General features: G+C 40.3%; 5 protein-coding genes across 11 annotated transcripts; 2 read left to right on the forward strand and 3 right to left on the reverse strand.

Moving 5' to 3' along the window:
• The first annotated feature begins 14,478 nt into the window (after positions 1-14,478).
• On the forward strand, positions 14,479-267,805 carry LOC124790130 (protein melted). The gene is made up of 18 exons (XM_047257704.1): positions 14,479-14,631; positions 39,532-39,674; positions 39,822-39,982; positions 47,112-47,256; positions 47,337-47,511; positions 52,775-52,938; positions 53,675-53,884; positions 58,120-58,325; positions 94,030-94,188; positions 120,054-120,196; positions 128,067-128,319; positions 134,971-135,071; positions 150,219-150,427; positions 164,838-164,973; positions 186,455-186,594; positions 216,365-216,493; positions 216,581-216,823; positions 264,855-267,805. The coding sequence occupies exons 2-18, from the start codon at positions 39,627-39,629 to the stop codon at positions 265,113-265,115; spliced, it is 2,883 nt and encodes a 960-aa protein (XP_047113660.1). The 5' UTR covers positions 14,479-14,631; positions 39,532-39,626; the 3' UTR covers positions 265,116-267,805.
• LOC124790131 (tRNA pseudouridine synthase-like 1) lies at positions 131,747-353,677 on the reverse strand. Of its 6 annotated transcripts, none has more exons than XM_047257711.1 (8): positions 353,620-353,677; positions 350,652-350,803; positions 350,439-350,567; positions 328,263-328,373; positions 310,401-310,535; positions 310,133-310,309; positions 309,751-309,991; positions 131,747-131,773 (listed from the first exon to the last, which is right to left on the reverse strand). In XM_047257711.1, exons 2-8 carry the CDS (start codon positions 350,696-350,698, stop codon positions 131,762-131,764), a joined length of 852 nt encoding a protein of 283 aa, XP_047113667.1. In that variant the 5' UTR covers positions 350,699-350,803; positions 353,620-353,677; the 3' UTR covers positions 131,747-131,761. The 6 variants fall into 6 exon arrangements, with proteins under 6 accessions (XP_047113667.1, XP_047113665.1, XP_047113662.1 ...); XM_047257709.1 differs by lacking the exon at positions 131,747-131,773 and adding an exon at positions 238,302-238,422; XM_047257706.1 differs by lacking the exon at positions 131,747-131,773 and adding an exon at positions 268,419-268,643.
• LOC124790132 (dual specificity protein phosphatase 19) lies at positions 266,980-268,419 on the reverse strand. The gene has a single exon (XM_047257712.1). The coding sequence runs from the start codon at positions 268,408-268,410 to the stop codon at positions 267,787-267,789; it is 624 nt and encodes a 207-aa protein (XP_047113668.1). The 5' UTR covers positions 268,411-268,419; the 3' UTR covers positions 266,980-267,786.
• A 36,576-nt stretch (positions 353,678-390,253) lies between the features above and the next one.
• On the forward strand, positions 390,254-463,858 carry LOC124790045 (protein RER1). Its single transcript, XM_047257601.1, has 6 exons — positions 390,254-390,414; positions 390,620-390,747; positions 421,566-421,670; positions 440,852-440,948; positions 453,734-453,948; positions 463,402-463,858. The coding sequence occupies exons 2-6, from the start codon at positions 390,676-390,678 to the stop codon at positions 463,492-463,494; spliced, it is 582 nt and encodes a 193-aa protein (XP_047113557.1). The 5' UTR covers positions 390,254-390,414; positions 390,620-390,675; the 3' UTR covers positions 463,495-463,858.
• Positions 463,859-505,285: 41,427 nt separating this feature from the next.
• Positions 505,286-506,708, reverse strand: LOC124788288 (coenzyme Q-binding protein COQ10 homolog A, mitochondrial-like). 2 transcript variants are annotated; one of them, XM_047255520.1, is made up of 3 exons: positions 506,547-506,708; positions 506,309-506,461; positions 505,286-506,049 (listed from the first exon to the last, which is right to left on the reverse strand). In XM_047255520.1, the coding sequence occupies exons 1-3, from the start codon at positions 506,624-506,626 to the stop codon at positions 505,590-505,592; spliced, it is 693 nt and encodes a 230-aa protein (XP_047111476.1). In that variant the 5' UTR covers positions 506,627-506,708; the 3' UTR covers positions 505,286-505,589. The 2 variants fall into 2 exon arrangements, with proteins under 2 accessions (XP_047111476.1, XP_047111477.1); XM_047255521.1 differs by having other exon boundaries at positions 506,551-506,707.
• Positions 506,709-574,691: the final 67,983 nt, after the last annotated feature.

The following is a 574,691-nucleotide window of genomic DNA, read 5'->3' on the forward strand; positions in this document are numbered from 1 at the left end:
TCATTCCAAAAGGCATAAATCTGTACTGCAGAAGCTCAAAAGGCGTTATTCAAAAATATTCAAATGTGTGTGAAATCTTATGGGACTTAACTGCTAAGGTCATCAGTCCCTACGCTTACACACTACTTAACCTAAATTATCCTAAGGACAAACACACACACCCATGCCCGAGGGAGGACTCGAACCTCCGCCAGGACCAGCCTCACAGTCTATGACTGCAGCGGCCTAGACCGCTCGGCTAATCCCGCGCGGCAAAAGGTGTTATTACAAATTGTTTTCTGAATGTCCTTCGGCGCTACCGGAATTTTCAAAAATACCTCATGTGTTTAGTGGGGTCGATTATAGAAAGGCACTTTTAAAGATTTATTAACTTAATAAGTGCAAATATAGGTTTGCCCTGCAAATGGTGGTTACAGTATGGGGATGCTTCTCTAGCGCCAATAAATTAAAGACTGAAAATAACCGCAGAAGACAGACGCAGAGGATGTGCCAGGAAATGTTACACAAAAATGAAAATATAGTTAATAATGAAATATTCCAATTTTGCTGCTCTTTAAGTTTCATGCGACTATCTTGAAATGATATCATGCCACGTTTTCACTTCTGCCAATATTCTTGAATAGGTATCTACAACTTCCTTTCTTACGACGCAGGCCTAATTACAGAGTACAAGGAAACTACATTCATGTAATTTTGACTTTGTTAATCAGCAGGAGTTGTTTAGTAATCAGCCTTTTACTTTGTACAGTTGCCTTTCCTTGCCTCTCATACCCTTCAAATCACTAGTCACTACCCACATTCGTCCCTGCGAATGGTGGCTTCAGTTTTTGAACACTTGCACATTTCTCCGTTATGGCGACTCCCAAGTACTAGGCGGATGTTGTCCAAGGAGTAGGTAGCCAAAACGTGGAACTGCAGAGCCTATGGTGCTCTTCTTTTGGTAAATATTATGCCTTGATTCTTCGATGTGTCAGAACCTCTTACCCATTTGAAAGACCAAGTTTCCAAGCCATGGCAGGCATTCTGGAGTTGTCTATGCATGGCTGTGGCCCTCTGCTTTGTGTAAATATGGCAGTGCCGTCAGCATAGATGGCTTTTTCTACTCACAGCAACTGCAGTTGGTCTGAGATATAGATGGAGTAGTGAGTCAGCCTATGCCGTACTCTTGATTCTATGAGTCGAACTGTAGACATTGCTTCTTCAGTCTGGACCTGAAAACTTCTGTCTGTTAGGTATATTGCTGGAGTGTTACATATGCTTTCGGAAATCATAGATCCTACCTAATACATATGCCCTTGGAGTCACACATTGTCAAAAGCTTTTTACACACCAAGAAGTACTGCACCACAGTATTCGCGGTTGTTAAAAGCTAGTGAATTTCGTCAAGCATTTGCTGTGGGCTTGAGTTACCCTCATGGAAAGCAAACTGTTCTGGAGGTAATGCGCTACTACCCATAAGGATTCTTGGAGTCTTCTGAGTAGAAGTCGTTAAATGTTTCGCTAAGATGTGGCAGCAAGCTAATCGATCTGTAGTTTTTGGGTTCCTTCTGGCATTTACCAAGTTTGGAAACCATTACGACAATAGCGTGTTTTCAAGACCGTAGGTATACTCTTTGCCCCATTACACTGTTGAATGTATTTGTCAGGTGTACATAGACTTCCTGAGGTAGCTCCTTCAACCGTTTGCCAGTTATTTCGGTTTGTATTGGAGCCTTGTTATTTGGCAAGTATCTGATGCAGCACTGGATTTCTTCTGGTTTGAAGGCAAGTATATCAATCTCGTCCTCCTCTTCTTGTTCTTTCAGTAAAGCAGTGACGTTTTCATCAGTCATCTGTATTTGTGGCATTTCTTGAGGTTAGACAACTGGTCAGAAATTGGCTTGAAAGACAGCTGTCAAGGCATTTGCCTTATCAGCAGGTGTTCTGTTAGGCATGCCCAAAGGAGATATTCTAGATCTGCTTTTGGTGAAGACGTGCACTACATCTCAGACTGCCTTCCCCGTTTGAGTGACGCCAATTTGTCTACCAAATGCCGATTTTTTTGCAGAGTATATTTCGCTCCTGGGTAGCTTCTAGAATTTCCCTTGACAGTTCAAGAAACGTGACGATCAGATTTTCTTGGCTGTGGTGTATTTTTTTGTGAGTGCTTCATTCAAGATGTTGCTCAGTTGTTCCATTGCAGTATCTATGTTATTCCCTTCATTTTCTCGCTCTTGAGCTAAAGTATCCGAGATTTGCTCACGGTATACATCCCAATCTGTCTGGTCTTTGTGGCTCCACTCCGAGTCGGAATTTAACTGGTAAATGATCCGAAGGTAGCGCATGAACTACTTCAACCGTGATGAATTTTTTTGGGATCCCGTGCCATTTCGGTGTCAAGGACATTTGGTCTTCCTCTTATAGAGCAGTGGTTCAGTTCGTCAGGGCCACAGACGTGGACGTGTGCTTGCTCGGTGGTTTGCAGAACTCTTCGTCCACTGTGAGTGATGGTCGCCGAGTTCCAAGAGGCATCTACATCTACATGGATACTCTTCAAATCACATTTTAATGCCTGGCAGAGAATTCATCGAACCACCTTCACAATTCTCTATTATTACAATCTCGTATAGCACGCGGATAGAACGAACACCTATGTCTTTCCATACGAGCTCTGATTTCCCTCATTTTATCGTGGTGATCGTTTCTCCCTATGTAGGTCGGTGTCAACAAAATATTTCTGCATTCGGAGGAGAAAGTTGGTGATTGGGATTTCATGAGAAGATTCCGTCACAATGAAAGACGACTCTCTTTTAATGATGTTCAGCCCAAATCCTGGATCATTTCACTGACACTCTCTCCCATATTTCGCGATAATACAAATCGTGATGCCATTCTTTGAACTTTTTGATGTACTCCGTCAGTCCCACCTGGTAAGGATCCCACACAGCATAGCAGTATTCTAAAAAGAGGACGGACAAGGGTAGTGTAGGCAGTCTCCTTAGTAGATCTGTTACATTTTCTAAGTGCCCTGCCAATAAAACGCAGTCTTTGGTTAACCTTCCCCACAACATTTTCTGTGTGTTCCTTCCAATTTAAGTTGTTTGTAATTGTAATTCCTAGGTATTTAGTTGAATTTACGGCCTTTATATTTGAATGATTTATCGTGTAACCGAAGTTCAACGGGTTCCTTTTAGCAGTCATGTGGATGACCTCACACTTTTCATTATTTAGGGCCAACTGTCAATTTTCGCACCATTCAGATATCTTTTCTAAATCGTTTTCCAGTTTGTTTTGACCTTCTGAAGACTTTATTAGTCGATAAACGACAGCGTCATCTGCAAACAAGCGAAGACGGCTGCTCGGATTGTCTCCCACATCGTTTATATAGATAATGAACAGCGAAGGACCTACCCAGGGGAGCGCCAGAAACCACTTCTGTTTTACTCGATGACTTCGCGTCAATTACTACGAACAGTGACCTCTCTGACAGGAAGTCACAAATCCAGTCACATAACTGAGACGATATTCCATAAGCACGCAATGTCACTACAGGCCGCTTGTGTGGCAAAGTGTCAAAAGCCTTCAGAAATACGGAATCAATAGCACTCAACACTTCATGCGAATGAAGAGCTAGTTGTGTTTCACAAGAACGATGTTTTCTAAACCCATGTGACTTTGTGTCAATAGACCGTTTTCTTCGAGGTGACTCATAATGTTCGAACACAATATATGTTCCAGAATCCTGCTGCATATCGACATTAATGATATGGGCCTGTAATTAAATGGATTACTCCAACTACCTTTATTGAATATTGGTGTGACCTGTGCAACTTTCCAGACTTTAGGTATGGATCTTTCGTCGAGCAAATGGTTGTATGTGATTGTCAAGTATGGAGCTAATGCATCAGCATACTCTGAAAGGAACCTAATTGCTATGCAGTCTGGATCAGAAGATTTGCTTTTATTAAGTGATTCAAGTTGCTTCACTACTCCGAGGATATTTACTTCTACATTACTCATGTTAGCAGCTGTTCTTGATTCGAATTCTGGAATATTTACTTCGTTTTCTTTTGTGAATGCATTTCGGAAGGCTGTATTTAGTAACTCTGCTCTATCAGCACTATCTTCGATAGTATTGTTAAAAGAAAAGCAAAAAAAAAATAAATAAAATATTCCTTGAGGTCTATGTTTATGAGCTGCTCCATGACTCTGCTGTCAATATCTATATTCTTTGCTTGTGTGTAACTTCTGTGCTTTTTTAGTAAATGTTTTTTTCGTATACAGGGTGTAATTATAAATTTAATAAAAAGGTTTCTTGCCTTTAAAATAATATTTTTCATCAGGTTATGGGCCCAGTACACGTGTAAAGGCAAACAACATAGTTTAATTAAAACAATATTTGAAATGAGCCTATGTCCGTAAAGAAACATGATTGCTAGCGGCGATTATAAGGTCAGCATTGATAAGTTTGAAGGACCTGAGGACTGGGCCAAATGGAAATGGCATATTTCTATGGTGCTGCGTTCATATGGACTAGAAGACATTATTAACGGTACGCGTGAACGTGTAGAGTTGCCGCAAAATGCGACAAGTGCACAAAAAGAAGCGTATGTGGAATGGCACAAGGACGACGCAAAGGCAACAAGTCTTATAGCAAGTGCGTTGAGTAAACCTGTTGCAGAGCTCGTCTTAACGTGCAAGAATGCTAAATAAATCTGGGACAAATTACGCGCCCGATTTGAACGTAGCAGTACTCAGCGTTTGAATACGTTGATTGAAACATTTTTCCGTGTTAAACGTGATGAAACGGAAGATATTAATGCACATGTGGCTAAACTGCAAAAGTTATTTGTGGACCTGAACGATGAATTAGCAAAACATGAAGAAAATACGCTATCTGAAAGAATCTTGTCTACACTGGGAAAAGACTATGACAATTTTAAGGATCTCTGGGATACGATACCGACGGAAAAGCAAAGCTTGATTTTATTGATTGAAAAACTCTGTACTATTGAACTGCGTGAACAAGACATTAATGGAAGTGCAGCTTTCGTCGTTTCTAAAACAAGAAAACGGCAGACAAGAAATCAGCAAGTAGAGATGACGAAGTCACAATTAAAACAGAAGTTTCCGTGTAATGTATGCAAACAATTAGGTTACTGGGCAGCAGAGTGTCCACAGAACACTCGTGACAGTAATAAAAGAAAAGAGAAGAAGCGAGAAAGTGAACACGCTGCATTTACTTCATACGCTATGGGTGTGTGTACCAGTAACCACAGTGACCCAAATAAATGGTACTGCGACAGTGGCGCTACAAATCATATCACTCCCAACTAACAGTATTTTGTTTCGTATAGTGAATTTGATGCTCCTCAAGTAATTTCATTGGGAAAACAAGATGTCAAAATGTGTGCATACGGTCAAGGAACAGTTTACATCCAAATTCAACGAAACAATAGATGATACAATGCTAGAATGGACAATGTTTTGCACGTCCCCGATGCAAGTGCTAATCTGTTCTCTGTGGGAGCCATTGCCTGCAGAGACTACAGTACTAATGATGATAAGGCAGTTTTTGGATATGTTAATAAGAAGGATGGGCTTAGAGTTTGGATTCCATCTAAAAGAAAAGCGGTGTTGAGTCATGATGTGAAATTTAAGCCAGATATTGTTTGTGATTTACATAGTGATCATGTTGAATTTGGAGTCCCTCAAGAAGAATTTAATGATTCGAATTCATCGAAAGATGACCAATGTAAATATCCTAGGCTGTACACTTCTGGAGGAAGTCAAACTCAAGAAAAAATTGGCACTCTCGATTCTAGAGAAAGTCAAGAGTTGAGTCAATCTGATGAAAATAAAGAATTAACAGAATTTCTAAAAGCAGAAGCTGCTGAATCTTCTAATGAAGAGAAATAGAAGAATAAAAGACAACGAAGAAAACCAGCCTGGATGGAAAGTGGTGAATTTTGTATGGCAACAAAAATCGATGCACTTGAACACAAAGATCCAAACTGTATTCAGAAATATTGCAGTCAAACGAGAAGGAAGTATGGCAGGCAAGAGACAAAGCAATAATTTCATGATTTTATTCTTTTGGAGGAAGTGTTAAAAGAAAAGAAAAAAAATTCCTAGAGGTCTATGTTTATGTGCTGCTCCATGACTCTGCTGTCAACATCTTTATTCTTTGCTTGTGTGTAACTTCTGTTTTTTTTAGTAAATGTGTTTTTTCGTATCCACTGTGTAATTATAAAGTCAATACAATGTTTTCTTGCTTTAAAATAATATTTTTCGTCAGGTATCTCCATTGCTATCGCACACAGAAGGCATTGATTGTTTCTTGCCGCTAACATAATTCATATACGACCAGAATCTCTTTGGATGTTCTGCCAGGTTTCACGACAAAGTTTCATTGTGGAAACTGTTATAAGCATCAGGCATTGACGTCCGCACTAAATTTCGAGCTTTTGTAAAAGATCGCCAATCTTGGGGATTTTGCATCTGTTTAAATTTGGCATGTTTGTTTAGTTGTTTCTGCAACAGTGTTCTGACCCGTTTTGTGTATCAAGGAGGATGAGCTCCGTCGTTTGTTAATTTATTTGGTATAAATCTCTCAATTTCAGCCGATACTATTTCTTTGAATTTAAGCCACATCTGGTCTACACTTATATCATTAATGTGGTAGGAGTGGAGATTTTCTCTCAGAAAGACATTTTTATCTGCTTTTTTTGAACAGGTATATTTTTCGTTCGTTTTTGGAGGATTTCAGGGTTACAATATTCAGTCTCACTACAACCCTGTGTTCTCTAATCCCTGTATCCGTTTCGATGCTCGTTATTAACTCAGGAATATTTGTTGGTAAGAGGTTAAGTGTGTTTTCACAACCGTTTACTATTCGTGTGGGCTCATGAACTAACTGCTCGAAATAATTTTCAGAGAATGCGTTTAGCACAATTTCGGATGATGTTTTATGCATACCTACGGAATTAAACAAGTATTTTCGCCAAAATATCGAGGGTATATGAATGTAGTAACTGTTCTCGAAGGAACAGATACCACTGATGGCCGTGCAGCTTCTCTAGAATAAATGATAATTAATTGAAACCCTCAAGTGCCGACCAGTGTCGTTGATATACTTCGATGGGGACAGCTGAAAATGTGTGCCCCGACCGGGACTCAAACCTGGGATCTCCTGCTTACATTGCAGATGCTCTATCTATCTGAGCCACCTTAGTTGGCGCGAGTAATGAGTGTATGGGCATATATCTATTAGGAACATTACGTTGTAGATTGTGGACAGTTGGGAATGTGGGTCTCATGGGAAGCGTGCAAGGGATAAGTCTCTGCAGTCGTGCTATTCATCTGTGTCCTCGGTGGCTCAGATGGATAGAGCGTCTGCCATGTAAGTAGGAGATCCCGGGTTCGAGTCCTGGTTGGGGGTTTCAATTAATTATCATTTATTCTAGAGAAGCCAGAGAGAATCTTTTCTGATCCAAAGTGACACACATCATTGGTACCAATGTGAGCAACCACCTGCAGTTGGCTGCATCCTGTGCTCTTCACGGCATCCAGGAGGATGCATATGGAGTGCACATTGGTTTTCTTTCCCTTCTTGGGAGCCACATCCCTAAGGGGCCCCATAACGCACCTAATGTTGGAGCTCCCAACTATCAATAATCCCACCTTCTGTGATTGTCCGGATCTTGCAGGCTGAGAGGTTTCCTCTGAAACAGGACAGGCAACAGCGTCTGGCTCAGCGGCAGCGTCAGCCACAGACTGCGCCTGGAACCTGTTTGTCAGACAAAGCAGCGAGGCCTTACATGCGGCCGCCTCGGAAGACTTTCGCCACCTGCTACACCACGGGGCGACCTCCCACTCGACCACAGGTGAGGGGTCAACCTCAGTGCGAGCAGTAACTGGGCTGACCACCAGTGAGGACTGATCGGAGGACTTGGTCGTACTGGACGTCCGTTGGATCCCCATGGCTGGCCCACAACAGTGGTGCCCATCCACTGCAGCCTCAAGATGTGTAACCGAAGCCATCATAGCCTGAAGTTGAGAGCGAAGTGTCGCCAACTTGGCTCGCACCTGCACACAAAAATCGCAGTCCCTGTCCATACTAAGACCATGGAAAACTAAACTATGCAGATAAATGGACTATCGGCACGTGCTGCCCAACTCTACTGTAAACCCTGATGAAAACGCAGTAACTGTGTCTAATAAATTAGATTAACATGCAGAGAATCAAAAACCTAACTACCGAAGCAATCAGGTGAAACTAAGTAATTCGCCCCTGATTAGGAACTTGTAATACGTCATCAAATCGATTTACTTTCCGACGCAAACGAAAACGCGGTATCTGTGGCTTTTAGATATTAAATAAACACTCTGAAACACAAGAAACTAAAGTATTAAAGCACCCAGATGATAATACAAAATTCCATTCGAGGGTTGGATTCCCTCACTTCCTCATCGAGGACTCGCACTGCCTGGGCTACTCTCAGGGTGTACCTTCGACGTGGAAGAGCCCCAACCGTGCTTGTCGCGTTGTTGCCCGTCTGCACGCCGTCACTGCTGCCCGCCGCCGCCGCCGCCGCCGCCGCCGCCGCCGTCGTCGTCTGTTCGCCGCCGCCCGGTGCTTGCCGCCGCCGCCGCCGCTTGGTCGCCGTCTGTCGGTGCTCGCCGCTTCCTCTTCTGCCGCCGCCACCTGGTCGCCGCTTCTTCAGCCGCCGCCGCCGCTGTCGCCGTCTCTTGGTGCTCGCCGCTTCTTCTGCCGCCGTCTCTCGGTGCTCGCCGCTGCCGCCGTCTCTCGGTGTTCGCTGCCGCCGGCAATCATGGACACCCCAACTACCACCATCATCTACACCTCTCCTTCACCTGCCCCCACTGTAACGTCATGGAGTGCTTCCTCTGGGATTCACCCGTCTCATGCACCTCCCCTACTCACAGTCTCCTTCCCATCTATCTCCTGTCCATCGCTGTATCCCCACCTGTACGTTACTCCTGCTCCTACCCCTGCTACTGCCCCTGCTGCTTCTCCCGCTCCTGCCTCTGTCCCTGCTCCCAACCCCTCTCCCACTCCTGTCGCCCGCCGGGACGACTTTCCCCCTCTCCCCCCTGCGACTACCACTGCTTCCCCTGCCAGTGTCTCCGCCCGCCGCACCACAGTCGCTGCCACAGAGCGCCCTACCCTCTCATCCAGTGCTACTGCCTCACAGGAGGGCCCTGCCTCCCACCACCTCCCCATCCATCCAGTCCCTCATCCCTCCTCCCAGGCAACACCCGCCAAAAAATCTTCCAAACGGCCCAGTGGCGACCTCTCCTCTACTCCTTCCTCCAAAAAGCCACTGCCCGCCCCACCTCCCACTGACCCCGCTATGGATACCACCCCCCCTCCCTCCTCTCCAGCCCCCTCCCTGTATACCTTTGTCCTAGCCAACCCTGATCCGAAATTCCTGGATGTCCACACCCTCACCCTTGAAATCCGGAAGTACATCCCCAGTGCACCCATCACCCAACTTATCCCTTGCAGAGACTCTGTTCTCATCAAATCTCCCTCTCCGTCCTTCCATACTGATCTCCTCCGGCGCCTTCCCCGCATCACCTTTGGGCCCCACGCATCCCTCACCCCATTCCTTACATCCTGCTCTCCTCGTCAACCCCAACAGCCTTGTCGTCCGCCGACCCTCACTGCCGTCATCACAAAACTCAGCCCTGTGGTCACGGAGGCTGAGGTGTTGGCGGAACTGAATGCCCACCGCTCCCTGGAAGTCCGCTCTGCCCGCTGTATTTACAACTCCTCTGGCCCTACTTTCCTCACGCGTATCTTTACAGAGCCCACCTCCTCCATCGACCACCTCCTCATGCAGGGAGCCCTGATTTTCAACCTCCGCCACCCTGTTGACTCGTCCCGTTCCCCTCCTCAATCCTACTGCTGCCAGCGTTGTCTTCTGTACAATGACCACCTCACCCAAAACTGCAAGAACCCACCCACCTGCCCCCATTATAAAGCCTCCCACTTCCTCAAACAGTGTCCCAACCTCACCTCCCCCCCATCCTGCAACACCTGCAATGAACCTCACCCCACCTATTCCTCCAAATGCAAAGCCAAGCCCCCTCCCACCAACCCTGAACTCACAGTCCCCGTTCGCCCCATTGACCCACCCATCCACCCTAACAATTCCCTCCGGCCTCCCCCTACAGCAGAAGACATCATCCGGTTCCTCACCGTCGTCCTGCAGAACATCCACCGCTTCCAGCGCCCCCACACACTCCAGCAGATTTCCCTCGCTGCCCGCTCTGTTTTCCACTTAAACACCTATGCCACATACTCCCACAACCAGGCCCACTTTACCTTCACCCGCCTAGACACCCTCGTTTAAGCCCCTCTCTCCCCTTCCCGCACCCTTCCCACACCCAACCCCATGGCTCGTCAACAGTATCGTCTCCTCTACCTCAACATTCGCTCCCTCCCTGCAAACAAATACCTCTTCATGCATACCCTCTCCCAGCACCAGGTTGACTCCTTCATCCTTAATGAAACCTTCCTCCAACCCCACCATGTGGTCCGCATCTCCCCTTATCTCCTTCACCGCACTGACAATCCCCTTCCCCTAGCTCGAGGCGGGGTCACTATCGGCCACCTCAGGCATCTCCCTGTCCGGCCACAACCCCTCCACAATGACCCAACCGAACACCTTCTCCTCAGCCTCTTTTTTCCCTCCCTCACCGTCACCTGTGCCACTATCTATATTCGCCCCGCAGCTCCTCTCCCCTTTGACTTCATTTCACATGTTGACCATACCTTCTCCACCTATGTGATCGCCGCTGACCTCAACATCCACAGCCGTGACCCTGCCACCCTTCGGCGGTGGCATCAGTTCCTTGCCACCCTCCATGGTGACCTTGTTCCTCTCCCACAGCACAACCGTCCTGAAAGTAACTCCACCCCCGATGTTATCCTCGCTTCCCCCAACCTCCTTGGTCGCATTGCCGTTGATGTCCTTGATCCCGTCGGTAGTGACCATCTCCCTGTCCTCACCATCTCCTCTACCCGTCCTGCCACTGCAGCCACCCGCCCAACTGCCCCTCCAAAGTCTGTCCATGACTACCACCGTGCCAATTGGGATGCCTACCGGGAATCCATTGCCTTACAGGTCGAAAGCCACCCCCTCACTTTCCACCACCCTGATGACATCACCCATGCCTCTTCCTTCCTTCAGAAGACCATCACTGACGCTGTGGAAGCTCATGTCTCTACCAAACTCATCCACCCTCACCACCCTACGCTTCCTCCACACTCGTGACCGAGATACTCTCACCCGCCACTGGCAATTACAGCGACATATCCGGAATCTCCTTACAGCAAAGAAACGCCGGGACTGGCGTCAGACATGCACACGCCTAAACTCCACCCTCCCTGTCAACTCCTCCAAGTACTGGTCAGCCTTCCACCGCCTTACTGGTAGCCATCCCACCCTGCATTACCCCATCCTCATGACAATCGACCCTTTCCTGCCAACCTCAGTAAGGCTAACCATTTTGCTTCCCACCTATCCGAGGTCTTCTCCATTCCTGACGATCCCCATTTTGATTACTCCCTCTTCCCCACCGTCCTTGACCGCACTGACATCTCTGTTCCCCTGCTCGCCCCTAGCTTCCAGTACTTGGATCGGCTACTCCCCTCCAACATCAACACTCCCATCACCATGCAAGACATCACACTCGTCCTCCGCTCCAAACGCAACACCACCCCTGGTCATGATGGCGTCACCTACCGTCACCTCAAGGAATCCCCTCCATCCTTCCTGTCTGTTCTTGCTACCCTGTACAATGTCCTCCTCTCCACTGGATTTTACCCTGACCTGTGGAAGACTTCCCGTGTCCTGCTGTCCCCTAAGCCTAACAAACCCCACTCTGCTACCTCTTCCTATCATCCCATCTGCCTCACCTCCGTGTTCAGTAAGGTCTTCGAGGCCATCCTCTCTCGCCGTATCCACCGCCACCTTAACCAGCACCGCCTCCTCCCTCTTACCCAATGTGGCTTCCGGCCTTCCTTCTCTGCTGACGACCAGCTCCTTAACCTTACCCATCTTCTTTCCCTCCAACTTAACTCCCGTCGCTCTGCTATCTTTGTTTCCCTTGATCTACAGAACGCCTATGACCGTGTCTGGCATCCTGGGCTCCTTTTCAAACTCCAGACCTATGCTCTCCCCATCAACTTCGTCCGTCTCGTTGCTTCCTTCCTCTCCCATCGTCCCTCCTATGTGACTATCCACAATTCCAACTCCCATATTTTCTACCCCTCTGCCGGTGTGCCCCAAGGTTCTGTCCTTTCCCCTCTCCTCTATCTCCTGTACACTGCTGATATGCCCAAACCTCCCCCTCCTGTTCATCCTCTCCAGTTCACTGATGACACCGCCTTCCTAGCCCTTTATCCTACCCTTCAACGGTCCCAACGTACCCTCCAAACCCACCTTGACCAATTCACCGCTTGGTGCAACCAGTGGTTCCTCCGTGTTAATCCCTCCAAGACCCAGGCGATCATCATAGGCCGCACCACCCGCTCCTTCCGCCTCCATGATTTCTACTTCACCATTTATGGCCGTCCTATCCACCCCACTCCTACCCTCAAATACCTTGGCCTCACCCTCGACCGCCACCTCACCTGGACTCCCCATCTCCTTACCATCTAAAACAAAGCTCACAACCACCTCCGCCTCCTGAAACTCCTGTCCGGCCGGACGTGGGGTCTGCATCCTTCCACCATCCTCCACACCTACAAATCCATGATCCGGCCCATCCTTTGTTATGCCAGCATTGCTTGGATTTCCGCCCCTCCCCGGTTTTATAACACCCTCCAAATCCTCGAACGCCATGCACTCCGCCTCGCGTTCCGCATCCGCCTTCCGTTCCCCACGCGCATCCTCTATGACCTCATCCCCTTCCTTCTCCTTTTCCTTGAACACATCTGCACACTATATATTGTCCGCCGCCCTGATCCCCCTCACCCCCTTGTGTCTCCCTTCCTCTCCACTCCCAACCAGTTGCCGCGCCTTTACCGTTGTGTCCCTCCCTCTCTCCATCTCCACACCCTCCATCTCCTTTCCCAACACAACTTCCACCGTCTACCACTCCCGGATGATAAGCTTCGCCCTGACATCTACCCTTCCTACCATCTCTAACCCCCTCTTCCTGCCTCCTCCTCAGGGCTCCCTCTCCTCCCCCTCCCTCCTTCTGAGCGGATTTCCCATCCTACTCCCCCTCCATCTCTTATGCCTTGTTTCAGTGTCTCTGCACTCCCTCCTGCCCTGTCTTCCCTTTTCCTCTCCCGCCCCACGTGTCTCCTGCCTCTTCGTGAACCCACGGTTGCCCCTCCTCTCTTCATCCTGCCGCTTCTCCAGCTGCCCCATGCTCTCCCCTCCTTTTCCATCCTCTCTGACCTTTCCCTCGGCAGGTCACACCTGGTAGTTTTATTCTTCGTCGTGTGTGCTCCAAGTGGGTTTTAAGTGTGTTGTTTCGGAGTGTTTTTAATACTGTGGCCAACTTTTAACCTGTGCATGCGCATCCAGTGTCTTCTCTGTGTTTTAAGAATCGCCAACTGTGTTTTTTAACTTTCTGGTGACTTTTTTAACTGTCCCCAATGAAGGTCTACATGTCAGTGTATTTTTACCTCCATTTTCTCCACTTACTCTGTTTTATGTTCCCCTTTTTTACCTCCTTATGTATATATTATTTTATTCTTGTTTTAGTTGTCATGTCACTCGGCTGAAGAGCGGCGGATTGTGCTGCTGACAGCCCTCCCCTGCCCATATGGGGCAGGGGAATGAAATCACAATAACGAAAAAAAAATACAAAATTATTTCCTGGTTAGGAACTCGTAAAAGACACAAAACCGGTTACTTCCCCTTTGCTACTTCTGTTGCGGCTGGCTGCTGCTGCCTGACCCCGGCTTTGAATACAGATCGCTGGCGCTAAAGAGCCTGCCTCCCCGCTCCACGATGTTTAAGAGATGTTTGGCGTTGTCAATTTCGAGGTGACGTCTCCGTTACCTACACAAACCACAGCCGTAGTTCTTCTATTACTTGTTACTGTTATGAACTGAATTATGCTTCTGGAGACGTTTGGCGTTTGCCGTTGATATTTCTTTCCTGCGTACCTGCAGCTCAGCTGGCATGTTGGCAGCTGATTTAAACTATCCATGAAAGTTGGATGCACCGACATCTGCGTAGACAGATCGTGGACCACTTGTTTCCACTTTCCAGAAGTAAATGGTAAATTTATGCATGTCAACTTCTCACTCCTTGTAAAAATGAAGTTTTTTGCCTTCCTCTCCATCGGATCCAACAACAATTTTAGCTGTAGTAGTACTGTTGTTAAGGGCGTCAAAATTTAGATTGTCCATTCACGAAATAAACGGCGAGCTAATGTTTGTTATGGTTGCGTTTTTGTTTCCGGATGTTTATGTTGCCTAACCTGTCTGTTTAAAAATAGTGTCAATAGGTGAAAGTAGCCACATGAAAGATGTGGCATATTGTGTTTACGAATAATAATGTTGCAAAGAATTGGCGGTACATATGATGTGTCTCAGTTAACTGAAAAAAAGTCGTTGAACGTGACATGAAGAAAACCGATCTATGTGAACCTGTTTTTGTAAGTATAATTTGTTTCCCTAGAACCTGTCGAATCGTGTTGACATTTACCTTCCTGGATTGTAAGAAGCAGAAGGTACCTGACGTTTGTTAGTAGAGTAGCAAATATCAATGAAGAAGGAACAGAGAGACTGTACTTAACGTAAAATGATAAATTCGTCTTTGCAGTCACTAATTTGGCGTATTTCTTGCGATTCATTGTTGATTATCTCCGCAAGTTTTCCTTTTGTAATAACTGTTGCTTGAGCCGATCATTTGAATGCAAATATTATACATTTGGAAGCAAATGTGATTTGATATGCTGTATTGCGTCGCTGTTTGTTAATTTACTTTCTCGTAGTGGAGTCGATACCCATAATATGGAACAAATAATCTTTATGAAAGCTATTGAAATAGCGTCGGTGCTATTAGATTGAATTAAGTACCTTTAATAACAGCAAAACAATTACGAACACCATGGCCGCGCAGATAAAGAGTTTAAGTAATACTTAATGTATCTGTGCCAGCACACATTTTTCACTGTCTCATGTGGTACACGCCTTTTGATAACATATAAACATCAAGTAAGTCATTAAACTTTGATCATGTATCTTCTGTTGGGTAATATGTCAATTTTAAGAAAGTTAAAATGTAGTTAAGAAAGTTAAAATGTAGAAAGATGCATAGCACCAGTGACAATTACACTTGAAATTACTTTTATTTAAAATGAGATGGAACTATCTTTAATGAAGTTATTGAGTTTCTACTGATTATTGAAAACTTCTGTTGGATTAATCGCAGAAGACAAAGGGCAGTGACTAGAAGTACTCCAGCTAATAAATATTCTTATTGCAAGTAGAGTTCAGGTTAGCTACTTCACTTCAGAAGTGCATGGAGTGTGGCTGTTACATATAGCACAGTTACCTCCTCCAAACTTCAAACACAGCTGTCTGTCACTCTGTTTCCTAGCAGACAGCCGTTCATGTACATGTGTTATTTGACAGTTATATGCAGTTATTAATGCACATAAAAATATTCTGTTCCAAAGTGCAAAATATTGTTTTTATTGTCATTATTTTTATGTTTTGTTTTGTGTATTTTATTTATATGTATATATCACTATATTTACAGGCCTATGGGTTGTTACATTTGTCGAGAAAATTTCGCTAAATATTTTTAAATAACCTACTCTATCTATCTTTTTTTTTTTAATTCCCCACCACTCCATTTTGTAGATCATTACTCAAGAATTTTTGCTGACTAAAATATTCCTACACTGGTTAAGGTGTTGAATTTCTGTTAAAAACAGGCTCCAAATCACCTGGTAATCCTGAAGTAGGTATTCTGTGCTTTAATGGACTCAGTTTATAGAGAGACTGTGATGGTGTATTCCAAAAGAAGATGCCTAATCTCCTTCTCTATATTTGCCCTATTCAAGCTTCTGCTCTGTCTCATATGTTGTCACTGAGTGAGGTGGCACAATGTTTAACACAGTGGGCATTCTTTCAGAAGGGCCAGATTTGACTCTTTGTCTGAACGTACAGTTGTAGATTTACCGTAGTTTGCTTAAGAGAGGTATTAGGATGTTTCATTTGCATAGAGAAGTGGCCAGTTTTATGCTGCACTCTTATCTAGTTTGAATTTTTTCTTCATGTGTACTAACATTGTTACTGTTGAGACACTGAATCCTAAACTCCCTGCCTCTTTCATCCTTTCAGACCATCATGCATATCGTATAACATGGTAAAAATAAAAACGAAACAAAAATCATTCATCCTGTTGTTATCTTTGCATATCAATGTACCAAACAACCAAAATTGCAGAAATGTTGAGTTATGTACAGGCACACAGAAAAGAGAATAAAAACTTTGCTAGCTCTGAGCACCTTCATTGTGCTGGCTCAAAATTAGATTTTTCCTGTGTCATATCCTCACACACCACTCCTCCTCCTATTGCTCCCTAGAATGAAACGCAAAGGAGTGCCCCCCCCCGCCCCCGTCACCCATTATCAAACTAGACTGAATAACTGAACCACATCCTTCATGAGGGCTTTGATTATCCATCATCATGTGCAGAAATGATGGACATCGTACCCAAAATGCGTGCCTTCCCTCAATGGTATTCTGTTGCCCACCCAAGCTACACAACATCCTGGTCCACACTTATGCCACTCCCAGTCTCAACCCCACACCACAGGTGTCACATCCATGAGCAACACCCAGGTGCAAGACCTGCCTGGTTCGCCCACCTAGCACATCCTGATCCAATCCTGTCACAGGTCTGTCCTGTCCATAAGAGGCAGGGTCAAATGTGAAAGCAGCTCTGCTGCAATCACTACACAGCGTTTTATGTGGGCATGACCACCAACCAGCTCTTCCCAGCAATTAATTGCCACTTCCAAATGTGGGCAACAAAGTAGTTGACCAGCCATTGGTGGAACCTGCAGCTGAGCACAACACGCTTGAGTTCACTGGCTGCTTTATAGCCCTTGCCATCTGGATCCTTCCTCTCAACATGACCTTTTCTGAAGTACGTAGATGAAAGTTATTCTTGTGACACATAATTTGCTACTGTAAACCTCCTGTCCTCAATTTCTCCTAACCCATTCTTCGCCACACATTACTCATTTTTGTTTCCTCTATCCTGTCATTCACTCCCAGTCCACACCTCCACATCATCTGCATTGTGTTCCACACCTCACCAGCTCTGGTATCCATCTGACAAACGCCTGGGCTGTGCACTTGCCACCCCTCCCTCCTGCATTCCAAGCCTGCACTCCTACTGCCTCCTTGCAAGATGCTAACTACCCTGCCTCTGCCTCAACCTTACCCCCTGTACCACTTCACCTACACCTACAGTCAGTTATTCCTCTGCAAACACCTGCGGGCTTCTTATAGGCACGTCTTAGGCTATGGATCGCACTACTCTTTCCGTAATTATTGGGCCACGGTCTCATCCCGACTGGCTTTGAAATGGTTAGAACTGGTCCATTATCATGGAGTTTGTCTGGCCCCTGATGCCATCTGAACTAACCCCGTAAACAGTCTCCTTACTGAAGCAGGTGTATTACTTCTTCAGTTCCAATGGCATCACCTCTTGGTCTCCTGTGCAGTTGCCATTCAACAGTTCCTTGATCATCCAATGTATACCATTGCTTTTGCATGCGAGGGCCACTGACCTCTTGGTAACTGCCCATGGGTGAGGTTACCAGTTGGAATCCCCTTGCAGCACTCTGCTAGGATCTCCGGCTCTCCTCCCTGGAATGTGCTCCCCATTTACTTGTGCCCTGCCCCCTGGTTGGTACCCAAACCACAAGTTAGGACCTAGGTGCCCCCATGACCTTTCAATGTCTTATTACATTCAGTTCTTCAGCAGTTTCAGGGTTTTACCCTGTTGTACACTGATGGCTCTAAAACTGTGGATAGGACAGAATATGCTTTTTCATCCATTTATCTTACCTTTGGGATGGGGTGGTTGGGGCATCTCCTGCTGCCTGCTGGGTCTGGGGAAGCCCCCACTTTACCTCCTTGACCAGCTCTCTCTTAGCCCTCTCTTACTCTGTTTTAATTGCTTTTCTGTGGCACCCTGGTTTCTATTTTAGAGATTTCTGTTGAACAGTGGGTGCTCTCTAACAGTTGACTATGCTGGAGCAGGGGTGGAACAGCTGTGGGGGCGGGTCTACCGTCATGTTCAGAGCCCAGGAGACCCCCATCTGCTGCCGTATCCATTTCTCTCTTCTTGTTTTTATTATTGACAGTCCAACTAATGTCCATTACATTTTAAGCTTTCTCACTGTTTCTACTCAGAATCTGCCAGCTTGAAGACAGTTTTTGCTCTTTAACTGTCTTCAACCTTCACCAGGTTGATGGAGGTTGGATACAGGCTGGAGCTTTTCTCAGTATTGGATGAGCCCTGGGAGACCCCTCATGCAGTCTGGTCTCCACTTCTGGCCCAGTCCACATGTTTCTCTGTAAATTATTTCTCAGCTCTGGCATCAGTATTGTCTTCATTGCCTCAATCTTACCGCTCCTAAGTACTTCCATGATCAAAACACATACTTTACAGACATCACTAATTCTCAATGAACTATGCCCTTGACCCCCAACCAACAAACCTACCAATACCTCTTTAGTCCACATGGTGCAGTGACTAGTTAGAAATGTCTTTGCAACAATAATTGTCATTCTCCACACGATACTTTCTTTATGGGACACTAGAGGTGTTATGTACTTCCCACAAGCAATTTGAAACGCATAGGAAATCAAATTTCAAAATGTTCCCTTCTTTAAATTTCTTCATTAAATTCCATTGTCCCAACTTTTCTTCTTCTTCTTCTTCTTCTTCTTCTTCTTCTTCTTCCCCTCCTCCTCTTCCCCCATTTTAATCCATATATGAATTAGTACTCACATCTGTTATGTATTGGCACTATTATACTATTATACGTTAGATATGTTTACAAAATTCTAACTTTGTAAAAAAAAAAATTTTTTTTCCTTCAGTGAATCGTACATCTTAGGTAACCCCCAAAAATGACTTAGCCTATATGCTGATTATGCCCTGTTCTATTCATACTATTCACATGAAAACCTCATTCATGCCCTGAATTCATAACAGTGTTGTTTAAATTGAAGAAGATGGTGAACGAGCTCATAGAATACATGAAGGGAAGTGATATACTTCATATGAATAGTAGATAGTAGCTGAAGGAGAAAGCCAGGATACCTCAGAAAAGATGTTAAGAGAGCAAAACAAAAGCACCCCATTAAAAACAATGCATGGAAGCTAGCAACCTGTGATCAGGGACTAAATGACGTGAATGGTTTAGAGATATTCCCTAGAAGTGCAGCAGCAGAAAATTTGGATTCCGCTTGCGTCCAGTTGTATCATGATACAAATCCAAATATGTCCTGAGAAAAACAAAGCTCTGAAGATCATCATAAATTTTAACACTAGAAAAGATAAAATAACCTCACTTCCTGATTAAAATTCTTACACAAACCATGGGCCTAGCCATATTATGACAGCTTGCATATCTACATCTACATCCATACTCCGCAAGCCACCTGACGGTGTGTGGCGGAGGATACCTTAAGTACATCTATGGGTTCTCCCTTCTATTCCAGTCTCGTATTGTTCGTGGAGAGAAGGATTGTCGGTATGCTTCTGTGTAGGCTCTAATCTCTCTGATTTTATCCTCATGGTCTCTTCACGAGATATATGTAGGAGGGAGCAATATACTGCTTGACTCTTTGGTGAAGGTATGTTCTCGAAACTTTAACAAAAACCCCTATCGAGCTACTGAGCATCTCTCCTGCAGAGTCTTCCACTGGAGTTTATCTATCATCTCCGTAACGCTTTCTCGATTACTAAATGATCCTGTAATGAACCACACTGCTCTCCGTTGGATCTTCTCTCTCTCTTCTATCAACCCTATGTGGTACGGATCCCACACTACTGAGCAGTATTCAAGCAGTGGGCGAACAAGCGTCCTATAACCTACTTCCTTTGTTTTCGGATTGCATTTCCTTAGGAGTCTTCCAATGAATCTGTCTGGCATCTGCTTTTCCGACGATCAACTTTATGTGATCATTCCATTTTAAATCACTCCTAATGCGTACTCCCAGATAATTTATGGAATTAACTGCTTCCAGTTGCTGACCTGCTATATTTTAGCTAAATGATAAGGGATCTTTCTTTCTATGTATTTACAGCACATTATACTTGTCTACATTGAGATTGAATTGCCATTCCCTGCACCATGCGTCAATTCGCTGCAGATCCTCCTGCATTTCAGTACAATTTTCCATTGTTACAACCTCTCGATACATCACAGCATCATCTGCAAAAAGCCTCAGTGAACTTCCGATGTCATCCACAAGGTCATTTATGTATATTGTGATTAGCAATGGTCCTATCACACTCCCCTGCAGCACACCTGAAATCACTCTTACTTCGGAAGACTTCTCTCCATTGAGAATGGAGGAACTCTTCAATCCAATCACACAATTGGTCTGATAGTCCGATGCTCTTACTTTGTTCATTAAATGACTGTGGGGAATTGTATCGAACACCTTGCATAAGTCAATAAACACTGCATCTACCTGTGAACCTGTGTCTATGGCCCTCTGAGTCTCGTGGACGAATAGTGCGAGCTGGTTTTCACACGACTGTCTTTTTCGAAACCCATGCTGATTCCTACAGAGTAGATTTCTAGTCTCCAGAAAAATCATTGTACTCGAACATAATACGTGTTCCAAAATTCTACAACTGATGGACGTTAGAGATATAGGTCTATAGTTTGCACATCTGTTCGATGTCCCTTCTTGAAAACGGGGATGACCTGTGCCCTTTTCCAATCCTTTGGAACGCTACACTCTTGTAGAGACCTACGTTACACCGCTGCAAGAAGGGGGGCAAGTTCCTTCGTGTACTCTGTGTAAAATCGAACTGGTATCCCATCAGGTCCAGCGGCCTTTCCTCTTTTGAGCGATTTTAATTGTTTCTCTATCCCTCTGTCGTCTATTTCGATATCTACCATTCTGTCATCTGTGCGACAATCTAGAGAAGGAACTACGAGGTGCATTCAAGTTCTAAGGTCTCCGGTTTTTTTTTCTAATTAACTACTCACCCGAAATCGATGAAACTAGCGTTACTTCCCGACGTAATTGCCCTGCAGACGTACACATTTTTCACAACGCTGACGCCATGATTCCATGGCAGCGGCGAAGACTTCTTTAGGAGTCTGTTTTGACCACTGGAAAATCACTGAGGCAAAAGCAGCACGGCTGGTGAATGTGCGGCCATGGAGAGTGTCTTTTTATTGTTGGAAAAAGCCAAAAGTCACTAGGAGCCAGGTCAGGTGAGTAGGGAGCATGAGGAATCACTTCAAAGTTGTTATCACGAAGAAACTGTTGCGTAACGTTAGCTCGATGTGCGGGGGCGTTGTATTGGTGAAACAGCACACGCGCAGCCCTTCCCGGACGTTTTTGTTGCAGTGCAGGAAGGAATTTGTTCTTCAAAACATTTTCACAGGATGCACCTGTTACCGTAGTGCCCTTTGGAACGCAATGGGTAAGGATTATGCCCTCGCTGTCCCAGAACATGGACACCATCATGTTTTCAGCACTGGCGGTTACCCGAAATTTTTTTGGTGGCGGTGAATCTGTGTGCTTCCATTGAGCTGACTGGCGCTTTGTTTCTGGATTGAAAAATGGCATCCACGTCTCATCCATTGTCACAACGGACGAAAACAAAATCCCATTCATGCTGTCGTTGCACGTCAACATTGCTTGGCAAAATACCTCATGAGCAGCCATGTGGTCATCCGTCAGCATTCGTGGCACCCACCTTGATGACACTTTTCGCATTTTCAGGTCGTCATGCAGGATTGTGTGCACAGAACCCGCAGAAATACCAACTCTGGAGACGATCTGTTCAACAGTCATTCGGCGATCCCCCAAAACAATTCTCTCCACTTTCTCAATCATGTCGTCAGACCGGCTTGTGCGAGCCCGAGGTTGTTTCGGTTTGTTGTCACACGATGTTCTGCCTTCATTAAACTGTCGCACCCACGAACGCACTTTCGACACATCCATAATTCCATCACCACATGTCTCCTTCAACTGTCGATGAATTTCAATTGGTTTCACACCACGCAAATTCAGAAAACGAATGATTGCATGCTGTTCAAGTAAGGAAAAGTCGCCATTTTAAGTATTTAAAACAGTTCTCATTCTCGCTGCTGGCAGTAAAATTCCATCTGCCGTACAGTGCTGCCGTCTCTGGGACGTATTGACAATGAACGCGGCCTCATTTTAATACAATGCACATGTTTCTATCTCTTTCCAGCCTGGAGAAAAAAAATCGGAGGCCTTAGAACTTGAATGTACCTCGTACAGTGCAGTCTTCCTCTGTGAAACAGCTTTGGAAAAAAACATTTAGTATTTCGGCCTTTAGTCTGTCATCCTCTGTTTCAGTACCATTTTGGTCACAGAGTGTCTGGACATTTTGTTTTGATCCACCTACCGCTTTGTCATAAGACCAAAGTTTCTTAGGATTTTCTGCCAAGTCAGTACATAGAACTTTACTTTCAAATTCATTGAACGCCTCTCGCATAGCCCTCCTCACACTACATTTCGCTTCGCGTAATTTTTGTTTGTCTGCAAGGCTTTGGCTATGTTTATGTTTGCTGTGAAGTTCCCTTTGCTTCTGCAGCAGTTTTCTAACTCGGTTGTTGTACCACGGTGGCTCTTTTCCATCTCTTACGATCTTGCTTGGCACGTACTCATCTTACGCATATTGTACGATGGTTTTGCACTTTGTCCGCTGATCGTCAACACTATCTGTACTTGAGACAAAACTTTTGTGTTGAGTCGTCAGGTACTCTGTAATCTGCTTTTTGTCACTTTTGCTAAACAGAAAAATCTTCCTACCTTTTTTAATATTTCTATTTACAGCTGAAATCATTGGTTGCAGTAACCGCTTTATGATCGGTGATTCCCTGTTCTGCGTTAACTGTTTCAAATATTTCGGGTTTGTTTGTCACCAGAAGGTCTAATATGTTATCGCCACGAGTCGGTTCTCTGTTTAACTGCTCAAGGTAGTTTCCAGATAAAGCACTTAAAAGAATTTCACTGGAGTCTTTGTCCCTGCCACCCGTTATGAACGTTTGAGTCTCCCAGTCTATATCCGGCAAATTAAAATCTCCACCCAGAAGTATAACATGGTGGGGAAATCTACTCGAAATATTTTCCAAATTATCCTTCAGGTGCTCAGCCACAACAGCTGCTGAGCCAGGGGGCCTATAGAGTCATCCAATTACCATGTATGAGCCTGCTTTAACCATGACCTTCACCCAAATTATTTTACATTTCGGATCTCCGTCAATTTCTTTCGATACTATTGCACTTCTTACCGCTATAAAACGCCTCCCTCTTCACTGTCCAGCCTGTCTCTGGGTATACATTCCAATCTGAGTTTAGGATTTCATTACTGTTTACGTCTAGTTTCAGCCAACTTTCTGTCCTTAGTACTATATGGGCATTTTGAACGTTTATTAATAAGAGCAGTTCTGGGACCTTTCTATAGATGCTCCTGCAGTTAACTATTAGCACATTAATATTGTTATTTCTGTTGCATTTTGCCTACTCCTACCTTGCCGCGTCTCAGGAGGCGTCTTGTTGGGCCTAGGGAGGGAATTCTGTAACCTAAAAAACCCACATGTGCACTCCACACGTACTCCGCTACCATTGTAGCCACTTCCGGTGTGTAGTGCACACCTGACCTGTTCAGGGGGACCCTACATTTCTCCACCCAATAGCAGAGGTCGAGAAATTTGCACCCCAGATCTCCGCAGAATCGTCATAGCCTCTGCTTTAAGCCTTCTACTCGGCTCCATACCAGAGGACCGCGATCGGTTCTGGGAACGATACTACAAATAGTTAGCTCAGATTCCACCCCGCGAGCGAGGCTTTCCACCTTCACCAATTCCGCCAACCGCCTATACGAACTGAGGATGACCTCTGAACCCAGACGGCAGGAGTCATTGGTGCCGACATAAGCAACGATTTGCAGTCGGGTGCACCCAGTGCTCTCTATCGCCGCCGGCAGGGCCTCCTCCACATCTCGGATGAGACCCCCTGGCAAGCAGACAGAGTGAACACTGGCCTTCTTCCCCGACCTTTCCGCTATTTCCCTAAGGGGCTCCATCACCCGCCTAACTAATAAACCCCTCTCCCCGTGTGCCTGCTCAGACCTTGCTGAAGGAGCGGCCACATGTCCACTCACAGGCAGAGTGGGCGATGCCACACGGCCAGCCTCCACATTGACCCTCCACCTCGTGTGCCGTGAACGCCGCTGAACCCACCACTCCCCTTGGGGAGAGGGCGGTCTAACCGCGCCCGGCACCCGCGAAGATGGTTCGACAGCAGGGACAGTGGGTGAAGCATGTAACCCCTGGGATGTACCATGCGACACACCAGACTCCCCACTGCTGCTACACTGCGAGGCAGCAGCCTGACAACGGCTGACTGTGACCATCAGCACAGTGTTACAGATAGCTATACGTTTTGGGGTATCTACAGAGGGGCCAGACTAGCATATAGTTTGTGAAGAGAGGCAGCATCCTTTACAGTAGTTGTAGAGGCGAAACAGTCTGAATGATTGATTGGTCTTCCCTTGAACATTAGGCACCATAGCTTGCTATTTTGGTACTGTGAATGGCTGGAAGCTTGAGGAAAGTACAGTTATTATGCTTTATGGGGACGTACGGCTCTAATGTATGGTTTAATGATGCTAGCATCTTCTCGAGTAAAATATTCTGGAGGTAAAACATTCACCCATTTGGATCTCCGGGCGGTGGTTACTCAGGAGGATGTTGTCATTGGGAAAAACAAACCTGGTATTTTGTGGCTTGAAGCTTGGAACATTAGATCCCTTGGTTGTGTTGGTGGGTTAAAGAATAAGAAAAGGGAAATGGTTGGGTTGAAGTTAGTTCTATTGGTAGTTAGTAAAATATCATGATAGGAAGAGAGGGACTTGGGGGTCAGTTGGTTGCAGGGTCACTGATACAAAATCAAATAGAAATAATGCAGGAATGGGCCTAGTAATGAGTAAGAAAAAAAGTGAGAGTAAGCTACTATGAACAGGACAGTGATCACATTATCATAGCCAAGATAGACACAAAGCCAACACTGACTACAGTAGGTAGTCAGTTTCATGTTCCACGGATCATCTGTCTGATAAAGTGCAACGATGTGGATGAAGTCATTTTACATTCACATCACAAATGAATGTGCAAATATCACTATTACTTTCTTTTATATAGAAAATATACAGATAGTAATTCTGACCCATCACATTTTGCACATTAGAATAACAGAAATTCTTTCACAGAATAGAGGGTGTTGTCAACGATAAACTTACTAAGTATGTTTTCAAATTTTACTTTGCTGTCTGTCAGACATTTTATATCACTGGGTAAGTTATCAAAGATTTTAGTTGCAGCATTTTGCACCCATTTTTGTGCTAAAGACAACCTTAATATGGAGTAATGAATGTCAGTTTTCCATCTGGTGTTGTAATTATGTGCGTTATTGTTCCTTTTGGACTTCAGTGGGTTATTTACAACAAATTTCAGGAGAGAATAAATATACTGTGAAGCAGTAACTCCTTAAACAGATGTCTAAAAGATTAGCATGGGTGAGGAATACATATTATTCTTGACATATTTCTGAGCTATAAAGACTTTGTTTCTTTAAGATGAGTTGTCCCGGAACATTATTTCATGTGACATCATTGAATGAGAATATGCAAAATATGTCAGCTTACTGATTTGTTTCTTCCCAAGATTTGCAATGATTCTGAGTGTAATTGTGGTGGAACTAAGTTGTTTTAGGAGTTACAAAGTGTGCTTTTTTCAGTTTAAATTTTCATTAATAGGGACGCCTAAGTATTTTTAAATTTCCGTCTTATTTATTATTTCTTCACCATGTATTACACGTACCATTGGTGTGGTACCCCCGGTTGTGCAGAACTGAATATCTTATGTCTTTTTAAAATTGAGGATGTGACTATTTGTTGAAAAACAGTCAGTGATTCTTTGAAGAACATTGTTTACCATTTCTTCTCTTTCTGTATGCATGTGTGGATTGTTTACAATACTAGTGTCATCTGTAAAAATAACTAATTCTCTTGAAACTTCCTGGCAGATTAAAACTGTGTGCCCGACCGAGACTCGAACTCGGGACCTTTGCCTTTCGCGGGCAAGTGCTCTACCATCTGAGCTACCGAATCACAACTCACGCCCGGTACTCACAGCTTTACTTCTGCCAGTACCTCGTCTCTTACCTTCCAAACTTTACAGAAGCTCTCCTGCGAAACCTTGCAGAACTAGCACTCCTGAAAGAAAGGATATTGCGGAGACATGGCTTAGCCACAGCTTGGGGGATGTTTCCAGAATGAGATTTTCCCGAGTTCGAGTCTCAGTCGGGCACACAGTTTTAATCTGCCAGGAAGTTTCATATCAGCGCACACTCCGCTGCAGAGTCCCACAAAACTTAATTTTATCTTGAACAATACTGTGATTACTAATACGTGCTATTTTGATGTGCCAACTAGCTTTACAAACTGTAAAAAAGATTGTAAAATGTGTGATAAAGTGAAAGAAATTGTTTGGATTGTAATGAGGATGCAGTTTGAATTGTGGTGGGGGACTGGAATTCAGTAATAGGAAAAGGAAGATAAGGCACAGTAGCAGGAGCACATGCACTGGAAGGGAGTGGGGGTGGTGAAAGCAGAATCCACCTGGAAGAATTTTTCTAAGAACATAAATTAATCATTATTTACACTTGTTTTAAGAATCAAGAAAGACGGTTTTATAGGCGGAACAGACTGGAGACACCAGAAGTTTTAAGGTGTATTATGTAATGGTAAGAAAGAGATATTGAAATCAGATTTTAAAGTACAAAACATTTTGAGGGTCTAATATGGACTGTGATCATAATTTATTGGGTGCAAACTAAAGAAATTGCTGGAAAGTAAGAAATTAAGGAGATGGGACTTGGATAAGTTGAAACAACTAGAGGTTGTCGAGTATGTGAAAGGTTGCATTAGACAGACAAATATTGGTGTAAGAAACACATTAGAAGACAAATGGATAGCTTACAGAAGTGATATAGTGAATGCTGCAGAGCAACAAGGCCAGGAGAGAATACCGAGTACAAATCCTTCAATAACATTCAAGATCTTAAATTTAATTGTCAAAAGAAGAAGAAGAAAAAACAAGTGATGTAAGCAAAAGAGAACATGGAGTCTAAAAATGAGATTGATAGCAGTACAAAATTATAAAGCAGGAATGGTTACAGGGGAAATACAAACTGTAGAGGCCTGCATGCCAGAGGGAAAGATAGATGCCACCTATGGGAGAATTAAAGAATCTTTGAGAGAAAGGTAAATTGTCCGCATGAATATCAAGAGCTTAGATGGCAAGTGAGTACTAAGCAAAGAAGGGAAGTCTAAAAAGTGGAAGGGATATATATTCGAGGGCTATACAAAGGAAATAAACTTGAAGACAATATTATAGAAAGAAAGAGGAAGGTCAATATGAGACTACAAGAAGAATTTGACAGAGTAATATGTAAGCTAACACAAGGAATTCAATGTAAACAACAGTCCCATACCACAACTGATATCATTGAGAGAGCCAACTGTAACAGAACTATTCCAACCAGTGTGCAAGATACATGAGACAGATGGATCTGTGTTGGTAGACCACTTGCCTGCTGAAGGCAAAGGTCCCATATTCGATCCTCAGTCTGGCACATGGTGCCAGATACTGGCTAAGCCATGTATCCACCATATCCTTTCTTCCAAGAGTACCACTCCCCCTCCCCCCAGGGGACTCTCATCACTTTTGTGAGTATATCTTTTGCCACCATGTGTCCCCAGCCCTTGCAGTACTACTTCCCATTCTGTGCTGCAAATTGTATACTGCTATTCGTTTTTCCTCTTTACCTTTCCATTGGATGGTGTTCTTGGTGCCAATTGTGCTTGGATTTGGTCTGAGATTTTGGAAGCTTGCTTTACTCCCATCTGGCTTTCTACAACTTTTCATTTTTAACTGTATGGTGCCCATTGTTGATTTGATTTGGTATCTCTTTTCTGAATTTTACAGAAATGTGCATTGTACTGGAAGGTTGTCCAGTGCAACGTATATATTCCCCCTTTTGTTCCTTTCTCTCTTTGTTTTCTTCCGTTCTTGCAAAGGTATTGCACCTAAAACCCAGCATGGTAGCCATTTGTTGTGGGAGGGGGTGGTAGCCCCCTGGCCACACAGGTGTTGCACAGTTGGTGACTCATAATGCAAGCCAAGGAGTATGTGTGCGTCATGACTGGGATATGGGGACTCTAAGCAATGGTTTACTGGCCAGGTAACTATTGCTGTGGCTAGGTGATGACGATCGGGGGACAAGGGGGGAGAGCACCTGTTCGGAGAGGGTGGTGCCATGGTGAAAGATTTGCTCATGAAGCCAATTAAAATTTCTTCCACTGATGGCCGCGAGGCCCCAGAAGTTATTTCAGATGAGGAGGATTATTACTGTACAGAGAGATATGACATCACGATGTTTTTTTCCCTGGCTGTGCCATGGGATGAGGGGCAAGCCAGATGTCTGGGAGCGAAACACTTCACCCAGTACTTGGTATGTACTCAGACTGATGGGGATACTTTTACTGCAAGAGAACCATTATTTTCTGTCAAAAACATTTCTGGGAAAAATGTGAAATGATTTGATATTAATTAAAACTTCCTCTGCTGCTCAATATGCAGCTCTTCAGGCATATGATCATCAAGGTCATGTTTCTGTGACCCTTGCCTCCACACAAAACTTTGAACATGGTCCAAGGAATCATCTTCCACAGGGATCTTATGCTCCAAACAGATGAGGAGCTCTGGACTAATCTCCAGCAGTGAAGCATACATTTTATCAGACGTGTACAAAAAGGGCCCAAGAATAATCATAAGGATACAGGCACCTATCTCATTGGCTTTGATGCGAATGTCCTCCCAAGAGAAAGTTAAGATGATGGTGTACAGTTGTGGTGTAAAATGGTATATCCCACCACCTCTGAGCTGCTTCAGATGTTTAAGTGTATGGCATATGCCATCCTCCTACATGGACCCAAAAGGCGGCAACTTTGGACAATCACTCCATGAAAGTAGTCCTTGTAAACATCCATCCATCCGTGTGGAACATCACCCTCCTTGTTCACCAGTTTTCATGAAAAACTGAAGATCCAGGAATACAAATCTGTTGACTGCCTGTCATATACTGAGGCACAGAAGTAATGTGAACACCTACATCCTGTGGATATGACCATCAATTATGCTGTCATCGTGACCATTGCCCCCCACCCCCTCCCCCACACACACACCTCAACCTTCCTCAAACCAGATCTCCCACCATCCTCCTCTCCCCAGTTCCTGCAGTACACTTTTTGGGAACCACTTTCCACACTGGAAGCATTCTCCATCCTCGGCATCCACCGGTGACAGGGCTCTCACTCGCGATTCCTTTCCCTGGCAACCTCTAGACCAAAGGCAAGACGCCAAACAATGAAAAAAGGTGCTCCGGCATGTGAGTCCCAGGGCTGTCCGCTCATCATCTGTCCCTACACTCAATGCATATAGTTCCTTGAATGAACCTTGCCCACCAAAGGCTATTGAGATAAAAGAAGAAGAATAGTAATCGGGACAAGGCTCCTCCGGTGCCTTTGGAGATCCCAGATGTCCCGCATGCAGTTGGATTCTGAGCCAATGTTTGTGGATGTGGGTCCATCCCCATTGGTCACAGGCACTGATACTGTGGTGTGACTGGTCCTCTGACCCCTTCACATCTAACCTGGCCACCAATCATATGATCATTCAGTGGAGTTGTAATAGGTAGTATCATTACCTGCTGGAACTACAACACCTTATTTCCTCTTCTTCTGCAGCTTGAATAGCTCTCCAGGGAAAGCACTTCACTGATGACTATTCTCCTATGCTCCGTGGTTATTGTATGTTCTGTCAGAACTGTTGCGATCCTGAGACAACAACTGGATGGGTCTGTACTTTGATTCGTACAGATGTTGTCAGGGAATAGGTTCCCCTTTGTACTTCATTGGAGGCAGTAGCAGTGCAGGAGCAAATGATCTCAGCAATCATCATTTGAAATGTCTACCTACCTCCAGACAGGCCAATTACTTATGCTGAATTGACCACATTAATCTAACAGCTTTGCCGCCTTTTCTGTGGCTAGGGGACTCCATCCCACAGCACCTCTCTGTGTGTACCACTTTGTCAGGCAAGGGCCTTCTAATGGACCAACTTTTCACAGACCTGTATCTGTGTCTCCTCAATGATGGTTCCCCTATCCACTTCAGTGCCGCCTGTGGAACCTTATCAACTATCGATCTAAAGATATTTTCCCCTAATATAGTGGATTAGCTACTTTGGTCGCCGTGTGATAACCTTTGTGAGAGTGACCGCTTTTTGGTGATCATGTAATTTCCTAGCCACAGCCAAACAGATCAACTACCACGTTGAGCATTTCATAGAGTCAGCTGGCCTTTATATACCTCTGCTGTTACATTTGTCATCTCTCTGTCAGATGTGTTGATAAAGTTGTGAAAGGCATATCAGACACTATTATCCATGCCACTGGAACTGCTGTGGCCCTTTCTGCAAAGCCGCCCCGACCCTCCCCTCCCCCCCTCCCCACACCCCATCCGTTGTCGGCGGGTGCCGTGGAATACCAAAATCATTGCAATAGCTGTTCAGGATCGCAGACCAACCTTTTCACTTTTAAGCAACTTTGTACTGAGGCTCACTACCAAATCAGATTCAGTAAGAAGGAATGCTGGGAGTGCTAAGCCTCATCATCTGAAGAGTGGACCAAGCTCCTTGATCTTGTGTACTGCCAACAATTAACATCTGTTCTGGGTCTTGCCCTACAGAGTGGTCTTCATGCTGATTCTGATATGTTCTATGTGTTGTCGTCTGCTAATGTTGCATTTGCTGATGTGAAGACTGGTTATTTTCATATATTTGTCATTGGAAAATTCAGCCACTATCTAGTACAAAAGGCCTGATGAAGGTGTATTATATCACTGAAACCGGAAGCCTGTAAAATAAATTGGAAATGAAATTACAGCTGGTGGTGTCCTTCAATATATACAATATAGCCTATGTCCATCCCAATGTTCATTAGAGTATCATTTGAAATTTGAAGTAAATTAGTCCAGAAATTTTCTGGACTTCTGGTAAAAACATTTCCTCTTTTTATAGAGGGAAACATTCCACGTGGGAAAAATATATCTAAAAACAAAGATGATGTGACTTACCAAACGAAAGTGCTGGCATGTCGATAGACACACAAATATACACACAAAATTCTAGCTTTCGCAACCAACGGTTGCTTCGTCAGGAAAGAGGGAAGGAGAGGGAAAGACGAAAGGATGTGGGTTTTAAAGGAGAGGGTAAGGAGTCATTCCAATCCCGGGAGTGGAAAGACTTACCTTAGGGGGAAAAAAGGACGGGTATACACTAGCGCACACACACACACATATCCATCCACACATATACAGACACAAGCAGACATATTAAAAGGCAAAGAGTTTGGGCAGAGATGTCAGCCGAGGCGGAAGTGCAGAGGCAAAGATGTTGTTGAATGACAGGTGAGGTATGAGTGGCGGCAACTTGAAATTAGCGGAGATTGAGGCCTGGTGGATAACGGGAAGAGAGGATATATTGAAGAGCAAGTTCCCATCTCCGGAGTTCAGATAGGTTGGTGTTAGTGCGAAGTATCCAGATAACCCGGACGGTGTAACACTGTGCCAAGATGTGCTGGCCGTGCACCAAGGCATGTTTAGCCACAGGGTGATCCTCATTACCAACAAACACTGTCTACCTGTGTCCATTCATGCGAATGGACAGTTTGTTGCTGGTCATTCCCACATAGCATACGTCACAGCGTAGGCAGGTCAGTTGGTAAATCATGTGGGTGCTTTCACACGTGGCTCTGCCTTTGATCGTGTACACCTTCCGGGTTACAGGACTGGAGTAGGTGGTGGTGGGAGGGTGCATGGGACAGGTTTTACACTGGGGGCAGTTACAAGGGTAGGAGCCAGAGGGTAGGGAAGAAGGTTTGGGGATTTCATAGGGATGAACTAAGAGGTTACGAAGGTTAGGTGGACGGCAGAAAGACACTCTTGGTGGAGTGGGGAGGATTTCATGAAGGATGGATCTCATTTCAGGGCAGGATTTGAGGAAGTTGTATCCCTGCAGGAGAGCCACATTCAGAGTCTGATCCAGTCCCGGAAAGTATCCTGTCACAAGTGGGGCACTTTTGTGGTTCTTCTGTGGGAGTTTCTGGGTTTGAGAGGATGAGGAAGTGGCTCTGGTTATTTGCTTCTGTACCAGGTCGGGAGGGTAGTTGCGGGATGCGAAAGCTGTTGTCAGGTTGTTGGTGTAATGGTTCAGGGATTCCGGACTGGAGCAGATTCGTTTGCCATGAAGACCTAGGCTGTAGGGAAGGGACCGCTTGATGCGGAATGGGCCCGCAACTACCCTCCCGTATATATCACGTATTGTAGATTTTCATCAGGTTTGATGCAGCCAACTGTGCTAGCACACAAATCTTCGGAAAAATATTGTATCTTGCAGCTTGTATTTGAACAATAAACTATATATGCAATACAATTAATCCATATATACTGTAATATTAAATAATGTATTGTTGAATATTTGGTGTACATTTTGGGTACAAAAAGTTTCCATATTTTATAAAATGCCAGTTACAGGGGAAAGTGAAATCCCTCCATATGATCAGATTAATCAATGCATTTAAGTGCTATTGAAATTTTACTGGCAAGTACTCATCTTGCAGAAGTTATAAGCTCTTGTTGCCAGTTTCCCATGTTTGTGAATTAAGTTTGATTTTTTTGAAACTGCATCTTTTTCAAAACATAATGTTACAACACAAATGTATTATTAGCTGTGAGTCTCATATTTATTTCTGAAGCTGAAATTATCTATATGTTGAGTTTTATGTTGTGGCCTGGTATTAAGCATTTTGTGAAATGTGGCCATGCTTTTTGTCATGGTGTGCTTTCTTGGTGTGTTTCCTGGTATGTTGTTACACACACTCTGCTTTTCTCACCTTTTTCAACTTCACTGTTATCTACTATCATAAGTGTAAATTACAAAATAATTTGGACAGACTTACCACACTTGTGAAGCAGGCACCTTACAACCCCACCTATAAATAAATGCAGCTTCAGAAATAAAAGTGAGTCCTGAAGATGATGGCATGTAGGTGCATCAAACACTATCAACACACCCGCCTTCTGCAGCTATAGTGACCAAAGGATTCCTGTATAAGGAATCACCCTATTTTGCCAACGGCATTGTCAAAGAGCATAGAGCAACAGACAAAGTTTCACGACAACATCTTGCCCTTGGACTGGGAAACTACCCTTAAAAGGCAGGAAAATCAGCAATGATCAAAGGCATGAGGATGCAAAAGTTAGTGGAAACTGCTGCATTAAAGAGAGAGAATATGTATGCCAATGGTATGTGCATGTAATTGTGAAAGTGTCTCGATGGTTTCTCCATTGGGAAAAGATTCCAGGTTAGTCGACCTTTTGGATCTCTGGGAGGGGACTATGAAGGGGGAGGTAACTATGAGAAAAAGACTGAGTTAACCAGCAAAAGGATAACATTGTAGAATCAGAATGTGGGATGTCAGAAGTTTGAACGTGGTGGGGAAGCTAGGAAATCTGAAAAGGAAAGTGTCAAGGTTCAATCTAGATATAGTCGGAGTTAGTGAAGTGAAACGGAAGGATGGTGAGGATTTCTGGGATAATACCGACAGTGGCAGAAAATGATATAATGGGAGTAGGATTTGTTACGAATTGTAAAGTAGGGCAGATAGTGAGTTACTGTTAACGTTTCACTGACAGGGTTGCTCTCATCATAATTGACAGCAACCATTGCCAACAACAATAGTTCAGAACATCACAAGTACAGGATGAAGACAGAAAAATTATATGAGAATTTTGAATTGACAATTCAGTACTTAGAGGTACATGATAATTAATAACCAAGGGGGATTAGATAATGTTAGTAGGAGTTAAGGGAGATTATGGGCTTGGTAGTAGGAATGATAGAGGAGAATGACTGACTGAGTTCTGCAACAAATTTCAGCTTATGACACACACTAGTACACTGTAGTAATACACTGGTCAAAAATCACAAGAAGAGGAGTTTTACTTGGAAAAGGCCCAGACACACAGGAAGATATCAACTAGATTACATCATAGACAGAGATTCCATCAGATATTGAATTGTAAGGCATCCTCAGAGGCAGATGTTGACTAGTTTCACAATTTAGTACTGATGAACAGTAGAATGAAGTTCAAGAGAATGCTTTCCTTCATAACAGATACTGCAACAATGAATTTATTAAAAGAAGATGGTATTTTCCACTTTTTCTGTATTAATTTTATTTTTTTCCCATCTAGTTTCAGCCTTCTGCACCATTGTCAAGTGATTTTGTGGTTCTGTAAAAATTAGAATACATTGTTTTACCTCCACAAGCAGAAATGTAGCAATGTGAATGTAAACTATTTTTTTTAAAATACGCATACCACAAATAGAGAAATATGCCTTATGTATTGAAATGTCAGTGTCCTTAAATTTGTGTTTTTTATTGGTTTGGGTCACAAATGCTGTCTTAAGGTTTGACAGCTTGACATTTACAAAGGTGTTATTTTGATCAAAGAGTGAAGCCAGCCTGATATACTTCTTAATGAGGAAAACAATCTTCAGGACACAAAATTCCTCGATAACTTCAGTCACATTCTGCAAATGACCAATCGGAAATCATCTATACAATAAAATTAAATTTAAAATTTAATCTCATCTCACCATATATTTTAATATTTATTTTTATTTTGTTTTATTTTCTGCAATATTTGATATACCCTACTATTTTTTTAAACTGTGTCAACTACACAGAAAAATATAGTTGTAGTATTTGAAGTTATTGTTCCATGTTTAGCTTTACTCTTTGGTCTGAATAATACCTTTGTAAATATCAAGCTGTCAAACCAACAAGATAGCATTTGTGAACCAAAACGAATAGGAAAAAAAAAAAAAAAACAAATTTAAAGACAAGGAACATTTCAATAAGTAAGACATAGCAGGTTTATATTCAGACCATTACATTTCTATTTGTGGGGGTAATATAATATGTTCTGTTTTGTACAGAACCACAAAATCACTTGAGAATGGCCTAGAAGACTGCAAATAGATGTGATCAAATAAAATGTATGCAGCAAAACTGGAAAATATCACCTTCTTTTAAGAGAACCATACAGAAGAATCATTGTGGAAGGAAGTGGAATACTGAAGTACAGAGGAATGTTGAGATGGGTTTAAATTTTATTAAAGGCTGCAATAATGAACAACATAGTAGTGGTTCAGTTTCTAGAGGAGTGGACATCTCTAAAAAAGAACAACCACAGAAGATGAACCAACAAACATAGTTTGAAAGGAGGTAACTGTAAAGATACTTCGGGGAATAGATGATGTACTTCAAATGATTGTGAAATAAGGAAATACAAAAATGTTCAGGGGAAGACAGGAGTACAGTAGTATAAGTCACTAAGGAAATAAATAAATAGGAAGTGCAGAGAAGCTATGGTGAAATGTCTGCATTAGAAATTTGAAGAAATTGAAAAAGAAATGATTGTCAGAAGAGCCTATTCAGTATACAGGAAAGTGAAGACAGGCTTCAATGCATTGGAAAGGAAGGGCAGAAACATTAAGATTTGGTGGAAAGAGTGCATTGAAGGCCTCTATGAGGTGGAGGACATGCCTTATGATGTGATAGAAGAAGAAATGGCAGTCAATATGAAAAATATATTAGGTCCAGTATTATCATCAGGGTTTAGCAGAGCTTTGGAAGACTTATGGCAAAAAAAAAAAAAATCAACAGGAAGGCTATATAACAGTCCTTCAGAATTTCTGTAATAATTCTATAATCAGGTTGGTGTGTAGAATCTAGGAAATTGGAAATGTACCATCGGAACTTCGGAAAATCATCATCCACGTACTGAAGAAAGCAAGGGCAGCTAAGTGCAAGAACTGTCACACAACCTGCATAACAGCTCAGTCTTCCAAGTTGTTGACAAGAATAATATACAGAAGAATGTAAAAAAAAGTATCTGTTAGACAATCATACTGGCTTTAGGACAGGTAAAGACACCAGGGAGGCAATTCTGACACTGCACTTGATATTGGAAGCAAGGCTGAAGAAAACCAAGACACTTTCTTGGTATATGTCAACCTAGAAAAAAGTGTTCGGCAGTGTGAAATGGTGCATGCTGTTTGAAATTCTGAGAAAAGTAGTAGTTAGCTATATGGGGAGATGAATAATGTAAAATATGTACAAGGTCCAAGAGGGAACAATAAGAATGGAAGACCAAGAACAAAGTGCACAAATTAAAAAGGGTGTAAGAGAGGACTGCGTCTTTCTACCATATTGTACAATCTATATGTCTTAGAAGCAGTGACGGAAATGAAAGAAAGGTTCAAGATGGGATTAAAATTATGGGTTAAAGGATATCAGTGATAAGATTTACTGATGACATTGCAGTCTCAGTGAAAGTGAAGCAGAATTACAAGACCTATGACTGAAATGAACAGCCTAAGGAGAACAGAATAAGTACAAAGAGTAAAACAAAGAGGACTAGCAGAAGTGAGAGTAATGATGAATTTAACATAAAAATTGGTTACCACAAAGTAGATGAAGTTTATGTGGTACTGAATAATAGACTGTGAAAAATTGGTTACCACAAAGTAGATGAACTTTATGTGGTACTGAATAATGGACTGTGGGAAAACACAAAAGGAAGAGATTCAAAATATTTGAGATTTTGTGCTGTAGAAGGATTCTGAAAATTAGATGGACTGATAAGATAAGAATAGGCCAAGAAAGGAACGTACGGAGAACACTGATGAGAAAAAGAGAGAGGGGATGATAGGACATGGGTTAAGACATCAGGAAAAAGTTACATGGCACTGGGAGTTGTGGGATATAAAAACTATAGGGGAAGACAGACAGAATTCATCCAACAAACAATTGATGACATATTGTGCAAGTGCTACTATTAGATGAAGAGGCTGACATGAGAGAGAATATGTGCCAGCCTGCAGCAGTCAGCCAGAAGACTGATGACTCAAAAAGAAAAAAATGAAAGGAAAAGATTCAGTGGTCAAGAAAGCTGTACAAATACAATTGACAGATAATCAGCTCATCCAAAATGAGGATTTCCAGCTTGAAAATTTGTGGAAACCAATCATTTCACGTCAGCGCCCTCAGAAGAATTATTTTCTGAGTCTTCGTTGCTTACTGTTCAAATGGCTGCCATCCGTTTTAGTAATCAACTACATCATTTGTAATCACTGTGTGTATGCTGACTGGCAACTGTGATATCTTCATTCCACAGTATATCATTGTGTCAAGTGATTTTAATTCAGTCACTGACTTGCATTTAAGATGGTGTCTGCCCCCGGTAGCTGAGCGGTCAGCGCGACAGACTGTCAATCCTAAGGGCCCGGGTTCGATTCCCGGCTGGGTCGGAGATTTTCTCCGCTCAGGGACTGGGTGTTGTGTTGTCCTAATCATCATCATTTCATCCCCATCGATGCGCAAGTCGCCGAAGTGGTGTCAAATCGAAAGACTTGCACCAGGCGAGCAGTCTACCCGACGGGAGGCCCTCGTCACACGCCACCACCACCATTCAAGATGGTTATATGGTTAACAGCATGGTTAACAGATGAAATGTCAGAAATGAAATATTGGTGTTCTGGATGAATGCCAAAAAAAAAAAAAATGATGGAATAAAACACAATTCTAATTTTGCAGTAATGACTTTGCTTTCAGCTGTTGTGTTTCATTAGAGAGAATCTGCAAATTCTCACTACTGTTTCTAGTGCAGGTGGAACACCGGTAGCCACTTCATTTCAGCAGATAAATGAGTGCGGGTATAATAGTCATCACAAGAATTTTCTGTCAGCCCTGTTCTTCAAACACATTTCTTTTTAATGTATAGCAACTGATGTTGCTGCATCTTTTCATCAGCTATTGTGCATGCATTATAACAATTGCTCTCTTATTTAATAACAGTGTTTACCTGGTTATTCAAAGCTGCAGACAACATATGTATGTGTTAGAATTCCAACAGGATTAGCTGGACTAGTATATCACACACGAGCATTTGCAAATGATGTGGAGAAATGTATCAGTCACACTGATTGAACATGTTATTTTTTATATCTTAGTTGCAAACATTTAAGAACAATTACCAGTTGTGACAGCAATAAATGATTATCAGTTAGAAATTTACCTTGGGGCTCATCTGTGCGGAATCCATGTTTTATCAGAGGTATCCTTAAAAAGTGATCAGTGATGGGCTCATGCTCAATGAGCACAATATGCATGAGACTTGTTACCATGTATGTAGTGTACACATTCAAGAGGCGTGGCTGTAACTTATCCAGTTTTGACACTTAGTCAAGAAACTCGGCCTACTGTTCTTCATACCACCGATGGTGCTTCAATCCTTTTCAGGTGGCATGGAGAAGGGAGGGAAGACTGATGACAATATTTCATTGCAGAAACATAATTTTCTTTAATTCCTGTTACCAAGATAGAGAAATTAGATTTGGTGGAATGAATCTTCTTTCCTGGTTTATTCAGGTTTGGGCTGTTCGACTGCAGACTGTTATTTGGACTTCACTTGCAGCCACACAGTTGTTGACAGTCACTTCAGTTATGATAGCATGTGGATGGCCAAAATTACCACAGTGGTTATTCATTATGATGCGGTCAACACACTTGTGATATGCTTTAACCAAAGAGGCAACAAACACTTCACAAACTACAGTGCCAAAGAAATACTGCCTCTGTAGATTCAAAGTATTTTTTCCAGTTCAGATAACTTCCCATACATCAAATTGTTCAAGACATAAAACTAAGAATATTGTATTTAATAGGAATCAAGTAGTTATTAAGTTGAATGGTAACCTATTTTTAGCATTCAGCAATATCCTCAAATTTATCACACACAAAATTTTATCATGCCATGGTGAAGATCACTTAATTAATAGGTAGAAAATACAGAACATTAAAAAGAAAAAAAAACTATGTAAATAAAGATGATTGTTGCAGTCACACATATTAGATTTTGTAGCTGTTTTTGTATTCTGTTCAAGTACTAAATTGTAACAGATGTGTTTAAACATTTAGTCTGGTTGTTTTTCGTGGAATTCACACATTGAATACTACATGTACTCAATTTTCTTTCTTTGTTGCAGCATCTCATTTTGCAGTGTAAGAGGAATGTGTAGAAATTGTATATACTCACATAGATCTTTGCTTGTGAAGGACAAGACAATAGTACATTCCAAAGATGCATGAACTTTTTATGCAGGTTCTAGGAAAAAAGGATCTATCAAAGGTGCCTTTTCTTTTTAACTAACATAATTTTGTAATTTTCATTATTGTCTTTTAGTGTCAAATGTAATTTAAAAATAAATCTGTATTATCACATCACATTTTGGGCTCCTGTACATCTATCTGATTAGTCCTTTCAACTCTGTTTAAGGCGGGTGATTTGTTTTCTGTGGCTGATCAGGCTATAGTAAATGATCTGACAGAAGTTGTGAATACTATTGCTGAAATTACCAGTTTGCCTGATTATGTGAACAATGACAATGACCAGAGTGTTGTAGAAATCTGCATTACTCGTGTTACCTCCTGTATAAGGTGAGTTGCTCATGTGTGATGCATTATTTGCCTTGTTTAATTTAACTATATTTATTGTATTTGGATTTACCATGTGTGGCTCCAAAATCAAGGTGAAATCTAAAGTGATGATGTTTTAATTACCGATTTTCTTTCATATCCCATTCATGGTTGCAAGTTGGGGAAGGTGTGTGTGTGTGTGTGTGTGTGTGTGTGTGTGTGTGTGTGTGTGTGTGTGTGTTTTATTTGGATACTGATCTGTAGTCATAATACAGAAGTAAAGACAAACTCTGCCAATATTGTTATTGCTGAAGGAAGTGTCTTGTTCTTCCAGGATCTCTATGTTTCAGTTAATCAGTATTTGGATACTGCATTTTTTGGGTTTAAGAAGGTGATTGTAAAGAATAGCATACCTTTGCATGTATTAAATTCTTCGGGTGTATTGTGACATCATCATCAGATATGCGACAACCCATGCCACCAATCAAGCACCTTCTCAAAAATCAACATCTCCATTTAACTATAAATCTGGAGCACAGATAGTGGTGAAGCACATGACAACACTGAAGATAATGTTATAGAAAGGGTAGAAGAAGTAGAAAAAAAGTTGAGTTGAGAGATGTGATGCAATGAGAAAATTTTACAGTACAGAGAGATGTTAATCAAACAAGTCCACGAGAAAACTATTTTAGCTGGTGTGCAAGTCATATGAGACAGACAAAGTCCTTGGATGTCAAGGAGAATAATTCCAATTCCAAAGAAAGCACCTGCTGACAGGTGTAAATAACACCAAAGTATCAGCTAAATAAATCATGCTTGCAAAACAGTGACATGAATTATTTATAGAAGAATGGGAAAAATTGAAAAAGCTGACCTTAGGGAAGATTAGATTTAATAAAGACAAACTTACATTAAAGCATTTATAGATTTAGTGGAATCTTTTGGCAATGTTAACTGGAATGCACTCTTTCAATTCTGAAGCTTGCAGGGATAAAATTGAGGAAGCAAATGGTTATTCTCACCTTGTACAGAAACCAAACTGCAGTTATATAAGAGCTGATGGACAGGAAACCGAAGCAATGATTGAGAAGGGAGTGAGACAGGATAGTAATCTGTTCCCAGTGTTATTCAATCTGTGCGCTGATCAAGCAGTAAAGGAACCCAAGTACTAATTTGAAAAGGGAGTTAAGATTGAGCTTTCCAGCGTCCTTAAAACCAACCGGTTTCTGGAGGTACGTTGACGATACGTTTATGGTGTGGCCTCATGGGAGAGACGCTCTTGACCGCCTCCTAGATCATTTTAATTCCCTGCAGCCTAGCATCAAGTTTACCATGGAGGTGGAAAGTGATGGAAAGCTTCCGTTTCTGGATGTGCTGGTGTACAGAAAGGATGATGGGACACTGGGACACAGTCTTTATCGAAAGCCTACGCACACGGACCGTTACCTGCATGCTTCCAGCTGTCATCCATCGTTCCAGCGTACGGGGGTCCTGCGTACGTTGGCGAGAAGAGCTTATGCCATTTCAGATGGAGAAAGCTTGACACAAGAATTGGACCATCTTAAGGTTGTGTTCAAGCAGAATGGCTACACAGATAAACAGATCCGTCGTGATTTTCAGTTTGGACCTTCGCCTGAACCACCAGAAGATACCTGCAAATCGGTGGCTTTTCTGCCTTTTGCGGGGAGCATTTCCTTGAAGATAGGAAGAATTCTGAAAAGATGTAATATAAAAAATAGTTTTTGTCCGCCAGCCAAGATTAGTGCACTTCTTGGCTCTGTTAAGGATGACTTGGGTTTGAGGAAGCCCGGTGTGTACAAGATCCCTTGCCACTGTGGGAAGGCTTATATTGGTCATACAATCCGGACCATTCAGGACCGATGTGTTGAGCACCAGCGGCACACACGGTTGCTTCAACTTGAGAAATCTGCGGTGGCGGAGCGATGTCTCACCGAGGGACACAGAATGCTATATGACGAGACACAAATGGTTGCCCCTGCATCTCGCTATTGGGACTGTGTGTTAAAAGAATCCATAGAGATTCGTTTATCTAATAATCTTATTAATAGAGACAAGGGTTATCTTTTAAGTAAGACTTGGGACCCGGTGTTATCAGACATTAAAAAACAACGGTCTGTGTTTCGATCGTTGGAATAAAATTTTTAAATTTTTTAATTTTTTAATTTTTGATAGCGATATCTCGATTTCGCCTGTTTCCTCCACTGGCGGCGCGGTATGTTTGTTTGCGCTTGAGGGCAGTTATGGCACCTTCTCGCGCACGCATTGTGGGCCTTCTGTGGCCTATATAGGGACTGCCGCTTGCGCTGGGAAGTCAGTTCCGGCGAGATTGTGCACCAGCACACTCACCTGAAGATGGCAGCCAGTTGGACCGTGGAAATATCGTGTCATGAAGACGTTATGATCCGGCTGCACACCCGAAAAGAATATTATCAATTATTACTCCAGGAAAGACTTCGTAGTCACTTTTTTAGGAATCAGTTAAATATTTATGTTTTGCAGAATATATTTTTATATGTTTGTTTCAAAAGCTTTTATCAGCAACTGAATGAAGGAATTCATTATAGATAATGTAACAAAGGGAAGAAATACATTAATTGATTTTATACAACACACAATTCACTTGTAAGTAACAGAAAGATGACTATAAATTTTAATTTTAATTATTTTATTTTAACTCTATATAAATATACTGTACCTACAATAAATCAATTGCACAAAAGTAATAAATGATGTATCAGTCAGTCTCGTGTTGATGACATGTAACACACATAGGCTCTGTAATCAGTTGAGCTTGAAAAGTAAACTTATTGCACTTCACACAAACTTTTGTCGTGGCGGCACCTTTTTTTTTTTCTCTCCATGCACGTGGCAGCGCCCTTTCTTCCTCTTCTCTGATGATCTTGGTGTGTTAGTGACTTCTTCTGAAGGGAATTTCCGTTTTAGAAATTCAGAGACATTGGTTGGCAGTGATATAATTATTTAGTGTTCATTTGTCAAATCAAACGCAAATTTCTTCAAAAAAATATGTCAAATTTTGACAGGTTTTCCTGGTTTGGAAAGTGATTGCAAAATTTGGCAATTTATCCTGGCTATATTTAGCACTGTATGAAATAACACTATAGGCTATCTCCGTAATTCTGGAAACAGAATATCTTGCCATGATTTTGCCCACAGTATCCACGTCTCCTTTTGTGCGATTGTAATCAATAATAATGCTTACCTGTTTCGGGGTCAATTTCGTCTGTATCATGCATTGTGGACAGGAGTATCACTGAATCACTGAACAATTTCTTTTTGTTAAGTATGAGATGAGATTTATTACCTGGAGAGCCAAATTTCGAAACTCTGACAGGTTGGTTTTTTAGAGGCAAAAATTCAGGCAGGATCTCTCTTTTGTCTTCTGAAGAGTGGCTAGAATTGTCAATTTTCTCTCTAACATATCTTCCGCTAACTGGCAGATAGTGTACCAATTATCAGTGATGACATTTCTCTGTATACCTTCGATGTCTTTGACAAGCCTTTTTACAATTTCTGCTGGGCTGTTTGATCCTTGAAATGGTCCATCTGGCTGCTTTCCCACATATACTTCAACATTGCTGGTGCAAAAACTCTTTGTGTCTCACGTGGCAAATATTTTTATCATGTATTTGTTAGGTTTGGATGGTATATAATGGATCCAGGAGCAGTGGCCTCTAAATCCAATCAAAATTTCATCGGTTGTCACATATTCCGTAGGATTATATGACCATTTCACGTTGACTGCATGGAATGTAAAAGCTTTCTCAGAGCACCTGACTTGTCAGGTTTTCATTTCGAGTGGCAAAAATAAAATGTCGAATAGTGCCATAATTTCACATCTGTCTGTAACTTTACAGTCTCTTGTAGGTTTGCAGTTTGTTCTAAGGTTACAACTATGTTAGTATGAGATACTATCATATCTATCATATTATATTCAGAAAGCTTGAAAAATGTGTCAGTTTCATTAGAAATATTGTTTGAATAGTGTGTGAGACCGTTTCATTAGAAATATTGTTTGAACAGTTTGTGAGACCAAGTGAAACTTTTATGTTTTTTTACTTAGTAGTTTTTGTTTTGAAGGCTGGTTTTTTATTATGTTGTGATAGTTTGTCTTTTCCTAAGATAAATTCAATTTCTGAACTTCTTTCTTCCTCACCCCTACTTTCTTCTTCTTGTTTGGAGTTACTTTCATGATCTTGGTCGCTAAAATAAACTTTTCGTCACTCAGATAATCTTCTCTTTCAGCTAACTCAACAAGGTTTATTGCAGGTCTCTTGGCTTCTTTGAGTTCTTCATGGTTTGCAGCTATATCCTCAAGCTTTATGAATCCTTTGGACCTAGAAACAAATAGATAAAAAACATTTTGTTGGTTAACAACTCTTACATCACAAAAAATATACAAAAAAATTATTTACATACTTTTTTAAACCTTTGTAATAAATACTTTAGTGAAAACATATCTTTACGGCTCAATCCTTTGCATAGACAAAGTGAAAATGGCACACACATTCAAAATTGTCACAAAGAACAAGTATAACAAGAGTGCAGTGTATGGAGTGCCCCACTACGCTTTCCTTGGGAGGCAGTGCAATACTTAGGGCTCTGAAATGAGGAAGGAGGGAAGAGGAAAGGAAAGGGGCAAGGTGGATCAAGTAAACAAATACCTAGAACGCCAACACTTTGCAGAGCTCTGCATTATGCTGCAGCACTATGTAATTCTACAATGGGGTAACAATACCCCAGCATGCCTACTTGAAGGTTAATTGAAGTACACATGCACAGGCTCCGTAGTATTTCATTTTGAAAATGAAATATGGATTTTGGAACTCGCAGAGATACACATTTGATTTTAGTGTATGTTAATGTGTTATCTTCTGATGACTGATATTTGTGTCCTGTTTGAAGGGTCCAAATGTGAGACATTTCTGCACAGTTTAGTTTAGTTTTAGATCACACTATGGGCAGAGATACCATGTGCAGTTCTGATGTTAACAATGCCTTATAATTTATGTATATTAGATTTTGGTTTGCTGATAATGCTGGTGGTAGAGTGAGTAGAAATCCAACATAACAACAATGTTGATGAACTGGATGGGAAGTTCACATCATATAGACACTGTGGGGCAGAGGTATAGACACTGCAGGGTTGTACTAGCTTGGTGAGGAAGGCAATTTTTCAATAGTGGAAAAATCAGTATTGATAAAGACAGTTGCAGTCAGTGAGATTAATAATCAGTGACAGAAAATAAAGTTGTCCTCACTGACATTCACGTGTTGCATCCTGTAGCTCTGTAACATTCTTCTTTGAATGTTTTCCAACATGTAGCAGTCTAACAACATTGGTTTCAATACATCACTAATGACTATATTAATATTCTGAAAGGTGTGTCAGAGATGTTAGCTCTAACATTATTGGCAGGTTATTCTGATTGTCTGACCTTTCTGTTTCATTGTTCGTACTTTGTCTTTTTCCCCAACTGTACGACTGCCATTTTCAAAAGGTCAATATTTGCTCAGAAGTCATTCACAAATTTCCATTGCTTTCTGTTCGCCTTGCTCCTGTTGTGGGAGACACTAATTTGACACCTTGTCTCACTATTATTAAAGTAAGTAATGAAACTAGAAGGAGAAAGAGGACACCAATAACAGTTTGTGGTATTTGATGTGGATAGGAAAACAAAATACGTATAAAAATTAAGCACTACGATCTTGAATCTTGTTTCACCTCTCCTTCCTTTATTAATTTCATAGTAAGAACATTCAGTTCAGGAAGCTGATAATACTGTGGATACCCGTGTGCAGATAAAGAGATTCCTATATAACAATCTGTTATCTTGTCTTTCATTTCAGAGTCACACATTTTCTACCATTTTCTCAGTGTGTTGTCTTTATCTAATTTACAACACTAATTTTCATGAAGTCATTAAATTCAGGGTGATCTGCATTGTGTTTAAGTACAGTATTTATATTGGTGCATTTTCCCTCCCTCACTGATTTATATTTTCTACTGTCACTTCATAATTTTTAGCATTTTTTGTCTTCGTTTCAGTACCTTTTTCCCACTTGTTTATTCTATCTCTTCTTTTTTTGAGAATTTTCTTATTTTTCAATCTTGCTTACTGTTGTTGCATGCTGTTTTGCCATTGTTATGTTTTACTGATCTTTCATTCACCCACCCTGCCTATCTATTTTGTAGCTTTCTACTGTTATTTTATTGTTCTGTCACAACTTTTACATGTTTGAATTCCAGAGTCGCTTTGTGGCCTTAGTATGCCATTCCTTTTATTTCAACATTTGGTTTGCGCTTTTTGGACTCTTCTCTTCCTTCCAGGTTGAATCTCATAGGCGTTACCAGCACATTTTCCTGGATTTGGTGTCCCTTGTCTCTGAGTTGCAGTCATGTATGATACTTACTCGGACCTACATCTCCTTCATTGCTGTTTCTGTAGGCTTAACCACTAAATCAGTTATATATGGATGCAACATGCAGTGCACTAGTTCAGGTAAAGCTTCTCTGCCTGTGTAATCTCCTCTTGACCTGTTAATGGATGCTGCATGCTATGAATACACCTGTTTCTATGTGTTCTGAGAGTGATTACTTCATCCCTTTTTTCATGTTAAAATAATTAAGATGTTACGTGCATTTCAATGTATTCATGATATAAAAGAAATTAAATTTTATTAGTAGTAGCTTGCCACAGATTAAATTAATGATCCATTAATTTAATCACATCAATAAACATGGTGTAATTAATATATGTAATCACTGCACACACGGTTATTAAATAGTAATGTGTAAATAGCACAAAAATAGATTAAACAGATGTGATAGAATATTATGGCTTTAACATTTTAGGAAGCAACAATAGAAATTATTTAAAATTTGACCAAAATGGTACAACTTCTTCATTAAATTGAGAAGGAAAGAGACTGTTGACACGTGGAAAAAGACTTATGTGCAAAGAGATCATCACATGTTGTATTACGAACTGGGGCTTGATGAGCTATAAAACTTCTGTACATTTTTTTGTGTTTGCGTGGTTGATGAAATTGATCTTCTTTGTTGAATGTATGACAATATAATTTTACTTTCTGAATCATCTTTTGACAGAGAAACTGGCTCAATCCAGCAACATTCTGAAGCTTTAGTTGGTTTGTTGGAATCATGTTTGAATCACAATTTAAAACCATCCCCGAAAGATGAGGATCCACCTCATGCAAAAATAGCCTCTGATATAATTTCTTGCATTTTTCTGGTAAGTTTTTCTAGAAGTAGAGTAATTTTAGCTTTATTATTATAATTGTACTGACTATGGTATGCATATGCTTGTTTTAGAATTATGGCAAAAAGGATGTAATGAAAAGAGCATTGCCAGTTGCTGTAAAATTCCTGCACAAAGGCAACAAGGAACTTTCTCGTAATATGGCCTCTTATCTTTCGCTTGCAGCCATAGAAAATGCCGACCTTTTATCACAACATATACAACTTATCATTGATTCAATAATATCAGGTTAGTATTAGTCTGTTGTAAGTTACTGTTATGTCTTGTTTAAATGGTGGTGATCTCTTATTTCTTTATTGTTCCAGCCCAAAATATTGTATTACTTTTGTTCACCATGTCGTTTCCTCTTTGTATAATAAGGTTGTAAATTAAAGAGACTTTGTTGTGACATGCCATTACTCATAAAATAGTTATAAAATTATGCTTTGGCAAAGTATAAAATAAAATAAACCATAGACCGCTAATCAGTATAGGAATAGGTCAATACTCGAATGAATGAAACAGCTAACTTTTGTACAAAAAGATACTGCAAAAAGACTCACGAAACTATGTAGCCAGTAAGGCTAAAGTATTCAAGAAAACTTTTGACATCTGTCAGATAGTCATTCAGTGCAACTGAAAAATTGTACCTGGCGATCATGATGTTGAAGCAATACCTTTCATTGAATGACATTTAAAAAAATTACGTTATGTATGTGATGATGATGATGATGATGATGATGATGATGATGCCGATGTCGATGTCCTTCTCAATGTTTATGTCGATGGCAGTGATCTTCCTCATCTTTTGGAGTATATGCTGATGTGGTAAGAAAAGTTAACTTAGTCTTGAAGATGCAGACAACTTGGTACTAACATTATCACTGTACACAAATGATGTCTAAGCTGGCCATTCAGCATGAGGGGCTCCAAGGTATCTATATTATATCTTCTTGCAATGTTTATGTTCTGATACCTGGTCTTTCCATTACATTAAAAGAATTTCCTGGTTATGTTTCACATGAGAGCTGTCCATATATTTGGATATGTTTCACATGAAAGCTGTTCATATATTTGCACCAGTTTTGTGCAGTTTGTGTAAGGTAGGAGCAACAACCTAAGTAATATGAACAACAATTTAAATTTCTGAGTGGTTATCATTCCAAACTATGCTTCCCAGACATCAGAAAGGTGCCGCTTCTTCCAGATGATTTTGTGCTGCTTGTAAAACGAAGTTGACCACAGATGCTACTGTTACCATTTACTTAAGCATGTTGATTTTTGACACACATCACTAACCCAAATTTCTAGCACATGGTATCAAGGTGGTGGAGTCATTAATGAAGACTTTGCACTGTGTGTCAGCCATGGGGTAGTTATTCTCAGCAGTTGCTTTGTAGGTTTTGTGTTTGATTCTTAAAAGCATGAGATGCTGAAGACACTTTTGTTAGGCATAATATTCAAAACAGTTGGTCAGTAGCCATTTCTTAACACATTATGCATCAAAGCAGCGAAGTAAATTGCAGAACTGGTGGAAATCAAAATACAGGGCTATTACAAATGATTGAAGCGATTTCATAAATTCACTGTAGCTCCATTCATTGACATATGGTCACGACACACTACAGATACGTAGAAAAACTCATAAAGTTTTGTTCGGCTGAAGCTGCACTTCAGGTTTCTGCCGCCAAAGCGCTCGAGAGCGCAGTGAGACAAAATGGCAACAGGAGCCGAGAAAGCGTATGTCGTGCTTGAAATGCACTCACATCAGTCAGTCATAACAGTGCAACGACACTTCAGGACGAAGTTCAACAAAGATCCAGCAACTGCTAACTCCATTCAGCGTTGGTATGCGCAGTTTAAAGCTTCTGAATGCCTCTGTAAGGGGAAATCAACGGGTCGGCCTGCAGTGGGCGAAGAAACGGTTGAACGCGTGCGGGCAAGTTTCACGCGTAGCCCGCGGAAGTCGACGAATAAAGCAAGCAGGGAGCTAAACGTACCACAGCCGACGCTTTGGAAAATCTTATGAAAAAGGCTAAAGCAGAAGCCTTACCGTTTACAATTGCTACAAGCCCTGACACCCGATAACAAAGTCAAACGCTTTGAATTTTCGGCGCAGTTGCAACAGCTCATGGAAGAGGATGCATTCAGTGCGAAACTTGTTTTCAGTGATGAAGCAACATTTTTTCTTAATGGTGAAGTGAACAGACACAATGTGCGAATCTGGGCGGTAGAGAATCCTCACGCATTCATGCAGCAAATTCGCAATTCACCAAAAGTTAATGTGTTTTGTGCAATCTCACGGTTTAAAGTTTACGGCCCCTTTTTCTTCTGCGAAAAAAAACGTTACAGGACACGTGTATCTGGACATGCTGGAAAATTGGCACATGCCACAACTGGAGACCGACAGTGCCGACTTCATCTTTCAACAGGATGGCGCTCCACCGCACTTCCATCATGATGTTCGGCATTTCTTAAACAGGAGATTGGAAAACCGATGGATCGGTCGTGGTGGAGATCATGATCAGCAATTCATGTCATGGCCTCCACGCTCTCCTGACTTAACCCCATGCGATTTCTTTCTGTGGGGTTATGTGAAAGATTCAGTGTTTAAACCTCCTCTACCAAGAAACGTGCCAGAACTGCGAACTCGCATCAACGATGCTTTCGAACTCATTGATGGGGACATGCTGTGCCGAGTGTGGGAGGAACTTGATTATCGGCTTGATGTCTGCCGAATCACTAAAGGGGCACATATCGAACATTTGTGAACGCCTAAAAAAACTTTTTGAGTTTTTGTATGTGTGTGCAAAGCATTGTGAAAATATCTCAAATAATAAAGTTATTGTAGAGCTGTGAAATCGCTTGAATCATTTGTAATAACCCTGTACATATTCCTGTTTGTGTCATTCGTCGCAGGAAACGGGCCTTGTGAGGTTGTTTTCATGTTGTGTATGAACAGACATGTATTTATGAAACTGAATTAACCTGCTTCCTTGGGCATCTCACATTCTCCAGAACATTTCACGCTGAAAAGTTTCATTTCCATGAGCTCCCAGAATCTTGTTTCAAAAGGCGTGATGAGATGCTTTATCTCGGTTTGGTAATTGCCGAAACTGGTACCTTCATGTATTTTAAAGAAGTCAGAGGACTGGAGAATGTTAAAATTCCATCACTCATTTGCATCTCAGACTAATTTAACTTTTCCATGAATATTCTGATTTGGTTGTGCATGTCAGCTGTTAGGTGCTCTTTGTCCTACAATGACAAATTTAAGTAGTCAAGATGCATATTACGTCAGCTAGTAATGGCAGGTCTGATATCTGTTTTAAATCTTTCAGACAGTGCATTTCTTCCTCTTGTATTTAAAGAAAGAGAGATATTTCCTTACAAATGCCAAAGAAAACATCAAGAACTTTTCCCTGACCAGGCAAGCAAACTGTGCTGTGATAAAGTATGTCCCCATACTACACTTCCATATCTTGATGGAATATTTAAAATTGGCAATGATTTACACCCTGACAGCATAAAATTCTCAAAGATGACAGCACATTTTACTGCATCACCTAGTTCAATTTTTTCAGCGTATTGTGCGTCTTGGTGAATGAAGCAATTGACAGTCAAAATGGTTTTGCTAAATTCGCTTTTGAGTTCATTTTTTAAATGAGAATCAAAATCTCGAAGGCCAACTCATCACTTTGGTGCACCATCTATAGCTACAGAATGGAGCTTATCTCATGGCAAATTCATATTGTCCACTGATTTACAAGCAGCTTCAAAAATATCAAGTACAGTTGCAGTTTAATCGAGCGGTACTGCATCCAAGAGTTGCTTGCAGCTCAATATTGACACCTCACACGAATATTGAAAAGCTGAGCACAGTTAGATAGATCTGAGCTGTCATCAAGGGTGAGTGAAAATGGAACAAAGCTCTCAACTTTTTTCCTTAGCTGTGTCTGTAAGTGTAGTATCATGTCCACAATTCAACAAGACACTGTTTGCTCCGAAAGGCTAACTCCTTGAATTGCCTGCAGCTTCCTTGGAAACAAACATTCTGCAACTAATACCATCTGTGATTGTATGAGAGGTCCTACTGAAAGCAGCTTTCCATCCATTGCTGTAGTTTGAGTGGCTTTGTAGCTCGCTCAGAATGCTGCCTCACTTGCATTTTCTTCACTGTCATGCACCTGAAAAGTATAAATGTGTTACAGTACATGAACTACTTCTGCATATTTCTATAACTTCTGTACTAAGAATTCTTTCTTATACTTACGTCTTGTTGTATGTCACCATTAAGCTTGGCTACTAGCTCTCTGCGTGCTTCGCCTTGCACCTGCATGTAATGCACTGCATGAAGACATGTATAATTATGCTGTATATTGTACTTTGTAGCAGAATTAAATTCTTTGAGATATACAAGACACTGCAAATGTCACTTTCAATTAAGGAATAGGGCTTCAATGACTAATCATTGTCCGAAAATGGTTTGTTGCCTCAGTTATGGCTGCTTGTGGGCCAGGGGGTAGAGAGTTTGCTTTCCCCTGCCACATGTGCTCCCATACACTGCAGTGAGTATTCCAGAGTGTTCCCACTCTGTGAGTCACTATAGAAACAGCCTGTTATAGACGCTTCTTTCCAGTCCTGAGAAAATGAATCTGTCTCCCAGATATGTAAAGTGAACCCAAACAGTGTGGTATTGCTATGGTATTGTTATTAGGACTGCCTTATTTGACTTATGCGGGTAAGCTATGTAAGCCATGTCTTTTGAAATTCCTTTACTTGCCTGTCTCTGCAATGAAGAGTGAAACTTAGAGACAAAGTTTTCTTTTTATTATTATTATATTTCTGAGGATGTGATGAAAAAGTATATTTTAGAAATCGAAATCTCTTTCTGAGAAATGGTGGCAATAGTATTTAAACCAGATGTGTGAACATTGGCCATATGTACCTTGACAAAAAACGAAACCAAAATATTGTTGCAAACTATGAAGAGTGTGAGTTGAGTGTTACATTTAGAGAAAAGGCGTGATGAAAAGAAACACATAAAGGCAATAAAAAAGGAAAAGTGATTATTTAGTATATTTGAAATGAATGTTATATCTGTATGTCATAGAGTGCTGATTGTGATAGCATCATACCATCCCTCCAAACTGGAATGAGAGTAATAACCACAACCACAGCAACAGTACTGATAAATGACTTATAGCAATTTCTGTGGCACAACTTCCTTTAAAGTTAATAGATACTGCACAGTGTGCTGTTCCAGGTTTTTTCCATGAAAGTGACATTTATGGTTGTAGATAATTACTGTTGCTGGCAAGTGAAAGAGTTTTGTACCATCTTTGTAGTGATATAATCCTGTAATATCAAAGGAATTGGTTTGTATTCCATGGACTGGACTATGTCACATTGTGCTGTTGAACTCATAAATTCCTATTATTGTGTTTATTGTTTTGTTTAATAATTTCTGTATTTGACTGTCAAAATTGAATTTTCAATTTTTCATATGCAGGAAATTACCCCCTGTGTCGTGTGCTTCCACAAATGTATGCTGTTAATAAGGAACCTCTTCACGATCATGTGATGGCACTTGTATCATTGATGCCACTATGTGATAACTCAGAGAAATTGGCACTGTTAAATCTGTTTGCTCTTATTGCAAAAGAGAAGCCACAGGTAAGCACAAGCAACCATAAATTCTTTTTTGATTTTGCAAACTGGCACTTTTGTTCCTCAGTTCTTCACTGATTCCTCATCGGTTCCTCGCTTTGAGCTTCAAATAGATATCTTTCACAGAGTATTAAATCCCATAAGGGTTTAGAGCCTGATAAGATGCAAGTCCACTGTTACAGAGTAACAGCAAATAAAACACATTTTGCAGTATGTATCATTTGGATTGCTGTTTGCAACCTGGAAGAAATTGTGAGATAGTTTTTTTGCTCAAAAATTTGAAGGGGATATTAAATGAACTTAATTTCATTGTTATTGAGGTCAGTCATCATTATGATGGGATAATTAATTAAGCCGTCTAACTGCTCGAAGATTTTGAAGACAAGTGGGTGAAATACATGACATTCAGTGGTGTGTTATTGTATGGTGGTAAGTGTGAACAGTGAACTGTCTTCTGTGAATGGTTTTCTTGTGCTTCATAAAAAGATAATTTTCCTTGAATAGACTGTTGGTCATTGTCATTAGTTTCCAGTGAAGCAGTTTTCATTTGTTTTGCTCTCAGTGTTGAACAAAATCATATATTATTTTTTAAAATGAGCAAAATTAAAATGCTAACATCTTATAAAACAACTTGATCAATTTACATTCACATTTAGCTTCATACAGTATGGTTTACTGTAATCACTTGAGAGGTCATCTGTGTTGGGACTGTGTACTTTGAGTATGTTGTTTGTTGTTGCAGTTGCTGGAACCTAGCTTACCCCAGCTATGCGAGTATTTAAGTGCTGGTCCTACTGCATCAGCTACATTACAAGTATTCTTGGACATGGCAGGAAAAAGACCTCAGCTGTTGCTGGATCACGTACCAAAAATAAAACAAACTGCTGAGAGTTATCCGAATACACTTTGTCTAGCTGCACAAGTCATTTCATCTGTAGGAAAACTGAGCAAGGTTTGTTAGTACACTCCTCTCCTTTTGTTATATTTTTAAGAAAAATATATTCTGATGAAAATATTGAATGCTTGGTGCTCTACAGCTTGTAAGTATTTGTTAAAGGATATCTTGTAAACACCATAACATGCATTTAAAATGTTTGATAGCCAGACTGGTATTCAGGTTGAAATGGAACATAGATAGTTTTTGGTGTGGTATCAGTGTTACTTTTGCTGAACGCAATCTGTATCCCTTTGATATTCAATGATTTATTTATTAAATTTTTCTCAATCACCTTTCTCGATGTTTGGTGAGGTGCCCATGCTAGTCTGTTCCACCTAAATATGTTGCAGCAGTCTTCACAGGGTTTTATCTCCTTGCACAGGGATGAGTGCTGAAGGAGAGCATTAATTGTCTTCTGTGTTACTTGAATGACATGAATGATTGAAATTTAAACCTTCTATACTGACACTTTCTCTTACAAAACATCATGTCTCACTATACGATGTCAATACAAAGCAGGTTGACAGATCTTAAAAACTGATGTTGCTTGAATGGGATCAAGACAAAACATTTTCTCTATGTAAACCAGTTCAACAGTCATTTGTCACAGTGTCCATTGTAGCCATTACCTTTTTTTTTTTCTTCTTATCTTTTGAACACATTCAAATCATGACACTGAGGAACGAGTGGCCCCACATAGCAGGGGGAGATGCTTACTCGCCATCCCGCCTTGTAGAGAGGGTGGGTACAAGATATTCTCTTACCTGCACATATTGTAATAATATCTCCCACGGTGGGATGTCGTGAAACTTACTTACTATTAAACCTTACAAACATCTTTCGTCATCATGGAAGTGTGGAAATGAAACATGCTATTTGCTAAAAATGTCATGACTCTCTTCAGGATGTAGAACCAGTCATCAGTGGCAGATATTATGTACCCCTAGATCAATGACATGCTTGTTAATTATAAATTCTGTATGGCATTCAGATTGATGTACATCTCACAGTACACAGGTTGTGGCACGTATTACTGCTGTCAGGTCTTAAACGGTAACATTTCTTGATGATGCTCGACTCAGCTACCATATAATATTATAACACCAAGTCCTCTAACATACAATCTGTTACAGTTTCTGATGAAATTAGGATAGCCAAATGTTCTCTCAGGAACACATATTTCACTGTAAATGTATTCGGTGCATTCTGTAAAGATTTTATTTGCAAATCTTTTCACGTGTTCTTTGACAGAGTTATGGGTTTAATGTTAATCTCTTAGCAGAAATTTCCTTCAGTTGCTTGTGGTTAAGTTTCATTAGGTTTACATTTTTAGTTCCATGTACCTACAGAAAATAAAGCATCAGGGATGATTCTCTGTCATTAGGTGCTCTCACATGGACACTCCTAAATGCACAATTCAGATGAGCCATGCAGATCTGCTTGCAAGAATGTCTGTGTGAATCCAGCTTCATTAAAGAAGGAGGTGTGCAGTTAAGCTGCCAGTTAGATGAGCCCCATACCTGCCACCTAGTGCATTTAGACGTACACACCTGGAACATGGCATGTCTCACATGCTGTTGTGTGCTCTCTCGCAAAATCCTCTGTCTGTTGCCTAGAGTACTCAGTAGGATTGTTGTGTATTTTTCACAGATTGCTGTCAGCAATCTGTAGTATGTGACACAATCATGTTGGATTCCCATTGCTGAACCTAGAATTTTTTGATGGGAGTTATAAAATGTATAAAGAGCAACAGGCCTTGTGGAAAGGGAGATTCAAACACTATACAAATAAGAATTTAAAGACTGAAGCTTATGATAAATTTATTGAGTTTTACAAACCAGTTTTCCTCGAAGCGAACCTTGACTTTGTTGCAAAAAAATAATAATAATAAAAAAAAAATTACAAAGTGTACAAGGTAATCCATCCGGATTTTCAGCAGCCAGTTAACATTCCATAGATGCTTTCTATGATCCTTTATTGGAAAAGGTTTGTATGGAGGAAGAGGAGGATCCACTAGTCTCACAGAATATGGGTATTCAGAATTAAATTTTCATTCTGTGGCGGAGTGTGTGTTGATATGAAGCTTCCTAGCAGATTAAAACTGTGTGCTGGGCTGAGACTTGAACTTGGGACCATTGCCTTCATGGGAAAGTGCTCTACCATCTGGGCTACCCAACTACAACTCATGACCCATCCTCACAGCTTTAATTCTACCAGTAGAACACTTGCCTGCAGAAGACAAAGGTCCCAAGTTCGAGTCTCAGTCCAGCACACAATTTTAATCTGCCAGAAAGTTTCAATTTGGATATTGAGCGAGATGTTGTTACTGCAACGAGCTCTGTGGTGCTTTATGATGCAGTTTTTGTGAAGATGAAGTCAGTATGGAAGTTCAGTGCGTAATTGAAAAATAGGAACCAAGTCAGTAAGGCAAATGATTAGTTTAAGAAAAAGCTTGCTGCAGGAAAAAATTACAACTAATACACCAAAAGGTGTTTCCATGCAATAAATTTCATTCAATTTAATGGACAACCTGAGAGTACTGTTGTTAGTAAAAATGCCTATGAAAGATATTTTCTAATAAAATATAACTGGATACAAACCAAGTGTCTGAGGTCATTATAAATTTTATGTTGGAGGTAAAGTGGATGCATCCAACATCAGTTGGGACTATAATGCATTTGGGTCATTCTGAAAATAAAGGCAACAATTTTAATGTAATTTCCATTAGGTAAAATAAAAGAAGGTGGAAGTAATTAATATGCTGATCACCAACCACAAATGGCACTCAGAATTATTTACTAACCACAATTTAGTAGCACTCGTACTAGCTTATATGTTATGTAAAAATTGTGTTATCCAAAGAGTATATTTAGCATTTGACAAACAGGAAATAATATACAAAATTGAATGAACTGTTGATATCATTAATAGAAATATACTCACAAAGAAAGTAACCAATGAAGAGAAACCAGCAGTTATTAAATTCCAGATATAAGTTCTAAATTTTGATTAACAGGCAATTACCAAATACATTTATCTGCATGGGACAGATGGAAGTACAACCACATATTCCTCTGTCTACCAGTTTTATAAATGCCTCAAATTCAGGTGTATCAGAATTCAATGCCGCTGTGACAAGCTTTGTAGTACATGTGGCAGTGGACATATGTCATCAGACTGTGTGACTACTGTTTTAAATTGCTTGCATTGTAGAGAAATCACTTTCATTATGAATAAGAGCTGATGTGATTAGGAAGCACATGACGGAAAAGTATCATTTACTGAACAACTTGTTGTTCACAGATGCTGAGGTCCTAATTGGTGAAAATACTTATGCAGGTGTTGCAGTTGGCCTTCTGGTTGACAACAGACATGGATATGTATATATTTCTCAATGGAATATGAGATTCCATATCATTCCCTCTCCCATTTTTCACTCTCTTCATCTACCTGTTCATAAGTAAGAAAGCTTACGCTCTTTCATTGGTATAATGCCTTCCCCCTATCACCCTCTCTCTTGCACGCACACGCGCGTGACACACACACACACACACACACACACACACACACACACAGAGAGAGAGAGAGAGAGAGAGAGAGAGAGAGAGAGAGAGAGAGAGAGAGAGCCAGCCTTCCAGTGGATTCAATCCTCCAAAATGACAATTATGACAAATTCGAAGTGGCAGGTTAATTCTTCCAGCTATAGTTGGTGTCGTGTCAAGGTTGTGAGCTGTGAGCTACAAGTTATGTACAGATTGTCATTCTTGAGGTAGTTTTGTGTACTTGTTTTTATATTTATTTCAAGTTACTGACAGTTTAGTTCAAAAAATCCAAGTGAAGAAATGCATGTGAAACAGTCTTGAGTCAGCAAGGTTTTAAGAAATATTACTATAAGTTAGTTGAAAAATTTAACTATGAAATATTATGTTTCTTGCAAAACCATTTTCATAATGAGAATCATGACATACCATAACAGAACTTTTTCTGAAATTACAAAAACTCGTATAAGAAAAAGTAAATTAATACGCTGTGTAAGATGATGATACATTTATTTAAGTTTATTTTTGTGTTGTTATATTAGGTTTAATTAATAGTTTTTACTTTTTATTTCATGTATGACAAAGTATATTCCAATATTAGCAGTTTTAAAACAATTAAAATATAAGCAGACAACACTTAAGTATGTTTGTTGCCAAAACTGTTTGTCTGATATGTTGAAAGTAAGTAATGATACTGGCTTTTTTTTGTAGGACCGGGCACAGGAGGCACTGAATTTTGTGTTAGAGCAGTTGCACAAAGCAGACCGTGGGAGTCAGGGTACGCTGCTCAGAGAAGCAACATTGCTGTGTAGCAGTTATCCAGTGTTGTTCACAGACAAGATGTTGGCAGAGGTGCGTGGGCACAAAACCCAGACCAACTCAGTCCCAGCTGCACAGCATCCTGCACCAGTGCACAGGTGGTAGCATGAGAGTTCTAAAGCCTAACTATATCAGAAATTGCTAGCTACTGTGCTTTTAATGATTGTCATCTTCTTTTCTGTTTCTGGGTGTGTTTAGAAACTATTGCTTAGAGACTGGAAAGCAGTAAATTTCATTTTTGTCGAACAGAAAGTCTCTCTCTCTCTCTCTCTCTCTCTCTCTCTCTCTCTCTCTCTCTCTCTCTCTCTCTGTGTGTGTGTGTGTGTGTGTGTCTCACACACACACAGCTGTGCAACAGTTGGTGTGATTTGGAAAAGAAAATTCAAAAAGAAATTATCTAAAACACAACGTGTAACCACTTTTCATCAGAAAAATATGTCATATATGCTGTGTTTGCATTTTTCTCATTTATTTTACATAAAAATACACAATAACTTCCATGAGTAGATATTCTTCATAAAGCATAGTCTCATATTTTTTACTGATTTTCGAATCTGATCAAGACCCTATTCGAAGCAAAGCTCAGTCCAAGCTGTATCAGAGTTCCACCTATTACAAATAGAGCCCCCAAAAATAACACTGTAATCAAAGCATTACACTTACTGTGCACACTCCACTCACACAGAGAAGTTAGTGAAACCAGCCCTCCATTAGCTTACATGCCAGAGTGTTGCATGATACAATCAGAGAGTGTGCCTGAGGATCAGCGCCATTTAAGTAGTGGTGCCACAGCGACTGACAGTTGTGCTGTGCCAGCTGTTCAGTTTCCATGGTAATGCCAGCACCACTGCATCCTTTCTCCCCAGCAGTGACTTCTCCCCAGCAGTGACCACTGAGGAGGAAGAATAACGTAGGTGGTGTGTGGCCTAAGGAGCCGTCAACGGAGAAGGTGATGGATTGATGTCCATGGGCATTGCAGCGAGAAGCTGGGCAGGGAGGTGCTCAGTGTGAGATGAATGAGGCATCCCAGGACTGGAGGGTCCTCCAAAGGTGGAGAACACAATTGCTGAACAGAACGGTGGAAGTGGAGTTGGTTCCAATGGTGCCACACAATTCCATGGGCATAAGACATGGAGTATTATATAATAACATAAAATAAACTGATAGTCTATTAAAAAAAAAAGATGAGAGAGAGAACGCGGGGGAGGGAGGGGGGGGGGGGGACACTTGGTGTGCGTGTGTGGTGGTTTTTAAGTGTAGCTGCATGGGTAGGACTAAAAAATAATGTGTTCATTAATGTTAACAGTAATCATGTATACATATTGTATAGACTGATTTGTTCCACATAATTTTGATGGAAGAATTGTCCAAATGATTGTGGAACATGTAACTAACTAACTATATCTAAAAAGAAAGATGATGAAACTTACCAAACAAAAGTGCTGGCAGGTCGATAGACACACAAACATACACACAAAATTCTAGCTTTCGCAACCAATGGTTGCCTCGTCAGGAAAGAGGGAAGGAGAAGGAAAGACAAAAGGATATGGGTTTTAAGGGAGAGGGTAAGGAGTCATTCCAATCCCGGGAGCGGAAAGACTTACCTTAGGGGGAAAAAAGGACAGGTATACACTCGCACACACACACATATCCATCCACACATACACAGACTCAAGCAGACATTTGTAAAGGCAAAGAGTTTGGGCAGAGATGTCAGTCGGGGCGGATGTACAGAGGCCTCTGTGAACCCGTGTCTGTGGCCCTCTGAGTCTCGTGGACGAATAGTGCGAGCTGGTTTTCACACGACCGTCTTTTTCGAAACCCATGCTGATTCCTACAGAGTAGATTTCTAGACTCCAGAAAAGTCATTATACTCGAACATAATACGTGTTCCAAAATTCTACAACTGATCAACGTTAGAGATATAGGTCTATAGTTCTGTACATCTGTTCGACGTCCCTCCTTGAAACAGGGATGACCTGTGCCCTTTTCCAATCCTTTGGAACGCTACGCTCTTCTAGAGACCTACGGTGCACCACTGCAAGAAGGGGGGCAAGTTCCTTTGTGTACTCTGTAAAATCGAACTGGTATCCCATCAGGTCCAGCGGCTTTTCCTCTTTTGAGCGATTTTAATTGTTTCTCTATCCCTCTGTCGTCTATTTCGATATCTACCATTTTGTCATCTGTGCGACAATCTAGAGAAGGAACTACAGTGCAGTCGTCCTCTGTGAAACAGCTTCGGAAAAAGACATTTAGTATTTCGGCCTTTAGTCTGTCATCCTCTGTTTCAGTACCATTTTGGTCAGAGTGTCTGGACATTTTGTTTTGATCCATCTACCGCTTTGACATAAGACCAAAATTTCTTAGGATTTTCTGCCAAGTCAGTACATAGAACTTTACTTTCAAATTCATTGAACGCCTCTCGCATAGCCCTCCGCACACTACATTTCGCTTCGCGTAATTTTTGTTTGTCTGCAAGGCTTTCGCTATGTTTATGTTTGCTGTGAAGTTTCCTTTGCTTCCGCAGCATTTTTCTAACTCGGATGTTGTACCACGGTGGCTCTTTTCCATCTCTTACGATCTTGCTGGGCACATACTCATTTAACGCATATCTGTACTTGAGACAAAACTTTTGTGTTGAGCCGCCAGGTACTCTGTAATCTGATTTTTGTCACTTTTGCTAAAAAGTTTATATTTCTATTCACGGCTGAAATCATTGATGCAGTAATCGCTTTATGATCGCTGATTCCCTGTTCTGCATTGTTGTGTTGTTGTGGTCTTCAGTCCTGAGACTGGTTTGCTGCAGCTCTCCATGCTACTCTATCCTGTGCAAGCTTCTTCATCTTCCAGTACCTACTGCAACCTACATCCTTCTGTATCTGTTTGGTGTATTCATCTCTTGGTCTCCCTCTATGATTTTTACCCTCCACGCTGCCCTCCAATACCAAATTGGTGATCCCTTGATGCCTCAGAGCATGTCCTACCAACCGATCCCTTCTTCTAGTCAAGTTCTGCCACAAACTTCTCTTCTCCCCAATCCTATTCAGTACTTCCTCATTAGTTATGTAATCTACCCATCTAATCTTCAGCATTCTTCTGTAGCACCACATTTCAAAAGCTTCTATTCTCTTCTTGTCCAAACTATTTATCGTCCATGTTTCACTTCCATACATGGCTACACTCCATACAAATACTTTCAGAAACGACTTCCTGACACCAAAATCCATACTTGATGTTAACAAATTTCTCTTCTTCAGAAACGCTTTCCTTGCCATTGCCAGTCTACATTTTATATCCTCTCTACTTTGACCATCATCAGTTATTTTGCTCCCCAAATAGCAAAACTCCTTTACTACTTTAAGTGTCTCATTTCCTGATCTAATTCCCTCAGCATCTCCCGATAATTCGACTACATTCCATTATCGTCATTTTGTTTTTGTTGATGTTCATCTTATACCCTCCTTTCAAGACACTGTCCATTCCGTTCAGCTGCTCTTCCAAGTCCTTTGCTGTCTCTGACAGAATTACAATGTCATCGGCGAACCTCAAAGTTTTTATTTCTTCTCCATGGATTTTAATACCTACTCCGAATTTTTCTTTTGATTCCTTCACTGCTTGCTCGATATAGAGATTGAATAACATCGGGGAGAGGCTACAACCCTGTCTCACTCCCTTCCCAACCACTGCTTCCCTTTCGTGTCCCTCGACTCTTATAACTGCCATCTGGTTTCTGTACAAATTGTAAATAGCTTTTCGCTCCCTGTATTTTACCCCTGCCACCTTCAGAATTTGAAAGAGAGTATTCCAGTCAACATTGTCAAAAGCTTTCTCTTAAGTCTATAAATGCGAGAAACGTTGGTTTGCCTTCCCTTAACCTAGCTTCTAAGATAAGTCGTAGGTCAGTATTGCCTCACGTGTTCCGATATTTCTACGGAATCCAAACTGATCTTCCCCGAGGTCGGCTTCTACTAGCTTTTCCATTTGTCTGTAAAGAATTCGTGTTAGTATTTTGCAGCTGTGACTTATTAAACTGATAGTTCGGTAATTTTCACATCTGTCAACACCTGCTTTCTTTGGGATTGGAATTATTATATTCTTCTTGAAGTCTGAGGGTATTTCGCCCATCCTTACATTTGTCCTCTAGCCATCCCTGCTTAGCCATTTTGCACTTCCTGTCGATCTCATTTTTGAGACGTTTGTATTCCTTTTTGCCTGGTTCATTTACTGCATTTTTATATTTTATCCTTTCATCAATTAAATTCAATATTTCTTCTGTGACCCAAGGATTTCTACTAGCCTTCGTCTTTTTACCTACTTGATCCTCTGCTGCCTTCACCACTTCATCCCTCAAAGCTACCCATTCTTCTTCTACTGTATTTCTTTCCCCAATTCTTGTCAATTGTTCCCTTATGCTCTCCCTGAAACTCTGTACAACCTCTGGTTTAGTCAGTTTATCCAGGTCCCATCTCCTTAAATTCCCCCCTTTTTGCAGTTTCTTCAGTTTTAATCTACAGTTCATAACCAACAGATTGTGGTCAGAATCTACATCTGCCCCTGGAAATGTCTTATAATTTAAAACCAGGTTCCTAAATCTCTGTCTTACCATTATATAATCTATCTGAAACCTGTCAGTATCTCCAGGCTTCTTCCATGTATACAGCCTTCTTTCATGATTCTTGAACCAAGTGTTAGGTATGATTAAGTTATGCTCTGTGCAAAATTCTACCAGGCAGCTTCCTTTTTCATTTCTTCCCCCCACCCCCCCCCCACCCCCCCCCCCACCCCCCCAAATCAATATTCACCTACTATGTTTCCTTCTCTCCCTTTTCCTACTGACGAATTCCAGTCACCCATGACTATTAAATTTTCGTCTCCCTTCACTATCTGAATAATTTCTTTTATTTCATCATACATTTTTTCAATTTCTTCGTCATCTGCAGAGCTAGTTGGCATATAAACTTGTACTACTGCCGTAGGCGTGGGCTTCGTATCTATCTTGGCCACAATAATGCGTTCACTATGCTGTTTGTAGTAGCTTAGCCGCATTCCTATTTTCCTATTCATTATTAAACCTACTCCTGCATTACCCCTATTTGATTTTGTGTTTATAACCCTGTAGTCACCCGACCAGAAGTCTTGTTCCTCCTGCCACCAAACTTCACTAATTCCCACTATATCTAACTTTAACCTATCCATTTCCCTTTTTAAATTTTCTAACCTACCTGCCCGATTAAGGGATCTGACATTCCATGCTCCGATCCGTAGAACACCAGTTTTCTTTCGTTAACTGTTGCAAATAGTTCGGGTCTGTTTGTCACCAGAAGGTATAATATGTTATCGCCACTAGTTGGTTCTCTGTTTAACTGCTCAAGGTAATTTTCAGATAAAGCACTTTAAAAAATTTCATTGGATTCTTTGTCCCTGCCACCCATTATGAACGTTTGAGTGTCCCAGTCTATATCCGGCAAATTAAAATCTCCACCCAGAACTATAACATGGTGGGGAAATCTAAGCGAAATATTTTCCAAATTATCCTTCAGGTGCTAAGCCACAACAGCTGCTGAGCTGTCTATAGAGACATCCATTTACCATGTCTGAGCCTGCTTTAACCGTGACCTTCACCCAAATTATTTCACATTTCGGATTTCCATCAATTTCCTTCGGTACTATTACACTTCTTATCTCTATAAACACCCCTCCCCCTTCACTGTCCAGCCTTTCTCTGCGGTGTACATTCCAATCTATGTTTAGGATTTCATTACTGTTTACGTCTGGTTTCAGCCAACTTTCTGTCCCGAGTACTTTATGGGCATTGTGACTGCTTATTAATGAGAGCAGTTCTGGGACCTTTTTATAGATGATCCTGCAGTTTACTATTAGCACATTAATATTGTTATTCCCTGTTGCAATTTGCCTACTCCTACCTTGCCGCATCTCAGGAGGCATCTTGTCGGGCCTAGGGAGGGAATTCTCTAACCTAAAAAACCCACATGTGCACTCCACGCGTACTCCACTACCCTTGTAGTCGCTTCCTGCCTGTAGTGCACGCCTGACCTATTCAGGGGGACCCTAAATTTCTCCACCCAATAGCGGAGGTCGAGAAATTTGCACCCCAGATCTCCGCAGAATCGTCTGAGCCTCTGGTTTAAGCCTTCTACTCGGCTACAAACCAGAAGACTGCGATCGGTTCTGGGAACGATACTACAAATAGTTAGCTCAGATTCCACCCCGTGAGCGAGGCTTTCCACCTTCACCAATTCCGCCAACCGCCTGTACGAACTGAGGATTACCTCTGAACCCAGACGGCAGGAGTCATTGGTGCCGACATGAGCAACAATTTGCAGTCGGGTGCACCCAGTGCTCTCTATCGCCGCCGGCAGGGCCTCCTCCACATCTCGGATGAGACCCCCTGGCAAGCAGACAGAGTGAACACTGGCCTTCTTCCCCGACCTTTCCGCTATTTCCCTAAGGGGCTCCATCACCCGCCTAACGTTGGAGCTCCCAATAACTAATAAACCCCTCCCCCCATGTGCCTGCTCGGACCTTGCTGAAGGCCACTCACAGGCAGAGCGGGCAATGCCACACGGCCAGCCTCCACATTGAACCTCCGCTTCATGCGCCGCGAACGCCACTGAACCCGCCACTCCCCTCGGGAAAGGGTGGCCCAACCGTGCCCGGTACCCGCGAAGATGGTTCGACAGCAGGGACAGTGGGTGAAGCATGTAACACCTGGGGTGTACCATGCGACACACCAGACTCCCCACTGTCGCTACACTCCGAGGCAGCAGCTTGAAGACTGCTGACCGCGGCCACCAACACGCTCAGCTGTTCGCGAACAGTGGCCAGCTCCTCCTGCGTCCGTACACAGCAGTCACACATCCTATCCATCCTAAGAAATCAATTTACTGTAGAGAGTTAATCACTTTTAACTAGACTGCTAATTCACGAAAGGCGGCTGATAGTTGACTAAACTGTGGTTGCTAGACACTTCTTGTAGAAAACAATGAAAATAGCACTACCTGTCTCTGGACTGTATTGAAAACAAACACTAGCACTACTGGCACTATGGTTGACTAAAGGGACCCTCTCTGATTGTATTCAAAACAAACACGAAATCTATTTAACACTATTACTAGCACTCGACAATTAAAGCTTCCTAAAAGCAAACACACACGGAAGAAGAAGTGACAAGTAAGAAAAATACAGTTCATACCTAAATTAACGTAGCTCGCTGCACAGCAGACGTGAAGCAGGCGGCAGTTACGACGAGACTGACACTACTGGCACTATGGCTGACTAAAGGGACTCTCTCTGACTGTATTCAAAACAAACACGAAATCTATGGAACACTATTACTAGCACTCGACAACAATCGATTGGTTGAACTTCACTGTACCCAAGCGCTGGATGGGCCGCAAGGGGTCCCAATGACAGGGCTTGCTTTGCATGGCCTCCACATTCACCCGACCTAACGCTATGCGATTTTTTCCTTTGGAGCTTCACCAAGTATTGTGTGTACGTGCCTCCACTACCTGCAGACCTCCGTGAATTAAGAAACCGGACTGAAGCAGCTGTTGGTACAGTCACTGAAGACACACTTATCAACATTTGGGAAGAACTTGGCTATAGACTTGATGTGTGCCATGTGACAAATGGTACTCACGTTGAACATTTATTTATAAGGTTCTTGGTAAAACTGTTGGAGTTGCTCTTTCATTTGACATATCATTTATAACTGTAAGTTTAATATAATAAATATTATAAAGTGTTAAAACCCCAATATTCATTTATAAACACCCTGCATAGTGATTCTTTGTATCCTCTTTTTATCTATTGACAGCTTGTAGATGGTGTGGCCACTAGCTGATTCCTCCCCCCCCCCCCCCCCCTCCCCCCCCCCCCCTGCCCCCAACCCCCACCTAACCGAACATCTCATTGGGATAATTTCGGAAAAAAACAGTCATAAATTAAACTTACAGGGTATTGGTTTATGAAATATGTTCCTGTAAACGGGTGATATTAGAACCAGCTGGGTAGACAGTCATAGAACAATGGCCAGTTGTTTAAAAATACTTTCTTGAGTTCAAACACAAGCATAAAAGCAAGTTGGTGAGTTCTTTAAGTACAAGAATATTGTTAAACTATTAAAACACAAACTACCATAGCAATTATGTTTGTTTGTGCAAGTGTTCATAAATATTCAAGATTCAAGGAGCTCTTTCGGAAGAGAAATCCTTTAATGCATGCGATATATAGTGAGTTCACTGGCTCCATCAGAACACTCATTAATTGATTTTGAAATGTGAACGCATTTCATGATAAGTATTACTTGCCATTGTAAAACAGTGTTCAACATTATAGAAAACAATCTCAAGAAGCTAAATGCTCAAGAAAATTGCTGTACTTCTACTTCCTTGCAAGCATAAAAGAGGAACATGCACGCAAGATGAATGTGGGGGCGGCAGCACATTGGACATTAGATGCAACACATGCAAAGTATTCTGGGAAGGATTGGTCAGTCTGCCATTTGCGTAAGAAGTGTCACAAAATCTGACACTTGTCGAAGTGACACATCGGAAGAAGAAATGTTGGATCCTTTCTGCCATACATCCCCAGGATGATGGACAGAGTCGGCCATATGCTGCACAAACACAGCATGAAGACTGTCTAGAAACCAACCAAGAAGATCAAAGAGTGTATAATGGGTAAAGGACAAAAGGGATCCTCTTGCAATGTGTGGAATATACTGCATACCCTGTACACGTGGAAAAGTCTTATGTGGAAATGATGGACTATCCATCAACGTAATTGTCAGTGATCTTAACCGGCTTTGCAGGATGGAACAGGTGAAGAAACCAAATGTGGTGGAAAACCTGCTGTGAGAGACCTACCAAATAAAAAGATTCATCGACATGGATATTCTCAATGTGGAGATTAGCTGTTGTGCCAGCTTGTTTAGGGAAGCCGTAGAAAGACAATAAATTCAACAAGAAAGAGGAAAACTTCATACTGCATGGAACCTGGGTTCCTGTTCTGCAGCGAATGAAACATTACCATTAGCAAGGGGAGAATCACAGTGGTAGTGACTGTGAGAAAGCCCTTAGACATTGGCATGACTGGTATGTATCCACCACCAGCGATGGAGATTAAAGTTTTGACAATGCCAACTACTCATACTGGTAAAATGTCAGAACAATCATCACATTGGATAAAGAACCTGAGACAGGAGCCAACAGGCAGTACGTCAAAAAATGGCCACAAAAGCCACAAGAACTATGTTATAGTTTATTGTTAATATGGTGTACAGATTAAGTTCCTAAGATTTCTCTTTTGTTTTCCCTTGCATTCATGTTTGATCGTATGATCAAATACTTTCCAAATATGCACTGTGGTGAAATAGTATATGGAAAATGTAAGTTGAAACACAAATATTGTCTGTTAATGCTCCAAATGACACTAAGAGAAAATCTGATTGGGGAAAATGATCAATTTGGGAATTATATATACCAAGATTTTCCAACCTGAAGAAAAAAAGAAAAAAAATATTGTCACTCCACTTTTCAAGCATATCTTCCTGTGGCACAGTTTCCTTCTGATAATAATATGTAGCACCATTTTGCTGGAAACAAATTTTTGGCATTATCAGGCATTTCCAAAGCATGCTTAATTTACTGCTTAGGGTGTTATGTAGGTTAAACACTTAATCATTCTATGGTTGTTTTGTACTGACTCTTCTAAGTTATCTGTAGAGCTGCTACTGAGCTTATAGCTTCTACTCATCGTTTTGAATGGAATATATTTTTGAGCTATCCTTCCATTGCATTGCGGTCACTAGAAAAATGAGTGATCCAAGCACACTGCATGCGGTAACAGATATTGTTGTACCACTCTTCATAATTCAGCAGACTAGATTTGTTGACTCGTGTTTGCTTCCACTACATGAGATACTGCCAATTCATGCTGCCGTAAAGATAAGTTAAATTCATAAGCAGATACCAACAATTAATATGTCAGTATTACATTACATAATGCATAAGTGTATTGCTGTCTGTTGTAGTCTGTAGAACAACAAGTTTGACTTTTAAAATTGTATTATTCACAAAAGTGAAAAGTTTGCACCATTGAAAAAGTACATGCTTAGGCTTAATTTGTGTGTGATGAACATAAAAAGTCAATGCTTAGGCCTAAATTTGTGTGTGATTAACATAGAAAAAGCTTAATCTAGATTTGTTTGCATTGTAAAGACTAGAAAATAATGTAGGTTTGATTTCGGTTAAGTTATATAAGGTTATTCAATGTGGAAAGTTGTAATGAGCAAGCTTAATGTGTTTACAAGTATCTGCAAGGAAAACACATTGAACATCGGATTTAGTTAGATGTTTAGGTTTCCACTGCTTTCAAGAAGGGCCCACTTCTTATTGGATTGTAAGTGATTAAAAATACTGCCATTGTTATTATTATTGTGCGGAAGGTCAGGTTTATTATGTAAAAAAAAAAAAAAAAAAAAAAAAAAAAAAAAAAAAAAAAAGAGGCAACAGCAACAAGCTGCTGATATGTATAATCACATTTTTATGTGTAGTTAATTATAACAATATGACCATGTATGATAACAGAATACAGATGGTGTGCAGAGGTTGTCAACTGCAGTTTCGCTGGGGCATCTGCAGTAGATCAGAAGAAGATATTCCCCGTGAGGCTGTCCCATGCATATGTAGGTTAATCTTAAAAGACAGGAACGTCACAAAACAAGATGAAAGTTGTATGTATTTCAAGCAGAGATCAGGACCAAAAAAATATTATTATTATCATTTTACTATGAACCATAGCAGCTTATGGTGTGTGTGTGGGGGGGGGGGGGGGGGTGCATAGGAGGAGGAGTCAGTATAACCTATTACCTCTAGAAGTTGAGGAGCATTATTTAGCTGTAGAAAGAAATGTGAGACAACAGGCCATTAATAAGAAAGTTTGGATAGGTCTTGCTTCTAGGTAATGTTCTGGAAGGGGTACAGATGACCAGTTGCAGGAGAAACTGGAATCAGGGTATCCAATGCTAGCATTCATGAGGTAATAGTGAATTTTGAGGCACTGACTAGCAATTTGAGTTGAGAAGACCATGTACTGAAAGTTAAGGGAGCAAACAAGAGGTTGGCCAAGAAAATAGAATACAATGTCAGGAGTAAATAGGATAAACTAGATGCAGTAACCTCTCTCACAAATTTGTCTTTGTCGATGATGTGGGGTGGGGGGTGGCAATATGTATGCAGAGCACATTACGGTGAATGCAGTTGTGATATTGGAGAAAACTCCTTTGAGTTCCACAGACTGCAAAGAGAAAGAATATGTCAGTATTACAGTAAAGGAAACACACATTGCTAGAATACTTGATTCACTTTAAAAGACTTTATTGCTGATGAAGATTGAAGTGCCAGAGGATTAGGTGGATTAATGGTATCGGATAAGTAATGGATTCCAACAAACCTTTGACAGATAGTGCAAGACACAAGAAATTGTCATACTGTAGGTCACGAAGTCACAGAGTCGAAATGAAATAAAGAAGTAGAGAGATGTGGAGGGGGAGGCGGCCCGGGAAGATAGATAGATAGATAGAGAGAGAGAGAGAGAGAGAGAGAGAGAGAGAGAGAGAGATTGAGGGGGTGATGTGTCATCACCAACCCTGGATGAACAAAGCCATCTGTTGAGTTTGATAGGTACTGAGTGGGTCTAATGTCTGGTAACAGTATCTCCATTGTTGTGCATGCTGCTGCAATTGGGAGGTGGGGGTACACAAGGCATGATCTACACCTTAACAGCGCAAATATTCCTGTTATTAAGAGTGTAGCAGGTGAACTTTTTAGGCCACATACTCCATTCAGGCAAACTGTTTTAAAAGTGGTCAAAATAAATGATGTGTGACATATGAAAGAAACTTGTTTCACTGACCTAGCTGGCAGGGCATTAGAGTATTAGATGACTGAAAAAAGTTAATTAATCGCTTGTGTACTTAGATGATCCAGAAATTAAAAAAACAGAAGTTGATGTGCTGTGTCTGTCGGAGCACCATGTGAACATAAAGGAAACCATCAGTTAAAAAGAGAACATTAAAAGTTTAGCAGCTTACTTCCACAAGAAGAATTTGGGGAGAGAAGGAGTTGTCATGTATATTAAAAATAACAATTATCATTACTTAAAAATAACATGAAGCTCAAACTATCGAACTGCTTAGACCAACAGTTGAAAATGTGCTTGAGGAGTGCTACTTCCCGAAAACTCATTTGTAATTATTGCATCACATAGATCTCGATTGGGAAATTTTCAAATATGTCTAGAAAAATTTGCATTATTATCAGATCCTGTAAGACTTAAAAGAAAGCAAATGATAATCTTTGGAGGTTTTAATAATTTTTGGAGGATTTAGGTAAAAGAAATGGTTTGCAAATGTAACTTAATACATATTTCATGAGTTGTATTGCTGATTTTCGTGTTAAAAGCACACAGAAAAACAATACTTAGTCAGTCTCAATTTTGAGTTTTGAAGGGATCTTTTCACAGAAAAATCCATTTTTTAAAATCACAGGTAATATTATTCAAAATTTGAAAGACAGAATATTACCAACTAGTATTTTCTGTAACTTACCAGAAGCGTTCACTTGTGCTGTTCTTTTAGAGCAGCTCAAGTACAGGGTGTTCCATTTATCTGATCATTCCGACTGCCCGGGGTATTGCAGGCAGGGTAGGGAAGCCGTGCATGCCGGTCGAATGGGTCCTGTAGGACCAAACTATGACCCCCCCACCCACCCACCCCCTACTTTTTTTGTGGGTTTTAGCCTGAAGGCCATACAGATATACGCGCTTTGTCAGCCAGTGTCATTCAAGCAGTGAAACAGACATCACAAGTGTAGCAGTGAAGTTTTCAAATGCAACAATGGCAAGAGCGAATTATTTAATTCCACAATGAGTGTTTGTTTATGATTCGTATGCGTGTACAGAGTCTGCTCGTACTGTTCAAAGATTGTTTGAACAGAAGTTTCCAGGTGTTCGACTTTCAAATCATGACGCAGTTCACAAGTTAGTGAATAAATTTCTTGAAATGGGAAGTGTTCAAGGCAAGAAGTGTAAACATTCACGTACAGTGCTCACAGATGCTCATCTCAATGACATTGCATACCACCTTTAAAATTTCCCTTAAAAGTCTCTTAGACGTCCTTCGCAGCAAACCCAAATATCATGCACCTCTGTATAAAGAGGTGCTAAGCTGCTTGGGCTAAGGCCCTACGTAGAATCAGTAGTACAAGAACTTCGACCTGCTAATCGTACGCACAGGTTTAAGTTTTGCGAATGGGTTTTAAAACAAGTGATTGACGGTGGAATGGACCCTTACCTCATTCTGATTATAGACGAGATAAGGTCCCATTTACACGGGTATGTTAATTCCCAAACCTGTCGACATTGGAGCATAGACAGACCTGTTGTGCTTTGTGAGAAACCCCTTCATGATCAGAAAATAGGGGTGTGGTGTGCAGTTAGTGGTGACAGAATAATGGGCCCAGTTTTTTTTTTTTTTTTTTTAATGACCCAGTTACAAGTGGAAGATATGTGCTAAACATTTTGTGACCGTTTTTTAATGAACTGAGTGAAAGAGAATGAAGCTTCACATTTTTTCAACAGGATTTGGCAAGGGCTCATGCGGCAAATGTTTCTTTGCACACAATTCACAATGTGTTTGATGAAAGAGTGATTAGAAACAATATCTGGCCTGCTAGAAGCCCTGATTTAACTCTGTGCGATTTTTATTTGTGGGGTGCACTGAAGGACAAAGCATACACAACAAATCCTGACACGATAGAGGATTGATTTGATTTTGACAGGGGAGCTAAAACAGCTTTGGTCTAACCTGCCACTGCCCACACCGAAACTGAGTATCGCTCCCTGTATATCTAGTAAAGCCAACCAATGCCCTTAAATAGTGCAAGGAGTCCCCTTACCAGCTTTTTGTTAGACACAATTTCTTCAGGTCTAGTTTTCCTGAAGATTCTGTATATTTTGCTCTCCAATGCCGTGCATTAGAAGATTAGGTGTGATGCAGTTTCTTCACCCTCATCACAGATCCTACATTTAGGGTATTCTTCTGTTATACCCATTGTGTGTAGGTGTTTTTTGAAATTCTTGTGGCTTTTCATCTGTCCAGCCATGAGTTTAATCTCTTCCCTGTTCAATCCCAGGATTACAGAGCTTCTTTTAAAACATGGTTTAGGCATCATTACCTTACCATGGTTTTGTTCATAGATCTTGGTCCAATATTCTACATGCTGTTTCGTAAGCCAGTTCCATAGTTCTAGTTTGATCATAGCCTTGGTGATTGTCAGGACAGGTTCCGGTCCAATAAATGGAGTTTTTGCCCCCATCCTGGCCAATCTGTCGGCTTGTTCATTGCCACAGATCCCTGAGTGGCCAGGGAACCACACTAGGTTTACCTTATTGCTTCCCCCTAGCTCCACCAGAGCCCTGTGACATTCTGCAACAGTCTTAGATCTCGTTGCAGGAGCTGCCAGTGATTTCAGGGCTGTCTGAATAGATGTAGATGTTACTGTCGTTGTAGCACCTACGCATATTCTCCTCCACACATGCCCTGATTGCAATAATTTCAGCTTGGAATACTGAGGCCAGTTTTCCTAGAGAGATAATGCCCTTCAGTCTTGACTGAACCCCGTACTCCCCTGCCCCAACACCTTCGCCTGATTTTGACCCATCGATGAACCAAACAGTGTCCCCCATATGGTGTTGAACTGCTTTTCCCCACTGCTCCTTGCTTCCAGTTATATTGTAAGGCTTGTTGAAGCAGTTGGGAGTTATAATGTAGTTGGCCGGCATTTCCCCAGCCATTTCTTTATTTACGTCACTCACTATCTTAGTGTGTGATTCTGGATATCCCAATGAGATCCAGTTACCAGTTTTAAGTCTGTATGCCCCAGATGCTGCCTCCATCTTGACCCAAAGGTGTAGTGGAGGCATGTCCAGCATAGCTTCCATCCCAGCAGTTGGTGTGCTGCTAATTTTGCCTGTTATGCCTAAGCAGGCCAGTCTCTGCACCTTAGCAAGCTCCTTAGCTGCAACCTGCTGTTCTACCTTCTTCCACCACACTATGGCCGTGAAGGAAATCCTAGGTCTAACCACCGTGGTGTATATCCAGTGCATACATCTGGGGCTTAGGCCCCAGTTTTTACCACAAGCCCTTCTGATACTCACTAGAGTGCCTTTCGCCTTGGAGCAGATGCTCTTAATGTGAGGGGTCCTTGTTAATTTCTCATCCAAGCTTACCCCTAGATATTTCATTATCCCCTTCACAGGTAGAGTTTCGTCGAAGAGCTTTAGATTCCAACTTGAGTGTTTGATATGCCTCTTTGTGAATGGCAATGCAACAGTCTTCTTAGGATTAACCCTTAGATCCTATTTAATGCACCAGTCTTGCACAATGTCCAGTGCACCTTGTACCATATTTCCAACGTTGTCAGGAAATTTGCCAATTATTACTATGACAAGGTCATCTACGTATCCTTGGCAAAAGCATTGTCTTGAATTTAGTTCCTCAGTGAGTTTATTCACCACTAGATTCCACAATAAAGCGGACAGAACTCCTTGTGGGCAACCTCTAGCAGTTTAATTACTATCTTTTCATTCATCATGGTAGCCTCTACCTTCCTTCCACTAAGCATGGCCCTGATCCACTTACATATAATGGGCCCTAGGTCATGCACCTCTGCTGCTCTTACCATGGAATCATAGGACGTGTTACTGAAGGCCCCCTCGATGTCCAGGAAGATGCAGAGGGCTATTTATTGGAAGTTAAGTGCTTTCTCCTCCTTCCCAATGAGTTGATGGAGAGCTGTCTCACGATTTACCTGGTTGATATGCGTGTTGGTTTGAATGTAGAGGGGCCCTAATTAGCCTCCTCTCCCCAACATATACATTAACCAGTTTTTCCAATGTTTTGAGAATGGAGGAGGACTGACTGATTGCTCTCATATCCTTGGCCTGGGTATGATCAGTTCTCCCTGGCTTTGGAGTGAAGACAACCTTCACTACCCTCCAAGCATTGGGAATGATTCCTACTGCTAGGCTAACCCTGAATAACCTGCATAGGACTCTTACGAGATTCTCTCCTGCCTGTTGCAAAGAGCTGGAGAGATTCCATATGGGCCAGGTGACTTGAACGGATGGAATGTTCCCCCCACCCATTGGATTTTATTGAAGTCCATATGCTGCTTGGCTGATTCCCAGACCTCTGTTTGTGTGCCTGAGAACCATTGTTTCTCCGGGATCAAATTCTGGTCTGTGTTGTCCGGCAGAGCATATTGAGGAAAGTGAGTTTTGAGGAGCAGTTCTAGCGTCTCATGTGCTGTCTTTGTATATTCCCCATCCTCCTTCCTCAATGTACCTCCTGGATTGGTTGGTACTCTAGTGAGGATTCTTTGAAGCAGCCATGCTCTCCACTTCCTCACAGAATGCCTTCCATGATGCCTCCTTTGCTTATCTGATTGCAAGGTTGTAGTTCACGAGGGCGTCACAATATTTTGCCCATTGTCCTTTACGTCTCACAAGTTTAAACAGTCTTCGTACATGTTTTGTTTGCGTTTCCAAGTTGTTATTGCACCAAGGCACACTCCTATTTGTGCACTTCTTGGTGATTGTGCAGTTGTCCTGATGTGAGGTCACTATGGCCTCTGCTACTTCCTCAAACTCTACTGGATTCCTTATCAAGGTTTTAATTTCTGATAAGCTTAAATCAAGGTCCCTCCTATATGTCTCCCAGTCTATTTTCCTGGGATTCCTATAGGTCATGGTCTGTCTGATTCCCATTTCAATCTTGAATTTAATGTACATGTAGTATGATGAGGATGGTTCTAATGCCACATGCCACTGTTTGACATACCTGCCTATCATCATGGAATGAAAGGTTATGTCGATTGGTTCTTCCCTTCTGCTATTCCTGAATGTAGGTTTATCACCACTATTCAGGTCCTCCAATTTGTTAGCTAAGAGAAATTCAAGAAGGTACTCACCTCTACTGTTGGTGTCCTTCCTGCCACACACGAGGTTGTAGGCATTGGCATCACATCTAACCAACAGTTGGTTGCCTTCCCGATGGCAAGCTTCCATCAGTCTCCTCACCTCCAAAGGAGGAGGAGAGCTGTCTTCGTAAGGAAGGTATGCTGAGACCAAAAAAAATTCCCTCGTGATACCTTCCTCACATTGCTGCGTTCTGATGGTCACTAGGTCCCTGGAGCAGAAATCCGTCATTGGCATGAAAGAAATTCCATTTCGTACGTACATGCATGTTCTGGAGTTTCTTACATTTATAGCATAAATCAGCTTACCTCTGGTGCCACCAAGATCCGATACACCCCCTTTATATAAGAAGGGTTCTTGTGTCAGGGCCATGTCCACTTCCTTTCTCCCAGGCACCAGCTCAGGGCAGCAGAGGCCCCTTAATGGTGCTGCAAATTAATCTGCAGCACCTCCAGTCTTTATGTTGCTGCTATCATTGCCTTTGAGGTCTTTAATAACCCTAGCGGTGACAGGCGAGAACCCTTAAAACAATGTCAGGTCTTGCTCTCGCATTGCCTTCAGGGACCTCCCTCCGACCTCCGCCACCAGGGTTCATCTTTCTGGTGCAACCTTCTTGTTGATTACTGTCCAGGTGACAGATGTTTCCTATTTTCCCCACACTAATGTCTGGGGTATCAGATTCAGGATAACTCCTCATTGTATAAGAAAGTTTTTTTGCACACTAGTGTGTAATAAAGACACCATGTCATGTCCACTCTAAAATGTCTGGTAGACAATGCTGTAAATAGTTGGATGTACAGCCCAACAGTATATGTATTGCTTTATGAAGTATATTGTCAATAGTCATTCAGAAATTGAAACAAACAGTAACATGAATAAATATAACACTAGAAGAAGAAATTACAACACTATCCATAACGTATTCCTGGCTTATTCTTGGTGTGTCACTGAAAGGAGTGAGGCATCAGCCTAAAAATTTGTCAACCACTTACCCCCTGATGCAAAGAGTGTAACAGATGGTAAAATTAAATTCAAATACAAACTGAAATCATATGTACTTGACAACTTGAACTCTGTCGAAAAATTTCTGAATGAGTAATACCAATGTGAGTAGTAATAAAGAGAGGGTGCATTGCTATGATCCAAATGCCTTTTTGTAATGTAATTGGATAGAGAAAAAATGTACTCACCAAGTGGTGGCCGGAGAACACATATGTATAGGTATTTAAATTTGCAAGCTTTCAGAGACAGTGGCTCTTCCTCCTGGCAGAACCCTGCACCAGGAGAGATTTGCTTGTCAGAATGAGAAGGAAAGACTTTCCTTCTCATCCTGTCCAATAAGTCTCTCCTGACCCAGGTTGTGGGTGACTTTTTCTGAACTGTACCTATTTCCCAAACTTAGGTGACTATCCTCTATTAATTAAAATACTTCCGAAAGGAGGAAGGTCCCTGCAGCGATGTACTGGAAAGTGACACCTAAAGAAATGTAGAAAGAATGGTCAAATATGAGCATTACGGAGGTGAATAATGTCATGAAGAGAGTGGATTAGTCACTAGAAAAAAAGCATGTATTTTAACAGTTAACTCTCGCCCACTACCAGAGTATATCACAGCTGGATTTGTCTGCCTCAAAATATTACCCTACAAGCCAAACCCTGTAAGATGTTTTAAATGCTAGAACTTTGGATGGACAACACTTGGTTGTAACAGTAAAGCTGTGTGTGGTAGGTGCTGGTCAAAGGCACATGAAGCAACTCGATCCTGTACATCTCCGCTAAAATGTATAAATTGTACAGGGAAGCATTCCCTGTGGAGCAGATACCAGCGAGTTTACAGGAAAGAAAGATCACGTGGAGATTCCCTTATGGTGTGACTAAGAAAGCCTTCAATGCAGTGCAATCTCCAGTGCAAACCACATCCTGTGCAGCAATTCTTAAAAACTAGTTAGCAAGAAAATGCCTAAATACAAACTCAGACATCAGTGTCAGAAACAAATATGTGTACACTATCTGATCAAAAGTACACAGACACTGATATATAACACAGAATTGACCACCAGATTTAATAAGTAGCTGACCCACCAGTATGAAAGGGGGCAGGGAGTATTGCGTTGACAGCAGGGAAGCAGTAACAGCACAACGGGTTGGTCAGGAGAGCTCAGTGATTTCGAACGTGGACTAAATATTGGATGTCACCTGAGTAACAGAACCATCAGTGACATCTCAATCCTTCCAAAAGCTGCCCAAGTCAGCTGTTAGTAATGTGATTGACAACTGGAAACACAAAGGACCAACTACAGCGGAACCGTGACATGGGAGATCTCATACCGATGAACAGGGGCCAGCAAGCACTGCAGAGAGTGGTTGTAAAAAGTTACATGAAATTGGCAGAAGGCATCACTCATGAGTTCCAAAGTGCCATCAGCATTCCAGCTAGCACAGTGACTGTGCTTTGGGAGTTTAAAAGAGTGGTTTGCAATGGCCCAGCATATAGGGAACCAAGCCACTGTTGTCCAGACCCATATGACTGTTACAGCATGTACTCCCTGTCTGATGTATGGACTTCTGACATGTGAATAACTGAGCATGACCAGTCTTGGCTGATGGCTCACCTCCCCCCACTGATTGCAAAAATCCAACGCCTCTCTCTCTCTCTCTCTCTCTCTCTCTCTCTCTCTCTCTCTCACTTTTTCCTTCTTCTCTCCCTCTCTTTCTTTTTTTTTAACATAAAAGTAATGTTTTAGAGAATGCTTACATGCTACAGCGAACCTCATACAACGTGTGGAAAATACTTTGATATTTCAGTAAAATCACAGGAAAAGATAAGACTCGTCTCCAAACAGGAGATCTATTCTGCCTTTCATTAACAGGGAACTGTATACACATTAAAAAAATACTATCCCTGAAATACAGATGACAGGTGTCTCTATAAAGAAAATATACAAAGAATAATGTATATTTATGGCTGAATTTTTCACACTTTTCATTGTTTGCAGGAAAAGAATATTTGTAGTTACTGTTGATCAGCAGTAGATCACTGATGTGCTGTGGTTTTCACTGGCTATGGTGATTAGTTAATAACATGCCAGCTTTACTAAAGCACCGTCCATGAGGTGTGCCTGTTGCTGGGATACATAAAATAGGTCTTGTGACAGCAGCCAGGCCTGGTAGATACTTTTCATGTCTGCTCCACCATTTTAAGATGTCATCTTTGCCAAGGTGCATGAAAGTATAGACATCTACTTCATCTGCTGTGGAGTATTTGTTATTATTCCAGTCTTTAAAGTGATCTCTCTTTCTGGCTAACAATGACACTTGAAGGCTCTATTTGATAAACAAAAGAGAGAGAAGTAATACAGAACTATTGTTGAAATCATGAAAGCATAGCCAGAAAAATGTATTTTACATTGGTGAAATATTATACGAATTATAATACTTCTGTTCCGCTATAACATATACTTACTAAACATATTGACGTACTAAAAAGTAACCAAATGAACATAGCAATTTTATGTTTGGATGTAATTACAAGATCCTCACACAGAAAAGTCAGGGCTTGATTTTCAATTCTTGTACTTCCTGTCAACAAGTACATATTTGCAAATATACATCAGTTATGCTAGTTAATTACAAATCCATCCTTTCCTCATATCATAATGAAACGGTGCTTGTAACTGCAATAATTAAACTCACCTCACAACCATTGTCTTTGACACTGCAGATTTGTTCAAGTTTATGAAACCAAAAAGGAACTAATCGGGTTATAGGCTTTTTTTGCCTGCTAATTCATCTGTGCCCTCTTTAAATGATTTTGGGAAGTGTACGGTTCTTCCTGTAAGTTCATTGTCATATCCCTGTAATCTGTAAGCAGAAGTCTTTTTCCTTCAGTAAAGCAGCAACTTCATTATGCTGAGTGTATAAGGAATCTAGCAAAGTTTACAAGCTATTTCAGCATGTGGTGACCTCTAGTTCCAAACATGAGCAGAAGCCACTCTTCTGCATGTACTGTAAAATGCAATCCGCAGTATTTATTGTTGATGTGATGTTTGTGGCCTCTTTCAACAAAGCATGGCTAAGTCTTATAATGCAACGAGCAGCACAAGAAAGCTTTTGCATTTTTCCAAAGTTTTATTGTACTACCATCCTAATCAGAGACAAAAACAAAATTATGCAACCTATTTGTCAAAGTGTTCCAAACAGTCATCCTGTCTTGTGTATCTTTGATATTATTCACTCCCATCACTCTAATGTCTGGGAATGTAGTTGTAAATAAAACACTATTCACAAGAGAAAAATCTGTGTTTATGTAATGTACTGTCAAAATCAAATTATGCACCTTATTGTATGAATCAGTCCATGTATTTACTGTTGTACAACATGTCTTGTTAAAAAACATACTTAGTAATTGAAAGTGTTATGCTGTTTTGAATTGCATCATCATGTTCTTTGCTTACGGTAGTATGCAGTATGACATCTGAAATGCTAACTTAACGATAACATGCACCTAGATGAATTAATTCTTGGCTTAGTTATTTGAAACCTTCATGAGAAACAACATTAAAAGGTCTCTTATCATAAGCAAACATCAGCACTGACTTTTCTGTTGTACTATTTTTTTTATTACTCTCAATATTCTTGAAGGAGCTGTGGCAGTGTGGGATTTCTTACAACTGTGTTCTTTGAATGAGTCATTGACAACTGGAAAAAACAGTAATGTACACCATATTATGCGTGATACACACACAGTAGACTCTCTGTTTTCATCTACAACAAAGGGAAATTTATTCCATGTGTTTTTTAGACCCTCCTGTTTCTTTGATATGTACATATTAGTTTCAGTATTACTACTTATTGCACTGGCTTCTTCATACAGCATGGTTACAAACAAACCACAAATGAGAAGCCTGTGTGGGATGTAGTCTTGCATGGATAAAGACACTATTAAAATTTTTGGAGTCAAAACATTACCTAAAATTTGGTCATAGCTTCCATACTCTACCACAATAACTAGTGCAGGCACTCTATTCCATTAGGCTGTACTTGACCAAGCTCGAATTTTGCACTCACTTACTTGGTCATGCAAGACTCTGCCACAAATTTTTGTAGTCAGTGTTAAGCTGAGCTTGAGGTGCTGTAAAGAGCAATGTATCTGGACAGTGGGTCGTTGGAAATGAGTGATTTGGAGTCGCCAGTCATACTACATCCTGTGGCAATCTGATGGAAGGGTTTGGATTTGGGAAAAGCCTAGAGAGCATTACCTACCATCATGGGTAGTAGCAACAGTGAAGTATGGAGGAGGTGGTGTTATGGTATTGGTTTTTTTTTTGTGGTTAAGGTGTGCCCATATTACAATTCGGAGATGGTTAATTGTTTTAATAGCATGACAGTGTACCCTGTTATAAATCAGAATCTGTCAAGCAACAGTTTGTGGACAATAACATTCCTGAAATGGACTGGCTGGAGTCCTGACCTGAACCCAATTAGTTACTTCAACAACTTCACTCCAGCACCAGCACCCGCTACTTTCCCTGGCTTCAGGTCTTGAGGAAGAATGGGCTACCATTCATCCACAGACATTCAGACACTTCATTGAAAGTGTCCCCAGCATAGTTCAAGCCATCATAAGGGTGAAAGGAGTACAAATTCCGTATTAATGTCCCCAATAGGTATCAGATAATGTACTTGCAGCTGCTCTTGTGAAGGGACAACTTCCTCTGAACCTTCAAATGTTCTTAATCCATTAAGTCTTCCAAACAAAAATATTCACCATCAAGGAGCTAGAAGTCAGTATGCTTACCCATACAAACAGCACCACCTACAGTAAAGAAAAAAAAATTCAGCAAAAAGCCAACCAAAGCCAAAGGAATTTGGATAAAAACTGTCAGTTGCTTTTTGGTGGCAATGGCGATGTTGTAAACATCAGTGTAGCCATGGAGGAACCAAGTACCCCAATTACTTTTCCACCCTGACTTCTCCCAAACAGTACCACTGCAGAGAGAAAGGCGATAAGAAAATCCTACTGAAATCAGCTTCCTTAATGTGGAATGAGAACAGATTGAGAACTTGTTTGGAGGAACTAAAACTCTTAGCATGACAAAGCTACTTTGCCCACGTCTACAGGAGATACTGTTGCAAACCACTGAAGCATCCTTGCTAGGAACTTACTCTCTCCACTTAAAGATGACTTTCCTGCTAACAGAGCTACCAGTGAGATGGCATTATTGAATAGTAACTTCTTCCACATCTCACCTGTCCTATTCAACTCCAGCTTGCTGGCCTTAACTATCACACATGCATTGCTGAAAAACATCATATTCTCAATGTAGTTCCCATCTAATAAAGAGACTCTTGTGAACATAATTAATGAACTGCCGAGGCCTTTCTTTCTTGTTGGTGATTTTAACACACATTACATGCTTTGTGGTTCCCACATCATCTGCCTCAGGGGTTGAGTTCTGGAGTGTATCATTTATCAGGAGACATCTGTGTTCTGAACAGAGGTCAAGCAATACATTCACAGCTGTTGATTTTTCCTTCTATTCACCTGCCCTTGCGCATAATGCAGACTGGGAAATTGACTGTGATCTTCACTCAAGTGAACACTTCCCTGTCTGGATACACTTTACAGACAGAAGAGACCCCAAAATGAAATCATCACGGGCACTCAGCAGGAAGAACTGGACATTATATAACCAGTTAGTGAGATTCAGACTCATGAACTGTGTCCAATACTAGGTGTGTCATATTGTAAGTATGCTCCTCCATGCCACTGAGACATCCATAACAAAGACATCAGACTACGCTAAGAGGCAGCCTGTGCTCTGCTGGAATGAAAGATGCTGCACTGTGATCGGGGATAGGCGAGTGGCGTTGTGAAGGTTGAAAACCAGACCTTAGGAGGGAACTAAGTAGCCATTTGGGCAATGAGGGCAAAAGTGTAGTGCATAGTTAAAGAGAACAATAAGGGATTTATGAACTCCAAAGAGTACAAGAGTAAACCAGGAGGGTGCCTGGAAGATATCGACGGCAGATGTGAGACACTACAGTTAGCATCTGTCTGGCACCACCAGAGACTCGATCACACGTTCACGTGATGCATTTGCTTCTGGTTCCTGTGTTAGTACTCTTAAGTTATGGAACTTTGGCAACAACTGCTGTCACTGCAACAGCATCAGCAGCAGCAGCCAGAGGAGCAGCAATTTGCAGCTCAAGAGCAATGACACAAAGAGCAGCAGTCTGCTCTTCCCCAGCTCATGTCTCAGCAAGAACAAACACATCAGTTGGTGGCTGTGGCTATGACCCCATTGCCATTCGCTGTATTCAAAATGTCATTGAGGAGCTGGGAACTACCTCTGTCATTTTGAACACCATTGTTTCGCTTGTTACATTTCTGGTAGGCAGCAGAATCCTTTTGTCTTCTAGTAGTCCTTTATACGAAGTGGTACAAAAATTGAAACTACTCTCGGGCCCAAGTGAATTGTCTTTCAGCGATCTCTGTACTCTGTTAATTGAATACTATGGTCAGCAGACACACCTTGTTGCAGCCATGCTACAGTTAAATCAGTGTCATAAAAAATTGTATGCAGCTTAGGCAGCTGACTTGCAGGGTCTCATACGCAAGTGAAATTTCGCTTGTCAGAACTGTAAAGTCTGCTACACAGAATCATTGATTCAAGATGTGATTGTGTGCATTACCTCTAACATGGAGGTTGCCACAAAAACTGTAGCTAAATCTGGTCCTAGTCTTATTGAAGTACTTCAAGTTGCTAAATATGGTGGCTGCGTCATAAACTCAACAGGTTTTTACAAACGACACTCAGATTTCCCAGGTTGTTTGTCAATAGACGATTTCTACTCATCACTTTCTACTATTTCCCTAAGTATCACCTGAGTTCATGGGCATCCTGATTGCTGGCATCTTGTGAGAGACTAAAGTATTTACTCATTGTGATGACCATCTGCATCCACGACAGCCCTGAAGTTTGTACGCGTAGCAATTTCACAATTGTTTGCCGAACTTTTTAAGTGTTAGACCATGTGATGTTCAGCTATTGTGATGCCTCTCATGCACTTTTTGAAGATTAAACATTGCATACAGTATTCTAAGCCATAGCAACAGAAATTTCTTCAACAATTTATGGCACAGGTGGCTATCTGGCTCTCCCGGGAGTAATTCCCAAATCACCAGATAATTCGAACTTATGATTCAGGTTCTCCTCTGTGTAGAAAGAGGACCTCTCAATATTCCTTTAATGTGCCGATACCCAGGAAGAGCAGAAGCATTATCACTGTTGTTTTGATAAAACGGCTCTATGAGCAAAGCCGTGCTCACCTTGTCGAGACCCAAGTTGACTCTCTGCAACTGTAATGCACACTGATACTTGTGTTTCAATCCTACATTGCTGTACCCGTATCCAGGCCGAAGAGCAAGTCGTGACACTAATGCTAATAACAATGAAAATCCTGCAGCACACAGTCTGAACATCATTCCTGTAAAGTTTGGTACCTATACGGTAAATAGTTTTTCATCTTCACTGGCTCAGGCAGCGAAAGTTTAATTATAACCACGTGTACTTCAAAATTAAATGCCATAATTGTTAATACATTGATCACTCTGTGAGACAAGATGGTCAGTTCCTTCGTGGAAAAATATTTGCAACTGCCTCTGGAAGCAAGACACTACCCAGCCATACACCTCTTTATCTGAAGTAAATAGACAGCAATGAATGTCTTTCCTCAGGGCTCCTAAAATATGAAAAACACACAATGAGAGATCGGGACTAGATGGAGGATATGTAAGGGCTTTCCAGCAAAACTGCTGCAGTGTAGTTGGAACAACCTTGGCACCATGTGGGCGGGCATTATCCTGCAACAGAATGATGTCATCCGTCATCATTCTTGAGCATTTATACTTGTTGGCGTACGTACTTCAATTTTTACTAAGTGTCCATGTACCACTGTTCGTTAATTGTGGTGCTGTGTTCCAGAAAGTCAATGAGCAGCAGGCCACTGCACTCAAAGAAAAAGCTCACCATGACATTCCCAGAGCTGGCTTGCACATGACTTTGGATTTTTGTGGTGGAGATGAGCCCATTTGTTTCCATTGTTGGCTCTGATACTTGCTCTAAAGCTGATAATGGTGACACCATGTTTCATTTCCTGTGACAATACTGGACAAGAAACAATCTTCTTCATCATGATACAGTTTGAGGTGCTGCAGTGATGTCAACACTCTATTCAACTTCTGCTCTTGTCAGACTGTAGCGAACCCAGCACAGATTTTCCAGAACTTCAAATGCTCTGTCATGATGGCATGAGCGGTATTGTGACTGATGCCCAACATGACCCAAATGTCTTCCACCACCTGCCATTGGTCATTTCTGACAGCAGCATCCACTGCAGTAATTACAGAATGGGTAATGACGTGATGATCCTGTTCTGGATAACTGCTTTCTTTCAGGGACATCTAACTTTCTCGAAATCATTTATTCCGTGCAAACACATGTTCACATGACATATTGAGTTCATCATACACAGCAGACATTCAGGCACATATTTCACTCCTGACACTCTGTCCACAGTTAAAAACTGCAATACACCTCACTTTATCTTTTTCCCAGCCTCCATAGTTGCTGACTTCATGTTGAGCACATCTCACAGACAAGTAACACTGTGATGAACTTTGGTGCTGTTCCTTGCTGATTCCTAATAAATGGCACTTCTGTACACACACCTACCTGCGTTATCAACATCCACACCATGCTTGTTATATACTCTGTCTCATTTTCATTTCACTGCCCCTTGTAATTATCTGAAAAGGAACTTTTTATACTTTCTAGACACACTTGTGAAATATAGTTTTTAACCAGGGAAAGTACTGCCTGGGGCATTGTTGACACTGGTGAGTGTTGGCCTGCAGGTCTCCCATAGCAATTCAGAGATAGAATCAATACTGACCTTTCTGATACAGAGAGTACTGGGCAGCAGGTGTAGCCATTGAGTACATTGGGTGGAGCCCGTGACATCGCAGCCAAAGAAGTGTGGCTAAAATCCACAGAAAAGTTGTGATCTTTATGCAGTATAGAATTTTTCTCAGGTAGCTCTGTTTATGATGATATTATGGTATGCAGATTTGATTTCTGAACCTTCAATTAATCATTGTTTGCCATGCTGCTGACAGTCATTTCTTCCTCTATGGACGTTTTTGCAACATAAGAGGTGATCACATTTTTGTTTAATATTTTGTGCTACATGGACACAGTATTTTGTGTTTCACATGTCGTGGTTTACTGAATGAATGGGAGCTAAGTCTCTACGTTGGAAACATGGTAGTATGAATTTCACCACTGTTAGGGAGTACAAATCACAGGGGCTATATTGTAGTGAGAAAGTCAACATCCAGTATGGACCTGGAAACTGTGAAACTATGTCTGGAACAACTAATACAAACCCATCAGCTTCAGCAACAAAACTAAGAATCCTAACTATAATTTTGCAGCCCCTACCCTCAACATTCCTGTCATTTGTTTTCCGAAAGAAGATTGATCTTCCTACATTTTTAAGCTAATGGACGAAGCTAGTTGAAAAACTGTTTTCCCTCTCTCAGAATGAACCAGAAATCATGTCTTCATAAACTAGCACCATTGGTTAACCCCATAGATGTACCATCCAACAAATTGTGAAAAACTTCACACATATTTCTTCACCCAGACCCATTCTGTGACTTCTTGGCTGCAATTTCACAGTGTACATAGCAACATTTACAGACATTTTTATTGTGGTTTCCTTAGCTGCAGATTTTATTTTATGTAGCAAAAATGCCAAACTTCATACTGTGTTTTAGTTAGCCTCACATAGGGAAATTATGTAAAATATGCACTGATATTGACAGATTCATCCTTTGAGGATGTTTTAAGCATTTTAATTTGCTGAAACCACCAGAAAATAACTGCAGGGCAACATGTGATTTAATAAAATGTGGTATACTTTACAGCATAGCCCATTCTGTTCATCCAGGGAGCAGTCAAACAATGGTGTTTATATAGTATCATTTCAGACAGTGGCTAACAATCTCGTAGCAAGTCAACAAGGAATAGAACTCATGCTGGTAGAAAAACTTACCCACTGCATAGTTCTTGGTACAATCCCTGTCATTTACAGTATTGTGTCTCATACCAGTACTGATCCAATTGTTTTATTTTACACAGATGTGCTGGGTGCCTCTTCCAAAGAGCAATTTGTAGTGAAGAACAACACGTAACTGCATTACGCAAGCAGGGTGTCAACTGTTAGGCTTTATTAAGAGATCAAATGCTCATGGACCTTATTGCAGTTCATTGTTGACCCAGTCCCCAAACACCAGATAAATTGTTTCTTGCATTTTCTGTTCTAAATGTCACAGTTAAGTTCTAAATTGGTATGGGAGCAAAAATTGATCAATGAACAAATGCACTATCCTGTAGGTTTTATTATTTATTTATTATTATTTATTTTATGGCCTTCATTGGACCACTGTAGTCAAAAATACAAAGTTCTAAACAAGTTGTTACACATGGATACAATTTGGTTCGACAATAACTTAATATATTTAGGTAATATAATTATTAGAGGCTATTCTTATATGAAAGGTGTTTCGCTCTTCTGTCTGCCCAATATTTCTTCATTCTTTCAGATATTTTCTTTCTTTCTTCATCTGAGACAAATCTTCTTGTACTCCTTTTATTGATTTTCATTTGTAGTGTGCCTTGCGGGTCTTGCAGTATTCTGGTTTTCTCTGTCTTGTTTTTTAGGTCATCTATTGTAATTTGAAGTTCTTTTATATCTTCCTTAATTTCTGTGATCCATTTAATGTTGCTCTTGCTATTCCACAATTTTTGTATTATTTTTTTACTAATTCTGTTTTCTGGAATTCTCATCAGATGTCCAAAGAATGAGATGCGTTTCTTCCTGATTGTGCTCATGACTGGTTCTATTTTCTTATATACTGTTTCATTTGATGCTATTCTCCAATGTCCATTTATTTTATACTGTTTATTTATACATGTTTTAATTATTCTTCTTTCTCTTTTTAGTATTCTGTCAATTTCTGCTGTATTAGTTGTTTTGAAGATAGTTTCAGCTGCATATGTTATTTCTGGTTGTGTAACTGTTTTATAGTGTTTTAATTTTGCATCTATAGATAGGTTTTTTTTTGTTGTATGTAGTTTTGGTAATGTAATTTGCATAGTTCAGTTTTTTTATTCTATTTTACCATGATGGCTTCTCATTTAGATTTTATGTTATTATTTCGCCTAAATATTTAAATTTATCAACAATTTTGATTTCCTGCTCTCCTATTGTAATTTTGTTTGCAAGTGATGGATCAGTTAGCATAATCTCCGTTTTTTCAAATGATATTCTAAGGCCTACTTTCTCTGCTATTTCTTGTAGTGATTTCACTTGTTGCCTGGCTTCTTGAACGGTGTTGGCTAGGAGGGCAAGATCATCAGTGAATCCCAAGCAGTTTAAGCTAGTATCATCTTTTGCACTTCCAATTCTTATCCTCTTTGGATTGTCCTTGTACCATTCTCTCATTATGTATTCCAGTGCAAAGTTGAAAAGTAATGGTGATAGGCAGTCACCTTGTCTTAAGCCTGTTTTTATGAGGAATGGTTCCGAAATTTCTCCTCTAAACTTCACTTTTGATTTGGTGTTGGTTAGAGTGAGTTGTATTATTTTAATTAGTTTTGGATGGAGTCCTAGATTTCCTAAAATTTTTAATACTGAAGGTCTGTGGAGACAGTCATATGCCTTCTTAAAATCTACAAATGTTATTGCCAGAGGTTTGTTCCATTTCTTGTAGTACGCCATAATCAATTTTAAACTAATTATCTGCTCTGCACAGCTTCTCCATGGTCTGAAACCTCCCTGATATTCCCCTAACTCCTGTTCTAATTGCTCCTTGATTCTTTCATATAGGATCTTGGATAGAATTTTATATGTGCAATCTAGGAGAGAGATGCCTCTGTAGTTGTCTGGGTTGCTCTTATCTCCCTTTTTGTGTAGTGGGTGGATGATAGCTGTGGTCCAATTGTTCGGGAAATTGTTCTGTTACCCAAATTTTTGTTAGAGCCATGTGTAAGGAGGTCTTGACTGTGTCACTTGCATATTTCCACATTTCAACAAAAACCTGATCTTCTCCACATGCCTGTAGGTTTACTAGCATTGACATCCACTTCTTGTTGCACGATATGTTTTAGTAAGCAAAAGTTCTAGCTATAGGAAAATTAACTGCACTCAGCCACTAGAGTGACAACAATCATTCAACAATTTGTGTTGAGTTAAAACTTCTGAATGTAGGTCAGATTTCTGTAATGATGCCCCTGATTTTAAAATCCAGCATTTAATCAACTACTTATATGTTCTTTCAATACTGTTTAGAAACTGCATTTGGAATGTTTTTCCAAATTAAGCTGTATGTGAGCTTCCAAGTTCTTATCACACTTAACTGGATGTTTATCTTGATATTGTTCCTTGCAAGCTCAGAACTATTAATGATCAAGGAGCAGGAACCATCTATCTTTTTCCTTATATTGTTGTAGTCCATCATAGAGTTTCCATTGTTGATTTTGTTCTTCTTGAAATTATTTACAGGCCATAATGAATGAATGTATGAATTGGTGTCATAGTCTTCTTCCTTGTAACAGCATAAAAGAAATATTTGTTTCCTACATGTAAATTCCCCCCCATGAACCATGGACCTTGCCGTTGGTGGGGAGGCTTGCGTGCCTCAGCGATACAGATAGCCGTACCGTAGGTGCAACCACAACGGAGGGGTATCTGTTGAGAGGCCAGACAAACGTGTGGTTCCTGAAGAGGGGCAGCAGCCTTTTCACTAGTTGCAGGGGCAACAGTCTGGATGATTGACTGATCTGGCCTTGTAACAATAACCAAAACGGCCTTGCTGTGCTGGTACTGCAAACGGCTGAATGCAAGGGGAAACTACAGCCGTAATTTTTCCCGAGGGCATGCATCTTTACTGTATGATTACATGATGATGGCGTCCTCTTGGGTAAAATATTCCGGAGGTAAAATAGTCCACCATTCGGATCTCCGGGCGGGGACTACTCAAGAGGATGTCGTTATCAGGAGAAAGAAAACTGGCGTTCTACGGATCGGAGCATGGAATGTCAGATCCCTTAATCGGGCAGGTAGGTTAGAAAATTTAAAAAGGGAAATGGATAGGTTGAAGTTAGATATAGTGGGAATTAGTGAAGTTCGGTGGCAGGAGGAACAAGACTTCTGGTCAGGTGACTATAGGGTTATAAACACAAAATCAAACAGGGGTAATGCAGGAGTAGGTTTAATAATGAATAGGAAAATAGGAATGCGGCTAAGCTACTACAAACAGCATAGTGAACGCATTATAGTGGCCAAGATAGATACGAAGCCCACACCTACTACAGTAGTACAAGTTTATATGCCAACTAGCTCTGCAGATGACGAAGAAATTGAAGAAATGTATGATGAAATGAAAGAAATTATTCAGATTGTGAAGGGAGATGAAAATTTAATAGTCATGGGTGACTGGAATTCGAATGTAGGAAAAGGGAGAGAAGGAAACATAGTAGGAGAATATGGATTGGAGCTAAGAAATGAAAGAGGAAGCCGCCTGGTACAATTTTGCACAGAGCACAACATAATCATAACTAACACTTGGTTTAAGAATCATGAAAGAGGGTTGTATACATGGAAGAACCCTGGAGATACTAAAAGGTATCAGATAGATTATATAATGGTAAGACAGAGATTTAGGAACCAGGTTTTAAATTGTAAGACATTTCCAGGGGCAGATGTGGACTCTGACCACAATCTATTGGTTATGACCTGTAGATTAAAACTGAAGAAACTGCAAAAAGGTGGGAATTTAAGGAGATGGGACCTGGATAAACTAAAAGAACCAGAGGTTGTACAGAGATTCAGGGAGAGCATAAGGGAGCAATTGACAGGAATGGGGGAAATAAATACAGTAGAAGAAGAATGGGTAGCTTTGAGGGATGAAGTAGTGAAGGCAGCAGAGGATCAAGTAGGTAAAAAGACGAGGGCTAGTAGAAATCCTTGGGTAACAGAAGAAATATTGAATTTAATTGATGAAAGGAGAAAATATAAAAATGCAGTAAGTGAAACAGGCAAAAAGGAATACAAACGTCTCAAAAATGAGATCGACAGGAAGTGCAAAATGGCTAAGCAGGGATGGCTAGAGGACAAATGTAAGGATGTAGAGGCCTATCTCACTAGGGGTAAGATAGATACCGCCTACAGGAAAATTAAAGAGACCTTTGGAGAACAACTTGTATGAATATCAAGAGCTCAGATGGAAACCCAGTTCTAAGCAAAGAAGGGAAAGCAGAAAGGTGGAAGGAGTATATAGAGGGTCTATACAAGGGCGATGTACTTGAGGACAATATTATGGAAATGGAAGAGGATGTAGATGAAGATGAAATGGGAGATATGATACTGCGTGAAGAGTTTGACAGAGCACTGAAAGACCTGAGTCGAAACAAGGCCCCCGGAGTAGACAGTATTCCATTGGAACTACTGACGGCCGTGGGAGAGCCAGTCCTGACAAAACTCTACCATTTGGTGAGCAAGATGTATGAAACAGGCGAAATACCCTCAGACTTCAAGAAGAATATAATAATTCCAATCCCAAAGAAAGCAGGTGTTGACAGATGTGAAAATTACCGAACTATCAGTTTAATAAGTCACAGCTTCAAAATACCAACACGAATGGAAAAACTAGTAGAAGCCAACCTCGGGGAAGATCAGTTTGGATTCCGTAGAAACACCGGAACACGTGAGGCAGTACTGACCTTATGACTTATCTTAGAAGCTAGATTAAGGAAAGGCAAACCTACATTTCTAGCATTGTCAAAAGCTTTCTCTAAGTCTACAGACTTAGAGAAAGCTTTTGACAATGTTGACTGGAATACTCTCTTTCAAATTCTAAAGGTGGTAGGGGTAAAATACAGGGAGCGAAAGGCTATTTACAATTTATACAGAAACCAGATGGCAGTTATAAGAGTCGAGGTACATGAAACGGAAGCAGTGATTGGGAAGGGAGTAAGACAGGGTTGTAGCCTCTCCCCGATGTTGTTCAATCTGTATATTGAGCAAGCAGTAAAGGAAACAAAAGAAAAATTCGGAGTAGGTATTAAAATTCATGGAGAAGAAATAAAAAAGTAAAGGACTTGGAAGAGCAGTTGAATGGAATGGACAGTGTCTTGAAAGGAGGATATAAGATGAACATCAACAAAAGCAAAACAAGGATAATGGAATGTAGTCTAATTAAGTCGGGTGATGCTGAGGAAATTAGATTAGGAAATGAGACACTTAAAGTAGTAAAGGAGTTTTGCTATTTATGGAGCAAAATAACTGATAATGGTCGAAGTAGAGAGGATATAAAATGTAGGCTGGCAATGGCAAGGAAAGCGTTTCTGAAGAAGAGAAATTTGTTAACATCCAGTATTGATTTAAGTGTCAGGAAGTCATTTCTGAAAGTATCCGTATGGAGTGTAGCCATGTATGGAAGTGAAACATGGACGATAACTAGTTTGGACAAGAAGAGAATAGAAGCTTTCAAAATGTGGTGCTACAGAAGAATGCTGAAGATTAGATGGATAGATCACATAACTAATGAGGAAGTATTGAATAGGGTTGGGGAGAAGAGAAGTTTGTGGCACAACTTGACCAGAAGAAGGGATCAGTTGGTAGGACATGATTTGAGGCATCAAAGGATCACCAATTTAGTATTGGAGGGCAGCATGGAGGGTAAAAATCGTAGAGGGAGACCAAGAGATGAATACACTAAGCAGATTCAGAAGGATGTAGGTTGCAGTAGGTACTGGGAGATGAAAAAGCTTGCACAGGATAGAGTAGCATGGAGAGCTGCATCAAACCAGTCTCAGGACTGAAGACCACAACAACAACATGTAAATTCCTGAGATTGCTTTTAAGAAAGGATAAACTGCTACGCACCATATAGTGGAAATGTTGAATTGCCGACAGGCACAATAAAAAGAATGCTAAACAAGTAAACTTTTGGCCAAAGAGCCTTCTTCTGAATTAGACACCACATACACACAAACATTCACGCAGATGCAACTCTTAACCAGTTGACCAGTGTGTCTGACTGTCGAGGCCAGACACACAGAAGGCTTTTTGTCTGAAAGTGTACTTGTCGTACAGTCTTTTTGTAGTGCCCGTCTGCAGCTCAACATTTCCACTGTATGGTGAGTAGCAATCTATCCTTTTTATAGTGAGTCATTATTCTTTCCTGGATTTTTCAGTGTTTCCTTTTAACTATTCCTTGTCAATAATGTGGCAGTCTATAAGGGAGCTATTGCTATTTCTTTGATGTAGTTGTTACCATTTTAGATATTTTTAATGTTGTCAGTCCTTACAGTTTTACTTTTGGTTAAAATTTATTCTATACACAGTTTTCACTATTGTTTCTTTATTCAGTATCATTCGTGCTGAATTAATTTTTTTTTAGAATGATATTTTCACTCTGCAGTAGAGTGTGCGCTGATATGAAACTTCCTGGCAGATTAAAACTGTGTGCCCGACCGAGACTCGAACTCGGGACCTTTGCCTTTCGCGGGCAAGTGCTCTCCCAACTGAGCTACCGAAGCACGACTCACGTCCGGTACTCACAGCTTTACTTCTGCCAGTACCTCGTCTCCTACCTTCCAAACTTTACAGAAGCTCTCCTGCGAACCTTGCAGAACTAGCACTCCTGAAAGAAAGGATATTGCGGAGACATGGCTTAGCCACAGCCTGGGGGATGTTTCCAGAATGAGATTTTCACTCTCCAGCGGAGTGTGCCCCAGGAAGTTTCATATCATCGCACACTCCGCTGGAGAGTGAAAATCTCATTCTGGAAACATCCCCCAGGCTGTGGCTAAGCCATGCCTCCGCAATATCCTTTCTTTCAGGAGTGCCAGTTCTGCAAGTTTCGCAGGAGAGCTTCTGTAAAGTTTGGAAGGTAGGAGACGAGGTACTGGCAGAAGTAAAGCTGTGAGTACCGGACGTGAGTCTTGCTTCGGTAGCTCAGTTGGTAGAGCACTTGCCCGCGAAAGGCAAAGGTCCCGAGTTCGTGTCTCGGTCGGGCACATAATTTTTTTTTTACATAAACAAAAGTGTTTTTCGGTAACAACTAGAACAAGGCTACTTGAGGCAGGATCACACATTTAAGTGCACAAAAATGAAATATACCCCTATAAAACTGCACTTCATTGAATTGTTTGTAAATAAACAATGATTCTAGGGGCCTGGACAGCGAATATTGATATTTACTGTACATGATTCCATTAGTAACGATATTCTCTTTGTCTCCATTCGGTGTGTGCACTAGCTTGCACTGCCATTTGTGCAGTGACACTGTTTAATATGAAATCTGATTCACATGCATCTAGGCATTTTCAAATGAGTAAAGTATTGTTGGAAAGTCATGTTTCATCCAGAAAAATATACTTTCAACAGGGAATTAAACACCTACTTTGGTATTTACAGTGTAGTGATATGTATCAAGTGAACCACACAGTTTCATTTATTCATTTTTATAGACATGAGATTTCTTTTAAGGTGTGTCCCAGTTTGTTTATTAGACTCAGATTAATGTAAAATTGTAAGCGTTGCTCCCAAAAATTACATAGTTGTTACTGAACATATAAATTGTAAACTTTTGTTCAATTTTAAGTTCGCAGGTTAATCAGACTTGTGGAGGTGTAACGATTGTGAAAGTTGGAGGTAGTAGACCTGATCTTCAACAGCAACAGCTTCTTCATTCTCAACAACAGTCTGCCTTGACATCTGTTACAGCAAACAAAGAACTTGTTTCCCCATCTCAAATGGTCAGGTAAGCTTCATCTCACTTTAAAATTTAGTTTTGATGTTACATTGAACTACTGAAATTATCTGCTCTGTTGCCTCCAGTATCCACTACATTTATAAGACTTTCTTAAAGTTAATTTATGCAGAGTTTTAACATTGCTAAAATGGAGAAGCTTTTTAGTTCGTGGCATGCATAGAAGTACTGTACTGAGGTCCAAGTTCAAATTTATCTTGTGGTATGCAATTAATAAATATGAAGAACAACAAAGGTAGCATTAGATCAGTAGTGCCATTTAATATATATATATCTCCCGGGATTGGAATGACTCCTTACCCTCTCCCTTAAAACCCATCCCATATCCTTTTGTCTTTCCTTCTCCTTCCCTCTTTCCTGACGAGGCAACCATTGGTTGCGAAAGCTAGAATTTTGTGTGTATGTTTGTGTTTGTTTGTGTGTCTATCGACCTGCCAGCGCTTTTGTTTGGTAAGTTTCATCATCTTTCTTTTTAGATATATTTTTCCCACGTGGAATGTTTCCCTCTATTATATATATGTGTGTGTGGATGGACATGCGCGCGTGTGCGAGTGTATACCCGTCCCTCCCTCCCCCCAAGGCAAGTCCCTCCGCTCCCGGGACCGGAACGACTCCCCACCCTCTCCCCCAAAACCCACATCCTCTCCTCCCTCCCTCTCCCTCCCTCCCCCCCCCCCCCCCCCCCCCCCGACGAGGCAACAGTTTGCTGCGAAAGCCTGAACCCCGTGTGCATGCTTGTGCCCGTCCGTGTGTCCGTCGACCCGCCAGCACCCCCATCCGGCAAGTCACCACATCCCTGTTCTTAGATATATCCCTCCCACGTGGAATGTTTCCCTCTATTATAACCATATATTGTTGCTGGTCATTCCCACATAGAATGCATCACAGTGTAGGCAGGTCAGTTGGTAAATCACGTGGGTGCTTTCACACGTGGCTCTGCCTTTGATTGTGTACACAGCAACAAACTGTCCATTCGCATGACTGGACACAGGCAGACAGTGTTTGTTGGTAATGAGGATCACCCTGTGGCTAAACATGCCTTGGTGCACAGCCAGCACATCTTGGCACAGTGTTACACCGTCCGGGTTATCTGTATACTTCCCACCAACACCAACCTATCCGAACTCCGGAGATGGGAACTTGCCCTTCAGTATATCCTCTCTTCTCGTCATCTGCCAGGCCTCAATCTCCGCTAATTTCAAGTTGCCGCCACTCATACCTCACCTCTCTTTCAACAACTTCTTTGCCTCTACACTTCTGCCTCGACTGACATCTCTGCCCAAACTCTTTGTCCTTAAATATGTCTGCTTGTGTCTGTATGTGTGCGTGTGTGCGAGTGTATACCTGTTCTTTTTTCCCCTAAGGTGGGTCTTTCCGCTCCCGGGATTGGGGTGACTCCTTGCCCTCTCCCTTGAAACCCACTTCCTTTCGTCTTCCCCTCTCCTTCCCTCTTTCCTGATGGGGCGGCGGTTTGTTGCGAAAGCTTGAATTTTGTGTATGTGTTTGTGTTTGTTTGTGTGTCTGTCGACCTGCCAGCGCTTTCGTTCGGTGAGTCGCCTCATCTTTGTTTTTATATGTAATTTTTCCTACGTGGAATGTTTCCTTCTATTTGTGTGTGTGTGTGTGTGTGTGTGTGTGTGTGTGTGTGTAGGAGAGGATGTGGTTTTGGGGGAGAGGGTGGGGAGTCGTTCCGGTCCCGGGAGCGGAGGGACTTGCCTTGGGGGGAGGGAGGGACGGGTATACACTCGCACACGCGCGCATGTCCATCCACACATACACACTCTCTTTTAAAGTATGCAATCCCTGCTTTACAGCATCAAACTTAACGTTGCAAACATTTTCAAACGATCCTAACTTTTCATTGATTTCTGATTCTACAGTATTACATTTTTCCTCAATATCAAATTCTAACTTTTTTACTAAGTCTTGTAATTGATCATTCTTTTTCTGACTATAGCCGGTGAACATTTGATTTACGTGAATGTCCAATGAATTGGTTCATTCTTTCTTTAAGTCTAATTTCAAATCCTCTACTTTACTATTCAAGGTGTCAAATTCAGTCTTTAAAGCATCCATGCCTTCGCATAGAATACCAATTCTTTGCTCTGTGAGTCGACTTTGGCGTTTAACAATCCTAAAGTTTCAGTCTGAGGATTTAAACTAGAATGTACTAAGCTTAGTTCTTTGTTTAGAGTTGCATTTAGTTCCTTACTTAGAGCAGCATTTTGAGCATCTGAAGCTGTCCTCTGGTCATCTAATTGAGAATTCATTGAGCCTAATTGTATACTCTGAGCTTTGATTAGATTTACTAACTCAAGTCAATCAGGCCCTTCTTTAGTAATTCTCATAGCCATGGCTAGTTCTGATATCTGCTTGTGTCTGTGTATGTGCGCATGGATATATATATGTGTGTGTGTGTGTGTGTGTGTGTGTGTGTGTGCGCGAGTGTATACCTGTCCTTTTTTCCCCCTAAGGTAAGTCTTTCCGCTCCCGGGATTGGAATGACTCCTTACCCTCTCCCTTAAAACCCACATCCTTTCGTCTTTCCCTCTCCTTCCCTCTTTCCTGATGAAGAAACCGTTGGTTGTGAAAGCTTGAATTTTGTGTGTATGTTTGTGTTTGTTTGTGTGTCTATCGACCTGCCAGCGCTTTCGTTCGGTAAGTCACCTCATCTTTGTTTTTATATATAATTTTTCCCACGTGGAATGTTTCCTTCTATTATATATATATATATAAAAAACAAAATATGAGGTGACTTACCGAACGAAAGCGCTGGCAGGTCGATAGACACACAAACAAACACAAACATACACACAAAATTCAAGCTTTCGCAACAAACTGTTGCCTCATCAGGAAAGAGGGAAGGAGAGGGGAAGACGAAAGGAAGTGGGTTTTAAGGGAGAGGGTAAGGAGTCATTCCAATCCCGGGAGCGGAAAGACTTACCTTAGGGGGAAAAAAGGACAGGTATACACTCGCACACACGCACATATCCATCCACACATACAGACACAATAAACATGTCTGCTTGTGGCTGATAAAAAAGTGGCCTGCTCTACAATATTTCTTTTTTGTTCCCAGATATTAAATCAAATTTGTACCAGAGTTTGGTTGAAACTACTCCATGCAATCCAAAGTTAAGCATTACGTTTCAAGTAGAGTTTCAAGGATTTAGCAGTTTCTTTCAGTGAAACTCAATATTGAATGTCTTTCATTTGAAATTTTCCAACTCTCTCTCTCTCTCTCTCTCTCTCTCTCTCTCTCTCTCTCTCTCTCTCTGTGTGTGTGTGTGTGTGTGTGTGTGTGTGTGTGTGTGTGTGTGTGTGTTTTAGTTGTCCTGTAGCTGAGGAACACTAAGCCACATACTCTCATAAAGCTTTTGTGTTTTTAGTAAGATAAGGTATATAGTTTACTGGTAGCTTATAGCAGATATTTTTGTGTGAAGTTTCCTGTTATTTCATCACATTCATTAAAGATATTGTAAAGATTGACCATGTATGAGAAGTGTGTGAATTATCGTAAGTTAGTGAGTTATGTGGTATGTTGTGAGTTATGTAGCTAGTGGTTTTACTGCGGTGATCGTACAGGGAAGCTACAGGTCGTGTAGTTGGAATTTTTATAAATAAAAATCTAAAATAGTTCAAAATCATATATCTCTGTAAGTTCTACACCAGTTGCTTTGAAATATTGACATACTCTTACATTTGAATACACACCACATGCTTCGTAAACATTTATCAGATTGGTTCATAAGTCTGTAGTGTTTTTATTTTGCATGTTAGTATTCCGATTGCTATGGGTTTATTGATTATCATTTTTTATTTGTAGTTCACTGTTGCAGTTTGAGTTTATATATAGTCATATAAATCAGAACATTTCCAACATATTCTTCTGTTTGAGTTCAATTGAGTGGTGACTGCAGTGAAGGCAGCCAGAAACATTTGCACAATGTATGAGGGTAACACAATTGAACAGATCATGACAGTGAAATGGTTATCTTGTTTTAAGAAGGATTGTTTCGACATTAGTGTCTTTCCATGTTCAGGAAGAACTTTGGGGTTTGATGAACATTGTTTAGATGCATTAATACACACTGATCCATGTCAATATACTTGAGAATTGGCAGATCTGATGAATTGTGATCATTCCACCATGTGCGACATTTGCACACAGTGGGCAAGGTTCAAAATTTGGGTGTACGGGTGGTGCATGATCTAAGCCAAAATCACAACAATCAGTGGGTTGTCATATGTGCATCTGTGTTTGATCATCATCACTTGGCTCGTGAACAACACCAACCATTCCTATCCTGTATCGTTACTGGCGACGAGAAATGGTGTCTTAATGCTAACATAAGGAAAAGAAAGGAATTGTTGAACCCAAACAAAGCAGCAACTTCATGTACAAAGATCTTTGTGCATCCACAAAAGATAATGCTATGCGTCTGGTGGAAAAGCAATGGTGTGGTGTACTACGAATTGCTTCTCCAAGGTGGAGCCATCACTGCTGACATTTATTGTCAACAGTTGAGACTTCTTGCAGATTCAGTCGGACAACAACGACCAGGTAAACTGCGTGAAGTGATTCTGCTCCATGATAAAGCCCGTCTGCATTCTGTTAGACTGACAAAAAATGGTATAAAGGAGTTGACTGGGAAGTTATTCCACACCCACCTTATTCACCTGATCCTGCACCCTCAGATTTTCACCTTTTCTGTCCTCTGTCGAATAGCCTTCAAGGAACTTCCCTTCTAGATGAAAATGCACTCCAAATGTGGCTCAACGAGTTCGTCACCTCAAAACAATGCAACTTCTACAGTTGCGGAAACAAAAGCTTACCCTGATGTTGGCAGTCTATTGTAAATGGGGACAGAGAAATGTTATTGATGACTAAAGTCTCTGTTATGTGTATCTGTTGTGATTATTAAACACACAGGAAAATGCTACCAATTTATGCAACAATCAAATACGTTATCTGTATGGTGCTCTAGTAGGTACATAAAAATGTGTTTATTTGAATGCAACATTGTTTCAAAATTGCAAAGGAATTGGTGAAGAGTTTTGGAGATTTAAGTTTTTGAATACATAGCATGAAGTTTTTACTAGCAATGTTTTGGTCCTTCAATAGGTGTATAAAAATACACGTATTCAAATGCAACATCATCTCAAAATCTCAGGAAGGAAAAGGGGAAGGAGAGGGGCAGAGAGATGAGAAAGGAGGAGGAGGAGGAGGAGGAGGAGGAGACAGACAAAGAGAGGGGGAGGAGGAGGAAGAATTGGACAGGATAGCAGAGAGGAGAAGATTAGGGTGTATATCCAATTCATATACATATTATAAATGTTTACCTTCTCTTTTCTTTATCCAGGCTGAACCACAGCAATGTGCCGCTGGGAGCAGTCAGTAGATCAATAGTGTAGCAGGAAGTGAGAATATGTACCCGTCATGCACAGTTCGAGAATGCTGGACAGGAATTGGAGAGGCTGTAGAGGGAGGGGTGGGTAGAAGTAGGAGCAAGTAATTCGCAACAGACAATCGACGTTGTTCGTAAGCCAAAGTCAGATTGGAAAATTAAGATGAAGAGGATTCTTTTCCTAGATAGCATCCATGGACACTGCATAGGCCCACAGTTGCAGGAGGCATTAAGTAAAAAGTACCAAGTCACCAACATTTTTAAACCAGGTGCCTGGTTCCATAAATTGACAGAAGTCCTAGGGGCTTTGTGTAAGGATTTTATTAAAGGGCATTGGATAGTGATAGTGATAGTGGAAGGAATGGGGAATAGTATTGGGTATGGGTTCGGCTTACGATGTAGGTGGTGAATTGGACAGGATTGCTACTCAGACTTGGACCACAAATGTTCGGTGTTCCAGGATTATGCTCATCCCCATTGTGACGAAGCTGTGAGGTGAGTTAATATGGGATTTTAGAGAGCACTGATGGCTACTCATAAGGCATTTATTTCATTGATGCCATTTGATAGTCCCATAGGTACAGCTGAGACGTAAGTAGAATTGGGAAAGGATGGTTACTGAAATACAAGTGACACTGTAGTAGGTGGATCTGGGGTCGTTCATGGCAAAATTCCAGTGATAACATGTAGAAGGACTAGACATTTTTTAAGTTGAAGGCAGATAGGAAGTATCCCTACTTCAAGAAAGTTTCTTTAATGCTGGAATATATTTTGATAAATGGAAATTGCAGATCAGAATATGAGACTAAGCTTATTTCATCAAAATATTAGGGGAATTAAAGGCAAAATATTTGAATTTCCTATAGACCTTGACACTGACACTATTTGTACCTGTGAGCATCATTTATGCACTCGAGAAATATTAAGGCTTCATATGGAGGTGTACATCTTATCTGGTTTCAATGCAGGAGTTTCTTGCAGAAGCAAGGAGTAGCCATTTTTGTTACAGAAGGGAAGAGTGTCCATTTATGCCAAATGTAATGTCTCATTCAACAGAGTTGACATGTCAAAACACTGGAAAGACCAAATATTTGAAGATTATACAGAAAAGTTTGAATTTTCGAGGGACAACTTTTCATTATACAGATCCTCCAGTTCAGACTACAGGGTTTTCCTCTCCAGAATTGATGATGTGCTAGCCTTGGTTCTTAAGAGAGGCATGAGGTTGATTTTGTGGTGGCAATCTCAGTATAAACTTTCTGACAGCATTACAAGAGAAAAGAACATTAATGGATTTACTTGAATCTTACAACCTAGTACATCACAGACTATATCTTCATAGATTGTTCTCTAGTGATGGAGACAGTGTGAGGAAAATTAGTGGCAGCCCGTCAGACCATGATGAATAGATACTAATGCTGGAAGGAATCATGGCAGGGTCTTATCCCAAAGTAGGAAACAAATGATTTAGAAATATGAGTCGACTTGCAATATAGACATTTAAAGGCAATATTGAAGTGCTAACTTGTCAAGAAGTATACAAACAGACAGCTAGAGCAACAAATATATTTCTCAAAACTATTATCACTTTCTTTAATAGTGCTTTCCTATTAAAAAAAGTACAGGCGCTTTTCTGGTCTAATAAGCAACCTTCCTTGGATAACAGATGGTGTTGGAATATCATGTAGGTGGAAATGAGAGCTGTATTATAATACACTGATGGGGAAAAAAACCCAACACCAAAAAATAACTAATGTAGAGTAAAGAAATTTCAGGAATACATTTTTCTGGGTAACATTTGTAAGTGATTGACATTGCGAGATCACAAGTTAATGTAAGCGCGAGGTAAGCCATTGCAAATGTGAAATGCTGGTACATTAATTACATTAATAACTGATCTAACTGCCAGAATGTAGACTGCAAGCATGCAAACGTCCATGCATTGTGTGTTGTACAGATGCCAGATTTCAATTGGTGGAATGGAGTTTCATGTCTGTTGCACTTGGTCAGTCAATAGAGCATAGGTAATGCTATTTGAGGATGATGGTGGAGTTGTCATCCGTGATGCCCCATATGTGTTCAATTGGAGACAGATCAGGTGAATGATCAGGCCAAGGCAACATGACGACACCTTGTAGAGTCTGTTGGGTTGCAACAGCAGTATGTAGGCAAGCATTATCCTGTTGGAAAATACCCCCTAAGACACTGTTCATGAATGACAGCACAACAGTTTGAATTGGCAGAGTGGTGTACAAATTCACAGTCAGGTTTTAGGTTTTATGGGATTACCATGAGAGCATTCTTCTGACATATGAAATCAAAATTTTATTGGTACAGAATTCTTGAAAGTTGATGTTCTGAGACAACTACATCACTTGTAGCTATAGGAAGCAAGTGAAGATGAAATTGAATCAATTATCACACTGTTAAATAGAAAAGATGCCCATTGGTATGACACAATTTAAAGTAGGATTATATAAAGTCCAGTGAACCATATATTAGCTGTGTACTTAGTCATCTGTACAAAGATCTTTCGGTGGCCAATTTCTTGACAGATGGAAATGTTTGTTAGTGAAACCAATTTACAAAAAGTGTGATTTTGAGAAAGGAATGTACAGAAGAATAGTGGCACATCTCAGTACACACAGCTTGCTGCCTCAGTCTCAGTTTGGCCTTAGTAAGGGAGTAATTACAGAAAATGTGTTTATTCTCTTCTTTGTAAGGCAATAGTGGGGCTAAAAGATAGTTTGGGGACAGTAGGTATTTCCTTCAATTTAATGAAAGCATTTGATTGTGTGTGTGATATATTACATTTCCATAAGTTGAAATATTTTGGGATTAAGGAAAAAACTTAACATTGATCCACTTCATATCAGGAAAGTAGGAAGCAGAAGGTTGTCCTCCACTGTCAACAAACAGAAAAGATGTTTCAGTCTGACTGAGGTCCTGTAAAGTGTGAGTCACCACGGAGTTCTGTTCTGGGTCCATTACTTTTCTTGATACACTATGTGATCAAAAGTATCCGGACACCTGGCTGAAAATGACTTACAAGTTCATGGCACACTCCATCGGTAATGCCACTATCAGGCATACGTTCAGTCAGGTGCTGAAAGGTTTCTTGGAGAATGGTAGACCATTCCTCACACTGTGCTGCACTGAGGAGAGGTATTGATGTCGGTTGGTGATGCCTGGCACAGTCAGCGTTCCAGAACATCCCAAAGGTGTTCTATAGGATGTAGGTCAGGACTCTGTTCAGGCCAGTCCATTATAGGGATGTTACTGTCGTGTAACCACTTCACCACAGGCTGTGCATTATGAACAGGTGCTCGATCGTGTTGAAACATGCAGTCGCCATCCTCGAATTGCTCTTCGACAGTGGGAAGCAAGAAGGTGTTTAAAACATCAATGTAGGGTTGTCTGTGATAGTGCTACACAAAACAACAAGGGGTGCAACCCCTCTTCATGAAAAATACGACCACACCGTAACACCAGTGCCTCTGAATTTTACTGTTGGCACTACACATGCTGGCATGTGACATTCACCGGGCATTCACCATACCCACACTCTGCCTTCGCCACATTGTGTACCGTGATTCGTCACTCCACACGTTTTTCCACTGTTCGGTTGTTTACTTAGCTTACTTTCATTCTGTTATCTCATATGATGATATGTTTTTGGGAAACTGTACGCACTCACCAGGAATACTCTTAGCCCATAAACTGGTGCTTAGACTGTTCTGCAATGTTCGCTCACAAACTCACATATGCCATTGTATAGGTGTCTTGGAATTTTGGCTCTGCGGTACCTGTACACATATTCTATCATGGTGTTAGTTGTTAAGAATAATGGCTCATTTAGAATAAACTTCATTCAATGAACACTAGGTGGGAAATTATGTACACTTGGATAACACTTCCTTAAGCGCTGTACAGAAGTGTGTGCACTCTTCAGCAAAAGTAGAACGTGTTGTTCAGAGGTAGCATATTTGATCAGTAGCAAAACACCCTGAGTACTTGGTTGGAACCCAGCCACTGCTGGCAGCTGAAGACTTCTGGCATAAAAAGTCACCCTTGCTCTGTCAGTAGTCAATGGCCTTGTTAAAGAGGGTGGAGGAGTAAACAGGTTCAAGGCACTCTCTTGCCCTTGCAGTGGGAAACTTCCCCTAAAAGGTAGAAGAATTAGCAAAGATCAATGGCATGAGGATGAAGAAGACAAAGGAAACCACTGCATTAAAGACACAAGGTGTACCCACAGAACATGTTTCTTGTACTTGAAAATTATCATGATAATTTCTCCATTGACAAAATATTACGGAAGAGTCCCATGAGAAAAAGAGGGAATATCGAAAGAAAGGGTACTATTCTACAAGACAGGGTGTGGAACGTCAGAATAAGATCGAACATGGTAGGGAAGTCAGAAAATGTGAAAAGGGAAAAGCAGATACAGGGTTACTACAAATGATTGAAGCGATTTCACAGCTCTACAATAACTTTATTATTTGAGATATTTTCACAATGCTTTGCACACACATACAAAAACTCAAAAAGTTTTTTTAGGTATTCACAAATGTTCGATATGTGCCCCTTTAGTGATTCGGCAGACATCAAGCCGATAATCAAGTTCCTCCCACACTCGGCGCAGTATGTCCCCATCAATGAGTACGAAAGCATCATTGATGCGAGCTCGCAGTTCTGGCACGTTTCTTGGTAGAGTAGGTTTAAACACTGAATCCTTCACATAACCCCACAGAAAGAAATCGCATGGGGTTAAGTCGGGAGAGCGTGGAGGCCATGACATGAATTGCTGATCATGATCTCCACCACGACCGATCCATCGGTTTTCCAATCTCCTGTTTAAGAAATGCCGAACATCATGATGGAAGTGCGGTGGAGCACCATCCTGTTGAAAGATGAAGTCGGCGCTGTCGGTCTCCAGTTGTGGCATGAGCCAATTTTCCAGAATGTCCAGATACACGTGTCCTGTAATGTTTTTTTCGCAGAAGAAAAAGGGGCCGTAAACTTTGAACCGTGAGATTGCACAAAACACGTTAACTTTTGGTGAATTGCGAATTTGCTGCACGAATGCGTGAGGATTCTCCTCCGCCCAGATTCACACATTGTGTCTGTTCAGTTCACCATTAAGAAAAAATGTTGCTTCATCACTGAAAACAGAAACCTGAAGTGCGGCTTCAGCCGAACAAAACTTTATGATTTTTTCTACGTATCTGTAGTGTGGCGTGACCATATGTCAATGAATGGAGCTACAGTGACTTTATGAAATCGCTTCATTCATTTGTAATAGCCCTGTATTCAGTCTAGATGTAGTGGGGGTCAGTGAAGTGAAACAGAAAGAAGATAAAAACTTCTTATCAGATGAATATAGGGTAATATCATCAGCAGAAAATAGTATAATGGGAGTAGCATTCATTATGACTAGGGTGGTTGGGCAGAAAGTGAGTTACTGTGAACACTTTAGTGATAGGGTTGTTCTCATCAGATTTGTCACAGAAGACACTGTAAAATATCACTAATTCACATTGTAGGATAATGAGAAAGTTTTGCTGCTAAATGGGTACAAAATGTATCAAGAATGCACACAACCATGTATACATTTCAAGAAGACACGGTGGTCTTTTTGCATGTAACTTCACTGCGCAAATCCCAGATGGCAGCATAGTGTATGCAACTGGAAAGTGTATGAAACACAAACATGGGAGTATAGCACTGTTTACGAATATTGGAGAAGAAAAAAAAATCATTTTAATTGATTATTACTACACTCCCACTTCTATTAATATGGTAAATGTTGAATACTCTGACTGTCTTTTGTTTATAACATCTTCAGTGTTAACAACAAAAAGTTGCTGCCTTGGTTTATCGAAATTGCTTTTAACGAGTGGCTTGGTGAGAAAATCTGCTTGCTGATCTGTAGAGCTGACGTATTCCAGGTTGAAGAGGAACAAGTTGAATTTTTCTCATACAAAATGATATTTCACATCTGTGTGTTTTGTTTGCTTTGATGCTTGTTGTTGATCAACTGGGTGGCACTTTGACAATCCATATGTAAGTTGGTAGATATATCTTTTAGACTCATAATGTTTTTCAAATTGACTGGATCAACACAATTGCTTTTATGGATTGACAGGAAGCTAGTATTCTACTTCTGTTGTTGACAAGGCTACCTCTTTCTGCCTTTGAGACTCCAAGCTATAGAGGCTTCACTGAGTTTGACTCCGCACTCCTTGGGTAAAATAAGCCATAAGAGAATGTTCCTTTTGGATATTTTAAGATTCTCATCACAGCATTCCACTGTGTATTTTATGGCTTTTCGGGGTGCTGACTGGCATTGTGGACTGCAAATGATGTCAGTTCTAGTTGCTGTTGGTATGTGGAACAAGCTTCCAACAAGTTGATGGTATGGAGCATTGATAATCTTTGAACTGAGTCCCAGCTCAAAGTGCACTTAACTGTGATCACCAGGTATTGCCACAGCACTGCAGTGCTTCATGTTGTATCATTCCAGAACAGCCGTTGCATATGACTCTTGATTTAGGAAGATAAGAGCCTTCTTGAAACTACTCTAAACCCACATAATGACTAACACTGCTCATAGTTACGTAAAATTCCTGCCCCAAATCAGTCTGCAACATATTGATGACTTCTCAGACTCCGATTCGACTTGAGGACCATTGTCGATTTGAGTTTCAGTGTAGTCCATGCCATGCTTGTATCGAAATCCTCTAAAAACAGGTCAAGCTGTAAAGCTATCCACAGTTCCATCTGTTTTCATCCTCATTTTGAATACCCACCTGTTGTCAAATATTTCGTAGTTTGCTGGGGTTTCAGTCATGATCCAAGTTTCATTAAGATTAAGTGCATGCATATCTTCTTAAATGGCCTGCTTCCATTTTTCTGAACTGTCAAAATCCATTGCATCTTTGTATGAGACAAGTTTATAACAGGGTCAATCCGTGCCAGGTGGTCTAGAGGTTCCCACATGACAGTCGTGAATTTTGATAAAACTGCATGTGAACATTCACACATGTTCCCAATAAACACTGGTAAAGTTTCATAATGATCAGTTAAATACTTGCGGAGATATGGTCATTTGTTGACCCCATAACACAGTTTTGAACACTGCATTCATAATTTTTTGGCAAATTTGAGACTTGATATCCTCTGCAGTATTTTCTTGAAAGAAACAAAATTTCGCCATGTTGTCCAACTTTTTGCACTCTCTTCTGTGAAATAACAGGAAAAAATTTCTGAGCAGTCTTCATATGGATAATCTGAAGCAAAGTCAGCCAATAAAACAGACTCTTGAAAAAAATGTGGAGCTCAGCTTTTTATGTCTCCAGAAGTAATAGCAGGATAAATGTGAAAACTTTGTATGTAATAACTTAACTCAAAATCTTAAACATGGCTGTGAAACAACAACTGTGTATTTCAGAACAGATTGAATAATCAGCCAACCAGTTGAAAATACAGGTTTATTAGTCCTTGACCATGGTTTTGATATTTGTAAAAATATCTTCTTGAGAAGTATTTGCCTTATTACATCACACGATGAAGTAAGCGTCACAAGGTATTTGCGTAAGTTACATGTACCTTACGCTAGAGACTAAGGCCAACTGTTGCAAATATACAGAGTCTGTATATTTTATCTTGTGACACCTATTGCATCAAGTGATGTAATAAGACTAGTACTTCTGAAGAAGATATTTTTACAAATAGAAACTGTGATCAAGGGATAAAAACCTGTAATTGCAACTGGTTGGCTGATTTTTCAATCTATTCTAATAACTTACCAATAAAAGGTACAAGTATATAAAATTTTCATTCTCCTGTCACTTTCCAGTAGTTCACAGATTGAGTGCAAAATTGACATTTTTTATAAGAATGTCAAAATTGTAGTTTCAGCCCACTTTTACAACACTTTTTAGACTGTTCACGCTAGAAAGTCCATGCTGTCAACCACCTAAAAAAATAGATAGTTTTGCAATGTGAGAGCATATAAGGCCCTAAAAAACAATGACAATGTGGAAGTGTATTTGAAAATACACCAATATTCCACTGGTACTCAAATTAAATCTGACATCTATTAGTATGTCCTCCAGTTGTTTATTAGTTTGTGGGGAAGGTAATATTAAAAGTTCTAATGACTAGGAAATAAGGCCAAGTGAAAAGAACTTTAAAAACTTCAAAAAGGTAGTGTTTTTTGTCACAACTCATCATGACAAATTTCAGTAAAAGCAAATTTAATGCCATTTTTGCCAATTGATGAAACAACAGTGCAGGTCATTAGATTTTCAAATGATGCATGATCTTTTCTGGCCAAAATTTATTGACAGTATTGGAGGAAATACATGAAAATCAGACCTCCAGCAAGGACAACATGCTGCATACTTTTATAAAAAAAGAGTGGTAGGTTTGTAATATCTGTGAGACTTCTTCTGAGTGGAAGGGTGCTTTAATAAGCTTTATGCACACACATGGCCCAGTTTATTTTATTGGTCATAAAGGTGTGACAAGCACTGGATTCTGGAACAACATATTATTACAGTTACTGGAGCATAGTCAGCATATTATTGCAGTTACTCCAGCATCATCAGTGACACCATCTCTCTGGCAGTATAATTTTGCTCATGACATTCAAAGAAAATTAATGAAACATGTAAAAAATTCAAGTATATTGCCAGAAACATAAGCTTAGGATACTAAAAGAGACCTCTTTTAGCTGTGTCCTCTGACCCAGAGAAATGTATCACTAGGATTAGAATCCTTTGTGAGGAAATACACCTATGGCAGCTATTGTACAGCTTCGGGCATGGCGTCTGTGGCGATGGAGGTGCTGGTTTTCCCACTTTAAAAGAAACCAGCAGTGGTTAAACCACCATGGACTGTAACAGAAATTTATACAAATTTTCTTTCGTACACTAATGTTCAACATAAACCACAAATTACGTGGACACAAAATGTACTATACCTGGAACTGAAATTAAACTAGCACATCTGTGGCATTGCACAACTAAAAAAGAAATACTCAAAATTCTCTATAACTTTAATACTTTCCAAAAAATGTCAGTGAGACTGCTATTACCCTCACCAAAATTTACAAATGTGAAAACAGTGTAAAACTTGAAGGCAGTTCATATAATGTATGTTGCAGTTGTTATGAAACAATTTCACTACCATGATCTCCAGTGCCCTGGTAATGTACAGTTAAATTTGGAAATTTATAATCAGCTGTAATTATTTCAGCAGACAAGCAGGCTGAAATATGTGATAATGAACTTGTGACAAAAAACAGTGCCTCTTTGAAATTTTTCAAGTTGTTCTGATGTGATCTCACTTCCTATCCATCAAGATTTTTGATATTATCTTCTCCAGTGAATGCTAAAAGTTGTAGAACGTATTGAAAGATGTCAGATTTAATTTGAGGACCAGTGGAATATGGATCCATTTTCAATGCACCTTGCTATAGCTTTTTTAGGGCCTTGTATGCTTACACGACAAAAGCAAATTTAGTTTTTAGATGGTTTAGAATATGGTCTTCCTAATGGAAACAGTTTAAAAGAGTTTGCAGGTGACTTTTTCTTGCAATGTGGGCTAAAAATACCCATTTTTGGCATTTTTACAAAAGTAATCAACTTTGCCCTTAATTTGTAAACTATTGGAAAATTTTAAGTTCTAAGGCCTTGTATTGGTAAGTTATTACAAATAAAGTGTATGTTTATCCCGCAAATACTGCCGGACGTATAAAAAGGTAAACTTCACATTCTTTCAAGCATTTATTTTTTCATCCAACTTTGGTTCAAGTTATCTCTATGAAAATCACTCAAGAAATATTTATTTATTATTTTGTTTAAGTGAATGTAAGAATTTATACAAGATGGCCAAGCTTTATTTCTTTCAAGCATATATTGCCAGAGATATTATATCTCGAATCTGCTGAAAACTCATCGGTGAACTATTGAAAGCTCTGCATGTGTGGAATTGATATGATTATCATCAGTGGAATGGCCCAGCAGTGTGTCACACACATTGAGGTTGGCATATCTAACTGGCCTTTTGATATTTGCTCTATCTCATAAGTTCTACCTGCTTGATTCACAAATTCTGTGCAATCTGCAATGAAATTATTTTTAGTACAATTGATTTCATCTGTGGGTGGCTTAATTGAAGTCTTCTGCCTGATTCACCCTCTCCTCTTGAGTAGGCCGTTCGTCCTCAATGGTTTCAGATATTAGAAACTGTTCAACATCTTTTTTGACATTTTTCTCAGATTGACGATCCAAGTTTAATTTGTGCATGAAAACAACATTTCAGTGTATTTTATCTTGATCCTCATGAGAAAACCAACTTTATATCCTTTCACCTGTGTATCATATTCAACCAAGAAACCTTTTTCAGCTTTGGAATCCCATTTCTACCATCTCTCCTTTGTAATGTATATGTACAAGGTGTACTGGTATGAAATGAGCGTTAAGATACAAATGTGTCAATAGGGAACGAGCCTTAATTTTTGTTTGTTTGGTTGGTATGGCGTCTGTCAAAGATATTTATTATACATCAAGTCATGGAACAAACATCATCATCTGTTTTCATCTTGTTAACAATGTCGAATTTTCTACCAGAAAATGATGATTTGCGAAAAGCATTAATTTTTTGTTTTCATTTGAAAAAAAGTGCTGCAGAGTCGCATCGAATGCTTGTCGAGGCATATGGTGATCATGCTCTATCAGAAGCAACATGCAAAAGATGGCTTCAACGCTTCAGAAATAATGATTTTGATGTAAGAAATGAAGAATGTGGAAGACCACCAAAAAAGTTCGAAGACACCGAATCGCAAGCAATATTGGATGAAGATGATACTTTGAGTCAGAAGCAAATGGCAGCAATGCTAAATGTTGCACAACAAACAATTTCTGACCATTTGAAAGCTATGGGAAAGATCCAAAAGTGTGGAAAATGGGTGCCACATGAATTGAATGAAAGACGGATGCAAAATCGAAAAACCATTTGTCAAATTTTGCTTCAAAGACATGAAAGAAAATCAGTTTTGCATTGAATTGTTACTGGCGATGAAAAATGTATTTGTTTTATGAGTCCTAAATAGGAAAAATCATGGGTTAATCAGGGACAACCATCAACATCGACTGCAAAACCAAATCAATTTGGCAAGAAGACAATGCTCTGTGTTTGGTGGGTCAGAAAGGTGTGGTGTATCATGAGCTTCTAAAATCTGGTGAAACTGTGAATACTAATCGCTACAGACAACAAATGATCAATTTGAACTATGCATTGATCGAGAAAAGACCAGAATGGGCCAGAAGACATGGCAAAGTAATTTTTTTACACAGCAATGCACCTGCACACAAAGCAAAACTGGTTCAGGATACAGTCAAAACACTTGACTGGGAGCTGCTACCCCACCCACCGTATTCATTAGACTTGGCCCCTTCCAACTACCATTTGTTTTCATCAATGGGACACGCATTGGCTGAGGAACACTTTGATTCCTACGAAGAAGTCGAAAATTGGGTGTTTGATTGGTTTGCTTCAAAATAGGAACAATTCTATTGGTGTGGTGTCTACAAATTGCCAGAAAGGTGGTCAAAATGTATAGAAAGCAATAGTCAGTACTTTGAATAAAATGTTTTTACTTTTCAATTCAAAATTAGTGTTTCATTTTCACAAAAAAATGCTCGTTTCATACCAGTACACCTGGTAAACCATCTCTCCAAATACCCTGAGTTTGGCCACATCACAGTCAAACATGGTTCTGCATTATTTTGTACACCTCTTGATTAATAAATTCATAAATTCTATTAGTTCCGATCACTTTAATTCCATGCTCAACTTGCTTATCACTAGTTTTTATGAAATATTCCAGCTGTTTGTCCAATTCAGACGTATCTTTTGAGAAACACAAAAATTGCTAATTGGAATAGTCATCTTTTAACAAAAGAAAGTACCCTGAACCATCAACTGAATTAACTTGCGCAGAACCACAAAAATCAGTGTGAATCAACTCGCATGTCTTTGCTGACTTTGTGTCACTTTTATGGAAGGGCAACTAATGAATTTTGCCCATAATACAGCCCACACATAAGCTTTTATCTTTTTACTTAAACTAGATTTGTCAACTGTTCAAAAACATTTTTACACAGGGAAAATTTTGGTGTACAAGCCTTTTGCTCCAGATTTTGAGATCTGCATACCCATACCAGTTCTTTACAAGGGAATAGCATTTAAATCTGATAAGACAATAGGCAGACTCTTCAAGGGAAAAAATGTTGTTGCAGTGGAAGTTTGTGAAGAAAAGTTAGGCAGAATGAAGTTTAGGATGTCACTGAGTGAAAATAACATTATTCAGGCAAATATGGGTATTGTTGTGGTCTTCAGTCCTGAGACTGGTTTGATGCAGCTCTCCATGCTACTCTATCCTGTGCAAGCTTCTTCATCTCCCAGTACCTACTGCAACCTACATCCTTCTGAATCTGCTTAGTGTATTGATCTCTTGGTCTCCCTCTACGATTTTTACCCTCCACGCTGCCCTCCAATGCTAAATTTGCGATCCCTTGATGCCTCAAAACATGTCCTACCAATCGATCCCTTCTTCTAGTCAAGTTGTGCCACAAACTTCTCTTCTCCCCAATCCTATTCAATATCTCCTCATTTGTTACGTGATCTACCCACCTTATCTTCAGCATTCTTCTGTAGCACCACATTTTGAAAGCTTCTATTCTCTTCTTGTCCAAACTGGTTATTGTCCATGTTTCACTTCCATACATGGCTACACTCCATGAGTATACATTAAACTGAATCACTGGCATATATAAACATTTGACAGATATTTCCTCACTCCATCTTTTTCTATCAAAGGCTAAAATGTTTATGTCGCCTTTTCTTGTGATGAAATGAAGCTACCATCACCAATATAGATTGGGACTTCACTCTTTTAAATAGCCTGTAACTTGTAACCTATTCAGTTTGATTACAAATGTGATCAGCAGCACCAGAATGTAAAAACCACGCATTTTTGTCTACATGTTTGCTTCCTAGTGATAGAATTTTGCTTACCGTATTTACATGAATCTAAGCCACACTCGAATCTAAGCGGCACCTAAAAAATGAGACTCAAAATCAAGGGAAAAAAATTTTCCCAATTCTAAGCCGCACCTGAAATTTGAGACTTGAAATTCAAGGAGAGAGAAAAGTTTTAGATCACCCCTCCAAATCGAAACAAAGTTGGTTCATTGTAACATGAGACACAATTGAGGTCAAACGAATGAAGATACAGCTACAGTAGTTTGGTTTGAGTCGTAAGCTTAACAGTTAAGCTTTACCAAGTAGCCATTGCTGTGTGCTAGGCGCTCCGTCTGTATTTATTTGGGTACCCTTCCTTTTTCACGTGCTTCGTCTGGTTTGAATCGATTGCTTATTTTGCTTTGATCTGATAAGTGCCATTCTCTTTGTCATAGGTGTTTACGTCACTCTAAGCTGAAAATGCATTATTGTATTGTGTAATGCATTGTTTGTCACATTCTGATAATGAGCGTTTACGACCTGTCACCGCTCGCGGCATGGCTTGCTTTTTGTGCGTTCTACCATGGCTTAGAATAAAAAAAAGAGAGGAATTGTCTCATAAGCGAATCAACGGCAAGAGACTGCTATTTGTTGTTACTTACACTGCTGATTTCTTTGATAATGATCAACAAGAACCAAATAATAGACTGCGTATGATAGATGTTCTGAATGAGAGTTTAGCGAAAATTTTTCTCTGTTTGAAAATCTTTGCAGACGCCTCTTTAGTACATTGCATTCTGCACAGAAATTAGAGTCATCTTAGATTTAAAAAATCTAGTCAGTTGCCACGCTTCATTTCTGACTGTATCACTATTCTGCATAAGAATAATATGAATATAAACATGACATGATATGTATATTCTTCCGCGTTTGCTGTTGTCTCACTCTAGTTTCATAGTTTATTAGGCAAACAGGATTTAAATGAGATAGCAGCAAACACAAAAGAATACATGGCATAATGTTTACATTCTTCTACGGTTTCTTTTAATTTATTTACTGATGCATAGGTTTTGGCGCCAGTATTTTATCTTTGTGCCTGCAATGCATGCCTGTGTAGCGCTATATATATGCGATGACAGAAGTTGTGCCGGCACCTACCAATATTTTTCAGAACTTCCGCTTACTTCGCTCTCGATTCTAAGCCGCAGGCGGTTTTTTGGATTACTAAAACCGGAAAAAAAGTGCGGCTTAGATTCGAGTAAATACGGTATTGGGGCATCCCCATCCCCTACCAACTTACACTGTTTCTAAATTGATCATTTAACATAGTGACCAGGTTTATTCTGTTTAAAGCAAACACTTCTTCAGTCTTTTTTTCAGTGGCCAGGATTATTATATTTGAAGCATTTACCTGGTTTCTCAAATTTTTATCTTCATGATGGGGGTTATTCTTAAGGTGGTTGTTCCTCTGTTGTTTACTTGCCAGAAACGCCTCCCCCCTCTTCCTCGAGGTTTGGACATTTTTCTTCTGTCAACTATGTTGAGGTCAAATACTGGTACACCCCCTATATGTTTGTAAGGCAAGGAATAGAAAAAAGAGTAGTGGGAGAATATATGCTTGGTAGTAGGAATGAGAGAGGAGAAATACTAAGTGAATTCTGCAATAAGTTACAGTTAGTAGTAGCAGATACACTGTTCAGAAATCACAAAAGGGGGAGATATACCTGGAAAAGGTCTAGATATACAGGAAGATTCCAGTTGTAGTATATCACAGTCAGACAGAGATTCCAAACCAGGTATTGGATTGTGAGGTATACTCATAATCAGATAGAGACTCATATCACAATTTAGTAATGATGAAGAATAGACTGAAGTTTAAGAGAATCACATGAAAAAAATCAGGGTGGAAGGAAGTAGTATACTAAAGTACTGAGGAATGATGAGACATGTTTGAAGTTTGCTGAAGATGTGGATACTGTGATGAGGAATAACACAGTAGGTAGTTCAGTTGAAGAGGAGTGGACACTTCTAAAAAGAGCATTCACAAATGCTGGACAAACAAACATAGGTTCAGGGAAGATAACTGCGTAGAAACTTTGGGTAACAGAAGAAATACTTCAATTAGTTAATGAAATAAGGAAGTACAAAAATGATAAGGAAAAGACAGAGGTGCAGCAATATAAATCACTTAGGAATGAAATAAAAAGGAAGTGCAGGAAAGCCAGGGTGAAGAAATCGAAAGAGGAATGATACTCAGGAGGACTGATTCAGCATATAGAAAAGTCAAAACAACCTCTGATGAAATGAAAAATGGAGTGGCAATATTAAGAGTGTAATGGGAATTCCATGTTTAGATGCAGATGAGAGAGTGGATAGAGTTTGGGGAAGGTCTCTCTGAGGGTGAGGAATTTTCTGATGACGTGATAGAAGAAAAACTTGGAATAGAAATGGAAGAGACGAGGTATTCAGTATGCATCGGGATTTAAGAGACCTTTGGAAGACTTGAGATTAAATAAAACAGGAGGGATAGACAACATTCCATTGGAATTTCTAAAATCATTGGGGGAAGTGGCAACCAAATTACTGTTCAAGTTGGTGTGTAGAATCTATGAGACTGGCAACATACCATCAGACTTTCAGAAACATATCATCCACACAGTTCCGAAGATAGCGAGAGCAGATAAGTGCAAGATCTATCCCACAATCATCTTAACAGTGCATGCATCTGAGTTGCTGACAAGAATAATATACAGAAGAATGGAAAAGAAAGTTGAGGAAGATTCCAGTTGTAGTATATCACAGTCAGACAGAGATTCCAAACCAGGTATTGGATTGTGAGGTATACTCATAATCAGATAGAGACTCATATCACAATTTAGTAATGATGAAGAATAGACTGAAGTTTAAGAGAATCACATGAAAAAAATCAGGGTGGAAGGAAGTAGTATACTAAAGTACTGAGGAATGATGAGACATGTTTGAAGTTTGCTGAAGATGTGGATACTGTGATGAGGAATAACACAGTAGGTAGTTCAGTTGAAGAGGAGTGGACACTTCTAAAAAGAGCATTCACAAATGCTGGACAAACAAACATAGGTTCAGGGAAGATAACTGCGTAGAAACTTTGGGTAACAGAAGAAATACTTCAATTAGTTAATGAAATAAGGAAGTACAAAAATGATAAGGAAAAGACAGAGGTGCAGCAATATAAATCACTTAGGAATGAAATAAAAAGGAAGTGCAGGAAAGCCAGGGTGAAGAAATCGAAAGAGGAATGATACTCAGGAGGACTGATTCAGCATATAGAAAAGTCAAAACAAACTCTGATGAAATGAAAAATGGAGTGGCAATATTAAGAGTGTAATGGGAATTCCATGTTTAGATGCAGATGAGAGAGTGGATAGAGTTTGGGGAAGGTCTCTCTGAGGGTGAGGAATTTTCTGATGACGTGATAGAAGAAAAACTTGGAATAGAAATGGAAGAGACGAGGTATTCAGTATGCATCGGGATTTAAGAGACCTTTGGAAGACTTGAGATTAAATAAAACAGGAGGGATAGACAACATTCCATTGGAATTTCTAAAATCATTGGGGGAAGTGGCAACCAAATTACTGTTCAAGTTGGTGTGTAGAATCTATGAGACTGGCAACATACCATCAGACTTTCAGAAACATATCATCCACACAGTTCCGAAGATAGCGAGAGCAGATAAGTGCAAGATCTATCCCACAATCATCTTAACAGTGCATGCATCTGAGTTGCTGACAAGAATAATATACAGAAGAATGGAAAAGAAAGTTGAGGAACTGTTAAGTGACAATTAGTTTGGCCTTGAGAAAGGTAAAGGCACCAGAGACACAGCCCTGAAGGTTGAGCTTGATAATGGAAGCAAGACTGAAGAAAAATAAAGGCATGTCATAGGATTTGTCAACCTGGTAAAAGTGTTCGTCAGTGTAAAATGGTGCAAGATGTTGAAAATTCTGAGGAAAAAAGTAGTGAGCTAAAGATAAAGTAATGTATAGTATGTACAAGAACCAAGAGGGAACCATAAGACTGGATGACTCAAAACAAATTGAATGAATTAAAAAGGGGTATAACAGGTATGCAATATTTCATCCCTATGGTTCAGTCCATACATGGAAGAAGCAAAGGCGGAACTAAAAGAAAAGTTGCAGAGTGGGATTAAAAGCCAGGTTGAAAGGATATCAGTGATTAGATTCGCTGATGACATTGCTATTCTCGGTGAAGGTGTAGAATAATTACAAAATCTGTTGAATGGAATGAGCAGTCTAATGGGTACACAGTATGGATTTAGAGTAAACCAAAAAAGACTAAGTAATGAGAAGTAGCAGATATGAGAATAGCAAGAAACGTAACATCCAAATCAGAGATCACAAAGTAGATGAAGCTATTTTGGAATCAAAATAACCCATGCCAACCGAAGCAAGGAAGACATAAAAACCAGACTGGCATGGGCAAAGAAGGCAATCCTGACAAAAAGAAGTCTACTAGTATCAAACATAGGCCTTAATTTGAGGAAGAAACTTCTGAAAATGTATGTGTGGAGCACAGCATTGTATGGTAGTTAATCATGGGTGGTAGGAACACAGGAACAGAAGAGAATTGAAGCGTTTGAGATATAGTGCTGAAACCTGGGTGGACTGATAAGGTAAGGAATGAGGAGGTTGTCCTCTGAAAATGTACTTTTGGAGCAGCATTCAGTCTCCTCAGAATCGGTGAAGAAAGAAACACTGACAAGAAGGAGGGACAGGATGATTGGATGTGTATTAAGACATCAGGGAATAACTTCCATGGCACTAGAGGGAGCTGTAGAGGGTAAAAACTTTAGATGGAGACAGAGATTGGAATATATCAAACAGTTAATTGAGGATGTATGGTGCAAGTTGGAACAGGCGTGGATGTATATTGGCAAGTTTCATTTTCAGTAGGCTTCCAACAGAACTGAAAAATTGAGTGATAAACCACTAACATTCAGATTAAAGTTGAGAGGTTTCCTCCTGTACAGGAGTTCCTCATAGTAGTTGAGGAGTTTCTCTGTAACATGTTATTTATTCATATACTAACTGTTTTTATTTATAAATTTTCTAATTAGCTGTCCATAAACAATGTACTGCTCATTCCATGTCAATGAAGCTTTGGCTCGAATAGTCTCACAGAACCTATAAATAAATGTCATGGAAACTATCACCAGTCGCGCGCGCGCGTGTGGGTGTGTGTGTGTGTGTGTGTGTGTGTGTGTGTGTGTGTGTGTTTATCTTTATGTGACAACACTTTCACACTCCACGACAGCCTCCCCCACCACACCTCTAAGGACATTAGTGGTGTATGACTGCAACAGTACATTTTTCCCGGTAGTAAGTCAAATGGTTAGATAAATAAATAGATGCAGAGAATTTTGTGATCTCTGGTGGCTTCAGCATCCCAGAACATACTCTGTAGCTGATATATATAGTTATGGTCTTTGAAAATTAAAAGCTTCCAAGGAAAAAAGTCAGCACAAATAAGCATCACTCATGAAACATATTCACATTTAGGACACAAGAAATGAAAATGCTGGTTTTGTCTTCTTAGACTTCTCAAAAGTATTTGATGTACGAGGTGGTCAGTTGAGAAGTGGTTATCTCCCAATTTATGTGAGTGGCTTGACCACTGGTGAAAAGAATCCAGTTTGTTGTACTGGTTGCAGTGTGTCCATCTGCAGAACAATATAAAGCCTGGTGTGTCTGAAGGACAAATGGCAATAATAGAATCCTTATCAAAAGCCTTCTCAGTATATTTCCATGTCATCCTATAAAATATTTTGACATTTAGATTGAGGTGTAGCAGCCTTCCTCAGTGCAAAAGTTGATGTGCTGGGGTGTGGGTGCATCAGTATATTGCTTTCCTGATGGTGTCACTAGACCACTGACATATCTATTAGATTTTATTGTTCCTAAAGTAACATTGGTAGAAGAGAGAGCCGGGTGTATGTGTCTGACTATTTGTGAGTTGCATGGCTTTCTGGAAATTGATAGCCCACTGCAGATCAGTGACAAACTTCTGGGATTCATGTTTTGCTGCTGTTAGTAGTGGAAAGATGGCACCGGCTGTGCGTATGCTGCTTGTTTGGTGGTCGTGGCAGTGTCCAGTTTTAATCTGCCAGGAAGTTTCAGTGTTGCACGGATTTATATTGGGGGAACTGGGAGGCCTGTTAGCAAGAATATAGCAAAGTATGAGTGCTATGTTCGCTTGGGGAAACAACAGATCTGCACAAGCAGAGTACCATACTGGCAAGACACCCACAGAAGTGCACATGAAAAATAAGGCAGGCATTGGAAATCCTGAGACTGCCGGATATAATCAACAGTGCCAGCAATCACAGTATGATGAATCACGTGTGATTGCAGCACGTCAGCTTCACTGGATACTGCTGTGACCAGCAAAACAAACAGCATATGCAGAACTGGCATCTTCTTTCTGCTACTAACGGCAGGAAATCACAGACCCATGAACCTTGTCGTTGCTTCATAGTGTGCCATCAATTGCCAGCATGTTGTGAAACCCACAAATAGTCGGCCACGGGTCCCCTCTTTTCCTCATTATGGCTACCAGTGCTACTTCAGGATCCATAAAATAAATGTGATGTCAGTGGTCTAGTGACACTGTTATGAAAGCAATATATTGATGCACCTGCACCTCAGCTAATCAGAAGAGTCACTACAGAACAGCAGAATCGTTTATACATTTTAGTACTTTTAAGTGTATTATAAGATGACACTGCAGTATAACCAAAATGTATTTTAGTGATATTGACACTTGCTGTGAAAGCCTGTGTATTTTTTGTAGTGGTAATGTTCTCAGTATAAATAAAACATTTGACATGTGGAGTGGACAAATCTCACAGGTTGTTATAATAAAAGATCATTACTTAACAAATGTAAGGATGTTTATGCATGATATAGATGAAATTTGTTTGTATAGTCAGTAACATCTCACCATAAATATGAATAAAGAGAACATAATGTGAATGTGCATGAACAGGAGCAAATTATTAGAAACAGTTAGAGAAAATGCAATTTTAAGCCTGTACACTGAGTTGCATCAATTAAATACAGACTTTATGGTGACTTTCTTCATGTGCTTTGCTTATGGGCCATATCAGAGACATCAGGTGCTTAAAGGAGCATATGTTTTTTTTTCCTTGTGTCATTTTTAAATGAAAAAGAATGGGAGTGACAATAAATATTAAAAAAGCAGCCTCATCCATGCTCTTTACTGTGCCTTTCATAAATGTAATCATACAGTCATGTATAGCTGTGAACATAAAGTGTATTAAATGTCACTGTTTCTTTTGTGTGTCTGTTCATGTTTTTATTTGTGTTGTTCTATAATATTTTTTCCCATTTTAAACAAAAGAATGCAGCAGGAAGGTGGATGGCTAAATCGTCAAGAAGCAAATCGATTGGTAGTTAGTCGACCAAGATTGGGAGGTGATAGCCGTAGTACAGGTCGCCTGCACACATCAGCTGCCCATCGGAGCATGACACGACTTAATGTTGGTGAGTATGTCTGTGGATACTGCACCAAGAAGAAGGAAAGAAGACAATGCACAAAAACTGTCATGTAAGGTATACCTAGGTAATTGGATGCCCTTTAGATTGGTGCCACAATGATATTGTTTCCTACAATTCTGGAATGTGTGCTCTGCATGAAGTCCTACAGTGAGACAGAAGCATGGAGATTGTTGAGTTGACCAGAATTTGTGTGTGTGTGTGTTTTTTATAGAGGACGTTTGCCATGGAGTCTGTGAAATGTGGAATCCAGAACACGCACGCACGCCCACACACACACACACACACACACACACACACTAAAAATTAAGGTTAATCTTTTACATCCTTCCCACTTTAAACTGGCATCTGCTGTCAAAAAGAGTAAGAGAAATGCTGGTATTGTTCACAGAATCTTCAGCTATAACCTACTTGTGACTCATGGACCAAAAACATGCAGCTGTGCCGCTTGGATTCCCTCCAATCTGCTTGGAAAATGGTCTCCAGAAAAATACAACTATATGCCACGCATGTTCTAACGCCATGCCCTTAGTCTAAGAAGCTGAGTCAATACAGCCCACCACTCCCCGCCCCCTTCCAATGAAGAGAGTGATGTTGAGCTCAGGAGACGTTACTATTGTGCACTGTTCATAATAGATATAGAAATTCTTCTTCTCTCATTCTGAATTAATATAAATGAAATACTGCTTGCCAAATGAAGCCGAGTGCAATATGAGAAATACAGCTAAGTATCTTGATGTGTTTATTCCACTCAACAGTCTGCCAGTTCTCCAATAGGGGGGACTGAGGGCCACAGGAAATGTACACAGATCACAGATGATTTCATCTTTATATTCTTTGATGTTTCGGTCCAATATTTCTTCAGTTTAGTTTTAGTTATGTCATGTTTCGTATGTCATTCTCCCCTATTATTTTATCGATATAATGTGGAACAAGTCAGATAACAAGATGTATATACATACATGAATAGTGATAATATTATTATTACTGAAATTTTTAGTTCTACTCATGCAACTACATTAAGAGGTACAAATTATTATTATTATTATTATTATTTTACCATTTCTGAAACAGAAACTCATCCATGGAGTAGAAGGAGTTGTCCAAAAGAAATGATTTTAAGCTAGATTTAAAACTTGCTCTGCTACCTGCCAGACACTTTATGTTGTTGGGCAAATGATCAAAGATTTTTGCTGCTGAATAATGAGCAACTGACAGCTTCAATAACAGATAAGAAAGGTCATTTTTCCCTCTAGCATTGTACATATGAACATCATTGTTCTTCACGAATTGAGATGGATTATTTGTAATGAATTTCATTAGTGAATATATGTACTCTGATGGTGCAGTTAAAATACCTAACTCCTTGAAAAGGTTCCTACATGACGTCCTTGGGTGAACACCACTAATTATTCTCACTGCGCTCTTTTGTGCAATCAATACTTTATGTCTAAGTGGTGAGTCACCCCAGAAAACTATTCCATAAGACATTATTGAGTGGAAATATGCAAAGTACGTTAGGAGGCTGATCTGTTTATTACCAAGACTAGCAATTATACGAAGAGCGAAAGAAGCTGAACTTAGTTGTTTGAGAAGCTCAGTAATATGCTTCTTCCAGTTCAAGTTGTCATCAATATGAGCACCCAAAAATCTGGAGAAATCTACCCTGTTAACTGAGCCCTGTTTATATGCTATATCAATTGTCGGTATGACTCTATTCGGTTTACAGAACTGGATATAGTGAGTGATTTCAAAACTAAGGGAGAGTCCATTTCCTGAGACCACTTAATAATTCTTTGAAAGACATCCTTAACAATATCTTCAGCTGCTTTTTCTGGAATGTGATTTATTATAACACTCGTGTCATATGCAAAAAGTACTAGTTCCGCTTGCTAAACGTTAAGAGGGAGGTCATTCACATGAATAAGGAACAACAGAGGACCTAAAATTGGACCCTGTGGGACTCCCTTTGTGATAACTCCCCATTCACTAGAATTTACCACCCTCCCAACATTATTTGTGCTATTCAGCACAACTTTTTTCTTTCTATTCATTAAGTATGATTCAAACCAGCTGTGTGTATAGCCTTCAATTCCATAAACCTGAGTTTTTCTAAGAGTGTGACATGATCCACACAGTCAAATGCCTTGGAGAGATCACAAAAAATACCAGCTGGTGATAATTTGTTATTTATGGCTTGTACTATTTGATGGGTAAATGTGTAAATAGCATTCTCAGTTGAGTAACCCTTCCGGAATCTGAACTGTGACATGCTGAGTAAATTATTTACACTTAAATGTGAGACTACTCTTGAATACATAACTTTTTCGAATATTTTAGAAAATGAAGTCAGCAATGAGATTGGTCTATAATTATTTAAGTCGCTCTTGTCCCCTTTCTTATGAAGAGGTTTAACAATTGCGTATTTCAATCTGTCTGAAAAAATTCCCTGTGCCAGCGAAGCATTACATATATTGCTAAGGACTCCACATATTAAATTAGAACAACACTTCAAAATCTGTTAGAGACTCCATCAACACCACATGAGCTCTTGTTTTTCAATATTTATTATTTCCTTATTTTCAGTGGCCAACGACCTTGCTGCAGTGGTAACACCAATTCCCGTCAGATAACCGAAGTTAAGCGTTGTCGGGCAGGGCTAGCACTTGGATGGGTGACCATCCGGTCTGCTGAGTGCTGTTGGCAAGTGGGATGCACTCAGCCCTTGTGAGGCAAACTGAGGAGCTACTTGATTGAGAAGTAGTGGTTCCGGTCTCGGAAACTGACATACGGCCGGGAGAGCGGTGTGCTAACCACATGCCCCTCCATATCCACATCCAGTGATGCCTGTGGGCTGAGGATGACACGGCGGCCGGTCGGTGCCGTTGGGCCTTCATGGCCTGTTCGGGAGGAGTTTAGTTTTTAGTTTTGTTTAATTTCAGTGGGGGATGTTGGTGCTATTTCTAAATGACATTTTTAACATATTTTTTGCTTCTTCAGCTGAACCCTTTAACCCTATTTTTGCTGCTACATTCAGAAAGTGATTGTTAAAAATACTTGCAACTTGTGAATTATCACTCACAACATCATCATTTAGCTTTATTGCTATGGTATGCTGTGCACTGTCAGGCTGCCCTGTCTCCTGTTTGACAGTATTCCATATAGTTTTAATCTTATTATCCACATTATTAATTTCTGTCAGAACACATAAGCTTCTTGACTTCTTAATGACTTTCCTTAAAGTATTACAGTATCTTTTGTAGTAAGCAAGTAACATCGGATCCTGACTTATTCTGGCCTGTCCATATATTTCCCTCTTCCTCTTACACGATATCTTAATTCTCTTAGTAATCCATGGCTTACTTGACTTTGTAATGGCTTTTTTTATAGCATTTATTGAAAGCAACTCTCAAATATTGAGACAAATTTACAGTGGAACAAATTGAATTTTACATCAGCACAATTTTCTGTGTATACTTCATTTCATTCTACCTCTTCTAGGCTGCACATAAAGCTCTGTATCCTGTTTGCATTAATAAGCCTCCCTGCCTTGTATGAACCTGCCTGAATCCTGTAAGGTGCTACACGTGTTATTTCCATTAACTGTGCATCATGGTCAGATAGGCTTTTAACAACTGGGTACACATTAATTGTTTCTGCCTGGGCACCGTCTATGAAAATGTCATCGATAAGTGACCTACTATCCTGCTGCACACGAGTTGGAAAATTTACAACAGATACTAGATTGAAACAACCAAACAAAGATTCTAGCTAATTTTTGTATCCGTATCTTTAACTGCTTCTTTTTGTCTGACAGGTAGCTGAAAGTTACCTTGAGGGGATCTGCAGATTTTTACAATTACTATAGAAGTATATTGCAGTAGCAACTCACAAGCACATGCTTCAAGGATCTGATCTATACAAAAACTATTTGATTCAATATTTTTGACTTTGTGTCCAGTTTTTATATAAGTAGCAACTCCTCCTTTTTCCATGTGGACTCTACATGAATAAGATGCTAATCTGTAATCCCTTAAATTTAACTTCTCCATCCCTGCGGTTACATGGTGTTCAGAGAGTCACAAAACATCTATACCTTCAGAATTTACACAATTTTCTAGACATACAAGAAGCTCATCTATCTTATTTTTCAGTCCTCTAATGTTCTGATGAAACACACAAATTTTATTTCTTTGGATACCGCTACAGACATTATGGCACTGTTCTGTTTTAATCTCTTTCAATACCCTCTGTCTGTAACCTGACTCTAACCTAAAAAAATGTGTCCCTCTGACTCCAGTAATCACAGGTATTTTGTCTTGTATGCATGTGGCCCCCCTTACATTTTCCGCAAGAAGATCAACTAATCTATCCTTCCCCCTCCTATTCAGGTTCAGGCCACGACTAGTGTAACCCCACCTCCCAAGTGCATCAACAGGCACAGCACAGATATGAGATTTAGTTTCTGTCAACAATAAACCCCCCCCCCCCCCCCCCCGATCTCTGTTAACTCAGTTCCAGGTCACACCTAATACTATGGTCCGAATTGCTAGCCAGGCTGTTTCCTGCTCCTCCTACTATAAGAACGTGGTCCTGACCATCAAAATCTTTGCACAAGGCCCCTAGGTTTTCTGTAAGCTGGCTAAGCTTAGCACAAAGTTTCACAATGCTTGTGACCTGGTACTCGACTCCTAGCCTAACCTATAGCAACTGGCCTACACCTCTCCCGTGACTGCTACCTGACAGCAGGACTCTTTTCTTTCTGCTTGACTTTATTCGCGACCTAGCATTACAATATTTACTAAGAGTCTGCTGCACCCTACTTTACTCAAAAACTGTTTGAGGCTCTTCTACTTCAGGTAACAAATCAGACCGATTGCTCACTGGAATATGAAAAGTGATTTCTGACTACAACTTGTTACCTGTTCTCAGCTCCAATTGTCTCTTTCCCCCTTCAACCTGTCTAATTCAAAGTACACCATTTCTAGTTCATCTTGAAGGGCACAAATCTTTTTTCCCTTTTCCACGATTTTCTTGTCGCGGCTACATAATCTACAACTCCATTGGTGAGCCTCATCTGGCACTATAACAGCTTGCCCGCTACAATCTCCCCAGTGAAACACCAACCCACAATCCTGACATTTCACTCCCGTGCTCACTAATCTATGACAACATCCACATTTGTCACGCATTATGGTAGATTAAACAATACAAATTACACTAGAAACAATTCCCCTACACCAATTAATAATTAGCAGAAAGTAACTTAGCTAGCGGTGAGATGAGCAGAGAACTTCCAAATGTCAGGCGAATGTAGCAGCAGGCAAATGTAAGCAGCGCGAAGTTAATTGCTGGCGTAGGTTATAGTGGCGGAATTCATAAAACAAGTAAGAAACTGAAGAGGCTCGATATTTCCTAATGACAAATTTGAACAGGCACTATCACTGAATTATGTAAAAATACTCTAATGGAAACAGAAACACCACTTAACAACTTTACTGCACAATATGGAAAATTAACTGTACGGAAGTGTAGAAACACAGTAAACACGAACCAAATGCAAACTATACACATACGATACTCTTCACAATAAAGCTACACAGACACTAACCGGAAATTAGTGAATAATCACGTAACTTATTGCGGTCAATAACAAAAACAAACCCACACCAAAGGCTTGCACTTTAAAACAGTTATCCTTTCACGAAAACTACACAAGTAAAAGCGAAACCTTCAATATATAGATCACAATAGATCCTAATTTACTTATTTAAGCTACAATATTGCCTTAATAAATTGTTTTTCCACGAATAAACACCTATATTTACAAGCACACTGAGTAAACACACACGCCAATAGCTTGCACCTTAGAACAGTTAACTTTTCACGAGAACTATGCAAGTAAAAGTGACACACTCAATATATAGATCACAATAGATACTAATTTACTTATTTAAGCTATAGTATTGCCTTAGTAAATTGTTTTTCCATGAGAAAACACCTATATTTACGAGGGCACTGAGTAAACACACACGCCTGCTCCAAAGAGCTGTAACTGATAATCTTGTGTATGTATTTCTTATGATTTACTAGTCTAAGTTAACTGATTTTCATGTTATCACATTATCAACCTTATGTTTTACTGCTTTCTCTGTAAGAAATAATTTCAGCCTTATTTAGATGTATTAGTAATTTCACAGGGAGAAATCTACATCGACTCTGCAGATCACACATAAGTGCCTGGCAGAGGGTTCATCGAACCACCTTTACAATGATTCTCTATTATTGTAATCTTCAACACCGCTTAGAAAAAGACAAACACCTATATCTTTCTGTGCAAGCTCTGATTTTTCTTATTTTATTATGATGATCATTTCTCCCTAAGTAGGTCAGCATCAACAAAATATTTTCGCATTCGGGGGAGAAAGTTGATGATGGAAATTTCGCGAGAAGATTCCGGCGCAACAAGAAACACCTTTGTTTTAATGATGTCCACCACAAATCCTGTATCATATCAATGACTCTCTCTCCCTTGTTTTGCGATAATACAAAATGTGGTGCTCTTCCTTGAATTTTCTTGGTGTGCTCCATTAATCCTATCTGGTAAGGATCCCAGACTGTGTAGCAGTACTCCAAAAGAGGACAGACAAGCGTAGTGTAGGCAGTCTCTTTAGTAGATCTATTACATTTTCGAAGTGTTCTGCCAATAAAACACAGTCTTCCCTCTACCATCCCCACAACATTTTCTGTGTGTTCTTTGCAATTTAAGTTGTAATTCCTTGATGTTTAGTTGAATTTACAGTCTTTAGAGTTGACTGATTTATCATGTAATTGATGTTTAACGGATTCTTTTTAGCACTCATATGGGTGGCCACACGCTCTTCATTATTTATTTAAGGTCAATTGCCAATTTTCACACCATACAGATATCTTTTCTAAATTGTTTCGCAATTTGTTTTGATGTTCTGATGCGTTTACCAAATGATAAACGACAGCATCATCTGCAAGCAAACCAAGACGGCTGCTCAGATTCTCTCCTAAATTGTTTACATAGGTAAGAAATAGCAAAAGCCTATAATACTATCTCGGGGAACACCAGAAATCACTTTCGCTTTACTCGATGACTTTCCGTCAGTTACTATGAATTATGACCTTTCTGACAGGAAATGATGAATCCAGTCACATAACTGAGACTATATTCCATAAGCATCCAATTTCATTACAAGCCGCTTGTGTGGTACAGTGTCGAAAGCCTTCTGGAAATCTAGAAATACGGAATCAGTTTTTCAGTAGCACTCAACGCTTCGTATGTGCAAAGAGCTAGTTGTTTTTCACAAGAACAATGTTTTCTAAGTCCTTGTTGACTGTGTGTCAATAGATCATTCTCTTCGAGGTGATTCATAATGTTTGAACACAATATATGTTCCAAAATCCTGCTGCATATCGACGTTAATGTTATGGGCCTGTAATTTAGTGGCTTACTCCTACTACCTTACCTGTGCAACTTTTCAGTCTGTAGGTATGGATCTTTTGTTGAGCGAGTGGTTATATATGATTGTTAAGTATGGAGCTACTGCATCAGCATACTGTGAAAGGAACCTAACTGGCATACAGCCTGGACTGGAAGACTTGCTTTTATTAAGTGATTTAAGTTGCTTCACTATTCCAAGGATATCTACTTCTAAGTTACTCATGTTGGTAGCTGTTCTTGATTTGAATTCTAGAATATTTACTTCATCTTCTTTGGTGAAGGATCTTGTTCCTTGCATGTACAATTTCATACACTTTGGTAATGTAATCTGTAAACTATCATGATCACAACCAAAATTAAATTAAAAAAATAAACTTCTTTTTTCAGGTGGCAGTCGTGTTGGATCTGTGGGAGGTTTGCATAAGAGCATGACAAGATTGAGTTCAAGCCAACAGATAAACCAGATTTCTGTTGCAACAGCAGCCAGTGGAAATAGGAGTGTTACAGCTATCAATGGAGCAGGAGGCGGAGGGAGACAGTACCATGTGTCAGCTGTGGCCGCAGCTGTGCCACATCACCAACATGTTTCGAGTGGTGGTGTGACTGTCACCACAACAGCATCACCAAGCAAAAATAGCATGTGAGCCAATCATTGTTTTCTAATTCCATACTTGATAATAAGATGGCCCATATAACTTGTTCATTTCTCTTGTCACTTTAAAGATATTGGTGATCTATTTTCACCTAAATGAATAGCTACAGGAGTCTCATGAAATAATGAACTTTTTTTTCTTAACTATATTAATCATAGAGATTGAGACATCCACTTTAAATAAATATCTGTCAAAAAGTTAGATGTTTCTGTGGTTCTTATGACCACCAAGACATAGCAAATTTTCTTTCTTTTTGTGTGTGCATGTTGACGACTGGGTGCTTGTGCTTTTCAGCGAGTGGTCTCCTTTACTCCAAAGTAGACATTTCATTTTTCAGCTTACCTGGCCATGTTTAAATTACATGTGAAGGTAGAATAAGTTTATTACCTAAAAATAGAGGGACAGTGTGTGGTCTTCCTCAGGCCTCAAGACTTCATTGATGCAGAAAACATTTAAATCTTCGCAGTGCAATGCACAAGCATTACTTTTAACAGAAAGAGTGTGTGACACAAGATTCAGAATGGCAGGCTGTATTCTAATGTTACCAAATCTGCTTTGTAGCACTACTGAAATGTCACCAGGACAAACACTGGATGATTATCAAGAGGAGCTTGACATAATTTATGAAGTGATTCTGCATGTGTAAATAAACAAAAAAGGTACTGTGAAAATGTGTTCAATTTTCTATCATTATGGAACTGGAGCGGGTTGAAGGCTACTCACAACCACGAATGATTATGAAGACAAGACTTGTCGAAAAGTGGTGTAGGCGCTGTGCCGAACAGAATAATGGTGTGACAGATGACTGATGCATCCTACAAGAGCTGTTCGAAAAGTCCCCCACCCATCTCAATACACTTGTCAACATATTGGAGGGTGTATTACGTTGCTGATCGAACATCATCTCCATTGGTTTTAATGCGGGCAATAGCATCAGTGATGTGAGCAACAAGTACCTTCGTAGAGTACACATTCCCCTTTAACCAGCCCCATAAACAGAAGTCTAATGGGGTTAGATTGGGTATCTGGCAGACCAGTTAATGGGTTTACCATGGCCAATCCACCATTGACAAAATGTATTGTTCAGTTACTGGGATACTGGTCTGGTACAGTAAATTGGTGATCCATCTTGTTGCAGGTGCATTTGCTATTGTTGCTGTAATGCCACATCTTCAAAAAGTGCAGTTAGGTCTTCTACCAGGAAATGTACACATGCTTTGGCTGTCATGCGATTTGGCAGGAATGTAGTCCCTATCACCAGGTCATCAATCATACCATTCCAGACATTCGCTGAGAACCTAACTTGGAATCGTGTTTCCCCAGTGCCATGAGAGTTCTCTGTCACCAGTGCATGAAAATTGCAGATGTTCATGATAGAATTGCGTTCAACAGTAGCCTCATTTGTAAATAAAGTATACTGCACACAGTCTCTGTGTACAGCCAACCATTCACAAAATTGTTGTCTGCTTACTGAGTCACATGCATGCAGATGTTGCATGGGCTGCTCGTAGAATAAGTACAAACCCTCAGAATGTAATATGCCATGCTCATGTTTTTGGAATGTTGAGCTGATGGCTAATGTGCTTGTACTGGTGGAGGGGTTGTGGTGTACCATTCCAGTGATGTCTTCCCTTTCCTCAAGTGACTGGACAGCCTCATATTCTGATGTTACGTGTACACTGGGCAGTGTTCCGCATTCAATAATGTTTAAAAAACTGTGGGAAGTGTCCTGGCACGGGGTTTGTCAATCAGGGAAACGTCTCTGGTAACCTGTCACAGCCTCACAGCACTGCTATTACAGTACCTGTGCGTAAACATCAGGTCTGTGTTTTCTGCATGGGTGAACATATGTGGCATGTTGGTATTCTCAGACACAATGGACTTGCTTAATTAAAGAACACTGAAGCATGACTTCCACATGGCCTCACGACTTCTCACTAATCCAACCCACGCTTCCATACTGGGTACACCTGTAGCTGTTGTCACAGTGCTGCCATCTGTTGGAGAACCCCCACAACCCTGTCCCACCATTACTCTGTCCACCACAGTACCTACATGGCACTTCAATAAGTAATATTCACTCTTGTCTTCAGTTCTGTAATTATAAAAAATTGGGCATATGTTCGTAGGACTTTTTTGGTTTATTTTCACATGTAGAATCGCCTCATAAATAATGTGACATTCCTCCTGAATCACCCTGTATGTGGCTTTGTAATTTTCAGTTTACAGTTAAGAGGGTAAAAGTATTTATTCCATCTTCAAGTTTGTACACAGTATCACAGGAGATATTTAACCAGATTTCCATATGGTTGTTTGCTTCATAAATAACTGGACTCCATATTTATTAGGCTGTTTTTGCATATTATAAGTAGAGATATTCACATTCCAACTACTTCGGTAAACTGTTGTGTCTTCTCCCTTGTCTGTAAGTTAAGGAAAGCATACATTTCTCACTCAGTCTGAAGAAAACAAATTCCTTGATATTTGTGCAGTTTCTTATGGTCTGTTTCACATAAAAATGCACGTTTGCTGTTAGAACTCTGTATAAGAGAAACGCAAAATACATTGTGACAGAAAAGAAATAATGTCTTTAAAACATAATAAAATAAAAGTAAAAATTATTTTATTGCAAAACAGTGAAATATCAAACAATGGTAAATGAAGGATGGAAACATGGTATGAAAAGGATAGATTGCTGTGCACTGCATAGAGGAGGCATTGAGTGGTACATAGATGCATTGAATAAAGACTACCAGACGTTAGTTATCGGACCAAGTCCTTCATTAGACATAGACAGAGCACTATCATCTCTGGCTGTTAAGACCCATCTGCAACTGCGCTTGAGGTGCATAATGATCTTGGCTTGGGTGGATAGTGGGGGTTTACAGAGGAGAATTGGGCGTAGAGAAACGGGTTGCAGGGTAGAGGTGGTGGAATATACTACTGCTGCTGCCCCATACATCCTCCCACTACCACCTAGTACAATTCTCATGTCTCAAGTGTCTCTTGCCATGTTTCACTTCCATACATGGCTACACTCCATACAAATACTTTCATGAATGTCTTCCTGACACTTAAATGTACACTCGATCTTAACAAATTTGTCTTCTTCAGAAATGCTTTCCTTTGCATAGCCAGTCTACATTTTATATCCTCAACAGCTGTTGACTGCCAAACTTGTGCAGTCTTGCACATTGAACAGTACAGATGGTGTAATTTGCAACTGAAACTGAAGCCGTCTTGTGAGTCATCTGTTATTTGTAGCCTCTCCCATTTACATTAAGACACTTACAGCAACATCTACTGGTAAAATTTTCATTAATTTTTTTTCTTCGGCACTTCCCCTTTTGTCAGTAATATGCCATTCAAATTTGATGTCATTCTGAGCAGTGATCTTCTTTCTACTGCGTTGTGAAACAGGAACTTTAGCTATAGATGCAGCTGTAAAGAAAGCAAGAGCAGTGAAAGTAAACAAGCTGTTAAATGCTAAATAACTGGAAGAATATTTATGCCATATATTCTAAATTATATACTGGTACGAAGCGTGAATGATAAACTTGCAAAGATCATAGCATTGTTACTACTACTACTACTACTACTACTTTCAGTGTAACAGAGTTACCCATGTCCGTAGCGGCTTGTGTCACACATCTAGAAGTTAGCTAATATATTTCCTGCTTATAAGTGTCAACTGCTCCACAAATCTTGTTCAGTGAATCGAAAAATGTTCAGTTTACATTTAAGAGGAACTGACTCAAGAAATATGTGTTATGCTACAAACATAGTATGCCGAAGTGAAGAAAATATTCAAAACCATTTAAGTCCTATTGGTTTGCAAAACCATTAGCTACAGAAGTCAAGCAACTTCATCCAAAGGCCTGTGATGAGCTTTTGCTAATCTGTACCACTGAATAAACACACAAGTATGCCCAAAAGAGAATGGATATTGGTGGTAGCATGTACCCTTCCCAAAGCATAATGAACTAGGCAGAAAGAGAGAGAGAGAGAGAGAGAGAGAGAGAGAGAGAGAGAGAGAGAGAGAGAGAGAGAGAATACCATTCTTCAAGTTGGCTAACTTAGAGGCAGTCACAATATCAGTATATACACATCATAGGGTAACCATTTGTTCCTGTATGTGCACTCAAGAATCTTTAGACAAAGAGGCTTTTGATGAAATGATCACAGAGCCCCACAGTCATTACTTTTGTATGGAGCTTGTAATGTGTGTGTTATATTTTGGCAGTCAACAACAAGTTGTCTCAGGGTTTGAACTGTCGAGAGCCCTCTTGTTATTACCACAAAAGGAAAGAAGAAAAGAATGTAATGTCCCACAGATGACAAGCACAATTTTGGGTTTGAAAAAGATGGGGGAGGAAATCGACCATGTCCTTAACAGCCAACATGTGAATGGAGCCCAGTGTCCTACCTGCTGCAGCGCCTCATTCAGTGTCATTACTGCGTACATATTTACTGAACACATTATACTCTCCTAAGGAGTCATTCAGTATTGACAAACTCATAATATCCTCACCAGCCCTTGCATACATTGCACTGCTGTATTTATTGCTATTATTACAACTTCAGTCTTTCAGAACCTAAAATAACTAAAATAAACATGAGTTTCAGAAAAGAGAGGGAGAGAAGGGGGTCTGGAGGGGGCGGGGGAGGGATGAGACACAATTGTATCCATCTTGTCAGTTCTTACAAATGTCATTGGAACAATGCTATTACGAAGATCAGTCAAAAAGTAATACCTTCTCTCTCTCTCCCTCCCTCCCTCCCTCCCTCCCTCCCTCCCTCCCTCCTCCCCCCCCCCCCCACTCTCTCTCTCTCTCTCTCTATCTTTCATGAACTATACAAGTTGAAAACCGTAACACTGATGATTAATTTATGACTTTTCAGTATAATCTCCGTCCATTTCCACAATTTTGGTCCATATTTTAATAAGGGGATGTATCCTAGTGTGGTAAAACACATGGTTCAGCTTCCAAACCCATTAACACATGGACATTTTCATGGCGTCCTCATCTTCAAAGTCAGTCCCACAATGCCCTTCTTTTAGTGGCCTGAACAGATGGAAGTCTGATGGTCTAGGTCAAGACTGTGTGGAGGATGATGCAAGACTTCCCATCCAATTTTGACACTCTATTATTTTGGTTAATGTTCTTATTACCCAAGTTGCACAAACCTTTGAGTAAACAAGTTGTTAAATAATCATCATCACACTGCCTTTTGCTAAGGAAGGTAATGTGACACAGATCATCTTCAGTCATCTGGTGCTCACTATGAGTGATGTCGTCAACTCGCTGGATGTTGTGTGGAGTCACAGCAGTCACTGGCCTGCTGCTGTGCTTCGTCAGTGAGCAGTGTTTGCCTTTCACTTTCATTAGAGCAATGAACCAATTGTTTAACAGTGCTGATACCCATGGTTGCATCACCACACACATTTTTCTGTCTTTCATGAAAGCAAATGGGTGTTTCACCTTCTGCATTCAAGAATTCCATCACAGAACACTGTCTAATACAGATATTGGAGTTGGCCATTTTGCAAGTGACTGTGATACTGGCATCTGTTGAAGTAGAACATTACTACTGCAGTGGATTGGAGAAGAAGCTTTGTGGAATAATATCATATTCAAATTTTTCACTCACATACAATCAGTGCCATACAGCAGTCTCTTATACTGGCAGAGAGCAAATGGAGCATTAGCCAGTGCTAGATTTTTTGACTCTTCATCCGAGGGACTCTGCAGGTAAGATCTCCAAGGTCAGCCTTAAAGAAACACTCACTGCTGGAGTGTTTGCTAGTAGTTTCTTGTTGCATGTTCAACACAAATAAGGGCACTGACTCTCACATCTCCCTTTTTTGCTCTTTAACGCTCTGAAACTTATTTAAAGTCCTTAATATTTTATGTAATTAGAAAATGTGCTGGAATAATGTTGGTTCATACAATTTACTTAATACTGGAAACATGAGTGTCAAAGGACTTAATGAGCTCCAGGTCCTTCCACATAGATATTGTAGGCATAGTGCAATGTGATGTTTACGGTTCTTAAATTGCAGATCTTCTTTGGCATTAGCCTCTACAGTGCTGTTTCTTACTTCGTCTGCCACCTGAATCATAGAAATCAGGCATACAGAGCATGTGCTTGCCCCATTGCCAGATTACGTCTAACTTGCGCATCCTTTTTTTCCGGTATTGTGTGCTTAGAAAGAGAAAAATTGGAATATAAATTCTGAGGGACAAGAACCACATGCTGTACATATGAGAGACCTCTCCCAGTCTTGATCTTGTCATCTTTCGGGAAAGAACCTTCTGTTTTTAAAGCTTGAATTTTAACATTTGTAATTCATTGTCTTTCTTTGGCCATACAATAGCTAACTTTCTCACAAGTATAATTTGCTTGCAGATTTAGGAGCAAAAATTTTACACCATATAACTGTTTGATGTTAGTTTCCCTTTCTTTGTAAATAAAAGTACTGTTTTAAGTGTTCTTGTGTATGTAATAATTGGCTGACACACGGATCTTGATACATCATGCAAAATAATAACAATAATATTTGCAGTTAAACACGAGTAGTTAAAGTACTATTCAGAGTTTGCTTCTTTGTCTTATGTTTTTCCTCATGTTTACAGGGGCAGTGGTACAGGGTTGAGAGATGACCTAATGCTGTCAATCTCTACATCATACCCGCAGCCCACAACTCAACCAGGTCCATTAGTTATCCAAGCAGGAGGTACCTCTTTGCCTTTTTTAAAAAAATAAAATATGAAGATTATGTAAAGTAAAGTAATGTGTAACAGCTTTTGTAAATTTTGTATGATTTGATGCATATTGTGGCCTGGTAAAATATGTCACTGGTAGGATTTTTTACCAAATATGGGTGATTAGTAAATCTCGAAATCAATAAAATAAAAATTGAGCAGAATCTGAAATTCAAAATTTGATTGCTGATAAACTTTTCCTCCAAGCATTTCTCTATACAGCTTGTATTTGTTCACCTCATCATTTGTTAGAGAGCAGACAAGTTAATTTCTAAATTACCCCATATATTTGTATGATCTGAGGTTTGTTTTATTGTTGAAAACTAATGGGTTGTCCACAGCTGGCTTGCTGGGCCTTCGTAGCCTCACCAGAACACCATTGGCTCACTTTTCAGGGTTCCTGTGAGGCCTTCACACCTATCGTAGTGATCTTGTTACACACACAGTCCCCACTGTATTTCACCCTCTCACACAATGTGGACAAAGGGCTGGACTTGTGTGAGAAGAACACTAGAATGGACTGAATGTGAATGAATACCAATTGGAAGACCATGAAGAAGATGAAGAGCCCAGGTGAAGGAAGGTCTGAATTGAAGGCAGTTGAAATGGGAGGAAATTTTTGTACCACACTCATCTTTGTTTGATTTATGGTTTATGCAAAGGCACTGGAGCTGGGAGGTGGGGGTATCATACATTGATCTCTCTCTTTGGTCTAACCCTACACAAGGATGTAGTGGCCTCATTGATAAGCCCTTTGATGACCTGTCTTCACAAAGCTCTATATTGGTCATGGTGACTTGCTTGGTGCAAGCACATCCCAATTAAACTATTAATCTCATCTATCCACTGCAATGGTACGCATCCTCTAGGTCTTCAGCAATTGACTTTTACCATCTGTGAGTGTTTCTTTCGATTTCCTCTTGCTTTTTGGCAATGTGACCAAATCATTTCAACTAATTTTGGTTGACAAGAGTTGACAGTCTTGTTCTGATGCTGAGCTGCCTCAGGATTGATTCATTAGTTTACTGTGTGTCCATGGTATTCAAAGTAATCTCCTATAGTGTCACATTTCCAAATAATTAATCCTGTGATGGTCTGCCATCTTCATTGTCTTAAGTTTCTGCTGCAATATGTTACCAGTACACAAACCACAAATATCTCTTCAGCAGTCAAAACGTCGTGCATCATAGCAGTTATACTGACTTTTTTTTATTTAGTCTTTTTTCAGTTATACCCTTGTCTTCACTTTTATGAGATAACTGTCTGGTTAAGAACATGGATTTAGCATGAGCTTGTACTGGTCTAAATAGTCTGCAATGCTGCACAACAGAATTCCTATGATGATCAGGAAAGCATGTTGTTAGCATCTATAACAGTAACATTTTCGTTGTGGAGTACTATACTTCCACAGTATTTTAATAGCAGTCTTGATCATAGTTTATGCAATAGCTTTGAGGAATACAAATGGATAATTTTGTCATTGTGACAGAGTTATTTGTACTCTACGTAGTCATATTCCTTATAACACTTTCATGCCAACTATCTTCTTGCCTGACCATCCATTACAGAAATGATCTCATCCCTTGATTGTGGCTTGTAAGTGTAGAAAAATAGAAACATCTTGTTCTGGGTGTGGATTGTAGATGATGTGACAATATTTTGAATTTGAACTTTTGTTTTCATATGTTTAGTGAGTAGTTCAATGTGCTGCTGCTTTGTTTGCTAACAGCAATACATATTTTTGAAACGTTCCATACCTTTTTTGCTCCAGTGCCACACAAAAATTCTGTATCCTCGAATCGTTTTGAAGAAAGAAATCAGCAGTTGTCTGGATACATACCTGAGATTGAAGTTTGTTATTTTAAGAAGTAATATATTATGTATCCAGTAAATTTATTATATTAATTATATTTTAAGAAAAACTGTTGGTTCTTTTTATTTTGACGAGTTTCCTTGAGGTTAAGTCAGTACTTGAAATTGTATGTTGTGAGGCAATCAGTTTCTTTTGTATTACATTCAGATTCTCTGAAATTTCAGTTGGTGCTTAATGATAATGCCTATTTGCTTCAGTAACCAAATACAGCAATAAGCATTACCAACAATTTTCTTCCACCTTCCAGTCTTGTCTTATGTGTTGCTATGTTTTTATTATAATCTTTAATTTTGCAGTATCTATTGACTTTAGTGTCCGCCACTCGTGGTCTCGCGGTAGCGTTCTCACTTCCCAAACACAGGGTCCCAGGTTCAATTCCCGGCGGGGTCAAGGATTTTCACCTGCCCCGAGATGACTAGGTGTTGTTGTGTCATCTCCATCATCATCATTCATCCCCATTACTGTTGGAGGAAGGCAATGGAAAACTACCTCCATTAGGACCTTACCTAGTACAGCGGTGCAGGTCTCCCGAATCATTCCCCTACACTCTGTTAAGAAGCATGGGACTTCATTTCCATTTTCATTGACTTTAGTAAGCGACAATGTAGTCACTACTCACTTACATGGGAATTTAAAACAATGGAACGCCTAGGATGGATTATCAACAATATTAATAGAAGGATAAATTGCTATTCACCATATAGAGGAGATGTTGAGTTACAGACAGAATGAAAAGAGTGCTGTACATTTAAGCTTTTGGACAAAAGATCTTCTTCTGAAGTAGAAGTCACATACACATTTACACAAGCTGAACTCACACACGTCACTAGTGTGGTTGCTGTGCCGGACCACAGACTGTAACTGTGCCTGATGGGAGAAGCAATCTGGTGTGTGTGTTGGGGGTAAGGAGGAGTACTAGTTGTGGTAGCATGCAGGGACAGGGTAGGGCTGCAAGTGGCTGCAGTAACGAAGTTCGGGGGTGGGGGTGTGTGAAGGAGAGACATAGGAGTGGAAAAAAGACTGGTTATGGGAATATAGGATATACTGCAGGGACAGTTCCAATGTGCGCAGTTCAGAAAAGCTGGTGTTCATAAGAAAGCTTCAGATGGCACATACTGTGAAGCAGTCATTGAATTGAAGCACATTGTGTTGGGCATTGTGTTAAGCATTTGGGTGGTCCAGCTGTCTACAGTTTGTGGCTAGCCATTCATGCAAACAGACAGCTTGTCGTGATGCCCATGTAGAGAGCAGTACAGTGGTAACCTATTTTTGATGGGTAGGAGAGGCCTGTGACTGGACTAGAGTAGGTGGTGATGGGAGGATGTTTGGGACAGGTCTTGTATCCTATTACAGGCTTATGAGCCAAGAGGCAAGCGTTGGGAGCAGGGATGGAGAGAGGTCGACAAGGATACGGCTTAGGTTCATTGGGTGGTGTAGAACCATTGTGGGAGAGGTGGGAAGATAGTGGGTACTAAATTCCTCAATGCGTGACACAATGAGAGATAGTCAAAACCCTGGTGGAGAATGTGATACAGTTGCTGAAGTCCTTATGGTACTCAGTCGTGAGGGGAGTGCTCCTTTGTGGCTAGATTGTGGGTACCGTATTTTACAGACTGTAAGATCTGGGTACCGTATTTTACAGACTGTAAGACCAACCTTAATTTTTAAGCAGTTTTTTAAAAAAGGACGTGTACCAATTTTAGCATTAGGTTACAAATCTAGGCTGAAAAAAATCTTAGTTTATAAAACTGAACTGACATTTAAAATACCTGAAAATCATCATCTGAACTTTCTTCTTCTTCCTCTTTGTCGGCGTCATTATCCCCTTTATATATAGGATGGTCTTCATTGCCATTGAGAGTGTTACTTATGATGGACTTCTTGAAAGATTTAACAATATGTCTGCTCACACTCTAGACCACAACTGTTGTATCCACTGATGCACTTATTTGATTGTAGTTTGTTTTAAATCTCCCTTCGGTGTGAATCCATGTTGGGTTTCATTCATCATCGATTTGTTCTATTCCTCTCTCATTTACTCTTTAAATGGTTTATTTATCGAGGCATCAAGAGGTTGCAATTGTGAAGTAAGTCCTCCCAGAATAACAGCAAGCTCTTTATTTCCATACCTCAATTTCTCTTTCACAGAATTTTTCGGTGACTACTAAACAGATCTAGCACAACAAGAGAACTCTTCATCAGTAAAGCACTTTTCCTTCTCTCCTACACTCTGTTAGTCCATAATTTCATACCAACCTCATCCATCCAACCCTTTTATTACATGAGCAACACCATCTGGTGGTATTTCAGAAGGTTTTGGAATTTTTTTGTACTTGAAAATGATCACTGGATGAAGTTGAGTGCCATCAGCACAACATGAAAGGACAAAAGTATACTGCATTTTATCATGTCCACATGTTTTAGCAACTTTCATGTCAGAGGGGTTTTGTCCATATTCGCTATTTGTCTCAGTTCCACACTGGTTTTCTTTCGGTGTTGAATAATAAAGCAATGGAAAGATAATATTTTCTTTTCGTACAGCTATTTTGGTTTTGATTTGCATCATCATGACATCATAAACTTGTTGCACCAATCAACTCCGCCTGAAAGTCTGTTAAGTTCCACTGTAGTGCTAGCCTACAAATGTGTATTTGAATCATTTTTGTCGTAATTCAAGAGCCATTCTGACAGTGTCCTTGAATCTATTTCAATACATCATCATCTAGTTTTGGCCATTTTGCATTCTGTCTTCTATTTGCACATTTAGTGTTCCTCATTTTTTTCAGTTCTTCTTTACTACCCTGCAAATCGCAAATGGCTTTTTCTGTTGGTGGAGGGCCGAAATGCTGCTCAGCTGCTCTGTTTCCAAATTGTTCTGCATTTGCTATTACTTTCAATTTATAGCCCGCATCATATGAATCCCTTTTATTTTTTTCCATTATGAAACTAGTTACTATCAAAAATATTGTACTTTTACTGATAACACACACACACACACACACACACACACACACACACACACACACACAACATATACCATGGACCTTGCCGTTGGTGGGGACGCTTGTGTGCCTCAGCAATACATGTAGCCCTACCGTAGGTGCCACCACAACAGAGGGGTGCGTGATCAGAGATCACACAAACATGTGGTTTCCAAAGAGGGGCAGCAGCCTTTTCAGTAGTTGCAGCGGCAGTTCAGTAAAATATTCTGGAGGTGAAGTAGTCCCCCATTCGGATCTCTGGGCAGGGACTACTCAGGAGGATGTCATCAGGAGAAACAAAACTGGCGTTCTACGGACTGGAGCATGGAACGTCAGATCCCTTAATCAGGCAGGTAGGTTAGAAAATTTAAAAAGAGAAATGGAAGCTGTGTATAATGGGAATTAAAGAGAAATGGAAGCTGTGTATAATGGGAATTAGTGAAGTCTGGTGGTGGGAGGAACAGGACTGCTCGTCAGGTGAATACAGGACTACAAATACAAAATCAAATATGGGTAATGCAGGAGTAGGTTTAATAATAAATAAATAAAAAAAATAGGAATGCGGATAAGCTACTATGAGCAGCATAGTGAATGCATTATTGTAGCCAAGATAGACACAAAGCCCACGCCTACCACAGTAGTACAAGTTTGTTTGCAAACTAGTTCCGCAGATGATGAAGAGATTGAAGATATGTATGATGTGGTAAAGGAAATTATTCAGCTAGTTAAGGCAGACGAAAATTTAATAGTCTTTGGGGACTGGAATTCGATAGTAGGAAAAGGAAGAGAAGGAAAAGTAGTAGGTGAATATGAACTGGAGTTAAGAAATGAAGAGGGAGCCACCTGGTAGGATTTTGCCCAGAGCACAACTTAATCATAGCTAACACTTGGTTTACAATTGTGAAAGAAGGTTGTATATGTGGAAGAGGCCTGGAGACACTCAAAGGTTTTGGATAAATTATATAATGGTAAGACAGAGATTTAGGAACCAGGTTCTAAATTGCAAGACATTTCCAGGGACAGATGTGGCCTCTGACCACAATCTATTGGTTATGAACTGTAGATTAAAACTGAAGAAACTGCAAAAAGGTGGGAATTTAAGGAGACGGGACCTGGATTAACTGAAAGAACCAGAGGTTGTAGAGAGTTTCAGAGAGAATATTAGGAATGATTCACAAGAACAGGGCAAAGAAATACAATAGAAGAAGAATGAGTAGCTTAGAGAGATGAAGAAGTGAAGGCAGCAGAAGATCAAGTAGGTAAAAAGATGAGGGCTAGTAGAAATCCTTGGGTAACAGAAGAGATATTGAATTTGATTGATGAAAGGAGAAAATGTAAAAATGCATTAAGTGAAGCAGGTGAAAAGGAATACAAACGTCTAAAAAGTGTGATCAAAAGGAAGTGCAAAATGGCTAAGCAGGGGTGGCTAGAGGACAAATGTAAGAATGTAGAGGCATATATCGCTAGGGGAAAGATAGAACTGCCTAGAGGAAAATTAGAGAGACCCTTGGAGAAAAGAGAACCACCTGTATGAATATCAGGAGTGCAGATGGAAAACTAGTCCTAAGCAATGAATGGAATGCAGAAAGATGGAAGGCGTATATAGAGGGTCTATACAGGGGCAATGTAATTGAGGGCAATATTTTGGAAATGGAAGAGGAAGTTTGATAGAGCACCGAAAGAAGTTAGTTAAAACAAGGCCCTGGGAGTAGGCAACATTCCATTAGAACTACTGATAGCCTTGGGTGAACCAGCCATGACAAACTCTTCCATTTGGTGAGCAAGATGTATGAGACAGATGTAATACCCTCAGACTTCAAGAAGGATATAATAATTCCAGTCGCAAAGAAAGCAGGTTTTGACAGATGTGAAAATTATCGAGCTATCAGTTTAATAAGTCATGGTTGCAAAATACTGACATTAATTCTTTACAGACAAATGGAAATACTGGTAGAAGCCAGCTTGGGGAAGATCAGTTTGGATTCCAGAGAAATGTTGGAACACACGAGGCAATACTGACCTTACGACTTATCTTATAAGATAGATTAAGGAAAGATAAACCTATGTTTACAGCATTCCTAGAGGTGGAGAAAGCTTTTGAAATGTTAACTGGAATACTCTCTTTCATATTCTGGAGGTGGCAGTGGTAAAATAGAGGGAGCAAAAGGCTATTTACAATTTCAATAGAAACCAAATGACAGTTATAAGAGTCAAGGGGCATGAAAGGAATGCAGTGATTGGAAAGGGAGTGAGACAGGGTTGTAGCTTATCCTCCACATTATTCAAACTGTATACTGAGCAGTAAAGGAAACTAAAGAAAAAGTTGGAGTAAGAATTAAAATCCATGGAGAAGAAATAAAAACTTTGAGGTTTGTCAACAATATTGTAATTCTGTCAGAGACAGTAAAGGTCCTGGAAGAGTATTTGAACGGAATGAACAGTGTTTTGAAAGGAGGATGTAAGATTAACTTCAACAAAAGCAAAATGAGGGTAATGCAATGTAGTCGAATTGAATTAGGTGATGCTGAGGGAATTAGATTAGGATATGAGACACTTAAAATAGTAGATGAGTTTTTCTATCTGGGAAGCAAAATAAATGATGATGGTTGAAGTAGAGAGGATATAAAATATCGACAGGGCTATGATAAGGAAAGTGTTTCTGAAGAAGAGAAATTTGTTAACATCGAGTGTAGATTTAAGTGTCAGGAAGTCATTTCTGAAAGTATCTGTAGGGAGTGTAGCTATTTATGGAAGTAAAACATGGACGATAAATAGTTTAGACAAGGAGAGAATAGAAGCTTTCGAAATGTGGTGCTACAGAAGAATGCTGAAGATTAGATGGGTAGATCATGTAACTAATGAGGAGGTACTGAATAGAATTGGGGAGAAGAGGAATTTGTAGCACAACTTGACTAGAAGAGGTGATCGGTTAGTAGAACACATTCTGAGGCACCATGAGATCATCAGTGTAGTATTGGACGGAACCGTGAAGTTAAAAATTATAGAAGGAGACCAAGAGATGAATACTCTAAGCTGTTTTAGGATGATGTAGGTTGTAGTAGTTACTTAGAGATAAAGAGGCTTGCACAGGAGAGAGTGGCATGGAGAGCTGCATCAAACCAGTCTCTGGACTGAAGACCACAACAACCGATAACACAAATCAGTTTCACTTCAAGTTCACTGGCACAGTAGACTGCAATGGCGCATCATAGGCTAGACAGTCTTCTGGGTTTGTGATGGTGGTTCGGGTGGGAGACACTGTTAGCAAGCTTGTTAATCCCCACAACTCGTGTTCGTTGCATCGATCTACCTGCCGGTTAAATCCAATGTTGCCTGATAGAGGTAACTATTTGCTCAAAAGTATCTGGACACCTGGCTTAAAATGACTTACAAGTTCGTGGCGTACTCCATCGGTAATGCTGGAATTCAATATGGTGTTGGCCCGCCCTTGATGACAGCTTCCATTCTTGCAGGCATACATTCAATCAGGTGCTGGAGGTTTCATGGGGAATGGCAGCCCATTCTTCATGGAGTGCTGCACGGAGGAGGAGGTATCGACGTCGGTCAGTGAGGCCTGGCACAAAGTTGACATTCCAAAGCATCCAAAAGGTGTTCTATAGGATGCAGGTCAGGATTCTGTTCAGGCCAGTCCATTACATTGATGTTATTGTCGTATAACCACTCCTCCACAGGCTGTGCATTATGAGCAGGTGCTCGATTGTGTTGAAAGATGCAATCGCCATCCCCAAATTGCTCTTCACGAGTGGGAAGCAAGAACGTGCTTAGAACGTCAGTGTAGGCCTGTATTGTGATGTTATGCAAAACAACAAGGGGTGCAGACCCCTTCCATGAAAAACACAACCACACCATAACATCACGCCTCCGAATTTTACTGTTGGCACTACACACGCTGGCAGATGACGTTCACCGGCCATACCCACATCCTCTCATTGTATTGCCACATTGTTTATTGTGATTCGCCACTCCACACAACAGGTTGTCCAATGTTTACACTCCTTACACCAAGCAAGGCATCATTTGGCATTTACCAGCATGATGTGTGGCTTATGAGCAGCCACTCGACCATGAAATCCAAGTTTTCTCACCTCTCGCCTAATGTCATATTACTTGCAGTGGATCGTGATGCAGTTTGGAATTCCTGTGTGATGGTCTGGATAAATGTCTGCCTATTACACATTACGACCCTCTTCAATTGTCGGCAATCTCTGTCAGTCAACAGACAAGTTCTGCCTGTACGCTTTTGTGCTGTACATGGACTTTCACATTTCCACTTCACTATCACATCAGAAACAGTGGACATAGGGATGTTTAGGGGTCTGGAAATGTCACGTACAGACATATGACACAAGTGACAGCCAACCACCTGACTGTATTTGACGTCCATGAGTTCCGTAGAGTGCCTCTCTCACAATGTCTGATGACTACTGATGTCACTGATATGGAGTACCTGGCAGTAGGTGGCAGCACAATGCACTTAATATGAAAAACGTGTATTTTTGGGGGTGTTTGGATACTTTTGATCACATAGTGTAAGTTTCCTGTAGCATCGAATAATGTATGGCTGTTTTCAAGACTGGAGGAAATTTTAAATCACTGGATGTTTTAGTTTTAATTTCAAGTGTAAGATGCCCCTGAATTATAGTCCGTAAAATACGGTAGCAAGTGGTAGGTGACTGGAGATACGAGGCACAGGAGATCTATTTCTGTACAAGGTTGGGAGGGTAATTTCGGTCTGTGAAGGCCTCAGTGAGACCCTTGGTACATTTTCCACCTCCCTCTCCCCCAACATCCCACTGCACCTAACAGCCCTACCCTATATCCACCATGTCCCTGGATGTGCCCTCAAGCAGCACTTCACTTCCCCCATCCCTACCCTGCTATCCCACCCCCCAACCCATCCCATGCCACCTCCTAACCCCCCCTCCCCCTCCATACCCCCATTACCCTCAACGGAATGATTCTCCCGTCAGGCGCACTTACAGTCCATAGTCCGGCCACTGCAACCAGAGACAGCAGTCATCTGTGTGTAAGTAGTCTTTTTACAAATCGCTGTGTTTTGTGCTTCGGGAGAAGGTCTTTTGGCTGAGAGCTTAAATGTATAGCCATATTTTCTTTGTGCCTATTCATGACTCAACATCTCTTCTGTATGGTGAATAGCAATCTTTTTCATAATATTGTCTTTACATGGTAATTTAGTTTGGTACATTACTGTGTTGTAGTGTAACTGACTCATCCTATATCAGTTGTACAATCTATGTACAACCAGAGTCTAAATGCCTAATTAAAAGAGGATGTATGTTCTCCATTATAGAAAAATGATTTGGAAATGTGTCTTTATGCTTGTAGTGGTTTCTGGAGTCAGTATGTTTTTATTTCAGAGTTACCGTTATCTGGATACACTAGTGTAAGAAATATTATCCTCTCCATTATGTTACTTCATTTGTATTTCTTGATTTCCAATGAGACACTGGAATTTCATAATTCCATACACCTAGGTTAAGAAACCACCACACATTTCATTATTAAGTATTTTTTTTTTTAAAATTTGAGATTTTGTAAAGCTGTAATTTTTATACACTTAACCACCCAGTGCACTGTACATGTACTACTGGGCATGCTTTCTTTTATGTCATCAAATGATAATGTTCTGGTCATTATTCTGAAACGTGAATTGATGTAATCCTCTGTGCTAGTCTACCTTGTTCAAGCCTCTTCATCTCTACTTAACTGCTTTAACACACATTGATTTGAACCTTCTTACTGTATTTGAGCTATTCTCTCCCTCTACAATTTTTACTCTTCCGCACTTCTGTCCATTACCAGATAGATGATTCCTTGATGCTCAGGAAGTTTCTTGTCAAACATTCCTCCCTTTGGGAGTAGCGCCATAAATTTCTTTTTTCCCCAATTTGATTTTGCGCCTCCACATTTGTTACACTATTTCAAAAACTTATATTCTCCTCTTGTCCAAATTGCTTTATTTTCCATGGTTCACTTCTGTATAAGGCTACACTCCTGTCCACTGTCTTCAGAAAAGACTTCCTAACACTTGAAAATTATATTCCATGTTAGCAAATTTCTCTTTTTCAGAAATGCTGTTTTTTTAATTGTCAATGTACATTTTATGTCCTCTGTACTTCAGCTACCATCAGTTATTTTCTGCCCGAATTACAAAATTCATAGACAATTTTTAGTGTCTAATTCCCGAATATCATTCTGTCAGTGTCACTTTTCTTCTCAGAGATTGGCTTCTACCATTTCTAATATCTTTCCGTAAATAATTCTTGTAATTATTTCACAAACATGACTTACGTAACTGTGATAATAATATTTACAACTGTCAGCACCAGCTTTCTGTGTAATTGGAATTATTACATTCTTCCTCAAATCTGAGGGTATTTCGCCTTTTTTTGTACATCTTACACACCAGGTGGAATAGTTTTGTCATGGCTGCCTCTTCCAAGGATCTCAATAATTGTGAGTAAATATCATTTACACCAGAGGCCTTGTTTCAACTTATGCCTCTCAGTGCTCTGTCAAATTCCTCTCACACGATCATATCTCCCATCTCACCTTCATCTATTTTTCTCTTCTCTTTCCATAATACTGTCAAGTTCATCTCCCTTATGTAGCCCTTCCATATACAGTGAAACCTCTTGATAACGTTCCTCCATATAATGTTTTCCTCTATGTTACGTCCGTTTTTTTCAGTCCCGACTAAAAGCCCATATAAACAATGTTAAATTTTCCTCTTTACTGTGTTTCCTCTATATTATAATTTCCTCCATGTAACACTCATATTTTTATAACCCTGGTCAATTATTTACCTCTTTATAACGTTTAAGTGACTGGATGTAGACGCATCGTTTTCCGTTTTGTGGATTCACAGTTTGCACTGGCTCAGGAAGCCCACACTCAGCATGTTTCATATGTCAGCGGCAGAACCCAGTCATGTGACATGTGACACACATTCTGCTTGCCATCTTTTTGGCGTCATTTCAGTCAATGCTTAGTATTCGTAGAGTGGTGTGTGAGCTGAGCAGCAAACAGTTCATGTGTCTAGTGAGAGTGTGTCTTCGATATAATGTTTTTTTTTTTTTAAGCTTTCATCTGTGGACATGAGTGAAAAGTGGAAGAACATTTCTCTGGAAGAGAGGGTTACCGCTATTAAAAAAGTGGAGGCATCTCCTGGTGTGGGTCACATGGAGCTAGCGAAGCAATTTGAACTGGCCCCCTCAACACCCAACACTGTTATGAAAAACAGATCATCGATAATGGAAGGGTTTGAGAATTGTGGAAATTTGAAATGCATGCATTTGAAACCATTGACTTACGATGAAATGGAGGAAGTGTTATGAACTTGGTTTCAGAGAATTTGATGCCAAAATGTGAAGTGCTGCAAGAAAAGTGCTGCTGTTTGTGGATAGATGTGCGGCACATCCACCAGACGTATCCTTTCTGAGAAATGTGAAAGTAATTTTCCTGCGACCCAACTGCACCAGCCATATGCAACCTTTGGACTTGGGAATAACACAAGCCCTTAAGGTTAAATATAGGACAGCCTTGTAAAAAAGGCTTGAATTTGATGGAACAAAGAAATCCGGGAAGCCAGCAGAGCTAACAACTGAAGCTGAATATTTTACAGGCAATGAATTTAATTATGCACTCATGGAGGGAAGTCAGTGCTGAAACTATTAAAAACTGTTTCACAAAAGCGGGATTCTGTCAAAATGAGATGGCAGCTCCTGTGGAAGATGTTGCAAGTGATTTGCAAGAGTTTCACGAATTAATAGGCAGTGATTTTGTCACTTTTGAGGACTTTGTGTCCGTGGATGACAACGTGGCAACCACAGGAGAGGGGCTGACTGCAGAGAGAAGCTTGGAGAATAATAGTGGTAGTGAAAGTGACAGTGACAAGGAAGCTGACCCTGTTCCCTCATATACTAAGGCAGCTGAAGCCTTTGAAACATTCAGGAGATATATGATGACCCATAGACTTGAGGACAGTAGTTCAACCTGCTCATTTGGAGCAAGAAATGATTGCCATAGAGTCTAGGAGAAATAGAAAACAAACATGCTTGCTTGAATATTTAAAAAAAATCATAGGTATGTGGTTTTCAGATTGCATAGGTTCCTAGAGTTTTGTGCAAATTTAAGTTCTGTTTCATAATTTAATTATTAAAGTAATTTTTTTGTAACTAATTCTTTTTTTAATCTGTATCATTTACTGTGTTTTTATGTAATATGTTCAGTATATCATAAACAAAATTTGGCTCATATTCTATAATTGGGTCAACTGAAGAACGGGGTACCACCTGTCAGCTTTGGACAATGATGTCATATCTTAAGAATCTGTTATAACTTTTTACAGTACAAACTGATCGTTTACTTTCATCCATTCCCCTACTAGGCCCTATGTTTTAATTACAAAACACTAATCATTTGATACATTGATCATTTGCAATGAGTATCACATTATAGTGTTGTGAAAATTTAAAATGACATCTATGGCACCATTTGTCAAAGCTGATTAGTGGTATCCCGAACTTCAGTAATGCCCTATGATTATTAATTGGAAGCCTTCCTCTTTATAGTGTTTTCCTCTATACAGTGTTCAGAATTTGTGGTCCCTTGAAAAACATTATATAGAGGTTTCACTGTATGCCTTCCATCTTCTGGCATTCCCTCTTTCGCTTCTTGTATATAGCTGCTTCTCTAAATGTGGTACCTCTCTTTCCCTGTGTCATGCATGCTTCTACAGCCTTGTATTTGTGCTCTAGCTGTTTCTGCACAGCAATTTTGCATTTTCTGTTGGTCTCATTTTTTTAGGCTCCTGTATTCCATTTTGCCTACTTCATTTGCTGCATTATTATTATTATTATTATTAATATTATTATTATTATTATTATTCCTTTTCATCAATTGAATTCAGTACCCATGAACTATACAAGAATTCCTACTGGACCTTGTCTTTTCCCCTATTTGATGCTGTGCTGTCTTACTTAATCTCCTAAAGCTACCGATTTATGACATAATATAACCTTTTCTTCTCTTTCACTCAACCATTATCTAATGCTTTGTTGTTTGAACCCTCATCAACATCTGGTTCTTTCAGTTTATCCAAGTCCCATCTCCTTAATTTCCTAGGCTTTAACAGTCCTCTCTGTTTTATTCTGCACTTCATAATCAACATATTGTCACCATGGTCTACATCTGCCCCTGAAAATGATTTTCAGTTCAAAATCTGGCTTCAAAATCTATGTCCTACCATTACATAGTCTGTCTGAAAACTTCGGGTGTCTCCTAGTCTCTTCCATGCTTACATCATCCTTTCATGATTCTTAAAGCAAGTGCCCAGGATGATTAAATTATGCTCTGTGCAAAATTCTACGAGGTGGCTTCCCCTTTCATTCCTTTTTCCCAGTCCATTTACTCCTGCTATTTTTATCTACAATACTTTTCTTACTATTGATTTTCAGGTGCATATCACAGTTAAATATTTGTCTCCATATACTAGACGAATAATTTCTTTTATCACTTCATACATTCTTTTAATCTGTGAGGCTAGTTGGCATATAGACTTATACTACTGTGGTGGATATTGGCTACGATAATACATTCATTAGGCTGTTGGTAATAACAGTCCAGCTAAAGCGCCAGAGATACCGGTTGTGTGTGCATGTCGTGTGCTGCTTATGTGAATGTGTGTGTGTGTGTGTGTGTGTGTGTGTGTGTGTGTGTGTGTGTGTGTGTGTGTTATACTTTCTTGTCTGGATTCACATTCCAGTCAGAGCTGCCAATGATAGCGGTCGTGAGGTGTGCTTGCTTGTGTGAATCTGAGTGGTTTTTTTTTTTTTTTTTGCTGAAGTAGGCATTGACCAAAAGCTTAGTGTGTAACAGTCTTTTTGTTATGCTTGTCTACAATTCACATCTTTGATGTGAGTATCAGTCTGTCCTTTTTGTAATTGCTGAGATTTTAACCCGTATTCATATTTCCTTATTCATTATTAGACTAACTGGTGCATTACCCTCAAATGATTTTGTACTTATGGATGTGAACTCACCTAACCAGAGGTCCTGTTCTTCCTGCCACCACACTTTTTGTGCCCTCTTAGTATTGCTGTTTTCTTGTAGCTCCTTCCACCCCCACCCCCCCTCCCAACCTGTATATTGGTGTTCTGGTATAATTTCCTTAAATTTGTGCATTATGTGTCTATGTAAGGCAAAAGTAGTGTTTATTCCAGGTGGGAATAACAATGTTTGTCTGATGAGTCAGTCAGGGACACGACTGGCAACAACAGCAGTCTCCAGTGGCCGATCCTGTCTCAGTGGCTCAGGGAATGTGGCAGCTAGTCCACCACCTCCAGTTACATCTGCTGTCACTACCCGACGCCCTAATACAAGTGTCACTATCATTAACAATTGTCAGAACAGTGTAGCTGCTACTGCTCAGGTAAACTTTGCATTGAAATTATAAATGTCAATCTTCTTTTAACTTGTTGTCTGCTCCCCTTTCCGCCCCTCTCTCCCTCTTCAACAATGAAGTCTGCAACACAAGTCATTGTTACATTTATAAATTTAAATTAATAATTAATGAATGCTGAAAAAAAACCATGATGGGTAAAGTTAACAACTCACTGAATAGTAGAGGAAGTGTTGAGTTGTTCAAAGGCATATAAACTAGACTGAAAACTGTGACTCTCTCTCTCTCTCTCTCTCTCTCTCTCTCACCACACACACACACACACACACACACACACACACATAGACAATTGTATGGCTACAATGTGCCAACTGACCACATAGTGCCAAAATTTCTCTGAAAAGCATTCTACCAGAAGAGATATTTTGTGGCAAAAGAAAAATCCTCTTGTGAAATCTATTAAATTATGAGACAGAATTGCTAGGCACTACATATATTTTATATGTATCTATTGGCAGGGCTGACATTTTTGCTGAAGATAACTGTTGGCTGGCAATTCTGTCTCATAATTTTATAGAACATATATTGTGTGTGTGTTAAACTTTGGATTTCTCTTGCATTTAACCCAGGTTACAGCGCCTTCTTGGCTATTAGTTGCCCTAGATTTGTCTTGTCTGGTTTAGATTTCTGTTGTCTGGTTATTGGAAGCTGCATGATTATTTATGTTACAGCAACATGTTTCCAATTGTTTTTTCTGTGACACATTGATACCCATCAGAGCATCCTCCCTGCTTAAATTTAAAGAAAGTCGATTGGCGTTTCCTTAAACCATAATCTCCTTTCCCAAGATAGATGTGAAGTTACATTTTGATGTAACATTACTGTCATATTCCAAATGTCAGAAGCCTCCCTCTCATCTCAAGTCCCTACCACTGGAAACCTATGGCATGATGGAGCCATGAAATAGCCCTGTGTATTAAAAATTACAGTGAGCACTTGAGCAACATAAATGACACCCATCAAGGGATCACCTTCAAAAAGACCGTAAACTAGAGCACACTGTCTAATTAAAAACTACAAAAAGAAGTGCTGGGAAAGACCACTTTTGAGACTCTAACCAGGCCCTCTCACGTATGGGACAAACTAAACAATGTTTATGTGCACTAGTCATCCTCCAGTATTTTGGTCATCTGTCAGAATGACATCATTCAGTCTGACCCTACCATTGTTGCTGAACAACTAGCAACACAGTAACACACTTTGCCCACACCGCAGCTTCTGAAAGTTACTCTTCTGCCTCCCACTTCAAAAAAGATGAGCAGAGTGTTTTTACCTGTCCTTCAGATTTCAAACTCATGTAAGCGTATATGACCAATACAACAAATAGAAGCTCTTCAGCATATTGGGACAGAAAGAGCGACAGAGTCTGATCACATACAAGACAAGTTGCTATATCGTTTATCCTTAAAATACACATTCTTGCATTTTTTAGTCTGATCTGGCATGAAGGTGAGTCATTGACTAGACATTAAACTCGTCCTTATGATCATCAAATATGGAGTACTGTGTACCAGACAAGATTCTACAGCTTGTTCGTATAGAACACCCTGTCAAGAACTGCAATTCTTCGCTTATTCAGCATCTGCCAAACTAGAATGATCCATTAATGTGGTGTCACCGCCAGACACCACTCTTGCTTGGTGGTAGCCTTTAAATCGGCCGCGGTCCATTAGTATACGTCGGACCCGCGTGTCGCCACTGTCAGTGATCGCAGACCGAGTGCCACCACACGGCAGGTCTAGAGAGACATACTAGCACTCGCCCCAGTTGTACAGCCGACGTTCATAGCAATGGTTCACTGACAAATACGCCCTCATTTGCCGAGACGATAGTTAGCATAGCCTTCAGCTACATTTGCTACGACCTAGCAAGGCGCCGTATTCAGTTGATAATTAATATTATGATGCATGTACCGTAACGAGAGATGTTCTACAATTGTGGATTAAAGTTAAGTATTACATCATCTACGTACTTTATTTACAATTCTCAAGATATTGTCCTGTTCCAGACCTCACGCCAGTCAGCGTGTAATTAAACGCGTGCATTTAGGCCTCCTCTAGAAAAACAGTGTTGGCTCTTCTGCCAACACTACAATTAATTTATTATTTAACAATCTACTCCACACTATTGCAGTTTGTGTGACCCTTTATCAGTTGAACACATTTTAGTGGAGTGCCACACTTTCACCGTAACATAAACTTTGAAGCTGTTTAATTCATTAGCCATGATCTTAGCCATTAATTCTAAGCCATGAATGTAGCTTTACATCCAGTTCTGTCCTGTCAAAAATATCTCACTTCCTATTAACATAGTGTACCAATAAGAAGTAATAAACAGAGTAGAAAATGTTAAGTTCTGTGGTGTGTAAATTGATGAAAATTTAATTGATGTTTCTCATAATCAGAAATGGGGAGGAGTGACCCGTATATACTCTAAACAAAAATTTTATAGCCAAGATTATGTTCATAACTGTTTTTTATTGATCACTTTTGACAGGTAAGACTGTCGTCTTCAGATCTTTGAAAACTTTTGTCATGTTCCAGTGTGTGTTCATTACTCATGCCATGTTAACATTTTAATATAGAGTATATTGCACATTCCACACAAGTTTGTCAAAAATAAAATTACAACAAGTTTGTCACAAGTAAAAATATGTCTTCATATGTAGCATTCCTTTGATGCTTGTCAGCTGTTAAAATCCACATTTCATAGTAAAAGTCCATTTTCATACAAATGTTTACATTTACGTGATGAGTGAAGCATATCTTTGGACCTTGTCACTTAAAATACATAATGCAACTCACAGCATTTTCCACAGAATTTACACCTGTTTTAAACTTTCTGCATCACGTGTGTGCTTGTTGCAGGGACACACATGAATCATGGTACTGCGCTTTTATCCTGTGATGCAGTTTCACTACTCAAAAAACTTGTCACAGATTGCTGCTCTAACGTGGTGCAAGTCAGCAATGGGGCAGCCAACTTCACACTGACACAGTTTCTCTGTATGGGATGCAACAACAAACTGCCATTTGTTGGTCATTTGTCAAAACATGAGAGTAACTCTTGCCAATTGCCCAATTGATAGTAATACTTTGAGGAACTTTATTGCACTGTTAAGGTTTACATTTGAATCCCTCTTGTACGTCGGGGTAGTTGTAGCATCAGAGTATATGACCTGAGAGATCTTGTTGAGGGTACATGTAGAGGGGAGCTGCTTGTCATTCTAGTTAACATGTTCCTAAGTGACAAAGCTGGGATGTGATGAAGTGCTGGTGTGCATCAGAGAGATGCTCTTGTTGTTAGTTGACTGGTTTAATATAGTCTCATCGGAGAAGTGTAATCAACGTCTGGCTCATTACACACAAAATAAAATGAATTGGAAATGTGTCAAGGCTGTATAGAAATGAGCACAGATTGTCTTTTGTTAAGTTCACACCATGAGGATGTTCTGAGGCAGATGAGACATTAGGGGGTACTGGATAGCTATGAAGTATGTCTCATGATGACCGGGTGTATACGACCCAGGACAACCGAGAGATTCCAGGAAAAACCCGGGAATTTTTTCATCTGGGAGAAAACTGGGAAAAACCCAGGAATTTTTTAGAATTCCGGGAAATTTCCATTGTTTTTGTTTTCAGTTAAATTTTTGTAATTTTGACTGGTAAGAACCGTTACTCCAACAAAGGATATTACTGTATCCCGCTACTGCAGAATAATATTGCAGCAATAAAACATGAATGAGAGAAAAAAACGAAAATAAAACTTAAACTGCAAAGGAAATGTGCCACATACAGCAACAAAACACAGTGCTCATACAGGCGTCTGCCAACAGCAAAATGTGTCAAAGGCTTTAGGAAGACTATGCAATGCTTTGTAACAACAAATTGCCTCCGATGAGCGTGACGTCACAACTGTTTACATTAGATTTGTTGTAGCAGTTACGAGTGGGATCATGCGCATGTGCAGTTGAGTAGTGCCTTCTCCTGCTTCTTGACGGAAAAAACCTTGTTTCACAAAGCGACTAACACCCAGCGCATGTTAACCTATTCATTATTCAAATTACTTTGAAACACATTCCTGTCGGTTTTTTAATATTTTTGAACACATTCTGAGTTGATTTCTGAATGAATCATAAGTTGATTTGTGAATGCGTGCATAGTGTACATGATGTCACTGTCTGGGGAATCCGCGTTGCATGTAGAAACAAACTTTCCTATAGATAAAAGGGACTATAAGAGCTGAGCGGAGTAAGGCCAAACAGATGAATGCCAACCACTGTCTGATTTTGTGGTTGATTGGGTTTGCGAATGATGAACATTGTTAAAATTACTAGCGAAATCCATAGATTCAGACTACAGGAGTGAAAATAAATGAATAACAGGTAAGAAAGATTATGTATTAACTTCTCGGTGTATCCAAGAAAATGAAATTTTGACAGAAAATTTTTGGCAAGATTGCATATACTAGTATATGCCAGTTGTACAGTCCCTGGCTAGCAGCAGCTTAAAGTTCTATTCTGGAAGAAATGCAGAAAATGAGTTGTATGAACATGTGACAACACCTAACTGGAGAATAATTGTGGGATAACTAAACCAGTGATTCTGGCAGAGTTAGTGAAGGTAACCTGCGAATAAACTTTGACAATGGCAGGAATAGTTACAGAATTAGTGATGACAAGACTGTTCGCTATAATGAGGAAGGAGAAGAAACGGGGACATCACACAAATTATGGAACAATATGATGATTCCAAGTTTGTATGAAAGTTTCGTACTACTACTTTTCGATCTCATGCTTGAGAAACTGGAGTGTATAAATGAAGTGTGAAACTATTTCCTAACGTAAAGCTTTTTGCTTGTTGTAGGCCTAATTGGCATTTGATATTGGTACTTTGTGAATTGTATTCTGTTGTTACAAAAAAGACCGTTTGTTCCAAAACATTCTCGTTTATTTGGTGTTTGTTACAATTTTTGCAGTATTAGAAAGGCCTATTTTGTTTTATCTAGCAGACAGTGCAAAATAGACATAATCAGATCGGGAAACCACACCAGTCTTGGGTCCTATTTGTATTAACAGCTTTTTCAGTATTAGACAACGACATTTCGACTTTTCATGTAGCAAAACATTTGACAAACTTTGATGAGGTAATAGATTCTTACACAAAAAGGAAAGCATGCCATGTAAAGCTGTAGCAAGATTAGAGAAAAAAAAATTGTAGGAGCTAAGGATTGAAGAAATGTGTATTGTCTTGTTTGTCTCAAGTCTTTACTGGGTTTATGTATCCTATATTTAATTTTATGTCACACAAAGCAGCAAGTTGTTAACTGGTAGGGAATAAAGAGTGCAAATTTTCTGAAGAGTTCTTTTTTTTTTAAAAAAAAAAAAAAAAAAAAAAAAAAAAAAAAAAAAAAAAAAAAAAAAAAAAAAAAAGAAAGAGAGGGAGATAATGTCAAACCGGCCGACTGTAAGCAGGAGAGGCACCACAGGACATTTTAATTTCCACTGTCCTGAATATGGTTTGATGGCATCCATTACAAAATATACACGTTTCAATTCCACAGAGCGAAGTACAGTGACGTGTGATAGAAGAATGCTGTGTGAGGAGGCGAGGCACTGCACTTTGGCACACTTACGACCAAATAACATGTGTTACATTTCCTCGAGCACATATGTTTTATGCATCAGACTCTTCAGAAAGATGTGCGCTACAAAATGAGTGTATTTTTGAAAATTCGATTTTTTTTTTTTTTTTTTTTAATTTTTGATGTCCTATCTCAAACGGTTGAGGGAGTGGCGGGGTATTGCCCCAGTTCGGAAATATCGTAGATCCGGGGCTGATGCGCAGAACAGTCTGAGTTACAGTGGCTAGTCTCTATGTTACCCGTGTTTACATTTAGTGATTTTGCTGTTTCCTCTTCGTTTACTGCTCTCACATCAAATGTAAACAAAAAAAGATTTCTGTGGCTGGGAGCTATCAGGTGAATTAAAATACATTCACATAATTACGGAAACCTAAATTGTGTTAGTTGCTGATTTCATTTTATTTCCACCTTTCTGACAATCAAGCATTAATTGCCTTGCAGAACAATGAAGTTATTTTTGTCGGTTTGCTAAAGAAATTTTCTATTATTAATCTTTTCTGCTGAGGCAGTCAATATATTTGAAACAAAGTGTTGAAATTTCAATGCTCTTGGAGTATCCTCTGATGTTTTGTTTCTTTTATGACATAATGTAAGATCTTTTAATGTTTTACACATACGAACATATGGGCTCCCTACGACATCGTAGCTGTGCAAGTGCGGTGACACCTGTCATCTGGTGCTCTCCGGCAACTGCAGAAACGAGCCTATTTCTAACAGGTTTGCGGGAAAATATTCCAAATGGTGGTTTGAAAACTGTTACCATCAAAGTACCATTCTGGCAGTTACACTGGAACTATGTGCGAGAATGTATGATGTATTTCTTAAATCACAGAGTGTTTCACTCTCATTTAAAAATCAACTCTTTGATGATGAGCCATTTAGATAAATTTCAAGCCCAGAAGATCAGAAATTTATGTCATTATTAAAATTTTAACTGGCACATTTGTTTGATATATCTTAAATTGTAATACGTGCATAAAAAACCAACATTATATGTGAAAGCTTTGCGTTTCGTTTAGCAACACTATGTATATTAATTTAAACCATTAACTTTTTTTGTTTGTGTGTTCGCACTGCTTAACAGTGATGTTGCTATTTGCTGACTACATCACGTGTCCTAAGCTCTGAATACCAGCTGTCATCAGCTGGCGAGATCACGTGACGTGAAATATGACTGGCTTACAAAAGTGCATTGCAATCTCAATTTCAATGCTTCGGAAAGTAACGTGCAGTGTTTGGTGGAATTCGAATTTATACTTTTGTAATACGAAAATATGCAGCGTACATTTTGCTGCACATCAAAGATCTTTCCAAAACGCGTTTTTTCCCTGTGTTTAGTTTTCGATAGTGCCAGGAAATTCTACGTCCTTGTATAAAACCATAGTCATTCAAAGGATTGATAAGTTATACAGTTGCAATAGAAAATATACGGTCAGTTAACATGGAAAAGTATGTTTTCACCCGGGAGAAAGTATATTTTTAACTGGGAAATCCGGGAAATTTTTTTCCTTGTCCACGTGTATACCCTGGATGAAGTTAACACACATACTTGTTTTCTGTGTTACATTTTATTAAATGCTCACTTCTCTGAAATTGTCTTCTATGACTGCATATAGCCTTCAGTCTACACCACTGATGCTGATATGTGTCAGAAGTGCTTTGAGTCATCAGTACATCATTGAAAATACTTGGAATTGTTATTAGGAAATGTGTATACCTAAACATTCTACATATAGTCTAAAACATGTTTCACGAAATAACAGTTCTTTGGAATACGCTGATACAAGTCTCTCTTTTGGGGATGGGATGTGGGAATTTTACAGTTTTCTTAGGGTTAAATGAAATGTAGCATTCAGTGTGTTGGCTATGATGCACTAGTGACAACTCTGCTCTGAACTTTCAAGTGCTCCTGGTAAAGTGCCAACTAACTGAATAAAATTATAAATAAAATAATTGTAGTAAGTGATTAATGGCTCACTGGTACATAATTATCTTGTTCGACTAAAAGAATAGGAAACATTGGACTAAAGAAAAGCATTATCCTGTTACCTTTCACATTTTTCAAGTTAAAAAGAGCTTACTAGAAGATTTAGGTGAATGTAGTAGCAAAATGTGTATACAGTCGATGTGGAGGTATTACTGAAACACAGTAGTGCATTTACAAGGCAAAGACCCAGAACTTGTCATATATTATTTGGTCATTACTTGACCTTAGTGCTCTCTCTAAGTGTTGTAATAAGTGTAGCAGTGTTGTGACATTTGAATGTGGTTTTGTTTCAAACACTACACGCTCTTTATGTTTCACATTCCTCTGTTGGCAGCTTCTTGTTTACAATTTTCGTCTTGTAGCAACTTCATACAATCAGTTGCCAATTACAAGTGCCGAATGCAAGCTTCCTTTCTCACCATAAAAACATTGTTTAATATCATTGCACATTATCACATAAAATCCTGAAATGAAAAATATACACTCAAACGATGAATACAGTCACTTCAAGCAGACAGTATAGCCATATAATATACAAGTGGAAGTCTGTTAGTAATATATTGCTGTCCTTTTTCAAGTCACAATTTCATTATGATCTTTAGTAACTAAGTGAAGTAAATAGGTATAGAGAGTTTCTTATTGTTTCAACTCTGTTAACACTCAGTTTCCTTCATGATTGCAGACAAACTCAATACATTACTCAAAGTCAACTTTGTGGCTCCACACACATCTCATATTTGTGGTTTATAAGAACTCAAATTCTTATTCAGTAATCCTTACTTCATTTGCCTGCTGCTTGCTGTCTCTCTGCCTCTGTTATTCTATAATGCATCTGCCTTGCCTGTATTCCTGCAGAATTATTAAAATTAGGAACAAAGAAATTAATGGAATTGTTAAGAAACCCTTTCGAAAGATGTTTAAATGGGGAAGATGTCCCAAATGATTTGAAAGTAGGATATATTTCAGTGATACATAAAAAAGGAGCGAAAGATGAGTGTAAAAATTATAGGGGAATAACAGTGACCAATACCTTCAGTAGATTATATGGAAGAATTATTAAATATTTGTTAGAACAAGAATACAAAGAAAAGGAGGCTGAAGAACAAGCAGGTTTTAGAGCTGGAAGATCAACAATTGATCATATCTTTTGCCTACAACAAATTATTGAAAAAAAAATGGTTCGGGCACAACCTATACATTTAGTATTCATAGATATAGAAAAAGCCTATGATAGTGTGCCTTTATCCAGTTTATGGAAAGCTTTAATATCAATAGGAATAAATCCAAGAATAATTAAAGCAATTCAAAATTTATATAAAAATTCTATTTCAAAAATAAAAATTGGTAAATATCTATCACATGGATTCCAAGTCACAAAAGGATTACGTCAAGGATGTAGCATCTCACCTATATTGTATAAAATATATACAGAAGTAACTTTACAGAATTGGAAGAAAAAATGTCACGCTATGGGAATACCAATAAATGATAGAACAATATATTCGTTACAATTTGCAGATGACCAACTGATTATAGCCCAAGACTATGAGGACATAGAGTATATGACCAGAAAATTGATTCAAGAATATAAAAAATCAGGTCTAAATGTAAACATGAATAAAACAAAGTACATGGTAATTGGTGGAGTGAATGGAGACTTAATATTAGAAGAAGGGATGGGAACAATAACAGCTACTGAGGAATATAAATATTTAGGTGTGAAAATTACAAATGATGGGAAACAGGACAAAGAAATTAGATCAAGAATAAATTCTGGAAAGACGACAATCTCTTTATTGAATGGAATTCTCTGGGACAAACACATAACAACTGATAACAAAATAAGGATTTTTAAAACAATAGTTAGGAGCATTATTACATATGGTTCAGAAGTGTGGACAACAAAATGGCAACTGAAATCAAAATTATTAGCCACAGAAATGGATTTCTGGAGACGTTCAGCAAGAATATCAAGACGAGAAAGAATAAGAAATGAAGTAATCAGAGACAAGATGAAATGTAAAAATTCAATTATTGATTTCATCGAGCACAAACAACTTAAATGGTATGGACACATCAGACGAATGGAACAGGAAAGGCTACCAAAATGCATAATCGACTGGTAGAAGAAAAAGGGGACGACCACCTGATACATGGATACAGGGAGTTCAGTCAGCAATGAGGAAGAACAACATTCCTGAAGATTTATGGACAAATAGAGAAGAGTGGAGAACAATAATTAGTGACTTACTGTAATCTAGAATAGGTGCTGGAAAAACGTACTCACATTGTAAATCCAGAATAATAATAATAAATATCTTAACTGATATTTATTGCAGCTGTAACCTCCTCTTGTCATCTCTTTCTGCAGATCACTCTTTCTGCAGATCACTCTTTCTGAAGTAATGTGCGCACATTTGAAAGTCGTACGTGTTAGCAGTGTGTTGTCATCCACAAGAGTGCACTGTGAAAGAGCAATACTGTGAACTTCCAATAGAGTTGGCCTCAGATGAGTGCCTATTTAAACCCTGCAGTGTTATGCCCAGGCTCAGTTGTTATGTTATTACTTCTTACATATATTTGCCTTATCTTATTGCATTCAGTGTATGTTAAGGTGATTGGCGTACATGCCACAGTCTAATGTGTACTAACATTCTTGGTTGTATTGTGTGTCCAAGTTACAACACAAGTGATGGTCCTCCATTGTGTCTACTATGTCTGATGGTGCTACTGATGAGTTTTTACACTGGCTGGTTGATCAGCAAGGGGTTCTTACAGAGGCATTGCAGCATCTCAGTCAATAGCAGGAGGCGTTCGCCACAGTGCAATACAATCAAACCCAGATGTTGCAAACACTTACCTCTGTTTTGGCCCCGGATCGTGAGGTTCATGAGCAGGCCCATCAATGTGAAAAGCCCTCCCTCTCCAGCATTATGACTATTGCACAATCATTTGATGTTTCGAGGGCTGCAGTTACTCAAATTTAATCATGGTTTGAGGTTGCAGAAGCTCAACCCACTTCCCCCCATTTGTTGGGTGGTTCACATGGAGACGATATGGTGGCAGCCGTCCCCGTGTGAGCAAAACTTCATGGTGTCCGATTCAACTCTCTGCAGTAGCCGCTGTAACAGCAGCAGAGGAAGCCTGGTAATGAACAACAACACAAGCGCTCCATGCTTCCCTCTGTCGTGTTTTGTCACTCATGGTATGCCATATTGTCTTAAGCGATGGTCCATTTGCTGCCAGTGCAACAAGACGGGCCCCATTGCCCCTGTTTGTAATGCAAAATTCCAGCAGCCTACTGCAGATACTGACATGGATGTCAATTGTGTATAGGCAATCCCCGTTGCACTCAATAAGCTTTTTATTGACGTCAAGGTTTATCAGAAGGTTTTGCACATGCAAGTCAACACTGGTGTTGCCGTGTCATTACTCAACTTGCAGATGCACATGGACTTGGGTTCTCCCCCTTTAGCACCACTGTCACATTCTTTAGTCACCTACTATAAACAAAGAATTCCAATATTAGGTAGTTTCTCAACCCCAGTCATATATAAATTTGTCCACTTACTTTTCTGGTGGCGAACAATGCACGCACCAAAAATTTGTTTGGTTTGGATGCCGTTAAGCTTTTTGAGTTTACTATTTCTGATTAAGTTAATCTTGTCTCTGATCAAGTGCCTTATACACAACCCACCTCTTCATGCTCTGAATTTTCCTCCCTGTTTTCTGCAGGCTTGGATTATGCCAATAATTTTAAAGTCCACATCACCAGGGAACCTTCAACCACACCCCGCTTGTTTCAGGCTTGCCCATTGCTGATGCCACACCATGACCAAGCCAGGGCGGAGCTCAACTGCCTCATGGCCTCTAGGATCGTCCAACCAGTTTCATCCAACGAGTGGACTACCCCTTAGTCATAGTCAAGGAGGCCTTGCAGTGATTTCAAAGTTTCTGTCAATGCTCTATCTATGATTGACATGTATTTGTTGCCATGCCCTGGCAAACGTTTTGCTAAGCTGGCTGGTGGTGAGTATTTTTCCAAGATTGACTTCTCCAATCCATATTTGCAGCTTCCTGTTGAACCTGACTCTCAACGGCTCTTGGTCGTTAACAAGTCTTTTGGCTTGTAACAGTACTTGTGATCACCGTTTGGCATTACCAGCACCCCGGTGATTTTTCAACGGCTTCTCGAACAACTCACGAGGTCTGTGCCTTGCAGTGCCAACTATCTTGGTGATATTATGGTCTCTGTCTCCTCCTCTGCTGAACATCTCAACAACTTAAGTATGTGTTTTTTGGTGTTACAGGCTGCCAGGTTAAAATCAATTTGGAAAAGTGCCACTTCTTTCAGTCTTCTATTGTTTGTCTTGGATTCGAAGTATCTAGTGCTGGTATCAAACCCTTCATCAGAATGTCTCTGCCATTGTGGCTCTTCCGCGTCCTACGTCGGTTGAGGGGACGGGGGTGTCACACACCTGGGCGTTAGCCCGTTGTCATGTTTTTTGACCTGATTTGGAAGCAACGTCACTCATAGGTTACGGCATGTTCTCAATGCGGATCATAGTAAGCTGCCCTGTGTGCAATGTTGTCTCCATGACCACAGCATTCACAGGTCTGGGACTGTATCCATATTAGTCTCTCCAGCCCTTCCTTAAGGCCTACTGGCTAATAGCAATTGATGCATTCTCTTGGTTCCCATATGTTGTTTGTTGCCCATCAACTTTGGCCTCTGCCACTGTGGCAGCCCTATCGAAATTTTTTTCCATCAAAGGACTTCCAGCACCATAGGTCTCTGATAATGGCCCTCAGTTTGTGTCATGGAAGTTTGCCTCCTTCTTCAAAGCCCACATGATTCACCACATTTTCACCCCACCCTTCCATTGCCAGTCCAACAGTGAAGCCGAAACATTCAAAATGCAAATGAAAAAGTATGTGACTCGGTCCCTGTCTGGCATTGCCTTGGGTCAGTTTCTGTCTTCCTGTCAGTTCATGCCGTTTGGTGACAACAGCCGTGCCAAATTGCTGCGTGGGCATCAACCCCAGACACTCCTGAACCTCCTGTGGCCCAGCCAGGGTTGCCAGCCCGTGGAGCCAACATCCTGTTTCCATCTTAGGGTGGCTGTCTGGGCATGACGGTTTGGTCGTTGCCGAAAATGTATACCCACTGTCATCTCCTGGTGCTCTGGTGACCGCCCCTGTGACGTCCGTATGGAGGAGGGTCTCTGTACATGTCATTATGACCAGTTGCACCCGCATATGGGTGACTGGACAACCCTGGCTGAGACACCGATGTCGCCACATCAGTTTGAGTCGCTTGACGGATCACCTGTTGCGACTGGGTCCCTGCCACAACATACGAGGGACCCCCGTCACTGGTGGACAAACCTCTGCAGCTTCTCCAATACCGTTACTAATACAGATGAAGCCATCATCCACACCAGAACCATCTCCTCCACATCAGCCACCAACTGCAGGGGCATCACCACCTTCAGGTCCTGGAGCTCATGTGGACATTGAGCTCACACTGATGTCACCCATCCTACTGTATGTGTTGGCATGAGAAGACGGACTGTGACACAGCCCGTGCCTCAAGTACTTCTGACCATACACCCCAGTATCAGTCAGCATGTCATCTCTGTCACAGCCTCGCGGAGGAAGACGCCATGGACATCTCAGGAATCCAAGCTGTTCCCCAAGGGAATAGGAATGAAGTGATGTGCTCATTAGCTGTGTGTTGTCATCCACAAGTGTGCACTGCGAAAGAGCAGTACTGTGAACTTCCTGTAGAGGCTGCTACAGGCGAGTCCTGTTGAAACCCTGCCGCACTGCGCTTGCACTCCGTTACCATTTTATTACTGCTTGCATACATTTGCCTTATCTTATTGTGTTCAGTGTATGTTATGGTGATTGGGGTACATGCCACAGTCTAATAACATACTAACATTCTTGATTGTGTTGTGTGTCCAAGTTACAACACTTTTAGATAAGAAACCTTTCAAATAAGACAACAGTCATATCTTATCCCATTGTCATTTCATATACACATCCATGGTGTGGCATATGTGTGCCCATTATGCCACATCTTGTTCTGCATTTGTTCTTCGCAAGCCATTATCCACCATATAGGTGGAGGATAAATGTAGTCACTTGCCAATCGCTCTTCCCTGTATTCTGTTTGTCGACTGCTCTTAACAGAAAATAGAGGATCATGTCATTTGGCTTTCAAATGTAAGCAAATCTCTATGTACATAAATTTCATATTACACTTCAAATGTATGCCATATATGACAGGTGTCTTTATGGATGTGGAAAGGGATTTGATATTCTGTTGGAATTTCTGTGGTTGGATGCTGTATAAATCAGAATTATTATGTTAAAACCTGCTGTTAACAGCAAAGTATTGTATGAGCATGAACAAGTTCATCCTTGGCCATCTGATTGAGTGTTCCATTGATAATCTTTTATCCTTGCAAGCTATGTTTCTTATTTGTATTCCAGGAATATGCTCAAGAGTTGAAGTGTTGTTTGCCTACAGCAGCTGTATTCTCATGCATTCAAAGGAACTTCAGAGGAATAATGCTTTGTTAATTTCTTTGGATGTTAGAATATGAATATCATAATTTTGATTATGTATTCCCTTCTTGTAACACTAATATGCAGAGGGGCTTTCATAAGCATTGTAATTTTCTAAACACCATTAATGTGATGCTATCTTTTATTTGATAATAGTCTTTCTTCATATTTCAGAGAATTAGTGTTTTTGAGCCATACCCAATGCGGGATACAGTTCAACACTTTTGTGAAAAACATTTGGACAAGATAAAATCTTACATGGACAAAGTATCAGTACGAATACCACCACCAGCGAAGTGTACAATTGAAGGTATGTTAATGTGCACATGTCAGTTTACAACTGGTCTAATTTAAAGCATTTTCGTTATATTGTATGTATATTGCAATGACTGTCTTGGGTCTTGTTTTGTGCACTAGTGCCAGCGATTTATATCATTGCTTATTTTTCAAGCATTTAAAAAAAAATTAGGTAATTGTAGTTTTGACTGGCAAGTCGTAGCAAATAGAATAAAATAATTACTATTTCTGCTGAACCTGTGAAGAAAAGTTGTAAGCTGTGTTTCACAGAATCATTTGAGCCTTTCATCAAGCACCTACTGTATGAATTCAGGAGCCTGGTGATAGCCATTTTACTCTTCTCAGTACTCATTTGAAACACTGTTGTTGAAAGAAATTTCCACTATTTGACTCTAAATTACTCTTCATTTATTTCATGAAATCAGGCTTTTTGCTTTATAGACATTGTTTCGCTACCGCCCTTATCCCACATTGTGTGCAGGGTCGGCAGGGTTAAGTACGGATTTGGCATGGTTAATTGTAAGGGGTGGCCGGATGCCCTTCCTGTCTCCACCCCTACCCCCCAGAACGGAATTAATGTACCCCAGCTGTCTGCGTCAAGTGTAAATCGGGAAATAGTGGGAATGTGTTTCAAATGTCTGCGAGATGTGTAATTGAGGTGGGATGTGGGGACCAGCCCGGTATTAACCTAGGAGGATGTGGAAAACCGCCTAAAAACCACATTCAGGCTGGCCGACACACTGGCTGTCGTCGTTAATCCGCCAGGCGGGTTCAATCCGGGGCCAGCGCGCCTACCGGAGTCCAGGAAGCAGCGCGTTAGCGCTCTCGGCTACCCTGGTGGGTTTTGCTTTATAGACATTCTGAAGTGCAAATTGAAATATCATAAAATGTCTGATATGCGTAAGTGACATGTCATCATTGACAATGTGTTTCATTTGGGCAGGTCAATCATTTTGCGACATTTTAACTTGCACTTTAGAATGGCTGTAAAGCCAAAATCATGAGTGCATAAAATAAATGAATAGCAAGTCAAATGGTGGAAATTTCTTTCAAAAAGTCCTACGTGAGTGTGGTTCCCCACAAAGGAAAAATTTATATGCTGTGTTTCATCCAGTGTCCAGGGCCAGTTTAATATCCAAGCAAAACAAGCTGCCAATTAGGGCACAAACCTTAGAGTGGCACCAGAGATGCCACAACTGTAAGATTTCTAATCAGGACATAGCAGAATTAGTAACGACCAATTGGGGGCCCTAGATGGCGGGGACTGTCAGGGATGCCCAAGTACAAGATTTGTATACAGTGCATATCACAATTAGTAGCAAAAATAGATGTGAGTGAAAGTGCGCAAGAGAAAAGAGGGAGTGGGGGTGCCAAATGATAAGTTAGTAAGTCACTTGTGCAGAAATATGTTCTTGAACATCAAGATCATTATCTGTAAATGAAAGTGCGAGTTGTGGATTACAGATCCATTGTCCCTGGCTCTGTCAAACTGTGATCTTGCTGATTCTTTTGAAACTTTCAGTTTTGATGTTTTGTTTCCCTTAACCAGGGTCTTGCCTTTTGTATGTTACACAAGCTAAAACTACACCTCAGTTGAAGTTTGAATGAATGCAGTTATAAGAGTTTATTAGTCCTTTATAAGAATTGTAACTGTATTATAAAAATCCTCATAAATATTGTCTAGTATTTGAGCGTGAATAAACTTTGGAACTTAGTTGGTTTAATGGGTTTTAAATAAATGAGTCCTATCAGTATTACTGCATGAATGCTCATAATAAACAAGACTAATTCTGAAGAGATGTGTGTGCTCAGTATAAGTGTTCATTAACTTGAGTGCTTGGTGTCTCGCTACTCTTTCATCTGCTTAGGCAGCATGCCAACAGTATTCCTACAGACTGTAGCCTCTGCAAGCACCTCAGACACCAACAATGCAGCACTTACAGTTATCTTTGCAAACAAGGGTAGCCCCATTCCTCTGCTCTCACTATCACATGCTATAATTACTCAGTTTGGAGTTTTGTGAAGAAATGGTCATTGCCTGGTTAACCACTGAAATAATGTTAGCCAAAACTGCCATGAACATGTTATTTACTGTTAAGGCACAAATTTCTCTCCTGATTGGCAGTACATGAATACCAGTGTTTGGTAATTACAGTCAAGTCTGGCACTTTGAAATTTGCAAGAGCAGACAAAAGATGTTAACATCAGGAATCTACCTTACAATGTTTGCCGTCAAGAGATGTCCATCAGTCATGCTTACATTCAGAGATTGTGAATGTAATACTAACTAGGCAGGAACTATTAACATGATAGTTAGAGTGTGATGGGAAACCAACTTCATCAGAAATACTAAAGGATTTAGAGGATACCTGGGACTATAAACTGACAAACCATAGAAACTGAAAAATCCACTGCCGCACAGGTCCTTAGATCATTCTTTCGAAACAGAGTTTGAAATTATGCTTCAGAAATGATAGGCTTGCCCATCTGCATGTTTTAAGCATATCAGTGGATGGATAAAACTACCAATGGATGGATAAAACTAAATCATACAACCAGTAAGCCATCAGCATGAGTGAAAACTTAGCAGACTTTGAAAAGCATGCACGTACGAAGCCAAGTGCCAGAATCACTTCCCGATTGTAATGGAGTAACATCTTCACAGGAGAATGCAGAATTACTGTCACTCTGAATAACTTCATGAGCAAAAATTACGTATATTATGTAAAAGTCGGTGCCTGATTGAAACATACCTTATGTGCATCTGAGTGGAAGTAGAGCCTGCTTCTACGCAGAAATTGTTTTGATCACTCATTGTTGTGTCTAACCTGCATTAGAATTTGTAAAAGTGCTTTTTGGTACCGAGGATAATATTTTTATACAGCTTTACTGCAAGCATCCTTCTGCAGTGGAAGTTAGCTGTTGAGTCTCAGATTGTGTGCCAAAGCATTAGCAGTCGCCTTTGTCCACTATACTTATGCTCCCACAACATAAACTACTCATTCTACTTTCAAATTTATTAACTAATGAATTTATGTTTATTATGAAAGTATAGTTTACCTAATTAGGGCTCCTTCTACACTTCTTTCTTAAACTTGTGATTAACAGTGTGCTATATAATGTGAAGGGTTAATAAATTGATAGTGCTACATTTTAACATCAGTGATACTTTGAAATTTTGGTCAGCCAACCTTCTCCGAGTATTCCCCTATGTCAGAGTCGTTCTGAACATTTCTTGTGCTACGAAAGAGCTGCATGCACCTTTTGTTAGAACATTCATAAAAGAAGCAATTTTCGGGGGCACTACATGCTCGGACTATTTACACTATATGTGTTAGCGATAGCATTGCCACTCTGAAGCAGTTCACCACTTTCTCAGCGTAACATTTCACCTATACCTGTGTCACATTAGTTCCTGTGCTCCTTGCCATTACTATTAATGAATTTAAAAAAGAAATAAATTTTCAGATAAATATTTTTATTGTGTGGCCTTACTGATGACTAGAGCCTTTTGCATTAAATTTAGGTCTTGCTGCTATTATTAACTAGAGTTTAGTTGAATCAAAAGTATTAAGTAAACCGTTGAAAGAAAAAAAAGGGAGGAGCAGACATATATATAATACTACATCATGGCCACTGCACTACATTTGTTCATAATATTTTTGTGGATGAAGGTTTGTGTTCACTTTGACTTCAGGTTCATTTAGTACATGTTGTTTCAGAACTGATGGATCTCTTATATCCAATGGACTGTTTCCTCTCCACCATCAAACAGTCTCTTTTCTTTTTTAGTGTGTTGATATTTGTTTCTGTTAAGTTCCCATTATATTTTTGCATAATTGTATCAAGTATGAAGCATGCAAATGGTGCATCCCTCGCTCCAGTCACAGTACCAAACACAATGACAATCTCACTTGTTCTGTATTTACTGTGACAACACAAAGAGGATAGTACATTGGCCTTCATATGATGCTAGTGCCACCACACGTAGTTTTATAGATAAATGGTACTGACAGCTATTCAAAGATGTACAAAATTATATTTTAACCATGTTTCCTATCAGTGTTAGCAATTCAAGCTTGGTCCTTCTGTAGTGAGTTATTATATAAGAAGGATTTCCTAACTATCTTTGTGTCCAGAAATCTCACATAGGCAAAATGTCATCTGGGTGGAGAGTCATGATTAGGGTTTGAGAAAGGTCCAGAATGTGTATTATGAAGACTGGGGGAGTAATGTAAAGTTATTCTAGTAGATGACAGTGATATTATGGAAAGGATATATTGCTACCCACTATAAAGAGGAGATGTTGAGTCACAGACAGGCACAACAAAGATATTACTATACATGTGAGCTTTTGACCAAAAAGCCTTCCTCTAATGTAGAATACACACACATATTCACGCAAGCACAACTCACACATCAATACTATCTCTGGCCTCTGAGCAGCCAGAATGAATGTTTCCTGATATTGTCATAATTCCATCCTGGGTTTTCCATTGTATGGTAGACGGAGGATAGACATTGGGAAGTGGGAAGTACTGATTGTATGTCAACACTTCTCTGTAAGGACTAATGTCTGTGTTGTAGTGGTGTGTTATTATGTCATGTATAGTCCAGGTACTTTTTGTAAATTGGGAGGTCATGGTACCCATTTGGTGTGCTGGCTTCCAGATTGATCTGACCCCTATTGTTCCAAGAGATTTTCTTGTGCACGAGCTTGTATTGAAAGACTCCAGAAAATTTATAGTATATTTTGTGAAACTATCTGCTTACAATATATACATTGACCGTGAAGATCGAGGCTGTGAGGAACAGAATATGTAACACCAAAGAGTCGTTAACACAAATGTACTTTGACATGTTGGTGGGACTGGCATAGGCAAGAGGTTTATCTCACATCTCATGGTTACCTTCCACTCAGAACCTATAGATTCATTCATTGTTTCCAACAGGAGTCCTGCATTACCATTATTTTTTCTAATTATTCACTTCCCCCCCCCCCCCTATCTCTCTCTCTCTCTCTCTCTCTCTCTCTCTCTCTCTCCCTCCCTCCCTCCCTCCCTCCCTCCCTCCCTCCCTTCCTCCCTCCCTCCCTCCCTCTCCCCCCCCCTCTCTCCCCTTCTCTCCCTCCCTCCCTCTCTCTTTAATTCCCCGGGACTTATTGTATGATATACTACCTATGTTTGTTCAGCAGTTCCATTTTTGCTGTTACCAAAGTGTAATCACCCTTGGTTTTGTGTTGCCAGTTCTTACTTAATCTGGAAACTGAGTATAATTTGCTCCTATGAAGCCATCACTTTGCTGAAACACACACTATGACCACTTCCTCAGTAGAAGAGATGCGATCCACAGCAGTGAAGATGAACAAGTGCTCATAGATTTTAAGGTATGCACTTTGGAGACCTTGTTTGCTGAAATTTTTTCTTGTTTGGGTCCATACTACTCTCTCTCAAAATACGGAAAGCAAATAACGTGCAGTAGAAGAGATTTGTTTCACAGTATCAAAGATGAAGAAGTGCTCATAACTCTTCAGATACATGTTTTAGAGTTCATGTTTACTAGACTTTTTGGTTTGAATGATCGTTTCTGTCATACACCGTAATATTGACCATTGCTCCTGGGACACCTTATATACTGGGTGTCCCATTTATCTTGACCACCCTAAATAACTGTTTGTCCAGATGCAAATTACAAAATCAGGGGGACATCAGTCGGCATGATTGCCTTCATTGTAGCTTTGTTTTTTTACGAAGATATGAACAGCGGTGTGACTTTTTTAAATGGCACCCTGTATTTTTTATTTGGTAATTCATTTCCTCTCCTAAAGCCCTATTCAAAAATGTATCACAGTATACCATTCACTGAAACACAATGTTATTAATTATGTAACACAACATTGACGTTGACATTCCCAGCGCATAGTGCAGGTACTCAGGGTAATGGATCACATCCACGTGCTCACGTTGACAGAGGACAAACATAAACACAAGTAGAATGCACACCTGTTATTCCGTCAACCATCATCAGTTGAAGAGTTGTATGAGTAGAATGTATACTAACGAAGAGAAGGTAGAAATGCTACTCATCTATGGGGAAGGTAAGCTAGCGGAACCGTAATTGCAATACTGTTTTCTTATGAACGAGTACATTTAGTACAGTAGTTTAGTTCTTTTAAATACTGTTGTGAAGAGTAGGCATAGAGTAAAGGCTGTCCGTACTACAAACTGCATCGACATAACGTTCCTTTTATTGTTGCTGTTGAAGCTAGGCGAATTGCTAAACAGGCAGCGGAACTGTACAGATAGTGATATCTTGACAAGAACCCATCTTCCCGATGGATGCTTTATCATCTTTTTGCTATGAATCCACATGTGAGCATACAGCAGCTTGAACATAAGATTGGCATTCCTAAAACCAGTGTACATCGTATTCTTACATGTCACTGGTTCCATCCTTACCATGTACACGTACATCAAGAATTGCATGGGAATGATTTCCAGAATCGTGTACAGTCCTGTCAGTGGGCACAGCAGCAAATCCTCGCCAACCCAAACTACTTCTCCAATGTTCTATTTACCGATGAATGTTCCTTCTCAAACAAAGGACAGGTAAATACAAGGAACATGCATTGTTGGTCCAGTGACAACCCATGATGGCTTAGACAGGTGGAACATCAACGTAAATGGAGAGTTAACGTCTGGTGTGGGATGCCTGGTACTACAATTATCGACCCTTATTTCATAAATGGTAGTCTAAACAGCACAGTGTATGCCAACTTCCTCACACGAATTCTTCCTCCTCTCTGGATGAAGTGCCGCTAAGAACCAGAGTGCTTATGCGGTATCAACATTATGGATGTCCAACACATAATGCCTTGCATACATGTCGTGATCTGAACTGAAGATACCCTGCCAGATGGATTGGTCAAGGAGGAACAGTTACTTGGCCTGCTAGGTCTCCTGATTTAAATCTTTTGAACTTTTTTCTTTGGGGATGCATTAAAGATGTTGTCTATTGCTATTTTCCAACACCCCAGAGGACATGCAGGAACATACCGTACTTGCTTGCAATTCTCTTCAGCAGGCAACACTGGAAGCAGAAGTAATTCATTCATTCAATGAGTGCACTAGTGTATCGGTGTCCAGGCTCACCACTTTGAGCACCTTTGAATGTTCTACTCCTGGGCAGTAGTGCAGGAGAGTCAGTCAATTTTGTGTTATGTTTTTACTCGTTTTTCATTTGTTTTCTGACAACTCCAGCAAATGGACGAGTTTGTGATCCTGGTCTCAAAGTCAGTGTTGTGTTATCAGGGTGGACATGACCCGGGACAACAGGGAGACCTGGGAAAAATGTAGGAATTTTTTCATCCTGGAGAAAACCAGGAAAAACCCGGGATTTTTTATAATTCTGGGAATTTTTCATTGTTTTTGTTTTCAGTTAAATTTTTATAATTTTGTCTTGCAAGAACCAATACTTTACTTTATCCCACTGTATCCCACTACTGCAGAATTATACTGCAGTGATAAAACATGAATGAGACAAAAAAAAACCATGAAAATAAAACTTAATTGCAAAGGAAATGCTCCATATACAACAACAACATACAGTGCTCGTACATGTGTCTGCCAACAGCAAAATGTGTCAAAGGCTTTAGGAAGACTATGCAATGCTTCATAACAACAAAGTGCCTCCAATGAGCGTAACATCACACCTGTTTACATTAGATTCGTTTTAGCAGTACCGAGCAGGTTCATGTGCAGTTGAGTCGCATATGAGTACTACCTTCGCCCGCTTCTGGCTACAGAAATGTAGCTGTTCACTGTGTAAGCAGTTGCAGCAAGCAGCTAAATATTACTGGAAAAAATTTTACTGGCGCACCCAAGCTGCCAGATTCACACATGTGCAGCAGCCTCGGATCTAGGAGAGGGGAGCTGGGCGCCAAATTCATATTCTTGGGGGGAGGGGGAATCTTGTTTCACAAAGCACCTAGCATGCAGCGCATGTTGGTCTCGATTATTCATATGATTTTGATATGCACCGCTGTTGACTTTTGAACATTTTTGAACACATTCTAAGTTGATTCCTAAATGATTCGTAAGTTTATTTGTCAATGCGTGCATAGTGTATGTGAAGTCTCTGTCAGGGGAATCCTCGTTGTATCTAGAAATAAACTTCTCTGCAGACAAAATGGGCTATACGAGCTGAGCGGTGTAAAGCGGAATGGATGAATTCCAATCGTAGTTTAGGTGGTTGACTGGGTTTGCGAATGAACAATGTTCTCGTAATTCCTAGCAAAATCCACGGATTCAGACTACCAGAGTGGAAATAAACGACTAGCAGGAATAACAGGTAAGAAAGTTTACGTATTATCTTCTCGGTGTATCCAAGAAAATTAAATTTTGACAAAAATGTTTGGCCAGCTCACCATACTAGTAAGGGCTAGTTGTACAGTCCCCAGCTAGCTGCCGCATAAGTTCTATTCTGGAAGTAGTGCAGAAAACGCGTTGTACGAACATGTAACAACGCGTAACCGGAGAATAATCGCAGGATAATGAAACCAGTGATTCTGGCAGGGTTAGTGGGGTTAACCGGAGAATAAATTTGACATTGGCAGGATTAGTTACAGAATTAATGGTGACAAGATTGATTGTTAGGACGAGGAAGGAAAACAAATGGGGACATCACCCAAATTATGAAAGAATATGACGATTCCAAATTTATATAAAAAATTTTGTAGCACTACTTTTTGATCTCATGCTTGAGAAACTGGAGTGTATGAATGAAATGTGAAACTATTTCCTAACATAAAGCTTTTTGCTTGTGGTAAGCCTAATAGCATGTTATAAAAATGACCATTTGTGCCATAAAAGTCTCGTTTATTTGGTATGTGTTACAATTTCTGCAATATTAGGAAGGAGTATTTTGTTTTATTTAGCAGACAGTGACAAAATAGACATAATTAGCTCGAGAAACCACACCAGTTTTGGTTACTGTTTGTATTAACAGCTTTTTCAGTATTAGCCAACGACATTTCGATTTTTCATGTAGCAAAACGTTTGACGAACTTTGGTGAGGTAATAGATTCTTTCATACAAAGGAAACAAAGGAAAGCACTACATGTAAAGTTGTAGCAAGATTAGAGAGAAAAAAATCCTGAGAGCTAAGGATTAAAGAAATGTGTACTGTCTTGGTTGTCTCTTGTCTTTGCTGGTTTTATTTTCCTATATTTAATTTTCTGTCACACAAAACAGCAAGTTATTAGCTATCAGGCAATAAAGAGTGCAAATTTTCTGAAGAAATCTCTTTGTCCCAGTTACAAATAATCCCATCCAATATTAATTGTGAGGTGTTTTTTTTTTAAGAGGGGCAGGATGTCAAACCAGCTGACTAGGAACAGGAGGGGCGCCACAGGACATCTTAATTTCCACTGTCCTGAATATAGCTTGATGGCATCCATTACAAAATACACACGTTTCAATTCCGCAGAGCGAAATAGTGACATGCAATAAAAGTATGCGTTGTGAAGAGGCATGGCACTGCACTTTGGCACACTTAAAAGACCAAATAACATGTCTTACATTTCCTTGAACACGTAAGTTTTATGTATCAGACTCTTCAGAAAGACGTGCACTCCAAAATGAACGTATTTTTGAAATTTTTTTTAACGTCTTGTCTCAAATGCTTGAGGGAAGGGCTGGGGACGGAGGTTTGTGGGGGAGGTGGGGGGGGGGGGGGGGACTATATAGTATTGCCTTGGTTTGGAAATTCAGAAATAATCGTAGATCCAGGACTGATGATGTGCAGAGCACTGTGAGCTATAGTAGAGAAGTGGGTAGTCTCCACGTGATCCGTGTTTACATTTTGTGATTTTGCTGTTTCCTCTTTGTTTACTACTCTCACATCAAATGAAAACAAAACAGATTTCTGTTACCGGGAGCTGTCAAGTGAATTAAAATACATTTATATAATTACAGAAGTCTATAATATGTTGTTAGTTTCAGGTTTTATTTTATTTCCAACTTTCTGACAGTCAAGCATTAATCCCCTTGCAGAACAATGTAGCTATTTTTGTTGGTTTGCTAAAGAAATTTGGCTTTTATTAATCTTTTCTGCTGAGGCAGTCAATGTATTTGAAATTAAGTGTTTAATTCCACAGTATTGGCTAGTTTCAACTGTTCGCTGCATTTCAAGTGCACGTTTTCATCTTGTAGCACATATAGCATTATGCCATAAGAAAGAACCAAACATTAGATAACACAGTACTGGTACTCCAAAAAAATTTATATCCCAAAAACCACACTGAAAAGCTTAATATCAGGTAGAGTCCCACTTCATTGGGAATCCACACACATGAATGTGCACTTTAATTATGCACATTTTAGTATGGTTCACAGATTTACGATGCTCTTGGAGTATCTTCTGATGTCTTGTTTCTTTTATGACGTAATGTAAGATCCTTTAATGTGGACATACGGGCCTCCTACTTCATTGTAGCTGCGCAAGCGCTGTGGCGTCTGTTATCTGGCGCTCTCTCGCAATTGTTGAAACAAACCTATTTCTAACAGGTTGCGGGAAAATACTGCAAATGGTGGTTTGAAAACCGTTACTTTCAAAGTAAACCTCCTTTTGTGCAAGTTGAACTTTGTGCGAGAATGTACGATGAATTTCATAAATCATACAGCATTTGACTCTCTCTTAAAAATCAACTCTTTGATGATGTGCCATTTAGAAGAATTTCGAGCCCTGAAGATCAGACATTTGTGTCATTATTAAAAACTTGACTGGCACATTTGTGTGATATATCTTAAGGTGTAATATGCGCAGAAAAGATCAACATTATATGTAAAGTTTAGCTTCTCTTGCAGCGTATTAACCTTAGAGACCAATATCATATGTGAAAGCTTTCCTTTTCTTGTAGCAAGACTATGTGTATTAATTTAAACCATTAACTTTTCCTGTTTGTGGTGTTCATTCTACTTAACAGTGACGTTGCTATTGGCTGATTACATCACGTGTCCTATGCCCTGAATATCCACTGTCATCAGCTGGCTAGATCACATGACATGAGCTATAACTGACTTACAAAAGCGCATCACAATCTCGATTTCAATGCTTCAAAAGGTAATATGCAGTGTTTGGTGTAATTCGAATTTGTTCTTTCATAATACGAAAATATGCAGTGTACATGTAGCTGTACATCAAAGATCTTTCCAGAACGCGTTTTTTCCCATGAGTTTCATTTTCTAAAGTGTCGGGAAATTCTACGCCCGTGTATAAAACCAGAACCATTCGAAGGATTGATAAGTTTTACAATTCCAAGGGAAAATATAGTGTCACTCAACACGGAAAAAGCGTGTTTTTACCTGAGAGAAAGCATATTTTTAACTGGGAAATAATCGGAATTTTTTTTTCCTTGTCCGCATATACAACAATAACGTTGTGTTTCAGTGAACGATACACTGTGATATGTTTTTGAATAGGTCTTTAGGAGAGAAATTGATTACTGAATAAAAAATACTGGGTGCCATTTAAAAAAGTCATACCACTGTTTATATCTTTGTAAAAAACAAAGCTGCAATGAACGCAATCATGCTGATTGATGTCCCCTTGGTGGCTAAAGAACATTTTGTAATTTACATCTGGACAAACAGTTCTTTAGGGTGGTCATGATAAATGGGACACCCTGTATATTTGCAATGAAATTGTCATAAATAATCCACCACAATTTGAGAAGAGTACTGATGCCCATACTTACAACACCAGAGAAAATGACCTTTATTACCAATTATTAAAGGTGTCAGTGGCTCAGGGAAAAATTCAATATTCATCAACAAAAATATTTGACGATTTGATTGATAATGTAAAATGTGTGACAGGTAGCAAAGTGAGTTTGAAGTCTTATCTGAAATATTTTCTTCCTGGACAACTGCTTCTACTCCAACGACAAATTTTAATTTAAAAACAGCTGACTAGCTTTTATAAAAATGCATTTAGTTTTAATTGTAGTTACATGAGTAGTACTGAAAAATATAAGTGTTCGGTAATGTAACAATATTATGAAAAGGAATGTTGCTTCTCACTATATAGTGGAGATACTGAGTCGCAAATAGGCACTAAAAAAAGACTGTCACAATATAAGCTTCGGCCAACAAGCCCTTTGTCAAAAATAGACCACACACACACACACACACACACACACACACACACACACACACACACACGAGACTGCCGTCTCTGACAGCTGAAGCCACAGTCGTGTGAAGCTAGCTAGCCACATTCTTCTACCATTACATAGCAGGCCACAGAAAGTAAAAGACAAAGTAACTGCATTTAAGATCGTGTCCAAAACTATAATGCAAGATTCCTGTCATTGGATACAATGTCCCATGGTTGGACATGCAACTGGTTTTTTAAAGTTAGCGTAACTTCATCATGTTTATATGCTTATTATTTGGGACTTGGCTAAGTATCCATTTGAATTGTTTATTGTTTTTCCATTCACCATGTATTGTTGTAGATCTGTGAAATCATTCTTAGCAATTGAACATAATGAGAAACTCTTTTATAAACATGTAAAGAAGTGTTTCTTTCCCAACCAAATAATGTTTGTGCTCCTTTCATGATGTTCATTCTTCCACCCAATGTCTTCAGATGCTACATTGTTGTGCTGTTCCTTCACAGTGTCAGTCTTCTGGGGTTGGTGGAGATGGGGGTAGGGTTACATGGAAGAGACGTGGAGTAGAGGGGAGGGGGAATAAAAAAGAATAAGAAAAGATTGTGGAACTTACGGTATGTTACCGTACCGTAGGTGCAATCACAATGGAGGGGTATCTATTGAGAGGCCAGACAAACGTGGTTCCTGAAGAGGGGCAGCAGCCTTTTCAGTAGTTGCAGGGTCAACAGTCTGGATGATTGACTGATCTGGCCTTGTAACACTAACCAAAACGGCCTTGCTGTGCTGGTACTGCAAATGGTTGAAAGCAAGGGGAAACTACAGCCATAATTTTTCCCGAGAGCATGCAGCTTTACTCTATGGTTAAATGATGATGGCGTCCTCTTGGGTAAAATATTCCGGAGGTAAAATAGTCGCCATTCGGATCTCCGGGCGGGGACTACTCTGGAGGATGTTGTGATCAGGAGAAAGAAAACTGGCGTTTTACGGATCGGAGCGTGGAATGTCAGATCCCTTAATCGCGCAGGTAGGCTAGAAAATTTAAAATGGGAAATGGATAGTTTAAAGTTAGATATAGTAGGAATTAGTAGAGTTCGATGGCAGGAGGAACAAGACTTCTGGTCAGGTGAATACAGGGTTATAAATACAAAGTCAAATAGGGGTAATGCAGAAGTAGGTTTAATAATGAATAGGAAAATAGGAATGCAGGTAAGCTACTACAAACAGCATAGTGAACGCATTATTGTGGCCAAGATAGATATGAAGCCCATGCCTACCACAGTAGTACAAGTTTATATGCCAACTAGCTCCGCAGATGACAAAGAGATTGATGAAATGTTGTTGTTGTTGTGGTCTTCAGTCCTGAGACTGGTTTGATGCAGCTCTCCATGCTACTCTATCCTGTGCAAGCTTCTTCATCTCCCAGTACCTACTGCAACCTACATCCTTTTGAATCTGCTTAGTGTATTCATCTCTTGCCCTCCAATACTAAATTGGTGATCCCTTGATGCCTCAGAACATGTCCTACCAACCGATCCCTTCTTCTGGTCAAGTTGTGCCACAAACTTCTCTTCTCCCCTATCCTATTCAATACTTCCTCATTAGTTATGTGATCTACCCATCTAATCTTCAGCATTCTTCTGTAGCACCACATTTCAAAAGCTTCTATTCTCTTCTTGTCCAAACTATTTACCGTCCATGTTTCACTTCCATACATGTCTACACTCCATACAAATACTTTCAGAAATGACTTCCTGACACTTAAATCTATACTCGATGTTAACAAATTTCTCTTCTTCAGAAACGCTTTCCTTGCCATTGCCAGTCTACATTTTATATCCTCTCTACTTCGACCATCATCAGTTATTTTGCTCCCCAAATAGCAAAATTCCTTTACTACTTTAAGTGCCTCATTTCCTAATCTAATTTCCTCAGCATCACCCGACTTAAGTCGACTACATTCCATTATCCTCGTTTTGCTTTTGTTGATGTTCATCTTATATCCTCCCTTCAAGACACCATCCATTCCGTTAAACTGCTCTTCCAAGTCCTTTGCTGTCTCTGACAGAATTACAATGTCATCGGCGAACCTCAAAGTTTTTATTTCTTCTCCATGGATTTTAATACCTACTCCAAATTTTTCTTTTGTTTCCTTTACTGCTTGATGAAATGTACGATGAGATAAAAGAAATTATTCAGATAGTGAAGGCAGACGAAAATTTAACAGTCATGGCTGACTGGAACTCGATAGTAGGAAAAGGAAGAGAAGGAAACGTAGTAGGTGAATATGGAATGGGAGTAAGGAATGAAAGAGGAAGCCGCCTGGTAGAATTTTGTACAGAGCATAACTTAATCATAGTTAACACTTGGTTCGAGAATCATAAAAGAAGGTTGTAGCCATGGAAGAAGCCTGGAGATACTGGAAGGTCTCAGATAGATTATATAATGGTAAGAGAGAGATTCAGGAACCAGGTTTTAAATTGTAAGACATTTCCAGGGGCTGATGTGGGCTCTGACCACAATCTATTGGTTATGAACTGTAGATTAAAACTGAAGAAACTGCAAAAAGGTGGGAATTTGAGGAGATGGGACCTGGATAAACTGAAGAAACCAGAGGTTGTAGAGAGCTTCAGGGAAACCATTAGGGAACCATTGACAAGAATGGGTGAAAGAAATGCAGTAGAAGAAGAATGGGTAACTTTGAGAGATGAAATAGTGAAGGTAGCAGAGGATCAAGTACGTAAGATGAGATCCAATAGAAATCCTTGGGTAACAGAAGGGATATTGAATTTAATTGATGAAAGGAGAAAATATAAAAATGCAGTAAATGAAGCAGGCAAAGGGGAATACAAGTGTCTCAAAAATGAGAAGAAACTGGCTAAGCAGGGATGGCTAGAGGACAAATGTAGGAATGTAGAGGAGCATATCACTAGGGGTAAGATAGAGACTGCATACAGGAAAATCAAAGAGACCTTTGGAGAAAAGAGAACCACTTGCATGAATATCAAGAGCTCAGATGGAAACCCAGTTCTAAGCAAAGAAGGGAAAGCAGAAAGCTGGAAGGAGTATATAGGGGGTCTATACAAGGGCAATGTTCTTGAGGACATATTATAGAAATGAAAGGGAATGTAGATGAAGATGAAATAGGAGATATGATAACTGCGTGAAGAGTTTGACAGAGCACTGAAAGACCTGAGTCGAAACAGGGCCCCAGGGCCTTGGAAGAGCCAGGCCTAGCAAAACTCTACCATCTTGTGAGCCAGATGTATGAGACAGGCGAAATACCCTGTGACTTTAAGAAGAATATAACAATTCCAATCCCAAAGAAAGCCGGTGTTGACAGATGTGAAAATTACCAAACTATCAGTTTAATAAGCCATGGCTGCAAAATACCAACAAGAATTCTTTACAGATGAAAGGAAAAACCGGTAGAGGCTTACCTCAGAGTAGATCAATTTGGATTCCAGAGAAATGTTGGAACACGTGATGCATTACTGACCCTACGACTTACATTAGAAAATAGATTAAGGAAAGGTAAACCTACATTTCTAGCATTTGTAGACTTAGAGAAAGCTTTTGACAGTGTTGACTGGAATACTCTCTTTCAAATTCTGAAGGTGGCAGGGGTAATATACAGGGGGTGAAAGGCTATTTACAATTTGTACAGAAACCAGATGGTTATAAGAGTCGAGGGGCATGAAAGGGAAGCAGTGGTTGGGAAGGGATTGAGACAGGGTTGTAGCCTATCCCCGATGCTATTCAATCTGTATATTGAACAAGCAGTAAAGGAAACAAAAGATAAATTCGGAGTAGGAATTAAAACCCATGGAGAAGAAATAAAAACTTTTTAGGTTTTACTGATGACATTATAATTCTGTCAGAGATAGCAAAGCACCTGGAAGAGCAGTTGAACAGAATGGACAGTGTCTTGAAAGGAGGATATAAGATGAACATCAACAAAAGCAAAATGAGGATAATGGAATGTAGTCGAAATAAATCAGGTGATGCTGTGGGAATTAGATTAGGGAATGAGATGCTTAAAGTAGTAAATGAGTTTTGCTATTTGGGGAGCAAAATAACTGATGATGGTTGAAGTAGAGAGGATATAAAAAGTAGCCTGGCAATGGCAAGGAAAGCGTTTAAGAAGAAGCGAAATTTGTTAACATTGAGTATAGATTTAAATGTCAGGAAGTTGTTTCTGAAAGTATTTGTATGGAGTGTAGACATGTATGGAAGTGAAACATGGATGATAAATAGTTTAGACAAGAAGAGAATAGAAGCTTTTGAAATGTGGTGCTGCAGAAGAATGCTGAAGATTAGATGGGTGGATCACATAACTAATAAGGAGGTATTGAATAGAATTGGAGAGAAGAGGAATTTGTGACACAACTTGACTAGAAGAAGGAATCGGTTGGTAGGGCATATTCTGCGGCATCAAGGGATTATCAATTTAGTATTGGAGGGCAGCGTGAAGGGTAAAAATCTTAGAGGGAGACCAAGAGATGAATACATTAAACAGATTCAGAAGGATATAGGTTGCCGTAGGTACTGGGAGATGAAGAAGCTTGCACAGGATAGAGTAGCATGGAGAGATGCATCAAACCAGTCTCTATACTGAAGACCACATCAACAACATGGTATGTTCAAGAGGAATTTGCCAGCAACTATGCAGAATGGTATTAACTGTGTTTTTCTTACTTGTCCCTTCTTTTTCCATGTGTTTTTGCTTTTAGGAAGCTTTAATTTTCGAGTACTAGTAATAGTGCTTCATATTTTTCGTGTTTGTTTTGAATGCAGTCCAGAGTCAGTTAGTGCTTATTTTCATTGTTTCCAACAAGAAGTGTCTAGTAACCACAGTTTAATCAGCTATCAGCCGCCTTTAGTGAATTAGCAGTCTAGTTAAAAGTTGATTTCTTAACTCTCTACAGTAAATTGTTGATTTCTTAGGATCAATAGGAAGTGTGACTGTTTTGTATGGACGCAGGAGGAGCTGGCCATTGTTCACGAACAGCTGAACGTGCTGATGGCCACGGTCAGCCATCCTCAGGCTGCTGCCTCAGAGTGTAGCGGCAGTGGGGAGTCAGGTGCGTCGCATGGTACGCCCCAGGTGTTACATGCTTCACTCACTGTCCCTGCTGTTGAGACATCTTCGTGTGTACCGGGCGCAGTTGGGCCACCCTGTCCCCAAAGGTAGTGGCAGGTTCAACGCTTTTGCGTCGCACGAGGTGGAGGGTCAATGTGGAGGCTGGCCATGTTGCATCGCCTGTGAGTGGACATGTGGCCGCTCCTTCAGCAAGGTCCGAGCAGGCACACGTGGGGAGGGGTTTATTAGTGATTGGGAGCTCCAATATTAGGCAGGTGATGGAGCCCCTTAGGGAAATAGCAGAAAGGTCAAGGAAGAAGGCCAGTGTGCACTCTGCTTGCTGGGGGTTTCATCCAAGATGTGGAGGAGGCACTGCCGGCGGTGATACAGAGCACTGGGTGCACCCGACTGCAAATCGTTGCTCATGTCAGCACCAATGACTCCTGCAGTCTGGGTTCAGAGGTCATCCTCTTTTCAAGCAGGTGGTTGGCAGAGTTGGTGAAGGCGGAAAGCCTTGCTCATGGGGTGGAATCTGAGCTAACTATTTGTAGTGTCGTTCCCAGAACTGATCGCGGTTCTCTGGTTTGGAGCTGAGTGGAAGGCTCAAATCAGAGGCTCAGATGATTCTGCGGAAATCTGAGGTGTAAATTTCTCGACCTCCGCTACCAGATGGAGAAATGTAGGATCCCCCTGAATAGGTCAGGCGTGCACTACATGCAGGAAGCAGCTACAAGGGTAGTGGAGTACGTGTGGAGTGCACATGTGGGTTTTTTAGATTAGAGAATTCCCTCCCTAGGCCCGACAAGACTCCTCCTGATATGCAACAAGGTAGCAGTAGGCAAAACGCAACAGGGAATGACAATATTAATGTGGTAATAGTAAACTGCAGGATCGTCTATAGAAAGGTCCCAGAACTGCTTTCATTAATAAATAGTCACAATGTCCACATGGTACTAGGGATGGAAAGTTGGCTTGAACCAGATGTAAACAATAATGAAATTCTAAACTCAGATTGGTATGTGTACCACAGAGACAGGCTAGACAGTGAAGGGGGAGGCGTATTTATAGTGATAAAAAGTGCAATAGTATCGAAGGAAATCGATGGAGATCTGAAATGTGAAATAATTTGGGTGAAGATCACAGATAAAGCAGGCTCAAACATGGTAATTGGATGTCTCTATAGGCCTCCAGGCTCAGCCACTGTTATGGTAGAACACCTGAAGGAAAATATTTTTAGTAGATTTCCCGACCGTGTTATAGTGAAATTTTTTTTAAGTGCGTTATCTGAAAACTACCTTGAGCAGTTAAACAGAGAACCGACTTGTGGCAATAACATATTAGACCTTCTGGTGACAAACAGACCCGAACTATTTGAAACAATTAACGCAGAACAGGGAATCAGCAATCATAAAGCAGCTACAGCATCAGTGATTTCAGCTGTAAATAGAAATATTAAAAAAGGTAGGAGGATTTTTCTGTTCAGCAAAAGTGGCAGAGAGCAGATTTCAGAGTACTTGACGGCTCAACACATAAGTTTTATCCCATGTACAGATAGTGTTGAGGATCAGTGGACAAAGTTCAAAACCATCGTACAATATGCATTAGATGAGTATGTTCCAAGCAAGATTGTAAGATATGGAAAAGAGCCACCGTGGTACAACAACCGAGTTAGAAAACTGCTACAGAAGCAAAGGGAGCTTCACAGCAAACATAAACATAGCCAAAGCCTTGCAGACAAACAAAAATTACACGAAGCGGAATGTAGTGTGAGGAGGGCTATGCAAGAGGCATTCAACGAATTCGAAAGTAAAGTTCTATGTACTGACTTGGAAGAAAATTCTAAGAAATTTTGGTCTTATGTCAAAGTGCTAGGTGGATCAAAACAAAATGTCCAGACACTTTGTGACCAAAATGGTACTGAAACGGAGGATGACAGACTAAAGGCCGAAATACTAAACGTCTTTTTCCAAAGCTGTTTCACAGAGGAAGACTGCACTGTAGTTCCTTCTCTAGATTGTCACACAAATGACAAAATGGTAGCTATGAAAATAAATGACAGAGGGATAGAAAAACAATTTAAGTCGCTCAAAAGAGGAAATGCTGCTTGACCTGATGGGATACCAATTCGATTTCACACAGAGTACACGAAGGAACTTGCCCCCTTCTTGCAGCAGTGAACCGTAGGTCTCTAGAAGAGCATAGCGTTCCAAAAGATTGGAAAAGGGCACGTCTTCCCCGTTTTCAAGAAGGAACTTCAAACAGATGTGCAGAACTATAGACCTATATGTCTAACATCGATCATTTGTAGACTTTTGGAACACGTATTATGTTCGAGAATAATGACTTCTGGAGACTAGAAATCTACTCTGTAGGAGTCAGCATGGGTTTCGAAAAAGATGATCGTGTGAAACCCGGCTCGCACTATTCGTCCATGAGACTCAGAGGGCCATAGACATGGGTTCCCAGGTAGATGTCGTGTTTCTTGACTTCCTCAAGTCATTTAATGAACAAAGTAAGAGCATATCGACTATCAGACCAATTGTGTGATTGGTTGAAAAGTTCCTAGGTAACAGGACACAGCATGTCATTCTCAATGGAGAGAAGTCTTCTGAAGTAAGAGTGATTTCAGGTGTGCCGCAGGGGAGTGTTGTAGGACCGTTGCTATTCACAAAATATATAAATGACCTTGTGGATAACATTGGAAGTTCACTGAGGCTTTTTGCAGATGATACTGTAGTATATCGAGAGGTTGTAACAATGCATTTCAGTACAATTTTGTACTGAAATGCAGGAGGATCTGCAACGAATTGACACATAGCGCAGGGAATGGCAATTGAATCTCGGTGTAGACAAGTGTATTGTGCTGCGATTACATAGAAAGAAAGATTGTTTATCATTTAGCTACAAAATAGTAGGTCAGCAACTGGAAACAGCTAATTCCATAAATTATCTGGGAGTAGGCATTAGGAGTGATTTAAAATGGAATGACCATATAAAATTAATCGTCAGTAAAGCAGATGTCAAACTGAGATTCATTGGAAGCATCCTAAGGAAATGCAGCCTGAAAACATAGGAAGTATGTTACAGTACACTTGTAGACCACTGCTTGAGTAGTGCTCACCGGTGTGGGATCCATACCAGATAGGGTTGATAGAAGAGATGGAGAAGATGCAACAGAGAGCAGCGCACTTCATTACAGGATCATTTAGTAATCGCGAAAGCATTACGGAGATGATAGATAAACTCCAGTGGAAGACTCTGCAAGAGGGCCGCTCAGTAGCTCGGTATGGGCTTTTGTTGAAGTTTCGAAAACATACCTTCACCAAGGAGTCAAGTAGTATATTGCTCCCTCCTATGTGTATTTCATGAAGAGATCATGAGGATAAAATCAGAGATATTAGAGCCCACATAGAGGCGTACCAACAATTTTCTTTCCACGAACAATACGAGACTGGAATAGAAGGGAGAACTGATAGAGGTACTCAAGGTACCCTCCGCCACACACCGTCAGGTGGCTTATGGGGTATGTATGTAGGTGTAAATGTAGAATGGTGAGGATCAGCATGAGGAGCTGCTGGAAGAAACTAGGAAATTAGTGCTGGTGAAGCTGGAGGATCTGGGGTACAAGAGAAGTAGGTAAGGAAAGGAAGGTACAGGTGGAGTGTAGCTGAGATGGAAAATTAGATGAAGAACAGGAAAGGTGGTAGAGGTATGTGAAGGACACTGTTTGACAAATATCGGAGGCTTGGGAGTTGTTTGGAAAAAAATATATGTTGAGGGAGAATTCCCACTTGGACTAGTACTTTTCATTTCACATCTCATTATGCTTTTGTGTATCACGATCACATTTCAGCAGTAGGCAAATGTACAGCTCTTACATGTGACCACCTCCATGTATGCATTCATAGATTTCCTTTAAGTTCATGAATCTCTTGTGTACAATCACATTTTGATGATATTCATCTAATGAGGAGTAAGGAACCTAATTATATAAATGATAAGTAATTTGATTTACAGTTTTTATTGACAACTTGACATTATCACAATGCATTGCATATGAAAACAAAATCATACATAAATTGCATTTTTTTAATAATTAAAATATGGTTCACAGAATGTTACCCTGTAAGGAAGAGAATATAAGCAGACATCAGAGAACAATAGATACTTCTCATCACCTCATACTTATATATGAAATGTATTTAGGTATGACTTAAGTTCTTTTACATTCTTTGACAGAGAGGCGAGCAAAAAAGGTGGCAAAATTGCATTTTGCATGTCAAGGACGTGGTGAACATTGTCTGTACAACAGAACATTCTTCACAATGAAGACTAGAAATCCACGTATTTGGATTCATCTTATGTTCTTAGCTCTACAGGTGAGTTATTTATTTATTTATTTTTAATTCTGGTAAACACAAAAGTGAACAAATGTATCTAAAATGTAAACCATGGAAATGGAAAATGATCGTATGGCATTGTCGGCCGGAAGGCCCCGTTCGGAGGGAGTTCGGCCGCCATATTGCAAGTCCTTTTTAGCTGACGCCACTTCAGCGACTTGCAAGTCAATGATGATGAAAATTATGATGAAGGACACACGAGACCCAGTCCCCTGCCGAGAATTGAACCTGGGCCCCCTCCCCCGTGGTAGGCGGTGACATGTGAACCATAGTGTTAGGGATGTACATGAGATTCCTAGAAACCAAGAAAGATAAGTACACTTTACCATGTTTTGAGAAGATTGAATGTGGAGTGTAGTAAGTGGCTCTCTCTGTTTGGTTCCATTTAATCTGATGTGTAATGTGGTTTTCACTTTACAGTGGAGTAAGTCTATAAAATTAGTGCATATCATGTGCATTATCTTTGGCTTATGGTTACTTCAAGAGAGCTCTTATGGGCACACAACTCATCCATACTTCTCCAGTGACTGTGGCTTCAAATCTAGTTCTTCAGAGTATAGTATTATGTACAGTGACTGCTTGTAAAACATTTTTGTTAGTTCTACCTTTTTGAAAAGTATCCTCTGCATTGTGTTTATACATTTTGTTCTGTTCAGTAATGTACCACTTTGAGCATTCCAACTGTTTGCCTTTTCCATTTCAAGACAGTAAATATTTCAGAAACTGTATTGACTAATTGTGATCAGTCTTTTGAAAAATAAATTCCTTACTGACAGTAACATATGTTTCGTCATCATTAAAAGAATGTCCACCCATTGAGTCCTTGTGATAATTGTTTCAGCCCCTGCATTACTCACGAACTATAGCCAGAACTTTACAACAGGATGTCTATTGTTTTGTCCACCACAGATGTCACTAAAGGCTCCCTTGTGCTTCACACATGTTATTAATGTTTGCAGGTATTTAAGTGAACAAGAAGTTATTTCATGGCAGCCCCAGTGAAGCTAGTTCCTGCTAATCCCCAGTACCATATTCAGTTTGTTTGTGATTTTCCTCAAAAAGATGCTCAAAACCATTACATCCTAAAACATTTTAGTTTAAAGTCTGTATTAGCATCCATATTTATACTTGTGAATCACAGTGGATTGTCTCATATTAACAACAGCAGTGCTTCTGCATTACATAGGCTCGACAAGTTCCTGCTAGCTTTCCGGAGGGATGTGCCACCACATGTCAGACGTGCTCTTTATCCATGAGTACTGTATTGACATCTTCAGATTTTGTAGTCCTGTCTTCCTCAGTTGCGTATAATATTACAGTATATTGCGGTATATTGATAATTTTTACTTATGGACCATCTGACAGCAACTGAATAAAACACAATTTTAGTGCCATACGTGTTTCGCCTTTGTTTTGTGCAAGGCAGCATCAGTGGCTTAACAACAAGAGCAGACAAGGGAAATGTAACAGTACTCATGGATAAATAGCAATACATCACAAAACCCAAGGAATATATAAACACCAATGCCATACAAAAATTGAAGTCAGATCCAACTACACGATTCCAGGCAAACAAAAAACGAACACTGAAAAACATTGAACACACACTCACAGACAAACAGAAATACTACATAACACAGAAAAACTCACAAGCACCAACACTCCGCAGTCAAACAAAAGTACATAAAGATGGAATGCCAATGAGAGCTGTTATCAACTTCAAGAAAGCCCCAACATACCACATAGGCAAACACCTCCAAAAGTTAGTTACAAAACACTATAAAGTAGAAAACAACAGAACAGTGATAAACACAGGAAACCTAATAGAAAACATACAGGCACCACACACAGCATCACTGATTTCATTCGACATAGAAAATATGTATACTTCCATCCCTATCACAGAAACAATAGAAATCACAGAACAAAATCTCTCATCCCACAGCAACCTCACCACAGACGCAATAAAAGAAATAACAGATATGCTCAGACTGACAGCTGAACAAAACTACTTTCAGTTTGAGAAATAATATTATCTACAAAGTGATGGACTGCCCATGGGATCCCCAATATTAGGAACACTAGCAAACATTTTCATCAGTCATCTAGAAAATCAGATATTTGAAAAGATAACCTCTAATGAAAGTTTCAAAATCATATATTGGTACAGATACATGGATGACATTATTTGTCTGGTAGATGAGCCAAGTGAAAAAATAGATGAACTCCATTCAGAAATTAACAAAGCTCATCAGAACATAAAATTCACACTTGAAAAAGAAAAAGAAAATCAAATAAATTTTCTTGACATTACAATAAAAAAAGAAAATGGCAAACATACATTTAACATCTTTAGAAAACCAACAGCCACAGACATTCCATGTCCAACCACTCCCACAGCCAGAAACTTGCAGCACTAAGACACATGTAAACATAGATTAAACAGAATCCCACTCAGCAAGAGAAACTATGAATAAGAAATGAGTACAATCATACAAACAGCTCGGAACAATGGGTAAGACACACACATGGTACACAGGCTCAATCAAAAAATAAAAACACAATTACAAAACAAACATAACATTTCCAGAATACAAGAGAACTCACAAGCTGAAAACTTACAAACACACTCAACAAACACACACAATGGCAACACCACACAGAAAAGAGCCAGATGGTACACCATGACCTACACACATAAACTAACACACAGAGTTGCAAACATCAGATTAGATTAGATTGGATTTACTTTCATTCCAATTTATCCATAGTGAGGAGGTCCTCCAGGATATAGAACATGTCAGAAAAACAACAATACATGACAAATATTTACAACTCAAACAAATAAGCTAATGTACCATTCCACAGGTCCCAAATGGCATGGTCGTCATCTTTTAATGAATGCTGTATGAAAGAATCATTTTACAAATATTAATGCAATTAATTTAAAATAAAAAAGTTTTTTATTTGTTTATAAGGTAAGAAACATGTAATCCACAAATCAGTTGGTTCTACTGAGAAATTCATTAATGGAGTAGAAGGAGTTGGCCACCAATAAATCCTTTAGGCTTCTCTTAAACTGAATTTCATTGGTTGTTAAGCTTTTTATGGCTGCTGGCAAGTTATTGAAAATGTGTGTTCCTGAATAATGCACACCTTTTTGTACAAGACTAAGTGACTTTAAATCCTTGTGAAGATTATTCTTATTTCTAGTATTGATTCCATGAATTGAGCTGTTGGTTTGAAAAAGTGATAAATTTTTAATGACAAATTTCATTAAGGAATAAATATATTGGGAAGCAGTAGTTAGTATCCTTAGTTCCCTAAACAGGCTTGTGCATGATGTTCTTGAGTTCACACCACATAGAACTCTTACTGCATGTTTCTGTGCCCAGAAAACTTTAGCTTGGCTTGATGAATTGCCCCAAAAAATAATCCCATATGACATTATGGAATGAAAGTAAGCATAGTATGCCAGCTTTTTCGTTTTTATATCCCCTATGTCTGACAAAATTCGCATTGCAAATAGAGATTTGTTAAGACGCTTCAGCAGTTCTGTGGTGTGCTCCGCCCAGCTGAATTTATCATCAAGCTGTAATCCTTAAGAATTTAACACTGTCCACTGCTTGTCATCGTATGTTAGGCATATACTCGTGGGACACCCCTTACAAGTTCTGAACTGCATGTAGTGTGTTTTTCAAAGTCTAGTGACAAAGAATTGGCTGCGAACCAGTGATTCATGTCCACAAATATTTTATTAGCTGACCTTTCTAAGACTACACTTGATTTGCCATTTATTGCAATGTTTGTCTCATCGGCAAACATAGCGAACTTGGCATCTGGTAATGTTACTGACGAAAGGTCATTGATATACACAAGAAAAAGTAAGGGCCCTAAAATGGAACCGTGTGGGACCCCACATGTAATTAGTTCCCGGTTGAATGATGCCTGATAGCTTGATACATGTCTCTTTCCTAATAACACCCTTTGTTTCCTGCCAGAGATATAAGATTTGAACCATTTTGCAGCATTTCCTGTTACACTATAATATTCTAATTTACTTAAAAGGATATTGTGATTTACACAGTCAAATGCCTTTGACAGATCACAAAATATACCAGTTGCCTGCAATTTTTTGTCTAATGAATTAAACACATTTTCACTGTAAGTGTAGATAGCCTACTCAACATCAGAACCCTTTAGAAATCTGAACTGTGACTTTGACTGTATGTTATTTGAGATAAGATGGTTATAAAGCCGATTGTACATTACTTTTTATAAAATTTTTGAGAATGCTGGCAAAAGTGAAACTGGACGGAAATTTGATGCTATTTCTTTATCTCCATTCTTAAACAGTGGCTTAACTTCAGCATATTTCAACCGTTCAGGAAATATTCCACTGATAAATGACTGGTTACACAGATAGCTTAATATGTAACTTAACTCAGTTCTTTAGTTAACTTCGTTGATATTTCGTCGTACCCTCTAGATGTTTTTGATGTTAATGATTTTATGATGGATATTATTTCTGCTGGGGTAGTGAGGGTCAAATTCATATTATGGACGTTACTTGAAATTTCTGGTCTGAGGTATTCCACAGCAGCATCTACAGAACCTGACAACCCCATCTTGCCAGTAACAGTTATAAAATGTTTGTTAAAAAGTTCTGCAACACTATACACGTCTGTCACCAATGTGTCATTTACTCTTAATGCTATTTGTCCCTCTTCATGTCTGGTTATACCAGTCCTTCACTATATCCCATAGAGTCTTTATTTTGTTATCTGATATGACTATCTTTTCCTTGTAATATATTTGCTTTGATGTCCGTATTACGGTCTTTAATATTTTGCAGTATTTCTTGTAATGTGCTATAGCATCATCATCGGAACTGTTACGGATTGACAGATACAGTTTTCTTTTTGTTTTACAAGATACCCCTATTCCTTGAGTAATCCATGGCTTCTTTGTAGACTTGGTAAGTTTTGGGGGAAAACAGTGTTTAAATAAGGTAAGCACTTTATTAGCAAAAGTGTTATATTTTTCATTCATGCCATGAGCACTGTAAACATCAGTCCAGTGAATGTCTCTGAGGAGTGTCCTAAAATAATCAATTTTTGGCTTATTGATTACCCTCTTGAGCTCAGATTTAACAGATTTTATATCCTGTTCAGTATTAACATTTAACAGAAGGAACTGCATGTCATGGTCTGAGAGGCCATTGACTATTGGTTTTGTAATATAATTTTGTTCATTGGACTTTTCTATAAAGATATTATCAATAGCTGTTTGTGAGCAATTGGCTACCCTAGTGGGGAACTTTACAGTGGGAATTAAGTTGAATGATAGTGTTACTAACTCAAATAAGTTCTTATTGGGAGAGTCTTTAAGGAAATCTACATTGAAATCACCAGCAACCACTATGTCTTTGTTTTTGGTTGTTAAATGGGCCAGTACAGCTTCAAGGTGGTTTACGAACAGATTAAAGTTACCTGCAGGTGCTCGATATACACTTAATATTATGAAGGATTTTTTGTGAAATTCTACTTCTGTTGCACATGCTTCCATATGCTGTTCTAGGCAAAATTTATGAATGTCTATGTTCTTAAATTTATGACAGTTCCTGATGAATGTGGCAACTCCTCCTTTCTCCATTTCTGATCTACAAAAGTGAGATGCTAACCTAAACCCTGTAACACTTAAAAAAGTTCTATACCAGTGGTCACATTACATTCAGAGAGGCAGATTATGTCTGCTGGATTTGAAGACTCTTAATTCATCTATGCAGATAATTAATTCATTAATTTTATTTCTCAGTCCTCGAATATTTTGATGCCATAAAGATAACTGACATTTCACATTGACTGAGTTAAAATTGTGTAGAGTTAAAATATCTGCTGACTGTTAAAAATTCTTAACCAATAGCTGTTTATGCTGATGTAATAAGCTAGAATTATGTTTTTTGGTATCTTTCTCAAACTGAAGGTTTGTCTCAGTCCTAACCTTTCTTAAAATTTGGTTTCTTTCTGTCCTCGCTACCCTAAAAAAGGGTCTTTTCTGAACCCTATAACCACTTGTATTTTATCACTCATGACAGTGCCTCCCGCCTTTAGCTTTCCTGCTATTTTCCCCAGCCAGTTTACCCGTCCCCTTCCTGTTGAGGTGAAGGCCATGCTTAGTATAATCCCACCTATTGAGAGAATCAACAGGAACCACACCAATGTGTGATCCTGCACCCGACATAAGCAGCCATTCCAACTCCAAATTAACTCTCTTGACAGAAGAGTTCAAATGAGGTCAGTCATGGTGCCCAAGAACAGATACAAACTCAACACTAGTATGCTTCGATGCTGATGCAATCCATCCTAAAGAGACAAGGCTTCAAAATAGCATATAAGCCTGGGCAAACCCTCCAATCACACCTAAGCCAGCCAGCTACCAAGAGTGACAAATTCCAACAATCAGGAATATATAAACTTGAATGTCAAAGTTGTGATGCAGTATACATAGGCATGACATGCAGGAATTTTGAAACACGATACAAAGAACATATCAGATGTTGGAAGTATGAAACAAACCATTCCACATTTGCAGAGCATTTAAAACACCATAACCATCATCCCACAAACATGAAACAAGAAATGAAAATAATGAGAACAAGCAGCCATGACAAACATCTTATACAAATGCAAGAAAACTTCCACATCCAGAAAGCCGTAGCAGAAAACAAACATGTGATAAATGAACAAACACACATCAGCACAGGCTCCCTACAACACTTAGTAAAGGAAATGATAACATAAAACAAAAAAATTCTTCCCCCTTCACCATGTGGACACACACACGCACACACACACACACACACACACACACACACACACACACACACACACAGAGTCCACAAAAAAATTATACCACACCAAAATACACACACACACACACACACACACACACACACACACACACAAATGCATACACAAACAGATCACAGATACTTCAATAATTAAACTCGAAAGTTTGGCAATAACATTCGAACTTTGGCAAAAACAGAAACCAAAATACTGCATTGAAACAAGCATTCAGTCCATAGTGCTGTGGAATGTGGAAAAAAAAATCGCAAATTGGCGTTCATAAGAAGAAGAACAACACCAAAAATGCAACAGGAGTGTAATATGTAAGAAATTGTCCACCCAACCTGTAAGTACATTTAAAACATTACTACTTAATAGGAAATACCAACCACCAGAACTTTTTATAACCTATAGGCACAACGACAAAAACGTAAATTAAATAACAAACATATGGACATATTCCAGGCCACTGATGATGCCGTGCAGAAAATAAAGGCGAAACGTGTATAGCACTAAAATTGCGTTTTATTCAGTTGCTGTCAGACAGTCCATAAGTAAAAATTATCAATATACCGTACTACAGTAAAAATTTGAAGTGCGTCCTTTTATTAAAACTGTATCAAATTTCTGCAGTAGCAACAATTTGTTTGACCAAATTACACTGCTTATTTCTTTGCGTCAGCATTTGACCAAGTAAGTGAACTTTTAGTGGCATTGGTTTACTATTGAAAAATACATTTAAATCTTTAATAAAAATGTGGGGTCTCACAGAAAAAAAAATCGTCAGAAATAGTCATGATCAAGACAGAAAGAACCTTTCACACATTCAACAGAACCAACAGAAATTGTCATTAAATGAAGAGGTACATTCTCAATCTTTAATAGTTCATAACTGTACAGGGTGTACATAAAGTCTGGGATCACTTTCAATTATTTATTGCACAAGAACCAAACATTGTAAAGATGCATACATATTGCATTTTGAAGAGAAACTGAGAGTTTTTTAACAAACATTCGATATGCAAACCATGAGTGACCTGGCAGACGTCAATACGGTAATCAAATTCTTGCCATATCCGTTCCAGGATGTCATCGTTGACGGTGGCAGTCGTTTCCCATATTCTCTCCTGGAACTCTGCCACATCACGGTGGTAGAGGCGGTACATACACTAGATCTTTGATTTTTCCCCTCAGAAAAAAGTCACACGGAATGAGATCTAGTGCTTGGGGAGGCCATTTCATGAAACAGATGTCCTCTTCTGTAGCACGGCCGATCCACTGATACAGCAGCTCCGTGTTCAGGTACCCATGAACTTCACAATGAAAACGGGGTGGAAACCCGTTCTGCTGAAAGATGAACGGAGAGTCCCATTGCATTTGGTTCTAAACACCTGTTGAACAGTTGTAGCACACTTGTTTATGCCGTACTCCAATACACAGACAGCTTGCTCCGCACCTAAACTCACCAGTTTGTACCAAACTACGCTGTGGCGGTATGCAAGAAAAAAAGCTTTCAGCGTTTCTCTTCAAAATGACATACGTATGATATCTGTACAATTTTTGGTTCTTCTGCAATAAATAATTGAAAGTGTTCCTGGACTTTATGTACACCCTGTATTTCGGAAAAACATTTTCAGCACGGTCTGTTGGACACATCATTGCACCAGGATTTACTGGTGAACTCCACTAAAATATGATAATGTCAATACATGGGGGGCTTGAAAAGTTCTCGGAATGGAATAGAAAAAAAGTACTTACATCACTGAAACTTTTTTTTGTTTTTCAATGTAGTCTCCTTGTAGATTATTGCACTTGGTCCAATGTTCCAGTGCCGTGATCCCATCTCGAAAATGAGTTTCCTCCAGGCCTGCAAAATAGTTGTCAACTCCGTTTATCAATTCTTCATTTGAAGTGAATCTTCGTCCACCTAGAAAAATTCTCAGTTTTGGGAAGAGATGGCAGTCTGATGGAGCCATATCAGGTGAATAAAGCGGGTGTGGCAACAATTCATACCTTAGTTCGTGTAATTTTGTCATGGCAGTGGAACATGTTTTTTATCCAGCGTCAAGAGTCGCAGCACCCATTTTGCATATAATTTTTTCATTTCTAATTCTTCAGGTAAATGTGATATACCCTTTCAGATGACATCTGGCAAACATGAGCAATTTCACGCACTTTCAATCGGCGATCCTCCATGACCATTTTGTGCACTTTTGCTATGATTTCTGGAGTAGTAACACATCTTGGCCGACCACTGCGCGGACCATCATCTAAGCTCTCCCGACCATTTGTCCGCTTGGCAAGAGTTTAATATGAAGGAGCAGAGTTCCCCACTGTATTCTGGAAATCGGCATGAATATCCTTTGCTTTCATGCCTTCCTTTACGAAGTACTTAATCACTGCTCAAATCTTGATTTTTTTCCGTCTTCGCAAATCACTACATGGGAACAACAACTGAGCCACTTCACCACCACAGCTCTCTTCCAAGAGCACTGATGTGGCACGTATTTACAGGCAACAGTCCAATGAATATCACGTGAACAACTCGTTGTGCTAGTGCTGACCTCTCGTGGTGATTCTGAGAACTTTTCAAACCACCCTTGTATTTACAGGATCTGAAGCCTGAGGCCCTAACTCAGTCTCAGCATCCAATTGTATGGGTCTCAGCATCCAGTTGTATGGATTTAAAAAAATGATCCAGGTAGTAATCATCATCATCGTCTCATCATCAACTGCATATGAATACAATCTTGGTACTTGCGAATATATTGTACAGTATGTCTGATCCTCATTACATGCCGTAGTCTTATGGGTGTAGGATGAATGTATTTCTTGAGTTTGTATAAAAAAATTTCAACACAGTCTGTTGGCAGTCTACTAGTCAGCAGATAGACACTTAATTGGTTGGAACAGAGTTCCTCAGGTAATTCTAGAGCAGTTGTAGTTGACATCTGAAATCTGGTCTGTAGTGCCCTCCACTAATTCCTCTGACTGATACTGAATGTTGCAAACCATTTCAGCATTTGTCTCAAATGCATACCTTACCTGCATTATTTCTGCGAAGAGAGACTACTTTATTCATGCTGACCATTCTCACATGCCAAACACTAACATTATTTATAAACCAGCATTTTGTTACAATCTATTTTGAAGCAAACCCCGTTAATGCAGAAAACTGTAAAGTCAAAGCCACAGTATGACTCTGAAAGTTCCTTCATGTTTTCAAACGCCCTTTGGTTAGTGCTGATAGGTAGTAGTAGTAATAGTAGTAGTAGTTTTATTTATCCGTGGATCACTTTTATAGGGATATTGGACATCTTATGGTATTACAATTTAAGAAAAACAAAAATAACATATAATTCACATATACAGGCATTTCCATACTTACAGGTGTAGTTTGACAAGTATGGGAAAGATAGTCAGCTGTAGCTTTATAGTAAGAACGATACTGGCAGGTGCATGAAGTAATTTAAGGAGACAACAGAAAATCTGAAAAAGGATGACTGGAAGAAGATTGGAGCTTCCAGCCTCCCAAATAAAAGGCTAATTTGTTTAAAACAATGTTCCCTCCTTTGGTTTATCCCTAGTGTACAATACTGTTTTGTGAATAAGTTATTTAATAATGTAAAAGGGCTTGTGCTACACTGTTCATTCATTTCTCAGTCCCAGTCACTGAACATCCTACACCTAATATAGACACATCGTTTCTTAATGTAACATCGCACGCACTATCAGCTGACATCAGGACCATGGCGACAATGTTTGGTTTCCCATTTGTATGCTGCAACTTACCAGTTGCTAGCTTTGAGCACTATGGGACTTAACATCTGATGTCATCAGTCTTACCAGTTGCTAGCCTGAAAGACTGTATCAGCACCCCTCTATGATGAGTGAGACATTGAGCTCAGAGACAAGATAAGATGTTAGTGTTGTATAATATATATAAGTAAGGTTTTTCCAAAAAAAAGAAGGGGAAAAAAGAAAAAAGAAAGAAAATAAAGAAGGAGAAAACATAGTGTGAAAATGTTACATGTTATAAAAGATGTTTTATTGTTATTATTTATTTGTTTATTTGTGTTATATTTTTTACCAAATTCCTACTCTTTATTATCTAAGTAATCCTCCATTGTGTAGATTATATTGCTTGACAGATACTTTTTAACTGCTGTCTTAAATATGTTTATTTTAGTAATTATTCAGTATTATTACTGCTGTTTTTAGTTTTATGTTTATTCCTTCTTGGTAAATGGAAGTTGTTCCACGATTGTGGACAGAGCTGTTTGTGCAGTAACTATCAATATTATTTTTGATGTGCACATCTGATTAGTAAATGTTCTCACATGGTATGATTAAAATCCTCAATGTTGTGAACAGATCTTTACAATGTGGTGACTACTATTTTTGGTTATTATTCTCATGGTCCTTTTCTGTGGTTTGAAAACTTTGTCCATATTTTGTACATTTGTTCTCTAGAAAAGAATTGCATAGCTAAGAACTGAGTGTGCATATGAATATTTTGTTACCAAAAGGTCACTGACAAGCTAGGAACCAGCACAGGTCCACCTCTCCCTTGCCTCATTGACACACTGTTACTACGGAAAGTATTTTCTTTCAATGTGATAGCAAGCTGCATCTCTGGGGAACTACTGAATTCTTCATTTACAAAACCTACATATCTCTTCAGACTGTTGTCATTGCCATTTCATCTAATGAAAGTACACACAGTCTTCATTGCACATATCCAGAATGAAGTTTCACTCCTAACTACTGATAATGTGAAACTGAACACCTGGTGCAAACTTGAAGGATTCAATGTTGCTGCTCAGGGCTCTTGCAGGTGCCAGTAGGTAATTTTTACTTCTCAAAAATTCACAACCCTTTGTTCCAACAACATATTTCACTTTTAGGGCAAATCTTATTGTTTCGTTTGACCATATGTGGGAATTTGATGTAGATACTCTTTCTAAATATGTTATCTGGTCTGGAGGAAGAAACACTTTGTCACAGATTAGTTCAGTAGATGAAGAAGAGTTTCACAGGTGCTCATCAAACACAAGTGGCAGATGCTACAAGAGAGACACGGTGCACAACGGAGAGTTTCATTCTTAAAATTCTGAAATTCTTAAAGTATACATTCCAAGAATTCAGATAACATGTTGTTGTTGTTGTGGTCTTCAGTCCTAAGACTGGTTTGATGCAGCTCTCCATGCTACTCTATCCTGTGCAAGCTTCTTCATCTCCCAGTGACTACTGCAACCTACATCCTTCTGAATCTGCTTAGTGTATTCATCTCTTGGTCTCCCTCTACGATTTTTACCTTCCACGCTGCCCTCCAATACTAAATTGGTGATCCCTTGATGCCTCAGAACATGTCCTACCAACCGATCCCTTCTTCTAGTCAAGTTGTGCCAAAAATTTCTCCTCTCTCCAGTTCTATTCAATACCTCCTCATTAGTTATGTGATCTACCCATCTAATCTTCAGCATTCTTCTGTAGCACCACATTTCGAAAGCTTCTATTCTCTTCTTGTCTAAACTATTTATTGTCCATGTTTCACTTCCATACATGGCTACACTCTATACAGATACTTTCAGAAACGACTTCTTGACACTTAAATCTATACTTGACATTAACAAATTTCTCTTCTTCAGAAACGCTTTCCTTGCCATTGCCTGTCTACATTTTATATCCTCTCTACTTCGACCATCACCAGTTATTTTGCTCCCCAAATAGCAAAACTCCTTTACTATTTTAAGTGTCTCATTTCCTAATCTAATTCTCTCAGCATCAGCCGATTTAATTCGACTACATTCCATTATCCTCATTTTGCTTTTGTTGATGTTCGTCTTATATCCTCCTTTCAAGACACTGACCATTCCGTTCAACTGCTCTTCCAAGTCCTTTGCTGTCTCTGACAGAATTACAATGTCATCAGCAAATCTCAAAGTTTTTATTTTTTCTCCATGGATTTTAATACCTACTCCAAATTTTTCTTTTGTTTCCTTCACTGCTTGCTCGATATACAGATTGAATAACATCGGGGAGAGGCTACAACCCTGTCTCACTCCCTTCCCAACCACTGCTTCCCTTTCGTGTCCCTCGACTCTTATAACTGCCATCTGGTTTCTGTACAAATTGTAAATAGCCTTTCGCTCCCTGTATTTTACCCCTGCCACCTTCAGAATTTGAAAGAGAGTATGCCAGTCAACGTTGTCCAAAGCTTTCTCTAAGTCTACAAATGCTAGAAACGTAGGTTTGCCTTTCCTTAATCTAGCTTCTAAGATAAGTCGTAGGGTCAGTATTGCCTCACGTGTTCCAACATTTCTATGGAATCCAAACTGATCTTCCCCGAGGTCGGCTTCTACCAGTTTTTCCATTCGTCTGTAAAGAATTCGCGTTAGTATTTTGCAGCTGTGACTTATTAAACTGATAGTTCGGTAATTTTCACATCCGTCAACAACTGCTTTCTTTGGGATTGGAACCATTACATTCTTCCTGAAGTCTGAGGGTATTTCGCCCGTCTCATACATTTTGCTCACGAGATGTTAGAGTTTTGCCAGGACTGTCTCTCCCAAGGCTGTCAGTAGTTCTAATGGAATGTTGTCTACTCCTGGGGCCTTGTTTCGACTCAAGTCTTTCAGTGCCCTGTCAAACTCTTCACGCAGTATCATATCTCCCATTTCATCTTCATCTACATCCTCTTCCATTTCCATAATATTGTCCTCAAGTACATCGCCCTTGTATAGACCCTCTATATACTCCTTCCACCTTTCTGCCTTCCCTTCTTTGCTTATAACTGGGTTTCCATCCGAGCTCTTTATATTCATACAAGTGGTTCTCTTGTCTCCAAAGGTCTCTATAATCTTCCTGTAGGCAGCATCTATCTTACCCCTATCTCTACATCCTTACATTTGTCCTCTAGCCATCCCTGCTTAGCCATTTTGCACTTCCTGTCGATCTCATTTTTGAGACGTTTGTATTCCTCTTTGCCTGCTTCATTTACTGCATTTTTATATTTTCTCCTTTCATCAATCAAGTTCAATATTTCTTCTGTTACCCAAGGATTTCTAGTAGCCCTCGTCTTTTTACCTACTATATCCTCTGCTGCCTTCACTACTTCATCCCTCAAAGCTATCCATTCTTCTTCTACTGTATTTCTTTCCCCCATTCCTGTCAATTGTTCCCTTATGCTCTCCCTGAAACTCTGTACATCCTCTGGTTCTTTCAGTTTATCCAGGTCCCATCTCCTTAAATTGCCACCTTTTTGCAGTTTCTTCAGTTTTAATCTAAAGTTCATAACCAATAGATCGTGGTCAGAGTCCACATCTGCCCCTGGAAATGTCTTACAATTTAAAACCTTGTTTCTAAATCTGTCTTACCATTATATAATCTATCTGATACCTTTTAGTATCTCCAGGGTTCTTCCATGACTATTAAATTTTCGTCATCCTTCACTATCTGAATAATTTCTTTTATCTCATCACACATTTCTTCAATTTCTTCGTCATCTGCGGAGCTTGTTGGTGTATAAACTTGTACTACTGTAGTAGGCGTGGGCTTCGTGTCTATCTTGGCCACAATAATGTGTTCACTATGCTGTTTGTAGTAGCTTACCCGCACTCCTATTTTTTTATTCATTATTAAACCTACTCCTGCATTACCCCTATTTGATTTTGTATTTATAACCCTGTATTCGCCTGACCAAAAGTCTTGTTCCTCCTGCCACCGAACTTCGCTAATTCCCACTATATCTAAGATCCCTTAATCAGATAACATGTTCCTTACAAAATGACTGTAATTGAAAAATAAAAGAAATATAAGCTCATATGGAGGGTTACTAGTCGTCATTCTTCTCATGCACTTCTTGTGAATGAAATAGGAAAAGAGGAAAATAATAACAGTACCAGAAGTAATATCCATCACTCATCATGAGATGACTTGCACAGTATGGATGTAGATGTAGTGCATTATTGCCAGGCCATTTCTTCTGAACAGGAATGGTTTTTTAAGGCAGCAGAACACACACATAAAAGACGGTTTTAATTGGCAAGCTTTTGGAGCCAATGGCTCCTCCTTCAGGCGGAAGGGTTGAAGGGGAAGGAAGAAGGGTGAAGGAAAAGGACTGGAGAGGTCTAGGAAAAGGGGTAGATTTTGGGAAAGTCACCCAAACTGTGGGTCAGGGGATACATACCGTCCCAACAATCAGTCTTTTTCTCTCATCCCATATGGTAAGTCTCTCCTGACCCGCGGTTCTGGATGACTTTCCTGAAATCTACCCCTTTTCCTAGACTTCTCCAGTCCTTTTCCTTCATCCTTCTTCCTTCCCCTTCAGCCCTTCTGTCTGAAGAAGGAGCCACTGGCTCCAAGAGCTTGTACCAGGTTAAAACTATGTGAAATAACGCCATTGAAGCTGCTATCCTCACAGATACAGCAGCGGGGCATATCTCTCTCATACACTGGATACCAAAGACCCTAACCAATTGAACCATTCAATTTAAGCAAAGCAAGGTTTCATTTGCAGTAAAAATGAAAAAAGTCTCAAGGTGAGACATTCAGGTGTATTGAAGTTGATTTACAGTCAGAGTGTTTTTACCAATATCAGTTGTACGTACCTTTTCACTAACTGTTACCACTCATACCCTAGAAGCTAAAGCTATACTCTTTAATCAAACAAGTGCCCCACAGGCAGTACCGCTCTCAATCTCAGCTGGGAGCTGCAGTGGCGGGGCAGGCTGACGTCACACATCCTAGTGCTCTGCAGACACAATTAAATAGATGTGCTGCTGCCTGTTTAGTTCTCATGGATGTATAGGTGTGGAAGCAACAAAACTGTGTAGTCATGAAATCCCATGGCCTGCTTCACTAGAAGAAACATATCTTTTCAGTAACAGAAATAGATGCACACTGTGCCTGGCATCACAAAATACTTGCTTCTGCAAAGAAATACAATTAACAACGTTATTACCGTCACCTTCACACAGTAGATTACAATAAAATAGAAGGGGGTGCTTGCAAGGAACTGGTTTCTAATTTAAAGGCCACCATACAGGAAGATGTAAGTTATAGAAATATGTGATTGAGAATTTCTTAGGATTATAAAAAAAACTACTTGTACTACTGTAATATGTGTATTCATTACAACTGAATGCTACTGAAGAAATCTAAATGAAGCTGTAATTTGTGCAAGTTACATAGTAGCTCACATCGAATCAATGATGGCCGTGGGAAAAACTTCATTCTGTGTCCACAGAAAGTGTGCTACAAATTGTTGGGTGTCAGCAAGGTTTTGTCTCTCTCTTAAAAAAAAAAATAAACTGAAGAGTGACTTTGGAAAGGAGATCTATGATATACACTGTTTCATTCATCAGGAGGCACTGTGTGCTGAAACTGTGGAACTTCATCATGTAATGGGCCCTGTCGAGAAGTACGGGCATTTTGCTCGAAGGCACACTGCCAACCCTCTTCAATTCAGAGGGATTCTTTGAGATATTGAAGCTGAGCATGGAGCTACACCTCACCACTGCACTGTTTGGTGAATCAGCAGAAGTAAATGTGTGTGTGTCTGGCTTCCGGCGGCTATCTGATTTGGTGAAGACTGCCAGTCTCGCTAGCCGGATGAAAGCAGAGCTCACCATCTGCAGCATCGTCGACAGGACTGACTGCGGACCTTTGGTACAGAGCCGAATGGAGGGTCTGAATCAGAGGCTGAGACGGTTCTGCGACCGTGTGGGCTGCAGATTCCTTGTCGTGCGCCATATGGTGGTGGGGTTTCGGGTTCCGCTGGATAGGTCAGGAGTCCACTACACACAGCAGGTGGTTACACGGGTAGCAGGGGTTATGTGGCGTGGACTGGGCAGTTTTTTAGGGTAGATGGCTTCGGGCAAGTACAGAAAGGGCAACAGCCTCAAAGGGTGCGGAGCAAAGTCAGCAAAGGGTGTGGAGCAAAGTCAGGACATGCGGGGACCAAGCAGCAATCACTATTGTAATTGTAAACTGTCAAAGCTGCGTCGGTAAAGTACCAGAACTTCAAGCGCTGATAGAAAGCACCGAAGCTGAAATCGTTATAGGTACGGAAAGCTGGCTGAAGCCGGAGATAAATTCTGCCAAAATTTTTACAAAGGCACAGACAGTGTTTAGAAAGGATAGATTGCATGCAACTGGTGGTGGCGTGTTTGTTGTTGTTAGTAGTAGTTTATCCTGTAGTGAAGCAGAAGTGTATAGTTCCTGTGAATTATTTTGGGTGGAGGTTACACTCAACAACCGAGCTGGGTTAATAATTAGCTCCTTTTACCGATGTCCCGACTCAGCAGCATTAGTGGCAGAACAATTGAGAGAAAATCTGGAATACATTTCACATAAATTTTCTCAGCATGTTATAGTCTTATGTGGAGATTTCAATTTACCAGATATAGATTGGGACACTCAGATGTTTAGGATGGGTGGTAGGGACAGAGCATCGAGGGACATTATACTGAGTGCACTATCCGAAAATTACCTCGAGCAATTAAACAGAGAACCGACTCGTGGAGATAACATTTTGGACCTACTGATAACAAACAGACCCGAACTTTTCGACTCTGTAAGCGCAGAACAGGGAATCAGTGATCATAAGGCCGTTGCAACATCCCTGAATATGGAAGTAAATAGGAATATAAAAAAAGGGAGGAAGGTTTATCTGTTTAGCAAGAGTAATAGAAGGCAGATTTCAGACTACCTAACAGATCAAAACGAAAATTTCTGTTCCGACACTGACAATGTTGAGTGTTTATGGAAAAAGTTCAAGGCAATCGTAAAATGCGTTTTAGACAGGTACGTGCCGAGTAAAACTGTGAGGGATGGGAAAAATCCACCATGGTTCAACAACAAAGTTAGGAAACTACTGTGAAAGCAAAGAGAGCTTCACTGCAAGTTTCAATGCAGCCAAAACCTCTCAGACAAACAGAAGCTAAACGATGTCAAAGTTAGCGTAAGGAGGGCTATGCATGAAGCGTTCAGTGAATTCGAAAGTAAAATTCTATGTACCAACTTGACAGAAAATCCTAGGAAGTTCTGGTCTTACGTTAAATCAGTAAGTGGCTCGATACAGCATATCCAGACACTCTGGGATGATGATGGCATTGAAACAGAGGATGACACGTGTAAAGCTGAAATACTAAACACCTTTTTCCAAAGCTGTTTCACAGAGGAAGACCGCACTGCAGTTCTTTCTCTAAATCCTCCGACAAACGAAAAAATGGCTGACATCGAAATAAGTGCCCAAGGAATAGAAAAGCAACAGAGGAAAGTCCATTGGACCTAATGGGATACCAGTTCGATTCTACACAGAGTACACGAAAGAACTTGCCCCCATTATAAGAGCTATGTACTGCAAGTATCTAGAGGAACGAAAGGTTCCAAATGATTGGAAAAGGGCACAGGTAGTCCCAGTCTTCAAGAAAGGTCATTGAGCAGATGCGCAAAACTATAGACCTATATCTTTGACATCGATCTGTTGTAGAATTTTAGAACATGTTTTTTGCTCGCGTATCATGTCATTTCTGGAAACCCAGAATCTACTCTGAAGGAATCAACATGGATTCCGGAAACAGCGATCTTGTGAGACCCAACTCGCTTTATTTGTTCATGAGACCCAGAAAATATTAGATACAGGCTCCCAGGTAGATGCCATTTTCCTTGACTTCCGGAAGGCGTTCGATACAGTTCCGCACTGTCGCCTGATAAACAAAGTAAGAGCCGACGGAATATCAGACCAGCTGTGTGGCTGGATTGAAGAGTTTTTAGCAAACAGAACACAGCATGTTGTTCTCAATGGAGAGACGTCTACAGACGTTAAAATAGCCTCTGGTGTGCCACAGGGGAATGTTATGGGACCATTGCTTTTCACAATATATATAAATGACCTAGTAGATAGTGTCGGAAGTTCCATGCGGCTTTTCGCAGATGATGCTGTAGTATACAAGGAAGTTGCAGCATTAGAAAACGAAATGCAGGAAGATCTGCAGCAGATAGGCACTTGGTGCTGGGAGTGGCAACTGATCCTTAACATAGACAAATGTAATGTTTCATGAATACATAGAAAGAAGGATCCTTTATTGTATGATTATATGATAGCGGAACAAACACAGGTAGCAGTTACTTCTGTAAAATATCTGGGAGTATGTGTGCGGAACGATTTGAAGTGGAATGATCATATAAAATTAATTGTTGGTAAGGGGGGTGCCAGGTTGAGGTTCATTGGGAGAGTCCTTAGAAAATGTAGTCTATCAACAAAGGTGGTGGCTTACAAAACACTCGTTCGACCTATACTCAAGTATTGCTCATCAGTGTGGGATCCGTACCAGGTCAGGTTGACAGAGGAGATAGAGAGCGGCGCGTTTCGTCACAGGGTTATTTGGTAAGCGTGATAGTGTTACGGAGATGTTTAGCAAACTCAAGCGGCAGACTATGCAAGAAGGTGCTCTGCATCGCGGTGTAGCTTGCTGTCCAGGTTTCAAGAGGATGCGTTTCTGGATGAGGTATCGAATATATTGCTTCCCCCTACTTATACGTCCCGAGGAGATCACGAATGTAAAATTAGAGAGATTTGAGCGCGCACGGAGGCTTTCCAGCAGTCGTTCTTCCCGCAAACCGTATGCGACTGGAACAGGAAAGGGAGGTAATGACAGTGGCACGTAAAGTGCCCTCCGCCACACACTGTTGGGTGGCTTGCGGAGTATAGATGTAGATGTAGAACACAGTATCCAAAATAGTAAAAATGTTGTATATTCTGAAGCTGCGTAAGTGTACTGTGTACAAAAAGAAGAAGAAGAAGAAGAAGAAGAAGAAGAAGAAGAAGAAGAAGAATTCTTTTCCATTCAGTTTGTATTTGATTTATTATAATTTTGAGTTCCACACTGTCAAAGTGAACGAAATTACAATGAGGAGCTGAAATTTGTGTTCTGACACAAATCACAGGGATGCCCCAAACTAGGATGCACATCTAATTTCCCAGTTCCCGTACATATTTAGCAATTGCAGAGCATTGCCGGGTTTGCTAATCAATATATATGTAATTCTAGTACTTAGGAAATCATAATCATTCTTAGTCACAGTAGAGTGTTCTGATAAGTAGAAGAGTCACACTGATTAAACGAGAGCTAATAGGTCTCAGATAATAAGCATTTAGCACAGTAGGTTGAGATGTTGTCATACAAAATTGGGTATTGTCTTAGAACTGTGGCATTGTTTCTTAGTTTTGCAACATTTATTCTGTACATAAATCATTGGCCTCCAGCAAACCATTACTAGTTACAGTATTAACACCAACTACAAGGTTGTCAGCGTCCTTGGAGACGTTTGATGTTCCATAGTCATAATGGATTCTCTGTACTTTTTATTGCATCTGACATTAATGTTTCTTCCCTTTGCATTTACGGATGGAGTGTGAGAAGAATTACCACTTCTACACCTTTGTGTAAGCCGGTGTTTGCTTAATTTTGTCTCTATGAAATAGAATATTAATAGTTTCTTGCAAAATGGACAGCATCTTTCTTCAATTGTGTAGCACTAAAATTTTTGTTTCACTCCTTGGCATTCAAATAAACCTTTGGCCATTTGCACCACCCTGTGGTATATCCTCAGTGTCTGCGATTAAACCAAAACTAATACACTTGAGTAGTATTGAAGTACAAGTTGTGTAAGTGTTCTGTATACATCTCTCTACAATTCCCAGTATTCTACAAATGAATTGTAACCTGCTGTTTGCTTTACTTATACATGAACATACGTGATCCTTACACTGCTTATATACGAGGGCCGTTCAGAAAGTAACCTCCGGTTGATTTAAAAAAATACACCAAGTTAAATAAAAATATTTTAATATATACATCTTACAACTACATCTTTGCACTATTTTTCTACATAGTCTCCATAGCGATTGAGGCACTTATCGTATCTCTTCACAAGCTTTGAAATTCCTTCTGCATAAAAATCACCCGCTTGTGCCTGGAGCCAGCCTGTGACCGCATCTTTGAGCTCTTCGTCGTCATCAAACCGCTGAGACCCGAGCCATTTCTTCAAATGCATGAAGAGGTGATAATCACTTGGCGCCAGGTCTGGGCTGTAAGGTGGATGGTTGATAACGTCCCACTTGAAGGACTCAAGAAGGGCCGTTGTTCTGCGAGCAGAGTGAGGACGGGCGTTATCGTGCAAAAAAACGATACCGGAAGTCAGCATACCACAGCGTTTGTTCTGTATAGCCCGTCGTAACATTTTTATTGTTTCACAGTACACGTCTTGATTAATGGTCATACCACGTTCCATGAATTCAACCAACAACACCCCTTTGGCATCCCAAAACACCGTTGCCATCAGTTTTCTGGCAGAAAAATTTTGCGAGGCTTTTCTTGGTTTGGTAGGCGAATTTGAATGTGCCCACATCTTTGATTGTTCTTTTGTCTCAGGGTTCACGTACTTAATCCAGGTTTCATCACCGGTCACGATTCTGTTTAACAATGGTTCTCCTTCGTCCTCATAACGTGACAGAAAGTCTAATGCAGAGGCCATTCTTTGAGTTTTGTGGTGGTCGGTAAGAATTTTGGGCACCCATCGTGCACAGAACTTACGATAACCCAATCTTGCTGTCACTATCTCGTACAAGAGAGTCTTAGAAATCTGTGGAAAACCAGTAGACAACTCTGACATTGAGAAACGTCGATTTTCACGAACTTTTGCATCAACTGTCTGAACGAGTTCGTCAGTCACCAATGATGGTCTACCACTCCTCTCTTCATCATGAACGTTTTCTCGTCCACTTTTAAATAAACGTACCCATTCACGGACAACTCCTTCACTGATAACTCTTGGTCCGTACACGGCACAAAGCTCACGATGAATAGCTGCTGCAGAATATCCTTTGGCTGTAAAAAACCTTATGACAGCACGCACTTCACATTTGGTGGGGTTTTCTATTGCAGCACACATTTCAAACTGCCACAAAAACTAAACTAGCGCAGTTACGACGTTCACTCGACCACGGCTTGATGCCGACTGACGTGTTGAGTGCGTGAACGCACAGATGGCGTCGCTACTCCCCCCACAACCCCCACTGTGACCAATCGGAGGTTACTTTCTGAACCGCCCTCGTATGTACACTGTTACTCCTAAATATTTGTATGAATCTAGTTGACTGACCGACTGACTCTAGTTGTGATTAACATTATTATGAAAAGGACAGATTGCTACTCACTGTAAAGATGACACATTGAATTACAGATAGGCTTGATGAAAGGACTGTTACACACAGAGATTTCAGGTAAAGCCTTCTTCAGAGAAGAAAGCAAGTGCAACCCACATACACATGACCACTACGGTATCTCTGGCCAGACTCCAACTGTCACGTTGAATGAAAGTGGCAATCTGGAGTCGGGCAGGGAAGGGGGAGAGATAACAGGGTATGAGTGGGGTGAAAGAAGAGTGGAGCATGCAGGAACCAGAAGGTGGCAAGACAAGGCTGACAGACACAGCATCTGGATGCTGTGATAGAGGGGAAGGGGGGGGGGGGGGAGCAGAAGAGGAAAGCAGGAGAGAAGAGGAAAAGACTGGTGGATGTGATGACAGAGAGCAGAACAGTATGGATGAGGGGATGTCAATTAGGAGGAGGCAATACGATAAAGAGGGCAAAACTTTTGGGTGTAGAATGTAGGGACACTCTTAGGTTGAGACTGGCATAATTTTGGGAACAGAGAATGTTTTGTAAGGATTACTCCCATCTGCACTGTTCAGAAAAGCTGGTAATGAAGTGGAAGATTCAGATGGCCCAGATTGTGAAGTGGCCATTGAAATCAGGCCTGTTATGTTCAGCTGCATGTTGTGCTGCAGAGTTGTTACTAATCTTAGCAGCAGCAGCATAGGTATTGAAAGATGGCAAAAGTCTTTGATTTTCATATCTGAAGGATTATTTGAAGACACAATTCTATTCTGGTTCCAGTTTTGACTGAATGTGTACGAACATTGATTTTTGGGCCACTGATAACCTTGACACATGACTACAGTTCCCCATGATTTTGAGACAGGCACCCTGATAAGATATTTTGGTATTGCAATTACTGTAGGCCTCAAGCACTGGCATTTGGTAGCTGAATATTTTTCAGATATCATCTGCCTATCTGCATATTCTGCTTCTTTTATATGTTTGTACAGTATTTGTTGTTTTCTAAGATGCTTCAGTAGGCAACTTCCTCCTTAGCCACTTTTCTGGTCATGAAGATTTTCCTACTTGTTTTCCTAGCCTTTTTTACCTTCCATTTGCTAGGAACAACTTTGTAGAGCTTGGTCAGTGGTTTTGATCACTTCCTGAATCAAAGTAGCAAGCGAGGTGATGCACGGGTTAGCACATTGGACTTGCATTCAGGAGGATGGTGGTTCAAATCCACGTCCGACCATCCAGATTTAGGTTTTTCATGGTTCCATAAATTGTGTAAGGCAAATGTCAGAAGAATGATTCATGGCTGATTTCATTCACCATCCTTGTGCTCAGTCTCTAATAACCTCAATTTAAACTCTAATATTCCACCCTTTCTTTTTGAATTAAATGATTCTAACTCCGACTGAAAAAAATTAGGCAACTTCCTCCTTAACCACTTTTCTGGTCATGAAGATTTTCCTACTTGTTTTCCTAGCCTTTTTTACCTGATCTCAGGCTCTGTGTGAACATCCTTAAACAGATAAGACCAGTTTATTTCCAACAAGCATAGTGTATTTCCATCATGGCTAGCTTGCCAGATCATTCTAGGTAATTTCCAGGTAAAAATGTTATAACCGTTTGCTGGTTTTCTCTTGTTCGCTGTTTATTATATTAAAGTTTTCTCAGTCAGTTGTGAAATAATTAAAATCTGCAGAAATTACAGCATGACTTGGAAACATATATACTAAGGAACAAAATTTTCTCTGAAGTTATCAATAGTTTCTGCAGCTGACACTGGTGACCAATAGAAGGCTCCAACTATAATTATTTCATGATTTAATTTGTGCGTAGATCATTTTGCATACAGACTCAGTTTCCAACATAAGTCATTTAAGACTATTGTGTACTGCCATCTTCAGTTCCTTGAAATATGTCTTGTTGGCAACCACTTAGATTTGCGGTAAAAATTTGCAGCTTTGCAGCTATAAATTTCTGCCTTTTATCAACTTTTGGTGCTGAGTATTATGTGTGTCCCAAACTTGGGCACTATTTATCATTAATAACTTGATATTTTCATCTATTTGTGGTATTTCACTAGCTCTGATATGAGTATCTTGGAGCCATCTTCAGCAATGTTTATCCTTACTGGATGGAGAGTGCCCAATTCTAAAATAACTGTTCTATGTATCCCATTCAGAATCAGCTATTCTGGTCGCCATCTCTGTGTGTAATGTACTCCTGATCCATTTGGCAGGCACTCAACCTTGTGGCACAAGTCGGGAAATCACAGTCTAGTTTGCCACAGTGTCTTTTCTTGCCCTTTTCATACTTTTGAATTTTTGAAAATCCTGTAATACTGAGATTCAACATCATTTTTAAATTTGTGTATCTGACACCATCACACCAGCTACTAATGTTAGCACTGTTGGTAAGTGATGTTCCTCATCTTTAACAAACATTACAAGTAATATTTTCTTGAACAAGGTTCATAGTCATGTAGGGCATTTTGAAGAACATCATTTTCACCTTTATTTCACCACATAAGCTATTCTGACTGTACGTTCATTTTCAGATGGAGGATTTCATGCTGATACATATGTTAAAATAGTTAAACATCTTCTGGCATACATAAACATCTCACACCATAGTTAGTACAGTTCAAGCAGTGAAATACGACCACATTTCTGCACCAACTCGACACTCTGACCACACCAACTCAGTAAGTTGCCATTGTAATATGAATTTTTGTACAGTAATATACTGGTTTTCTGAAAATTAAGCAGAAATTTATTTGGATGCCATTGCTTGAACAGTGTGACTATACGATAGACATGAAGTCTTCAACTGGAAAATGACCAAATGGTGAAAGTTGCAGTCATGATACCTGAAATGAAGGTGACAGTCAAAAGGTAAAAATGTTGTTCTTCAAAACACCAGTGGTAACGTTGACTAATTACTGTAAAAATCAGTACAAACTGAAGTATCAGTTCAGCATCTTTTCTGATGGGACAGACTAACAATTGAAGTGAATGTCCAAGTTAGGTCACGGGATTAATACATATAAACTTCAGCCTCACACATAAAAGCTTCAGTTTCACATTATATCAAGAACTTTTTTGTCTGACTTGTAATTTGTGTGTGTGTGGGGGGGGGGAGTCAAATTAAATATCAAGATTTCTTTATTCATGTTAGTAACTTGTCAGTGTAGTAATCATAGACTTTGTTCATATGGAATGGAAACATTGTGTCTATCATCTTGACTAGTACAGTGGTAAGAGTGAAGAGTTGTTTTGAGTGTAGGAAAGATAATCACTTTCTTCAGGTGTAGAGTTGCTGCAGGCAAATGATGATGGTGAATGTGCCCTGAATACTCTTGCGATAAAAAGCGTCAGTAAGTGGTCTCAAAGAATGTAGAGATCTGTTGAAGTTAATGTAAATAATTTGGAAAAGGTATTTTTGTTTCAATTCTGGATGATAACAATCGTCGTTTAAAAGACGGTACTAACAGGAGAGTCACATCAACAAGCCAAAGAGAAACAGAAAAAATGAAATTGTGGAATGATAAATGAGGGATCCAGAGTCTAGACAATATTGGAGTGCTGAAATTATACAGGGTCTTCAAAAACAAGTGTCGAATACTTTGAGAGGTGGCAGTACTCATCAGGACAAGACAAACTAAGGACAAGAAAAATAAGTCCAATAAGCATGTGTCTGGAAACGCATACTTTCTGCAATAAACATGCCTTTTCCAGGTGTTCAGCATGGCACCCATTCACAACAATGCACCCCTCTGCTCTTCGGTGTCAGGAACAATGCACCCTTTGAAGTATACTCGGTTGTTGTTGTACCTGCTGAGATGCACTGAAAACATGAATTTGTAGTGTCTGTGCACCTTTGATTGGTGTCCGTAGGGGATTGATGTCTTGAGAACGAACAGGCCAAGGTGTGGATGGTAACTGTCAAAAAAGAAATAATTTTGTATTTGGTGATTTAACTTGTAATAGTGATATAGCATTTGCAATCTGTTAGTACAATACATCATGGGTGCTTCTGATCTTGGAGTGCAGCTCTGTAGAATCATGAAATTGTCAATGTTATAGGTGCTCATTGGGATATGGTCATACCTCTGAGCTAATCAAAGCAAGGCTCTTTAAGGATAAAATAAGTACTGATAATCAGGAATCAAGGAATGGAGTCCAACAATAAATACATCTGTTAGTCAGTCTCTTATTCAACATAAACATACAAGTAGAGACCCTAACACAATACATAAGGCTTCACATGAGAGAATAATAGAAAAATGTAACAGTGCCAATAGATAAAACCATGCGAATGAGAAGCTTGTGGCCACTGTTGATGGACAAAACCTACGTGATCTATTGCCATTGTGAGTCATTTTATATTGTCTTAAATTGTGTGGAAGCATGTGCATAAAGGTTACATGTAATTATAAATAGCAGTCAAAGAAGAAATCAGGTGCCAAGTCAGCTCATTAGCAGGTTTGGTAGGTAGGAATTGTACGTGTGTGTGTGTGTGTGTGTGTGTGTGTGTGTGTAGAAAGTTAAATATAACAACTGAGCAAAGGTTGTGTTATAACCTTTAATCACTAATAAATTGCGTGGATACACAAAAGTAGAAACACTAGCGGGTTAACACTAGCGGGTTACATGCTACTAACTCGGTATCTGTCATTCGACTGCCGTGCCGTGACATGCGGCCAGCGCCGTTCATAGCCAGGTGGCGCTCCCGCGCTCGGCCAAGCTGCGGAGCGCCTCTATCGCCGTGTTCGCATACTGACATAGCGGCACTTTTAAATCTCGTGGCACTGTCACAACACTTTTCCCCCCTTTGAAAAAAAAAAAACACTCACTTCCTTGGAGACACGGACAGTGTGGAGACATCCATGGCCTCTTGGGAGGCACCGAGAAGATCCCGCGGAGAAACACGAGAGTATGGTCGAAAGAGTCCAGGACGGAAGCATGCGCGTGGAGCGTGCCTCCTGAACGAGATGATGGGTGAAAACTCCGGAGCAGCAGCCATAGGTGTCGAGGACCTGGGGGTGTGCTCCAGCGAGATGGGTCCCGGAGAAGGCTGCGTCGCAACTGGGGCCGGTTCCGGCGTACTCGGAAGCAGTAGCGACGTCAGCTGCAGCAACACGCACGGAAGATCAGCAGCAGCGACAGGACTGGCTTCTCGGGCTGGTGGAGGCGAAAGAAGGGGCGGTGGCACCGGCGTGGCCACCACACGGGGGCGCATCTGGTCGTAATGGCGAACAACCATGCTGTCGTCCGTACGTATTTCACAAAGCCGGCGGCCGCGAAGAGCCTGAACCACCCCTGGAATCCATTTAGGGCGAGATCCATATCCTCGTGCCCACACTTCAGCGCCCACCGAGTATTTTCCCGCACTAGGGGACACAGTACAAGGCTTGACAGGGTGAAGCAGGTGCAGTAGAGTGCACGGTTGGTGGCCATGCAAGAGTTCAGCTGGGCTGCGATCACCCAGAGGCGTGAAGCGATAAGAACTCAGGAATTGCAACAGAGCGTCATCCGTGGAAAAATCACTAAGGATTTTTTTCATCTGGCTTTTGAAAGTGCGGACAAGGCGCTCGACCTCCCCATTCGATTGCGGATGGAAAGGCGGCGCTGTAACATGATGAATCCCTTGTCCAGTACAAAAATCACGGAAGCCCTGCGAAGAGAACTGAGGGCCATTGTCCGTGACAATCGTGGATGGAAGACCTTCTAGCGCAAAGATTTTGGACAAAGCCAGCGTCGTCGCCGCAGTGGTGGGCGACGGACATCGAACAACAAACGGAAACTTCGAGAAGGCGTCAATCAACAGTAGCCAATAAGTGCCGAGGAAGGGGCCGGCAAAGTCAGCGTGCACTCGTTCCCGCGGCTGCGCCGGATCAGGCCATGGAGAGGGCATTGTACGGGGTGCAGCCAGTTGTTGAGCACACTGACCACACGCAGCGACCATGTGGGCGATGTCCGAATCAATACCGGGCCAATAAACGTGCCTGTGGGCCAGGGACTTAGTCCGAGAAATCCCCCAATGGCCTTCATGCAATAGTTTGAGAACAGCTTTGCGAAGAGAGGCTGGCACCACCACCCGTGGAGATGCGCCATCCGTGGCCAGAAGAACAACACCCTCATGAACAGACAGACGAAGGCGCAAGGCATGGTAGTTGCGAAGGGGATCCGATGCCCGGCCCTTGGTCCTGTCCGGCCAACCCCGTTGAACAAAACCGATCACCTGACGCAGGACCGGGTCCCGCGCAGTAGCCGACGCGACCTGCGAACCTGTAAGTGGAAAACCCTCGACCGCACGACGTTCTTCCTCATCAATGTGGAAACAGAGTAGTTCATCTCGATCGAAAACCGGGTCGGGGCCCATCGGCAAACGCGACAACGCGTCAGCGTTGGCGTGCTGAGCCGTGGGGCGATAGTGAATCTCATAGTGAAAACGAGACAAGTATAAGGCCCAACATTGCAGGCGGTGAGCTGCCTTATCCGGAAGCGATGCCGAGGGGCTGAACAGAGAGACCAGCGGCTTGTGGTCGGTGATGAGGTGAAACTTAGAACCATACAAAAAAACGCTGAACTTTTTTAGAGCATAAATGATAGCGAGCGCCTCCTTTTCGATTTGAGAGTAACGCCGTTGGGCATCGTTGAGGGTCTTGGAAGCGTAGGCGATGGGTCGTTCCAACCCATCCTCATACCGATGGGCGAGAACAGCCCCTAGGCCATACTGTGACGCGTCAGTCGCCAGAACCAAGTGCTGACCCGGACGGAATGTGGCAAGACAAGGCGCCGACTGCAAATGAGCCTTCAGGCGGACAAAAGCCTGCTCACACTCGTCGGACCAACAGAAAGGAACGTTTTTGCGTAACAGCTGATGCAGAGGATGAGCCACCGCCGCCGCGGATGGAATGAATTTGTGATAATAAGCAACCTTGCCTAGAAACGCCTGAAGTTCTTTGACTGTAGACGGCCGGGGTAGAGCGGTAATGGCCGCAACGTGCTGCCGTAGAGGATGTATACCCTGTTGATCAATGGAAACATGTTTACTCATTGAGTAAAACACATTTTCACTACACTAGGTTGATGATCGTCTCCACAGTTGCTGTCATCAAGGTGAATGGAGTCTCAAAATGTGCAGTGCACCACAGACACAGGGTGGTAGGAGCAGTATTGTACTATAGGAGACATTTTCCTGCACTTGCATGGGATCTGTGGTAGTAATCAAAGACACACTGACAGCTGCAAACTACCTGCATCTCTTCATGCTTGATGCCTTTCTCGATGACGATGTCATCTTTCATCAGTATAATTGTCTGTCTCTCAGAGCCAGAATTGTGTTACAGTGGTTTGAGGAGTATTATAGTGAACTCATGTTGATGTCTTGGTGACGTAATTCGTCTGATGTAAATCCTATGGAACCTATCTGAGTCGCTATTGGGCCATCACTGTGTACGCAAATCAGCGGGCCATTGTTTACATGAATTACATGACTTGGGCATAGGCATCTAATGCCACAAACCTACCAACAAACTGTCAGATCCCTGATATGCAGTATCAGTGATGTTTGTTCCAAAGACAGACAGACAAACAAGCTATTAAGCAGGTGGTCACAATGTTTTGGCTTTTCAGTGTATATATGTCACAGCATCATGAAAGAAACAAAGAAGTTCAACAATGAAAGTAATTTCTTTGTGCTTTTTTTCTTCTAGGCACGCTCCGATTCAGCACTCAGTTCACGTGATTCTTCTGTCAGTAGTCTGAAAAACTGTTGGGACATTCTGAAGTGCGAGAATAAGACATTTTTGACACTAGTTACATCTGCTTTTCCATGTTCAAAGGTAAAATGTAAAAGTTTTCTATTTCTTGTATTTTTCTACTAACTTGATTTTAAACATGCTTGGCAATTTAACTTTTTGTTTCTCTAGGATCAAGATGCGTTATTGAATGAACTCAGGCATAGTGGTTTCTTTGATGTATTTGAATGTTCTGGAGGACAGTGGGGTTGTTTTCTATGCAACCATCCAGAGAGAGCAGTGGGTTTCCTTCAAGACAGCCAGCCAGTTATTGAAGGACAGTTAAAAGAAAAGAAAGGTCGCTGGAAAATTTTCAGAAGGTGGAGGACGCGATATTTCACACTTTCTGGAGCACATCTTTCCTACAAAGGCTCGGTATGCAGTTATATTTAAATGACTTACTTGCTTATGATATTAGACTTAACCTTCTCCCTTCTTGAAGTGGATATTGCTGTGAGGTACATGATTATTGTGATAACAAATAACAAATTAAACACAGTTTGCTGTTTCAGTCATTGTACATTTATCAAATAACACATTGCATTTTCTGTGTCCTAATTACTCTGAAAACTTAAAAACAAGTTGATTTTTTGTGTAGGAATTCAAAACTTTCACTATTGGTTCTAAAAACAGTGAGATGTTAAAGCTGCAAATTTTTACAGGTACTCAGCACAGTCAAAATTTTTTCGTTGTAGAGAATGTGATATCTGTCATGTCAGCCACCTTGCAATTAATTAAACTGTGACTGTATGTTAGCATAAGCATCATTTTATAGGACTATTTGTAGATTCTTATGAACAATGCGTAAGTATAAATTGTTTTGGACTGTATATTATAGTAACGTTAATCCATGGATGAAAAATATAAACAAAAATGAGTATAGACAACACCTCAGCTGCAACTGATGCCACTCTGTCAGACATTATTGTACAGAGAATATCACTGATTTTCAAGCCATCATTCTTTTTTTGGTTCAAGTGCTCTCGTACAGACACCCAAAAGCACCCAGCCACAGCCACAGTGACACACAGTAGATTAAAGACAGGATTTCTTCTCCACTGACTGTCATGTATTTATGTATGTGCCTCATAGGAATAAGCAACATATAAGGTAACGTCCAAAAATTAATCATAATTGCAGGAGAGGGAAAGAAAAGAGAAAAGACCAGGATTTACTTTAACTGGCTGTGCCAAGACACACACACACACACACACACACACACACACACACACCAGCCCCCACCCCTGTCCCAAAAAAATTGTGCTGTCTATATAGGAAAGTATGCCTTGCTGCAACAAGTATATTGGGTTAAAATGCCATTTGAACATTATCTCACAGTGTAGAATCTGTGAACATCTTGAAGCTAGTCTGACTCAGTATTGTAGAGTTTTCCACACATTGTTATTTCAAGTCATGGGCATCAGTTTCAAGGCACAGAAAGCATTTGCTGTAGGCTAGCGTAAGGTCAATCAAAAGTACTTCTCCACATTAGGATCAATATCTGACCTTAGCTGCATAGTGGGTTGTAATGCTGATTCCAAGAAAATTGTATTTAGTTTGCTGCTACCTCAGAAATTGCAGTTTCCCTGTCAGAGTATGTATCACGTGCTCAGAGCAATTGATTTGTACACCAGACATCAAGCGGTGTGACTATTGTCCACAGTATTGTATAGGTGGGCCCCTTTGTTGTGATCAGTATCCTTGAGATTGGATCCAGAATGAAGGAATGTATTCCTCACAGATGAGTCTCACTTCAGTTCTAGTGTACAGCATAATTCTTTCTTTTTTTCCAAGTTTATCTAGGTGGAAAATAGGCTGGTGCAGAAGTTGGCAGCGTTTTTGTTTTGCATGTTGGTATTTGGGTGGCCATGGGTTTATTTATTGCATGTCATTTTTTGTTTGAGGTTCTCTGTGCTATTTGAGTTTATGTATTATTTGGAGAGAGTGAGTAGAGCTGTGGACACCAGAAAGTCGAGTGCCTAGTGGAGAAATCAAAACATTTCTGATATATTTTTCTGTTTGAGTTCAGTACAGGGTTGACAGCAGTGGAGGCAGCCAGAAATATTTGCGTTGTGTATGGGGATGATGCCATTGGACAGAGCATGGCGAGGAAATGGGTTTTTCATTTTAAGGAGGATCGTTCTGACATTAGTGACTCTCCATGTTCAGGATGACCTTGGGGGTTTGATGAAGATGATTTACATGCATTAATCTACAATGATCCAAATCAGTGAACTCTTGAAATGACATATGTGATAAATTGTGACCATCACAATCACATCCAGCATAGACACAAAGTGAAGACATTTATGATTTTTAAATTAAGGGAAAGCTCTTCAAAATGTTGAGTGGAGTACACTCTTTGAAATTCTTAAAGGAAAAATAAAATACAGAAAGCAGTTACAAGAGTCAAAGGACATGAAAGCAGTAGTTGAGAAGGGATAGAGAATGTTTATAGCCTGACCCTGACGTCATTCAGTCTGTAAATTGAGCAAGCAGTAAAGGAAACCAAAGATAAATTAGGAAAGATAAATAAAGTTCTGGATTAGAAATAAAAACTTAGTGATTTGCCAAATGACATTCTAATTCTTTCTCAGACATCAAAGGACTTATAAAATCAGTTGAATGGAATGGATGGTTCCTGAAAAGACTTTAAAGTAGTAAATGAGATGCGCCATTTGGGCAGCAAAATATTTGAAGATGGCTAAAGTAGAGAGGATATAAAATACAGATTGCAATAGTAAGAAATATTTTAATTTCTAATTTAAACTGTAGTGTTGCAAAGTTCCTTCTGAAAATATTTATCTGACGTACAACCTTGGACAGAAGTGAAGTGTGGACAATAAACATTAGCATGAACAGGGAAAGTGAGATGGGAGGATTGTGTAACTAATGAAGAACTGATCCAAAATGGGGAGCAAGGAAATTTATGGTACAGCTTGAGTAAATGAGGGGTTAGGTCGATAGAACATATCCTGAAGCATCAAGGAATTGTCAGTTTAGTGTGAAGAGCTGCATCAAACCAGTCTTCATATTGAAAACCAGAATGCAGCCATCTTACTCCCAAGTAGTGGGAACTCAAACTCTAATGCAGCAGACTTGAAGATAGAAGATTTCTTATCTTTGCATGTATATGGTCTTCTAGAAAATACCATTCGGTCACTCACATGTGTGATCTTCTAGAAAATATTATCCATTTAATGTACCATTGCTTAACATCAGAGAGACAATTTCTCCATGATTGAAAGATGGTCTGCACATTGTCTCCACTGAGGACTCTTACTAATACAATAGTAACAAGAACAGAACACAATCTTATTTTAGATATACCAAAAGAACAGCGATTTTCTTTCATATGTGTTTCGAGTTTTCTGTGGCTACCACTAAATACACTACCTGACAAAAAAAGTGAAACCCCCAAGAAGGGAGAAGAAAACTTCGCAGGTTTAGATGGTATGTGATGTTATTTCAGTGATGATAAAATCAAGTCAAATTGGCAAAGAACTTTGCAGTATTGGCCACTTATTAGTATGAAGTTGCGCCCCCACTGGCCTGGATGTATGCACTCATTTGGTTGGGAACATTGTCATAAAGCCATTCTAAACTTTCCTGAGCCAAGCTGCCCCACAACTGTTGTTACTGATACTTGATATCCAGGATATTGGCACTGGGACTGAGTTGACATCCAAGCTGGTCCCACACGTTTTATCGGGGACAGATTTGACGATCTTGCATGTCACTGGAGTACGTCAACCACGCAGACAGTTCATTGAGACATGTGCCGTACGTTGGCGAGCATTGTCCTGTTGCATGAGATGTAATGCATGAAGATGCAGGATGTCTATGACATAACATTGTGCTGTCAGTCACCACCAGCTGTGACCTGAAATCATACCCTATGGCTCCCCACACCATGATACAAAAGTCATACCACTGTGCCTCTCCAAAATATTGAAAGAATGGAACCTCTCAGCAGGTCACTGCCATACTCTACATCCAGGTAGTGCAGAACCACACGATTCATTGGCCAACACTCCATGCTTCACATTCACAGCACCACTCCGAATGCGGCCTACTGGTGGGACAGTAATTCTCTAGTCTGATTGCTGCTAGTCTCTGACCAGTGGTACAGTGTGACACAGAATGCTGAAAGTAGTCCATTACTTGTTCTCAGATGGAAGCAAAAAGTGTTACAGTGTGCTTGGTGCAAAATACAGTGATCCTGCCTTGTGGCAGTTATACAATACTCTGTCAGAACATTGATGAGAACTATGCCTGCCCACATGTTCACGTGCAGTATTTCATCATGCTACTGTTACCACCAAATGCCCTGTAAACCTGGCAATTCCACCAGCTGGCCAAATATAGACCAGTAATGAGGCTCTTTCAAACTTTGTCAGGTGTCTCAAACAAATACATGGTATCTCCATGTCCTTCACAGTGATTGCTCAACATCTGACTCTGTTTGCACCCCTTGGACACCCTACCAGGTCATGAAACAACACTAATGCACTCTGGTGGCCATTCTATCTGGCAAAGAGAATTACAACTCTAATCATTTACGTACCCGCTGATTGTGTGTGGGTGTACGAAGTTACTTTGACATCCGACCATATTTTCTGGGTACTTCAGATAGTGTAATTTACTCTGTGACAATGATCAGCAGCCCTTCTGCAAGGCAGTGGAATTTTGTTATCTGCTCGTGACACAATTCTGGCGAACTGCAGCTAGTCGCAAATTGCCGCATGGTCATTCACAGGTATCTCAAAGCATAACACACAAAATCAGAAATACTATGCAGATAGCTTTAAAGCATTTTTTGCTTCAGAAAGTGCTTGGTTTCTTGGAAGCCACATACTACCTGTGCTTTCAGCAATACTTCAAGCATAATCCCCAAACTGATTTCCTCAAAATTCTGTGTGTGGATAATAATGAAATAGTATTATGTCTCCTGTGGATAACCTTAATTGTTTACATTCCCTACATTATGGAAAGTAAATTTTATCAGCTTAACTTCCTGAAAGGGTTACATTGGACAACTGCATCTGTCTTTACATTATTATTCAGCTTCCTGTGACCCTGAATGCAAGTAAAAGTAGGAACAAATACTGGTCATAATCTTGTACTCTGCCCTTGAAGCATATTAGGCAATTCTTGGTGATAGTACTTCTTCATGTAAGTTAACTCTCAAAGGTAGCTGATGTTCTTCAGATGGAACTGTAAATATTACAGGTGAAAATGCTAAAGCACATTTTAACTAGACTTTTTTTGTCCATTACAAAATTAAACATACTTGAAGATCAAGTCATTTGAAGTTTTGCTCAAATATTCAACTTACAGGGATAGTATTTTCAGAATGCTGAATGATGTTGCAAGAATTACTTCTGGTGTCAGTTAGAGAACAACTTGCAGTGACCTCTTCAAGAACAGTACTTCACCCATAGTCTATGTGTGTATCATTCATATCCATTTTCAGTATGGATATTTCTCTTTTCTCCAAAAAAAAAAAAAAAAAAAAGGAATAAAACACCCTGCTACAGAGTAGCGAAACTGACAGCTGGAGGCACAAGTGTAAAAGGCACCTCCTCCACATTCTGTGCACAGTTCCCCCACTCATTGTACACCTCAGATGTCATAAGTCTGAAGCCTTTGGCCTGATGGCCCGTGTGCTGTAAAACAATGCTGTCAGGCACATGTTATGCAAAGTGCATAACCAAAATCAACAGAAAGCACATTGCAGTGAACTCTTCAAAAACAATGCTTCACTCCCAATACATGTATCACTGATGTCCATTTTCATTATTGGAATTTCTCATTATATATATACATATATAATAGAGGGAAACATTCCACATAGGAAAAATATATCTAAAAACAAAGATGATGTGACTTACCAAATGAAAGTGCTGGCAGGTCGACAGACACACAAACAAACACAAACATACACACAAAATTCAAGCTTTCGCAGAAAACTGTTGCCTCATCAGGAAAGAGGGAAGGAGAGGGAAAGACGAAAGGATGTGGGTTTTAAGGGAGAGGGTAAGGAGTCATTCCAATCCCGGGAGCGGAAAGACTTACCTTAGGGGGAAAAAGGGACAGGTATACACTCGCACACACACACCTGCCGCCCTACCTAAAACCTCTTTCCTCATTACCTTAGCCAGCTTCATCCTGACCCACAACTTCTTCACTTTTGAAGGCCAGACACACCAACAATTAAAGGGAACAGCCATGGGTACCAGGATGGCCCCCTCGTATGCCAACCTATTCATGGGTCGCTTAGAGGAAGCCTTCCTGGTTACCCAGGCCTGCCAACCCGAAGTTCGGTACAGATTTATTGATGACATTTTCGTGATCTGGACTCACAGTGAAGAAGAACTCCAGAATTTCCTCTCCAACCTCAACTCCTTTGGTTCCATCAGATTCACCTGGTCCTACTCCAAATCCCATGCCACTTCCCTTGACGTTGACCTCCACCTGTCCAATGGCCAGCTTCACACGTCCGTCCACATTAAACCCACCAACAAGCAACAGTACCTCCATTATGACAGCTGCCACCCATTCCACATCAAACGGACCCTTCCCTACAGCCTAGGTCTTCGTGGCAAACGAATCTGCTCCAGTCCGGAATCCTTGAACCATTACACCAACAACCTGAAAACAGCTTTTGCATCCCGTAACTACCCTCCCGACTTGGTACAGAAGCAAATAACCAGAGCCACATCCTCATCTCCTCAAACCCGGAACCTTCCACAGAAGAACCCCAAAAGTGCCCCACTTGTGACAGGATACTTTCCGGGACTGGATCAGATTCTGAATGTGGCTCTCCAGCAGGGATACGACTTCCTCAAATCCTGCCCTGAAATGAGATCCATCCTTCATGAAATCCTCCCCACTCCACCAAGAGTGTCTTTCCGCCGTCCACCTAACCTTCGCAACCTCTTAGTTCATCCCTATGAAATCCCCAAACCACCTTCCCTACCCTCTGGCTCCTACCCCTGTAACCGCCCCCGGTGTAAAACCTGTCCCATGCACCCTCCCACCACCACCTATTCCAGTCCTGTAACCCGGAAGGTGTACACGATCAAAGGCAGAGCCACGTGTGAAAGCACCCACGTGATTTACCAACTGACCTGCCTACACTGTGAAGCGTTCTATGTGGGAATGACCAGCAACAAACTGTCCATTCGCATGAATGGACACAGGCAGACAGTGTTTGTTGGTAATGAGGATCACCCTGTGGCTAAACATGCCTTGGTGCACGGCCAGCACATCTTGGCACAGTGTTACACCGTCCGGGTTATCTGGATACTTCCCACTAACACCAACCTGTCAGAACTCCGGAGATGGGAACTTGCCCTTCAGCATATCCTTTCTTCTCGCTATCCGCCAGGCCTCAATCTCCGCTAATTTCTAATTTCAATTTGCCGCCGCTCATACCTCACCTGTCTTTCAACTTCGTCTTTGCCTCTGTACATCCGCCCCGACTGACATCTCTGCCCAAACTCTTTGCCTTTACAAATGTCTGCTTGTGTCTGTGTATGTGTGGATGGATATGTGTGTGTGTGCGAGTGTATACCTGTCCTTTTTTCCCCCTAAGGTGAGTCTTTCCGCTCCTGGGATTGGAGTGACTCCTTGCCCTCTCCCTTGGAACCCATATCCTTTTGTCTTTCCTTCTCCTTCCCTCTTTCCTGACGAGGCAACCATATATATATATATATATATATATAAAAATAGAGGGAAACATTCCACGTGGGAAAAATATATCTAAAAACAAAGATGATGAGACTTACCAAACAAAAGCGCTGGCAGGTCGATAGACACACAAACATACACACAAAATTCTAGCTTTCGCAACCAACGGTTATATATATATATATATATATATATGTCTGCTTGTGTCTGTATGTGTGGATGGATATGTGCGTGTGTGCGAGTGTATACCTGTCCTTTTTTCCCCCTAAGGTAAGTCTTTCCGCTCCCGGGATTGGAATGACTCCTTACCCTCTCCCTTAAAACCCACTTCCTTTCGTCTTCCCCTCTCCTTCCCTCTTTCCTGATGAGGCAACAGTTTGTTGCGAAAGCTTGAATTTTGTGTGTATGTTTGTGTTTGTTTGTGTGTCTATCGACCTGCCAGCGCTTTTGTTCGGTAAGTCACCTCATCTTTGTTTTTATATATAATATATATATATATATATATATATATAAAAACAAAGATGATGTGACTTACCAAACGAAAGCGCTGGCACGTCGATAGACACACAAACAAACACAAACGTACACACAGAATTCTAGCTTTCGCAACCAACGGTTGCTTCGTCAGGAAAGAGGGAAGGAGAGGGAAAGATGAAAGGATGTGGGTTTTAAGGGAGAGGGTAAGGAGTCATTCCAATCCTGGGAGCAGAAAGACTTACCTTAGGGGGAAAAAAGGACGGGTATACACTCGCACACACACACATCTATCCACACATATACAGACACAGGCAGACATATATGCTTGGGCAGAACTCTTTGCCTTTACAAATGTCTGCTTGTGTCTGTGTATGTGCGGATGGATATGTGTGTGTGTGTGCGAGTGTATAACTGTCCCTTTTTCTCCCTAAGGTAAGTCTTTCCGCTCCCGGAATTGGAATGACTCCTTACCCTCTCCCTTAAAACCCACATCCTTTCGTCTTTCGCTCTCCTTCCCTCTTTCCTGAGGAAGCAACTGTTTGTTGCGAAAGCTTGAATTTTGTGTGTATGTTTGTGTTTGTTTGTGTGTCTATCGACCTGCCAGCACTTTCATTTGGTAAGTCACATCATCTTTGTTTTCCATTGCCCTCACCCCCCTAATCCTTCACCTACACATCAACATAGCCAATGAACACACCTGTCAACTCCTATCCTTAATAAAAGTCCTTAATCTTTCCTCTCCCACATCCACACCGGCTGTTCAGAGCATCCTCCTACAGGCCAACCGCAAATTAGAACAGCATGCCACCCTCCACCTCAAAAAACTATCCAATCTCCTGGTTTCCCACCTCCGGAAAGGCAAGTCACTCACCCTTCACAACCTTTCAGCAAACCTCAACCTCCTTTCATTGCACACAAACCCAGTCTCTCCCATCTACTCAATCTCCCAATTCCAGCTCCACTCCCTCCAAAACCTCAAAATTCCAATCAACACAATCTGGAACCACAACACTCTAATTCAGTAGTTAACCTTTCCTCCAAACCTCTCTCCCAATCCGAAACCGCTGTCCTATCCAAAGGCCTCACCTTCAGCCCCACTCCCAGATTCAACCAAACAGCCCTCGTCAAAGATTTACTGTCCTACTCTCGTACTCTCTGCTGGAAATATCACTTTGCCACGAAGAAAAATGATCCTAATCCTACTCCCAATGATCCAACTCCCCAGGACACTATCCAAATTGAACCCTGCCTGGAACAGTTCCGTCCTCCGTCGCAGCGGGACCCACCTCCTCTTCCACAAAATCACCCTCTCCAAACCTTCCAGGAATTTCTGACTTCCAGCCTTGCATCTCAATCCTTCTTAAAAAACCTTAATCCTACTCCCAACATCACCACTGCTGAAGCCCAGGCTATCCGTGATCTGAAGGCTGACCGATCCATCGTCATTCTTCCGGCGGACAAGGGTTCCACGACCGTGGCACTTGATCGTCGGGAGTATGTGGCTGAGGGACTGCGTCAGCTTTCAGACAACATCACATACAAAGTTTGCCAAGGTAATCCCATTCCCGATGTCCAGGCAGAGCTTCAAGGAATCCTCAGAACCTTAGGCCCCCTGCAAAACCTTTCACCTGACTCCATCAACCTCCTGACCCCACCGACACCCCGCACCCCTACCTTCTACCTTCTTCCTAAAATTCACAAACCCAATCATCCCGGCCGCCCCATTGTAGCTGGTTACCAAGCTCCCACAGAACGTATCTCTGCCTACTTAGATCAACACCTTCAACCCATTACATGCAGTCTCCCATCCTTCATCAAAGACACCAACCACTTTCTCGAACGCCTGGAATCCTTACTCAATCTGTTACCCCTGGAAACCATCCTTGTAACCATTGATGTCACTTCCTTATACACAAATATTCCGCACGTCCAGGGCCTCGCTGCGATGGAGCATTTCCTTTCACGCCGATCACCTGCCACCCTACCTAAAACCTCTTTCCTCGTTGCCTTAGCCAGCTTCATCCTGACCCACAACTTCTTCACTTTTGAAGGCCAGACATACCAGCAATTAAAGGGAACAGCCATGGGTACCAGGATGGCCCCCTCGTACACCAACCTATTCATGGGTCGCCTAGAGGAAGCCTTCTTGGTTACCCAGGCCTGCCAACCCAAAGTTTGGTACAGATTTATTGATGACATCTTCATGATTTGGACTCACAGTGAAGAAGAACTCCAGAATTTCCTCTCCAACCTCAACTCCTTTGGTTCCATCAGATTCACCTGGTCCTACTCCAAATCCCACGGCACTTTCCTTGACGTTGACCTCCATCTGTCCAATGGCCAGCTTCACACGTCCGTCCACATCAAACCCACCAACAAGCAACAGTACCTGCATTATGACAGCTTCCACCCATTCCACATCAAACGGACCCTTCCCTACAGCCTAGGTCTTCGTGGCAAACGAATCTGCTCCAGTCCGGAATCCTTGAACCATTACACCAACAACCTGACAACAGCTTTCGCATCCCGTAACTACCCTCCCGACTTGGTACAGAAGCAAATAACCAGAGCCACATCCTCATCTCCTCAAACCCGGAACCTTCCACAGAAGAACCCCAAAAGTGCCCCACTTGTGACAGGATACTTTCCGGGACTGGATCAGATTCTGAATGTGGCTCTCCAGCAGGGATACGACTTCCTCAAATCCTGCCCTGAAATGAGATCCATCCTTCATGAAATCCTCCCCACTCCACCAAGAGTGTCTTTCCGCCGTCCACCTAACCTTCGCAACCTCTTAGTTCATCCCTATGAAATCCCCAAACCACCTTCCCTACCCTCTGGCTCCTACCCCTGTAACCGCCCCCGGTGTAAAACCTGTCCCATGCACCCTCCCACCACCACCTATTCCAGTCCTGTAACCCGGAAGGTGTACACGATCAAAGGCAGAGCCACGTGTGAAAGCACCCACGTGATTTACCAACTGACCTGCCTACACTGTGAAGCGTTCTATGTGGGAATGACCAGCAACAAACTGTCCATTCGCATGAATGGACACAGGCAGACAGTGTTTGTTGGTAATGAGGATCACCCTGTGGCTAAACATGCCTTGGTGCACGGCCAGCACATCTTGGCACAGTGTTACACCGTCCGGGTTATCTGGATACTTCCCACTAACACCAACCTGTCAGAACTCCGGAGATGGGAACTTGCCCTTCAGCATATCCTTTCTTCTCGCTATCCGCCAGGCCTCAATCTCCGCTAATTTCTAATTTCAATTTGCCGCCGCTCATACCTCACCTGTCTTTCAACTTCGTCTTTGCCTCTGTACATCCGCCCCGACTGACATCTCTGCCCAAACTCTTTGCCTTTACAAATGTCTGCTTGTGTCTGTGTATGTGTGGATGGATATGTGTGTGTGTGCGAGTGTATACCTGTCCTTTTTTCCCCCTAAGGTGAGTCTTTCCGCTCCTGGGATTGGAGTGACTCCTTGCCCTCTCCCTTGGAACCCATATCCTTTTGTCTTTCCTTCTCCTTCCCTCTTTCCTGACGAGGCAACCATTGGTTGCGAAAGCTAGAATTTTGTGTGTATGCTTGTGTTTGTTTGTGTGTCTATCGACCTGCCAGCGCTATATATATATATATATATATATATAAAAACAAAGATGAGGTGACTTACCGAACAAAAGCGCTGGCAGGTCGATAGACACACAAACAAACACAAACACACACACAAAATTCAAGCTTTCGCAACAAACTGTTGCCTCATCAGGAAAGAGGTAAGGAGATGAGGCAACAGTTTGTTGCGAAAGCTTGAATTTTGTGTGTGTGTTTGTGTTTGTTTGTGTGTCTATCGACCTGCCAGCGCTTTTGTTCGGTAAGTCACCTCATCTTTGTTTTTATATATAATTTTTCCCACGTGGAATGTTTCCTTCCATTATATATATATATATATATATATATATATATATATATATATATATATATATATATATATATAAAAATAGAGGGAAACATTCCACGTGGGAAAAATATATCTAAAAACAAAGATGATGAGACTTACCAAACAAAAGCGCTGGCAGGTCGATAGACACACAAACATACACACAAAATTCTAGCTTTCGCAACCAACGGTTATATATATATATATATATATATATATATGTCTGCTTGTGTCTGTATGTGTGGATGGATATGTGCGTGTGTGCGAGTGTATACCTGTCCTTTTTTCCCCCTAAGGTAAGTCTTTCCGCTCCCGGGATTGGAATGACTCCTTACCCTCTCCCTTAAAACCCACTTCCTTTCGTCTTCCCCTCTCCTTCCCTCTTTCCTGATGAGGCAACAGTTTGTTGCGAAAGCTTGAATTTTGTGTGTATGTTTGTGTTTGTTTGTGTGTCTATCGACCTGCCAGCGCTTTTGTTCGGTAAGTCACCTCATCTTTGTTTTTATATATAATATATATATATATATATATATATATATATAAAAACAAAGATGATGTGACTTACCAAACGAAAGCGCTGGCACGTCGATAGACACACAAACAAACACAAACGTACACACAGAATTCTAGCTTTCGCAACCAACGGTTGCTTCGTCAGGAAAGAGGGAAGGAGAGGGAAAGATGAAAGGATGTGGGTTTTAAGGGAGAGGGTAAGGAGTCATTCCAATCCTGGGAGCAGAAAGACTTACCTTAGGGGGAAAAAAGGACGGGTATACACTCGCACACACACACATCTATCCACACATATACAGACACAGGCAGACATATATGCTTGGGCAGAACTCTTTGCCTTTACAAATGTCTGCTTGTGTCTGTGTATGTGCGGATGGATATGTGTGTGTGTGTGCGAGTGTATAACTGTCCCTTTTTCTCCCTAAGGTAAGTCTTTCCGCTCCCGGAATTGGAATGACTCCTTACCCTCTCCCTTAAAACCCACATCCTTTCGTCTTTCGCTCTCCTTCCCTCTTTCCTGAGGAAGCAACTGTTTGTTGCGAAAGCTTGAATTTTGTGTGTATGTTTGTGTTTGTTTGTGTGTCTATCGACCTGCCAGCACTTTCATTTGGTAAGTCACATCATCTTTGTTTTCCATTGCCCTCACCCCCCTAATCCTTCACCTACACATCAACATAGCCAATGAACACACCTGTCAACTCCTATCCTTAATAAAAGTCCTTAATCTTTCCTCTCCCACATCCACACCGGCTGTTCAGAGCATCCTCCTACAGGCCAACCGCAAATTAGAACAGCATGCCACCCTCCACCTCAAAAAACTATCCAATCTCCTGGTTTCCCACCTCCGGAAAGGCAAGTCACTCACCCTTCACAACCTTTCAGCAAACCTCAACCTCCTTTCATTGCACACAAACCCAGTCTCTCCCATCTACTCAATCTCCCAATTCCAGCTCCACTCCCTCCAAAACCTCAAAATTCCAATCAACACAATCTGGAACCACAACACTCTAATTCAGTAGTTAACCTTTCCTCCAAACCTCTCTCCCAATCCGAAACCGCTGTCCTATCCAAAGGCCTCACCTTCAGCCCCACTCCCAGATTCAACCAAACAGCCCTCGTCAAAGATTTACTGTCCTACTCTCGTACTCTCTGCTGGAAATATCACTTTGCCACGAAGAAAAATGATCCTAATCCTACTCCCAATGATCCAACTCCCCAGGACACTATCCAAATTGAACCCTGCCTGGAACAGTTCCGTCCTCCGTCGCAGCGGGACCCACCTCCTCTTCCACAAAATCACCCTCTCCAAACCTTCCAGGAATTTCTGACTTCCAGCCTTGCATCTCAATCCTTCTTAAAAAACCTTAATCCTACTCCCAACATCACCACTGCTGAAGCCCAGGCTATCCGTGATCTGAAGGCTGACCGATCCATCGTCATTCTTCCGGCGGACAAGGGTTCCACGACCGTGGCACTTGATCGTCGGGAGTATGTGGCTGAGGGACTGCGTCAGCTTTCAGACAACATCACATACAAAGTTTGCCAAGGTAATCCCATTCCCGATGTCCAGGCAGAGCTTCAAGGAATCCTCAGAACCTTAGGCCCCCTGCAAAACCTTTCACCTGACTCCATCAACCTCCTGACCCCACCGACACCCCGCACCCCTACCTTCTACCTTCTTCCTAAAATTCACAAACCCAATCATCCCGGCCGCCCCATTGTAGCTGGTTACCAAGCTACCACAGAACGTATCTCTGCCTACTTAGATCAACACCTTCAACCCATTACATGCAGTCTCCCATCCTTCATCAAAGACACCAACCACTTTCTCGAACGCCTGGAATCCTTACTCAATCTGTTACCCCTGGAAACCATCCTTGTAACCATTGATGTCACTTCCTTATACACAAATATTCCGCACGTCCAGGGCCTCGCTGCGATGGAGCATTTCCTTTCACGCCGATCACCTGCCACCCTACCTAAAACCTCTTTCCTCGTTGCCTTAGCCAGCTTCATCCTGACCCACAACTTCTTCACTTTTGAAGGCCAGACATACCAGCAATTAAAGGGAACAGCCATGGGTACCAGGATGGCCCCCTCGTACACCAACCTATTCATGGGTCGCCTAGAGGAAGCCTTCTTGGTTACCCAGGCCTGCCAACCCAAAGTTTGGTACAGATTTATTGATGACATCTTCATGATTTGGACTCACAGTGAAGAAGAACTCCAGAATTTCCTCTCCAACCTCAACTCCTTTGGTTCCATCAGATTCACCTGGTCCTACTCCAAATCCCATGCCACTTCCCTTGACGTTGACCTCCACCTGTCCAATGGCCAGCTTCACACGTCCGTCCACATTAAACCCACCAACAAGCAACAGTACCTCCATTATGACAGCTGCCACCCATTCCACATCAAACGGACCCTTCCCTACAGCCTAGGTCTTCGTGGCAAACGAATCTGCTCCAGTCCGGAATCCTTGAACCATTACACCAACAACCTGAAAACAGCTTTTGCATCCCGTAACTACCCTCCCGACTTGGTACAGAAGCAAATAACCAGAGCCACATCCTCATCTCCTCAAACCCGGAACCTTCCACAGAAGAACCCCAAAAGTGCCCCACTTGTGACAGGATACTTTCCGGGACTGGATCAGATTCTGAATGTGGCTCTCCAGCAGGGATACGACTTCCTCAAATCCTGCCCTGAAATGAGATCCATCCTTCATGAAATCCTCCCCACTCCACCAAGAGTGTCTTTCCGCCGTCCACCTAACCTTCGCAACCTCTTAGTTCATCCCTATGAAATCCCCAAACCACCTTCCCTACCCTCTGGCTCCTACCCCTGTAACCGCCCCCGGTGTAAAACCTGTCCCATGCACCCTCCCACCACCACCTATTCCAGTCCTGTAACCCGGAAGGTGTACACGATCAAAGGCAGAGCCACGTGTGAAAGCACCCACGTGATTTACCAACTGACCTGCCTACACTGTGAAGCGTTCTATGTGGGAATGACCAGCAACAAACTGTCCATTCGCATGAATGGACACAGGCAGACAGTGTTTGTTGGTAATGAGGATCACCCTGTGGCTAAACATGCCTTGGTGCACGGCCAGCACATCTTGGCACAGTGTTACACCGTCCGGGTTATCTGGATACTTCCCACTAACACCAACCTGTCAGAACTCCGGAGATGGGAACTTGCCCTTCAGCATATCCTTTCTTCTCGCTATCCGCCAGGCCTCAATCTCCGCTAATTTCTAATTTCAATTTGCCGCCGCTCATACCTCACCTGTCTTTCAACTTCGTCTTTGCCTCTGTACATCCGCCCCGACTGACATCTCTGCCCAAACTCTTTGCCTTTACAAATGTCTGCTTGTGTCTGTGTATGTGTGGATGGATATGTGTGTGTGTGCGAGTGTATACCTGTCCTTTTTTCCCCCTAAGGTGAGTCTTTCCGCTCCTGGGATTGGAGTGACTCCTTGCCCTCTCCCTTGGAACCCATATCCTTTTGTCTTTCCTTCTCCTTCCCTCTTTCCTGACGAGGCAACCATATATATATATATATATATATATAAAAATAGAGGGAAACATTCCACGTGGGAAAAATATATCTAAAAACAAAGATGATGAGACTTACCAAACAAAAGCGCTGGCAGGTCGATAGACACACAAACATACACACAAAATTCTAGCTTTCGCAACCAACGGTTATATATATATATATATATATATATATATATATATATATATATATATGTCTGCTTGTGTCTGTATGTGTGGATGGATATGTGCGTGTGTGCGAGTGTATACCCGTCCTTTTTTCCCCCTAAGGTAAGTCTTTCCGCTCCCGGAATTGGAATGACTGCTTACCCTCTCCCTTAAAACCCACATCCTTTCGTCTTTCCCTCTCCTTCCCTCTTTCCTGATGAGGCAACAGTTTGTTGCAAAAGCTTGAATTTTGTGTGTATGTTTGTGTTTTTTTGTGTGTCTATCGACCTGCCAGTGCTTTCGTTTGGTAAGTCACATCATCTTTGTACTGTAGTTAAATAGCAACTATGTCAAACTTCCTGACAGATTAAAACTGTGTGCCAGACTGATACTTGAACTTGGAACCATATTGCCATTCTTCCGCATCTCCATAGTTATGTATTGTCATATGATTTATGAGGTATATCATTAGAAAACAAAGTATTCATCTGTTAAATTATAAAGCTATTTCTGTTTTGATTATGTAAATATCCAAGCATTCCTTACCTTTGCACGTCCTTTTAACCCACAGAACAAAGCAGAAACAAGAGGGCTTTTGCTTCCCACAAGTAATATTGACAAACTGGCCAGCATAGGCAGTGTATGTCCGGTGGCTGTTGTGCCTCATATTGATAAATTTCTGGGAGGAGATAAGAAAGGGAAGACAGCTTTGGGAAGGGAAAAGAAAATGAAACATGACATTTCATGATTTTTAAATGTCCTGTTCTGAAGAACTAAGTGTATCCGAAAAATCAGTATCTTAGGATGGTGACTAGGTCACTCACATTTTTTGTAAATGGTTAGCTGGTCACATTTGCCTGTGGCATTGGTTTAGCTCCTCTGTCATTTTAGTTGTGTTTTAATCCATGGTATCCTACCTTTCACCCATTCTCCATTGTCTTAAGGTGTTAAGGTGTGTCCAATAGAGTTGTTATGTGATTCAATCCGAGTGAGGCAGGAGTTGGTGCAGGAATGTCATTTTGTAGGCTACATGCTCTCTGTGTGCTACAATTTCAGCAATTGTATCCACATTCATTTCCTTTAACATTTGTCAAAGCACTGGTAACCTCATCGTTGAGTGCCCATAAAGTCTACAAACACACACACACACACACACACACACACACACACGCACAGTATCTGAGGAGTCATTTGAAGCAGTGGCAATGGTTTCATCAGATTTTTCTCTGGTGCATTTCTTCAGAAAATCATTGTTCTGTAAATTTTAACCAAAGTCTATGCATGAATGGGTTCCTGAATTAAATTCTGCACATTTTTCATTCTGAAAGCATTTTCAGAATACAACCTGTCCGTTAACTAGAACTCGCACATTTTCCATCACACTCTCATGACCCATTTCTGCTGTTAAGCTGTCAAATTCAAATTGATGGTAACTGTGCTTGTGGCCGATGACTTCTTCCAACATATCCACTTTCGTATAGCGGCCTAAGATTGAAATAGTTTTTGCTTTTGTTGCTTCTTTGCACTTATTTTGATAACTGGCATTCATGACAATCACACAAGCATCATCTAAACCATGTAATACATCTAAAAGGCAGTGTTTAAATACAACACTATTCATCTCTTCATGATAGTTTCCAGATTTTTGGGATATAAATATTAGCTTTGCGCTTTTGATAAAGCCATATTCTGATAATCTTGCATGACAGAAGAGTTACCCTGTCTACTACAGTATCTGATCTCTCCATCAGAATGTATCTTTCATCAATATACATGAATTGCAATGATTTCACAATTCTTTTTCCCTTTGACTCATGTGAAACACAGAAATATGTCTCATTTCATGAGCGTGCTTTTTCCTGGTTTATTAAAATCCATATATAACTACAAATAATACTATTTTGACCAATTTGTTAAAATATTTGTTTCAGAGTTCTGTCATTATTATTTTCAGATCCAGGACAGTACAGCAGTGTTATTTACAAATTCAAAACATTATGCTAATTTCATTAGTAAATAGTGCTTGAAGCAGCAAATTGTGTTTAATGTATTGTAAGGCAGATCAGTATTTAATGATATGATAAAAATCAGTTATAGTAAGATACATTCACTAAAAAAATGAAAATGTTGTGTGATTAGGGCCTCCCATCGGGTATACCGTTCACTGGGTGCAAGTCTTTCTATTTGACACCACTTCGGCAACTTGCGCGTCGATGGGGATGAAATGATGATGATTAGCACAACACAACTCCCAGTCCCTGAGTGGAGAAAATCTCCGACCCAGCCAGGAATCGAACCTGGGCTCTTAGGATTGACATTCTGCCATGCTGACCACACAGCTACCGGGGACGGACAGATACGTTCACTACAGACAACCTGTGTGCATTGCCATACACATCATCTTGTGCCCGCTTCGTTTGTTGCTACTAAGCCTCACAATGGATTTTGTCTGTTGCATTTGTCCGAGACTGGCAATTCTTGTGATAGGCATGTCATCTTATATTGCTGTTGACCAAAGAATTGCTTTAATTATGTTTAGAATATTTTCATATGTCATTTTATCTGACAGTATTGCATGACTTACTGTTTACCTTGATTCTAAAAACCTACATGGGAATGACGAGATGTGTGATTGTGGGTAAATGAATTACTTGAGAAGAAATAGATAGGTGTCTATGGAAGTTTGGTTCAGTCTAGGGAGTGTGCTTGGATAGTCAAAGTGCTAAGGTGGCCCACTTGTGATAAACAGATTATCCAGGTTCAATTCCTGGTCCAGCAAATCAATAATCTAGTGATACAAGTATTTTTGTCATCTCTGCTTATCGATAGGCCATAAAAGGAAATATGGAACAAAAATGTTGTGTACTGCTGCTGGATCTAAAAATGTAAAAATTTGATACAAATGACATTCACAACGTCCAGCCATTTATTCACAGCAAAATGTGAAGCTGTACATAAGGGCTTCAGCAGGTGCAAGGCTAGCTTTTAATATCCGCAGATGTGGACCAATGATAAACATTTGCAGGTGCAGATCAAGAATTTCATAAGTAATACAAATTAGTGTAGTGTAGTGATGTAATTCTGTTTTTAAGTGTGTAATCTGTATTGCAATGCATGGTTAGTGTGGATGTTGCCAAGGAATAATCAGAGAGGGAGTGGTATGTGTTGATTGTGGGTTGGAATTTCGCGTGGGTGATTGCAGTGGTGAACTGAATAGGAAACTCAATGAGGCTCTTCCAGGAACTGTAGGCTTTGCAGAAAAGACAAGAAAATCACTGAACAGGAGGCAAACTTTGTGCTCTCCAGGCTGAATTTAGATCAAACAAAATTGGAACTAGATAGGTTGAAAGGGAAAAGATATTGTGGGAAGTGGGTAAATCTAACAAGCAGTGGTTGAGAAAGGAAAAGTTCTTTAACTTCTTCATCTACATTTGAGCTTACAGTCTCGACTCAATTTGGCTTGTTACTGAAGTAGGAGGTGAAGGGCATCATCCAGCTGTAGCTAAGGGCCTCATCCAGCTGTAGGTAACTGTAAGCTGCAGTGGATGACTACCAAAGAAACCACAAGTGTTGGTTGGTACCAAAAGAGAGTAGGCAGAAAAAAAGTCTTGCTGCTAGGTATGGCCATAGGAGGTCTGTAGGCCAGATGGTACAGGAGAGATAAGGGACAAGGTACCAGGTCACAAGTATTGTGAAGCCAAGTGCTAGCCTTATCCAGGTGACAGACGACTTAGGGTATCTTTGTAAAGATTTTGACAAGGAGGCTTAGGTTATCATAATTAGTGGAGCAGGGAACAATGAGGGTAAAAGCAGAAATTACACAATAGGGACAGCCCTGGGTTAATACAGATGTGAGCCATGTGAACACAGAGTTGAGCAGGCTGCTGCTGATTCAAAAGAAATCACATATGAGTGCAGTCCCTTTTGCTGCAGTTGGGAGATGGGAATGTACTAGACATGTCCTACACGGTATAGGAGAGGGAATGGTAGGTTGGCTGAGCTTCTTGCAGAAAATGTGCTGGGGCGAGGGGGAGGGGAGCGGTCACCATCACACACTGCAAGGTCCCTGTAGTTACTGTTGTCAGAGAGATTCCTTATTTAGGTTAGAATCAGGATTAACATATCCTGCTTTAAAAGAAGGTAAATAACATAAGAACCTTGCAAAAAGGTAAAGAATGTGCAGAAAAATAAGATTAGCTTATTTCGTCAAAATTGATTGGTTGGTTGAGTTGGGGGAGGAGACCAAACAGCAAGGTCATTGGCCCCAAAATATTAGAGGATTGAGTAATAACATAGAAGAGCTTCTTGTCTATTTGTAAAATGTAGAGACTCTGGGAAGGTAGACATCCTGTGCCTATCTGGACACTACGTAACCTCAAGGGTAGAAAAAATATGTATAAAAGAGTACATTCTAGCATCTTACACATGTAGAACTAATATGGAAAAAGGAGGAACGTTAAGACAGAACACACGTTAAAAAACATTGAGACAATTAAATATTTTAGTGACCAGCACACAGAAGTGTATACTCCCAAATTAGGACTGAAGAACAGTTCAACAATGTAAAGAAAAAGAAGGATTGCTACTCACCTTATCCTTACAACAAATTCTCTGCTCCCGAAATGTGTTGAGTTGCAGACAGGCACAGCAAAAAGACTGTTACACATTTAGCTTTCAGCAAAGCTTTCTTAAGAATAGAAAACACACTCATTCGTTCACACAATCAAGCTCACCCCAATCACACATGACCACCATACCACCATCTCTGGCAACTCAGATCAGAATGCAGTTGTCACATTGAACAAAAGCAGCAATCTGGAGGGGGCGGGAAAGGGGTAGTAGGGTACAGGCTGGGGCAGAGAAGAGTACTGTGTGGCAGTGTGTGTGTGTGTGTGTGTGTGTGTGTGTGTGTGTGTGTGTGTGTGTGTGTGTGTGTTTGCAGGGACTAGATATGGACTTGACAAGACTGCCACCAGGTGTAGTGTTGGGAGGCTGTGAGGCAGTGAGGTGGAGCTAGTAGGGGGTGGGGGGTAAAAGGAGAGGAGGAGGGAAGGGTGGGTGCATTGGCACATAGTGGCATTCAGCGAGGGTGTGCGGTGGTCCCACCTGCTTTTATTTTCTTCGTTTGTTGTCCTTGGTGTCGATGTACTGCGTTGCTACACTGGCTGAAAAAATGGGTTGTGGATTCCGACACTGACTACTGCAAATTATGTAGCCGACAGGTGCACATTTGTTTTTCATAGTACTTTAATTTCACTGTTCACAACCCCCCCCCCCCCCCAATAATACACAGTTACATGGCCAGTGCACTATTGTTTAACTTGCGATAAGCCTCATTAATAGTTTGCAGGTGAAACTCCGCATTCTGCTACAATAGTTTACTGTTGAACATCTACGAGCAGTAAAAACATAACCACAAAGTCCACAGATCTTGAAGAATAATGAGGTACATATGGAGCAGTCACTGTCATTGGTTTTTACACATGGACTAATTGTTTAACACTTATTTCACAGTTAAATTGAAGCATTGTTGTTGTTCTAACAAGCACAGGTTACTCGGTTGAAACTTGGCTGTGGGCTGACTGTCTCATGACCAAAAATTGGGCCCTTATATATCCTTTCAATAATAGGTGCTGAAACTACACATTTTTTATGTTTAATTTATAGAAATTACAATTGAAACTTAACTCATTAAATTAACTGAATACATCAAAAAATTCTATCTTTTTAACAGTTTATTCTATTACAAGGTTTAGGCCGAATTATTTGTGTAAATGATGAAATTAACAATAATTGTGACAAAACTGTTGATTAATTTGGAATTAGTGAAGGGCTGGTTTTGTTACATGTTTTTGAATAGAGCCAGTAGATCCTTTAATAATGCTATTGTTTCGTCTCCCAAATGTTTATAATTAGTACAGAATTTATATTTGTTTATACGTCAACAATAGAATTTGAGTTACGAAACAATTACTGATTTCACCCTATAACAATAGATACTAACAAGGAATAGTCAAAATAAATAATAAAATCAATAACATACCTAAAACTAAGCACAAAATTAGATCTGGTGTTATATCCTTTAAAACTGAGGGCCAATCTTTCTCTTATATCAAAATGCAGATTATACCTGCATATGCTAATCGTAATCAGTTAAAAGTAACAAAACGAATTTTAAGGAATAAGATGACAAAACAAGAGGGGAATTAAAATTATCCCAGCTTGCCTCATAATAGGTGGAGGCATGAATAGGGAGAAAGTGATAGGAGAGAGAGTGTGGAAACTGTTGGGTGAAATGTGTGGAGCAGTAGGTTATAGTAGTTTGAGACCGGGATAATTTTGGGCATGGCATTGTAAGGATAACTCAGTTCAGAGAAGGTGGTGTTAGAGGGGAGGATCCAGATGGCCTGGGTTGTGAAGCAGCCATTGAAATCAAATTGTTACGTTCAGCTGCATGTTGTGCCAGAGGGTTGTCTACTTCGCTCTTGGCCACAGCTTTGCAGCGGCCATTCATCCTGGGGGACACCTGGTTCATAGTCTTACCAATATAAAAAGTCATGCAATGATTGCAGCAGACCTGATACATGACATGGCTGCTTGCATAGAGGCCCAGCCTCTGATGGAGTAGAATAAAAGCAAAGTAGACCACCCTGTGGCAAAACATGCAGCTGAACATAATGTGCTTGATTTCAGTGGCTGGTGTGCAACACGGGCCATCTGGATCTTCGCCTCCACCATCAGCTTTCCTGAACTGTGCATATGGAAGTTATCCTGCCCCCAAAATTAACTCCACCTGAACCTACACTAATCTACTGATTCCACACACCACCCCACTCTCTGTTCTACCACCTCCTTCCTGTTCATGTACCCTCAGCCTCATTGTGTGCCACCCTCTTCCAATGCACCCACCTGTCTTTTCCCCTTCTCTGATCCTCTCCTTTTCCATTACCCCCCCTCCTCTGCCCCCACCTCCTTGCCCCACAGTCTCCCAACAATGTGCCTGGTAGCAGTCTTACCATGCCTTCATAGTCTCTATTTGCTCGACAAGGCAGTGCTCTTCTTCCCCCTGCCCCTCCTTACACTGCTATCCCACCCCATTTTCACCCCTTCCAGATAGCTGATTTCATTCAAGATGACAGTTGGATTCTGGTCCAAGCTGCTGGATATGGAGGTCGTGTACGTGAAGTGTGCTCGCTTGCGTGAATGAATGTATCTGTGTGTGTGTGTGTGTGCGCGTGTGTGTGTGTGTGTGTGTGTGTGTGTGTGTGTGTGTGCGTGCGTGTGTGTGTATCTGCATGTGTTTCCTCTTCTGAAGAAGTCTTGGACCAAAAACTAACTGTGCAATAGTCTTTTCATTGTGCCTGTCTGCAACTCAGTGTGTCCTTTGCAGTGAGTAGCAGTCTGTCATTTTCCTTATATTGTTGTTATTCCAAACTGGAGTTCCCATTGTTCAAATAGTAGTTCACTTTTAATTGTAACTGTATATAGTTCCCCACTGAAAAATTTCGAACTGTTTATGAGGAATTTGGATTCCTTACTACGCTTTCTCTCTCTCTCTCTCTCTCTCTCTCTCTCTCTCTCTCTCTCTCTCTATGCTATCTCTCAGACAGCAGAAAGCAGTTAATAATCTGTGGTGACTCTTCTGATAGGAAAATTGATCTTGGCACCTTCTTTTTATTTTTTTCCTCTGCAATTTGATTTCTGTAATTAACTTTATCTTAGACTTAACTTTATCTTAGAAGAAAGATTAAGGAAAGGCAAACCTACGTTTCTAGCATTTGTAGACTTAGAAAAGCTTTTGACAATGTTGATTGGAATACTCTCTTTCAAATTCTGAAGAAGGCAGGGGTAAAATACAGGGAGCGAAAGGCTATTTACAATTTGTACAGAAAGCAGATGGCAGTGATAAGAGTCGAGGGGTATGAAAGGGAAGCAGTGGTTGGGAAGGGAGTGAGACAGGGTTGTAGCCTCTCCCCGATGTTATTCAATCTGTATATTGAGCAAGCAATAAAGGAAACAAAAGAAAAGTTCAGAGTAGGTATTAAAATCCATGGAGAAGAAATAAAAACTTTGAGGTTCGCCGATGACATTGTAATTCTGTCAGAAACAGCAAAGGACTTGGAAGAGCAGCTGAACGGAATGGACAGTGTCTTGAAAGGAGGGTACAAGATGAACATCAACAAAAGCAAAATGAGGATAATGGAATGTAGTCAAATTAAATCGGCTGATGCTGAGAGAATTAGATTAGGAAATGAGACACTCAAAGTAGTAAAGGAGTTTTGCTATTTGGGGAGCAAAATAACTGACGATGGTCAAGGTAGAGAGGATATAAAATGTAGACTGGCAATGGCAAGGAAAGCGTTTCTGAAGAAGAAAAATTTGTTAACATCGAGTATAGATTTAAGTGTCAGGAAGTCATTTCTGAAAGTATTTGTATGGAGTGTAGCCATGTACGGAAGTTAAACGTGGATGATAAATAGTTTAGACAAGAAGAGAATAGAAGCTTTCGAAATGTGGTGCTACAGAAGAATGCTGAAGATTAGATGGGTAGATCACATAACTAAACAGGAAGTATTGAATAGAATTGGGGAGAAGAGGAGCTTGTGGCACAACTTGACTAGAAGAAGGGATCGGTTGGTAGGACATGTTCCGAGACATCGAGGGATCACCAATTTAGTATTGGAGGGCAGCGTGGAGGGTAAAAATCGTAGAGGGAGACCAAGAGATGAATACACTAAGCAGATTCAGAAGGATGTAGGTTGCAGTAGGTACTGGGAGATGAAGAAGCTTGCACAGGATAGAGTAGCATGGAGAGCTGCATCAAACCAGTCTCAGGACTGAAGACCACAACAACAACAATTAATTTTACAACACAGGTGGATATAGACGGTAAGACCATAATGATAATGGTGAAGTTCAAAGCAAGAGAATTACAGCGTGCTCAGTAAAAAATGCTATCTCTGATCATGATGCACAGTTAGTTAGGATAAATGAGATAGTGCTTTGCAGTGCAGATACTCATCAGTGGAAATCGGTTAAAATTATTAATGACTCCAGGAAAAATGATTTTTAAGAATGGTTTGCAAGAGATGACCTGGAATGAAATTTATACTAAACCAAATGCTAACATAAATTTAATCTATTCCATGATATATTCATATCATTATTTGAAAATAGCTTTCCGCATAAGCTAATCAGAAAGGACATTAAATACCAATATAAAAAACCATGGATGACTGGAGAGATTAGAGTGTGTTGTGAAAGGAAAAGGGAATTGTATCTGTTGGCAAGAACAAGTAGAGATCCTGCAGTAATTGCACACTACAAGAACTACTTAAAATTACTAAGAAAAGATATTTAAAAAAAAAATGAAGGAACAAGCACATAATATCAGAAACCAGTAATTCGACTATAAACTTAAGACTATATGGAATGTAGTGAAACGAGAGACAGGACAATCATCCACAGAACAGCATAACATCAGTATTGAACTGAATGGAAGGGCTAAAAATGATGAGTCACAGGTTGCAATTAAATTTAACAATCATTTGTTAAATGTAATAGATCCGCTTCATTCTTTCAGTGGCCAGGTTCCAAGCTGTACTCAGCTGCAGGCCACAGGCTTTATTGATGGTGTTGAATGAAATTTGTATCTTGATTGCTTCTTTTATGATGTAATAACAGATGCTTCGGCAAATGCAAAATGGTGTCAGTTTTCTAGAGCATTTTCCACTACCATTGATTTCTCAGGATAGCATAGGCGAACACATCTCCCATGTTCTACGCAGGGCTGTTCAACAGTATCTACAGTCTGTCCAACATAAAACTCTCCACACTCACACAGTATTTTATGTACACGGTGTACAGCTTTGCTCCTGCTATTTTTTTCCCCAACATTTGAGGCTTTAATGAAACAAATTGGTTACATGTGTATCATTCAAAGTATTTTCCATTGCTGGCCACTACTTTCTTCCATCTTTTGGGATGTGTACCAATCCTGCATCGAAAAAATTGTTCATCTTTTGAAGCGATCCACAAACCGATCCAGTTTGTGACTTCTTCATGAGATCGGAAGTGTTGGTCAGCCAGGCCGTGCGTCATTGATCTAAGCAGGTGATAGTCAGAGGGAGCAATGTCTGGAGAACACGGCAGGTGGGGTAGGACTTCCCATTTGAAGGTTTCCAAGTACATTTTGACCTCTTTTGCAACAAGGGGTCGAGTGTTGTGTTGCAAAATCACTTTATTGTGCCTCTCTCTGTATTGCAGCCATTTGTCTTTTAATGCTCTGCTCAAACGCATTAATTGCATTCAATAACAAGCACCTATGATTGTTTCACTTGGTTTTAACACCTAATAGTACACAATGCTGAGCTGGTCCCACCAAATGCAGAGAATGATCTTGGAGTCGTGAATATTCGGTTTGGCCATCGACTGAAAACATGGCCGGGATACCCCCATGATTTTTTGCCTTTAGGGTTATCGTAATGAACACATTTTTCATCCCCGGTCACAATGTGATGCAGAAATCACTTCTGTTTTTGCCTCTGAAGCAACTGTTCACAAACAAATGCTGTTCAACGTCTCTTGGTTTTAACTCAGGCGGGAACCACCCATAGCCTTGAGACATTTTGAAATGGCTTGTTGTGTCACTCCCACTAATCGTGCCAATTCTTCTTGAGTTTGACACGAGTCTTCACTCAGCAATGTCTCCAATTATGCATCTTCGAAAACATTCTCTCTTCCACCACTATGCCGGTCTACGACATTAAAATCACCGTTCTTGAAGCGTTGAAACCACTCACGACACGTTCTTTCACTAATAGCATTTTTACCATACTTACTTGAGAGCATTCGATGAGACACAGCCACTGTTTTCTTCATATTGAAACAAAACAGTAGCACCTTCCGCAAATGACAAGAATTAGCCTCGTAAACTGACAAATAATCAAGAACAACTATATGATGCAGACACAAATCGACTAATGTTTGAATGAGGTTATGTTGACCGAGGATCAAGCTAATTGCCTGACGTCTGCGATCTGTTTCTTTCAACCGCTTCTTACCGTTGTCACCACCTATCAGCAAACAACGGAAGCAAAGTTGTACACCTTGTACCTACATCATCTTTCACAGGCCTCATTAGTTGTCGAATTTTAGCTGGGTCCCTGAGGATCAAATTGATTTTACACCTCTGCTAATGTTTCCTGGTACTGAGCCACAGAGCAGCAACAATGCAAGCTTCTCCATGTCCTCCTCAGGGGTCTTCTGCTTCTTTGGCGAGATGGCTTGTGAAATCTGGCAATTTTTGTAGTCTTTTTCTATGAATACATTTCGTTAAGTGGCTCAGTTCCTTTGGAATGCTTTCAGCATCTGAAATGGCTTCCTGCTTGATGCACAAAGGTCATCAGAACAGAACTTTCCTGCAAAGGGTGATAATAGTTGGTAGCATGCAGGTATCACTCCACGTGGGCGGGTTTCCATTAAACACTGTGGCTGAGACACCCATTTGCTTTCTGGCAGATAAGGATGTTGAGGAAAGGCAAAGCACCCTGTGTCTAACTCCACCATGAACTTGATGTTGTCATGGATTCTGCTGTGGTCCAAGAATTCTCCCAGATGTTCATGTCCATGAAACTAGACAATGAACGTATCATCAACATAATGGTGAAAGCAAGTAGGGTTAGCAGGAACCGTGTCCAGGGCAATGTTTATTCAAAGATACTCCATAAAAAAGTTGGCTTGGAGCTAATGGGCACCCCATCATGATGCCATCCGTCTGGTTAAACTATTCTGTATCATACAAAAAAATACAATGTCATCAGTGTGTGCTTAAATAAATTCGCAGCAATGTCATCGAATAACTGGAATAGCATATATACATGCACATAAATAATGACACCACATCAGAGCTAACTATCATATCTCCTCCCTAAGATGCAAGCATTTATTTTGACTGATGAAATCTGTCTTATCCTTGATGTGTTGCACACAACGACTAATGCGCAGAGTAAGGAGGCTAGTCAGATGTTTTGCAAGTCTGTAAGTTGGTGATCTAGTGGTGCTCACAACGGGACATGAGGTGTGTTGTTCTTGTGAACCTTTGGAAGGCCATTCAGTATAGGCAACTAGCATCACACACAGGATGCAGGCTAAGCTGTCTATTTGTAGCAACGTACCAAGTATTAATTGCGGTCCTCTGGTTTGGAACAGAGTGGAAAGTTTAAACTAGAGGCTCAGATGATTCTGCAACGATATGGGTCGCAAATTTTTCGACATCCACTATCGGGTACAAAATTGTGTGGTTCCCCTTCATAGGTCATGTGTGCACTACACATAAGAAGCAGCTAGTAGGGTAGTGGAATACATGTAGCATGCACGTGGGGATTTTTAGATTAGATAAACCCTTTCTTGGGATGAAAAACAGTTGGCCTGATAAATTAGCCACAATGTCCTCATAGAACGTTCATCATTGCAGATCAGAGATAGAAAAGATTAATATGATTTTAGTAAACTGCAGGAGCATCCAAGGAAAGGTCCCAGAATTAGTATCACTTATTAAAGGTTATAAAGCTCGGCTAGTATTACGAACAAAAAGTTGGTTGGAACCAGATGTTAATGACAGTTGAAACCAGATGTCAATGACAACAAAATCCTAAGTTCAGATTGGAATATGTATCATAAGGGTAGGTTAGTCGCCAATGGTGGCAGATTTTTTATTGCACTAAAGAATTCGATAAAATCTAGTGAGGTTATCATGGGTTAGAATTGCGAATTAATCTGGGTGAAGTTAAGTGTCGAAGATTGGTCATAAATGGTAGTCAAATGCTTTTCTAGACCACCTGGTTCAGGAGCTCTAGTGGTAGAGTGCTTCAGACATAACCTGCAGAATATGGTTAATAATTTTCCTGATCATGCTGCTATAATATGGGGTGACTGCAACTTGCCAGGTATAGATTGGGAATCTCATGCTGTCAGAACTGGTGCCAGAGACTGAGATTCGTGTGACATTGTTCTGGATGCCTTGTCTGAAAACTACTTTGAGCAGATAGACAGAGAACCAGTTTGTGAGGGTAACATCTTACACCTCCTGGCAACAGACAGACATGAACTTATTGAATCAGTTAACGTAGAGGAAGATATCAGTGACCATAAGGCTGTCATAGCATGAATGACAGCAGGTCTAACAAAGAATGTTAAGAAAGGTAAGAAGATATCTTTGCTTAGCAAGAAAGACAGGATACAAATTTCAGAGTATCTGAGCGGCCAGCATCAAATATTCGGTGATGAGGGAGAAGATACGTAAAACAAATGCAAACAATCAAAGGAATCATGTAATACGTTCTGAGTAAGGTCTTGAGGGATGGGAAAGACCCACCATGGTTTAACAGCGGTGTTAGAAAAGTGAAAGGTAAACAAAGAGAACTTCATCATTTCAGATTCAAGAGAAGTAAAAACGTAGCTGACAAACAGAAGCTGAACAAATCAAAATTGAGCATAAGGAGAGCAATGAGAGAAGTGTTCAATTACTTTGAAAGTAAAACTTCATCAACCAATCTCAATAAAAACCATAAGAGGTTTTGGTCATATGTAAAAGCAGTAAGTGGGTCAAAAATGTATATTCATTCACTCAGTGACCATACTGGCACCGAAACGGAAGATAACGGAGAGAAATACTGAATTTGGTCTTCCAAAATTGTTTCACCATAGAAGATCGTAATGTGTGAACATTGGAATGGCAGATATTGAGATAACCAAAGGAACTTGCTCCCCTTATAGCAGTAATTTATTGTAAATCGCTTGAGCAACAAAGGGTACCTAGTGACTGGAAGAAAGTGCAGGTCATTCCCGTTTTTAAGGAGGACTATAGGTCAGGTGCACAAAATTATAGACCTATATTGTTGACATCAGTCTGTTGTAGAGTTATGGAAGATGTTTTATGCTCAAGAATCATGATGTTTGTGGAGAAGGAAAATTTCCTCTATAAAAATCAACGTGGATTCTGCAAACAGAGATCCTGTGAAACTCAGCTCGCTTTGTTCCTCCATGAGATCCACAACGCCATTGGCAGTGGGGCTCAGGTTGATGCCGTGATCCTTAACTTCAGGAAGGCATTTGACACCATCCCATACCGCTGTTTAGTGAAAACAGTAGGAGCTTATCGAGTATCTGTCCAGATTTGCAACTGGATTCAAGACTTCCTTGCAGACAGAACTCAACACGTTGCTCTTAACAGAACAAAATCGACAAATGTAAAGATAATTTCCAGTGTACCCAAAGGGAGTGTGATAGGTCTGTTACTATTTACAATGAATATAAATGATGTGGAAGAAAGCATTGGATGCTCTCTAAGGCTGTTCGTGGATGATGCAGTTGTCTATAAAAAAAGTCGCAACACAATAAGGTAGTAATGATTTGCAAAATGACCTCCAAAAATTGGCGAATGGTGCAGGAATTGACAATTGACGTGAAATTAAATAAATGTAACATATTCAGCATACACAGGAAAAGAAATCCACTGCTGTATAGCTACACTATTGACGATAAACTGCTGGAAATATTACATATCGTAAACTATCTAGGAATATCTAGCCAAAGCGACCTTAAGTGGAATGATCACATATAAAAAATAGTGGGGAAAAGCAGATGCCAGGCTCAGATTACATAGGAAGAATCTGAAGGAAATGTAACTCATCCATGAAGGAAGTGACTTATGAGGTGCTTGTTCGACCAATTCTTGAGTATTGTTCATCTGTCTGGGATCTCTATCAGATAGGGCTGATAGAAGAGAGAGAGAGAGAGAGAGAAGATTCAACAACACATATCATCACAGGTTTGTTTAGTCGGCATGAGTGTGTTACAGAGATGCTCATCACACTCCATTGGCAGCCGTTACAAGAGAGGTGTTGTGCATAATGGAGATATTTACTTCTGAAATTTAGAGAGAGCACTTTCCAGCAAGTGTCAGACACCGTATTTCTTCCTTTGACATACATCTCATGAAGTGTCCATGAGGAGAAAATACAGGAAATTAGAACCAATACAGAAGCTTACCAACAATCATTCTTCCCACTTGTTATTCATGAGTGGAACAGGGTTGGAGGGCTCAGATAGTGGTACAAAAATTACCCTGCCCCATACACCATTAGGTGGCTTGTGGAGTACGATGTAGATGTAGGTGGTCGACATGCATGAGGGAAGAGCTTTTTAACAACATTGTCTTCCTGTGAATACCACTTGAGAAGCTTAGACATCTTCCTCATTTTTCTGGATGTTGGGTCCCTTGATAGTTTTTGCTATGTATCCTCCTCCAGCATCAACCAAATCTTTGCATCATAGTCAGCTCAGTCGATAATGATGGCTGCATTACCCTTGTCTACTGCAAGAACTATGATGAGAGGATTGTTGCAGAACTTGTGAAGACCAGCTGAGCGCCATGGTCTGATTTCAGCCACATTTGCTCTTAGGATCATTGCAGATATTGGTGAGAGACAAATCAGTAAGTTGACATATTTTCCATATTTTCATTCAGTAATGACGTATGGAATAATGTTCTCTGGTAACTCATCTTTAAGAAAGAAGGTCTTCGTTACTCAAACACATGCTGTAAGGATATTGTGTGCTTCTCATCCGTGATGTAGACACCTGAGCGCTCTGACTACTGCTCAATAGTATATTTATTCCCTCATGAAGTGTTGTAAATAATCCACTGCCATTTGAAAGGAACAACAATGTACATAGTTACAGTACCAGAAGGAAAAACAACATTCATTACTCCACAATAAGGTAACTTACCCAGTGATATAAAGTATCTGATAGGCACCAAAGTAAAATTTGAAAACAAACTGAAAAAAATTCTCCTTGACAGCTCCTCCTATTCCATAAAATTTCTGTTGTTGTAATGTGTAAAAGTTGGTGGGTAGGAATAAATAACTGACATCTGCATATTTAATAATAACAGTTGTTGTGGTCTTCAGTCCAAAGACTGGTTTGATGCAGCTCTCCATTCTACTCTATCTTATGCAAGCATCTTCATCTCCGAGTAACTACTACTGAATCTGCTTACTGTAATCATCTCTTGGTCTCCCTCTACGATTTTTACCCTCCACACTTCCTTCCAGTACTAAACTGGTGATCCCTTGGTGCCTCAGAATGTGTCCTACCAACCAATCCCTTCTTTTAGTCAGGTTGACCACAAATTTTCTTCCCCCCAATTCTATTCAGTATCTCCTCATTAGTTATGTGATCTACCCATCTAATCTTGAACATTCTTCTGTAGCACCACATTTCAAAAGTTTCAATTCTCTTCTTGTCTAAACTGTTTATTGTCCATGTTTCACTTCCATACATGGCTATATTCCATGCAAATGCTTTCAGAAAGGATTTTCTGACACTTAAATCTATACTCGATGTTAACAAATTTCCTTCTTCAGAAACACTTTACTTGTCATAGCCAGTTTACATTTTATATCTCCCTACTTTGACCATCATCAGTTATTTTGCTTCTCAAATAGCAAAATTCATTTACTATTTTAAGTGTCTCATTTTTTAATCTAAGCCCCTCAGCATCATCTGATTTAATACGACTACATTCTATTATTCTCGTTTTGCTTTTGTTGATGTTCATGATAGATTCTCCTTTCAAGATACTGTCCATTCTGTTCCACTGCTCTTCCAAGTCCTTTGCTGTCTCTGAATAGAATTACAATGACATCGGCAAATCTCAGAGTTTTTATTTCTTCTCCCTGGACTTTAATTACTACTCCAAATTTTTCTTTTGTTTCCTTCACTGCTTGGTCAGTATACAGATTGAATAACATCAGGGATAGGCTACAATCCTGTCTCACTCCCTTCTCAACCACTGTTTTCCTTTCATGCCTCTCGACTCATAAATGCCATTTGGTTTCTGTACAAATTGTGAATAGCGTTTTGCTCCCTGTATTTTACCCCTGCCACCTTCAGAATTTGAAAGAGAGTAGTCAAGTCAACATTGTCAAAAGCTTTCTCTAAGGTTTGCACTTACTTAACCTATCTTCTAAGACAAGTCATAGGGTCAGTATTGCCTTGCGTGTTCCCACATTTCTCTGGAATCCAAACTGATCTTCCCCAAGGTCTACCAGTTTTTTCATTCTTCTGTAAAGGATTTGTGTTAGTATTTTGCAGCCGTGAGTTATTAAAATGATATTTCAGTAATTTTCACTTCTGTCAGCACCTGCGTTCTTTGGAATTGAAATTGTTATATTCTTCTTGAAATCTGAGGGTATTTTGCCTGTCTCATACATCTTGCTCTCCAGATGGAAGAGTTTTATCGTGGTTGGCTCTCCCAAGGCATTCAGTAGCTGTAATGGAATGTTGTCTACTCCTGGGACCTTGTTTCAACTTAAGTCTTTCAGTGCTTTATCAAATTCTTCATGTAGTATTATATCTCCCTTCTCATTTTCCTCTACATCCTCTTCCATTTCCACAATATTTCCTGCAAGTACATCTCCCTTGTATAGCCCCTCTGACTATACTCCTTCCATCTTTCTTCTTTCCCTTTTTTGTTTAGGACTGGTTTTGGATCTGAGCTCTTGATATGCATACAGATGGTTCTCATTTCTCCAAAGGTCTCTTTAATTTTCCTGTAACGTCCTGAGTAGTCCCCATGTGGAGATTTGAATGGAGGACTATTTTACCTCTGGAATATTTTACCTAAGAGGATGTCATCATCATTTAACAATACAGTAGAGCTGCATGCCCTCGAGAAGAATTACGGCTGTAGTTTCCCCTTGCTTTCAGCCGTTAGCAGTACCAGCACAGCACAGCAAGGCCGTTTTGATTGAAGTGGCAAGGCCAGATCAGTCAATCATCCAGACTGTTGCCCCTGCAACTACTGAAAAGGTAGCTGCTGCTCTTCAGGAACCACACATTTGTATGGCTTCTCAATAGATACCCCTCCATTGTGGTTGCACTAAGGTACGACTATTTGTATTGCTGAGGCATGCAAGCCTCCCCACCAACAACAAAGTCCATGGCTCACGGGGGAGGGGGGAGTAATAACTTAACCTCAAATTTTAGGTAAAAACCTATTTTGTTCCTCATTAAATAAAACAATAAAACTTGTACATACATGAATTATGCCAATTTATGATCGAAAACAGTAGTTTAAAGACACCTAAAAATACCTAATTTCAGGTTAGTACCTGACTGTACCTAAGTTTTAAAAATCCAATTCAATAAAAAAATTTTATGACGAACATTCTCTCGTGGTGGTCCCAGCAAAGAATTCGCAAATAGTAATTTTATAGTACCTAAAATGCCTAATTTCATGTTAGAACCTTATCGTACCTCATTTTTAAAAATCCAGTCAAATAAAATTCGTGTGATTAAAACTACTCTTCTGGTCATCCTGACGACTTAGAAAACAGTAATTGAATGATAACTGGTTTGTTTGCATGCATGAACGCCAGACAGCATACGCCAGGCTGTTCCAGCCTGTCCTGCTTCACAGAGCATTGTCGCTCGCTGTGAACCGTCAAATGGGCCAGCAAGACAGTGAGGAGATTTGCGATCTGCCTACAGCATCTTCCTGCCCTTTCCGAACAGCCTGTTTAAAACACTTGCACTGTCTTCATTCAGTCGGTCATCATGCTGCTTGGAGGTGGTGAAATATAAGTATTTCACATCGACAGTGTATTTGTGGAAAGTCAAGCATGCCGAAAGTAGCCAGCTCCAAATCATCTCTGATTCGTCAGTGGTTACAAGAATTTCCTGATTTCTCTACAGACGGAAGAGTTATTCAAAGCAATGTATGCAACAAGGACGTAAGTAAAATGTTAACCTTTTATCTGCTACGCCCACTCAGAGAACAGTGTTGTTGTTTTGGTCTTCAGTCCAGAGACTTCACCTGCCACGAGATGACTGGGTGTTTGTGTTGTCCTCATCATTTCATCATCATTCATGAAAGTGGTGAGTTTGGACTGAGCAAAGGTTAGGAATTTGTATGGGCGCTGATAACCGCGCGATAACATAGCACGGCCCCCCCCCCCCCCCCCCGCCCCCCCCACCAAAAAATAAATAAATAAATCCAGAGACTGATTTGATGCAGCCCTCCATGCTACTCTATCCTGTGCAAGCTTCTTGATCTCAAAATAGCTACTGAGACCTACATCCTTCTGAATCCACTTAGTCTGTTCATCTCTTGGTCTCCCTCTACGGTTTTTATCCTCCACACTGCCCTCCAATACTAAATTGGTGATCCCTTCTTCTAGTCAGTCTAGTGATGCCACTGATTTTTCCCTGGTTGGCTTGGACCAGACACATTCGAATGCACACCAGGCAAATTTAAAAAATAAATCGAACTTGAAATGAACGTTTGTAACTAAACCAATTGCAACAAACAAAAATGAATTTCATCTTGAGCCATTGTTGTAGGAAACATACCATTCAATGCGGTTGAAAATAGCCAGTTCAAAAGTTTTCTGGAGAAATACTGTCACTGAAATATTCCATCGGAATACACACTGAGAAAGAACTATTTAAATACTTTATATGAAAATACATTGAGCAGGATAAGGGAAGATATAGGCGATTCATACATGTGGATCTGTGAACAATGTCCAATGACTTTGCATACATAAAATCTCATTCTGCATCTTTGGTCCCTATTATTAAAGCTCTAGAGTGTTCAGGGAAACCAGGACTGACCACCCTATGCACAGTGGCTGACATCAACATGAGTGTGTGGTCCCATTGCGCCTAATTGTGGTCCCATTGCACCTAATACCGTCGTTTGAATTTGCTCTGGTGACATCTGTTGACATGGAACACTCATTCTCGGCATATGACATGCTATTAACAGACAAGAGATGCAGTTTATCAACGGAAAATCTTGAGAAGGTGTTAGTTATTTACTGTGACTGCAATTATGGTCATGGACAATAATATAATGTGGATATTTGTCTATCTATTTATATTTCTAGACAGTTAAAAGTCAGATTTTGGTCACCTATAGAATCTATTTTAGGTTCCTAATTTAAGATTTTTAAAACCCAAAAGTCCGATGTCTAGTAATAACAATTATTTGAGAGAAAAAGAAAAAAAAGAAAACTTGTAATTCGTCATCATGTAGCCATATCTACAAATATATTTGTGATCAAATGTAAAATGACTCTTTCCACATCATTACGATTTATCATGCAAATGATCCATGGAATATGGAACTAACTAACTATTTAGCATTTTTCAGATCCATACAGACCTCTAGTTATATTAAGTAAATTTTCTCATATTGAGGACTTAGAAGGACCGATCTGCTTGTACCATAGCCAAGTTCGCATAAATTAACCTTTATTGTAGACAATAGGTCCCAAAAGTTGTAACTCATTTTCTGGCCTCCAAAAACTTTTTGTTGTACACTGAAGAGCCAAAGAAACTGGTACACCTGCCTAATATCATGTAGGCCCCTGTGAGCACGCAGAAGTGCAACACGATATGGCATGGACTCGACTAATGTATGAAGTAGTGCTGGAGGGAATTGACACCATGAATCCTGCAGGGCTGTCCATAAATCTGTAATAGTATGAAGGGGTGGAGATCTCTTCTGAACAGCACTTTGCAAGGCATTCCAGATATGTTCAATAATATTCATGGCAGGGGTGTCTGGTGGCCAGCGGAAGTGTTTAAACTCAAAAGAGTGTTTCTGGAGCCACTCTGTAGCAATTCTGTACATGTGGAGTGCCACATTGTCCTACTGGGATTGCTGTAGTCCATCGGAATGCACAATGGACATGAATGGATGCAGGCGATCAGACAGGATGCTTATGTACATGTCACCTGTCAGAGTCATATCTAGACATATCAGGGTCTACGCCCCACACCATTACAGAGCTTCCACCAGCTTGAACAGTCCCCTGCTGACACGCAGGGTCCATGGATTCATGAGGTTGTCTCCTTACCCATACACATCCATCCGCTCGATACAATTTGAAACAAGACTTGTCCAATCAGGCAACATGTTTCCAGTCATCAACAGTCTAATGTTGGTGTTGACGGGCTCAGGCGAGGCGTAAAACTTTGTGTTGTGCAGTCATCAAGGGTATACGAGTGTGTCTTCAGCTATAAAAGCCCATATTGATGATCTTTCGTTGAATGGTTTGCACGCTGACACTTGTTGATGACCCAGCATTGAAATCTGCCGCAGTTTGCAGAAGGGTTGCACTTCTGTCACATTGACTGTTTATCTTCAGTCATCATTGGTCCCATTCTTCCAGGATCTTTTTCTGGACGCAGCAATGTCAGAGATTTATTGTTTTACCAGATTCCTGATATTCACAGTGAACTCGTGAAATGGTCATATGGGAGAATACCCACTTCATCTACTACTCGGCGATGCTGTGTCCCATAGCTCGTACGCCAACTATAACACCACGTTGAAACTTACTTAAATTTAATAATCTGCCATTGTAGCAGCAGTAACTGATCTAACAACTGCGCCAGACACTTGTTGTGTTATATAGGTATTGCTGACTGCTGTGCCATATTCTGCCTGTTTACATATCTCTGTTTTTGAATACGCATGCCTTTCTTTGGCACTTCAGTGTAAAATGTATTTCATGAATACTAACTCACAATGGAACATAACAGAAATTTTTTGAAGACTAGATGATGACAGTTACATCTGTCAAAAGTTGTTGTCAACAATAAAGACTAATTTATGTAATCTAGGCTATTGAAAGTGTTTTCTCTAGGTACGTGCATGGACATCACAAAATTTTTGTAGCATTTCTCCCATCTATGTATACTCTAATACCACTATCATAAAAGATATCCACTTTATCATGATTAAAGTCTTTTTATCTATTATGACCTTCATAGAACCATGAAGTCATTCAGCCAGTCGCATTATAATTGAAAACATATTCCCTGGTAATGAATTAATCAACTTTGTGGTTATTACTAGCATGTTTAGATTAAATGACAACCATTACTGCTTTATCTCACTGTTTTATCGCATGTGCTAGAGCTCTTGAGATCAGGGGCAGAGACAGAAATTTTTCTTCACTTTAATTTTCTGAAAACATTTACTTCTAAATGAAATAAAAGGCAGTACTACTGTTGCAATTAATTTAAATTAATAAGTACAAAAATAAAATAGTTAGTAGAAATGTTATCATGGTGAATGTATATGTACACATTTCCACAAAGTAGTAGTTTCTGTTGTAATGTATTCCAAAAATAGTCTTTTGACTTCATTCTGCATAATGTGATGACAGTGATATACAAGGTGTTACTCAGAGATGGGGAAGCAGTGCAACATAAATCTGCAGTTGGTACCTTTCATATTTCTTAATATTATCACAGGGACACATTCTACATTCAGTTATGGGTTTGGCACAGTAAAGGAATGTTTTTCTTGGTAAACACTGGAACAGGAAGAGGAACATCTGTAAAGCAGCTATAGACATGATTTAAAAATGTGACTGTTTATCTAGCATTTGCAATATTTTAAAATACTTTATCATGACAAAGATATAAAACAAAAAGAAAAGGATCTGTTAAAGTGCTTAAAAGTAGGACATCTCATTTTTAATTCCTAACTATTTCTTGCATATTTATGTTTTTTCTGATCCACTAAAAGATGCTCCTGCAAAGAAAAATGAGAGAAAAGACTATGCTGGAGAGTTCTAACACGTTACAGGATAAAATAATTGAGTTCAGGCCTTTTATGTTGAATGTGTTAGTTGGCACCTACTGTACAATTAAGTGCTGCTTACAATACGTTTTGCCAAAGGACACAATTTGACATGTTTCGCAGTTGCTACCTGGAATCTCCTATGATTCTTTCCATTTTCCTAGTGAAAGTTTGTGGTAGAAAATCATCATTACACCAAATTATTTGCTGTCACATCATTGCCAAGTATTTGAGAAACTTAGGAGGGAACTTAATTTCCCATCAATATTATGAAAAGGATAGCTGCTACTCACCATATAGTGGAAGTGCAGAGTCGCAGATAGGCACAACGAAAAGACTGTAACAAAATAAGCTTTTGGCCAACGAGGTCTTTGTCAAAAATAGACCCCCCCCCCCCCCCCCCCACACACACACACACACACATACAACTCACATGCACATGACCACAGCGTCTGACAACTGAAGCCATACTTAGAGCAGCAGCAGCAATGCATGATGGGTGAAGCAACTGGGTGGGGGTAAGGAGGAGGCAGGAAGCGGAAAGGATAGCAGGGTAGGGGTGGAGGACGATGAAGTGTTGCTGGGGAGCATGCAGGGATGAAGTGGTGGGAGGGTAGGGCAGGTAGGTGAAGTTGAGAGTTAGACGAAGATTGGGGGGGGGGGGGGAGGGGGGGGGGGTGTTAGCGGTAAAGGAGAGAAGTAACAAAACTGAGTGCATTGGTGGAATAGAGGGTTGTGTAGTGCTGGAATGGGAACAGGGAAGGGGCTACATGTTTGAGGACAATGACTAACAGAGGTTGAGGCCAGAATGGTTATGGGAAAGTAGGATATATTGCAGGGGGAGTTCCCATCTGTGGAGTTCAGAAAAGCTGTTGTTGGTGGGAAAAATCCATATGCCACAGGCTGTGAAGCTGTCATTGAAATGACGAATGTCATCTTCAGCAACAAGGTGGTACGGTTGTTCCTTGGCCACGGTTTGTCAGTGGCCATTCATGCATACAGACGGCTTGTTTCACAGGTAGCCCTGCCTTTGATGGGATAGAAGATGGACTGGGGTAGATGCCGGTGAGAGGATGCATGGGGCAGAACTTGCATCTAGGTCTACTACAGGGATATGAGCCATGAGGTAAAGGGTTGCAAGCAGGGAATGTGTAGGGATGGACAAGTATATCGTGTAGGTTCGGTGGACGGTGGACTACCACTGTGGCACTGTGGAAGGGTTGGGAATGATAGTGGACAGGACATTTCTCATCTCAGGGCACGACAAGAGGTCAAAACCCTGGTGCAGAATGTAATTCAGTTGCTCCAGGCCTGGGAATGCTCTTCTTTGGCCGAACGGTGAAATTGTGGGAAGTAATGACTGACTGGAAAGATAAGGCACGACAGATTTGTTTTTGTACAAGGTCGGAAGGGTAATTACAGTCTGTAAAGGTCTCGGTGAGACTGTTGGTATATTTCGAGAGGGAGACTGCAGATGTGACAACCACAGGTGTCTAGGCTGTATGGAAGAGACTTCTTGGTATGGAATGGGTGGCAGCTGTTGAAGTGGAGGTATTGCTGGTGTTTAGTATGTTTGATATGGGCAGAGGTACTGATGTAGCCATGTTTGAGGTCAACATCTAGGAAGGTGGCTTGTTGGGTTGAGTAGGACCAGGTGAAGCAAATGGGTGGGTGGTAAAGGGACAGGAACTGTGTAGAGTCAGTGGAGGAAATGGTTGATATCTGTTATAGAAGAGGGTAGGTTCCGGGTAATAGGCTGAAGGTGTTGGTCTATGAGACCAGAGATTCTCTCAGTGGGGGCACAGTAACCAGCCACAATGGGGCATTTTGGGTGTTCGGGTTTATGATCTTTAGGAAGCTGTAGAGAGTAGGAGTGGCAGGAGTGAGGAGAGGGATGGACTGCGGGGAGAGGTTCTTGAGTCTAAGGATTTGAGGAGAGACTGGAGATCCTGCTGGATTTCTGGGATGGAGTCACTGTGGCAAGGTTTTTAGGCGGATGTATCTGACAGATGGCGGAGTCCTTCCTCTGCCAGGTAATCCTTGCTGTTCAAAAAACAGTGGTGGTGCGTTTGTCCGCAGGTAGGATTATGAGGTCAGGATCGATTTTTAGATGGTGGACTGTGGTTCTTTCTGCAGATGTAAGGTTAGTTTGTATGTTGAGGGATTTGGAGAATAATGGTGAGGCAAGGTTCAAGGTTAAGAAATTCTGGAAAGTTAACGGGGACTGGCTTGGGGGCAGTTGATTTGGATCGCCATCTTCCTAGATGTTGACCTCCACCTCAAAGATGGGTACACATCGGTACCTCCATCTATATCAAACCTACTAACTGCAGTTCTTTCTGCAGATGTAAGGTTAATCTGCATGTTGAGGAATTTGGGGATTGATGATGAGGCAAGGTTCAATGTTAAGAAATTCTGGAAAATTAACAGGGAGTGAATTGGGGGCAGTGGGGGTGGATCTCAGTTGGATGGAGGCGTGAACAGAGTCAGGCAGGGTTCCTCAAAAAGGATGTCGCCTTCTCTCCAAGGATTCCCATTTGAATTCCCGAAGCATATCCATAACACTTGGATATTGTTTGAACCTACTGGTAAAACATCGTGCATCCCGCCTCTGAATTGCTTCAATGTCTTCCTTTAATCCAACCTGTTTTAGATCCCAAACACTCAAACCGTACTCAAGAATGGGTCACACTGGTGTCCTGTATGCAGTCTCCTTTACAAAAGAACCGCACTTTCCTAAAATTCCCCCAATAAACCAAAGATGACCATTCACCTTCCCTACCATAATCCTCACATGCTTGTTCCACCTTATATGACTTTGGAACGTGATGCCCAGTTATTGAACTGATGTGATTGTGTCAAGCAGGGCACTACTAATGCTGTATCTGAACATTACAGGTTTGTTTCTCCTACTAATCTGCATTAACTTACATTTTTCTACATTTGGAGACAAATGCCATTCATCACACCATTTAGAAATTGTCTAAGTCATCACAAGAAGAAACCTTAATATATGGTACCATAAAATGTACTGTCACACATGGCACAATGATTTGCCGAGTGTAGATGTAGGTGTTGAATGAACAAGGGACGTATACACTAATAATTAACTACACATTCCATTGGACCAAATAATGCTATTAGACACACCATTTACTATAATCATAGCTGTGTTTTGTGCAGTCACTCATCTTTGACATTTTCCCATACACCACATCATCAGCAGCAAACAACTGCAAGTTGCTGCCCAACCTGTCTGGCTGGTACAGCCATATTGTCTAGGGGTACCAAACTGTTGTTCTACATCCCTTTCCCCTTACAGCCTTAAAGGAGAAATGGCAAAGTTATTTCGAGGAAGTAAGGCACAGAGGCAAGGATGAAAACCGAAGACGAGGTAGGCAGTGTGGCAACGGGGTAGGGAAATTATGCAGCAGTGAGACAGATGTAGTACAACAGAATGGCGAGGCCGATGATATGTTGGCATTTGAGCCTAACGGCCCGGGTCAGTGGCAGAGGTGGTCTGGATACAGTGGAGGTGCGTGGGGTTCTGCCCAGTTGGAAGGTGCAGTTAAGGATCAGCAGGTGCCTGGCATGACTATCTGACAAGATTGCAGAGAGACTCCCGCTCGAGAGAGACTGGGCATTCTGCCATGCGAAGTGGAAACTGCCATATTGTGTGCGGCAGAGGAGACCAGAAGGAAACGCATGGACAGCTGTCAAAAGCGTGCAGAGCTCTCTTCCTGATGGACAGGTATATGAGGCGTGAGACAGAAGGGCCTGACCTACACTGTGTTCCGTGCAGGATTGTGCCCAGAAGCATGCGTCAAGAGGGATGCGGCCTCAGGAAGTGGACTGGTGGAGGCTGCATGAGCCCCCAGTGTGGCTGAGAGAGCATGTAAACGTGTATTGCCTCCTTTTTTCATGCAATGCCAGAAAGATGAAGCTGAGGATATAATTGTTCTTTTCTTACTTCATGCAGTATCCTATACTAAGAGCAGTGTTCTGCTCGTGCTGGTTTATTTCGGTACCCCAGAGGAGTATGACAATGATGTTCATCACATCAGTCTACCACCCCACAACAAGTTTGGGCAATATATGGTACATCATTCCTCACTCATGGGGATCCTGTACACACTTTGTTTCCTGAGTCCAAGGTTATCTTTGATGGGACATAACAAATTCTTCAGTTTCACTGGGGAATGAAATACACATCTAATTTATATGTTGAGGATTCTTGTGATACTTGAGGAAATACCACCAAAGTATGGCAGGAAAGCTGTAATAGTAGATTTTCCAGGAAAGCCTGTAGAGTCCCAGTCACTGGCTTGTTTGACTGATGAGAGTGAAAGAAATGTTGGAAAACCTTCTAGCAGCCACTCATATAGTAGTAAAAAACATGTTGTTGTTGTGGTCTTCAGTCCTGAGACTGGTTTGATGCAGCTCTCCATGCTACTCTATCCTGTGCAAGCTTCTTCATCTCCTAGTACCTACTGCAGCCTACATCCTTCTGAATCTGCTTAGTGTATTCATTTCTTGGTCTCCCTCTATGATTTTTACCCTCCACGCTGCCCTCCAGTACTAAATTGGTGATCCCTTTATGCCTCAGAACATGTCCTACCTACCGATCTCTTCTTCTAGTCAAGTTGTGCCACAAGCTCATCTTCTCCCCAATTCTATTCAATACCTCCAGATTAGTTATGTGATGTACCCATCTAATCTTCAGCATTCTTCTGTAGCACCACATTTCGAAAGCTTCTATTCACTTCTTGTCTAAACTATTTATTGTCCACATTTCACTTCCATACATGGCTCCACTCCATACAAATACTTTCAGAAACGACTTCCTGACATTTAAATCTATACTCGATGTTAACAAATTTTTCTTCAAATATCCTTGCAATAATCCGCTTAGAAAACTTCACAAATAGTTTTTCAGGGCAGAAACGGCAAATAATCTACAGCCCCGTAGACATCATTCAGATAAGACAAATAACAACTTGCACAGAGGCATATGAGTACAAGCAGTCATTATTCCCATGCTCCAAGAAGAAACCTTAATATGTGGTACAATAAAATGTACTGCCGTTCATGGTACAATGATTTGCCTAGTGTAGATGTAGGTGTTGAATGAACATGGAACCTTTACACTAATAGTTAAATATACTAGCCATTGAACCACAGAAATTATATTAGACACAGCATTTAATGTAATCATAGATGTGTTTAGTGCAGTAGCTTCTGAATATAAAATAGATCTCCCAGTTCCTTTATGTGCCATTCCCACTATGCACCCTAATACATCCCCAGCTCCAACCCTTTTCAACTATACTGCGACATGCATGCTGGATGCATATGTAAATTTTAAGAATAAAGTTATAATGTAGTAATACAAGAAATATACTAATTACCCTTGTGTAAATACAAATGACAAGCTGTGAAGTCAACCACTATAAATAAGAACATAGTTTTTTTAAAACATAGTTTTACCTTTAAACTTATCTTAAAATATGTCCGAGTCGGAGAACTAAGAAATACACCGTGGCAGCATATGATCTGTTGTTATTTACTACTTTAATCTTGAAGATACAGTCATGTTTCATCTAGATACTAAAATGTCTATCGATACTACTTGTCTGGCACTCAGCCAAAGTTTGGTGCAGTGTGCTTGTTATTAGTTGTAAAAGTGATTATTTCATGTTATTACTTTAAAACAAAAGTAACTGGTTTATCCTTGCCTAGTTGCTTTTGATGCAAGTTTGAGGTGTAGCTGAAGTGATACCCAGTAATGAATAAAAGTAGTTACTGTGGCTCTCAGAATACACATACAGTAACTGTCTGCAGCATTAAGTGTGGTTTTGATGTGTTCAGTAATTACGAGGGGTGATCATTATGTTACACAAACCATTTTTTTCTTAATTTAGGTTGGTTTTATTCAGGATCTTAATACACCATATTATTCCCCACTCTTTTGCCTACAGAACCCTGTTTCTTAACATAATCTCTGTTCAAGGCACTGGACTTATGCCATCTTACTGCATTCCTCACCATCATCCTCATACAGCTCCCCACAGTGCATCCTTCATTGGGCCAAACAGATGGAAGTCAGAAGATGCCAGATTCAGGCTGCGGGAGGGGGGGATGAGGAAGAATAGTCCAGCGAAGTTTTAGCTCCAATTCCACATAGATGGTCCTTCATTGCCCTTTATAGTCATCTGTTAAGTGGCAAGGAACCCAGCGGGTACACACCTTTGTGTATCTCAACTGGTGGAATGAGGGTCAGTACTACCAACAGAGACATCCAGTCGATCACCTCAAAAGAGTGTCTGCACATTCCAACGTTGCAGGAGAGACAGCTGTGTGTGGCTGGTTGGCATGTGGGAGATCAGACAGGATTGCACAACCTCGTTCTGATGATGACAGGCGCCTCAATCAAAGACTCACCCTGCTTTTGTTCACTGCCAGATCTTTGTAGACATTATGCAAGCACCTAAAAATATCTGCAATGCTTTGGTTTACTTTGAAGGCTTACATATAGTGCTGCCACCTATCAGAAGGGACTGAAATGCAAATATTCCACTATGTCCCACAACAAATTCCTCAATTTTTCAAACTGAATTGACTGAGAAAATAAAAGTGTTGCGTTACTTATTGAATGCCACTTGTATCCGTGGCCTGTTCATATTTCATTTGTTGTGTAGAAACTATTCTGTCATTGCCATCAGTGAATAAATAATATATGCACCTGTGTTCACCTTACTCCTAATACCCTATGGTTACTTGTTAACCCCTATTCTAACTGACCTTACAAATGTTTTCCTCTTTTCTCACCCTGAAGAAGAAACCTGTCATTCCAAAAACTAGGTGTTATGTTTTCTTTATCTGTTTTTCCAGCAACTGTTCTAGATGTTGCATTTGGTAATATGTAAGGTCTGAGCAGCCTGTCTGTCACTTTGTTAATTTTCTGTTTTTATTTATTTCATGAAGAAGTTCTAAAATTATAGGCAATTATGGAAGAAACACAACCAGTCATTATTTTTACTTGAAATGGCATGGGCAAAACTTGAGGACAATATCGATAAAGCAACATAACATACGAACAGCTCGGTGGTAATGAATGAAGTGCAGGAGCATTTTGCCAGAGGACTCTGTCGTGCACAGAAACCTGGACGTCACATGGCATGAGATTAGTGTGACTATAGTGCCCAGTGGGCCTGGCCCCATAACATAAAGCAGTTGAAGAAATGGGAAAACACAGTGTGTGTCAATCAGCTAGCAGTTACTGTGAACTATGGTGGTGTTCTTCATTGTCAACATGGCACGGAGAAAATATTTGGATGACTTCATATGGGCAAGAATCATTGGGAAACTGGAAGAAAGACAAAGTGGGATGAGTGTAGCCCAGGAGTTTGGTATTGCTCACAGCTTTGTTTCACATGCATGGGGAGTGTTCTGAACCACAGGCACTGTTTCTGGAAGCAGGGAAGGTGGATGATCACAGTCAACTAAAGATGCAGTGACTGCTGCATTGTGCAACAGACATGAAGGGACTCGCGTCAAACAGCAGCAGCAATGGCAACCACATTGAATAGGACTCTGAAGCATGCAATCTGATACTCCACATTGGCATGGTAACAGCATGGGAATAGCCTCTGCCCAACAAGCAGCATTTTCTGTTCTGTTGACATCCACACATCAGAGGCACTGTTTATAATGGTGCCAGGAGCATAGGGACTGGACCAATGAGGTGTGGTCACATGCATGCTCCTCTCAGATTATTCTGGTTGTACCCTCATAAGGCAAGAAGTGGGAACATGAAATATATCCAAGAACATTGTTGAACATGATTGTTTTCATGATCCATGTAATGTTGCATGAGCATACTGACCTCCAAATCTTTGAACACACACGTGCATGCGCGACACCCCCCCTCCCCCCCCCCCCCCACACACACACACACACACACACACACTGGGCAACATTATTGTGATGCTGTACTTCCTCCTCATGTGTCTCTTTTCAGGGGTATTTGACCCCGACTTCATTTTTAAGGATGACATTGTGCAATTGTCGTTTTTAAGGATGACAGTGTGCAACTGCATCAGAGTAGCAGGAGCAGGAGGAGGAGCTCTTGGAACAAGAGGATATTCAGTAAATCTACTAGACTAACTTGCCCATTTCCCCAACGTAAATACCGTTAAGCAAGTGTGTGTGTGAAGCATTAGGGAGACATATTGCAGCACGTACACGAACGATCATACAGCAGTTGTCAGCCACACTGGTAGAGGAATGGATACCCTGCCACAAGCACTCATTACTACCCTTAGGCCAGCATGGGAACATGTTGCTATCCATGGTGATCACACATCCTATTAAGAACCTTGTTCCGTCTTTTGTAATGTCCATCATAAATCACAGTGACTACAGTGTAATTGTTCTTTTGAGTAAAAGTGTCACTTCTGCTCCTCTCACTGCTAATTTTTTCAGTTACCTTCTGTATCATACTATAGCAGTTCTTTTTATGTATGGTCTAAGTTTCACCAAGCTGCGTTCATGGCAGCGACACATCATGCAGAAGTTTTTCACACCCGTTTATTTGCAGTCATCAAAAAATTTGATCACTCCTTGTTGCTGTGATGTTATTACAACTATTTACATGTACTTTACAATATAATCTCTCAGTTTTTATATATTTCACTTGTTGAGGATTGTAAGCCGAGTATATGAGAATCTTAAATAAAATTGTGGTTGATGGCTGTATCTACAACAACTTTGTTTAGTTTATGCCATAGTTGCAGCATTCAATCACATCCACAGTAAACAAGAGAAAGTCCAAAAACACACAGATCAAGATTAGATCAGCAACAGCAATATAACGCAATAGATTATATGATATGAGACAATAGATTATAAGTTAGTTTGAAAAATTAGAAGGTGCAGTTTTATTGATATTTGTCACCAACAAATGTTAGTTCCACCTTTAAAGATAAGTGATGATATAGCAAGAAATATCTTATACAGGTTGGCACCAAGTGATTAGTTTTTTCAGTAATTTGTACTATCCAGCTAATAACTTTTGATCTCCGCTACCCTTTCTGCCTTGTATTTATAGTTTACAATATTATTTGTAAACATTATGTCTTACTAATTGCAACATGTCATCATTAGTTAAGGAATACTGGGAATATTCAAACCATTTTATTCACAGTCATTGATCGGTTTTCTAAAAGTCCATGTAATCAATTTTGTTCAGTGCTAAACAAAATTAATAGTGTGGACAGTTAAGAAATTGTGATCAAAGATGTGAATAAAATAATTTAATTAAGTTTTAGTCTGCAATAGAGTCTGATAAGTGTTCACATTATTATATGATTCATTATCTTCCATTCCATTGTTTTCTTCCAGAAAGATGACAAGGATGTTACCCCTATAGAAGTAAACCAAATAAGGAGTGTTAAAGTGAGCAGAGGTGCTCGCAATATCCCAAAAGCATTTGAGATATTTACTGGAGACCAGTCACTCATACTGAAACCAAAGGATGGTAAAAATGCAGAAGAATGGGTGCAGTGCCTTTCAATTGTTGTTGCTCATTCTCATTCTCGGGAGGTACCTGCTAAAAGTAATTCACTTCCTGCTAGGGGAGCCAGCTTGCGTACTGCTGTTTGAAGTTAGGTTGTTTCATTTGAGAATGTATATATGGCACCATCATACTAAACATATTTTTATAGTACTTAATAGAGAAGAACAGCCGTTAACACACACCAGGATTTGCTTAGAATGCTGATCTCCATGTGTCTCTGTCTGATGGCATCATTGTCAATAAGACATTAATAATATTAAGAAATAAATTTAAGAAATCTTTTAAATGAGCTCACAAGTGATACGTGGGCCATACTGAACATACATGATACCTTCTGTAATGTGTCTGTATCCTCTCTCTCTAACCCACAGAAAGATCTTTTTGTGCAAGTTCCAAAAATTGTTCCCAATGTAAATATGGTGATGTTTCATTGCTTGGTTGTTTCTAGTAACTTGTTTCAAGATTTTTCTATGGGAATCAATTTAAAGAGTATACTTTGATATCAAGAGATTTTCTGCACTTTCTGTCAGTCCTTAGTCATCACACCTTTATGGGAGGCGGAACACACATTGTAAGGTTGCTGACAGATTGTGACATCAATTAAAAATACTTGTTAGTTGTCTACTTGGAGAAACCTGAGGAATTGTGTTCTCTCTCTCTCTCTCTCTCTCTCTCTCTCTCTCACACACACACACACACACACACACACACCACAAAAATCAGACCTTGTCTGGAGGCTTTCATTGTTGCCAAATCCAAAATTCAGTAGAAGTTGCTGATTTTATGCCAACCTGTCTTTGTATGCATATTGTGAAACTACTTTTTTTATATACGTGAAATCAGTCATCTTACAAATAGAACACCATCCATTACATGCAACCAAACACACACTATTTACCCAGAATTTGTCTCAGTTAACCAGGGGAACATCGCCTTTCTCAGTATTACACATTTAATTTTGTGATCTTGTCAACCTCCCTTCCTTTACAAGGACTACTACTCACTGCTGTCGTATTTTCATTGTGATTCCCCTGCTGCTCTTTGGCATATCATTCTCTTGCAGCAGCAGCAGTAGTAGTAATTTGAAGGCATTTGCAACTGACCATATTAAATTTTGTAAAATTACGGGCGAATTTGAAAATTTTGAGCAGTTACTTCTGCTCACTACCTTGCATTTTTGTTTCCACATTCTTATGAAAAGGAGAAGAACCTTAAGGTAGTCTGTCAAACCATCTTTTTACCACTTCTTACAGACTCATTTTTATCATAATATGTGGCAGGGATGGAAGGACAGCGAATTATATATATATATATTTTAATGCATTTATTTTTCATGTAACATGTAATTTTTCTGTTTATAAATAAGACAAATGCAGTTAACAATGTCTTCCTTCAAGAGCTCATTAAATAAAATTTATATTTGCTGATATCAAAATTCCTCAGATAACTAATTCCATGCACAATGGCTTAATTTACAACACAATATAATATGTTACTTGAACACACAAAGTTAAATATTATGATTTAATACAGAAAAAAATAACATTCTTGTAAATTGGATTGTATTATAAGATTCCTTACTTTACGTCTGTTCCATACCACCTGCACAGAAACATCACACACATTATGTTCAGACAAAATTTAAATTTCTTTATAATGTCATCTACCTGTAGCTGACTGGTGTGTGACAACACTACACATACTTGTTCATTGATTTTACTACCTTTCAGTTATCAGTTATTTTATTTTATGTATACACATGCAGCCACCGTGTGTGTGTGTGTGTGTGTGTGTGTGTGTGTGTGTGTTCGAGGGGGCGGGGGGGACATGCCATACATCATTCAGCTACAGGCAAGCAGTACCTTTCCTCATTTTTGTTTGCTGTGATGTTCAGCATCTAATTTTATTTTCTTAAGTTTATGTAAGGAATGAAAATTCCTTGTTGGTGTATGCTCAGTATTAGTAGCATTTATTATTAGGCATTTACATATGTTGGTAGAGTATTAGTAACATAAGACCTCTTGCTGAGTTGATGAAATAACCCTGCTTACTTAAAATATGTTGCTGTTATTCAAGAACAAGGATGCTCTGCTTTCTTCAAAACTAATCAGTCCAAATAAATTTATGCATCACAGGCAGCACCTTCATCACTGTAATATAATCTCAGTTGAATGTGACCTAAAGAAATTATTTGAATCACAACAGTTTTAACTTCTAAATGGACTTCCATCATGAAGTTGAGAGTAATTTTATCCAGCAGGCTTAGATCTTATAACACTCTGTACCATTAAGATATTGATGACTCAGGATATTGTAATCATAAAAGTCACAGTACTACAACATCACAGTGTCGATTTATGGCATTCATTGCCAATGAACAACGTTTTTCCTATAAAAACACCCTTAAATGGAGAATGAACAAAGGTGCAGAAGTCATCGTGTACCATTCCACAGCTTAGTGGCTTAGCCAATGTAACAAGAATGTACAAACTATAATGGAAAATGTATATGAAATGTATATTTGTAAAAAATATTTAAACTTTTCAATTCTTTTTTAACAAGCTGTTTTAATTTGGAGACTCTGAAGGGGTTTTAATACTGTAAGAATTTGCTCATACTGAATTCACTGGGGACCTGATAATTTATACTGATGTACTTAATATATACATACATTATATAATTATTTATATTTTTGCACACATTCCAAATTTGTTTTTACACTGGAGATTATTATATAATATATCAATGTTGATACTATTAAATTGTGGTTTTTAATGAATTTTCGTACTGTTTAAGTTGTTTGATGAACCCATCATTTGGTCTAATTGCTTCCCTTCTCTCCTTCAAGTATGCAAATGCTTCTGTAAATGTCATTCCACATTCTTTAATGAGGTAAGCTATTACAAGAGTTGCAGACCTAGATATACCAGCATTGCAGTGAATAAACACACATCCATTACTGTCTTTCACTTTTTTTAAAAACTCAAAGCTTGGCTCTAAAAATGATACAATGTCTGTGTCAGGTAGATCCAGAGCTTCAACAAATTTATACTCAAAACCATCAAACTGTTCAACTCTCACACCTAAACTTAATATGTGTGTTATTCCATAATTATGAAGAAGACTAACATCTTGTACAACATCCTGGGAGCCACAGCAAAGACCTGGTAATACAAGAGCAACCTGCAGATCAGGATTCGTATCAACAACATAGCCAGGTGCTAATGAATCTGTCTGTGGCAAGTGCACACATTTACCATCTTTAATAATCTCTTTGTGAACTCTGCCATCTGGAGAAGTTACTGTGGTTTGACAAGGCCTAAGATGTTGCTTTTTTTGTATCAAACTACTCAAGAAGCTCATTGCAAGATTTATAAACATCTAACACATCTCTACAAATTGTTGTTCTCTGTCCACTGATTATCACAGTTTCTTTCATATAAAAGATCTTGTGGATCATATTCTACGTTAACAAGGAACAACCCATAGGGGGGCACTGTGACAGCCTTAGGATTCCAACTGTCTTTACTAGGTACATCTAACATGTACTGGACGTCTTCCAGAGTTAGTCTTCCTTGAGCCACTGCAATCAGAGCTGCTACAGTTCTTCGTACCTGTGTAAAAAGAATGACTACATGACCTTTTTTTTTAAGTTAATGGCATTAAATCATGCAATGTAATACTTGCTGGCGGCATCTCGAAGCTACATACTCACTCACATCACACACCATATTGCACATCTGTCAAATAAATTATCTGTGAACAACTTTACAGACTTCTCATTCAATACAAGGATGCACCAACAACTGACTCCTAGTGAACACTGTAAGGGGACACATTTTGATGTACGTATTAAATAATGGTCTATAGAAAGCGAGATGATAATCAAGAAATTTTCAGTAACTCTCACGAAAATTAAGCACAAACTACAGTTGGAGATAGCTTATTTAAATGTTATGTTGAATTTATTTGTTGTCTCTTTGCATTCTTTCTTGTGTGTAGCCTCAAGAGCCAATATAAGTTAGAACATCACAGGCCAGAGAGGTTTGCAGCACCCTCTATGAGTGAACAAATAATATTATTGATATTGTTTTTACACTGAACATCACTTTGAGGAGACGACAATGGTTTACACACATCTGTATTGTCGCTCTTTAAAAGAGGCCAAAATTGTAGTCTCTTCAGTCTTTCTTTATAGTTCAAACATTACTTACTGTGTGTTGTAAGTAGTCCATTATTATAGTTGTATCTAACATGGTGGTTTATGGCATGATGCTTGTTAATAGTTTTGACTTGTCACACATCTGATAAATGATGCCATGTTATATACCTGAGGATGGTTTCTTTCTGATGAAAACTGGTTGTTTTCTAAAGTCACTAAACAGCTGTGTGCAAACCATGATTTTTCTAAAAATGTATTATGTCTATTGTGTGGAAAGTTGTTTGAATAAACTTGATGTTTTGAGTTCAGTAATGTTCAAGGCTAATATTGGTCTATATATGGAGGAGGTAAATACATTATTATAAAATTGTCTACATTATTTCTTTAAACAAGCAAAATGTGACATTTTACTTACACCAAACTCCTCAAAGTCGAACGTGTTAACATGTTAACAAGCAAAGGGTTAATGGCAACTAGCCTCACATGAAACATTATTTAAACTGGAAGCCTCTCGTAATTAAAACAATCAAAGACATATTTTACCACAGTTATTGACATACCATAGTAACAAGGTCTTACTGTGAGGACTTTACATGGTTCAGTTGTCAACCGTTACAAAGGTATTACTCTTTTTTATATTAAATAGGCAACACACAAATACTTAATAGCTGCGGGACTCACACTAGGGTATAAGCCCCTGCCACACAGCAGACTGAGGTTTTACTTACAAAAACATGCAACCAATTTTACGGTTACTACAACTTACAGGAAAAATTAAGATTGTGTTTGAGTGTGCTCAATACTGAGAAGAAGAAACAGTAACCTCTCCATATAAGTAATCTTTGCAGAATAATAAAAGATTCCAGAGTACTCCCCTTTTCTAGAGTCTACACTGACAGTATGTATAAGGAATTTTATATTCGGAACACCAATAGTTCGCTTTAACAATACAGTGTTTATTGACTATTAGTTGTGGTTGTAATAAAAGTAGACACCTTAATGTTGTATTCGGCCTCAAGTGTAGAGAAACAAGAACTCGGACCACAAGAGGGAAGAAGCAATGTGGGGGAACAAGTTCTATCCCCTTTTCCCAGGGCTGGCAGCCTACACCCACAATTTGTGCATCTGTGACAGCAGAACTGACACATGGCCATAGGGATGGCTGATTCCCTTCTGGTGCCACGGGAGTCTTACTCATACCCTGTTATGGGGCAGGATTAGTCTCTTCACGCTTTTCAAAATTAGAAAAGAAAATAATCAGCAATAAAGAACAAAAACTAAAGTGAATTTGGCAGTGTCATAAATGAGGTAGTTCAGGCACGACCTCGAAAAGGCGTAGAAAGCTTCAGAGTTTTAACATTATTTAAATATAACATTATTTCATTTTAACTTATGATCTGCCATTTACTTATATCATGCCACTTAGACAATGAAACTGCCCCTCCCCCACCCTAACTGTAAAATTTGTCATTTCTTGATGGCTCTCCTTTCACAAAGATCTCCGAGCCTTGATTCCATGTACCCATGGGTATAACTGAATTACATCTACTCCTGCAAAATACCCCTACTGTGCAAATCCCACTTCCCTCTCCCCAAAATTACTTTAATAACTGCAAGAGGAGTGCACACTTGTGTGTGTGTGTGTGTGTGTGTGTGTGTGTGTGTGTGTGTGTGTGTGAGAGAGAGAGAGAGAGAGAGAGAGAGACACTAAGCAAAATCTAACATACTTTTAGACAGATGGTGTACATAAAATCTTTGAAATTCAAGTGTACGGAAGAGATAATGGATTCAGTTGTTCATCTGTGTATAAAATGATAGTACATTTACAGTATAATAGTATATTAACAAAATGGTTATGTTATTCTAGTATGTGTCACAGAATTCTGTTATGAAACAACTTTCTTACCCAAGAAATGTTACAAAATGCAACTAAACATAATATTAAAGTTATATATCAATGGACTTGAATAACTTGCATAGCAGGTAGGTATAACTTTGAAACTAAAACTTACTAATACATATGTCTCATCTCATTAAGTTATTCACATACAATTATCTACATCTACAGCATTACTCTGCAATTCACACTTATGTGCCTGGCAGAGTTTCGTCAAATCACTTTCACATTATTTCTCTTCTGTTCCACTCAAACTGCACACAGGAAAAATAAACACTTATTTTATTACATTGATCATTTCTCCCGACTTAGGTGGGCATCAAAAAAATATTTTCGCATTCGGGGAGTAGAAAGTTGGAGACTGCAATTTCTTGAAAAGATCTCGCCACAACAAAGAATGCGTTTGTTTTAATGTTTGCATGGAAACCCCTGTATCACATCCGTGACACCGTCCCTCCTATTTTGCAATAATACAAAATGAGCTGCCATTCTTTGAATATTTTTGAACTCGTCGTACCTTTAAAGGTATTCAGTAGAAATCATTTTCCAATTGATTTTCATCTTCTGATTATTCTGCAAACAATCTAGGATGGCTGCTAAGATCGTCTTGTAAATCATTTACATTGAGTAGGAACAGCAGAGGGCCTATGCCTATAAAACTTCCTTGGGAAATGCCAGATATCACTTCTGGTTTTCTCCATTACTCTTCATCAGCTACTATGAACTGTGACCTTCCTGACAGGAAATTGTAAATCTAGTACACAATTTGATTAGAAGTTGGCTGTGAGGAATTGCGTCAATAGCCTTCTGGAAATCTAGAAATATGGAATCAATTTGAGATCCCCTGTCAATAACACTCATTACTTCATAAGAAAAAAATAACTAATTGTTTTCCACAAGAATGATATCTTCTGAATCCATGTGATTGTGTCAATCTTTTTCGGCAAGGTAATTCATAATGTTTAAACATAGTATGTGTTCCAAAAGCCTACAGCAAATTGATGTCAGTGGTATGGGTCTAATTCATTGGATTACTCCTATTTCCTTTCTTGACTATTGGTGTACCTTTCTTTTGTCGAGCAAGCAGTTGTATATGATAGCTAAATATGAACCTATTATATCAACATATTTCAAACGGGACCTAACTGGCATGCATCCTCGACCAAAAGACTTGCCTTTATTAACTGATTGAAGTTCCTTCGCTGAATCCACGTGATTGTGTCAATTAATCTTTTTCTGCAAGGTAGTTCATAATGTTTAAACACAATATATGTTCCAAAAGCCTACTGCAAATCGATGTCAGTGGTATGGGTCTGTAATTCATTGGATTACTCCCATTTCCTTTCTTGAGTAGTGTATCTTTCTTTTGTCGAGCAAGCAGTTGTATATGATTTATAATTATGAACCTATCACATCAGCATACTTTGAACGGGACCTAATTGGCATGCATCCTCGACCAAGAGACTTGACTTTGTTAGCTGATTTAAGTTCCTTCACAACACTCAGGATATCTACTTTTAAGTTATTTATGTTTGCTGCACTTCTTGATTTGAATTCTGGAATATTTACTTCATTTTCTTTGGTGGAGGAATTTCGGAAAATGCTTTTTAGTAACTCCGCTTTAATGGCACTGTCACTGGTAACATTACCATTGCTATCACACAGTGAAGATATTGATTGTGTATTGCCACTGGTGTACTTTGCATATGACCAGAATCTCTCTGGATTTTCTGTCGGATTCCAAGAGAGAGTTTCTTTGTGAAAACTATTAAAAGCATCTCACATTGAAATCTCTGTAAAACTTCGCCACTCTTGCGGGTTTTGTGTTCTTTTAAATTTGCCATGCATTTTTTGTGACTTACGCAAAAGTATTCTGATATGTTCTGTGCACCATGGGGGATCATTTCTGTCTCGTATTAATTTATTTGGTATAAATCTCTCAATGGCTGACAATATTATTTCTCTGAATTTGAGCCACATCTGGTCTGCACTTGCATGGCTAGTTCAGAGGGAATGTAAACTGACTCTTAGGAAGTTGATGAGTAAATTTTTATCTGCTTTCCTTAAGTAGATATATTTTGTGCTTATATTTGGCAGGCTTGGATGTTACGGTATTCAATCTTGTTACAATGACCTTTTGGCCACTAATCCTTGAATCCATCATTAAGCACCCTATTTTCTCAGGATTATTTTCTGCTAAGAGGTCAAGTACATTTTCATAACCATTTACACTTCAAGTGGGCCCCTGAACTAAATGCTACAAAATAATTTTTGGGGAAAGCGCTTAGTACAATTTCTGATGATGTTTTATATACCACTGGCTTCGAACATATAATTTTTGCCAATATATTGAGGGTAAATTGAAGTCACCACCAACTATAACCACATGAGTGGGGTACTGAAGTTTTCGTTGAGCCTTTCAGTAATTGTATCATCTGAGTCATGGAGTCGGTAACAGGAACCAGTTATTAATTAATTCCAGTTGTCAATTGTAACCTCTATCCATACTAACACACAGGAATTACCTACTTCACAAGAATGATATCTTCTGAATCCATGCTGACTGTGTCAATTTATCTTTTTCTGCAAGATAATTCATAATGTTCTAACAAAGTATATGTTCCAAAAGCCTTCTGCAAAAACTATTTCTGACAGCAACTAACATACCAACACCAGCTGTGTTCTATATTTTCCACACACTGTTACATCATTTGTAAAAATTTCACCTAAACTTATCTACAATTTTAGCTAGTTTTCAGTATCTATGATCTGAACTTCAGTGCTTTCTATCAGTGATTGGAGCTCTGGTTCTTTCCCAACACATATACAACAATTTACTACTATGATAACTATGACTATGTGTTTTACAAAGAATGTTCAGAAATGCAGGCAGCTATGTTTGCTATTATCTGAGTAGTCAGCGTAAAATATTCAGAGATGATGATGAAGCTGTGGAGCAGAAATGGAAAAAATTAAAGAGCAGTGTTCAGTATACCTTAGACAAGTATGTTCCAAGCAAGATCTTAAGGGATGGGAAAGACCCTCCATGCTAGAAAAATGTTCCGTGAACAAAGACAGCTTCATCTCTTATTCAAGAAAAGTCAAAATCTAGCGGACAAACAAAAGCTGAACAAAGCGAAAATGAGCATAAGGAGAGGCATGAGAGAAGTGTTCAATGAAAAGTAAAATTTTGTCAACTGATTTGAGTAAAAACCCTATGAGGTTTTGGTCTTATGTAAAATCAGTAAGCAGTTCAAAATCTGTTCATTTGGTCAGCGACCATACTAGCACTGAAAGAGAAGGTAATGAGAGATGGCTAAAATACTCAATTCAGTCATTCGAAATTGTTTCACCACAAAGATCGTAACACAGTCCCTCCTTTAGCCATAGTACAAAGGTCGAAATGGCAGATACTGAGATAAGCGACCAAGGAACAGAAAAGAACTACAATTGCTTAGTAGGGGAGAGGCATTAGGACCAGATGAGATACCTAAAAGATTCTACAAAGATTACGTGAAAGAACTTGCTCCTCTTCTAGTAGCAGTTTATCATAGACTACTGGAGCAATGAAGTATTTAGTGACTGAAAAAAGCAGAGGTCGTTTCCATTTTCAAGAACGGCCGTATGACAGATGCAATTTTAGACCTACATTATTGATGTCAATCTGTTGTAGAATTGTGGAACATGTTTGATGCTCAAGAATTATGACATTTTTGGAAAACATAAATCTTCTCTATAAAAATCAATATGGATTGCACAAACAGAGATCTTGTGAAACTCAGCCCGCTCTGTTCCTCCATGAGATTCATAGTGTTTTGGACACAGGGCTTTGGTAGATGCCATGTTCCTTGACTTCAGGAAGACATTTGACACCTTCTCGTACTGCCGTTTAGTGAAAAAATATGAGCTTATTGAGTATCAGACCAGATTTGCGACTGGATTCAAGACTTCCTTGCTGACAGAACTCAAAAATTGCTCTTAACGGAACAAAATCAACAGGCGTGTAGGTAATTTCCAGAGTACCCCAATGGAGTATGACAGGACAGCTATTGTTAAAAATGTATGTAAATGATCAAGTAGAAAATGTCAGACACTTTTTAAGGCTGTTTGCAGATGATGCAGTTATTTATAACAAAACAGCGACATGAGAAGACAGTATCGATTTGCGCAGAATGACATGCAGAGGATTGATGAATGGTGCAGGTTCTAGCAGTTGACCATGAACATAAATAAATGTAACATATTATGCATACACAGGAAAAGAAAGCCACTATTGTACAGCTACACTATGTATTAGAAACTGCTGGAAACAGTATCTGCCATAAAATATCTAGGAGTAACTATATATTGCAAAAACAAATAGTAGGAAAAACAGATGCCAGACTTGATTCATAGGAAGAATTTTAGGGAACTGCAGCTCATCCCTGAAGGAAGTGGCTTGTAAGGTTCTTGCTCAACCAGTTCTTGAGTACTGTTCATCAATATGGGATCCTTACTAGGTAGGACTGATAGAAAAGAGAAAGAAAGAGAAGATTCAATGAAGAGTGGCACGTTTTGTCAAGGGATCATTTAGTCTGCACAAGAGAGTTACCAAGATGCTCAACAAACTCCATTGGCAGACGTTACAAGAGAGATGTTATGCATCACTTAGAGTTTTACTATTGAAATTTCGAGAGAGCACTTTCCGGGAATGGTCGAATGGCATATTACTTCCTTACACATACATTTCGTGTACTGGCCATGATGGGAAGTTATAGCCAGTACAGAGGCTTACCAACAATCATTCTTCCCATGCACCATTCATGACGAACAGGGTACGGGGGATAAGTTAGTGGTACAAAACTACCCCTCCTCCACCACACATCATTAGGTGGCTTGCGAAGTATGAAGCAGATGTAGATGTAACTACGGTTCCTAGGTCACCCCTTGTCCTGTGTTTGACTGGCACACTTTGAAACTGAAGTACTTTTTGTTGTTTCCTGATACCCTCTAACCTAAAAAGCCACCCAGTCCACTCCACACAGCCCTTTATATCCATGTAGGTTGTCTCCCATGTGTAATAGACCACTGACCTATAAAGTAGAACTCAGTACCCCATTACCCAATGGTACAATTCATGGAATCTGCAGCCAACAGGGCCATGTAACCCTCTCAGCCTGTGATTCAGACACTCCATTTACCAAAGGTCTGCAATCGGTCCTGTCGACAACGCTATAGATGGCGAGCTTTGCCTTCATATTGCAAGCAAGACTGGCTATCTTTACTACTTCAGATAGCCGTATTGAGAAATTTTAGTATTTATAACAAGCTTTGCCCAGAAGGAAGTACTACTGCTAATTTTCTTTATACCTGCATATTCATACTGAAGCTCAAAACATCGAGAAATTTTTACGAATCTATTTTAAACCTTCAACTGCTTTCGATGAGTTAACTCATCGGGCTCCTTCATTCCCCTGTGTGCTGTTGATAAGCTTAGTGTGGCCACAGGGTTTTACTTGAGCAGCTAACAAGTTAACTCAATCCTCGTTCCCGTTCCCTGAGCACTAATGACAAGTACAGCCATGTCAGCATTGTGGTTCATGCATGTTGTTGATGAGTGTAAGTGTACACTGGCTCTTCCACCCAATATGTCAGTAGCTTTTTCACATTCATGGTTATTCTACTGAGGAAAAGATCACAGAGATACAAAGAGCAATGGTGAGCATGAATAATTCAATGCCAACAAAAGTGGCGATTCCTCCACAGATTCTGAAAGTTACAGTCTTAGCCTATCTTTGTCAGTAAATGCAACACTAAATTTTAATATTTCAACAAGAGATGTGATTGATAGTTCATACAAATCTGACAATGACAGTGAAATGCTTACTAAGATAGCACGGCTTAGTGACAAAACTGATTCAGAAGAAAATTATTTTAGTTTATTTGATGATTCCCCTTCAGGACACAAATGTCAACAAGGGAATGATCCAAGCATTCTGTCATTTTCTTCATATATTTTTTAAAAAAATGTATTGTGCTGAAAAATACACAGGCTGTAGGTTTGAAGTACTGTGATACCTACTTTGTTTGTGGAGTACAAAAAAGTAAAAATGCAGTATATATTGCGTCAGACAAAGGGAAGTAATAAACGATAACTTATTTAATATACTGAACTACTCATATGTAAATAAAAAAAATTCAATTACCTTGATTTTCACTACCTGGAAGATTTTACTGCACAATTACATACACACTATATACAGTATATTTTCATATATATACATTATATTTATATACAATATATACAATATATTTTCACATATTTCTAGTATACTGTCCAGGCCTATTCTAGCCCTTTGTGGCTGTCTATGCATGAACTGTTGCAGAAACAGACAGAGAAGGATGAACATTTTGGATTACATAAGATTGATTTTGGGGGCCTTGAAATATTACTAACTGCACAAAAGAGCCCTATATTGCCCATTTCCAATGGACAAGAATTTAACAGAAATTTAACAAATGTACTGTCAAATTTCTAACAGGACGAGGGCTATTATGTAGATTTACCATTTCCAAACTGTACTTATTAAAAATGAACAATCTGTCCTCCTCCAGCGATTAAGCACTCAGTTAGTGTAGCCAAAAATCGTTCATGAAGCTCAAATATGTCTACTATCTTCCTTATCCCTACATATAAAAAACAGGCAGTACACATGTATAGGTGTATCTCCCCCTACACCACTGGTTCAATTTCAACTAAATCTGGTACACATACTGCTTGCTATATTGGAATGAGCACTGTGTGGATTAGAACCTCCTAGCTCTCATAGGAGGATAGATACAGGCAAAAAAAGTGTATTCAACTCTTGACAAGGATGCTGCCCAGCCAGACAGGAGTGTTGTGCAGTTAGTATTGGCATCTTGCAGGGGCCGCATGTGTGAATGGGCACTGCAGAGCAGAGTGAGATGGACAGTGAGAAAGGGGGGAGGAAGAGAGAGACAGACAGAGAGGGGGGAGGAGGTGACAGACAGAAAGGAGGAGAAGCTGATGGACAGCTAGAAGGGATAGTACGAGATGGATATAGCAGGGAGAAGAAGAGGGACAGGGAGGACGGAGCTGGAGGTGGACAAATAAAGAGAGGGAAGGAGGAGATGGATGGACAGATAGGGGACAGATGGTTAGTGAGAGAGGGAATGTGGAAATGAATGGACACATGATACACCTATTAGGTGGACAAAAGATACATACTTTTTAGTGACAATACAGTCGACACAGCATATGTGAACTTCTCACGTTTGGGAACACTTTAGACAGCTTTCAACTAAAAAGCCCTGTTGACTAAAAGTCCAAACAACGTCCATCGGAATAGCAGCAGCTACAGTGAGATGTTTCCTTATAAATGAATACACAGCACGACTAATGTTGAGAAGATTCCATAGAGACATTCGCAGCTTTGCCTCAACTGATATCGCAAGCCAGCATTCTGCAGATTGCATGAGTCCCTACTAATCTCATGCTGCCGCAATATTACATGTATGGTAATAACAAATGATTAACTTTTGTTTATATGTTCCAAAACACCATTCCGAAAGGAATACAAATGTTGTTCACTGCTCATTATGTACATCACTATACCGCCATGCACAAATGGCAACATACACAAAGCACACACGGAGATGTGCACACCTTCACATCACGTAACTGGAGGAGCCATGTGTGAGTCCAAGCGAAGCCACACCAACTTTACCACTCACACATTACATCACGACTACAGGAGTACATACAAGGTAACGAAATACGGCTGCCTTCCACTTAGTTTTGCAACTAACTGTTTCTTGCATCTTTACAGACACTGCTTATACCAAAAGGCCTCAAAGGAAACATACAGCAATTGGCCAGATGTGTCCATGGTCCAAGAAACGTAAATAATATTACAGACAAGAGAGCATCAATGAAATGAACACACGTCTACCAATGCTGCATGCCACAGCTTCCACATTTAGAGCCTCAGAGAGGGACCAACACCATGTCACCCACTACAATATAAGGGGCAGCACACTACTGCATCCAGAGCCTCACAAATAGCAGAACAGCAACTGGCAAGATTACAAGACATGAGACAGAGGTTTCAATCTCTAGAGACTCGGAGACATTACAATGGCGTGATGCTTGATTACAAGCAGTGAGACAGCAAGCATCCACATGTAGAGACAAAGGGACATTACAACAGTCTAAAGTTCAGTTCAAGTTATGGGACAGATAGACAGACAATCATGAATTTTTCCACACAGTTTTCTTGTAATGTGTTTGAACCTGGAATTTGTTGGCTGTTGTACTTCATCTAATATTTGTAAACTTCTTTGGAGCTACCCAGAAGTTTCTCCATTTCAGCAATAAGGGTTTAATAAATTTTAGTTAATATTCCCTCCTCTCCGCCCTTTTGTAACAGTATGACTTTTTTAAATGGCACCCTGTATTTTTTATTCAGTAATTCATTTCCTCTCCTAAAGACCTATTCAAAAACGTATCACCGTGTATCACTCAGCGAAACACAACATTATTAATTACATAACACAACATTGACTTTGAGCCCAGGATCACAAACTCGTCCACTTGTTGGAGTTGTCAGAAAACAAATGAAAACCAAGTAAAAACATAACACAAAATTGACTTTGACTCTCCTGTACCACTGCCCAGGAGTAGAACATTCAAAGATGCTCAAAAGTGGTGACCCTGGACACCGATACACTGGTGCACTCGTTGAATGAAAGAATTATTTACTGCCTCCAGTGTTGCCTGTTGAGGATAATTACAAGCAAGCATGATACAACCCTGCATGTCCTCTGGAGTTGTTGGAATATTGCGATCGACAACATTTTTAATGCATCACCACAGAAAAAAGTCCAGAGGATTTCAATCAGGAGACCTAGCAGGCCAAGTAACTGTTCCTGCTCGATCAATCCATCTGGCACGGTACTTTCAGTTCAGAACACGACGTGCACACAAGGCATTATGTGCTGGACATCCATCGTGTTGATACCACATAAGCAGTCTGGTTCAGAGACACTTCACCCAGAAGAGGAGGAAGAATTCGTCTGAGGAAGTTGGCATACGCTGTGCTGTTAAGACTATCATTGATGAAATAAGGGCCAATAATTATAGTACCAAGCATCCCACCCCAGACGTTAACTCTCCATCGACACTGATGTTCCACCTGTCTAAGCAATCGTGGGTTGTCACTGGGCCAATAATGCATGTTCCTTGTATTCAACTGTCCTTTGTTTGAGAAGCAACTTTCATCAGTAAATAGAACATTGGAGAAGTTTGGGTTAGCGAGGATTTGCTACTGTGCGCACTGACAGAACTGTACACGATTGGCCGGCCGGGGTGGCCGTGCGGTTCTAGGCACTACAGTCTGGAACCGCGCGACCGCTACAGTCGCAGGTTCAAATCCTGCCTCAAGCATGGATGTGTGTGCTGTCCTTAGGTTAGTTAGGTTTAAGTAGTTCTAAGTTCTAGGGGACTGATAACCTCTGAAGCTAAGTCCCATAGTGCTCAGAGCCATTTGTACACGATTCTGGAAATCATTCCCATGCAATTCTTGATGTAGGTGTACATAGTAAGGATGAAACTGGTGATGTGTAAGAATACGATGTACACTGGTTTTATGAATGCCAATCTCATGTTCAAGCTGTCATGTGCTCACAGTTGGATTCACAGCAACGGAAGCGAGGACAGTAACTTCGGCAGCTTTGTCTCTGCAAGTGCTATGATGATTGAGTTGTCGTGGGTTGAAACCTCCCGTTTCCTGAAGCGTTTCAGCAAGACAAGAAAACATCAGTCGGGAAGGTGGGTTCTTGTCAGGATATCGCTCTCTGTACAGTTCCACTGCCTGCGTAGCATTTCACACAGCCTTTACTGTATGCCTACTCTACACAACAGTATTTAAAAGGACTAAACTACTGTACTAAATGTACCAGGACATAAGAAAATAGTATTGCAATTACTGTTCCGCTAACTTACTTTCCCCATAGATGAGTAGCATTTCTACCTTCTCTTCGTTTGTGTACATTCTACTTATACAACTCTTCAAAAGACAATGGTTGACGGGTGTGCATTCTACTTATGTTTACAGTTGTCGTCTGTCAACGTGAGCCTGTGGATGTGTCCCATTATCCCAAGTACCTGCACTAAGTGCTGGGAGTGTCAATGTCAGTGTTTTGTTATGTAATTAATAATGTTGTGTTTCAGTGAATGGTACACTGTGATATATTTTTGAATAGGTCTTTAGGAGAGGAAATGAATTACTGAATAAGAAATACAGGATGCCATTTAAAAAAGTCATACCACTCTTCATATGTTTGTAAAAAACAAAGCTACAACGAAGGCAATCATGCTGATTGATGTCCCCCTGATGGCTAAAGAACATTTGCTTGAAACATTTTGTAATTTGCATCTGGACAAACAGTTATTTAGGGTGGTCATGATAAATGGGACACCCTGTATACAAATCAATTTTTACTCCGATAAGAGTCTTGTGTCAATGGACTACTACATTCGACATTTAATCTTCAAGCTTGAAATGCTATGTTGCTACAGTCTTAAGCTATGTCTTGTGATTTTTTGTTCTTCAGATGAATGTCCTATACGACAAGAGCTGTCTAGTCTTATTCTATGTACTTTATCAGGATGTGATGTAACAAGTGAGTACATTTATCTTACAAATTTTTGTCTGCTACTGTTACTTCTTTTTTGTTTAAAATATTTTTGTAATCACTAATGTAATTATCAGGGTCCATTATAACTCCTGAAGAACATAATTTTGTAAGTATCAAAACCAAGGTCAAGAATTCCAATAAACCTTAATTTGCAACTGGTTGGCTGATTTTTTCAACGTCTCCCATGTTCATATTTATACTTATCATTAAAAGCTTCTATTAATGAACTCATTGATATTAGTTGTAGCACATTTGCCTCTATTGGTTACCATTTCAATGGCTTGCTGACATCAACAGTTGCGTCGAGCGATGCCCACCAAACACACTGTGATAAAGGATGGAATACCAAGGAGGAGCTGGTTATCTGATGGCTTGGAAATTGATTTTCATATATCAGCTTCGACAGACGGTAGTAACAAAGAAACTGACTGTCACAATTCAGCCTCCTGTGATCAGAACAAACATTTGAAGTGATTACTCACAAGGATTGTACACTACCGTTAAAGAACATGCCTAAAAATTTGACAAGTGCTGACTTCAGATTCTCTACACACTATTTAAGATTACACGAAACGTTTCCTATAATAGAACAGTGGCCTTATAAATAAATTCTGTGTGAAATAACATGAAAGAAAGGTCCTCCAGATGTTATTGAGTACTGCTTGAGTGTTTGGGGTCTGCACCAGGTAAGATCAAAGGAACACATCGAAGCAACTCAGAGGTGGGCTGCTAGATTTGTTACCGATAGATCTGAGCAACACATAAGTATTACAAAGATGTTTCAGGAACTCAAATTGGAATCCCTGGAGGGAAGACAACATTCTTTTCAAGGAACACTATTCAGAAAATTTAGAGAACCAGCATCTGAAGCTGACTGCAGATGATCCTGCTGCCGCCAACGTACATTTCACTTAAGGACCCCAAAGATAAGATAAGAGAAATTAGAGCTCATATGCAGGCATACAGACAGTTATTTTTTCCTCCTTCAATTTGAGATTGTAACAGGAAAGGAAATGACTAGTAGTGGTACAGGGTACCTTCCGCCACACACCATACAGTAGCTGACAATGTATGTATGTAGATACAGATGCAGATGTAGAATCAGTTTCCCTCAACACAAAAAGGAAGCATACACTGTACAGGCTAATAGCAGAAACTAGAAGAAAGCACTGTCTCGAGTGGTAAGATACTAGTCATAACAGGTTTCAGAGCAGCACCATTCTTAAGGAAGGGAGGACAGAGAGAAACCAAGTTTTATGAGGAGCCACGACTGAAACAAACATTTTGTTTGAGGAGGAAATCAGTGTGAAATGCCAGATATTCTAATTGCATAAAAAGGTTTGAACACTGAAGAGTAAAATTAATCAACTACTTATTTGCATTGATGAATTAGAGTCATCAAACCCACCTGACACAATCTGCCTCTCTGAAGATAATGTGACCACTGACATGATAATGTGACCACTGACATGATAATGTGACCACTGACATAGGTATGTTAAAGGTTATTGGATTTAGGTTAGAATCTCACTTCTGGAGAGCAGAAATGATGAAAGCAGAAGCTGCCACATTCATCTGAAATTGTTCTAAATTTAAGAATACAGAATAATAAGCTCTGCTTTGATCAGCATATGGAAGTATCTGCAAAAGAAGTAGAATTTCCCAATGTATCCTTTATAACAGTATGTGTATACTGAGCATCTGCAGGTAATTTTAATCTGTTCATAAGTCTCCGTGTAGCTCTATTGGCCTATTTAAAAGTTAAAAATAACAGAATAGTGGTTACTGGTAATTTAATATAGATTTCCTTTAAAACTCTTCGAGTAAGACTTTATTGCTCTTGTTAACATTATCACTCAACTTAATTCTATAAATTTCCAAACTTTTGCGGTCTTCAGTCCAACTATTGGTTTGACGCAGATCTCCACACTAGTCCATCCTGTGTGAGCCTCTTCACCTCTGCATAATTAGTGCAATTTTCATACATTTGAGCCTGCTCCAGTAGTCAAGCCATGGTCTTGGTCTACAATTTTTACCCCTCTGCCCACACACACATTTCCTTCCAGGGTAGCTAAATGGAAAAAGAGCCTAATTAACGAAATTATATTACAAAAGCAATTGCCCATGGCCTGTCAGATTGTGACATTCATTCCCTTATATTCAGTTTTAATACTAATAAGGATACAAAAGCTATTAGATCTGTCTTCAGAAGAGAAGTCTGTATGCTAGAAAATTTGTTATTTTAGGAAACTCCTTGAAAACGTGAACTGGACTGAGGTATACAGTCCTCATGACATGAATAGAAAATAAAATAAATCAACCACAACGGAGGGGTATCTGTTGAGAGGCCAGACAAATGTGTGGTTCCTGAAGAGGGGCAGCAGCCTTTTCAGTAGTTGCAATGGCAACAGTCTGGATGATTGACTGATCTGGCCTTGTAACAATAACCAAAACGGCCTTGCTGTGCTGGTACTGCGAAGGCTGAAAGCAAGGGGAAACTACGGCCGTAATTTTTCCCGAGGGCATGCAGCTTTACTGTATGATTAAATGATGATGGCGTCCTCTTGGGTAAAATATTCCGGAGGTAAAATAGTCCCCCATTCGGATCTCCGGGCGGGGACTACTCAAGGGGATGTCATCAGGAGAAAGAAAACTGGCGTTCTACGGATCGGAGCGTGGAATGTCAGATCCCTTAATCGGGCAGGTAGGTTGGAAAATTTAAAAAGGAAAATGGATAGGTTAAAGTTAGATATAGTGGGAATTAGTGAAGTTCGGTGGCAGGAGGAACAAGACTTCTGGTCAGGTGACTACAGGGTTATAAACACAAAATCAAATAGGGGTAATGCAGGATTAGGTTTAATAATGAATAGGAAAATAGGAATGCGGGTAAGCTACTACAAACAGCATAGTGAACGCATTATTGTTGCCAAGATAGACACGAAGCCCACACCTACTACAGTAGTACAAGTATATGTGCCAACTAGCTCTGCAGATGACGAAGAAATTGAAGAAATGTATGATGAAATAAAAGAAATTATTCAGATAGTGAAGGGTGACGAAAATTTAATAGTCATGGGTGACTGGAATTCGGTAGTAGGAAAAGGGAGAGAAGGAAACGTAGTAGGTGAATATGGATTGGGGCTAAGAAATGAAAGAGGAAGCCGCCTGGTAGAATTCTGCGCAGAGCACAACTTAATCATAGCTAACACTTGGTTTAAGAATCATGGAAGAACCCTGGAGATACTAAAAGGTATCAGATAGATTATATAATGGTAAGACAGAGATTTAGGAACCAGGTTTTAAATTGTAAGACATTTCCAGGGACAGATGTGGCCTCTGACCACAATCTATTGGTTATGACCTGTAGATTAAAATTGAAGAAACTGCAAAAAGGTGGGAACTTACGGAGATGGGACCTGGATAAACTGAAAGAACCAGAGGTTGTACAGAGATTCAGGGAGAGCATAAGGGAACAATTGACAGGAACAGGGGAAAGAAATACAGTAGAAGAAGAATGGGTAGCTTTGAGGGATGAAGTAGTGAAGGCAGCAGAGGATCAAGTAGGTAAAAAGACAAGGGCAAGTAGAAATCCTTGGGTAACAGAAGAAATATTGAATTTAATTGATGAAAGGAGAAAATATAAAAATGCAGTAAATGAAGCAGGCAAAATGGAATACAAACGTATCAAAAATGAGATCGACAGGAAGTGCAAAATGGCTAAGCAGGGATGGCTAGAGGACAAATGTAAGGATGTAGAGGCTTATCTCACTAGGGCTAAGATAGATACTACCTACAGGAAAATTAGAGAGACCTTTGGAGATAAGAGAACCACTTGTATGAACATCAAGAGCTCAGATGGAAACCCAGTTCTAAGCAAAGAAGGGAAAGCAGAAAGGTGGAAGGGGTATACAGAGGGACTATACAAGGGCGATGTACTTGAGGACAATATTATGGAAATGGAAGAGGATGTAGATGAAGATGAAATGGGAGATACGATACTGCGTGAAGAGTTTGACAGAGCACTGAAAGACCTGAGTCGAAACAAGGCCCCAGGAGTAGACAACATTCCATTGGAACTACTGACGGCCTTGGGAGAGCCAGTCCTGACAATACTCTACCATTTGGTGAGCAAGATGTATGAAACAGGCGAAATACCCTCAGACTTCAAGAAGAATATAATAATTCCAATCCCAAAGAAAGCGGGTGTTGACAGATGTGAAAATTACCGAACAATCAGTTTAATAAGCCACAGCTGCAAAATACTAACACGAATTCTTTACAGACGAATGGAAAAACTAGTAGAAGCCGATCTCGGAGAAGATCAGTTTGGATTCCGTAGAAATACTGAAACACGTGAGGCAATACTGACCTTACGACTTATCTTAGAAGAAAGATTAAGGAAAGGCAAACATATGTTTCTAGCATTTGTAGACTTAGAGAAAGCTTTTGACAATGTTGACTGGAATACTCTCTTTCAAATTCTAAAGGTGGCAGGGGTAAAATACAGGGAGCGAAAGGCTATTTACAATTTGTACAGAAACCAGATGGCAGTTATAAGAGTCGAGGGACATGAAAGGGAAGCAGTTGTAGGGAAGGGAGTAAGACAGGGTTGTAGCCTCTCCCCGATGTTATTCAATCTGTATATTGAGCAAGCAGTAAAGGAAACAAAAGAAAAATTCGGAGTAGGTATTAAAATCCATGGAGAAGAAATAAAAACTTTGAGGTTCGCCGATGACATTGTAATTCTGTCAGAGACAGCAAAGGACTTGGAAGAGCAGTTGAATGGAATGGATAGCGTCTTGAAAGGAGGATATAAGATGAACATCAACAAAAGCAAAACGAGGATAATGGAATGAAGTCGAATTAAGTCGGGTGATGCTGAGGGAATTAGATTAGGAAATGAGACTCTTAAAGTAGTACAGTAGTTTTGCTATTTGGGGAGCAAAATAACTGATGATGGTCGAAGTAGAGAGGATATAAAATGTAGACTGGTGATGGCAAGGAAAGCGTTTCTGAAGAAGAGAAATTTGTTAACATCGAGTATAGATTTAAGTGTCAGGAAGTCATTTCTGAAAGTATTTGTATGGAATGTAGCCATGTATGGAAGTGAAACATGGACGATAAATAGTTTGGACAAGAAGAGAATAGAAGCTTTCGAAATGTGGTGCCACAGAAGAATGCTGAAGATTAGATGGGTAGATCACATAACTAATGAGGAAGTATTGAATAGGATTGGGGAGAAGAGAAGTTTGACCAGAAGAAGGGATCGGTTGGTGGGACATGATCTGAGGCATCAAGGGATCACCAATTTAGTATTGGAGGGCAGCGTGGAGGGTAAAAATCATAGAGGGAGACCAAGAGATGAATACACTAAGCAGATTCAGAAGGATGTAGGCTGCAGTAGGTACTGGGAGATGAAGAAGCTTGCACAGGATAGAGTAGCATGGAGAGCTGCATCAAACCAGTCTCAGGACTGAAGACCACAATAATAATAAGCCCTTACATAAGTGAAAACTATTTTCTCCCAAAAGTAACCTAGTTCACAACTGTCTACAAAAATTCATGAATTACTCACAGAATAAATTTACCTTGCAGCGCAAAAAGAAAACTATCTGTCAGTGACAAACAACCACCATGACGATGACAACAATGATAATGTTATAGCTCACTGCAAGGGATACCACAAAATACTGATAATAGTAAAACAGATATCACAGCTACTGCATTACACAAAAAAGATAGTTACACCTGGTAACAAAATAAAGACAATATGGGATATAGTAAATGATGAGACTGGTAGAACCAGGTGTGAGGATGAGGAGATAGTGTTAACAGTAAATGATATATTGGTAACAGATATGCATGTATTGGTACCAACTGTATATAGTGTCACAATATTTTTTAACAAGCATTTCATAACTGTCACTGAAAAGATGGGCTTGTCGCAGTCAGTAAATGCTGTCATGAAATATCTCACATTAGCCATCATAAATAACATCACTAATATGAATATGGCCCATACTACACAGGCAGACGCAATGTCCACCAGAAAATCTTCAAAATCAAAAACACAAGTGGTTATGATAAAATATCAGTTAATTAAATAGTGTTTTCTGCGTTTAATAACATATTAAATTATTTGTCTAACCAGTATCACTGAAATATTTCCAGATCAGTTGAAGTTACGCTTCTATCAAAGTGAGGAAATAAATACTACCAAGCTTCTGCCCGCTTTCACTTTTGCCAGCATTCTTAAATTTTTCATAAAGGTATTATAACAGTGGCTTTTAACAAGCTGACTACAAATAACATATTGTCAATTACAGTTTGGATCTGTAAAGAGTTCCAATACTGTGCTTAATTTGTTAGGCACTGAATTACATGCTAGTGGTGTATTCTGTGATCTGTCAATGTCATCTGACTGTGTAAGTCACTGTATCTTTTGGTGTAATAGAAACTGTCACAAAATTGTTCAAATCATATCTCTTTGACAGGAAACAAAGAGTGTCAACAGGAAAGAGTCATGCTTAGCCATCAGTCTTCATCTAACTGGGAACTAATTACATGTAGTTCCCCACAAGATTCCATCTTAATATTCCTATATTTTTGCGTATGTTAATGACCTTTCATTAGTAACATTTACCAGAGGCCAAGATAATTTAGTTTGCAGGTGATACAAACATTGCAATAAATGCCAAACATAGTACAACTTTGTTTAGATCAGTAAATGAAATTTTCGTGGGTATTAATAAATGGTTCGTAACCAGTTCTTTGTCATCAAACTTTGAAAAGACAAACTGAACACAGTTTAGAACTTGTAAGATCTTTCCTCTCGGCATATGTCTGAAATATGGTGACAAGCTCATAGAAGAGGCTGACAGAGTTAAATTCATGGGATTGCAAATTCAATCAAGAGCAACATACTACAGAAGTTATAAAGTCCCTAAACAAATCGTTATTTGTAATGCAGATTTTGTGAAATAGAGATGATATAAAAATATAAAAGTTAGCAGACTTCGCTTACTTTCAATCCATAATGTCATATAGGGTAACTTTTGGGATGGCTCATCATGTCAAGCTAAAGTTTTCCATGTCTAAAAGCATTTACTACAAATTGTGTGTGTGTATGTGTGTGTGTTTTTGAGTTAATGGGCATTCAACGGTGAGGTTATCAGCACCATTACAAATATTAAGAGGAAACAAACGGGGATAAAAGAGCTAAAAATGGTGTCACACTGTCAGCAGTAAACCTACAAAATGACACTCACTTGCACCCATTTGCATTGACCCACACAATAACTGCATCTCACATGCCATAAGACAATGGAGAAAGGGTGTAAGATGCTATATCTAGAATTAAAACTTAAGGAAAACAGAGGATCTAAAATAACAGCATGATGATATGTGACCGGCTAACCACTTACAAAAAACAAGGGCGAGCCTTTCTGTAAAATACCTCAACAGTGTTTAAACTGAATGTGGAACAATAAATATCAGAGAAGAGCCGAAATAGCAGCACCGGGAAATGTGGCTGGCTCACCACTTACAAAAAACTTGGGTGAGGGCTCACTCAGTTAACACATTAAGAACATGTCCCCAAGATCTTATGAAAAAAGTTGGACATATCACAAAGCCTTAGAACTTTAATCACATATATTTTAATGTCACTTAAAATGTACGGCAGACTTGTCAGCAAATCTGCTGCCTTCTGATCTGAAAATAAAACGCAGTCTAGTAAACTGTTGCATACAGTGATCAGTACGCCACAAGCACCGCACATTGAAGGATCCTCTTGCTGGAGCAAGAAGCCATGCATCATGGGTTGTGGCCTTTGCAAAGATGAGTATGGAGAACCCAATCCCACCTGGGTAGCTGGAAGGAGACACAGCTGTGTCATGGACTTTACAAGATGCAGCTTATTGTCTTTCACTTCCAGTCACTCTTCTACTCATTCACACATGGATCTGTACATCAACAGTGAAATGATAGTGTGGTGTCACCGCCAGACACCACACTTGCTAGGTGGTAGCTTAAATCGGCCACGGTCCATTAGTACATGTCGGACCCGCGTGTCGCCACTGTGTGATCGCAGACCGAGCGCCACCACAAGGCAGGTCTCGAGATACGGAATAGCACTCGCCCCAGTTGTATGCCGACTTTGCTAGCAACTACACTGACGAAGCCTTTCTCTCATTTGCCGAGAGACAGTTAGAATAGCCTTCAGCTAAGTCCATGGCTACGACCTAGCAAGGCGCCATTAGCCTTACATAGTTTGATAGTTATCGTATGAAATGTCTCAACAAGAAGAACGATGTATACAACAAGGATAAATAAAAGTTAAGTATTCGAGGAGCTGCATACTTTTCTTATTAGCATTCAATACTTATCCTGTTCCAGACTTCACGCCAGTCGGCGTGTGTGTACGCGTGCCTTTCTTTCGGCTACCCGTCACTGTGGACTGGCTGCCTTGTCAGTCCACAACATTGGCGATGAGGGAAACGTGTTCTTTCTCATTTGCACTAATTTGCTTGTGTAATGGCTTCGCCACATTCTCCCGATGTACTGTCCGAATATTATCGCTTGCAGAATCAGCAGATGCAGGCGTTATTGGATGCCCTTGGACAGCTCGTTCAGGGTCAACGTGCCATTCAAACCGATGCGGCAGCAGCCGCTTCATCGCTGCCACCGCCACAACATGCAGTTGCACCGCAGTTTCGCCAGTTTGACCAAACCCACGAGACCTGGACTGAATGGTCACGCCAGTTTGGATTTCATCTCGCCGCCTCAGAATTCAAGGTAATGAGCGGCAGCCGTTTTTGCTTTCGTGTGTAGGTGTGTCCACCTACCGTGTGATAGTGAAATTGTTTCCCCGACGCGACGTAGCAACTCTGTCCTACGACGAAATTTTGTCTGCTTTAGATGCCTATTTCAAAGAAATAGTCAATGTCGTTGCAAAAAGGTATACGTTTTTTTGTACAAAACGTACGGCCGGTCAAACTAATAGGGAGTGGGTTGCAACTTTGCAAGGACTTACTAGGGACTGTGCATTTGAATGTGACTGTGGACTTCCTTATTCAGATACAATGGTACGTGATGCAATTGCACAGAACGTTTCTGATGTTCGCATACGGGAGCAAATTTTGAAACTAGTTAATCCCTCCCTTCAACAAGTGATAGACATACTGGATAGACAAGACACACTTGACTGTGCTCAGGCCTCTTTTGAAACTTCGCCAGCAGTGTGTAACATTAACCGGCCCGCCGGGCGCGCTGCGCAGCCCGGTCAACTGCCCTCGCGCACGTCCGCCCAGCTGCCGCCACGCTCTAAACCAGGTGTGCCGCGCCAGCGTACAAATGCAGTGAAATCATGCCCGCGGTGTGCTACTAGACATTCGCGTGAACACTGCCCGTCACGCCAAGCTATTTGCTTTTTCTGCAATAGGAAAGGACATGTTCAAAGTGTTTGCTAGAAAAAGTTCAGATCAGACAATCATAATCATTCCAGGCCTTTTGCTTTACGCCGGAATCGAACCAAGGACACTCAGGCTCGTGGACCTTCGCCCATGGACATTCATGTAGTTAATTCCACCCCGTCCAGTGCCACTTTCTCTAACAGTGACTGTGTTAGTCCCACAAAAAGTGTGCGTCGACGTCGCCGGAAATCACGTCAATTAGCAAGTGATTCTGTACAAGTGTCTGTTCCAATTGCACAAAACAGTCGCTCTTGTCGTCAGCAGGACAATAAACTTTTTGTAGATTTGGACTTTAATGGCAAGGTCATACCATTCCAGCTCGATACCGGAGCTGCAGTTTCTTTGCTCAATCATGACACGTACAAACAACTGGGCAAACCTCCGTTGCGTGCCGCAAATGTTCAGTTAAAAAGTTATTCAGGACAGCAGATCCCTGTGTTAGGACAGTGCACTCTTCTTGCGACATACAAGGGACAAACAAAACTTGTGTCATTTTACGTTCTTCGTTCTTCTACTGCAGTGAACTTGTTTGGTTTAGATTTATTTCAATTGTTTAACATGTCTATCGTAAATCAGGTCCTATCAGTGAATCAGACTGTGCCTACAGACAGTGTTTCTAGTGTGTGTGAAGAATTTGCAGACATTTTTGCACCGGGCTTAGGTTGCACTAAAAACGATGAAGCACACTTGGAACTGAAAGTACACGCGCAACCGAAATTTTTCAGAGCGCGCAATGTTCCTTACGCATTGCGTGATAAGGTCGCAAGAACATTACACAATTTAGAATCACAAGGTGTGAGTGAATGTGCGCAATGCCTCTTCCCTTTCAGCTCCGCTTCATCGCTTACGCCATACAGGTGTTCCGTTCGTCTGGACGACGGAATGCGAACGCGCCTTTCGCCAGTTGCAATCGGCGTTGCTTTCTAATACTTGCCTTACGCCATTCGATCCCCAGAAACCCCTTTTGTTGATGGTAGACGCATCGGATTTCGGGATCGGTGCTGTGCTTGCGCACAAAGTTGGCTCGCATGATAGCCCTATTGCCTTTGCGTCAAAATTGCTCTCGTCTGCGCAAAGAAATTATTCGCAAATAGAGAAAGAAGCTTTGGCTCTCGCGTTTGGTGTTACTAAGTTTCATGATTTCTTGTATGGTCGTCATTTTACCATCATCACAGACCACAAACCTTTGACGTCGCTTTTTCATCCGAACACACCTGTACCTCCGCGTACAGCGCAGAAATTCATTCGCTGGTCTATTTTCCTCTCGCAGTACTGCTACGATATCTTGTATCGGTCCACTGCTAAGCACGGAAACGCCGATGCGTTGTCCCATTTGCCTGTTGCTGAGGATAAAGCATTCGATTCTTCCGAACTTGCTTGCATGTTCATTGATGCGGAAACCGATGACGTGGTCGAATCGTTTCCGATTGATTTTCGTCGTGTAGCTACAGCCACCGCTGCTGACCCTGTCCTTGCTACCGTTTTGCGTTTTGTTGCTACACAATGGCCTTTGTCAACGTCTCGAATCGAGGATCCGTTGGTTCGCCGATTTTTTGCTCACAAGGAGAGACTTTTTGTTTGACGTGGTGTTTTGTTGTTGCGTTCTGATAATGATCAGTCCAGAGTCGTGGTCCCACGTTCGTTACAGTCCTCTGTTTTACGGCTTCTTCACCAAGGGCATTGGGGTATCGTGCGAACGAAACAACTTGCTCGTCAGCACTGTACTTGGTTCGGAATCGATGCTGCGATTACGAATGTGTGTTCTTCTTGCATGGCGTGTGCCGAACAACAATCCGCACCACCGCGGAAAGTCTTTGCATGGCCACAAGCCACTTCCCCTTGGCAACGCTTGCACATCGATTTTGCTGGTCCATTCTGGAATGCTCGATGGTTGGTTCTCGTAGATGCCTTCAGTAATTTTCCTTTTGTTGTCCGGATGTCTTCCACGACGTCATCTGCCACCATCCAAGCGTTGTCTGCTATCTTTTGCATTGAAGGTCTTCCGCAGACTATTGTTTCCGACAATGGCCCGCAATTCATGTCCGCAGAATTTCAGTCATTCTGCCAGGCCAATGGTATTCAACATCTGACATCCGCGCCGTTTTCGCCTCAGTCAAACGGTGCCGCTGAACGATTGGTCCAGACTTTCAAGTCACAGATGTTGAAGTTGAAAGAGTCGCATTCTCGGGAGGACGCGTTGTTGCTCTTTTTGTCTTCGTATCGCTCTCAGCCCCGAGATGGTCGCTCGCCGGCTGAGTTGCTCCACGGTCGTCCTCATCGAACCTTGATGTCTTTGCTGCATCCGCCGCATCCGGTTCCTGTGCAGCGGCAGTCTCCTGCTTTTGCTCCAGGCGACGTTGTATTCTATCGCAACTATCGCGGTTCACGGCGTTGGCTTGCAGGGCGCATTCTTTGCTGCCTCGGCCGCGCGATGTATTTGGTTTTGGGGGCCTCTGGTGAGGTGCGTCGGCATCTCAATCAGCTGCGCCTCTGCCGTCGCACGGGTTCTGCCGCTCCCCGTCTGCTTTCAGCGACGGTGTCGTCCGGTCAGCGCCCTGGGGACCCATCTACTGGCTCGCCTCATCTCCAGGTATTACCGACGATGCCTTCCATTTTGCCCCATGGCGACGCGCCGCCGCAGCTTCCGCCGCCGCCGCCGGTCCTCCAGCCGGCGCCGCCCGCATTCGACGCTTCGCTGTAGCCGCCAAGCGCCTCCCTGGGTCACGCGCCGCCGATCGCTTCCCGTGACCAGCTGTCCTCCGCCATGGAACTCTTGCCCGCTCCGGACCACATGACGTCATCACGCGTCGGATACCCCGATGCAATGGCGGTCGACACTTCGGCCCCTCCTGTCTCTTTACGGGCGCATACGCCGCATGCTGACGTGCACCCTGGACTAGGTTTTCAGGCGTTTCTTAGCTCCCCTCGGACCGAATGGCTGGGTGCGGGTGGCACAGCCTCGCCTATTGTTAGGCTCCCCACCTCATCGCATACGTCAACATGGGGTCCTCCCCACAGCGGGCGGAAGCCTTATAACACGACCGTTCGCCGATTTGCGGGGCAGGAATGTGGTGTCACCGCCAGACACCACACTTGCTAGGTGGTAGCTTAAATCGGCCGCGGTCCATTAGTACATGTCGGACCCGCGTGTCGCCACTGTGTGATCGCAGACCTGGCGCCACCACAAGGCAGGTCTCGAGATACGGAATAGCACTCGCCCCAGTTGTACAACGACTTTGCTAGCGACTACACTGACGAAGCCTTTCTCTCATTTGCCGAGAGACAGTTAGAATAGCCTTCAGCTAAGTCCATGGCTACGACCTAGCAAGGCGCCATTAGCCTTACATAGTTTGATAGTTATCGTATGAAATGTCTCAACAAGAAGAACGGTGTATACAACAAGGATAAATAAAAGTTAAGTATTCGAGGAGCTGCATACTTTTCTTATTAGCATTCAATACTTATCCTGTGATTCTTGAGTTTCTCCCGGCGTATTTGATAATCAAAATATCCACAGGTATGCTGCCGGTCTATAGTGTCCAACGGGCACAATATTTCGGCGATCAAACATGTCGCCATCATCAGGTGAAGCTGATGATGGCGACATGTTTGATCGCCGAAATATTGTGCCCGTTGAATACTATAGACCGGCAGCATACCCGTGGATATTTTGAATACTTATCCTGTTCCAGACTTCACGCCAGTCGGCGTGTGTGTACGCGTGCCTTTCTTTCGGCTACCCGTCACTGTGGACTGGCTGCCTTGTCAGTTCACAACAGATAGCATACCAGTGGATGGCACACTCAGGATCATGACAAGTCTCCTTCCCTACTACAACTTTCCTTTCAACCCCACCAATATCCATGCGCGCTGGCACCCAGCAGAAAGACACCTTCTTTGCCAGCCTTTGTAAGCAGAGAAGGAGGTACTGTATGTCCTGGACTACCTTATTGGATGGATAGAAGCATCACAGAGACAGAAGAGCATTCAGAGAGCAGAATACATGAGGATTTTAGTAGGCATGGCACACCTCATCTGCTCTAGAGCTCTCAAGATCACAAATAATTCAATATCAAAGACAATGAAGCCTAGAGACAAACAAATCTTGAGGACATGATCAGGGAAAACAACACAGTAGCCAACAGAATATTCCTATTTACATCCATCCTTGAATACAGCTACACATGGGCATGATGCTCTTTAAAATGTCAGAAAATATTGTGTTACAAACATAAACCAGAGTTCAGTTTAAAATTATTCAGGGCCTCTGCAATAACCAGGGTGGCAGTAAGTTAAAATCCTGGATCTGAGTCTGTATGTGCCCCATACCACGGGCTGCAGCACACACTTTGCACGGATCCCAAACAACCTCGTTGCCCATAGACTATTGGTAAAGAGTAATTCCATAGCTGGACAAGCAACGGTACGGGATGCTCGTGAATTGGGGGCAGCAAAGAACTTGCACACCAAGAGGTGTTGACACCAAATGGTAAGTGTGGTAGTTTACTAGCCTCAGCACAGGGACAGGGTATGGGGCTGGTACTGTGAGCACCTGCGACCAGCCTAGTGGTGTTCAGCGTGAATGACCTTCATGTAAGAAGGTCTTGCTGACCTGTACAATGTGCACCCATAGGCCATGTGCAATCACACAAAGACCCTATAAAATTGAAGCAATGGAGCCCTATCTGCATCCTAAGACCTGTGACTAAGACACTTCAAGACGTTCTGTGCTGGCATATGCCTTCGCCAGCACACCGGTCAGCACCAGGAAACATTGTATAGCAGGCACCGAACTAAGCACACCTATGATAAGAGAAGACAAAGACATGCCCCCAGGCTACGTGCCGATAATGCCCCCTGGGGTAGCGTGCATATAGACCTCTGCCGCTGACTGAGCTGTCACAATCTCAATACCTCAGTATGTCACATCGGGACTCAGTTCGCACTGCACCACAATATGCTGCACTGTACTCTAGTCTTCTACAGTGATAGTCATCGCCTTGCACCTTAGCTAGCTGTGAGAGAACGTTAGTCATTGTATATAGTTGTGATACAGACTTGGACAAGATTCAAGAATTAGTACATGTTAATTGTTTCCTGTTAATCACAGAGCGGGTTGACGGAGGAGATAGAGAAGATCCAAAGAGGGGTGGCGCGTTTCATCACAGGGTTATTTGGTAACCGTGATAGCGCTACGGAGATGTTTAGCAAACTCAAGTGGCAGACTCTGCAAGAGAGGCACTCTGCATCGCGGTGTAGCTTGCTCGCCAGGTTTCGAGAGGGTGCGTTTCTGGATGAGGTATCGAATATATTGCTTCCCCCTACTTATACCTCCCAAGGAGATCACGAATGTAAAAGAGAGATTCGAGCGCGCACGGAGGCTTTCAGACAGTCATTCTTCCCACGAACCATACGCGACTGGAACAGAAAAAGGAGGTAATGACAGTGGCACGTAAAGTGCCCTCCGCTTGTGGAGAGAAAATGTAGATGTAGATGTGAACTTCAGATTGGACATAATTGAAGTTAAGTGCTCAATTGGTTCCTGTAATAAAGTGTATTTTAACCGCTCGTGCAATTTGTGTTGTTGTGAGAGGAAACCGGCCACCTAACTTTTATACCACCCTCCCGTCATCCATGCAGGAACCACAAAACATTAAAAGTGGGCACAGCTACAACATGTTCAGAGCATTCTGGACCCTTGGCTTCAGGTCCTTTAGGTATGGTAACCACAACAGCTTAGAGTAAAAAAAAAAAATGTTTCAAATGGCTCTAAGCACTATGGGACTTTACATCTGAGGTCATCAGTCTCCTAGACTTAGAACTACTTAAACCTAACTAACCTAACGACATCACACACATCCATGCTCGAGGCAGGATTCGAACCTGTGACCGTAGCAGCCGCGTGGTTCCAGACTGAAGGGCCTAGAACAGCTCGGCCACCGCGGCCAGCTGCTTAGAGTAAAAATTGAGGCCCCAAACCACACCGAGTCTTTAAAAGGGAGAATGGTATCCCACACACACAATTCAGGTAAATTAAAAATATAACAAGATCAATTAAAATGAACACACCCACACACACTTCTTGCTGAAAATGTAAAACCAGTCTTTGTAGCAACCTGCTTCAATCTTTTCACAGTAAGTTGCAACTGAAGGCTTGCTGCTGCAGTCTTGGAGGAAGAGCAGAAGACCACAAAATCATCAACAAATAAGAAATACTGAACCAAACTCCTTACTGTAGACATTATAGACTGTTAATTTTAAAAAACAGGATGATACTTAAAACACTGACATGGGGAACACTGTTCTCCTGCACAAAACTATCTGACAGCACTTCACCATCTCTGTACCTAAAAAGGTGTCTTGGGAGGAATGACCAAATGAAGATGGGGAGGTGGCCACAAAAGCCCCACCAATGTATCTGATTGAGAATATTGTGCCTCCTAATAGTGTCATACACCTTACTGACCTCAAAAATTACCCCTAGACAATGCTTTCTATGTAATAAAGTACACTGGTTTCCACCTCCAGCAGTGTCAGGATGTCAGGGTTGATTGACATCTCCTGAATCCATACTGAGAGCTACTAAGGAGCTCCCTAGTCTCTAATATCCAGACCACCAGACCAGATGATAGTTGACCATGCATCCTTGACTCTTTCCTTCACAGCTAGTTAAGGCACTCTGATAACTATTGGAACAGGTTCAGTTCTTTCCTTGTTAGAGGAGAGGTATCAAAATTGCCTGTCACCACAAGTCACGAAATTGGCCTGTCAGCCATACCGAATTAAAATATTATAAGAGGATTTCGTTTTAGACTATCTACAAATGCTGTAGCACAACGTACCAGACTTGGTCATGACCGGGTGCCATACACGAGTGTCGGGGAGCACCCAGCTCGCACATTGGGAGTGGGCAGTTATAGGACTTGAAATTGGTGGACCAGAAGTCCAACTCAACCCTCTCCATGGCAGCATGGTAATGACGGAACACTGCATCCTGGCTGGCAGGGGCAGCAGTCAGTACAAAATGCTCTCTCATTGTCTGTGCAACATCTCCAAGTGTCATTTGGAGACACAGTGTGTAAACAGTGCTGTTATAGGTAACTGACTGACTTTATCGGAAATCCGCCTGATGGCTTTCCATACTGTAGTAGAACAGGTGGTATGGTTGATTAAAGAGTCCAGAAACACTTGCCACGACACATTCTTTCCATCTTTGATGAGGCAATGAGCCTTGGCCCTCGCAATCAAAAGGCTACAAGATTTTCCACCATTGGATGATACCGAAACCATCAAAGAGCCACACACCTGACCCAGAGTCCTGAACGGCACTCATCAATCCACCATGGGACAGGTTGGCTCCAAAGATGACCTGAGGACTTCAGGATCGAGATGTCAGCAGCATAGTGGATCACTCTTGTGATTTTGTCCACCGACTCCTGGGTGCTGCTGCGACATTCAAACACAGCCAGCTGGCTGAACAGCGCCCAGTTGGCTCAGCCACTATCATTCAGGGAGAGCTCCATCCAGTAACTGAATGCAGAGTGGAAAGTGGTCACTGGAGTGTAGGTCATCAGTGACTTCCCACTTAACAGAGTCCACGAGGGCCAGAGAGCAGAAAGAGAGTTCGGCGAGTGGGAGTGTCTTGTTGAGGACGCTTGTGAGATGTCATGAGGCTTTCCAAAATATGATACCAAGGGCAAGTCAAGGCCAAGTCCCATAATCCATGATGGGCATTGAAGTCTCCCAGTAGCAGAAACAGTTGGGGCACTTGTCCTATAACAGGGTGTATATGCGGACAACGCACTTTTTCCACGTTAAGTGAGAGTATATTTTCCCTGAATGAGATTTTCACTCTGCAGCGGAGTGTGCGCTGATATGAAACTTCCTGGCAGATTAAAGCTGTGTGCCGGACAGAGACTCGAACTCGGGACCTTTGCCTTTCACAGGCAGGTGCTCTACCGACTGAGCTACCCAAGCACGAGTCATGCCCCGTCATTCAACATCTTTGCTTCCACCAGTACCTCGTCTCCTACCTTCCAAACTTTACAGAAGCTCTCCTGCAAACCTTGCAGAACTAGCACTCCTGAAAGAAAGGATATTGCGTGAGCCGTGCTTGGGTAGCTCAGTCGGTAGAGCACCTGCCCACAAAAGGCAAACGTCCCGAGTTCGAGTCTCGGTCTGGCACACAGTTTTAAACTGCCAGAAGTTTTATATTTTCCCCTCATCAATCCTTTGAATGGTTAAGGTTTTATACAAGGGCGTAGAATTTCCCAGCACTTTGGAAAACGAAACTCAGAGAAAAAAAGAAATTTTGGAAATATCTTTTATGTGCAGCAACATGTATGTTGCGCATTTTCGTATTACGAAAGTATACATTGGAATTCCACCAAACACCGCATGTTACTTTCTGAATCATTGAAATCGAGATTGCGATGCATTTCTGTAAGCCAGCCATAGCTCATGTCACGTGATCTCAGCAGCCGACGACAGCGGATATTCAGAGCATAGGTCACGTGATGTAGTCGGCCAACAGCAACATCACTGTTGCGTAGCATGAACATACAAACAGGGAAAGTTAATACGTAGTTTAAATTAACATACATAGTGTTGCTACAAGAAAAGCAAAGCTTTCACACATAATATTGGTCTCTAAGGTTAATAAACTGCAAGAGAAGCTAAGATTTCGCATATAATGTTGATCTTTTTTGCGAGTGTTGCACTTTAAGAATCACACAAATGTGCCAGTAAAATTTTTAATAATGAGAAATGTCTGATCTTCAAGGTTCAAAATTCTCCTAAGTGGCTCGTCATCAAAGAGCTGATTTTTAAATGAGAGTCAAACGCTACGTGATTTAAGAAATTCATGGTACATTCTCGCGCATAGTTCAACTTACGTAAAAGGATATTTACTTTGAAAGTAACGCTTTTTAAACAACCATTCGGAATATTTTCCCGCGACCTGTTAGAAATAGATTCATTTCAGCAGTTGCCAGAGAGCGCAGATAACAGGCGTCACTGCACTTGTGCAGCTACCACGACGTAGGAAGCCCATATGTACATACGTGTAAAACATTGAAGGATCATACATTATATCATAAAAGAAACAAGACATCAGAGGATACTCCAAAAGCATCGGAACTTCATGAACCATACTAAAATGTGCACATTTAAAGTGCATACTTAAAGTGCACATTTGTATGTCCAGATTCCCAATCAAGTAGATCTCTACCTGATATTAAGCTTCTTTTCAGTGTCATTTTCGGGATGCAAATTTTCTTGGAGCACCAGTAAAGTATTATATCATGTTTAGTTCTTTATTATGGCATAATGCCATACATGCTAGAAGGTGAAAACGTGCACTTGAAATGCAGCGAACAGTTGAAACTAGCCAGTACTGTGGAATTAAACATTTTGTTCCAAATACATTGACTGCCTCTGCGGAAAAAGTTAATAAAGTCAAATTTCTTTAGCAAACAAACAAAAATAACTTCATTGTTCTGCAAGACGATTAATGCTTGACAGACAGAAACATGGAAATAAAATAAAATCTGAAACTAATGACATATTTTAGCCTTCCGTAATTATGTGAATGTATTTTAATTCACTTGATAGCTCCCGGCCACAGATATCTGTTTTGTTTTCATTTGATGTGAGAGTAAACGAAGGAGAAACAGCAAAATTGCTAAATGTAAACACAGGTCACATGGAGACTATCCATTATAACTCAGACTGCTCTGCACATCAGCCCCGGATCTACAATATTTGCAAACTGGGTCAATACTAAAGAAAAATCAAATTTCCAAAAATATGTTCATCTTATAGCGCACATCTTTCTGAAAAGTCTGAAACATAAAACATATGTGTTTGAGGAGATGTAAGACATGTTATTTGGTCTTAAGTTAGCCAAAGTGCAGTGCCACGCCTCTTCATAAAGCATTCTTCTATCGTAAGTCACTGTATTTCGCTCTGTGGAATTGAAACGTGCGCATTTTGTACTGGATGCCATCAAACTATATTCAGGACAGTGGAAACTGAAATGTCCTGTGGTGCCTCCCCTGCTCCCAGTTGGCCGGTTTGACAGCTTGCCTCTCTTTAAAAAAATCTTGCAATTAATAGCAGATGGGATTATTTGTAAGCTCGTCAAACGTTTTGCTACATGAAAAATCGAAATGTCGTTATCTAATACTGAAAAAGCTGTTAACACAAATTATACCCAAGACTGGTGTAGTTTCTTGATATGATTACGTCTATTTTGCCACTGTTTGCTATATAAAACAAAAGAGGCCTTTCTAATACCGGAGCAATTTTGTAAGACACACCAAATAAACGAGACGGTTTTGACGCAAATGGTCACTTTTATAACACGACAGAATATAATTCATGAAGTGCCAATATCAAATGCCTATTAGACCTACTACAAGCAAAAAGCTTTATGTTAGGATATAGTTTCACATTTCATTCAAATGCTCCAGCTTTTCAAGCATGAGATCGAAAAGTAGTATTAAGAAATGTTTATATAAATTTGGTATCCTCTTATTCTTCCATAATTTCTGTGATGTCCCCGTGTCTTCTCCTTCCTCGTTCTAACAAACAATCTTGTCATCACCAATTCTTGCCATTGTCAACATTTGTTCGCCGATTAATTTCACAAACCCTGCCAGAATCACAGATTTTATCCCGCGATTGTTTTCCACTTAGGCGTTATTACGTGTTCGTGCAACATGTTTTCCGTGTTACTTCCAGAATAGAACTTAAGCGCCTGCTAGCTGGGCACTGTACAACTGGTCTTTACTATTGTAGCAACCAGGCCAAAAATTTTCTGCCAAAATGTCATTTTCCTGGGTACACCGAGAAGACAGTACGTAATCTTTCTCACCTGTTATTCCTGTCAGTCATTCTGGTAGTCTGAATGTATGGATTTCGCTAGTTCAAATGGCTCTGAGCACTATGGGACTTAACATCTGAGGTCATCAGTCCCCTAGAACTTAGAACTACTTAAACCTAACTAACCTAAGGACATCACACACATCCATGCCTGAGGCACGATTCGAACCTGCGACCGTAGCGTCGCACGGTTCCGGACTGAAGTGCCTAGAACCGCTCGGCCACCGCGGCCCGCTGATTTCGCTAGTAATTATAAAAATGCTTATCATTCGCAAACCCCGTCAACCACATTATCAGACAGCGATTGGCATTCATCCATTGGCTTTACTCTGCTCAGTTCGTATAGCCGTGTCCGCTTTCGTCTGCGGAAAGTTTATTTCTAGATGTGACGAGGATTCTCCTGACAGAGGCATCATGAACACTATGCACACTTTCAAAAACCAACTTATGATTCATTCCGAAATCAACTTAAAATATGTTCAAAAATGTTCAAAAACCAACAGGGAAGCATTTCAAAATCATATGAATAATTGATAGACAAACAGGCGCCGGATGCTAGGCACTTTGTGAAACAAGTTTTTTTTCCCCATCAAGAATATGAATTTGGCACCCCCTCTTCCCGGTAGCATCTAGCTGCTTGCTGTGACTGCTCGCACAGCCAGAAGCGGGAGAATCTACAGCTCAAATGCGACTCAACTGCGTATGCACATGAGCCCGGTCGTAACTGCTAAAACAAATCTAATGTAAACAATTGTGACTTCACGCCCATTGGAGGCAATTTGTTGTTATGAAGCATTTCATAGTCTTCCTAAAGCCTTTGGCACATTTTGCTGTTGGCAGACGCTTGCACGAGCACTGTATGTCATTTTATATGGCGCATTTCCTTTGCAATTTAAGTTATTTTCGTTTTTTTCTCTTGTTTATGTTTTATTGTTGAAGTACGGTATTATTCTGCAGTAGTGGGATACAGTAATATCCTTTGTTAGAGTATCGGTTCTTACCAGTCAGAATCAAAAAAATTTAACTGAAAACTAAAACAATGAAAAATTCCTGGAATTATAAAAAATTCCTGAGTTTTTCCCGGTTTTTTCCCGGATGAAAAAATTCCCAGGTTTTTCCCGGATCTCCTGGTTGTCCCGGCTCGTATACACCCTGTATAAGACCTGTGAGAGCCTCAGAATCTATCGCATCTTGCAGAAGTAAATTTAGTAAGCAGTGATCCTCTGACTCACATGAATTTCAACTGCAACTGCTTGCAGGTCAGTGGCGAAGGGGGGAGTGGAGGAGTGGTGCGCATTATTCACAAACGTAGTGACCCCTCTCTTGGCCCTTTCCCCAGTCACGTCATCCTCTTGATGGAGGGTTTAGCCTCATAGTGCAGGGGGCCTCAGATGATTTAAAATGTATTTCCTGCAAACACAAACACGGGGAATTCCTCTACATGTGTCCTGAACCCATTAATGTTCCACTGTAGTATAGGAGCAACTTATCAACAGGGTAGCAATTTCACTCCGGCTCTCCATCAGGAATGGGAGCCCACAATGCTTGGAGGCTCAGTCTTGGGGCGAGATAAGTGCCCCATGCAGACATCAAGGTCCACTGGCTCTGAAGATGAATTCTGAGTGACATCAGAGTGACCTCGACAATGTCAGCCTGCTTACTTCCCATTTTCATCAGCAGTTGATGCTTTGCTTTAGATTTTGTAGCATGAGGATGCTTTGGAGTCACAACAACAACAGTGGTAGTGGCAGCACTGGACGATGGACCAGGCTGAACCTGTGGAGGGGCAGGGACATCTGCTAGGGCGGCAACCACTGTGTTTTCTTATGTTCTGGGGGGAGGGGGGGGGTTTCAGTAACTTGTCAGAAGCTATTAAGTTTAACTATTAATAAAGTTCGGTTTAAGAACAGCTAAAGGATTTCTTGGTGGCCAATTCATTCTGTTCAACTGACAAAATATCTTAACACTGATTGACATATACATTGTTACTAATATCAAATAACATGTCACATAAAATCCTCGGTGCAGTATTGTCATCGATATGAATAAGTGTTGTAAACTGGTTTATGGCTTCTTCTGTCACTTTTTGTTAGAACAATTCCATATTTAATGTTGAATAACAAGTACACTGTTTTGTTTTGCTGATTGTTGTTTATTTCTAACTAGTTTTCAGATGACTGGGCCATCATCAGGAAGCAACTGACTAGCGTCTGCAAGGGACTCCAGTTCTTATGTAACCAAACATTATAAACAAACACAAAATCAAATTGCACAGATTGTTGTGCACCAAACTTGCTTTTTAACACTGTAAATTACACTTGACACTATTAATCATAATAAATAGTTAAAATACTCAGCATTACAGGTTATATGGTTATAATGCTGTAGTTTGTGAGGTCATGACATTGGCTGAGAACTGTTCAGCTGAGCTCTAGTCACTTATGTTATGCAGCAAACACGTTTTACATTGTAAATTATACTTTGCAAAATGGACAATATTAAAAACAGTACATTATTAAATTATACAATATTACAAATTATATTGTTTTAATGTTGAAGTTTGTGAGTAAGCAAGGTCAGGAATACAAAATTTTATTATGTTTTAATTGTGTGTAGCAGTGTATGTCATTGGTGACGGCCTGTGGGTATGTGGCAGGTTGATTGCATCATACAAAGCTTAAAAGTGAGGATGTTCTCAGTTGTAACTGATCATTTAGAAGTGGCTGGATGTTTTGATCTAAATGTTTGTTTATCTCCAGTGCTTCCAACAGGCTTAATTCTCTTCCTTTATTGGCTATCTGTAGCAGTTCTGTGTAGACTTAAGTACCTGTGTCCTTCCCTCAGCACATGTTCAGCAAAAGTGGAGTCTCACTTACGTAATCTCCAGCAGTGTTTGTGTTCAATCAGCCGAGTTGCTATAGCCCCGTCTGTTTGACCAGTATCCAGTTTGTTGCAGTCATTGCAAGTGAGTTTATAAGCATCACTGTTACTTTATAAATCTGTTTTGTCCTTTCTGCCGAATAAGACATGAGCTGTAGTGCATCTTAAGTAAAATGAAGTTTTATAATAACAGGGTTGGAGAGTTTTAGCTAATTTGTCAGACAGTTTTCCTGCATATGGGATAGTACACCAGTTGGTTTTAGATGTGACTGTTGCTACAGAGGGAGTATACACATAGGGAAATATTTTTTTTCCTTGTTTCTTGTGTAGAATGTTGTCAGTTAAGTCAGGGACATAGCCACTGTTAGATGGAATATATTCGATGGAATATATTCGATGGTGTCTAATTATGTTTGAAAACTCTGTTTTAACACTGGTATGGTCCTAAGACAATGCGCCATGGAATAGAAAGGCAGCATGTTAGTGTGTTACTGGCTGTTGTGAATATGAAGGCATTGTCATGTATGTTGTGGATGTTCTGTAAATTTTGAAACTATGTATATCTGTAATAATACCTATGTTAAGGTCTAAGAAGTTAATGAATTTTTCATTAATCTCAGTAGTGAACCATATGTTTTTGTGTTGTGAGTTTAGGAATGTGTAAATTGTCTTTTGCTGCAGACCACACACACATTACACCATCTACATATCTGTGCCAATATTTGATATTTTTGCTGGAGATGTTCATTATATAGGAACCGTTTTTTGAAATGGTCCATGAAGATTTCTGCTACTTGAGGAGTGCTGGAAAATGCAAGGCATTGTATGTATAATGTATATGTATGTAATAATTTAGATAATATTAGCACTTCAGTGAGGTGGCAGAAGTCATGGGATAGTGACATGCACACATACAGATGATGGTACTACTGTGTACACAAGGCAGAAAAGGGCAGTGCATTGACATGGCTGTCATTTGATTCATGTGAAAAGGTTGCTGAAGTGATTATGGCTGCACAATGGGAATTAACAGACTCTGAACATGGAATGATAGTTGGAGCTAGATGCATGGAACACTGCGTTTCAGAAATCGTTCCCGAGATCCACAGTGCCAAGAGTGTGCCAAAATATCTCATTTCAGGCATCACCATAGCGACCATTTGCAGCCATTCATGGACTTCATGTTCCCAAACAATGATGAAATTTTTACAAATGTCACCAGGCCGCAACTGTTCGCATCTCGTTTGAAGAACATTCCAGACAATTCGAGCGAATGATATGACCACCCAGTTCACCCGACATGAATACCATCTAACATTTGTGGGACATAATCGAGATGTCAGTTCATGCACAAAATCCTGCATGGCAACACTTCCTCAATTATGGATTGCTATAGCAGCAGCATGGCTCAGTATTTCTGCAGAAGGTCTGACATAATATTGGAAGGTATCACATGATTTTTTATCCACTTCAGTGTAAAGAACAACCTAAAGAAAAAATTACCCAAAATAACACCATTTTCATGAAAGCAGATAAAAGTACTACTTTGAATCTCATGGACAAAAGTGATTTTGCTGTGAAAGTGAAACAACTCCTCACTTCTAATTCCTACCATATCCTCACAAAAGATCCCACAAAAACCTTCAACAAAGAAATTAAAAACTTAACCAAGACTTACAAAAGCATAATACTCAAATACAAAGCTAAGTATTTGATTAACATAAAAAAGAAGCTCCTAATCTGTATGGACACAAGGAAGGCCTACCTACATCGCACCAAGCTTCAAAATTACCAAGAAACCAAGCCAAAATATAAATCTGAGTTTGTAATTTTAAATTCAATGGGCCTCATTAACAAAATGAAAGACCTCCCACATAATGCTAAACTAGTATCTTTTGATATGAAATCAATTGCAATGAGTGCAACAAACTATATATTGGACAGAAAGACAGGGCTATAGCAACTAGGCTGGACACAAACACAGCTGGAGATCACATAAGTCAAACTCCACCTTTGCTGAACATGTGCTGATGGAAGGACACAGATACCAAGTCCACACAGAAGTGCTACATATAGCCAATAAAGGAAGAGAACTAGGCCTGTTAGAAGCACTTGAGGTTAACAAACATTTAGCTCAAATTGTCCAGTTGGTTCCAAATAATCAATTACAACTCAAAACATCCCACTTTTAAGCTTCGCATGATGCAATTAACCTACCACAAACCGACAGATGGTCATCAATGACATATACTGCTACACAAAATTAAAACACAATAGAATTTCATATTCCTTACCTTAACACCTCGTAAACTTCAACAAAAAATGGCTCTGAGCACTATGCGACTGAACTTCTGAGGTCATCAGTCGCCTAGAACTTAGAACTAATTAAACCTAACTAACCTAAGGACATCACACACATCCATGCCCGAGGCAGGATTCGAACCTGCGACCATAGCGGTCGCTCGGTTCCAGACTGCAGCGCCTAGAACCCCACGGCCACACAGGCCGGCAAACTTCAACATTAAAGCAATATAACTTGTAATACTGTGTAGTTTAATAATGTACTGTATTTAACATTGTCCACTGTATAAACTATACTTCACAAAGTAAAACTTGTTTTTGCACAACATAAGTGACTAGGGCTGAGTTAAACATTTCTCAGCCAATGTCACGGCTTCACAAACTATAGCATAATAACCATACAATGTGGAATACTAAATATTGTAATTATTTATTGTGTTTAATATTGCCCATTGTGCAAAGTGTAATTTACAACATTAAAAAACAAGTTTGTTCGACAACATTCTGTACAAGTGGATTGTATCTTTGCTTATAATAATGGGTGACACAGAAAAATGGGAACATTTCCACAATCCAATAAAACTAGAAGTGATGAAGGAAAGAAATTGCATTCATTGTAATTGATACCTTACAACTTTGCTATTGACGAAACACTGATGGCATTTATCATTTTTTTTTTAAATTATGTCCTTTAGATGGTGTCCGCCTGTATGAATACATTATGTACTCTACTGTTGAGATTCATCACTGACCACTGCAACATCTCAGCTGGGATACTGTGAATTATATCCCAAATTTTCTGTTTTAACTTATACAGTGTTCCTGGCTGAGTTGTGTAGACTTTGCTCTTAAGGTAGCGCCACATGCAAAAAGTCACAAATGGATAAATCTGGCAATCAAGGTGGGTAGGAATGTTACTGAATCATGAGATCACATGGTTGCCAAACAATTCTTGGACATATGCCATCAATTGCCGAGCAGTGTGTAATATCGTTCTGTCCTGCTGAAACCAGGCTTCTTGAACGTCTAGAAAGTTGTTCAATGCAGGTGTAATGATAGTTCATAACATCTCCCCATAACATCGCATTGACAGTTATTGTGTTTCCCTGTTCATTTGTGAAAAAGTACGGTCCAATAATCCCACATTATGAAACACCACACCATACTGTCACTTTACTACCGTGTAAAGAGTGCTCATGAATATCATAAGAATTTGTGTTTGCCCAGTAACGGTAGTTCTGTTTATTCACATAACCTAAGAGATGAAAATGTGCCTCATTTGACATACACAATTTGTTTAGAAATTCATTGTCATTGTTGTTATCATTTGTTGACAAAATTCTAAACATAACGGGTAATCATTGTCGTTCAATTGTTGCACCATCTGTAGTTTGTATGGGTCAAATTTTCAATCAAGATGAATAATTCTGCAAACACTCTCCAGGGACATTCCAGCCACTGCTGCTTCCTTACGGATTGAACACCGTGGGCTCTGTAAGACAGACTCGCTTACATCAATGTTCGCTGGAGAATGCACACTTCTTGGTTGTCCTGTTGGTTTCTTCTTGAGGGCAGATCCAGTCTCTTAAAAGTTATTACTTCAACATTTTAATGCCTGTTTCGACAGAATGGCATCATGATTTCTTAAATTATAAAAACATCGAAACTCCCTCTGCACTGCTACCAAACTATCATTGCTCTTATAAAACATTTTTATGGCTAATGCACGTTGTTGTCTGTTTCACTGATCCATTATTACTGAAACGGTGGACTGTTTACTAGCTGCCACAAACCCACAGTGCCGCCACCTGCCCATGGCTGCCACTACTCATTTCAAACATTCCCATTATTCTGTGTCTCCCTATATTTGGTTACCTAAGAACTTGTGCCCTTGCGCACGTTAGTCAGTTATTTCCTGAAGATAGCCCAATAAGCTGAAAACTACAGAAATAAACAAAAATCAATAGAACAAAAACAGTTTACTTGTCATTCAACCTCAAAAATGTTGTAAATTTACTTTCCGTTTGATGATGCATTGCTACAATAGCCTAAGAATCATCATGTGTATCTCACTATATGGTACACTTACATTTTGTGACAAGTTTGTTACTACTTCTTAATTAAAAATATGTTTATGATATTTTGACCTGTTTCACATCCGTGAGAACCATTTCACTTTGGATCTGTGAGTGGGTCATAAGCAAATATATATATTTTTTTGTAAATAGGTATTACATTGTCTTGTTTTATAATATGTTCTACATCCTTTAGGATATCCCCTCAATGGATCGTGACATGTACCTTATCTTACATGGGGACCTATGGTTTTATGTGGCATCAGAACCATAGAGAAGCTTGACATTTTACAAAACAAAATGCAAAAGCACTACATATGGCATTGTGGTATTCACTGAAAAGTCACTCACCTGTCGATACAGAAATGACTGCCCTTTACACGTTACTTCCCAAAAATCATAATGCTTACAACTTGGCATATAATCATCGCTTAGGAATTGCTGGCCAGGTTTGATACAGAGTTCTTTCATACTTCTTACAGTCCTGATGTCTCGATCATCTCGCGAAGCACCCATAAATGACCTGAAATCTTTTATTCCTGGGAAAAGTGCCGCGGCTTGTTTCATCGCATCAACATTGAATTCTGGATTCCTCATGAAAAAAAAAAAAAAATTTTACAAGTGCTACAACCCACTGCACACAATTAATACTGAAAGAGTAAGTAAAAGTACCCTGATTTAAATGTGAAGTACAGACATCTTACTTGCCATGGCAGGTAAAAAAATGGCTTACTGTATAAAATAACATCTCCTCCATTCAGAAAATGGTATTTCAGCCAAATATTTGAAGCCCATCTTTTGTAGTGTTGGTGCATTTTGTTTCCTCACAGCTAGACGATACAAGTAAGTTCTGCACTTTGCACTATGTCTTGAATGAAATGTATCTGGGACTAGCTGACACTTTTGCACTCTAAAAGGACATAAGTAATTGACAGTTGTGCTAAGCAGCCCTTTTGGTGTACCAAAACACCTTGCTTACTCTTTATTTCACAAATCCTTACCTAAGTCCAACTTTGGCCTTCTCAAAATACCTGTTGAAACCCACAGTCAAACACTCTGGGTCATACCCACCACCCGTATGGCGCTCTAGATCAACATGGGCAGATGACAGTAATGCATGGACACCTTTGTCAGTTCTGAAAAGATTAAAATATGTGGGATCACATTTCCGCTTTCTTTCTTTTCTATAATATAGTAAAACATTTTTTTTTTTTTTTGTCTATGACAGTGGAGAGTCCATAGTAATAAGCAATGTATGAGTAATTCTTTACAGTTTTCCTAAAAAGTTTTGGAGACAAGTATGATTAACAAAACTAAAATTCAAACACTCATAAAGCAATTTTTCAATCAAAATTACACTGAATTAAAATGTTTACATATAGTCTTCTTTTAAACATACAGTGCTACAATACAATCACTATAATAGGAGAAAGGCTAAAATACCACATCCAGAAATAATGCAGGCCAGTCATCCTGAAAAAAGCGGCCGGAGGAGGAGGAGGGAGGAGGGAGGAGGGAGGGGGAGGGGGAGGGGGAGGGGGAGGGGGTGGGAGGGGGGAGGCCAAGCATGTGAAAGACTAAAGACTGAACAAAGACTAAATGTGATTTCTTCCCTAGTACCTTCTGTCTGTACATATAATACATTAGCGTCTCCCGCTGTGGTTTCTGTTAGTGTATTCCGGCTAATTTCAAAACCCACTCCAGTGATTTTGATACAGTTCTCACTAATACACAGACTGGTTCCCGATGAAGGTTTGTGTATATAATTTATTACCATTAAGCAATAATGAGTGTGTAAACACATGTACACTACTGGCCATTAAAATTGCTACACTAAGAAGAAATGCAGATGATAAACGGATATTCATTGGACAAATATATTATACTAGAACTGACATGTGATTACATTTTCATGCAATTTGGGTGCATAGATCCTGAGAAATCAGTACCCAGAACAACCACCTCTGGTCGTACTAACAGCCTTGAAATGCCTGGGCATTGAGTCAAACAGAGCTTGGATGGTGTGTACAGGTACAGCTGCCTATGCAGCTTCAACACGATACCACAGTTCACCAAGAGTAGTGACTGGCATATTGTAACGAGCCAGTTGCTCGGCCACCATTGACCAGACGTTTCCAATTGGTGAGAGATCTGGAGAATGTGCCAGCCAGGGCAGCAGTCGAACATTTTCTGTATTTGTCTTGCAAACGTCCCTATTGTTGGCTCAGGGATAGAGATGTGGCTGCATGATCCGTTACAGCCATGCGGATAAGATGCCTGTCATCTCGACTGCTAGTTATACGAGGCCGTTGGGATACAGCACGGCGTTCCATATTACCCTCCTGAACCCACCGATTCCATATTCTGCTAACAGTCATTGGATCTCGACTAGCGCAAGCAACAATGTCGCGATACGATAAACCGCAATCGCGATAGGCTACAATCCGACATTTATCAAAGTCGGAAATGTGATGGTACGCATATCTCCTCCTTACACGAGGCATCACAACAACGTTTCACCAGGCAACGCTGGTCAACTGCTGTTTGTGTATGAGAAATCAGTTGGAAACTTTCCTCATGTCAGCACGTTGTAGGTGCCGTCACCGGTGCCAACCTTGTGTGAATGCTCTGAAAAGCTAATCATTTGCATATCAGAGTATCTTTTTCCTGTCGGTTAAATTTCGCGTCTGTAGCGCGTCATCTTCGTGGTGTAGCAATTTTAATGGCCAGTAGTGTATTTCTATCTGCTCCATATTTAATTAGCACTTGGAGTGGCAACTCTTAGCAATAATGGAAGCCACAACCTAGTCAGAGAGGAGGCAGAATCTCTGGTGGACAAAGCAGTAAAGTAACAGTTGCTGCATATCCTTCCTCCCCCTGCATTTTTCTATCTTTATTTGATGGCTAATCTCAGGAATTATTGTAGGGATTTTGGTACAGCTGCCACAAACAGATAGGTTCACAGGGAATGTTAATGTATATCTACACGTAATATGGTACAAAGAAGTCGTCCAGCCGCAGATACTTAGTGCTACCCATGTGAAGCCAGGATGGGTCGCTAGTTACAATATAGTCATTTAAAACGCGGCACACCAAAATCTGTAAAAGATAAACAGTTCACAATGGTGGGCCCTATCACTAGAAGCCAAATCTATATTTTAAAGCAGAGGGCATGATTCAGAGGTGTGCTGTAATTACTCTCTCTTCTTAGGAGCAGGAGCAGTACGAGATAGGCCGCGGCCAAGTGGTGGATCCCACTTACTGCATCTTGTTGACCCTAACTTCCAACTATTCTTGTCCCAGCTGACACACAAGTACTTTTCTCTGTGGGGCAGTTGCACCAAGAAATGAACATCATGTTGTGACACTGAAGTACCATAAAGAATCCTTAGTTGCTACACCTGTGAGCTCATTTCTCTGAATTCCCATGTACCTTGCTATCCACCATATTCTTGGGGCCATTTCTAAGCATGCAACAGTGTTGTAGAGCTGCAGAAAGATATCATGGACAAATGGAAAATTTTCTTTGCTGCAGAAAGATATCATGGACAAATGGAAATTTTTTTTTCAAGTTATCTCCAGCCAGTGCTAAGCCAAGTTAAACCAGGCCAACACATCATGTAACAATCATAATGACAAATAGGCAGACAGCCAATACTGCAAATAATATGCCATACCCTGGAAACTAATGCTTCACCTCACTTGGGTGAGAAGACTGAATCCTTAATTCAGCAAAACAATCTCACTGAGAAGAGATTATAATACAAGGTGTATACGCGGACAAGGAAAAAAATCCCCGGATTTCTCCCAGATTTCCCGGTTAAAAATACACTTTCTCCGGGGTGGAAACATAGTTTTTCCCTGTTAACTGACAGTATATTTTCTCTCGCAACTGTATAACTTATCAATCATTTGAATTGTTAGGTTTTATACATGGGCGTAGAATTTCCCAACGGTTTAGAAAACGAAACCCAGGGGAAAAAACACCTTTTGGAAATATCTTTGATGTGCAGCAACATGTACGCTCCGTATTTTCGTATTACGAAAGTGTACATTGGAATTCCACCAAACACCGCATATTACATTCTGAAGCATTGAAATCGAGATTGCGATGCGCTTTTGTAAGCCAGTCATAGCTCATGTCACGTGATCTCGCCAGCCGATGACAGCGGGTATTTAGAGCTTCGGACACGTGGTGTAGTCAGCCAATAGCAACATCACTGTTAAGTACCGCGAATACACGAACAGGAAAAGTTAATGGTTTAAATTAATATATATATATATATATATATATATATATATATATATATATATATATATATATATATATATATATAATGTTGTTACAAGAAAAACAATTCTTTCGCATATTGGTCTCTAAGGCCAATACGCTGCAAGAGAAGCTAAGCTTTCATATATAATGTTAGTCTACATTTTAAGATTTATCACACAAATCTGCCAGTAAAATTTTTAATAACGACATAAAAGTGTGATCTTCTGGGCTATAAATTCTTCTACATGGCTCGTCATCAAAGAGCTGATTTTTAAATGAGTCCCAGATTCCCAGTGAAGTACGCATCGACCTGATATAAAGCTTTTCAATGTAGTTTCGGGATGTAAATTTCCTTGGGTACCAGTACTTTGTTATCTCATGTCTGGTTTTTTGTTATGGCATAATGCCATACATGCTAGAAGATGAAAATGTACACTTGAAATGCACCGAACAGTTGAAACTAGCCAATAGTTTGAAATTAAACCCTTTGTTTCAAATATATTGACTGCCTCGTCCGAAAAGATTAATAAAAGAAAATTTCTTCAGCAAACCGATAAAAATAACTTCATTGTTCTGCATGGCAATTAATGCTTGACTGTCAGAAAGGTGGAAATAAAATAAAATCTGAAACTAATAACGTATTTTAGTCTTCCGTAATTATGTGAATGTATTTTAATTCACATGATAGCTCCCGGCCACAGAAATCAATTTTGTTTCCATTTGACGTGAGTGCAGTAGACAAAGAGGAAACAGCAAAATCACTAAATGTAAACACGGGTCATGTGGAGCCTACCCGCTTCCCTATTATAACTCAGACTGCTCTGCGCATCAGCCCCGTATCTACGATATTTCCGAACCGGGGCAATAGTAGATAGTGGCGCCCCTTGAGCGTTTGAGATAGGACATCAAAAATTCAAAAAAGAATCGAATTCAAAAAATATGTTCATTTTGTAGCGCAAATCTTTCTGAAGAGTCTGATACATAAAACATACGTGTCCGAGGAATTGTAAGACATGTTATCTGATCTTAAGTGTACCAAAGTGCAGCGCCACACCTCTTCACACAGCATTCTTCTATCGCACGTCACTGTATTTTGGTCTCTGGAATTGAAACGTGTATATTTTGTACTGGATGCCATCAAACTATATTCAGGACAGTGGAAATTAAAATGTCCTATGGTGCCTCCCCTGCTTCCAGTCGGCCGGTTTGACATCCTGCCCCTGTTTCTTTTTTCTCTCTCTCTCTCTCTCTCTCTCTCTCTCTCTCTCTCTCTCTCTCTCTTTCTTTCTTTGACTCTTCAGAAAATGTGCACTCTTTATTTCCTATTAGATAACAACCTGCTGCTTTGTGTGACATAAAATTAAGTATAGGATACATAAAACAAGTAAAGAGAAGAGACAAGCAAGACAGTACACATTTCTTCAATCCTTAGCTCCTAGAATTTTTTCTCTCTAATCTTGCAACAGCTTTACATAGTGTGCTTTCCTCTCTGTGAAAGGATCTGTTACCTCATCAAAGTTCGTCAAATGTTTGGCTACATGAAAAATCGAAATGTCGTTGTCTAATACTGAAAAAGCTGTAATTACAAATAGGCCCAAGGCGGGTGTGGTTTCTCGACATGATTACCTATATTTTGTAACTGTCTGCGAGATAAACAAAATAGGCCTTTATAATACTGCAGCAATTGTAACACATGCCAAATAAACGAGACTGTTTTGGCAGAAATGGTCATTTTTATAACACGGCAGAATATAATTCACAAAGTACCAATATCAAATGCCTATTAGGGCTACTACAAGCCAAAAATTTTGTGTCAAAATTTCATTTTCTTGTATACACCGAGAAGCTAATACGTAATCTTTCTTACCTGTTATTCCTGTTAGTCGTTTATTCGTAGCCTGGTAGTCTGAATCTATGGATTTGGTTGGTAATCATAACAACACTCATCGTTCGCAAACATAAGCAGACAATAGTTGGCTTTTTCGTTCGGCTATACTCTGCTCAGCTCGTATAGCCCATTTTGTCTGCAGGAAAGTTTATTTCTAGATGTGACGAAGATTCCACTGACACAGACATGACGTACACTATGGCTCAAATGGCTCTGAGCACTATGGGACTCAACTTCTGAGGTCATCAGTCCCCTAGAACTTAGAACTACTTAAACCTAACTAACCTAAGGACATCACACACATCCATACCCCAGGCAGGATTCGAACCTGCGACCGTAGCGGTCGCACGGTTCCAGACTGTAGCGCCTAGAACCGCTCGGCCACTCCGGCCGGCCTCACGTACACTATGCACGCATTCACAAATCAACTTATGGTTCATTCAGAAATCAATTTAGAATGTGTTCAACAATGTTCAAAAACCAACAGGGACACATTTCAAAGTCATACGAATAATCGATAGATCAACGTGCGCTGGATGCTAGGCACTTTGTGAAACAAGGTTTTTTCCTCGGGAATATGAATTGCGGCTGCTTACACAGCCAACAGCCACGTTTCTGTAGCCACAAGCAGAAGAAGATACTACTCAACTGCGCATGATCGAACTCGTAACTGCTAAAACAAATCTAATGTTAACAGTTGTGACGTCATGCTCATCGGAGGCAATTTGTTGTTATGAAGCAATGCGGACGCTTGTATGAGCACTGTGTTTTGTTGCTGTATGTGGCGCATTTTCTTTGCAATTTAAGTTTTATTTCAGTTTTTTTCTCTCCTTCATGTTTTATTGCTGCAGTATTACTATTCTGCTGTAGCAGGATACAGTAATATCCTTTGTTGGAGTATCGGTTCTTACCAGTAAAAATTACAAAAATTTAAATAAGAACAAAAACAATGAAAAATTCCCGGAATTCAAAAAAATTCCCGGTTTTATCCTGGATGAAAAAATTCCTGGGTTTTTCCCAGATCTCCCGGTTCGTAGACACCCTGTAATATCATTCTGACAGCACAGCACAATGTAGCAAGAATGAATAAATGTTCCACAAGAACCCCCATCAGCCAGCTCACATGGCAGAAAACCACCAAGTAACGAAAGTCACTTTTGTGACACCAAAGGGCGGCAAACGATGCTGATGAAGCCAGAAAACGAGGGGACACACAGTCATCCTTGGCAAGACATAACATCACTGCCTCAGATGGACATTAATAAATACTCAGGTTCATAAGCCCATATGCAATTCAGTTACAGTGGACCAGCTACAATGCAGACCCTGCGATGTGTTCCATACAATTTGCCAGATGACTTCTACTTTCGAGATTGTTGCCCACCTGATCTGCAAAAACAGTAGCTGTGAGTTGTCAACATCTCATCTGCTGTTGTGAAGTCTGGGGGATTTCTACCTCCAGCTTGCTGAGAGCCAAAATGATGGTGTTTGGCACACCATCAACTTATCACTGTATTCAGGATGCATGCTTAAGGCTTGCATCTGTGAGCAGATGCTGGTGTCCATGGCCTACCTCTGGTGGAGATGCCATGCCAACAGTCATGACACTCCATTTTGCTTTTGTTACCCCCCCCCCCCCCCCTCCCCTGTGATAGCAGCATGCCAAGCAGCCAGCAACTGACACTTTCAAGTGCGATATGGGTTGAGTGAAAATACTAATGTTAACACTGTTTTGTAACATAGTTTTTACAATAGAGTGTGTATGTAGTGCCATAAAAATTGACAATAACTAAAAATTACACCACGTTTGTGATTATTTAGTTTCCTAAGGAGATATGAAATGGTGCATTTCAGGACAATTTATTGATGATTCTCTTGCAACAGACAGACAGTTACTGAATAATATTGTTTTCCTTGGCAAAGTCCTAGTAAGCACTGCAAGACCAGACATTTTACAAAAAGACATTGTATATCTATCCAACAAAGCAGAGTTTTGTCCGCTACACTTTCACCCAAATCAGTGAATGTGGAATGCAGGAAACCTATATGAAATGCAACCTACATTATTCAATGTACCAAATGAACAAACACAACTGTAGTTTAAGGATAAACCACACAGATGTGATAATATTTCATCAACAACAATAAAACTGTTTCCCAACACAGGCGAAACCAATTCCACAACTGTTGCTAAATCTGAGCCACAAATGGCAAGAATCTTCAACACAATCACTTCTGAAGAAAAGTAATTACATTTACAAAAATATTTGTGTATTAGAATTGGTGAATCATTAGACTCCATAAAAAAAATTAGTGTCAAGGAAAGTACCTATGATGATAACATCTGACAACAACATAAATATATGCTCCTCATGCATGACGTGTTTATATTTGACTGCTTTCAGCAAAATAATCTGCAAATATAGTTATATTCGAAAGTATTTTTTCATGAATGAGTTGTAGCTTATGTCATTGAATCACTGTGGTTTGTTTGTTTTTACTTGTCTCTTGGAACTTCACTAATGCATGGGAGACAAAAATATAACCACTATTCAGTTAATTAAGTATAAAATAATTAAAAACAAACATTAACATTATGACGCATCTGAATGTCTACTTTCTCACCACTTGGAGAACTACTGTCAAACAATAACAACTTTCACACTAGAGTGTGAACCAGCAACAATGTAGATCCTGTGATGTGCTGCCTATCATTTGCCAGATGACTTCTACTTTCGAGGCTGCTGCCCACCTGATCTGCCGAACATGTTAACTGCGAGTTGCCAAGGTCTGAGTTTTTGTTGTGAAGTCTTGAGGATTTCTACCTCCAGCTTGCTGATAGTCAAACTGGCGGTGTTTGGCTCACCATCAACTTGTCACTGTACATGGGAGTCGTGCTTAAGGCTGCTGCCCCCCCAAATCGCCTACCTCTGGTGGAGAGGACATGCCATAACTCTGCTCTACCACCTATAACCCCTTCAATGTCCACAAGAATGCCCTAGTAAAAATCGCTTGACAATCTCATGGTCAACACCATTGTCTGAGAAACACTTGCAGCCCGCTGCCCCGCGTGGAGGCACAGTATTACGTGAGTAGCTTTGACGGAGACAATGGCCTCAAAAACATGCTGAAGTGGATAAGTCAGAACATTCCATGGCTGTGTTCTGGACTCACAGCCCTTGCCACGGCAAGGGATGATGATTCTGTTGTAACACTTAAATTGAATAAATGTATATCTTGCTAATGCTATTCCATTAGCGGACAGAGTGCCAACTGGTCTTCGTCACCATACTCCACACTTCGCCATCCTGTAGCCAAAAGGGTCTCATCTCAAGCCCTTGCAACTTGGAGTCAGAAGTGTTTACATCAGCTGCTGCTGCCGTACTTGTAATTGCCAAAAGGGTCTTATCTCAAGCCCTTGCAACTTGGAGTCAGAAGTGTTTACATCAGCTGCTGCTGCTGTACTTGTAACATGTCTGCAGCATCATTGTCATTGCCATCTGGACCTCCATCCTGGCATAATGCAGTGTAGTGAGTGAGCATCTTTCTGTTGTCCTTTCTGGTTGTGTTTATTGTGTGGGGCCATGTTGAATTGTACAGACATTGATGCTAACATAAAAGTGTCATTTGTTAAACTGCAGGAACTTGCAGACTTATTGCTGTTTAGAGGAAATGCCACGGAAGTGTATTTAACACCAGTGATGTGCAAATTTTGTAATTTAGCGAGGGATTAGTTGCCATCCACTAAGTCAGTACCAGCTACATGTGACATATGTACACAGTTTGGTCTTTTAGCAGAGGACTGTTCTGAATCGTGTTGGGCCACGATCTGACACAGAAAATAATTTATTTGATTGTTATGCATAATATATGTGTAGCTTTTTCCCACATCTCTGTTACTGTAACAGCTGTTGTAGAAAATGCAAAGTAGTACAAACACAAGCTGCTACAATGGGTAAAACTATTACCACTTTAAAGGAACGAGTATAAACATATGAGCAGGAAAATTAACTATATTGCAGATTGAAAGTTTACAAGGTGCAGTACAGAAGTTGCAATCGGGATCAGGGAAAGCCAACACAGTGTCGATTGTACCCCTCTCTCCTCTCAATCCATCAGCAGCAATTTTGACGAAGCCTTTTCCTGGAATGACAATGGAGAATGCATTAGCTACCAATAAACTGTGCAAATGGACGGATGAAATATATTTATGTCGAACTAGCTTACAATTAGAAGGTGAAGCTGAAACATACATAATGTATCACAGGGCATTTAGTAAGGCAGAAACATCCAGGAGCTAGCCGATAGCTTGAGCCAGCACTACTGGAAACAGAATACTGCGAGATTTTCTAGGTAAAACTAAGTAGTTTGGTGCACCAGGTCAATGAGTCAGTGGAATCGTTCTCGAATAGAAACCTGAGCTGATATGAAGTGCAGAGGCTGATGCAGTTACCTTGCTTGAAGCTGAGAATAGTGCTCTTGATAACTTCTTACTTGGTTTTCCCACTGACATGACATGCAGAGCCAAGTTGGAGAATCCATTTGACCTGGTTGCAGCTATTAAGATCACCATGCTGGTGGAAGAAATCAATATTGCTGTGAAAGTGCGTAATGACTGTCGGGTCTTCAACTTCTAAGTAAAGAGCTATAGATGTGGACATAAGGGTCATCTGCAAAAGCAGTGTTGTCACTCAGAGGCTACGAGTATGGTTGAGTCGCTCATACAGTAAGAGTGCAGGAAAAAGAAACAAGAGAAACAGCATCATAAAAAGTGCCCATTAAATGCAAAACTAAAATGCATTGCCCGTTGGAAAGCATTTCCAGTAGAACGGAATACTGCACGTATATGTTTGTAGGAGTGGAATGCTGCTTGTTAGGCATAGTACAGGGGATCTTAGGCAGGGCATCTGAGGTAGGTAGAGACTTCGATCTCCACAATACAGGTTACATAGAGTAGGTGACAATAACATGAAGCCATTGGACCTAAGAGTTTTCACGAGTACACGGACGTGTCGCTACATGTTGGTGAATGTCATCCATTAATTATCAAACTATACTTCCTTGATAAGCTTCATGCTTAAATCGATCTTTTCTGATGTACAACTGAACTGAATGAAACTTTCTTTATGCTGGGAACAATGACCGTATGTAAGGCAATGTCGCAAGGTACACCAATCACAGATGTGTTGCCAACTGAACTGTGAACACATATGCTAAAGATTGTTTCCCATAGTAATGTATAGTAATGTATAAAGGGAAGTTGGTTTGGATTCCTGTATATACCGATGTGTCACAAGAAGTATTATTTGTGGTAGAACCACTGAAAAGCAACAAAGTGTAAGATAACATGCACTATTCCGTGTGCCGATGCGTAGCATGCATTAGTAATATAAATGGAGAGTTTGCACCTCCTGTGAGCATGGATGAGGTCAGTCTGCCAAAATACTTAACAACTGCACTTTAAATGTTCTTGACTAAGAGGATTTCATAGGTCATACAATGACCAGAGCCACAAGCAAACCTTAAGTGCGTCTGCGTTCTGTAAAAAAATAGTGAATCATTTGCAAAGAAGTGTTTGACAAGCAATGGTAGCTTAACTGTTATGATTTCTAGGTTTGTTTACAACAAATGGTCTGCTACTAGTGATGCCTGTTACACAACACCATAGACCCACAGGTAACAACACTCCAGTTTACAGAAATTTATACTGTGTACTGAAGCATAGGCGTCCACTGATGGAAGAATTCGTTGATCAACAACTGGCAGAAGAATAATAGGACATACTGATAGTCCTTGGAGCGCAATCATCATCACTGCTCTGAAGAAATCACCAGATTGTACAAAGAAATGCAGATTCTGTTGCGATTACTGATACCTGAATGCAAAAACTGTTACTGACACACATCCTAACCCCAGTATTACTGAGACATTGGACAATACATGCTAATACAGATATTTTTCAACAATGGATTTAACAAGTGGATATCATCAGTTAGAAGTTATTCCAGAAGACGGGTCAAAAACTGCCTTAACAACACCGCTGGGTCATTATCAGTATTGCAGAATGCCATTTGGACTCAAAAGTGCACCAGCTACATCTCAGAGACAGTTGGACGAGTTACTTTGTATGGTATGCTTGAATGACCTTGTATTTTCAAATGATATCGAAGAACATGTAAAATCTTTGGAACAAGTATTTAACAGGCTATGAACAGCACATCTGATACTCAACAAAGATAAATGCCATTCTGCACAGACAGAAGTTAGCTACCTACAGAAAGTGATTTGTGGAGATGGTGCAAAAACTGATCCCCAATTAACCCTTTCTCTGCTGCAGACATACTCTTTGCATTCCATGCCGAGGCGTACTGCTCACCAAATGCTGATGTCTATGCTGTGAGATGGCATTCTGACCAATATTAATTACTTATCATACAATTTTTCGAAAACTACGGGGTGAAAAAAAAATTGATTTTTGCCCATCTTACAGTCTTCTAGATATAGAAATGAATTTCTTTTAGTTATCCGTTATACTTACTGGGCTGCATCACATTAAGCAAAACACTGCACAAAATTTTAAAGAGTTCACAGAGGTGGAAACACATCGCATAAACTTTGCATGCGGTTGATTTTAGCTCATACATTGCAGTGAATTAAATGTAGGTAAGGTATCGAAATTTTATTTAAATTGAGAGCAGAATGATATCTCATTTCATTCTCAAGTTACTGCATTTTATATCCTATGGAAAGTTGGGCATGACGTGTCCTGTGCTGTTTATGCGGACTTCCTGGCTGCTATGAAATACTTATCATTTGTGTTTAAGAAAACTAATAGGTGAAAAAATTACTGTCTGTTATTGTCTTTTGAAAAAGACTGAATTTCTTTTCATTATATCCGATAGTTACTATGCTGCCTCAAATTAAGTAAAACACTGGATGCATTTTTGAAGATTTTGCAGAGATAAAAACGCATTGCATAAACTTTGCGTACGGTTCATTTTAGCTTACACCAAAGTGAATGAAATGTAGATAAAATTCCAAAATTTTATTTAAAATTGAGAGCAGGATACCTCATTTCATTCTTGAGTTATGTTTTATATCCGAAGGACAGTCGTGCATGACGCACTGCTTCACATCCTTGCACATCTTGAATCATGTGGTCATAACAATCGTCATATCTCATAAAAGATTCAGGATATCAAAATGAGATTTTTTGTAAATGATAGCATGCAATGAGGCACATATGTTGTATGATAAATACTTGAGCAACTTTTGAATTCACCAAGATATGGAAATAACTTATCCACAGCTGTGAGAGGTTGACAGTTCAGGATGCATTCAGAGTCCATAGCACTGTAGGAAAATCCATTCGGCGCATGTATACTTGTCTCCACCACCTGGGGAACAGTGTATTCTACATCTACATCTACATTTATACTCCGCAATCCACCCAATGGCGGGCGGCAGAGGGCACTTTACGTGCCACTGTCATTACCTCCCTTTCCTGTTCCACTCGCGTATGGTTCGCAGGAAGAACGACTGCCGAAAAGCCTCCGTGCGCGCTCAGATCTCTCTAATTTTACATTCGTGATCTCCTCGGGAGGTATAAGTAGGAGGAAGCAATATATTCGATACCTCATCCAGAAACGCACCCTCTCAAAACCTGGACAGCAAGCTACACCCCGATGCAGAGCGCCTCTCTTGAAGAGTCTGCCACTTAAGTTTGCTAAACATCTCCATAACGCTATCACGCTTACCAAATAACCCTGTGGTGAAACGCGCCACTCTTCTTTGGATCTTTTCTATCTCCTCTGTCAACCCGACATGGTACGGATCCCACACTCATGAGCAATACTCAAGTATAGGCCAAACAAGTCTTTTGTAAGCCACCTCCTTTGTTGATGGACTACATTTTCTAAGGATTCTCCCAATGAAACTCAACCTGGCACCCGCCTTACCAACAATTAATTTTATATGATCATTCCACTTCAAATCGTTCCGTACACATACTCCCAGATACTTTACAGAAGTAACTGCTACCAGTGTTTGTTCCGCTATCATATAATCATACAATAAAGGATCCTTCTTTCTATGTATTCGCAATACATTACATTTGTCTGTGTTAAGGGTCAGTTGCCACTCCCTGCACAAAGTGCCTATCCGCTGCAAATCTTCCTGCATTTCGCTGAAATTTTCTAATGCTGCAACTTCTCTGTATACTACAGCATCATCTGCGAAAAGCCGCATGGAACTTCCGACACTATCTACTAGGTCATTTACATATATTGTGAAAAGCAGTGGTCCCATAACACTCTCCTGTGGTACGCCAGAGGTTACTTTAACATCTGTAGACATCTCTCCATTGAGAACAATAGGATGTGTATGTATGCCCACAGCAGTGAAAGGGTTTACAGCAGCACTCTGTGACTTAGCAACACTGCAAACAACCAAACAACTTTAGCCATTCCTGGCATATGCAGTTATTATAAAAAATTTGTCAACGATTTTGTAAAAATTGCCAAACCATTAAACCAACTATTAAGAAAAAGTGACACATTTGAAATGAAGACCAGAATGCCAAAAAGCATTTGAGGGATTGAGAAAAATACTGATATCAGATCCAGTGCTGATATGGCGAGATTTCGATAAAGAATTAATCATTTCTTGTGATGCCAGCAGTAGTATAGTCGGATGAATTCTCAGTCAAAATTTAGATGGTAAAGAACATCCAGCAGCTTATGCATCAGTAAGATGGAGTGGAATTACTCTACAACAGAAAAGAAAATGTTAGCAGTCATTTATGGAATTACTTGCTTCTCCTGTTATTTGCATGGTCAGCAATTTAAAGAAGTATACAGCCATGCATCTCTAAAGTAAAGTGAGTGAATATGATGATGAGGTAGTCCTGAAACCAGGAAAGAGGGATAGAAACATGGATATGCTAAGCAGAAAAATTGTAGTACAGCAAACACTAGATAAGAATGTGGCTCAATGGCAAAAGACACGGGCAGCTGACGTAGATTGTCACGCATTCAGACTACAGCTGCAGATCATGACACATGACGGCTTACTTTCCAGATCAAGTACAAACTATGATCAATAAAATACAGACCACCTGTGGTGATTACGGCAGCATTCAGAGATGAAGTTTTGCAACAAGTGCATGACCACATGTTAGCAGGTCATGATGGTCACAGAACTATGGAGACAAAATTTGCCAAACAGTATGTGTAGAAAACTTGGAGATATAATCTGGGACAGCATGTAAAAAACTATATACTCTATGCACAAAGGGCTGACATTAGTCATTGGAAATGCTCATTGCAAAGATTTCCAGAAGTGAAAAAAATCATTTGAAATGATTGGACTGGATATTTTAGGACCTTGCAGGATATAGTTGTATATTAATAACACTGGATCATTTTTCTTGCTACACTGAAATGGTAGCAATTCCAAACCAACAAGCTAACACAGTAGCACAAGCTGTTGTATCCTGCCTCTCGGATCGCTAGACAACAATTCAAGCAAATCATATTTATGAAATTTATTACAAAAGGAAATGATTACAATACTTAACTTTGTGAAATACAGATGTGTCGCAAGCAAAGGGAGACAGACAAAATAAGAAATCTCTTCAGCATAGATAATGCTACACAGTAGAAGCAAAATTAGTCTTGATGCTATTCTTGAACTCACTGCTGTAAAACTCTTAGAACTGGGCTTACGTCCTCTTCGTGTAGAGGACGCTGCCACTGCATTGTTGTCCTGGAGAGGGGTTGGTCAGCGTGCAATTGGCTGATGTTGTCTCACAGCCCTCTCTGCTCTAGCATTCTCGCCTGACATGCCGGCGCTTGACTTCAAGCCGGAACACAAGCCATGACAAATAACTGGATACTTAAATTTGCATTTGCATTTTTATGAACAAGTTTTTCTCATCCACAAGTAAATGGATGAACAGAGAGAGAGCAAAAGACTGTTTCCAAAATGTTAAACCACTATGTCAATAGTCAACACAATGATTGGGACAAGAACCTAATTTCAGCATACGACTCTAAAAGTCTACAGCAGTAAAAATCTTTCGCTATACGAGGTGGTTTATGGCAGAAAGATACCATCTTCTTTTGACTTGATAAAGCCCAAGTTTAGAGCTGATAGTGAGTGAGTACAAGAATTAACAAAACATTAATGGGAGGTTTGACAAAGAGTGAAAAAGCCAACACTAAAGCCTTGGAACATCAGGTACAGATGGAGCACAATGTAGGGAAACAACCACAATACAGAAATGGTCAGTGACTATAGTTAACAAACCCATATACACCTAAAGGTAAAATCAAGAAGTTTTAACAGATAACATGGCCCATACTAACTCACTGAAATGACTTCGCAACTAAACGTTAAACTGCGGCTGCCAAAAACATATGTTACTCATGTGAGAAGGGTTAAACCAGTCAAAGGAGCTGTCCCATCAGCTACCCAAGTATCAAAAAAGCATCTAAAAAGTTGGAACACATATTCCTAACAGCAACCACAAGATACATAAAATGCTTTATGCACTCATGTTGCATGAAAAGTATTTATGACCAGATTTTTATATTGTTTTTATAATTTGCTTTACATTCATTATCTTTAAGTATAACTATGAATTTATTGATGATAAGATTTCAGAAGTTTTCCTGGGTATTATTGGTCAATAAGTTGGGTAAAGTCTACTTTATTTTTATTTTTGTACATGTACGCACTGTGATGGAATGGGGAGGGAACTGATAAAAGGTTTCTTTCTCTTAGGTGCTGTGCTAGCATGGATGTCCAGGAAGGTTATCACAGTCCTAATAATTCATTTCATCAAGGAAAGAGTACTGAATACAGTTCAAAACCAGCCTCTAAATTCTTCAGACTGCTGGATGTGCTACCAACTAACCACTAGTGGACACTGAGATTAACCTCCAATGTATGGGCAGTTTACAGGAGGATTCACAGAACTACATGAAGAAGTGCACAAAGTCTTGGGAGAAATACAAAATGAGTGCTATGAGCCGAGACTCTAGATGTGAAATTGTGAGTGCAGCTGAATCAGCTAATGGAAATAATGAGACATAACTTGATATGAAGAGAGACAGAAGTTAATACGAAGAAAAAGAGGAGAAATGGCTACAAGAGGGGAAATTACTGAAAACCGTGTTCAGCATAGCAACATTGAAGAATAAAAAATCCAAATAATACAGCAGAGCAAATACGTATAATAGCGGATACCACCAAAACCATAGTAGAATGGGATATTACACCGCTGTCAAACATGGAACAGAATGTGTTAAATAATACGAGAGTACTAAGACAACTAATTACAGCACTGGTGCAATGTACCAGAAGTTTAATGTGGACAAAAAATTATAACTTGGAAAGAATTCAGACTCAGTCAAGCACTTTAGATGGGAGAATGACTGTAGCTGGGCTTTTGCAAGCACTGGCAGAGACTAGAAGTACCAATACTGCAAGAAGTGGTTTACCATGCAATACACAGCTGAATGAGTTCTGCACTGTTACTTCCAAAACAGTTCCTACCAGGATTACGCCTGGCACAAAAACAATTTCCCACCCTATTGCAACATATAATGAGCTTAACTGAGAAGAACCTAGCACTGTTCTATCATTTAGCAGCCATTAAAGTCAGTTCAGATAGAACAAAACTGCATGTATCCATTCAATTTCTGAGAGTGGGTACAATCACATGACACCAGTGTTTTACCGCTCACTGTATCTGATGAAGTGTGGAACTTTAGGCAAGTGCATACAGGTACAAACACAGGAAGCACTATTAATTCAGGACAGGGGAACTTCCATGTCCTTGTGTGACTAGCAGAGTTACAAGAATGTCTAAGGGAACATCAAAATTTGGTTACAGTTGTTCTTAGGGAATGCAGAACTAGCACAGTGCCAAAGAGAAGTGTTGCCCCCATGACCACATTTCCACAGTGTGGGAGGACACTGGATTTATTCAGTTTTCTCACCCAGGGCTGTCATCATTAACTGCTACAAAAACAGAAAACCCACAGGCATGATCACAGTAGAACTACAAAACAGTGGCATATTGGTAAAAGGTACAACTTTTGATATAGCCGGAGCACAACTTTGCCTTCCAGCTACCATCATCAGTCTGACCACAATCAAGTTATCCCAACCTATCTTGTATTGGTTGGAAAAAACATTAGAAGTATTACCAACTCAAAACCTACCATTCCTCAATAACATCTTAAACTCTGACCTCATGGATGAAATGACAACATCACAAAAAGGATCAATTCACAGACCAAATGTTCCAGCATATTCAGCATTAACGATGTCACATCACAACTACAAGAATTACCACTACAAATGCTGCCATTGTTCTACTAACAGTTTGTGTACTCTGCTTCTGCTTGAGACATAAAACCCACTCATTTCCCCAAATAACAAATGCATCAAATACCTGCTGAGCAGCTAAATAGTATTAATAAGAAACAAAAAATAAAATAGTAAACTTTTATTAGAGCACAAGGATTCAACAGAGACAGTACAGGATTAACAAACACAACAGAGACTCTGTCGGAGTTTACTTGAGCACATCCCTTTGATGTCCACGAGAGAGCCCCAGTACAATGGGGTCTACAATCTTGTGGTCAACACCATGTAAGAGCTACACCCACAGCCCACTGCCCTGCACTGTACCTTGGCGTTACGTGAACAGCTGCAACAGAGACAGCGGCACTGGAAACGTGGTGAAGTGGGTGACTCGGCACATTCCAAGGCTGGGTGTTACATCCTCTACCCTCACCACAGCTGTGGAGAAGATAATTGTAACACTTAAATCAAATAAATGTATGTCTTGCTAATGCTACTTCATTAGCGCACAGAGCACTAACCAGCTTTCACCACTGTATTCCACACCTCCCCATCTTAAAATGGTAAGGGTCTGAGTCCAGACCTTTACAGTATTCTGATCTTGTTTCTTTGCTGCACACTCATGTTGAATAGTGTGAACAGGAACAGATAAGCTATTTCATATGTCTCATTCGTTCCAGACATTATAGGACATGCATCTTTTCAAAATGGCTTAGTGATAATTGTATCCTCTTGGGTAAAAGAGTCCACCCTTCAGATGTACAGAACTTCTGGTCAGGTCAGTACAAGGTAGTTAATGCAAAATCAAATACGGGTAATGTGGAAATTGATCAAATAATAAGAAAATAATAATACAAGCACATAACTGTGAAAACTATTGTGGATGCATTGTGATAGCCAAGATAGATATAAATCCAACATTCACTACAGTGGTATTCCAACTAGGTCCATAGAAGACAAAGATATTGAAAGAGTATATGATAAGAGAAATTATCCAGATATTTAGAGAGACAAAAATTCAACTGTGATTGGGGTTTGAAATTCAAGAGCAGGATAAGGAAGAGTAGAAAAAATAATAAGAGAGTAAGGAGTGGGAGAATGAAATAAAAGAGGAATCCACCTGGTAAAATTCTACGCAGAGCACAGTTTAATCATCACTAACACTTGGTTTAAGAATCACGTAAGGTTGTTATATATATCAAAGACACCTGGACACACCAGAAGGTTTAGATAGAATATGTAATTGTAAGGCAGATTTCAAAACCAATTTTTTAAGCTGTGAAGCATTTCAAGTGGCAGAATCATGTAAGGTTGTCATACACATCAAAGAGATCTGGAGACACCAGAAGGTTTAGATAGATTATGTAAATATAAGACAGATTTCAAAACCAAATTTTTAAGTTGTGAAGCATTTTCAGAGGCAGATGTTGCCTACAACCATAAATTATTGGTCATGAACTGCAAATTAAAATTAAAGAATACACAGAAAGGTAGGAATGAAGGAAGATTAGGGTCTAACACCCTGTTGACAATGAGGTCATTAGAGATGGAGCGCAAGTTCAGATTATTTTAAGGTTGCAGAGGGAAATTGGCTGTGGCTTATCTAAGGGTGTATCCCGGTATTTCTCAGGAGCAATGTAGGGAAATCATGGAAAATCTAATTCTGGATGGTCGGATGTGGATCTGAATTGTCATTCTCCTGAATGAGAGTCCAGTGTGCTTACCACTTGCACCACCTCAAATGGTGCAGAAAGGTAGGAAATTAAGGAGACGGGACCTGGATAAATTGCAAAAACCAGAGGTTTTTAGTTTCTAAGGTAGCATTAGGCAAGAATTGTCTAAAACAACGGAAAGGAATACAACATAAGATGAATGGGAAAACTGAGACATGAAATACAGAAAGTAGCAGAGGGTTAAATAGGCAAAAAGAAAAACCCCAATAGAAATTCTTAGATAACACATGAGATATTAAACATAACTGACAACAGAAGACAATATAAAAAAAAAGCAGAAAATTAAATGGCAAATGGGAATTCAGATGTCCATAAGACTGGAAGGAACTGCAAAATGGCTAGAGCAGGAATGGCTCAACAAGAAATGCAAGAAATGCAAGGCTGTAGAAAAATGCATGACAAGAGGAAAGATAGATTCTGCCTATGGGAAAATTAAAGAGGCCTTTGGAGAAAAGTAAAGCTACTGTATGTATATTAACAGCTCAGATACCAAACCCATACTAACCAATTAAGGGAAGACTGAAATGTTAAATGTATATATGGAGGGCCTCTATAAGAAAAACAAAACTGAAGACAGTATTATAGAAAGAGAAGAGGAAGTAAATAAAATTAAGATGGAAGTTATGATACAGTAAGAAGAACTTGACAGAACACTTTAAGACCAAGTCATAACAAGGCACCTGGAGTTAACTACAATCCTTCAGAGTTATTGAAATCCTTGGGAGAGTCAGCCATGACAAAAGTATTCCACCTGGTATGCAAGAATTCCTATTCCAACGACTGTAGGTGCTGACAGGTGAGAATATTACAGAAGAATTAGTTTAACAACCACACGTGGTCGTTTCAACAAGTAATACTGACCTTGTCCTTAGGTACAATTAAAATTAAATTAAACAATAACTAAATTCTATTTGGAAGCAAATTGATCTAATTCATTCAGTTACATATAGCGACTCAGCTTTGGGAATGGGAACTTCTTGGTATAACAACTATAACACCTGAATCGCTTTCACAATGCATGTGTATTTAGAGTAACTGCTTCTTAAACCTTTTGCTACACAAAACATCAATTAGGCACAAAGTATCTGGTTCAATTTTGGAAGGAGTATTATTTGTAAATGCAGTATCAACAGTATCCGGTTGGCTACACTTCCACTTATGCCCGCTGACAGTTACATTGCTGCACTTCCTACAGCCACCACCATGGCACGAGGGCATTGCCATGAACTATTATGCCACTGCCAATGAAATACAAGCATCCCTCTTCGGAGTTCCAGAGGCAGATGCACCTAAGTTCAAACATTCTTGCTTTGTCCCTCATTTTGTGTGTGTGCCAGTTGAATAACACTAACTGAAATACTTAAGCTGACATATTTATGGAATCATGGCAAATCATGGAGAGCAACATTTAAGTGCTGAGCAGCATCTAACATCTCTTTTTCAGTTTCAGAGTCAAAAAATAACAGAACTGCTGTCAGCAGTTTCTTGCCTCTTACATGCGCAAGCAGCCCAGCAGCAAAAGGCGTCAAAAGCTAAAAGAGGAATACAGCTGCTGCCTCCGCCCTTCCAACAGTTCGATGAGATGAAGGAAATGTGGAAAGAATACGTAACCCGTAACGCAGCTGCATCAGCATTCTGATGGTTACAAACTCACAGGTGAATCACATTGTGCATTTCTCTTTTCATATGTAGAAGTGTACACCTTCTGTCTCCTAGTGAAATTGTTTCCCCTCAGTGAGCCCCAAAACCAGCCCTAGGAGGTCATTATTGTAAGATCAGACAAATTTTTTGAGAGTCAAATACACATTGCTGCTACACAGTATAAATTTTTCTGCATGCAACGTCGTAGTGACAAATCCTATAAAAAATAGATTGCGGAATTGCAGGGCATGACTACAGACTGTAAATACAATTGTGGTTGTGCTGCAACCTAGCAGGATGAAATGCTTTGCAAAGCTATTATTCACAGAACCTATCAGCTCAGAGACTGAGGACCAAAATTCTAAAGCATCGCACCCTAGCCTCAGAGAAGGGTTTAAAGTTATTGATGCATGCAAAGTTCAAGATTTAGCTGAGCAAGTTTTTTGTCTACATTATCGCTTCACTTGATACAAACAACTCTGTTGTGACAGTGCCACGACATTTAACAGTGCCGCCACGACAGTACGCGCAAACGGCGATAGAGGCGCTCTGCAACTCGGCTGAGCGCGGGAGCGCCACCTAGCTACGAACGGCGCCGGCCGCATGTCACAGCACGGCAGTCGAATAAGAGATACTGAGTTGTTATCATGTAACCAGCTATTGTTTCTAAGTGAGTGTGTTTGAATATCCACGCAATTATTGGTGATTAAAGGTTATAACACTTTTTGGCGACGAGGTCGGATATTTTCACTGCGTTGTGGATTTGTGTGTTCATGACGGGGCAGACATGGAACAGCTTATGCAAGCGCTCATTGAACAACAAACACAGCTGACGGCTGCTATTCAGGCACAACAAACACAGCTGACGGCTGCTATTCAGGCGTTGTCGACGTCGCTTACTCATCATCTGTCTTCCTCTTCTCCGCCTCCATTCCCTCCTTACGACGAGGCCGCTGAAGACTGGGAGGATTATGAGAAGCGTTTACGGCAACACTTCTTGGCGTTCGGCGTTGTCGACGCTCCTATGTGTAAGTCGTTATTTCTATCTTGGATTTCCCCACGGATCTATCAGCTGCTATCTCAGTTAGCCCCTCTGCAGGAACCTGCCTCTCTGTCCTTCCAAGAAATGTGTGACTTATCGTCTAACTATTACCGCAAAAACACCCACGTCGTTGCCGCCCGCGTGGCATTCTACTGGTGTCGTAAACATCCCCATCAATCTTACCGGGCTTGAGCGGCGGAACTACACGGTCTGAGTAGGAAATGTCAGTTTGTCACAGACACTCATCATGAGTCTTATGCTGATTCAATGGTTAGGGATGCTATTCTACGGCTTGCTCCCGATACAGAAGTTCGGCAACGTGCCCTACAACTGCCAAACCCGTCGTTGTCGGAAGTTCTAAGCATCGCTCAATCCTCTGAAGTGTCTCACGCTGCTGGCGCGCAAATAGACGCGTGGTGTGATGTAGGCGCTGTACAGTCAACTTTCGACATGGACAATTTGCCTGTTTCACAGGAGAACGAAGATGTGGCGGCGGTTCACTCACGTAAACAAAGGCATGTTGGGCCGCAACGCTCGCAGCGAAAACAGAAACCACAGAAGCAGGTTTGTTCCGCACTTCCTTCTTGTCCACGTTGTTTCGTACAGCATGACAGGGTCGCGTGTCCAAAACGTTGGGCCACATGTAATTCATGTAGGAAAAAAGGCCATGTTGCTTCTGTGTGTCAGTCCCCTAAGTTCCTGTCGACGAGGACAAGGCATCGGACATGGATGTTAACTGTGTGCTTTCTCAAACAAATAAGTTGTTTGTTACTGTTTGTGTTCTGGATAAAGACATTTGCATGCAAGTGGACACTGGCTCTGCAGTAACTCTTATTAATTCTCGCACGTATTTGGAGTTGGGCTCCCCTCCCTTGTCTCCAGTTACGCGAAATCTGAGAACTTATAAAACACAGAAAATTCCTATCATTGGCCAGTTTGATGCTTCCACTGCCTACAAGTCTGTTGTTAGGTCCCTCACGTTCTATGTGGTGGATCATGTGGGCACTGAAAACCTGTTCGGTTATGATGCTTTCCAGTTGATCGGGTTCTCCATTGATGATGATGTGCACCTCATATCTGAGGATATTCCGTATCAACAGCTGGATGGATTGTGTTCTGAATTTTCGTCCGTGTTCTCTGCTGGTCTGGGTCGTGCCAAGAATTTTGAAGCCCACATTACTCTTAAACCTACAGCTCGCCCTAAGTTTTTCCGGGCATGCCCTATTGATGCAGAGGATGACCTACCGCCGCTGCGGATGGAATGAATTTGTGATAATAAGCAATCTTGCCTAGAAACGCCTGAAGTTCTTTGACCGTAGACGGCCGGGGTAGAGCATTAATGGCCGCAACGTGCTGACGTAGAGGACGTATACCCTCATGGGACAAGTGGAAACCAAGATACACAATGGAGGGTTGGAAAAACTGTGACTTGTCCAGATTGCACCTCAACCCAGCCGAAAGCAAAACCCGAAACAGTGAATGCAAATTGTGAAGGTGCTCCTCAGTGGAGGCCCCCATGACAACAATGTCATCCAGATAGTTTATGCAGCCGGGAACGGAAGCCGTGAGCTGTTCCAAAATCTGCTGAAAAATAGCCGGTGCGCTAGCGACGCCAAATGGTAACCGCTGGTACTGATACAACCCACAAGGAGTGTTGATGACGAGAAATTCCTTGGAAGAAGCATCCAACAGCAACTGATGGTACGCCTCCGATAAGTCAAGTTTGGAAAAGAACTGGCCCCCAGCGAGCTTGGTAAATAACTCCTCAGGACGGGGAAGAGGATAAGTGTCAATGAGGCTCTGAGCGTTGACAGTGGCTTTAAAATCACCACACAATTGCAGACACCCGTTTGGTTTAGAAACCACCACGATTGGCGATGCCCATTCGCTGGAGGTAACAGGAAGGAGAATCCCTGAAGCTGTTAACCTGTCTATCTCAGCCTTGACAGGTGTTAAGTATTCCACATAAAGGACATTGGGAAACAGTTTGCACTACGCATCTGGCATACCAACATTGTATGTGGCTTGGTTTAAATAAGCAAATACAACACGTGACAGCATAATGTCACACTTGTGCGGACAATCAGGTGGCTCCGCACCAGAAATCTTTCTCCTGGCTACATTCAGATAATCCATGGTGATCCTTTCATATAGGCTTTACTTGGCCCTTTTTGCAAACATGTTGGTTGAATATCGTCAACATCTACAGCAATGCCCTTTTGTTATCCCAATGCAGTCGACGAATAACACCAGCACTATCAAGGCATTCGCAAATTCCGTAAACAATTATTCTAACAATGGACATCCTTTTTCTCCCAAGGAATTTACCAAATTTTGCAAACAAAATGGAATACAGCATGTCAAGATAGCATCATTCTCACAACAGTCTAACAGCGAGACTGAATGTTTTGTTTGAAGGTTAAAGACGCAAATGTCAAAACTTCAAGCTTCACATTCACATTACAATGCCTTTATTTTTTGGGTTCATATCGTACTTTGCTGCTCCTGATCTTTCCGAACATCAGAGTTCAATATTGAGTGTACAATGCACCACATTTATGGGAATCTAGTACTGATCTCAGATCAGCTGGCAGAGCGCAATATACTATTTGCGGCAGTTCAGGCACACATCAGCACCACCAACATTAGCTGTGACCCCGTGAATTCAGCAATCCTCCCATAGATCAAACTGTACCAGATTCTTCACTGCATTGTGTCTGGCTGCCACAGTGCAGGCACATCCATCTGCCACAACGCAGCCCCCTATGCAGCTTACCAAGCAGATCCCTCCAGTTGTGGTCATCTCACTGATGGAAGTCTCCGCCTGCCCACCTCCGACACCATTGCCGCGAATGCTGTAGGTCGCCTCTCCAATGGACATTGATGCTGTCACTGTCAGCTGGTCGCTGGCACCCTCTGCAGCACCCTCCATGCTCCTATCCATGCTGTCGGATGCATCTTGTGCCTGGTTTTCCAGGGCAGTTTCTCTGGTGCTCGCAAGACACAATGTCAGGACGTGGGTTGATCTGCTCTGCCCCCAGCCAAGCAACCAGCCTCATCACTATTCATGGCATAAACCTCCCCCGTACCTTTCAAGGTGGGTGGGGAGGCACGCATTATCGGCCATATCGAGTCGCCTGCACTTTCAAATACATGTGCCACCAGTTATGCTGCTTCATTTAAAACAGACACTACCATGGCACGAGGTTACTGTGATGAACAATTACACCACTGCGAATGAGATGCAAGCATCCCCTCTCTGGATGTCCGTGGCAGGTGTACTTACATTCAAGCATCCATGGACTGTCTCCCATTTCGCGTGTTTGCCAGTTGAGTAACATTTGCAGACTTTCATAATGGCCATGGTTCAAAATCATCTGAATAGACATTGTATAGTAGAATGACAGATTTATACATCTCTTGTATCTGTATATATTTCTACATTCAAATAAACTATTCGCAATTGACATTGAAAATACAGCTAAAAAGTTATGTATTATTTTAACTATTTGATGTTGGATGTAGAATAAATTAATATCTGAACTCTCTGTTCATGGACGGCACCTGTACCTTGCTCCTGTATCCACTAAAGAACCATACAGCATGCTAGGAAGACATAACAGTACTTTATTTTAAATGAAATGTAATGTAATGTAAATCCACCCGATGATGGAGGTTTAAACCTTCGAAACGCGTCGTGGAAAAAATAAAACGGTGACTGGTAACAGTAAACTTATTGTTTCATTTAATGTCAGTAACAGTCACGGTAAAGCCTAACCTAAAAATGTTCGCATTTAAAGTACTTTATTTGTTACTTTAACCAGCCAATATCAACTGAATATTACAGATAAAATATTAGCTTCTACCAGCAGGCTAATATGAATTCAATTTACTTCTTTAATGAAATAATTACACTAAGAAATATATGGAGAACCACTACTAAACACAGAATTTTTATCGAACAGAGTGTAAAGTAATTCATTACACACTCAACATAACTTCTGAGATGAAAGCAACCGCACATGAGATGTTCGAAGAACTGCATGTCGTGTGTGCTCACTTATTTTGTTGTGCTCCTACTAGATCAAAGTATAATATTAAAATGTGTAAAATACACGCTTATCCTCTGATGTGGCAATAGGCCTATGAGCACAATCTGCATATGTGTACATGTGTTAATAAGTTAATTTGCCATAATCGGCAGAGTGGAGTTTAGCAGCAGCTTATTGTCCTACATGCTTCTGAGTAGAAGTGAACAATGGCTTTTTTTATCTATTTTTAGTAGAGCTATTTATTTCGTTATGGGAGTTCGTGAGTCTTCAGTGTTTGTGTAGAGTGAGTTTAACTTCTTAGGATTATGTCAGATTACCTGCAGTACAAACAAAAGTTGATTAAAGATGGATAGACACTACTTCTGTTGTGTATGGATGCAGGGGGGATGGGCCACTGACCATAAACAGATGGCACCTGTGTCGGCCACTGTCAACAGGCTTTAGGCTGCTGCCCTGGGATGCACGGGTGTTGGGCCACCCGAGATAAATGCATTGGAATCTCTGAAGCCTATAGTGTCACCTGGGACCATAGATGCTGCTGTGTCTTCAGACTTGCACATACCGGCCAACTGACACTTACCTGACCGGCCAGCTGACACTTACCTGACACTGGTTGGTAAACTGTAGCAGGGTGACAAATCTCTGGGCAGAAGGCAAAAGTGGGTACTCGTGGAACGACTTTCTGCTTATGTCTTAAAAACAGGTTTGAGGTACTGTCTACTGCTACAAGCACATATAAGACAGCATGGGACCCTTGCCTGTTGGGATGTGGCTGATCTGCATAACAGATCCAGACAAGCACACAGAATGTGACTGCTTGTCTTTAGGAGCTGCTATGTTAGACAGATGATGAAGCCCCTCAGGGAAATAGCAAAAAAGTTAGAAAAGGAGGCCAGCATCCACTCTGTTTGCTTGCCAAGGGAACTCGTTCGAAAAGTGGAGAAGGTTCTGCCAGTGGCAACTGAGAGCACTGGGTGCATTCAGCTGCACGAATAATGCCTGTCACCTGGGTTCAGAACCACGCTACATTCTTACAGGAAGCTGGCTGATTTGGTGAAGACAGCTAGCCTCACCTGCAGGGTGGAAGCAGAGCTATTGTTTGCAGCATCATTCCCAGAACCGATCTACTACTTCCTTTGATTGGGAGCTGTGTGGCAGGCTTAAACCAAAGGTACAGACGATCTTGTAATGACCTTGGATGCAGAGTTGTTGATCTCCACTATCAATTATAGAGTTGTAGGACCACTCCCTTAATAGGTCAGATGTGCACTACACACGGGTAGCAACTACTAAGGCAGCAGAGTATGTGGCATGCACATGTGATTTCTATTGGGAATAGAAATCCCTCCACAGGCCCAATAAGATGCATTCTGGTTCCACACAGGGTAGCATTTGTCATGGCAGTTCAGAGGAAAAAATGTTGATACAGTTATTATGTAACTGTAGGAGTGCCAATGTATAGGTCCCAGAATTAATCTCACATTTAAAGGGTGATAATTCCCATATATTGTTAGAGACAGAACACTGGCTGAAACCAGTAATGACTGCAATGAAATTCTAAACTCTAGTTGGAATGCATGTTGCAAAGACAAAAAGTGGAGGCCTGATTACAGCCATAAAAATTACAATACTACCTAGTGAGATTTGCACGATTCCAAATACAAAATAATTTGAGTGAAGGCAAACAGTTAAAGGTGGATCAAACATGATTGTCAGATGTCTTTATAGACCCCCTGCTACAGCAACAATAAGAAGCGTTTGATGGGAAGCTTAGAGAATGTTTTCCGTAAATTTCCAATTCATGATGTAGTATTAGGTGGAGATTTCAACTCGCCTACTATACACTGGAACATGTACATGATTCGGGCAGGTAATAGGGACAGGGTGTTCACGAAACTGTTTTCAATGCCTGACATGAAAATTACCTTCTGCAGTTTAACACAGAAGCTACCTCATGAAGGTAACGTCTTAAATTTTCTGGTGACAAACAGACCAAATCCTTTCGACGCAGTTAGTGTCGAACAGGGAATCAGTGCTCATAAGGCCATTACAGCATCACTGAATACTGCTGTAAATAAGGACTACAAAGAAATGTACGAAGATCTTTCTGCTTAGCATGGGTAACAAGAAACAGGCCTCAGCAAGAAAATTTCAGCTACAGAAATAACAAAGCTGAGCATCAATGGACAAAGTTCACGGGCATACAATACCATTTAGACAAGCATGTGCCAAGCAATTGTGAGGGAAGTAAAAGACCCACCATGGTTCGATAGCCATGTTATAAAGCTTCTACGAAAGTGAAGAGAGCATCACTGAAAATTTAAATGTAGCCAAAGCCTCAAAGATAAACATAAATTAAATGTAGCCAAAATTAATGTAAGGAGAGTAATGCAAGAAGCATTCAATTAATTCGAAAACAAAATTCTGTCTACTGATTTGACAGAAAATCCTAAGAGGTTTTGGTCTTATGTTAAACAAGTAAATGGATTGACACCATCTGTCCACACACTCCGTGACTATAATGGAATTGAAATGGAGGATAATACAGAAAGGGTTGAAATACTTTTTCCATAACTGTTTCACACAAGAAGACTGCACTGTAATATCTCATTTAAATCATGGAATTAATGACAAAATGACCAATATTAAAATAAGTGACCATAGGATAGTAAAGCAACTGAAATGGCTCAACATAGGGAAGGCCTCTCGACCTGATGGGATACAAATACAACTTGACATACAGTATGTGAAAGAACTTGCCCTCTTCTAGCAGCCGTGTAACATAGGTCTCTGATGGAGCAAAGTGTTCCTCATTATTGGACAAGAGAACAGGTCATCTGTATTTTCAAGGAGGGTTTCCGAACAGACACACGAAACTGTAGGCCTACTCCTGATATCAGTCTGTTACATAATTTTGGAACATGTTTCATGTTCATGTACGAGGTGCATTCAAGTTCTAAGGCCTCCGATTTTTTTTCAAATTAACTACTCACCCGAAATCGATTAAACTGGTGTTACTTCTCGATGTAATCGCCCTGCAGACGTACACATTTTTCACAACGCTGGTGCCATGATTCCATGGCAGCGGCGAAGGCTTCTTTAGGAGTCTGTTTTGACCACTGGAAAATCGCTGAGGCAAATAGCAGCATGGCTGGTGAATGTGCGGCCACGGAGAGTGTCTTTCATTGTTGGAAAAAGCCAAAAGTCACTAGGAGCCAGGTCAGGTGAGTAGGGAGCATGAGGAATCACTTCAAAGTTGTTAACGAAGAAACTGTTGCGTAACGTTAGCTCGATGTGCGGGTGCGTTGTCTTGGCGAAACACTTGGCGAAACAGCGCACGCGCAGCCCTTTCCGGACGTTTTTGTTGCAGTGCAGGAAGGAATTTGTTCTTCAAAACATTTTCGTAGGATGCACCTGTTACCGTAGTGCCCTTTGGAATGCAATGGGTAAGGATAATGCCCTCGTTGTCCCAGAACATGAACACCATCATTTTTTCAGCACTGGCGGTTACCCGAAATTTTTTTGGTGGCAGTGAATCTGTGTGCTTCCATTGAGCTGACTGGCGCTTTGTTTCTGGATTGAAAAAAGGCATCCAGGTCTCATCCATTGTCACAACCGACGAAAAGAAAGTCCCATTCATGCTGTCGTTGCGCGTCAACATTGCTTGGCAACATGCCACACGGGCAGCCGTGTGGTCGTCCGTCAGCATTCGTGGCACCCACCTGAATGACACTTTTCACATTTTCAGGTCGTCATGCAGGATTGTGTGCACAGAAGCCACAGAAATGCCAACTCTGGAGGCGATCTGTTCAACAGTCATTCGGCAATCCCCCAAAACAATTCTCTCCACTTTCTCGATCATGTCGTCAGACCGGCTTGGGCGAGCCCAAGGTTGTTTCGGTTTGTTGTCACACGATGTTCTGCCTTAATTAAACTGTTGCACCCACAAACGCACTTTCGACACATCCATAACTCCATCACCACATGTCTCCTTCAACTGTCGATGAATTTCAATTGGTTTCACACCACGCAAATTCAGAAAATGAATGATTGCATGCTGTTCAAGTAAGGAAAACGTCGCCATTTTACGTATTTAAAACAGTTCTCATTCTCGCCGCTGGTAGTAAAATTCCATCTGCCATACGGTGCTGCCATCTCTGGGACGTATTGACAAGTTTCTATCTCTTTCCAGTCCGGAGAAAAAAAATCTGAGGCCTTAGAACTTGAATGCACCACGTATTATGACATTTCTGCAGACTGAAAATCTCCTCTGTAAGAATAAACATGAGTTCTGAAAGCAACAATTGTATGAAACCCAGCATGCTGTGTTCGTCCATAAGACCAACAAAGCAGTAGATACAGGCATTCAGGTAGTTGCCGTGTGCATTGGCTTCCATAAGGCATTCAATACAGTTCCTCACTGCTGCCTATTGAATAAACTATGAGCACACGGAACATCAGATCAACTGTCATTGTCAAGTCTTCGAAATACACACTTCACAAAAATTCACGGAATTCAGGTATTGATGGCTCTGTTTATGCATGCATCGATGTATCTGATTCTCTATACATGGAGTGCATAGGGGCCTGAAGATGGCATTAATGAGATGCCAAAACTGGTCGTGTAAATAAAATAACAATTTGTGGAAACATACCACTGTTTGGTGATTTTTCTTTGATAAATATCTGACTGGCCGCTGTCCTATATGCACGATGAATCAATGGAGAAACTATGTAATTGGACTGATGAGTTCAGAACACAGCATCTCATTCTCAACACTGGAGACAAGTCTTCAGCTGTATAAGTAACTTCAGATATAACCCAATATAGTGTTACAAGTCCATTACTTCTCGCAATATACAGGGTGGAAAGTATTTAATCCGACAAACTCCGGGAGGTTGTAGGAGACATCAAAACAAATATTTTTCCCTAATGTCATTTTTTCCTATGAGGATTATTTAAACCGGTGGAGGCCGTATTACGCTCTTCAGTTGTTAGAGGGCGTATTACACTCTTCATTGTAGGCAAACTGCTGTCCACCAGTGTAGTAGTGCACTGTCTCTGTTTACTAATGAAGCGATACACCTGGAGTGAATACAATGATATGGTTGGTGCGTACTATGTAGTGCACCACAACGGACGAGCTGCACAGCGTGTTTATCAACAACAATATCCTAATCACCGTATCCCGCATCATACGACCTTTGCTGCTGTGTACCAACGTCTGCGTGAGACTGGGTCATTACCTGGAGAGGGACACCGTCGCACGGTAAGAACGCTGCAATTTGAGGAAGCTGTCTTGCAGCGTGTGGAGCGGATCCTTCAATCAGCACTAGTACAATTGCACGTAACAGGGGGACGAATCAGACGAATGTACGAACAGTCCTTCGGAAGCAATTGTTATTTCCATTTCACTTACAGCGTGTCCACAACCTGGAACCAGTTGATTATCTGCCCAGAGCACAGTTTTCGCAGTTGTACCTGAAACAGTGTGAAATGCATTCTACATTTCCATCCTCTGAGTTGTTTACTGATGAAGCAACATTCGGGTGTGATGGAGTCTTCAACATGCACAATTCGCACATTTGGAGTGAGGATAACCCACATGCCACAGTTACTACCGCTCATCAAGTGCAGTTCTATGTTAATGTGTGGGTAAGTGTTGTTGGGGACTGTTTAATTGGGCCATATCTGCTACCTAGGCCATTAAACGGCAGGCACTATTACAATTTTCTCGCCAGAGCATTGCCAGAATTGCTGGAAGATGTCCCGCTCCCTACAAGACAACGCATGTGGTTCCAACATGACGGGCCACCGGCACATTTCAGTCGTCGTGTGCGTCGATTCCTGGACTAACGGTTCCCAGAAATGTGGATTGGCAGAGGTGGTCCTGAACCATGGCCTGTTCGATCCCCAGATATGTCCCCTCTGGACTTTTTTGTGTGGGGAGAGATGCGCAACCTTGTTTACGCAACTCCTGTTGCATCAGAAGAGGATCTGGTTTCCTGGACAGTAGCAGCAGCAGGAACAATTCAAGATACTCCTGGGGTTTTTGCCCATGTCAGACAGAACATGATCCAACGGTGTAACCTTTGTTTTCGTGTCAATGAAGGAATTTTTTAAAATCTACTGTAATTGAAATTGGGTTGTGTTACTGTGTTGTCTCTTGGTCATAAAAAAAATGGAAAAGTGTTTGTTAGTTTAATTCATTTGCCGCCAGAGAAATATTCCTCTATCGGTTTAAATACTCCTCATAGGAAAAAATGACATTAGGGAAAAATATTTGTTTTGATGTCCCCTACAACCTCCCAGAGTTTGTCAGTTTAAATACTTTTCACCCTGTATGTACATGACATAGTGGGCGACATTGGAAGTTCAATGAGGCTTTTCACAGATGATGCTGTTTTATATAAAGAAGTTGCAATGCTCAAAAATTTTAGAGAAATGCAAGAGGACCTGCACAGGATCGATACTTGGAGCAGGGAGGGGTAATCGACCCTCAGCAAAAACAAATGTAACATATTGTGTATATATAGACAGAAAGACCCGCTATTGTATAATTACATGATCACAAAATAATCTCTGAAAGCAGTTACTTTCATAAAATATCTAAAAGTACGCAGATGGATAGCTTTAAAGTGGAACAACCACACAAAAGTAACTGCAGAACAGGCAGATGCGACACTGAGATTCATTGGAAGAATCCTCAGGAAATGTAATCCATCAACAAAGAAATAGCTTACAAAACCCTTGTTCGACCAATATCTGATTATTGTTCATCAGTCTGGGATTCTTACCAGGTAAGATAAACAGAGAGTGACAGATGTTGCACAAGTGGCATTCTGCACAATGGGGTGACTCAGTCTTACTTTCAGAGAGTGTACATTACTAGAAGAGTCAACAGCAATCATTCTTCCCAAAAACCATTTGCAAATGGAGCAGGAAAGTGGGCAGAAGTGACAGTGGTTTACAAAGTACTCTCTGCCACACACCACAAAGTGGCTTGTGGAGTAGAAATTTATTCTTAGACAGTACAGTACACAGCTGTGAGAAAGAATTGTTTGCAAAATATCCTCCGAGAGATTACTGCACTAGGATTTTAATGCAGTTTTATCAGCCATTTCTTAAATGACTTTCCGACTGTATAATTTACTTCAATTTGACCCTCAATGTGACACATGTAAAAGTTTTGATATACCTAAACTATCTTCCACACTCAAATGGCATTGGATTAATTTAAAATACTACCCAGTGTGATTTATCATGTGGTCTGTTTGATACACCTTCCGTATTCCCAATTACTTTTCATGCAGATGGAAAGTTTTCATTAACAAGACTGTTAACAGTTTATTACAATGAATCATACATAATAACACATATAAGTGATTCTCTGCCTAGTTTCCCCAAGGACAAGTTACTTATGAATATCCAGAAAAACGTAATTACTACTATCAATGGATTAAGTGTTTTGAAACTTCCAGTGATGTTAATCCATAATTAACTGTTAGAATTGTATTCTTAATACTTTTATTAATTTGTCTTGTGTATATAGCACAAAGCTCACTCGTCAGTTTCAAATAAAAGTTGCTGTGTCTTCTGATGACACAACTAATGTAACAGATTCACGACGCCCAGTTGGTCATTGTGAGCTATCTCTGGTAGCTCCTCTTCTCTAGGGGGAGTAATTGTAAGGGCTAAAGCATGCACACAGCAACTTGTGTGCATATGTGAGTACCTGCCACCATCTTGGAAATGCTGACTGACTATTTGCATCAATCCACGAAGGCATCCATCATAGAATGCCTCCATAGCTGAGTCACTGGCTGCCTGCACGAAGTGAACTGTCAGCTTAAAATCTATTTAACTAGCCAAGGACTGGATGAAGCGTCAGTCTTCCTTTACTTTCACTGGTGGGACAATAGGTAAGTAATTATTAAGTGGTAGGGTGATAAACACAGTGATAGTAGATGGTGTAACATGTGTGTTATTGTAATCTATATTTGGGACTAAATTGGAGAAAACTATTTTCTCAGTGTTTGCATATCTCTGTTCCTCATGGACTCAATGACTACACTGCCTAATAACTAGCATGTGGTGTTATCTGATGAGAATAAAACATCAATTTTTTTTAAAAAAAAAAAAGAAAGAAAGAAAAAGAAAAAAAAAAGGATGCTGAACATTGTTGGCTGTCATACTCTCTTTGAAATTCAGAATTTATCAGGGATAAAACAAAGGGATTAAAATATAAAAATGTTGTTGTGATTGGAGCAATTGTAGAGGGGAACTGAATGGAGAACAAAAAGTCAGCAACATAAGGAAAGGTAGATTGGTACTAAATGTAAAGATTGACTTGCAGACAGGCACAATGAAAGGACAGTTACACATCCGATTTCAGCCAAGACCTTCAACAGGAAAGGAAACATACATGCATTCAATCACCCAAGTAAGCACAATTCATACACACATGGTCACCAACACTGACAGCTCAGATTATAATGCAGCAGCCATGCAGAAAGGAAGCAGCAATGTGCAGGAGGTGGGAAGGGGAAAGGATAGTAGGGTAAGGAAGGGAGCACTATCTGGCAGTGTGTGCAGGAACTAGACTGCAAACACGTGCAGTGTTGGTTGTGGGGCAGGGAGATTAGTGTTTGTGTGTGTGTGTGTGTGTGGGGGGGGGGGGGGGGGGGGAGTGAAGGAGCAAATAACGAGAGGAGTGAGGAAGGGAAAGATGGGTGGGTGCATTGGAAGAGGGCACACACATAGATGGTGGGAGATGAGAATAGGGCTGTTGAATGGGGGTTGCGAGGACAGTAGGTTGAGACCAGAATAATTTTCAGTCTGGAGAATGTGTTGTTAGGTCAACTCCCATCTGTGCAGTTCAGAAAAGCTGGTAATGGTGGTGGTGGTGGTGGTGGTGGTGGTGGTGGTGGTGGTGTTGGGGAGGGAAAGGGGGGGGGGGGGGGAGATCCCAATGGCTCAGGTAGTGAAGCAGCCATTAAAAATCCAGCATGTTACGTTCAGCTGCATACTGTGCCACAAGGTGGCCTACTTTTCTCTTGGCCACATTTGGCAGTGGTTGTTCAACCTAGTGGACAGCTGGTGGTAGTCATACCCATACAACAAGCTGTGGAATGATTGCAGCAGAGTGCTATGTGACATGCCTGCTTTCACAGGTGACCCAGCCTCTGATAGGGTAGGATAAGCCTGTGACAGGACTGTAAGAGCATTTCTTATTCCAGTCCTGTCACAGGCTTATCCTCATCAGAGGCCAGGCCACCTGCGAAAGCAGCCATGTCATATACCAGCTCTGCTGCAATCACTGCAAAGCTCTAAATATTGGTATGACTTCCAACCAGTTGTCTACCAAGATGAATGGCCGTTGACAAACTGTGTCCAAGAGCAAAGTAGTCTACTATACGGCACAACAAGCAACTGAATATAACATGCACAATTCCAATGGTTGCTTCCCAACCCGAGCCATCATGATCCTCCCCCACACCTCCAGATTTTCTCAACTGCACAGATGCGAGTTATCCTTACAATACATTCTTCACTCCCAAAATTGTCCTGGCCCCAACCTACAGTAACATCATGTCCCCACACCCTCCACCCAATAATTTGCACACCACTTGTCCAATCATCTCCTCCTTACTCTCATCTCCCACCCCCTTTGTGTGTAGCCCTCTGCCAATGCATCCCCGCATCTTTCTCCTTTCCTGCTCCTCTCCTCCTTTGCTCCACATTCTTCTCCCCCCCCCCTCCCCCCCGGCCCCTCCTTGCTTGTGTGAATGTTTCCTTTTCTAATGAAGGCTTTGGCCGAAAGCTAATATGTAAGTGTCTGCAACTAAATGCATCATCTTTATGGTGAACAGCAATCTATCTTCTCCTTATATTGTTGGAAATATAGGTTGGCTGATTGGCTGAGCTTCTTGCAGAAAATGCATGGAAGATGGGATACTGTTACAGAAAGTAAGATCCCTATGGGCACTGATGTCATAGGGGTACCTTTTTTAGGTCAGAGTCAAGATTCAGGCATCCTGCTGTGGGAAGTTAGAGTAACTGAAAAGTCTTAGAAAATGCTTAAGAATGCACAGAAAAGTAAGTTAGGTTGTTTCATCAGAATATTATAGGCTTGAGTAATAAAGTACAAGAGCTTCTTGTCGGCTTGGAAAATTTAGAGAGCTCTGAAGAGATAAACATCAAGTGACTATCTGAACACCACATAACCACAGGGTTAGAAGAGTTAAACATAAAAGATTGCACTTTAGCACGTTACTCATATAAAACTAATGTGGAAAAAGAATGAGAATGTAAAGACAGAACATAAGTTCAAAAACACTGAAACAATTAGATTTCACAAAGATCACACCATATGTGCATGAATTAATACTGAAAAACTGGCCACTTTTAATTGTAACTGCTTCTTGTAGTCAGACAGATAGCATAGTAAGGAATCTATATGCCTCAAACAGTTCAAAATGTCCCAATGACATCTACATACACTTACAAGGTTTATTTTAAATACAAATAATATAACAGTATATAGAACATACTGAGACATTTTGAACTGTTTATAAGGCATATGAATTACCTCTTATGCTCAAGCAGTTAACTGTCTTGGTGTTTTCCATGTAGATTTTCTAACAGATTCCAACGAAAAAATGCTCTAGAAACATTTTAATTGTATAATTTGATCTCAGTAATTTAACTTTACAGAATAGGCAGATAAATGGAGTAAAATTTTGATAAAGTTTTCCTGATGAAGCTCAATCCAACAAAATAACTGTTTTCCCAGTAAAAAATGGTCTCTCTGATCATGATGTACAGTAATTGAGGATAAATAAGACAATACCTCACAGTACAGATTCCTCTCAATGGAAATAAGTTACAATAGTTAAAGAATCCAGGACAAATGTTCTTAAGAATAGCTTACTAGAGATGACCTAGAATGAAATTTGTATTGAAATAAATGCTAAGCTTAATCTAGTCCGTGGTAAATTCATATCACTATCTGAAAATCAGAAATGATATTAGACAGCCATATACTAACATGGGTCACTATAGAGATTAGAGCATCTTGTGAAAGGGAAAGGAAACTGTATCTGTTGGCAAGAACAAGTAAAGAACCTCCAGTAGTTGCATACTATAAAAACTACTCAAAATTACTAAGAGGAGTGATCAAAAAACTCAAGGAAAATGCACATTATGTCAGAAAGCAGTAATTTTTACAATGTGTTTAGGTATATATGGAATGTAGTGAAACAAGAACAAGATATAATGACTACTGATTTAAATGGAAGCACTATAAATGATCAGTCACAAACAGCAGTTACATTTAATGATCACTTCTTAAACTTAGCAGAAAATATAGGGATGAGCACTTCAAGAGAAAATTCACAGCAATATGTTGGAAAAGCTACACATATAAAATTCCATCATATGGATGTCTCCCCAAGTCTCCTTCTGAAATTATGAAAATAAAAGTTCATCTGGATTCGATGTTTCCAACACATTGCTAAAGTCTTGTTCCCATATAAGGCCAATAAGTGTTGTCTTTCCCAGAATATGTTATGCATCACTAACTTGGGATATTTTTCCAGAGAGATTAAAATTTGCCACTGTTAAACCCCTCTATGGAAGAAAGGTTGTAGCAGAGATGTCAATAACTTCCCACCCAATTCATTATAGATATTATTTTCCGAAATCTTTGAGAAGATAGTGCAGTCCAAAAAGAGTACCTTACCTATGAAACAACATTATCCTTATTAAAAAACAGTTTTGATTTCAGAAGAGTTGTTCAACTAAGAATGTCATTAAGACACTTACTCGGCACATTTTGCAAGCATTACCATAACAAAAAAGGAGCAGCTGGTATTTTCTGTGACCTATCTAAGGCATATGATTCTGTGAATCACAGTATCCTCCTGGATGCATTAAGGTTTTTCTGAAATTGGTGGTACAAACCACTGGATGATGTCATACCTATAAGAGTAATGCAGAAAGTTGTACTAAATAATTCAACCATTGTAACCAGGAGAACTACTTCTGACTGCAGAGAAATCACTTATGGACTTCCACAAGCCTCAGTCTTAGAGCCACTCTTACTTCTCTACCTTCCATCTAATACGCAACAAACATAATTAGTTCTTTTGCAGATGATGCTAGTATTATAATCAATCTAAACATACAAACAACAACAGAAGAACTGGTACATAATGTTCTTAAATGTATTATTCAGTGGTTTCTTAGCAAATCTCACACTCAATTTCAATAATGTACAACATACTGACTTCTGCACATATACAGATACTGCACCAATATGAAAGGTAACTCACAGTGAGGGAATAAAAAGGGTAGTAACTTCAAAAATCTTGTGTCCATATTGATGAGATTTAAAACAGGAAATAAACACATTTTTGGAATCCCAAAATAAAAACAATAACAGTTTCTCCTTGACAACTCCTCCTATTCCGTAGCAGAATTTCTATTACTGAATGTGTAAAAGGTAGTGGGTAAGAATTACTAACCCACATCTGTATATTTTAAAATAAGTAAATGAACTTAAAAATGTTCCCAGCATATAGTCATATTTATAAATTAATTTGCTATGTGAATGTAAAATGACTTGTTCCTATCATTATGATTTATCATGCAAATGATCCATGGAACATGAAACTCACATATTTGTGTGTGTGTTTTGGGACAGGGGAGATGTGACAGTACGGCCATGTTTTCAAACTGAGTACAGCAATGACTGATATAAAATATTTGTCAGGCTGCATTCAAGTAGACGCTGTATTTCTTGACTTCCAAAAAGCATTTGACTCAGTACTACACCTACGCTTATTGTCAAAAGTACAATCATATGGGGCATCAAGTGAAATTTCTGACTGGATTGAGGACTTTTAGGCAGGAAGGATGTAGCATGTTATATTGGATGGTGTGTCATCGTCAGATATAGTAATAACTTTAGGTGTGCCCCAGGGAAGTGTGTTGGGATTTTTGTTGTTCATGTTGTATGTTAATGATCTTGCAGATAATACTGATAGTACAATCATGCTTTATGCAGATGATGCAGTTATCTATAATGAAGTACTATCTGAAACAAGCTGCATATATATTCAGTCAGATCTTGATAAGATTTAAAAGTGGTGCACAGAGATTGGTAACTTGCTTTAAATGTTCATAAATGTAAAATTATGCACTTCACAAATCGAAAAATGTAGTATCCTATGACTATAATATCAATGAGTCACAGTTGGAATCAACCAACTCGTACAAATACCAGGGTGTAACATTTTGTAGGAACATGAAATGGAATGATCACATAGGGTCAGTCAAGTGTAAAGCAGGTGGTAGACTTGAGATTATCGGCAGAACACTGGGGAAATGTAGTCAATCTACAGATGACCTTGCTTATAAATCGTTCCTGCAACCAGTTCTACAATACTGCTGAAGTGTATGGGACCTATAGCAGATAGGACTAACAGGGCATATTGAACATATACAGAGAAGGGTAGCAAAAATGGTAACAGATTTGTTTAATCCGTGGGTGAGTGTCGCACAGATAGTGAAGGAACTGAACTGGAAGACTCGAAGATGAGATGTAAACTATCCCGAGAAAGACTATTAAGCAACTTTCTAGAACCGGTTCTAAATGATTACTCTAGGAATATACTGTGACCCCCTACATATCGCCCCCATAAGGATCTCGAGAGTAAGGTGAGAATAATTACTGCAAGCACAGATGCACTGAAACTACCAATCTTCCTGGCACTCCACACGAGAATGGAACAGGAAGAAACCCTAATACCTGATAAAATGGGATGTATCTCCTGTCAAGAACCTCATGGTGGCTTGCAGAAAGTAGTTACAGTGGTTGTAGTAGTATTACTACTACTACAAGTAGTACACTGCATTATGACTACTAAAGAAAATGCAATATAGTTGTCATGTAATATTTATTACATTGTCTCGATACTACATCTTGATAAAAGCTAACAGACTTGTGCCACACATACTGCATGTATTTACCTGCTAGAAACATACACTTTTGGTTCATTTGCCGGCTTAAATCTTCTACATGCTATTTCCAGAATTCCTTGCACAGACTCAGGATCTTTGACTTCAGGTTCTGTCCGGAAAGTTTGCTTCTGCACTGCCCTGTACACCATGCACAATATTAATCATTGCTTCCCGATGTAATATGCTGTAAATGAGTGTTTAGAAACAAACTAACTATACAACCTGAAATATGTCCCGACATATGATATATACAGAAGATATCGGGGCATGGAAGGAAATTTGTGTATACGTCGCAGTTTTATGTCGTACCTACATCAACAACAACTACCAACAAACACTCTTGTTTCCCTGTTCTCATAATTCATTATAATACACTTTGGCAAAAAATAACGTAACTGATAGAAATAACCGGTTACTGAGAAGTAACGGTTACCGCGATAACCGTTCCTCTGATTCTGGCAGTTATTTCAATAACTGTTTAGTGTCAACAGTGCCTAGCGCCATCTGTTGACCGAAGATCGTACTGCGCATTTGGAAGGCGTTCTATAAACCATGGGAATAACTGTGAGACTGCGCGCCATCTGTTGATAAGAACTGTGTACTATTTCGTGGGCCTTCGTTACTTTTAGCATAAACAATTAAATAAAGTTAATGTCCGAGCCGTGGCTGATAGGAGCTGCAGTACAGGCATTAACAAGTACGTTCGTTCCCTTGAGCCACCGCCTTACGTGTTAATTTAGCTTGGACGGGTAGTACAAGGAAAGTTACTAAGGAATTCGAGCGACTATGGAAATAACTGTCAGAGCCGGTATTCTCCTCTGGCAGTTATCGTTATTGGCTCGTAGTTCTAGTTCTCTGGTAGTTATCGGGCTACCACCACAGATAACCTGGAAGCTGGTAACGGAATAACTGTGTGTCTAGACGTTCCTGACTCGGTGACTCCAGTTAAAGGTTGTAGTTCCAGGTGATATTTCCAGAGAGGATAGTAACTGGAGCGAACAAATATTTTCGTACTGCTACGGAAATAGCCGCTGGCCATCGCGAATGACAAATAACATGTCAGAAAGTATAACACAATACAGTGGAATATAATAATTATTATCCTCATCATTTGTCAGGAGATTGTCAAAATACGTGAATATATCACAGTAACTGCTAATATTTACAGAATTGGTACACTGACAGAATAAAACAGTTACGTACTTTCAATAAATTTATCGTACACAGAATACCCGATCTTGACTGTTGCAACCAAGTGCTGTCAAAACTGAAATATAGCAGAATTTTTACCTAAGCTGGTCTATCAGTCTCTGTTACGATATTCATCTACAGAGTAGAAGGAGGGGTCACTGGAAGCGTCTGATTCCACCCGTCTGCTTCGACGTAAAGGTGTTGTGGTGTGTGAATGTCATTACGGCACGGTGTTTATGAGTTGGTTTGTGTGTGTGTGTGTGTGGGGGGGGGGGGGGGGGGCTGTCGATCTAGGTTGCAGTGCCGGAATTTGCTGGTGGTAATTAATTTTTTTTTCTAGCTGTGATGTTTTGTGTGTTTATGAAGTATTGAATGTGATTTAATTTATGTAGGGATGATTGATTTGTGGACTTTTGGGATTGTGGTTTTATTTTTCGCAGCTGTAGGTGTTTTAGTATCGTCAACTGAGGTTGACCTATGTAGGTCAAGGGAAATGTCTGATTCCAATTTTCGTACTTTTAGTTGTGGGTATTGGTGTTTTGGTATGGTCACCTATAGTTGACCTATATTGTTCAAGGGAAGTGTCCGATTCCTGCAGATTTTTGTTGGTGTAGCAGAATGCTGTATTTTTTTTCTTTTTGTTCTTCATTTTGTGTTTTGGGATCATGGTGTGTTTTTTTTACTAGCTTGTCCTCACCCTAAAACCCCCAACTTCCCGCAATTGTCCCATTGGTTTGATTGTATTTTTGGTGGGAAATGTTATTGTATTATTTATATGTATCTTCGTGTTTGTTGCCATGTGTATGTAGTGACGTCATAGACACACTTAAAATAGACATTTCCAGCATATTGATGATGGGTGGAATCAGACACTTATGTATCAAATAGTCATTCAAACACACTGTAAACCGTGCCTTATCCGAAACCAAGTTTTTAATGGTTGCTGACTTGCTGGCAGCTTATTGAAAATGCATGTTCCTGAATATTGGACCCCTTTTGGACCAAAGTAAGTAATTTTAGGTCTTTATGTAGATCGCTGTTCCAATTTCTAGTACTGATATTATGTATTAAGCTATTGGTTGGAAATACTTGTAACAAATTTCATTAAGGAATAAATATACTAGGAAGCAGTGGTTAGAATACAAAGTTCCTTGAACAGGTTCCTACATGATGTTCTTGAATTGATACCACAAACGATTTTTATTACACGCTTTTACATGCGAAAAACTTTTGCTACGTTTGATGAGTTACCACAGAATATGTTCCCTTATGAAATAATAGAATGAAAAAATGTGGTATGCCCTTCCCAACTGAATTTATTATCGAGTTGTAATCCCAGAAATGTAACACTGTCAACCTTTTCGATCTGCATGTCTTCATATGTTATAAACATGCTGTCGCTGGAGAAATCGAGCAGTTTGCAAATCTGACATAAAACTTGGATTAGCGTACTCACACTTTCCCCAATAGGACTAGCTTTTACAGCACAGGAGTAAACGAATCTGTCACATTACGTATATTTTTTGTTGTATTACAAGGCTGTACACTTTATTCTATTATGTGAGCAGCACAAGAAATTAAGCTTCGAATTTAACGTTCTTAACATTTTACTTAAACAGTGCTTTGGCGAAGTTCCGCGTACTTTCTGTCGCAGCTGCGAAGATATTATTTCTAATAGCGACCGATAACCTACAAACATATAATCTGAAACACTAATAATCGTTTTAACATCAACTAAAATGTACCCGGAGTTAATAAGCTGAGGTTATGACACGATTCATACGACATTCCTGCTATTTCACACTACTCGCAGTTATACTGATAACTAAACTGATGGATTCCAACTATGTCGTTATTTAACTGTCGGAGTTATCGGTATTCGCTAGCGAAAAATAATTTGGCAGTTATTAATAACCGTTAACGATAACGGTTATCAAAGAATAACTGGAACTGTGATAACGGTTACTCCAGAATAACCGTTTGGCCCACCTCTTATACAGGCACTATTGTTTACTTTGGATATTTCTACTGCCTTCAATTGTTTGCATCAAGTCAACGCCTTCTAGAAGCTGTCCAATTTAAACATCGGAAATACGCTGCACAGCTTTTGGACCCACAAAATGCCTTTTTGCCTTTTCAACCTGCTTGCGTTTAAATTTCCAACGGCAAATGCGCAAGCGTAATTATCTAGAAATGGAGACCGTTCGTAATTCAGCATTGCTTATCAGGTTAAGCCTAGTTTATACGACGATACTGGTTTGAGCCAGTCGTTGCGTGAAATGGTTTCGTATATGCTGTTGACACGGCGCTACAAGTGTACACTTCAGTTTCGTCGTTTTGTGAGCGCCATTTCGTCTGGCAGCTATACGAGTTGTAGCGGAGTCAGACCTAATGCCTGTTGGCATGAAACTACTGCATAAGATAAAAGATTAAAACAAATATGAAACTTTTTGGTTCGTGACTGGATGCACCCACTCCCCGAGCGGAGAAAATCAACTCAGCCGGGAATCGAACCCGGGCCCGCTTGCATTGGCGGCGAACTGGACTGGATGAAGAAGAGACTTTACTGAAATAAAATTTAGTGAAAGACCCCAGAAGTTACTTTAATCATCTTAGAAAGGCAATAGATCAGTTCAAGTTTGTACTAAATACAGTTAATAATGGAATAAAGATAAAAGATACTGTAAAGCCATGTTCACACAAGCAACAAAAGTGTCGCCACAGCTAGTGGCATACTGCAGTTAAATGTGAGCACTCCATTTATTAGTGCCGCAACTTAAGAGACGAAACTTTTGTCACGCCACAAGAAGTTCAGCTTCGTTGCACTTTGTTGCGCCACCTTCCTACCACCACTGCTCCTTGGCGGCAGTATTGCAAACACGAACATTCTGTCGCAGGTATCGTGCAGCAATTGCTGGTGTACTCTATTCAGTTTCAGTGTGTTTTTATTTTATTTCTGGAAACAGTGAAAACAATGGTCGACAGGCACACTTTCACTGCTCCCATAACTGCAAGAACAGCAAGCTATGTTTGATTTTCTGCAGCAGTGTCTGTGTGTGTGTGTGTGTGGTAACCAATGACATATCCTGCGAAAGAATAAATAAATAAACTTAATATATGTAATCAAAAAAGTTGTATAAGCTTCGTAATTCGAAAGAGAATGTACTGTATAAATTTAGGAGTATATGCAAGAAATAGCTCCAGACTGTCATGTGGCAGCTACTAGTTACTCAAATTGCCTATATCAACGAATACAGTAAGGTTGCAGATGATATTTACATGCCGGGTATGGTTAGTTTGCCATTGCAGACATCATTTTCGAATCTCAGTGTTATTTCTTTTATAAATGTATTTGTTTTCTTTAACTTATCCGCGTGCGAATCTATTTTCGTATCCAGTATTTAGGTTTCGTCGTCCGTGAATTTAACTCTTGTCACAGCTCTAAGGCCATAATCTATACTATAACATTCATACCCGTCCATTTGATTTCAATTGCCGCCATATTGAAAACTGTGCAACTATGTAGAATTTTTGGCGTCCTGTATGAACGGTGACTCACGATGCCACTACAGCAAGCCACAAGCTGTGGTACCACTTTAGATGCGTGTGTGATCCCAGCTTAAAGGCAGGTTCACACTTGCAACCTAAAGTGATGCCATTGCTCGTAACTATTTCCGAAATTCGGTTTTCCCCTTTCAGAAGATATGGCGTAAACTGAAATCATAAGCGCAGATATTAACGTTATAGTGCAGATTACAGCATTAGAGCAGTGACAAAAGTTGAATACAATGAAACCGAAATGCAACTGTTGGCTCCGAAAATACATTTCACACAGGAATGAAATAGGGCAACAAAAACATTTATAAGAGAAATACTATTAGAAGGCGAAAATTCTGTATCAAACCAAACCACTACCGGCACATAAATAAATTTGTTATTGGTGGCATTGTGGATACGGTACTCCTAATTTTTAGTTTCACAGCAGCCATATTAAACTCAACGGATATTACTCGCAAATAAGCCAAAATTTATACAGTGCTTTGTCTCTTACACTAAGAAATTTATACAACCCGTGTCCATTAGTTACGGTGCACATTAAGTCCGCTTATTTATTCATCCAAAAATCTTTCAAGATTATGGAATACGTCAATTATTTGCAAAGCACGCATCACAATAAGCACTCGTGCTCACACATTGTTACTGTTCCATCAAATTTAATGAGGTTGTTCTTCCTGTAGTTTCAAAACCTGCGAACGTGTACCTGCAGACCAATGTTTCGACTTTTTTTACGTTAATAAAATGAGAACACACAAATCGTATGAAGTACAGCAGCAGTCATTCCACGATAACTACTACTATAAGGCGCATGGGGACAAATGGAGCGACATGATGTGCAAGATTTTACTAAACAACTACATGAAATGTCCTGAGGACAATGTCGCAGAAAATTTCGGAGGCCTCACTATAGTCGCGTCATGTAGTGTAGCGGTTCAATTTAGAGCCAGTCTGTGCGTCCCCGAGCGACTAGTCGTGAATCGGAACTAGATGGCGAGAATCTCTCTGCTGCACACTGTGCTGTTGCTGTGTTTTGCGACAATGCAGTTTCATCCACAGATTGACCAAATTCTTCTTTTAGATGTCGATTTTATTTTCTTGCAGCAGTATAGTTGTGAATGTGTATCTGTAAATATGTTAGAGAGGTTTCCAAATAAATATGTTAGGTGACAACAATAAACGTGAAGTGTTTCACAAGCAGGCCAGTGCATTTATTTCTATAACTTTTGCAAATGTGAACCTGAAAGTGGGACTCCTATTTCAATACTCAAGAACGAACAGCAGAAACATGTGTCGGCAAGAGCATGTATGGGTAGTAGTAAACAAAAGTGTCAGGGCTGGAAAAACCTCGGGAAAATTAGATTACTTGTAGCCTGTAGATGGTACTAGTAGATGGGAACAATGGCAGGAGGGTGTCCACAATGAGGAAATCAAAGAAAAACTGGGAATGAACTCTATAGATGTAGCAGTCAGGGCGAACAGGCTTAGATGGTGAGGTCATGTTACACGCATGGGAGAAGCAAGGTTACCCAAGAGGCTCATGGGTTCAGCAGTAGAGGGTAGGAGGAGTCGGGGCTGACCAAGGAGAAGGTACCTGGTTTCGGTTAAGAATGATTTTGAAGTAATAGGTTTAACATCAGAAGAGGCACCAATGTTAGCACTGAATAGGGGATCATGGAGGAATTTTATAAGGGGGGCTATGCTCCAGACTGAACGCTGAAAGGCATAATCAGTCTTAAATGATGATGATGATGATGATGATGATGTAGCCTGGAAACCAACGAAATCGCAAGAAACTAGTAACACAAATGGATGGCTTTGATAGCTATGTATTACAGAGTTCCATGTTTGAAATGTATATAAGTAGGGAATATCTAACATCACAAAAGCTTGTTATAATTATACATTAGAAATTTTTTTTCGAAGGTAGCGCTTTGTCAAAGATAACAGATGTTAAAAAAACGTTGATTTCAAATTTGCTAAGAGAGATAGTTTTTACTTGAAAGAAGCGACATAGGTGCAGCACGACTCACATCACGTATAAAGATGCACAATACAAGAGAAGGAGGCAGTTCAAGAGAGTATTATCTCCTTGAAATATGTGTGAATCAGAATCATTCCATGAGTAACTCTGGAAAATGAGTGGTACTGGCGGTTGTAAAGTTCCCAAAGGAAAAGATTCTTAGATAATTATTCTGCATCCTGACTCTTCTGGTTTTGTTCCGGAGAGTAAACTTGTATTTAGGTATAAGATAAACGGCTGTGGCTACCATTTGTAAATGAACACTATCAGTTTCAATAATTGGTTCACTGAACAATTTTTGTCATATCTTGTTTCAAAGTGAGTCACTGTAATTAACGTGACAAATATCATTCAGCTATTATTCAGAGACAAAAAGTACAAACACCATAAAAGAAGACATTGTGCTCTGGCTTAAAAATAAAAACATTTTGTGCAATGCAAGCCAGACTCGTACCGAACTCAACAGAACATACGTATCTGACTTTCTTACATTAGAATGTGGTCACACAGTCTTGCATTTACCCACATATCGTTGAAGAACATGGTGTTTATAAATGAATATCAGATTTTTAACGCTTTATAATATTTATTATATTAAACTTACAGTTAAAAATGATATGTCAAATGAAAGAGCAACTCAAACAGTTCTACCAAGAAGCTTATAAATGTTCCATGTGAGCACCATTTGTCACACGACACACATCAAGTCTATAGCAGAGTTTTTCCCAAATGTTGATAAGTGTGTCTTTGGCGATTGTAGCTACAGCAGCTTTAATCCAGGTTCTTAATTCATGGAGGTCTGCTGGTAGCAGAGGCATGTACACACGATCCTTGATGAAGCCTCACAGGAATAAATCGCATGGCGTTAGGTCGGATGAATATGGAAGTCACGCAAAGCAAGCCCTGTCATTGGGCCCTTTGTGGTCTATCCAGCGCTCAGCTAGGTACAGTTGAATTTAGTGAAACTACACTTTTAATTGTATTTATTTATGGGGTCCCTAACTCTACTCCAGAGCATTTTTGCTCAGGCTAGAGAGGGCTCTTGGTTCACTTTATAAGAAGTACCACAAATTGGTTGTATGTGGCGACTTCAGTATTAATTTTGTATGCCATCATGCGAGAAAAAATGTTGGAACATCTCCTAATTTCATATCATATGATACCGACAATATCTTTTCCAACCAGGGTGCAGAGGAACAGTGGCACAATCAAAGTCAGTATTTTTATTCATTCTTCATTACCAGACAGGAATTCTGTTAGTAAAAGGATGAATGACCATTCAGACCATGATGGAAAATTTTAACACCAAAAGTTCCTGTGATCAGACAAATGTTATACAAAATTACAAACAATGCAGAAAAGCTAATCCAACAGCAATAGAGAGTGTTTTAATACTTAATAAATGTTGAGGAACAAAAGTGGCAGGATGTTCATATTGCTGATAACATAGAAGACAAATATAATGATTTCTTTAACACATTTGTCACTCTCTTTGAAAATTGTTTTACATTAGAACATTCCAATAAGGGTACTAGCAGTAAAAGGAAACTGGCTGCTGACAAGTGGGTTAAGAATATCATGTAGAACAAAGTGTGAATTATATCAAAATGTTAGACATAGTCACAATCGAGCTACAATAGCCCATTACAAACCATACTGTTAAGTGCTTAAAAATGTTATTAGGAAGGGAAAGAGTACGTGGTATGCAAATAGAACAGCTAATTCCAAGGGTAAAATTAAAAGCCATATTGTCAGTCATGAAGGAAGTGTGTGGTCAGTATAAAGTCACTACACAGTAAAACTGTTTATTTTATTGATAAGTCAGATATAGCTATGTACAGTATTTGACAGTCAGTTTCTGTACATAGCTGGTGAATTAAATAAAAACTTTGTTTCTACAGGGAATCATGTAACTCTCTCTTGAGAAATGGTATTTCAAAGCTGATATCTCCAAGAATCCTCCATGATATCAATGAGGTGGAGAATGAGTCAATAATTAAATCACTGAAGGTCAAGTACTCTCATGGATCTGATGAAGTATCTTGCAGAATACTAAACTACCGTACTGCACATGTTAGCCCTGTACTTAGCCATGTTAGTAATTTTTCAGAAATTGGGAAAGAGATAATGTAAACAATTTTAGACATATTTCTGTGACATCAGTGTTTGCTAATGTTATTGAAAAGGTTGTGTGTATAAAGTTAACTGATCATTTCATTTCATATAATTTGCTGTCAAATGTACAACTATGTGTTAGAACTGTTTTAACAAAATGATGTATTCTCTTTTCTCTTTGGGGCACTGGCTGGATTAAACAAAAGGTTTCGAATGCAAGGCATCGTTTTCGATTTGTTTGATGTTTTGATCACAAAATATGGTATTGATTTGGAAGTTGGACCATTATGGAGTATGGATAGTAGCTCACAATTGGTTTGCTTTGTACTTTAAGAACAGACAGCGGACGGTCATTTCCCTCTGCACTGAAGAATGGTTGTGGTCTGGAGTCCAAGTAGAACACAGTAAAATGGGGGTGTCTCAGGGATCAGATTTGGGGCCGCTCCTGTTTCTTGTTTTCATAAATGATACACCTTCTAGTATTAAAGGTATTTCTGTATGCTGATGGCACAAATTTGGTAGCAAAGGCTGTTCAGTGAAATGTCGGCACTGTTTCAAATAGTGCAGTTCACAACATAAGATCATGGCTTGTAGAAAATAAACAGACTCAGTATACTTTACTTATTTTCATTTGTTCATGACGTGTGGTATTAATTTTTCAGGTAACTGTTAGCATTCTCAGAGGATAACTTTGGATCATTGCACAATAGAGAGCAGGTAGAATCACAAATAGGGTTCATCTAAAATAATCTCGTAGAAGCTTGTTCTATAAGCTCTAGATATTAGCTACCACATCTCAATATTTATTTTCTTTGTTGATTTTTATCTCTAATAACCATTCTCTTTTCACATGTAACAGTGCTTACTATGACAATACAAGGTAAAAAATGATTTACACAGCAATCTAAAACATTTAAGTCTTCTTCCAAAAGGTTTTCACTTTTCTGCCACAAAAGTTTACAATTCTCATCCATCAGATAATAATATTCACATTAATGTCGTGTCTACATTTAAATCCAAATTAAGAAAATAAATTATCGATAAGTCATTCTACTCTCTTGATGAGTAGTTGCAGATTGATCAGTGATTGGCTTTGTAACTTTGTATTACCATTTGTATTTATAATTTGAGACTTACATTTTATAATGTGCTAGCAATGATCTACCTTTTTTTGAAGGTGGCCAATGTATGAATATTCTGTTTTCTGTACCTTAATCTATTCCCAGTAACGTATGTCATGTTTACTTGGGCTATACGTTATTAATTTTACTTCAGTTTTTTAGTTGACTCACCAATTTGCTACATTTTTGTTATTGTATATTTGTTTATTGTATCTCTATAATTATGTAACCTTGTGATTCATCACAATATAGATTCACAGTATTCGTAATAAATAGGTAAGAATAAATAAATTGCCAAAGCAAAGTCGATTGCAAAATTGTACATCAGATTCTTCCAACTTAACTTTGACTTATATTTTCTGCAATCTATTTTTGTTACATACAACACATACTTTCAACAACAGCACAAGAGAAATCAATATTTCTAACCTTGAAACTGGATAAATGCATTACCCCATGTATTGCCTTCATAGATTGTAGGTCTATAGTAGCTAACGATAACACTACGACAGTCGGTTTCATGACAGACTGACTCTTTGGCTTATTACCAAATTGAATGAGGTGTTGATAAAGAGATCTGTTATACAATATCAAAATTGAATTAAACGATGTTTTCAAAAGTAATGTTCGTTTACATAATGTTAGAAGACAAAAGATAGTGTTTTCTATAGTCGGAACTCAAGCACATGGTATGAATTAATATTAATAAAATATATTCATAGTATAAATTCTCCATAACTCTGTAAATATACTTTTATCGCAAATCTAAAGGACAATTTTGGAATCAGCACAACAATTCCTATAAGATGATACACATTACACATCAATTCAAGTCATTCTCATGTCTGTAGAAGCTAATTTTATTTTGGTTTGCTAAGATAGAAAAACTAGTTGTGGAATGAATAACTGACTCAAATATTGTTGCTACCACACCTGGAAGCATTCCAATTGATTTAATACTCAACTGACAATGTTAAAAGTATTATAAATCAAAACAAATGCATGTTGCCATGCAACTTAATTCTTCTTTAACTACATATTTGTACTTAGGTTTTGTACTCCTTAACATGGTTGATAGGGTGGGGGTTATCCCATATAAACATTGTTATGGGGTGGCACATTTAGTTCTGAGTTCATGTTGAAGTTGGTTGGTCAGACCTCCAGCACTTTATATTCCTGAGGGCCAGCCAGACGTAAGTTGGTAACAATGTAAGAACATTCTCTATGGCTGTCATTTCCAGTTTTGAACTCTTTGATTGGCTTTAGCTCCTTACTGTTATAACATTTCAGGTTCATGTTAATGCTTCCAGTGTGGAGAGTGTATTTTTCTTATGATATGCACTAATCAGCCAGAAAATTGTGACCACCTACCTAATTGCCAGTATGTCCACCTTTGGGATGGACAACAGTGCGATGTATCATTGTATGGAAGCAATGAGTCTTTGGCAGGTCGCTGGAAGGAACTGGTACCACATCTGCGCATACAAGTCACCTAAACCCATTAATTCCAGGGAGGGGAGCGATGAGCTCTGACGCCATGTTCAATCGCATCCCAGAGGTATTCCATTGGGTTCTGATCTGGCGAGTTGGGAAGGGGGGGACAGCACATCAATTGGAACTCACCACTGTGTTCCTCAAACCAGTCCATCCCAGTCCTATGCTTCTGACATGGCACATTATATTGCTGAAAAATGCCACTGCTGTTGGGAAACATGATCGTCATGACAGGGTGTATGAAACCAGTGCAAAATAATACTTGCCCATCATGGTGCCTTACATGAGCTCCAATGCACCTATGGATACACATGTGAAAGATTCTGAGCAGCTTGTCTCTGTCCCACAGTATAGGTATCAAGGAGCTGCTCACCTGGACGACAACGGATTCACACCCTCCCATCAGCATGATGAAAATGATATCAGGATTCATCAGACCATACAATATTCTATCATTCCGCCAATAACAGGTCATGTGCCCATAGCAGCCATAGTTGCAAATGTCGCTGTGTTAACAATGGCACTTGCATGGATCGCTGGCTGAGGAGGCCCATCCTTAAGAGTGCACAGTGTATTCAGACACTTGTCCTCTGCCCAGCCCACTGTGCATGTTTCTGACTAGCAGTCATTCCTCTCTAGGTGACACTGCTGTTGCATGGACAGATTTGTATCTATACATCAGTGGTCATAATGTTATTTCTCGTCAGTGTATTTTGAGTACAATATCTTTGAGATTTTTGGCAAGGTAGCGGTTTGCAGTTTTACTCTCTGGATTTTCAATTGTCTTCCTCTCTGCAGTGACACAGACGATATCAGAGATTGGTTCTGGTTTATTAGGCATATAACCTAGAAGGCAACATTTTAACAAAACCACAGTTTAAGTAAATATTACTGTGGTTGCAAAGTATTAGCCACAATGATAGTAGAATGTATTGAGTATATGCTGAAGGTATTATTGGCAGTGCTAAAAACATAATTAAAGAACGAGGTATCACACGAAATTTTCTCTTTTGTCATTTAACAGTCCGTACTAATCGTTCACAAATATGTATTTGCAGAGATAATAACTGAACAGTGATGGAAAATCAGAGATAAAATAATTGTTTTAGTTTCTCATACATGGACAAATGTAGAAGGACTTTTGGACAAATATAAAAAACTCTGCATTAAGAAATGAAAGTGTGTAGTTATAAGTCATGGTCTGTGAATAAATGTTTTGACTAATTAGTTGTTATTTAGACCACAGCAACTTTAGCAAAACTAAAATTTGGTACCAATCTCCTGGAATGGACTGCACCAATTCACTCATAATAGTTATCGAAGAAATCTGTAAAATGTATTTGTGGCATACCAGTAATTTATGGGGGCACAGATTTTAATTTTTAATGACATCAAATGATAGGTAACACCTAATAATTATCTAATTTCTTGAAATTAGAAGCTGTTTCACAGGCAGGCGCCTCTCGCCATTCCTGATAAAAGTATGAATTTCTTTCATTATGGCAGAAAGGGTGTCTTTCTGATGGTGCTGTAATGAAAAATACATTTTTCTGTAGTAAACTTGTCAGTGGAAGTTTGTGACTATCCCTGCTGTCAAAGCTGAGTAGATATAACCACGAGGGAGCAGTAACTGTTGCGCAGAAGCAAACCCATTTCTGACGTTCTGCGCATGACGTCACTAAGGAACAGCTCTTGGCGCGCGCGAAGTGTACGTCTGAGCTTTGTGTTGCCGTGGTTCGTTCGTGTTGTGTTTCGTGCGTGTTGTCGTTTCCGTTTGGTTATCTTTGTGCAGTGAGTGTTTGTCCGAAGTATTAGAGTGTGTGGAAGCAATGCCAGGTTGTGCTGTTGTTGGCTGTAACTCTCACAATCGCAATACAAAAGGGACTGAAATAGTGTTGCATTGTTTCCCACGTGATGAAAGTCTGCAAAAGGTTTGGCTTTCAAAATGCTTTAGGAAAGATCCTGTGAACGTAGGGAACGCTAGAATATGCTCTCGTCATTTCAAGGAAACGGATTATATCCGGGACTTACGTTCAGAGCTGTTAAATTTACCGCGGAAAATGATCCTCAAGAGTGATGCGTATCCGTCTTGCAATTTGCCTTGTGGTAGTAACGCCAGTGATAACACACCGATTGCAATAGAAGAAAGGAAAGAACGTTTTAACAAACGTGAAATTCGTAGAAGAAGCCTAGAGACTTTAAAGAAGCTCTCACCATTGAAGAGGAATGTTGACAAGTATACATTTACAGATGAAGTTCTTTGTAGTGATCCACATAAAGTCACTTTACAGAATTCTGTAGCGTCACTACAGAGGAGAAATGCTCATCTAAGGAACATGTGCATGAAATTGCGAGCACGTAATAAATATCTTAGAGGTCAGCTGTCCTCAATGAAACGACGTCTGCACGAAGAAGAATTTAATAAAAAGGAACTTGTGTCTCGTGAAACTAATCAAATACTGGGCAAAATATTTTCACCCAATCAAATTAGAAGCTTGTTGCATGGTTCAAAACGGGTTCGATGGAGCAGAGAGGACATTTGTAAGTCTTTTACTTTACGTGCTCTGTCGCAGAAGAGTTACAATTTCCTCAGAGAAAAACTCGGATATCCTCTACCTGCAGTGTCAACCTTGCGTTCTTGGATTAATCGCAGTTTCAGTTGCCAACCAGGAATTTTGAAGGATGTTTTAGTGATGATGAAAATGCAGGCTGCAACACTGACTGACAGGGAACGTATTTGCGTTTTGTCATTTGATGAAATGAACATTGACAGTAGAATTTGTTACGATCAGCAAGATGACAGGATTCTTGGACCTCACAGTAATGTCCTTGTTGTCATGGTCCGAGGCTTGTTTGCAACGTGGAAGCAACCTATCTATTTCAATTTTGACGTTCAGATGACACCAGCACTCTTGAACGAAGTAATTGTTTCCCTGGCCAGCATTTGCTACAATGTTGTGGCTGCAGTAGCAGACATGGGTGCAAAGAATAGTTCTGTCTGGAAGGAGCTTGGCATTACTCATGAAAATACTTGTTTTCCACACCCGTGTGATTCTCTGAGACGTGTGTGGGTGTTTGCTGACGTTCCCCATTTGCTCAAACTCTTAAGGAACCACTTGCTGGATCAAGGAATAATGTTGGAAAACAAGGCTGTGACAAAAACTGTGTTCGAGAAACTGTTAGTTCTGGACAGTGGCGAGATGAAAATATGTCCCAAGTTATCTCAGCAACACATTATAGTGAAGGGCAGAGAGCGACAGCGAGTACGCTTAGCAGCTCAGCTGCTATCAAATACAACTGCACAGGCGATTCGGTATTTGATGCCTGAAGAAGGACACGCCAGTGATTTCATACAGATGGTGGATGAGACTTTCGATGTACTTAATTCAAGGACAAAAGAAAGTAATAAATCACTAGCTTGTGGATTTGGTGTCAATTTTCAAGCCCAAGAACAGTGCCTACGTAAATTTTCTAAGTGTTGTGAGAAGATGCGTGTTGGCAACTCAAAACATCTCCTACCCTTCCAGAAAGGATTTTTGAAAACTGTTCGGTCACTTTTGGGTCTGTTCAGTGACTTAGCTGTTTATAATATTGAATATATTCTTACAGCAAGATTAAACCGAGACTGCTTGGAGAACTTTTTTTCTCTTATAAGAGGCCTTGGACGTTTTTATGGTCACCCATCGCCAGTCGAAGTAAAGAGCCGAATAAGACTGTTGTTGTTGGGAGCAAACGCTCATGATATTCCACTTTCAAATGCATCGTCTGTTGAGCCAGATGAAGAAGGAAGATTCGTGACTGCAACTGTTTTTGGCAATATTCTGCCTGATATGTCTGAGGCGTTGGCAATGGTTGAAGGAGAGAAGGAGATAGAAGATTTAGATTTTGGAGTAGGAGAATTCGATGTGCCTCCAATATCACTGGCTTCTGATTGCAGCACTGAAGGATTTAAATATCTTGCTGGATATGTAGCTTATCGATGCAGACAGTATGACAGATCACTGGCCACGCCCACTGGAGAGTTACTGACACTGCCTGAGGAGACATCGAGAGGATGGCTGGGCATGGTTTCTCGTGGGGGTTTGCTTGTGCCTTCAGAAACGTGGCTCGAAACAATTAGCAGATTTGAGTTAATTTTTGACCAGATCCATGGACACGACAGTTTGTCCAGGGAAACTGGTGTCATCAAGAACCTGTGTGCTATACTTACCGAGCGATTCCCCACTATTCACCCAGAAATCATTAAGATTTATGCTAGGACGAGAACCTTTATCCGACTGCGTTGGCTGTCTGCAAAGGACAAGTCGAAGAAAGCAGTTGCCGCTCAGCAACGGAAAGCAAGGAAGTGGTATTTGTCATCGCTTTAGAATGGAAATAAACATTATTTGTGAAAGTTAAATAATATATAAACTTAGTGATAGAAGTGAAGGTCCTCTGACTGTGTGTTTCACAACAAGCAAGACTCTACACTGACAGTGTCAAGGATTGGCTTATTGTTTCCCACACTACATACCAACTTTGCTGAACGGCGGACTCGGTAAGTTAATTTACCACTATTTCCTGTAAATCGTATTTTGCAGCACTTTTTTTGATTCAATGCTCTTTTATATAAGTGAATTTTAACAACTAGGGCAAACATTATACAGCCACCTTGATAAAAATATAAGCCAAGGTTTGAGGTGTGAGAAAATTAAGAATGTGTGTATGCGTGTGCGTGTGTGTGTGTGTGTGTGTGTGTGTGTGTGTGTGTGTGTGTGTGTGTGTGTGTGTGTGTGTGTGTGTCAGTTCAGGTAGGTAATTCAAATGCTTCCTACAAATAAGGCAATTGCATAATTTCTTGAGTGAAAATGAAAGTGTTTTTGTAGACATGATGTAAACAGAATACAAATGAGCGTTACATAGAGCTTGTCTACAAGTTAACACTTTTCCCAGAGCCAAAGTTAGAAAATCGAATGCTCATTTCGAACGTTTACTTCGTAGAGAACTGCAAAACAGACTGTACTTTGCACTTATTTTTGTATAGTTTGATCTATAGACGCTTGATTTTATTAAAGTCAGCACTCAGCAGTGTCTGTTTAAAAGCTGGACAAGTTACAGAATATAGCAGTAACTTTCTAGAAATAGCAGAATAACAATTTACCTTTTACTATTTCTGTAGAAACTGAAACATTTCACAAATACTTCGCTTAAATGCGCGGACTGCGTCTTGTAGCGCTGTTCAGAGGCAGCGGCGGTTCCTTCATGACGTCACAGCCTCAGCCAATGGCAGGACAGAACGCTTACTGCTCAACCTTATTTTTTTACGGACCTTGGATATAACTACCCTATGTGTTTCTCGATGATGAGGGTTTCTCATTGCATAAACCATTCAACAAGAACCAGTTGAACAATGAAAAAGGGATTTATAATTACTGAGCTTCTTGAACCAGAAGTATTGTTGAGAACACTTTTTGGAATAATAGTTGCATTCCAAAGACTCAATTCTGTATAAATCTAAAAATAAGAGATCTTTCCAGTAGTAACATCTTGTTGCACACTTCACATTTTCTTACTCTGGAACAGGTGAAATACATATTCATTGTCACAATGTGCTGACAGTGAAGAGGAGTGATGGAAATAGATCTCAACAAGTGCAAAACAAATATTTCAATGATGCTGGTAGACTACCATGGCAATAAAACTGTTTTGATTTTTAACACATCTACATGTAATAGCTGCCATTTTCTGTTTGAATTCTTTGTGCTGAAGTGAATATTATTGATGTTATTCAGCATAAAAATAATTAATATGGACTTCAAATCAGTTATCCTCATATCCATTGTTGAACTTATTTGATTAAATACTACATTAACCACAACAAATATGGATTAATTCGAAATTTACTCACTTTACTCATGGGACTGGCTGCTGATGAAAATAGCTCTGTAGCATTCTTCAGGAAGAATAAATTGTTGTAATGTCAAAACTCTTATGTATAATAATAACAGTCAATCACCTTTATGAGTCCTTTCTTACACAAATTACATTTTTTTTCTAACCTGATACTTTACTTCATTCATCAGCATCTCCCAGCACTTTTCTCGTTTTGTTTTATTGAAATAGACTTTCAGTGTTATTTTCCCCAAAGATTTTCTGAACATTTCAATGGATTAAACACTAAAATTTTTATCATTGCAGTCATTCTTAACAGTTGACACAACGGCATAAACAAATTGCTCTTATCAGAAATATGCTAGTGAGCAAAAACTGATTGCTATATATAGACGACAATTTTAATTTCATAAACAAATATAAATCTGTTACCGATTAACAATAACAATTAGTCACATGATGACGAAATATTAGTGAATGTCATTTTTGTTTATTACAAAAACATTTAACTTTGTATATTAATCTGCCCTGTGGCTGATAATAAAATTGTTTATATACAACCAATCTGCAGCCAGGCAGCAATATTGCTTGCCCAAATCACATGAAATCCGTCACATTGCTTGGGATCTTCATATGATCTGTGTCTGATCACTGTTATTTGCCTATACACATGTGATTTACAAAACGATCGATTGCCGTAGCGACAGATCATTGTGATCTATCAAACACATTTGATGCCCTTTAATCTGACATTTACTGAGATAGATAAGACCTGGAGAAGATAATAGTTGTGATATTCCTGTGCTAAGAGGATCTTGTGTAGAAGAATTAACTGTATTGTTTGCAACAGGAGTGGCTTCTGAGGTAGTGCCACTGCGCCACGGCATCATTTGTGTGAAAAAGAAAGAACCAGAAATCTAGGCGAATTGTGCGTATAACATTTATTCAGAGTATGCATTTCTGATTTGAAGAGGTGCATTTCGCCATGACACTCTTGTGATAGTTTTCTGAAGCTTAGAGCAAACTACAGGTTGGCACCATCTGCCCTCATAAGCACTGTGTGAAAGGCTCAGATGTCGGTTTCTTCATGCTTCTTATGGAGGAGATAGTGTCACAGCAGGACTGACTCAGAGTTTTACGTTCCCTCTGCCAGAGGGCAGTAAAGTGCAGAACCTATAGAAGCATGTCTGCCATCTAGCGATCATGTTAGAAAACAATGGGGCCCTAACTTCTTGTAATCTGGTCTCACAATCTTTCTGCAAGTTAATGTTATTGTATTGGGAAAAGCAATTTAATACTTAATTAAATCGAGTATATAAATAACATACTTAAATATCGTTATATATATATATATATATATATATATATATATATATATATAGTTATGTCCTTAGATTTCGGAACTAAGAGGCATTGTTTCTATGTTGTTATATTTCACAACACCAGGGCTATTGGTACAGAACAAAAAACCTAACGTATTCACCACCTGTTGAGGATCTGCTTTCCAAACTAAAGTGCAGTATTTAGCTACACTCGCTGCCTTCGTGTAATACAGTTCATTACAAACTGAGCACATACAGCTATGTGGGAAAATTAAGGTGATAGTGGAAATAGCAAGCATAAGGGCGTTACTACAAACGTCATAACACTAGGTAGGCCACTCCTGAATCTGAATTTTCAGCAGCAAACAGAAAATCGATGCCGTAAGTTCAGTCCAGAAATTTGCCAAAAGAACAAATGGATTTGTGGCTGTGAAGAAAGCAATGCTGTTTTGTGTTTCCTTGATTGTTATTTGGGGGAACTGTTCATTGGTGTAAGACCAGAATAACTGACATTGAGCATATATGGTATAAAATGAAAGTACATGAAATGTCAAAGCGACACATGAATAATGTGCTTAGTCTTTCATTTTAAGGCAAAACCAACATTCAGCAGAGATTAGATTCGCCATATATACAAAACAGCAGATATATATTGAATTAAATTGTAAACTGTATTCAGTTGTGTGGCGCTTTGGGATTGTCTGTCAGTGGCTACAACGGACCTGATGCCTTTCAAAATAAGGGTTTTTTTCAAGAGCTAATTGTGCTTCGTTCGGAACTGGATAAAGATCTCACCTCAGTCAAGCATCAGTGTTTAAAGGAATTTCTAAGACTGTTCAGATCTAACTACTGCAACACATGTTGGAAGTGTACCACGATGAAGTTTGTAAAGAAATAAAACGTGCCGATTATGTTGCAATAATCGTGGATGAGACCATCACAGATGTGTCTTGCGACTTTCAGTTGGTTAGTGTTTTGCATTATGTTGTTGACGGAAAACCTATTGAATGATTTTGGAACTTTGTTAATCCAGAAAATCAGAATGCTCATACTATAGCTGAGAGTTTTCTGAAAGAAATCGAACCATTAAATGGCGATGACTGAGCAAAACTAATAGCTCAGAGTTACGATGGTGCAAATGTTATGAGTGGCAAGTCGAATGGGCTTTAGAAATTAATTAAAGATAAATACCCAAATGCAAACCACATTCATTGTTATGCGCATCAGTTCAACCTTATTATGCCTATGGCAAATCATCTGTAAATCGCAAAGCCCATATCTTTTTTGCACATCTTTCAGCTATTTCTTCTTTCTTTTCTAATTCGCCACAGAGGTTAAAAGTCATTGAAACAAGTGAGAGCTAAAATTATCATCATCTATTGAAAAAGCTAGTTTATACAAACAAAGGCTGCAAGATAAGGAATTCATTTTCTGGATATCGTTTTCCTATAAAATAATGCCTCATGCAGACATACTTTTTAATCAGTTTCAGAAGAAGGTAACCAAAACTATCAAAGCTAAACAAGACATCCAGAACTTTGAAGCGGTAATGCAAATCATCAGAGATGACATTGACTACATTCTTAACGAGATTAGTTTCGAAAATGGCGAAACAATACCTGCCAAGAAGCCACGGATTTTAGATGATCATAAATAGAGAGATGCTTTGGAAGTGTGTGATGCAATCCTTTTTGAAATAAAATTACATTTTCATTTCGCTGGACACCTCATTGCAGCCAACTTATTTGAAGTAAATTATTTTGACAAATACATCACAAATTTTCCAGATAAATGCCTTGAAATCACAGACATGTGTATTTCTGGAAAAAGAAAGTTGATGGGGGAGCTTCAAGTCTTCTAAGCTAGGCCTGAGATGAGAGCAGTTTCTGGCGCAGTAGCGTTTCTTTCGCTGATTCTAAGAGGATGAACACATTCGAAGAAACTGTTAAAGTTTTGAAACTGTTAATCTCAATGCCTATCTCGACGTCAAAAGCTGAGTGCTTCTTTTCAATGCTCAAGAGAATTAAAATGTTTTTACGAAACATCATGAAGGAGTAACGACTCAGTGCCTTAGCGATACTATCTTGTGAAAAGTCATTCGTGAGTAAAATTGAAGATTTCAGTTCAAGAGTGATAACTTTATTTGCCAACAAGAAGAAGTCACGAATGGATTTACAGTACCATTCCTTCTAATTACTTCGAAGCTGTCTTTCCAAAGTTATGGAGTTACTACTTTTGGTGAGTACAATGCTCTTAGTTTCAAATGTTGGTAATTTGATTAAATTTAATTCGCAAAATCCAGATTACAAGTTCGAGTAATTAATACATGTTCCATTATTTCTCGTACTGGCACTCGTATTGTAGCAGACACTTCTCTGGCACTCAGCCGCGAATGTAAAACAAACGAGGCGTTTTGGATATCGAGGGTAGAAGAACAGAGAGAGGGAAAAGCCATGTCCGCCCCCCCCCCCCCCCCCAACAGGGCTCGCAGCCTATGTCCATGTTCTGTGCTCCTGGGTAGGCAGAAAACGTAATAATGGACATATGGATTTCTGATTCCATCTGGTGTTGTGGGAATCGTATTCTAACCTTTTGACAGAGCAAGATTGCTCTCTGCTCTCATTTTAAAATAAGAAAAGGAAACAATCATCAAGAACAACTCAAAGCAAAGCGGAGCACATAAACCATATGGTAACTGCTAGAGCATAAGTGTTAGCTGAGGTTGGCAGCGTCGTTAACGTGGTAGTTCAAGCCCGATCTCCAATGGGATTTTACGCAATCATACACCAAAACACCCTCGAGTTACGACTGCCACGTAAAAGTATCCACCCATACTCTGCGAGAAGTGACGAATTTTGCCGTTAATATGTGTTGCGCGCATTTGAGTGTGTGAGAGAGATTTTCAGAGTTAGTGTTACGTTTTATATCTCACGCAGACATACGAAAAAGATAACTAAAGCAACCCCTCCCCTCTCTCGCTCTCTTTCTTATACAAAGATTTCATGCCATGTTCTCCAGGAATATATAAAACCCTTAGTGTGCATAAGAAGGACGCTGTTGTAATAAGTGTTTATTACTGTTTCGTTTGATATGATATGAAATATATGAATTATCGACAAAATCCCATAATACATTTGATTTTACCAAACTAAGGTTTTTTTTTTGGCACCGCCAATGGAATGCCTCAGCAGCCGCCACTGGTTTGCACATACTATACAGAAAATATCTCTGAAGAAATTCATTGTATTTTATTCAACGAAATTTGCATTTCGTAAAAGCATATTACTTCCAGCATTATTCCAGACTAGAGAAGCCAAAGAAGAAGAAATTCGAGAAATCTACACCGTTATAGTCAAGAATACATAAGAAAAGGTGCTCCAAATAATATCCAGCACTTGAATCTCACAAAATGTCAACCCTCTCATAGCAGAAAACATCAGTAGTACAATACACACCTGATGGAAAAGCAAGACATTGTCACTTTGTTTAGCCTAATAAGGAACAGTGAAAGTGAGGTTGTAAGATACCATCTGCAATACAAAAAGTTACAATATAGTATAGGAATTTAGGAACTAGCAGTTATAAATCTTAATAACAGCCAAGACAAACATCGTAAGAACTCTACACACACATTGATTTGTCAGCCAAGCTTCACACATCCTGATAAATTGTATTTTCGTCCTTAAAAAGAGTTGAGTTTTTCACCTCAAAAGAGTTGAATTTTTCACTTGATAAAAGGTTAGGTTGCATAATGACAATAATGTGAACTATTTATGTTTTTTACTCACAGTGTAGGCGTCATCTACATCTACATCTATACTCTGCAAACCACAGTGAGTTGCATGAGAGAGAATATGACCCATTGTACTACTTATTTGGGTTTCTCTCTGTTCAATTCACGTGTGAAGCATGGGAAGAATCATTGCCTCTGTGTGTACAGTAATAAGTCTAATCTTATCCTCATTATCCCTCTGTGAGCGATACATAGGAGTTTCTAGTACATTGTAGAGTCGTCATTTAAAACCAGTTCTTAAAAACTTTGTTAGTAAACTTTCTAAGGATAGTTTTTGTCTATTTTCAAGAGTCTTCCAGTTCAGTTCCTTCAGTATCTCTGTGGCACTCTGCCATGGATCAAACAAATCTGTGACCATTCATGCTGCTCTTCTCTGTATACATTCAATATCCCCTGTTATTCCTATTTGGTATGGGTCCCACAAACTTGAACAAAATTCTAGAACCGATCAAATGAGCGATTTATAAGCAAAGTCCTCTGTAGACTGATTGCACTTCCCCAGTATTCTACCAATAAACGTAAATCTACCACCTGTATTACCTACAACTCAGCCTATGTGATCATTCCATTTCATATTACTACTAATGGCTCCACCTAGGTACTTTTACGAGTTAGCTAATCTCAAAAATGACTCATTGATATTTTGTCTGTAGGATAATATGTTCTTTCGTTTTTTGAAGTGCACATTTAGAGCAAGTTGCCAATCTCTGTACCACTTTTAAATCCTATCAAAATTTTGACTGAATATTTATGGAGCTTCTTTCAGATAGTACTTCACTATAGGTAACTGCATCATCTGCAAAAAGCACAATTTTACTATTAATATTGTCTGCAAGGCCATTAATATACAATATGAACAGCAAGGGTCCCAACACACTTCCTGGGGCACACCTGAGGTTAATTCTACATCTGACGACGACTCTCCATCCAATATAATGTGCTACATATCAAACAGTCCTCAATACAGTTACAAATTTCACTTGATATCCCATACGATCGTACTTTTGACAATAAGCATAGCTGCAGTATTGAGTCAAATGCTTTTCGGAAGTCAAGAAATACTGTTCTACCTGGTTGCCATGATCCAAAGCCTTCACTGTGTCATGTGAGAAAAGTTCTAGTTGCATTTCACATGACTGATGTTTTCGAAATCGATGCTGGTTGGCACAGAGGAGGTCATGCTGTTCAAGATATCTTTCTACGTTTGAGCTCAGAGATGTTTTAAGATTCTACAACAAATTTTTTAGCCGGGATATTGGATGATTGTTTTGTTGATCATTTCTACTACCTTTCTTTTAAGAGGGGGTGTCCTGTGCTTTTTCTCAAGAACTGTGCACAGTTTTTTGTTCACGGGATCTACCACAGATTATAGTTAGAAGAGGGGTTAACTCTGCCGCAAATTAGGTATAGAATCTGATAGGGTTTCCATCAGGCCCTTTAGCTTTGTTCAATTTAAACAGTTTCAGCTGTTCGTCAATACCATTAATTTTTATTTCAGTCATCTGTCCAGTGGTACAAGGATTAAATTGGGGCAATTCTCTGAGGTTTTCCTTTTCGAAGGAACAATTGAAGATGGAGTTAAGCAGTTCAGAGTGCGCTTTGCTGCCCTCAATTCCTGTCTCTTTCACTAGGGGCTGGTAACTAACTTTGGTGCCACTAACTGCGTATACATATGACCAGAATTTCTTTGGTTTCTGCGAAATACCATCTGAAAATAGTCTGTTATGGTAGCCACTGAACGCATTATGCATTGTTCTCTTCATAGCCAAATGTGTTTCATTCAGTATCTCTCTATCTGTAGCCCTATACTTTTACACGTAGTATGTGGGAATCTCTGTTTCTTTAGAAGTTTTTGAAGGATCCTCCCCGTACAAACTATTCTATTGTGTACATATTTATCCAGTGTATAGTCAACTACTCTTTTAAACTTTAGCCATAGTTCCTCTGTCCAGTTACTGTAAAACCTAAATCTCTCTTAAGTCACATACACACTATCACTGGATCAGGTTTTGCTGTGTTTTGCAACATTTTATTTCTTGTCTCTGCCTGTGTCCACACTGTGGCAAACCTTTCTCATAGTGTATGTGTATCATATGCAATGCTATTTGTTATACTGTTTTTGTATCGTCTACAAACATTATATCAAGAGATGAGGAAGCTGTAATGTTGTGTGATGATCCATTGTTAATACTCTGAGATTAACACATCAAAATTAAAGGTATCATCATCGTTCATGGACGAAAACACACAGTAGAACTGGTGGGAATTACTTGCTGAAGGAGCTGAATATATCATCCACTGAACTCGATTTGTGGCAAATATGGAAGCAATCTTTTTTCAGAAAAGATACAAAGTTCGAGAGAGCAATTATAGTCAACCAAAGACCTGCAGTTAATCTTCTGTTTTTGTTAACAGTACATTCTTTTCAGAGCCTTGCACATTTGTTTCCCATTTCAAAGCACGCTCTATCTCAAACAGTACCTGAAGATTGCAGATCACTGAAGGATTATGTAAATGTAGATAAATGAAAAAATCATTAAATATTGATATTATTGATGTTTATTAATTTGGTATGATTTCAAGTAAATCACCGAATATTACTTTCTTGTTGTTGTTGTTGTGGTCTTCAGTCCTGAGACTGGTTTGATGCAGCTCTCCATGCTACTCTATCCTCCATGCTGCCCTCCAATACTAAATTGGTGATCCCTCGATGTCTCAGAACAATTACTTTCTTAACAAAGTTGTAAACTTCAAGGATGCTTATGAATTGTGACAGTACCAAATGTGGCACCAATTCTCTCCAGAGAGTCTTGTTTTTTTTTATTGCTGTTCACGTACTGCTTGCTTTGTGTATGTCATTGCTCAGCCTGGTACAGTGACAGCAATTCGACAGTATGCTGCCTTGTTCACACCATTTTTTTAAAATTAATGTTGCAAGTCAGTGCACATCCCGACACTGCCAAAGAGAGCTCTATTTTGTGCTTCAAAATGTGTTTCCAAATGGTTCTATTTGTTGTAGCTCGAAACATGTTCTGTAACTCGTTTAGAGCTCGGTGTGTCTGCAGCTATATTGAAAAAACCTCTATGGAAAAAATACCGATGATGACAGGGAACATTTGCAATTTTGCACGAAACCAAAGCAGAAAAATAATATAAAGAATTAAGAGACTTAGGGTCAGTTGTTCAATCTCGGGTTAAATCCAGAGATATGTAACTGAGGAACAGGCTACCCATGGTTTAAATTTGATAACACATTGTATGACACCATTTTATTCCCTGATTACTTATTTCCAGATCAGCGATTCCAGCCAGATAAGTCAACAACAACTTAAGAACACATTGGGTATTTTCGTGTACTTCATCTCATATTTACTTTACTTGACAATTGCAGGAATAGCATGTCTAACGTGAGTGATGAGCATTCCATAGCGCGAAATTATTCGTTTGAGGATATTTTGAGGCTGGTAAATACTATAGATAAGTTCAAGAGTGTAGTAGAAAATAAGAAAATTTCTGCTGTCTCATTCAATGAAAACAGTTGTGCAAGACATTACTTAAGTTTGTAGGATACTTATGACAGTACAATGACCTATTGCAAAATTAGTTAAAGGAGCAGATATTTGTTGTTTGATTAGTAAGAAATCTTTCTAGATTACCGAATTAAGGGGAAAATATGCAACAGTTTGAGTTCATAAACAACTTCAAACAGATCGACAGAGCAGCTACAACAGACGTGCGATTTTCCCCCAAAGAAAGAAAGATGTTAATATTATGCTTAGAAAAGGTAGCAGAGGCTGCAGTGGTGCCCCATATGTGAAATGTAAGTTCAAAGTTGTGTACAAGGAAATTTATGATTTGATGAAGTTGTCAAGGGAAGGATGTTACAGTCCAGGTAGGGACATAATATGAAAACGGCTGTGAAATGAGATCTGCTTTGTGAAATAGTTGGTCTTTTCAGGCTCCAACTGTGACAACACAGACATCACAGAGATCGATTTAACTGACAAGCCTATCCTGAAAGGTGTCATTAGCTGGTCTGATGTTGCATTTATGTGTTAGAATGATTAATTCATTACAGCAGCATTGGGTTTCTACAGAAAGCACTTTTACTGAATTATCTAATATTGTGCACCCACTTTTGCACTTGTTGGGCTTATATAACTTTTGTTTCTATAATGTGATCATTAATAATTATGTTGAGCATAAATAAGAAGAATAAGACACTAACATTTACAATAAGCAACTGTAATCTTTTTTATAATCCTGGAGTGGAAATGTACCTATGGCACATGCCCAATCAGGAGGCTGTAATTGTATCTCATCCTAAATGTTTGAGGAACAGTATTATGTACATAATTTTGGTTTGTACAATCATTTTTAGCAGCTATATGTAATCTGGCAGGGAAGGGGAGGTAACTGTAGGTGTGACATCTTAACTGTGTTCTTCCTTTTCTACAGTCATCTCACCATAAACTGTCAGTTTTGTTTTCAGAATAAAAATACATGTTCTCAAATGTGAAATAATTAGCAGAATTGCAGATGGTACTGCTTCAAAAGTAACATGACAAGAGCCAGAGAAGGGGTGAATAATTGTATTGGTTAAAAAAACTGAGCATCAAGTTCAAAATTAGGATCAGAAAATAAAAAATGAAACAATTTTTTTCAGAATAAAAGTATATTATCCCATGTGCATGTGTTTATTTTATTTTTCACTTAATTACATTAGAGTTCTGAAATAATTAAATAACCCTCTCTTGTACATGTTGTACAGTCTCATACAGATCCTTTTAATAATCCTGCTGGCTGTCCCCTTGCCAATACCAATGAAGTCTCCAATGGATAGAAAAAAATCACCAGAGAAATTTGAGTGTCAATAGTAGCTGCTTTGTTGGTGGAACAGAGTCATTTCTGTAAGAATGGAGAAAAATGACATGACACACTTTGTTTGACAGTTCAGGGGAAATTTAAAAACATAACTTGCTAGCCACTCCATCCACTGTTATGTGGATTCAATAACTACAGATTTTCTATTAGCTGAATGACAAGTACCTATAGTTTTATGACACACAAATAACAATTACGTTATGAGAAATATAGATTCCATTTTTTGAATAATATTAATAACTGAAAACACAACAGCTGTATCATATACTTTTTTAAAAAAAACTGACTTTCCTGTTAATTTTGATGTGTTTAACTTAGCTTGAGTATGCACTAATAATTTATATGTTTACAGGAATCATTCCAGATGGAGTACAAATTTCTACTCTGAAGCATTCAATAAAAGATAGTAAGTTGTTATCTCAATGGGAGAGTCAACAATATTTTCTGCTATAGACGCGGCTAGGCGAGCTCTGGACATTAGTATACTACCAAACGTTTTATTACATTAAACAGTCATAATAAGCCATCAATTTCAGAAAAATGCAACTTCACAGAAGTGCAATATAAGATATTTTCTTTTAAGTTACCTTGAGCTAACTGTGATCTGAAATAAGGAACGACACTGAAAATAACTTGATATTCAAGGAAACATAAAAACATAGCTTCTCGGGCACTCCTTTCACATGCTACAACTACGTAGCTTCATTGACTAGATTCCTGTTCTGCTCCTATAACATGCATATATAGCTATAATTTATATATACACTCCTGGAAATGGAAAAAAGAACACATTGACACCGGTGTGTCAGACCCACCATACTTGCTCCGGACACTGCGAGAGGGCTGTACAAGCAATGATCACACGCACGGCACAGCGGACACACCAGGAACCACGGTGTTGGCCGTCGAATGGCGCTAGCTGCGCAGCATTTGTGCACCGCCGCCGTCAGTGTCAGCCAGTTTGCCGTGGCATACGGAGCTCCATCGCAGTCTTTAACACTAGTAGCATGCCACGACAGCGTGGACGTGAACCGTATGTGCAGTTGACGGACTTTGAGCGAGGGCGTATAGTGGGCATGCGGGAGGCCGGGTGGACGTACCGCCGAATTGCTCAACACGTGGGGCGTGAGGTCTCCACAGTACATCGATGTTGTCGCCAGTGGTCGGCGGAAGGTGCACGTGCCCGTCGACCTGGGACCGGACCGCAGCGACGCACGGATGCAGGCCAAGACCGTAGGATCCTACGCAGTGCCGTAGGGGACCGCACCGCCACTTCCCAGCAAATTAGGGACACTGTTGCTCCTGGGGTATCGGCGAGGACCATTCGCAACCGTCTCCATGAAGCTGGGCTACGGTCCCGCACACCGTTAGGCCGTCTTCCGCTCACGCCCCAACATCGTGCAGCCCGCCTCCAGTGGTGTCGCGACAGGCGTGAATGGAGGGACGAATGGAGACGTGTCGTCTTCAGCGATGAGAGTCGCTTCTGCCTTGGTGCCAATGATGGTCGTATGCGTGTTTGGCGCCGTGCAGGTGAGCGCCACAATCAGGACTGCATACGACCGCGGCACACAGGGCCAACACCCGGCATCATGGTGTGGGGAGCGATCTCCTACACTGGCCGTACACCACTGGTGATCGTCGAGGGGACACTGAATAGTGCACGGTACATCCAAACCGTCATCGAACCCATCGTTCAACCATTCCTAGACCGGCAAGGGAACTTGCTGTTCCAACAGGACAATGCACGTCCGCATGTAACCCGTGCCACCCAACGTGCTCTAGAAGGTGTAAGTCAACTACCCTGGCCAGCAAGATCTCCGGATCTGTCCCCCATTGAGCATGTTTGGGACTGGATGAAGCGTCGTCTCACGCGGTCTGCACGTCCAGCACGAACGCTGGTCCAACTGAGGCGCCAGGTGGAAATGGCATGGCAAGCCGTTCCACAGGACTACATCCAGCATCTCTACGATCGTCTCCATGGGAGAATAGCAGCCTGCATTGCTGCGAAAGGTGGATATACACTGTACTAGTGCCGACATTGTGCATGCTCTGTTGCCTGTGTCTATGTGCCTGTGGTTCTGTCAGTGTGATCATGTGATGTATCTGACCCCAGGAATGTGTCAATAAAGTTTCCCCTTCCTGGGACAATGAATTCACGGTGTTCTTATTTCAATTTCCAGGAGTGTGTATAAAAGATATTCGTGTTAGTTACACTATTTATAACTCAAGAACCACTGGACCGATTTGGCTGAAAATTGGTGGAGAGGAAGCTTAGTACCAGGAGACAGACATAGGATACTTTTTATCCCATTTGACCGCTATAAAACGTAGTATAACAGAAACGTATCTGGCATGGAATAACAGAACGCAAATTACATCTAAACGTCAATGGTTAAGTATCAGTATATATCATTAATTACAAATTTAAAGAAATAATTTGTATTTTCTTTGAATCATCTTTAACAATGCCGCGACCAAGATGATCGAATATTTCTCGACAAAGCCGTAATGCAAGAAGGATACAAAACATTGAAAATGAAAGGACTGAAGAGCACTGCATTAGTATGGCTCGACTTCATGCTTCTCAATCACAAGAGCAAAGTGAGGCAGCCGTGAAACGGCTTGGTTGGCAATGCGAAATCGACTAGCGAACAACAGAGATCAACATGTAGATAATTTTAGACGCACAACAAGAGATCTATCACGTGATGATGCGAATTGAGCAGCATTTAGATACGACTGCAGGACGCTTGCGTCCTTGCGTTTGCATTGGACCGATGGACGTTGTTTGCGAGTATTGTGACGCATTGAAGTTTTCCAGAGAAACGCACGGATTGTGCTGCCTTAGTGGGAAAGTGAAATTGCCATTATTGACTCCGCCACCTGAGCCATTGCATTCATAGCTTCGTGGCGAAACACCCAAATCACGTCATTTTCTTACAAACACCCAAAAATACAATAATTGTTTCCAAATGACCTCATTTGGGGCAGACAATATCGAAGAACGAGGATTTAATCCGACATTCAAGGTATTTATTTATTTATTTTTGTACTTACACTCAATATAGTAGAAGAATAACTTACTATACTTATTCGTACGTATTATGTTTGCTAATTCTAAAAAAAGTGTTTATAAATCAGTAATATTTTATTTTGTAGATACAATGACAGATTCACCATAGAGATGGATCATTGCTACCTCTCGAAGATGCACAGCATACATTTTTATGAATATACTTCATGGACAATATCGAAGATCAACTTGATAGATGTCAAGAGATCAATACAGCAATGAACAGAGCAACTCTTCAAGATTTGCAGCAACTACTTCATGAACATCATGCATTGGTTAGGCTGTTCAAGAGCGCTTTAGAGTGCATGCCAAAGGATGACTACAAAGTCGTGATTAGAGCAGATAAACGACCATCTGGAACACACGAACGCACATTTAACGCTCCAAAAATAGATGAAGTTGCCATCCTGATTGTTGGTGAACACTTGGAAACACGTGATATTGTGCTTACATGTCGCGATACTGGGCAACTGCAGTTTCCGATCCGTCTTGCATTTGTCATGACCATTAACAAATCACAAGGCCATCCTTGAAAGTTTGTGGTTTAAATCTGGAATATCCATGTTTTTCACATGGTCAATTATATGTGGAGTATTCACGGGTCGGAAGACCATCTGCATTGTTTGTTCTTGCGCCTGGTAATAAAACAAAAAATTTCATGTATCACAAGGTACTTAATTGAAGAGTGGAAGCTATGCTCCAAGAAACATAAACAATAAAGAATCATTAAAATACTTAATTTTTTTATTCGTATTTTTAATAAAAGATTGAGCTTAACATCCAAAATCTAATTATTTATTGGCTTTAAGGTGGAACAGAGCTCGCCGGGTGAGTTAGTTTTAAGATAAATATAGATGGGCTTATGCGGAAAATATTGATAACTGAGAATCGCAATAGTTGTTTTCTCTAGCTGAAGGGGCATTACCATTTTATTTTTAAATAATAACTTTCCTGTTTATCTTACTGTGTTAAACTTAACTTGAGTAAGCACAGATAGTTCACACACTTCAATGAATAATGGTATGTGGGAGATAATGTTGCTCTGTAGCATTAATCCGCGTGTAATCCGAATATTTTCACTAAAAGTCGAAACTTGATCTGACTCCGCTGTCGTGTTTACAAAAAGAGTCGTTCCTAACAGAAAACAGAGTGGAACAACATGGCTGCTATTGAAATAATGTGGCCAAAAGAAACTGAAACACAACCGTTTTATCAAAATGCTTTGCTGCATGAAAAAATCAATGCTTTCGTTTAAAACTGAAACAGCTGTTAATAAGAGTAGTATACATAACTGATGTGGTTATTCGATTTGGTTGTGTCTATTAAGGCATGGTTAAATAAAACGAAACAGTCCTTCCCATTACTGCAGCAACTGTAATAAACGCCAGATAAATAGGCTATTTTGGAACAAAATGTCATTTTAATATGCTTGATTTACATAAATAACACGACGGAATTCGCGAAGTTCAGAAATCAAATGTATACAACCACAAATGAAAAATATGATTCTAGCAAACCGAGAAATAGTCTCACCTGTCAATCATATGCTCCAGTTTCTAACGTACACAATTGGAGACACGAAGTACAGCTTTCTCTGATAAGCAAAATCTGGATATAAATTCGGAATCGCTGTCGCCTCACTTTTCTCCTTTTCATTCTCATGAACAGTTCAGACTAAATCTCGTCATTGCTATCTGCAACTGCACCTTTCACTGTTTCTGCCAGCTTGAAAAATTATTCACCCAAAAGCTCGCTATCCAGCCAGAAATCGCTGGTTAAGATATACCAAGTTTATTCTCTGGTCAAGCATTACTCCGGGTTCGTACAACGCGTTTCTCTCACTATTCCTAGAATAAAGCTCAACTGGCTGCAAACTGGAGAATGTATAATCTGTCCATAATACTCCAAATCTCCTACTGTATATACAGAATATGCACCGAAACCAGGTTAAGTACTGGTGTCAGCAGACAGCTACACAGTTCCCTCGCCCAACGTCAAAACTATCATCCGAAAAACCTGGACAATGGAGTGTCGTTCTGTTATGTACTGAGTACGGCCTATGTGAATGTCACCATTTGAAATGCACTGTACAACGTTTGGAGTGACGTTCCGTTTTGTCAGTTGTGAATAAGTCTTAAGTATATAGAGGTAGCTTATGTTATTTATCATGAAATGCTGTCAATAAAGCCGGTTTCACACACGCATCTAATGTGGGGCCACAGCTTGTGACTTGCTGTAGTGGCATAGTGAACTACCATTCACACGGTACACCACAAATTTTACGTAGTTGCACTGCTTCCAACATGGTGTCAATTCAAATCATATGGGTGGTTGTGAATGTTATAGTGCAGGTTATTGGCTTAGAACTGTGACAAGAGTTAAATACAAGGAAGACGAAACCTAATTGGTGGATTCGAAACTAAATTTAGCACAGGGATTAATTAAGGGAAATAAACACATTTATAAAAGAAATTGATGAAAAATATTATTTAAAGGCAAGAAAACATTTTATTAGCTTTGTAATTACACCCTGGATACGAAAAAAAACACATTTACTGTAAGAAAAAAAACACAGAAGTTACACACAAGCCAAGAATAAAGATATTGACAGCAGAGTCATGGAGCAGCACATAAATAGACGTCAAGGAATTTTTTCTTTTTTTTTAACACTTCCTCCAGAAGTGTACAGCCTAGGAGATTTACATCGGTCATCTTTAGATGAATTCGGATCATTAAATTCTTCCCGAGGGACTTCAAATTCAACATGATCACTATGTAAATTACAAACAATTTCTGGCTTAAATTTTACATCGTGACTCAACACCACTTTTCTTTTAGATGGAATCCAAACTCTGAACCCATCTTTGTCATTAACATATCCAGCAAGTCGTCCAAAAACTGCCTTATCATCAAACTTGGAACGGAATTGTTTGTTAATGTGAACATAGCAGCCTGTACCAAAAATTCTGAGATGATCAAGTCGTCCTACTGGTCGATTAAACAATAGTTCATAAGGGGTTTTATTTTCAACTGAAGATTTTCCAGTACGATTTATTAGGTAGACTGCTGTGTTACATGCCTCTGCCCACAACCCTTTAGGTAATTTACTCGGATTTAGCATTGACCGGGCAGCTTCAACAATGGTCCTATTTTCCCGTTCAGCCACACCATTTTGTTCAGGAGTGTAAGGAGGAGGAATCAGTAGCTCTATTCCCCTGTCTGCAAGCAGTTCACTGACATTCTTATTGTTAAATTCTTTGCCACCATCACATCTAAATTGTTTGACAACATGTCCATTAGTTCGTGCTTCATTTAAAAACTGCTTAAGCACAGTACACACTTCACTTTTGTGTCTTAAAAAGAAAATTCGACGAAATTTACTAAAACCGTCTTTGAAACATACATAATAATGCTTGCCTCCAAAAGATTTCGTGCTCATTGGTCCATTTACATCCGCATGGATTAATTCACCAGTACTGGCAGCACATATTGTTCGTGTTTTGAATGGCAGCCTATGCGTCTTTCCAACCGCACAGCCGTCACAATATTCACTCTTGGCATCTTCCACATTAATGTTCATTCCTTTTAAAATATTCTTCACATGTTGTTTATTCTGATGACCAAACCTTTCATGGTACACTTGCAATGTTTCGGATGAAGTCATCAAGCTCATACAATTCATTTTTGCATTTCTAACAACACGCATGTTCAACACATAAAGTCCATGGAGCAGCACATAAATATAGACGTCAAGGAATTTTTTCTTTTCTTTTAACAGAAATAACATTCAAAGACGAAAACGCTTTCTGCAATAGCAAACTAACCAACATCTGGCATGTAAATATCACCTGCAGGCACGTCCCTCCTCCAAGACATTAGAATTTTATTGTATTCTTTGATATAGGCATTTTGAATAAATAATTTTTAGTTTAACAGCTGCCATATCACACTCTGGAGCTATTTCCTGCATATAATCCACAAGTTATACAATGCTTAGTCTCAGAAATTACTTAGTTTATACGTCTCGCTTTTTCGGTTACATATATGAAGTCTATTTATTTATTCCTTTGTGGGATATGTCATTGGTTAAAACACCCACCCACCCACCCACCCACACACACACACACACACACACACACACACACACACACACACACACACACACACACACACACACACACACTGCTGCAGAAAAAAACATAGGTAGCTGTTCTTGTAGCTCTAGAAGCTGCAAAAATGTACCTGCCTATTAGAGTTGACACAGTCGAATAAGTAGTAAGTCAGTAAAACACCTTTATCGCCAGTAACTATATTTGCACTTCCAGATAAAATTCATCGAACACAACAACCAAGGAACATTTCATTACATACATAAAACTCACAGCGTTCAATAGCACAAGAGAGGTCTATTATATTTCACATGATACACTTTGCTGCCATCTCACACGAAATGTATTGTTCACACAATTCCAAGACCCCCTTTGACCATATATTTTGTGGTCTGCCTTCACAAGATAAACCAAATAGCCCTACGGTCTTTTCATTCTTCTCTTTGTCCAAGGGTTGCGTCAGAAGGTCAGCCAACATGCCTTTTGTGTGCAGGGTAGTTCACGGCGATGTTCTGTCGCTCTATGTGGTCCCGAATAAAATGATGCCTTATATCAATATGTTTTGTCCTAGCACTAGTGACATTATTTTTAGCTAGATTAATGGCTCCTTTGTTGTCACAGTAGATCGTTATAGGTTCCACGATTATATTAGGTTCTATTTCACATATTAATGTTCTTACTGACAATGATTCCTGTGTGGCGTAATATAGCGCCATATACTCGGCCTCTATGGTACTCAATGCAAAAGGTTTTTGCTTTTGACAGGACCATGAAATGAGGCGCCCCATTAATTTAAAGCAGCAGCCAGTAGTGGAGTGCCTATCTCCCAATTCACTCCCCCAGTCTGCATCGCTGTAGCCTTCACATTTTTCATTACCTTCTCTATGGTTTCTTAATTCATCGTTTGAATTTCCTCTTAGATATCGGAATATCCTTTTCACACCTTTCCAGTGCTTTTCCTTTGGGCGTCTGCAATATTTCCTCATTGCGTTGGTGGCAAAAGCAACGTCAGGTTGTGGGACTTGAGACAAACATAACAGACTCCCAACTGCTTCTAAATATGGAACGTTCTTTTCACATTCCACATCTGCTCCATTTATATTTAACTTCACCCATACTTCCCTTGGAGTAGTTGTGGGTTTACAATAATTCAAGACAAATTTCTTTACGATTTTTTCTGTACATGATGATTGATTTATGCTCAATTCTTGTCTCTTTGTCGCTCTTCATCCTTAGGGGTCGGCATATCTAAATAACGTTTAACGCATCCCAAATCATGAAACTTAAACTTGATTTTCAGCTGTTTCTTAAAAATTCTGATTTGCCTTTCATTTTTAGTCAGGATAAAGAAGTCGTCAAGCCATATTGCCATTATTATTATCCCTTCTCTTCCCCCTTTATAGTATATACCTGGATCTGCATTAAATTGCTTCATATTCATATTTATTAGAGTTTTATGTAGACATCGATTCCAGCAATGTTCACTCTGTTTAAGTCTGTAAACACTTTTTTTGCAAACGCCATATCTTTTCCCACTCAAATGTGCTTTTTATGACTTATTTTGGTGGAATGACATGTATCTTCTTCTCCAATTTCCCATTTAAATATGCTGTTTTCACATCAATATGATGAATTGTTAAATTTCGTTTTGCTGCCAAAGCTGAAAGATATCTCAATGAGATGTACTTGACTATAGGAGAAAAAGTTTCTTTGTAATCTACACCTTGTTTCTATGACTACCCTTTTGTTACAAGTCATGCTTTATATCTTGGTGATGAATTTTCAGGCTCCTTCAAAGTGAATACCCATTTTGCCTGTAATGCATTCTTATCTGCTGGTGTATTTACCTATTCAAAAGTTTCGTTCTGAGATAAAGATTCCAACTCCCTCTCTATCGCTTCTTTCCATTCTTCGAGTTCAGGCCGCTCTTTGCTTCTTCTGCTGTTGCTGGCTCATCATTAAAAGACTGGGCTGCATACGTATCAAAATCTGGCTATTCTTTAGGTTTCAGTATGCGAGATGAATGCCATACATTGTTCTATTCATTTTGTTCGTCCTCAAACTCATTGTCATCATAAATAGTCTCCATCTGCCTTTGAGTGCCTTCTTCCTGTTTTTCACTTTCTCTTTCTTCACATAAGGTTTCACTCTTGGAACTAGGTGCAGTTAACTTAGTAGCCTTTTCGTCTTCAGAGTCCTTTCTATTTTCAAAGAATACTACATCTCTGCTTGTAACTATATTTTTATTCAATGGATCCATTAATCACTAGCCATTTGAATTCTCACAACAGCCTGCAAAAATTTACTTTTTTGCTTTTGGGTCCCATTTTCCTCTCTGCTGTTTTGGAATATGTGCCACTGCATCACACCCAAAAACCCTTTTATTGCTTAGGTGAGATTTCCTTCCCACCCATATCTCATAAGGGGTTCTATTCCTTAATGCTTCTGTAGGTGATCTATTGTTCAAATATACGGCTGTTATCGCCTCTGCCCAAAAATCTTTTGATAATCGAGCATCAGTTGTCATGCTTCTTATGTTTTCTACAATGGTCCTATTAGCCCTCTCAGCAACCCCATTTTGAGATGGCCCGTACCTTATAGTAGTTTGATGCTAGATTCCCATTTTTTCCGAAAGTGTCTTCAATTTCTATTTAATATATTCTCTCCCATTATCGGACCTGATGATCTTAATCTTCTTTCCCGTCCACCTTTCGAACATATTACGATATTCCTCATAAATGTCACTCGCTTGGTCTTTGGAACTAAGAAAATAAACATGAGTGTATCGTGAATAATCATCAACAAATGCAAGAAAATATTAACTCCCACCTATGTATTTGTAATCCATCAGGCCACATACATCTGTATGGATTAACTGGAACACATCTGTAGATTTACTTTTACACTATAATTATGTATTCCCTTCACCATATCCCTTATTAAATACATGGTCTTTCTATTTAGGTGTCCAAGTCTGTGGTGCCATAAAAAAACCTTCCACTGAATATACTGAATGACTAACATTTCTATGTTTACTTGCAATGGTATCCAACTTAAAAATACCCCTTTTGTTACCTGCTGTACTTATAACTTCACCATTTTCGTTGATTCCTCTTACTCTGTGCATGTTAAAAGTGACTGTATTTCCATTCTTGACAATTTCCCCTACAGACAGTAGGTTAGTCGCAACATTTTTTTACATAATGAACATCAAGTGCTGCAACCATTTACACTTACATGAAGGTCTAGTTTTCCAGTGAAATGACATTGGAGCTTGCTGTCATCAACAGTAGATATTCCCATATGAGGCTTATCTTTAACGAAATAAGGAAGAGATTTGTCTTTAACAATATGCCCACATGCACCTGAGTTTAAAATCCATTCCGTTTGACAATTATCCACATATCCAAAACAATAAAAACATGAGAGTGCCTTACCTTTAGAATTTGTCCCTCTCTCTGGGCTATCAGCAACTTACCTCTTTTGCTGCCTGTCTGACCTTGGGTTTACTTTTTCTCTGCACTGAGATGCAATATTCCCCTTCTTGTGACATCTATAGCACCTCACTGATTTCTTCCTTTGGTTTTTCGAATAAAGAGCAGATGCAGTTTCATTCTCCAATACACGACTGCTTGAAGTACTCTTTACATCCTGTAGCATTTTCAATTTAACTGTGTCGCCTGCGATCGGTGTACCTGAGCTTTCCAGCCCGATAATCATAGGCGCATACCCTTTGGGCAGTCCTGCCAACGGTAGTGTCCCTATCCATTCGCCACTGATCTGAAACTCAATGTTTCTCAATCGGTTCGGTGTGGCTATTATTTTGCTGATATATTCGTTTACATTCTTGCATTTGTCCAGATGAGTGCTAATTAACTCGTGTAGTAATCCTACTTTCCTTGTAAGGCCTCCATCTTCAAATGCACTTCATAATTTCACCAGACTAAGAAGTCTGAAGGGTCGCAGTTTTTTCAACATGAACATAATTCACAGAATCAACCAGTAATATGAACTTTGATTTTGCTTTCCTATCCTTACTTGAAGAATTCTGGTCTGTGGATTTCATCGTCCCATCCACCACATACCAAAGGTCGCCCAAACGTAAATACGCTTCTACTGCAAATTTCCATGTTGCATAGTTTTCGTTACTCATAAGTCTTTCAATCTGTGGAATTTGTGCAGCACTCCTTTCAACGGCAAGTTTAATCTTTCTTAACGTAAAGAATAATACCAAAGTCTAATAGAAAAGAGTTGCGTTCGTCTTGTAAGGATAACTTGTACTTCTCGCAAGTGCACTTTTTGGAACTTTTCCAATACTTTCTCATGACTGTATTATGGATATACTTATTCCTAATGCATCGCTGGGCCCATAACCTATTAGAGTCGAGACAGTTGAATAAGTAATAGTGAGTAAAAGACATTTACTACAAGTAACATTTGCACTTCTAGGTCAAATACATGGTACATAACAACCAAGGAACATTATATTACACACATAAAAGTCAGAGCGTACAATAGCACAAGAAAGATCTATTATATTTCACATAACGCACTTTTCCTCCTTCTCACACGAAATATATTGTTCACATAATTCCAATACTGCAGACCATTGTTTGCACATTTTTCAGAAATAAAGTAAAAACACACTGGAATCGAATGAAGTGTAGCAGCAATTACTGCACGATAACTGCGACAGAATGCTTGTGTTTCACAATACTGTATTGCCGCCAGGGAGCAGTGGTGGTAGGAAAGTGGGCAACAAACTACTGCCAAGATGAACGTTATTTTGCGTGACAAAAGTTGCGTACTGAAGTTCCGCCAGTGAAAACTGAAATTGCATACATGTAACGGAAATGCAACTGCAGTATGCCACTAGCTGTGGCGACACTTTTGTTGCGTGTGTGGTCCCAGCTCAATGCAGAGTTACTTGTCCAGCACAATATTGTTTATTATATACAAGAAATGATTAAATGGACCAATAAATATACAGTTCATTTACACATGGATACTTTAACAACAAATTCATAGAAATGTTTTTAAACGGGTTTTTCATCGCGTATGCAAGCAATATACCATATCTAAACGATATCAGAAACACATACGAACAAAATATTACAATATACAGTACCTGTTAGTATTTGGTTTAATTGCCTCTGGCATTCGTGAAAGAACTTTCGTAGTCAGAGATTATTATACTACAGACATGAATGGTCTTGTTCCTATCAAAAGCGAGCATTCTAACATCCTTGTTCCTATCTCAGATTGTGTTCATTGAATGTATGTGATCTTTGATCGACGTGGAGTGTGTGGATACGGTGACATGTAGGATATATACATGTGTTAATGATAATAGTTTTTACGTGGTTTACGTGTTATCCGTGCAATATACTCGACCGTATGAAATACGCAGCGAAGCGGTCCTCTGAGATTGAGAGTGAGTATAATTCAGTTAGTCCTTTGTGATATTTAACATGTGTGTCATAGGAAATTTGTTCCTAATGACATTAATTGTAGAAAGGAAGATATTATAAGATTCTGTTTATGTATGATGCTCGATAAATTTCATGGAGATTTACCCGAATCATTTGTAGACAGTAACTTGCGTGGTGACAGGTGTCTTATTTTACTGATGTTTCCAGGTATTAGGCTGTACTTTGTGTTCTGAGGAGGTAGATGAGGGGTAAATCTGAGCACGATGCAGGGCGATGACACCGTATCGAATTCCAAAGGCAACGTTGTCGTTTTGTTTTGGAAAAGACTGCAACAGGTATGTTTTCATGACGTTGTTATTGATGTTTTGACGTTTACAGTCATTACGTTTCTTTTTTAAATGAAGTACTTATCTGAGCTCAAGTAAAGGCATATACATGGTTTTTGCTGTAACTGTTGGCACGTTTGACTAACTTTTCGCCTGTAGTTATGAGCGGTCTTATAGTCAGGTTTGTATCTCAAACCAGAAACACAGTTTTTATTTATACTTCTCAATTCTCTAAATACAAACGCTCGAATTAACTGATACAATTGTTACTCAGAGATATGTGCATTTTGTAACTACGAAATTTAATAAAATATTAAGTAAATGATCCAGTGCTTAGCATAGTAATATATCGTGAAAATGTTGGTAACAAGTTACCACTGAAATTGTATGTGGAAAGGTCTGCCAACTCGTGATGAAAATTTCATCTACTAACATTCGATAAGACTTTGCCTTAACCTTAACATAATTGTTTCCAAAACTGAGTTTTCAGTCCGAGGTTTGGTGGAGTTCACTGTAACATTCCAAACAAATTTTGGACATATTATTTGTGTGTGTGTGTGTGTGTGTGTGTGTGTGTGTGTGTGTGTGTGTGTGTTGCTACTTATGGCTTAATTTTAGAAGATAATACTATGCTGACTTTAGCAAGAATAGGACAGAACTACACTGATATAGTGATTGTGTTTGTCTTCACTACATGTCAGGTGTAATTTCTGTACGGATTATTGTGGATATGTTACAGCCAAATTCATATTGTTTGTATAGTATGATGCTCAAAATTCATTGTGAAATATGATATTCGGCTGTAGTGTTGTGTAGTGGGTGTAGGGCTTTCACTTTAGTCTACTTTAAAGTGGGACTTACTAAGAATATGGTGTGAAAATGCAAATGCATGCATTTGAATATGGGCTAATTTACAACTGATTTGTCAATATCGTAAGGTAAAGTTATTACTTGTCAAATATTTCCTCTTATTAGACAATCTAGTCAAGACACCTCTGATTTTACCTGTATGGTGTATCCTACTGCAGAGATAAATTTATTGTACTATGTATGTAAAGTGGTCTATCACATGACACAGCAGCCAGTAGTGCCTTTGTGACACCTTGATCTTTCGAATGTGCTTTCAGGTCCAATATTTAGGTTAAGAGGAATATTTGATAAGTCATTGTCTTTGACTGAGGACTACCACCAAATCAACATTAATGTATTTCCACTCACTAATGCCATCTGAGATAAAATTCTGAGGTATCTTATCACTTGCTAAGTGTTTATTGTCAAAGGGCAAGAGGTTATGGTTATGTTCAGCAAATCATCTACAGCTACACACACACACTCCACAGGTGCATTGTGGAGGATACCACATACCACTACGTATTTTTTCCTTTCTGGTTCCACTCACAAATACGCTGGGAGAAACTGTCTAAAAGCATATGTATGAGCCCTAATCTCTTGCATCTTGTCTTTGTGGGCTTTACGCGAAATGTGTGTTGGGGGCAGTAGACTCTTTCTGTAGTTGACCTCAATTGCCAGTTATCTAAATTTCTGTGATAGTGCCTCGCAAAAAGTGTCATCTTCTCTCCAAGGATTCCTATTTTTCACGAAGCATCTCCATAATACTTGCATGCCGATTGAGCTTATTAGTGACATGCCACTGAATTGCTTGAATATCTTTCTCCAATTCAACCTGGTTGTGTCCTAAATACTTAAACAGTACTCAATAATGGATTGTACTAACAATATATATGCGGTCTCCACTATAGTTGAGCTATACCTTCTCAAAATTGCCGCTATAAAACAAGGCTGAGCATCCACCCCTTCTCTACTCCCAACCTGTAGATGCCTCTTAAGAGCAGGGAATGGTAACTGTAACTGCACAATATATATATTCAGTCACAAATTGGTGCTTAGTAACCCAGCAAAATTTGAAAAGATCAGTTGTTTTCGTAGCCGCAAACTGGAAGTAGGAAAAAAGACCCACCTTACTTCTAACTAAAAATTAGACGCTATGAAGGGTACAAGTTGTTCAGATAAGTTTTGGACCACTTGATTAATATCTTATTTTTAATGGTTTTATGTGGTCATCTTTTCCGGCTCTGTAGGCTTCTGAACTTGTAACAGTTGTGCAGAGTGGAAACGGGCTAGTGTGTGACAGTGCCCTTGCAAAACATGAAATCTTGGTTCATTGACTCTGATCTGTAGTGTAGTCTATGGTCTGTTAGGTTGTGAAAACAATAAAGGTGAACATGAAATAAACTTTGCAATAACTTATTGATCTGAAGTGCAGCACAATGTCTACCTTTCTCCATATTTATCTCGCTTCTCATTATGGTAAAGGTAAATTAAAAAAAAAAAAAGCCTGTATTATAATAAGCTGATCTCTGAGGAGCAGTTTGATTCTTATGTACCTACATCGTGCATCTACTATGAAAAATGCTAAGTGTCCACTACATAACTACTACTGGGAAATATGGTTGCTTTTGTTTTTGGATGTAAGTAAATTTTGCTAATAGTATGAATTGTGTTAATTTTTGTTATAACTGAAAGCTGTTACATTTTGTAATTGATGACTGGCCAGAATATATACATGTATGCACATAGTGACTGAAATGAAATTTTGTTATGCAGTTGCTGTGTGTGATTTTCCTTTGATATAGACCCAAGCTAATAATTACGGCAGAAATTTTGTGCATCAATAACTGGTAGCATTCAGCCATTGTACTGTGCAAGGTGGCACAGTGATAAGCACACTGGGCTCGCATTCAGGACGACGATGGTTCAAATGCCCACCAAGCTGTCCAAATTTAGGATTTGTGCAACTTATGTTAATCACTCCAGACAAATACTAGTATGGTTCCTTTGAAAAGGGCATGGCCTGTTTGCTCCCCATTCTTTCGTAATCTAAGTGTGTCCTATGTCTCTAGAACCCATGCTGTCAACAGAACATTAAACTCTATTAATCATTCCTTCCTTCATCTGTTTTGTGCCCTACACTCAACACTGCATTTTGAGAGACAATGATCTCATGACCAGGTTGTCGAACCTGGCTCTTGAGGTCAAAATACTATAAAGTATACCAGCATGTTTGTCACATTCATAAAATAAAAACACATTGAACTGTGAGTCCATGTCTTAAATTAAAACTGTTAACTTCAGTTGATAATTATCCTGTCTCTCACTGTACCACATATCAGGTTGTGTTGTCCTGATCTGTTGTGGGCCCGACGAGTGTAAAGTTAATGCTTCTGCAGGTGTCTGGGAGTTGTTGGGGGCTGACACTTCTGCAGGGTTATTGTTTAAGTACAGTGAATGAATGATTCAACCATAATGCTGTTCTTTTGATTGTCTACCTTTCCTAGTTCCTGAGGGTGCTGCTTGAGTGTTGTTGTGTACAATTTTCCATCTTTAGCTATTTAGTCGCAGAAATATTACAGATTTGCTAATTATATGTCTGCTTTAAAATAATTCTAAAAAGCCTTTAAGAAATCTCATTCCAATGTATTTCACTTGTGCCTTAAGAATATCATCTTCTTTTCCATGAATGAATGGCAAGCTCTAATTCTTCCAGTAAGTCAAATTTTTGTCTTTCCTTTTCTGTGCAGGTTTTTTAAGTTGTCTTAAATTTACGTGGGAGGATGACCCATTTCATACACATGGCTTGCAGTGGGTGATTGGGTGTAGGTACTAGAGTGGATACGTCTTTATTTTCCTTCTAACTGATCGAGAATGTTCTTCCTATCTCTCCAATATACTTTGAATCACAGGAGTGCAGCGTATTTTATAAACTCCTGATCTTTCAAACTTATCTTTTTGCCGGCATCGTGCTTAAAGTCATACCTCACTAAATTATTTGTCTGAAATGCAGTTTCAGTACCATGAAGTTCAAAAAATTCGCCAACTGAGGTAGTGCAGTGGTTAGCACAATGGACTCGCATTTGGGAGGGTGACTCTTCAAACTCGCTTCCAGCCATCCTGAATTAGGTTTCCTGTGATTTCCCTAAATCACTTCAGGCAAATGCAGGGATGGTTCCTTTGAAAGGGCACAACTGACTTTCTTAACCATCCTTCCCTAATCTGATAGGACCACTGAGCTCACTGCTTGGTCCCTTTCCCCAAATCAGCCAACGAACTTTAAAAAAATTCAAGTTTTGGAAGACTTTGATTGTACAGCTTAGTGACTACTTTCATATTTTCTTTGTTTGTTTAGTCCTTCTATTCTTATTACTTTTACACAGCAATTTATTGACATTAACTGCTATGCAAATGTTGACCGCTATCTTTTCTGGATGTTTAGTTCAGTCCTTGACCCTTTCTGCTCATTGACACATGGACTGCCCTATGTACTAAGCTATCAAAATCAGCCTCTTTACAAGCCTGTGGAAGACATGAATCATTGGGAACTGCAGCATCAGTTGTTGTCGGTCTCCTGTAAGTTGTACAAGCATGCTTATTGTTCTGCCTGTAAATGTTCAAATTGAGAGAGGAACTGTAAATTGTCATCAGTTTCATGCTGCACAGTGAATTCAATTTTTGTGTGGGCATCATTAAGCTTTTTCGCTATTTCTTCTGAATCTTCCTCGGAACTATCAACAAGCAAAAAAGTGTTGCCTACGTAACATTTGTAATAAACAACTTTATGCACAATGGCTTTACTAGAAATAAAAACTTTATCATCTAGGCTGCACTAGAACTCAGTTTTATCTTCTAGGTCGACCGCCCCCTCCCGCCCGCCTGAATCATGGACCTTGCCGTTGGTGGGGAGGCTTGCGTGCCTCAGCGATACAGATAGCAGTACCGTAGGTGCAACCACAATGGAGGGGTGTCTGTTGAGAGGCCAGACAAACGTGTGGTTCCCGAAGAGGGGCCGCAGCCTTTTCAGTAGTTGCAGGGGCAACAGTCTGGATCATAGACTGATCTGGCCTTGTAACATAAACCAAAACAGCCTTGCTGTGCTGATACTCTGAATGGCAGAAAGCAAGGCGAAACTACAGCCATAATTTTCCCCGAGGGCATGCAGCTTTACTGTATGGTTAAATGATGATAGTGTCTTTTTGGGTGAAGTATTCCAGAGAGAAAAGTGTCCCCCATTCGGATCTGTTGGTGGGGACTACGCAGGAGGACATTATCAGGAGAAAGAAAACTGGCATTCTAAGGATCGGAGTATGGAATGTCGGAGCCCTTAATCGGGCAGGTAGGTTAGAAAATTTAAAAAGGGAAATGGATAGGTTAAAGTTAGATATGGTGGGAATTTTTAAAGTTTGGCGGCAAAAGAAACCTGATTTCTGGTCAGGTGAAAACAGGCTTATAAACACGAACTCAAATAGGGGTAATGCGGGAGTAGGTTTAATAGTGAATAAGAAAAAATAGGAGCATGGGTAAGCAACTATGAACAGCATAGTGAACGCATCATTGAAGCCAAGACATACACAAAGCCCACGCCTACCACAGTAGTAGAAGTTTATATGCTAACTAGCTCTGCAGATGATGAAGAGATTGAAGAAATCTGTGATGTGATAAAAGAAATTATTTAGATAGTTAAGGGAGACGAAAATTTAATAGTCATGGGGACTGGAATTAGATAGTAGGAAAAGGAAGAGAAGGAATAGTAGTAGGTAAATATGGATTAAGGGTAAGAAATGAAAGAGGAAGCCGTCTGGTAGAATTTTGTGCAGAGCATAACTTAATCATAGCTAACACTTGGTTTAAAAATCATGAAAGGACATTGTATATGTGGAAGAAGCCTGGAGACACTGGAAAATTTCAGATAGATTATATCATGGTAAGACAGAGATTTAGGAACCGGGTTGTAAATTGTAATTTCTTGGGGGCAGATGTGGACTCTGACCACAGTCTATTGGTTATGAACTGTAGATTAAAACTGAAGAAGCTGCAAAAACATGGGAAATTAAGGACATGGGGCCTGGACAAACTCTAAGAACTAGAGGTTTTAGAGTGTTTCAGAAAGAGCATTAGGGAATGACTGACGGGAAAGAAATACAATGGAAAAAGAATGGGTAACTTTGAGAGATGGAATAGTGAAGGCAGAAAGGGGTCAAGTAGGTAGAAAGGCAAGAGCTAGTAGAAATCCATGGGTAACAGAAGAGATATTGAATTTAATTGATGAAAGGAGAAAATATAAAAATGCAGTAAATGATGCAGGCAAAAAGGAATACAAACATCTCAAAAATGAGATTGACAGGAAGTGCAAAATGGTTAAGCAAGGATGGCTGGAGGACAAATGTAGGGATTTAGAGGCATACATCACTAGGGGTAAGATAGATACTGCCTACAGGAAAATCAAAGAGACCTTTGGAGAAAATACAACCACTTGCATGAACATCGAGCTCAGATGGAAAACCAGTCCTAAGCAAAGAAGGGAAAGCAGAAAGATGGAAGGAGTATATAGAGGGGCTATACAAGGGCGATGTATGTGAGGGCAATATCATGGAAATGGAAGAGGATGTAGATGAAATGGGAGATATGATACTACATGAAGAATTTGACAGAGCACTGAAAGACAAAAAAGGCACTGGGAGCAGACAACATCCATTAGAACTACTGATAGTCTTGGGAGAGCCAGCCCTGACAAAACTACCATTTGGTGACAGTGTTGGAGTGGATGCCTTCAGGGCAGATAATACACCACAAAGTGTATATCATCTCTTGCTGGTGATCAAACACCAGAAGTCTCTAAACGATAAAGATCTAACTTCAATGCTAAGAAATACGATCGTAAATCGTTCCAGGCTAAGGATGGCAGCGAAGCTTATTCAACCCGGTACCTTGTATGTACGAGATTTTATGGGGAATCTTTCTTGCCAATGAAACCTCAGTTTAGTGGAACATTTAGAGGACAAGTTTGGGGAGGTGGAGGGCTTGTCCAAAATGCGGTCCAGGTTGGTCTGTATCAAAACACCATCCTCTGCCCAGTCATGGGCACTACTCACCTGTGACAAGCTGGGAATGTTTTCGTTTCCATCATGCCCCATAAGAGCTTAAGTATGGTCTAGGGTATCATATTTCACAGGGATCTTCTTTTGCAGTCTGACGATGAGGTGCACACCAATTTAGAGCGGCCAGGTGTCGTGTCATTTCGTCCGGCGCGTCCACTGGGGTCAGAGGGATAACTGGGTTACCACCAGTGCCTTCATCTTGGCCTTTGAGGGTGACACATTACCCGTGAAGGTCAGGGTGATGGTCTACCAATGTGATGTAGAGCCATATATCCCTCCCCTAATGCGGTGCTTTAAGTGCTGGAAGTTCGACCATATGTCTATCCGCTGTACTTCCAGTGTCTCCTGTCAGGATTGTGGATATGCTTCACTTCTCTATACTCCCTGTGCCCCACCTCCCATCTGTGTCAGCTACGGAGAGTACCATTTGCCTTTCTTGCCAAACTGCAAGATTCTTCAGAAAGAAAGAAAAATAATGGAATACAAGACCCTGGACCAACTGACCTACACTGAAGCTAAGAGAAAATATGAGAGGCTACATCCTGTGCATATAACGTCAACCTATGCTGCCGCTATGACAACAGTTCTATCATTTTCCGTTCCGCCTTGTACAGTTGGCTCGCAGAGCCGTTAAGACTCCAGCTGCCCCCTTGATGGTTGGGGGCACCTTGCTCCCTGTTGCTCCTGCACAACCTACTTCATAGCAACCCCTGCCCGACACACCAGCCATTAGGGACGTACATCAGTCCCTACTTTTCAGCCAGAGAAGCGTAAGTCTTCTGCGGCTCCTCTTGCCAGGAAAGTATCACTTGGGTCACTCCCTTCGCACTGACATCCGCCAGTGGCGTAATCAACTGCAGGTAGCTGGTCCTAGGGGTTCACAGTCCTCTTCAGTCCCTGAGACTGAATCAGTGAAGCCCTCCCAGCTGGACAAACCTAAGGAGTAGCAAGAGAAACCTAAAAAGAAAAAGACCTCAAAGAACCAAGGCACTACGGTGGCACCCACACCACCACCACTACCTACAAGCTCTGTGTCTGAGGATGAGGTGGAGATTCTGGCATCTGCTAAGGACCTAGAGCTTGCTGGGTCCTCAGACACAATGGATGTCAATCACACAGGTACTCATCTGGTGGTAGCAGATGACTCTGTGGCATCAACTGCCTCATTGAGTGTTTCATGCCTTCCCAATCTCACGATCATGTAATCCTCCAGTGGAAGTGGTGTTTTTTTCCACCACGTGGCTGAGCTACAGCAACTGATAAGCTTTACACTTGCTTTTTGCATTACCCTGCAGGAAACCTGGTTCCCGCAATGTGGTCCCCTGCCCTCTGTGGCTATAAGGGATATTACAGGGACCATAGCAACTATAATAGTGTGTCAGGTGGAGTTTGCATCTATGTCCTGTTCTCAGTATGTAGTGGACCTCTGCCCCTTCAAACCCCACTTGAAGCTGTGGCTGTCAGGATAAGGATGGTGCAGGGAATAGCTGTCTGCAATGTATATCTTCCTCCAGATGGTGCAGTACCCCTGAACGTATTGGTTGCACTGTTTGATCAACTCCATAAACCTTTACTACTTTTGGGATATTCTAATGCGCATAACCCCTTGTGGGGTGGCGCTATGTTTACTGGCGAAGGTAGGGAGGTCGAAAATTTACTGTCACAACTTTACCTCTGCTTCTTAAATACAGGTGCCCCCACACATCTCACTATGGCACATGTTCGGCCATTGATCTCCCGGTTAGCAGTCTGGCCTTGTTCCATCTATCCACTGGAAAGCACATGATGACCTGTATGGTAGTGACCACGTCCCCATTTTCCAGTCACTCCCTTGGCGTCATGCCGATGACTACCCAGATGTGCTTTAAACGAGGCAGACTGGGAGCCTTTACCTCTGCTGTCGCTGCTGAATCTCCCCCACATGGTGCCATTGAGCAGGTCACTACAATGATCGTTTCTACATCTACATATGTACTCCACTAGCCACCAAGCGGTGTGGCGGAGGGCACAATTCGTGCCAAAGTCATATTTCCGCCCCTCTGTTCCACTTGCGGATCGTGCGAGGGAAAAAAGACTGTCTGAATGCCTCAGTACGAGCTCTTATTTCCCTTATCTTTTAATGGTTATCATTGTGCAGTTTGGAAGTTGGTAATAATATATGCTCTACATCCTTGGTGAAGATCGGATTTCGGAATTTAATGAGCAGCCCCTTCTGTTTAGCACGCCGTCTGTTTGCAAGTGTGTCCCATTTCAAACTTTCTTTGAGATTTGTAATGCTCTTGCAATGGCTAAATGTACCAGTCACGAATAGTGCCGCTCTTCTTTGGACCTTCTCAATCTCTTGAATCACACCCAACTGGTTAGGGTCCCATACAGATGAACAATACTCCAAGACTGAACGAATTAACATATTGTAAGATATTTCCTTTGTTGAAGGACTGCATCGCTTCAGGATTCTACCAATTAACCGCAATCTAGAATTTGCCTTACCCGTTACCTGTGTAATCTGATCATTCCATTTGAGATCATTTCGAACTGTCACACCCAGATACTTGACGGACATTACCACTCCCAAAGACTGGGCATTTATTTTGTAATCGTACATTAATGGGGATTTTCGCCTTGTTACACACAGTAGGTTACGCTTTCTAATATTGAGAGATAACTGCCAGTCAACCCCACACATTTATTTACTGCAAATCCTCATTGATTTGTTCTCAACTTTTGTGTGGTGCTACTTTCATGTAGACTACAGCATCATCGGCAAACGGTCTAATGCCGCTGTCAATACCATCAACCAGATCATTTATGTAAATCGTAAAAAGCAGAGCTGTTACCCTGGGGCACACCTGAAGTTTCGATTGATTCTGTTAAAGTCAACCGTTCAGGACAGCATACTGCTCCCTGTCTGTTAGAAAACTTCCTACCCAACCGCATATGTCATCGGATAGACCGTAAGAACGCACTTTTCGTAGCAAACGGCTGTGTGGAACTGAGTCAAAAGTCGAGAAATATGGCATCAACCTGGGAGCCGGTATCTAGAGCCTGTTGTATATCATGCACAAAGAGGGCTAGCTGTGTCTCACATAGCCGCGCTTTCCTAAAACCGTGCTGGTTCCTGCAAATGAGCTTCTCAGTCTAGAAAGGGGTCATTATGTCTGAACGCGAAATATGTTCCATGATTCTACAACAAATTGATGTCAGTGAAATTGGCTTGTAATTGTGTGCATCCTATTTTCTACCCTTTTTATAGATTGCTATGACCTGGGCCTTCTTCCAGTCCCGTGGAACTTTCCGCTGTTCCAATGATCTCTACATCTACATTTATACTCCGCAAGCCACCCAGTGGTGTGTAGCGGAGGACACTTTACATGCCACTGTCATTACCTCCCTTTTATGTTCCAGTCGCGTATGGTTCGCGGGAAGAACGACTGTCTGAAAGCCTCCGTGCGCGCTCGAATCTCTCTGATTTTACATTCGTGATCTCCTCGGGAGGTATAAGTAGGGGGAAGCAATATATTCGATACCTCATCCAGAAACGCACACTCTCGAAACCTGGCGAGCAAGCTACACCGCGATGCAGAGCGCCTCTTGCAGAGTCTGCCACTTGAGTTTGCTAAACATCTCCGTAACGCTATCACAGTTACCAAATAACCCTGTGACGAAACGCGCCGCTCTTCTTTGGATCTTCTCTATCTCCTCCGTCAACCTGATCTGGTACAGATCCCACACTGATGAGCAATACTCAAGTATGGGTCGAACGAGTGTCTTGTAAGCCATCTCCTTTGTCGATGGACTACATTTTCTAAGGATTCTCCCAATGAATCTCAACCTGGTACCCGCCTTACCAACAATTAATTGTATGTGATCATTCCACTTCAAATCGTTCCGCACGCATACTCCCAGATATTTTACAGAAGTAACTGCTACCAGTGCTTGTTCCGCTATCATATAATCATACAATAAAGGATCCTTCTTTCTATGTATTCACAATACATTACATTACATCTCATAGATGATGTATAAGAATGGCGCTATATTTGTAGCATAGTCAACATAAAATCTTACGGGGATACCATCTGGGCCAGATGCCTTCCTGGCATCTAAGGATCTTAACTGTTTTACAATCCCAGATGCGCTAAACACTGTCAGCCATCCTTTCATTTGTTCGATAACTGAAAGGGGGAATGGTGCTGCAGTCCTCTACCATAAGAGTTTTTGAAAGCTAGGTTTAGAATTTCGGCCTTCCGTTTATCACCTTCAGTTACATTACCCAACTGTAAGCAAGAAAAGGTGTTGAAACATTTGTAGCATTCGTAAATTTTACGTACGACCAAAGTGTTTTGAGGTTATTTTTAGAATCTGCAGATAAACTATTGCTTTCAAATTCGTAAAAGAATCTCTTTGTCCTTATGACAGCTGCTTTCATTTCGCATAATTTCTGTTTGTCAGCGGGGCAGTGACTACGTTTAAAACGATTGTGCAAAATTCTCTGCTTTCTCAGCAACTTCCTAATATGTTTGTTGTACCAAGTTGGATCCTTTCTCTCCCCTATACTTTTGCTAGGCACATACTTCTTTAGCGCATGGTGAGCAATAACTTTAAATTCCAACCATAGATGCTCAATATCTTTGTGTCCCGTGGCGAATGCTTGGCACTGACTATAAAGATATTCATTAAATACACTTTTATTTGCTTTTCCAAACAAGAAAACTCTATGCTGTTTCTTTGGTTTTTTGCAACTTCCACTGACGTAGAAGCCACAGCGACATTATGGTTGCTAATACCTTCTTATAGATTAACTTCCTTAAAAAGATCAGGTCTGTTTGTCGCCAAGATAGCTAATATGTTCCTGCGGTACAATGTGCAAGGGCACTGAGCAGCTCCCACTCTGTAAATGGGGCATTATAGTGTTCACTGTGGCAACTTTTCTTTCCTTTCCAACATCTGTTTCTGCGGTAGAAAACGCAATCCCTCATTCTTTAGGATGCCCCCAGCGAAAGACAGTTCCTTTGTGGTTGCCGGAATTCACTGAGACTATTAAAGAGTGTCGGCGAGCTCTACAGTGATGTAAGTGGTACCCTTCCATAGAGCACCTATTAGCCTTTAAGTGGCTCCATGCCCACGTTCACCAGCTTATAAAACGACAGAAACAGGAGTGTTGAGAGAGGTATGTGTTAACAGTTGGGTGCCATACGTTACCTTACCAAGTCCGGACGAAGATCATATGTCTTTTTGGGTACCAGACCCTAACAGGTGTCCCTGGCATTGACATCAATGGCATGTTATCTTCAGACTCAAATATGATTGCCGAGCACTTTGCTGAGCACTTTGCTCGAGCCTCTGCATCGGAGAACTTCCCCCAGCCTTTCGCACCCACAAACAGCGGATGGAAAGGAAAGTCGCAACAGTGAACCCTATAACACCCCATTTACAGAGTGGGAGCTGCTCAGTGCCCTTGCACATTGCCCCGAAACAGCTCCTGAGCTGTATCAGATCCACAGTCAGATGATTAAATATCTCTCATCTGTCTATAAGCGACATCTGCTTGTCATCTTCAACCGGATCTGGTGCAATGGCGGGAAAGTACCATCATTCCAATGCTCAAACAAACCCACTTGATGTGGATAGCTACCGGCCCGTCAGCCTGACCAATTTTCTTGGTAAGCTGCCGGAATGTATGGTGTGTCTGCGGTTGGGTTGGGTCCTGGAGTCACGTGGCCTACTGGCTCCATGTCAGGGTGGCTTCCGCCAGGGTCGCTGTACCACTGATAATCTTGTGTCCCTCGAGTCTGCCATCTTTTTTGACTTAATTAAAGCTTACGACATGACCTGGCAACATCACATCCTTGCCACATTGTATGAGTGGGGTATCTGGGGCCGGCTCACGGTTTTTATCCAAAACTCCCTGTGGCTCCGTACTTTCCGTTTCCCAGTTGGTGCCTGCCATAGTCCCCCACCCCACCCCCACCCCCTGTATTCAGGAGAATGGCATTCCACAGGGCTCTGTATTGTCTTTCTAATTTTAGTGGCTGTTAAGTTCAGCAGCAGCTTTAGGGCCATCGGTCTTACCTTCTGTGTATGTGGATGACCTCTGCATTTCGTACTGCTCGTCCAGTACTGGTGTTCCTGAGCGGAGTCTACAGGAAGCCATTCACAAGTTGCAATCGTGGGCTCTAGCCTACGGCTTCCAGTTTTCAGCTGCAAAGTCGTGTGTCATTCATTTCTGTTGGCATAGCACCGTTCATCCAGAACCAGAACTTTACCTTAATGATGATCGATTCGCTGTAGTGGAGATGTATCGATTCTTAGGACTCATTTTTGATGCCCAATTGACTTGGCTGCCTCACCTTTGCCAGCTTAAGCAGATGTGCTGGCAGCACCTTAATGCCCTCCGCTGCCTGAGCAACACCAACTGGAGTGCAGATAGCTCTACACTGCTGCAGCTCTACAGAGCCCTTGTTCATTCCTGCCTTGAATATGGGAGTCTGGTTTACAGTTCGGCAGCACCCTTAGCATTGCGTTTACTTGACCCGGTGCACCACTGTGTTGTCCGCCTAGCTGTCCTATGGTAGCATCCATTCAGGAGTCCATCAATGCCCTGCAACGGTCCCATCGTTCAGTGGTGTTTGTGTGGACTACAGGACTCATCGAAATCCCAGGCAATGAACATGCCGACAGGCTGGCCAAATAGCTTCTGGAGATGGGCATCTCTGAAACTGACCTGCGTTCTGTTTTACGCTGCAGGGTTCTTCGGCTTTGGGAAATGGAATGGGATAACAGCACGCACAACAAACTCTGTGTCATTAAGGAGACGATGAATGTGTGCCTCCCCCCATGAACCATGGACCTTGCTGTTGGTGGGGAGGCTTGCGTGCCTCAACGATACAGATGGCTGTACCGTAAGTGCAACCAAAATGGAGGGGTATTTGTTGAGAGGCCAGACAAACGTGTGGTTCCTGAAGAGGGGCAGCAGCCTTTTCAGTAGTTGCAGGGGCAACAGTCTGGGTGATTGACTGATCTGGCCTTGTAACACTAACCAAAATGGCCTTTCTGTTCTGGTACTGCGAACTGCTGAAAGCAAGGGGAAACTACAGCCATACTTTTTCCCCGAGCGCATGCAGCTTTACTGTATAATTAAATGATGATGGCGTCCTCTTGGGTAAAATATTCCAGAGGTAAAATAGTCGCCATTCGTATCTCCGGGCAGGGACTACTCAAGAGGACGTCATTATCAGGAGAAAGAAAACTGGCGTTCTACTGATTGAAGCGTGGAATGTCAGATCCCTTAATTGGGCAGGTAGCTTAGAAAATTTAGAAAGGGAAATGGATAGGTTAAAGTTAGATATAGTGGGAATTAGCGAAGTTCGGTGGCAGGAGGAACAAGACTCTTGGTCAGGTGAATACAGGGTTATAAATACAAAATAAAATAGGGGTAATGCAGGAGTAGGTTTAATAATGAATAAAAAAATAGGAGTACGGGTAAGCTACTACAAACAGCATAGTGAACGCATTATTGTGGCCAAGATAGACACGAAGCCCACGCCTACTACAGTAGTACAAGTTTATATGCCAACTAGCTCTTCAGATGACGAAGAAATTGATGAAATGTATGATGAGATAAAAGAAATTATTCAGGTAGTGAAGGGAGACGAAAATTTAATAGTCATGGGTGACTGGAATTAGAGAATAGGAAAAGGGAGAGAAGGAAACGTAGTAGGTGAATATGGATTGGGGGTAAGAAATGAAAGAGGAAGCCGCCTGGTAGAATTTTGCACAGAGCATAACTTAATCATAGCTGAAACTTCGTTCAAGAACCATGAAAGAAGGTTGTATATGTGGAAGAACCCTGAAGATACTAAAAGGTATCGATAGATTATACAATGGTAAGACAGATGGTAAGTCAATTGGGCATCAAAAATGAGTCCTAAGAATCGATACATCTCCACTACAGCGAATCGATCATCATTAAGGTAAAGTTCTGGTTTTGCACAGAGCATAACTTAATCATAGCTGAAACTTCGTTCAAGAACCATGAAAGAAGGTTGTATACGTGGAAGAACCCTGGAGATACTAAAAGGTATCAGATAGATTATACAATGGTAAGACAGAGATTTAGGAACCAGGTTTTAAATTGTAAGACATTTCCAGGGACAGATGTGGACTCTGACCACAATCTATTGGTTATGAACTGTAGATTAAAACTGAAGAAACTGCAAAAAGGTGGAATTTAAGGAGATGGGACCTGGATAAACTGAAAGCACCAGAGGTTGTACAGAGTTTCAGGGAGAGAATAAGGGAACAATTGACAGGAATGGGGTAAAGAAATACAGTAGAAGAAGAATGGGTAGCTTTGAGGGATGAAATAGTGAAAGCAGCAGAGGACCAAGTAGGTAAAAAGATGAGGGCTAGTAGAAATCCTTGGGTAACAGAAGAAATATTGAATTTAATTGATGAAAGCAGAAAATATGAAAATGCAGTAAATGAAGCAGGCAAAAAGGAATACAAACTTCTCAAAAATGATACTGACAGGAAATGCAAAATGGCTAAGCAGGGATGGCTAGAGGACAAATGTAAGGATGTAGGGGCTTCTCACTAGGGGTAAGATAGATACTGCCTACAGGAAAATTAAAGAGACCTTTGGAGAAAGGAGAACCACTTGCATGAATATCAAGAGCTTTGATGGAAATCCAGTTCTAAGCAAAGAAGGGAAAGCAGAAAGGTGGAAGGAGTATATAGAGGGTCTACACAAGGGCGATGTACTCAAGGACAATATTATGGAAATGGAGGAGGATGAAGATGAAATGGGAGGTATGATACTGCGTGAAGAGTTTGAGAGAGCACTGAAAGACCGGAGTCGAAACAAAGCCCTGGGAGTAGACAACATTCAATTAGAACTACTGACAGCCTTGGGAGACCCCAGGAGGTCCACAACTCTTTTGTGGATACGTGCGTAGCGAGCACGAGACCCCGTGCTAATGTGGCCCTCCTTCCTTTTCTGCATCCATCCCCCATCTTGGCCCCCCCCCCCTTTCCTCCGCCTCTTTCCTTCCTTTTCTCCCCCTCTGGGAGTATGTTTTGTGCCTACGTCCGCAGACGGACGCTCGAAAATGTAAAACAGTCTCTCTTCTTCGCTTTCTCTGCTGGCAAGTCTTGTCCTTCCTTTGTCCTTCTCTTTTCATTACCGCTTTTCTTTACCCTTTTCTCCGCTGCGGCGTTTGAGACCTCTCTTCTTTCCTTTCCCTTTCTTTTCTTTTCCCCTTTCTCTTTTTTCCACCCTGTGCATGTCTGAAGGCCGACCCACGCTTTCTCTTGTGCAGCCGGTGACGGGGTAACGCGTAATTCCCCGCCCCGGGTAGACAGGTAGGACACATACGTACCCCCTGGTAACGGCCAGGCCCAGGGAGGGGGTGATTACCCGAGCTGATACCTTCTGAAAGTGCCGATTGGTCCCTCCATCCGTTTCTTGGAGGTGTGACCTGAGGTGTGAACAATCACCTAAGGTGGGAGTGCCCTCAGAGAGGGCCCCCACAAGGAAGGAGCACGCCATGGGAGACACTCGTAATCATTGGGGATGCTTCCGCAATGGTTTTCTCATCATCTACTATGTCTGCTCTTAAGCGTAAGTTCAATGAGTCTCAGCCACAGACAGTTCTTCCATCGTTGCCACAGTTCCTTGTTGTTTCTCGGTCTGACGAAGGTCAAGACTTCTCCACGGTCAACCCTTTCATTATTCAGAAAGGTGTCGACGCAATTGCAGGTCCTGTAAAGTCTTGTTCCCGATTACAAAATGGCACCTTGTTGTTAGAAACAGTCAGTGCCCTCCAGGCACAAAAATTGCTGTGTACTTCACTGCTACACACCTTCCCTGTCTGGGTGGAAGCGCACTGCACTTTAAATTCATCACATGAGGTGGTTTATACACGCTCCCTCGACGGATTGTCCGATGAGGAAATTCAAAACTACCTGTCTGACCAGGGCGTCGCGGCTGTTCGTAGAGTTGTGAAAGGGTTGACAAGAACATCGTTCCAACCTGTACTGTCTTCTTGACATTTGACAGAGTTCAACTCCCATCGAACATAAAAGCGGGCTATGAGATAATATCCCAAACCCTACGTGTTGCTATTGGTGTCAGTGGTTCAATCATACCAGACAGTCCTGTTCCAATCTGGCCAAATGTGTTACATGTGGCAAGGATGCCCATGAGGGTGCTTGTCCACCTCCATCCCCTCATTGCATCAACTGTATGGGTGACCACGCTGCTTACTCTAGAGATTGCCCCATTTTTAACGATGAATGGCTCATTCAGGAAATCAGAGTGAAGGAAAAGGTGTCGACCTTTGCTGCTTGAAAGTTATTCGCCAGTTGAAAGCCCACTGTGCCTCACACAGGTAAATACAGCACTGTCCTTGCCTCTCCTCGGCTAACAAAGGAGGCAGCCACTCAGACTTGTGATCTCACCTTCAATGGCACAGTCGTCAGGTCGGCCAGCGCGAAGATCGCCCGTTCCACCTCCCCACTTTCACCTGCTCACTCTATGGCTCACCCTTCATCCGGTTCTGCTAAATCTCGAGCCTCAAAATCAGACACCCGGACTTCCAAAAAAGAGCCTACTCGTGAAATTTTTTATGTACCCCAATTTCACAACCATCGGTTCCTCCTTCATCTCAACGTTCTGGTTCCAAAAAGGCTAATAAGAAACCCAGTTCCTCTCCTTCTCCGCCACGGCATGTCTCGTCTACAGCTCCGCCTGGCGGTAACTGTCCTCGGCCGACTTCTGTGTCGCTGAGGCGCACTGCTGGTGGCTGATAAACCAGCCGATCGCTGATGGCAGGAGCTGCTCCCGACCACCCTATGGATGAGGATCTTCTACCTTCGGCTGAATGCTGTTCCACGCTGTTGGTCGCAAGCTCTGAGCAGTCATTGAGTTGAGGGCAACCTTGGTCCAATTCTTCCATTTTCTGTCCACCCTATGTCCATTATCCATCGGAGTATCCGCGGCATTCGAGCCATTCAGGAAATAATTGTCAATCCTTTTACGATTCTACTCGACGGTCATCTTCTGTCTTCAGAAAACAAAGCTGTGTCCCCATGACAGCTTTGTTTTCTCCCACTTTGTCGGTCCGATTTGATCTCCCCTCTGTTGAAGGCACTCCAGCACATGGAGGACTCGTGATTCTTCTCCATGATACTCTCCATTATCACCCAATCCCCTTAAACACTTCCTTCCAAGCTGTCGCTGTCCATCTTTCCCTTTCTGGATACACCTTCTCTCTTTATACTGTCTACATTCCATCGTTCACACCAATGGCACGAGCTGATCTCCTTCATCTTCTTGGTCAGCTTCCGCCCGCCTATTTGCTGGTTGGAGGCTTCAATGCCCACCACCCGCTTTGGGGATCTCTGCATCCTTGTCCGCGCGGCTCACTATTGATAGACATTTTCCACTAAGCGGATCTTGTTTGCCTCAACACTGGGGACCCTACGTTTTTGTCTGCCTCCACGACAAATTCCTCTCATTTGGACCTTTCGGTCGGTACTGTTCCGCTAGCTCGGCACTTCCAATGGTTTGCTCTTGCTGATACACACTCGAGTGACCACGTTCCATGTGTCCTTCGATTGCAGCCACAACTGCCATATATGCGCCCAAGAGGCTGGAAGTTTGCCCAAGCCGATTGGACGCTTTTTTCGTCTCTAGCAACATTCAATGACCATCACTTTTCTAGCGTCGACGATGAGGTCACTCATATTACAGAAGTTATTCTTACAGCCGCGGAACATTCAATACCTCGCACCTCCGAATTGTCCCGCCCCCGCCCCAGTTCCTTGGTGGAATGAGGCGTGCCGAGACGCAATACGTGAGCAGCGACGTGCTCTTCGCACTTTCAGACACCATCCTACTTTGGCCAACTGTATGCGCTATAAGCAGTTCCGTGCGCGATGCTGTCGCATTATCCGCGATAGCAAGAAAGCAAGCTGGGACTTCTTTACTAGCTCATTTAACACCTTCACTCCCTCCTCGGAAGTTTGGAGTCGGATTTGGTGGTTATCTGGAGCGCCTAGTTTCTCCCCGGTCTCTGGGCTCACTGTCGCGCATGATAAATTAGTGGACCCCGTCGCCATTTCTAACTCATTGGGTCAACACTTCGCTGAGATTTCGAGCTCTTCAAATTACCTGCCAGCATTTCTCCCGAAGAAACGTGCAGCGGAAGTGCGACCTCTTGCCTTCTCCTCTCAAAATCGTGAAAGCTACAATACTGTTTTCTCCATGCGGGAATTCCAACATGCACTCTCTTCTTCTCGCTCTTCCGCCCCAGGACCGGATGGTATCCACATATACATGTTGCTGCATTTATCATACCATAGTCTGCGTTACCTCCTTCGCCTTTATAATCGAATGTGGACTGACAGTACTTTCCCCAGATGATGGCGGGAAGCTATCGTCATTCCTGTTCCGAAACCTGGAAAGGACAAACATCTCCCCTCTAGCTATCACCCCATTTCTCTAAAATTTCTCTCACGAGTGGTGTATGTAAGGTTTTGGAGTGTATGGTGAATTGCTGTTTAGCCTTGTGGCTGGAGTCTCGCAGTCTTTTAACACCTGCCCAATGCGGTTTCCGAAAGCATCGTTCTGCAGTTGACCATCTTGTTGCTTTATCCACTTATATCATGAACAATTTTCTCCAGAAACGCCAAACAGTAGCAATATTTTTTGATCTGGAGAGAGCATACGATACCTGTTGGAGGACACGCATCCTCCGTACACTGTTCTCTTGGGACTTTCAAGGTCGGCTGCCTCTTTTACTTCGTGAATTTATGGCAGAACGCACATTTAAAGTGCGGGTGAACGCTACCCTCTCCCGTACCTTCTCCCAAGAAAATGGGATACCCCAGGGCTCCGTGCTAAGTGTTGTACTGTTTGCCATTGCCATAAATCCAACTATGGATTGTCTCCTTCCTGATGTCTCGGGCTCCCTTTTTGTGGACAATTTTGCGATCTACTACAGCTCTCAATGGACCAGCCTTCTTGAATGTCGTCTTCAAGGATGTCTCGATCGCCTCCACTCTCGGAGCATCGAAACTGGTTTTCGCTTTTCCACCAGCAAGACCGTTTGTGTCAATTTTTGGCATCGTACGGAGTTTCTTCCGCCTTCCTTACATCTAGGCCCTGTCAACCTTCCTTTTGCAGATGTCTTATGTTTGACAGAAAACTGTGCTTATCCTCCCACATTTCTTATCTTTCGGCTTGCTGTCTGCGATCCCTCAACACACTCAGTGTCCTGAATGGCAGCTCCTGGGGAGCGGACCGAGTGGTCCTTCTCCGCCTCTATCGCACCTTAGTGCGCTCGAAATTGGACTATGGAAGCATAGTTTACTCCTCCGCTCGGCCGTCTATTCTTCGGCGTCTCGACTCTATCCACCAACGTGGATTACGTTTAGTGTCTGGAGCTTTTTACACCAGCCCTGTGGAAAGCCTTTATGCTGAGACTGCTGAACCTCTGCTGTCCAATCAGTGAGCTGTCCTGAGTCGTTATGCTAGCCATCTGTCTTCCATGCCTGCAAATCCGGCCCATGACATTTTTTTCGATGCCTCTTTGGATTTAGGGTATGCTGGCCGCCCTTCTTCCCTACTACTACCACCGGGAGTCCGCTTCCATCAACTGCTCCATTCTTTCCTTCCACTTTCCTAAAACTTTCTTGACAACTTGGCTCCGGCCCCGGACCTGCCTGCTCCGTGACCTTTGTCAGTTTCCCAAGGATGGTACCCCTTCTCTGCGCACAAATGAAGGATGCCACATTTATTTACACTGATGGCTCAAAAACATCGTTTGGTGTTGGGAGTGCCTATATTGTTGGCGACACCCCAAATCGATTTCGGCTTCCCGACCAGTGTTCAGTTTATACTGCGGAGCTTTACGCTGTTCTCCAGGCTGTCCAATACATCCATCGCCATCAGCGGATACAGTATGTTATCTGCTCAGACTCTCTCAGCTCTCTCCTCAGTCTCCAAGCCCTCTACCCTGTCCACCCTGTGGTCCACCGGATTCAGGACTGCCTCCACTTGCTCCACTTGAGGGGTGTCTGTGGCATTCCTCTGGATCCCAGGACATGTTGGTATCTGTGGAAATGAGGCGGCCGATATAGCGGCCAAGGCTGCAGTCTCTCTTCTTTGGCCAGCTATTTGCATGATTCGCTTCGCCGATCCACGAAATGTTTTATGTCGTGGTGTTGCTCTTTTATGGCACGCACATTGGTCGACACTTCCCAATAATAAATCGCAGGATGTGAAAGCTCTTCCCTGTGCTTGGACCTCTTCCTCCTGAACTCGTCATTGGGAGGAGGTAATTTTAACTAGACTCCGCATAGGGCACTGTCTTTTTAGCCATAGACATATTTTAAGCGGCTATCCTTCACCACTCTGTTCCCACTGCTCTCAACCGTGGATGGTGAGACACCTTTTACTTCAGTGCCCCTATTTTACTCCATTATGCGCCCATCTACAGCTGTCGCCTGATACATCTTCCATTTTAGCAGATGAGTTAATTAGTGCCAGTGAGATGACGTCAGTAATTTGAAGCTCTTTTTGGGGACAAACAACCCCCCATCTATAGTTGTTTATAGCTTTCCTTCTGTTTTTTTCTCCCATTGCTGCTGGTTTTCAGTTTCGTTTTTTAGCTTTTCGTAAGTCACAGACTGGGCGTTAATGACCGTAGCAGTTTTGCGCCCTAAAACCATAACAAAAAAAAGCTCTGGTAGAGCCAGTCCTGACAAAACTCTACCATCTGGTGAGCAAGATTTATGAGACAGGCGAAATATCCTCAGACTTCAAGAAAAATATAATAATTCCAAACCCAAAGAAAGCAGGTGTTGACAGATGTGAAAATAACCGAACTATCAGTTTAATAAGTCACAGCTGCAAAATACTAATGCGAATTCTTTACAGACGAATGGAAAGACTGATAGAAGCCGACCTCAGGAAGATCAGTTTGGATTCTGTAGAAATGTTGGAACATGTGAGGCAATACTGACCCTACGACTTATCTTAGAAGAAAGATTAAGGAAAGGCAAACCTACGTTTCTAGCATTTGTAGACTTAGAGAAAGCTTTTGACAATGTTGATTGGAATATTCTTTCAAATTCTGAAGGTGGCAGGGGTGAAATACAGGGAGCGAAAGGCTATTTACCATTTGTACAGAAAGCAGATGGCAGTTATTAGAGTCGAGGGGTATGAAAGGGAAGCAGTGGTTGTGAAGGGAATGAGACAGGGTTGCATCCTCTCCCCGATGTTATTCAATCTGTATATTGAGCAAGCAATAAAGGAAACAAAAGAAAAGTTCAAAGTAGGTATTAAAATCCATGGAGAAGAAATAAAAACTTTGAGGTTCGCCGATGACATTGTAATTCTGTCAGAGACAGCAAAGGACTTGGAAGAGCAGTTGAATGGAATGGACAGTGTCTTGAAAGGAGGGTATAAGATGAACATCAACAAAAGCAAAACGAGGATAATGGAATGTAGTCAAATTAAATCAGGCGATGCTGAGGGAATTAGATTAGGAAATGAGACACTTAAAGTAGTAACGGAGTTTTGCTATTTGGGGAGCAAAATAACTAATGATGGTCGAAATAGAGAGGATATAAAATGTAGACTGGCAATGGCAAGAAAAGCGTTTCTGAAGAAGAGAAATTTGTTGACATCGCGTATAGATTTAAGTGTCAGGAAGTCGTTTCTGAAAGTATTTGTATGGAGTGTAGCCATGTATGGAAGTGAAACATGGATGATAAATAGTTTAGACAAGAAGAGAATAGAAGCTTTTGAAATGTGGTGCTATAGAAGAATGCTGAAGATTAGATGGGTGGATCACATAACTGAGTAGGTACTGAATAGAATTGGGGAGAAGAGGAATTTGTGGCACAACCTGACTAAAAGAAGGGGTTGATTGGTAGGACACGTTCTGAGGCATATAGGGATCACCAATTTAGTACTGAAGGGATGCGTGGAGAGTGAAAATTGTAGAGGGAGACCAAGAGATAAATACACTAAGCAGATTCAGAAGGATGTAGGTTGCAGTAGTTACTTGGAGATGAAGAAGCTTGCACAGGACAGAGTAGCGTGGAGAGCTGCATCGAACCAACCACAACTTCTAGGTCATTGATAGAAATGTCAACCATTGTTCCTAAAACACTGGAATCCCAAGGCTTTTTTCAGCATATTACCCACGAACAAATGCCAAAAAGATGGTTAATTAAGAGTGCAACACCACCCTAAGTAAGGTCTCTGAAGAAAATGCATAAAGCTAACCACCCAACTGTAGAAATAGCCCATCCTGTAAGGTAACTAATTACTTAGCCAGGTTTTTAACAAAACTTGTATCATTGAGGACAACTATTTAGTGTGTATTAGTATTGCTGTGATTAATGAAATTAGTGAGACACCAGTCACTGACTCTTTCCCTTTGGTTTCACTGGCTGTCAAGATTTCATACTCTGATGTTCCACTTAAAGAAATAATTAAGTTAATTGGAAGGGAATTTCCATAAATACAATAAAATTTCAAGGCAGGAGACCATTGGAATTAATAGAAATTTCACAGCTGATTACAAATTTTAACTGTTTCAGTTTTAATGATGAAAAGATCATGAACGTTCTGAAGCCTTAATGTCAAAATAGTATTTCAGACAAATAATCAAGGTAGGTATAATGTGAAGCCTGATATTGGTAAAAAGATAAAATAGTTTGAAATGTGAGAGTTTATGAAATATGCTGTGTTTTCTGTGAAACAAAATATGGTGGACAGAGAGGAGGAACGTTTTCGAACATATACAAGAAATGTTAAGGTGCATTCAGAACTAAGTAACCATGACAGATTAGTTGTTGCAAATCATGTGCATGAAATGGACCATTCCCTTAAGGAAACAGAAAATGACATAAAAATCCTGCACATACAAAGGAAGGACGAAGAAAACTCGACTTGTTGTAAGAATTAGATATGATCGTTCAAGGAAAGAAATGACAATATTCTTGAGGCACAAGTGAAAACAAGGAACCATATTTCTTAATGGCACTTTAGAATTTTTTAAAGCAGATGCATGAGTTTAGAATTTTTTAAAGCAGATGCATGAGTTTAGAATTTTTTAAAGCAGATGCATGAGTTTAGAATTTTTTAAAGCAGATGCATGAGTTTAGAATTTTTTAAAGCAGATGCATGAGTTTAGAATTTTTTAAAGCAGATGCATGAGCTTAGAATTTTTTAAAGCAGATGCATGAGCTTAGAATTTTTTAAAGCAGATGCATGAGTTTAGAATTTTTTAAAGCAGACGCATGAGTTTAGAATTTTTTAAAGCAGACGCATGAGTTTAGAATTTTTTAAAGCAGACGCATGAGTTTAGAATTTTTTAAAGCAGATGCATGAGTTTAGAATTTTTTAAAGCAGACGCATGAGTTTAGAATTTTTTAAAGCAGACGCATGAGTTTAGAATTTTTTAAAGCAGACGCATGAGTTTAGAATTTTTTAAAGCAGACGCATGAGTTTAGAATTTTTTAAAGCAGACGCATGAGTTTAGAATTTTTTAAAGCAGACGCATGAGTTTAGAATTTTTTAAAGCAGACGCATGAGTTTAGAATTTTTTAAAGCAGACGCATGAGTTTAGAATTTTTTAAAGCAGACGCATGAGTTTGCAATACTTCTATGATAAAATCGCCACAGGCCAATGATCATAGATGACAGCATCTTTAATTGAAAAAAAGTTGTTGAACAAAATAATAGCATTATGGTTGACCAGATGGCTGCATTTACTCTGTAATTATGTGGATTTGTCAGTCCACAACTTGCACACACCTGGAGAAGTGTGGACTTTACACTTTTGGAGCCCACAGCAGATCAGAAGGATGCAGCCTGGTATGAAATGATGTGTGAAATGTGACTACTACTGACTGAATTTGACAGTTTGAGTACTACAGTCAACTGTGTTTTTATTTATTTTATTTTATGAAACTCAAATATGTCAGTATATTTCGTAGTGAAGAGAACGTAGTCTCTAGAAACACATTGAGTTGTGTGTTGAACAAAAGAAAAGTTGACTGCTGCTAGGGTTACTGTTAAAATATAACACCCTCTACCTCGCACCATTAAAATGGTTAATATTAATAACTTTTTGTGCAAAGGAGATGCTGAGTCGCAGATAGGCATAACAAAAAGACTGTCACAAATGTAGCTTTCGGCCAGTAAGGCCTTCGTCAACATTAGACGACAAACACACACGTACACACTGGTGCAATTTTGACGAAGGCCGTACTGGCTGAAAGCTGTATTTGTGACAGTCTTTTTGTTGTACCTATCTGTGGCTCAGCATCTGTGCTGTATGGTGAGTAGCAATTTTCCTTTTCTCAATATTGTTACATTCCAAGCTGGATTTTCCATTCTATGATTTAATTTTTTGTACAGTTAGTTTAATTGCCAATCCTGCCCATCACAAGGAAGAGGAAGTATCCAGGTTTTCTTGCATACTGAGGCACATTTCAAAAAAGATAACACTTTGAAGTATCTTTTTCTTCTAGAGACATGTAATAAGTAAATACATTCTTCTCATTTACATGAATTTAAAACTAGGCTTGGATCTACTGTCCTGCTTTATAAATGGTAGCATACATGCTGATGCAGCTGGGAGTGAATAGCAGTATGTAAGTGTCTCGCAATGTAAGAGAGTGATACTCTGAGTCCTAAGTTCACTGACTTTGAAAGGTGTGCGAGTGTTTCGTACATTTGTTTTCTAATAGCATTTCAAAATTTTTCATCTTCAGTCCTTTGTGTAAAAATGCCAGAGATCAAAATTATTGTGGATAATGTTTGTTTATCCTATAATGTCTCAGATTTTCTTGATATGATTTATTGATGGGTGTTATGGAATCAACACCTCTGCTGAATATGCAAAAGCACACTACTAATTTTTTTTAACCTGATGAGAAGTGTGTTATGGTAATTTCTCTGTATTCTTAGAAAATTGGCATTACATGCTTTGATCTTGTTAATTGGCTCACATTCTTTGCTTTTGTTATGTATGCATCTTAAAAGTGAACTTTGGTTGACTCTGACAGCAATCATCAATCATGTAATGCACTAGACAGTCTGGTAAGCAGTGCTGCAGTATGTTCAGATCTTGTGCCAGATGTTTTATTTGATGTCCTAAACATTTCATCTTTTTCAAGACGACCTGGAAAAATGTTGTGGAAGTTGTCACATCATCGTATTAAGCACATTATGTATTGCCAAAAATAGACTCGATCTTGATTCCCATTCCTTCTTTCAAAATTTTGGTAGCTACTTTATTGGTATTTGCGTTTGTTAGTTCTGCCTAACAATAACTTTCCACATTTTTGTTAGTTCTTCACTTTGTTTCACATCCCTTTATCAATAACCATTCTTTAGGTCTGATGCCTTATCTTCCCCTACAGCTGGGAATCATCATTCTACTTGATACTGCCTTTCAGATGAAGTGCGATAGTAGCTTAGGCAATGATATTGTCTGTAACAAGATTGAGATTAAAATCTCAGTTGGGGCACATTAGTTTACATTTTGATGTTTTCTCGGAGTTGTTTCAGGTGAATGCTACAGTGCTTCTGACAAGTTAGTAGATGTCTCATAACTAGCTCCACTCATGTGTGACCACAGTGCTGAAGCAAAAACAGTTCTGACTAAATTAATGTTGTATTTCTACTTATTTATTGGTTGCCTGGGCACTGAGGCAGAATATCTCTCAATTTTTGTAGCATTGCACTTTTAGTATTCTGTTAAAATATTCCCATATTACATATGTTGTGCTTCTCACTTCATTTGTCTCTTAAAGGTGTCTTTAGGCATTCAAGAAGCACATGGTGTCTATAATTTCTCTGTTGGTCATCCTGTGCCACTGCCAACTGAAAACCAATACATTAAAACTGCAAGTTTATTGTTACTTTAGTCTTAAGATTTAATGCCCTTGAAATTAAGGAGGGCAAAAGCAAAACATTATACTGAATATTGTGACAACTGTTGTACAGAACTCGCCTTACTTACAGCTTGTCACATGAAAGTTGGGAGTGAGGCTTTCTGAGAACAGCAATTCCAAAAAATGTTATAAAACTGAGTGTAGTATCATGTATTCACTCTCTACACTATGGCTGACATATTGTGACAACATGGATTTCTTTGACTTGAGCACAGTTTATATTTGCGTAGTGTCAGACATGACCTTTTGTTTTGGCAACATGCTGTCTTTGATTCCTCATTTAAGAGGAAACAATTTGCTGCTGAAGTTCATATGACTTCAGCATGCATGTGGAGATACCTACATGGGTGCTAACAGTGTTCAAATGTGGTACATTTCAAACAAGGGAACACAAGCAACCAACATGAGCCTAATAGCAGTTGCCGTCCATCTCCACATTTTGCACAAGGAAAGATTTGATGTGTGCAGTCAAATTTTTCTTTTTTATTTTAAATTTATTGACTGAAGACCACAAAGTTTAGAGAAGAACTATCACCCAAAGCCTTCTTGAGTGATTTCAAAATGATGGAGGTTTTTTGATAATTGTGACCGACTATGATTGTCAGTCGTATTGTTATGCACCTGAAATAAAATGCCAGAGTAAGTGAAAACTCCATTTGGATTTGCTATCAAGAAAGGAAGCAAAGTTGGTGTCATTTGGGAAAGTTATAGGCAGAATCTTTGGGTCCCCAGGGGCTTTGTCTGGTTTATTTTCTTCAGTCTTAATGCAATGTCAGTAATGGTGTGATGACATGCAGGCTTACACTGTATATGTCACTGTGGAGGAAATCAGGACATTTGGGTGGGATATTTTCTCCACCCTTGAATTACCATCTTTTAGGCTCTGTGAAAGAACGGCTGCAATACCCATACTAAGAGATTCTGAAGGACCTAGAAAGCATTGTCTCTGTCTTTGGGAGACCAAAGCAGCTTTATTGCAAGGAATTTTACCAACATAGGAGTGGTGGAAAAATTATATAAGTAGTAGGAAAGTTCATAGATTGACTGTGTACATGATTTGTCTGAGACATAAAACTTAATAAATATTCTCCTCGAAATGGGAAAATGTTGACTCCCGCATAAATATGGAGAAATGACCATTTTAGTAAAATGAGAATTCAGAGCTCGTACTTAAAAGATTTAAATTTTTTTTTCCAACCAGCTATTTGAGAGTGGAACTGTAGAGAGAGTCTGACAGTGGTTTGATGAACCTTCTGCCAAGCACTTTACTGTGAATTGCAGATTTGTCGTGTAGATGCATCTGTAGAATGGGTTGCTTATGACTCAGTAAGACCTTGGTACAAAAAACTGAAACAAAATGCCCGATCATTAGTTGTGAGGCAGGTACTTGTAGCGTCATGCAGTTTGTTGTCTTGCTGTAGTCTACAAACAAGATGCTCTAAATAGGTCTGAAACCTTTTCTCCTAAACATTTGTTGAGCTTCTTTGAAGGCCACAATTCATAATACTTCAGTTAATTTTAAATTATTCATAATTTTCACAGTTAGCCTGCTGAATGTGAAAAATGATGGCTAAAGCAGCTGTTATATTTGTTCAAAGTGAAGAAAAGGTCCCCTATAGTTAAGACTGCTTAATCCATTGAGAACTTTCACACTAGTGGCTTTCGTACAGAAGTCATGGGGAGAATAACAGCCATGTGTGACATTAGGATTTATCCTAAAATTGTGTATGGATTTTGAATTTTGAAGAAATATTGGCTAAGACTGATGACAAATGAATAGAACAACTTGAAACTTCAAACTAGAATCTTTTTTACCAGAAATTTCTGTACAGGGTGAACACAGAGGAACATGAAATTTTCAAAAATTCATGCAAACAAAACTGTACAGGAATTTGCTTCAAACCATATCCTCTTCAAAGAATATCTCTGGAAGGCTTTACATATGGCAGGAACATAATATTTTCTCTGTGAATCGCATGGCAAATGCCGATATGATGATCACACTTGTTAGAGACGTCGCACAGGACATTGGTGGTGATGGGCTCTGGTGCAGCTGAGATTCATTGCTGTAGCTTTGGCTAGGATTATGGCAGCAGTGGGAGAACCCCATAAAAAAAATCACAAGGGCTTTAGTCTGGTGACCTGCACCACACATCAGCAGCACCAGCACAGCCAAACCATCATAAAGGCAGAGGTGCACTTAGATGTTCCCATACTGTGAAGTGGAAGTGAGGAGGTGCACCATCTTGTTGGACGACGACGACTAATTGCAGTTGAGGCAGAAGCCACAAAGATAGCATGTCGAGGAAGGAAATACAACTGACAGTTTACTCCATGAAAAAGGAGCTATAAACCTCTTTCCACGCTGCACTTCACACATTGAACATCAATGAGTTTCATTTTTGATGGAGAAATGGGGGTTTCCAGTACCCCAGAAATGAAGATTTTTTATTAATTAGCTTTATCATTAGTGTGAAACATTGTCATTAAAAATTAACTTCTTTGATACATCTTCATTGTCCATGCTTGCCAGCATCTTCATACAGACATCACATTGTTCAGCATAATCTCCTGGATGGAGGAAGTGTGGGCCATTTGAAATCTGTATGTGCAACAGTTTATGCAGTATTTTGGATTTTGTTTGTAGTCTCTGAAGCTCACTACTTGCTCCGTATGTAGATTTTAGCAGGCTTTGATGGAATGCTGCTCAGAGGTGACTAACATTTTGCTCAGACACTGGTCGCGTATCGGGATTTTTGCCATTGCAGATGCAGACCTTCTCTGTGAACTGATCGTACCAGGTGTAGATGGAGATTCTGCTGGGTGACTCCTGGTGAAAGTGTGTGTGTGTGAAATGCTTGTGTTTACTGGCCATCCTTTTGCTAACTGAAGGGGACACCAACTCTTTCATTCGGGTGCAAATGACATTTTCTACATTAGTGCTATCTGGTGGCAGCAGCCTGCAACCAAACAGTTGAAGCCATACATAGGAAAAAACATCTGAAGACCCTATTAACATGATAAGGTTAAAAGCAACCAAGTAGTTGTACTCTTTTGTTTGTACGAATTTTTGAGAGTGCAAAATTCTTTTATGCTCATCCTATGTATAAAATGATACGAAGATCTGTGATATGTTACTGTCTTTTTTTTACTGTTAATAAGTAGTAAAATGAAAATAAAATTTTTTGATTGATAAACTAACAAGACTTTCAAAAACTAATAAAATGTATTGACTTTGGTTCATTGTGTTCAACTGTGTGTGAGACTAAATTTGAAAAATGTCTAGCCAATAAAGGTAGAAAAACTACTACCTCTTAACAGCAATTGGTGACATGAACAGAACTTCAGGAACCAGGGCGTGAGAGAGAAAATGGTGTTACTCAGTGCCAGTCACAAAATTTTGACAAAGGGTAGCAGGAGTGATGTAATAAGGAAAATCAGAAATATGTTGTAATTCTTTGTCAACTTTTGCTTGTGTGTGTGTGTGTGTGTGTGTGTGTGTGTGGGGGGGGGGGGGGGAGTAGTCTTTCCAACTTGTTTTAGTATTGTTTTGCATTGGAGTTTCTTTTGTAGAGTAAAGAGTTTATCATTGATTCCTATAAGTGGAATGTCTATTAAAGAAAATAAATGATTACGTAGGTTAGATTTTTTTTGGCTTCTCACTGTGCTTTTATTTATAGAATTGGGCCAAAAGATCTTATTCATTTAGTGTGAATTTGAGTCACAGATAGTGATAGAATTATCTTTGATTTAGCACGCATCTTCATAATAAAGGGCTAGGTTACTAAAATTAAATAAATTATGGTACATAAAATAAGTTCATTTTTATACTAATGTCTTTTTAAACTATTCTTCTATGTATTTGTTCTAAGTGCTCATTTTTCTATTTTTCAGAGGTACCAAAAATTTTTAGATGATGTTACACCTTACACAACAGCGAGGTGGATATTTGCAGTTCTTCTCATACTGGGTTTTTTAACTCGAATATTTGTATTACAGGTATGTTTCATTAGAACATTCCTCAAAGTTTTGTATAGATGGTGAGTGATTTTGAAATACCTCTTGTGGTCTCAGCAGATTTTAAAATGACCTGTTATGATGGCTGAACGTACAATTTCCAGTGTGTGGCAGTTCATTAAATAGAATTAGATTATGCTTCTCCTTAACAGTTTGTACTTGTCATTCAAGTAATTTTGCAAAAACTGCCCATTTAAAAGTCTCAGTAATGTAGTGAGCTGTACCAGTTCTCACTGATCATAATTCCTTCAGTAGGTATCTGTCAGCAAATCTACAAAAAGTGTTTCTTAGTTGCTGTGTATTTTATTGTACTTGGGGGTAAACGTATTCACTGACCTGTAACAATTTCTTTAATTTTTGGATCTGATAGTTAATTTTTTAAGCCGTTAAAATGCTGGTGTATAAGTCATAAGTTCAAAATTGTTACAAATCTTTCAGTGATAATTGTGGCAGGTAGCATTGTCATTTCATGATGATGAGAATGCACATTTGGATAACTGTTTACAGCAATGACACACAGAATTGTGTGGGTATACATTTCATCAGTTTCTGATTTGTGTCGTACAGTTGAAACAATAGATTAATGTAAATGGGATTTGTGTAGTTCTGAAAGCTTCAGGCAGGCTTGAGAAGTTGTTATTAAATAACAACGTTCTTCCACCATATTAATGGCAGTTGAACTCTGTGTCTGTGTATTGAATTAGAGCAACTAGCAGAATCTAATAAAAACTTCCAGATTTGTTGAAATTTACGATGTGCCTGTCAGAACACTCGCCGTTATTAAATTGTGTGTGTGTGTGTGTGTGTGTGTGTGTACTTCCAGATGCTGAAGGAAATTTTAACCCCCGATTTAGTTGATTACAAAGTGGGAATAAAATTAAGTCAACGGATAATATCTTTCTACTAATCAAAACGTCTTGTGCCCCATGTTCAATCAGATCCACTGCCAAGATTTTCAGTAAGAAAAGCAGCAAATGTGGCTGAAGACTTCAGATACAGTGATTTACTCTTGTTCTGCCAATGGTCTCATCAAGGAAGCATGGAAGCAGCTAGTGATTCCGAGCATGCACTTGCTTTTGGGGTGGGAAATGGCCACTAAAGGTGAAAGAATCGGCAATGATTAATGCCGTAAGGATGCAGTGTCCACTGGAAACAACTATATTAAAGACCATAATTTGTACCAAGGGAAATGTGTACAATTGAAAGTGGCTTGTTGATCATGAAATCGGCAAAGAATTCTGGATTAGTCCCTCATTTGGATCTCTGGAAATGGATTGCTGAGGGAACATTGAACGAGTAACTGGGTATATAAAGGGAAACAATTCTAATAATTATAGGGGATTGGAACACTAGAGTAGGGAAAAGAACGGAGGACAGAGAGCTAAGAATATGAGCTAGTTGATAGAAATGAGAAAGGAAAAAGACTCTTGGAATTCTGCAATTAATTTCAGCAAGTAAGAGCATATACACTGTTCAAAAATCACAAAAGATGATGTATTTGGAAAAGGGCTGGGAACACCAGAAGACACCATTAGCTTTACATCAGTGAGGTAAAGACTCCAAAATTGGATTCGGGACTGTAAAAAGGTCACAGTAGTAGAAGATATAGTCCTGAATTGTGAGTCAGTGATTGTGAAGAATAGGTCGGTGTTAAAGGGAATAGTCAGGAAGAGTTGCATGTAAGGAAACAGATAGTTGAAGAACGATGATATGAGTTTGAAGTTCTTTGTGACCGTAGATACTAAATCCTCAGCCAATAGCATCACTCGCTGTGGACATGGAGGGACAGGTAGTCAGCATACCTCTCTCCCAGCTGTTGTGAGCATTTGTGGCTGGAGACTGTAGATATTGCTATAATGAATATCACTGTAAGCACATCAGTTAAATAGCAAGCACAGAAGTTAGATAAATGTAGAGACAAATGAAGATACAAGTAAGATAATTATGAGGAAATCTTGGACGATGCAAGAAATTTCAGTTGATAACTAAAAAAAGTACATATAATATTGAAACTCCTGGCAGATTAAAACTGTGTGCCAGATCGAGACTTGAACTTGGGACCTTTGCCTTCCACGGGCAAGTGCTCTACCAACTGAGCTACCCGAGTGTAACTCATGACCCGTCCTGTGAAATTTGGTAGGAGATGAGGTACTGGTGGAAGTAAAGCTGTGAGGATGTGTCGTGAGTTGTGTATAGGTAGCCCAGTTGTTAGAGCACTTGCCCGCAAAAGTTAAAGGTCCCGAGTGCGAGTCTTGGTCTGTCAGGAAGTTTCATACCAGTGTACACTCCACTGCAAAGAGAGAATTTCGCTCTAAATATAATAATGCTGAGGAAATTGGTACTCCAATACAAGATACTTATTAATGAAATGAAAAGGAAATTCAGGGAAACTAAAGGGAAATGGCCACAGGAAAAATGTGAAGACATCGAAAAAGACCATCATGTCAGATTCAGAACAAGTCAAAATAACTTTTGTTGATATTAAAAGCAAGGACATAAAGATTAAGAGTGGTAGGAGAAATCTCAGTGGTCAACACAGAGGAAAGAGTGGATAGTTGGAAAGAGTACATTGAGGGCCTATGTGAGTAGGTGGAACATATGTGCTCATGTGATAGAGGAAAAATTGTGGGTTGATTGGAAGACGTGGGGATCCAGCTCACTCTGAAAGACACTTAGAAGACAGGCAAATAAGGCAGAAGGCATAGATAACATTCCTTTCCTTTGTTAATTGTTAAAATTATTGTGAGAAGTGATGACCAGTCAGTCATTCAAGTTAGTGTGTATAATTTGAGATTGGAGACATACTATTGGACCTTTGGAAGAATATCATCTGCACCGTCCTGAAGACATCAAAAGCAAATAAAAGTAAGATCAGTTGAATGACCATATTAATAGCTCATGTATTTAAGTTTCTGGCAAGAATAAAACTCCATTTGTCAGAAAAGTTCCAGGACAGGCTTGTATTTCTGAGTTTGCATTACCATAAAGGAACAAATGTTTTTATGTTATGTGACATGGGTGCATCCCTGAAGTGACCTTGGCCATTTTTCCACATAAAATCACTAGTCGGCAGGGCTGTGTTTAGCAACATGCTGTTTGGCCGATTGTGATCAAAGGATGGACATCACGTTAAGTCGTGTTTTCGAGTGGCATAAAAGGCTTCGTAAAGGCAGAGATTCAGTACAAGGTGATCCCAGAGTTGGTCGCCCATCTACAGCATATACTAATGCAAATGCGAAGTGTGAAAGGTCGTTGCTGCAGGAAGACAGTCATGTAACTGTGCATGCGGAACCAGAACAACTTAATTTGAATCGTGATGTTTGTCATAAGATTTTACTCAAAGATTTACAGAAACGCAAACTTAATGCCTGACCTCTCGCCTTATCTTCTCTTCTTTCCACGAGTGTAAGATATCGCAGACATCCAATGAACTATGACAAATGAGCTTACAAGCATTGCTTTTGAAAATTTCCCTGCTTGTATCTAAGCTCTGCACAAATGTTGGCAACTGTGTATAGATAGCCAAGGGGACTACTTTGATAGTGGCTAGGATCATTACTTGGGTAGTGTGAGTTTCTGTTTTTTTAGAAAACTTGTCCTAGAAATTTTCTGTCAAATGGAGTATGTAGAAGATTGAAAAAGAAAATTCAGAAAGAGTTGCTGTCTGCGGTTCGGCTCAGTAATTAAATACAATGTGTGTGTGTGTGTGTGTGTGTGTGTGTGTGTGTGTGTGTGTGTGTGTGTGTGTGTGTGTTTCTATTTTAAGACTTTTCTGCCCGAAGGCTTAAATATTGTAAATAAAACAGTCACAGTTGCAAAGTTATTTTTATTTAAACCAGGGTTAGGTGTCATCAGATTATATAAAACTGTCAGATGAAGTTCCTTATGACAGCTGCCAAAGAACTTCGCTAGGCAGCACAAGGAATTTTGACAGTTTCACATGACCTGATGGTGCCTAACCATGGCAAAATGTTATTACAAAAACACACACACACACACACACACACACACACACACACACACACAAACGGAAATAAAAGAAAGATTCAGGAGTGCAATTAAAAAAAGGGTAAAAGACTGTTAATGAGAAGATTCGCTAATGACATTATCTCAGCAAAAGTAAAGAATTACACAAAATGTAAAATAGAATAAACAATGTAATAAATGCAGAATATTGGCAAAGGATGCATGAAGTTTTGTGGAACAATAAGAAATTGGGTGGCTCTTTGCGGAATGAGCAAGGCAAGGGATACTTGATAGAAAACTGACTAGAAAATGATGGGATGTTAGGAAATGTTGAGATATCAGATAGCAACTTAAATGTTACTGAGAGAAGCTACTGTAAGGAAAGAAAGTCACTGGAACATATCCAACAAGTAGTTGATGAATAAGTGCTAGTCGAAGAAGAATACGTAGGCACAGAGGGAGTGTTGTGGTAGGCAACATTAAGCCAAACAGAAGATGACCTGTGGTAATGTTAATCTTTTTTTTTACAATCTTTAGAAATAAAACAGATTTACTGGCTCATATAGTATAAAATGCAGTGCACTAGCGTTTGAAACAGGAAGATGCGTACAGACTCGGATCGAATCTGTGCGGCAGATTAATGACAATAGCTGAAGTACTGGCCACCTCAGAAAATACGAATCACAAACAATTAGAATACACACACAACAAAGTTTACACAGTTCACAGGCAGATGAAGCATTTATCTCCCTGAAGTAACTAACCACTGTGGCGACAGGAAGTGCAGCCAGTCACAAACTCAAATAAAATAAATTTGCCAAATCAGGAGCACAGTGGAGTTCATCCTATAAACGATGAGCACTAAACATCTTGCCTCAGTACCATCTGTAGAATGTAGGATTGCTCTTTAATGACCAGTCTACATGTGCATTAACCTGTACCTCTTTTTCCTGTTTCATGCCATCAACTGCTACTCACCATGAATTTGCATGCAATGACAGTTCTGTATGCAATAATGATCTGCTGTTTGGTCATGATAACTTGACAGTTTTCCTGGTGCTGCCAGAAGCAGAGAAAATTGGCACTATTTGAAAGATATTAATCTATCCCAGAGTGCTGCTTATGCTGAGCTATGACTGGACACAAAGTACTACTGTATGCATTGAAAGGCTTGTCCACTATCAAGTAACTTCTGCAAGCACTTGTCGAGGAGTTTACAGTAGCACAAAACTTCCTCAGGTTTACTTCACATTGGGGGGCAAGTTAATTTCAGGAATTTTCTGCACCTACTTGTTGCAAAAGTGCAGCCATGCTTAAAAACGAGAGCTTTTGCCACTATTGTTGCATCATTATTATTAGTAAATAAAAATAGTGATGAAACACAAAATTAAAGGAACAGGGAAAAAAGAAATGTCGGGTTGAAAAAATGGATACAGGTAGGACGTATTGATGTTATCAAGAAACACTTCTGAATGAACTAAAATGAGGGAACTTCATTTACATTATAAACTTTCTGAGGATGTCATATGCTAATTGCAAACATCTATTGTCAACTGTACAAGCAAATATTCAGTATTTATTACTTTTATTACAAATTTAATGCATTTGAATTTATGGTAACATCAAAAAATCTGCTAAAATTTAGACACCTGTACTGCCACTCATCTTTCCCTTCTGGTGAAACAGATTTATTGGTAAATTCATTTCACACTTCCTTGGCTGTTGGTGCCAGTTACGTATTTAGTGAGTCCAATGGTATATTTGTTTCAGCACATATGTTTTTGTGCCATTCTTCTTTTTGACACTGATATTTTCACACAGCTGCTGAACACACACAGCTTCTGAAAGTTTGATAAAAACTTTCAGGAACTGACATTTTCAGCAAGTACTTGCAGCAAAACCCGAGAAACTAGAACGAATTTTCACTCTTCAGTGGTAAGTGCACTCATTTCAAACATCCTAGCACATTGTGTGTATGGCCTGGGAAATTTGGCGAAAACCCAGAAATTATTTCATCAGGGAGTAGACTGGAAAAAACGGCAATTTTTTAGAATTCCAGGAATAGACAAGAGAACATCAAAATTGAACTGAAACTGCAAAGAAACTGTATCATTTACAACAAAACACAGTGCACACACAAGTATCTACTGACAGCAAAATGAATGAAAATTATAAAATACTTCATAACAACAAACTGCTTTCGATGAGCATGTTGCAGTGGTTTGCATTAGTTTCTTTTGATCAATTGCCAGTGGGCTCAAGAGCATATGCAGAGCTAAAGTCACATAACAGCAGTGTCTTCTCTCGCTTCTGGCTGCCTGAAGTGTGGCCGTTAGCTGTGTAAGCAGTAGCAGCAAGCAACCAGATGCTAACTAGAAAAAGTTTTCTAGTTTGCCCAAACTACCAGATTTGCTCATATGCAAAGCAATGAGAGTTGTCATGGAGGGAGTAGTCTCCATGTGATCAACATTTGTTTCACGAGTTTGCTGTTTCCTCTTTGTTTACAGCTCTCACGTCAAATGAAAACAAAACAGATTCTTGCAGCTGGGAGCTACCAAGTAAATTAAAATACATTCACATAATTACGGGAGAGTAAAATATGTTGTTTTCTGATATTATTTTATTTCCACATTATTGTCAGTCGAGCATTAATCATATTGCAGAAGAATGAAGTTAGAGTTGTTAAATTGCTAAAGAAATTTTCCGCAGAGGCAGCCAATTTATTTGAAACAAAGTGTTTCATTCTGCACTATGGCTGGTTTCAACTGTTCACTGAATTTAAAGTGCATAATTTCATATTTTGGCACCAGGTCATAATAAAGAGCCAAACATGAGATAATACAATACTGGTACTCCAAGAAAATTGGCATCCTGGAAACCACATTAATAAAACTTAATATCAGGTATGGGACTACTTCAGTGTGAATCTGGACATACTAATGTGCACTTTTAGCTGATTATGATGCATTTCAGTATGGTTTACAAAATTCCGAAGCTCTTAGAGTATTCTGATATCCTGTTTGTACATGATGTAAGATCTGTTAGTGCTATATACATACGAACATATATAAAAGTTCACTTGAAGATGACTAAGCAGGAAAATTTGACCAATATTGACTAAAATGTTTTGTTTCAAATATATTGACAGCTTTAGTGTAATTTTACAAATCTGCCTTCCATGAAACACACTGTTTTTTGATTACAGAAATGTTTCGACACTCGTAAGGTGCCGCCACTAGACTTGATGTTATTCCTTAATTTGTGTTGTTTAAGTCTCAAATTTACAGAATGCCAATCTTTGGTAAATTATAGGCTGGGCAACACACCATGTTTTATCGTTGTAACTCCCCACAAAGATTTAGGTTTGCTGCTGGAGTAGAATATAAACTGTCAGTTGTACAGTTTCTTGGCTTCACAGAAAACATTAACTTTTTCATGACTTTTTCAAAGGTATAAAAAATTATTGTTCTTAGTTCTGGCTTATATGAACAACTGGTTTTCTTTCTTTCTTTCTTCCGCCCCCCCCCCCCCCCCCAAGAAATTTGTATTTCTTCTTACTAGGTTCCTGCAGTGCTCTGTGGATGTAAATCTTATTGGAAATGGTAGGTAATTATTGCAGAGTATGAATAGAAAAATTTATGTTAGTCACCACAGAGCAAAATATTAGGGTACTTTGAGTTGTAGAGTCCAGTTATTATGTCAAGGACTGCTTTCTTATTTTGCATTTCTTATGTTATTATATGATAAAAGAATTGCCCTAAATATGATAACATTATATGTCCTCTCTGAAAAACATACTGCAGTGCAGCACATGGTCACGTGAAACCCACTGTGCATGAAATTCATAACAGAAATGGCGGTGAAATATGTAGGATCAGAGCAAACACAAGCATGAGTATATTTTGTCATAGTAGCTGTCCGTCCCCCCATGAACCATGGACCTTGCCGTTGGTGGGGAGGCTTGTGTGCCTCAGTGATACAGATGGCTGTACCGTAGGTGCAACCACAGCGGAGGGGTATCTGTTGAGAGGTCAGACAAACATGTGGTTCCTGAAGAGGGGCAGCAGCCTTTTCAGTAGTTGCAGGGGCAACAGTCTGGATCATAGACTGATCTGGCCTTGTAACGCTAACCAAAACTGCCTTGGTGTGCTGGTACTGCGAACGGCTGAAAGCAAGGGGAAACTACAGCAGTAATTTTTCCCAAGGGCATGCAGCTTTACTGTATGGTTAAATGATGATGGCGTCCTCTTGGGTAAAATATTCCAGAGGTAAAATAGTCGCCATTCAGATCTCCGCGCGGGGACTACTCAGGAGGACATCGTTACCGTGAGAAAGAAAACTGGCATTCTATGGATCGGAGTGTGGAATGTCAGATCCCTTAATTGGGCAGGTAGGTTAGAAAATTTAAAAAGGGAAATGGATAGGTTAAAGTTCGATATAGCGGGAATTAGTGAAGTTCGGTGGCAGGAGGAACAAGACTTTCTTTCAGGTGAAGACAGGGTTATAAATACAAAATCAAATAGGGGTAATGCAGGAGTAGGTTTAATAATGAATAAAAAAGTAGGAGTGCAGGTAAGCTACTACAATCAGCATAGTGAATGCATTATTGTGGCCAAGGTAGACGCGAAGCCCACACCTACTACAGTAGTACAAGTTTATATGCCAACTAGCTCTGCAGACGATGAAGAAATTGATGAAATGTATGATGAGACAAAAGAAATTATTCAGGTAGTGAAGGGAGACGAAAATGTAAGTCATGGCTGACTGGAATTTGAGAGTAGGAAAAGGGAGAGAAGGAATAGTAGGTGAATATAGATTGGGGATAAGAAATGAGAGGAAGCCGCCTGGTAGAATTTTGCGCAGAGCATAACTTAATCATGGCTAACACTTGGTTCAAGAATCATAAAAGAAGGTTGTATACATGGGGGAATCCTGGAGACACTAGAAGGTATCAGATAGATTATATAATGGTAAGATGGAGATTTAGGAACCAGGTTTTAAATTGTAAGACATTTCGAGGGGCAGATGTGGACTTTGACCACAATCTATTGGTTATGAACTGTAGATTAAAACTGAAGACACTGCAAAAAGGTGAGAATTTAAGGAGATAGGACCTGGATAAACTGACTAAACCAGAGGTTGTACAGTGTTTCAGGGAGAGCATAAGGGAACAATTGACAGGAATGGGGGAAAGAAATACAGTGGAAGAAGAATGGGTAGCTTTGAGGGATGAAATAGTGAAGGCAGCAGAGTATCAAGCAGGTAAAAAGATGAGGGCTAGTAGAAATACTTGGGTAACAGAAGAAATATTGAATTTTATTGATGAAAGGAGAAAACATGAGGATGTAGATGAAGATCAAATGGGAGATGCAATACTGCATGAAGAGTTTGACTGAGCACTGAAAGACCTAAGTCGAAACAATGCCCCAGGAGTAGACAACATTCCATTAGAACTACCAACAGCCTTGGGAAAAGCCAGTCCTGACAAAGCTCTACCATCTGGTGAGCAAGATGTGTGACACAGGTGAAATACCCTCAGACTTCAAGAAGAATATAATAATTCCAATCCCAAAGAAAGCAGGTGTTGACAGATGTGAAAATTGCCGAACTATCAGTTTAATAAGTCACAGCTGCAAAATACTAACACGAATTCCTTACAGACAAATGGAAAAACTGGTAGAAAGATTCCAGAGAAATGTTGGAACATGTGAGGCAATACTGACCTTAAGACTTATCTTAGAAGAAAGATTAAGGAAAGGCAAACCTACGTCGTTTCTAGCATTTGAAGACTTAGAGAAAGCTTTTGACAATGTTGACTGGAATACTCTCTTTCAAATTCTAAAGTTGGCATGGATAAAATACAGGGAGCAAAAGGCTATTTACAATTTTTACAGAAATCAGATGGCAGTTAGGAGTCGAGGGGCATGAAAGGGAAGCAGTGTTTGGTAAGGGAGTGAGACAGGGTTATAGCCTCTCCCCGATGTTATTCAATCTTTATATTGAGCAAGCAGTAAAGGAAACAAAAGAAAAATTTGGAGTAGGAATTAAAGTCGAGGGAGAAGAAATAAAAACTCTGAGATTTGCCAATGCCATTGTAATTCTGTCAGAGACAGCAAAGGACTTGGAAGTGCAGTTGAACGGAATGGACGGTGTCTTGAAAGAAGGATATAAGGTGAACATCAACAAAAGCAAAACGAGGATAATGGAATGTAGTCGAATTAAATCAGGCGATGCTGAGGGAATTAGATTAGGAAATGAGACACTTAAAGTAGTAAAGGAGTTTTGCTATTTGGGGAACAAAATAACTGATGATGGTTGAAGTAGAGAGGATATAAAATATCGACTGGCTATGACAAAGAAAGTGTTTCTGAAGAAGAGAAATTTGTTAACATCGAGTATAGATTTAAGTGTCAGGAAGCCGTTTCTGAAAGTATACGTATGGAGTGTAGCCATGTATGGAAGTGAAACATGGACGATAACTAGTTCGTACAGGAAGAGAATAGAAGCTTCCGAAATGTGGTGCTAGAGAAGAATGCTGAAGATTAGATGGGTAGATCATATAACTAATGAGGAGGTATTGAATAGAGTTGGGGAGAAGAGGAATTTGTGGCACAACTTGACTAGAAGAAGGGACCGGTTGGTAGGACATGTTCTGAGGCATCAAGGGATCACAAATTTAGCATTGGAGGGCAGTGTGGAGGGTAAAAATCATAGAGGGAGACCAAGAGATGAATACACTAAGCAGATTCAGAAGGATGTAGGTTGCAGTAAGTACTGGGAGATGAAGAAGCTTGCACAAGACAGAGTAGTGTGGAGAGCTGCATCAAACCAGTCTCAGGACTGAAGACAGCAACAACAGCTGTCCATTCACAGTAATGCATGTTTCCTGGCACCACTTTCTGGCAACTGTTCAAATGAACCTATTTCTAACAGGTTGCGCAAAAATATTGCTAATTGTGGTTTGAAAAGTGTTACTATGGAAGTAAATTACCTTTTACGCAAGATGAATTGTTACATGTGTGAGGATTTGCAATGAATTTCTTAAATCGCAGAGCTTTTGACTCTCATTCAAAACTTAACACTTTGAAGACTAGCCACTTAGAAAAATTTCAGGCCCAGAAGACCAGCCATTTTTGTCATTAGGTAAAATTTTAGTGAAAGCTTAGCTTAGCTTGTAGCTGTGTTATATGTATATTAATTTAAGAGAAAAAGGAAACCAGTAATTTGCAGCAGTGAACGAAAAAGATTACAGAACTGAGAGGCAGAACAAGAGGGGAAAGGCCTTGCCCAGTTTACTTATGGTCTCAATTAAGGGTTGCTTCCCACACAGGAACGAGTGTCTTAGTTTTACACTGCTTTTGATATTTTCCAAATCTCATGCAGGCAAATATTTAATACCTCTGAAAAGGAAAAGTAATGTCTCGTTATGTTGTTAAAATTTCAAATCTCTAATATTTTCCTTTATTCATCACTGATTCATAATGAATGGTCATTAGGATGTTGTTCCTTACAGTTACTTAGAAACATGTATTCCATTTTTCAATAATATGTACTACATTAATCCTAAACATAGCTAAATTGCTTATGTAGAGGATACTTTAGACTTTTTAGTTTCTTTACCTTTGGCTTAGTTTCTTTGGCTCTGGCTTAGTTTCTTTGGCTCTGGCTTAGTTTCTTTGGCTCTGGCTTAGTTTCTTTGGCTCTGGCTTAGTTTCCATATTTTTCCATACCTTCAGTGCGGCCCAACTGCCTGACAAATATAATTTCTTTCACTTAGGATGAAATGTGGCAGGTCATGCACAAAACAGTCTCAATACGCAGGTTATTCAAAGTGCACTGGAGGTATTCTAGAATGTCAAACAGATTGTACCAAGCTTGCAGTAGCTTTTACCAGTTTTGCAAGAGAAGATTGGACGGAGATGAGAATGCACTCATCTCACAAAAATATTGAAATTAATGAATCTTGTTTGGTGTTGAGTGCATAATAATTGAATTGTGTTGCTGTGGTGGGCGGACATTGTGTTTTTGCATTCCAGTTTCATGGCACAGATTGAAAACATCAGGCAAGGCACCAGTGAGGTGTTGTACTTGTACAAGTTGTGGATAGATAATGTGACATTTGGCAAATGCTGGCAAGCAGAATGTTACAGGTGTTACTGTATGGGATAGCACTTCAGACTGACTGTTGCTAGCATCGTATCCAAGAACTAATTCGTCAAGAAAGCACATCTCCAGTTCTGGGCAAAGTTTATTATGGGTGATTATCACGGACAAATGAAGTCCGCTAATTTTGAAAAATAGTCTGCAAATACGCCTAATATTGCACCCAGTTCTGTGAGTGTGATGGATAATGCTGCCGTACCACAGCAGGCAGTTTGACAGGATGTTTAATAAATATTAATTAATGATTGCAGAATTATTATGTAGAGTGGCTGCAAGACAGGAAAATAGGCTGCACCGACACAATGAGGAAGGCTGGCCTGCTATCAACAATAAAGAAAAACAAACCATACAAAAAGTTTCCATCTTTGTTAAAATCATTTAGAGCGGAGGCCACAGAGTAGTCTGTTTGCCACCTTACAACTGCATTCTGTTAGATAGAACTGGTATGGGCCAAAATAAAACACAATTACAGGGAGAACAATGTCACTGCTACATGTTGAAGGAAAGATTGTAGAATCTTGTAAATTCTGCTTTCCTCTCTGTCACTGCAAAGGACTGCCAAGGCAACTGCAGGAAAACGAAGCAGCTGGAGCAAGAGTATTGGACACAAGATGGAATAACGGAAATGGCCATGATGAAGTTGTGATAAATACCACACGGTGGTGGTGGTGGTAATCATAATCATCATCTTAAACCAAACACAGATGACAGTCATCTTTTGTGGATATCATTTTGATAAGTTTCACATATAACTAATTATATTTTGTAAACATAACTATTGCATATAGCTGAATAAATGCAATGTGTAAACATTCAAAAAATTCAATTTTTGACTTTTGATTCATAGTGTTGTAAGTTTCACTTTTATTTACTTTCATTATTCATTATTATTTTTTATAGATAAATTATATATAAGTTGTAGGAAAAACTCTCTCACATGAATGTCAACAAATTAGGTAATTTCCAAACCACTGCAAGTGAACCACTCTGTGTAGGACTCGTGGTTCTTTTGTGAGTTTGTGTGTGGCAACCACAGGACCATGAGCTATTGCAGCCAATTCTTGCTTCCCAACCTGCATTTCCTTCTCCATGCCCCTCCCTCCCCATCCTCACTACCCCATCCTTCCCCTCCCTCGGTGTGTTTACTTCCTTCGACCTGGCTATCCATGTGGTTTTGTTCTCCTTTCCTTTTCTCTTTCCCTTTTTAACATTTTTGGTTCCTGTATGGGGTTTGACCTCCACTTCCATATTTTTTGCCTGTAGTATGAGCCATTTTGGGAAGAACTCTCTCCCCAGCTTCCACGGCGGGAATTCCTCTCCCTTTTTCCTTCCCCACCATAGCCCCCCGTCCGCCCCACTAGGTCAGCAGGGCTTGTAGCCAGTACGCATGGTGAGGCTGTTATTTACCCATCTGGCTGAGCCCCCCTGACAACACTGAGATCACACTTCTGACACCCGAACTGTTGCATCCCCATGTTTGCCTAGGAGTGATTGCTTATCATTTTGGAGCATGTAGAGCCCAGTAATGGCCACTGTGCCAGGTTGTCCTTGCTGTGACTAGTTGGCGCACATGGGGAGAGCTGCTGGTCGCAGTGGGTGGTGTATGGGCAAATGCTTTGTATGTGAAATGTATCAAGATCCAGTAATCTGGCTGTTCTTCTATAGTCATCTCAATTGGCAATGGATCATTGAATGCCACTGCTTATAACCCTGTAGCTTCCCTTCCCTGCTACATCCTGGGAGGAGGAAACACTTTCCCCACTACCTGGTCTGTACTAGGAAGCACGAAGTACATTAACTGCCACAAGGAAAACAAGTTTGGCAAGCAGTTGGGTTCCCTGTTGATCAACACTACTACTGCTACCCAATCTGTAGCTCTTCATGCTTATGTTCATCTTGGCGACATACTGGTGTCCATTACACCTCACCTGTCTCCTAGTAAAGTCAAGGGAGTAATTTTCCAGAGGGATCTCATCCTTGAAACTTATGAGGAACTCCTGGCCAATCTGGAATGAAGGGATGTTCATTTTGTTTAGCATGTGCAGGAAGGTCGGAAGGACAACTGCACAGATACTAGCACCTTTTGCCATTTGAGGGAGATACCCTTCCCCGAGAACGGCATGATGGGAAGTTGTATCTTCCACCACCTGTGGTGTGCTCTTGGTGCTTCTATTTCTGGCACTTCTCCCAAATGTTCAGTGGGCCCTCTGGGTGCTGACTGTGGACACCTACTGCACGAGGGAACCCCTATTTCCCACCACCTGTGTGCCTTAATTGCCACAGCCGTCATTCTCCATGTTTACCAGATTGCATGGCTTGTAAGAGAGAAAAGAAGATACAAGAGTGTAAATCCCTGTATCATTTATCTCGTCAGAAACTTAATCATATGTCAATGACTTCTACTGTTGGCTCTGTTAGGTCCTTTCCGGCTACTTCCTCTTCCTTACCCCAGTCCCATTCTCCTCTCCTCTCCTCCCCCCTTGTTGTTCCCATGCCCTCCTCTCCTCCTCTCCAGCTGAAGAACAGCCCCCCTCCCCCACCTCCCTTTTTTTCCAACAGTGATGGGGCTCCCTCCCCATTCTGTTCCTTGCTCTTCCAGGAGGCTTTTGTACCAGTCCATCAGTTCTTGTGCAACACCTCACAACCCATTTTGTGATGGTATTGGCGTTAGCCTCCTATCCAGCTGCCTTCCTCGTCTGGAAACAGCAGGCTGAAGCTTCCTGCTTATATTTTACCCCTTGTCAGGCGGAATCCTATGATGAACCTTTTACTGAAGGAGGCTTCTTCTGGCCCTTTCTTCTCCACAATTCAGCTCTTGTGCCTGATTCCATCCATAACCAATTGCTTCAACACCTCAATCCTCCACAATGGTAATATCTCCTCCAGGTGTTTAACTATATTTGGCTCCAAGGCATTTTTCCCCCCTCAATGGAGACACAGTATAGTAGTTCCCATCCTTAAGCCTGCAAGTATCTGTCATCCCTTGATAGTTACCAATCAGTCAGCCTACCCAATGTCTCCTGCAAGTTACTAGAATGGATGGTGGCTTGTTGGCTCAGTTGGATCCTTGAATCTTGGGACCTTTTATCTCTCCAGTCAGTCATCTGCTTCAGTTGGAAGCCTCAGTTTGGCAAGCCTCTTCATTAAGCTTCAGGAGTGGGGCCTTTGGGCCCCCTACCGATTTATACTCTCCAGTCGCTGTCCCATTGGTCGTTCAGATTTTGGGTTGGCACTGTTCGCTCTTCACGGACACAGGAGAATGGCGTTCCCTTTGTTCATAGCTATTAATGGACTTATGGCATCTGCCAGATCATTGATCACCCTTGCTCCATATGTGGACAATTTCTGTATTTGTGCTAGCTCCCACTTGGTGGCCTCAGTGGAATGATATCTCCAGGGTGCCATCCGGTATGTGTCCAAATGGACAATCTCACACTGTTTTCAATTCTCTTCCCTTATGTTGAGGGTGGTGCATTTCTGCCACCGTATTGTGGTCCATCCCGATACGGAGCTCCACCCCAACGCTTGACCGTGGTCTCCCAAATTCTATGTCTTGGGTCTTCTTTTTGACAACACCTTACTTGGCTGCCCTATGTATGTCATCTGAAGGTTCGCTGTTTTCGTAAATTCAGTGTTCTCTGCTTCCTTGCCCATACCTCTTGGGACGTGGAGATCATTCAACCCTTCTCCATCTTTGCCATGCATTAGTTCTGTCTCGCCTGGACTATGGTTGACAAATTTTGTGGATCAGCTGCCCCTTCCACAATGCTTCTCTTGGTCCCAGTTCACCATTGTAGTATACGTTTAGCAACTGGTGCCTTTTGCACTAGCTTTGTCGATAGTCTTTTGCTGGATGCTGGGATCCCTCCTGTTTCAATTCAGTGGTCGCAGCCCCTGGTTTTTTATGCCATTACTATCTCTCTTCCCTCCTGCTCACCCCTCCTTATTCTATCCTTTTTGCATCTTCGGTCTGTCACCCGCACGCTGCTCACCCTCGGATGGTTGTACTGGTTGGACGCTGCCTTGCTTCTCTCTGCTGTGACTTCCATCTCCTCTCTTGGTCCTCTTTCACGTGTTGTCTCCTGACAACACCCCCTTGGTTAGTTTCTTGGCCACGGATTTGGATGGATCTCTTCCATGGCTCAAAGCTCTCATCGCTCCAGTGGTGTTCCATTGTTTGTTCCGAACACTCTTAGGGGAGTTTTAGGATGCCATTGTTTCTTACATCAATGGCTCTAAATCCACCAAACATGGGGAATATGCCTTCAAGTCTTCTGTTGGCATGGAACACCATCTCTTGCTTGCCGTATGTGGGGGTGTTTACTGTGCAATCGATGGCCATGTATCAGGTCCTCTGCTTCATTAAAGAGTCCTCACTCACCCGAGTTTTGTTATGTACAGATTCAATGAGCTGCCTTCAAGGTATTGCTCAGTGTTTTTTCCCACCACCCCTTGGTCTCTGCCACCCATGACCTTCTTGCTGATCTTGGTGGTGGTGTTGCTGCTTGTTCGATTGATATCCTTTGGGTTTTTGGCCATGCAGGTATCTTGGGTAATGAACCTGTTGATTGTCTGGCTGCCCCCCACCCCGCCCCCATTCCTTATTTTCCCACCAGAGGAGGATTTGTGGCTTCACATCAAATCCCTTTTTGCTCAATCGTGGCCTGATTCTTGGGAGGCTACCTTCCTGTCTAATAAACTCCGTGTAATCAAGGAGACTTCCACCACATGGCATTATTCCGTCTGCCTCTCCCAGGGAATCGACCAGCCTCTACCATTTTTGTATTGCCAATACTAGGTTGACCCATACTCTGGTATGAGCTGCCGCCTCCCCCTTTCCCTTTTCTTTTGAAAGTTTTGGGCCCCCCTCACTGTGATCCAAATTTTTTGGACTGTCCCGTCTTTTGGATCTTCGCACTAAATAGTTTCTTCCTTGTCTCAGGATGTTAGCAGACGACCCTCACATGGTTGCTTCTGTCCAGTTTTCTTCATGAAAGTATTTCTCCTTTCAGGTATTGGTCCTTGAATTTTTATCTGAAATCTAAGTTCCTCAGTTAGCGTGGGCATTGGTTATGGAGGCATTGACATTGCCTCCACACCATCCTGCCTTTTCTTTGTATTTTGTGTGGTCTGTTGTGCTGTTTTGTTTCTTTTGTATCCCACCTGGAATGCGGCACTTGGGTCTGTCTGCTCCTGTTAACTGAAGGGTAGGCGTAATGTAGGAAGTGAGTAGGAGCAGGAAGAGGTGAAATGTTTCAGTACTGCGTTTAACTTTACGGAACATTTAATTGAGAATAGTAGTCAATGACATACGTAACTTTGCACTGAAGAGCATGTAGGTTGCGAAGCTGGATAGGCATCTACACTAATAGCCACTAGTAGTAGGACGAACTATTATTGAAGTAACGGAAGTAACAAAGTCTGTAATGGCTAGCCCCCTATGAAGTAGAAGCCAAGTTGTTTGTACGTCAGCTCGGAATCAAATGGGCTGAATCTGGAGCGGCGCTTGTAGAGCTGCACAGCACTGGCTAGAGGGCACTGTCGTCAGTGTTGTAGTGCCAACCTAAGAACTTGCATCAATGCCGTGGCATCGTAGCTATCGATACCACTGATGTTGACATTAGGTCAGTCTTTGGGTGGAGTAGTTCATAGTACATTTCAACAATTACAAGGCAGTGTTTCTGATTCCATTACAGAGGTTTTGACTTCCATATTTGTTTTGCAGATTAGCAGTTAGATTTTGTTCAATCATGTGGTGCGCAAATGTCACTGCAGTGGATAGCTTTCAATGGTCACTTCTCTGGAATTTTCAATCGGTCATGAGGTTGCAAATGCAGGTAGGGCACAACCCCAGAAGGGACCGCCCATTGTAGTGGACTTCGTGCATTTGCAGCCTCAGGACTGATGGGAAACACCAAAGAATCTATCATTAACAGCTGTTCACTATAGTGGTTGCTATGTGCCACAGGGTTAAGATACACCAATATCAAGCAATTGCAAATTGTCCCAATCTGGTAAATGAGGAGGCCATTGATATGTCACTGCTTCTTACAGTGATTCAATGTCTAAAAAGTTGGTGTCCATCTTACATTGAAATTACGGCTAATTTGATGTAGACTACTTCAAAAGTAGTTGTGTAGTTTGAGTTAAATGTATGTATTACCAAACTATTGAAAGGCTACTGTGGTTTCACATCCTGTCACTATTGAAAATACTGTGAACTTCTGTGTAGCAGACATTATCTTAAGCCAGATTTTTAAGGTTCTGTGTACAGAAAAACTGTTACCTCTGAGTTAAATCATTTGTGTGGGAATCTAGGCCAAACTGTTAGTTTTGTTGTGTCTTCTATCCTGGAGGCATGATGAGAGAGTATCGTCTTTCACCACATTGAACTATTATTATTATTATTATTATTATTATTATTGTTATTGTTGTTGTTGTTGTTGTTACACTCACAGCTGCAGCACTGTGAGCTACTTTACTTTTTCATTTGAAAATGAAAATAATATTATTGCCATCTCAGTGTTAACTACATAACTTGTTCTTTTAGCAGTTGTCATTAGTCATATTAAGTTTCCTTGCTATTTTATACAATCCTTATTTACAGTGGTTGAGAATATGACAGTTACCACTTATGAAACTGCACTTTTTTGTTACTCAGACTTTTTAATTTTTGAGTCTATCTGTGTTACCCACAGCAATGTATTGAGAAGTACTATTATAAAACCTGATGTTTGGGGTGGCTGAAACATATAGACCTATTTATTTACAGAAAAAATATAGAGTAGTCTGTCACGATGTGCTCATCGGGTACATTGACTTACCTTGTTTAACAGGTACTATTCAGTGATTTCTTATAATTTGCACAGTACTTTTGTTTTCTTTGCAGTTTAAGAATGTGTGTTTACTGCTTTGAGAAGTTCATAAATGTTGCATTTACTGGCACTCCTGTTGAGGAAACCATTTTCCTTTGCTTCAAAGTCCACAATTTTTACTTCAGAACACTATTAATATTAATTATTCTTATTTTTCAGGGTTGGTACATAATTACATATGCACTGGGAATCTACCACTTAAATCTTTTTATAGCATTCCTTTCACCTAAAATAGATCCTGCTTTAGACTTTGAGGGTAAGTAACTTTTTAAGTTCAGTTACCCACATTATGCAGTGCATTTCTCCTTTTGTGTCAGATGAGATAGCTGATTCATTGTTAAAATGTGGTGAGATTGTCCTATGTTGTATATATTCTACTGGCATTTGTATTCATGTATGCTGTCTGTTGAGTAACATTTTGTAGTTTTCAGAAACATGGTCATCATTCACTGTATGTAATGTGCTGACTTTCACCTCATTCATGTTCAAACAAGAGCCATTCTGGTACAAACTGAACTTCTTTCTTTTATTAATTTGTCACAGATAAAATTACAGAAATCTGTAGATACTTTTAGACTGATGATTCCTTTGTAAATGAGACAATATATTGACAACTTCCTCAAAAACATATTGTTGCTCCCAACAACTGATTGAACATTAACTCCTCAACTGCTCCACCATTATTGAATTGAATTTTTGCTTCCCAGTGCCTTCCTCAAAGAACAACATGGAAAATGGCACTTAAGGGGAGGGGGGTTGTATTAAAGAGGAAAATGAATTAGTGACACTATTTCAGTTCCAAAACACAGTGAGTGAGAATGTCTGCTGAGACTTCAGTTTTGCTTAACTTCCTCCCTCCCCCCCCCCCCCCCCCCTCCCTCCCTTTCCTTTTTCTCATACATGCCATATGCTGTCTTGCTCTCTCATCTCCAATCCTCCTCCTTCCTTTTCACACAGCTAAAATGTTAATAGCTTCATTAACTGTACTGATAATTTTAAGTATAATCTGTTTGTACAGCTGGATTCTTGCAAGGTTTTGATGCTTGGTATGAAGGAGGATGAGAGAACAGTCACTTTTTATATTCAGACTGTCATGAGTGCCCTCCAACACCAGTAGATCTTGCCATGTGTACAACAATTGTATTTAATTTAAATGACATTTCAGGATGTTACATAGATGTTGCCAATGCTCATCTTGCTTTCAATAGAAAACCATTTCATAGGAAAACAGACTAAAAGGGAAAGTTTGCTATAAATTCATAGTTACGAAAGAAGGTGTGAACCAGTTGTTGCAGGAAGAACTAGGTTAACAAATACCGGGCCACTAACTTACTAGAGCAAAATACATGCTTCGGGCAAGTGACAGTTCTCTGTATTTTTGTAGAATAGGATCATGTTGTTATGATGTGTGGAGCAAGAAAGTGTGTTGGCATGGATCAGAACAATAATGTAGAGAGCGGCCTACTAAAGATAAATTGGATAACAAACTGTAGAAATGATTGATACCAACTGAAGAGGTGTGTGTCATGTCAACGTGAGAGACTGTGTCAGTCATAGGATTGAATATGGGTTTGGTTCTGATTGATGCTGTTGGTGTGCTGAACTCAACATTCGTAAAACTGGTATCAATGGAAGTGTCATAGAAATTTTAGGCCTTAAAAGCATGAAGATAAACAGTAAATTTACTACATCTAATTATTAGAGAAAAATGAAGTCAGGCTACAAACTATGTTGGTTATTATAACTTGTATTTTTGAAATTGTTTTACCAAGGAAATGGGAATGTTGAATATGAATGGACATAGCTTAACATCCAGTTATTGTGAAATGAGTAGCTACCACTTAATTGAGGAAATGAAATTTAGGAAATGATAAAAATACAAAAACATTCTTATTCTTAGTTTTTGCAGTGTTTAGCATGTTAAATCCTCTGTGTGAATAGAACATTTTGGAAAGGTGATAGTAATAGTCACTATATACGTGGCTTGAGCCAGTGATTTGGAGTTATTCGTGAGGTAACATTATGAATTGTTAACCTTTCTAACTTCTAAACGATATGAGGTAATCCTAAGGGAAGATGTAAATTTCAAAAATTCTGGAGTACATCTGTTTTAGAGCTTATTTTGTCTGATGTGATTTCGCATAATCTAACTCGTCTCATACAATTTGAGAATTTTGTCACTGTATAGAACAACTGATTAAGGACTTTGGGTGCAACAGCCATTGGGAAACAAGAGATCGGTACAGTATTGGAAATTGAGGCAGCGTCCATCAAACTATTTAGAAGACTAGTGGCAAAAAAATATCTACTTTGAGAAATTTTGGCCTAATGAGCAATTATATGTAAAGTTCTAGGTGACAAATGAAATCAGAATATTGTGGAAAACTAATAGAAGGTATAGTTTAGCATTTAGAGGCACTGGTAACAGGACTAAGCTATGTTTCAAATTATGTTGTTAGACTCTAATGTCATTCATGTCAAAATGTATGTTAATTGGAAGATAAACTTGGCTTCTCCAGCTACAAGATAAGACCAATTTGGAACACATTGAAAAATAATCCTGGGTCTCTCTCGTGCTCTCCCTATCTCCCTCTGAGAACAGTGTTAAAAGGTGGTTGGTAATATTCAATACATCCTACATGACCTAAATACTGTTGCTTGTTATTAATTCTCTTAAAGTAAATGTTCTCAGCTGAGCTTTGCAATATATTGAATTACCTGTGTACTGGATCATTTCGTAGTGGTATTTTCCCAGACAGACTGAAAGATTCTGTTATGAAAACATGCCACAAAAAGGACATGAACAGTTGGCAATATGGAGTGAATCACAACCATAATTGTAAAGCCCACATCCTAGAATTAATGAAGCGCCATAGTTCAGCTACAGCACTGCCCTCCAGACAGTTATAGACCATGTAAAAATGAGGAAATGAGTTATTTTTGCATACTTCCATTCCTCATTTGATTAGGGGCGGGGAGGAGAGAGACCAAACTTACAAGTAAAACACTTATTGTGTACAGAAGCATGTTGCTTGTGTTAGTTCTAGGCCAGGGTTGAGCAAAAGAACTGCCCAGTTGGCAGGTCACAGGCAGGTGAGTCACTGTAAGAATGTGATATGCATGTAGTTCCTTTATTGGAAAAGGTCCTGCAGTGACTGCTGTGGTTTTGTTCATTGCAGCTAAAAAAAAAAGTAACTATTTTGCCTCTTAGTTTTAGTCCACTCATTTTGAAATATTGCACACATTTTTAATTTAGCAAAAGGTTATAAGCAAGAACACATGCTATTTATTATACATCTATTAACTTGCTTCATTTATTTAATCTTGCACAGAAGTGTCAAGTTAGGAACAAGCCTACTATTGTGAAAAAGAAAGTTTTTTACATCAATCAAGATTTTTAAATGCAATTTAGTTAACATCTCAGTATTTGGAGTGAAGCCACAGGTCATCAAATGGATTGTATCAGTCAGATGAACACTATTAAGACTGTTTCTAAGCTCCGATTTCATTAACTGCAATACTGCATATACTTCCACTTCCACTTTAGTATGTAATTCTGAACATAGTGCAGACTTGGACAGTTACTTTAAACTACCATGGGACCATGGTGATTTTTGTTTTATGGGCATTAGGTTATGGTCCACAGAATACAGGATGTACATAAAGTCTGGGAACACTTGCAATTATTTATTGCACAAGAACTAAACATTGTACAGACGTCATACATATTACATTTTGAAGAGAAACTCTGAAAGTACTTTTTACAAACATTAGATGTGCTAACCATGACCGACCCAGCAGATGTTCATACAGTAATCGAATTATTGTCTTATCCGCCTCAGAATGGCATCATCGACTGGGCAGTCGCTTCCTGTATTCTCTCTCGGAGCTCTGCCACATCACGTGGTAGAGGCAGCACATACACCAGATCTTCAATGTTTCCTCACAGAAAAAGTCACACAGAGTGAGATCTGGTGATCAGGGACGCCATTTCATGAATCAGCTGTCCTCTTCTGTAGCACAGTCGATCTGACAGCCCCGTGTTCAGGTACCCACGAACTTCACGTTGAAAATTGGGTGGAAGATGAAAGATGAAAGGAGAGACCGATAGCATTTAGAGTTCACGAGATGCACGATGCACCAATTTCTTTGGACTTCTTATGAATGTCTCTTGTACGTGCTCCACATTCAGTTCAGTCACACTGGGACGTCCGCTTCTCTTTGCCGGGCACAAGCAACCCGTCATAATGAATTTGTTGTGCCAGTGGTAAATGGGTTTCCTTGTTGGTGGCTTGTTACCATACTTGGTTCTAAACATCCATTGAGCTGCTGTAGCAAACTTCATTTTGTCAAACCCCAACACGCAGGAAGCTCACTCAGCACCTGAACTCACTATATTTGCAACTAGCACTGACTATCAGCAAATTACCAAACTACGCTGTGGTAGTATACATGGAGAGAGAAAAAAAACTTTCAAGGTTTCTTTTCAAAATGACATGTATGATATCTGTACAATGTTTGGTTCTTGACAATAAATAATTGAAAGTGTTCCTGGACTTTATGTGCACCCTGTATTTCTTTGCCTAATGTTTTTTCTCATAATGCTGGAGACATCATCATAGACGGTAAAAACTTGGATATCATTTCCAAACATATTAAAGCTCAGCAAGCTAAACTTGTTTAAGTCTGAAACTTCTTTGCAAATCCCTGGCCTGTGAAGGCATCTTCAGCATTATGAGACAAACATTAGGCACAGAAATATGCTGTAGACCACGACCTAATGTCCATGAAACAAAAATTACTAAGCAAGGAAATGTGCCCCTGGAAGTTATGAAGGCATTGCTAATTACTCGTATAAATTTATTTTTTTTCATGATGTTCTTTAGATTTCTATTCTTTTTCTTTTGTTCATATGGGCATTTCTAATTGTGATTATATAACATTCTACTGTGATTTTTAAATGTAAAGATGTAATTGTGATTATTATGTGTGCCAATGGATAAATATGTTTCTTGCTTTGTACCTGTGGTAAAGTTTGTAATATTCTTTTGAAATATTATTGTGAAAAATAACACATATAAAGATTTATGTAACTTACGATAACGATATAACATCTATAGACAGGGGACAGCGACAGTGATATTGATAGTCGAAAGGTTGTTGTGTAGTAGAGGGGATGGTGGATGGTGTGACTGTGAAGAGTGCGTGAAAAAATAGTACTGTGTTTTATGAAAAGCATACGTAATTGTATGGGCAGTGATACCGAACTATCAGATTGTTAATTCTCTTTACCACTGCGGTATGTAATGCCATCGCCTGCGAGCAAATAAACCGGACTGTGAAAATGCCGCTAACAATACTTTGTTGTGGCCGACACGAACTGTGCTTTCATGCGAATGAACTTTGCTGGTATTGGTTTTGGGTGTTGGAACTGTTATCACATTCTATCAAGCCGTGAAAGTGACTTTAATTAACTGTGCAATATAAGTGACTTTCAGTGATGTTGTCGAAGTTTGAAATGTGTAATTATGGACGATAGCGTCATGGACAGTGCGTAAAGTGTAAAAACGAGCGATGTCTACGTAATGTATTTTGAAAGAGAGGACATGTCAACAACGGTTGTATACTGGCGTCTTGCAGTTTGTTAATAACCACGGGGTTAATGATACAATTGTGCCGGAATGCGTTTCGCTGGAGAAGATTAACCAGCAGAATTGCCTATATCCTGCTCTCATCATCGTAACCCGCCGACATCGTGCTGCCCAATGCAACGCTTCGTATGCAACAAAAAGTTAAGAGATTTCGCCAAACGCTATCCCCTGACCTAGAAACTTTCTTTCTCTATTAAAATTATAAGAATTACAGACTCTATTCAAATAAATTCTTTGTTTAGTTTGTTTGCTTTCTGCTAACGAAAATAAAATTACAATCGGCGAATTAAAAGTTGCCTGGTAGTCATTGTTGAAACACCAGTAAATATAAACTTCTTTCTCTCACTAGAACTAATTCTTCTTGCATGTCAAAATCATTGTAGTTATTTTATGTAGTTGTATGTATTGTTATGAAACTAGATATGACAGTGACTAATAAGAGTATTTTGTCGCGAAATATGGCGTCGCGTGAATTACGGCGACCGCCATAATTGCTTACGTTCTGACCAATAACGTAAAAGCTGCTATTCCCATATTGGTGCATTTCCTGACGACAGCATGACATTTATAATTCATGCTCACAAATCACGTAGGGACTGTTTACCCAGTAATAAAAGTTTTTTATATTGTATTGCTATGAGTAGTAATATTAAGAGACACTGGTTATACTCAAAAGTGGGTAGCTGTATGGTGAAACCCCCCCACAGTGTTCGTGCAATTATTAACAGTATTGTGTGTGATTCACAAAATTTTGTCACTTTTTCTAATTCCTTTCAGATATTGTCTTCGATGTCTTTGAAGTTTCAGGGAATATATACACAATTTTGTTGGTTCAGGTTAATTTCAGAGCAGTTTCTCATGAATATGAAGAGTTTTCAGTTCATAAACAAAGTGGGATCGTGACCAATTGAGAAGTATAACAAAGAGTGTGGTTTTCCAACTAGAATTTTGGATGACTTCATAGTTCAGATTTTGATAATTATTTTTCCTGTGGGTTGAGGTGATGACAAAGTCCGATCTGTGGGACCTGCTCATGAGGAAAATTCTTGTAGGTTTCCAAATTTTCTTCAGAATGAAACTTCTCTCTTACCTTAAGATTGCATGGGAAGTCAGTAAGCTTCAGCTGAATGTTCACTGCAAAAGAAATTGCAAAAAAATATTGATATCATATTCACTCATTTTATGTAACATAAGGGAAAGGCAACCACTCACCTACAATGGATTGATGGTTGTAGCACAACACAACAGAAAACAGCATTCAGAGTAACTTCTGAGCTCTAGCTCTTTTTCCAGGAATAGTACACTCTTTCACATATACACAGCCACATGGACACCCACATGCACACACCTGTGGCCATGGCGCGACTCTTGCCGATGAAAGAACCATGTAGAGAAGGATGGGACAAACCACAAAAAGTATAAAAAGATCAATTCGTGGGTTTACAGTCATTTTGAAGAAGCCAGAAAGAAGAGCCATCTGGCTGAAACCCAAATGTTACAGCAGTAAGCAATGTTGACAGCAGCTTCATTGCAGTCTGAAGATTTTAAACTAAAGACTTCACAAACATTGTGTGAGTCATTCAATGTAAAGTATAGGATTCAGCTGCAACATGTTACCAAATATGTTAGCAGAAGGGGAAAACCCTGCATGTTCAAAGAATTATTGTAAACAGCAGATACCTTTAAAAATCAGATGCTTGATATATTTCTGCAATTCAACACTCATTTTGTGATCAGAAAGATCAAACTGGATGTGACTATCACATTGGCAGTAAATTAATATTGTCACGTCAAGGTGAAGAATTCGTGGAACTTGCTAATCAACCTATTAACTCACTTGACACATTTGTGTACCACCCTGTAAAGGGAAATACTTTCCGGGAAACTCCTGCCATCAGCCTTCAGCTGGCTTCAACAAATTAGTGGAAAATTCAGTCCTGAAGTGGTACAAGAGATGAACCGACTAATGACAATAAATCTGAATGTGTATGCAAATGCGAGAAAGTCTGAGACATTGGCAAAAGAAACATTCAATCAGTTCATGGTAAAGTTAAGCAACTATATGTTGAAATGGAGCCATTCTTGTTCATAAGTGATTCGTGGGATGGGCAGAACAATCCTGCATTGTATGAAGTCTGTTCAAAAAATTCCAGAACATTCGTAATTTCATGCTAATGATGTGTTGGAGTGAAATTCGGTTGGCATCTCTGCACACATTTATGTTTAATATGAACTGCCGTAAGTTTCATTGTTGTATGTCATTTATGGTGCAGCGCTGTATTTAGTAGAACGTTGTCACATAGTTTGCGAATTTAAAGGCTGCAGAGTTAGAGGAGCAACATGTCTGCATTAAATTTTGTGTGAAACTTAATACCTTTACAGAGACATACCAAATAATGCAGGAAGCCTATGGTGGTGAGTGCTTAAGCCTTACTCGGTGTTATGAATTGTTCGCACAGTTTAAAAATGGTCAAACAGAAGTTAAAGATGACCCTTGTACAGGACACCCTTTGATGTCTACCAACAACGCTCATGTCAGAAACGTCAACAAAATTGTGTGCGCCAGTCGAAGACTCTCTGTCTGAGAGATTGCAGAAGAGTGTAACATTTCAGTTGGATCATGTCATGAAATCCTGACACAGCATCTGGGAATGCATCCTGTTGCTGCCAAGTTTATCCTATGGCTCATGAGTCAGGACCAGGAAGATCTTTGTCTCACAATCTGTAAAGAGTTTTTTGGATCACACAAATGAGAAAGAGGATGTTCTGTGTGAGAATCATAACTGGTGAAGAGATGTGGGTCTATGGTTATGATGTGAAGACCAAGGTTCGATCTTCACAATGTTTCGGGAAAAGTTCCCAAGGCAAAAAAAAAAAGCTGGTCAGGTCAAATGTCATAGCCATGCTAATAGTTTTCTTTGACTTTGAAGGGTTAGTTCATCATGAATTTGTGCCACAGGGACAAACTGTTAATCAATGCTACTACTGGGACATGTTGTGATGTTTGCAAAAAAATCTGAGAAGGAAATGGCCTGAAATGTGGCAAGACAATTCATGGCTCTTGCATCACGATAATGTGCTCACACATTCATCCCTGTTAGTACCTGGCTATTGCACAAAAAATGCCTCCTCCTCTGTACTCTCCAGACCTGTCTGCTGTGGACTTTTTTTAATTTCCAAAGTTAAAAACCTCATTGAAAAGGAGAAGATTCGGAACCATAGGTGCAATCCAGCAAGAGGCACACCAAGACTACTTCCGGAAATGGAAATGATGATAGGAGCTACGAATAAATTGTGGAGGAGATTATTTCAAAGGAGATCATGCACAATAAGTAAAAGGTAAGTGCAGAAAAATTATGTAGACAGAGTTCTGAAATTTTTAGAACAGATCTCATATGTTGAAAAATTCCTGGGTGTAGATGGAATACCAGCCTGTTTATTAAAAGTAATTCCTCTGAGGCGTATGCCACACTGTCAACCCTGTGACATATGGTTTTACTGGCAAGTAAAATATTTCATCTGAAAACTGTGGAATAGCTCTAAGAGTTCATTGCACAGCAAAGGGATATCACAACTAGATACAATGCAATAAAAATACATGTATTCATTCATAATCAACTGCATGGGCCTGTTCTCAGAAAAATAATCTGTTGTACGTGGTTTGCCATGAAATTATTGCCAATGTCTGCAATATTCAGCAGTGTTAATGAAGTTCCTTTCTCAAGTGAGATTCATAGCAGGAAATGTCTGGCAAACCTGCCTTTGCATGATGGCATGGTATTTGGAATTTCTATGGCCCAAATGTTTCTACGATCAGTACAATACAAGTGAATGCACCAAATCTTTGTGATGAATAAACATAGGAATAACATATAAGGATGAATGTAAGAAGTGATTTAATGGTTCAAATGGCTCTGAGCACTATGGGACTTAACAAAGTAGGCTAATTTAAGAATGAAGTACAAGAATATGGGAATTTTAAAATATATCTCTGAAAGTATCATATGCACATTACATTACAAATATGATTTGTAATTTTACAATTGGTATAAAACCCTTGCATCCCCTGATTTGGTAAGAAACATTAGAGTAGAAATCTTCTACAAACGAGGGTAGATAAATGAAAGTAAATAAGCAGTTGTTGGGTTTTGCACACTGGATGCAAATGTGTGAAGCTGCAACACCAGCCGCTGTGCTACCACTTCGATTGAACTTGTTACTGCTAAAAGGCACCTGAAGTACATCGAAAACTTATACCGTCATTTTCTCAAAAATGATAACTATAGATAAACTGATGCGTGTTCTCTTATTTTGACCCCTCTTCCACTGAACTGGCTGTGTGAAAAGCATAATCCCTTTCAGTTAATACCATTGTGTTGGAATATTTGGCCCTGTGCTTTGTTGTTGTTCATGCTGTAAGCCATACTGGAAATAACAATCACCTTAAACTGCAAGGCAATCCAGATGATATTAAAAGTATTCACAGTATAAGCACATCTGCCTTTTTTCTTTGCCAGTCATTATACTGGTTTCAGACATTATTCTGCAAATGTTTGATGTAGGGTCTTGTACAATTACAGTTTTAGTGAATTTAGATTTTGCAGTAAAATGAGTGGCAAACCAACCTTCTATGTGAGGCAGTATATTGGAATTCCTAGAACATTCAACAAATTCAAAACTCTAGTAGGGTGATTTAGTTTCATTTGTATCAGTCATATAATAACTCACTCACATAACCATTCTGAACTAGTATAACTTTCAGTGATACCTGGGTATATTTCGCTTATGTGTCATTGATATTACACAATTAATTTGTCAGAATGAGTTAGCCAGAATTTTTGGCTGTTGGATAGGTGCCTTCTCCTATTTGTAAAAGGTTTTCAGCAAATTCTGATGCTCTTCGTTAATGTATGCAATTGTCCCTCACTGACACATGAAATACCACTCAAAGCATTTTAGACACTATTCGAAAACACAGTATGTGAGAAAACAATTTTTTCCACCCAGTGCGACCCAACTCCATTACCAATAGCAGGAGATCAAGGGCCAAGGGCTATCTATCACCACAATTGTAAGTGGGTGGCAGTGAGTGTTCACGGATAAAACTGTGTCTTACACACACACACACACACACACACACACACACACACACTCACACTTACCTTTTATATGTACGAGGGGTGTTTGAAAAGGCCATGCAAAGTCAGAGAGATGGCACCACCGATGTGTATCGACATCTTGTTTAGTCAGTAGTATCTTTGGAAAGAACACACACTAAGTTTCAGGCATATTGGTCTATTTCTTTGTGTTTGGCATTCGTGTGAATCAAGGAAGTCGAGTGATTGTCAAAAAATGGCTGAAGAAGAATTTCGTGTGGTGATTAAACATTACTTTATGAAAGGAAAAATGCCTCAGGAGACTAAAGAGAAGCTTGATAAACGTTACGGTGACTCTGCACCTTCGATTACAAAAGTTTGCAAGTGGTCTCAAAATTTTTGGAGTGACCATATGGGCACAAGCGATGCTGAACATTCTGGATGCCCTGTGGAGGTTAAGACTCCAGAAATCATTGATAAAATCCATGATATGGTTATGGATGACAGAAGAGTTCAGGTGCGTGAGATTGCTAGTGCTGTGGGCATCTCAAATGAGCGGGTACATAATATTTTGCATAAATATTAGGACTTGAGAAAGCTATCTGCAAGATGGGTTCCGCGATTGCTCACGCTTGACCAAAAACAAAATCGTGTGAAGTGTTGCAAGGATGGTGCACAGCTGTTTAGGAAGAATCTGCAGGACTTTAAACATTGTTTCGTCACTGTGGATGAAACATGGATACATTACTATACTCTTTGAGACTAAACAACAATCTAAACAATTCGTTACCAAGGGAGAATCTGCACCAAAAAACACGAAGACCAGTCCTTTGGCCTGAAAGGTTATGGCGACTGTCTTCTGGGATAATCCAAGGGATAATCCTCATCGACTATCTGGAAAAGGATAAAACTATCACAGGTGCACATTATTCATTGTTATTAGACCGCAAAAAAGTCCTTTCCCATCACGACAATGCACCAGCACACCCCTCAGCAGTTGTGGTTGCAAAATTAATGGGAATAGGATTCCAACTTGTTTCACATCCCCCCCCCATTTTCTCCAGATTTGGCTCCCTCAGACTACTATTTGTTACCCCTATTTGAAGAAATGGCTGGTGGGACAAAGATTTTATTCAAACGAGGAGGCGATTGTAGCAACTAATAGCTATTTTGCAGACTTGTCAAATTCCTATTATTGGGAAGTTATCAATAAATTAGAACAGTGTTGGATGAAGTGTATAAGCCTAAAAGGAGACTGTAGAAAAATAAAAAAGATTTACCCCATACACATAAGTATTTATTTTTGCATGGACTTTTCAAATCACTTTCTCCTTTAGTGATCAGGATTTTCTGACAGCTACAGGTGTGCCATCTTCAAAGACACAAACTTCGTTTTGAGTCTTAGGTGGCATGTCGTAATAATACAGCAAAGTCTTGTCCCCTGTCACGATGTTATTCACATATTGAGATTGTCCCTTATAAAACTTCTTTAACATGTCCCAGCACCAAGTCACACGTCATGTGATCTGCTCTTCTGTCAGTCTGAGTGATTTTCCCTTCTGTCAATGAGGCATCCAGAGACAACAAAGTTTCTTTACTTGCAAAAGATCATGCGGAATCGAATGAATTGTGGGTGCAGTTATCCCTAAAGTATCCTCTATCTGCTTATAGGTCATTCACATGTCATCGTCTAGCATTTTCCTCACAGCATCAGTGCTTTCCTCTGTAACTGATGGGCGTATCCTTCCTGTCCTCTGTTGGAATTTTCTGTACCACCTGAATATAGTTGTGCGGTGTGGACACACATCACCGTGCAAGAGTCATTTCTTCAAAGCAGTTGTCTATGTTTAAACCACAGGTGAAGTTTTACTGCAAAATTGCCTGAATCTCTCTTCATGATCACGATACCATAGCAAGCACTTCAAACTAACTCTGCTAGTGAATGACTGCGCCCACATACTTGGTACAATTATTAAAATGCAGGTATGAAGTATTCTCAGAACACAACAGCAATCATCCTCCTGCAACTTATTGTTGTGTCGTATTGCAAAACTTTACTAGTACCCTTTGTACATACCATAAGAATATGTCCAATGGGTGTCCTCAATTAATTTCATGAACCCAAAGAAAGCAAAATTTGTGTATTAAGACAATAAATGGATTTCACTTAGCATGATACTGTTTATTGTAATCTGTTTGTTGTTTTAAAATTAGTAGTTTGAGACTCTACTTCTCCCTTTTGTCCCTGTTGTCCTAACTCTGAACAGTTGTCACTTTTTATTTTTTTCTTTCAGATGATGGTCCTGAACTTCCAACAAAGGCAAATGAAGAATTCAGGCCATTTATCCGTCGCCTTCCAGAGTTCAAATTCTGGTATTCGGTGGTAAAGTCCACAATATTGTCAGTCATCTGTACATTTTTTGACTGCTTCAACATTCCTGTCTTCTGGCCAATTCTTGTTATGTATTTCATAACTCTGTTTTGTATTACAATGAAGAGGCAGATAAAGGTAAGTTTCTACACTGATAAATTTGTATATCACCTACTTTTGTGGGAATTTGAGAGAAGGAAAACTGACAAAACCATCTCGGCTAGAATTCTGGTACAATAACTATGTACAACTAATTGCACCAAAACTGTTGCATTTTTGGAATTTTGTAGGTGAATGAAATTCTTTTGCCTTGCTACAAACTAGTAAATCCTAAGAGTATGTAGTGCATTAGGTAAAATGAAACTACCCCCCCCCCCCCATGTCAGTATGAACTGAGTAGTTAACATGATAATTAATGTGTGCTGACAGTTTATTGCGGAGTAGGGTTGTCGTAAAGACAAATTTTATTTATTTTCATCTCTGTTTCTCAGAACCTCCAGAAATGTAAAGCTGATTTCTTACATGGTTCTATTGGACTAAACTTTGATATAAATATTGTTACTTATGTTAACTGATCATTTTAGACACTAAAAGTTGATCATTTTAGACACTACAAAAACTGTGGATTTTTACACTAATATTAATTGTGATGGTTTTTACATCTCAACCTTACTCCAACCTGTAGTGATTCTGAGAATCTGTAACTCTCAATCTTCTTCTGAAACATGCGTGTGCATGCCGCCCCCCCCCCCCCCCCCCACACACACACACACACACATTTTCCATATTTAATGAAGCCAAGGACCAGAAGCAATCTTTACTGATGAGCCAACATGTTATGTGGCAAAAGCCAGACTGCTGCATTGTGTAAACATATTACATATTATGCTTCCACTCCCAATCATATTTCTGTCTTGGGGCAGTGACGTGGGGAAGTTGGCATGAGTAATTGTGTATGACATGTCTTAGATGGTAATCAGTATCATTGTGACAAATATTGTGCCACCACTACACATATTACATCCACTTGGAGTGAAAAAAATTCAACAGGGTGAGTGGTGGAAGTGAAACCTGTTGATTGATCTTCAGAGACATCCAGCTTCACAACATATGCCACAAAAGAAGCTTGTGAGATGCAGCTGGCTATGTGATCAATTATGAACAGTAGATATCTTCAGGAATTGCGTGACGTCACTTAATGGGTATCCCGGAATCGCTGGAGTTGTAATCCTAGAGCCCAGCGAAGAGGAGGAGCGGTGGGGACCTACAAAGGCCACTGGTTCATCTTGGGCAACAGCGGATGAATCATGAACTGTTGAAACACGCCCTGGCAATTCATGCAGGCACATGTCCCGGCTTGCATTTGAGGATGGTGAAAGTTGTTTGCTTGTTCTCGTCGCATCATCTTCGGAATTACGTTTCTCTTGTTTCTTCTCTCTGGATACGTAGAATGACGCCATCTTGTGAAATACAGTACTTCATACAACCTATGAATATTTTCAAACCTCCAGTGAATGCAGTTTTCATTACCACACTTACACAAAGTTCTTTTTTCTTTTTAGAAATAAGTGTAAGCCTACCCATTTTACCCTATAAAATAGGATGCCTCCTTGACCAGGAGGCAATTTTCTAGGATGGCCTGCAGCTGTGCACCTGAGGCACGACTTTTGAGGTTCAGTTTTATTGAGGTTGTAATAAGTATATCACAAAGGTCTGTAACGAGCTTGTCTAAAATCGTAGTAACTATTAGCACATCCTATACCATTAGGCATAAACACACATTCTCTATACGCTTCTCTAAATTGTTAAAAGCTGCTCCATATTAGGTTTATAATACCACAAGTCCTCTAGTACAATAACAGCTGCCGATACATTTATTTTGTTTCCATAAAATGTCCTTGCAAGTTTGTCGATTCGAGCATTCAGTATCAGGAACCAGGAAAGCAAGCCGGAGACTATCAGGATATTGTCTGATGTGTTCCCAGCTCTCTCTCTCTTTTTTTTTTTTTTTAAATAATTCTGGCATGAGCTGGAACAATATGCTTTTATTTAAGATGTTATATTGCCTTTCCTCTTACAAAATGTTAGTGTTACAATATTTTTAACCATTATGGATACGTATTTCACTTCAGATTGATCATCATCATCAGCTTTAAGCTCACTACCACTTACAAGAACACCTACATAAAAAGGATTAGTCTGGAAAAGAGTATTTCTAGCACCGCACTCTTTTTTTCAATACTTGTCCAATCACTAACTTTACTCACAGGTACAGATTTCTCTGGATGACTATACATGACAAAACGATATAAATTTTTACCAGTATACCTCCTCCAAGGAACACCAGTAGATTCAAATCCTTTAATACTAAATTTACCAAGCTTATTACTAATACAAAGCTTTAACTTTTCCCATTTTACCTTGTTCTTCAAAAAATTTCTTATTAGCGCTACTATCCAAAGTTAGTCTCTCAACCCTAACATTAATACGATAAATATATGTCTTCACCTTGTTAGTAATTACATTCTGATATTTATTAGCAAAAAATGGATTTCATCCTTAATATTATAATGTCTAAAAGAAGGAAATTGAACAGCATATGTATCAAATTTTCCACCAACATGATCTGTTTTACCACCATAATTAAATTCAGCCTTAATAGTTTCCACAAATTGCATTCGCCTATGGCACATCTTCCCCAAAGTAATATATGTCGTCATACGCGGACGCCTATGACTCCATAGTCTCTTCCTGCGAATCACACGACGCCTCATCGGACAATATCTCCCCTACACGGGGACGACGAAGTGTCAATCTCCTCCTTCACAGATAAACAATGCTCAATATGGCAAGTAGTGTGAACAATATTTAATCAAGACAAAAGTGCCTCATCCGCAATCGCCATTTCATTGGACATAATATAATGAGCCCCGAATGAGTAATTGTTAGGGTGGGTTTATTTTAACATTTACTGTTACCAGCCTATCTTCAACAGTTCTCTTAAAAATGCCTGCAAACGGCTTCCATCTACTCATAATTTGAAGGCATCAGTAAGTTGTAAATTGTAGCTGGTGGTGCATGGCGAAAGTAGTAACCTGTACCACCGCCCTCCTGGGAACTGTAATTTGTCTTACATTGGTTTCTTCTAGCCCACTTCCTTTTCTCTGTCAACCTCTTCGTTTGCAGCACTCGTACCTCATGTCTTCAAAGCTCATCTTATAATGTTCTTTTAATACTTTACTTTTTGTCAGAGGTACCAGTATGGTGTACTGGCACATATCATCACAAATCAGGCCCTGAATATATTCCCATCTCCATCTTCCTCTAGTTTTTCCCATCTTCCCCTAGTTTTTCCCATCTTCCCCTAGTTTTTCCCATCTTCCCCTAGTTTTTCCCATCTTCCCCTAGTTTTTCCCATCTTCCCCTAGTTTTTCCCATCTTCCCCTAGTTTTTCCCATCTTCCCCTAGTTTTTCCCATCTTCCCCTAGTTTTTCCCATCTTCCCCTAGTTTTTCCCATCTTCCCCTAGTTTTTCCCATCTTCCCCTAGTTTTTCCCATCTTCCCCTAGTTTTTCCCATCTTCCCCTAGTTTTTCCCATCTTCCCCTAGTTTTTCCCATCTTCCCCTAGTTTTTCCCATCTTCCCCTAGTTTTTCCCATCTTCCCCTAGTTTTTCCCATCTTCCCCTAGTTTTTCCCATCTTCCCCTAGTTTTTCCCATCTTCCCCTAGTTTTTCCCATCTTCCCCTAGTTTTTCCCATCTTCCCCTAGTTTTTCCCATCTTCCCCTAGTTTTTCCCATCTTCCCCTAGTTTTTCCCATCTTCCCCTAGTTTTTCCCATCTTCCCCTAGTTTTTCCCATCTTCCCCTAGGCTTTCCCATCTTCCCCTAGGCTTTCCCATCTTCCCCTAGGCTTTCCCATCTTCCCCTAGGCTTTCCCATCTTCCCCTAGGCTTTCCCATCTTCCCCTAGGCTTTCCCATCTTCTCCTAGGCTTTCCCATCTTCTCCTAGGCTTTCCCATCTTCCCCTAGGCTTTCCCATCTTCCCCTAGGCTTTCCCATCTTCCCCTAGGCTTTCCCATCTTCCCCTAGGCTTTCCCATCTTCCCCTAGGCTTTCCCATCTTCCCCTAGGCTTTCCCATCTTCCCCTAGGCTTTCCCATCTTCCCCTAGGCTTTCCCATCTTCCCCTAGGCTTTCCCATCTTCCCCTAGGCTTTCCCATCTTCCCCTAGGCTTTCCCATCTTCCCCTAGGCTTTCCCATCTTCCCCTAGGCTTTCCCATCTTCCCCTAGGCTTTCCCATCTTCCCCTAGGCTTTCCCATCTTCCCCTAGGCTTTCCCATCTTCCCCTAGGCTTTCCCATCTTCCCCTAGGCTTTCCCATCTTCCCCTAGGCTTTCCCATCTTCCCCTAGGCTTTCCCATCTTCCCCTAGGCTTTCCCATCTTCCCCTAGGCTTTCCCATCTTCCCCTAGGCTTTCCCATCTTCCCCTAGGCTTTCCCATCTTCCCCTAGGCTTTCCCATCTTCCCCTAGGCTTTCCCATCTTCCCCTAGGCTTTCCCATCTTCCCCTAGGCTTTCCCATCTTCCCCTAGGCTTTCCCATCTTCCCCTAGGCTTTCCCATCTTCCCCTAGGCTTTCCCATCTTCCCCTAGGCTTTCCCATCTTCCCCTAGGCTTTCCCATCTTCCCCTAGGCTTTCCCATCTTCCCCTAGGCTTTCCCATCTTCCCCTAGGCTTTCCCATCTTCCCCTAGGCTTTCCCATCTTCCCCTAGGCTTTCCCATCTTCCCCTAGGCTTTCCCATCTTCCCCTAGGCTTTCCCATCTTCCCCTAGGCTTTCCCATCTTCCCCTAGGCTTTCCCATCTTCCCCTAGGCTTTCCCATCTTCCCCTAGGCTTTCCCATCTTCCCCTAGGCTTTCCCATCTTCCCCTAGGCTTTCCCATCTTCCCCTAGGCTTTCCCATCTTCCCCTAGGCTTTCCCATCTTCCCCTAGGCTTTCCCATCTTCCCCTAGGCTTTCCCATCTTCCCCTAGGCTTTCCCATCTTCCCCTAGGCTTTCCCATCTTCCCCTAGGCTTTCCCATCTTCCCCTAGGCTTTCCCATCTTCCCCTAGGCTTTCCCATCTTCCCCTAGGCTTTCCCATCTTCCCCTAGGCTTTCCCATCTTCCCCTAGGCTTTCCCATCTTCCCCTAGGCTTTCCCATCTTCCCCTAGGCTTTCCCATCTTCCCCTAGGCTTTCCCATCTTCCCCTAGGCTTTCCCATCTTCCCCTAGGCTTTCCCATCTTCCCCTAGGCTTTCCCATCTTCCCCTAGGCTTTCCCATCTTCCCCTAGGCTTTCCCATCTTCCCCTAGGCTTTCCCATCTTCCCCTAGGCTTTCCCATCTTCCCCTAGGCTTTCCCATCTTCCCCTAGGCTTTCCCATCTTCCCCTAGGCTTTCCCATCTTCCCCTAGGCTTTCCCATCTTCCCCTAGGCTTTCCCATCTTCCCCTAGGCTTTCCCATCTTCCCCTAGGCTTTCCCATCTTCCCCTAGGCTTTCCCATCTTCCCCTAGGCTTTCCCATCTTCCCCTAGTTTTTCCCATCTTCCCCTAGTTAAGTCTCATGCTGTAATCTGTCTCTGAGAACCTCATTGTCATTGGAATGTTAAACCATACCTTTCTAGCATCTCACACAATGAAAGTACTAAAATTGTGAACATTTATTTTAGAAAGATAAGAGCCTCTGTATTTTAATCTGTATAGATACTAAGCAAGCCACTGTATTTTGATGAGAACTAGAAGAGAGCAAACTAGTAACAGTTGTAGTTGCCCTGAAAAGAACCCATTAATCAAACCTATGTACCACAATTCATATTCCCACTTCCATATGCTATCAGTGTATAATCAACAGTTAAAATCCATGTTTCGACAGAATTAAATTGAAACAGACTGAATGTTGTATGAAGAGCAAAGAATGTTGTAAAAACAGTGTGTGTCTAGTATGTTATGGAAGTTACCCACTGATGTGTTGTGACACCCTGTAACATGCCAATTTGTGAGAGGGGTACTTGGAGTAAATGTAAAGTATTTGTTAGCAGAGTAATTTACGGGCAGTTTCTGATTCTAACAATTTATTAATATATTAATATGAATTACACACACAAAGCTCAATACACGGAATAAAAAAAATCAGTGTCTATAGTTGCCCATATCAACACAAAAGATATCCACATACCAGGAGGGCATAGCTTCTAAAATCCCACACCCCCACTAGAATTATGCCTGCAAAAAAGATGCACACGCACAAAAACAAAAAAACTACTTTCTCAGTCCAAAATCTTGCAGTAGCAGATGATGGCGTGCCTTCGTCAGATATTTTGTCATCATATCTGCCAGCATTTGGTCTGAAGCTACATGCTCCACAGCAATTTGTACTGTCTCTGTTTTTTCCCTTATGAAGTGGTGTCTTGTATCTAAATGTTTGGTTTGAGTCTTATAGCCGTTTTTCTTAGACAGGTAAATTCCTGCCTTGTTGTCACATAATAGTTTGACAGGGTCTTTTTTGGGGTTTGGTGATATTTCATTGCATAGCCTTTGATGCCATAGAGCCTCATAACATGAGGTGGTCAGTGCCATATATTCTGCATCAGTTGTAGATAAGGCCACTGTTGGCTGTTTTACACTGCCAAGATATCACTGTTCCTTGAAATTTAAGGAGAGATCCAGTTGTTGACTTTCTGTCTTCAGAATCTCCAGCCCAGTCTGCATCACAATAACCTACTATGTGGCAGTCCTCTGATTTAGAAAACTAAAGATTCATATCCGTAGTACCTTTTAGATATCTGAAGATTCTTTTGACTGTTTGCCAGTGCAATATGCCTGGATTATTACAAAAACTGCTAACAGTTCCTATCGGAAAGGCTAGGTCCAGCCTTGTTCCTAATTGTACATACATTAAACTACTTATTGCTTCACAATAGGGTATGTTCTTCATAGCTTCTTGCTCTTGTTCTGTTTTTGGAGCCACGTCATGAGTGAGCATCTGATTACTGTCCAGTGGTGTACATATTGGATTACACTCTTTCATATTAAATCTGTTGAGAATTTGTTCCACATAGTGTGTCTGATCCATCCACAAATAACCTTTGTGGTTCCTAGTAATTCTGATACCTAAACAGTTGGTAACTTCACCAAGATCTTTCAGCTTAAATTTTTCTCTGAGTTTGTTTTTAAAAGCATCTCTGTCTTGTGAATTGTTACTAAAAATGAGCATATCGTCCACATAAACATAAACTATTAAAATGTCTGAACCTTGATTTTTATAAAAGACACAAGGATCAGCTGTTGACCTTTTGAAGTGTAGATTCAATAGTGTACCATCTAATTTAAAGTTCCAGCAGCAACCACCTTGCTTCAATCCATATACTGCCTTTTTCAGTCTTTTTACACCATTATCTTTCACTGTCTTTGTAACTGGATCTACTTCTGGAACTTTCACATAAATCTCTTCATGTAAGTCACCTTGTAAGAAAGCTGTGACAACATCTAAGTGGTCAATGTCAAGATCACATTTAGCAGCCATAGCAAATAAATACCTTAATGAGTTATGTCTTGTGACTGGCACATGCATTTCATCGTAGTCCAGGCCTTGCTTCTGAGCACAACCTTTTATGACTAGCCATGCTTTATAGCATACAATGAGACCTTTCATCTCTTTCTTTTTTTTTTTTAAATACCCATTTTGCTTTTAATGGCTTTTTATTTGAAGGTAAATCGGCAGACTCCCACGTGTGGTTCTTTTTGTGAGATTGTAACTCGTCTTGCATTGCCTTCAACCAGTTTTCAGTGTTGTCTGACATCATAGTTTCCTCTAATGTCGAAGGATTGGAGTCAGTTGACTGTTTAGACTGAGTCATACAGTTTCTTTGGCTTTGGAATTCTCGATGACCTTTGTATTTGCTGCACTTGCTCATTATCATTAATTAGATTGTCTGGACTTGTTTTGTCATTGCTGCTAGTATTAATTGAACTGCTACTTGATGTTACACTCTCAGGTTCAGGTTCAATTTCTTCTAATTCAGTCGTAGTTACTTCATCTTGCTTCTTCTGTCATTGGGAGAAACAGTAGACTTGGTGCCTTTTACTCAGTTCTCTCTTTACACTGTTTCGGAGTATCATAAGAAATCACATCTCTCATTTTTGATTCTCTGACAGTTAGGTTCAAAAAGTCTTGTATGCTTGTTCCTACCAAAATACACTCAACACTTTTTTGTCCCATTTTCGTCTGTTGGCTCTTGGAATTTGAGTATATGCCTTACTTCCAAATATTCTAAGATGCTTAAGAGTCGGGTTCTTGTTTTTCCTAGCTTCTTCTTGGGTCTTGTTCTTTAGTGCATTAGTCAGAGACCTGTTAATTAAATAAACAGCAGTGGAGACTGCCTCTGCCCAGAATTTATTTGGCAAATTTGTTTCAAAGAGATGGCATCTTGCTTTTTCTACTATTGTACAATTGTAATATTCAAAAAGGGTCCCAGGTGCCATAGAGCAGCATCGCTAATAGATTGTTTGTTACAAGCTTCATTGTTTATTTCTTGCAGCAATTTACCTTTTGTGGAGTCCCCTGTGATCAGCACGTTTGAATTTTCTAAGCCCATAACCATAGGCTTATATTCGTCTGGTAATCCTGCAAGCAGAATACACCCAATCCATTCTTCTTTAACTTCAAAATTCAAGCCATTTAATTTTTGTGGCATGGAAATTATCTTTGACACACATTCTTCTACTGACGAACAATTCTCCAGTCTGGTTGACAGTAAAGTTTTTAATAACTCTATCCTTCTGAAGAGAATAGAATCTTCATAGACTTGCTTTAGCTTGTCCCATGCTTCTTTTGCTGTAGATGTATCTTTCTGGTGAACATATATCAACGGATGGACGGAGAGTATAATTTTGGTTCTTGCTGTACAAACTTAAGTTGTGTCCTGTACTTCGCCACTGACGCATCCCCACAATTGTTAGTGTCCTAAATATGTTCGCATAGCGAACTGCCAGGTACTGTAGTTTTCTCTTCCCATCAGTTTTTCAGTTGTAGGCAGTGATTGGTATTTACTGGCATCATGATTTTAGCGATTATGTCGTTCCAAATTACCGCGCGCTGCTGCTAATTTCCCTGAGTCGGTGATCTCGTAATTATTTTTAGAATATTATAACCGATTTATAATTCTGGGTCCATAAACTGTTAGCAGAGTAATTTATGGGCGGTTTCTGATTGGAACAGTTTATTAATACATTAAGCAAAGCACATGAATTACACACACAAAGCTCAATACACAGAATTTAAAAAATCAGTGTCCATAGTTGCCCATAGCAACACAAGAGATTCACACACCAGGGAGGCATAGATTCTAAAATCTCACAGTATTCTACCTATCCTACACTACTGCCATCATCACTGAGAGTGAATAGCACTTACCTAGCAGCAGTGACATGTCATGCATGTGTATTTGCAACATTAATATTGGGCTCTGCCCAAATGAATGCTTTTAATTGCTATACAATTGTTGTGCATATTAATCACTTTGATAAGCATTTTTTAAACAACCAAATTTTTGTTTCAGCACATGATAAAGTACCGCTACATCCCATTTACTCATGGTAAACCCAAATATCAAGGCCATGAAGACGGTGGAAAGATAGTTAGTTCTAAGTGACAAATCAGAAACTGTCACTGGCAAGCCCGAAATTGTATTTATTATGACTTTGTGAAGTGCAAGTACTGCTGTTGGCTGAGAACTTCGAGGTGCTGCTACAGTTTTTAAATGGGATCAGAGAAGTCGTTACTAGTCACCATTGTCATTTTCCTAGTTGCCCCATGTTTTATTGTTTGTAAGTGAAGACATAAGTATTATTTTGTTTCAATTGCAAGTCATCAGACCTCTAATCCCACAGGATAATTTTACAGAGTTGTATTTCATTTTCTTGCTATCAAGCATATTACAAATGCTTATGTCTGTAAGAAAGAAATGATACAAATTTATACTTAATTCTTGTTGAATTATATCATTGGTGACCATATTTTGTTGTATTTTTACTGTGTAGTTGTACCTTTTGAAATTTGACTTTTGTAAATATGTTTTACGTATTGTTCCATAATGTCAGATGTCACAAATGTAAAGATTCCATAAATCATCATCAATTGTTTTTCTTGTTTGAGTCTTTGGAAAATACAGTTTTTAATTGCTTAAGAATAGCCCTGTTTTGTACAAATGTGAATTAAAGCACCTTAATTACATAAAGGTGACGCTTACCTACAGTGAAGTAATAAGTTTTTATAATTGAAAAACCTTACTTAAAAGATATGAAACAAATATTTAATGATGGAATTAATCAGATCAGTTTAGAGATAATTAACTAAACTGTCAGATAATTCTTGGGGGTCATATTATTAAAATGTGGTTCTTAGGATTCGGTGTATACTTTGTGTAGTGTCCAAAGACTGTACCCTCTATGTTGTAAGAACCTATGCTACTCTTTCTTCAGAAATAAGATTCAGTGCAGAAGTATTGAACATTGTCTGGGCTGTAACTTTAGGATTTGTTTCAGGTATTTTCCTAATTATTATCTACTAAAGACTGAACTTACACTGGAATTAGAGATAGCAAAATTTATCATCTTAAGAAAATTCAGCAATCTACTGGTTAGTTCATAGTACTGTTGACAATTCTATCTCCCACAACTGGTTATGCTCAGAGAGCGCAGAATTGCACGAGTCTGTCTGTGGGAACAATGAGGTTACTGACCAACAATTAGGATATACATTAAAACAAAAAGTACATTTTCATTCAAATATATTTACTAAAGGCTTACAATACGAAACATTTCATTGTGTGATATTTTTTGAAACTCTTCGTGGTGGACTGTTTCCATGGTCATTTCACTTGATTTGTTTAGAAATGAATCACTGTCATCATGAAAATCATTTTCACTCTCATTTTGACTTACACATTCCTCTAAAAGCTCTACTCTCTCTTCCTCAAAAATGACTTTACATGAAGAATTAGCCATGTTGTGCCTATAAACTTGAACATAATAATTACAACATTTTTCTTAACACAAGAGCTGCAGTTAGATACAGAGTTAACATAGACTTCTCTAGATGCACACTAAGTAGCATTGATGACAACTAGTACAGCCAGATTAGAGACAGGCACATATGAGAGCTATGAAAAATCGTGTTGAATGAGGCTCGACATCAGAATAGAAAACAAAATTCACAATGTCGAGCACCACTCATTGCTGGAGTGGAAACGGTTAATAAGAGGATGTTCTCAATGGGAAGTAGGCTTACCAGATTTGTGTGTCAGTGATATTGTTACGGCACCACTGTACGCAGTAAAGGAACATACCTTTATGCATATGCATGAATTTTGCCCCTCCTTCCAGTGCGTCAGTCGCTGCATGGCTGTCTCTGAGTGAGGTGCTACACAACACGTTCATTGGATTACTGATTCTCTCAAGATGACTGAATGTATTGAGTAAAGGTAACTGCATCAAATTTTGTCAAAAGCTTGGTGATTCTCAAAGTGAAAGAATTCTTAAGATTCAGGCGGTGTTTGGAGAAGATGCGATGAGTGTAACACAAATTAAGGAGTGGTTCAACCGATTCACAAATGGCCGCACATCAGCGGAGAGTGACCAGTGTTCTGGCAGGCCCCAAACTGCTCAGAGTACAACTGTTGTTGAGAGGGTGCAAAATTTGGTGATGGTAGATCGTCGTTTGACCGTGCGGGAGATTGCCCAAGAGTTTGGAGTGAGTAAACATTCTGCACATTCAATTTTGCGTGATGATTTGAACATGCACTGAGTGGCTGGCTGCGAAATTTGTGCCCAATTTGTTGCTACTGGAGCAAAAAGACCTCCGTTTTGACATTGCACATGGCCTTCGGACACCACCAACACTGATCCTGGGTTTCTGAACACCGTGATAACTGGAGATGAGTCACGAGTGTAAGACTATGACCCAGAAACAAAAAGACAGTCATCGCAATGGAAGCATCCTGAGTCTCCAAGGCCGAAGAAAGTGCAGCAGGTGTGAAGCAAAATAAAGGCGATGCTGACTCCCTTCTTTAATGTCTGTGGAATTGTGCATCATGAATACACACCGGAAGGACAAACAGTGACAAAAGTGTACTATCAAGATGTTATCCGGCAAAAGACCAGACATGTGGACGATGAAAAACTGGCAACTACATCATGACAACGCCCAGCACATTCATCTCACTTGATCCAAAATTTCATGGCCAAACATGGAATTACAGCTAACCGCCCTAGACATGGCTCCTTGCAACTTCCGTTTGTTTCCAAAATTGAAGACGCCACTGAAAGGATCCTGTTTTGAGAGAAAAGAGATAATGTGGAAGATGGTGATGGAGCTGAATACCGTTCCAAAACAAGACTTCCAGAGGGGTTTCCGGCAGTGGAAGGATCGTTGGGCTAAGTGTGTGCAAGCACAAGGCGCCTACTTTGAAGGCGATTAGGGTCCCAAACCCAGTCAGGTATTCGAAATATTTTTTCTGGCCAAGGGTCAGACACTTTTTAGGCAGCCCTCGTAGTAACACCAGTGAGTGTTAATAATCACTCCTCTGCCATAGAAGCTACATGTGCTGAAGATAAGGAACCATTGACCCATTGTGAAAAACTGGTAAACTTTCTCTGAGACTATGGGTGACACAACACCAGTATTTGTAAAATTCATAAAGAGTAGTTTGCATTTTCATTTCATGAGTAGCACATTTAAAAAAGAAAAAGAAAATGCCTCAGCTGACAGCTAAAGTCCTTTGCCCCAAAATGAGGAGTGGAACAAAATAAATGTAAACATCTACTGCAGCTTTCCATGAAAGAGTGGTGGTTGTGTTACCAGGAAAGTTATCAAGTGTAGCAATTGGTGTCCAGTTATAAATGGCAAATTCAGTCTACAGAATGGAATTAATATATCCACAATCAGATTATCTTTACATAGTAGAGGATATGCTGACTGTATGATTATATGAGAAGTCTTGTAACTTAAATTTGATGCCAACAAATAAAGTACGCTGTGCTCTGGGCTAGCCAGATATATGCATTTATTTTTAATAAAAAAGTGATAATTTTCAAACGGTAAGTACCGTTCCAATTGATGAAAAACTGATGCAAGCTGCAAATTGAGGAAGACAGTAACTCCTGTCGTCTATCTGATCATAAGAAACTGAATCAATTTATTCTGTAACCAAGTGTAAGAAGTAGTGGGGAACATTAAGAAGGAAAAAATTGCACTAGACTGAAAACCAAAAGGGAATGACAGGCTCTTTTTAAAATTATTCATATATACAGTTTTTACAATTATTCGTGTACACACACACACACACACACACACACACCCACACACACACACACACACACACACACACACACACACACCCCTAAGAGTTGCCAGGTGCATTTTCTCTAGTGTTTCAGCAGATATTTGCAATTTCATTATTGCAGTACGTAGCTGGAGTAACGCTAAATGTACTGTATTTACTCGAATCCAAGCCGCACTTTTTTCCAGTTTTTGTAATCCAAAAAACTGCCTGCGGCTTACAATCGAGTGCAAAGCAAGCGGAAGTTCTGAAAAATGTTCGTAGGTGCCACCACAACTAACTTCTGCCGTCGAATATATGTAGCGCTACACAGGCAGGCGTTGTAGGCTCAAAGATAAATACTGGCACCAAAACCTCTGCGTCAGTAAATAAATTTAAAAAAAGGTGGAAGACGAGCTTTTTTTTCTCCACCCCGAGTTTCGACCACTGCATTTTCATACATTATCCAACGAAGAAAATACAAATTTCGTATTGTTCATTTTCGAATGTAGCAGAACTTCAATGTACTATGAAAATCCAACTGGTAAGACTGTTTGGGATGTTTGTCAATATGGCCAACTCTACGTTCAGAATTTTTTCCTATCTGTGAGAAGAGGTGGTTGCTAATAGGAATCTGATGAAATGTGAATCACATGCAGTATTCTCTTCACCATAAGAATAATATGAATATAAACATTTTGCCATGTATTCTTTCGTGTTTGCTGCTATCTTATTTAAATCCTGTCTGCCCAATAAACTACGAAACTAGTGAGACAACAGCAAATGTGGAAGAATATATGTATTGTGTCATGTTTATATTCGTATTATTCTTTTGCGTAATAGTGATACTGTCAGAAATGAAGCACGGTAACTGACTAGATTTTTAAATCTAAGATGACTAATTTCTGTGCAGAATTTGATGTACTAAAGAAACGGCCGCAAAGATTTTCAAATGGAGAAAAATTTTCGCTAAACTCTCATTCAGAGCATCCTCTATCATTTGGTTCTTGTTGATCATTATCAAAGAAAGCAGCGGTGTAAGTAACAACAAATAGCAGTCTCTTGCCATTGTTTCGCTAATGAGACGATTCCTCTCTCTCTCTCTCTCTCTCTCTCTCTCTCTCTCTCCTTTTTTTTTTTTAAAGCGAGCCATGCCGCGAGCGGTGACAGGCCGTAAACACGCACGATCAGAATGCGACAAACAATTCATGGCACAGTACAGTAACGCATTTTCAGCTTAGAGTGATGTAAACACCTATAACAAAGAAAACGGCACTTATCAGATCAAAGCAAAATAAGGAAATTGATTCAAACCAGAAGAAGCACGTGAAAAAGGAAGGGTACCCGTATAAATACGGAGGGAGCGCCCGACGCATAGCAATGGCTACCTGGTAAAGCTTAACTGCTAAGCTTACGACTCGAACCGAACTACTGTAGCTGTATCGTCATTCATTCGACCTAAATTGTGTCTCATATTACAATGGATCAAATTTGTTTCGATTTGGAGGTGCGGCCTAAAACTTTTCTCTCCACTTGAATTTAGAGTCTCAAATTTCAGGTGCGGCTTAGATTCGGGAAATTTTTTTTTCCTATATTTCGAGTCTCATTTTTCAGGTGCGGCTTAGATTCGAGTAAATACGGTACCACTCATTACGTCTTTAGTGCAATGCCCCAGTGTTACCAGAAAGTGTGTTTGTTTTCTCTTGCAAACAAAATTATTTTTAAAGCCAATTTTTGTATAATCATTTAATAGTGGTCCCAAATTAGTGTAGTGCAATATTCATTTCATCAATATGTATTAACAGGGGCCACAATGCAAAGAATAACCAATACTCAGTGACTCAGCAACAGTGCTGCATGGCCGCAGCTTCAGCTGGAACTTTCCCGATGGCCCAATGGCCCAAGGATTCAGTTCCACCTGCAGTCTTGCACCGCCAATTCCTTGCTCTCCTCGGCGCATACCATGACTCGGAGGTTATCTATACAGATGGCTCGATGGTTGATGGCTGTGTGGGGTACGCTTATGCTCATGCGGACTATGTCGACCAGCGCTCCTTGCCAGAAGGCTGCAGTGTTTATACCGCAGAACTGACAGCCATTTTTCGTGCCCTTGAGCGTATTCGTACCAGCACTGGAGAGTCCTTTGTCATTTGCAGTGACTCGCTCAGTAGTCTGCAGGCTCTTGACCAGTGCTACTCATGCCATCCCATTGTTGGTGCTATCCAGGGGTCCATTCACGCTCTTGAACAGCGTGGTTGTTCGGTGATGTTCATATGGACCCCGAGACACATTGGGATAGCGGGAAACGAACTCGCCGACAAGTTAGCCAAAGAGGCTACCCGCAAACAGACGTTGGAGATCGGCCTCCCGGCAGCTGATCTCTGATCGGTGTTGCACCGTCGGGTCTTCGGGATGTGGGGAGACGAATGGCGCACTCTGTCTGCACCCAAGCTGCAGCGAATAAAGGAGACCATGACTGTGCGGGGTTCCTCCATGCGGGCCTCTCGCAGGGATTCTGTTATTCTGTGTAGGCTCCGCATTGGTCACTCTTGGCTGACACATGGTCATCTGCTGCTTCGAGAGGACCCCCCTCATTGTCGCTGTGGTGCAAACATGACGGTGGCCCATATATTGTTGGAATGTCCTCTTTTAACCGCCCTCAGGCGATCTTTCAATCTTCTGGGTGATTTATCATCTCTTTTAGGTGACAACGTCTCTATGGCAGATCGTGTTTTAAGTTTTATTCAAGCAAGCGGCTTTTATAGGTCCCTCTAACTTTATTGCAGCACCCTCTTTTGTGCTGTATATTTCACTTAGTTTTGTGTTGTAATTTGACTCGACCCTAATCTTTTAGGCTGGACACAGTCCTCTGCTGTACAGTTTTAATTCCTTCTGCCTTTCTTCTATATGTTGCTTTTGTTGCTGTGCTCTGTTTTCCATGTTGTCTTACCTTTGATCTTGGGGCTTTTCTTACCCCGGAATTTTTATTTTGGTGCTTCATCTGACTGGTGGATAGTTTCAATATGCTCTGTGTTTTTATGAAATAAGGGACCGATGACCTTTGCAGTTTGGTCCCTTTAATCTTTAAACCAACCAACCATGGCAGTAGCAGTGAGCTTGGGCCAGGGCAGCACTGTATGAGCTGGCATACTGGTTATTGTTGTTGTTTCTGTTAACACGTACTGATAAAACTAATATTGCAATTGCAAGATAACAGATTGTCAGTGCGAGATAAGCTGTTACAATGGTTATTAATGTAACTGCGATAATGTTCAATGCAAGCATGCAGATAAGCAGGCATTGCATTGTACAGATGCCAGATATCAGTTTGTGGGATGGGGTTCCACGCCTGTTGCACTTGGTCAGTCAGTACAGGAACAGTTAATGCTGTTTGTAGGTGATGCTGGAATTGTCATCCAATGATGTCCCATATGGAGGCAGATCTGATGGTCGAGCAGGCCTAGGCAACATAATGTATGTTGGGTTACAGCAGCTTATGAATTGCCACAACAGTTTCAGGTTGTGTGAGGCAAATACAAGAGTGCTCTTGCAGTCATACGAAATTGCACCCCAGGCTGTAACTCCAGGTGTAGGTCCAGTGTGTTTAACACACAGATACAGGGTGTTACGATCCGGGAAAAACCCGGGAATTTTTCCATCCGGGAGAAAACCAGGAAGAACCCGGGAATTGTTTAGAATTCCAGGAATTTTTCATTTAGTTTTCAGTTAAATTTTTGTGAATTTTGACTGGTAAGAACCAATATTCTAACAAAGGATATTATTGTATCCCGCTACTGCAGAATGATACTGCAGCAACAAAACATGAACGGGAGAAAAAAAAAAGAAAATAAAACTTAAGTTGCAAAGGAAATGCGCCGTATACAACAACAAAACAGTGCTGATGCAAGCGTATCCCAACAGTAAAGTGTGTCAAAGGCTTTAGGAACACTATGCTTTATAACAACAAATTGCCTCCGATGAGCGTGACGTGACAACTGTTTAAATTAGATTCGTTTGAGCAGTTGCGGGCGGGCTCTTGCGCATGCGCAGTTGAGTCGCGTATGAGTATTACCTTCTCCCGCTTCTGGTTACGGAAGTGTGGTTGGGTGCCACTACTTTATATTGCCCCGGTTCAGAAGTATCGTAGCTCCGGGACTGATGCACAGAGCAGTCAGTTGTGGTGGGGAGGTGGGTGGTCTCCACGTGGCCTGTGCTTACGTTCAGTGATTTTGTTGTTTCCTCTTCGTTTATTGCTTTCACGTTAAAAGATAACAAAATGGATTTTTGTGGCCGGAAGCTATCAAACGAATTAAAATACGTTCGCATAATTACGGCAGGCTCAAATATGTTAATAGTTTCATATTTTATTTCCACCTTTGACAGTCAAGCATTAATCGCCTTACAGAACAATGAAGTTATTTTTGCTGGTTTGCTAAAGAGATTTGGCTTTTATTAATCCTTTCTACTGAGGCAGTCAATTTATTTGAAACAAAGTGTTTAATTTCACACTATTGGCTAGTTTCAACTGTTCGCTGCATTTCAAGTGCACGTATGGCGTTATGCTATAATAAAGAACCAAACATGAGTATTGGTACTCCAAGAAAATTTACATACCGATGTGCATTTTAAACCAAATTATGCACTTTAGTATGGGTCGTGAAATCCTGACACTCTTGAAGTATCCTTTGATGTGATGTTTCATTTATGACATAATGTAAGATCTTTTAATGTTTTACACTTACGAACATATGGGCTTCCTGCGTCATCGTAGCCGCGCAAGCTTGGTGACGCCAGTTATCTGGCACTTTCTTGCAACTGCTGAAACGAACATATTTCTAACAGGCCGCGGGAAAATATTGCGAATGGTGGTTTGAAAAGCGTTACATTCAAAGCAGATTTCCTTTTACGCAAGATGAATTATGTGCGAGAATGTATGATGAATTTCTTAAATCACAAAGCGTTTGACTCTCATTTAAAAATCAACTCGTTGAGGATGACCATTTAGAAGTATTTCGAGCCCAGAAGATGAGACATTTGCGTCGTTATTAAAAATTTTACTGGCACATTTGTGTGATCTACCTTGAAGTGTAACATGCGCAAGAAAGATCAACATTATATGTGGAAGCTTAGCTTAGCTTCTCTTACAACTTATTAATCTCAGAGACCAATATTATATGTGAATGCTATGTATATTAATTTAAGCCATTAACTTATTTGTGTATTCGCACTACTTAAGAGTGATCTTGCTCTTGGCTGACTACATCACGTGTCCTATTGCTGTCATCAGCTGACGAGATCACGCGAATGAGCTATGATGCTTACAAAAGCGCATCGCAAACTCAATTTCAATGCTTCAGAAAGTGACATGCATTGTTTGGTGGAATTTAAATTTATACCTTCGTAATACGAAAATATGCAGATACTTGTTGCTGCACATCAAAGGTCTTTCAAAACGTGTTTTCCCCCTGAGTTTCGTTTTCTAAAGTGCCGGGAAATTCTATGTCAGTATATAAAACCATAAACATTCAAAGGATTGATGACTTTTACAGTGCCGAGGAAGAGTATACTGCCACTTAACCTCTTACCGCATACTGTGCCAGATATGACACGTACCGCCTTTCTCTTTGTCAATCTCGTATCTGAGAGTATATTTCCAACTGCATGTTGGGACAGATATGACACACAGTCAAGAGCAACTGTGCAAGTAGTGTATGCCATCTGTTGCGAGAGTAAGGAATTACACGTTACGAATCCTTGCTTTGTGTTGCTAGCTGTTTACATCCAAGTTTGGTCACACAAACAGTTGTATCAGGTACAGTAAACGATTGATTTCAGTGTTTATATTATTTGCAGAGGGAAAAGGACATCTGTGGACAGTTATAAAGAGGTAAGTTTATATATTTGTTCATTAGAATACATATAATACCGAAAAATAGGTCTGTGACGGATATGGCACAACATGCAGCCTTGAAAGTGTAGAGTAAAAATTGAACATAACCTAACCTTTCCTACTAACGTATAGCAGTTCGTTTTCTTTCTTTTCAGCTCTGTTACTGCAGTGAACATAAGAAAATTTTATGGCTCTTCGGCCCCAATAAGTGTTATAGAGGACGGAAATGCTAGTGAGGATCCTGATATGTCAGATGATGAAACATTGTGCATGGAAAAAAAAAACTTGCAAAATGGACATCTTGTTTTCTGTTAGGAATCAGACAGTGATGATGATATTAGGCCTAAGAGTTATAATACAAAAAAAAGTACTGTGATATTAGAAACGGAGTCAGAAACAGAAGACAACAGTGAGATTTGGCCTACTGATGATTGTGACCTCGAAAGCATTCCTCTTGCAGACAGGATGACAGCAATGCAACGAGATTCAAAACCTTCAACTAAGGTGGGGAAACCTACCATACATTGGAAACCAGGACATTAGAGGGTATGATGAGACGAAATTCGCCGGAAATACTGCTCTTCCTCAGGAAGTATTGGAACTTGATACTCCAGTGGAATATTTCCAGTATTTCTTCACTAATGACATAGTGCAGTACATAGTCGAACAATCCAATCTGTATTCGATACAGTACCGACCCAATAAATGTGTAAATGTTAGTGCTGGAGAAATTGAACAATTTATTGGTACTGCCTTGTTTATGTCAGTCATTCAACTCCCAGCAACAAGACATTATTGGTGCAAATATCTTGGCCACCGTGCTGTGGGTGACATAATTAGTTGTAATCGATGGGAAGAAATAGTGTTTCATACACTTCTGTGATAACAGTAATCTAGTTCCTGCTGGTGAACCCAACCATGACAAACTTCTCAAAATTTACCCACTGCTAGACCAACTGCGTGAAAGACTGTTGCGAGTACTAAAAGAGGAATTCTTAGCTGTGGATGAACAGATTATTCCAACAAAATGCAGATCTTCACTAAAGCAATACAACCCCAGTAAACCACATAAATGGGGCTTCAAAGCTTTTGTCCTCATTGGAGTGTCAGGCTTAAGCTATGATTATGAAATTTTTGCTGGAGCTCAGAGTAATATCATAATACCTGGTTCTATGGATCTAGGAGCTAGCAGCAATGTTGTTGTGCGTCTTACACAAACAGTCCCATGACATATGAATCCCAAGTTAATTTTTGATAACTGGTTCACTGGTGTACCCTTGGAAGTGTATTTGCACAAGGAAGGTATACAATCACTAGGGACAGTCCGGTCCAATCAAGTACGTGCTTGCATTTTACCTAAGGAGGCAGCAATGAAGAAGAGTGGTCGAGGCAGCATGGAGGAAAAGATAGCAACAGTAGACGGTGTACAACTGTCAGTAGTCTCCTGGTTTGATAATAAAGTAGTCAACACTTTGTCAACTTATGTTGGATGCAAACCAGAAGGCGAGATCAAGAGGCTTTTCAGGAAGGACAATGACTATATGGGGGGGGGGTCTCGATCTATTATATTATATGCTAGGATATTACAGAATTCAAATCAGATCAAAGAAATGGTACTTGAAGATATTCTTTCATCTAGTTGACTTGACTTGTGTGAAAAGCTGGCTGTTATGGAGAAGAAGAATTACGGACTACATGCCCCTTGTTGATTTCAAGGTCGCAGTTGCAGAGGCCCTCTGTAAAACTGGGAAATCCTTATCCAAGAAACGTGGTAGGCCAAGCAATGAAATACAAAAACAGCTTGACTGCAAGAAGAAGAGAGGCCCTACAGCAGATCTTCCACAGCGTCAGGTGCGACTGGATGGGATAGATCACATGCCCATCTGGCTGGAAAACCGTGGTCGTTGCAAGTATCCAGAATGCAAGGGAAATCCTATATAGCGTGTATGAAGTGCAGTGCGACATTGTGCCTGAATAAGGAGAGAAATTGCTTCATCAAGTTTCATAATGAATAGAGAAAAATGAAAACAGAATTTGTGTTATTTTCTCAAAATATGTGTATTGTAATGAATAGAAAGTGTAATTGTTTTATATAAATACAGTTCTGCTAGTTCATGTACATATCTTATTGTATATTTTCCACATTGTGAATCATCAATGCACACCACAGTGAACTGTATAACGCCCCATTGAGTGGGAGCTCCTCAGCACCCTTGCACATTGCCTCGACACAGTTCCTTCAGATCCACAGTCAGATGATTAACCATCTCTCATCTGACTACAAGCAACATCTCCTCATCATCTTCAAATCGATCTACTGCAATGGCATCTATCTATCACAATGGTGGAAAAGCACCATCATTCCGGTGCTCAAACCCGGTCAAAACTCACTTGATGTGGATAGCTACCGGCCCATCAGCCTCACCAGCTTTCTTTGTAAGCTGCTGAAATGTACGATGTGTCAATGGTTGGGTTGGGTCCTGGAGTCACGTGGCCTACTGGCTCCATGTCAAGGCGGCTTCCACCAGGGTCGCTGTACCACTGATAATCTTGTGTCCCTCAAGTCTGCGTTCGGATCAGCCTTTTCCAGATGGCAACATCTAGTTGCCGTCTTTTTTGACTTGCGTAAAGCATACGACATGACCTGGCAACATCACATCCTTGCCACATTGTATGAGTGGCGTCTCCAGGGCCCGCTCACGATTTTTATCCAAAACTCCCTGTGGCTCCATACTATCAGTGTCCAAGTTGGTGCCTCCCATAGTTTCCCCCATATTCAGGAGAATGGCGTTCCTCAGGGCTCCGTATTGAGTCTCTCTCTATTTTTAGTGGCTATTAGCAGTCTAGCAGCAGCTGCAGGGCCATCGGTCTCACCTTCTTTGTATGTGGATGACTTCTGCATTTCGTACTGCTCCTCTAGTGCTGGTTTTCGACACCTGATTGACTTGGCTACCTCACCTTTGTCAGCCTAAGCAGAATGGCTGGCAGCATCTCAATGTGCTCCACTGCCTGAGCAACACCAACTGGGGTGCAGATCGCTCTATGCTGCTGTAGCTCTACAGAGCCTTTGCTCAATCCTGCCTTGACTATGGGAGTCTGGTTTACGGTCTGGTAGCACCCTCAGCATTGCGTTTACTCGACGCAGTGCACCACTGTGGCGTTCGCCTAGCAACAGGAGCTTTTAGAATGAGTCGAGTCCCTCCATTGAAGGTTAGGCATGCACAACTGTTTGCCAGTTACGTTGCACATGTTTGTAGTTCTCCTGCACATCCAAATTACAGTCTCCTTTTCTCAAGCATGGTGGTTGATCTCCCTCATCGAAAGCCCAGATCAGTGCTTAAGATTGCAGTTCACGTCCAGTCCCTTCTGTCTGGAGTCCTTCCTGTTACCACCTCTCCTCGAGGTCAAGGTCACATAAACCTCATTGGTGTACACCTAGGCCGCATATTCTTCTGGACCTTTCGCATGGCCCTAAGGACTCCGTTAACTCTGCGACCCTCCGCTATCACTTCCTCTCGATTCTCGAGATGTTCCGGGGCCATGAAGTGGTTTACACCGATGGCTTGATGGATGATAGTTATGTAGGCTTTGTGTATGTTCATGGAGGACATATTGAACAGCAGTCCTTTCCAGATGGCTGCAGTGTTTTCACTGTAGCAGGCTTTCTAGATTACTTGTATTATTCTGTTGCCTCGGATTCCACAAGTCCTGCAGAACATCACCTCCTTCCTTCTTGTAAGTGATGGAAGATCTTGTGGATGGCCTGGTTTCTCTTAAGGATACTGCACCCAAATTGCTTGAAGTGCCCATAGGAAACTTGAACACATCGGTATTTGCTAAATTTAAATCCACTCCAGCGTCCATGAGATTGCATTTACCTCTGCATTGTAGATTGTGCACGTCTTTGACAAGCACTCTGTAGGGATTTGATTGAGGAAAAACTACAGTATTTAGGTCTATCAGTGTAAGATGGCATATGGTGCTGGCATAAAATTTAATTTAAAAATTTGGAGTACTCTTTCTTTTATACTCCAGTAAATCTATATTGGTTTTTGGAGAGTTCAGGTTGGTAGTAGTGGATGGTTTGAAATAGAGGTATTTATTGATTGCTGCCCACAACCAAAGAAACAGGTCCTTACGAAAACTTGTGTAATAGTTCAATCTTCCCCGGAAACTTCACAACTACTGCAGACTGACTGCTGCCCACAAGGTCAAGGTTGTAGTTTACTCACGTGCAGGGATAATGGCTAACGTCTCCACTGTCCCATACGGTGAGAGTTTGGCAGCCAGAGTGGACACATTGATATGGGAGGTTCACGTTGTAACTACTGGTTTGTAACATCGCAATGACATAGATGCGTATGGCAGAGGCCATACAAGAGGTGTACAATAAGCTTTTGTTGACAAGAACTGGATTCAGGTTTCTGGATAGTTTCCATTCGTGAGTGGGAGAGCTAGAATACTGTATCTGTGACTCTTGAGAGACGTCAGAAATGGATGGTTTACTAGAAGTGCTTTCATACTGGTTATGGTAAGCACCTTTGCGATTTTCAATCTAATGTTGTATACCACAGACCTTACAATTTCTCATCAAATCACCCCTTACTGCTCAGCATTGTCTCTCTGAAGTGGTTACTCGCGGAACCCCTGGGAGTTTCTTTGTTGCTGTTGTGGTTTGGTGGTGTTTACTTGCTGCTGCTTCCCCACCTGCCAAAGCTACTTCTTCCTTCTGTCTGAGATTTCCATTTTTGACTATTGTGTGTGTGTGTGTCTCAGTTTGTGATGGTGAGTCAAATTTGCAACCCACAAGAGAATCTCTCTGTTGTGATCTAGCTAGTGTCCTTGGAACCCAACAGGCGGTCTTCCTCAACTATCTGTTATATACTGTATTTAAGTGAATCTAATGTGCCATAAAATGTAATGCAAACCCTAATTTTAAAAAGTATAATCATAAAAGAAAGAGTTTGTTGGCGCATCAATGGTAGGCTATTTTACGCAATGTATGTACACGCTGGCTATCAGTACAAGAATTTTTAAGTTACTCATTGTTAAGTGACAGTTTTTGTTAAGAGGAATGTCTGATTTGACTGCCTATTTGACATGTAAATGTACCATAAATTACAGATGTTACTCATGGTTATTCATTCATAATTGATGGTATCATTGGCTGAGTGTACAGCAGAAATATATTCATTTCCTTGTCTCCCATCAGCCTCAGTGTCATTCCAGAGCATATCATCTTCACTGCCATCTACCCCTCAGGGGCTCAGCATTTGTTTGCTGAGTATGGGCTTGGCTACCTGGGGTTCCTGAGGTGGGTACTGGTAAGCGCCACCAGTCCTCTGTCACCGTAAGCTTGGTCATACTTCAATGACCACCATGTGGCGCAGCAGTGGAATGTTGTGTGTTTTGGAGAATGGGGATCTTGGCTCCACCGCCTGGACTGCGAAGAAGGTACCCACCCCTCTCTCTCTCTCTCTCTCTCTCTCTCTCTCTCTCTAACCCTCATCAACCTCAAGGTGTGCTACATGCTGAGGTGGTGAGTGGCTGTTGAGGGGAAACAGTCTTTAGCGAGCAATCTCTGGGGCACCTGCCGCACCCCAGTTGAATCAGGCTTGCTCAGGCATGCAGGGCTCTGCTTGGGTCAATGGTTGTTTCCCTAGAGTCTTGTGGGATCCTTATGGAACTGTCTCATGGAACTACTACTACTGACAATGGGTGTACCGTCAGGCAACATCTACACCCACTCCTCAAAGAGAGCTCGGTTGGTCAGTCCTCCCAAAAAGAAGTCTCAGAGTAATAGGTCATTAGTGTGCTATAACACCTTCATTGTAATCAAGCGAAATGGGGGAAGCTTTGAGAAGATATCCCCTTTCTATATTAACAAGGCATTGGAAGGTATTGCTGGGTCTCTGAAAAGTCAAACGACTACTTGATGGAACGCTTTTGGTTGAAACTGCTAATTCCACCCAAATATCTAAGCTTCTGGGATGTAAGGCCGTAGGTGACTACCCAATCGAGGCTGAATTGCACAACACCCTGAACTATAGTAAGGGTGGGGTTACCTGCTCTGATATAATGGGATGGATCCTGTGGAGTTGCGTGAAGAGTGGAAGAATGTGGGTGTCACAGAGGTGCAGAATTATATGAGGAGAGTCAATGGCAAATTGGAAAAATCGGCAATGTTTATTCTAACGTTTAGTACTCCTGAATAACTGGAACATATCCTTGCCTGCTATATCCGCCTTAAGGTCTGCCCATTTGTTCCTAACCCCATGCAATGCTATAAATGTCAAAGATTTGGCCATACCACTACGGGATGTAACGGGAAGGCTACGTGTGGCAATTGTGGAGGCTCCGCTCACGAGCCAGGGACTTCTTGTACACTTCCTCCGAAATGTGTTAACTGCTCTGGGGATCACCCAGTGTGGAGCAAAAAGTGTGGGGTTTACAACGAGGAAAAGAAAATTCAAGAGTTGAAAGTACAGAGACACATACCCTATGGTGAAGCTAAAAAGGCTTACAAAGCCATGCAACCACTGGTTTTTGCATCAGCCCTTAAAACACCGATAGCTATGTGTGATGCCTTCGCATAAAGTCAGACCACAGATTCAAGTATGAGCACATGCACCTGTCACTGTACCTGTGGGGGAAGCACTCCACTTGCAACTGATGTCGCTCGGAAGCCGTCAACAGTAGACTTGCCACCTAAGTCACGCCACATACCACTCCCCAACTTCAGAAGCCATCCCAGCAACCCAGGCAGCCTCCTCCTCCTGTCAGTAAAGAAAAACATCCTTCTAAAAGTAGTTCTAAGTCCAAGAAAGCAGTAGGTAAGCCTTCGGATCGACGAGTGCTCTCCCTTTCTTATGGCGACTATGCTCTTGAAGATATGGACTTCCAATCGGAGGAACTAGAGAATGTGGAACCGGCTAACGTTCCCCCTGACCTCTCCGGTAAATTACTGCCTCTGAAAGGAAAGAACCATCATCGCTAACCAATGGCTTCCATAGGGACTTCTGTGTTGCAGTGGAATTTGAATGGATATCGCTCACATTTGGAAGAATTGCAGCTGCTGGTCCAGGATAAACTCCTTCTGCATCTGCTTACAAGAAACGCATCTTAAAATCACAGACACACCTACATTATGGGGCTACCACATATACAGGAAAGATGATACTCCTGTAGGCAGGGCTAAAGGTGGAGTAGCTAGTTTTTTTGATGACAGATACTACTCCTCTCCTGTCCCTCTTACCATGACCATCCAAGCAATTGCTGTGAAAGTTCTTTCACCAGTTACTATCGCAGTGTGTTCTTTGTACCTGCCCCCCCCCCCCCCTCCCACCATGACACTTTGGATGCAGACGCACTGGCAGACCTCTTCCAGGTACTCACGTGCACATTCCGTCTTGTGGGGGGACTTCAGTGCCCACAATGTGCTGTGGGGCTCGGCTACTACTTGCACCAGGGGTCGGCCGATTGAGCGACTCAGCCATTCTGAGGATATCTGCCGTCTAAACAAGGGTCAGATGACTCACTTTTCGACAGCTACAGGGTCTTTTTCAGCTATTGATCTTTACTTTTGTTCCTCAGCTATTGCAGATTCAGTTCAGAGGGAAGTGGCTCCAGATTTACATTCTAGTGGCGTCTGCCGCCTAGGACAGTGGCCAGCAGGAGACCACGCAGGTGGATGATACAAAAGGCAAATTGATTACTGTATAGTCGATAGGCTATTTTTGAATGAAAAGATTGTGCACAAGAGGCAGTGGCCCATGTCACTCATAAGATCCAAAGGGCTGCCACAGAGTCCATCCCCAGGTCTAGTAACCACCTCGAACAACAGCCTGTACCTTGGTGGAATGATGACTGTCGATTAGCAATCAGGGCCAAATGGACAGCTCTTCGGAATTTCAAACGTTGCCGAACTACAGACAATCTTCAGGTCTGCGAGAGCACATGCAAGGTGAGTGATCAAAGAATGGAAGAGGGCTTCCTAGAGGGAATTCACGACTACCATTAATCGGTCCACTTAAGCTGCGCACGTTTGGGAATAAATAAGACTGATTTCAGGCAAGGGTAGTCCACATCTCCTTACAGCCTTGTCAAATAATGGGGTCTTGGTGGACACGCCAGAAGAGATGGCTCACGTTTTAGCTGAACACTTCTTTATTGTTACTACATCATCCAGACAACCTCCCACGTTCAGGTATTCCTTATGACTGCAGATAAGTGGAAGCTCTATTTCTCCTCGCATAATGAGGGGGTCTACAACCTTCCATTCTCCATGTGGAAACTGGAATCAGCTTTATCTGCAGCCAGAGACACTGCTCCAGGACCTGATGACATTCATTCACCATGCTTCGTCATCTGTGCCCTGAAGCGAAAGGTCAGCTCCTCTCTTGTTTCAATCAGATTTGTTTTGATGGACAGTACCCCATAACTTGGAAGGAGGCAATCTTAATTCCATTCTGGAAACCAGGTTCCGTAGCACCCCTAACAGTTATCGGAGTGTCGCCCTTACTAGTTGTTTGGGTAAGACTCTTGAACGCATGTCAACTGCTGCTCTAGTCCTGAGATTACCTGAGCTGCTCCCAGTGTGGTTTCAGGCACTACTGTTCCACTCTTGACAACTTAATTGTACTGGAGACGGCAATACAGGAGTCCTCCTTATGTCGAAACCATTTAGTTTGTGTGTTTTTTGACCTTGAAAAAGCATATGACACTACTTTGAGGTACAACATCCTTCGCCAACTTCATGAATGGGAACTACGTGGACTCCTGCCGCTTGTGATCCAATCATTTCTCGAGGACAAGCGTTTTCATTATCGCATTGGTGTTGCCATGTCTGATTGCTATGTTCAGGAGAATGGTGTGCCCCAGGGCAGTGTCCTCAATGTCACATTGTTTGCCATCGCTATCAATGGCATTTCCTCTGCAGTCAGGAGCTCTGTCAAATGCTTCTTGTTTCTGCATGACTTTGCAATCTTTCTCTTCCTCTGATCTTACGACGATGACGAGGCAGCTACAACTGACCATTAGGAGACTGGAAACCTGGGCTCAGACAACTGCTTTTTTGTTCTCCCCTGAGAAGACTGTGTGTGTCACTTTTTAATCGTGCTTGTCGGAGATTTAACCAACCAGAGCTTACAATGGGGGACCATATTTTACTTTTTCAAGACAAAGTGCACTTTTTTGGGATTATTATTTCACTCGTTATTAACATGGCTCCCACATCTGAAAGACCTAAGAACAAAGGGCTTCCGGTTGTTGAACATTTTGAAATGCCTTGGCGGAAAAACATGGGGAGCTGACAGGTCCCGCCCCGTACAGTTTTATAGGGAATTGGTTCGATCACACTTAAGACTATGGCAGCATGGTCTATGGATTGGCCCGTCCTTCCTACCTCTGGATGTTAGATGCTGTCCACTATGTGGGCATTTGGATATTGACTGGAGCCTTTCGGACCAGCCCAGTTTAGAGGCTGGGGAACCACCACTCTGGATTCGGTGACTTATCCTTTTGGCTCGACAGGCGATGAAAATCTCAGCATCACCCCAGTTATTGGCTTTTAGTTCAGTGATCCAACCCCCCTTCGAATGACTGTTCAGGAATTGGCCCTAAGCGACCCAGCCATTTGGTATATGTGCTACGGACTGCCTCAAGGATCTGGATATCTCTGGCATGAAAATACACACACAGGGATGGAACGCACTGCTGCCTTGGTGTCTTCGGAGGCCCAAAGTGATTTTAAGCTTGACGCAGTACCCGAAAAATTGTACTCCAGATATGGTTTTTGTTTTCGCCTATTTTAAGTATTGTTATTTATACAGATGGATCCCAGCAGGGGAATGCTCTCGGTTGTTCTGTGGTTTTCCCTCATCGGGGTTTTAAAGTACATCTTCCAGAACAATTTACAAATTATGAATCAGAGTTATACGGCATTCTACTGGCACTGAAGAGAGTTCGCAGACATCACCGTATGAGTTTTCTTGTCTGTTCCGACTCTTAGTGCACTGCAAGTGCTTCACCAGACGTATCCGGTAGACCCACTGATTCAGCTCATCCATAACTGCTTACAGTGGCTCCAACGCCGTGTCAGGGTGGTGGTCTTTTGCTGGGTACCTGGCCACGTTGGGATACAGGGTAACGACATGGCTGATAAAGCTGCCAAGGAAGCATGATGGGATGGTGCTGTCCATCAATATCTCATCCTGTTGCAAGCTATTATCTCATTTTCTGACAGATGCATCATGCATCAGTGGGAGACTGAATGGTTGCAGGTGTCAAACAACAAACTGTGGTCGCTCAAACCGACCACAAAAGCTTGGCGGACTACGTGTCAGCCTCGCCGCTGGAAGGAGGTTTTGCTTACCATACAGCACATCGGGCATAGCCCTATCACACATGGCTTCCTCCTCCAGGGGGAGGATCCACCTTTCTGTGAAGTTTGTGGTGCACTGCTTTCAGTTCAGCTTATTGTGGCTACGTGTGTCCTGTATACTGATATTAGGGCAGCCCTTGGTCTCGCTGGAGATCTGCCCACCGTCCTTGCAGAAACAGATATCGGTGTTAACAGAGTGGTGAAATTTTGTGAACTATCAGGCCTCATCCCTAAACTGGTGGGGAAGGGTGGCAGACTTTAGTACGTTATAAACTGCTCTGCATGTGGGGACAGCCTTTGTCCCCACCAATGAGATTTCATGTTGACTTTTCGTCAGGGCACTGATGACCGAGATGTCGAGCACCCCCTCAATCCAACTCATCATCATCACTGCCATCTACAGTATTTAAAATACAGATTTTTTTGAATGATTTTATGATCGTTGATGCTTTTCCAGGCAACAGAAACCCAGTGTGCCATTTCATAGTTTGATTTGCAAAACCATTTTTTTTACTGAATGTAACCTTCGAAATGTTTATTTGTACTAATGTCAGAGGTTGTAACACAGAAGTCATTCCTCCAGGAATAGTTAGGTTATTGGCTAGGTTGTGGATCTTTTTTATGTCATCAGTGAGCTGACCATGAAATGCATTAAGACAAAACATTGATGGCAGTTTGGAAAGCTCACCAGGTGAGGGTTCCTATATGTTTTGGTGCTGATCAAGCACAAAAGTCTGTTATCCATTCCTTCTATTGACTTTGAACAATGTCGACAGGAAGCAACTTTTCATTTTAAAGAATCTTGGGCTTGTTTTTCGCTTGAATATTGAGAAAGGGGAAGTATGTGCCCATCTGCTGTGATTGCAAGAATCACAGTTGTGTGTTGTTTCTCACACCCTGATGTTTTGGTGGTAACTTCTTTTGTCCCCTTCTCATCAGTCGTGCAATTATGGGGCACAGCAAATCTCACCATCATTGCCTATTTGGCCCATCGAAAAATTCTTCTTCTTTTGAAGTGTAATGACACTGCTGAAAATGGTGAAGTTTTTACTCAAAATCTTGTGTAAGCTATTGTCATACTGTCATAAGGTGTCACAGAGATAAGCCTGCCCTTTTCATAAAGTGATCTACTCATTTGTGGCTAGCATTAAACTCTTGCCTCAGTATATTAAGACATGCAGCCACCTCTTTTGCATTGTTTCTTATGGTGTCACTAGCAGTGGTGGATACAGACGTGTGGTCTAGGGCGCCTTGTCACGGTCCGTGCATCTCCCCCCATCAGAGGTTCGAGTCCTCCCTCGAGCATGGGTGTGCATGTTGCCCATAGCGTAAGTTAGTTTAAGTTAAATTAAGTAGTGTGTACGCTTAGGGACTGATGACCACAGAAATTTGGTCTCATAAGACCTTACCACAAATTCCAAAAACATGCAGATACAGAAAAACCATAAGCAGGGGACCCTAAAGATATCTTGAGCTACCTTTACTTTTACTGTAATAAAAAATAATCAAGTTTAAGAAAGTTTTATTTAAAGTGATTATACACATATTTAAGGGAAGCAGCGACTCTGCTTCCCTTATATATGTGGCTCGGTTGTTATGAGAACATTTGCTGCCAAAATGTTTGCTTCCACACTTTTATGGAATGTGAACAAATACATGCGTGAAAGTGACAAGCCAATATACCTTACGACATAATATAAGGGCAAGTTTCCAATGAAGTCATCCAGCAGTTTATGTGTGTGGAATTTTAGTGTTGATTCCGTTCCTTTCTAGTGCATCTGATACAGGGCCTATATAGTAACAATGCATTTTTAGGAATCTTCTTGGAAGTCACTATTACTGGAGATATCTGCATTAATAGTTTCCCATACCTAACTCGTATTATGAGAGACTTGGAGCCACTTCTTTTTAGTGGCGGATACAGAAAATATTTTTACTGAGAAATTACTATGAATCACTATTATTAATACTTCAGTTAACTGATCAATCTCACTCTTGACTAATCTTCACACTTGCACTTGCTGCAACTAGGACTTTTTACTTATTCATTCTTCGGTCTTAATGTAAAATGATGTGTGTCACTTTCGATCAGAAGAGATTATCTCTGGTTTCAAGCAGCTAACAGAAATAGTAAAGGCTGTCAGTCTTGCTTGCAAGATGAAAGCAGAGCTGACTATGAGCCAAGTGGAAGGTCTGAATCAGAGGCTCAGACGGTTCTGCAACCATGTCGGCTGCAGATTCCTCGACTTGCACCAAAGGGTGGTTGGGTTTCGGGTTCCGATGAATAGGTCAGGTGTCCACTATATGCAAGAGGCGGCTACATGGGTAACAGGGGCTATGTGGCATGGACTGGGCGGTTTTTTAGGTTAGAGGGTCTCTGGAAAACACAAGAAAGGCTTCAGTCACAAAGGATGCAGGCTGAACACAGGAAGAATGTAGCTACAGGAACCATAGGTATAACAGTTGTAAATTGTTGTAGCTGTGTTGGGAAAGTACCAGAGCTCCAAGCACTAACAGAAAGCACTGATGCTCAAATAGTTATAGGCACTGAAAGCTGGCTAAAGCCAGATGTAAGCTCAGCCGAAATTTTTGTGAAGAATGTAATGGTGTTCAGAAACGATAGGCTAAACACAGTTAGCAGTGGCGTGTTTGTTGCTGTTAGAAGTAGTTTAACTTGTCATGAAATTGAAGTATACTTCCTGTCGTTTAGTATGGGCAGAGGTCATTGTTGGCAACTGGAATAAAATAATAATAGGATCCTTTTACCGACCTCCCAATTCAGATGATACAGTTGCTGAAAGGTTGAAAAAAGACTTGAGCTTGATTTCAAACACATACCCGACTCATACGATAATAGTTGATGGTGACTTTAATTTACCCTCGATCTGTTGGCAAAAATACATGTTTAATTCTGGAGGAACGCATAAAATATCATCTGAAATCGCATTGTCTGAAAATTATTTTGAGCACGCGAATAGTAAATGGTTGTGAAAACACACTTGACCTCATAGCAACAAATAATCTTGAGTTAATAATGAGCATCAAAACCGATACAGGATTTAGTGAACACAGGGTTGTCGTAGCGAGATTGAATACTGTAATTCCCAAATCCTCCAAAAATAAGCGAAAACTATTCTCTTGGCTCCTTCCTGAGAGACAATCTCCACTCATTCCAAATTAATAAGTGTAGACCAGATGTGACTTGAATTCAAAGAGATAGTATCGGCAGCAATTGAGAGATTTATACCAAATACATTTACAAATGACAGAGCTGATCCTCTTTGGTACACAAAACGGGTTAGAACACTGTTGCAAAAACAACAAAGCAAACATGCCAAATTTAAACAGACGTAAAATCCCCAAGACTGGCGATCTTTTACAGAAGCTCCATATTTAATGCGGACTTCAATGCGAGATGCTTATAACAGTTTCCACAATGAAACTTTGTCTCGAAACCTGGCAGAAAATCCAAAGAGATTCTGGTCGTATGTGAAGCAAGAAGTTCATCGATTTACAAGAACACAGGCATAAGATAAAAAATGAGGACTCTTATGATAGGACCCAGCATCCAAAGAAATTTCATTGTAGAGATAAGGTTCTGTTGTTTGATGAGAGTGTGTGACAAGGCAGATCACATAAGTTACACATACAATGACGAGGTCCATACACTGTGGTATGAACAAAGGGGCCTAATGTTGTAATCTATCTGAAATTAAATAAAAATATTGTGGTTCATGCTAACAGACTGAAGGAGTTTTTCTAGTAGATGTCATGTTGCATGAGTGCAGAACACATGTGCCATCTTAACATAGGAAAAATTTAGAAGGCACAAAGTCTTATTGAGCAGTTGGCATGGCATGAATCCCATATAAAGAAACAAGGACTCTTAAATTTGTAGGCATATTTAAAAAAGCAACGGGGGCAACAGAACAGCAGCGAAAGCAATTAAGTTTTCTAGAAAGTATTCAGAGTGCAAAGGAGATGCCACAGGAAGGGCACTGGTTTGGGTGTTGGCCAGAAATGTTACGTAGACTCACAAGGTATCATATGAGCTCACATGGAGAGCTGCAGTGCATTGGCAGTGACCATATGTGGTCACGTAGGACCCTCCAGGGTGGTGTCCAGAGACGTCAATGTCGAAGGGGCGATGCAGTCTGCTGCACAGATAAAAGGTGAGAGTGGCATGGTCCGTGAGGGAGTTCAATACAGGCAGCAGTCCAGGAGGGACTTCTGTGTTGGTCAGGCCTGGCACCTGGACTTGTAATATTCGCTCCAGCTTCTGCCCGTGCTCATACTTAGCCGCCTACATCCTTCCATCGGATTCTGCAATCAGGAGTAGTGTACTTTAATTCAAATCATTATCCAATTCTTGCTCAGACAAGCAATTATAGATTGTTTTTAATCAAGTCTTGTCTTTGTTCAATTATTTCCCAACGAAGTTCCATAACTCTTTTAAACAACCAGTTAGCGATCTCCACATTAGCTGACTGGAATGGACCTTCTCCAGTCTCGTTTGTCATTGGGTGTCTAGGCCAATCACTGGATGAAACATAACTTCAACAACTGCTTCACAGCCTGTGCTATCTAGATTCTTCCCACAAATACCAGAATTTCTTAACTCTACAGGTGGAAACTCTTCCTGTAATATATCCTTCATTCCCCTAACCCCCACCCCACTTCAACCTACACTTATCTCTTTTCCCATCCACTCCTGTCACTTTCCATGCTCTCTCTCCAACCTTACATATGACTTCTATCCCACCAGCATGCCTGCCTTCTCTCGACCAACCTTTGCACAGCCTCCTGATGTTGCCCTCTATCCTGTCCCGACCATATTCCTGAACACTTCATCAGGAAACACTAGCATCTTCCCCTACCTTTACCCTGGTAATCCTCCCCCTCCCTACCCCATGCCTCTTCTGAGCCAGCGCTACTTAACACCAGCCAAGATTGGTACTTACCTCAGATGCAGATGCAGTCGAGCTGTAGCACCCAGGAGACACCATTTAAAGCTGCAGGTATAAACCATTTTAAGTGAAATCTCTGCAGTTCTTTCCAGCTAATTACCTATTTGCCATGATATAAAGGCTTTCCAATTCAGTGGATTATGTATAACGTGAACTACTTACTACTTAGACATGGAGGACCTCTTTCCCAACTGCTGCTGCTGCTGCTGCTGCTGCTGCTGCTTATATCATGGATGCATCTCTTCTTTACATATAAAAAAATTGAAGTCCCCTGCTCTCTTTAGTCAGTACGCTCAGGCGGTTAATGTCAGGAACTACTGTAGGGATTCTGATTTATGAGGAAGGTTTGTGTATCTCATTTAAAAACATTCCATGTGAATTGGCTAAACTATGAAGAACTTAAGTCAGCTGTTACTGTGAAAACTACGCTATTGCCAGCTAGTGGGGAATGCCAGAACGCTCAGCATTGGCTTCTGCTGCCTGATCGAGTGTGACCATTTCACCTTCATCACTGGCAACAGTTCTCTGCTCGCTCTGAGATGCCATTGTCACAGTTGTATGAATCTGTCCATTTCATGCTGTCCACATATGTTCATGGATCAAGTTGTTGATGTTCAGTGCAGACATGAAATGCCATCTAAGTCACAGCATGCATCAGGCCTTTGAGTCATACAGAACTGTGATCACCAGAACCTACACATGTCATCATCTTAATATACAGGGTGATTCAAAAAGAATACCACAACTTTAAAAATGTGTATTTAATGAAAGAAACATAATATAACCTTCTGTTATACATCATTATAAAGAGTATTTAAAAAGTTTTTTTTTCACTCAAAAACAAGTTCAGAGATGTTCAATATGGCCCCCTCCAGACACTCGAGCAATATCAACCCGATACTCCAACTCGTTCCACACTCTCTGCAGATGTTAGAGAATTGGCTGTTCCCTCAGCTCGAACAAGAAGCACAATAATTCATATTTCAGCAGGATGGAGCGCCACCACAATGGCACTTATCTGTCCATAACTACCTGAACGTCAACTACCCGAGGCGATGGATCGGCCGCCAGGCAGCCCGTGACAGAGCACTTCATCACTGGCCTCCAAGAAGCCCTGATCTTACCCCCTGCGATTTTTTCTTATGGGGGTATGTTAAGGATATGGTGTTTTGGCCACCTCTCCCAGCCACCATTGATGATTTGAAACGAGAAATAACAGCAGCTATCCAAACTGTTGTGCCTGATATGCTACAGAGAGTGTGGAACGAGTTGGAGTATCGGGTTGATATTGCTCGTGTGTCTGGAGGGGGCCATATTGAACATCTCTGAACTTGTTTTTGAGTGAAAAAAAAACCTTTTTAAATACTCTTTGTAATGATGTATAACAGAAGGTTATAATATGTTTCTTTCATTAAATACACATTTTTAAAGTTGTGGTATTCTTTTTGAATCACCCTGTATTTTATAAATTAGTCATCTGCTGCATTTTTCTTTTTGTACCTGGAAACTAATCCAGGAGCCACTGCAGGGATATTAATAGGTTTTCAGAGATACACACACTGATTCATGACATACTGGGCAGCACTGTATATCACAACTTTCATCATTGCGACAACATGTCAGTCCAATTGCTGATTATATATGGAACACACATTTGTGTCTCCTGAGAATTTTCCTAATGTGAACTGCTTCAATTGCCTAACATTGTTTTCTGAACTTTAATCATAACTCTATGCACTGCCCCATCAATAAAATCACCGCTACGCCAGACAGTTTGTTCAGTCATAGATACCTAGTGCTACCATGCGGAGCAGGGGCAGGTCACTGATACAAGTATATATAAAGGCAGGGTGAAAAGCTCATGGCATACTATGTGGATAGTGTTCACATCTATTAAATATACTGGTACATGATGTGTAATGATATGCCCATTGTCATCTGCTGAGTTGTATTTTTTAATGCAGCTTTTTAAAGTCTTGTGTGTTTTGTCCAAACAGACACACTTGGTTATTATCATAAAATATTTTGTGAGTGATGTATGCATCTACCACTTGATGCTAAAACAAAATAGCAGTTGAAGCAGTACATGAAAATGGGTAGCTCTGCATAAAAAGTGTCTTAGGAAAGTAAAACAATTGGTGATTATTATAGTTGGCTTTTAGACCAGCAGGATGAAAAAATCCTCTGAAGAGATCTGCATTGCACAAAAAGAAAAAGTCATCTTTCCTCAAGACACAAAGATTCTTTAGCAATTGGAAAACTGGGGAAATAACTGGGATCCTCCAACTGTTTGCCAAATTAGAAAGCCTCTGTTGGCCACTTATTTCCACATATAAATAAATTTGTGGCTGAGGAATTTTCAGAATCCAATGAATAAGTAATGACAACTGTAAATGGATATTTTGCAGATCTTCCAGAATTTCACTTCATGGATTGAACATATTCACTGAATAAATGTTGAACAAAGTGTATTGACCCACAGAGGGCTATTTTGCACTAGGCAACAGTGGACAGAATGTTACTGAGAAACTGGAGAATCCAGAAGAAATACAGCAAATTAACTTCTGAGTATTACTTTACTGGCATCGAATAATTAACTTGTGGCAATATACTGATTATAAGTCGGACGGACAAACATCTCTGCCCTGTGCAGTAGAATGAACATATCTGTGACAGTGAGTATGTGACAGACCTCTGACTCGTGTAGACCATGATGTAATTCTGTCCAGCTAATAAAGTAAGGATTTGTCTGCCACACTCCATGTACCATTTATTATGTATGCACTCCCACTAGTACCTACTTCTTACATTGGTAACTCCTCTACCACGCCGTGTCAAGATTTTGCGCAAATCCGCTGCGCCAGTCGGATATTCAACAAAGCTGCCACTGTTCACCGCATTGCCTCAATGCGTCAATGAAGGTACTGAGGATATTTCGCAAACAGTGCCATGATGTGATACAAACATTCCATGTGACAATTTACAAAGTAATGTTCGACCTAGACTAAAGGAACTTCAGTGTAGTGATTTAGACAGGAACAGTGCCAAGTGGAGTAACGAACAATGGCACCCTGTTTATCCTGTAAATCTTCTGTTTGAGCTACTGTACCTACCAATGGACTTCCAAACCTTTACTGACTTTTCGAGTGATATTTTCCAGCCGCAATGCTTTACCAATGCTCCTAACAGCGACTTTCCCACGCATCAACAATGGTATCTGTCAACTGCTCCTGCAGTTATCTTGTCTACTGCTTTGACATACGGACTGCAAAATATGATGACCAGTCCCTCAACAGTGTCGGAGTCTCATGTCACAAATATTTCCACACTATTTGTTCCACTCAAGAGTGATCCCAGTGCAATGAACAGTGATACCACACTTGTTCCAGATTCACCTCTGATGCAAAATACTGTGTTTAGCCTAACTCCTGCCACACACATTGCATCTCAAGCCTCTCAGGTGCATTCTGCATACAGTGCTCAGCAGGCCTGAGCTTTTGTAGTATTCACCACTTCATGTTCCATCTACGTTGTGGCAACCCATGTCTGACACAACATCCACACCAGCCGTGCTGCATGCTTTCGACCACTCGTACACCACCCACTGAGGCAGGATGCATCCATTGATTGACTGAGCATTATATATTCCGTGCCTGCCACATCGGATTTTGAGACACACAACACCGCGCTTCCATGACACCCTCATGAGTATGGTACTTCACCCAAACCCTATGCTCCATACACTGTGATGTCCACACCATCGTGTCACGAGCTTCTGTGTTACTGCCAGACAAGCACTTCCAAGAGATGCAGCAACCGCATACTACATGCTCCAACACGCCGTGCTGGCCACGTTGGTTAACGTCATCCTCTGGTTGGTCCCATGCGTACAGCCCATGGGCAGTCTCCACACCATCCTGCCTCATTTTAAACTGCCCCAATTCTGTACCGACCTTCCAGCAGTATGGTTTGCTCTATGCAAGTGCTTGATGTCTGCCCATGGGATCGTCAATGATGGCACATGATTTATGAGCTTACTCGACCACCACGGCAATGATGCAGACATTCCTGGCACCACCCACTCACAAGTACGAGGTGACTGAGGTTTTGCTGCTCCAGAGCTTCTCACACTCCCTGGAACAGCAACTACACGTAGTTAGCAGATTGATCTTACGTTGGTGCCTGACCGGACACTTTGGACACTGTGGATTTTGAAACTTCCCACACAGACCCATATCGCAATGCTGTCACATGCAGATGACCCCCTTGATGACAGATTTCACCTCATGGACTGAATTCATGCCCTGGCGCAGCACTGTACTCTCATCAACAGTTACTCTGATGTTGGCAAGACCATTCCTCTGCTCGACTACAAGGCAACCGAGGCTTATTGACTACAACTGAGCTGGCCCGAGATCCATCATCACTGCCTCCACTCTGCGCAGCGGCAACACATACAATTGCTGAATGGTACAGAGAACACGCTCATCTCCCTGGCCTGCTGCCCCCATAACACTATTTACGGACACCAATCAGAGAACAACTCCAGCTGAGTGATACTGTTGGTTCCATAGCAGATTTTGACAAGAGTCCAGCAACTGCAGAGGGCCTAGTGCTTACCCTAACGAGCACAGCGGCCTACAATAGGCACACCAGACCACTCTACAACAAGATGCCTTAATCAACCACACCCGTACAGCTCTGTTACCTCACGTGACCCTTCTGGCAGCTCTCACTAATTCCTTTACACCCATTTGATGCAAACCTACTTCCTCATCGACACGGGCCCTGATGTCAGCACCCTCCTACCAACTCGAGCGCCAACTACTCTCTCGCCATCATTGCTCCAATTACGTGCCGCAAATGATACGACCTGAATCAGTTTGAACTTGGGGGTGGAGGGTAACATGCCAAGATGTATGAGCCAGCCCTGGGAGCAAACTTTCTGCATCACTACCACATGCTTCCTGACCTCGTCCACAGCTTGTTATTAAGCCATGATAGTCAGCAGACAATCATTGGAGTTATCAGTGAAGTTCTCCTGGGTATTCCTGTCCACCTCCCATCTCTTCATCACAGGGAGATACACCACTGCACTTCTTCGTAATGTGCTCAGTGAACTTTGCTCTCTGATGTCCAACTATTCTTCGTTACGCACCGCAGATTACATCATGAGATTTAATAACATGGATCTTCGGTAGGCAGCACACTACAGCATCGCCACACTGCAAAGCACAACCTTGCTGTCCTACAATGTTCACAACAGCCACACCAAATGTCTGCCTCTTCAGAGGATGCCATCGTGCTTGCAGTGCCTATCTGCAAGGAATCTGAACAGGTTAGTGAAGGGCTGTATCAAACTTCAGTGCACGATTCTGACAGTGACCCTGCTCTACAACACGGTGTGTTCTCGACCACAGATGTGCGCCCCACTATCAGGCCAAATTCAGTTTGTACTGGTACTGTACCTTGCATAAACACTACACCCAGCCAGCCTACCTGATGTAGACCTCGACACCTCCCTCCCCATAAATTTAGAACAGCGAAGGCCGCCATGGACAAACTAATGGGGGCAGGCATTCTCCACCCATCAGTTAGTCCCTGGGTATCGCTATAAAGCTCATTTTAAAGAAAGACAAACTGTGGAACCTGTGTGGCTCAACCACCGAACTATTTTAGACAGTTGCCCAGTCTTTAACTACAGGACTTCACTCAAATGTTGGCTGGCCTAAAATATTCAGCATTGTTGACAGTACAATAGCGTACTTCCAGATTTCTAGGCCAGAAGAGGACATACCGAAGACAGACTCTGAGTTTTTGTAAATGCATTACGGATTAAAAAACACTGTTTTCTCCAGTCCACCATTTTTTATGCCTACATAGACGTCGTCACCTTTATATTCTCACCGTCAGTGGAAGAGAATGAGGCTCACTTACAACAAGTCCTCAAGATACTAACTGCCTGTGGGGTCATCATTAATGAAGACAAATGTCAGTTAAGGTACGCCCGCATGACATTCATTAGCCACCACATAAACACCTCAGGTGTCCACCTGACACCAGAGAAGACCAACAAGATACGACACTTGCTACAACCAGCCACCTACCAAAAGTTATGCAGATTTTTAGGCGTCATAAATCTCTGCAGGAGACAGCCCACATGCACCTAAGCCTCTCCTTCCTTTGACTGAAGTCCTGTGCGGGAAGAATACCGGGGGGGAAAATGCTGCCTTGAGTGGGCACATCCTATGCAACCCGTCTTTGATAAAAATCAACAATGACTTATTGCATTTGACTACACTGGCTCATCCTCTTCTGAAGCCCACCTTACAACAATAGGGAACACAGATGACCTCACTGTTAGTGCCATGTTACAATAGGGGATACCCAGCATTCCCCAGCCTCTGCAGTTTTTCTCTCATAAACTTTCAGACATGCACCAGAAGTGGTCAACCTTTGACTATGAGCTACTCGCCATATATGAAGCCGTCCACTACTCTAGAGAAGAGATAGAGGGCAGACTTCTTACTGTTTAGACGGATCACTGTCCACTGGCTGATGCATTATGCAACTTGTGTGTGGACACCTTCCCCAGATGTTTTCAATACCTCGATTTCATATCACAGTTCAAAACCGGTGTGCATTATGTCGTCGTCCACCAGGCTTGATTACAACCAGATTGTCAAGGTGCAAGACTCAGATCAAGACCTACAGAACCTCCTTCGTGACCCAGACACAGGTTTCAAACTTGAGCAACGTACCTTCCCTGGTTTCACCAAACCAGTTTGGTCTGATGTGTCTTGTGACTGGCTCTGACTGATTAACCTGAAACCTTTTCATAAGTGAATCTTTGATCTCATCCACAATCTCGCACACCATGGGTACGGCCCTCTGTATGTTTAGTGACAACGTTTCATGTGGCCCCGTGTGCAGTAAGACTGTGCCACATGGGTCAGAGAGTACATCCCATGCCAACCGAGCAAAGCAAGCCATCACACTCAGCACCCTTAAAAATCCTCAATTCCCAAGGGGAGGTTTCAACATGTGCACATCAACAAAACAGGACCACTTCGAATCTCAGATGAACAGTGATACATTATATCACTGATTGATAGAATTATGTGGTGGGTGGAGTCCACATCTACTGCTGATACACCCACCAAGACTGTTGCCAAAATTTTCATGAACACATGGATTGCACGTTTCGGCAGCTCTGTGTCGCTCACTACTGACCATGCTGTCAATTTGAGTCCTCTCTATTCAAAGAGCTGTGTCATCTTTGCAGCTGCCACCATTTCCATACAATCATGTATCACCCGCAGTCAACAGTCTCGTTGAAAGATGGCACCGCACATAAAAAGCAGCAATAATGTGCTATCCTTAATCATGGACAGGAGCTCTTCCTTGGGTGTTGCTGGATATCTGCACCACCCATAAGGAAGACCTTAATAAATCTTTAGCCGAGATCCTGTAAAGCAAGACATTATTTCATCGTACATGCTGAATCCCCCATCAATCATAACCTGCCAGATCTTGTCGCCCATGTCAGTTGCCACATACAGAACCTGCATACATCCTGTCCCTCCCAACCACACCACAGGTCTTCTTCCATAGGGAACTGTCCATCTGCTCACATGTGATGCTGTGTGTTGATGTGAGACTGGTCCTGCACCCACCATTCGTAGGGCCTCCTAAAGTAATTACTCACGGCACAAACACATTCGACATTATGATTGGGAGCAAACAATCAAGTGTCTGTTAATAGACTGAAGCCACCTTGGCCCATTGCTGAACAGTCTACATAGCTGCCGTCTAGCCCTGCACCTGACCAACCATCCTCTACCCCTTTCACAATGCAGCTCAATCTCTCTGACTTTCTCCCTTAAGATGTATCTGTGACGCTGATCGATGAAAACCTGGTCATCTTCACACAGTACAAAGACAAGATCTGGGGCCAGCACAATTTTGCTCCGGTACCACTGCACCTTGCCTTTACTGGCCAACATGAACTCGACGAAACTGACATTCCGACTCACTACCAACAGCTCCCTCATCATAACCGTCCCAGTTTATGGCATGGCTGTCCCACCAACAGCTGAGACTAGAGTTACACTGTCTGCCACTCCACCCTCTACACCCACTGCCAAGGCTGCTAGCGATGACAGCACACCAGTACCAGTTACTTCCGCCTATGGATGTGCCCTCCGGCCTCCTGCTGCTCTAGAGACTACAAGATCTCAGCCATCATGGTAGACATTGACCCCACCACAGATCAACGTCCTTGCAACTCTTCCCTTCACCTGTGCTCTGCATTATGTAGGTGGCGGGAGCTCTGTGGCAACTATACATTGCCACTGACAGACAAAATAAACATTGCTGCCCTGTGCAGTACAGTGAATAGAAATATGTGACAGTATGTGATAAACCTCTGACTGGTGTAGACCATGATGTAATCCTGTCCAGCAAATAAAGTAAGGATTTGTGTACTGTTTATTACCTATGCACTCCTGCTGGTACCACATTTCCTATAAACGCAGCAAAATCCTTTCCAGTTAAAGAATATTATTGTGTTTCTTGGGTAGTGCATGTGGTTTAACACCAGCTTCGGAAGACCCATATAAACATCAGACATGCAACCTACAAGGTGAGGCTTCATGATCAACGCCAACTTGTCAGCTAGAATTTGCAGAACACAGTAGTACTCGTAAATGGCAAACTCTAATATTTAGCAATTGCAAATTCCCGGATAGAACAATGTATAAAGTAAGGGAAAGGCAACCACTCTCATGTAGCAGACCAACGTGAGGTGCGTGGACACAAGTAACAGAAAACATTGTTCACATGTAAGATGGCACCAGGTGCGGACTGTAGAGTCACATCGCTCCCAAAAAAAGAATAAAATTAACAGTGCATTGTGTAAGAAGTGCCAAAAACATGTAGTTAAAGGAATTGTGTGCATTGAATGTAATTTCTGGTTAAATGGAAAGTGCACCACACTATGTCTGAAATTTGTTAGTGACAATTTACAGTTGTCATGTTCTGGCTGTTTAGAGCACGAAAACTGACATTTAGCTTCACCAGTGAAGTCAAAAAATGAAATTATAAAAGAGCTATTAAGTGATAGAGATGTTATGAAAAGTGCGATATGATTATTGATGGAAGAAAGTAAAGACCTTAAGTGTCAAGACAACTATAGTTATTTGAATGCACAGTGTCTGTACCTTCAAAAGAACAGACACCAAGCAGATCCAGCAGCTGTGACACACTATATGTATATTGTAGGCAGAACGCTGCTATCAGCTGCAGCGGGACATTAAGCAGAAAAAGTGGCAATGAGTGAAAATGTGTACTGGTCCAGGATTCAAACCCAGGATCTCCTGCTTACTAGGCAGGTGCGGTAACCACTGCGCCATCCAGGGCACAGTGTTCTCGCAACTGAACGGACTATCTCAGTACTCCTCACGGCTGATCCACACTCCCACCGAGGGCCGCCTATCCGCAATCCCTGTCAGTTATACTCGAGATCGCTACATAGAGATTCCCACAGGAGGTCAGACGTATTTGTGCATTCACAATGAAGAAAGTGGATCCATTGCTCAGTCAAGCTTATCAATTATTTGAATGTGCAGTGTCTGTTCCTTCGAAAGAACAAACACCATACAGATCCAGCAACAGCTAATTAGTTTTTATTACAAAATATTCTGCTGACTACGAAGTTTAATTCAAATGACTATACTCCCGAAAATCATTTTTAGAAGTCTGGTAAGTTAATACATGATTTGAAAGAATTGGTTTCCAATATTGAAGAAACTGATGTAGTGTGCAGTTTAATAACAATTGCTCCAGAATATGAAGTTGTTATTACAGCTCTGGAAACGAAACCAAAGCTCAGTTTAAATATATTTGTTATGGATGTGGGAAACCAGATCATATTGAGACACAATGGAAACCTAATTTGTCGTAAACGTAACAATTCTGCAAAAGTAGCAAATAATGAGCAAGAAATGGATGGAAAGGAAAATAATTTTTCTTCCAAGTGGCAAAGCAGAGCAATTTCTAGACTAGAGGGCAGTCTAACATCTTAACATTTAGTTAATGAATCTGTTCCTTTGGTGAATGTCAAGGAACTGGAAAATGTAATAGGCATAAAGGCTGCAACAACTGATACATTTTTTCTAGGTCAATAAGGTTGGAAAAGTTGATGTTGAAAGCATTGTTTGTGGAAAGAAATTTCACACAAAAATTAAAAACATCCTCGTAGTATCTGGTTGACTAAATAATTTGTTAGTGAGTAAACTAGAAATGGGTGGAAACTGCATTGTTTTTCATTACAAATTCATGGGTCCCATTCGAAAAGGTGATAGAGTTATAGCTGTAGCTCACAGAAAACATTCAGGCATACTGTGCCCTGTTTCTTTTGATGGAATGAAAAATATAGTAACTGTCACTGATGGTTATACTTCTTATACAGCTTATACTGCTCAATCAAAATCTGGTGTGTGTTATTGGTAAAATTTTACTTACGGCGGCAGCAGCAGCAGCATAGTTTGCTGATGTTGGTAACAACCGGCCACGAAGTAAATAATTAATCCTGTCCATGCTCTATGGTTGACAGGTTCTTGTATGTACCCTTGTCCACTCAGTAAATTAATTATCTTCATAAAATGAACATGTCATAACAAAACACTTGTGTTAATATGAATGTCATGTAATTCCAAGAATTCAATGATCACTTCCAACGTTAGCACACTATGCCACTGCTGCCATAAGTAAAATTTAATCTTAAAATCAGCAGATTTAGATTTGACAATGGTTGTGAATACATAAATGAAAAGGCTTGTTGTATGCTTCTCGGATGCAAACTTGACTAGCACTTTTGCTCAAAAGCTGTATTGGCAACTGTTTTTATCATTAATCATAGTCCTGCTTCAACTTTAGATGGAGAGAGTTGTGCAATGCTATGATATAGAAGGAAGCCAAATTTGGAGAAACTGTGTATGTCTGGATGTTGCATACTTCCACATCCCAAATGAACTATTGACAAATAAGTTTGATACCAGGTCATTAATATGTTTCATTACTGCACATTGTCCCAATGGTTACAGATTATGGTGTCCCAAAAAACACAAGATTGTATTTAGAATAGATACAATTTTTGAAGAAGATACATTTCTATTTGAAGGTGAAAGTAATGATGATTGGATCTTAAAGGAGACTGTTCAAATGGACAACATAATACAAAACAAAGCAGAAAATCTACGACACCAGAATGAAACTGAAAGAAAACCGGAAAACAGTTGAAGCTAATTCAAGAGCCCATGACTTCAAAAGAAGTGAGGAAGCAAAACCTCTGCAGAAAAGCAATAGAATAGCAAAGAAACCTAGATCCTTGGTGTATTATGCAGTATTAGCCTTGAACGCAGAAGCATTTGTTGAAAACTTACCCCATAATTTTGAAGAGTGGACAAAAGCAAAAAAGGAAGAACTGGACTTAGTGTCATCTAATGGAACTTGGGCTTGTGCACCAATTCCAGCAAATAAGAGAGCCAGTGACAGTAAGTGTTCAAAGTAAAAGGAGATGCACCTGGAAATACTGAAGCATATAAGGCACTTTTAGTTATTAAAGGTTGTGCTGAGGTAAAAGGATATGACTATGATGATACATATGCTCCAGTTTCTCAGCTCGTATCGGGAACATGATTTGTTTATGGGACACATGGAAGTACAAAAAAGCATTCTTGCATCATGAAGTTAAAGTTCCTCAAGATGTAAAGCTTAAGGAAGGACTTGTATGTAAACTCAATAAAGCTTTATATGGACTTGGAATTCTACATTTGACAATTTTATTAAGGAAATTTGGTTTAAACAAGTTGACAGGAATATATGTTGAAAGCACTGATTATAATAATAATTTGCTACTTTATGCAGATGATAATTGCTGTGAATCATAAAAGCAAAATCTTCAATATTAAGAACAAGTTAAAATTTCAAATGCGAGAACTTGGAGACCCAAAATTATTCCCTGAAATAAATATGAGGTGGTCCGATGGCAAAATGTTTGCTAGTCAACGTACTTATCTAGGAAAGGTTCAATCTGGATGACTGCAAACCAGTCCTTTAATGTTTGAGTACAGCATTAGTAGGGTGCAGCTTGAGACAGTCACTTACTAAATATCTATGTGCAACATTTCAAAGTGATTGAAATGGAATGGCCACATCAGGTTGGTGAGATGGAAGGCAAATGCTCGACTTCAATTTATTGGGAGAAGTTTGGGAAAGTGTATCTCATCCACAGAGAAGATGGCCTGTAGAACACTAGTGCGACCAATTCTTGAGTACTGTCCTAATGCTTGGGATCCCCATAAGGTCAGGTTGTAGGCAGACATCGAAACAATTCAGAGGGATGCTGCTGGAACTGTCACCGTTAGGTTCGATCAGAGTGCATGCATTATGGAGATGCTTTGTGAAATGAAATGGGATTCCCTGGGGGAAAGAAAATGCTCTTCCTGCAAGGCATTATTGCTCAAATTTAGAGAACTGGATTTCGTGTAAGGAAGATAAGATGCGAGAAATTAGGGCTTGTGAGGGACTTCTAGACAGTCCTTTTTCTATCGCTCTATTTTCAAGTGGAACAGGCAACAAAATGACTTGCAGTAGTACAAAGTACCCTCAGCCATTCACCGTACAGAGGTTCATGGACTATGGGTGTAGATGTAGAGGCCCCTGTAAAACACCAATGGAAGTCAAACTCAGTATATATGCTTGTGGTGACATGGTTAAAAATAAACCATAAAGAGAATTAATACATTATTTGATGCATGCAATGACAGCTACAAGACCAGAAATAAGTGCATCAGTTAACTATTTTAGTAGGTAACACAATAAAGCAACAGATTTCCACTGTGAAGATTTGAAACAAATTCTTTGGTACTTGAAAGAAACACTAGATGTTAAGCTGCCCTATAAAAAGGGAAATACAAGTGCTATTTTCTGTTATGTTGATACTGACTGGGGCAGTGAAGACACAAGATCTACAGCAGGATACATACAATTAATGAAACAAGGAGACAGAATGTTTCTCACTATCTTCAATAGAAACAGAATATATCACCTATTCAAATATTTGTGAAAACCCCACTAGTTGATGACGACGATGATCAGTCATGTATATGTCAATTATATAAGTGCAAATGTAGTCAATTGAAGCATGTGGATATTAATTACAGTTTTGTACCTCAGCTGTATAATGGAGGACATGTGAGTGTTAAGTACATTAGCTCTGAAGAACAAGTGGGGGATGTTTTAACAAAAGCAACTACGAGTGTACAATTCAGTAGGCTGTGTCTGAAAATGGGGGATACTGAAATTTGCAGATACTTAATCAATTTATTAAACTGGTGGGAAGGGGGCAACTCTGTAAGGAACTCCTGACAAACTACTGGCTCTGCTTTTCACTTTCTTTAGTAAGTTTGTCCTTTGACTCTCCCATAAACATGACAGATTTGTAATTTCCCCCCATTGCATCACTGTGTGAAATCTTTAACTGATATTTTTGTATCACCTTCCCCAAGACACTATGAACTACAGCTTCCAGGGTAGCTTACTTCCTTGCTTGATTATCAAGGAAGAAATAGTTGACTTTAAAAGCAATTACTTTTCATACTTGACATGTTTGCACTGCCTTTATTGCAATATACAAACTTCATTATTTACTGAATGGATGGCTTGCTTTTCTCAAATACTTCAAGGCTTAAAATAAGAAATTTCATGAAACAACATATTTTACAGTTGTCTAATACAAACTACCATACATTTTCGGCTGGAAATATCAATTGTGCTACACATTCATAAAAACAGAACAAGAATGCATTAAAGATTAGGCTTCCACACAGAATAGAATCTATAACAAAATAAGGTTGAAGAAGACAATACAGAAATGCATCAGTGACAATACTGAATAAAATCTGAAGTGGTAATGTCTTTACATTAAGAGTAGAAAATGTTTTACCATGAACTATATTATTAATTGCGGGTCCATTCAACTCATTGTAAAGGGATGTGTGGCTTTTTACTGTTGACAATCTATCAATGTGGTAGCCATGCATTTAAGATTCTCATGCTCAGATGTCAGCATGTTGATTCCACTGCCCTCCCTCTCACAGGGGTCACCTTGCGAAGCAAAAGAGCCTTAGGAAAAGGGGTATGTTTGAGATTTATTCTCCCACAGTCCATATCATGACTAAACAAGCTTTCACTCATTTATAACGTGTGCACTGATATGAATCTCTTGTGGCACCACTGGTTTCATAGATCACAGGCGATGTCCAGTGTCCTGAACTGGAACACAGTTTGTCTGCCATTAAAGTTTCAATATAAGAATTTTTTGCTATGAAAGCAGTAAACCATACAAGTTAAAGTAAACAATATACAATTACAGCTAAATAAGAGAAAGTTTGATAGTGTCTATATATAATAATATTCAATAACCTTTTTTTTTTCTAAGAAGTAATTCACACATGACATGTATGCACATAAGACCTGGTAATTGTACCACTACATACAAGGTGTTTCACAATTCATGTTACATACTTCTATAGATTGTAGAGGGGTCGTAGTACACGACGTATTACATAAGAACCCATAACTGGAAATGTCATCTAACGACATTACAGAGTGTCAAAGTTATAGGCGCTGGTACCTGTAAACGTAGGTATATATTCCGTGATGATGATACAAGCTTTCTAGGACAATCACGAAGGATAAATGTATCAATTTGAGGTAAGGGTCACTGTACCGGAAATGAACAAATCTAAAGTTATAAGCGAAACCTCTTCTGATACTTCTGACAGTGGATTACATGTACTGATACTGGTGTTGCTACGCCTGTAGGATAGGCAACTATCAGTGGTGATAGTATGGACCAAAATAAGAAAAAAAAGTCTGGTAAACACTGGCTCCAATACACATACCTTAAGAGCTACAAGCAGTTGTTCAATGGAGGAGATATGTTCACAGTAGTGAAGATCAACAGCTGCTCATAGTTCATCAGGTATGCATTCCAGAGCCCATGTGCACTGGACATTTTTTTTGCTTGATTTGTTAGATACAACTACCTCTGAAAGTTGTCTACCCTACAATCTTAGCAACAACGCTGCCAGCACATGTAATCCACTGTCAGAGGTAACAGAACAGTTTTCACTTGTAATTGTCAATTCATGCCTTTCCAGTACAGGGACCCTTACCTCAAATTGAGACATTTATCCTTCTCTACCATCCTAGAAAATTTATATCATCATGTAAGCACCCTGCATATACATACATTTAGAGGTGCCTATAACTTTGGCACAACTTTTTCCAGACATGGGTTTTCAGCTTTCCTAAATACAAAAATTCACCAAAGGGATTATTTTTGTCAGGGTATTCACTCAACATTACTTAATTCTGTGAGTTTGTTGATATATGGACTCAACTGGTCTGACTCCCACTGACCTGATGAAGCCTAATGGAAATGACTGAGGATGACTTCATCAAGCTATAAGAAATCCTGCTCAGCACCTTCTGTGATTAAGCGTATTCTTGAACACACTTCTTCCTTCCACTCAACAACAGTCCAAATGCAACTTTCCCTCAAACACAACCTTCAGTCCCTCAACTCTCATCAATTTGTTACTGTACACCAACCTGTGTCCATTTCTATTCTCTATCCTTTCTTCATTCCTGCTTCAACGGCTTCCTTCTCCCGAGCTCCATTTCTCTCTGCCGTTCCACCCATTTTAATGCAATGGACAGTCATGGATACACACACATTTTATCCTAGGATCCTTCCTCAAATGTCAAATACACACCACTGCAGTTTTTTGTAATAACTTCATTCTATCTCCTTCCTGTGTGTTACATGTGTCTATACTTGCCAGCATCTACAGCAACTCTCTCCACCAAATATTAATGTACGACCCTTTCATTGCACCTCTCTACATTCTCCCTTTTGACGCCTACATAAATAAGCGAATTTTTATGTTGGATGTGCTCAGTGAGAATTCCAGTGTGTGAAGCCTACAAGTGGTGGGCAGATAGGCACACTACATCATTTCCTTTAGACCTAGTTTGTGTAAGCAGACAAATTAACTTTATTTAATCCTTTAATAATCCAGCCCAAAGTTACAAATTTCTTTTTTCCGAGACAATACCTAAAACAATAGTTAAAAACTGTTTGTATGAATGAGGGGTTTATTTTAAAAGATTCAGTTTATCTTGTACTCATTGTAACACATTCCAGTCCACATACATGAACAATATCTTCCAAAGGAAATTGCATTTCTATAGTATAAATGAATGATTGGTTCCTCTTATCCTGAAGTGAGTGACCTACACTTCCTTTTTAACCTCCCCTAACCCAACCCTCTGTCCTCTAAGAGAAAGGAACTGGCAATTTCAAAAGTTTCTTGTTCTCAAGTCTATCAACAACACTAAGAATTCCAGTTTCTCAAAGCCAATAATTACATCTCATAATTTCAAGGAAAGAAAGGCATTTTATTGTCAATGACAATGAGTATTGGAATACTATTTTACTAAAATAGCTCACTTGAGACAATTACCTTCAACACGAAGTACTTGATAAATTATCAAATTCATACAAAAATTGCCCAACATTCAACACCTACAGTATGCAAAACAGTCACACAAAAACAAGACTAGTAAGTCAGTACCATAGCATACACCCTATCCCAGTGATTCATACTAATAATCATTTTAGTTCACAAGTGAAGAGAGAGAGAGAGAGAGAGAGAGAGAGAGAGAGAGAGAGAGAGAGAGAGATACAATACACCCAAAATAAGTTGTTATTAATAAACACATTTCGGCAAAATAAGTGTACAACCTAAAACAACATATTTTGAAAATAAATTTATTTATCAAGTATATAACATTAGGTACAATCTTACGGTAACAGTTTCCTCTCAGTTAAAATTAGTTACAGTATTATACTAGGTGTCACGGAGCGGCATAACAGTTTGGAACTAAAACATTTTGATTTTTTACATATATATACAATTTTATGTACATGAATTATTCAAATACAATCATGGGAAATGGCAGCAGTTCACAAATTCATTGAGCACTGAAAAATTTGCAGATAAAATGTGTTTGCCAGATATAAAAACAGTTAAGAGACTATTCAAAACTAACAACTGTGTTACGAATTAGCATAAACTATGCCAATTCTTTTTGTCTGAACTGATGCCTTCCCATAGCGCCTTGTTGCTTCTGTCAGGAAGGCACCTTCCATTTGTCTAACTACCTCATTGAAGAACATATGGGCAAGCTGTGAATGCAAAGTTGATCGAAATTCAAAAGATACAGAAAAATCAATAATGCAGGATTTCGGATTATTTTTCAAACCAGGACTAAATTTCCATATTGTTAGCAAATGGTTAAATAATTTTCCTTCTGTGCACTCTGCTTTCACTAGATGTGGTTTCACAAGAGTTACACTTGATGTGTAACTTTCATTTATTGGAGGGAAGCCAATAACAAGATCAGCTTTCAAATGACCTGGTCGTTTTGAGAAAACTATAGATTTTTTACAAAATGGAACAAATTTCTTATAGTTCTCAACGTCAGAAACCACATCAAACATTTGTTCCATGGAATACCTGTAATGTAAAAGCAAGGTTTCTTTTTACGAAATGGCTGGAATTTATTGACGAAAAACTAATACAAAATTATCGAACAAAACAAAACAATAATCGCTTTTCGGAAGAAGTTAATTTATTGAATACGACACACACTGGACAAATCTGAAGTTGTGATGGACAGTCCGTTTCACATCTTCGTGATTTTCGTATGACAAAAGTGCATGTAAAACATCCCAAGGGCAATGTCCATATATAACTTTTCTGTAATTCTACATACCCAACTAGCTTTCTCCCAGAATATTCCTTCTTTTTGTCGCTGATCCCAGTAAAACTGAAGAACGGTCGGTAGTCTTGGTTGCTTATGTCATCTGGGAAAAAGGTAATAATCTTTCCTTGGTTGATACATGACTTGTGTCTTACGAAGACGTTTCTGCGAAATACGCAATAAAATCACATGAAGTCTGCATAATTTCTAACTTACAGCTCACCACCTTAAACACAGTCTTCATATTTACCCACATGCGACTGAGCATCTCACTTGACAACTACAGCGTATCAGCTGACGACCAAAACATAAACTCCTCCCTGCTGCCATCGCCACATTTTCCCTACTGAACTGATAGTGAATTAGTGATGGTGCCACAAACCAAAGCAGAAGGAATGACGCAAGTACAAACCAAAGATTTTCTTGTGTGTTTTTGGTAATACCACAGTCTAACAAACAGTCGCGACACTTCGCCTCGATTTTGTTGCCTTCAGCGCAAGCAGCGCTCCAAGCGCCCGGTAGGTTGAACTGTGAGTTCGGCGCGATCGTGAAAGCGAATAGTGATTGTTTATTTTGATTTATACAATGGTTTTCACCATCGGGAGCGTTTGTAGCGCAATAAATTGCAGCAGCAATAGGCAGAAGACACCACAGCCGTCTTTTCTAGGTTTCCTAAGGATCCTGAGAGGTATATACCATCATGTTACTAAACTGTATCGTCAGGATTCACTTGCAAATGTATGTGTATAAATGATGAATGTTTCGTTTTAGGAGCAAAAAAAATGGCTAGTTAATAGCAGACGAGAAGACCTTATGAAGAAAGACCCGGTTTACCTGTATAATAATATTAGGTTTTGTTCGCTACATTTCGAACAAAACCAGTTCATGAACGCAGACAATAACAAACTCGCGTGGAATGCAGTACCCACACTGTTTGACATTCCAAATAAGCCACCTCAACTGACGATGAAGAGGAAACTGCCACAAAGATTCGACAGTCAATCTAAAGCTGTAAAACAGTCCTACGACACAGAAGCAGCCAGTTGAACTCTCCACGCATTAGTGCCAGATTCGTGAGAATTGTCAACACAGACCTACTATGACGATGAACTGGGTAGATTAACTGCAGCTGTTCGTGTCTTACAAAAGCGTGTGAAGTGTCAGAATGCGCAGATCGCTAGGCTTCGAGCGAAACTATTATGGGACAAGGAAAGTGCCTACAGACAGATTGTTTGAAAATTATTCAAATATTTGGTTTTTCGTGAAATGTAAACAGCTCATTATAATGTTTTCAGCATATTTCTCCCACTATTTGTCAGTTGCTTGTCCCACTTGGAGTAATATAAAGATGAAGGTCGTACTTGTGGCAACAGGCGACAATGACAAACACAGTAGGCCTACAGAACGATAAACGAGCTGTCCATCGCTTTGCATGTAGAGGTACATGTCTGTGCTTCTTACATGTGAATCTGTGTGTTTATATTCTTTTGATATGAACGTAGTAAGCTGCAATTCTGTCCAATGTCACAAGTGTTTCTTCACGAATGTATTGTAGCTTGCCACTCTATTCATGGTTTTTGTCCACACTTGCGCTTATTTTAGAATCATTTTTAGAAACATATATGCCTTCTGATACTACACAAACTCTTGGAGGCAAGAAACTAACTCGAATAATTCGGAAATTACGTAGGAAATGGATGCAAACAAACATTATGCTTACGGCGCGTCTGACGTTCACCTTACCTGCCGCTTGGAGCGCCAGTGTCGCTCCATCTGTCAAACGGCAACGACTTTTACAGCAGTGATTGTCGCGACTGTTATGTTAGACTGTGGTAATACCTTCAGTTGTACAATAAAATACTTATTGCCTGATTCATGAAGATTCTAGTATGTCGATACAGTAGAGGCTGCTGTAGGGGCAGAAATATTCAATCTCGCTACTTTACCCATTTCCAGCAGCCACAACAAATATGGAAACATCAACGTGCGCCTAAAACTGACACCAGTAACATGATGGCTGGAAAATTACTCTTTTCTACTGACATGTATATTTTTTGTTAACTAATATTTATTAGCTCTAGGCTACATCGTCCACACGGCGACCAGGCGCATCCATACGCAACGATCTGCCTGCGCACATCACATCTGCCCAAACAGATCGTTGCGTGTGAACAGTAGTTTTGGGCAGATATGAGATGTACGCAAACCTGGAAGTTGGAGGTTTGAACAAAATTGCTCAAAACTGTTAGTTCAAACCACATTTACGCAGACAAGGTGGTGCAAACGGACAGAAGATCAGAGCAAATCTGGGGCTAAAACATGTTTGACTCACCTGTTTCTTCATTATAGTGCTTCTCGTCTGTGTATGAAGAGTGAATTTTTAAAATTACAGACACGCGGCAGTGTTTTAGATAGATCATTACCGAACTTGTTGAAATCTATAGGAGTCATACATGTTTGTGGAAAATTAATTGGAGGAATACAGCGCTAAAGATAAGATGGCATCTGATTATAATTCTGTAACAGAGAATTACGAGCGGTTCGCCCTGCAACAAACTGAGAAGTAGTACATAGAAAAAATAATCGTTGTGGACTATTTACGGCACAGAGCTAAGCTAAGTAAAGAAAGCTGTTCGATCTGGCGCTAGTGGATCGCTAGCATACTTTCACTCAATACTGTGTTTTGCCATAATCTATTGTAAGATGTGACACGGTAGCAAGAAAAGTAAGCCCTATTTGTTCTAAAGAAGGTTGTGGTTAGAATATGGTGTTCAGCTGGTAATGGAAGATCTTTGAACAGTGCCTTAAGAGACATGGTTATTATTGCACTTCTTTCGCTTCCTAATATAATTTGTACTTCATAAAAAGCATGATTAAGAGGTGCGCTGTAAAATTCACTGCCAAAATATTACAAGTGAAACTCTCCAGAGATACTTCAGATCACTGTCTACAATTGAGAATGGAATGTTATATTCTGGAGCAAAAGTTTCTGATAGACTGAAGGCAACAAATTGAAAATCTCGACCTATAAACAAACTTTTTTTTGTGGTAAGGTCTTGTGGGACCAAACTGCTGAGGTCATCGGTCCCTAAGCTTACACACTGCTTAATCTAACTTAAACTAACTTACACTAAGGACAACACACACACACACACACACACACACACACACACACACACACACACACACACACACACACACACACACACACACACAAACCCATGCCTGAGGGAGGACTCGAACCTCTGACAGGGAAATTGAAACATAACTCACTGGCTACCTGTATAACATCTAAGAATACACTGGTCTCAAACACGTCCAAAATTGTAAAAAAATGTCTGGTCTGTATCTTGGCATAATTGAGAACCAGTACTTTACTTGCCTGAATGAAACTATCCTTCAGGACAGTGTAAGTAGATCACTTGTGATGCATATGATTTCGCTCAGAGGTTGTTTCGAAACTGCAGTCGCAAATTCTAGATCCTTGTAGCTCATATTGCCAGGAATTTTAATATTACTGTCAGCTGTTCATGTGGAGAAATTTCTCTCCTCATACAAGTTTCTTCCCCAATTATACTGGGCTATATGAACGTCAAAGGATATTTACACTTTTCTAAATCCATCCTCAAACAATTAAGCCAGTTGTCGAGTTCGCCACAGAACCTGTAAATTTGTGTAAAAAATCTGCCTTTGCTTAAACAGCCTCTAGGTAACTATGTTGATATGTCCTCCTGTTTCTGAGATTTTGTTTCCTTTTTGTTTTTTGCAACAAAAGTTGCGAACACAAACTGTAATAGAATTTACTCCATTCCTGAATACATGAAAAAAGCTTTGAGGTCACTGAACGAGAGTGTATTCGATTGCCACTGAAATTTCTTTTCTACACAGAAAGGTGAACATGCCACATTTGCAGCAATCTATTGTATGCACAGACATTTCCTCAGATAACTGTGCAGACAGATCGTTGTGTGTGCGCAGGCATTCAGAAGGCATCTACAGAGAAGTTGGAAGTGGTTGACTCTATGGCAAACTGGGAAACGCTACATAACACTGGACTGTTTATTGCGTAAGGTCAAGCAAAGTAACGAAATCTATTCGATCTAGTGCTCCACTATTGCTGCCATACTTTCACTCAGTACTGTCCTACACCATAATCTAATGTGTGTTGTGACAGGGTAGGAAAAAAAAGTAGGCCTTATTTGTTCTATAGAAGAGTACAGTCAGATAATTGAGTTAAGCTGATAATGGACGATTTTGGAACTGTGCTTTCATGGACATAGTTATTAATAAACATCTTTTACTTCCTAACATAATAATTATGTGGTTCCCAACAAGAGTTATTTAGAGGTGAACTGTAGAATATCCTGCCACAATGCTACAAGTAAAACTTTCCAGATATGCTGTTGCACGTCTCAGCCCTATCAGACATACACAAATGGGAAAATTTGAAGATTATCCACTGAGAAAGCCCAGAAATATGATACAGGAACGCCAGGAAGCATTGCCTCAGTGTTTGAAATATGAAACACACACGTCAACCCTGAGGTGCCTTGTGACAGAGTTATGCACAACACTACAAGACCGCCTGGGTGCCAAGACACAACCAGCAACAGCAACGAGTCTCCAGATATGACTAAATATGATAACGGAAGGACAATATGTACGTGAGCAGTGGCTCAGAGTGTCCTGGGAGCAGGCTTAGTTGCCATGTAAATTGGAGCACATCGACATAGAAGCAAGAGAAGGACACCATAATCTCCAGTCAACACCGTCTCTGTGTCAAATGTCACCAGACATCTGACAGATTATTTGCCTAGCCTCGGCACCAGCCATTGCCACAGAGACAAGTATTCAGAGCATCAGATGGGCTACTGATGAGACTTTGTGAGATGGTGTCAGAAGAGCCTTCAAAATTTATCTAGAAAGTAGGGCACTTAGAATTTCTACCCTGCTTCTTTAATTTTTCCTCACCAAGTTCCATAATCTGCACCATTTTTGGCTTGTGTCTAGCAGCTGTCGCAGTTCTACAAGCAGCCCACACCATCTTCCTCTCATCAACTATTTGCTGGAGGTAAGACCACTGTTACTGTAGCTATGTGTCCTTTGCTCCCTCTCAGGATACAGCAATACTTTGAATCCCTATTTAGAATTTAGAATGGAATTTTGTATTCTGGTGCGAAAGTTGCTGATAGACTTCAGCCAGGAAATTGATCTCAACTTAGTAACAAACTGATATGTAGCTCACTGCCCATGTATGTAAGTTTTAAAAATATAGAGTGTCTTGAGTATGTCCAAAACTGTAAAAATGTGATCTGTAACTTCTCAGAATTGAGGTGCAGTACTTTACTTGCCTTCATGAAATCATCCGGCAGGGCAGCATAAACAGCTAATGGGGTGTGCTGGGTATAATTTCAATCAATGCTCGTTCCGAAATTACAGAGGAAATATCTAGACATTTGTAGCTCCCATTGCCAGGAATCTTAACGTCATCTCAGCCACCTATGTGGAGAAATTTCTTTCCCTATACAAGTTTTTTTGTGCTGCGCATTATGAGTGTCAAAAGACATTTACAGTTTTCTAATCTATCCTCGGATAATTACGCCACTTGCTCAGTTCTCTCTGCAACTCGAGAAATAAATTTAAGTGCGAAAACTGCCTTTGTTTAAGCAGCCACTATATAGACCATTTGACCAATCTTTCTGTTTCTGGCATTTTGTTTGCTGCTTTTTGCAACACATGTTGCGACTTTCCTCCGTACCACATATGGGTACAAATTTAAGCCTCTTTTACACTTAAGATTAAAAACACGTTTCTTTGAAGCCGCATTTACACTGAACTTAAAATCATGTTTTTGTTCGCAACATTGTTTGAAACAAATTACGCAACATTTTGGCTACACTGTTTGCGTCCCCTTTTGTAGCAGCGACGAACATTTCTACATATTCGCATAACCTGCTACATTGAACTGGCAGCAACATCTCACATTGCGTATTAGCGCCAAGAGCTCGCTATGACAAGTGAAGAGGAAAAAGTAATAATGTGTGGTGCTGCTTTAAAAATACTTAACAAAATAAGCAGACGAAGAAAACGTCGTTGGTGGACAAAAACGAACCACAGGCAGGTGTGACTTCCCGTGAGAGCTGTCATTGGAATCAGTTTTCATAACTTAAATAGGAAGTCGCCGTCCGATTTTTAAATTTCAAAGAATATGACAGGGTCAGTTATTTTAAAACAGAACACAAATTTCAGAAAAGCGGTTCCTTTGAATCATAAACTTGCTGTTATTCGTCGTTTTTTGGAAACAGGAGATTACTGTCAAAGCCTTGCATATATATTCCGCATTTCGAAGCCAGTCATATCTCAAACAAATCCTTCAGTTTCTGGAACGCTGGTTGATAGATTATGTATACATAATCTAGTTACCAGTCGTTAATACCACTGAAACATATATATTAACTGATACTATATTTATTTTATTTTCATATGTAAAATATTTCAAGTTATCATTTTTCAACAGAGAAACTTCAGCCTCACTGTCACTCACACTTTCAATGAATGTGACTTGGGACTCGAGTTGATAATCCCCCTGCCACATCCATGTTTACTACTAGTTGCAGCCTCCTACACGTACTTTCATTTCTGCCTCATACAATGTGCCGCAACTTTTTTACGCCGCCCTTTCATAGTGCACCAGCTCAAAGTCAAATAATGAATCTTGTTGCCATTGTTGTTATTGCTGCAGTATTGAGAAATGAGAGGCTTAATTTGTTTTATGTGTGACTGCTGCTGGTGCCAAAAAACACAGCAATTCTTTGTTGGGAGTCATTCTTCTGTTTAATATTTTTATAACTATGACTTCAAACACTTTAAATGCACTTCTTTGCTTCATAGAATATCTTGTGAAGTAACAGCTGCAAAGACAGCATGCAATACTACGGGTAGTGCAAAAAACATGGAGGTATAATATGATACATCCATGGAAAAAACAAAAACACAAGCGCCAACGCTGCATAGCGGCATTTAGTGACACCAAGTGAGGAACACTGTTTCGTTCAAGGAGGTTATTTTCTAACCTCCTTGGTTTTGTTTCACTTACCACAGCTCGATCCAAAGTGTGAATGACCAATTGTATTTTAGCATTGTGAGAGCCAATTTGAGCGGTTTGGATGAGGCCGCATGCTGTCCAGTGAGCTCCGAGGTACAAGAGAAAGACAGGCCGCTGCCCATTTACGTGACGACAGCAGCTTGGGTGGGCTTTGTGGCTCATGAGATCTGCTGCGTCGAGATGTGTTATTGAAGCTGTGATTCATGGTGGCTGATAACTGCTTTCCTGTACAAGTTTTCATGAATTGCACTTTATTGTGTGTGTTACTTTTACCAAATTTCTTATTGTTTACATAGCGAAGACATTCAATGCTTACACGACGTTTTATTTCAAAATACGTGCTAATATAATATTTGAAGCATGCATATTAACCTCATAGGTTTCACACACTGTTTGTCCAGGATAACTTGACGATTGGCGCGAACAGCCGTGCCCCCCCCCCCCCCTCCCCCTCCGCCCCATAACAGCTGACGAGGAGAGAAGAGCGGTATTATAAGAGGAAGGCAGCGTCAGCTGCTAGCAGCAGTGCTGGTATCACTACCTGTGTTTTGCACTTAAAACGAAATCGCAATCGGCACCGCACGCGTAAGTGGCATTTCCGTCGGATCGGAAATCACCTAACTTTCTCACACATCCACATAACTTAAGTAGCCTATTATTTTTGTATCGAAAACAATGAAAAATGAATGTACGACTTACGACACTGTGAATCGAAAGTAAAAAATTGATTTTTGGAAACTGCCTGAAAGAACTGTCAAAATGATGTTAACTAAAGATGACTGTCATTTGTGTTTGTTTCAAGATCATCACCTGAAGACATGGTATTAATGATAACTTCATCAATGGCCGTTTCCATTATTCCATCTCGGATCAAGTACTCTTGCTCCAGTTGCTGTACATTCATGCACAACCTTGCCAGTCCTGTGCAGTAACTGAAACGAAAGCAGCATGACCAAGATTCTGCAATCTTCCCGTCGACATGTCACCAGTGACATTGTTCTCCATGAAATTGTGTTTTATTTTGACCTATGCCAATTCTGTGGGATTTAGATCGCATTTGTAGAGCATAAACACATTGTGGCCACTACTCTCAGCGATTTTATCCACAACGTATATTTTCACGGCTGGTTCGTTTTCCTGTGTAATAGATAACAGTTCAGCCTTCCTCACAGAGTCGCTGTGGCCTATTAACCCATCCTGAAATAATATTTATAAAGCATTCTGTCGATTTCTAGGGGCAGCTTCAACGACCTATATAAACAACATATACCTCCTTCGGCAGCTTGATGTTGGCTTTGCTCCGAGACAAATGAGTATGTTTCAAGTAGTGCCTATTTTCACTGCTTTGGGCAGCGCTAGCGAAATCGTCAAGTTATTGTGGCCAAACAATACCCATGTGTTTTATTTCAGATTGAGTTTTAAACTTATTACCATGTGGAATACAAGGCACTGGTGTCATGCTTCTGAGGGTGCATGGCATTCCAAGAAGATTTCCACGCTGAAGGGTGAGAAGGGATCTATTTGTACATATGAGTTAAGTAAATGCTGAAATTCTTTGCATTTACAATTCTGACTTTACAGTCATGAGATAGCAGTAAAATAAACATTGAATAAACATTGTGGTAGTTACTTGCAAGATATGTAAATATGCATTTCACTTTATTTCTAGATTTGGAGAAATTTCGAAACACCATGAAAGTGCAGTGTCTTTACGTGCAGATCCTATCAAAAAATGTAAACTGAAAGAACAATAATATTTTCATTGCCTTCAGATAAATAATGTCGTAATGTTTGGCTTAGACATATTCCAACTGACTTTTCGAAAGTGAAAAAACCAGGTGTTTGCATAAAACACTTCAATGAGCGATATGTAATTAGAGTGGAAAGAATTATGGACAAAGGAGAATTAAAAGTCTTTCCAAGAGTAATCTCTGAGCTAACAAATGATGCTGTGCCCATAATACTTCTGAACACACCATCATACTGTTCGAAATCTGTGTCTTAAGTAACACGTCTTGCAGGCAAAAGAAGACAATAAGGAAAATGATATTCAGGAGATTACCGAAGCTTACAAGTGCTATCTACAGCAGGATTCAGTGAAAAGTCTGGCTGACATAAAGTCACTGTCACAAACAGAAACATTAACAGCAATATTTGGTCAGTCATGTCTCTTGGCACATGACAGTGTAGTTTCTTGTGTCATCTACTACATCACAGTAATTTCTGATTTCAGTTGCAGCGTAAAAATAAATGATGGCACTAATAAAATTGTTATAAAAGAACAACTTAATCTGTCACAAATACAAAAAAAAAAAAACAATAGGCATTATGGTATCAAAACCTTTAGGCATGCTTGCTGTTTGTATGTTCTTTCACTTTCTGCTTATAATGCTCTCTGAAAATATGATATTATTTTTATTCCACACCCACGTATCCTTCAGTAACTTCTTTGCAATTATCAGCTGCTAATGGATAAGATTTATGTTCAGCCACAAATTTTAAGTGTGGTGAAAAATATGGAAGTAGCCCTTTTGATGGCGGGACATGGGCTGAGACAGCCCAAATATTTATGGCTACTCTCTTTAGTCAAAACAATCTGGTTGATGGTATTGACAGCGGCATTAGACTGTTTGCCGATGATGCTGTTGTCTACAGGAAAGTAGTATCACACGAAAATTGTGAACAAATCAGTGAGGATTTGTAGAAAATAAATGTGTGGTGTAATGACTGGCAGTTATCTCTCAATATTAGTAAGTGTAACCTACTGCATATAACAAATTGAAAATCCCCATTAATGTATGAGTACAAAATAAATGCCCAGTCTTTGGAAGTGGTAACATCCATCAAGAAACTGGGTGTGACTATTCGAAATGATCTCAAACAGAATGATCGGATTCCACAAGTAATGGGTAAGGCGAACTCTAGATTGCAGTTTATTGGTAGAATCTTCAAGCAATGCAGTCCTTCAACAAAAGAAATTTCTTACAATACTTTAGTTCGTCCAGTCTTAGTGTATTGTTCGTCTGTATGGGACCCTTACTAGTTGGTTCTGATTCAAGAGATTGAGAAAGTCCAAGAAGAGCAGCAAGATTCGTGACTGGTACATTTAGCCGTCACGAGAGCGTTACAATTGTCATAGAAAGTTTGAAGTGGGATACACTTGCAGATAGAATACGCGCTAAACGGAAGGGGCTTCTCACTAAATTCCAAAAAACGATCTTCGCCGAGGATGTAGAGCATATATTATTACCACCAACTTTCATGTCGTGCAATGATCACCATGCAAAGATAAGGGAAATTAGACCTCATACTGAGGCATTCAGACAGTCGTTTTTTCCTCGCGTGATCCACAAGTGCAACAGAGGGGGGGAATGACTTTGGTGCGAATAGTGCCCTCCACCACACACCGCTTGGTGGCTAGCGGAGTATATATGTAGATGTAGAAAATATGTTGATGTTGTAGCTATTATACCAGTTGCCAATATGAACACAGAACAGCTAAAGTATTTAACAGGAAAAGTTCTGTCTATAGAATAAAGTACACGATTCACAGTTGCCAGCCTTGTAGCAGATGATAATAATGTGAACAGAAAAGTATATGAGCTCTTCAGCCGAACTAAAATCTTGCAACTTAGTATTGTACATCCCCTGGAGTCTTCTGGGAAGCTGTTTTTTTTATATTTGACACTGTGCATATAGTGAAATTCATCTGAAATAACTGGGAAACAAAGACAAATGTCAACAAGACATTATATTTTCCTGATATGATTAACCATTCTGTCATACTGTCAGTGCAGTTCAAGTGTATGGAACTTCCATATGAGAAAGAAAAACCACTCATTGGTTAGCTATGGCCACACACATTCAGCCAAGGTTTATTATTCTTCATCTACATAAAAGGAGAATGATAACATAGCTCTAAGATTTTCCAATGATAACAGTGTATGTAGTAGCACTGAAACACGCAACGAAAGACCTTCCAGACATTTCTGAAGGGATAAATCAGATTGCTGTCTTCCTTCAAATCATTGTAAAATGGTGGAAAATTTCTGACATTAAAAGTATATTTGAAGCCCAAAGACTCAACGTTCCATACAGAGAAAATATGAGAAACACCTCTGGTAATCAGTTGAAATTTTTAAATGCTATGCTTCACTGGCTTCAAATATGGAGACTGTGTGTCCCAGCAAATGTTGCCTTAACAGCACAAACCTTTCAATCTTTAATTCTGACTACAGAATCCTTCCTTCCAAATCTCAGTCTGCTCCTCTATCAGTTGCTCAGAATCTCGTTAAGATTATTCAGTGGTCTGTTTCTGCAATAGTGTGTTGACCCAACACAAATTGTCTCTGCACTTTTGGTTAGCTCGCTTTATTTTGACTGTTAACTAAACTAACAGCCTCTCTCTCTTAAAATATTATTCATTTGGAAATATATCTTGGTACTGATTCATACAGTCTTGTGGAATAGATAGTTCGTTAACCTTTGTTAACAGACGATTACAAAATGTTGAATCAGCCAGAAATGGTGTCGGTCTTGTGGGAGGTTCGAAGGTCTTGCAGCTTAGGCAGATTGGAACAGTTCTGTAGCTCGACCTTTCCTGGTCATGTGATGATCAGCGGATATGCACCGCGGTCTGTCTTTCACATCAGCTTAGAGTGAGCTCAATACTTAATTACATTGCTAGACTGGCGAAGCTGTAGCTTTTACTGAAGCCTGACGTTTGGTAAGGTAAGATGGCGACGCCAGTATTAACATAATTTTTTGTAACGAAATGGTGCTGTAAACTTTAAGGGATGGTTTAAAGAATTTCTACAGTTGAGCAGTTAGTTGCATACAAGTTTAACACATGCAATGTAGACTCATGTTATGAGGAGAGCATCAAGATACAGATAACTAAAAGCCTTTTTAGGATTAGCATCTTTTTCTCGTAAATTTGTACCACAACAACTAATGAGCAGAGGTGCATTGCTCAATCTGTTACGAAATAAATAGGTTTTGGTTATGGGATGATAAGTGTCAAGAGGACTTTGATAACATGAAGCAGGTATTAGTAAATGCAAACATTCTTAGCCATCCTTACATGTCCAAGTATTTTTGTCTATGCATAGATGCCTCATCTCAGAGGCTAGGGGCATGCTTGTTCCAGATGCGAGAAGGAGGTAAGGAAGCACCTAAGGTAATCAGTTTTGCTAGTCACACATTATCAGTAGCAGAAAGGTCTTATTGTGTGTCAGAATAGGAAAGTTTAGCTGTAATATGGGCATTTAAAAAGTCTGAATATATTTTTGTGGGGCAAGAATACCAAAGGTTACTATGACATCAATCACTGTCATTTCTTTTAACATGTAAACTATTGAACTGTAGATTTGCAAAAATGCAATTTCGAAATCATTTATATTAAAGGAAGTCAGAATGTTATTGCACGCGCCTTGTCCAGGTTACCACAAGGTTTAGAGGAGTTTGGTGAATTAACAGAGTAAGATGCAGAACTCAGAACGTAATTAATGCAGGGCACAACACAACAGTCTGAGTACCATTCGTTTTGTAAGCAAATGAAAACTATACAACAGCAAGATCGCAGATGTAGTAAAGTCATGCAAAACCTTAAGGAAGATAAAGGTGGAAAGGTAAGAAAATGATATCATGAGTACAAGGGGGTTTTGTTTCATAGGAAATATGAAAAATCTAATCAATGATATGTGTATATTCCTGAAGATTATGTCGTCGAATTTATAAGACACACACATGAAACATAGGGACATTATGGAGTAGGCAAATGTACTGAAAAAATTGCAACACTTTGTTATTTCCCAAATTTGAGAGGGTGAGTCCTACAAGTATTAAGAAAATGAGCAATATGTCAAAAATCAAAACAGTCCAATGTGTCAAAATATATTGAGCCACATCCAACACTCACAAAAATCCCTCTAGCTATAGTATCCCTCGACATAGCTGGTCCATCTCCAAGAAGTAAAGGAGGAGGAAATACATAGTAACACTATACAATATTTTCTTGAAACATATCAAAATGTACGCCATTAAAAATGCAACAGCCACGAATATCAGAAAAAGAACTGTGGGAGACTATTTGAGAAGATCAGGTAAACCAAAGGTAGTACTAACTGATAATGATTCATATTTCACAGGGCAAAAGTGGAAACGATTTATGACATCACAGGGCATAAAGGACACAATAGTAAGCTTTTTTCACCCTGAACCAAGGTCAGTAGAACGAGTCTTTACAGAATTTAACCGGTTTATTAGGACATACACCCCTATGGCTAGAATATGTAACTCCTTCCGTACAAGTTGTCAATAGCCTTCCACATTCTTCAACAGGTTTCACACCTAACGAATTGATGTTGCAGACATAACAAACAAATGAGTGGGAGTCGCCCATGCCAAAGGCACACACTACAGAAATGACACTACAAGACAAAATCAAACAAGCCATGGTTATACTAGAAAACAGGACTGAGCATGGAAAGAAAATTTATAATAAGAAACTGAAATATGTTATGCAATTTTTTTGAAGGGCAATGAGTCCCTTTCAAACGCACCCTAAATCAACAAAATTTGGCAAACTGAATAAAAAGTGGGCATTACTCTATTCAGGACCAAATGTAATTTCCAAAATACTAAAGTATGGGACATACAGATTAGTCTATGAGAAAACAGGGAGAGAGAACGGTCTCTGCGCTCACAAAGATATAAAAGCTTTTATAGAATGATGAAGCTAAGTAGAATTTTTTCGTCCTTTCACAAGATAATTGTACAAAGTGTACATAACTCTAAGTGTAATTTTACTTATGGAGTGTATTTTATGATAATATGTGTAGGCAAAAGTATTTCTTTTGATTTGTACACGTGTGCATAAAATTAACAGCAATGAGAAGTAATACACTGCTTAATGTGAAGCGAAGGTACAAACAAAATTAGCTTATGGCTCAGCTGTCCGCACTCAACAATACGCGCTGACGTCAGTAGTAGGAGAGGAGGCACTGACCTGTGCATGTGCACAACAGACTGGCAGAAGGCACAACCAAATAGGAATGCAATATGTACAAGTTCTAAATGCAAACTAAACGGAAATACTATGCAAATACATCTACTGCCTAAGAACTAAGGAACCTATTGATATATGTACACAGAGATTTAATTAAATACTAAGCTATATACAACATATTTACAAGCAAAGGGAAGCATTATTATAAAAATTATACGAGATGTGTAAGCTGAAAAGAAGCAACAAAATACTGTACAAAATGTAAATAATTTTCTTTGCAGAGTAAATGATCATAAAGGCTAACCAAATAAACGAATGTCTATGAATTTAAACAAAGTATGGAAATATCTGCAGATGGATGTATTGACCAAACGTATCAATGGCCACCGAGATACATGATGCAATTAGTTTTAAGTTTTTTTTTTCTTTCAGCGACCAGTGCACAGTCACGGCGCAGAAGAAGAGAATTATGTCAAGAGTAGCAGGCACCAAATGAAGAAACGGGCCACATCTCCAGTGAACATTTTAGTTATAAGGATATTTATACATAGGTCATAAGGCAAATGAAAAATGAAATATGCATTGTTGCAGTGTATCTCCACAGAGTACACATAAACATTTAAGCATGAGACTTTACAAAAACCAATTAATTTTATCGTGTCACTGAAAGCTTGAATAATGTCATTTCCAGGTATTTGGAAAGATAAGTCTATGATGGTTCAAATGTCATATTTCCACTATGCTACACATGAATTGAAGTAAATAGCACTAGCACACGAAGAAACAACATGATATCAAGTGAGTGATTAGTCAGTACAGTTTATTAGCATGAAACAAACATGCCTTGCCAACTAGTCCATGACTGTACAAGTAACATTTTCTCATAAATCCTTGAACCAATAGATGAGTATTTTCTTTCTTCCCTCCCAAGCAAAGGAGGTGGCGCCAAGCATTGATGAATTTCTTAGGAAAACCAACTGATTTGTATATAAGTACAACATAACTTCTGCACAATTTCAGTGCAGTAATGTGTTAACTGAAAATTTGTGTGTGTGTGTGTGTGTGTGTGTGTGTGTGTGTGTGTGTGTGCTTGTGTGTGTGTAAGTGTGTAAGTATAATCTAACTTCTGCACCATTTCAGTGCAGTAATGTGTTCATTGTAAATAAGTATTACAGTAGTTGTATTACATGTTTCTTACCTTATAAATAAATAAAAAACTTTTTTATTTTAAATTCAGTGCAATAGTATTTGTAAAATGACTCTTAGTGTTCATTAAAAAATGACGATCATTCCACTTGGGACCTGTGGAATGGTACATTAGCTTATTTGTTTTAGTTGTAAATATTTGTCATGTATTGTTGTTTTTCTGACATGTTCCACATCCTGGAGGACCTCCTCACTACGGATCAATTGGAATGAAAGTAAATCTAATCTAATCTAATCTAATTGATAGGCCAGCAATGTGTAATGTTTTAGTCCTCTTTCGAATGTTTTTCTCCCCCCCTACCTAATGAAGAAATGAGTTCCCATAAGTGATAAAAGCCTATCTATAAAATGAAGCATAAATGTATCATATGCTTGTATTGTATCATGATAATGACGATGTAATTAATTTGTATACATGATGTAAACTAAGATAAGTTGAAACTGACAAACTGTAGTAACAGAACCCAGTTAATGAAAATTTTTTGGCGTTTTGAAACTTAAGAAATTTATGTTCATAGTCTAAGCGATGATGGAATGTCAGCCATAGGTATAAGCATTCATGTTATGTATCTTGTTGTAACTGAAAACTTGTATAACTTTTCATAGGAAACCAAACTCCATATGAAGAAATGAGCTTTAAAGACAAACAATTTATACTATGTTTTGTACGACTATATGTGTATTTCAAAAAGTGGATGGTCAAGTGGGGTGACATGAACATGGGTGTACAACGAAATAATTTATGAGTATCGTGGCTCACAACGCTTGACACATTAACAAGTGACCTATAGTTGTTCGAGCTGGTACTTACCTCATCGACAGATGCTGGTGGTCAGGGTTCTCTCTCCTGCAAAATGCGAGTACGACGGGTAATAATGACGCCTGGGTCGTAAAAACGGAGATCTTCTGACACTGCGTCGGATTCTGAACAATAAGTACACACCCACCGTATCCAGAATGAAGACAAACGCCACGACAATTATTCAATATATTACACTCAGGTGAATTTGTGACACTCAATGTGAAATCAACACTAAGAAAACGAGTGCACGCACGTGCGACGGTAGTAGCTGACTTGTTGACTGCTGGCGCCTAGTTCTTTGCCGCCAAATCTGCCAATGCGCAAGCGCGATACCCGGCAGCGAGAATGAAGCAAACTGAACATTATTGGTTGGTTGGTTTGGGGAAGGAGACCAGACAGCGTGGTCATCGGTCTCATCGGATTAGGGAAGGATTGGGAAGGAAGTCGGCCGTGCCCTTTCAGAGGAACCATCCCGGCATTAGCCTGGAGTGATTTAGGGAAATCACGGAAAACCTAAATCAGGATGGCCGGACGCGGGATTGAACCGTCGTCCTCACTGAACATTGTTAGCACACTAAATTCAAATATGTAATGGACTATCAATTATATATATATATTTCAAAAAGTGGATGATCAAGTGGGGTGACATGAACATAGGTGTACAACGAAATAATTTATGAGTATCGTGGCTCACAACGCTTGACACATTAACAAGTGAACTATAGTTGTTCGAGCTGGTACTTACCTCATCGACAGGTATATAATCTTTTAATTTCTTGTAGAACTCTAAAATACGTACGATAAGCTGACATATCCAATCCATTAAATAATAGAGAAGACAACAAATCAAGGGCTTCGACCCCTATCGGCAAATGTAAAGTTATACAAGCAAAAAACACTGTACGTCTCCACACCATGTCAACGTACAGTGTGGGAACAACTGTGTAGATACATGATGAAAGACCCCCGGGATATCGTAAAATTAAAATTGATTTAAAAAAAAGAAACACCAATCGATTGTAAGCGTTGGCAAAGACGTTGATTATGAATGTGTGGTAAAGTGCAGACAAATGAAAAACTATCATTCATTTTTTTGTACATGATTTTGTTACTCACACTCTCTTGTATGTAGAAGTTCTGTTAAGAATTGCCATTTGGAGGATGACGGGCTACGAGTGTTTTGTATATACATGTTTCGAAATGAGGAAAAATTTGATACCAGTATTAAGTATTTTTTATTCAAGTGAAGTGAAACCAAGTAAAGAGGATTTTCGTAAATGACACACACTGGTGTACTTGGAGTCCGCTGCCTGCATCTACAATTGAAATGTAAGAGAGGAAGTCTGATAGCCTAAACATTCATACAGCACAGAACATTACTAGTAACACAATTGTATTATCCCTTTTAAATGTTTCTCATGTGCATATATGTATATTTTATTTATTTATTTATTTTTACTACACACGGAATAGCTAAGTGGACCTGAAAACTTCTGCATTACTCAGCTACAGTTCCTCCAATATCAAAACTGAATGATGATCGATTCCCAGTTTGAATGCAAGCATTCTCTGCGCAGTGTCCTGGCAGAGGTTTCATCTGCTCCTCCCCACATCATTGTGACAGCCAGTCTTCACAACTTCGTTTGACTGGCACTCTGCCTTTTTACAAAGAGGTTTGTGCAGCTAGGCATCAGGCATGACTACCATGGGTATACTTGTGTGTGTCTCAAGTGCCAACGCAGTAAGGTGGGCCGCCACTTGCATAAACCCATTGCAGTTTTGACATACCACATGGATGATTCCATCACATACCCTTGGACTTTGTGGACCCCTGCCAGAGACGAAGGGGTGTGTATTTCTACTCTCGCTGACTGATTATGTTTCAAGGTGGGTGAAAGCTGTGCCAGTCAAAAACATCACAACAGAATACTTGGCCAGATACTTTGTGGTGGCTTGGATATCCCATTTGGATTGCCCGGATACCATCAACACTGATCAGGGTCATCAGTTTGAATATTCACTCTTCAGGGCCTTCTGTAATTTCTGTGGCATATTTTGCCATCATACCATCTCCATAGTAATGGTGTCATGGAACAAAGCTATTATATGACGAAGAGGGCACTCATGTGTCATGGAGTGCATGGACTGAGGCCTTTCCATGCATCTGTATGGCATTCAAAGACGACTTACACACCTTGTTTGTAGGAATACTCTATGGCGAGGCTCTTAGTCTGCCAGTGGAATTAGTTGTATTGACTCTTACGGCCAACTCGACAGAACTCCTCATGTTAGTGCAGCATAACAAAAGTCACGTCCATAATTCACTAGTGCCTCCCCAATCTGTGCACTCGCCCCAACGCAATTCATCCACAAGGAGCTCACAGAATGTGCATACATCACACACTGAGACAACATACAACTGCCCCATACCAGTCCACTTCAGATTTTGAAACGGGGAGTCACACCTTCTGGGGTAGTCATACCTGCCAGGATACTTTCCACCTTGAATGATCCAACAGCTCTTCAGGATGACAGTCCTTGTGACGACTGCCCTCCACACCAGACTTGCAACTAGCTGAATCATGAACTGCTACAGTTGAGATTTGTGACTTTCGACTGGACGAAGTCATGGTCAAACTGACTGACACAGAACTCTTGATTGAAGCTAGTCATGTGGTTCCAAACTACCCATCCATCCCTATTGCTACCTAACTCATCTCTACCTTCCACCTCCCACCAGCTGTGCATTTTGTGGCTATATCCTCCTGGCTTTCTCCAGCAAGCAAGCTCCCTATCACCCACATAGCTGACTCTCTGAGCCTCTTACTATCTGCATCCATGACCCTGCTACCACTACTGCACACAAGTGGTCCACCACTGTCGACAGCAGGTGCAGTATGATCCCCAGCCCCCGTACTTCAAGCAACGGTCGGTCCCATCACTGCCTCCATGGCTCACGCCATAACATTTTTACTTCACATTCAGGCAACACCACGGATGAGTACCAGCAGCACTTGCCACTCAACCTCATCACACGTCCTCCAGTGCTCTGCACTCTGCTGAGGGAAGGGAATGGCGGTTCTGAGAGGATATCACCAAAAATATGACCACTGATCAACGTTGTCGCAAGAAAGAGTGGAATATCTGTGGCTGTAAGATGTTTACTCGAGAATATCTTACGAGGTGTGTATACTGCATTGTGTCATGTGCCAATGAAAGCATGATATCTACGTACCTTGTTTAGCATATTACTGGTATGTTCCTCTATTGTATATGAGGAAAACTACCTGCATTTTCATTGGTGCCCTAAGCTCTACCTATGAATGATCATATTGCTCCGAATTGTGGTCATTTTATTAAACATTAAAGTAAGACAATAGGTAAAGGGTTTTGGAAACACAATTTGCTGAAAATTACGAAAAAGAGAGATTTATTTGAAGCATGGAACACAATTTTATTTCCATTATAAGACATGACGACGGAAAATTGCTCTTTCGGCAAAAATTCATTACAACTTCTAGAAAATTTCCACAAAGTGAAGGTAACCATGAGTTGTTGAACCACTATTATGTTAATGTTTAAGCTGGCTTTGGAATAACATAATTACACCTCATAGCATACAATAAAGTGTAAAAGAACTAACATTGCCTTGCAACTTACATTAACTGCAGAACAAAATTTCCATTTCCCACTTTTTAAAACGGGGAACATAGGATCCCTGACAGCAACCACTGTCTTGTTCATCTGGTGGTCCCATGGACATATAGTTTCAACTCCTATTGAAATTTATGGAAAGGTCTTATGGGACCAAACTGCTGAGGTCCCTAAGCTTACACACTACTTAATCTAACTTAAACTAAATTACGCTAAGAACGACACACACACACACACACACACACACACACACACACACACACACACATACACACACACACACATGTACGTTTTATGTATTTATCAGGCACAGCTCTGCATTTTACTAATTGTATAGGGCACAGTATCGCTTTTTGAATCACACCAGGCATTTGTCTTGCATTCAAAGAGGCACTTGCAGTAACTAGATCCACAAGTTGAGCAGTAGCTTTCTTTATTGCAACAGCCCATCAGACTACACCATGTTGCCTACTACTCATAAAAAGCAAGTTACCTTAAGGTTTCACTGTGTGTACTAATTTAAACTCCTATATTTCCTGTGTGTTTGAGTATTTATCTGGCAAAATTCCACATTGAATTTGTTTCTGAATTTGTCTGAGTTGACACAGCTTCTCATGTGAAGTGACTTATTTTAAATTTCCTCTGTGCTCTTTAGTTTAAACTCCTATATTTTGTGCTTGTTTAGGTATTTATTAGGTATAGCCTCACATTTTATTACTGGTCTAGTGTATATTTCTGCCAACTTTTAATATGGTTAAGAACAGTGATTCATGTGTTGAGCTGCAGGCTGAGATAGTGACCCTTCACTCACAGTTCCAAGTAGTGCTGACTTTGGTCATTGCAACTTGAGGCTATTGCTGATGGGCATCACAGTGGGGCTCCAAGGAATGTCCAGCATGTCCCGATGTTTCCCAATTGGCCCACTACTGTGGCCACCCTGACTATTGCCTGTACTGAGGATTAACATTCACCTCTCACCAATGGTTCAGTGAGAGGTACTTCCAATGTATGGCAGGCAACAGAAGATTTTCTGGGAGGTGTAATATAGTAAAAATATAAGAATTAATAACTGATTGAATATTAGTAATTGAATATGAATTGAATTTGTTTGAAAATGTTTGCTTGTGCATCGGTCTTCCTTACAATTTTTGTGAAGATGCAGGCAGCTAAAGGACTCTGTGAGCACTGGTCCTTCTTGTAATTACACAATTCACACACTTCCATAAATAAAAATACTTTATATTGGTCTTCTATATTGTATTATTCATGCACATTTAAATAAACTGAGACTGCACTACTTTTGCTCTGCAAATGCACATACTTCCCTTATGAAAAAAAAGAAAAACGCGACTGTGTTCTACTACTAAAAATAAAATAAAAAAACAGTATATGAAGAGATGTGCATGAAAAAATTAATTCGTTCGTTTGCGCTTAATGTTTCTGTCGACTTTTTACTTTCAATTGGTATTTTATCCTTGCTTGTTCTTAAAATAGTAAATTAGTGGCATTCTGGGGGGCCTAACATTATGTTCCTGTACAATTGCCCCCACACTGTCTGTTGGCATGTTATGGATATATACAGTGTTGTTGTTTGTTTACATTTGCCAACAGGGCTCGATGATCTGTATTGCCAGCTTCTCTTATTTTATGGAATGGATGTCAGCTTATCCTAAAAATTGTACGAGAAATTATAATATTATATACATATATAACATGAGAGTCCACTACATATTTAAATTTTGTGGGTTAACTGTGATGTCCAGTTTGCTTCATTCTTGCTGCCGTGTTTTGCGCTTGCGCACTTGTTGATTGGGCAGCTGGACCAAGTTGCCAACGGTCAACATGCTATGTGCTAGCGTTGACGTGCGTGCACTCGTTTTCTTGGTGTTGTCACATTGAGTGTCACACTTTCGCATGAGTGCCACGTATCGCAGGATTGCGTTGGCGTTTGTCCTTATGCTGGGTGCAGTGAGTGTGTGCGCTTATTGTTCAAAATCCGACAATGCGGCAAATGATCTCCATTTTCACAGTCCAGGCGTCAATACTACCTATCGTACTCGCATTTTCAGTGGAGAGAACCCTGACCAACAGCACCTGCTGATGAGGTGAGTACTTGCTCGAACAACTTTAGTTCACTTGTCCATGTATCAAGCGCTGTGAGCCTCGATGTTCATTTCATTGCACACACATGTTCATGTCACCACACTTGAATGTGCACTTGTTAAAAAAAGACACATAATCATCTAACACATTGTATAAACTGCTTGTCCTTGAAGTTCATTTCGTGATATAGAGTTTGGTTTTCAATGAAAATTCATACAAGTCTTGAGTTACAATATACATAAAATGATAGCTTATACCCATGGCTGACATTCCTTCCATTAGTTATATTACGAACACAAATTTCTTAAGTTTTACGTCGTCATGATATTTTTCATTAACTACAGTTTGTTTGTTGGCTTCATCTCACCTTTGATCACATCATGTATACAAATTAGTTACATATCACATTTTTATGGCAGAATACAAGCATATGATGCATTTCTGCTTCATTTCATTGATAGGCTTTTATCACTTATGGGAGGTCATTTCTGTCGTAAGTTTGAGGCGGGAGAGGAAAGAACATTGGAAATAGGACTAAAATATCATACATTGCTGGTCTAACTACGCTTGGCGCCACCTCCTTTGTTTGAGAGGGAAGAAGTGAAATACTCATCTACTGGATCAACGATTCATGAGGAAATGTTACTCATACAATCATGAACTAGTTGCTAATGAACTTTGGATCATTGAAATAATGTATACCGACTAATCATTGACAAAGTGTCATGTTGTTTCTTCATGTTTTAATACTTATACTCTAATTCGCGTATAGCTTAGTGTGAAATCTAATGTGTTCACCATTGTAGACTTATCTTTCTTAAATATGTGGAAATGTCATTAAAAATTAACTGGGTTCTGTAAGGTCTCAAATGGCTCTGAGCACTATCGGACTTAACATCGGAGGTCATCAGTCCCCTAGAACTTAGAACTACTTAAACCTAACTAACCTAAGGACATCACACACATCCATGCCCGAGGCAGGATTCGAACCTGCGACCGTAGCGGTCGCAGACAGAAGCGCCTAGAACCGGTCGGCCATTACGGCCGGCTGTAAGGTCTCCTGCTTCAATAGTGATTGTGTGTACTTTGCAGTGAATAGGTAGTGACAATTGTCACGGAAATATACTACGACGATGCATATTACATTTTTTCATTTGCCTTATGACCATTTTATTATAAGTATCCTTATAACTTAATTGTTTGCTCGTGGTGCGGCCCGTTTCTTCATTTGGTACCTGCTACACACGACGTAATTCTCTTCTTCTGGGCCGTGGCGATGCACCGCTCGCTGAAAGAATATAACTTAAAACTAATTGCATTTCGTAGCTCGATAGCCACTGATTGATTTGGTCATTACATACGTCCGCAGATATTTCCATACTTTGTTTCATTTCATATACTTTCGTTTACTCTCTTTCCCATTGTGGAGATTGACTCAGCAAAGAAAATTATTTGACTTTTCTCACGGGTTCGTATAGTTTTTTTCATGTTTCTATTTGGTTGTAAATATTGTTGTATATAGCTTAGTATTTAATTAGATTTTTGTGTACATATAGCAATAGGTTCATTTGTTTTTAGACAGTAGATGTATTTGCGCAGTATTCCCGTTTACTCCGTGTTTAGATTAAGTATACATCGCATTCCTATTTTGTTTGTGCCTTGAGCCAGTCTGCCGCACATGCGTACAGGTCAATGTCTCCTTTCCTGCTTCTGACGTCAGCGCGTATTGTTGAGCGCGGATCGCTAAGCCATATGCTAATTTTGTTTATACTTTCGCTTCGCATGAAACCGTGTTTTACTCCCCATTTGCTGTTAATCTTATGCCTATGTGTGCAAATCAATAGAATGACTTATGCCTAAACACATTACTTTATCTTAAAGTACATTCCACAATAAGATTATACTTAGAATTATGTAACTATGTACAATTTTGTTGTAATAGAAAAAATATTACCTAGCTTCGTTATACTATAAAGGCTTTTATATCCTTGTCTCTTCCTGTTTTCTCAAACGCTAATCAGTACATCCCTGGGTATGGTATTTTAGAAATTACATATTGTCCTGAATAGAGTAATTGACACTTCTTATTGAGTTTACCAGATTTAGGGTGCGTCCGTAAGAGGACATGTTGCCCTTTAAAGTACTGTGTAACACATTTCAGTTTCTTGTTATAAATTTTCTTTCTATACTCACCTCTGTTTTCTAGAGTAACTATGGCTTGTTTGATTTTATCTTGTAGTGTCATTATTGTAGTGGGTACCTTTGGTATGGGCGACTCCCAGTTTGCTTTGTCTGGAACATCAATTCATTAGGTGTGAAACCTGTTGAAGAATGTGAAAGGTTATGGACAACTTGCATGAAAGGAGTTACATATTCTACCCAACTGGTGTGTTTGTGTGGTGTGTATGTACTAATAAAACGGTTAAATTCTTTAAAGACTCGTTCAACTGGGCTTGCTTCTGGGTGAAAAAAGCTTACTAATATGTGCTTTATGCCCTGTGAGGTCACAAATTCCATTTTTGTCCAATGAAATATGAAGCATTATCAGTTAGTACTACCTTTGGCTTACCTACTCTTCTCAGATTCAAATAGTCTCTCTCAATTCGTCTTCTGATATTTGAGGCTGTTGCATTTTTAATGGCATACATTTTGACATATTTCGAGAAAATGTCGTATAGTGTTCCTACGTATTTTATTCTTCGTTTACTTCTCGGATGCGGACCAGCTATGTCCAGAGATACTATATCTAGAGAGTTTTTTGTGAGTATTGGGTGTAGCTCAGTATATTTTGACACATTGGACTGTTTTGATTTTTGACATATTGTACACTTTCTTATTACCTGTAGGACTCGCCTTCTCATATTTGTAAAATAACAAAGTGTCGTAATTTTTTCAGTACATCTGCTCACTCCATAGTGTCCCCATACTTTGTGTGTGTCTTATAAATTCGTTGATATAATCTTCAGGAATACACATACATACCACTGATCAGATGTCTTGTTTCCTATGAAACAAAACGCCCTTGTACTCATGATACCATTTACGTACCTTTCCACATTCATCTTGCTTAAGGTTTTGCATGACTGTACTCCATCTGCGATCTTGCTTTTGTATAATATTCATCTGATTACAAAATTTATGGCAATCAGACTTTGTGTATTACCTTGCATTAATAGCGTTTGGATTTCTGCATCTTGCTCTGTTAATTCACCAAATTCCTCTAAACCTAGTGGTAGCCTAGACAAGGCATCTGCAATAACGTTCCGACTTCCTTTAATAGAAATAATCTCAAAATTCAATTCTTGTAAATATACACATCACCTAGCTAATCTACGGTGCAATAGCTTACATGTTAAAAGAAATGACAGTGACTGGTGGTCACAGTATACTTTGGTATTCTTGCCCCACAAAAAATATTCAAACTTTTTAAATGTCCATATTACCTCTAAACTTACCAGTTCTGATACAGAGTAAGACCTTTCTGCTTCTGATAGTGTGTGACTAGCAACATTAATGACTCTGGGTACTTCCTTACCGTCTTCTCTCGTATCTGAAATGAGCATGCCTCAAGCCCTTGAGATGAGGCATCTGTGCATAGACAAAAATCCTTGGATATGTCAGGGTGGCTAAGAATGTTTGCATTTACCAATGCCTGCTTAATATTATTAAAGTCCTCTTGATACTTATCATACCATAACCAAAACCTATTTTTTTGTAACAGCTTGAGCAATGCATCACTGCTCATTAGTTGTGGTACAAATGTACGAAAAAACGAAGCTAGTTATAAAAAGTCTTTTAGTTGTTTTTTATTCCTTAGAGCTAGACATTTGTGTATGGCATCATGTTTTTTCGGATCAGGTAATATACCTTGTTCTGACACAACATGTCCTAAATATTTGACTTGCTCCCTACCAAAACTAGACTTTTTTAAGTTGGTTGTTACTCCATAATCTGCAAATCGTTGAAGCACCTGTTCAATGAGCCTGATATGTTCTAACCAAGTGGGTGTGGCTATCAACAGATCGTCTATATATATATAGTGACTTTGCTAAGCAATTCTGGTTCTGAGACACGCCTGCACTGATGTTCAGTCCAACAGGTAGGACACAGAATTCGTAACTTCTGCCCCCACAAACAAATGCAGTATATTTTCAACTTTCTTCATGGAGTTTTATTTGTCAGTAGGACATTTTGAGATCGAGTATACTGAAATATTTTGTATTGTACAACTTTAGAAGGTGTTTGTCCAAATTGTCTGGTCTTATGTGTACTGGTAATATAATCTTATTGATACCTCTAGCAGCGAGAACTAATTTTACAGAACCATCTGGTTTGCTTACTGGTAATATTGGACTACAATACAGTGAAAATGAAGGTTGTATAATTCCCCGTCTAATCATATGATTGATCTCTTCCTTTACTGCTTCTCGTTTTGCCCATGGAATAGAATATGACATTACACAAAATGTTTCATGTGGATAGACTTCAAATTTACATTCATAGAATTTGATTACCCCTGGCTCCTTGCTGAAAACATTGGCATACTTAAATAACAAGTTAGAACGTTCTCGTCGTTGTATCTCACTTAGTACCTCTGATTCACTTAGTTTCTGCTTTATCATTTCGCAACTAACCTCAGTGTTCACTTCTTGTTCAGTATCAAATTGGTTTGTGAAATACACAGCTGGAAAGGAATGCGGTACTCCGACATTTGACTCTGTTTTTTTTTCTTACTTTTATCTGGTGTTTTGACAAAATCAATAGAAAAGATCTGATCTTTTACATGAAAGTGGAATTTATCATTACCTATGTCAATCTGTGTTTTGTACGTTCTAAACGTGTCCATGCCAATAAGACAATTAACAATAAGTTTGTCAATTATAGGAAAGTTGCACTTTACAGTGAAATCTTCAATTTGTACTGGAATAAGTGATTGATGCTTAACCAATTTAGACTTACTGCCTGTAGCAGTTTGAACCTTGCAATTTTGTACAGGAAATATTGGGAACATATCTCCCTTCTTCAATTAAAAAAAAAAATTAGTAGTTGAACCTGTATCTAAAATCAACTGTGTGTCAATGATAAATATTTTCACCTTAATGATTGCTTGTACTTGTTCTTCCTTGACCTTATCTACTGTATCTAATGCATGCTGATACAAATCATCCTTGATGTCACCTTGTTTGTCAAACTTATGAAACATGCTTGTATTTCGGCCTTGCCCCTACTTCCTGACACGTCAATAGCCTCTGGCTTTACTACGACCAGTTGGTGTTTTCCGACGGCATAGCGTGACTTAGTTCATTACCTGGAGAAATTTCAGTAAGCTGCACTGTGTGTGTACTTCACAAATTTGTGTCGTTAGCTGCTCTTCAGTTATTTTGTTGCCCAACGGTAGGCTGCGGTACAGCGTACAGCATGGCATTGCCGTCGCGCGTCGGCCACTACTGCGACTGACTGCTTCTATTCATATTCGGCATAGGGCCTTGTGATGGTGAATTGTAACTCGCTCGTGTGCTGAAATTACCCCTGTTGTTCTAGAAGTTTCTTTTAAATCTTTTGTTTTTTCCATTCCCGTTACGGTACTCTTTATCTCTGGGTAAGAAATTTTGCTGTCGTGTGTACCAACCTTGCTGTGTATTTAAATCACGTTTTACTGACTGATTTACGTAATCATGTTGTTGTTGTGCCTGATTTTCTGTTGCCTTATGGGGTACAGGTCTTTCCTCATAGATTAAGTCGATAGAATAGAGAACTGACAAAATGTTCAGTGTCGTGTTGGGGCGTTGTGACTAATTTTTCTCTAATGTGCGATGGTAAACCACTTTTCAAAATTTTTAACATGTCTACCTGCGGTATTGGGTTCGTCCAGTAGCGTGTCTTGTTCAGGCATTTTTCAAAGTAACCATGTAGACTACCGTATTTGCCATCGAATGGTGCGGGTTTGAAAACCTCGCGTTCTGATTCTTTCTTGCACTGCTTCAGACCCGTATTTGTCGAGGAAAGCTCTTTCAAATTGAATATAAGTGCTGCAACGTTCGGCCCCTGCAGTTGACCATACGAGCACATCACCTCTCGTATAGCCTATGACAAATCTGATTTTCTGTGCTTCGGTCCAGTTACGTTGAAATACATGACGAAAAGCACTAATAAATACTACGGGATTCATTCTTTTACCTTCGCAAGTGAATGAAGGAAATTGTCTATGTCTCAGCAAACCTTCGTCTGCAAAAATAGTTGATAAACACATGGCATTTTCGGTCGAATTTGTGTCGTTATGGTAGTTATCTGTAATTCCGGATGGTTATTGTGCAGGTATTGGAGTTGTATGTTTACATTTTGCAATCTACAACTGTCACTGGTACCTGCTGTGAGACTCGTGACAATTTGTGAATGTATGCCAACACGTTGTGGTTTGTTTACTGTAGCCTGTGTATTATTTACATTTATATTTCGAGAGCCAGCAATATATTCCTTCAAAAGATTGTGGGTCCTATTTTCCGCGGCTTGTAGGTTGATGTTTATCCGGTTCACGATTTCCTTTTTCTGAATAGACTTATCCACATCTGTGCAAAGCTTGCCATCGGTTACTAGCTTCTCTGCAATGGTGTGACCCTTATCCAACGTACCTTCTCCCTCTATTAGCACATGCTGAGTCAACTTCTAAGTTTGGTACCCTTAAAGTAAGCTCTTCTACAGCTAGAGGTACACTTTCATATTCCTTATTTAGTTTGTTAACGACAATGGTTACATTTTTTACCGTTGAAACCAACTGATTTTTTGTGGCTCAATGTTTGTGTTTGCGTCTGTAATTTTCTTTATCTGTTGTTCTACGAGATCGTGATGGTCATTAAACGAATCTACCTTATGTTTTAACTCCGAACTGTTACCGTTAACTTTAGAAAGTTCTTCATGCTTTACTTGTGTTTTCATATTATTAAATTTTTCGTCTGTTTCAGTGCGAATATTTTTGGCTAAGTCATCGAATTTCTGTGAGACCGTGTCTTGCAAATCCTTGAATACTTATTTTTGTTCTTGTTTCATTACATTTAGATCTTGTGTGACAATGTTCATATCTTGTGTCAAATTACTGAATTTGGTGTTTTGCTGCTGTCTTACCAAGTTCATATCTTGTATCAGTGTTTTGCTGCTGTTTTATATCACGTAATTTCGCATTTATGTTAGATAGTAGCTGCCATAGCAGTGCTTCAGTTGCACTACTGTGGTTGCTGTCAGCTGTACTTCCCAAGTTAATGTTAGTGCTGTGACCAAGTGGTGTTTGTAACGTGTTGTCACGATTCATGTTTTGACCACTCTCCGATGTTTCATTCATGAGCGAGATGTCGCTCTGGGAGATGCGTGACGTGGTTTCGTTAATCGTAAACATTGTGTCGTCAAGGTCATTCTGTGGTGGAGCGTTGCTATCATGTGTCGCTCCTGCGACATTCATCTCTGATCTACTTAAACTTTCTGCAGTAGTTATGGCGCCTGAACTTAAATTGTTCGATCTCGCAATTCTACGCCATCTTGGCTGATTGCATTTTCGCTATTGTTATCAACAACTGGCATATATTTTTCGGCCATGTTATATGTATTCTGTAAAATATGGAAAGCTCACAAAACGTTAAAAATTTCATACACTAATTATTACACTTGATAAATATAAAGTACGCAATGTCAAAGTCTGTTTTACGTCTATTTATGACGCTCAAACTATTGTGTCACATTTTTTGTTTTGCTGACAATGCGAATCACACTGTACAATTTCTGTAAATTTTTCGCCAATAAAATTCAAGGAAGGAAATAATGAGGAAAACGTTTCTATCTACATCAGAGTCGCTACCAAGTGTAACCACGCAAGCAACTTGCGTAGCCGTCCTACCTTTGCTGCGCCGAATAAACCAGCTTACTATGGAAAATTTTATGTGACTTGCGTCCAATTCTTATTCCTTTCAAAATTTTTCTTCTCAGTTTTTGCTTTTTTAATACTTGCTCCCCGTCATGGTTTATGGAAACAGAAAATACAGGCAATTAATTTTTATGATTCATAACAATGTCATAAAATTTCTAACTATAACAATAGTTAACAAACACAATTCACGACCAGTGCCCAGAAGTCCTGGCACACAGATCGCCAATTGTAATATATTAAAAAAGTAAATCAATTAATAATTAATTGATTGAATATTAGTAATTGAATATGAATTGAATACGTTTAAAAATGTCTGCTTGTGCATCGGGCTTCCTTACAATTTTGGTGAAGATGCAGGCAGCGAAAGGACTCCTTGGGCACTGGCGCTTGTCGTAATTACACAAAAATTCACACACTTTCACAAATAAAAATGCTTTATATTTGTCTTCTATGTTGTATTATTCATGCACATTTAAATACACTTTAATGCAGTACTTTTGTTCTACAAATGTACACCCTTCTGTTGAAAAAAAGAAAAAAAACCGCGACTGTGTTCTCCTACTAGAAACAGTACATCAAAAGATGAATGTGAAAAAATTAATTCGTTGGTTTGTGCTTAATGTCTCTGCCGACTTTTTACCTTCAATCGGTATTTTATCCTTATTTGTTCTTAAAACACTAAGTTAGTGGCATCCTGGGGGGTCTTTCATTATGTTCCTGTACAGACGCCGATCGGAGGTCCTCTGTGGTTCATCTGACAAAGGGGTTTCAGGCACTACACTCCTGGAAATGGAAAAAAGAACACATTGACACCGATGTGTCAGACCCACCATACTTGCTCCGGACACTGCGAGAGGGCTGTACAAGCAATGATCACACGCACGGCACAGCGGACACACCAGGAACCGCGGTGTTGGCCGTCGAATGGCGCTAGCTGCGCAGCATTTGTGCACCGCCGCCGTCAGTGTCAGCCAGTTTGCCGTGGCATACGGAGCTCCATCGCAGTCTTTAACACTGGTAGCATGCCGCGACAGTGTGGACGTGAACCGTATGTGCAGTTGACGGACTTTGAGCGAGGGCGTATAGTGGGCATGCGGGAGGCCGGGTGGACGTACCGCCGAATTGCTCAACACGTGGGGCGTGAGGTCTCCACAGTACATCGATGTTGTCGCCAGTGGTCGGCGGAAGGTGCACGTGCCCGTCGACCTGGGACCGGACCGCAGCGACGCACGGATGCACGCCAAGACCGTAGGATCCTACGGAGTGCCGTAGGGGACCGCACCGCCACTTCCCAGCAAATTAGGGACACTGTTGCTCCTGGGGTATCGGCGAGGACCATTCGCAACCGTCTCCATGAAGCTGGGCTACGGTCCCGCACACCGTTAGGCCGTCTTCCGCTCACGCCCCAACATCGTGCAGCCCGCCTCCAGTGGTGTCGCGACAGGCGTGAATGGAGGGACGAATGGAGACGTGTCGTCTTCAGCGATGAGAGTCGCTTCTGCCTTGGTGCCAATGATGGTCGTATGCGTGTTTGGCGCCGTGCAGGTGAGCGCCACAATCAGGACTGCATACGACCGAGGCACACACGGCCAACACCCGGCATCATGGTGTGGGGAGCGATCTCCTACACTGGCCGTACACCACTGGTGATCGTCGAGGGGACACTGAATAGTGCACGGTACATCCAAACCGTCATCGAACCCATCGTTCTACCATTCCTAGACCGGCAAGGGAACTTGCTGTTCCAACAGGACAATGCACGTCCGCATGTATCCCGTGCCACCCAACGTGCTCTAGAAGGTGTAAGTCAACTACCCTGGCCAGCAAGATCTCCGGATCTGTCCCCCATTGAGCATGTTTGGGACTGGATGAAGCGTCGTCTCACGCGGTCTGCACGTCCAGCACGAACGCTGGTCCAACTGAGGCGCCAGGTGGAAATGGCATGGCAAGCCGTTCCACAGGACTACATCCAGCATCTCTACGATCGTCTCCATGGGAGAATAGCAGCCTGCATTGCTGCGAAAGGTGGATATACACTGTACTAGTGCCGACATTGTGCATGCTCTGTTGTCTGTGTCTATGTGCCTGTGGTTCTGTCAGTGTGATCATGTGACGTATCTGACCCCAGGAATGTGTCAATAAAGTTTCCCCTTCCTGGGACAATGAATTCACGGTGTTCTTATTTCAATTTCCAGGAGTGTATTTACAGTTGATAAAAATCCTGAGACAGATGCTGTCGCTCCATCTGTTTAACAGAAACTTCTCAGTCCACAAGTCTGAGCATTCACAGAGGGTCGTATTACTGGTATTTGGGAGTTCCAACATTAGGCACATAATGGGGACCCTCAGGAATATGGTTGCCAATGAGGGGAAGGAATCCAATGTGCACTCTGCATACATACTGGAAGGAATCATTCCAGATGTGGAACAGATGCTTGCAGATACCACTAAGAGCACAGGATGCAGCCAACTGCAGTTGGTTGCTCATGTTGGTACAAACAATGTGTGTCACTTCAATTGGAAGAGATTATCTCTGATTTCACGCAGCTGATTGAAGTTGTAGAGATGGCCAGTCCAGATGAGATGTGAGATGAAGGTGGAGCTCACTATCCTTGTCTTTGACAGAACCAATTGTGGTCCTTTGGCACAGAGCTGAGTGGAGAGTCTGAATCAGAGGCTCAGGCAGTTCTGCAACCGAGCAGGCTGCAGATTCCTCGAGATGTGCCATAGAGTGGTGAGTTTTCGAGTTCCACTTAACAGGTCATGCATCCAATACACAAAGGAAGGGGATGCACATGTAGCGGGTGCAGTGTGGAGGGGACTGCTCATTTTTGTAGGTTAGAGGGTCTCGGAAAACTACAGAAAGAACGTCGGTCTAAAACGATTCAGAGCAAACACAGTATAATGGTAGACCTAGCAACAATCGGTACTGCAGTTGTACACTGTCATAGGCTGTGTTGGGAAATAACCAGCGCTAATAGAAAGCACCTAAGCTCAAATGGTTATGGGATGGAAAGTTGGCTCAAGCCAAAGATAAGTTCATCCAAAAACATTTACGAATGACCTAACCATGTTCAGGAAGGATAGATTAAATACAGTGGGTGGTGGAGTGTTTATTGCTATCAAAAGTAGCTGATATAAAAACAGAGCAGTTCAAGGGTAACTTGAGTCTCATTTCAAATACAGTTACAGTTGATAGTAACTTCAATTTATCCTCGATATGTTGGCGAAAATACATGTTCAAAGCCAGTCATAGGTACAAACATCGTCAAAAATTGTACTGAATGATTTATCAGAAAATAATTTAGAACAATCAGTTTAGGAGCCCACTTGAAGTGTACATGATTGTGAACACACATTCTGAGCAAACAGGGATACATGACAGATACGGGGATTAGTGACCACAAGGTCATTGTAGCAAGACTGAATACCATAACATCCAAACCCACCAAAACTAAATGCAAAATATATCTATTTGAAAAAGCAGACAAAAATGCTCTTGACACCTTCCTAAGACACAGTCTGCACTCCATCCAACCCAACTATATGAGTGTAAACAAGATCTGGTTTGAATTCAACGAAATAGTATCAAAGGCAATTGAGAGAGATATATCACAAAATTAATACGAGACTGTATAAAACAGGTTGGAACACTGTTGCAGAAGCAACGAAAAAAAAGCATACCAAATTTTAAAGAATGCAAAACCCCAAGATTAGCTAAGTTTTAGAGAAGCTTGAAATTTAGTGTGATCTTCAATGCGAGATACTTTTTACAGTTTACACAACGAAATTGCCTCGAAATCTGGCAGAAAACCCAAATAGATTCTGCTTGTATGCACAGTACACCTGAGGCAAGACACAATCAAAACCGACACTGCACGACAGCAATGGTGATGTGACTGATGACAGTACCACTAAAGCAGAGTTCCGAAATTCTTTCACCAGAAAGACGAACTAAATATTTCAGATTTCGAATCAAGAAAAAATGCGAACATGAGAAACTCAGACGCAGATATCCTCGGTGTAGTGAAATAGCTTCAATCACTTAATAAAGGCAAGGCCTCTGATACAGATCGTAGATCAGTTTGGTTCCTTTTAGAAAATGCTGATACAATATCTCCATAATTGTCAGTCCTACACAACTGCTCATTTGTGAAAAGACATGTACCTCATGAGTGGAAAGTTGAGTATGTCACACCAACACCAAAGAAATGAAATAGGAGTAATCCTCTGAATTATGGACCAATATCACTAACGTCGATTCACAATTGGATTTTGGAACATATACAATGTTAGAACACTATGAATTACCTTGAACAAAACGATTTATAGGCGGATAGTCAACATGGATTCAGAAAACATCATTCTTGCAAAACACAACTAGCTCTTTATTTTCACGAAGTAACGAGTGGTCTCGAAAGGGGACGTCAAATTGGCTTTTGACACTGTTCTTCACAAGAGACTTCTTATCAGATTGTGTGCTTATGGAATATATAGTCCCAGTTGTGCAACTGAATTTGTAATTTCTTCTCAGAAAGGTCACAATTTGTAGTAATTGATGGAAAGTCATCGAATAAAACGGAAGTAATTATCTGGAGTTCCCGAAGGAAGTGTTATATGCCTTCTGCTGTTTCTCATTTACATATACGATTTAGGAGACAACCTGAGCAGCTCTCTTATATTGTTTGCAGATGATGTCATTTCCTGTCTTGTAAAGACATCAGATGATCAAAATAAATTGCAAAATGATTTAGACAAGATATTTGTATGATGGAAAAGTGGTAATTAACTGCAAATAATGAAACTTGTGAAATTATCCCCGAGTACTACAAGGTATCTGTTCAATTTCGGTTACTTGATAAGATACATAGATCTACAGGCTGTAATTTAACTAAATACCTAGTGATTACGGTTACAAATAACTTAAAACTGGAGTGATCACATAGTTAATATTGTGGGAAAAGCAAACCAAACAATGTGACTTAGTGGTAGAACATTTGGAAAAAGCAAAATGTCTATTAGACAGCCTACACTACGCTTGTCCGTCCTATCCTGTACTATTGCTGCGAGGTATGGGATCCACGTCAGATAGGATTCACGGAGGACATCAATCAAGTTCAAAGAAGTGTAGTTCGTTTTTTCATTATCGGGAAGTTGCTGTTAGAAGTAGTTTAACTCGTCACGTAACTGAAGTAGATAGATACTTCCTGTGAGTTAGTATGGGCAGAAGTCATTCTTGGCAACTGGAATAAAATAATAGGATCCTTTTACTGACCTCCCAATTCAGATGATACAGTTGCTGAAAGGTTTAAAGAAAACTTGAGTTTGACTCCAAACACGTAGCTGACTCATACGATAATAGTTGGTGGTGACTTTAATTTACCCTTGATATGTTGGCGAAAATACATGTTTAATTCCGCAGCTATGCATAAAATATCATATGAAATTGTGCTAAACGCATTCTCCGAAAATTATTTCGAGTAGCTGCTTCATGAGCCCACGCGAATAGTAAACGGTTGTGAAAACACACTTGACCTCTTAGCAACAAATAATCTTGAGTTAACAACGAGCACAAAACCGATACAGGGATTAATGAACGCAGGGTTGTCGTAGCGAGACTGAATCCCCAAATCCTCCAGAAAGAAGCGAAAAATATTCACTTGACGCCTTCCTGAGAGACAATCTCCACTCGCGATAGCAATGGAGATACTATCGAAGACAGTGCCGCCAAAGCAGAGTTACTGAACAAGTCTTCTGACCCAGACTGTATACCAATTAGGTTCCTTTCGGAGTACGCTGATGCATTATCTCCATACTTAACAATCATATACAATTATTCGCTTGACGAAAGATGCGCACCCAAAGACTGGAAAGTTGCACAGGTTACACCAATATTCAAGAAAGTTAGTAGGAGTAATCCACTAAATTACAGGCCTATATCGTTAACATCGATATGCAGCAGGATTTTGGAATATATAATGTTTTCATACATTATGAATTACCTCGAAGAAAACTGTCTACTTACACACAGTCAACATGGGTTTAGAAAACATCGTTCCTGTGAAACACGACTAGCTCTTTATTCACATGAAGTGTTGAGTGCTATTGACAAGGGATGTCACATGGATACAGTATTTTTGGATTTCCTGAAGGCTTCTGATACTATACCACACAAGCAGCTTGTAGTGAAATTCTGTGCTTATTGAATATCGTCTCAGTTATGTGACTGGATTTGTGATTTCCTGTCAGAGAGGTCACAGTTCGTAGTAACTGACGGAAAGTCATCGAGTAAAACAGAAGTGATTTCTGGCGTTCCCCAAGGTAGTGTTATAGGCCTTTTGCTGTTCCTTATCTATATGAACGATTTGGGAGACAATCTGAGCAGCCATATCAGGTTGTTTGCAGATGACACTGTCTTTTGTCGACTAATAAAGTCCTCAGAAGATCAAAAGAAATTGCGAAACGATTTAGAAAAGTTCTGAATGGTGCGAATATTGACAGTTGACCCTAAATAACGAAACCGATGAAGCTTTGAACAGATGCGCTATATTCATGCCAATTCGTGTGCAACATTTGGACTGTGTCATCCACGAGTGCTAAAAGGAATTCGTTAAACTTCGGTTATACGATAAATCAGTCTAATCTGAAAGCTGTAAATTCAACTAAATACCTAGGTATCACAATTTCGAACAACTTAAATTGGAAGGAACATATAGAAAATGTTGTGAGGAAGGCTAACCAAAGACTGTGTTTTTTTGGCAGGACACTTAGAAAATTTAAGGAGACTGCCTACACTACGCTTGTCGTCCTCTCCTAGATTACTGCTGCGTGGTGTGGGATCCTTACCAGATAGGACTGACGGAGTACATCGAAAAAGTTCAAAGAACGGCAGCACGTTTTGTATTATCGCGAAATATGGAAGAGAGTGTCACAGAAATGATACGGGGTTTGAGCTGGTCGTCATTAAAATAAAGGTGGTTTTTGTTGCGACGGAATCTTCTCACGAAATTCCAATCACCAACTTTCTCCTCCAAATGTGAAAATATTTTGTTGACACCGACCTACGTAGGCAGAAACGATCACCACGATAAAATATGGGAAATCATAGCTCGTACGGAAAGATATAGGTGTTTGTTCTTTCCGCGTGCTATACAAGAGTGGAATAATAGAGAATTGTGAAGGTGATTCGATGAACTCTCTGCTAGGCACTTAAATGTGATTTGCAGAGTATCCTTGTAGATGTAGGTGAAATAGAAAAAGTGGATCAGTGATGATGTGGCAGATGCACACATAAATCGAAGATCGATTGTTAACTTATGTAGCATGCTGGATGCACCAGTATGGACGATTGTACTCCTTTCGTTTTTTGTCTTGTGTTTGTTCACCAAAAAGTTTTACGTGGGTAAACTGTGAATAATAAAGCTCCTCACATCAGGAAGTGTGTTAGATCATCATTGAATATTGCTCTCCAAAGTGGTCAGCGCATGAGCTACAGGGTCCTCGACCGCCGATTTGATGAGGATGATGGAAGTGGTGAACCCATACTAAACGGATTTTTCTCATTTTCTCCACTGTGCTACACTCCATTCACAAATGAATCTTGCCAACGTGACGACAGAAGATCCAGTTTTGCAGTCCACTTCTGGAGTTGAACAGGCGTCTGCTGGTCTTGCATACATCGACAATGGCACCAACAGTTACAGGTTTTCCAACATTAAAATTCCGCCCATAGAAGAAGCCTGGAGATACTGACAGGTTTCAGAGAGATTATATAATGGTAAGACAGAGATTCAGAAACCAGGTTTTAAACTGTAAGACTTTTCCAGGGACAGATGTGGACTCTGACCAGAATCTATTGGTTATGAACTGTAGATTAAAATTGAAGAAACTGCAAAAAGATGGGAATTTGAGGAGATGGTACATGGATGAACTGAAAAAACCAGAGATTGTAGAGAGCTTCAGGGAGAACATAGGGGACAATTGACAAGAATGGGGGAAAGAAATACAGTAGAAGAAGAATGGGTAGTTTTGAGAGATGAAATAGTGAAGGTAGCAGAGGATCAAGTAGGTAAAAAGACGAGGGCTGATAAAAATCCTTGGGTAACAGAAGAGATAGTAAATTTAATTGATGAAAGGAGAAAATATAAAAATGCAGTAAATGAAGCAGGCAAAAAGGAATACAAACGTCTCAAAAATGAGATCGACAGGAAGTGCAAAATGGCTAAGCAGGGATGGCTAGAGGACAAATGTAAGGGTGTAGAGGCTTATTTCACTAGGGGTAAGATAGATACTGCCTACAGGAAAATTAAAGAGACCTTTGGAGAAAAGAGAACCACTTGTATGAATATCAAGAGCTCAGATGGAAACCCAGTTCTAAGCAAAGAAGGGAAAGCAGATAGGTGGAGAAGTATATAGAGGGTCTATACAAGGGAGATGTACTTGAGGACAATATTATGGAAATGGAAGAGGATGTAGATGAAGATGAAATGGGAGATATCATACTGCGTGAAGAGTTTGATAGAGCACTGAAAGACCTAAGTCGAAACAAGGCCCCGGGAGTACACAACATTCCATTAGAACTACTGATAGCCTTGGGAGAGCCAGTCCTGACAAAACTCTACCATCTGGTGAGCAAGATGTATCAGACAGGCGAAATATCCTCAGACTTCAAGCAGGATATAATAATTCCAATCCCAAAGGAAGCAGGCTTTGACAGATGTGAAAATTACCGAACTATCAGTTTAATAAGCGACTGCTGCAAAATATTAACACGAATTCTTTACAGACGAATGGAAAAACTGGTAGAAGCTGGCCTTGGGTAAGATCAATTTGTATTCTGTAGAAATGATGGAACATGTGAGGCAATACGCTACGACTTATCTTGGAAAATAGATTAAGGAAAGGTAAACCTACGTTTCTAGCATTTGTAGACTTAGAGAAAGCTTTTGACAATGTTGACTGGAATAGTCTCTTTCAAATTCTGAAGGTGGCAGGGGTAAAATACAGGAAGCGAAAGGCTATTTACAATTTTTACAGAAACCAGATGGCAATTATAAGAGTTGAGGGACACGAAAGGGAAACGGTGGTTGGGCAGGGAGTGAGACAGAGTTGTAACCTCTCCACGATGTTATTAAATCTGTATATTGAGCAAGCAGTAAAGGAAACAAAAGAAAAATTTGGAGTAGGAATTAAAATCCATGGAGAAGAAATAAAAAATTTGAGGTCCGCCAATGACATTGTAATTCTGTCAGAGACAGCAAAGGACCTAGAAGAGCAGCTGAACGGAATTGACAGTGTCTTGAAAGGATGATAAAAGATGAACATCAACAAAATCAAAACGAGAATAATGGAATGTAGTCGAATTAAATCGGGTGATGCTGCGGGAATTAGATTAGGAAATGAGACGCTTAAAGTAGTAAATGAGTATTGCTATTTGAGGAGCAAAATAACTGATGATGGTTGAAGTAGAGAGGATATAAAATGTAGACTGGCAATTGCAAGGAAAGAATTTCTGAAGAAGAGAGATTTATTAACATCGAGTATAGATTTAAGTGTCAGGAAGTCGTTTTTGAAAGTATTTGTATGGAGTGTAGCCATTATGGAAGTGAAATATGGACGATAAATAGTTTGGACAAGAAGAGAATAGAAACTTTCGAAATGTGGTGCTACAGAAGAATGCTGAAGATTAGATGGGTAGATCACATAACTAATGAGGAGGTATTGAATAGAACTGGAGAGAAGAGAAATTTGTGGCACAACTTGACTAGAAGAAGGCATCGGTTGGTAGGGCAATTCTGAGGCATCAAGGAATCACCAATTTAGTATTGGAGGGCAGCGTGGAAGGTAAAAATCGTAGAGGGAGACCAAGAGATGAATGCACTAAACAGATTCAGATGGGTGTAGGTTGCAGTAGGTACTGGGAGATGAAGAACCTAACACAGGATAGAGTAGCATGGAGAGCTGCATCAAACCAGTCTCTGGACTGAAGACACAACAACAAAATTCCGCCCTTCTGGCCCACACGAGCACAACTTTGGCTTACGCAAGTGGAAGCCATTATCAGGCAGAATGGCATTGCGTCGGATACTGACAGGTTTACTTTGATTATTTCTCAACTAGACTTGAGTGTTATTGAACAACTGGGCGATATTTTGACCCATCAATTGTATACGTTGTTCAGAGAAACTGTGCTGCAGGGTTTCCTATTCCGGCACAGGCACGGTTGCAGCGTACTGTAGATAGTGAGGTTGGTGAAGTAATTCCCCCTCCCAAGTGCTCCGTTCGTTGCGTGCGTTGGCGGGAACAGTTGTCTGAACCATCATTAAAACTATTCTGGTTCCACAGGTGCCTCAAAATGTACGGGCTGTCCTTTCTGCTTTCTCTGACTAGTCACTAGATGAACTCGCGTGCAAAGTTGATTCTGTGGAAATTGCTTGTTCAATTAGTTTCTGTGCTGTGACTAGTAAGGCTATGTACGGCGGCCCCGAACCGCGCATGCTAGCATCGGCATCTGCCCCGATCCCTATATTTCACAGTGCACAGCCAATGCTACGGCCCCAAAGCCATCTATGAACATACTGCTCAACGAATTGGCCAGGTTAAATGCACAGCTTGCGAGGAAGGATAGCAACAGTAGCAACGCTCGTGACTCCACCGCACGCCGCAATTCTTGGTGTTGGTACCACAGGTGTACTGTAAAAGCTGCAAGACAAAGCGCCCGTCCTTCCAAATACCCAAATACTTTCGATGAGCGCCAGTAGGCCCGTCCGCTCATACGGATTACAGCGCCTACCTCATACACCAAATGCTACAGTATCGGCAGTACGCAGGTGTTCAAAATTATTCATTACTAAGAGAACGTCGAGGATTCATTTTCTTGTGGATTCTGGCTCGGAGATTAGTGTTGTTTCACGAGCGGAAGATGACTGCCAGCAGTCCCCTGATCTACTCGCAGCTCAGATTCTGAGGGCGGCAAATAATTCGTACATTCCCACATTTGGCAATAAGACCTTAAAGTTGACATTTGACGACGAGTTTTCCCAAACGTGGACTTTTGTGGTTGCTGGTGTTTCAGGGCCGATACTGATTTGATTTTAACAGTAGAGCTAAAACAGTTCAGGTCTAACCCGCCACCGAAACTAGTTTTATTGTGCAGTATCGCTCCCTGTATATCTAGTAAAGCCAACCAGTGCCCTTGAATAGTGCAAGGAGTCCCTCTGCCAGTTTTTTGTTAGACACAATTTCTTCAGGTCTAATTGTCCCGAAGATTCTGTATCTTTTACTCTCCAATGCCATGCATTCAAAGATTAGGTGTGATGCTGTTTCTTCACCCTCATCACAGATCCTACATTTAGGGTCCTTTTCCATTATACCCATTGTGTGTAGGTGTTTTTTGAAGTTCCCATGGCCGGTCATCAGTCCAGTCATGAGTTTAATCTCTTTCCTGTTCAATCCCAGGATTACAGAGCTTCTTTTAAAACATGACTTGGGCATCATTACCTTACCATGTTTTTGTTTATGGACCTTGGTCCAATATCCTACGTGCTGTTTCCTAAGCCAGTTCTGTAATTGTAATTTGATCATAGCCTTAGTGATTGTCAAGACAGGTTCCGGTCCAATAAATGGAGTTGTTGCCCCCACCCTAGCCAATCTATCAGCTTGTTCATTGCCACAGATCCCTGAGTGGCCAGGGACCTACACTAGGTACACCCTACTGCTTCCCCCTAGCTCCACCAGAGCCTTGTGGCAACCTGCAGCAATCTTAGATCTTGTTGCAGGAGCTGCCAATGATTTCAGAGCTGCCTGGCTGTCTGAATAGATGTAGATACTATGATCATTGTAGCACCTACTCATTCTCCTCCACACATGACTTGATTGCAGTAATTTCGGCTTGGAATACAGAGGCCAGTTTCCCTAGAGAGATGCTGCTCTCCAGTCTCGGCTGAACCCCATACAACCCTGCCCAAACACCTTGATCTGTTTTTGACCCATCGGTGAACCAAATGATGTCCCCCGTACGGTGTCAAACTGTTTTCTCCCACTGCTCCCTACTTCCAATTATTATGTTGTAAGGCTTGTTGAAGCAGTTAGGAGTTATTATACAGTCAGCGGGCGTTTCCCCAGCAATAGCTATATTTACCTCACTCACTATGTTAGTGTGTGATTCTGGATATCCAAATGAGACCCAGTTTTAAGTCTATATGCCTCAGCTGCTGCCTCCATCTTAACCCAAAGGTGAAGTGGAGGCATGTCCAGCATGGCTTCCATTCCAGCGGTTGGTGTGCTGCTAATTACGCCCGTTATGGCTAAGCAGGCCAATCTCTGCACCTTAGCAAGCTCTTTAGCAGCAACCTGCTGTTCTACCTTCTTCCACCACACTACGGCCCCATAGGAAATCCTAGGTCTAACCACTGTGGTGTATATCCAGTGCATACCCCTGGGGCTTAGACCCCAGTTTTTGCCAAAAGCCCTCCTAGTACTCACTATAAGTGCTTTTTGCCTTGGAGCAGATACTCTTAATATGAGAGGTCTAAGTTAGCATCTCATCCAAGGTTACCCCTAGATATTTCACTGTCCCCTTCACAGGTAGAGTTTCATCGAAGAGCTTTAGATTTCAACTTGCATGCTGAATATGTCTCTTCGTAAATGTCACCACAACAGTCTTGTTAGAATTAACTCTCAGATCCTGTTTAATGCAAGGGCCGATATTAGGAGCAAACATTCTGAAGCACTTCTCTTTGGCGTCTGATTTGGTACAGCACCACCTGTGTCTTCTAAGCTCGCAACCGCGCCGGACCACGTACTGCGCGATGTCGTCGTCGATTTCGGCCACGTGAAGATTTACGGGTCGTCCGCGCCTATCGCGACACATGAGTTGTTACCTCCTCCATTTTCGCCTGCATACGGAGTACACGCGAGTGCGCTACTCGAGAAGACGCCGCAGCCGCGTGACGGAACCGAGCTCGCTGCATTACAGGTGGAATATGCGTCGCTTAACGCAAAAATACGCGAAATCAACGTTATGTGCCAAGGAAGTACAGAATGTTGCTGCACTACGTGAAGAAAATATCGATTTGAAAATGAAGGTGGCAACACGTGAACAGCAGTTGGAGAACAAGCTTGCGGAGCTACGGCACCTGCGTGTTGCAGCCACTTCTCCTTCCACTGCGGCCCCCTCCTTGGACTCGCCGCCAGCAGACAACGACCCCGGTCAGCTGCTTCTGTGAGTGTTCCTGGCACTGACAGATCCTGTTGTGGCCCAGAGTAAAGTGAGGTACTCTACTATGCACCTCATAAGCACTATTCCTGGCCCACCAGTGGCTAGTAGGCCTAGACGCACACCACCTGAAAAATTACGTGCCACTAAAAATGCGTTTGATGAAATGATTTCTGATGGGACGGTGTAGATCCAGGGTTGCCACAAGATTCCATGAGTGAAATTCCCCGATTTCCACACAAGTTATAGCATATTTCCCTGACATATATGTCTGCTTGTGTCTGTATATGTGTGGATGGATATGTGTGTGTGTGTGTGTGTGTGTGTGTGTGTGTGTGTGTGTATACCCGTCCTTTTTTCCCCCTAAGGTAAGTCTTTCCGCTCCCGGGATTGGAATGACTCCTTACCCTCTCCCTTAAAACCCACATCCTTTCGTCTTCCCCTCTCCTTCCCTCTTTCCTGATGAGGCAACAGTTTGTTGCGAAGGCTTGAATTTTGTGTGTTTGTTTGTGTGTCTTTCGACCTGCCAGCGCTTTCGTTTGGTAAGTCACATCATCTTTGTTTTTTGATAGACTTTAACAATAATTTGAGTGGTGCTAGTTTCTTTAATGTAATTGATTCTGCCAAGGCTTGATGTCATATTATTTTTATAAATGTCAACCACGTGTTCCCTGTTTGGCACAGCTTTGCCACAGGAAACACGAAATCTTTCTCGCAGATTCCAATGGCAGATTGGGACAAACATAAGACAGCTGTGACAATGTCATTTGGTCTTTTCCAACATAATGTTATGTCTTTCGGCCTCTGAAACGCAGTCCAGACTTGGCAGTGTTTCATGGATGAAGCATTGCATGGGCTGCTTTTCATTTTCTGTTACGTTGACGACATATTGGTATCTTCCCACACAATGGAGGAGCACATCAAACATTTGCATGCAGTATTGGCAAGAGTATGGAATCAAGATAAATATAGACAAATGTGTCTTTGGAAGACAGGAGATTGAGTTCCTTGGTTATATTATCACGCAGTCTGGAATTTCTCCAAATCCAGTTAAGGTAGCAGATATCATGCGGAAGTCACTTCGTAGAACCTTTAAAGGTCTCTGCCGATTTCTTGGAATGCTCAATTACTTCCGCCGACATTTACCACATTTAGCAGAAACGCAAGGCACTACATCTACGCACACACTCCGAAATCCACCATACGGTGCGTGGCGGAGGGTACTTCGTATCACAACTAGCATCTTCTCTCCCTGTTCCACTCCCAAACAGAACGAGGGAAAAATGACTGCCTATATGCCTCTGTGCGAGCCCTATCTCTCTTATCTTTGTGATCGTCCCGCGAAATGTAAGTTGGCGGCAGTAAAATTGTACTGCAGTCAGCCTCAAATGCTGGTTCTCTAAATTTTCTCAGTAGCGCTTCACGAAAAGAACGCCTCCTTTCCTCTAGAGGCTCCCACCCGAGTTCCTGAAGCATTTCCGTAACACTCGTGTGATGATCAAACCTACCAGTAACAAATCTAGCAGCCCACCTCTGAATTACTTCTATGTCCTCCCTCAATCTGACCTGATTGGGATCCCAAACGCTCGAGCAGTACTCAAGAATAGGTCGTATTAGTGTTTTATAAGCGGTCTCCTTTACAGATGAACCACATCTTCCCAAAATTCTACCAATGAACTGAAGACGACTATCCACCTTCCCCACAACTGCCATTACATGCTTGTCCCACTTCATATCGCTCTGCAATGTTTTGCCCAAATATTTAATCTTGTCGAAGTCATCTTGTATCCTCCTACAGTCACTCAACGACGACACCTTCCCGTACACCACAGCATCATCAGCAAACAGCCGTACATTGCTATCCACCCTATCCAAAAGATCATTTATGTAGATAGAAAACAACAGCAGACCTACCACACTTCCCTGGGGCACTCCAGATGATACCCTCACCTCCGATGAACACTCACCATCGAGGACACCGATGCTTTCTAAAGCTGTGCTGATGCATGGACAGCAACTTCTCTATTAATGAATTGCTTAAGGGTACGAACAGATTAGGTAGCAGTAAAGTCCCATGGAATCTGAAGACCACTAAAGCTTAAGAGGCTTTGAAAATAGCTTTAGCAGATTCCACACTGCTTGCTCACCCTGTCCCTGGGGTTCCCATTGCCTTGATGGTAGATGCGAGTCAAATTGCTGTGGGTGCTGTGTTACAGTAAATGGTTTCGTCCACATGGCAGCCTTTGGCATATTTTTCTAAGAACCTGTCAGAGAAACAGAAGTGTTGGAGTGCTTTCAACAGGGAACTCTTGGCCATTTACTTGGCAGTTAAACACTTTCGGCCATAGTTGGAGGGCAATGTGTTCAAGATTTACACAGATTACAAACCCCTAGTTGCTATTTTCAAGCATGTTCTGGAGCTCAACTCACTCTGCCAGGTACATCAATCTAATTTTATCACACAGCTCTCTACAGATATCCAACACATTCTAGGACAGCAGAACGTGGATGCAGACTATCTATCTCGTAACTGCACAGCTGTATCTGTTATTGATTGGGCAGCAGTGGTTGCCAAGCAAGAGGCTGACCTTTCCCTCCTGAATTGCCGAACAAACAATGCTTCCACTGGACTGAATCTTGAGCAAGTACCACTACAGGGATCTGCACTCCACATCTGGTGTGACTCGTCAAGCAATAGGACCCATCCTTTCAAAAAAATGGTTCAAATGGCTTTGAGTACTATGTGACTTAACAGCTGAGGTCATCAGTCCCCTAGAACTTAGAACTACTTAAACCTAACTAACCTAAAGACATCACACACAGCCATGCGCGAGGCAGGATTCGAACCTGCGACCATAATGGTCTCGCGGTTCCAGACTGAAGCGCCTAGAACCGCGCCGGCCCCATCCTTTCATCCCACCCGATTGGTGTCATGCTGTTTTCTATGCATTCCATAATTTATCACCTCCAGGGATCAGGGCAACTGCAAAGTTGATATCAGATAAAGTTCTGTGGCCAGGGATGCAGAACGATAGTTGTTGGCCACAAAGCTGCATTCAATATCAGAAGTGGAAGATCTCCTGACATATATCTGCCACTGTAAAAGCTTTTCCAACACCATCAAGGAGATTTGCTCACCACCACGTAGATATTGTTGGCCCCCAACCCCCTTGAGAGGGCTTCTGTTTCCTGGTTGCTATGGTGGCCTTATTCTCTAGGTGGCCTGAGGTGGCTCCTGTTTCCGATATCTCAGCTGTTTCAGTCGCATGTGCTGCTGTTTCCTCTTAGTTTTCCTGTTTCGGTATTCCCCAGTTGATAACATCAGACAGAGGTAGCCAGTTTGATTGTCAGCTGTTTGAGGAACTCTTGCATTTGTGCAGATGTAAGCATCTCAAAACTATGAGCTACCACCCCGCCAGTAAAAGTATGGTAGAGCATATGCATCACTCTTTACAGGCTGCTCTGTCTTGTCAGGCAGAGTCCTGGACTGCTGCACTCCCATTAGTGCTACTGGGCTTAAGGACTGTTTCAAGGATGACTCGGGATGTTCCTCCGCCCAGCTGGTGTACAACGAGGCTTTGAGGGGTACCTAATTAATTTTTTTCCCCTACCCCTACTTCACACTTATCAGTTGGACAATATTCCAAATTTTTGCAAACTTCCAAACTCGCATGCTTAGCCTTCAGCATATACACTCTATCCATAACGGTACTAAGCCAATTTTCTACCACAAGGACCTCTTTAGTTGTAAATTCGTTTGGGTCAAAGATGAGATGTTCCAGCCACCACTTTCCCCCAGTATGTGGGTCCCTATTGGGTAATTGATAGAAAAGAAGAAACTTTCAGTATTGATAGGAATGGAAACCACAATATGATATCGGTTGCCCACCTGAAACCACCATACACTGAAGATGAACAGCTGCCCTTGAGCACGAGTTTTTGTCGGCCCCTAACCATAGGGATCCCTCGACTGAGCATTTCCACATTCCTTCCCCTTCACAGGCTACCCTACAAGTAGTGCACACACACTCTGGCAGGCCAGTGAAGTGTACGTTTCTGTAGATTCCCAGTGCGCTTGGTTTTTTATGCCAAAATTAATGGACAAATCCATTTATGAACAAACAATTTCTGTGTTTTCCTGTGGGCTGCAGGATATATATTACTATGTTGTTTGTTTCAGTGTGTGAATAGTCCTTTGATCATTACGCTTTTATCTGTTGTTACCTTGCTCTCGTAATATGTTTATCTTTATTGTGTTCTGCATTGTTTGGCATTTGTAGTACTTATTACTCCACAACATTGTAATATTATGATATTGTTTTTTGTGCCCACCATTGTGAACTACCAAATATGGCTGCACTACAGCTCTCCCCAGAAAAAGGGGGGGGGGGGGGGCTGATGTGGCAGATGCACACGTAAATCAAAGATCAGTTGTGAACTCACATCAGAAAGTGTGTGTTAGAGGATCAATGAATATTGCTCCCCAAAATATGATATGCAAATAAGGGTGGGAATCGTTAGAAAAAAGGCAAATTTTGTTGTGGCAGAATCTTTTCATGAAATTCCAATCACCAACTTTCCCCTCAGCGTGCAAGTATATTTTGTTGGGGTCAACCTACTTATGAAGAAATGATCATCATAATGAAATAAGAGAAATCAGGGCTTGCACGGAAAGATTCAAGTGTTCATTTTTCCTGCGCGCTGTTCGAGAGTGGAACAGTAAGGAAATGATTCCAGAATGAGATTTTCACTCTGCAGCGGAGTGTGCGCTGATTAAAACTGTGTGTGAGGACCAAGACTTGAACTTGGGAACTTTGCCTTTCGCGGGCAAGTGCTCTACTATCTGAGCTACCCAAGCATGACTCACACCCTGTCCTCACACCTTCACTTCTTCCACTACCTCGTCTCCTACTTTCCAAACTTTACATGAAGCTCTCCTGCGAACCTTGCAGAACTTGCACTCCTGTAAGAAAGGATATTGAGGAGAGATGGCTTAGCCACAGCCTGGGGGATGTTTCCAGAATGAGATTTTCACTCTGCAGCGGAGTCTGTGCTGATACGAAACTTCCTAGCAGATTAAAACTGTGTGCTGGACTGAGACTCGAACTCGGGACCTTGAGCTACCGGAGCATGACTCATGCCCTGTCCTCACAGCTTCACTTCTGCCAGTACCTCAGGAGAGATTCTATAAAGTTTGGAAAGTAGGAGACGAGGTACTGGCAAAAGTGAAGCTGTGAGGACGGGGCATGAGTTGTGCTTGGGTAGCTCAGATGGTAGAGCACTTTCCCACGAAAGGCAAGGGTCCAGAGTTTGAGTCTCAGTCTGGCACACAGTTTTAATGTGCCAGGAAGTTTCAATTAGTTTAAGTTAGTTAGCTGTGAACTGCAGCATAATCATGTGGCTGTAGATGGAATTATGTTATTGCGAAACTGATCGTGTGTAATAAAATATTATCAGTTGCTATTTTCTTCATTTTGTGGAAATGGACATGTAAAGTTACGATTGCCCAACGTAAAGAACTCTTTGCTTATAGAAAAATTGAAAGGAAGAGACAACTACACCATGTGGCATTTTGCTATCAAAAACTTTCTTCACTGTGAAAATTTATAGAAATACGACTCAGGCGAAACAATGAATGAGATAAAAGTGTGTGCTGCTAGAGTAAAAATAATACTGTCGTTTGATTACCTGTGCCTGCAGAACATCACAACCACAACAGAGCCCTTACACGAATTACAACAGGTATATGATGATTCAGGACATTTAAATGACAAGCCAATACTAAGCACAAAAGGGAAGTAAATGGTGTAAGGAATATACACTACCTGATTAAAAATATTTGGACACCAATTTGTGGATACAAATTTGTGGCACCTACTCTTTGCCTTTATAACAGCTTGCAATCAGCTGGGGCAGGAATAGCAACCCATTCTTCCTCAACAGCCAACACCCAAGGAGGTAATGATGTTGAACACTGGAGTCTGCACAAATTCGAAGTTCTAACTCATCTCAAAGGTGTTCCATTCGGTTCAGGCCTGGACTGTGAGCAAGACAATCCATTTCAGGAATGAACTGTCCAGAAGCCAATGCCTCGCAGATGTTGCTCCATGACAGGGTACATAGTCATGCTGATACAATTGTTATCTCTGCTGTTCCTCTACTATAGTCAGCATACAATGCTGTAAACATGTTCACATCATTCTAAATTTAGCATTATTGTAAGTGCAATAAGGGAATCACATCCCAACTACAAAAAACACCTCGCTTGAGGATGGGTACGAAACTCATCGAAATGTTGCGACAAGACTACACCACCACTCGGCTGATTACCGGAGAAGAGTTTATCAACATCCTGTACTGTAACAATTAATTCCTCCTTGCTTCACTGCCAGCACTGTGTATGATGGCAGGAAACCTGCTCCACGCATTGCCTGAATCCAAACACTTCGTTCGGTTTGGTACAAGGTATAGCACAATTCATCATTCCAAATCAATCATTTCCGATCATTCACTGTCCAGTGTCAACCCTTTTTACACCACCTCAAGTGTTACTTAGCACTGCCTACAAAAATGGGAGGCTTATGATGAGCTATTAAACCATTGTAACTCATTCTTTTTTAAACCTTACCTGCAGGTATTATGGCAGCTGGACTGTTGGAAGCACTTTGGAACTCACGAGTGGTCCCTCCCACTGATTTATGAGATTTTTTGCAACCACTCTCCACAATACACGACATTCCCTCTCCATTAGGAAATAAGGTCTGGCTGGTCTTGATGTAGCTATGATTGTTCCTTTGCACTTCCATTTCAGAATCAAATCATCACTTGGGCAGCTTTAGAAGAATTGAAATGTTCCTCATAGATTTGTTACTCAGGTGACACACAATGACTAGACAATATCTGAAGTCATCAAACTCTCCTGATGAATTCATTCTGCTGTTACTGCTTCTCTGCTAACACCACAACATTCCCTGCTTCCTTCAATACTGGCAGATCTGCCTCTAGCGACTTCTAGGGATCAACATATACTTTTGCTCAGATAATGTAACAGAGGTGCTATACAAGGGAAATGAACCTCAAGGAAATATTATAAAAAGGGACGAGGACATCGATGAAGATGAGATGATACTGTATTCTGAGAAGCATTCGACACAGACTGAAAAACCTAAGAGGAAATAAGACCCCTGGAACAGATTACATTCCCTCAGAATTATTAAGATACCTCAGAGAGCCATGACAAATTATTCCACCTGGTATGCAAGATATGATACAGGGGAAATACCCCTGGTCTTCAAGAAGACTGCAATAATTCCAATTAAAGAAAAGTAAGTGCTGCCGGGTGTGAATAATACAACTATTAGTTCAATTAAGTATGGCTGCAAAATACTGACACAAATTATTTACAGAAGAATGGAAAAAAACTGGGGAGGGGAGATTAATTTGGGTTACGCAGAAACACGAGGCAACCATACCATTGATCTTAGAAGATGGCTGACAAAAGTCAAACTTACATTTATAGCATTTGTAGATTCAGGGAGAGTTTGACAATGTTGATTGGAATATGCTCCTTGAAATTCTGAAGGTAGCCTGGATAAAATACAGGGAACGACAGGTTATTTACAACTTGAACAGAAACCAGATGGCATCACAAGAGTCAGTGCTCTTGAAAGGGATGCAGTGGTTGAGAAGGGAGTGAGGGATTGTAGCCTATCTCAGATGGTATTCAATCTGCACTTGAGCAAGCAGTAACAGAAACCAAAGAGAAATTAGGAAAGGGAATTAAAGTTCAGGAAGAAGAAATAAAAAGTTTGAGCCTTGTTGATAAAATTTTAATTACATCAGAGACAGCACAGCTTTTGGAAAAGCAGTTGAATGGAATGGATGGGGTCTTGAAAATAAGTTATATGATGAACAGTAACGAAAATAAATTATGGGTGATGGAAAGAAGTCAAATTAAATCAGGTGATGACATGGGAATTACATCAGGAAACAGGACACTAAAAGCTGTAGATGTTTTTGCCTTTTTGGGCAGAAAAATAAATGATGATTGCTGAAGAAGAGAGGATGTAAAAATGATTCCAGCAAGTAAATAATTTCTGAAGAAGAGGAGTTTGTTATCATCAAATATAAATTTACATGTTGGGAAGTATTTTCTAAAGGTATTTATCTAAAGTGTAACCATGTGTGGCTGTGAAACATGGACATTTGCTAATTCAGTCAAGAAGAAAACAGAGGCTTTTGAAGTATGGTGCTACAGTAGAATTCTGAAGCTTTGATGGGTAGAATGAGTAACTAATGAGGAGTTACTGACTTGAATTACAGAAAAAAGAAGTTTTTTGCTACAACCTGGCTTAGAAAGGATCAACTACACATCACTACATCCTTTGGGATAAATATGGGAACGATATAGCCCGAAGCCACACCTTTCTCAAAACATGTTTTTTTGTGTTAATTCAACTTCTATTCAATAGGGACACTACTGCAAAAATATTTTAACTTTCACTCACTAGATGGCATAGCAGTTGTTCTCACACACTGAGGAACTAGTCTCTGCCATGAGTAAAACAACACAAACACATAGTAAAATGGCACTTGCAAAGAAGAGGTTATTTCTATGCTTAGCTGAAAAAGAAGTTCTGAGAAAGAAATGGCTAATTCTGATGAAGATTATTCACCCATTGGAAGCAGTTATTGTCTGATGAATATTTATCCAAAAATTACATGGTAAGTTGAAAACACTTAATTTTTTAAACAATAAAAACATTGAGGCTTAGGTTTGTACTATATTACGATGTTATTGCATAATTCTATTATTTACACACTAATTGAAATTTGTATGTGTGAACCATAAACAAATTATACTTCTCCTATTTATTACTGCTTTGTTCACAATAATTTTAATATTATAAGGCTATTTGTATAATATATTAACCTATGTTATATATGTTCAAGTGGCTTCATCTTTCTCATTTGGAATATTTTGTTTGTCTTGGAATGCTGACAAATGTAAAAGGTCTCCAGAGGTATCATCTCCTAAAGCATCTAAAGGCACATAAAAAGATATACAAGCGATTGGAAAAGGGTAAAAAGTAAACATTGTAGAAAATTTGGTAGAGTGTACAAGTCTGATAATACAGGACAAACTATTGCTGCTAAAAGTCTTGGTCCACAATGTACATGTGAAAACAAATGTTGGAGCAAAAGCCATGAATGTAGAGAGCAGATATTTCATTCATTCTGGAATATGGGCAACTTCAAAGTAACTCCCTTCTCAGCAATATTAAGATGAAACAAGTGCAAAGGAGGTAACTATGATTAATGAAAATCAGAAATTAGATTTTTATATTGAGTACATTTTTATAGATAAGATTATTATTCTGATTAACATTTTTTCTTTTTTTTTGCTTTTCAGGTACCCAAAGAAAAGGAAAAGTGCAGTTTGATGTCGAATGTTAACTTTTCTGTACTAGATTAAGGTTAGTGGCTGTAATATTCTGGTATGCAGAAAAGCATATTTAAGTGTGCATGGGCTCCAGAACAATCAAGTATGTCTTAAGAACTTACAGATATGTTTGTGTGATGGTCACTGCACTTCCCCAAAAGACGGAAGAGGTACCTAAAGATTAAATTAATATTGCTTCCAGAAAAATTCATAATTATGTTGCATTCTGTTTATTTATGTTTTTCTTTCTTTATGTCTCATATGTAGCCAAAAATTCACTGTATTTCTCTGACCTGCTAATTTACCTTTAAAATGAACTTTTGTTTTCATGAAAAAAGGGAACCCATCACAAAAAATTTCACTAGAAGCAGTTCGGACAGTTCAAAACTTCATAAATAATAAACCTAAATATGCCAGTCATTACAGCTGCTCACAGAACCCCAATAAAGTGACCATGTCATGTCAATATCTTCATTCTGTCAAGATGATTATTTGAAATATTGTGAAGTAAAAGTTCCAAATTTCGAGATTTTTCAACAATGATTGTAATACTGGTTTTAAACTGCCTCATTCAGACGCATGTTATGCAATGATGAATTTCAAATTCATAATGAAAATGCACAACTGACCAACTCTGAAGACATGATTAAAAGATTAAAAACTGTGAGGATCGTACATCATGCTAAAGCATCTGCAGGACAAAATATAATTACACAACCTTACAAATTAGCTACAGAATATCCCGAAGAACATCTTACAATAGTGTTTGATCTATAACAAACGTTCCCAACACCGTGACTGACATCTGGGCCTGCATTCTATAAGAGGAAACTCTGGACATATTATTTAGGTTTTCATGACTGGGCCTGAAATGTGAGATATGTTCGTGTGGAGTGAAGATGATGCAAAGTGTAGATCTGATGAGATAGGATGCTGTCTCATAAAATTCCTATAAATAGAACAGCCTCAAGCAACTATTCTTCACATCATTAGTGATAATTGCAGAAGCCACTGTAAAATCTGGCAATCTGTGACACTAGAGAGATCACTAGTGCAATAAGGAAAATTTAAGGCCATTGAAAACTGGTTTCCACAAGTTGGGAACACATGACTGCCCTTTAACCAAGAGTTTGGTTGAATTGACAAGCATATTAAGAGCAGAAACCCCGCAGTGTACACTCCTGATGATTGGATTATGATCATTGAGGAGTCCTGCAAAAATAAATCATTTTCAGTTGTTAAAATGAAACAAGCAGGCTACATATATCTGACACCTTTGCAGATAAATATTGCAAAGATGGATGAAATGATGACGGATCTCAGTTTCAATTTTTGGCAAAATCCACAGATTCAGACTACCCGAGTGGAAACAAACGACTAACAGGAATAGCAGGTAAGAAAGATTACGTATTACCTTCTTGGTGAATTCAAGAAAATAAAATTTTGACAGAAAATTTTTGCCAGATTGCTACACTAAGGGCTAGTGGTACAGTCCCTGATTAGCAGCTGCTGATGTTCTAGCACTCGGGTAGTCTGAATCTGTGGATTTTGCTTATAATTATAACAATGCTTTTCATTCGCACACCCAATCAACTGCATAAAAAAAACAGAAATTGGTATTCACCCGTTCGGATTTATTTGGCTCATCTCGTATAGCCCTGTGGGAAAGTTTTTCGTTTCTTGATGTGATGGGGATTCCTCTGGCAGATACATCACGTATACTATGCATGCATTCAAAAATCAGCTTATGATTCGTTCAGAAATCAGCTTAGAACGTGTTCAAAAACCGATAGGGATGCTACGTGAATTATGAAACAAGGTTTTTTCCTTCAAAAGTATGAATTTGATGTCCCCTGAAATTGCCTCCCAGGGCAGGTACCCCGGTTTACCATGTCCCATGTCCTCCCCCCCCCCCCCCCCCCCTCGAGGTCTGGGCCTGATATCCATAGATGTATTAGAGTTCTTTAAAATCATGATCACACATTTTTCTTATCAAGTAGCGCTGCCATTAAAATATGCCCCATTGACTCAATCTTCATTTCAAAATGTAGAGTATTTAATGATTTGAAGTTGAAATTATTTTGGATGCATATCCTTCTGCTGATATGCAGTTCTCCAGTCGATTTCTGAGTAGGGTTTTCAGAAAATCAATAGGGGAATAGCGTGGAAAACACGTTGCACACACATGTAATAATGCCTAACCCGAGAATAATAACTAAACTGGTGATTCTGGCAGGGTTAGTGAGATTGACAGGAGAATAAGTTTTGACAATGATAGGAATAGTTGCAGAATTAGTGATGACAACATTGTTCGTTAGAATGAGGAAGGAGAAGAAAAAGGGACTTCACACAAATTATACAGAAGAATATGATGATTCCAAATTTTCGTACTAATGCTGCTTAAAGATCTCAGGTTTGAGAAGCTGTATTATATGAATGAAAGGTGAAAATATTTCCTAACATAAAACTTTTTGCTTGTAATAGGTACAACAGAAATTTGATACTGGTACTTTATGAATTACATTCAGTCATGTTATTTGTGTAAATGAGGTAGATAAAAATGACCATTTGTATCAAAACAGTCTCACTTATTTGGCATCTGTTACAATTGCTGCAATATTGGACAGACTAATTTAATTTTATTTAGCAGACAGTAACAAAACAGACGTAATCAAAATGAGGCACCACACCACTCTTGAGTGTTATTCGTATTAACAGCTTTTTCAATATTTGACAATGGCATTTTGATTTTTCATGTAGCAAAACGTTTGACGAGTTTGGATGAGGTAATAGATTCCTTTGCAGAAAGGGAAGCACGTTGTGTAAAGCTATAGCAAGATTAGAGAGAAAAAATGCTGGAACCTAAGGACTGAAGAAATGTGCACTGTCTTGCTTGCCTCTTGCCTTTACTTTTATTTTTTATTTATTTATTTATTTATTGTTCCGTGGGACCACATTTAGGAGAAGTCTCCATGGTCATGGAACGAGTCAATACATGAAATTATAACACGATTGTAGAAACAGATAAAATGAAATATAAGAAACATATTCAGGCGACAAGTTAGTTTAAATAAAGAAAATCAAGAATGTAACACTGGAATTTGCTTAATTTTTTAGCTCTTCCAGGAGCTCCTCGACAGAATAGAAGGAGTGAGCCATGAGGAAACTCTTCAGTTTAGACTTAAAAGAGTTTGGGCTACTGCTAAGATTTTTGAGTTCTTGTGGTAGCTTATTGAAAATGAATGCAGCAGAATACTGTACTCCTTTCTGCACGAGAGTCAAGGAAGTGCATTCCACATGCAGATTTGATTTCTGCCTAGTATTAACTGAGTGAAAGCTGCTAACTCTTGGGAATAAGCTAATATTGCTAACAACAAACGACATTAAAGAAAATACATACTGTGAGGGCAATGTCAAAATTCCCAGACTATTGAATAGGAGTCGACAAGAGGTTTTCGAACTTACACCATACATAGCTCGAACAGCACGTTTTTGAGCCAAAAATACCCTTTTTGAATCAAAAGAATTACCCCAAAAAATAATACCATATGACATAAGCGTATGAAAATATGCGAAGTATACTACTTTTCGTGTTGAAATGTCACTTATTTCGGATACTGTTCTAATGGTAAATAAAGTGGCATTTAGTTTCTGAACAAGATCCTGAACATGGGCTTTCCACAACAGCTTACTATCTATCCGTACGCCTAGGAACTTGAACTGTTCTGTCTCGCTTATAACATGCCCATTCTGTCTGATTAAAATGTCAGTTCTTGTTGAATTGTGAGTTAGAAACTTAAAAACTGAGTCTTACTGTGATTTAGCATCAAATTATTTTCCACAAGCCACGAACTTATATCATGAACTACATTATTTGATAATGTTTCAATATTACACACAAGATCCTTCACTACCAAGGTGGTGTCATCAGCAAACAGAAATATTTTTGAATCACCTGTAATACTAGAAGGCATATCATTTATATAAATAAGAAACAGCAGTGGCCCCAGCACCGACCCTTGGGGAACGCCCCATTTAACAGTGCCCCATTGGGACTGGACATCATTACCACTCTCAATATTGCGGAGGATTACCTTCTGCTTTCTGTTCTTAAAGTAGGAGGCGAACCAATTGTAAGCTACTCCCCTTACTCCATAATGTTCCAACTTCTGCAGTAATATTTTGTGGTCAACACAGTCAAAAGCCTTCGTTAAATCAAAGAAAACACCTAACGTTCGCAACCTTTTATTTAATCCATCCAAAACCTCACAGAGAAAAGAGACTATAGCATTTTCAGTTGTTAAGCCATTTCTAAAACCAAACTGTACATTTGACAGCAAATTATGTGAATTTAAATGCTGCAGTAACCTTCTATATACAACCCTCTCGATAACTTTAGCAAACACCGATGGCATAGAAATAGGTCTATAATTGTCAACATTATCCCTGTCTCCCTTTTTATAAAGTGGCTTCACTACCGAGTACTTTAATCAGTCAGGAAACCGACCACTCCTAAAGGAAAAGTTACAGATATGGCTAAGTACTGAGCTAACATACGTGGAACAATACTTCAGTATTCTGCTAGATACCCCATCATATCCATGAGAGTTCTTGGTCTTTAGTGATTTAATTATTAACTCAATCTCCCTCTTGTCAGTATCATGGAGGAGCATTTCAGGTAACAGTCTCGGAACACTTTTTTCTAAGAGCGCTATATGATTCCCTGTTGGGACTAGGTTTCTATTTAGTTCACCTGCTATATTCAGAAAGTGATTATTAAGTACTGTACATATATGCAACTTATCAGTAACACGGACATCCCCACTACGCACTGATTCTATATTCTCGACCCGTTTCTGCAGACCAGCCACTTCCTTTACGACTGACCATATGGTTTTAATTTTATCCTGAGACTTGGCTATTCTATCTGCATACCACATACTTTTTGCCTTCCTAATAGCTTTTTTAAGAACCTTACAATACTGTTTGTAATGGGCTGCTGCATTTAGATTTTGACTGTTTCTAACGTTTTGATATAATTGCCACTTTGTTCTACAAGATATTCTTATCCCGTTAGTCAGCCACTCAGGCTGCCTGTTTGTGCTAGTACCCTGTTTTGAACGTTCTAACGGAAAGCAACTTTCAAAGAGCACGAGAAAAGTCTTGAGGAAAGCATTATATTTATCGTCTACTGTATCAGCACTATAAACATCTTGCCACTCTTGTTCCTTGATAAGGTTTACAAAAGTCTGCACAGCAACTGGATCAGCTTTCCTAAAAAGTTGGTAACTATATTTAACATGTGTTGCAGCACAAAAATCTTTTAGAGTTAAAATTTGTGCATCATGATCTGAAAGGCCATTCACCTTTTTGCTAACAGAATGCCCTTCCAATAATGACGAATGAACAAAAATATTGTCTATGGTTGTTCTACTGTTCCCTTGCACTCTCGTTGGAAAGAATACGGTTTGCATAAGATTATATGAATTAAGGAGGTCTACCAGCATCCTTTTCCTTACACAGTCACTTATACAATTAATATTGAAGTCACCACATATAACTAACTTTTTGTATTTCCTATAAAGTGAACCAAGAACCTCCTCTAGCTTTAGCAAAAATGTTGTGAAATGGGAGTCTGGGGATCTATAAATAACAACAGAAGAAGTTTTGCTCCACTAAATTTAACCACACCTGCATAACATTCAAACACCTTTTCAGTGCAGTACTTTGAAACATCAATTGACTCAAATGGGATACCGTTTTTCACATACATGGTTTTATGTTTCCTATATTTAATTTTATATCATACAAAAGAGAAAGTTATTAGCTAATAGACAATTTCCTGAAGAGTTCTTATTCTCCTGGTCGCAAATAATCCCACCCAGTATTAATTGTGAGTTGCTTTCTTAAGGGGGGCAGGATATCAAATCGGCCAACTGCTTGTAGCAAAGGCACCACAGGACATTTAAATTTCCACTGTTCTGAATATTGGTTTGATGGCTTCCATTACAAAATACACACATTTGAATTCCACAGAGCAAAATACAGTGACGTGCAATAGAAGAATGCTGTGGGAAGAGGGGCACTGTACTTTGGCATACTGAAGACCAAATAGCATGTCTTACATTTCCTCACACATATATGTTTTGCATAACAAACTCTTCATAAAGATGGGCACTACAAAATGAACATATTTTAGAAAAATTGCTTTTTTTTCCCAAAATGTCTAATGTCCTACCTCAAATGCTCTAGTGGGCAGGGGGTGGGGGTAGGGGTGGGTGTGGTAGTATCAAGATTTTGCCCCAGTTTGGAAATATCACAGATCTGTGAATGATGAGATAGTGAAAAACTCTGCCCCCCCCCCCCCCCCCAAGTACAAGCTGTGGGTATGTGCCTGCTCACATATCTGAACAAAATGTTATGGCATAGAGGTACTACAGGATATTATTACAAAAAGCAAGATGCTAATCAATTGATGGAGGATTACGCAAAAGATATTGAGGGGAAACAGTTTTTGCAGCTGATTTTGATCATCCACTTAAAGCAAGCATATACAAACATGATAAGAAACACACTGAAAGCATACTAGTAGAATATTTTGAAAACAGTAAGACATCTCTGCTGTTTCAATCCGTTAACACAGTTAATAAATGCAAGATACATGATATTAAGAGAAAATGCAGTTTAGAAGAGTAATGAATTGCTGATAGCTGCACTTCTGAAAAGTCTCAGGAACCAAAAATATTTTTTTCCCCTTCATAGATGGAGAAAGATGCTCAGTTCAGCAAGCTAACTCAGAAATAGTTGAATCTGAAACTGTCATGACACAAGTGATGACTCAAGAGGTATTTTATCATATCAAAGCAGTTCAGAAAGAACAAATTCATCCGAGGGAAATAAAAGTTCTGCACCCTCATAGTAAATTCAAACAATTAAATCACAAACAACTTCAAAATCAGCAAGGATGGAGGACTGTGCATCCTATTACCCTACAAATGCACAGAATTGAGATTTATCACCATCAGAAGAAGCTTTGCAAAGTAAAGAATCGCACAAATGGTTTCAGGCAATTAAAGAGATCCTGCAGTCACATACTGAAAATGAGAGATGGGAAAACAATTATTTCACCCTCAATTAAAAATGCAGCAGACATGGATTTTCAAAACTAAGAAGTATCTTCAAAGGCACATAACCGCAACAAAGAACTTCTAGTAGTTAAAAAATGTGCCCAGAGTTTAGATTCTGAAGAAACATGTCAGAATGCAATAATCCATTACATGAATAAAATAACTGGTTGGATTAGTAGCTATATACGATCTATATGCTTTAAGACACCGTTAGGGAATGCCAACAAGGTGGTTTGAAAGAATACATTACTTTAAAATCTCAAAAAATTATTTTCTCCTTAGAATTATTAAGGCCAATGAAAGTCTTAAGAAAGGAGTTTATAGCTCAAGTGTCTGAGAATTGTACCAGATAGGACTAGAGACTGAATGTGCACAAAGAAGTGCAGCACAGATGGTCGCTGGTTTGTTCAACTCATTGGAAAGCTTCGGCTACGTCCTAATTGGCGAACGTCAAGCAAGTGAGTGAGCAAACGATCGATGACTGCTGCTTCTTGCGTGACCAAAAGTCAAGGTGAAGGAGATGTTCTGATTGGAGACTGAAGCTGCATGCCCAACCAACATTTGTTTTTTCATCCCGCCATAGCACTCTTACCGACAATTGCTTTTCAAATGTTTCCTGTTTAACTGGGTTGCACAAGCATTAAGCCTGACTGGCAATGGAGAGAGCACAACTGGACAAGCAGCAGGTGAGCAAGAGCAAATAACATTCAGTTGTGTTTGTTTTGGATGCGCTAGTGCTCACACACTCGCTGTTGGTTGGCGGTCTTTCAGTGAACCATCAAAGTTTGGGCTCTCTCCACTTCAGTGCTAGCAGCCCAGAGAGTATTTGTCAGCTGTTCAGCGAGTGATCTACTATTGTGATCAACATGAGTGATACAAGTTATGAGAAGTTGGAAGATAATTTAATGATGATGATAGAAGAATAGAGATATAAGTGATTCTGGGATCCAAGAGATCCACAGCAGAAATGCAATAGAAAAATATTTTTGCTAGAAAATTGCCTTAGTACTCAAAGGTCTGACTGGGGATGTGAGAAAAACAGTACATTCATTTGATGCTTCCATCAGGTGGGAACAGAATGAATAACCATAAGCTTTGTTCTTTTATTAAAAATGAACAGTACAATAAATTTCCCTGAAAGTGGACAAGTTACCTGTGATAGTGATTAAAATTAGAAGTATACAAAGAATCTGCTCATTCTCATTATTTATGTTCTTCATACCTATAATTACATGGCTTACATATTATTATTTTAGAACTTTTTGATGTACTGAGCGAATAAATAAAAATCTTTTCCCAGCAATCTTGCTGCCACTCCTCTAAGAATCAACATAGCAGATTTTCCCAATTACCATAAGATAGAGTCGGTGAAAGAAGATCCCCGGCAGCTTGCACCACTACCACCAGCTTTCAACTATTTAGAACAAATGGCTGCAGTTGAAAACAATAATCATCTATAGAGCTGTGAGAACACTATGGTGCTGCCATAGAGACGTGTATAAATCACTTTATGTGCCTGATTGATGTATATGTGAAGCAGCTGAGTCAAGCACACTGCAACCGTCGGAAATTGTCTTTTGCTGACTTTACTATAGTTCAGATCAATCGTTATTGTAAGTGGAAACTTGTGGAATGGCTTACCAAGCAGATGTGATTTTTTTTGTTTCCCATTTTCCAGAACTGAGCCACAATGTTATCAAAAATCTTCTAACAAAGAAGAGAAAACGATTAATGCATGGAAAATACCACCATCTTTATTCAAAGCATCAGAATCAAGTGGGTATTTTCTTCCAATATGCAAGAATGTTGGAAGCAGCCTTGACTGCATACACAGTCAAATTTATAATGAGAGAAGGTAAACAGTTACAAACTTCAAGTAACCAACAGGCCTTGAGGAATGAGTGCTTCTGACCTAAAGAGAATGCTAATATTTAGAACTAGAACCTTATTAATTTACTTTAGCAAAAGACATTACCCAGGAAACACTAGTGTAATCATTAACTTAGCATGAATTACTCCAAATTAACAATAGTATAAAGCAGAACAAACAAAGGTTTGCATTCTATGTTTGTCAAAGTACAGAGCACATTTAAAAAAAATTCTCAGTAAGATTGTAATAGAACAAGAAAAACAAAATACTTGGAATAACCTAAGTTTTGTGAATGTTCATATGTCTGAATCCTTGCCGATTTTATTAAATGCAATATTAAAATATTAAATATTACCAGTGCCTTAGTATTCTGCATGTACTGTGTCTTATCTCCATGAAGTAGAGAGCTGTTTTCTTCTGGGTTGGTGTGCTGTTAGAAGTTGTGTACCTGTCAGCTGTCTGTGATCTATTTTCACAGACTGAAATCCATTTACATTCATTGTTATAAAAAGAGCTGTATCTAGATGGAAACAACTGGTTCAGGGAAAACTGGATGGGTATGTTGCACACCATAAGCTATGCCAATGATTATTTTTGCATGGTCGGCTGGGCACTCACGGAACACGGGTGGGATCATGGTGATAATATAAAGAGGGCTCCAAACAGCCGTGCCAGCTGGTATGACAATGGGCAGCATAACTAGAGCATCACCTGAATACGCACTACGCCCATGAAACACATCTGACGGTGGGTTGACCAGCTGGACAAGTTCAAAAGGTGTCATGTTGTGGTGTTGCAGGAGAGTGGATCGTCCTATGGTCATATTGCGCATTACACCAGTCACACAGACACTGTCATTGCCTGTTGTTGATGGCAAAGGATACAGGAAGGCAAGCATGGACAACATGTAGGATATGGATGTCCGACATGCGTCACATGGAGGGAGCACTTTAGGAGCGTCTGTCACACACGAGCATTGACAGGTGGCTGTGTGATGTAGGGCTCACAGCACGCCAGTGATTATGACATCTGGCACTCACACCCCCATAGCGTCGTGCCTGACTCCCCTGGTGTTGGCAACAGCAGACATCGAGCCCTGCAGACTGGTAGCATGTCATCTTTAGTGATGAGTCATGTTTCTATCTTGGAGGTGACAACCACGGTGTCCATATCTGAATGCACAGAGGAGAGAACCACAAAGAGTGGTTATTGGTCTCCCATCGCATAGCCCCTAGCCTGGTGTAATGGTGTGGGGAGCATTATCCTATGGGGGCCATTTACTGCTGGTGTTCCTAACAGGCTCTGTGACTGCCGCATAGTACATGGATGAGTTCCTCCAAGCAATAGCTCTGCTATTTGTTAATGCCCATGGCCATGCCCTTTTCAACAGAACAACTCTCTTCCTCATGCCACTGCCATCTCCTGAGCATGCCTTGCAGTTGTGGATACTGTGCCACAGCCAGCCAAATCACCCAATCTCTCCCCGATCAAAAATGTGTGGGATGCCATGGAGTGTGTCATCAGAATTCCTGCTCCACCCACTGGTTTGTAGGATCTGCATGCTTAGGTGCATGCGGCATGGAATGGAATACCACAGGACTACATCTGAGACCTGTAGATCCATGACCACATGTCTTGACACTTGTATTCAGAATTGTGTTGGCCTGACGCCATACTAGCACAAACATTTTCTGATTATGTAGCACAATACATACTTAACATTCCATGTTGAAAGGCCGGCCGGAGTGGCCGTGCGGTTCTAGGTTCTGCAGTCTGGAGCCGAGCGACTGCTCCGGTCGCAGGTTCGAATCTTGTCTTGGGCATGGGTGTGTGCGATGTCCTTAGGTTAGTTAGGTTTAGTTAGTTCTAAGTTCTAGGTGACTGATGACCTCAGAAGTTAAGTCGCATAGTGCTCAGAGCCATTTGAACCATGTTGAAAGAGTAATCATTTCCTATGTGTGGTATCATTTACCTACCTGTTAACAGTGATCACAGTCTGCCGTGTACTTCTGGGTGCAGTTCTTTTTATGATGATGAGTGTAGATCATACTCAAAGTACTAATTCAGAAGGACAGCTGTTGATCATCAATACGCTATAGACATTTACAAAGATACATTGATGCATGCAATGTTTTCTATTTTCCAATTATCCTTTTCATTTTAATTTTTGCCCCTTTCTTTCTTTTGGATGGTGGGAGCTTCTTGATCAGTCTTGTTATGTTCCTGAGTTGCATGTAAAAGTAGTGAGTGAGCAGAGTCAGGTGATTCCACAAGCAAGCTGTCTGGCACTACAGCTGGTAGAAGTATGTGTGTCCATCTTTTCAGTGCCTGTGGACAAGTGGCTTTATGGTCAGAAAGTTCTGTGAAGGTGGCTGTGGTGCAGATAGTTGATCAGTAGTTAGAATACTGGAGCTCTGACAGTTCTGATTGAATGTGAACTAAGTGACAGTTACTATGAGAGTCATACAGTCCTTTATTGTTCATTTGACACTTATTAACACTGAAGGAATGATAAAAGTCATAACAGACAGTAATAGGTGGTTCCTACGAAAATAACTTACAACAGACAATAATTTTCCTTATATAATGGCTTCAGTAAATACTGAATTTAGAGGAAGCTGATTACACAGACTTATCAAATATTGATCACATTGGCAGATTAATGAAATTACCTGTCTCATGGTAACCAATATCAAACGTAAAAAGAATTTTTTTCATCCTCAGCCAGACAAGAGATCATACACAACTGACTTATTCAATCCTTGTTGCTTGTGCACATAGCTATATCTTTATAATGTTGAACATACATACTGATGTTGACAAAGGAGAGGGGCAAAAGCTTGATCTACTTACTTATAGGTGCACCATATATAGTGAGCAAATCCTTGACATCAAGTCTACATTAAAAAAAAAAAAAAAGTCAGCTGTAATCCCTTTGTTAGTATTAGAAGTTCATAATGGATAGTTTACAATTTCCAGGCTCTTCAAAGGTGCAACACAACAGCATATTATGCACAACTTATGCCTAATAGTAGTGTGTGTCTGAAGGCCATTGTTCATTAACCAAGACTAAGTATCAACAAACCTTTTTTTGAATATGGGTCCACAGCTGCTGTTGATTTCTTAAGAGTGATTTTCCCGTAAAGGCTGTTTTTATTTGGAAGGAAACACTTTATTTCATTATTGGCAATTAGCTAATTTCACCTCCCTTGAGCATTATCAAGATACATATCAACCAAAACTGTTATGCTTGCAGCACATTATAATCAACACAGCAGTTTGATAACAGCAATGTGTGATGGCATCCTTAATAAGAATTCCACATATCCATATTGGGTACAGGCACAACTACCAGAAATGTGATGCCCAACGTAAGCTGAAAAAAGTGCTACCCTTAAGAGAATTTTGTCACTGTAACAGCACATAATGCGCAACAAATGTTTCAGTGTCACTACTTACCTGGAAACATACACAGTGTGATCAGCATCTTAAAATCAAATAAAAGACATGTCAACTTAGCAGCGCAACTGTACTGTCAAACATATGAATGACAACAATAATAACTGCTGCTGTTGAATCCTTTATGTTCAATAATGAAGACTGGAAGTTATTCTTTGCAGCACAGGACAAGTGCATATATACATAATAGAGTATGCTACAAATAAAGTGAGAAAGTTGGTGAGTATTGCATGAATAAGCACAGCTAACAAAAAATTAGTCACCCTCATTAGACTTCACACTAATACTGTATAACACCACCTCTAACCTCAATAATGACCTCAATTCAGTGAAGAAGAGAGTACAGAGGTTTCTTCACGTATGCCATATCTAGTTCAAGCCACTCAAAGAGAATTTGATGCTGTAGAGTGACTATATTGCAAGGATGTTGATTGCAACATTTCTCCCAATGTCATAAACAGTCCTACGCAATTTCTATGGGATTATGTTTGGCTGACTTAGCAGGCCAGCTGAGTTACGATAGCAGGGTGTATACGTGGACAAGGAAAAAAATTCCCGGATTTCCCAGTTAAAAATACACTTTCTCCATGTTAAGTGACAGTATACTCTTCCTTGGCACTGTAAAACTCACCAATTCCTTGAATGTTTATGGTTCTATATACCAATGTAGAATTTCCTGGCACTTTAGGAAATGAAATTCAGGGGGGAAAAAACATGTTTTGAAAGACCTTTGATATGCAGCAACATGTATGCAGGTATAAATTTGAATTCCACCAAACACCACGTCACTTTCCGAAGCACTGAAATCGAGATTGCGATGCGCTTTTGTAAGCCATGTCACGTGATCTCGCCAGCTGATGACAGCATAGGACACGTGATGTAGTCAGCCAATAGCAAGACCAAGCAGCACGATCACACAGATAAGTAAAGTTAATGGTTTAAATTAATATACATAGCATTCACATATAATATTGGCCTCGAAGATTAATAAGATGGATGAGAAGCTCAGCTTCCACATATAATGTTGATCTTTTTGCGCGTGTTACACTTCAAGATACATCACACAAACATGCTAGTAAAATTTTTAATAATGACGTAAATGTCTGATCTTCTGGGCTCGAAATTCTTCTAAATGGTCATCCTCAAAGAGTTGATATTTAAATGAGAGTCAAACAATTTGTGATTTAAGAAATTCATCGTACATTCTTGCACATAGTGCATTTTGCGTAAAAGGAAATTTGGTTTGAATGTAACGCTTTTCACATCACCATCTGCAATATTTTCCTGTGATCTGTTAGAAATAGGTTCATTTCAGCAGTTGGAAGAGAGTGCCAGATAATAGGCATCACCGCGCTTACGCAGCTACGATGACGCAGGAAGCCCATATGTTCGTACGTGTAAAACATTAAAAGATCTTACATTATGTCATAAAAGAAACAAGACATCAGAGAATACTTCAAGATCATCGGAATTTCGTGAACCATACTAAAATGCATAATTCGAATTAAAATGCACATTTATATGTCCAGATTTGTAAGTAAATTTTCTTGGAGTACCAGTACTGTATTATCTCGTGTTTGGCTCTTTATTATAGCATAATGCCATACGTGCACTTGAAATGCAGCGAAAAGTTGAAACTAGCCAATAGTGTGAAATTAAACACTTCGTTTCAAATAAAGCAGAAACGATTAATGAAAGCCAAATCTCTTTAGCAAACCGACAAAAATAACTTCGTTGTTCTGCAAGGCGATTAATGCTTGACTGCGAGGAAGGGGCAAATAAAATCTAAAACTTATACCATATTTTAGCATTCTGTAATTATGCGAACGTATTTTAATTCATTTGATAACCCCCGGCTGCAAAAATCCGTTTATCATTTAATGTGAGAGCAATAAACGAAGAGGAAACAACCAAATCACTGAACGTAAACACAGGTCATGTGGAGATGACCCATCTTTCCGCCACAACTCAGACTGCTCTGGGCATCAGCGCCAGGTTTACTATATTTCCTAACCGGGGCAATATTAAGTAGTGGCGTCCAGCCATACTTCTGTAACCAGAAGCGAAAGAAGGTACTACTCATACGCGACTCAACTGCGCATGCGCAAGAGCCCGCCCACAACTGCTCAAACGAATCTAATTTAAACAGTTGTCACGTCATGATCATAGGAGGCAATTTGTTGTTATGAAGCATTTCACAGTCTTCCTAAAGCCTTTGACACACTTTGCTGTTGGCAGACGCTTGTATGAGCACTGTGTTTTGTTGTTGTATACGGCGCATTTCCTTTGCAACTTTCATTCATGTTTTGTTGCTGCAGTATTATTCTGCAATAGCGGGATACAGTAATATCCTTTGTTAAGAGTATTGGTTCTTACCAGTCAAAATCACAAAAATTTAACTGAAAACTGAAACAATGAAAAATTCGCGGAATTCTAAATAATTCCCGGGTTTTCCCGGTTTTCTCCTGGATGAAAAAATTTCTGGGTTTTTCCCGGATCTCCCAGGTTGTATACACCCTGGATAGAGTGGCTCAGTGTTCATCAAACTATACATGTGTATGTGCAGTTCTGTGAACAAAGCTGTAGTCATCTTGAAAAAAGGAAGTGGCCACAGCATAATCATGATGAAGATGAATAAGAAAGGGCAAAACTTATCGAGAATGCTGAAATAAACATCCTGGTTCTTGTTCACAGTAACCCAAATGAGTTGGTCCAAGTAATAGAAAGAAAAACACTTCCACGCCTGCACAGAACACCGTCTGACCTGAGCTACAGCCTCCTAACACTGTGGTTTAAGTGCCTCATTGGACCATCACTGTGGTCAATGCCTAGCATCATTTGAAAAGAGAGAAAATCATAACTTGTCAGACACACACTACACACAGTCCCGTTTCTGTGTTGCTTGATCCACTGAAGACATGCACTGTTATGTGTTGCTGTGAGCAATGACTTTTTGAAAGGTGCGCAACTGCAAATGTACAATGCATTCAGTTCTTTTTGCAATGTTTGCTCGGAAATGCTTTAAGATGGACCTCCGCTCTCTGACAGCAACAATCCCTGTCTGGTTTCAAATCGATTGTGGTACACTATTCCTTGTAGACAGACATGTACAACAAGCCAGACTTACACACCACAAAATCAGGCAACTACATTTTAGGTGTGGTATGCCAATCTATCATGTCTCCACATCATCCCATCTTACTGCACTGGTTCTATACAATCGACTGACACATGCACAGCGCAGCACTGCCACAACTTGTGTCAGCTGTATTGGGTCATATTACTAAGTGGTACCAGTTGCATACCATCTACATTGTTCCAAAGTGACCACTATGTTCTTTTAAGAATTTAAGGTGCTGATTAGTATTTTGTCCAGTGAGATCATGAATACTTATTCTATACATTAATGCTGACATCAATTGCCAGCATCTTAAATAGATGTGGAACAGTGAAGCACAATTGAAAATAATAACTATGTCTAGGTTTAATG

The sequence above is a fragment of the Schistocerca piceifrons genome, chromosome 3, assembly GCF_021461385.2.
Source record: "Schistocerca piceifrons isolate TAMUIC-IGC-003096 chromosome 3, iqSchPice1.1, whole genome shotgun sequence".
Classification (NCBI taxonomy): Eukaryota; Metazoa; Arthropoda; class Insecta; order Orthoptera; family Acrididae; genus Schistocerca; species Schistocerca piceifrons.

Coding starts and splice junctions, on each gene's coding strand:
- LOC124790130 (XM_047257704.1), top strand. CDS start 39,627: ATGCATGAACTTTTTATGCAGGTTCTAGGAAAAAAGGATCTATCAAAG. Junction 53,885..58,119: donor CTGTAGGAAAACTGAGCAAG/GTTTGTTAGTAC, acceptor TTTTTTTTGTAG/GACCGGGCACAGGAGGCACT. Junction 216,494..216,580: donor CTGCTTTTCCATGTTCAAAG/GTAAAATGTAAA, acceptor TTGTTTCTCTAG/GATCAAGATGCGTTATTGAA.
- LOC124790132 (XM_047257712.1), bottom strand. CDS start 268,410: ATGTTTATAAATCTTGCAATGAGCTTCTTGAGTAGTTTGATACAAAAA.
- LOC124790131 (XM_047257706.1), bottom strand. CDS start 350,698: ATGCCCCGATATCTTCTGTATATATCATATGTCGGGACATATTTCAG. Junction 328,374..350,438: donor AAAGTGTATGTTTCTAGCAG/GTAAATACATGC, acceptor TCTTCTCCACAG/CTGTGGTGAGGGTAGAGGAT. Junction 310,310..310,400: donor AAGGCCAAAGTTGGACTTAG/GTAAGGATTTGT, acceptor ATGTCCTTTTAG/AGTGCAAAAGTGTCAGCTAG.
- LOC124790045 (XM_047257601.1), top strand. CDS start 390,676: ATGCAGGGCGATGACACCGTATCGAATTCCAAAGGCAACGTTGTCGTT. Junction 390,748..421,565: donor TTTGGAAAAGACTGCAACAG/GTATGTTTTCAT, acceptor TCTATTTTTCAG/AGGTACCAAAAATTTTTAGA. Junction 453,949..463,401: donor CAATGAAGAGGCAGATAAAG/GTAAGTTTCTAC, acceptor TTTTTGTTTCAG/CACATGATAAAGTACCGCTA.
- LOC124788288 (XM_047255520.1), bottom strand. CDS start 506,626: ATGGCAGCAGGGAGGAGTTTATGTTTTGGTCGTCAGCTGATACGCTGT. Junction 506,462..506,546: donor AGATGCTCAGTCGCATGTGG/GTAAATATGAAG, acceptor CGTATTTCGCAG/AAACGTCTTCGTAAGACACA. Junction 506,050..506,308: donor TCTGGGAGAAAGCTAGTTGG/GTATGTAGAATT, acceptor TTTACATTACAG/GTATTCCATGGAACAAATGT.